The sequence below is a fragment of the Lissotriton helveticus genome, chromosome 5_1, assembly GCF_964261635.1.
Source record: "Lissotriton helveticus chromosome 5_1, aLisHel1.1, whole genome shotgun sequence".
Taxonomy (NCBI): Eukaryota; Metazoa; Chordata; class Amphibia; order Caudata; family Salamandridae; genus Lissotriton; species Lissotriton helveticus.
This window is the reverse complement of record NC_136065.1, coordinates 265,325,469-265,902,184: the sequence shown is the minus strand read 5'-3', so window position 1 is coordinate 265,902,184 and position 576,716 is coordinate 265,325,469.

Genomic DNA, 576,716 nt, shown 5'->3' with positions numbered 1-576,716 from the left:
CCTATTTATCGAATTAAAATATTGCATTATGTCAAGGAAACAAGGTATTACAGTTTCTCAAATTTTTTTATTTTGACAGCAAATATTTTACAAACTTTTTTCTAAAAAGTATATAGGTTACTGTTCAGAAACAGTTGCAGAAATGTTCATGATTTAATTTCTAATTTCTTTTTATAAATTGCTGCATTATTTGAAAAATTAATTGTTTATTATTAATTTATTTACCTTGGACAGAGATTTCGTTCTTTGTAATTGGTGTTGTTTATTCAACACATTTTATATTGATATGTTCAGAAATATTTTCTGTATTTCCCCTGGAAATCAGTAAAAGTGATAGGAATTAGCATTTTTTTAAAAAATATTAAGAGGTATTTAAAAACAAAATAATAATGCCATTCATAATATTTAATTTTATTGTATACTTTTCTTTGTGAAAATCATATATTAAAGCAGCATTATTCAACACTCTTACCTATTTTTTAAAAACAAAACAATTCAATAAAGTTACACGTTTCATAATTTGTAATCCTAGCTAGTTTTACATTTATTGTTTTTTTCGGGAAATTATTTAAATTTTTGCAGCATTAATTGCATTTTAATAAAACACTTTGGAAGACATAAAAAAACTACAATAATAATAGGTTCACCACATTTCATACATTGTCTTATTTGTTGAGTGAATTTTAAAGATGATTCATTTTTAGGTAAATTAATAGGGAAAACGATTTTAAATTATCTTCCAACTGTGATTCATTTTAAAAGTTAAAATGAAAACTTTCCTTCATTTTGGGAACAATAAGTCACTTTTTCAGTTAAACAACCCTATATTTTATTTAATTAATTCACTTACTTACAATTTTATTAATTGCTTTCCAATATTCGACAATTCGGATAAATGTCTATCAAGTTTGCAAAACACTGAAAAATTATGTATATTCATTATAATCATTTTTTTATGGTTTATTAATTAAAGTTAATATTTTACTAGAAATGTATTATAATTACTTGCTTTTTGAGAATGGTTGAAATGCTATTCCACTGTGTTAGTTTCTGTGGGAGCGTGAGAGGTAGCGTTAAAAGCGTCTGCTCTCGCTGGTAGTCTGTTGACCACTGATTTCAAAATGGTGTAGAAGCCTTATTTATACTTTTTTTGTGTCTCACCATTATTTTCGAAAAAATATTCAATTTGATTCATCATCGTTTGATGTGAGAACTTATACTTTAATTTATCTTTAATAAAGTGACTGTTTAATGGGTTCGTCAGTTTTTACTCCTCCATTTTGTTTGCTGTAGGTTCTATTTCTTGTCATGAAAACTGTTGTAGGACTTGTGGTTGAGCAAGCTCATAAAATGGTGGATCGTTTTTAGCTACTCCGATTCTTTTCTTTGTAGTCTAAGTTTTACATCAATTTCTAAATGTATTTATTATGTTAATAAATTAGTTTAGGTTTTCGTTTTTGAAAATGTTGTTTTTTCAATTTTTTTTTAATTTACTCGATTAATACTCAAGTACAAATTTTAATTCCCGAGTATTAATAAAAAAAATGCAATTTTTTTAAAATTATGCTTTCAGTAGTGTGCCACATTTCAATACACTTACCCACCCAAAACCCCTATTGCCTACTGCCAGGAGTTATTTTACAAAATTTATGTAAAATAGATATTTTTTTGCGTTGTAATGGTATGCGTAGTATTCTTTTGCGATTTGATGACACTATTAATGCATTCTATTTATATTGCGTCGTAATGGTATGCGTCGTAAAAACATTTGTTGTAATAGTTTTTGCGTTGTGAAAAATGCGTTGTAATGGCATGCGTTGTAAAAGCATGCGTTGTGTCATCATACATTCACCCCAAAGACTCCACCCAGCAAAAATTCTTAAAAAGAGGGATGGGAGGGTTGGGCCAAGAAAACGATTACTAGCTACCCTGATGCCAGCCACCAGGTCACCAAAACCTAAAATGGTGGCTGGCAAATCCCCTCATAGGATTATATAGGCATAAGGCTACTTGGGCTACAATTGGGATATAATTGGGCTACACTCCGAAAAAGCCGAAAACCACAAACTGGCCAATCCGGCCAGCACAGACCCCTCTCAAACTGCACGGGGCAGACCTCACTATGTTTGGCTGCCCCCCCACAGCCCCTTGGGAGGGAGGCGGGCAAGCCAAACCGAGACCCATTTTGTGTGTGAAAAATGTTGCTTTATTGAAACAGGTGCATATTACAAAAAAACTAACTGGCAACAGCCTTACAAAACTAAAGCCTTGCTATACATCAAATAGCTGATCCCTGATCCCCCTGCCCCTACGATCCCCTCAAAAGGTCCCCCATCCTGGCATTAACATAACAACAACATTACACAGTATTGCAGTTAAAACTTTTCCCCCCAATGACACCCTGTTCCCTACCTGCCTTCCTGCAACTGCAACTAACAAACGTCTATCCTGAAACTTAGACTACCTACCTACCCTTTTCCTGCCCTTACTCACAAACTTCCAATACTTAACGAAAAACCTGTGACAACCTCCATATGATCCCTTCTGCACCTGTCTCCACAAACCTGGCCTAGACCAAAGAATAAACCCCAAAGACTCCACCCAGCTAAAATTCTTAAAAAGAGGGATGGGAGGGTGGGGCCAAGAAAACTAATACTAGCTACCCTGCTGATAGCCACCAGGTCACCAAAACCTAAATTGGTGGCTGGCAAATCCCCTCATAGGATTAGATAAGCATAGGGCTACTTGGGCAACAAGTGGTGTATAACTGGGATACACCCGAAAAAGCCCAAAACCACAAACTGGCCAATCCTGCCAACCCAGACCCCTCCTAAACTGCCCGGGGGCAGACCTCACTGCGTTCAGCTGCCCCCCATACCCCCCTAGGGAGGGAGGTGGCAAGCCTAGCTGAGACCCATTTTGTGTGTGAAAAAGGCTGCTTTATTGAAACAGGGGCATATTAAAAAAAATAACCAACTGGATACTGTCTCACAAAACTAAAGCCTTGCTATACATCAAATAGCTGACCCCTGATCTCCTGTCCCTATGATCCCCTCAAATGTTCCCCCACCCTGGCATTAACATAACAACAACATTACACAGTATTGCAGTTAAACACAGCAAGCACCTGTTCCAAGCGACAACTCCGTAAGATCCCTTATGCACCTGTCGCAACAAACCTGGCCTAAACCAAAGAATAAACCCCAAAGACTCCACCCAGCTAAAACTCTTAAAAAGAGGGATGGGAGGGTGGGGCCAAGAAAACTATTACTAGCTACCCTGCTGCCAGCTACCAGGCCACCAAAACCTAAAATGGTGCTGGAAAATCCCCTGATAGATTTATATAAGCATAGGGCTATTTGGACTGCTTGGGCTACAATTGGGCTACAATTGGGCTACAATTGGGCTATATTTGGGCTACTCCCCCAAAACCAAAAAATGGCCAATCCGGCCAGCCAAGGCCCCTCCCAAACTGCCCGGGGGCAGACCTCACTACATTCGGCTTCCCCCCAAACCCACCTTGGGAGGGAGGCAGCAAGCCTAGCCGAGACCCACTTTATGTGTTAAAAGAGCCGCTTTATAGAAACAGGTGCATATTACAAAATGACCAACTGGATACTGCCTTACAAGACTAAAGCCTTGTTATACATCAAATAGCTGACCCCTGATCCCCCGTCCCTACGAACCCCTCAAACGTTCCCCCACCCTGGCATTAACATAAGAACAACCTTACACAGTATTGCAGGTAAAACCTTTTCCCCCAATGACACCCGGTTCCCTACATGCCTTCCTGCAACTGTAACCAAAATCATCTATCCTGAAATGTAGACTACCTGCCTACCCTTTTCCTACCCTTGCTCACAAACTTCCAATACTTAACGAAAAACCTGTGCCAACCCTGGCCAACTTTACCAAACCCCGCAAGCACCTGTTCAAAGCGATAACCTCCATAAGACCCCTTATACACCTGTCTCCACAAACCTGGCCTAAACCAAAGAATAAACCCGAAAGACTCCACCCAGCTAAAATTCCTAAAAAGAGGGATGGGAGGGTGGGGCTAAGAAAACTATTACTAGCTACCCTGCTGCCAGCCACCAGGTCACCAAAACCTAAAATGGTGGCTGGCAGATCCCCTCATTGGATTATATAAACATAGGGCTACAATTGGGCTACAATTCGGCTACACCCTGAAAAAGCCCAAAACTACAAAATGGCCAATCCAGCCAGCCCAGGCCCCTCCCAAACTGCTGGGGGGGGCAGACCTCACTACGTTTGGTTGCCCCTCAAGTCCCCGTTGGGAGGGAGGCGGGCAAGCCAAACCGAGACCCATTTTGTGTGTGAAAAAGACAGCTTAATTGAAAGAAGTGCATATTACAAAATGACCAACTGGATGCTGCCTTACAAAACTAAAGCCTTGTTATACATCAAATAGCTGACCCCTGATCCCCCCGTCCCTATGATCCCCTCAAACGTTCCCCCACCCTGGCATTAATGTAACAATAACATTACACAGTATTGCAGTTAAAACTTTTTCCCCCAATGACACCCTGTTCCCTACCTACCTTCCTGCAACTGAAACTAACAAACATCTATCCTGAAACTTAGACTACCTGCCTACCCTTTTCCTGCCCTTGCTCAAAAACTTCCAATACTTAACGAAAAACCTGTGCCAACCCTGGCCAACTTTTTTAAACCAGGAAAAAGGGGGTGACGGCCACTACTGCCTAGGCCCCTTTTTTCTGCCCCCACCTGTCCTATAGGCCTCGGAGTTTCTAGGGTGGCTCTGAACATTTAACATTCTGGCTAAACACCTTCCTAATTTCTAACAAATAAAGGTCCATTCCCAGCCTTGACAAGTGGACCCTGTCTCCTCCCAAAAATTCCACTGCATCAAAACGAATGTCCCTGTTCACAATTCTACCAAAACTCAATTCCCTGCAAAAACGAGACATCTCTGTATTAAGCTTCCTCCTGGCTCTGTCCACTGCTCCTGGATTAATTGCCCCCCGCCAGACCCGGCGGGGCACAACGCAGTCCATACCACAAAACATCCTGACCACTGTTGTTTAATAAGAGCTAAGTCCGTCTTCATGCTTCTCCTCAGGCCTATGCCCTTCTCTTTACACAAATAGTTTCCACCCAAATGTATGACCAAAATGTCCTGGCACCGACCCCAAACTAGCAGCTCCTTTCAAACCATGCTCCTTTTTATGTTCCATAACACTTTAAACAGTTTATTATTAAAACCAAGATTCTGTCCGAAATAACTTTCTCGTGCTTGTACGTGCGCCAACTTCACAAAGGAGTGTCCCATTACCCAGATTGACATTTCCAACGAAAGGGGGGCTAGTCACCAAACCTGAAACGAGAAACATTGCGTGAATTTATGCATTGTAACAACTGCGCTAAATTCCTTATCCCTGTTGCGCAAGTATCGCTTATAACAATCTGAGGATCACCTCCCCAAGTGCATGATATCACCCTGTCCCCACCCTCTATTGCTTGCCTCAGATGCTGCCCCAATCCGGAAAGAGTGTGTCCCAATTCCTGCACTGTGTATGCCCAATTCCTTCAGGGCCTTCCTCAGCACAGCTAGTAATTGGAAGGCTGTATTTATTTTCCCATTCGCATGCACAAAAACGGACTCCCCGATGCTTGGATGCTGCTTGCCAGTGAAGCCCCCATCAATAAGGGCAAGTACGTTTAGGCAATGGAGCCTATAACAATACCCATTTTCCCTTGCGCTTTAGATCCCTTTTTGACTTTTTTAACCATATATGTATACCCGCATTGCGCAAGACCATATCTTCCCACCTGATCCCCCCCCACCTCTTCTGCCCCTAACAACTCAGACACTCTAAATGCACCAAAAAACATCCACCATCAGTGTGGAAAACAGCCATTACTCAAAGGCATCCATGCAAATCATAGACATAATATGTATTACGCTGCTCCGCAACTACCATGACAAGGGTCTCCTGACCGTATTCAGCTGGCCACGCTCCCTGGCCCACCCATCTAGCATCCTTGAGCCAAATTCACCCGCTGAAGGCATGTAACCCCAGAGCAATTCCTGCTAATTTCCTTGCAATTGATACCCTGGGTAAGCCTTTTCCAATCATATCCAGGATAAACTGAATCACATTGTCCCTTCACTGTAACTCATTCGAGCGCTGCTGGGCGCCTGACAGCAAAACTCTTTCCATGGTAGATTATAGGCTATCCTAGTATACTTATCCAGTGATCCTACCACCGGTTGTAGCATCTTGTATTGCCTACGAACCACAACTGCTGCACATGGGTGTCAGGATCCTGTTGGCGTCCCTGGCCAACCCACAGAATCTCCCCCAAAGCGAACGCGACAAAGCATTTGCTATGTCATTGTCCACACCTGGGACGTGCAGTGCTCCAAATGCTATATAATGACACAAACAACCTAGGAAAAAACCGTGAGCAACTGTAACACTTGCTGACTGACGGTTCACAATCTCTACAACCGCCTTATTATCAACTCTAAAAGTCACCTTCCAATGCGCAAGCTGACTACCCTATAGTGTCACTGCCTCAATTAAGGAGAAGAACTCCAGAAATCCATTCTGTCGGCCACTGCTCGGAAACAACATACCCTGCCAGTAGAGGCCAAAACCTTTGCTGCCTGCTGCATTTGAAAATATCTGCACATCCCAAATGAGATCTCCTCTCCCATGCCAGTGTAATGCCATTGAAAGTTTGCAGAAAAACGTGTCACATTCTCTAATCTTCTTTTACGCCTGCAGAGAAAGGCCCATAATGATGAGGCAATCTGTTTCCCCTAATGCTCTCACTAGCCTCCTGCAAAAGGTTCTCCCTACTCCCACTACTCTACATGCAAAAATGAGATGCCCTAGCAAGGCCTGTATATCTTTGACCATTACTTTTTCCTGTGCCAACACGGCATTAGGCAATTCCAGCATTTTATGCCTTTTATCATCTGGCAACCGAGCTTGCATTTTTTTCGGAGTCAATCCAATTCCAAAGAAAGACATTGCCGTGCAGGGGCCATCGCCTTTTCGTGTGCCAATGGCACTCCCAACTTCTCCATCAGCTCTTTGAAGTTTTCCAGAGCCTTCTGGCACTCCGTGGAGCAAGAGGTTCCAACAAAGAAAAATCATCCAAGTAATTGGTCACTAACATGGGCCCCGTCCTTTGCATTAAGCAATTCCAGCATTTTATCACATTTATCATCCGGCAACCGGGCTTGCATTTTTCTGGAGTCAATCTCATTTCTATGAAAAGACAGTGCAGTGCTGGTGCCCATCGTCTTTTCGGGTGCCAATGGCACTCCCAAATCCTCCGTCAGCTCTTTGAAGATTTCCTGGGCCTCCTGGCACTCTGTGGAGCAAGAGGTTCCAACAAAGAAATAATACATCCAAGTAATGGGTTACTAACACGTGCCTCGTCCTTTTTTAAAACAACCACTGCAAACAAGGTAATGCATTGTCCACGTACCATTTACCATTGAAATTGATACACAGAAGATCCCAATCATCTGGATGGATTGAAGCAAACGGAAAGCCAATTTGATGTCACATTTTGCCATTTCTGCCGTTTCTACCAGTGATATGGTCACGTCAACTGACGAGTAACAAATAGTAGCTTCCTTTTCATCGATAAAATCATTCACGAGCACCCTTCTGGCCATGATAAATGCTGAATAAGCCTGTATTTTCTGGGTTCTTTCTTGGGCCATTCTCCCTCTCCTCAACTCCTTGTCCAATTTCTCTTGTCCAACCTGTGAATGTTCTTTGCTGACTTCAAATTTTCTGACCAAAGTCTGTGTCTAGGCGCTGCATACCCCAAACGAAAACCCCACTTTGAATCCTTCCCTTAGTACTTCTGCAGCCTTCTGGTTGTCATAACTCTGTAAGGCTGCCTCCAATTCGTCTGCCTTAACTGGTGAATGAGCCTTTTGTCCCAGAAAACCTGTAGCTCCCCTTGCCCCGAAAAATGTTGCTACTGCTGTCCCCCCCGTGTTGCCCCCCCGCTACTACTGCTGCCTCCCTTGCCGAAAAACCCTCCTACCCCCAAAACAGTTGATCAAGGGATGTTTCTCCCCGCATTTTGAGCACTCATGGCGAAATCTGTAAAATGTGCACGTGCACAGCCCTTTATTGAAATCCCAGCAGGCCCCCCCATGCTCCTGGAAGCCCAATCGTGTGCTGCCATAATCTGTGTCATGTTCCACCCATTTTTGCCTCAGTATCCCAGGCCATACAGGTCCTGAATTCCTCATCGCATTGTGCCCATGCATAACCCCCATCCTGTGATCTGCACTTTGCGAATGACCTCCACATACTTGAATAGAGCTACGCAGCATTCCGGGAATTTCTCCCAGTAAACACTAACTTAAATCAAGAAAGCTGCTGTCCAGTTCTCCATGGTCTGAGGAACCCTTGGCCGTTTAGACAGCTCGCATTCCTCTTCTTTAGACCCTTCTTTTGGAGGCACTTCTGTGTGCAATCATTTCAGCATTTCAACGTATTTACCTTTCCATATGCGCTCTTAAGTCTCCAGCCTCAAATGTGCCCCTATTGGCAGAGTCACTCCAATATAAGAGAGTCTCTTAATCTGCAACTCTTTACTTTCAAGCTTATCTTTATTATCTCTGCTGGTTTCTTCCCTTATCAGATTTCTCTATGTCTTTGCTAATCACTGGCTTGGCCGTTTCCTTCTTTCCTTCCTCCTCGGTACCCACCCCTATGTCTAAAACATACTTGCCCATATGCAACTTTTTCTCTTTCCCCCCCCTGAAACCCCCTCTCCTACCATCCCCACGGACACCATTACCAGCTCCTCCCTCTTTCCATATGTTTTACCTGGCTCTAAGGAGGGTGCCCGTGTTGCTGCAGTCCGTCTTGCCAGTGGCCCTGTGGTTGATCCCCACTTGGTTGGCCTTGCAATAGGCTCTGACTCTCCTCTGGACACCTGAAAAACACTCTGAAAGACATTACTCTTATCCCCCCCACCCCATCTAAATTATCTCTAAGCTTGCCTTCCTCAAGGCTCTCCTCATCGAAATCTAACTCTGCGCCTTCGTTCGACCCCTCATGGGCCCATAACTCTGTGCCTCCGGGGGCGCCGACCGCACCCTCAGGTACACCCCTGAGTCCTTTGACTGTGTTCTCCTTCTGGTTTTCCCCCCTGCAGACCGCTGTTGTATGTCAGGTGTTAGGGCCAGCAAGACCGCTCGGGGCCTACATGTGCTGGCCGCGCGGAATCCCCGGATGGTAAGAGGTACGTCGCACGAGGCTCCACCCTCCCTTCTCCTTTACGCCAGTAAGCCGCACCCAGCTCTGCGAGGTCCGCAACCGGACGTGAGTCCTCGCCCTGCTTTATAAATGATTGGTCTGGTGGTCCGGGCCTCTGATACTCATCCCCTGTCTTCCTTCTCCTTTCCCTATTTAAGCCCAAAGTCTTCTCTGCTCACTGACGCCCTACCTTAAACCAATCACCTACTTCCCTGTCACTCAACCCCCCTCCTCCCCTCACTCCATTCTAGTCCAGCCATGTCTAACCCTTACCGGTCCTGGTCAAGACCTGTCCCCTGAGTCCCCCTACCAAGCTTTCTGATGCACCCGCCTTAGCACCCCTTCCCCCTCTTCTCAAATTTAAACCTTTGCCATCCAAACCAGCTGACCCTCCCTGTGCAAGGTAAGCATCCACTTGACCCACTCTACTAATGGCCCTCACCTCCTTATTCCATGAGGTGAAAATATCTAGCCCTTCCCAGGCATTGCTACCCCCCTGGCCGGCTCCCAATCCCCCAGGACCCCCCCTCTTACTCCCAACATCCATTTGAACCCGGGCCTTGCCCAAACTCCCTCTATCTTCCGCCCCTCTCCACTCCCCAAACCCAAGTTCCCATTCTAAATCCCTCAGGCCCTCACCCTGCCTAACTCAACTGGATATAGCCCCTCCACCTCCCAAACCCCAAAACCGCCCTTGCACACTCTCGCCGGAGCCTCGAAATACGCACGAGTCTATGGTGCATGTGGGGAGAAAGGGGCCACTCTTAAGGCCTAAGAGCAGCCTCTAAAACTCTCAGTTTTTCTTCTCGCCCACTTAGAGGACGTGCAGGCCAAGACGGCGGCTGCCACTCACAAGAAAACTATTACTAGTTACCCAAGAAAACTATTACCAGTTATCCTGCTGTCAGCCACCAGGTCACCAAAACCTAAAATGGTGGCTGGCAAATCCCCTTATAGGATTATATAAGCATAGGGCTATTTGGGCTTTAATTGGGCTACAAATGGGCTATACCCTAAAAAAGCCCAAAAACCACAAAGGGCCCCTTGCATCAAACCAAATACCGGTCGCAAACTGGCAGATTTTCAGAATCCGCCCCTTTGCTACCGGTATTTTTGCATTTGGGATGCATCATCCCAAATGCAAAAATCGCAATTTAAGGAATCTCTAAATTGGGATTCCTTAAATTGCGATTGCACTTAAGGAATCCCAAATTGAGATTCCTTAAATGCAATGCATGAAAGTTAAAAAATTTGAGATTTCGCTAATAGGAGTAGCAAATTACCATGAAGTTGAACTACATGGTAATTTGCTCAAACTTTGAAAAATGCACTTTTGTGCATGTTTCAAAGTTTCATGTTGCGCACACACATGCCCTGTTGTGCGTGCAACATATGTGCAGAGATCAATTTCAGGGGTGCAAGAGGGTGTCATATTGACACCCTTGCACCCTTGAAATTGCATGAGCAATTTGCAAGTACCTACTGGTACTCGCAAATTGCTCATGCAATCTCCACTTCATTCCTATGGGCCTGTAGGCCCATAGGAATGAATGGGACACCATTCCTTAATTGCGACTAGAAATTTGCGAGTAGCTATTAAGGAATGTTTAGGAATCACTATTTTTATTGCGATTCCTACATCCATAGGCTTTCGCGATTCCTAAATAGCGATTCCTTAAAAATCGCTATTTAGGAATCGCAAAAGCCTACGTTGATGCATGTGACAGAAAATGCTCAATCCGGCCAGCCCAGAACCATCCCAAACTATCCGAGGGACAGATCTCACTATGTTCAGCTGCCCCCACAAACCCCCCATCTTGAACAGGAAATCTGCGTTACAGTGATCGGTGGTGGACCTCAAACCAAAACGGTTGCAAGGAAATAAACCACCTCAGTATACTAGGGTTATTCCACCTATTTCGGCTCATCCATGTCAAGGGGGCATGCTCTGTGTATAGAATGAGTGGGTTACCCTCCAGGTAATATCACAACTTTTTAAAAGCCAATTTAAGGGCTGAACATTCTATTTCAATGACCAGGTAACATTGTTCTCTAGTAAATAATGTTCTGCTGATGAATAGGACAGGGACTTCAAGACCTTTATTATTATACTGAGAAAGGACCGATCCTATCCCCATGTATGAGGCATCGGTCTGAAAAAGAAAGATTTTAATAAAATTTGGAGAAGCTGAGACTGGAGTCAAAGTGATGGCCTGCTTCAGTTCCTTAAAGGCTTCTATGACTGCAGTGGAGGGTGGTTGGAGGTCCTTATTGGTCACTCCTTTTTTTAGCAGATTGGTTAGGGGGTCCGCTATGTCAGAATAATGGGGTATCCAACATATAAACCTATAGTATTCAAGAGGGCCACAAAAGACCCTGACTTCCAATTTAATAGGTGGAAAAGGAGTTTTTGGTAATGACTTTCACATTTTCATCCCGGGGTTTAATGAGACCATCACCTAAGACATACTCCAAATACCTCACTTACATATATCCTGCACTTGTTTTTTTTGGCGTTGATGTGCAAGTTAGCTTTTTCCAGTTCTTGAAGGACTGCGTGAAGGTGGTTAAGATGGTTTTCCAAAGTGTTGCTGAAGATGACGATGTCATGCAGATAAGCGGAGGAGTAAGCTAGATGGTTCTTTAATTCTTGGTTTATGAACTAATAAAATGTAGGTGGTTCAGTTAAGGCCAAAGGGCAAGACAATACTTTCAAATAAGCTGAATAGTATAGAAAAGGCTGTCTTTTCTTGGTCCTCCTTTTTAAGGGGTACTTGCCGATATCCCTTGGTAAGGTCAATGATAGTAATATAACATGCTTTTCTGACCCATCAAATTTGGATACCTCTGTTGACTGCTCTGAAGTCAATGCAGAAATTTATAGTGCCATCTGGATTAGGGACCAATACTCTAGGGGACAACCAATTACTTTGTGACAGTTCTATTACCCCCATCTGCAACATTTGTTCAACTTCTTTCTGGATTGCCTGTCTTTTAGCAGCAGGTATCTGATACAGTTTTTATGTTTTATGAAAAAACCCACTTGTGTGGGGATGGCTTGTTCTGCTAATTGCGTTCTTCCTGGGAGATCAGAAAACAAAGAGGAAAAAGGTTGAAGTGTTTTTAAGAGCCCACTCTGCAGTTATTCCTTCAAGAACTCATTGAAGGGAAGCTGCCCCAGAGTCCTAGGGGGGCTCTGCACTGCAGTGGCTGCTTGTACTTTTCGGGTAAGAGGTCCCAACCATTTCTTTAATAGATTGACATGATAATTCTACTCTTTGTTAGGGGATATACATAAATGATAGGAAACTTAGTCCTCATTTTCTAAAACCAAGAAATAAAAGAGTCCCCCTCAGAAGACATAAAGACCAACAGCGGAATGAGACAGTAGTTAGACCCTGCTGCCTGAGAGGAACTGAAGAGAAAAAGGAGGGACAAAGAGGCAGCACTGACCACTAGCAAGCAAGGACACTGAAACAAACAAATCAAAAGCAGGGGGATGGCTTTAAGCCAACATGAGAAATTACAACAGGTCTTGAATGCTCGACCTAAAAAGAGTCTTCAGAGTATCTCCATGTAGGCCTCTTTAGTTTTCTAGATCTTAACCTGTAAGTCTCTTCATCAATCCCTAGATGGCCCCATATGAATTTCTTTATTTCCTCGTATAGGATATGTCCCTGGGCATTCAATATTTTGTATGCTGCCTGGTCTTCTCTAGTCAGAAGACGGAGGAGAAAAAAAGACCACTTTTCTCTAGTCCAAGCATGAGCCCTAGCAGCTCTTTTGAAGTATAACAATAAAGCATCAGGGTCTTTGCCCACAATTTGCTTTTGTAAGTTTAATGTGGAAGTAGAACCAAACCAGAAGTCAATTGAAACTGATCTCTATTCAAATGGTCCAACTGTGACTAGACCGCATTGCAGAATATCTCTCGGTCCACTTTGCTCTAATACCCATTCTAATTTCCTCTGTCCTTGTGCTAATTGCTGTACCACAGTATCAATTATGTAACAATGGACGGCTGCCTGCTTTCTCAACCATGGGTTGCTTGGCATGCGATTGACAACACAAGATAGATGGATTTTGGAAGTAGGTATTTATTTGGACAGTTATTTTTGCCTTGATGAAATTCTCAAGTCTTCTGTTTTCTCTTTTCCTTGTTTCTAGAATGGCCGGAAGTCTAGTCCACCGGCCCCCTCGAAACAAGGAAACAAGCCACAGGTAAGTCTCTTGTACTTTTTCCCAGAGTAAGGTTAATACAGGTGCCCTTGTCTTTCTCTGGGTATACCGTCTCTTGTGGGGTTAGTGAGGTGTGAGGAATTCGATTTCTCTATAGTCGTTGAAGCCAAATAAAAGATAGTGCCCAAATGTGAGTAAGAAAAGAGAAACAACATTGGAATAGAAGGAATACTCTTCTTTTAACATGCACCTGGTCTTTCTTACAAGCTGCGTGGTCCTTTTAGTCTTTGATAGCCCAGCTCAATTTGCAACCAGGTTGAGTGAGTAAGAGCGGTGGTTAAAGGTGGTGCTCCAGACCGGGATAAATCATCAGCTCCTTTTAGTCTCAAAAGAGATTTCCGATCTTAACCGTGGCTTAGCAGTTTTAGGACAAGTGAAAAAGTTTCATGTAGCATGCGAAACCTGATAAAAGATTAAACGAAAACCCACCCGCAATTTATGACACTCCACCTCCCTCCTCCGTTAATACTGAAGTTCCCATGTTGGCCTTATCTTAGGCTCCATTTAGACCCTTGTGTGGCCCCTCAATCCACCAGTGCTGGAATAGCAACCGGTCACGTTTCTGGACAAGCCACGCTCCTCCTGGTATGTGGCTGGGTGAAGAATCCTGCCAGTGTCCCTCTGCCATTGAGAGATCCTCCCATCATCGTCTTCATTCCCCTGGGCTCCGTACAGCTTGTCCAGTCTCTGATGTTCTCCCATTGTAGTGTAGTCCTCAGCATCCACATCCTTTTGGTCTCTAGGTAGTCGATTTATTTTAAAGGACCTTGGGTGAGCAGTATCTGGTTAAAATGTATCCACTTCCCGTCTTGTTGTAGCAATCAGGATAGGATTTCCTGTTGTCCCTTCAAATGATGCCTGACTTTGTCCTTCCCTTATTTCTGTGATATCCTCGAAGGCCTGTAAAAGTAAAAGGATTTTCTGATTTGGTTTTCAGGGGAAGCACCGGGCACGGGCCAAGACACGTCATCCGGTAAGTCCTCATTGTTCAGCCCTTTATCCCCTCCATTTTGACACTACTGTAGAAAATATTTGCATCCACTAAACTGGTGTGCAGTGGAGTGCTATAGACAGGAGTATTGTACAGTCTAGGAGTATGTATTGGAAAATCGTATATTGAAATATCATACAGTTGAGTGGCATACAGTAGATTCAGTTACAGTGAAGTGGCGTAAAGTGGAATAGCGCATACTGGAGTGGAGTACAGTGGAGTACCTGGAGTGACGTACAGTTTAGTACTGCACAGTGGGCTTATGTAAAGTACGTAAAATGGTGAATGTCCAAACGGGGGTATAACCGGGCTCCAGTTCCTCCGTCTCTCAGGCTCCAAGGCTGCAGTAGGCCCCGTCACTACTCCAGACCCCACGTGTAGGCGTACACTCCCCCAGTCTCCCTGTTGAGGCCTGCAGATGGGGGAGCTTCGCACAAACCAGCTGAGAAGTGCTTGCTCTGTCACGGCCTCCCACTGCCAGCACACAGAGTCTCTAAAGCCCTTCACTGATAAAGAGGGTGTTCCCTTCAGGGAGCTGTGATAGCCCCTGGGTCCCTTATGCGGCTTCTGGTGGTGTGCTAGCCCTAGGCCGGATCCAAGCTTCCTCCGCCCGCAGCTCGGGTCCGGCCGCCACCACACTCCAGCCCAGACTCCTCCTGTGCTCCTGCTCCGATCACGAGCGCCAGCTGACCCCACTGGCTGAAGCTCTGGCAGTCAGAGGCCCGCTGTGCACCCGCCTCAGGGCCGCCCTGAGCCCGCCGGAGACCCAGCTGCGTGTGGCTCACCAGGCCCCGCTGCCTCCCAGGGATCCTACCGCTAACCTCCATTGCTTCCGCGGAGCACTCTGCACCAAGTCACTAGCGGCACCTCTCACCTTCACCACCAGGCACCGGAGAAGTCACCGCCAGCCCCAAAAGCCACCACCACATCGCTGTTGGGGGAGTTTTGTATGGTTTGGTCAAGGGGATCCAATAAAAAGAAGGTCCCAAAACGTGTGTAATTACAATATATTTCACATACACTTTTGTATTTTCCATTCCACGGAAACCCCCAGTCACATTTTGTTACAATGTGGCAGGATTACATATTATAGTGCCCACTTGAATATTTTGTGTAGGTTAGGTAAGTAGGGTAACTAATTTGTAAGTTTTAGGGTATTTAATGTTAGTGATATCTGTTGTGTTGTTTAGCGAAATATGGAGGTATTTCGAGATAGTAACACAGTTCATAGTGATTACAAGTCATTAGCTGATTGTGTAATCTTTGGCTTTAGAAAAGTTAAACGCAGCTATGTTTTTGGGTACACTTTGCCCATTTTCTTTGTTACGCCTTCAGATGTAGGTAAGTATTCGTGAGGTGGTATTTTTGCCCTAACTATTACCACTTTAGTGTAAAATATTTAAAAATGTCTATATATTTTAAAAAAAAGAGAGCACTGTAATACCGTGGTAGCCTAACGTTTTTTTGTAAGGTTAACATTTTTCTTTTTTATTTCTATAAAGGTTTATAGCAGTGTATTCTAAGCTGTGTTGTTTTGTAAAGTAGCAGGGTCATTTTTACTAATTAGCACACTCCTCCGTTCAGAATTTTACAGTTTTTTTGTGTATATTTAAATATGGAAAAAAGTTAAAATACACTTTAGCACATTATATTTATAAAATATAGTGTCTTATTATTTGCAATTTGTTTTAAATATTTTTTTTACGGTACTTCGGTACTTCCGATTAAAGAAAATATATATATTTATATTTATAAATATTTTTCTCTATCTATTACCCTTTTCCTAAAGTGGTAATAGGTAGGGAAAAATTTCAAACCTAATACTTACCTGCAATGAATGGTGTAATGCAGAACACAGGGAAACTTGAACTGAAAATAACATGGCTGCCTTCGACTTTTGTAAAGGCAGTCATTAGCCAATCAGCTAATGACCTGTCATCACTATATACCTGGAGAGTACTGCGGTACTACTGTGGCCACAGATATAGCTAAATTTAAAATACTTAAAATGTAACAAATACCTACCCTACTTACCTCCAGTATCTCATCTGCATACCATAACATATAATCATTCCAAATGTTGTGAACATCAGACTGACAGTTTTCCTGCTACGCGAAATATAAAAGTCTATGTAAAATACATTGGATTTTACACCCATTTTGAAATCCCCCTTTTTTCGTTGCACCCCCTTGATGAACAACAATGAAACCTTCAGGGTTTCCAGAATAACACGGGGGAGTAGGTCTGCAAAGTTTCACGGATGTTCGTCAAACGGATGCAAAGAGATTAAGGGACAGAAATCTCTATCTCCAGTCCCCCTAACTATAACTACAGAATGGCTACTGCCACTGTGTAATACCTTAACTAGGGGTACCTCTGTCTGTAACAACAACCAATCAGTGTTGATTGGACATGTCTACTGTTGCTGATTGTTAGAGAAGAAATAGTTGACAAAAATAGCTTTTTTTGCATTAGGTGGTCTCTTTAATGTTTTCAACATGATATAGAATTATATAATGTTTCCCTTTTGACCTAAAAATGAGAATAAGAATTTTTTTTTTTTTTAAATGGTGGAATTAGCATTCACTTTTATTGGTAATTAAAGGATAAGTTTCCATATTATGCAATGCTGTATTAAAGTTCGACAAATGCAGTATAATGCACTTACAACATGCTCAGCACTGATTTAATATTGACCTCACTTTGCGGAAATGAGAGCGCCACCACACTATGGGCCTCCGGGCCGGCGGACGCCACCGCCGGCCCGGAGGATGCGGGAAAACCGCAGCGGACTGAAAAATACAGATTAGGATGGCTGGGAGATCGATTTTACAGTCCGCAGCTTTTCCGCCGCGGTGGCCTCCCGTCCGCGGTGGAAAAGCACTAACATGGCTGGCGGTGTCTATCAGACACCGCCAGCCATATTAGGATGACTGGAGGAACATGCATTTACACGGCGGCATTTCCGCCGTGTAAAGGCATACGAATTTTTGTTTGGGGGCCCGTTGCGGGCCCCCAGGGGTAAAGGGGGGTGGGGGGTGCACATGGGGGGTACCTATGGTACCCCCCTGCATTTGCCTGCACAAAGTGGCAGGCACCGCGAGGTGCCTGCCACTTTGTGCAGGCAAATGCACACCTTACATTTTTATCATAGCGGCGGGTGCTGCTTCAAGCAGCACACGCCGCAATGATAAAAATACAGGATGTGACCGCCAGGGTGGCGGTCACATCCTAATTTGCACGGAGGGACTGCCGCTGCCCCTGCGGACGGTCCCTCCTCCTCTAGGGTGGCGGACGGACGCAAGTCCGTCCGCCATCCTAATGAGCCCCTTGATTAGGTCATAAAGACTAAAATTGCACCTGAGATACTTTTATTAGTTAGCATGGTTTGAGAACTCTTTCTGACTTTTGTTTTACCATTAGAGTTTGCCTCCAACTGCAGTGGATAGTGAAAAGGCGATGAGACGCATAATAAGCGATTCCTCCTCTAATATACTGCTTTCACACAAAATAAATCGAACAATTCCCAGTTCAGTGAAGGTTAAGTGCAGTGACGGCCGGCACAGGTAAGTGGGATGTATCGGGGCAGGGTGCAGCTGGGGGAAAGTCGACCGATGACAGAATGGGTATTATTTATTTATTTAATTCTACATATTCCGTAGTCTGTCAACTCCCCCCCGCCCCCACTCAGCCCCACCTCATTTACCTGTGCCGGTTGCTGCTGGTTAAGTGGACTAGCGAGGATTTTCTAAAACCTGAGTTCAACAACATGATTGCTCATCTTGTTACGTTTTGCCACCAGAAAGTCCAATCAATGTCATCCGTGTTAATTTTTGCCCGCTACAATGTTCAAAGACTCTAATTCCTTTAGCCTCATATAACATACTTTATCGTCAGTTTGTATATGATAGTAATGTAAACGTTTCCCAGAATGTCATGGCTTGTTTCCGACATGTGCTATTTTTAAAGAGTATTTGTATGCCAAGACAAATTTGTAAGTGCTCATACATTTCTCAATTTCCCATCAGTGAGATTAATTCTTCGTGGTGGTATTGACATACCCAATCTCTTAAATGTATTGCATGGCCTTCACTCATTCCTCTATCACCAATGAAAAATAGTTTAAAAACATAAACAGAAAGTTGCACTGTTATAATGGATGTGTAATGCCGCTCACGAATAGACAGCTTGTACGTAAACATGATACAATATGTTAACATCGCTGGCTGTATACTGCCTGTAAGATCCTAAAAATGTACATGTATGTCTTTTGTCCTCAAAGTTTTAATAAAAACAAGTTAAAAAAAACAATGAGAAAGAGGTCAAGGGCCTCAAACACCCTGTAATTAACACAGATAAAACTGATCGATTTGTGAAAGCAATGTGTAATATGAGGAGTATGTATTATTGTGTCTTTTTGGATTTTTTTTATTTACTCCAGCGACCTATTTCTGATGTCCTTTTGAGGAAGCAAAATCGAATAGCTGAGAAAACATCAATTGAACAGGTTAGTATATTCCGACTGTTGATATATATCTGTGGAAAACGTAAATGTATCATATTCGGAAGTGAGTCACTCATGCTTATCACACAAAGAAAAAGCCAGAGACAAGTTGTAGAAAGACCTGGGCCCCATGTTAGATTCTTTATCGCCTGTACCTTCCATGTTTGCTAATGCACACATTTCAGAGCACACAGAGACTTACGTCTTGTGTAGTGACTCTGGTACATAGTAAGAAAAATTCCAGTCTATTTCCTTCGTCTGTTTATACTCGGTTTCAGGGTATTTCTCCACAGAGAAACTAGAGAAACTAGAACCTTGCTTAGTCCCGAGCGTGATCATACAGAACGATTTCATATCTGAGTTCATTACTCATATTAAAACCTTCAGACCCATTTAGAGAGTCATGGAAAATAAGTAACAGCACCATGAATTGGTGATAGGAACTCGACACATGGAATTCAAGGTATTAACCCAATTTTAGCAAAGAACAGAATGTACCAAACACAAACAGTGTTTCTACAAGTGTTTCTGATATTTAAAAGATTAGTGTTGCAGCTTAAAAATGGACAAGACATGAGATTATTGCATTGGAACTATTTAAGGGTGTCTACATAACTGATATAACTATTTAATAATTACTGTTTGACCACAAAAGTTTCCAAAAATAAAAAAATAAATCAATGTGGAATTAGCACTAAATTTTTGTTGGTGATAACATGATTAGATTTTCCATGTTGTAATGCTGTACAACTGTGTCACAAATGCAATATAATATCTTTAAATTACACTCAACACTGGTTATAGCTGGGTCTGGTATTATCTTAACTAGGGTACCTCTGCTGTTGTGAGTGTTATAGAGACATATAACCAGTACTTTCAATGGGCCGGTACTGTCCGGTAAGGAATACCAGCACTTTTATATGTTGAGAAGGAGGGTACCAGCAATAGCTTGAATTGGAGAGTACCAGCACTTCTCTGAAAAAGCATCACACCTCTAAAAACTCTACATTAATTCTCATAGTTTGTCATTAATCGAGAACACTTTCTGATGTTTTATTTTACCACTAGATTCAGTCTAGTGCAGTAGATAGTAAAAAGGTCACAAAGGACACAGATTTTGATTGTTATCTAGTATATATATATATACTGTTTTATGCTAAAAGCCCAAAACAGATTCTTATTAATTTAAGCGCAGGTGCATCAGCTTGGACGTCTTAAAAGCAGAATACATTTATACAATTGTTCATGTTGTTAAATATCCATACCTGACAAACCATTCAATGTGGTTCGACCTTATTTTCTTCCTCTAAGAATTCTCTAAGACTCTCACTGCTTTAGGTATTCACTCCAAATCTTTCCATCTCTTTTATCACCAATTCAGCACTCTTTATATAAAAGTGAAAAATGTTTCTATATTCTCGTGAACTTTTCTGGAAATCTGTTCTTTTCAACTACTATTTATATACTGTGACATTTTTTTTAGGATTTTCATAGACTTGCCCATTTTCCATCAGCCAAATTCATTTTTTGGAGAGGAAATCACATACCTTCATTTGTCACATTATTTTTTCATTAACACTTATTGCTCCATCACTTGTAAAGTTGTCAGGGTTAGAAAGACACCCAGTGATCACATCAGATGCAATTCTGTGATGTATGTAAACGAAATGCAAAATGATGAGCACACATCATTTTTTGTTGTTGTAAATGTTAGCTCTGGTTTTTGGTTTCTTCCAGTTACATGCATCCAGTGCTGCAATCCAGAAGCTGGATCAGACAATCGAGAAAAAATCCCATGAAGAGGTTAGTTTATTAAGTCTGTTAATATACATTTGTGAAACGCTGAAGAATATCCTGTTTGGCACTGAGTTGGTAATGCTTATCATACTAAGAGAGAACATTAGAAACACACTTTGACTTTTATACAGAAAAGATCAGGACCTGCCCCCGAGCTTTGGTTCTCCACCCTCTGGAACATCTTGGTTGTGATGATGCACATATTTCAGAACCTATTGAGGCTAAGTCTTGGGCATTGACATAGTAGAAACTGGTCTGGGCTATTCTCTTCACGCTATTCACACATCTGTTCTCTAATTATTAGTGCTTCGTTTCAGTTGGTGGGGGCCGCTGACACTCATTTCTTGGGGTGTAAGAAAGGGACAGGGAGTGCCCGGTAATGAATTAAAAGGCATAAAGTGGATTTAGGACTGTGCAGCCTTAAAACTCTTCATGCCAACCTTTAATTTACCAGCCACCAGCTTCTGAGCAGTTTTAGGCACTGGCCCTTATCCATTCTTTATTCCTCCTGTTCCTTTAGTCCAGCCCACTCCTCAGACACTTATCCTTTTTAGCACCACTTCAGCACTCTTCATATAAAAGTATTGAAAACATTTTCCGAGACGTCGACTGCCATCCACAAGAAAACTATTACTAGCTACCCAAGAAAACTATTACTAGTTACCCTGCTGCCAGCCACCAGGTCACCAAAACCTACAAGGGTGGCTGGCAAATCCCCGCATAGGATTACATAAGCAGAGGGCTACTTAAGCTATAATTGGGCTACGCCCTAAAAAAAAAAAAAAATACAAAATGGCCAATCCGGCCAGCCCAGACCCCTCCTAAAGTACCCGGGGGACAGACCTCACTACGTTCGGCTGCCCCCACAAACCCTCCATCTCCGACAAAAAATCTGCGTTACAGTGATCTGTGGTGGACCTCAAACCAAAATGGGTGCAAGGAAATAAACCACCTCAGTATTTTAGGGTTATTCCACTTATTTCGGCTCATCCATGTCAAGGAGGCATGATCTGTGTATAGAATGAGTGGGTTACCCATTATCCAGGTGATATTACAACTTTTTAAAAGCCAATTTAAGGGCTGAACATTCTATTTCAATGACCGGCTAAAATTGTTCTCTAGGAAAGAGTTTTCTGATGATGAATAGAACAGGGACTTCAAGACCTTCATTATTACAGTGAGAAAGGATTAAGCCTATCCCCATGTATGAGGCATCGGCCTAAAAAAGGAAGATTTTAATAACATTTTTAGACGCTGAGACTGGACTCAAAGTGATGGCCTGCTTCAGTTCCTTAAAGGCTTCTATGACTGCAGTGGAGGGTGGTTGGAGGTCCTTATTGGTCTCTTCTTTTTTTAGCACATTGGTTAGGGGGTCTACAATTTCAGAATAATGTGAATAATGTGAAAAAGGAGTTTTTGGTAATGACTTTCACATTTTAATTCTGGGGTTTAATGAGACCATTACCTAAGACATACTCCAAATACCTCACTTTCTTATATCTGCTCTTGATTTTTTTGCGTTGATTTGCAAGTTAGCTTTTCCCAGTTCTTGAAGGACTGCGTGAAGGTGGTTAAGAAGGTCTTCCAAAGTATTGCTGAAGATGACGATTTAAAGCAGATAAGCAGAGGAGTAAGCTTGATGGTTTTTCAATTCTTGGTTTAATAACTAATAAAATGTAGGGGGTTCAGTGAAGGGCAAGACAGTACATTGAAATAAGCTGTATAGTATAGAAAAGGCTGCCTTTTCTTGGTCCTCCTTTTGAAGGGGTACTTGCCAGTCTCCCTTGGTAAGGTCAATGATAGTAATATAACATGTTTTCCTTAGTTTATCTTATCAGCTCATCATTCCTGGGGAGGGAAGACCAATCAAATTTGGATACCTCTGTTGACTGCTCTGAAGTCAATGCAGAAATGTATAGTGCCATCTGGCTTAGGGACCAATACTCTAGGGGATGACCAATTAATTTGTGACGGTTCTATTACACCCATCTGCAATATTTGTTCAACTTCTTTCTGGATTGCCTGTCTTCTAGCAGCAGGTATCTGATACGGTGTTTATGTTTTATGAAAAATCCCACTTGTGTGGGGATGGCTTGCTCTGCTAATTGCATTCTTACTGGGAGATCAGAAAACAAAGAGGAAAAAGGCTGTAGTGTTTTTAACATCCCACTCTGCAGTTATTCTTTCAAGAACTCATTGTAGGGAAGCTGCCACAGAGTCCTAGGGGGGCTCTCCACTGCAGTTGCGGCTTGTACTTTTCGGGTAAGAGGTCTCAACCATTTCTTCAATAGATTGACATAATTCTGCTCTTTGTTAGGGGATATACATAAATGATAGGAAACTTAGACCTCATTTTCTAAAACCAAGAAATAAAAGAGTCCCCCTCAGAACACATAAAGAACATGAGACAGTAGTTAGTCCCAGCTGCCTGGAAGGAACTGAAGAGAAAAAGGAGGGACAAAGAGGCAGTACTAACCACTAGCAAGCAATTATTTTTAAAAGACACTGCAAACACTAATCAAAAGTAGGGGGATGGCTTTAAGCCAACATGAGAAAATACAACAGGTCTCAAACGCTCGACCTAAAAAGAGTCTTCAGAGTATCTCCATGTAGGCCTCTTTCGTTTTCTAGATCTTATCCTGTAAGTCTCTTCATTAATCCCTAGATGGTCCCATATGAATTTCTTTATTTCCTCATATAGGGTATCTCCCTGGGCATTCATTATTTTGTATGCTGCCTGGGCTTCTGCAGTCAGAAGACGGAGGAGAAAAAAAGAGCACTTTTCCCTAGGCCAACTATAAGCCCTAGCAGCTCTTTTGAAGTATAACAATAAAGCATCTGGGTCTTCGCCCACAATATGCTTTTGTAAGTATAATGTCGAAGTAGAACCAAACCAGAAGTCAATTGAAACTGATCTATATTCAAATGGTCCAACTGTGACTAAACCGCATTGCAAAATATCTCTTGGTCCGCTTTGGTCGAGGACATTTGCCTCTCTAATACCCATTCTAATTTCCTCTGTCTTTGTACTAATTGCTGTACCACTGTATCAATTATGTAACAATGGAAGGATGTCTGCTTTCTTAACCATGGATTGGTTGGCATGCGATTGACAAAACAAGATAGTTGGGTTTTGGTAGTAGGTATTTATTTGGACAGTTATTTTAACCTTGATGAAATTCTCAAGTCTTCTGTTTTCTCTTTTCCTTCCTTCTAGAATGGCCGGAAGTCTGGTCCACCGGCCCCCTTGAAACAAGAAAACAAGCCACAGGTAAGTCTCTTATACTTTTACCCAGAGTAAAGTTAATACAGTTGCCCTTATATTTCTCTGTATATACCGTCTCTTGTGGGGTTAGTGAGGTGTGAGGGGTTTGATTTCTCTATAGTCGTGGAAGCCAAATAAAGGATAGTGCCCAAATGAGAGTAAAAAAAGAGAAACAAAATTGGAATAGAAGGAATCCTCTTCTTTTAACATGCACCTGGTCTTTCTTACAAGCTGCGTGGTCCTTTTAGTCTTTGATAGCCCAGCTCAATTTGCAACCAGGTTGAGTGAGTAAGAGCGGTGGTTAAAGGTAGTGCTCCAGACCGGGATAAATCACCAGCTCCTTTTAGGCTCAGAAGAGATTTCCGATCTTAACCGTGGATTAGCAGTTTTAGGACAAGTGAAGGAGTTTCATGTAGCATGCAAAACCTGATAAAAGATTAAATAAAAACCCACCCGTAATTTATGACACATCACCTCCCTCCTCCGTTGATACTGAATTTCTAATGTTGGCCTTATCTTAGGCACCAATTAGACCCTTGTGTGGCCGCTCTATCCACTTGTGCTGGAATACAACCGGTCACGTTCCTGGGTGAGCCACGCTCCTCCTGGTGCGTGGCTGTGTTAAGCATCCTGCCAGTGTCCCTCCTGCCATTAAGAGATTCCCCCCATCAGCGTCTTCATTCCCCTGGGCTCCATACAGCTTGTCCACTCTCAGGTGTTCTCCGATTGTATTGTAGTCTTCAGCATCCACACCCTTTTGGTCTCTAGGTACTCGATTTAAAGTGCCTTGGGGGAGCAGTATCGGTGAAAGACTTATCCACTTCCAGTCTTGTTTAAGCAATCAAGATAGGATTTCTTGTTGTCCCTTCAAATGATGCCTGACTTTGTCCTTCCTCTATTTGTGTGATATCCTTGAAGGCCTGAAAAAGTAAAAGGGTTTTGTGATTTGGTTTTTCAGGGGGAGCGCCGGGCACGGGCCAGGACACGTCAACCGGTAAGTCCTCAGTGTTCAACCCTTCACCCCCTCCATTCTGACACTACTTTAGAGTATATTTGCATCCACTGTACTGGTGTACAGTGGAGTGCTATAGATTGGAGTGTTGTACAGTGTAGGAGCATGTATTGGAATATCGTATATTGAAATAGCATACAGTTGAGTGGCATACAGTAGACTCATGTACAGTGAAGTGGCTGAAAGTGGAATAGCGTACACTGGAGTGGGGTACAGTGGAGTACCATAAGGTGGAGTGGCGTACAGTTTAGTTCTGTACAGTGGGCTTACGTAAAGTACGTAAAATGGCAAATCTCCAATCGGGGGTATAACTGAGCTCCAGTCCCTCCGTCTCTCAGGCTCCAAGGCTGCAGTAGGCCCCGTCACTACTCCAGGCCCTACATGTAGGCGTACACTCCCCCATTCTCCCTGTTGAGGCCTGCAGATGGGGGAGCCTCGCACAAACCAGCCAAGCAGCGCTTGCTCTGTCACAGGCCTCTCACCGCCAGCACACGTAGTCCCTAAAGCTTTTAACTGATAAAGAGGTGTCCCCTTCAGGGAACTGTGATAGCCCCCGGGCCCCATATGCGGCTTCTGCGGGTGTGCTAGCTCAAGGCCAGATTCAGGCCTCCGTCCGCAGCTCCGGCCCGGCCGCCACCACACTCCGGCCAACAGACTCCTCCCGTGTTCCTGCTCTGATGACGAGCGCCAGCTGACCCGACTGGCCAAAGCCCTTCCAGTCAGAGGCCCCACTGTGCACCCGCCTCAGGGCCGCCCTGCTGCGTGTGGCTCGCCAGGTACCCTTGCCTCCCGATGATCTGGCCGCTCGCCTCCGTTGCTTCCGCGGCACACTCTGCACCAACTCACTAGCGGCACCTCTCACCTTCACCGCCAGCCCCAAAAGCCGCCATCATCTCGCTGTCGGGGGTCACAGGATTCTGCCGTCGTCACCAACACAGTCCAGGCCCAGCTGCCATTTTCACCTCTGTTGCTTCCGGCCACGTGGATTCCTCTCTCGCCCTCCCACTGGTCACTCAGGTCCATCGCAGCGGTATCGGCGGGACTCAGAGTCCAGGAGCGAACTCCTCCTCAATACCAAGCTGCTGGCTGGAGGCAGCGCTGCTGCTGGCCAAAGCAGGTGCCTGGGAGTGGGGAGACGATGTGGAACACGTCTTACCAGCTTGCCATCTTGGCCACGCCATGTAGTTTTAATCACAATTTTCCCTTATTGTGTGGTCAGCATTTTGTTAACTTATGGGTTAGGGTGTTACATAAAATTAGGAATTACGTTTTATTGTTATTACCTACCTATTACCACTTTGTCAGTGGTAATAGGTTGCCTTTTATGTTTACAAATGTGTAGATATTATCGACCTATGGATTTTTGTGTATTTTCTCCTTTAGTAATGTTGGGCCCCTTTGCGGATTATCAGTGAAATTTAACATACATGTTCCACCCGTTTTATTGTGGAAGTTGTAAAAGATTTGTATGGTTTGGTCAAGGGGATCCAATAAAAAGAGTATTTCACGTACACTTTTGTATTTTCCATTCCGCGGAAACCGCCAGTTACATTTTGTTACAATGTGGCAGGATTACATATTATAGTGCCCACGTGAAATTTTGTGTAGGTAAGGTAAGTAGTGTAACTAATTTATAAGTTTTAGGGTATTTATAGTTAGTGATATCCTTTGTTGTGTTTTTAGCGAAATATGGAGGTATTGCGAGAGAGTACCACAGTTCATTATGATTACAAGTCATTATCTGATTGTGTAATCTTTGCCTTTAGAAAAGTTAAACGCAGCTATGTTTTTGGGTACACTTTGCCCATTTTCTTTGTTACCCCTTCAGATGTAGGTAAGTATTCGTGCAGTGGTATTTTTGCACTAACTATTACCACTTAGTGTAAAATATTCAAATATTTCTATATATTTCAAAAGAAACAGAGAGCACAGTAGTACCGTGGTACCCTAAAAACATTATGTACGGTTAACATTTTTTTTTTATTTCTATAAATGTTTATAGCAATGTACTCTAAGCTGTGTTTCTCTGTAAAGTAGCAGGGTAATTTCTATTAATTAGCGCGCGACTCCATACACAATTTTACACTTATTTGTATATATTTAAATATGCAAAAAAATAAAATCACATTGTATTTATAAAATATAGTGTCTTATTATTTGCAGTTTAAAAAAATTTTTTTTTTATGGTACTTCAGTACTTCCGATTAAAGAAAATATATATATTTAAACTCATACATATTTTTCTCTACCTATTACCCCTTTCCCAAAGTGGTAATAGGTATGGAAAAATACCAAACCTAATACTTACCTACATTGAATGGTGTAATGCAGAACACAGGGAAACTTTTTTTTTTTATTGCGTAAGTCGTTTATTGCACATACAGCTATTAGAATTACAGGTGTCATGCCTACAACCACAGCGGGCCGGCCTTACACTGTCCCAGTAGGAGCTGCCTTGTGTTGTACACAGCCATTTAGCCGACATCCTCCGGACCGGCGGCACATTAGCAGCAGACATGGTTAAATGTTCACACCGTGCATCTTGTTTCCCATAGCATATATTTACCCTTACATTTTGCTTTTTCTTGTCTACATTCTGAACTTGAAGGACCTTAACCAAACCAAGTAACCCTACAAATGTAGTCCCTGTGTCACAGCATTCTCCACTCCGTATATCAACGCTTCCAATACACCCACATTCTCTTAAACTTTAAGATCACAAAGTGCACCTTTAACATCAATCAGTACCTGCCGATGCCTGCACCTGCAGATAATCCTTTAGATACATCCAGAAGTCCGTGGGGCGAGATCCAGTCGGCAATTCCTCCCCGTAAATTGCTAGTGTATCTTGACAGTAAGTCAAATCTGTTAGCCAGTCTTTCACTCTTGGCCCCTGTTTTACATTCCAATGCATTGCCACCCTCCTCTTAGCCATTAATAAAGCAATCACGCAAAACTTTCTCTTTTTCGCTCTGAGCTGCGGCACCAGACCCAAAAGACAGACCAGTATCGTGCAGTCCAGTGTTTCCCCAATCATCATACCAACCTCTCGCACCACCTTCTCCCAGTACTCTCCAACTAGGGGGCAGTGCCAGGCTAGGTGTAGGAAATCCGCGTGTTCCTGCCTGCAACGTACACAATTCGAATCTTCCCGCAACCCATATCTGTGGAGCCTCTCAGGTGTATAGTACACCTGGTGTATGTATTTATAGTGTATTATCCTGAGGTTCCCGTTGGGTGTCAGCATACTGGTAAGAGAGCATGTTATCTCCCAATCTTTCTCAGACACTGCATCATTCAGTTGCGCATTCCATTTATTTCTCATATGTTCAGTGTTGCCCCCCACGTCTCTCTGTAAAGTCGTGTAAAGTCTGGACACCAGGTGTGTGGCCGCCGGGGTCGTAAGAAGCAATTGTAGTGTGTCTAGTGTTTTAGGCTCTTCCGGGAACGCAGGAAAATGATCTTTGACCGCTCTCTGCAATCTGTAATACGTGAAGCTGAATAGTAACGTCGGGTGGCTTATGTAATGTAGGCTGTTTAGTGTTCGGAAAACCCCGTCTTCGTATAGGTCCCCCATTGTGTCGATGCCTGCACGCCGCAAGAGATCCATCCCCACCTGGTCCTGTGTGACCGATAGAGCTGGGTGATTAGCCAGTGGAAGTTTCGGCGCATATATCGGCAACTTTCCGGAAGCCCTCCCCATCTGTCTCCAGGCCTCAATCGTAGTGTTCACTGGATTGATGTCTCGATCATTTATTCTAGGTCGCCTGTGTGTCAGTATGTTAATCAATGGTATCGGATCAGCATCCCCCGACTCCACTGCTACATGAGACAGAAATGGTATTTCATGAAACCAGTGGTGTGCAAATTGAGCTTGGGCGCAGAGGTAATACAAATACATATTTGGGATCTTAAAACCTCCCTTTTCGTAAGGTAGTGTCATCGTTTGTAATTGTATTCTAGCATGCTTACCTGCCCAGAGTAGACCTAAAATCAATTTAGTAATATTTCGAAATACCTCTGTTGGAGGTCTAATGGGGATGTTTGTAAATAGGTACAGAAGTTTGGGCAGTATTACCTTATCCAGTATTATGGGTGTCTTTCATAGATTCACATGCCTGAATCATTCCCCGTCGTCGAGATGGGAGCCCCGGTAATAGAAAAGTAATGTCCTATAGACATACATAGAGAAAAATAGGCCTAAGGGCCTTGCCTTAGTAGCCTATCTATGTCCTTTTGTGAAAAGGACCAAATTCCAAAGGTAGCCAATCAGCTACCACCTCCCTCTAGAACCTTCCTGCCAGGAGCCTCAGTCTCTCAGATTTTCTACCGCACGTTGTGCTAGGGAGTCCCCACCTGAGCTCTCCTCAGGTTTCTTCAAATTCTTTACTTTCTTCACAAAAACTTGGATTCTACTTCAAATATGGCTGAACAACAGAAAAGAGGACTATTCAGAGCTTGTTCTTCTTGTGGCAAGAAGAGACTGCACGTCGACGACAAGCATGAGACTTGCCTCTACTGCCTCTACCCTGACCACACAGTAAAGGACTGCAGGGTATGTAGAACATTCTCTACCAAAACCCTTAAGGATAGAGAAGGCAGACTGCTCCTCTGGCTAAACAGACTAAAAACCAGAGATGTTGAGGTGCTCTCCTCGGAGGGCAGTGAAATGGCCTCAGTTTCCTCAAAACTGTCCTTAAAAAGGCCAAGGGAGGCTTCCCCTGGCCATCCAGACGTCCCTCACAAAAAGACTACTTCAAAGTCTTCTGAGGCAAGATCTGATACGTCTGTGAAGGATGCTGCAACCTTCAGAAAGCCATCGCAGTCCTCGTCGTCTACTTCGATGACATTATCTTCAAGAAAAACGAACTATGTTTCCACATCGACGACGACGATCTCGACGACGGTGGCATCGTCAGCCTTGACTTCAACGACGACGACCACCCACTCGTCGACGACGGGTAAGCCAATATCGTCGATTGTACTTATTAAAAAACAGCAATCGTTTGTCAAAACTCCGTCGTCATCTCCGTCGACGTTGACAAAACAGAAAACACCGACATCGTCGACGAGAATTCAGTCGACGTCCACCGCATCGTCGACGAAGACACCGACGACGGTAGGAGCACCGCCGACGACAACTACACCGTCGACGGCTACTACGACGCCGACGACAAAACTGCCGTCGACGTCCACGACGACGGCGAAGGCACCGTCGACGACCGCATCGACGACGGCGAAGGTACCGTCGACGCCAACTCCGTCGACGGCTAAGGCACCGTCGACGGCTACTCCGTCGACGACCGCCTCGTCGACGACAGCTTCATCGGCGAAGGGACACTCGACGCTTGAAAAGCGATCGACGGCGATACCGTCGACGACCTCGTCGACGACCTCGTCGACGACGACATCATCGACGCCATGGAAAAAAGCGGAGTTAATTCCATCAAAAAAGGTCACCAAACTCCCTATTACGCCCGAATTAACATCACCCAGTAGGGTTCAATCACTGCTTCCTTCTCACATACTTCAAGCTGACGAATCAGATGATGACCACTTCGAACAAGCTACTAGCCCGTCAGATCTCAACGTCAAATGCCAGAGTACTGACGATGACGGAGATGATGTTATATTTACGGAAGAAACTATTCAGGCTCAGGTACATACTCAAGTCACTCCAATGATAGTATTACCGGCCGAGATAGTTCAGGATCTTCAATTCCTGATCACAGACTATAAAAAGAGATTCCCAGAATCGTCAGCGACACCATCACATGGCAATTCTCAAGAATCTTCCACACAGCAAAGATCACCAAGGGCAAGACCAACGCCTTTGGTTATTCCTCAAGATACTGAACAGGTTCACAACATACAATCCTCTGATGATGACGACGAACCTCCTGAGGAAGGTGAGGTTAGAGATGACCTCTCTCAAAACAGAGATGATGAGGATTACGTTGCTCATTCTCCGGCCACACCGGAACCCAGCACATCAGACTCTCCACCAGTGGATATCGGTGGATTCCACAATTTAATAGAGAGAGCGGCCACCAGATTTCACATGGCAATGGAAACAAAAGTGACAGATTGTTTCTTGTATGACTTCAAAGACCCCATAAGAAAGGAGGCACGATCCATTCCCATAATAGAACATATCTGGGAACAGGGGCTACAACTCATGCAAACACCTGCATCTGTTTCTATAGTGGTCCCTAGACTGGACAAAAAATATAGGGCTCCGTCAACGGCAGCCACTTGTTTTAATTCACATCCAAAACCTGATTCGGTCGTCACTCAAGCCGCCCAGAAGAACTCCAGAAACCCATCCTCGCCACTCTCAGCACCACCAGACAAGGAGGGCAGGAAATTGGATGGCATAGGCAAACGCTTCTCCACAACGTCAGCCATGACGGTCAAAGTGGCCAACGCCATTGCTCTGCTGGGCAGATACAATAGGCAACTATGGGAAGATATTGCTCCATATCTCACGCACGTGCCTGATGACTTGAAAAATGAGGTCCAGGCACTCCTTCATGAAGGTCAAATATCGGCATCAGAAATCATAGACTCAGCTGTCGATGTCGCCATGACAGGCTTCAGACAGCTTGCAGGTGCCGCAGTTTTGCGCAGGCAAGGTTGGCTCAAAGCGACGTCCTTCAGACAGGAAGTACAAACCAAAGTTGTAGATATGCCCTATGACGGACAACTACTATTTGGAGCTAAAATAGATGAAGCCTTGCAGACGATAAAGAAAGACACCGATACTGCAAGGGCTCTCGGGACTTTACAATTCAGGAACCAGTCCTTTCGAGGGCACAGAGGACGAGGACAATCCACGTACAGAGGATCTTATCAAGGCAAATCCACATATAATCAAAATCGCTCCCAATATCCACAGCGACAGCAACAACAAAGTCGTCAGACCCCCTACGGGAGACCGAACTTCAGAGGCAAATCGCAAAAGAAAACGGCTGGCGGAAGACAATGACCATTTCCCGCAGCCAGTCCCCCCACCGTCCGGTCCGCTCAAAATTGGTGGCAAGCTAACACATTTCCTCCAAAATTGGAAAAGGATTACGACGGATCGGTGGGTACTACAATTGATTCAACACGGTCACACCTTGGAATTCAACTCCATCCCACCGTTCACCCCTCCTCACAAACATCATCACAGACACCTTCGTCTGTTACTGCAGGAAATCTCTTCCATGATAAAAAAGGGAGCAATAGAGCGAGTCCCATCAGCTCAAAAGGGAAAGGGATTTTATTCCCGCTTCTTTTTAATCCAACAGAAAAAGAAGAAATGGAGGCCCATTCTAGATCTCAGGGCACTCAATGCCTTCCTGAAAAGCCAATCGTTTCGTATGGTGACTATCCAGGAAATCTTAGGCTCCCTGGAGGAAGGAGACTTTATGACATCTTTGGACCTGCAAGATGCATATTACCATGTCCCAATACACAAACGACACAAAAAATTCCTACGATTCGAAGTAGCAGGTCTCCATTACCAATTTTGTGTCCTCCCATTTGGCCTCAAATCAGCACCTCGCATTTTTACAAAGTGCCTGGCTCCTGTGGCAGCTTACCTGAGACAACAGAATCACCAGGTCTTCCCCTACCTAGACGACTGGCTGGTGAAAGCACCGTCTCTCACGGACGCACAGCTGTCTTCCAACGCCTGTCTCAACATTTTCCGGAGCCTGGGTTTGACTCTCAACTTCGAAAAATCTACTTTACAACCCACCAGGATAATAACATTTCTGGGGGCCACTATAAACACCATTTCCTCCAAAGCTTTCCCATCTCTGGAAAGAAAAAACAAACTGATGACTCTAGCTACCGCGATATCTTCAAAACCAACCATCAAAGTAAGGATTTTCAAATCTCTTCTAGGGATGATGTCTTCCTGCATTCTACTCATCCCTCACTGTCGGCTCAGAATGCGCCCCCTTCAGGAGGCCCTGACCAAACAGTGGACCCAATGTACAGATTCCTTCGAGGATCACATAGTCGTCACTCGACAGATATCCGAGACGCTGGGCTGGTGGATGAAGCACAAGAACCTATCCAAAGGTCTTACGTTCTTGTTACCAGAGACTCCACACGTCATAACGACGGACGCTTCTCTCGAAGGCTGGGGTGCAGTCCTTCAAGACTTACAAATCAGCGGCAGATGGTCGGAGCAAGAGAAGGCTCTGCATATCAACCTCCTAGAACTACGTGCAGTCCTTCACTCCCTACAGGCATTCCTCCCTCGCATCAAAAATTCTGCAGTGCTAGTGAGGTCAGACAACACGACCACAATGCACTACTTAAACAAGCAGGGAGGGACACGCTCGCTGACGCTGTCTCGCGAATCACAAAAAATTTGGAGCTGGCTACTGCTCAACAACATCACATTAACATCGGAGTATGTCCCAGGAAAAGACAACGTCATAGCAGACGCTCTCAGCAGACAGAGGTCAATGTCCCACGAATGGGAACTGAACCAGCAAGTTCTACACAACATCTTCTCGGCATGGGGAACACCTCAAATAGACCTCTTTGCCACCAAGGAGAACAAAAAATGCCAAAGCTTCGCAAGTTGGCATCCCCAACAGGGGTCATTAGGAAATGCATTTTCCATCGCATGGCGCAACGTGTTTGCGTACGCGTTTCCGCCATTTCCCCTGATCAGCAGAGTCATCCGGAAGATGAAAATGGAGCATTGCACATTGATTCTCATGGCCCCATACTGGCCGAGACAACATTGGTTCGCGGACCTCCGACGCCTCTCAGTCCGTCCATCAATCCAACTGCCTCAACATCCTTCTCTACTCTCGATGTCCAAAGGCCAGATACTCCACCCGAATCTGACATCTCTCAGATTATCGGCTTGGCTCCTGAGTACCGAGAATTCTGTCACCTAAGCATCCCGCAGGATTGCAAAGAAGTCCTAGCTAAAGCAAGAGCAGTTAGCACGAACAAAACTTATTCCTTGAAATGGAAGCGCTTTTGTATTTGGTGTAAAGACAACAATATACACCCTTTTAGAATCACTCCAGAGCAGATACTGCCTTATCTCCTGCATCTGGCCCAAACAGGTCTTGCGCATGCTTCCATCAGGGTACACCTGGCAGCAATCTCTCGCTTCACCAGGTCTTCAAAAGGCCCTTCACTATGGTCCAACAGACTGATAAAACAGTTCCTTAAAGGGCTTTACAGATCTTTCCCTAGACCAAGACGAATACCACCAACGTGGCATCTGAATATTGTACTCAATCAGTTAATGAAACATCCATTTGAACCTATCCATAGGGCTGAACTCAAATACGTTTCCTGGAAAACTGCACTTCTTTTAGCTCTAACATCAGCCAGAAGAGTCAGTGAGTTGCAAGCTCTTTCGATACAGGATCCTTTCTTGCAATTTAGAGAAGACAGAGTCATCTTAAGAACCAACCCACGTTTCATTCCTAAAGTCCCCTCGGACTTCCATCTCAATGAACCGCTTGTGCTTCGCTCATTCTTCCCGAACCCAGGCACAGTGGCGGAAAGATCTCTTCACTCTTTGGACATTAAGAGATGTCTAAAATTTTACCTGGACAAAACAAAAGCTTTCAGAAAGACCAAACAACTTTTCGTTGCCTTCAGCAGGCCGAGAAAAGGCATGCCACTCTCCAAACAATCCATTTCCAGATGGATATCGGCAACAATTGCATTTTGTCATGACAAAGCCGGACGTCCATTACATTCCTCAGTCCGAGCACATTCCACGAGAGCTGTGTCCACATCGGCAGCACTATTCGCTGGTGTACCGATTCTGGATATCTGCAGAGCGGCCACCTGGAAATCGCCGCACACCTTTACCAGACACTACTGCCTGGACACGGAACTGATGCAGGATGCAGCTGTGGGCCAAGCTGTACTTCGCCATCTCTTCCAGTAAGATGAGCCTTCCTACTTCCCACCGTCCTGCAATGGTATGCACATTTATTTACTTTACTCTCTATATTACTGATGGTATCTAGTCACATGATATGTATTATCTCAGACTGTTATATTCCATCGCATATGTGCATAATGTATTGCTTGCTATTCTGATTCAGGCATGTGAATCTATGAAAGACACCCATAATACTGGATAAGAAATGCGTTACTTACCTGTAACAGCAGTTATCCAGTATTGGTGTCTTTCATAGATTCACATGCAACCCTCCCACCTCCCCAGGAAGGACTCATCTCTCACTACAGAGCATATCTTACGTCTACCTAGCTTGGTGCGTACGAAAATCTGAGAGACTGAGGCTCCTGGCAGGAAGGTTCTAGAGGGAGGTGGTAGCTGATTGGCTACCTTTGGAATTTGGTCCTTTTCACAAAAGGACATAGATAGGCTACTAAGGCAAGGCCCTTAGGCCTATTTTTCTCTATGTATGTCTATAGGACATTACTTTTCTATTACCGGGGCTCCCATCTCGACGACGGGGAATGATTCAGGCATGTGAATCTATGAAAGACACCAATACTGGATAACTGCTGTTACAGGTAAGTAACGCATTTCATCTTCACTATTGCAGCTCTATCAGCTAATGACAATGGCAGCCTGTTCCAACGTTTGATTTTGTCATCTAGAGATGATATCACTCTGCCGTAATTAGTTCTTATTACTAGTTCTGGGTCCCTGTGGAACCACACCCCTAGATATTTAGTGGGTTCTTCTTGCCATTCCAGTGGGTAATCTAGTGTAATCGGGGCAGTGCTGTCTGTCATAGCCAAGACTAGGGACTTCGACCAGTTTATTTGTAGTCCAGAGTGTTGCCCGAATTTAATGTATTCGCGTATTAATGGGTTGAGGTGTTGTGCAGGGTTTTTGACGTATACCACCATGTCGTCTGCGTATAGTGAAATGTGAATCGGACGGGACGGGAGTTGAATTGCAGATTCGTGATGGTGTTGTCTAATTTTGCAGGCTAGTGGCTCCAACACTAACGCGAGTAACATGGGAGATAACGGGCAACCTTGTCTTGTTCCCCGACATATGGCAATCGGCTCTGAAACGTATCTGTTTACCCGAATACGGGCCGACAGGTTCGTATACAGCATCACTATCCATTGCGTGAATATAGTTGGGAAACCCATCCTTACCAGTACCGAGTGTAGAAAAGGCCAGGCTATTGTGTCGAATGCTTTAGCCGCATCTAATAGCACCGCTACAGCTTTGATGTTAGGTGCCAGATATTGTGCCAGGGCAAATAGCGTCCTTGTGTTGTGCGCAGTGGATCTGTCCGGAATAAAACCTGACTGGTCCGGCCTGATCAGTAATGGCATCAGCGGCTTAAGCCTCGCGGCCAGTAGACTTGCTATGATTTTCGTGTCTACGTTAATTAGGGACAAGGGGCGGTATGAGTCACAGTGCTTCTTGTCCTTACCCGGTTTTAGCAGGGCTATGAGCATTGCTTCCCTCATGGATGTCGGTAATGTTTGTGCTTCGTGTGCTGCCCCATATAGCCTGACCAGATGTGGCGCCAGTGTGTCAGCGAAAGTTTTGTAGAATTCTGCCGTGTATCCATCTGGCCCCGGTGCCTTGTTGTTTGGTAATAGTTTTATCGTGTCTAGAACATCCTCCACTGTTACAGGGCGGGCTAAATAATCCCTATGAGCGTTCGATAGCCATGCAATTTCAATGTCAGCCATGTATGTCTGCATGTCTGCCTGCGTCGGTGTGGGTCTCGCTTCATAAAGAGTACCATACGTGGACATGAATTCCCCCAGAATCCCATTTACGTCTCTAATGAGTGCTCCCTCTTGTGTCTTAATCTCAGTTATATGGTGCTGTGGTCTACCCTGGCATATTTTCTCCGCAAGTGTCTTGCCCGGCCTCCCTCCTTCTCCATATGCTCTCGCAGTAGTACGTTTGGAAAGATAGTTTAGCTCGTCTGTCGCGAATTGTTGGTGCTCCTGCAATAGTGTTTTGATGCGTGCTAATAGTGTGACGTCCCTCGATTGCGCGTATTCCTGTTCAAGCAGTTGTATTGCTTTTTCTCGCGATGTCAGCTGTTGTCGTATGTCCCTCAAAATCCCCGCTGTGGTGCTGATACATACCCCCGTATTGTGGCCTTGAATGCTTCCCATATGAGACAAGGATCATCCGAAGCAGGGCAGTTTATTTCAAAGTATTCCACAATTGCCTTTTGCAGTGTGTCCGTGTATAACGGGTCTTTCAGAGCTCCTGCATTAAATCTCCACGTGTAGGGCGGAGGTGTGTAGTGTGGTATCTGCAGCTCTAAGAGCACCGGACTATGGTCCGATAATGTTCTAGGTAAGTGACTTATCCCGACTGTCCATGTTAGTAGTTCACTCGTGCCTAGCCAATAGTCCAATCTGGACCAGCTGTTGTGTGCTGCAGTGATATGTGTTGCCGCCATCACCCCCGGGTTCCATGTTCTCCATATATCCGACATCTGTAAGTCAGTAAGTGCGTCTGTAAGCTTCAGTCTCGCACGTTTGTGTGGTTCTATTGTGTTGTGTGATCTGTCCAATTCGTCTTGTAATGCTATGTTGAAGTCTCCACCCCACAGTACGTGCTCTACCTGGAGTCGTGTTATCTCCTGCCATAGTTTTGTGTAGAATCCAGGGTCATCTACGTTGGGGCCATATGTGTTTACCAACGCTAATCGTTGGCGTCTCACCAACCCAACCACTATGATGCTCCTCCCCTCTGCATCTCGCTGTATTGTCGAAATCTCAAAGTGCACACCTTTACGTATGAGAATGCTGACCCCACGAGAATATGTGGAATAGTTTGAGCTAGAGATCGACTCCGCCCACCTTGCCCCTATCTTACTGTCCGCGCCAGCCGCCTGGTGCGTCTCTTGCAAGAAAACTATGTCTACACGTAACCTATCCAAGTAGGCAAAAATCTGTCGTATCTTCTTTGGATTCCCCAGTCCCCGAATGTTCCATGTCATGCATGTAAGGGTGGCCGATGATGTCATGTTAGTGCTAGTGGAAGGCATCTAGGTGTAGTGAGATACAAAATCCCTTTGGTGCAAACATTTGGTTACGCTCTGTTTCGGAACGTGGCGTATCTCGCCAATCATTTGCTCCGATAATTACGGAGGTCGCAATGCTTCTCAGACACAGTGACAACTGACGAACACCTCTCATTTTCCCATCTCTCCCCCCACCCACTTCAGCGCCCAAACTTTGCCAAAGCCATCCCTTTAATACAACTAAATAACCTGTAGAACTGTAATAGGGGCGCACCCGCTTGGGGGTGTCGCCAGGTGCACACTTCTCCATCCACATGGTGGATGTGGACAGGTGCCTATGTCAGAATTAATACTTTCGTTTGTTCAACCCGTGGTAGCACTCTCCGCCCCCCCCCGTTACCTCTTAGTTTTGTACCACCAGCTCTGGAGTCTTTCAGTACATGTTACACCATATGTATCTCCGTGGTCACAGTCTTGGGCTACTTCCCGCTCACCTCCTCCCCCCATTTCTCCGGTACCTGTGACCATCGATTCAGTTACTCACTGCTCCAAGCTTTTGGTCGGCAACGGATCATTTCACAAGTCTGCTCGCTGCTGTCCATTGACCATAGTCCTTGCAATTCCCACATCGTGTCTCGCTCACTGCCGTCATCTCGTCGCTGTAGGAGTCCGTGGGACACGTATATTCCGTTGCATTTGAAGCCGGCCAGGTGGTAGCAGCGTGTCACATATTCCAGTGTCTCATGTTGCCGCCGTCTTGCAGTTATTCATCGTCGCTACCGTGGTTTTCCCGCTCCTGCGATTTTCGCCGTTTGCCCAGTTTTTTAACATATTCATGCGCTGCCTGGACTGTGAGCAAAACAGTGGGCTTACCCGCCGTGACTACCCTGAGTTTTGCTGGGTAAAGCATCGCATACTCAACACCCAGGTCCCGCAACTTCTTCTTTATTGGTGCGAATTCTTTCCTGGCCAGCTGAACTGCCATGGTGTGATCTGGATAAAATTGTAGTGCGTTGCCTTGATGGGTGACGACGCCCTTTTCTCTTGCCAGCCGCAGGACAGTGTCTCTATCTCTGTAGTTTAACATTCGGGCTATTATCACCCGAGGTGGCGCTCCCGGTTTAGGAACAGGCGCTAGAGAGCGATGTGCTCTTTCGACAAGAAAGACTGACGATAAACTATCCGCTCCGAACAATTCCTTCAGCAGTGTCTCTACGTAATCCTCCATTTTCCCCGTGTTGGTGGTCTCCGGCAGGCCCGCAATCCGTACGTTGTTGCGCCTGGACCTGGCTTCCTGGTCTTCCACCTTTGCGCGTAGTATCTCCACGGTCTTTTCCAGACCTCCACATACCTTTGAAGTGTGGGCTGAGGCATCTTCTACACTTGATATGCGTTGTTCCGCCTCCACCAACCTCTCACCGTGCTTATCAAGTTTGGCGGCCATGTTGTCCACCCGCAGCACTACATTGTCTAATTTGTTGTTCATGTCGTGTAGGCTTTGTTGGATAGCACGTAGAATCTTCTCCATGCCTGATCCCTCTCCGGACTCGCCGTCTCCCTCTGCGTCCGACAACCTCGTAGCGCCGCTTTGTTGTTTTTTCGCCTCGAATTGCAGTTTCGATTGTTGCTTCTCTGGTTTACCCATAGCGCAGGAACGAGGTGGAGCGTTGCGACGTGTTTTTTCAGTAGTGCCACTTGTTAACTCGTTAGTTGTCTGTTGCTGCCGGTTCCTGGGTGTAGTCGACCTGTTAGGTCCTATGTTGTTCATCTGTTGCACACCAGTTGAGTGAGTCGTCCCTCTGGCGTTTAATTCTCTTGAGTAGACCCTTGTTTGTGCGAGTCTCCCTGGATGGGCACCTGGCTTGTAGTATGTTGTGTAGCCGGAATCTGCCCTGAAAGCCTACTCCCTCTGTTTCCCCGAGTAGGTGGAGGGTCAGCGCGGTAGTAGTCACAGCTGTGTCATCTTTAGAGTTGGCCGCTGCCTGCCCGTTTGGTTGTGTGTGGCGTCCTTATTGTGGTTTTCCCTCCATTTAATGACAAAACTGGCGCCCCTCCCCCCTCACTTCTGGCGACACAGCCTTGCTTTGTGCTTTTCCTGCCGTCTCAGTCACAGTGCCCGCAAGTATTCCCAAAGTGCCGCCTGTCTCCACCTCCGCGTCGATTATTTCCGCCTACCTGCGATGTACGTCGTGTCTCGTTCAGAGGCAGGCTCTGGACCGGGCTCAGTGAACGCTTGCAATTATGCGTTCCACTGCAGCCGCCATCTTGCCTTCGTTTGGAACGCACGCCAACTCACCGACTCCTTGACGCTCCTGGGCTAACTTTGTGCTCGTGTGCCTCACTCGATTTGTCCCTCCGTCTCAGAGCAGTCAGCGGTGTGTTAACAATCGCACCCCGGTGTCTCTGTTGGGCTCGAGGTCCGGACGTTCAGATTTCTCGCGTCCGCGTATCTTGGCATCTCGCTCCGTCCGGAGCCGTTTTTGTGGCATAATTGTACTGTCGTCGATCATTCACCCGGTTTCTCCGCATCAGTCTGCAGATATGTCCCTCCTACCTCCTCGGTGTCATTTTCGGAGGTTTCACGGCGGTGCACACGGGTTTTTGTCACATGTAAGGCCCCTGTCCGGCGGAGCTGACTCACGAGTCAACCATCCCGCTGTGCGCCCTCTAGCGCCCCCAGAACACAGGGAAACTTGAACTGAAAACAACATGGCTGCCTTCAACTTTTGTAAAAGCAGTCATTAGCCAAACAGCTAATGACCTGTCATCACTATATACCTGGAGAGTACTGCGGTACTACCGTGGCCACAGGTATAGCTAAATTTAAAACACTTACAACTTAACAAATACTTACTCTACTTACCTCCAGTACAATATCATCTGAATACCATAACATATAATCCTTCCAAATGTTGTGAAAATCAGATTGACAGTTTTCCTGCTACGTGAAATACAAACGTATATGTAAAATGCATTGGATTTTACACCCATTTTAGAATCCCCATTTTTCTTTGCACCCCCCTTGATGAAACACAATGAAACCTTCAGGACTTCCAGAATAACACGGGGCAGTAGGTCTGCAAAGTTTCACGGATGTTTGTCAAACGGATGCAAAGAGATTAAGGGACAGAAATCTCTATCTCCAGTCACCCTAACTATAACTACAGAATGGCTACTGCCACTGTGTAATACCTTAACTAGGGGTACCTCTGTCTCTAACAACAACCAATCAGTGTTGATGGGACATGTCTACTGTGGCTGATTGTTAGAGAAGAAATATTTGACAAAAATAGTTTTTTTTGCATTTGGTGGTCTCTTTAATGTTTTCAACAAGCTTTAGAACCACCTAATGTTTCCCTTTTTACCTAAAAATGAGAATAACAAATTATTTTCCAAACAAATGTGGAATTAGCATTCACTTTTATTGTTAATAAAAGGATAAGTTTCCATAATATGCAATGCTGTATTATTGTTCCACAAATGCAGCATAATACCCTTACAACATGCTCAGCACTGATTATATATGGACCTGACTTTGCGGAAATGAGAGCATCACCACACTTGATTAGGTCATAACGACTAAAATTGCACCTGAGAAACTTTTATTAGTTAGCATAGTTTATCTTTTATTAAGAACACTTTCTGACTTTTTTTTTACCATTAGAGTTAGCCTCCAACTGCAGTTGATAGTGAAAAGGCAATGAGAGGCATAATAAGCAGTTCCTCCTCTAATATACTGCTTATATACAAAATAAATCGAACAATGTTTCTCAGTTCAGTGAAGATTAAGTGCAGTGGCGGCCGGCACAGGTAAGTGCAGTGGATCGGGGTAGGGTGCAGCTGGGGGGAAGTCGACCGACGACAGAATGGGTATTATTTATTTATTTAATTATACATATTCCGTAGTCTGTCAACTCCCCCCCCGCCCCCACTCAGCCCCACCTCATTTACCTGTGCCGGTTGCTGCTGGTTAAGTGGACTAGCGAGGATTTTCTAAAACCTGAGTTCAACAACATGATTGCTCATCTTGTTACGTTTTGCCACCAGAAAGTCCAATCAATGTCATCCGTGTAATTTTTGCCCGCTACAATGTTTAAAGACTCTAATTCCTTTAGCCTCATATAACATACTTTATCGCCAGTTTGTATATGATAGTAATGTAAACTTTTCCCAGAATGTCATGCCTTGTTTCTGACATGTTCTATTTTTAAAGATTATTTGTATGCCAAGACAAATCTTTAAGTGCTCATCTATTTCTCAATTTCTCATCAGTGAGATTAATTCCTCGTGGTGGTATTGACGTACCCAATCTCTTAAATGTATTGCATGGCCTTCACTCATGCCTCTATCACCAATGAAAAATAGTTTAAAAACATAAACAGAAAGTTGCACTGTTATAATGGATGTGTAATGCCGCTCACGAATAGACAGCTTGTACGTAAACATGATACAATATGTTAACATCGCTGGCTGTATACTGCCTGTAAGATCCTAAAAATGTACATGTATGTCTTTTGTCCTCAAAGTTTTAATAAAAACAAGTTAAAAAAAACAATGAGAAAGAGGTCAAGGGCCTCAAACACCCTGTAATTAACACAGATAAAACTGATCGATTTGTGAAAGCAATGTGTAATATGAGGAGTATGCATTATTGTGTCTTTTTGTAAATGTTACGGGATTTTTTTTTATTTACTCCAGCGACCTATTTCTGATGTCCTCGTGCAGAAGCAAAATCGAATAGCTGAGAAAACATCAGTTGAGCAGGTTAGTATATTCCCACTGTTGATATATATCTGTGGAAAACGTAAATGTATCATATTCGGAAGTGAGTCACTCATGCTTATCACACAAAGAGAAAGCCAGAGACAAGTGGGAGAAAGACCTGGGCCCCATGTTAGATTCTTTATTGTCTGTACCTTCCATGTTTGCTTATGCACACATTTCAGAGCACACAGAGACTTACGTCTTGTGTAGTGATTCTGGTACATAGTAAGAACAATTCCAGGCTATTTCCTTCGTCTGTTTATACTCGGTTTCAGGGTATTTCTCCACAGAGAAACTAGAGAAACTAGAACCTTGCATAGTCCCGAGCGTGATCATACAGAACGATTTCATATCTGAGTTCATTACTCATATTAAAACCTTCAGACCCATTTAGAGAGTCATGGAAAATAAGTAACAGCACCATGAATTGGTGATAGGAACTCCACACATGGAATTCAAGGTATTAACCCAATTTTAGCTAAGAACAGGGTGTACCAAACACAAACAGTGTTTTTACAAGTGTTTCTGATATTTAAAAGATTAGTGTTGCAGCTTAAAAATGGACAAGACATTAGAGTATTGCATTGGAACTATTTTAAGGGTGTCTACATAACTGATATAACTATTTAATAATTACTGTTTTACCACAAAAGTTTCCAAAAATAAAAAAATTAATCAATGTGGAATTAGCACTAGTTATTTTTTTTTAATTCTTTTTATTTTCAGATTAATGAAACAAACGCGGCCACCAAGATACATGTTAGAATCTGTCACAACACCAGAGCTACAATGACATTATAATATATTTTAAAAGATACAGCTGTTGGAGAGTCAGTTTTCATTCTATATCTTCTGCGCCAGTCTGTTGGGCTAGCCGGGGCTCACAGATGTTACCTCTGAAATCATTCCAGCACGACCACACCTCCCCCCCATTTCCGCGGGCACCCCCGCGCCGTATACACAGTCTTTTCCTGCAGCATACACCAGTCCATGTCATTTTGCCAGTCTGCTAATTTCGGCGGAGTAGGGGCACCCCATAAACGGGTGATATTTCTTTTTGCCACCATTTGTCCAAGTGTGACCCAAATTTTCCCTTTTGCAGGCAGGTCTGTGGGCTCCCAGACGTTCAGGAGGCATCTCTTAGCCTCTGGGCGTATGTCTACACCCCATACTTCTTGCATGTATTGCACCACACGTCTCCAGAATCTTCGCACCATTGGGCACTCCCACAGTATATGGAAGAAAGTCTCACCACAGCCCCTCCTGCATAGCCCCTCCCCCCCCTCCCCATCAACTGTAGTCTTGTGCATGAGATGTACACCCTGTGCAGTATTTTAAGTTGGATAAGCCTAAGTCTGGCCGAAATCGCCATCTCCCTAGGGGAGGCCAGTGCATACATCCACTCTTCTTCGTCGATCTCTAACCCATCAGCAACCCATCTCTCTTTAAGGGGAAGGAGCGGGTCAGGGGGGTTATTAATTAATTTTTTATATGTGAGGGAGATGGCGTGTTCTGGCATGTGTCCATCTAGCAGTCTGTCTTCGAGCGGGGAGGCTTGAGCTATTTTTGTCTCTGGCGGTATGTTTGACTGGAGGGAGTGTCTGATTTGCATGTACCTAAAGTATTCAGTTCGTGCTAATTCGTATGTTTGTTGCAAGTGGGTGAAGGAATGCACCCCCATGGGACCCCACAAGTCTTTAATCTGTGAGATACCAACGAGGTCCTACTTGCGGAACCCCTTCGTGCGTCCCAAGTTACCCAGTTTTTCGGACGCCCATAGTGGAGTAGCCATGGTAAGGATGTTTGACCAACCGAGCTTCCGCTGCGCTATGTGCCATATTTGTTTTGTAGGTCCTGTGAGGTGGTATTTACCAGGTTTGGAGTAGAGTGCAATTTCATAATTCCCCCCGGGAAGTAGCCATCTGTCCATCCCATAACCCGGGTCGCCACCGTCGCTATATGTCCCTTGGTTAATCTCAGAGAGGTGCGCAGCCCAGTAATATTTGCGGATGTCAGGGAGGGCTATCCCTCCATCATACCATCCAAGTGTAAGTTTATGTAATGCTATTCTAGGCGTGCCTGCCCAGAGGAGGTCTCGTTGCGCCGCTTCAATTGCTACAAAATAAGAGTTAGGTACCAGGTCCGGATAATTTTGAAGAGCATAAAGAAATCTTGACAGTGCCATCATTTTAAAAAGGGCCGCGCGGCCCAACAAGGACAATGGAAGTTGCTGCCAAGATTTAGCATCGCGTTGGAGACGTCGCAGGGTCGGTAGTATATTCCTTTCTTAAATCTTAGCCTTATCTGTGGAGACAAAGACTCCAAGATATTTGAAACCATCCTCCGCCACTGTGATTGGGCAGGTGCTGGGGAGCCTCGGGGGGTTGCCCTGGAGGACGTAAAGGTGAGATTTGCCCCAGTTGATACGGAATCCAGAATTCCTCCTGAAACTCGTGAGAATATCAAGTGCCGCCAAGATGGACCTTCGTGGTTGGGTGAGGTATAGGAGGATATCGTTGGCGTAGAGGGAGATCTTGTCCTCCCATCCATCTGCCCATTTTAACCCTTTGAGGTAGACGTCTTGCCTGATCCATGCAGCAAGTGGTTCGAGGGAAAGTGCAAATAGAAGGGGGGAGAGTGGGCAGCCCTGTCTGGTCCCTCTCTCAAGATTGAAAACCTCGGAGACCTTGTTATTAATCAACACCTGGGCTAGTGGCTCCGTGTATAGGAGATGGACCCATGCTGTAAAATTGGGGCCGAAGCCCAATTTACGAAGTACCGCGATCATGTAAGGCCATTCTATGGTGTCAAATGCCATGGTGGCATCAAGCGAGACCACCACCGCGTCTTCTTGCAACTTATGGCACTGCCCCAGCACCCCGTTAAGGCGGCGAATGTTAAGTGCTGTGTTGCGATGGGGCATAAACCCTGATTGGTCTTGGTGAACCAGGGTGGGCAGGACGGATTGAAGCCTATTTGCAAGCGTTTTTGCCAATATTTTCGGCTCAGCATTAAGCAGTGAGATAGGTCTGTATGAGGAACAGGACTCTCTCGGCTTCCCTTCTTTTGGTATGGCCACAATAGTTGCTAGGCGTCGGTCTCGCGGCAGTAGTCCTATCTCTTTACTTTCTTCAAACATGTTTTTAAGGTGTACACTGAGGGCGTCCGGCTTGAGCTTGTAAAGCTCGATCGGGAGGCCATTAGGTCCGAGAGCCTTGCCTGGGCGAAGGTCTTTTATCGCACGCTCCAGTTCAGCTATGTCGAGTGGAGCCTCAAGGGCGTCTCGATCGCTGTCAGATAGGTATGGCATACGAATGTCTGTCAGTAGGGCTACTGAGTCCTCCTCCGGGTCGTCCGACCCTCGACTATAGACCGTTGGAAGTGCCGTGCAAATTCCGCCACTATTTCTCGGGGTTCCGTAACTTTGGCCCCGGAGGCTGTTTGTATTTCCGGCACTACTTTATAGGCCTGTTGCTTTTTATCAAGCCATGCTATAAGTTTCCCAGCTTTGTCGCCTTGATCGTATATCCTGCCCGCCTTGTGTCGAGCCATAGTTTGGGCCGCCTGCGTAACCAGTTCCCTGTATTCCGTGGTTTTGAGTTGCAGCCGGTGTTGCACCTCCGATTCACTGGTGTCACGTGCAGCCTCCTCCAGCACCATCAGGTCTGCTTCCATGGAGGTAATTTGTGCTTCCCTGTCCTTACAGCAGCCTGAGATGGCTGACAGAGCCTCTCCCCTAAGCACGGTCTTAAAGGCCTCCCACAGGGTTACAGAGGAACCCACTGACCCGACGTTATGGTCAAAGTACTGCGTTATGGAACGGGACAGCAACTTTCTGAGCTCCTCGTTTTTGAAATGCCAGGCGTTTATTGGCGCGACGCAACCCTCCCTTCTAGTCCCGACCGTGATGTGTGTCGAGACTGGTGAGTGGTCGGAGATGCCACGGGGTAGGTGTGATGCCTCTTGTATGGTCGTGTCCTGCTGTAGGGGAGTAAGAATGTAGTCTAGGCGGAAGAATGAATGGTGTGGGCCGGAGAAGAATGTGAAGTGCCTATCAGTGGGGTGCATCAGTCGCCAAACGTCTGTGAGCCCAAAGGCCTCCAAAAAGTCAGCCATTTTTGCCCTTGTGATATGTCTCTGGGGGGGTGTCTGTCCAAGGTTCCTGACACTACTGCGTTGAAGTCTCCCCCGATGACTAACTGACCGTCTGGGAGGGAAAGTAGGAGCTTACCCAGGTCTATATAAGCTTGGGTTTGAAGGCCAGGTGGGATATAGACGGTTAGTAGATTCAGTCTGTGACCCTCCCACCTCCCCGACAATGCCGCAAAACGGCCCTGCGGGTCTGTTTCTGTGTGGTCAATATGGAGGGGAAGGGAACGGCGCAGCAGGATCCCCACGCCTCTGGAGCCAGAGGTAAAGCCGGAATGAACCGCCAGAGTTTAACCCCACCTATTAAGGGCCTGGCATGTGTTACCCATCAGGTGTGTCTCTTGCAGTAGGACTGCATCAGGGTGGTGACGCTTAATGAACTGTAAGACTATGGTACGCTTGAGCCTATCGCCCAGCCCGTTCACGTTCCAGCTAAGAACTTTAACACTCTTTTCCCATCTCCTAGCCATATCCATTACTGTGTCAGCTGGCCTGTCCTTGTATCCTGGCGTCACCCTCGACTCTGTTCATACTAGTAATACGTGGCCGTACATACCCCCCAACTCCCCTCCCCACCCAACCTCCTTCCCAACAGTACAATACAGTACAAAAAATGATCAATACACGTTGTAATGTACCCATTACCTTCTGTCTCCCCAACCTTGTGCAGAGTGTCCTCCCTTCCTGTGAACAAACCCCCCCACCCTGCTCCCTGCTCTGTAGGTTTCAAACTACCCACTGCCCCAATTAGCAGAGCGCCTGTCGCCCAACCCCACCCCGGAGAGAGTAATCTACCCCCTCCCGAGGAAACTTGCGTGAGAAAACGTGAGCCATCCCCGACACCGGCCGCCATACCCGTGCTGCCCCAAGCTATAAGTCCCGTAGGTCTATAGTGCACTTTAGGAATGTCAAAGAGTCTCAGAGTCCTAGGGCGGATATGTCCGCTTCCCAACCTTAGTAACACCGAAAATACCCCATGTATGCATTATACATTACTGTTCGACGAGTCCTGGTTCCACAGTCTGGTTCCTCATCGTGCTGTCTTGTCTCGGAGCGAGTCCCAGCGGGGACTGTTCGACCTGGAACGCCACGACCTTTGGCTCTGCTCGTCTCCTTCCGGCCTCCCCGCCGCCGAACTGGGGGAGGAGGCCCTGGCCTCCCTCCAGTTGTCACGATCTTGTCCTGCTTGTGCCTCCGGTGCTGCCGCGTCGAGCCACTCCTGGCCCTCTGCCGGCGATGTGAAGAACAGGGACTTGCCCCCCGTAATAATTTTCAGTTTGGCTGGGAAGAACATCATATATTTGACGCTTCGTTCTCGGAGCGCCGCCTTAACTCCCGTGAAGGAGCGCCGTTCCTGCTGGACTTGCAGCGTAAAGTCAGGGAAGAAGTGGATGGTGGCCCCATTCGTATTGCAGGTCTCCCTGTTGTCTGGCTGCCTGGAGGATGGCATCGCGGTCCCTATAATTCAATATTTTTGCAATTATTGTTCTTGGTGGAGCCCCTGGTTTGGGTTTAGGGACCGGGGCGCGGTGAGCCCGTTCGATGGTAAAGATCTTGGAAAGTCTGTTCGGCTTTAAGTGGCGAAGAATTAGGTCCTCCAGAAATAGCTCCACTCTTTGCTCCTCCGTTCCATCCGGCACACCTACGATGCGGATGTTGCTCCTTCGGGCCCTCCCTTCCTGGTCCTCGAGTCTCAGGGCCATCAGTCGGTGCTGGTGGACGAGCTCGTTTACACGACCCTCGAGCCGTTTTTCCGAGGCCTGCAGTGCCTTGATGTCGGTCTCGTTAGTTTTGGACCTCTCTGTGGTCTTGCCGAGGTCTGTGCGTAACAGGTTCACCTCGATAGAGATCTTGTCCATTTTCGTCTCAAGGCTAGTGCCGAGAGTCTGTATTGCAGTCATTATGGAGGTTAGGGAGGGCTCCGCCTGGTCTTTGTTGCCCTTTGCCGCCGCCGCGGACTGCACCTGCGTTAATGGCACCGCATATTGATCGAGTTTGTTAGTTTGGGTCGATGATCTCCCCTTGGGCCGCATGTCGGATGTAGGCGCCCTTACCAACAATTTTCCGCGTCGCCGGTTTGGGTATCGCCAGTCGCCGGTCCTGTGCTCTTATGTCTTCTTCAGCAGGGCCTTGTGTTCAGTCCGTGTGGCTGGCCAATTTCGTCACCTCGTGTCGTGCGAGGAATGCCGCTCAGGCCGCAGCCCGCCCACAGTTGCCCAATGGCATCTCTATCCAGGCGCACAGCCGTTAAACCAGCCAATTAAGCCAGCAAACCAAGGCTTTCTCTTCCCGGATGGCAGGCTCGAGGTACCAGAACATCCGTCCTCCAGAGGGTGCAGGGCGCTTCTACACGTATGACGTTAGTTGTGTAGGCCCTCTCTTTCCGTGCGTGACGCCTTCTGAAGGTCGCTGCTCACCAGGCCTACGGCCCCACGATTTGCCGCTCTGGCCGGCACGCCACCATCGCCGTCTGCGAAGCCCTATAATGTCCTGCTGGACCCCCCCCCCTTGTGTGTCTGGGGTGTCCGCTAGGCGAGGTGTTGCAATATATGCCCCGCAGTGCGCCAGATGGTCTCCGACTGTCTTTGCCTAGTCCGGCCTGTTCGGCACCCCCTCAGACCCCCGTGTCCCTTCTCTGGAGTGCCTCTTGGATCCTGAAAGGGGTGCAGGCAGCAGCCTGACGCGGCGCCGATGTGGGCCCCGTCCACCGGAGATGCGGCTCCACCTAGGCCCAGTGTTCGATATAGGCCGCAAGCCGGGGCCTCGAGTTTGGTGGCAGCCAGTGCTCAGGCTCCAGACCTCGTCCCCAGGCCAGCTGCGGCACCGCCGATACCGGCGCTCCGCTCTCGCTGGGTCCCCGGACTCCGCTCCAGGCGCAGATCAGTAGCGCATCACCTAGGGGGGCCGGAGCGTCGATGGCAGTGTGCTCCAGCCAGGATTAGGTGTCGGAAGAGATGGGGACAGCAGCGGCCCTGACGGAGGCGGCCATTTTCGTCGGCGCCTGGCCACGCCCCCAACACTAGTTTTTTGTTGGTGATAACATGATTAGATTTTCCATGTTGTAATGCTGTACAACTGTGTCACAGATGCAATATAATATCTTTAAATTACACTCAACACTGGTTTTAGCGGGTCTGGTATTATCTTAACTAGGGTACCTCTGCTGTTGGGAGAGTTATAGAGACATATAACTAGTAATTTCAATGGGCCGGTACTGTCCGGTAAGGAATACCAGCACTTTTATATGTTGAGAAGGAGAGTACCAGCAATAGCTTGAATTGGAGAGTACCAGCACTTCTCTGAAAAAGCAGGTCCTCTGGCACAGAGTACCTGCACATCTATTTTTCCATTTCAAGCACTGCATTTAATCCTCACCTCTAAAAACTCTACATTAATTCTCATAGTTTGTCATTAATCGAGAACACTTTCTGATGTTTTATTTTACCACTAGATTCAGTCTAGTGCAGTAGATAGTAAAAAGGTCACAAAGGACACAGAAAGTTGATTGTTATCTAATATATATATACTGTTTTATGCTAAAAGCCCAAAACAGATTCTTGTTAATTTAAGCGCAGGTGCATCAGCTTGGACGTCTTAAAAGCAGAATACATTTATACAATTGTTCATGTTGTTAAATATCCATACCTGACAAAACATTCAATGTGATTCAACCTTATTTTCTTCCTCTCAGAATTCTCTAAGGCTCTCACTGCTTTAGCTATTCACTCCAAATCTTTCCATCTCTTATTTTTTTTAATTTGTTTATTGCATTTCCATTGAAAAATCAACATTCCGTTACAACAGTGTCCCCAAACCCCTCCCTCCCCCCATCTGACTCCGTCGGCAAACATCATTAATACAGAATTCAAGCGAAGTTGCATTGATTGATGTACACGGCCAATTAGCCAACAACCCAAAACAGGGCAGGCGGCCATTCTTCGCAGTCATCATTTACACCACACACGATGGGATTCATGTCTAGGTCAGTGCCATTGCAGAAAAACAGCAATTACAAAGAGATCAACCCGGTGCCCTCGACCCACTCATCCCTCTGCTACCTGCGGCTGTGTGGACCCTGTGTTGTCGCTCTTGCTCGACAGGTATGTGTGGTATAAGCTCCAGAAATTTTTTGGTCTGCTGGTGGGGGGTTGTAACTCACTATAGGTTTCAGATTGTGTACAGCAGTAAAGTAGATCGTGCGCCCAGCATTTGGGAGTTGGCAACGGGCCTCTCATCCAGCAACAAGCAAGGACTCTGCGAGCCATCAGGAGACCCATGTCTACTAGGCGCCTAACCGCCCTAGGCAGCTTCTTAGTGTATCCCAGCAAGGCCAACAGTGGGTCAGAGGCAATCTCTACCTCCGCTAGTTGGCTCAGTTCTGCAAAAATCTTTTCCCAGAAGCCCCAAACACCCGGGCACACCCAGGCTAGATGTAGGAAGTCAGCGTCTGGAGCGTGGCATCTCTCGCAGTGTGTGGTGTCTCGTAAGCCGTATCTGCATAAACGCGCCGGGGTGTAGTACACGCGGTTTAGGAACTTAAAATGAATACGTCTATGCTTGCCATTAAGCGAAACCTTCTTAGTGACAGTGCAGCAGTATCGCCATGTATCATCGTCCAATACCAAATTTAAGTCGGTCTGCCACACCAGTCGTGCTTTGGTGTAGGGGTACCTAGCAATCGTTTGTGTAAGCTTGTATATACTGGACAGTAGTCCCTTCGGGGACGTAGTTTTAATTACGTGCGTAAGCTCAGGGACCTCCGGGGGTTCCGCCATGTCCCCCCCTAGCAGAGCTCCCAAGGCGCCACGGACCCTATGAAACTGAAAGCGCGTCAGCAGCGGCGGAGTGTCATGTGCACCCAGTGCCTGTTCCCACGTCTTGACGGCTCCGTCAGTGAACAAGTCCCCTGCCCTATGCATATTCAGTGTGTGTAAGGCGTCTACTACGCGTTTTTCCAGAAGCGGCGGCAGCCACCTGGCCCAGTCTATTGGCATGTCCGGGGAATATAACAGTGCTCCGCCTTGCATGTGCAAGAGGCAGTTCCATGCATGATTCGTGGCCGTGATGGAGTCCAGTACTCCCGTCCGACGGTCTAATGGTCGGAAAATGGTGTGTGGGAGTGTGTCTGGTCGTGCAAAAATTGTTTCCATGCGGACATGAGGTATATTTCTGGTGCCATGGAGCCAAGTGTGCAAATGCGACGCCTGCGCCGCTCTGTAGTATGCCTCCATGTCCGGGGCTCCAAGGCCGCCCATCGAATAGGGCATGATAAGCGTCGCCCAGCGGACGCGAGGCTGGCCCCCGGCCCACGCCAGTTTGATCAGCTGCTGCTGCAGTCGTGCGAAAAATGATTTAGGGAGTACAATTGGCAATGCATTCAACAGGAACAAGAGTCTGGGGAGCACTACCATTTTCATTATGGAGATGCGTCCCATTAGAGACAGAGGAAGCTTGCTCCAGATTAGCACATCGTCCTCTAGCTTACTGACCGCAGTGCCATAGTTAGCTCTGAGGAGGGTCTCCGCCTCTGTATGCAAATGTATCCCCAAGTATCGGACCGTGTCTGTGGTCCACTGAAGGGGGTATTCCATCTGAACCCGCCGAGTGCACGGTGTCAGCGGGTAGGCCAGTGACTTGGCCCAGTTGACCTTAAGGCCTGAGAGTGCTCCAAATCGGACCACCTCTCTGAGTACTGACGTTAGAATATTATCAGGTTCGCGGACATAAAGTAAGGTGTCATCTGCGTACATAGACACTATTATCCTTCGTTTCCGTGGTATTCCCGCAGCGCGCAAGCCAGTGGCTCTGCCACTAGAGCATAGAGGAGGGGCGAGAGGGGGCAACCTTGCCTAGTTCCTCTCGTTATCGGGAAGGGGCTCGTGACCAAGTCGCCAACGCGGAGTCGCGCACTCGGTGCATGATATAGTGCTCCCAACATTTGTAGGAACGGTTGTCCGAGTCCCATGCGCTGCAATACTATTCGCATAAACGGCCATTCAACAGAGTCAAAGGCCTTTTCCATGTCTAGGAAGACCGCCAAAGCTTTGTTCTCCGGATTGGTATGTTGGAATACTCCCAGGACTGTTCGTATATTGTAGACTAGGTTCCTACCCGGGATGAATCCCGCCTGTTCAGGGTCACCAGTCCGTCTACAAGGAGGGCTAATCGTGTAGCTAGCACCTTGGCGAATAACTTAGCGTCAACATTGAGTAACGATAATGGTCTGTACGAGCTGCACTCATCGCTCAGTTTTCCCGGTTTCAATATAGTTACCAAGAGGGCTTCTCTCATAGAGTGAGGCATGCTGCCTTCTACACAAATATCGTTGAATAGGGTCGAAAGGTGTGGGAGTAGGTGGTCCTTGAAGGCCTTGTAAAAGCCTGCCGTGAGGCCATCCACGCCCTGCGCACTACCAGATTTCATACTTGCGAGTGCATCAAGGATTTCCTCCCTGTCTAATGTTTGCATGAGAAATTCCCTATCAGAATCGGACAATGAGGGGAGATCTATGTGGCTCAAGTAGTCTGTAATCTCCTCGTCCATATCGCCCATCTTAGAGGTGTACAAATCCGAATAGTAGGTTTTGAAGGTCTCGGCTATGTCCCGATGGTCCGTAATTGGCGTTCCCGCTGCGGTGTTCAAATCAGTAATGTACTGACGCCGTCGGGCACCCTTCATTAGGTTAGCCAGGACAGCGCTCGGTCGCTCCCCCTTCCCATATACCCGGGCAGTAGCATACTTGCCCATATGCTTCACCTCCCTGTCTGCTTCTTCATGATACTCCGCTAGCAGGGTCTTAATTTCGGTGCTAACCGTGTCATCCGCCAGGTCACTCCGTCTGCGCTCTAGCTCCCCTATGCGTTCCTCAAGGGTAGCTAATCATCGTCTTATGTCTTTGAGGACTCCCGAGTGTTTAGACATCGCAACTCCTCTTATATAGACCTTAAAGGCCTCCCAGACTACTTGAAAGCTGTCCACTGTGCCTATATTCTGGTCAAAGAACGTGTCAATCACCTTAGCTAGCTCACCCATAAACACCGGGTCCAGTAAAGAATTAGGCGGGTACCGCCACGTAAATGGTGGGATAGTCCTGCCTGGGGTGCGAAGTTCAAGCAGTACAGGTGAGTGGTCAGAGAGGGTCCTGGGCAACACCTTGCAGTCTTTCACTCGGTCTAACAGGGGGGAGGAGGAAAACAAGTCATCTATTCTCGTGTGGATGTTGTAGTATGCAGAATAGTGTGTGTACCCCCCTTGTTGCGGGTTCCTAGACCTCCAGATATCCCTCAAGTCCAGGCATGTGAGGGCACACTGCAGCTCCAACGCCGCAGACGCGGGATTGCGATGTGGACCAGTCGATCTGTCCAAAGTTGGGTCCATGGTGAGATTAAAGTCGCCCCTCCACAATATCTCTCCTCTACCGTCCAACTTTTTAATCCGCACAGCAAGAGCTCTGTAAAACTCTGGCGAGTCAAAGTTAGGGCCGTAGGTATTTATGATCGTAATGTCTGTAGCGGGGCCGTGACATCTAGTTATTACAAATCGGCCGTCAGGGTCTATGTCAAGTGTTTAGATCGGTAGTTTGCTCTTTGGATTAACCCATGTCAAGACTCCTCTGGCACTAGCCATGAAGCCAGAGGTCGAAACGTTGCCCTCCAATCCCCTGCTTCTAAGCATGGGGCTGGTTGTGGGTAGGTTCGTTTCCTGCAATAGTGCTATGTCTACGCGGTGACGCTGCAGGTAACTGACCACCTTCCTGACCTTACGATGGTCATTCAGGACCCGGACATTCCAAGAAACCGTTGTTAGTGTAGGTGTGAGGGCTGTCCCTTTGTCGGAGACATTGTCAATCATTGGTGTGTTCTAGTGGGTGGTGTTGAGTCAGATATCTGTCTGTGTACATCATGGCCGTATAGCGCAGAGTCAGTGAAAAGGGATTCTCCCAAAGCAACAAAACAAACTTCAATCATCCACAGCAACACTGTGTGTGAGTCCCCCCAAAAACCCTCCAACCCCCTCCCACAGCAGACCAACCCCAACATGGCCCGGCTTGCAAATACCCTCCTCCCAGACCTCCCCTAGAAAGCATAAACAATCCCCTAAGTGGGCTAACAAGGCATACTGCACAGGGGCCGAGGTCGCCAGATGAGCTAGCCGTAAATACAGGCAGCTCCTACGGGTGCCCTGCTACCGCTGCCGGCGCCCTCTGAGGTTACGCCATCCTGTGTCGCCAAGGTGCATCCTGGTTATTACAGTGCAATTAAAGTCTGGATCGCTCCGCTCCCAACCAAACCCGGAAGGGGCATGGAGCACCTCGCATTCCAGGCCCCCCCATGCATAGGGCAGATTAGTCAGAGAGCGTGGTCTAAGCACATCAAGAGCTGGCATATATAGAACAATCTCACCATGTGGTCGAGTTCTCAGGGTCCCCGTGACATCTCTCTCGGAGGATAAAGTGTTATGCAGTAGGATACTGGAATGGTCCCAAATAGTGGCGTCATCTCCTCCTAGTGCATACTGAAGCACCCCAATCAGTCAAGCCACTCTCCTGTCACCACGCTCGTACTTGATGTGTCCATACTACTCCTGCTCGTCCAGCGGACTAATGGAGTCCACCTCCCCGGTCTGGTTCCTGGGGCTACCCCTGTGTTCCTTTGTCCAAACCTTCAGAGTCTTGTGTAGGTCCTTTGGATCCGCAAAGATGTGGGAGTGGCCTTGTCTATTAATCCTCAATTTTGCCAGGTATAGCATAGCATAGTCCAGCCCAAGCTCCCGTAGCTGTCTTTTATACGGAGCAAAGCGTCTGCGTTCCTCTTGCACTTTCGCCGTGAAGTCCGGGTATATGGAGATATCCGAGCCCTCGAATTGTAGAGACTTTTTCTCCCGGGCTAATCGCAATGCCGTGTCCCTGTCTCTGTAATTTAGGAGCTTCGCAACGATGGCCCTGGGGGGGGCTCCCGGTTTCGGGCGTGGGCCCAGGGTGCGATGTGCCCTCTCCACGATGAACAGTGGGGAGAAGGCGTCAGCTCCCAGCAGAGTCTTAAGCAGGTTCTCAACGAAGAGCTCCATTTTCCCGGTTTGTGTAGTCTCCGGCACTCCCGTGATTCGTACGTTCGATCTTCGAGAGCAGGCCTCCAAGTCCTCTGATTTCTCCTGGATGACTTGCAGGATTCTGTCCTGCTGCTTGCGGGTTTTCTCCTGCTCTGTTTGCGCCTCTTCCACTTCCGTTATGCGCCTCTCCACCATGTCGAGGCGTTCAGCATGTTTATCTACTCTCTCCGACATTATGTCCATTCGGTAGGAGAGTGCATCAATCTTGGAGCCTAGTGACGTTATGCTATCCTGTATGCCTTTCTCCATCGATTCCAGCAGTGATTTAATATCAGTGTAGAAAGTGCAGTCAGTGCCACTAGCCGTAGCGGTAGGTTCCATTGACTGTGGTTCCAGTGTTTTGTGACGGCGTTGCTCGAACTGGAGCTTGGTTTGGGACTTGTCTCCTTTGCCCATCATGGACGTAAGTCGCAGGGCAACCACCGCTCCGCAATTCCTCTGCGTCTCAGTTATTTGGCTCCGTCCACCCAAGCAGGCCGTCCACTGCCCAGGAAGGCACCAGGGTGTATATTAGTTTGCCGGGGCAGGGCGCGGAATCAGAGTCAATTGCACCCCGTGGGTAGTGTTCTCTCCCGGCTCTCTGCAGGGTATCCCCTCTCTGGTTCCGCACTACCAGGCCTCAGTCCGGGCTCCCCACCATCCAGCTGTCATCCGGTGCTGCACCACCGCTCACCCTCACGAGTGGGCCTCTCCGGGTAACCTGTGTGACCGTCGTGCAAAGGCCCCCCGGGTTAGTCTCAATCTCTTTGTCGTCGGGTGGGAGTCCCCTGTCTCAGCACCTCCCTACTCACGGGCGGCTAGCAGAAGATGAGCACAGCAGGGGCAGCTTATGTCCAGATGCCCCTCAGGAACCACAAATGCGGCGCTGCATGACAAGGGGAGCGCCGGGGCCCCAGACAGCTGTTTATCAGGGGTTCGAGCGGTAACTTCTCTGATGGGGTCTCCCCCCGTTGCGTGAGCGCCCCCACCAGCACTCGCGGGGTCGCTCCGGGCTTCAGGACACAACGCCCCTCACCTCAATGCAGCGCCGGCCTTCAGGAGTGTGTCGCGGCTCTTCGCGCCCCCACCGAGGCAGCCTCGCTCAGTCCTGCCGTACGTCGCTGCACGCACCACGGGAGCCGCTCCAACTCCAGTCTGGGGATGCACGGCCTAGGTCCCCCGTGTCCTGCGGCCCCTCGCCAGCGTCTCTGCCGCTTCGGAAGCCCTTGATTCACTCGTTTTCGGTAGCGGAGGTCTCCAGGCGGGTTCACAGATGTCTGCAACCCTTCAAGCGACGTGGAGGCAGGATAAATTACGAATTTTAGTGGTGTCAGCGCGGAGCTGGGCACTCAAGCGTCCACCATCGGCTTAGGTAAGCTCCGCCCCCCCCTTTCCATCTCTTTTATCACCAATTCAGCACTCTTTATATAAAAGTAAAAACATTTTCCATATTCTCGTGAACTTTTCTGGAAATCTGTTCTTTTCAACTACTATTTATATACTGTGACATTTTTTTAGGATTTTCATACACTTGCCCATTTCCCATCAGCCAAATTTATTTTTGGGAGAGGAAATCACATACCTCCATTTGTCACATTATTTTTTCATTAACACTTATTGCTCCATCACTTGTAAAGTTGTCAGGGTTAGAAAGAAACCCAGTGATCACATCAGATGCAATTATGTGATGTATGTAAACAAAATGCAAAATGATGAGCACACATCATTTTTTGTTGTTGTAAATGTTAGCTCTGGTTTTTGGTTTCTTCCAGTTACCTGCATGCAGTGCTGCAGTTCAGAAGCTGGATCAGACAATAGAGAAAAAATCCCATGAAGAGGTTAGTGCATTAAATCTGTTAATATACATTTGTGAAACGCTGAAGAATATCCTGTTTGGCACTGAGTTGGTAATGCTTATCATACTAAGAGAGAACATTAGAGACACACTTTGACTTTTACACAGAAAAGATCAGGACCTGCCCCTGAGCTTTGGTTCTCCACCCTATGGAACATCTTGGTTGTGCTGATGCACATATTTCAGAACCTATTGAGGCTAAGTATTGGGCATTGACATAGCAGAAACTGGCCCAGGCTATTCTCTTCACGCTATTCACACATCTGTTCTCTAATTATTAGTGCTTCGTTTGAGTTGGTGAGGGCCGCTGACACTCATTTCTTGGGGTGTAAGAAAGGGACAGGGAGTGCCCGGTAATGAATTAAAAGGCATAAAGTGGATTTAGGACTGTGCAGCCTAAATACTCTTCATGCCAACCTTTAATTTACCGGCCAACAGCTTCTGAGCAGTTTTAGGCACTGGCCCTTATCCATTCTTTATTCGTCCTGCTCCTTTAGTCCAGCCCACTCCTCAGACACCTATCCTTTTTATCACCACTTCAGCACTCTTCATATAAAAGTATTGAAAACATTTTCCGAGACGTTGGCTGCCATCCACAAGAAAACTATTACTAGCTACCCAAGAAAACTATTACTAGTTACCCTGCTGCCAGCCACCAGGTCACCAAAACCTACAAGGGTGGCTGGCAAATCCCCTCATAGGATTACATAAGCAGAGGGCTACTTGGGCTATAATTGGGCTATACCCTAAAAAAGCCCAAAACCACAAAATGGCCAATCCGGCCAGTCCAGACCCCTCCTAAAGTACCCGGGGGACAGACCTCACTACGTTCGGCTGCCCCCACAAACCCTCCATCTCGGACAAAAAATCTGCGTTACAGTGATCAGTGGTGGACCTCAAACCAAAATGGGTGCAAGGAAATAAACCACCTCAGTATTCTAGGGTTATTCCACTTATTTCGGCTCATCCATGTCAAGGAGGCATGATCTGTGTATAGAATGAGTGGGTTACCCATTATCCAGGTAATATTACAACTTTTTAAAAGCCAATTTAAGGGCTGAACATTCTATTTCAATGACCGGCTAAAATTGTTCTCTAGGAAAGAGTTTTCTGATGATGATTAGGACAGGGACTTCAAGACCTTCATTATTACACTGAGAAAGGACTGAGGCTATCCCCATGTATGAGGCATCGGTCTAAAAAAGGAAGATTTTAATAACATTTTTAGACGCTGAAACTGGACTCAAAGTGATGGCCTGCTTCAGTTCCTTAAAGGCTTCTATGACTGCAGTGGAGGGTGGTTGGAGGTCCTTATTGGTCACTCCTTTTTTTAGCACATTGGTTAGGGGGTCTGCTATTTCAGAATAATGGGGTATAAACCTATAGTATTCAAGAGGACCAAAAAAGACCCTGACTTCCCATTTAATATGTGAAAAAGGAGTTTTTGGTAATGACTTTCACATTTTAATTCTGGGGTTTAATGAGACCATTACCTAAGACATACTCCAAATACCTCACTTTCTTATATCTGCTCTTGATTTTTTTGCGTTGATTTGCAAGTTAGCTTTTCCCAGTTCTTGAAGGACTGCGTGAAGGTGGTTAAGATGGTCTTCCAAAGTATTGCTGAAGATGACGATTTAATGCAGACAAGCAGAGGAGTAAGCTTGATGGTTTTTCAATTCTTGGTTTATTAACTAATAAAAATGTAGGGGGTTCAGTGAAGGGCAAGACAGTACATTGAAATAAGCTGTATAGTATAGAAAAGGCTGCCTTTTCTTGGTCCTCCTTTTTAAGGGGTACTTGCCAGTATCCCTTGGTAAGGTCAATGATAGTAATATAACATGTTTTTCTTAGTTTATCTTATCAGCTCATCAATCCTGGGGAGGGAAGACCAATCAAATTTGGATACCTCTGTTGACTGCTCTGAAGTCAATGCAGAAATGTATAGTGCCATCTGGCTTAGGGACCAATACTCTAGGGGATGACCAAATATTTTGTGACGGTTCTATTACACCCATCTGCAATATTTGTTCAACTTCTTTCTGGATTGCCTGTCTTCTAGCAGCAGGTATCTGATACGGTGTTTATGTTTTATGAAAAATCCCACTTGTGTGGGGATGGCTTGCTCTGCTAATTGCGTTCTTACTGGGAGATCAGAAAACAAACAGGAAAAAGGCTGTAGTGTTTTTAACATCCCACTCTGCAGTTATTCTTTCAAGAACTCATTGTAGGGAAGCTGCCACAGAGTCCTAGGGGGGCTCTCCACTGCAGTTGCGGCTTGTACTTTTCGGGTAAGAGGTCTCAACCATTTCTTCAATCGATTGACATAATTCTGCTCTTTGGTAGGGGATATACAGAAATGATAGGAAACTTAGACCTCATTTTCTAAAACCAAGAAATAAAAGAGTCTCCCTCAGAACACATAAAGAACATGAGACAGTAGTTAGTCCCAGCTGCCTGGAAGGAACTGAAGAGAAAAAGGATGGACAAAGAGGCAGTACTAACCACTAGCAAGCAATTATTTTTAAAAGACACTGCAAAAACTAATCAAAAGCAGGGGGATGGCTTTAAGCCAACATGAGAAAATACAACAGGTCTCAAACGCTCGACCTAAAAAGAGTCTTCAGAGTATCTCCATGTAGGCCTCTTTCGTTTTCTAGATCTTATCCTGTAAGTCTCTTCATCAATCCCTAGATGGTCCCATGTGAATTTCTTTATTTCCTCGTATAGGGTATCTCCCTGGGCATTCATTATTTTGTATGCTGCCTGGGCGTCTGTAGTCAGAAGACAGAGGAGAAAAAAAGAGCACTTTTCCCTAGGCCAACTATAAGCCCTAGCAGCTCATTTGAAGTATAACAATAAAGCATCTGGGTCTTCGCCCACAATATGCTTTTTGTAAGTATAATGTCGAAGTAGAACCAAACCAGAAGTCAATTGAAACTGATCTTTATTCAAATGGTCCAACTGTGACTAAACCGCATTGCAAAATATCTCTTGGTCCACTTTGGTCGAGGACATTTGCCTCTCTAATACCCATTCTAATTTCCTCTGTCTTTGTACTAATTGCTGTACCACTGTATCAATTATGTAACAATGGAAGGATGTCTGCTTTCTTAACCATGGGTTGGTTGGCATGTGATTGACAACACAAGATAGTTGGGTTTTGGTAGTAGGTATTTATTTGGACAGTTATTTTAACCTTGATGAAATTCTCAAGTCTTCTGTTTTCTCTTTTCCTTCCTTCTAGAGTGGCTGGAAGTCTGGTCCACCGGCCCCCTCGAAACAAGGAAACAAGCCACAGGTAAGTCTCTTATACTTTTACCCAGAGTAAAGTTAATACAGTTGCCCTTATATTTCTCTGGTTATACCGTCTTTTGTGGGGTTAGTGAGGTGTGAGGGGTTTGATTTCTCTATAGTCTTGGAAGCCAAATAAAAGATAGTGCCCAAATGAGAGTAAAAAAAGAGAAACAAAATTGGAATAGAAGGAATCCTCTTCTTTTAACATGCACCTGGTCTTTCTTACAAGCTGTGTGGCCCTTTTAGTCTTTGATGGACCAGCTCAATTTCCAACCAGGTTGAGTGAGTAAGAGGGGTGGTTAAAGGTAGTGCTCCAGACCGGGATAAATCACCAGCTCCTTTTAGGCTCAGAAGAGATTTCCGATCTTAACCATGGATTAGCAGTTTTAGGACAAGTGAAGGAGTTTCATGTAGCATGCCAAACCTGATAAAAGATTAAATAAAAACCCACCCGTAATTTATGACACTCCACCTCCCTCCTCCGTTGATACTGAATTTCTAATGTTGGCCTTATCTTAGGCACCAATTAGACCCTTGTGTGGCCGCTCCATCCACTTGTGCTGGAATACAACTGGTCACGTTCCTGGGTGAGCCACGCTCCTCCTGGTGCGTGGCTGTGTTAAGCATCCTGCCAGTGTCCCTCTTGCCGTTAAGAGATTCCCCCCATCAGCGTCTTCATTCCCCTGGGCTCCGTACAGCTTGTCCACTCTCAGGTGGTCTCCGATTGTAGTGTAGTCCTCAGCATCCACACCCTTTTGGTCTCTAGGTACTCGATTTAAAGGGCCTTGGGTGAGCAGTATCGGTGAAAGACTAATCCACTTCCCGTCTTGTTGAAGCAATCAAGATAGGATTTCTTGTTGTCCCTTCAAATTATGCCTGACTTTGTCCTTCCTCTATTTGTGTGATATCCTTGAAGGCCTGAAAAAGTAAAAGGGTTTTGTGATTTGGTTTTTCAGGAGAAGCGCCGGGCACGGGCCAGGACACGTCAACCGGTAAGTCCTCAGTGTTCAGCCCTTCACCCCCTCCATTCTGACACCACTGTAGAGTATATTTGCATCCACTGTACTGGTGTATAGTGGAGTGCTATAGATTGGAGTGTTGTACAGTGTAGGAGCACGTATTGGAATATCGTATATTGAAATAGCATACAGTTGAGTGGCATACAGTAGACTCAGGTACAGTGAAGTGGCTAAAAGTGGAATAGCGTACACTGGAGTGGGGTACAGTGGAGTACCATAAGGTGGAGTGGCGTACAGTTTAGTTCTGTACAGTGGGTTTATGTAAAGTACGTAAAATGGTGAATCTCCAAACGGGGGTATAACTGAGCTCCAGTCCCTCCGTCTCTCAGGCTCCAAAGCTGCAGTAGGCCCCGTCACTACTCCAGGCCCTACATGTAGGCGTACACTCCCCCATTCTCCCTGTTGAGGCCTGCAGATGGGGGAGCCTCGCACAACCAGCCAAGCAACGCTTGCTCTGTCACAAGCCTCTCACCGCCAGCACACGTGGTCCCTAAAGCTCTTAACTGATAAAGAGGGTGTCCCTTTCAGGGAGCTGTGATAACCCCCGGCCTCCATATGGGGCTTCTGTGGGTATGCTAGCTCAAGGCCAGATCAGGCCTCCTCCGTCCGCAGCTCCGGCCCGGCCGCCACCACACTCCGGCCAACCGACTCCTCCTGTGCTCCTGCTCTGATGACGAGTGCCAGCTGAACCCACTGGCTGAAGCCCTGCCAGTCGGAGGCCCCACTGTGCACCCGCCTCAGGGCCGCCCTGCGCCCACCGGATACCCAGCTGCGTGTGGCTCACCAGGTCCCATTGCCTCCCAACGATCTGACCCCTCTCCTCCGTTGCTTCCACGGCACACTCTGCACCAACTCACTAGTGGCACCTCTCACCTTCACCGCCAGCCCCAAAAGCCGCAATCACCTCGCTGTCGGGGACACAGGATTCTGCCGTCCTCACCAAAACAGTCCAGGCCCAGCTGCCATTTTCACCTCTGTTGCCTCCGGCCACGTGGATTCCTCTCTCGCCCTCCCACTGGTCACTCAGGTCCATCACACCGGTATCGGCGGGACTCAGAGTCCAGGAGCGAACTCCCCCTCAATACCAAGCTGCTGGCTGGAGGCAGCACTGCTGCTGGCCAAAGCGGGTGCCTGGGAGCGGGGAGACGATGTGGAACACGTCTTACCAGCTTGCCATCTTGGCCACGCCTCCCAGCCATATAGTTTTAATCACAATTTTCCATTATTGTATGGTCAGCGTTTTGTTAACTTATGGGTTAGGGTGTTACCTATAATTAGGTATTACGTTTTATTGTTATTAACTACCCATTACCACTTTGTCAGAGGTAATAGGTTACCTTTTTTGTTTACAAATGTGTAGATATTATCGACCTATGGATTTTTGTGTATTTTCTCCTTTAGTAATGTTGGGCCCATTTGCGGATTATCAGTGAAATTCAGCATACTTGTTCCACCCGTTTTATTGTGGAAGTTGTAAAAGATTTGTATGGTTTGGTCAAGGGAAGCAATAAAACGAGTGTCCCAAAACGTGCGTAATTACAATATATTTCACGTACACTTTTGTATTTTCCGTTCCGCGGAAACCGCCAGTTACATTTTGTTACAATGTGGCAGGATTACATATTATAGTGCTCACATGAAATTTTGTGTAGGTAAAGTAAGTAGTGTAACTAATTTATAAGTTTTAGGGTATTTATAGTTAGTGATATCTGTTGTTGTGTTTTTTAGCGAAATATGGAGGTATTGCGAGAGAGTACCACAGTTCATTATGATTACAAGTCATTAACTGATTGTGTAATCTTTGCCTTTAGAAAAGTTAAACGCAGCTATGTTTTGGGTACACTTTGCCCATTTTCTTTGTTACCCCTTCAAATGTAGGTAAGTATTCGTGGGGTGGTATTTGTGCCCTAACTATTACCACTTTAGTGTAAAATATTCAAATATTTCTATATATTTTAAAAGAAACAGAGAGCACGGTAGTACCGTGGTACCCTAAAAACATTTTGTAAGGTTACATTTTTTATTTTTATTTCTATAAATATTTATAGCAATGTACTCTAAGCTGTGTTTTTCTGTAAAGTAGCAGGGTAATTTCTATTAATTAGCGCGCTACTCCATACACAATTTTACACTCTTTTTTATATATTTAAACATGCAAAAAAATAAAATACACTTTAGCACATTGTATTTATATAATATAGTGTCTTATTATTTGCAGTTTTAAAAAAATATTTTTTACGGTAAGAAAATATATATATTTAAACTCATACATATGTTTCTCTACCTATTACCCCTTTCCAAGTGTGGTAATAGGTATGGAAAAATACCAAACCTAATACTTACCTACATTGAATGGTGTAATGCAGAACACAGGGAAACTTGAACTTAAAACAACATGGCTGCCTTCAACTTTTGTAAAAGCAGTCATTAGCCAAACAGCTAATGACCTGTCATCACTATATACCTGGAGAGTACTGCGGTACTACCGTGGCCAAAGGTATAGCTAAATTTAAAACACTTACAACTTAACAAATACTCACCCTACTTACCTCCAGTACAATATCATCTGAATACCATAATATATAATCCTTCCAAATGTTGTGAAAATCAGATTGACAGTTTTCCTGCTATGTGAAATAAAAACGTATATGTAAAATGCATTGGATTTTACACCCATTTTGGAATCCCCATTTTTCTTTGCACCCCCCCTTGATGAATCACAATGAAACCTTCAGGACATCCAGAATAACACGGGGCAGTAGGCCTGCAAAGTTTCACGGACGTTCGTCAAACGGATGCAAAGAGATTAAGGGACAGAAATCTCTATCTCCAGTCACCCTAACTATAACTACAGAATGGCTACTGCCACTGTGTAATACCTTAACTAGGGGTACCTCCGTCTCTAACAACAACCAATCAGTGTTGATGGGACATGTCTACTGTTGCTGATTGTTAGAGAAGAAATAGTTGACAAAAATAGCTTTTTTGGCATTTGGTGGTCTCTTTAATGTTTTCAACAAGCTTTAGAACTATCTAATGTTTCCCTTTTACCTAAAAATGAGAATAACAAATTATTTTCCAAACAAGTGTGGAATTAGCATTCACTTTTATTGTTAATAAAAGGATAAGTTTCCATAATATACAATGCTGTATTATTGTTCCACAAATGCAGTATAATACCCTTACAACATGCTCATCACTTATTAAATATGGACATGACTGCGGAAATGAGAGCACCACCTCACTTGATTAGGTCATAACGACTAAAATTGCACCTGAGAAACTTTTATTATTTAGCATAGTTTGTCTTTCACTGAGAACACTTTCTGACTTTTGTTTACCATTAGAGTTTGCCTCCAACTGCAGTTGATAGTAAAAAGGTAATGAGACGCATAATAAGCAGTTCCTCCTCTAATATACTGCTTATATACAAAATAAATCGAACAATGTTTCTCAGTTCAGTGAAGATTAAGTGCAGTGGCGGCCGGCACAGGTAAGTGCAGTGGATCGGGGTAGGGCGCGGTGGGGGGGAAGTCGACAGATGACAGAATGGGTATTATTTATTTATTTAATACATATTCCGTAGTCTGTCAACTCCCCCCCGCCCACCTTGCCTGCCCCCACTCAGCCCCACCTCATTTACCTGTGCCGGTTGCTGCTGGTTAAGTGGACTAGCGAGGATTTTCTGAAACCTGAGCTCAACAACATGATTGCTCATCTTGTTACGTTTTGCCACCAGAAAGTCCAATCAATGTCATCCGTGTTAATTTGTGCCCGCTACAATGTTCAAAGACTCTAATTCCTTTAACCTCATATAACATACTTTATCGCCAGTTTGTATATGATAGTAATGTAAACTTTTCCCAGAATGTCATGGCTTGTTTCTGATGTGCTATTTTTAAAGACTATTTGTATGCCAAAACAAATCTTTAAGTGCTCATACATTTATCAATTTCCCATCAGTGAGATTAATTCCTCGTGATGGTATTGACATACCCAATCTCTTAAATGTATTGCATGGCCTTCACTCATGCCTCTATCACCAACGAAAAATAGTTTAAAAACATAAACAGAAAGTTGCACTGTTATAATGGATGTGTAATGCCGCTCACGAATAGACAGCTTGTACGTAAACATGATACAATATGTTAACATCGCTGGCTGTATACTGCCTGTAAGATCCTAAAAATGTACATGTATGTCTTTGGTCCTCAAAGTTTTAATAAAAACAAGTTAAAAAAAACAATGAGAAAGAAGTCAAGGGTCTCAAACACCCTGTAATTAACACAGATAAAACTGATCGATTTGTGAAAGCAATGTGTAATATGAGGAGTATGCATTATTGTGTCTTTTTGTAAATGTTACGGGATTTTTCTTTATTTACTCCAGCGACCTATTTCTGATGTCCTTGTGCAGAAGCAAAATCGAACAGCTGAGAAAACATCAATTGAACACGTTAGTATATTCCGACTGTTGATATATATCTGTGGAAAACGTAAATGTATCATATTCGGAAGTGAGTCACTCATGCTTATCACACAAAGAGAAAGCCAGAGACAAGTTGGAGAAAGACCTGGGCCCCATGTTAGATTCTTTATCGTCTGTACCTTCCATGTTTGCTAATGCACACATTTCAGAGCGCACAGAGACTTACGTCTTGTGTAGTGACTCTGGTATATAGTAAGAACAATTCCAGACTATTTCCCTTTGTCTGTATTTATACTTCGTTTCAGGTAAGTACTTTCAGGGTATTTCTCCACAGAGAAACCAGAACCTTGCATGTTCGCGAGAGTGAATATACAGAACGAGTTCATATCTGAGTTTATTAAACATATTAAAACCTTCAGACCCATTTAGAGAGTCATGAAAAATAAGTAACAGCACCATAAATTGGAGATAGGAACCCCACACATGGAAAAGCAAACACTACTTGGCAAGATGGCGGCTGCGTGAGTGCCACATCCACTCACCTCCACACCGCTCCACGACTGGTTACACCCATCCCAGCTATGGACCGTCGCTGTTCGAGAGAATCCCCACAGAGGAGCTAGAGACGACCAGCAGGACTGGCAGGAGTGCGTAAAGCCGGCAAGATCTTAGAGGCGAGGCGACAGTATCTCCTGGTACGGGATGCGAGAGACATTTATTTTTTCCTGGATCTGGCGTGCTTCCCGGGTGAGTGGAGATCGGCACCGACCCGGTATCCTTGCACACTGGCGATTAATCACTTGACTTCTGCTAGCAGAGAAAACAGGAAAGCCCGGCAGAACTGAGACGATGGCTGCACGAGGAGAACGCGGTAGAGTGCGGACAGACACACTCAGTGGGTCTCGCAAGGGGAGTGACCCAAAGATGGAACCAGAGGCCAAGACAGAGAGCAAACTAAATGACACCCGCACTGCCAGAGGCGCCAAAGTAGAAAAGGGAAAAGAGAAGCCAGACCCCTCCCTCCAGAGCAACAAAAAGAACAGCCTAAGAGGTATGTCGCAAGGTGGACTGGGGGGGGGGGCAGAAGGAGAAAAAACAGTTGGTAATTTCAAACATGTTCCCCTCTCAGGAAGGTATGAAGGAATTGGGACCCTCGGGGCTCTTACAAGCGGAAGATTCCGGGGCCATACAAGAGACTATACATGAGACTGTTCGGTCAGAGAGCCCCCTTTGCTCCCCTCTAGATCAATCCCTGGGGACATAGTGGAAGGGAGGCCTTCATGGGGGTCCTGCACTGACCAAACCATAATAGGGAGCCCCGAGATATCCCCTGCAAACCAGCAAAATGTGGCAGGCACTAACCTTGACGATTGCCCTGAAAAGAATAACCACATGGATTCCGAATCAGGGAACAATGAAACCGTAATGAGCATAAAGCAAGTAATCAGAGAAGCTGAGTGCGCGAACCCCCAAAAAATTACTAATGTGGCAGGGTATCTCTCCCCAGACTTTATGGAGAACTTCTACTCACTAAATGAGGACTCCACCGAGTCGACCTCCGGGCTCTCTAGTGACAGTGGAGAGAGCGAAGGTGGAGGTACATCCACAAGCAACGGTAGCTTACACGAGGACAAAAGAGCTCAGAAAAGACTGAAACGGGGGACAAACCCGAAGAAGGACAAAGCCAAGAGAAATATAGCCAAAGAGGAGGAACTGCATTGGGACTACTCAGCCACACAACTACTAGTTCCTGGCAGGTCTGGTACAGTAGCAATAAAACCCAAAGGGCTTCAACCCAGCCAGGGAGAGCAGAAAAGACCACCCGGCGAGACTCCTGAACCATCACTATCAATGATTTTTCAATCTTTAAATTCCTTCCAGGAAGAAATAAAAAACGAAAATCGGCAGGCACGACTGGCCTCAAAAAAACTTCAAGGTACCATGCGTAAAATAGGAAAAACCTGCACAAAAACAGCAGACATATTGGGCATGGTTGAAAAGCGCACAGAGGACCTGGAAAACACAGTGAAAACACTAAAAGACCAATCTTCGTCTCAAGACTCTACTCTCAAGGATGTTATGTGGAAGCTGGAGGAGGCCAAGAATCGGCAGCGGAGGAATAACCTAAGACTGCTTGGAATTCCTGAGAATGTCGAGGGTAGTGATGTAAGAGAATTCACCATCAAACTCTTGAAAAATTCCCTGCCAGAGTTGGCACGAGGGACTGGGATAAGGAGGTTCAACGAGCACACCGATTTTCCTTATCAATGCCCAAAAGGCAAACAAATGTACAAAGGTACCCTCGGGTGATCCTAATCTACTTTGGGAACTTTTTACTCCGGCAAGCCTTTTATGATCTGGCCAGACCTAACATGAAAAGGAAAGGGGAGAACTTTATGTATTTTGCCAAAACAGACTTTGCACACGCCACAGTCGAAAAAAGATGGAGACTCAGACAACTTATAACCCCCTTCCAAAAAAACGGAACCTCAGCTTTCTTGCAAAACCCAGTCAAACTAAAGATTATCTACCAAGGGTGAAACTTCTTCTCACCTCAGAAATATGAGCACAGAAACTGCTGGATGAGATTATGGCGGGGGAGAAGAGGCCCGTCTAGGCTCGATAAAGTTAATACATTCAGACTATAAAAACCTAAGGGGGGGGAGGTGTTTGTGGCTCACCGTAAAAATACTGTTATAACAACAACAACAAAAAAAAGAGAATGAAAAGAGTGCAATAGCAGAGAGGGGGGAAAGGGAAAAAAAAAAGGATCAATGGTCCGGTTGTTCGAGCACTATATAAGAGGTAGTCACAGGGTGTGAGAGTCGTGGAGGGGGCGATGCAGACACTATCATACAGGCTCAGGATTGAGCCTGACTGCCACATGAGGGGGTGGGGCCGGAGGGGGGACCACACAGGCACCAGGTGAAACTGGAAATCATAGTCAGATCAAGGAAGAACTTTAAGAAAATGGCACAGCAATGGTTTAGATTTTCAGATGGGAATCAAAGCTATAAGATAACATTTGGTTTAAGGATGAATCAGAACTACGCAGTTAATGGCTAAACTAAGGGTTTTGTCGGTTAATATTTGTGGCCTTAACAACCTGAAAAAGAGACAGAGGGTGGCAGTCGGTCTCAGGGCAATGGGTCCTAACATCATATGTATCCAAGAGACACACGTGGAAGGGTCGCAGCAACAACTTTTAAAAAACCTTGGATACCGGCTGATCATATCCACAACGCAGGCAACCAAGACACAGGGGGTAGCCATTCTGGCAACTGGAGGGGGGCTTCAATTCACTAGATCTGCAGCTGACAAATTAGGGCGGTGGGCAATCACAGAGTTCCAGTACGGTCAGGGAAAGAAAGCCACTATATGCTCCATATATGGGACGATAACCGATGATCCAGAGTTACTGGGATTTATATCAACCGAACTGGCACACTGGCCGCCCCCCTTTATTGTGTGTGGCGACTTTAACCTGAATTTACCCTCTGACTGCCGGTTGGGGTCTGATTTCACGTAAAAAGGAAGGAAACCGAGAGTATTCAGAATACATTACAGGGAAAGCTGGTAGAAGCAGAGGAAGATCTCATGAGGGCTGTACAAGAGGTGCGGAATATCGAAGAAGCACTGGGAATAGTGGCTATCGCAAGAAACAAAGTGGCAGATATATTCACAGAAAAAGCAGTCGATAAGGCAACAGTGAATAGGGAGAAAATATATGAACTAAGTGAGCAAGTAGGGCATCACCTTGCGGTTCGAGTGAGACAAAAAAATATGGCATACACGATTAAAGAAATAAACGATCCCAAAAAAGGACTCAAACAAGACCTCGTAGAGATAAGAACAGCATTTCAAAATTACTACCAAGACCTATACAAGGAATCTAATAAAAATCAAGATAAGATCGAAGAGTATTTAGACCAGACTATAGTATCTCGTCTCTCAGAGGAAGATCAAGAAAGCTTAGCAATATTACCGCAGTGGGTAGAAATATTGTTATCAATTACCAGCTTAGCCCCGGGAAAAGCAGCCGGGTTGGATGGGATACCAGTCAAATTTTACTTCAAATTTCATAAAGCTTTGAAGGGAATCCTAACAGCGGTAATAACACATATTTTCTTAGGTGGGCAGCCACCGGGTTCATGGGCCCGGGCAAAAATTATTGTATTTCCCAAAAAAAAACAAAGACCCAGCAGAGTTGGGATCCTACTGCCTGATCACATTGATAAACTGTGATTCCAAAATGTATTTAAAACTATTGGCTACCAGATTGCCGCAAGTTATGCACAAATTTATATCACCGCGCGAACATGGCTTCATCCCTGGAATGTCCACCACTGACCATGTTCAGAGGGTCAACAAACTCTTTGACATAGCGGAGATGGCAGGAGATCCTATGGCCCTTATATTATTAGACGCTAAGAAGGCGTTCGATAAGGTCTCCTGGCAGTACCTGTGGACGGCTATGTCAAAGAGTGGGATTGGAGAGCAATTTATCAAGGCCACCCGTATGTTATACACAAACCCCGAACCTGTGGTTATGATAAATGGAGAGATATCTGGGAAAATCAGCGTAACCAGGGGGACAACACAGGGGTGTCCTTGCTCTCCCTTATTATTTGCAATCTTTATTAACCCTTTCATTCTTAGACTAGAATCCAATTTGGCTATTTCACCAATTAAAACCGTAAATGGCGATACCAAGACCTTAGCCTACGCAGATGACATAGCCATAGTCACAGGGGATCCCGGGGAAGCAGTGAAAGCTAAAAAAGAAGAAGCTAGACAATTTGGGGAGATTTCAGGATACAAGCTAAACCAGGGCAAAACCCAGATAGTTGTCAATATCAAAGTCATCTACCAGGAAGACCGGCTAGTTGAAAGCGCCACGTATCTAGGAGTGGATATAACCTCCGATCTAGATAACCTGGTTAAAATTAACATGGAACCACTTATGAAATAAACGGGAAAAACCTCCATTGAATACATAATCTACACTTGACTCTGGTGGGTCGATGTAATGCCATTAAAATGTAATATTTTCCTAAATTTGTATTCTTTTTTAGGACCTATGCCCACATGCATCATTGATAATTGCATTCGCAAACGGTGCGAATCGCAATTTTCGGCCGTTTGCGAATGCAATTGTCAAAATTGGAATGCATCATGTTTTCGCAATTTTAGAAATCCCAATTATGTTGCGATTTCTAAAATTGCAATTGCATTTAAGAAATCACAGTTTGAGATTTCTTAAATGCAACGCATGATCATTTCAAAATTGCGAATTCGCAATTTGGAAGAGGTAAATTAGCATGAAGTTGGACTTCATGCTAATTTACCGAAAACTTTCAAACATGCACAAATTTGCATTTTTGAAAGTTGCATTTTACACACACACATGTCCTTGGGACATGGGTGTGTGTAAATTGCACTTCAGTTTAATTTCAGAGGTGCAGGGAGGGGTTCTTTGGACCCCCCCATCACCCTCGAAATTGCATTTTCAATTTGAGATTCGCAAATTGAAAATCGCAAATTGTGAATGCCTTCCCATTGATTCCTATGGGCTTCTTGGCCCATGGGAATCAATGGGAATGGGATTCCTTAATTGCGATTCGCAAATTGAGAATCGCAATTAAGGAAAAAGAAGAAATCGCAAAAATATTTGCGAAATTTTGATGCATTGCCGTTTGCGAATTCTTAATTGCGATTCCTTAATTTTCGCAATTAAGGATTCGCAAATGGCAACATTGATGCATGTGGCCGCATATGTTTAGATTTTGCCCCACAAATATTCAAAGACTTAGACAACTTATTTTCTTGATTTATATGGGGATACAAAAGGCCACGTAGAGCACTTAGATACATTGCACTCCCAAAAGGCAGAGGTGGCCTCGCACTACCCAACCTTAAAGTTTATTGGTGGGCTACGATATTAAAATATAGCAATATATTGCTAAGCCTGAATAGGAACACCTGGCTAGAGGGGGTGATCCCAACACCGCAGGAACTCATCCTAGGCAATGAAGCTAGTGAACATCTTTGGCGATTAACATATAATTGCTACTTCAAAAAAGTGTGGTTTAAAACTCTTAAGGGTGTATACTTGGCATAGAATAACGTACGCAAACTCCTGGGTATCGGGAGATTCTCCTATTATACAGTCCTATCTGGGAATAACAACCTCCCAGAGACCTTTAAAGATACATGTATGAAAAAGTGGCAGAGGGCAGGGATTGCCCGGTGTGGTAACTTTAACACTACTACAGGGTTTAAGTCATTTGAAGAGCTAAAAAGGGAATTGGGGCTAGACCAAAGAGACTTCTTTAGGTTTCTACTAATCAAAGACTTCTTATTGAAAAAAGGGAGTGGCCGATCTGAATTTCAAAGAAATCAGATAATTGAACCAATCAGCCAAAGCATGACAGTTAAGATTGGGGTAATCTATGATAACCTGACTTCCGCACTTCCGGATGATATGGAAAAATTTACGGTAAAATGACAAGATAAATTGGAGGTGGCGGAGGGGAAAAGTAAGAAGGTCCTTCGAAGTATCCCAGTCATGGTTAATGTCGGCTAACCTACAAGCCCAATATTATAAAAACTATTTACAGCTATATTATACCCCAAATAAGATTGCCAAGTGGGGCACGGGCAGAGGCACGGAATACCCACGTTGTCAGCTGCATGAAGCAGACATTGTACATATATTCACCACATGTGACACCTTGGGCACAATTTGTAGGGAAATATCTACCTTTCTATCTGAAATCTTTAAGTCAAGAATTGAAATTATAACGGGAGAAATAGTGCTAGGACTGGACGGAGATATTCCTTCAAAAGTAATGCTTATATTTATTTCTATGGCAGTCTTTAGAATATGCTTGTCCGCAGCCTGGCTAGATCCTAACCCTCCCGCCTTCCAACAATGGCGGGCGAGACTCCTGGCCACATAAAACCTAGAAATGGCTATCTATCGCAGGAAGGGTAGGACAAAAAAAAAGATGGGGCTGGAAATCTGGGACCCCCTCGCACGCTGGATACAGAGTCTTGTCCCATAAGGCAACTATGTCAATCTTTGAATAATATGTAGACAATGTATAATGTCTGTGTCAAAGTGCTCTAACAAAATGCCATATCACTGATTATGTACAAAATATTCATGATATCATGCCTGGGGAGGAGGGGGGCACGGGGTGAGAGTATAGTAGGAGGGACTGTATGTAAAATAGCGGAAAAAATACCTCAATAAAGACTTGTTAAAAAAAAAGGAACCCCACACATGGAATTCAAGGTATTAACCCAATTTTATGTAAGAACAGGGTGCAACAAACACAAACAGTGTTTCTACAAGTGTTTCTGATATTTAAAAGATTAGTGCTGCAACGTAAAAATGGACAAGACATGAGTCTGCATCCATTTCGCCTTCCAGAAACCCACCACACACCACCACACCCAACAGATACCCCGCCCCTGCTAGAGCAAAATCACAGAAGACCAACTACATGCAAACCTCGCTCTCAGCCTACCCACTGAACCCTCCAACACCGACGACGCTGCCCACAGCCTCAGACGCTGGATCGAGTACTGCGCCAACACCTTCGCCCCGCTGAAGAAACCCCCTACAGAGACACCAGCAAGAGGACCAGCTGGTTCACCCCAGAACTCCTAGCCTCCAAGCAAGCCTGCCGGAAACTAGAGAAGAAATGGCACAGTGAGCAATCTCCGGAAAGCCACGCAGCAACACAAGGACGCCATCCGCAACCACCACCACCTCAACAGGGCGGCCAAGAGGACCTCCTTCAAAAACCGCCTCGACAACAACGCACACAATAGCAAGGAGCTCTTCAACATCGTGAAGGAACTCTCCAACACCAACAACATACCGCCGTCGCAAGCCCTTTGTGGCTCCCTTGCCACCTTCTTCCACCGCAAGACAGCAGACATCCACGACAGCTTCAACACCCAGACAGCCCCAACAGTCAGCAACACAACAGACCCTTCGCACACCATCGACAACGACCCCCTGCTAGCCTGGGCCAGCGTGAGCATCGATGACACCATCAAGACCATGCACACAATCCACTCTGGCTCTCCTTTAGACCCATTCCCGCACCATGTCTTCAACAGAGCAAGCAGCTTCATCGCACCCCACCTGTGCAACGTCATCAATCTCTCTCGAGAGACCGCTACCTTCCCAGAGATCTGGAAACACGCCGAGATCTACGCCCTACTCGAAAAACCTAAGGCAGACTCAAGAGACCTCAAGAACTTCTGGCCCATCTCTCTGCTCCCCTTCCTGGCCAAGACATGAGTCTGCATCCATTTCGCCTTCCAGAAACCCACCATACACCACCGCACCCAACAGATCCCCCGCCCCTGCTAGAGCTAAATCACAGAAGACCAACTACACGCAAACCTCGCTCTCAGCCCACCCACCGAACCCTCCAACACCGACGACACTGCCCACAGCCTCAGACGCTGGATCGAGTACTGCGCCAACACCTTCGCCCCGCTGAAGAAACCCCCCACAGAGACACCAGCAAGAGGGCCAGCTGGTTCACCCCAGAACTCCTAGCCTTCAAGCAAGCCTGCCGGAAACTAGAGAAGAAATGGTACAGTGAGCAATCTCCAGAAAGCCACGCAACACACAAGGACGCCCTCCGCAACCACCACCACCTCAACAGGGCGGCCAAGAGGACCTCCTTCAAAGACCGCCTCGACAACAATGCACACAATAGCAAGGAGCTCTTCAACATCGTTAAGGAACTCTCCACCACCAACGACATACCGCAATTCCTGTGCGACTCCCTTGCCACCTTCTTTCACCGCAACACAGCAGACATCCACGACAGCTTCAACACCCAGACAGCCCCAACAGACAACAACACAACAGACCCTTCGCACACCATCGACCACTACCCCCTGCTAGCCTGGGCCAGCGTGAGCATCGATGACACCATCAAGACCATGCACACAATCTACTCCGGCTCACCGTTAGACCCATTCCCGCACCACGTCTTCAACAGAGCAAGCAGCTCCATCGCACCCCACCTGCGAAACGTCATCAATCTCTCTCTCGAGACCGCGACCTTCCCAGAGATCTGGAAACACGCCGAGATCAACGCCCTACTCGAAAAACCTAAGGCAGACTCAAGAGACCTCAAGAACTTCTGGCCCATCTCTCTGCTCCCCTTCCCGGCCAAGGTCATCGGGAAAACCGTCAACAGACAACTAACCCGATACCTCGAAGAACACAGAATCCTGGACCCTTCCCAGTCTTGGTTCTGCAGCAACCATAGCACCGAGACTGCCCTCATCGCTGCCACCGACGACATCAGGACCCTGTTGGACAATGGCGAGACCGCAGCACTCATCCTCCTAGACCTCTCTGCTGCCTGCGACACTGTCTGCCACTGCACACTACGTGCACGCCTCCACGCCGCAGGGATCCGAGACAAGGCTTTGGATTGGACCACCTTCTTCTTCTCCGGCAAGAACCCAGAACGTCCGCCTCCCCCCATTTCGTTCTAAAGCCTCTGAGATCATCCCCAGTGATCCTTCCTCAGCCCGACGCTGTTCAACATTTACATGGCCGCACACGTAGCCCGACAGCACAACCTCAACATAATCTCCTACGCCGATACACTCAGTTGATTCTCTCCCTCACCAAGGACTCCATCACAGCCAAAGCCAACCCCCACGAAGGAATGAAGGCCGTCGCCGACTGGATGAAGACCAGCCGTCTGAAGCTGAACTCCGACAAGACAGATGTCCTCATCCTCAGCTCCAACCCTTCAGCCTGGGACGACTCCTGGTGGCTGACGGCACTGGGGCAGCCTAGACACCCACCGACCACAACACATCCTGGGAATCATCCTCGACTTAACGCTCTCAATGACCAAGTAAGTCAACGCAGTCTCCTCCTCCTGCTTCAACGCCCTCTGCATGCTCCGCAAGATCTACAGATGGATCCCGACAGATACAAGAAAGACAGTCACCCAGGCCCTCGTCAGCAGCAGACTCAACTACGGAAACACCCTTTACACGGGAGCCCCGACAAAGCTCATCAAACGAGTACAATGTTTCTAAATGCCTCGGCACGACTGATCCTCGACGTACCACGCCATGGCCACATCACCCCCACCTCAGAAACCTGCACTGGATCCCCCTCACCCTCTGGAACATCTTGGTTTTGCTGATGCACACATTTCAGAACCTATTGAAGCTAAGTCTTGGGCATTGACATAGCAGAAACTGGTCCAGGCTATTCTCTTCACGCTAATCACACATCCATTCTCTGATTATTAGTGCTTCATTTGAGTTGGTGGGGGCCACTGACACCCATTTTTGGGGACCAGCACTTATTTTTGTTCATCAGACATTCACTGAGAAAAAGGAAGCCAAAAACAAAAGCAGAAACTCAGAGGGAGAGAAAAACAGAAAAACCATCACTAAGAGAGACAGCAGGAACCGGCAAGTGTAAAAAAGGGACATGGAGTGCCTTGTTGTGAATTAAAAGGCATGAAGTGGATTTAGGACTGTGAAGCCTTGATATTCTTCATGGCAACCTTTAATTTACCGACTGCCAGCTTCAGAGCAGTTTTAGGCACTGGCCATTATCCATTCTTTATTACTCCTGCTCCTTTAGTCCAGTCCACTACTCAGACATGAAGTACACCATCTCTCCAAGGTCGCATTAATTAATTATTATGAATTAATAGTTGTCTTCAGTATTCATACTATGCACCCTTAAACTTATTTAGAGATTTGTAAAGATTTGTGACAGTGCCACTCATTATTTAGAGAATTCACACACAAGGGGGTTTATTAGGATGGCGGGCGGGCCACCCTTTCGGTAATGTGGACCGCCCGCCTACAGGGCGGAGGTCCCGATTTTGGCATTAGGATGCGCCGCCACACAGGCAGGCGCATCCTGTATATTTACCATTGCGGCGGGCGGAGCTGAAATCTCCGCCTGCCGCAATGGTAAAAATGAACGTTGTGCATTTCAAAGCACAACATGACAGGCACCGCGCGGTGCCTGCCATGTTGCACTTTGAAATGCGGGGGGGTACCATAGGTACCCCCCATGTGCACCCCCCAAGCCCCGGACTCCCAGGGGGCCCGCAAGGTTCCCCTGCAGGGAGTCTCCGCATGCCTTTCCGTGGCAAGCATTTGAAAATGCCCATAGTAATATGGCGGGCGTTGTCTAACAGACACTGCCACCATGTAACTCATTGTCCGCCCCGGCCGCAAGGCGACCGGGGTGGAAAACAGGCGGGCGGTGTTTGACACCGCCGCGGTCCCCCCGCCATCCAAATATGGTAGGGGGGAATTGGCCAGTGGATGTCGGGCGGCCACCGCCAGCCTGGCGGAGGAAATCCTCCCGACATCGTAATGACCGCCAAGGTATCCAAGGTATTAACACAATGATAGCTTAAAATGGAGAGTTCCATGCAGAGATAGTGTTCCCACAAGTTTTTTTTACAGAATTTCGATGTAAAACGTTACAGACATCAGTGGATCCCAAAGGAACATCTTAAGAGTGACATCCGCTGAACGATGTTACAATACATCTAAAAAAAAACAGCTGATGTCATCAGCAAAGAGGTTAGAAAGCCTACTGTTGCTGATTGTTATAGATGCACAAGTGGGCAAAATATATTTCTTTCTTTACCCTGGACGGCTTCTTTAAGGCTGTCGATATGACCAGGGAAAATATTTAAGGATTTCTTTTTGACAATAAAAGTGCACCTTCAAATAGTGAGGAATTAGCACTAGATTTAAGCTGGTAATAAAAGTATTAGGTTCCTATTACGTAAAGCTGTATTATTGTGTCACAAATGCAGTTTAATAAGCGTGCACCATGTTCAACACTGATTATGGATCTGATCTTGCCGAAATGGATGTACCACTACACTTTATTGGGAAGAAAGCTGTCATCAATTGTGAAGTCTCTTTCTAACTTTCTCTTTTACCATTTAGTCTTCCTCCCACAGCAGTGGACAGCGAAGAGGCCACGAGGGAAACAGAAAGTAGTTTTGTTCTTTAATATATATGCTGCTTATATGAGAAAAGCCAAACAGATTTCACAGTTCATTGTAGCTTGGTCTTCCTAAAAGCAGAATATATTTATAAAATTGTTCTTGTTGTTACGTATCTCCACTCAAGAGCAGTTCAATGTCATTTGTACCTATTTCCCTCTTAGAACAATCGAGGACGCTCACTGCTTTAGCTCTTTATTCCAAATCTCTTCCTCTTCACTCTTCACTTTTATTATTGCTTCAGCACTTTATCATCAAACTGTAAATAGAAGTATTGTGAAGGTTTTCGAGAGTTTCATGAACTTTTCTAGAAATCTGTTGTTTTTAATTACCATCTATATACTGAAACAATTTTTGGAATGCTCATATACCTTTCAACATTATTTGCTAATACTTATGATTCCATCACAAACCTAGTGATCACATCGTGAAAATTCAAGGATTTGTAAAAAGGTTATGCGCAATCACAAGCACACATAATATTTTTTTCTTTTTCCTTTTTTTTGGGTTTCTTCCAGTCACCAATACCTAATGTTCCTGTCCAGAAGCTAGATCAGACAATTGATGAACAATTATGTGAAGCGGTTAGTATATTCAGTGCATTGATATATCTTTGTGCAACAGTGAGGGATACTCTGTGTTGCACTGCGTTGCTCATGGTTATCTTGCTAAAAGAGAACCAAAGACACACTTTGTTCATTATTCACGCAAGACAAGACCTGGTTCCATGGTTAGATTCTTAATCATCTGCACCATCTTGGTTTTATTGATGCACACATTTCAGAGCTTATTCAGACTAGCGTCTTGTGCATTGACTTGGGCACATAGTATGAACTGTTCTGGGCCATTCTCTTCACACTAGTCACCTCTCTGCTCTTTGGTTTAGGCAGCCCTTATCTATTCTTTATAACTCCTAGGGCCAGATGTAGGTAATTTTAATTTACCACCTCTTAAATACCGATTCATACCGAATCGGTATTTAAGAAGTGGTAAAATAGAGGGGGGGAGATGTAGGTATTTCTGATTCGGTAAATACCGAATCGTTAAGATTCGGTATTTACCGATTCTGTAAATACCGATTCGGTAATGCCCATTGATTCCTATGGGCATTGAAGCCCATAGGTATCAATGGGCATTACCGAATCGGTATTTACAGATTCGGTAAATACCGATTTCAGCAAGGGTGCAGAGGGTGTCACTTTGACACCCTCTAGCACCCCAAATACAGGCATGTGTGCCATGTGGCACACAGACATGCCCTAAGGGCATGTCTGTGTGTCACACGGCACAGGTGTGCATGCACAGATGTGCATGCACACCTGTATTCGGTATTTTACCACCCAATTGGATTGGGTGGTAAAATACCGAATTCTGAAGGCCTGTAGCACTGTCAACAGTGCTACCTACATCTGGGTTTTACCAAATCGGTAAAATTACCGATTCGGTATTTTACAGATTCGGTAAATTTACCGTTTTGGTAAATTTACTGAATCTGTAAAATATTTGCCCCTACATCTCGAAAACCAATTACCGGTCAGTAACGGACGAAATCGGCCGTTACCGACCGGTAATTGGCGACCTACATCTGGCCCCTAATCTTTCAGTCCAGCCCACCCCTCAGACACGAAGTACTACCTGTCCAAGTTCTTTTTCAATTTTCTGTATGTGACCTTTTAAACACATGTGCTTCTTTTTATTTATTTCGTATCTGTCTTTGATCAAAGATTGTTGATATGTATTTGCGGTTCCATAAACCCAATTTCAAGCTATTTTGCCACTGTGAAACCTGAGCCTAGCATATTTACGAGCACTCATTATAGGGAATGAGTTAATAGTGGTGTTTACTATTCATGCCAGGAATTTTCAAATTAGTTTGGGGATTCATATTAAATGAGTGACAGTACCACAAATTCCAGATATTAACACAGTCATAGCTCAGAATAGGGAGTTCCATGCACAAAGAGAATTCCCACTAGTTTTTCTGACATTTCAAAGTCTGAACTTTCCATGTAAAAATGTACAAGACATGAGTGATTTCATTTTGATTATCCTAAATGGGCTACCCGGTGAATTACGTCATAATATATCTAAAAACCTCCATCATCAAACATTCTACAATGCCAACTGATGATGACTGTTAGAGATGCAGGAGTGTGCAAATAGATCTTTTTTTTCTTTGCACCTGATGGCTTTGGTAAGGGTGTTGACATGAGCGGCAGAACAATGCTATGATTTCTGCTTGACCTAAACAAGATAATAAAAAGGCATTTTCAGAAACAATGTGGAATTAGGATTAACTGTTATTTGTGATAAAATGATTACCTTCCATATTATGTCACGCTCTATTATTGGTTCACAAATGCAGTATAGTACCCTTACAGCATTTTCAACACTGCTTTTATGTGAGTCTGACCTTGTGGACATAAGGACACCTCTGCACTTGATTTGGTCATAGAGACTAAAATTGCACCTGAGAAAACTTTCAATAATTACCATAGTTTGTCTTTCATGGAGAGCTCTTTCTGACTATCTCTTATACCATTAGAGTCGGCCTCCAACTGTAGTGGATAGGGAAAAGGCCATGAGGGGCATAGTAAGCAAATACTTCTCTAATATTTATACTGTTTTTATACTAAAATCTAACATTGTTCCCAGTTCAGTGTAGATTAAGTGGCTCAGAGAGTATTGTTGCTTGGCCGTTCACTTTGTTACATATTGCCACTCTAAAGGCCATTCACTGTCATTCATGCATATTTTCATCCCCCTAACTCCCCTTGACTCTTAACTCCTTTACCTCTATATACCATACTAGCAGCCCGTCCCGACGTTGTCCGGGTATGAATTGCTGTCGGCCAGTAGTATATTAGTTTGTAGGATTTCGTTTTGATAGCATTTCTTATCTGTGACAGGCCTGTGAAACGATCCGATTCACAGTGCACTGCGGATGCACTTAAGAGTGCGCGTTCAGTAGTGTGTGAACTCGAGTTTCCCCACTTTATTTTTCCTTGCAATATTATATAGTGCGAACTCGACAACATGGCATGAGCACCATTTCCATTACAGAAAAACACATTCATTTGTGACAGGCACGGGTAGACAAAACGATTTGCCTGGAATCACAGGATGTTGAGCTGATGCCGAGATTCGAACTTAGCTCCCCAGCTCTAAAGTTCGCAATTCTAGACCTTCTGGCGGGAGGTGTGTCTAAAAGTGTATGTCTGTGCTGGCCCTCAATTAAAGAGACCTGTGCATTTTTCAAATCGGTGGTGAAAAAATATGAGTATGTTGCTGGAGATGGGGGCCGTCGTGCTGATAGAGCGCGCAGGTCACCTGACTATTTATTTACCATACACGTATCGGGCCCATAGAAATTCGATTTTACCATAATCATAAATCAGGTAACCTTACGTTCTACTACCAGTATCCCTGTTCCTTCCTATTTTATTTCCAGTGTACCCGACTTACCACTCCACTGCTACGGGTACCTAATGACCACAATGGATCAGGGAGCTAGCTGTAAAGAAAGGCAGACACCATAATACCTTTTTTATGTTCTATTTGTACTTTTATAATAACCACAAACTCAGGAAGTTTAGAAAACCTTTATCTAAATTTCATAAATTTCAATGAACATTAGGTTTACAACTAATAAACTGTCAATAACTAAGATTACAAAGAGCACGTATCCATATAGGAAATAAATCAGGCCAACCATTTAGAATTCTAAAGGAAAAGGTAACATTTGGGAATATACTATTAAAAACAATTTCAGAGTTCAGACTTAATCGTGAGTGACTAAGGGATGGGGAAAGATAAGGAAAAATCTAGAGTAACAATCATGAAGTATAACTTTTCAATTAGAAAATGCGGAAAGCATGGAAAATCAAATATGCAAAAGTATGACTTTAATAAAGCAAAAGAAAGGAAAATATAGAAGATGCAGAGTACACTTTCAGCACTATATTTACCTAGTATGGAGTGAAGTCTAACCCCAGCCACAGGTCAGTCTAGGACAGGAGGAACCCCAAGGAAGGACAGTCGCCAGCAGGCCAGCAGATGCAGTTTGGACACCCCAGGACAGGAATCCCAGATTAGGATTAGGACAGGACCACCGAGGAAAGACCAGCACCCGCAGTTCGGTAGCAACGGCTGCGCTACACCCTCTCTGCAGCTATCAGTCAGAACCCCGAATGGGTTATCAAATTCTCCAGCAAAGTGCTCCACCAGCACTTAAGGTTCTCAAAACCCCCCTCCCGTGGTTTGTGGGAATTACGGACAGAGTGCTCCGCAGCTCTCTGTATCAGTCACCTATTGAGTGCGTTGGGTCAGTGACAGGTCAGCTATTCGGACAAGTCGGACAATTTCTCTAGCTAAACCTAGGCTAGTTATATTGTTTTCGGGTCAGTGTACCACCCCCCAAATGTTGCAAGTGTAAGAATGCCCAATTTCGATTGGTCCATAAGTAGGATAGATCAACACACCAACCACATTTCACTTCATTAGCATACTCTGAGACGCCTATTGAATTTGGGGTTCCCATGACTTAAGCCTCAATATTACAATAGCGCATCTATGAATTATGATACATTTAGAACAGTTCAGCTCCTTCTGCTAGGCGAAGGTGCATCTTCCCAGGCACATCTTGGCTGGGACTTCGGGTTGGCAGGGTTTCAATGCCACCGGCAGAAGACTGTCATGCGCAGAAGGGCTGTTCAATATGGAATCGCGAGTGTTCCTCAGGCCCCAAAGAATGCGGTACATGAAAAGTAAGCGAAAACAATTTAGAAATACAGGAAAAAATGAATACACTGTATACCATGAATAGCTACTCTATACCCCTTTACTTTATAATAACTATAGCGTTAGGGTGAGTGCATAACAAGTACCTTTGCAATAGCAGCTTTGCAAGCACAGAGCATATGAGGAGACAAAGCGGCCATATTAGCAGCATTGCGCATGAGCAAACTTTTCCCACCAGAACTGCAAGTGCGTCACATCACGTGATTATGACCGACGCATGCGCAGACTAAATTCCCGCCAAGCAGCGGCCATTTTAATAGCAAGCGTTATTACTGTTTAGTACACATAGGCAAGCGTCTCTGGGACACCCCGTATAGTGTAAAAAAAGTGCAATATTAGTACGACAAACATTTTGATTAGTCTATTAACCTTATTCGAGGTTCATGAGTACAAGCAAGTTCCGTAACATGCGAATCCTTGCTCCATCAATCCCCTCTTTGATGATATTTACTATCATCACTATTAATGGAACCAGATGCCAACTTCTCACAGCTTTCCCAGTTCTATTTCTTCAATCATTCGATTAAATTTTTCTTTCACTTCTTTGTTAGGGTGAGAATTCTTCACCCTTTTTTTAAATTTGATTATTCATTTCCTCCAATTCTAGTTCATCCACATTCCGTTTCACACCTCTTTTATTCATAGCATATTTCTTCTTGTGTTTTCGACATTTGCAGCAGATTACGACAATTAGCACAAATAAGCCTATACCTGCTATTGGCATCAGTATTTTACTCACGAAACTTTTACCTATGTTAGAAAAACCAATGACCTACAGAGGAGAGACCATCAGTTAGTCTCTTCCAGGCACTGTCAACCTCTAGTGGTTTGAGCTCTTTTTCCAAATTTGTAATGTTCCTCACATACCTTTTGATTTCGACACTTTTGTCAGGTATGTAAGTGCAACAATGTTGCGCTTTCAAAATTCTACAGACTCCGTCGTGGAGGGGGCGATGCAGACACTATCATACAGGCTCAGGATTGAGCCTGACTGCCACATGAGGGGGTGGGGCCGGAGGGGGGAGCACACAGGCACCAGGTGAAACTGGAAATCATAGTCAGATCAAGGAAGAACTTTAAGAAAATGGCACAGCAATGGTTTAGATTTTCAGATGGGAATCAAAGCTATAAGATAACATTTGGTTTAAGGATGAATCAGAACTACGCAGTTAATTGCTAAACTAATGGTTTTGTCGGTTAATATTTGTGGCCTTAACAACCTGAAAAAGAGACAGAGGGTGGCAGTCGGTCTCAGGGCAATGGGTCCTAACATCATATGTATCCAAGAGACACACGTGGAAGGGTCGCAGCAACAACTTTTAAAAAACCTTGGATACCGGCTGATCATATCCACAACGCAGGCAACCAAGACACAGGGGGTAGCCATTCTGGCAACTGGAGGGGGGCTTCAATTCACTAGATCTGCAGCTGACAAATTAGGGCGGTGGGCAATCACAGAGTTCCAGTACGGTCAGGGAAAGAAAGCCACTATATGCTCCATATATGGGACGATAACCGATGATCCAGAGTTACTGGGATTTATATCAACCGAACTGGCACACTGGCCGCCCCCCTTTATTGTGTGTGGCGACTTTAACCTGAATTTACCCTCTGACTGCCGGTTGGGGTCTGATTTCACGTAAAAAGGAAGGAAACCGAGAGTATTCAGAATACTCCAAGAACTATGTGCCCCACATGGGCTAGGGGACTGCTGGCAGGCAAAACACCCCAACAATCCTGGCTATACTTTCTTTTCCCACCCACATTCTAAATTGGCCAGGCTGGATTATATGTTAATTTTTTATACTATTTTATCAAAATGCCTAATAGACAGACTACCTCGGGTCTTATCAGACCACAATCCACTGATGTTAACCATCGACATTGAAGGGCCGCAATATAATCAGAAAAACTGGACATTTGAGATGGCCTTACTCTTAAACGAAAAATATTGTCAATGTATAAATAAGTGGATACCGGAGTTCCTTGAGGATAATATGGGTAGCGCACCTATCGAAGTAATTTGGGATACTCTAAAGGCAGGAATAAGGGGCGAGACCCTTAGTTTCTCACTTAATTTTAACCGCGAGGCAAAACTAAAAATGAAAACATTACAGGGAAAGCTGGTAGAAGCAGAGGAAGATCTCATGAGGGCTGTACAAGAGGTGCGGAATATCGAAGAAGCACTGGGAATAGTGGCTATCGCAAGAAACAAAGTGGCAGATATATTCACAGAAAAAGCAGTCGATAAGGCAACAGTGAATAGGGAGAAAATATATGAACTAAGTGAGCAAGTAGGGCATCACCTTGCGGTTCGAGTGAGACAAAAAAATATGGCATACACGATTAAAGAAATAAACGATCCCAAAAAAGGACTCACACAAGACCTCGTAGAGATAAGAACAGCATTTCAAAATTACTACAAAGACCTATACAAGGAATCTAATAAAAATCAAGATAAGATCGAAGAGTATTTAGACCAGACTATAGTATCTCGTCTCTCAGAGGAAGATCAAGAAAGCTTAGCAATATTACCGCAGTGGGTAGAAATATTGTTATCAATTACCAGCTTAGCCCCCGGAAAAGCAGCCGGGTTGGATGGGATACCAGTCAAATTTTACTTCAAATTTCATAAAGCTTTGAAGGGAATCCTAACAGCGGTAATAACACATATTTTCTTAGGTGGGCAGCCACCGGGTTCATGGGCCCGGGCAAAAATTATTGTATTTCCCAAACAAAAACAAAGACCCAGCAGAGTTGGGATCCTACTGCCTGATCACATTGATAAACTGTGATTCCAAAATGTATTTAAAACTATTGGCTACCAGATTGCCGCAAGTTATGCACAAATTTATATCACCGCGCGAACATGGCTTCATCCCTGGAATGTCCACCACTGACCATGTTCAGAGGGTCATCAAACTCTTTGACATAGCGGAGATGGCAGGAGATCCTATGGCCCTTATATTATTAGACGCTAAGAAGGCGTTCGATAAGGTCTCCTGGCAGTACCTGTGGACGGCTATGTCAAAGAGTGGGATTGGAGAGCAATTTATCAAGGCCACCCGTATGTTATACACAAACCCCGAACCTGTGGTTATGATAAATGGAGAGATATCTGGGAAAATCAGCGTAACCAGGGGGACAACACAGGGGTGTCCTTGCTCTCCCTTATTATTTGCAATCTTTATTAACCCTTTCATTCTTAGACTAGAATCCAATTTGGCTATTTCACCAATTAAAACTGTAAATGGCAATACCAAGACCTTAGCCTACGCAGATGACATAGCCATAGTCACAGGGGATCCCGGGGAAGCAGTGAAAGCTAAGAAAGAAGAAGCTAGACAATTTGGGGAGATTTCAGGATACAAGCTAAACCAGGGCAAAACCCAGATAGTTGTCAATATCAAAGTCATCTACCAGGAAGACCGGCTAGTTGAAAGCGCCACGTATCTAGGAGTGGATATAACCTCCGATCTAGATAACCTGGTTAAAATTAACATGGAACCACTTATGAAACAAACGGGAAAAACCTCCATTGAATACATAATCTACACTTGACTCTGGTGGGTCGATGTAATGCCATTAAAATGTAATATTTTCCTAAATTTGTATTCTTTTTTAGGACCTATGCCCACATGCATCATTGATAATTGCATTCGCAAACGGTGCGAATCGCAATTTTCGGCCGTTTGCGAATGCAATTGTCAAAATTGGAATGCATCATGTTTTCGCAATTTTAGAAATCGCAATTATGTTGCGATTTCTAAAATTGCAATTGCATTTAAGAAATCACAGTTTGAGATTTCTTAAATGCAACGCATGACCATTTCAAAATTGCGAATTCGCAATTTGGAAGAGGTCAATTAGCATGAAGTTGGACTTCATGCTAATTTACCGAAAACTTTCAAACATGCACAAATTTGCATTTTTGAAAGTTGCATTTTACACACACACATGTCCTTGGGACATGTGTGTGTGTAAATTGCACTTCAGTTTAATTTCAGAGGTGCAGGGAGGGGTTCTTTGGACCCCCCATCACCCTCGAAATTGCATTTTCAATTTGAGATTCGCAAATTGAAAATCGCAAATTGTGAATGCCTTCCCATTGATTCCTATGGGCTTCTTGGCCCATGGGAATCAATGGGAATGGGATTCCTTAATTGTGATTCGCAAATTGAGAATCGCAATTAAGGAAAAAGAAGAAATCGCAAAAATATTTGCGAAATTTTGATGCATTGCCGTTTGCGAATTCTTAATTGCGATTCCTTAATTTTCGCAATTAAGGATTCGCAAATGGCAACATTGATGCATGTGGCCGCATATGTTTAGATTTTGCCCCACAAATATTCAAAGACTTAGACAACTTATTTTCTTGATTTATATGGGGATACAAAAGGCCACGTAGAGCACTTAGATACATTGCACTCCCAAAAGGCAGAGGTGGCCTCGCACTACCCAACCTTAAAGTTTATTGGTGGGCTACGATATTAAAATATAGCAATATATTGCTAAGCCTGAATAGGAACACCTGGCTAGAGGGGGTGATCCCAACACCGCAGGAACTCATCCTAGGCAATGAAGCTAGTGAACATCTTTGTCGATTAACATATAATTGCTACTTCAAAAAAGTGTGGTTTAAAACTCTTAAGGGTGTATACTTGGCATAGAATAACGTACGCAAACTCCTGGGTATCGGGAGATTCTCCTATTATACAGTCCTATCTGGGAATAACAACCTCCCAGAGACCTTTAAAGATACATGTATGAAAAAGTGGCAGAGGGCAGGGATTGCCCGGTGTGGTAACTTTAACACTACTACAGGGTTTAAGTCATTTGAAGAGCTAAAAAGGGAATTGGGGCTAGACCAAAGAGACTTCTTTAGGTTTCTACTAATCAAAGACTTCTTATTGAAAAAAGGGAGTGGCCGATCTGAATTTCAAAGAAATCAGATAATTGAACCAATCAGCCAAAGCATGACAGTTAAGATTGGGGTAATCTATGATAACCTGACTTCCGCACTTCCGGATGATATGGAAAAATTTACGGTAAAATGACAAGATAAATTGGAGGTGGCGGAGGGGAAAAGTAAGAAGGTCCTTCGAAGTATCCCAGTCATGGTTAATGTCGGCTAACCTACAAGCCCAATATTATAAAAACTATTTACAGCTATATTATACCCCAAATAAGATTGCCAAGTGGGGCACGGGCAGAGGCACGGAATACCCACGTTGTCGGCTGCATGAAGCAGACATTGTACATATATTCACCACATGTGACACCTTGGGCACAATTTGTAGGGAAATATCTACCTTTCTATCTGAAATCTTTAAGTCAAGAATTGAAATTATAACGGGAGAAATAGTGCTAGGACTGGACGGAGATATTCCTTCAAAAGTAATGCTTATATTTATTTCTATCTGCAAACACAACAATGATGGACAGAATGTGGATCAATGTCACACATTCACCCCAGTCCAAAGATCTGGGCCCAAATCCATCGTTTTTCCACTCCACACCACCCTGGGTTAGACAATGGCGATATGCAAATCAGAGCTGACCCTGTGCCCCATGGGAACAGTCCAGTCCGAACTACAAAAGCCATGTCCTTCCCAGAATGGAAACAAGCATCCAAGGACCGGCCCGGTTTCGAGGTAACACCTCTCTTCAGCCTGGCTAGCTTGATTCCAGTGGTGTGGAGTGCCTGGGACTCACGTCTGAGCATCCCCAGTACACTTAGAGCGGTAACTGCAAACACAACAATGATGGACAGAATGTGGATCAATGTCACACATTCACCCCAGTCCAAAGATCTGGGCCCAAATCCATCGTTTTTCCACTCCACACCACCCTGGGTTTGACAATGGCGATATGCAAATCAGCGCTGACCCTGTGCCCCATGGGAACAGTCCAGTCCGAACTACAAAAGCCATGTCCTTCCCAGAACGGAAACAAGCATCCAAGGACCGGCCCGGTTTCGAGGTAACACCTCTCTTCAGCCTGGCTAGCTTGATTCCAGTGGTGTGGAGTGCCTGGGACTCACGTCTGAGCATCCCCAGTACACTTAGAGCGGTAACTGCAAACACAACAATGATGGACAGAATGTGGATCAATGTCACACATTCACCCCAGTCCAAAGATCTGGGCCCAAATCCATCGTTTTTCCACTCCACACCACCCTGGGTTTGACAATGGCGATATGCAAATCAGCGCTGACCCTGTGCCCCATGGGAACAGTCCAGTCCGAACTACAAAAGCCATGTCCTTCCCAGAACGGAAACAAGCATCCGAGGACCGGCCCGGTTTCGAGGTAACACCTCTCTTCAGCCCGGCTAGCTTGATTCCAGTGGTGTGGAGTGCCTGGGACTCACGTCTGAGCATCCCCAGTACACTTAGAGCGGTAACTGCAAACACAACAATGATGGACAGAATGTGGATCAATGTCACACATTCACCCCAGTCCAAAGATCTGGGCCCAAATCCATCGTTTTTCCACTCCACACCACCCTGGGTTAGACAATGGCGATATGCAAATCAGCGCTGACCCTGTGCCCCATGGGAACAGTCCAGTCCGAACTACAAAAGCCATGTCCTTCCCAGAACGGAAACAAGCATCCGAGGACCGGCCCGGTTTCGAGGTAACACCTCTCTTCAGCCCGGCTAGCTTGATTCCAGTGGTGTGGAGTGCCTGGGACTCACGTCTGAGCATCCCCAGTACACTTAGAGCGGTAACTGCAAACACAACAATGATGGACAGAATGTGGATCAATGTCACACATTCACCCCAGTCCAAAGATCTGGGCCCAAATCCATCGTTTTTCCACTCCACACCACCCTGGGTTAGACAATGGCGATATGCAAATCAGCGCTGACCCTGTGCCCCATGGGAACAATCCAGTCCGAACTACAAAAGCCATGTCCTTCCCAGAACGGAAACAAGCATCCGAGGACCGGCCCGGTTTCGAGGTAACACCTCTCTTCAGCCCGGCTAGCTTGATTCCAGTGGTGTGGAGTGCCTGGGACTCACGTCTGAGCATCCCCAGTACACTTAGAGCGGTAACTGCAAACACAACAATGATGGACAGAATGTGGATCAATGTCACACATTCACCCCAGTCCAAAGATCTGGGCCCAAATCCATCGTTTTTCCACTCCACACCACCCTGGGTTAGACAATGGCGATATGCAAATCAGCGCTGACCCTGTGCCCCATGGGAACAGTCCAGTCCGAACTACAAAAGCCATGTCCTTCCCAGAACGGAAACAAGCATCCGAGGACCGGCCCGGTTTCGAGGTAACACCTCTCTTCAGCCCGGCTAGCTTGATTCCAGTGGTGTGGAGTGCCTGGGACTCACGTCTGAGCATCCCCAGTACACTTAGAGCGGTAACTGCAAACACAACAATGATGGACAGAATGTGGATCAATGTCACACATTCACCCCAGTCCAAAGATCTGGGCCCAAATCCATCGTTTTTCCACTCCACACCACCCTGGGTTAGACAATGGCGATATGCAAATCAGCGCTGACCCTGTGCCCCATGGGAACAGTCCAGTCCGAACTACAAAAGCCATGTCCTTCCCAGAACGGAAACAAGCATCCGAGGACCGGCCCGGTTTCGAGGTAACACCTCTCTTCAGCCCGGCTAGCTTGATCCCAGTGGTGTGGAGTGCCTGGGACTCACGTCTGAGCATCCCCAGTACACTTAGAGCGGTAACTGCAAACACAACAATGATGGACAGAATGTGGATCAATGTCACACATTCACCCCAGTCCAAAGATCTGGGCCCAAATCCATCGTTTTTCCACTCCACACCACCCTGGGTTAGACAATGGCGATATGCAAATCAGCGCTGACCCTGTGCCCCATGGGAACAGTCCAGTCCGAACTACAAAAGCCATGTCCTTCCCAGAACGGAAACAAGCATCCGAGGACCGGCCCGGTTTCGAGGTAACACCTCTCTTCAGCCCGGCTAGCTTGATTCCAGTGGTGTGGAGTGCCTGGGACTCACGTCTGAGCATCCCCAGTACACTTAGAGCGGTAACTGCAAACACAACAATGATGGCCAGAATGTGGATCAATGTCACACATTCACCCCAGTCCAAAGATCTGGGCCCAAATCCATCGTTTTTCCACTCCACACCACCCTGGGTTAGACAATGGCGATATGCAAATCAGCGCTGACCCTGTGCCCCATGGGAACAGTCCAGTCCGAACTACAAAAGCCATGTCCTTCCCAGAACGGAAACAAGCATCCGAGGACCGGCCCGGTTTCGAGGTAACACCTCTCTTCAGCCCGGCTAGCTTGATTCCAGTGGTGTGGAGTGCCTGGGACTCACGTCTGAGCATCCCCAGTACACTTAGAGCGGTAACTGCAAACACAACAATGATGGACAGAATGTGGATCAATGTCACACATTCATCCCAGTCCAAAGATCTGGGCCCAAATCCATCGTTTTTCCACTCCACACCACCCTGGGTTAGACAATGGCAATATGCAAATCAGCGCTGACCCTGTGCCCCATGGGAACAGTCCAGTCCGAACTACAAAAGCCATGTCCTTCCCAGAACGGAAACAAGCATCCGAGGACCGGCCCGGTTTCGAGGTAACACCTCTCTTCAGCCCGGCTAGCATGATTCCAGTGGTGTGGAGTGCCTGGGACTCACGTCTGAGCATCCCCAGTACACTTAGAGCGGTAACTGCAAACACAACAATGATGGACAGAATGTGGATCAATGTCACACATTCACCCCAGTCCAAAGATCTGGGCCCAAATCCATCGTTTTTCCACTCCACACCACCCTGGGTTAGACAATGGCGATATGCAAATCAGCGCTGACCCTGTGCCCCATGGGAACAGTCCAGTCCGAACTACAAAGCCATGTCCTTCCCAGAACGGAAACAAGCATCCGAGGACCGGCCCGGTTTCGAGGTAACACCTCTCTTCAGCCCGGCTAGCTTGATTCCAGTGGTGTGGAGTGCCTGGGACTCACGTCTGAGCATCCCCAGTACACTTAGAGCGGTAACTGCAAACACAACAATGATGGACAGAATGTGGATCAATGTCACACATTCACCCCAGTCCAAAGATCTGGGCCCAAATCCATCGTTTTTCCACTCCACACCACCCTGGGTTAGACAATGGCGATATGCAAATCAGCGCTGACCCTGTGCCCCATGGGAACAGTCCAGTCCGAACTACAAAAGCCATGTCCTTCCGAGAACGGAAACAAGCATCCGAGGACCGGCCCGGTTTCGAGGTAACACCTCTCTTCAGCCCGGCTAGCTTGATTCCAGTGGTGTGGAGTGCCTGGGACTCACGTCTGAGCATCCCCAGTACACTTAGAGCGGTAACTGCAAACACAACAATGATGGACAGAATGTGGATCAATGTCACACATTCATCCCAGTCCAAAGATCTGGGCCCAAATCCATCGTTTTTCCACTCCACACCACCCTGGGTTAGACAATGGCAATATGCAAATCAGCGCTGACCCTGTGCCCCATGGGAACAGTCCAGTCCGAACTACAAAAGCCATGTCCTTCCCAGAACGGAAACAAGCATCCGAGGACCGGCCCGGTTTCGAGGTAACACCTCTCTTCAGCCCGGCTAGCATGATTCCAGTGGTGTGGAGTGCCTGGGACTCACGTCTGAGCATCCCCAGTACACTTAGAGCGGTAACTGCAAACACAACAATGATGGACAGAATGTGGATCAATGTCACACATTCACCCCAGTCCAAAGATCTGGGCCCAAATCCATCGTTTTTCCACTCCACACCACCCTGGGTTAGACAATGGCGATATGCAAATCAGCGCTGACCCTGTGCCCCATGGGAACAGTCCAGTCCGAACTACAAAGCCATGTCCTTCCCAGAACGGAAACAAGCATCCGAGGACCGGCCCGGTTTCGAGGTAACACCTCTCTTCAGCCCGGCTAGCTTGATTCCAGTGGTGTGGAGTGCCTGGGACTCACGTCTGAGCATCCCCAGTACACTTAGAGCGGTAACTGCAAACACAACAATGATGGACAGAATGTGGATCAATGTCACACATTCACCCCAGTCCAAAGATCTGGGCCCAAATCCATCGTTTTTCCACTCCACACCACCCTGGGTTAGACAATGGCGATATGCAAATCAGCGCTGACCCTGTGCCCCATGGGAACAGTCCAGTCCGAACTACAAAAGCCATGTCCTTCCGAGAACGGAAACAAGCATCCGAGGACCGGCCCGGTTTCGAGGTAACACCTCTCTTCAGCCCGGCTAGCTTGATTCCAGTGGTGTGGAGTGCCTGGGACTCACGTCTGAGCATCCCCAGTACACTTAAAGCGGTAACTGCAAACACAACAATGATGGACAGAATGTGGATCAATGTCACACATTCACCCCAGTCCAAAGATCTGGGCCCAAATCCATCGTTTTTCCACTCCACACCACCCTGGGTTAGACAATGGCGATATGCAAATCAGCGCTGACCCTGTGCCCCATGGGAACAGTCCAGTCCGAACTACAAAAGCCATGTCCTTCCCAGAACGGAAACAAGCATCCGAGGACCGGCCCGGTTTCGAGGTAACACCTCTCTTCAGCCCGGCTAGCTTGATTCCAGTGGTGTGGAGTGCCTGGGACTCACGTCTGAGCATCCCCAGTACACTTAGAGCGGTAACTGCAAACACAACAATGATGGACAGAATGTGGATCAATGTCACACATTCACCCCAGTCCAAAGATCTGGGCCCAAATCCATCGTTTTTCCACTCCACACCCCCCTGGGTTAGACAATGGCGATATGCAAATCAGCGCTGACCCTGTGCCCCATGGGAACAGTCCAGTCCGAACTACAAAAGCCATGTCCTTCCCAGAACGGAAACAAGCATCCGAGGACCGGCCCGGTTCCGAGGTAACACCTCTCTTCAGCCCGGCTAGCTTGATTTCAGTGGTGTGGAGTGCCTGGGACTCACGTCTGAGCATCCCCAGTACACTTAGAGCGGTAACTGCAAACACAACAATGATGGACAGAATGTGGATCAATGTCACACATTCACCCCAGTCCAAAGATCTGGGCCCAAATCCATCGTTTTTCCACTCCACACCACCCTGGGTTAGACAATGGCGATATGCAAATCAGCGCTGACCCTGTGCCCCATGGGAACAGTCCAGTCCGAACTACAAAAGCCATGTCCTTCCCAGAACGTTGTGCATTTCAAAGCACAACATGACAGGCACCGCGCGGTGCCTGCCATGTTGCACTTTGAAATGCGGGGGGGTACCATAGGTACCCCCCATGTGCACCCCCCAAGCCCCGGACTCCCAGGGGGCCCGCAAGGTTCCCCCGCAGGGAGTCTCCGCATGCCTTTCCGTGGCAAGCATTTGAAAATGCCCATAGTAATATGGCGGGCGTTGTCTAACAGACACTGCCACCATGTAACTCATTGTCCGCCCCGTCCGCAAGGCGACCGGGGTGGAAAACAGGCGGGCGGTGTTTGACACCGCCGCGGTCCCCCCGCCATCCAAATATGGTGGGGGGGAATTGGCCAGTGAATGTCGGGCGGCCACCGCCAGCCTGGCGGAGGAAATCCTCCCGACATCGTAATGACCCCCAAGGTATCCAAGGTATTAACACAATGATAGCTTAAAATGGAGAGTTCCATGCAGAGATAGTGTTCCCACAAGTTTTTTTTACAGAATTTCGATGTAAAACGTTACAGACATCAGTGGATCCCAAAGGAACATCTTAAGAGTGACATCCGCTGAACGATGTTACAATACATCTAAAAAAAACAGCTGATGTCATCAGCAAAGAGGTTAGAAAGCCTACTGTTGCTGATTGTTATAGATGCACAAGTGGGCAAAATATATTTCTTTCTTTACCCTGGACGGCTTCTTTAAGGCTGTCGATATGACCAGGGAAAATATTTAAGGATTTCTTTTTGACAATAAAAGTGCACCTTCAAATAGTGAGGAATTAGCACTAGATTTAAGCTGGTAATAAAAGTATTAGGTTCCTATTATTATGTATTATTGTGTCACAAATGCAGTTTAATAAGCGTGCACCATGTTCAACACTGATTATGGATCTGATCTTGCCGAAATGGATGTACCACTACACTTTATTGGGATGAAAGCTGTCATCAATTGTGAAGTCTCTTTCTAACTTTCTCTTTTACCATTTAGTCTTCCTCCCACAGCAGTGGACAGCGAAGAGGCCACGAGGGAAACAGAAAGTAGTTTTGTTCTTTAATATATATGCTGCTTATATGAGAAAAGCCAAACAGATTTCACAGTTCATTGTAGCTTGGTCTTCCTAAAAGCAGAATATATTTATAAAATTGTTCTTGTTGTTACGTATCTCCACTCAAGAGCAGTTCAATGTCATTTGTACCTATTTCCCTCTTAGAACAATCGAGGACGCTCACTGCTTTAACTCTTTATTCCAAATCTCTTCCTCTTCACTCTTCACTTTTATTATTGCTTCAGCACTTTATCATCAAACTGTAAATAGAAGTATTGTGAAGGTTTTCGAGAGTTTCATGAACTTTTCTAGAAATCTGTTGTTTTTAATTACCATCTATATACTGAAACAATTTTTGGAATGCTCATATACCTTTCAACATTATTTGCTAATACTTATGATTCCATCACAAACCTAGTGATCACATCGTGAAAATTCAAGGATTTGTAAAAAGGTTATGCACAATCACAAGCACACATAATATTTTTTTCTCTTTCCTTTTTTTTTGGGTTTCTTCCAGTCACCAATACCTAATGTTCCTGTCCAGAAGCTAGATCAGACAATTGATGAACAATTATGTGAAGCGGTTAGTATATTCAGTGCATTGATATATATTTGTGCAACAGTGAGGGATACTCTGTGTTGCACTGCGTTGCTCATGGTTATCTTGCTAAAAGAGAACCAAAGACACACTTTGTTCATTATTCACGCAAGACAAGACCTGGTTCCATGGTTAGATTCTTAATCATCTGCACCATCTTGGTTTTATTGATGCACACATTTCAGAGCTTATTCAGACTAGCGTCTTGTGCATTGACTTGGGCACATAGTATGAACTGTTCTGGGCCATTCTCTTCACACTAGTCACCTCTCTGCTCTTTGGTTTAGGCAGCCCTTAGGCCAGATGTAGGTAATTTTAATTTACCACCTCTTAAATACCGATTCATACCAAATCGGTATTTAAGAAGTGGTAAAATAGAGGGGGGGAGATGTAGGTATTTCTGATTCGGTAAATACCGAATCGTTAAGATTCGGTATTTACCGATTCTGTAAATACCGATTCGGTAATGCCCATTGATTCCTATGGGCATTGAAGCCCATAGGTATCAATGGGCATTACCGAATCGGTATTTACAGATTCGGTAAATACCGATTTCAGCAAGGGTGCAGGGGGTGTCACTTTGACACCCTCTAGCACCCCAAATACAGGCATGTGTGCCATGTGGCACACAGACATGCCCTAAGGGCATGTCTGTGTGCCACATGGCACAGGTGTGCATGCACAGATGTGCATGCACACCTGTATTCGCTATTTTACCACCCAATTGGATTCGGTGGTAAAATACCGAATTCTGAAGGCCTGTAGCACTGTCAACAGTGCTACCTACATCTGGGTTTTACCAAATCGGTAAAATTACCGATTCGGTATTTTACAGATTCGGTAAATTTACCGTTTTGGTAAATTTACTGAATCTGTAAAATATTTGCCCCTACATCTCGAAAACCAATTACCTGTCAGTAACGGACGAAATCGGCCGTTACCGACCGGTAATTGGCGACCTACATCTGGCCCCTAATCTTTCAGTCCAGCCCACCCCTCAGACACGAAGTACTACCTGTCCAAGTTCTTTTTCAATTTTCTGTATGTGACCTTTTAAACACATGTGCTTCTTTATATGTATTTCGTATCTGTCTTTGATCAAAGATTGTTGATATGTATTTGCGGTTCCATAAACCCAATTTCAAGCTATTTTGCCACTGTGAAACCTGAGCCTAGCATATTTACGAGCACTCATTATAGGGAATGAGTTAATAGTGGTGTTTACTATTCATGTCAGGAATTTTCAAATTGGTTTGGGGATTCATATTAAATGAGTGACAGTACCACAAATTCCAGATATTAACACTGTCATAGCTCAGAATAGGGAGTTCCATGCACAAAGAGAATTCCCACTAGTTTTTCTGACATTTCAAAGTCTGAACTTTCCATGTAAAAATGTACAAGACATGAGTGATTTCATTTTGATTATCCTAAATGGGCTACCCGGTGAATTACGTCATAATATATCTAAAAACCTCCATCATCAAACATTCTACAATGCCAACTGATGATGACTGTTAGAGATGCAGGAGTGTGCAAATAGATCTTTTTTTTCTTTGCACTTGATGGCTTTGGTAAGGGTTTTGACATGAGCGGCAGAACAATGCTATGATTTCTGCTTGACCTAAACAAGATAATAAAAAGGCATTTTCAGAAACAATGTGAAATTAGGATTAACTGTTATTTGTGATAAAATGATTACCTTCCATATTATGTCACGCTCTATTATTGGTTCACAAATGCAGTATAGTACCCTTACAGCATGTTCAACACTGCTTTTATGTGAGTCTGACCTTGTGGACATAAGGACACCTCTGCACTTGATTTGGTCATAGAGACTAAAATTGCACCTGAGAAAACTTTCAATAATTACCATAGTTTGTCTTTCATGGAGAGCTCTTTCTGACTATCTCTTATACCATTAGAGTCGGCCTCCAACTGTAGTGGATAGGGAAAAGGCCATGAGGGGCATAGTAAGCAGTTACTTCTCTAATATTTATACTGTTTTTATACTAAAATCTAACATTGTTCCCAGTTCAGTGTAGATTAAGTGGCTCAGAGAGGATTTTTTTTAAACGGAGTATTGTTGCTTGGCCGTTCACTTTGTTACATATTGCCACTCTAAAGGCCATTCACTGTCATTCATGCATATTTTCATCCCCCTAACTCCCCTTGACTCTTAACTCCTTTACCTCTATATACCATACTAGCAGCCCGTCCCGACGTTGTCCGGGTATGAATTGCTGTCGGCCAGTAGTATATTAGTTTGTAGGATTTCGTTTTGATAGCATTTCTTATCTGTGACAGGCCTGTGAAACGATCCGATTCACAGTGCACTGCGGATGCACTTAAGAGTGCGCGTTCAGTAGTGTGTGAACTCGAGTTTCCCCACTTTATTTTTCCTTGCAATATTATATAGTGCGAACTCGACAACATGGCATGAGCACCATTTCCATTACAGAAAAACACATTCATTTGTGATAGGCACGGGTAGACAAAACGATTTGCCTGGAATCACAGGATGTTGAGCTGATGCCGAGATTCGAACTTAGCTCCCCAGCTCTAAAGTTCGCAATTCTAGATCTTCTGGCGGGTGGTGTGTCTAAAAGTGTATGTCTGTGCTGGCCCTCAATTAAAGAGACCTGTGCATTTTTCAAATCGGTGGTGAAAAAATATGAGTATGTTGCTGGAGATGGGGGCCGTCGTGCTGATAGAGCGCGCAGGTCACCTGACTATTTATTTACCATACACGTATCGGGCCCATAGAAATTCGATTTTACCATAATCATAAATCAGGTAACCTTACGTTCTACTACCAGTATCCCTGTTCCTTCCTATTTTATTTCCAGTGTACCCGACTTACCACTCCACTGCTACGGGTACCTAATGACCACAATGGATCAGGGAGCTAGCTGTAAAGAAAGGCAGACACCATAATACCTTTTTTATGTTCTATTTGTACTTTTATAATAACCACAAACTCAGGAAGTTTAGAAAACCTTTATCTAAATTTCATAAATGTCAATGAACATTAGGTTTACAACTAATAAACTGTCAATAACTAAGATTACAAAGAGCACGTATCCATATAGGAAATAAATCAGGCCAACCATTTAGAATTCTAAAGGAAAAGGTAACATTTGGGAATATACTATTAAAAACAATTTCAGAGTTCAGACTTAATCGTGAGTGACTAAGGGATGGGGAAAGATAAGGAAAAATCTAGAGTAACAATCATGAAGTATAACTTTTCAATTAGAAAATGCGGAAAGCATGGAAAATCAAATATGCAAAAGTATGACTTTATTAAAGCAAAAGAAAGGAAAATATAGAAGATGCAGAGTACACTTTCAGCACTATATTTACCTAGTATGGAGTGAAGTCTAACCCCAGCCACAGGTCAGTCTAGGACAGGAGGAACCCCAAGGAAGGACAGTCGCCAGCAGGCCAGCAGATGCAGTTTGGACACCCCAGGACAGGAATCCCAGATTAGGATTAGGACAGGACCACCGAGGAAAGACCAGCACCTGCAGTTCGGTAGCAACGCCTGCGCTACACCCTCTCTGCAGCTATCAGTCAGAACACCGAATGGGTTATCAAATTCTCCAGCAAAGTGCTCCACCAGCACTTAAGGTTCTCAAAACCCCCCTCCCGTGGTTTGTGGGAATTACGGACAGAGTGCTCCGCAGCTCTCTGTATCAGTCACCTATTGAGTGCGTTGGGTCAGTGACAGGTCAGCTATTCGGACAAGTCGGACAATTTCTCTAGCTAAACCTAGGCTAGTTATATTGTTTTCGGGTCAGTGTACCACCCCCCAAATGTTGCAAGTGTAAGAATGCCCAATTTCGATTGGTCCATAAGTAGGATAGATCAACACACCAACCACATTTCACTTTTACAAGACTTCATTAGCATACTCTGAGACGCCTATTGAATTTGGGGTTCCCATGACTTAAGCCTCAATATTACAATAGCGCATCTATGAATTATGATACATTTAGAACAGTTCAGCTTCTTCTGCTAGGCGAAGGTGCATCTTCCCAGGCACATCTTGGCTGGGACTTCGGGTTGGCAGGGTTTCAATGCCACCGGCAGAAGACTGTCATGCGCAGAAGGGCTGTTCAATATGGAATCGCGAGTGTTCCTCAGGCCCCAAAGAATGCGGTACATGAAAAGTAAGCGAAAACAATTTAGAAATACAGGAAAAAATGAATACACTGTATACCATGAATAGCTACTCTATACCCCTTTACTTTATAATAACTATAGCGTTAGGGTGAGTGCATAACAAGTACCTTTGCAATAGCAGCTTTGCAAGCACAGAGCATATGAGGAGACAAAGCGGCCATATTAGCAGTATTGCGCATGAGCAAACTTTTCCCACCAGAACTGCAAGTGCGTCACATCACGTGATTATGACCGACGCATGCGCAGACTAAATTCCTGCCAAGCAGCAGCCATTTTAATAGCAAGCATTATTACTGTTTAGTACACATAGGCAAGCGTCTCTGGGACACCCCGTATAGTGTAAAACAAAGTGCAATATTAGTACGACAAACATTTTGATTAGTCTATTAACCTTATTCGAGGTTCATGAGTACAAGCAAGTTCCGTAACATGCGAATCCTTGCTCCATCAATCCCCTCTTTGATGATATTTACTATCATCACTATTAATGGAACCAGATGCCAACTTCTCACAGCTTTCCCAGTTCTATTTCTTCAATCATTCGATTAAATTTTTCTTTCACTTCTTTGTTAGGGTGAGAATTCTTCACCCTTTTTTTAAATTTGATTATTCATTTCCTCCAATTCTAGTTCATCCACATTCCGTTTCACACCTCTTTTATTCATAGCATATTTCTTCTTGTGTTTTCGACATTTGCAGCAGATTACGACAATTAGCACAAATAAGCCTATACTTGCTATTGGCATCAGTATTTTACTCACGAAACTTTTACCTATGTTAGAAAAACCAATGACCTACAGAGGAGAGACCATCAGTTAGTCTCTTCCAGGCACTGTCAACCTCTAGTGGTTTGAGCTCTTTTTCCAAATTTGTAATGTTCCTCACATACCTTTTGATTTCGACACTTTTGTCAGGTATGTAAGTGCAACAATGTTGCGCTTTCAACATTCTACAGACTCCGCCCTCTTTTGCTAATAAAGTGTCAAGAGCAAGTCTGTTCTGCAAAACCATAGAAATGATCGCAGCCATTTCGGTATTAACCATCAGGAAACCTTTCAGCAGTGTCAGTAGATAACCGATCCACTACTGTTGACAATTTGCAAATTATGTGTGTGTTCAGAGTCATTCCCACTGCTGGTATCAATGCACTAAAGATATCACCTATTATTTCTCCTACGCTTTCTCTTTTACTACGCACTAATTTATTAGTGTTTTCATTGCTTCCAGCAATTTCATTCACATGGTATATTTTTGGGAAGACAATTCCAAAATAGCAGCTTCCATACCAGTGATCTGGCAATTTGAAATAAGCCTTGTTTCCACATATGTAATAAATTCCGGGAAACACAGGTTCTGACCCATTTTTGAAACCCCAACCTCCAATTACCTTGTAATTGTGTTCACATTGACTGGAACCAATGAAAATGTTATTATAATAACTAGTCTTTTCTCTGTGAAGACAGAGTTTCCCGTTTCTTTCGAAATCCAGCAACAAAGCAGGTTTAGCTCCACCATTTGAGGTGCTTCCCATGTTTTCAGCCCACTTAGGAGTTTTCTGTCTTTTATCATTCGCTTTTCTTTGGAAACTCACTCTTCTTTTCTCTGCCATGTTTAGAAACATTTTCTCTTGTTCATGTAATGAACAGGTCAAGTTATCTCTATGTGGTTCACCTAAATCTATGGTACCTATGGTCAGAAAATATTCTCCCATATAACGTGTTACATCACTTTTCATATGTACAGGGTTCAGATTTCCACGAATCGGAAGTTCAGAAAATATCACGTCTGAGTTAGAGTAATAGTACTGTAACGGTCCTTTTTTATAGAATAAGCTAGCTAAAATACTACAGGAAATTCCATATGTTAGTGGCAAGTGATGGTAAGTCACTCCCTCAGCTACAGAAGTAGGTAGCTTCATGCAAACATAACAGTCTTCTATTTCCATAGCTTCTACATAATGTACTAAAAGGTTTGCGAATACGTTTAAATGAGTCCTGTTCTTGATTCCGTGATAATGTAGTCCTTCCTCATCTGGTGCTTCTAAGTCCATTTTAGTTTGTCTAATGCTAAGTTCTCTCTCATGTCCTTCTACACTTTGTGGTGTATTTTTCGTTTGTAGCTCTTCTGTGTCCTTTATCACAGTCTTTGTAGAGTCAAAACTAGTATCTTTACTCATCATATAAGGAATAGTAATTGTTAGTCCTATCCATAATATTAATACTAAAGCTATACTACATACACATACTTTGCAGCATGTTTTACAACAATTGCGTCTAGGTCTTCCATTCACATTGGAATCAGACATTTTCGCTAAATAGAAGCTTTCCAACCCCTCTTTGTAACTTTACACAGGTTGCTTACACAGGGCAACTTCAGGTTGGTTCTTCTTCCTCGGTAGAATGGTCAGCAGTCAATTCTTCATCACTCTCGCCACTTATATCAAGATCCTTGAATTCCTCCAACACCAGGTAAGTCCATTCAGGATCCTGATACTTTTCGTTCAGTCTTTTTATTCGGGCACTTCTTCGCTTAGAGTTTTCTCCAGGTGGCTCTGTTTTACTGGAAGCTTGTTTCCTTTGCTCAAGCTTCTCTTCTACGGTTTTCAGTCTTAGTCTTAGTCTTTTGATGTACCTTGGTTCTCTATTCTTTTTCTTGAATCTTTTAACTGGCACTGTTGTTTGGCTTTCTTCTAATGCTCTTTTATTTTCGTTCTGTTGTGGCACTTCTGCTTCAACGTCTTCTTCTTCCCTTTCTGTCTGACTAGTCCCAGGTCGTGTTTCAGTTTCTTCTGCCTGGTTGCTAAGCTGGCCTTGTTCAGGTGTGTGCTGGGTTTGACTTTTGGACGTTTCAATCTCTGTGTCCTGAACACATTCGTCTATTTCTATCTGATCTTGTTCAAGCACTTCGAACCCTTGATTTTCTTCCGCTTGAACTTTCGTCCTAATTTCTATCTGTCCCTTTTCAGCCTCAGGAGTTCTTGGAGGTGTGTCGATAACCTGTTCTGTCCCTATATGACCTTCCTCCTCATCAGATTTGACATGGATTCCGATGATCTGATTATCTCCTTCTATTCCTGTCTCCTCCTCACTATCCCACTCTCTATCCGAGTCTGGCTTCTGGTTCTTATTGGATCGAAGGTCAGATTGATTACTGGGATCCATTCATCTTGACTGGTGCTCGGTTGTTCGTCATCAGCTACTTCAGGACCAACATCTGGAGACCCCTCAGCTGGACAACCTTCAGCGTCAGTTTCTTCGTCTTCGGGTAACTTCTTCGTATGACTGGCATGGATCCACTTTGGTACACCTGCACACTTCACCGCTGTCGTGGTTACCAGAATTACTTGTCTTGGTTTTCCCCACTTCGGTGCAAGGCAACTCGATCGGGTGTGCTTCTTAAGTACCACCCAATTACCTGGATTCAGATTATGGACTGGAGTTGCTGGCCTGGCGACGGCGTCTTCCCCAATCTGGTGAGAGATAGAACGCACTTGGTCACCCAGTTGCTTGCAGTACTCTAGTACCAAATCATCAGAAATATTTATCAGTTTGTGTCCTGGTATCCTTGCTTGTCGCATTACACTTCCCATCAAGATCTCATGGGGACTCAGGCCTGTCTGTCGGTCTGGAATACTTCTGATTCCCATTAGGACAAGTGGTAAAGCATCTATCCAGTTCATGCCAGTAGATTCACACATCTTTCCTAGTCTCGACTTGATAGTGCCATTCAGTTGTTCCACCACTCCAGAAGCCTCTGGGCGATAGGCACAGTGCAGTTTTTGAGTAATCTTTAATGCTTCACAGATTTAACTCATTATTTCATTCTGAAAATGCCCACCTCTGTCTGATTCAAGTGTGACTGGAAAACCGTATCTAGGTATTAGTTCTCGCAATAACAATTTGGCTACAGTGATGGCATCATTTTTCTTTTCAGGATAAGCCTCTACCCATTTTGAAAACAGGAAAACAATGACAAGGACGTATCTCATTCCTTTACAAAGGGGTAACTGGATAAAGTCAATCTGTAACCTTATAAAAGGACCTTCTGCTTCCCCAATTTTCCCTAGTGAGACTACTGTTTTCTTCCCAGGATTGTATTGCTGACAGGTCAAGCACCTCTGGCAGAGTCTCTCTGCTACCTTCCTGAATTTCGAATTGAACCATGTCTGTTTGAAGACACGAACCATGGCATCCCTACCAATGTGCGTATTTCCATGTATTAGCCGGGCCATAGGAGCAAGCAAGCTATCAGGCAATACAGGCATACCATCAGGGCATACAATGACACCATCCTCGCTCCTCTGTTGACACCCAAACTTTCTCCATCATCTCCTTTCCTTGGGTCCTGCTGCATCCTGTAACTCTCTCAGTTCTTCCCATGTATGTACACTTTCAAACACCATAAGTTGGCAGCTGTTTCCGCTTCCCCCCAATTTGATATTGACTGACATTTGATGTCTTGCACAATGTTGGGCCAGTTGGTCAGCATATCGATTACCTGCTGTCACATTGTCATCGCCAGATTTGTGAGCAGCACACTTGACCACTGCCAATTCTTTTGGTAACTGGATTGCTTCCAGTAATTCCTTTTCCATTTCGGATAGGAGTACCTGAAGAAGTCAGGAACTCTCTTTGCAGCCACAATTGGCCGAAGTCATGCACAACTCCGTAACCATACTGGCTATCAGTATATATGGTTACTCTTTTGTTTTTCCCAAATTTACAGGCTTTTGTCAATGCAATCAATTCGGCTACTTGTGCAGACTTTACTCCAAATAGATAGGATGCTTCTACAGCACTTGATATTGTAACTACAGCATAGGCAGCACTTAGGCCTCCGTTTTCATGTCTCAGACATGAACCATCTACAAACAGTTCAAAATCCTCTACAGGCAGGGGCATTTCTTTGATATCTGGGCGTGGTTTGGTGCTAAATTCAGTCAGGTCAATGCAGTCATGCTCAACCTCTCCCTTTACTTCTGCAATTAGTGAATCTGGTAATAGGGTAGCTGGATTCAGTATGTTACACCGAGTAATAGTTACATTTGCTGCACCTACAAGGATTCTTTCATACTTAGTCAGCCAACTAGGTGTGAGATACTGGGTTTTAGTTCTGGTCAGTAGGATTACAACTGCATGTGGAACATACACAGTTACAGGATGTCCCATAATGATGGATTCACTCTGTTCAAGACTCATGCAAGTTGCAGCTACTGCTTTCAGACATCCAGGTAATCCAGCAGCCACTGGATCCAAAGTAGCAGAGAAATATGCTACTGGACGTCTAGTCAAACCATGCTCTTGAATTAGGACTGACAGTGCACAATTGTCTCGTGTATCACAAAACAGTGCAAATTCTTTCGAGTAATCGGGCATTCCTAATGCTGGAGCTGTACACAGACATTCTCGTAGTTTTGTAAAAGCTGTTGTGCTTTCTTCATTCCATTCCACTGGGTCTTTTGCTCCTTTCTTTGTCATTTTTATCAAAGGTTTTGCTAGAACTGCAAATCCCACAATCCACTGTCTACAGTATCCTACAACTCCAAGGAACATTCTGATCTCTCTCTGAGAATTGGGTAAATGCATTTTTTGCGAATTATCCTAATCCTTTCTGAAGTAACTTTCCTGATACCCTTCTCTATCTGGTGCCCCAAATATTTTACAGAAGAGGTACAGAATTGTAGTTTGTCAGGGGATACTTTATGTCCTCCTTCACCTAAGTGGTTCAGTAAGGCAATGGTGTCAACAACACAGTCTTTCTGACTTTTAGACGCCACCAAGAGGTCGTCTATATATTGCACCAAAACTGATTCTCCAGGTAAAACCAAGGATTCAAGGCACTTTTTCAGAATCTGATTAAAGATTGAGGGGCTTTCTGTATACCCCTGAGGGACGCGATTCCAGAGGTACACGTGACTGTCAAATTCAAATGAGAAAAGAAATTTGCTGTCTGGATGCAATGGGATTGAAAAGAATGCATGACATAAGTCAATAACGGTGAACCATTCAGCATCCCATGGAATTTGATATAAAATCACTGCTGGGTTCGGAACAATAGGACAGCAAGGAACAACAATTTTGTTTACCTTTCGCAGGTCCTGCACTACCCTGTACTTACCACTAGGTTTCTTGATGCCAATTATCGGGGAGTTACAAGGTCTACTCAATACTTCTTGTATGATGTTTGCTTCTAGCAATCTTTTTATTTCTATGGCAACTCCTGCTTTCACTTCTCCATTCATTTTGTATGGTTTAGTATTCGGATAAACTGCATAATCTTTTATGGCTATTTTAATTGGGTCAACATTTGCCATTAATCCTACATCTTTTCCAGTAAAATCCCATACTTCTGGTTTCACTGTCTGTTGGAGTTCTTCAGGTAAGTCTTGTATTGTCAGTCTTTTAATTTCTGAGTCAGGTCTTTCGAAGCGTTTTGGTGTGCAAAAGTTGGTACAGTTCATTTTACACAACAAATCACGTCCCAATAGGTTTACAGGACTGGAATCACAGACAACAAATCTGTGCATTTCTTTGAAATTCCCTATGGTAATCTCCATGGGCTCGGTAACTGGGGTACTAATCAATTGATTAGATACGCCCACTACTTGGATCGCTTCTCCCGAGAGGGGTAGGTTTGGAACGTCTGCTGTTATCACAGTAGAACGGGTGGCCCCAGTGTCCAACAGAAAGGTGACATCATTTCCTTCAACCTTTCCTTCAATGTATGGCCCTGACTGGTCCACCGGCAAGGAGGCGCCAAGCACGCACTCCTTGTCCTCCCCCCTCAGGCACCGTCAGTAGGGTTCATCACAGAGAAAAGTGTCATTCAACAAAAATTGCGAAGTTGCTGCATTTCTATCCTCCTTTCCTTCCCAAATCTCGATGTCTTCACCCTGCTGTGCTTTGCCCTTAAAATTCGGTCTAGGTGCACGGGGCAACTGACTCTGCTTTACCTGTTGCTGTGTCTTTCTTGGTTTCTCATTCTGCATCTGTGGATTTAAATCATTAATTTGAATATTACCATTCTGTGCATATAGACACTCGTCTCTCCAGTGCCCTATCTGTCCGCACCCGTGACAGGGGAATTTCTTTTTGGCCTCCTCTCGGCTCATTTTTACTTTGGGCTTCCCTCCACCCCCAGAACCTTGGTTTTGGGTATTACTATTCATTTTACTTAACTGCTTTTCTTGTTACTCTGCTAATTTTACTTGTGCCCACATGACTTTTTCCTTTAAGGCCTTTCGTTTGTCAGCCATCTCATCTTCACAGTACTTGGCATACCTTAAAACGTCATCAATTTTCTTAGACTGCCAGCAGATTTTATTGTCTTTGATCCATTGGCAAATTTCAGGTCTTAAACCGTTTACAAACCTGTAAATGAAATGGGTCATGTCCTTCATCTCAATGTTATCTATACCGCTGTACGTTTTGAACACCTGTAACAGTCGTTCATAATACGAACGCACAGTTTCATCCCTATCCTGGGTAGTTCTACCTATTCGTGTCCAATCAGTTTCTTTTGCAGGCACTTTCCCCTTTAGATGTAACATTACCTGATGGTATTTTTTCATTACCTCATCGGAAGGAGCTCCTGTAATAGGGTCCCTCGGGAATTCCTCACTAGGTCAACCAATGGCAATTTTACATTCTGTCCACAAATCTACGGAAACTACGATATCGAAAAACCCATCCAGATCTTTCCACAGGCCTTTTTGTACCTTCACAAACCTTTCTACCTGCCCGTACCAATCCACAGGTTTCTCTCGTAATTTTGGGAAGTCATTGGTAAAGGACACAATATCCTGTCGGGACCATGGAACATGCACATACTTTCCACCTGGCACTTCTCGCATAGGATATAATTTTTCTGCCTTGTCTGCTTCCTTTAAGACGTACTCGGAAGCCATCTGTTTTGATCTAATTTCCTCCTTTTTCTTTGCCCATCTGGCTTTCCATTTTTCTAATTCTCCCCATTTTTGCAACAGATTCACTAATTCTCTAATCTGCACCTTTTTCCCTGACACATTCATATTTTCCAGATCTTTGTCTGAGAAATCTGCTCTGTAGGGTTTTTGCAGCGATTTAGATTTCCCAATATCTATTCCCATACTAGCCGCGGTGTCCACTAATTTCTCATGGAACACTCTGGTATTATGGGTGATACTTTTACAGATAAACAGCAGTTCTTCTTCAGAAAAGGTATATAGTCTGTCTAACCCCACATTTCCAGCCATCAGTTCTTCCAATTCTATTCTCAATTTGTAAATACCTAATGGTTTAGACTGGGGATTTGGTTTCTCTAATTCTCGACTCCGTCTCTCGATTTTTTCAGGAGTCACTACGGTGGCACTTCTAGTACCAGAAGCTGATTCAATCTGCACTTCTCCTGCACTAAGAGGAGTGTTCTTCCTCCTCGAACCCCTTTCTGGTTCCCTTATCGGTAAGTCCATTAAGGAAATCACAGACTCACTTTCACTTGCCTGGTCATCTACAATTAGTGGTTCTTTTCTCGGCTGCACTACAGCTGGGATAATATTTGGAGTCTTTGGACACCCCTGTTTATCCCCATACAATGGAACCACTGGTCCAATAGTTACTGGAATTGTCAAGGCTTCAGGACTTGTATTTAGTTGGGAAATGTTCTGAATTAATTCTGTTCTCTGTTTAGCTATAGCCTCTCGCTCTCTTTCCTGCAGTACTCTTTCCAGGTTTGTCTCATGTACTATTTGCGGAGTCAGGGTTGGGGCAGTTGGATGCGTCATACTAGGTCCTTCACCATAATTAGGTTTCATGAATGGATTTCCTGTGCTTAAAGGTCTCAGCATCTCCTGGTAAGGAGGTATTTGACAGCTATCTCTTACACTTAGAGGTCTAGACCCCTTCTGGTAAGGAGGTCTCAGGCAAGCATCCCCTACACTTGAGGATCGGGGTCCTTCATTATAAGGAGGTGGATTCTTCATGAACAAGTCCTCCAAATAATCGTCATCTGAATCCCCACTGGTCACCCAATGTTTGGTCCTTTCTGTCTTTTTCCCTCCCTCAGGTTCTTCTAGGGCCATCATAGGATACAGTCCTTCTACTATCATATTCTGTCTCCATTGTTTCATTCTTTTCTCTCGGGTTTCGGGTTTCACTTTAGGATACCACTTGGTCAAACCTTTATCCATTCGGGGCTTGTCCCTCTCAAAAGCCTCTATCTCCCATTCCTCTAAGGCTTCGTACTGTATCAGTCTGGGTCTGGGATGCAAATCATTCATTCGGGTTCTCAAATTGAATAGAATCCTGCTGTAAAATGTGCTATCTAATGGAAATGCCAAAATTCCGTCATTCTTTGTGTATTCCACCCAATTTTCCAACCATACACAAGAGTGGTACCCGTTATCAAACATCATAAAAGATGCGGGAGTATTAGGTGGTGGGATGACAACTCCTTCTCTAGTTTTGATAGGCTTGTCTCTTTTGAAATACATTTTCACCTTGCTTATTAAAGTCATTTTCCTCTTGTTTCCGTACATAATGTCGTATCTATTACTTTTCAACTTATCTTGTCCAAACCCTAAATATCTTGGATCGGGTCTAGTCTCCGGAGTATACGTATGCCACCTTTACTTTTCCGCAAGCGACTCTGTTTACAAAATCACTTCCAATCCAAATGCGTCTTTTAATTTTCAACAACCAATCAACACGGTGGTGACAAAATTTTCTGAGCAATGGGTGCGCGGCCTTTTCGTGAGACCAGTTCTCACGCTTCTGCGCTCACCCCTCCTTTACAATACCAGCTCCGCTACACACCCGCTGTCTCTACCAATCCCAGCGCGGCACAGAGTGACATCAGAGCAGCTCCACAACTGACTCCCTCCTTCACAAGGTAACGGAAACTTGTTTTCTTTCTTAAAGTGTAAGTGCTTTATTTAATTTACAACGTAAAAACATTCGCCACTGTACTCGAGTGTCTAGAAAGGAAAGATGTGTTTCACTGCAAGTAAACCTCTTCTGTCTACTTTTCAAATACTACGAGTAGATCCCTTCTGCCTACTCTTCACACAAGCATTAGTGAACCTGCTACTCCTTCGACTCATCCACTGCGGGATATATACTAAGCCAAAAGTTTCACTAGTGAACTCCTTTGCTATCAATCAAGCTTAGACGAACCTGCTACTCCTTCCGTGTGACCCTTACTAGGTTATATCACAATAGAAGTGATAGAGCAAGCTTCGCATCGCGACTTGCTCGAGTCAAGAACCTCGCCCGTGTGTAATGAATTAATAAATTGTACGTCTTACTAATCTTTTATTCCCATATCCGAACAAGGTAGAGGAAGCTTGCGTACGTGTATTTCTAATACAACTAAACAATGTCTCTAAAACATGGCCGCCGCTTGAAAAGTGCTTCTGCGCATGCGTCAGTCACACTCACGTGACCTGACGTAGTTATAAGTTTAGGTGGGAAAGGGTGCGCATGCGTAATACACAGCTTTCGTGAATAACGTGGTAATGCTCTTGTGAGCGTGTATATGTTGCTAACATTTAAACTGCATAGTATATTTTTATAATGATAAGTTTGAAGTACAAGACCAATGATGTGTTTACATACATTTATTTCTATGTATTAATTTGTTTTCGCTTACTTTTCATGTATCCTCGACTCGGAGGGGTGCTGGGCTGGGGAGTCCATCTTGGAGGGTACTTCTGCGCAAAGAAGCTGCTATGGCATTGAACTCAGGCCAAAGAAGGTTGATGCCAGAGCCACCCTGGGAAAGGGACACCTCACCCAGCCGAAGCATCATGATTATGTTCAATTGTTACTAAAATGTATTCTCTTCATTGTATTCTGTGCGGCTTTCTCATGGGAACCCCAATCTTGCTAGGCGGTACCCAGAGATGCAAATTAGGCCTCCAAATAGTCTATTCTGATTGGTGTGTTACCCAAAGCCTACCTTAGGACCAATCCAAATTGAGGGATTCTGACACTTTGCAACATTGGGGGGTGGTACACCGTCCCAAAACAGTATAACTACCCTGGGTTTACCTAGGGAAGTCGTCCGACTTGTCTGGTTTAGCTGACCTGCCACTGACCCAACGCACTCAATAGGTGACTGAAGATACAGAGTACTGCGGAGCACTCTGTCCGAAATTGACCATAGACTAAGGTTTTACTAAACCTTAAAATGCTGGCGGAGCACTTTACTGGGAGTTCGCTGACCCAATCGGGGTCTTGATCGATAGCTGCAGAGAGGGTGGAGCGCAGGCGTTGCTTCCGAACTGCGGGTGCCGGTCCTGTCCTGAGGGTCCTGTCCGAGAGGTCCTGTCCTGATTCCTAATCTGAGGGTTTCCTGTCCTGTCCTGGGTGTCCATTCTGCACCTGCTGTCCTTTGAGGGGTATCCTTCCTTGAGGGTTTCCTGTCCTTAACTGACCCGTGGCCAGGGTTTGGTTTTCACACCAGTCTAGGTAAATATTGCTCAAAATCTCCTGAAACTGCAACTTCCTATATTTCTGTCTTTTGCTTTAATAAAGACATATCTTTGCATATGTTAATTTTCCATGCTTTTTTCTGCAACCATTGAATCATAAAGTCATTTTGCATTTGTTCCATAACGTGTTCCTATGTTATCCTATCTGTTAGAAATTATATTTTGCATTGCAGTTTGTCATTTCCTGATATGGTCTAGAACCTCCTTACTTAAACTGTCTAAAGAACTTTTGCCTTAAAGCATAGCGTGTCTCTCTTCATAGACTCCCTATAGTTATATAAAGGTTCCGAACTCCTGTCTTATTCCCTTGAAATAATTCTAGAATACTAGTCCTAATCAAAGCCTATCCCATCTTTAGTGATTCATCTTACAACATTCAAATTCCTGATCCTTCATTTAAGTGTGTCCTGATTCCATTAGTCGATAAATGGTTGCTCCGACTTATTTGCTATTCAGCTATGTACTTTCTGTTCTTCTGATTATCGATTGCTTATTTACTGTGAATTTGATGATTTCTGAATTTTACTAAATTTGATAAAGACTTTAAAACTTCCAGTTGTCCGTGGTCATTTTACAAAGGTATTGAATATTATTTTGTTGGGTTTGTATTTTGCTGCCTTCCCTTTTACAGCTAGCTCCCTGATCCATTGTGGTCATAGGTACCCGCGTCGGTGGATGGTAAGTCGGGTACGCTGAAGAATAACGAAAGGAACTCACAAATACCTGATAGCAGAGCGTGAGGTCATCTGATCAATGTATATGGTGATTTGAAATATATGGGCCCGAAGCCAGAAGTGGCGAAATTATTGGTCGGGTGACCCGCGCGCTCTATCAGTATTTTCTGGTAAGCAGAGGATGGTTAGGGACTAGTTAAAGGTTAGGTAGGACTAGTTAAAGCTAAGTCAAGTCGGTAGCTGCTAGTATATTAATGCTGCTATAAGAGCGGCCATTCCGAGGGACCTGATCACTCTCTTGAGTATGCGCTGTTTTTGAAATTTATGAATTGTTTTAAAATTTTCATTCTTGTTCTTATATTGTTATATGTATTAATCCAAGCGTACGTAAAACGTGTTGTTCAGTGTTGTCAGAACTCCCCGGGGAATTGAATAGGCAAGTGGTGAATAGAATCCATTGCCTTGAGGTCGCAGGCTCAAGGAAAGTTAGGTGCAGGTTAAGTAGAAAACCAGAAGCACTAACTAGGGTTTTTCTGAATGCATGTGTGAATAAATGTTAGTAACGAGGTTCATTGGCAAAATTCCAATAGTGGCGTAACCTAACAAGGGTCACATCGGAAGAGTAGCAGGTTCATCAGAGCTTGAGTGAAAGCAAAGGGGTCCGCTGGGAAACCTTAGACTCGGATATATCCCGGAAAAGAGTGGATGGGTCTAGGGAAGTAACAGGTTCACTGATGCTAGAGTGAAGGGTAGGCGGAAGAGATCTACCCGCAGCATGTGAAAAGTAAATGGAAGTAGTTTACTTGCAGTAAAAGACATCTTCCCTGTCTAGACACTTGAGCACTGTGGCGAATGTGTATTCGTTGTAAAATAACCAAGTACTAAGCACTTTAGAAAGAAAGAAAGTTTCCGTTACCTTGTAAAGGGAGGGAGTCAGTCGCGAAGCGTCTCTGACGTCACTCCGTGCCGCGCTGGGATTGGTAGAAACAGCGGGCGGGTAGCGGGGCTGGAATTGTAAAGGAGGGGTGAGCGCCGAAAGCGTGAGAACTGTCTCGCGAAAAGGCCGCGCACCCATTGGCCGAAAATATTTGAACGCGTGCACCCATTGGTCGCACGGAATTACAAGACGCATTCTGATTGGAGGTAATTTGTAAACAAAGTTAAGCGTATAAATCGTATGTGGCACTCGTATTCTTCAGAGACTAGACCCGATCCAAGAAACCAAGGGTTTGAAAGGGATCAGTGGAAAGCTAATAGATACGATATTATGTACGGAAATAAGCGAAAAATGTCCCTTGTAAACAAGGTAAAGAATTACTTCAAAAAGGACAAGCCGATTAAAACTAGAGAGGGCATTGTTATTCCACCACCAAATACTCCCGCCTCTTTCATGATGTTTGACAGAGGGTACAATACGTGTGTGTGGTTAGAAAATTGGGTGAAGTACACAGAAGACGACGGAATAATGGCCTTTCCGTTAGAAGGTACCTTTAATGGTAGGATCTTGTTCAACTTAAGAACCCGAATGAATGAATTACATCCCAGACCGAGACTAACGCAGTATGAGGCATTAGAGGAATGGGAGATTGAGGCTTTCCAAAGAGAGAAGCCCCGAATGGACAAAGGGCTGACAAAGTATTACCCAAAGCTGAGACAAGAATCCCGAGATAAAAAGATGAAACAATGGAGACAGAGCATGATTGTTGAGGGACTGTTTCCCATGATGCCAGCAGAAGATCCTCCTGGGGGGGGGAAAAGAACAGAAAAGACTAAACATTGGGGGCCCCTGGGAGAGTCAGATGACGAATTGTTAGATGACATGTGCATGAGAAGTCCGCCTCCTTATAATGAGGGACACCGACCTTCGAGTGCAGGAGATATTCCCCAGAGACCCCTACAAAGGGAAGAGGTCAGGTCCGCAAGTGTAGGAGGGGATTATATAGTTCCTCCTTATACTGAGAATCTGGGACCCATAGAAACCAGAAGTATATACCCCAGGAGACCCGTGGGTGAGGAGACAAGATATTCACGTGAAGGAGATTTTTGCTCTCACCCCCCCTACGGAGGTGAGGTGAGGTCCTTGAGTTCAGGAATGCCACGATTACAGTCCCGGGATGAGGAAGATCAGAGAATTCTAGGCACAGGAAGTCTGTTTCAGAAACCTAATTATGGCGGAGGGCCAAGTGAGACTCATCCCACTGCCCTGAGTTATGCTCCCGTTCTGACCCCGCAGGTGTTACATGGAAACTCCTTGGACAGGTTATTAGAAGAGAAAGAGCGAGAAGCGCTGGGGAATCAGCGAGCTGAAATAATACGGAAAATGTCACAGCTAAATGCAAGTCCTGAAGCCTTGACGATCCCAGTAACAATCGGACCGGTGGTTCCGCTGTACGGGGACCGTCAAGGGACTCCAAAAACTCCCGTAATTACCCCTGTCATTGCACCGACCAGACCAGAACCCTTAATTATAGATGATCAGACCAGTGAGTGCGAGTCGGAGGTCTCGCTGCTAGATCTGCCCATTAGAAGGACTGGGAAAAGGATCCCGAAGCCGCACACGTTTAGTACGAGGGCAATTCAGATGGAATCGACCTCGGGTACTAGGAGTGTCACATTGGTGACTCCTGAAGAAATCGAAAGATGGAGTCAGGAATTGGAAAAGCAAACGTCCCCAACGAAACCTTTAGATCTTTACAAGCTGAGAATAGAAATAGAGGAATTGATGGCAGGAAACGTAGGATTAGACAGATTAAATACCTACTCCGAAGACGAAATGCTGTTTATCTGCAAAAGTCTCACCCGAAATACCCGAGTACTTCATGAAAAACTGACAGACACTGCTGCTAGCATGGATATAGATATTTCAAGATCGAAACCGCTGCAAAAACCATATAGAGCAGATTTCTCAGACAAAGATTTGGAAAACTTGAATGCTTCAGGAAAGAAAGCACAGGTCAAGGAACTATTGTCAGTATTGCAAAAATGGGGAGATGTGGAAAGGTGGAAAGCTAGATGGGCCAAGAAAAAGGATGAGGCCAGGTCTAGGCAGGCAACTCCCGAATTTTTGCTAAAAGAAGCTGAAAAACCAGAGCAGTTATGCCCTATGCGCGAAGTACCAGGTGGAAGGTATGTGCACGTTCCATGGTCCAGACAGGATATTGTGTCCTTTACTAACGATTTCCCAAAATTGCGCGAAAAACCAGTAGACTGGTACCGGCAGGTGGAAAGGTTCGTAAAGGTGCAAAAATGCCTGTGGAAAGACCTGGATGGGTTTTTCGACATTGTGGTCCCGGTAGATCTGTGGACCGAGTGTAAAATAGCCATAGCTTGGCCTAGTGAAGAATACCCGAGAGATGGCAACACAGGGGAACCATCGAAAGAAGTGATGAAAAAATATGAACAAGTAATACAGCATTTGAAAGTAAAAGTGCCAGCAAAGGAAACTGATTGGACCAAGATAGATAGAACAACACAGGAAAGAGACGAGACAGTGCACTCCTTTTATGAAAGGCTGTTGCAGGTGTTCAAATCATACAGCGGTATAGACAACATCGAGATGAAGGATATGACACATTTTATTTACAGGTTTGTAAATGGTTTAAGACCCGAAATTTGTCAGTGGATAAAAGATAACAAAATCTGTTGGCATACTAAAAAGATGGATGAGGTCCTACGGTACGCCAAGTACTGTGAGGACGAGATGGCAGAAAAGAAAAAGGCTCTTAAGGAGAAGGTTATGTGGGCTCAAGTGAAGCTCGCAGAACAGCAGGAAAAACAATTGAGTAAAATGGTTAAATCTAATGAGAACAAAAGTCTTGGGGAAGGGGGTGGAGGAAAGCCCCGGCCCAAAATGAGCAGGGAGGAGGCAAAGAAGAAATTTCCCTGCCACCAGTGCGGGGAAATTGGACACTGGCGAAACGAGTGTCCTTATCTGCAGGATGATAACGCCCAAACACCTGATTTAACTCCACAGACGCAGAAAGAAAGACCAAGAAAGACCCAACCACAGGTAAAAACGATTCAGTTGCCTCGAGCACCAAAGCAAGTATTTAAGGGAAAGTCCACGCAGGGTGATGACGTAGAGGTCTGGGAAAGCAATGAGAACAGAAATACAGCAACTTCGCAGTATTTACTAAATGATACCTTCCTTTGTGATGACCAGTACTGACGGGGCCTGAGAGGGGAGGACGAGGAGTGCGTACTTGGCGCCTCCTTGCCGGTAGACCAGTCCGGACCATACATTGAAGGAAAGGTTGACGGAAATGATGTCACTTTTCTGTTGGACACTGGCGCTACCCGTTCTACTGTGAGAACAGTGGACGTTCCAAACCTACCCCTCTCGGGAGAAGCCATCCAAGTAGTGGGTTTATCTAATCAATTGATTACTACTCCTGTTACCGAGCCCATGGAGATCTCAATTGGAAACTTTAAAGAAATGCATAGATTTGTCGTTTGTGACACCAGTCCAGTGAACTTACTGGGACGTGATTTGCTGTGCAAAATGAATTGTACCATCTTTTGCACACCAAAGGGTGTTGAAATTCAGACCCCAGATGAAGATGGCATTTATAAATTAATGTTAATCAGACCAGACTCAGAAATTAAACGAATGACTATGCAGGATTTGCCCAAAGAACTCCAAGAAACAGTGAAGCCAGAGGTATGGGACTTTACCGGAAAAGATGTAGGATTAATGAAAAACGTAGACCCCATACAGATAGCCATCAAGGACAATGCAGTATATCCTAATACTAAACCCTACAGAATGAATGCAGAAGTGAGAGCAGGGGTTGCCCTGGAAATACAGAAATTGCTAGAGGGAAACATCATACAGGAAGTAATGAGTAGCCCATGCAACTCACCTATTATGGGCATCAAAAAGCCTAGTGGCAAGTACAGAGTAGTGCAGGACCTAAGAAAGGTAAACAAGATAGTGATTCCTTGCTGCCCTATTGTCCCGAACCCAGCAGTGATTCTGTACCAGATTCCCTGGGATGCTGAGTGGTTCACTGTGATAGACCTATGTCATGCATTCTTTTCCATTCCCTTGCATCCAGACAGCAAATTTATTTTCTCATTTGCTTTCAACAGTCACGTGTATGTCTGGAACAGGGTCCCCCAGGGGTACACAGAGAGCCCCTCTATCTTTAATCAGATCTTGAAAAAATGCTTGGAAACTTTGGTCTTACCTGGAAATTCTGTCTTGGTGCAATACATTGACGACCTCTTGGTGGCGTCCAAAAGTCATAGGGACTGTGTGATTGACACCATTGCCCTACTGAATCACCTGAGTGAAAAGGGACATAAAGTGGCCCCTGAAAAATTACAGTTCTGTGCAAAATCAGTGAAATATCTGGGGCACCAGATAGAGAAAGGCATCAGGAAAGTAACGTCAGAAAGAGTAAGAATAATTCAAAAGATGCAGTTACCCCGTACTCAGAAAGAAATCAGAATGTTCCTTGGAGTAATAGGATACTGCAGGCAATGGATTGTGGGATTTGCAGTCCTAGCTAGGCCTTTGATAAAAATGACCAAGAGAGGAACACCAGATATCGTAGAATGGGATGATGAAAGCTTAACAGCCTTCACAAAATTGCGAGATTGTCTGTGTACAGCCCCTGCGTTGGGAATGCCAGACTATTCCAAGGAATTTGCCCTGTTCTGTGACACTCGCGATAATTGCGCGTTGGCAGTTCTAACCCAAGAACATGGCACAACCAGAAGGCCTGTGGCATATTTCTCTGCCACCCTGGATCCAGTGGCTGCTGGATTACCAGGATGTCTGAAAGCAGTAGCTGCTACTTGCACAAGTTTAGAGCAGAGTGAATCCATTGTCATGGGACATCCTGTAACTGTGTATGTTCCACATGGAGTGGTAATTTTGTTAACAAGTACGAAAACTCAGTATCTCACCCCTAGTCGGCTGACTAAATACGAGAGGATTCTCGTGGGTGCGGCGAATATAAACATTGTCAGGTGCAACATTCTGAACCCCGCTACTCTGCTTCCTGACTCAATGAATATGGAAAATGGGGAGGAAGAGGAGCACAACTGCATTGATTTAACAGAATTTTGCACAAAGCCACGCCCAGACATTAAAGAAACACCTTTGCCTAAACATGACATGGAATTGTTTGTGGATGGTTCATGCCTAAGACATGAACAAGGAGGCCTGAGTGCTGCCTATGCGGTAGTCTCCTTAACCAAAATTGTAGAGGCAGGTTATTTATTTGAAGTAAAGTCTGCACAAGTAGCCGAATTGATCGCTATGATAAAAGCTTGCAAATTGGGGAAAAACGTACGCCTAACAGTGTATACTGACAGTCAGTACTGTTTTGGGGTTGTGCATGACTTTGGCCAATTATGGCTACAGAGGGAGTTCCTGACCTCATCAGGTACCCCTATTCGAAATGGAAAAGTTGTTCAAGACCTTTTAGAGGCAATCCAGTTTCCAAAGGAACTGGCAGTGGTCAAGTGTGTCGCCCATAAGAAGGACTTTGACCCTGTATCTTTGGGAAATGATTTTGCTGATCGAGTGGCAAAATTATGCGCCAGGGATCGATATATCATAAATCCAAAACGGGGGGGGCCTGGAACCAGCTGCCAACTTCGAGTGTTTGAAGAAGTGCCTACATGGGATGAAGTGAGAGAATGGCAGCAGGCGGCACCCTGGCAGGAGAGAGAGAAGTGGAAGGAAGACGGGTGTAGACCAAGGCGTGAGGATGGTGTCATCTTGGGCCCAAATGGTATGCCTGTGTTACCCAGACACTTGCTTGGCACAATGGCGAGATTGATACATGAGGGATCACACATTGGTAGGGACGCCATGATTCTGGTATTCCAACAGACTTGGTATAGTAAAAAGTTCAGGAAGGTAGCAGAGTCCCTCTGCCAGAGGTGCCTGTCGTGTCAAAAGATGAACCCAGGCAAGAGAACAATAGTGGAACTAGGGAAAATTGGGAGGTCGGCGGGTCCCTTTGTAAGAGTACAAGTTGATTTCATCACCATGCCACGTTGTGAAGGGAAGCGTTATGTCCTTGTCATTGTCTGCCTATTCTCAAAGTGGGTGGAAGCTTACCCTACTCCCCAAAGTGACGCACTGACAGTAGCCAAGTGTTTACTGAAAGAACTGATACCTAGATTCGGGGTTCCAGTCACTATTGAATCAGATAAAGGCTGACATTTTCAGAATGAGGTAATCGACCAACTCTGTAAGGCATTTGGGATCTCACAAAAACACCACTGTGCATATCGTCCAGAGGCATCTGGAGTAGTGGAACAAATAAACGGGACTATCAAAACAAGATTAGCGAAATTGTGTGATGCATCTAGCATGACCTGGGTGAAGGCCCTGCCTCTGGTTCTGATGGGACTCCGAAGTATTCCAGACCGAAAGACAGGCCTGAGCCCTCATGAAATCTTGATGGGAAGAGTAATGAGACAAGCATGGGCACCAGGAAGCAAACTGTTGAGTATTACTGATGATTTGGTGCTTAAATACTGCAAGAGATTAGGTGACCAAGTGCGTTATATCTCTCGCCAGATCGGAGAAGACGCCGTCGCCAATCCAACGACTCCTCTCCACAAACTGGTTCCCGGAGACTGGGTCAAAATAAAGAAGCACACTCGGTCGAGCTGCCTGGAACCGAGGTGGGGAGAGAAGCGACAAGTGATCCTGGTAACGACCACAGCAGTAAAGTGTGCAGGTGTTCCCCATTGGATCCACGCCAGCCACACCCAGAAGGTACAACCCGACAAAGAGCCTGGAGAAGAAGACGGTCCAGCAGAGGGGCCTGCAGAAGCAAGACCAGAAGTAACTGACAACGCACAGCCCAGTACCAGTCAAGCTGAGGGGTCCGCAGACGTTGGTCCAGGAGTAGTTGATGACGAGCTACCAAGAGTCCAGACTGCTGAAGGGTTCCCAAAAGTTGGTCCAGAAGTAGCTGATGACGAGCTGACATGCATATGGCCAGATGAGTGGATACCATTGATTGACCTTACCGAAGACCCCATCAGAACAAGCGAACGAATTTGGAAAGGTAGAGAGTGGAATAGAGAGGAAAAACAAGGCACAGGCGAAGAACCTCAGGATATTGAGATTCACATCAAAACTGAGGAAGGAGAAGGTCAGACAGGGACAGAACAAGTGATCCATACTCCTCCACTGACTCCTAATATCGAAAAGGGACAGATTAGACCTAGTAAAGAGATTCGAGCGGAAGAAGCTCAAGAGAACGAAGTGCTCGAACAGGATCAGATAGGACTAGGAGAAAGTGTTCAGGAAACAGAAACAGAGACATTTGAAAAGCAAAAACAAAATTCTCCTGAACAAGGCCAGATTAGTAACCAGGCAGAAGAAATAGATGCAAGTCCTGGAACTAGTGAGACAGGAAGGGAAATAGAAGAAGCAGAATTGCCACAAACTAATGAAAATAAAAGGGCAAGAGAAGAGAACGAGGTCTCAGTGCCAACTAAAAGACTTAAGAAAAGAAAGCACATTGAGCCTGGATACATAAAGAAATTGAGACTGAGAATAAAAACGGTAGAAGAAAAACGTGCAGAAGAAAGGAGAAGTGCTCGCATAGCAGAACAACCAGAAGACACTTCCAAAAGAAGGAGCGATCGAATAAAAAGACAAAACAAAAAGTACAAGTCTCCTGAATGGACGCTCGTTTTGGAGGAATTTGAAGACCTTGATATAACTGACGAAAGCGACGGAGAACAAGTCGCTGAGTACTCTGCCGAAGAAGAAGACGAGCCACCGTGAATTTGCACAAAGTAAGCTACTGGTGTAAAGACACAAAGAGGGGTCGAGAAACTACTTCTGAGCCAAAATGTCTGATTCAAACGTGAATGGTAGACCTAGTTGCAGTCGTTGCAAAACATGCTGCAAGGTATGTGTATGTAGTATAGTTATAGTGATATTACTTTGGATAGGACTAACAGTTTTCATTCCTTTTGCAGTGAGCAAAAATACTAATATTGACCCTACTGAGATTGTAAATACTGAGACTGAAGAACTAACAACACAAAGTGTAGCAAAACATGAGAGAGCACTCAGACAAACAAACCGAGACCTAGAAGCATCAGATGAGGGAGGACTACATTATCATGGAGTAAAGAATAAAACGCATTTAAATGTTTTCGCAAACTTGTTAATACACTATGTAGAGACTATGGAAATTGAAGATTGCTATGTCTGCATGAAGCTACCTACCTCTGTGGCTGAAGGCGTGACATATCATCACCTGCCCCTGACATATGGAATATCCTGTAGCATTTTAGCAAGCTTATTTTACAAAAGAGGACCGTTACAGTACTATTATTCAAACAATGACGTGATCTTTTCTGAACTTCCTATACGTGGGAACCTGAATCCTGTACATACTAAAAGTGACGTTACTCGCTACATGGGCGAATACTTTCTGACTATAGGTAATATAGACATAGGTGACGCACACAGAGATAACTTGACCTGTTCTTTGCGTGAGCAGGAAAAGATGTTCCTGAACATGGCAGAGAAGAGGAGAATAAAAATAAAAAGAAAGGCAGATGACGAAACACAGAAAAGGCCAAAATGGGCTGAGAACATGGAAGGCATCTCAAATGGTGGAGCGGGTCCTGCTCTGTTGCTGGATTTTGAAAAGAAAGGAAAGCTATGTCTTCACCGGCGAGAAGACTAGCTATTATAATAACATTTTCATTGGTTCCAGTGAATGTGAACATAATTACAAGGTAATTGGAGGTTGGGGTTTCAAAAATGGGTCAGAGCCTGTGTTTCCTGGAATCTATTATATATGTGAAGACAAGGCTTATTTCAAATTGCCGGATCACTGGTATGGAAGCTGCTATTTTGGCATTGTCTTACCGAAAATATACCATGTGAACAAAGTTGCTGGAAGCAGTGAGAATACTAATGGCTTAGTGCGTAGTAAAAGAGAAAGCGTAGGTGAAATAATGGGTAGTATTTTCAGTGCACTGATACCTGGAGTGGGAGTGGTTCTGAACACTCACAGAATTTGCAAATTGTCCACTATAGTGGATGTGTTGTCTACTGACACAGTTCATGGATTTCTGCTGGTCAATACCGAAATGGTTGCGATCAGATCAATGGTTTTGCAGAACAGACTTGCTCTTGATACCTTATTAGCAAAGGAGGGCGGAGTCTGCCGGATGTTGAAGGCGCAACATTGTTGCACTTATATTCCGGACAAAAGTGTGCAGCTCAAAAGATATGTGAAAAACATTACTAATTTGGAAAGGGAACTCAAACCACTCGAGGTTGACAGTGCCTGGAAGAGACTGGTAGATGGTCTCTCAAATGTAGGTCATTGGTTTGCTAGCTTAGCTAAAGGCTTATTGTTTAAGGTACTGATGCCAATTGGAATTATAGGTCTTATCCTATTTTTCATATTTGTCTGTTGCAAGTGTCGTAAACACACCGGAAAGCATCAAGTGAATGCCAGAGGAGTGAAACGAAGTGTGGATGAGCTTGAATTAGAGGAAATGAATAATCAGATATACAAAAAGGTGAAAAATTCTCACCCTACCAAAAATGAAAAAGAGAAGCTAAATCGGTTGCTGGAAGAGATAGAGATGTATAAGGTGTGAGAAGTTGGCATCTGGTTCCATTAATTTTGTGATGATAGTAAATATCATCAAAGAGGGGATTGATAGAGCAAGCTTCGCATCGCGACTTGCTCGAGTCAAGAACCCCGCCCGTGTGTAATGAATTAATAAATTGTACGTCTTACTAATCTTTTATTCCCATATCCGAACAAGGTAGAGGAAGCTTGCGTACGTGTATTTCTAATACAACTAAACAATGTCTCTAAAACATGGCCGCCGCTTGAAAAGTGCTTCTGCGCATGCGTCAGTCACACTCACGTGACCTGACGTAGTTATAAGTTTAGGTGGGAAAGGGTGCGCATGCGTAATACACAACTTTCGTGAATAACGTGGTAATGCTCTTGTGAGCGTGTATATGTTGCTAACATTTAAACTGCATAGTATATTTTTATAATGATACGTTTGAAGTACAAGACCAATGATGTGTTTACATACATTTATTTCTATGTATTAATTTGTTTTCGCTTACTTTTCATGTATCCTCGACTCGGAGGGGTGCTGGGCTGGGGAGTCCATCTTGGAGGGTACTTCTGCGCAAACTCGCCAGAAGCTGCTATGGCATTGAACTCAGGCCAAAGAAGGTTGATGCCAGAGCCACCCTGGGAAAGGGACACCTCACCCAGCCGAATCATCATGATTATGTTCAATTGTTACTAAAATGTATTCTCTTCATTGTATTCTGTGCGGCTTTCTCATGGGAACCCCAATCTTGCTAGGCGGTACCCAGAGATGTAAATTAGGCCTCCAAATAGTCTATTCTGATTGGTGTGTTACCCAAAGCCTACCTTAGGACCAATCCAAATTGAGGGATTCTGACACTTTGCAACATTGGGGGGTGGTACACCGTCCCAAAACAGTATAACTACCCTGGGTTTACCTAGGGAAGTCGTCCGACTTGTCTGGTTTAGCTGACCTGTCACTGACCCAACGCACTCAATAGGTGACTGAAGATACAGAGTACTGCGGAGCACTCTGTCCGAAATTGACCATAGACTAAGGTTTTACTAAACCTTAAAGTGCTGGCGGAGCACTTTACTGGGAGTTCGCTGACCCAATCGGGGTCTTGATCGATAGCTGCAGAGAGGGTGGAGCGCAGGCGTTGCTTCCGAACTGCGGGTGCCGGTCCTGTCCTGAGGGTCCTGTCCGAGAGGTCCTGTCCTGATTCCTAATCTGAGGGTTTCCTGTCCTGTCCTGGGTGTCCATTCTGCACCTGCTGTCCTTTGAGGGGTATCCTTCCTTGAGGGTTTCCTGTCCTTAACTGACCCGTGGCCAGGGTTTGGTTTTCACACCAGTCTAGGTAAATATTGCTCAAAATCTCCTGAAACTGCAACTTCCTATATTTCTGTCTTTTGCTTTAATAAAGACATATCTTTGCATATGTTAATTTTCCATGCTTTTTTCTGCAACCATTGAATCATAAAGTCATTTTGCATTTGTTCCATAACGTGTTCCTATGTTATCCTATCTGTTAGAAATTATATTTTGCATTGCAGTTTGTCATTTCCTGATATGGTCTAGAACCTCCTTACTTAAACTGTCTAAAGAACTTTTGCCTTAAAGCATAGCGTGTCTCTCTTCATAGACTCCCTATAGTTATATAAAGGTTCCGAACTCCTGTCTTATTCCCTTGAAATAATTCTAGAATACTAGTCCTAATCAAAGCCTATCCCATCTTTAGTGATTCATCTTACAACATTCAAATTCCTGATCCTTCATTTAAGTGTGTCCTGATTCCATTAGTCGATAAATGGTTGCTCCGACTTATTTGCTATTCAGCTATGTACTTTCTGTTCTTCTTATTATCGATTGCTTATTTACTGTGAATTTGATGATTTCTGAATTTTACTAAATTTGATAAAGACTTTAAAACTTCCAGTTGTCCGTGGTCATTTTACAAAGGTATTGAATATTATTTTGTTGGGTTTGTATTTTGCTGCCTTCCCTTTTACAGCTAGCTCCCTGATCCATTGTGGTCATAGGTACCCGCGTCGGTGGATGGTAAGTCGGGTACGCTGAAGAATAACGAAAGGAACTCACAAATACCTGATAGCAGAGCGTGAGGTCATCTGATCAATGTATATGGTGATTTGAAATATATGGGCCCGAAGCCAGAAGTGGCGAAATTATTGGTCGGGTGACCCGCGCGCTCTATCAGAAGTTTTGCCAGCGAACTCTTTGCTACCATTTATTCAATCATACATTCAGAAACCCTAATTAGTGCTTCCAGTTCTGCCCAACCTGCACCAATTTTCCTCTGGCTAGTGACCTCACTAGGGCGTGGATTCTCCTCACCACCCGTTATTCAATTTCCCCGGGGATTCCAGACAAACATATAACAGTCACTAACAAGTAATATTAGTACATTTATCAATATAACAGCAAGAAAAACAATTTAAAACATTTCATAATTTTCAAATCAATAAAACATTTGTAAATTCGTTCGAACGTTTTAATAGTAAAATGTTCACAGTTTAGTAGCAAATAACCTACCTACCTATCTTAACTAGTCCCTAACCATCCTCTGGCTACCAGATTAATACTGATAGAGCGCGCAGGTCACCCGACTATTTATTTACCATATACGTATCGGCCCATAGAAATTCGATTTTACCATAATCATAAATCAGGTAACCTTACGTTCTACTACCAGTATCCCTGTTCCTTCCTATATTATTTCCAGTGTACCCGACTTACTACTCCACTGCTACGGGTACCTAATGACCACAATGGATCAGGGAGCTAGCTGTAAAGAAAGGCAGACACCATAATACCTTTTTTATGTTCTATTTGTACTTTTACAATAACCACAAACTCAGGAAGTTTAGAAAACCTTTATCTAAATTTCATAAATTTCAATGAACATTAGGTTTACAACTAATAAACTGTCAATAACTAAGATTACAAAGAGCACGTATCCATATAGGAAATAAATCAGGCCAACCATTTAGAATCCTAAAGGAAAAGGTAAAATTTGGGAATATACTATTAAAAACAATTTCAGAGTTCAGACTTAATCGTGAGTGACTAAGGGATGGGGAAAGATAAGGAAAAAGCTAGAGTAACAATCATGAAGTATAACTTTTCAATTAGCAAATGCGGAAAGCATGGAAAATCAAATATGCAAAAGTATGAATTTATTAAAGCAAAAGAATGGAAAATATAGAAGATGCAGAGTAGACTTTCAGCACTATATTTATCTAGTATGGTGTGAAGACTAACCCCAGCCACAGGTCAGTCTAGGACAGGAGGAACCCCAAGGAAGGACAGTTGCCAGCAGGCCAGCAGATGCAGTTTGGACACCCCAGGACAGGACAGGTAACCCAGATTAGGATCAGGACAGGACCACCGAGGAAAGACCAGCACCCGCAGTTCAGTAGCAACGACTGCGCTACACCCTCTCTGCAGCTATCAGTCAGAACCCCGAATGGGTTATCGAATTCTCCAGCAAAGTGCTCTGCCAGCACTTAAGGTTCTCAAAAACCCCCTCCCGTGGTTTGTGGGAATTACGGACAGAGTGCTCCGCAGCTCTCTGTATCAGTCACCTATTGAGTGCGTTGGGTCAGTGACAGGTCAGCTATTCGGACAAGTCGGACAATTTTTCTAACTAAACCTAGGCTAGTTATACTGTTTTCGGGTCAGTGTACCACCCCCCAAATGTTGCAAGTGTAAGAATACCCAATTTCGATTGGTCCATAAGAAGGATAGGTCAACACACCAACCACATTTCACTTTTACAAGACTTCATTAGCATACTCTGGGACCGCCTATTGAATTTGGGGTTCCCATGACTTAAGCCTCAATATTACAATAGCGCATCTATGAATTATGATACATTTAGAACAGTTCAGCTTCTTCTGCTAGGCGAAGGTGCATCTTCCCAGGCACATCTTGGCTGGGACTTCGGGTTGGCAGGGTTTCAATGCCACCGACAGAAGACTGTCATGCGCAGAAGGGCTGTTCAATATGGAATTGCGAGTGTTCCTCAGGCCCCAAAGAATGCGGTACATGAAAAGTAAGCGAAAACAATTTAGAAATACAGGAAAAAATGAATACACTGTATACCATGAATAGCTACTCTATACCCCTTTACTTTATAATAACTATAGCGTTAGGGTGAGTGCATAACAAGTACCTTTGCAATAGCAGCTTTGCAAGCACAGAGCATATGAGGAGACAAAGCGGCCATATTAGCAGTATTGCGCATGAGCAAAATTTTCCCACCAGAACTGCAAGTGCGTCACATCACGTGATTATGACCGAGCATGCGCAGACTAAATTCCCGCCAAGCAGCGGCCATTTTAATAGCAAGCGTTATTACTGTTTAGTACACATAGGCAAGCGTCTCTGGGATACCCCGTATAGTGTAAAAAAAGTGCAATATTAGTACGACAAACATTTTGATTAGTCTATTAACCTTATTCGAGGTTCATGAGTACAAGCAAGTCGCGTAACGTGCGAATCCTTGCTCCATCAGTGCCACCAATGTACTTACCGGGGGAGGGTAAACACCCATTATTCCCCAACTTTCTTTCCGCATACCATCACTCCGCATACTTTCATTACGAAAGTACCATGACTCCGCAATGCCATTATAACGCATGGCATTACATTTGATATGCTTTTACCACGCATACATTTACAACGAAATTCGTTGTAAATGCATGAATGGTAAAAGCATGTTTTTTTAAATGTTTGGATAATGTAAGTATGGGTAGAGGGGTATATGTTTTGGGTACTGAGGTATATGTTTTGGGGTATTTGGGTATTTTAGGGGTTCAGATATAGTTTTGGGTTATGGGGTACAGGGGTAGTTTTAGGGTTTAGGGATAGGTATGGGTTTTGGGGTACAGGGGTATTTTTAGGGTTCAGGGCTAGGTTTGGGTTTTGGGGTATAGGGGTATTTTTAGGGTTCAGGGGTAGGTTTGGGTTTTGGGGTCCAGGGGTATTTTAAGGGTTCAGGGCTAGGTCTGGGTTTTGGGGTACAGGGGTATTCTAGGGTTCAGGGGTAGGTTTGGGCTTTGGGGTACAGGGTTATTTTTATGGTTCAGGACTAGGTTTGGGTTTTGGGGTACAGGGGTATGTGTAGGGTTCAGGGGCTTGTTTGGGGTTTTGGGGTACAGGGGTATTTTAGGGTTCAGGGCTAGGTTTGGGTTTTGGGGTACAGGGGTATTTATAGGGTTCAGGGCTAGGTTTGGGTTTTGGGGTACAGGGGTATTTTAGGGTTCAGGGGTAGGTTTGGGTTTTGGGGTACAGGGGTATTTTTAGGGTTCAGGGATAGGTTTGGGTTTTGAGGAACAGGGGTATTTATAGGGTTCAGGGCTAGGTTTGGGTTTTGGGGTACAGGGGTATTTTTAGGGTTTAGGGATAGGTTTGGGTTTTGGGTTACAGGGTATATTTATAGGGATAAGATGGGTTAGTGTTTAAGGGTGTTGGGGTATTTTAAGGAGTAAGGGTGGGTTATGATTATGGGGTGCAGAGGTATTTAAAGGGAGCAGGGTGGACACCCGGAGCTGGAATGTACAGAACCTGGGAAAAAAAAACAATTAAATATTGGGCACAACGCTCGCTTTTTTTTTCCGTAATCCCACGCCCCGCACACGCCCACGCCCACGCCCCCAGCACACGCCCTCAGCACACGATATGAGACATGGCATGAAGGGCGGAACATACCACACGCCCCCAGCGTTTGCCACGCCCCCAACACACGCCCACAGCACAACCCAGACACGCCCACAAGGGACTACTTTGCTGGCACGGTTCTTTTACCTTTTAAATGTATATGGTGGGCGTCTGCATAGCCTATGTCCTTCTGCTGCAACTGCCCTGTCCTGGGTGTTGTGATTGGTGCTGTGGTTCCTGAGACTACCCGCCTCAAAGGTTTGGGCTCTCTCTTTATTATATAAGTATAGACTTCTCCCACTTCATGAAACCCCTGATTCACCACTTTTGCGCTTTATCCTCAGTTGGTATATAATAGTGTTGTAAACTTTTTCCAGATTTTCATGAGTTTTCCATGACATCTGCTATTTTTAAGAACTGTTGTATACCAAGACAAGTCTTTGAGTTCTCAATTTTCCATCAGTGGAGTTAAATCTTTGAATTGGTATTGACATACCTCCATTTCTTAAAATTATTGTTTGGCTTTCGCTCATATATCTGTCACCAATGAAAAAGAGGTTAAGGGCCTCAGACAACCAATATTCATCACTGATCAAATTGGATGGATTTGTGAAAGTAAAGTGGATATAAGGAGCACACCTAATTGAGTCTTGTTGTAAATGTTAGGTGTGTTTCCTTTTTGTTTCCTCCAGTCACCACCTTCTGATATTGCCATCCAGAGGCCAGATCAAGAAACTGAGGAAACATCAATTAAACAGGTTAGCATACTCAGCCTGCATTTGTGCAAACCGTAAATATATCATAACCGGCACTGAGGCACTAATGCTTATCACACAAAGAGAGAGGTAGAGACACATTTTGACCATTATCTACCACAGACAAGGACCTGGTTCCCTTGGTTCCTTTGTTAAATTCTTCATTGTAGGGACCTTCTAGGCTGTGCTGATGCACACAATTCAGAGCACAAAGAGACTTTTGCCTCGTGTATTGGCTTTGGTACACCGTACACAATAAAAACTGTCCCAGACTATTCCCTTTGTCTTATCTATTTACACCTCAATGCTGTGGTGTGGTCAGTCTTTAACCACTGTTTCGCTGCTGCTCCCACAGTGCAGTCCAACACTGAGATATAAGGTTCCATTTGTCAAATCTAATTTTTCATCTTTTTCTACATGTGGCCTTTCAAATACAGTGTCATCCTCTGAGCTGCTGTTCTGTGATTTGTGGATATGTACTTGCTGTTCCATAAACTCAGTTTCAGGGTATTTTGTCGCCGAAAAACCGGAGACTTCCTTATTCACAGGCCCTCATTATGTGGAATGAGTTATTATTGGTGTTCAGTGCTCATACTTACACCTTCAGTCCCATTTGGAGAGTCACAAAAATAAGTACCATGAATTAGTCATAGGATTCCCACACATTGGGGCATATTATCAAGAAAGGGCTTTACATTATCGCAGCTGTTATCGGCAGGAAACTGCTGATAAAGCGGCGATAATGGGCTTGATAATATGCTCTATGAATTCCAATCGAAGCCCATGTTAGATGTCTTCACACCAAGCGACTGCCAGTGGTTAGACTAATTGTAATCATTCCTTCCATCATATTTTATGTTATGTATATACTGTTACATTTTCCCATCCACAAATGTAATTCTTCTGAAGGTATTCCCATAGCCCTATTTCTTAAAATAATTTTCTCACTTGAACTTATGACTCCATCCCCAATGTAAGGGGGTAAGGAGGTAAGGGGCATTAGAAACCCAGTGGCCACATCAGATAAAATTGAATGATTTGTGAAATCCAAATGCCAAATTACCCCACACATAATTTTATTTATATATAACATAATTTTATTTTATATATAACAAATGTTGCTGACCAGAAGCTGGATCAGACAATTGAGGAAAAATCACTTGAAGAGGTTAGTATAATCAGTCTGTTGATATATGTTTGTGAAAAGCTGAAGAATATCCTGTTTGGCACTGATTTGCTCATGCTTACCATGCCAAGAGGGAACTAGAGATACCCTTTGCCCATTATCAATGAGAGACGAGAGCCTGGTTCCAATGTTCGATTTTCCACACTCACGACCAGCTTTGTTTTGCTGAGGCACACATTTCAGAGTCATTTAAGACTAAATCTTGTGCACAGAATTGGGTACTTAGTATGATCTGTTCCCGGCTATTCCCTTCACACGTTCACCCCTCTGTTCTCTGATTTAGGCAGCCCTTATTAATTCTTTATGACTCTTGCTCCTTTAGTCAAGTCTACTCCCAAGACTTGAAGTACCACCTCTCCAAGGTCCCTTTTCGTCTATTCCACGATGCATCCTTTTAAACACATTCACTTCCTCATATATATATAAATCAACCCTGCCATTGATCTGTGATTCTTGAATATGTATTTGCTGTTGCATAAACCCAGTTTAAAATATTTTGCCATAGTATATTTACGATTGCGCATTATGCGTAATGAGTTAACCGTGGTGTTCAGTTTGTTTACTATGCCTCCTCAAATTCATTTAGAGATTCATGAAATTGACCTGCACGACCACAAATCAGTAACAGAATGCCCAGACAAGGTATTCAAGGTATTAACATATTCATAGCTTAGAATGGGGAGTTCCATGGAGAGGTTGTGCTTCTGCAAGTTTCTCTGACATTTAAAAGTGTTTAATTTTGGACTCACCCTGAAAGGCACATCCACTAAAGAGCACTCGCTCTACTTATTCCTGCGTCCAGTGTGGTATGATACTTCCTCCTAGCAGAACTCAGTCATGGTACTGCAAAACTGCAGCCTAGCCGGTTGTGTTCCACTGCGGAGGTCGTCCGCTGACCTGCCTCAATCACCTACCTGACGCTAGTCAACTGGGACTGACTACTACCCTCTGCAGGGTGCTGGAAGGTGGTGTTTAGGCATGCCTGGACAGCTGGAAACCAGAGATGTGTGCTGTGGAGTGTGGCTAGGGCAGGCCCGCAACAACCGCTCGGGTCACCGGAGCTGCCTCTTTGTGAATTCCTGCGGGCTACAAGCCTGCTTCCTGGGACCTGAGTAGGCCTAGGAGCAGTGAGATCTTGGCGTCTGTCATGGGGTGGAGTGTCACAGCAAGGTGAGAGGCTGACCGTCCGGGTTTGGGTGCTGCTGTGGCTACCGTAGTCTTGTGGCTGCTGCTGGGGTGCACAGGGGCTCCTGCGGCATGCTGACTCGCTGCAAGGTATGCGGACCACTGTGTGATCACCTGCCTCAACACAGGGGACTTGGATCGAGTCAACTGTCCCGTGGCACTGCAGGCTGTACCCGCGCTTATAGGTGAGCCAACCCTGCGCCACCATAGTAACACTAGCACTGTGGAATGTTCTGTGGCCTAGAGTTTATACCCTAATATCACTCTATAGATTGTTTGGTTATCCACAATCATGTTCAACTGTGATTTAACGCAGTAGGCCCCTTGAGATCTGGGTTTGTTCCTCTCATTATTCTCCTGGCAAATCTTGGACCACAGGACTTGCTCCGGCACTCTTACTTCTGGCACAGTCGCTGATGCATTTTCTTACCAGCCCACAGCATACCAAATGGATAAAACTGATCATCAGCAGCCCATGACCAGCTTTTGAAGAGAAAAAAAGAACAGCAGCAAAAAGTGATGATGAGTATGGCGCCTCTCTTCCTAAGGATGAGGGGGGCACCAACATAGGCTCCCCAGATATCTGTACATTGCTCCTAAATATGCAAAGTAGCCTGCAGGCAACAGATAAAAAAATATATAGACTTATATCGCAAGCTGTCTTCATGCAGCACCACATGGACAGAGCTTGTGAACATATAAATGGAGCAGAACTTGACATATCTGAATTGGGGGATGGCCCTGCTGCATACTTCAAAATGCATCAATACTTGAAAAACTTCTTGATGGAAGTACTAATCATTAAACATAACAAGCACCAAACAAAGATCTCGAGCCATGGTCGCTCAACAATGATTTGCCCATTCTGGGGGTCCCGGATTCCATGACTGTTGGACTGATGGAACTGTTTGTGGGAAAGATGCTCCTCATTCTTGTTTGGCACAGACAACCTATCATCTAGGTCTCTAGTTGAAAGGGTGCTTCGATCCCTGGGTGTTTGCCCTCCTCCAGCAGCACCATCTAGACCTATCATAGCTCGTGTGCTAAATTCTAGGGTCCGGCATGCTATTTTTCTGCTGTCAATTGCTGTTCAAAGTCACAGCAGGCCTTCCTTACATCCTTATATGCCAGCGACATAATACTGTAAAAGGTATATCCTGTGGTTAATCAAAACCCTGTTCTAAGAGAGATAATTAAACCTGGACAATTCTTTGGACTTCAAATTAACTGGGATAAGTCCATGATGGTCCACTGACGTGCACTGTATCCCAACAAATTATAAACTTCCCGATTTTTATGTGTCATAATCCAACACTTTATCTCGGAATACATATATACCGAGATTCTGCACTAGTTATACATGGCTCAACAGTACACAAAATCAAGCAGCAGACACAACACTAGGCTCCACCCATTCTTGTTCTAGCATAGCAGACGTTTTCTCCCCAGACTGCTTTACCTATGGATTACTTTTCCATGAGCCAACAAACAGGCTAGAATACGTTGAGCCATGCTGATACAGCCTTACTCCAGGGATGGAATGGCCACCCAAAATTTAGAGTATTATTACTTTGTCTCCCACTCCAAATATTTTTTTCACTGGATTCACTGAGCATTTTATCTTCCCTCACATACTCACGAGAAAGATATAGCAGGCGCCACTCCTTTGATATAATGTATGATGGCCCTACAGTACCACAACACTATTGTATAGTAGTTGGTAAGGGATTCCCATTTGGGAGATGAGTAAGCCACCTTCTCATGATAACATAAATACTTTTTGATTACAAATGCTAAACATTCTATATTACATGTCTTGAAATTTATCAATTCATTAGGTAAGCATGCTAAATTCTTCAATGAAGTAGACTAATCATCTATTCGTATATAAAATCATCTTGAAGATCTGCACAGCCAACACACGTTTCACCCCTTTTGATGCGCAGGCCTGAGGTCTGTTCAATGCTTTCTTGTTTAAATGATTCCTGCTGCCTTCTGTAAGAAAAGGTTCCACTTCCGATCAACTTCTCACTGTCAACAAGGGGGTCGGAGGGGTGGAATGGGGGTATAGAGATACCCCACTCATTATCAGCCAGATCAAGTCTCCTATTGGTCCCACATTATCTATGCTCCAATTAGTTCCTAAAGACGGTCTAGCCGCGGCCGCTGCAGGTAAGAGCGGTGAGGCGGTGTGGCCAGGTGAGGGGGGATTTCGAGAGATGACCACGAGGCAAAATTAAATAAATAAATAATTTCCCCTCGTGGTCGTCTCTCGAAATCCCCCCTCACCTAGTCTCACCTCTCCCACCTGCAGCGGCTGGAGACGCCCCTTTGAATGCACACACAGTTGACCATTTTAGTCAAATCATCCTTCTATTTCTCCACATTCTCTTTTGGCTACTTGACTCGAGACTGCACCATGAAGGGCGAGGAGGTCAAAGACATTGGGAACCAGTAATCACATGAGATAAAATTCAATGGTTTTGAGAAAACAATTTGTAAAATGAGGTACACGCATAGTTTTACATCCTTCTAAATGTTATTGTTTTGCTTCTTCCAGAAAATTACCTTTGATGAGGCCTACCAGAAGCTGGTTCAGACAGCTAAGGAAACATCACCCGATAAGGTCAGAATATTCACTCTGTTAAAACATACCTGTGACTAACCAGACTTTTTTGGATTTGCTGATGCACACTTTTCAAAGCACATGCAGGCTTAATTTTTGTGCAATGATTCAGCTTCTTAGTAAAAAGTGTTCCAGGCTTTCCACTTCAGTTATCTATTCATCCTTCAAACAGTTCAGATTTTTCAGCATTTGTCGTTTTGATAAGACTTTTGCCCCTCGAGTACCATTCACCCAGTGGATGTGAAGGTACATCTGCCTGGGGTAATTTTTAATGTTTTCCATCACGTGGGATTTCAAAGTTGCACACGTTTATTTTGTTGCATATATGACCTAGCAACCGTTGAACCATTATTTCTTTAAATATACTTTCTTTTCTATGAACTCAATTTCTTGCTTATACTAATATGGAGTTGGCACCAACCGTTTGCCGGTGCTGACAGAATTAGTTTCCCTGGTTATAGTGTTGTATTACAACTTCACAAATGCAATATATTCCTGTATGAGAAAATATTATAAATAATTATGAGTTCTTAGCCTCCACAACTGATATTTGATATATCCAAGAACGATAATAAACGTGTTGTAAGGTCTTCACCACATACACCAGGTTTTTAGGTCTCATGCACAGATATAGTTTCCTCATGTGCAATCTAAACATCTGTGTTGTGATTGGTGCTGTGGTTCCTGAGACTACCCGCCTCAAAGGTTTGGGCTCTCTCTTTATTATATTAGTATAGACTTCTCCCACTTCATGAAAACCCTGATTCACCACTTTTGCGCTTTATCCTCAGTTGGTATATAATAGTGTTGTAAACTTTTTCCAGATTTTCATGAGTTTTCCATGACATCTGCTATTTTTAAGAACTGTTGTATACCAAGACAAGTCTTTGAGTTCTCAATTTTCCATCAGTGGAGTTAAATCTTTGAATTGGTATTGACATACCTCCATTTCTTAAAATTATTGTTTGGCTTTCGCTCATATATCTGTCACCAATGAAAAAGAGGTTAAGGGCCTCAGACAACCAATATTCATCACTGATCAAATTGGATGGATTTGTGAAAGTAAAGTGGATATAAGGAACACACCTAATTGAGTCTTGTTGTAAATGTTAGGTGTGTTTCCTTTTTGTTTCCTCCAGTCACCACCTTCTGATATTGCCATCCAGAGGCCAGATCAAGAAACTGAGGAAACATCAATTAAACAGGTTAGCATACTCAGCCTGCATTTGTGCAAACCGTAAATATATCATAACCGGCACTGAGGCACTAATGCTTATCACACAAAGAGAGAGGTAGAGACACATTTTGACCATTATCTACCACAGACAAGGACCTGGTTCCCTTGGTTCCTTTGTTAAATTCTTCATTGTAGGGACCTTCTAGGCTGTGCTGATGCACACAATTCAGAGCACAAAGAGACTTTTGCCTCGTGTATTGGCTTTGGTACACCGTACACAATAAAAACTGTCCCAGACTATTCCCTTTGTCTTATCTATTTACACCTCAATGCTGTGGTGTGGTCAGTCTTTAACCACTGTTTCGCTGCTGCTCCCACAGTGCAGTCCAACACTGAGATATAAGGTTCCATTTGTCAAATCTAATTTTTCATCTTTTTCTACATGTGGCCTTTCAAATACAGTGTCATCCTCTGAGCTGCTGTTCTGTGATTTGTGGATATGTACTTGCTGTTCCATAAACTCAGTTTCAGGGTATTTTGTCGCCGAAAAACCGGAGACTTCCTTATTCACAGGCCCTCATTATGTGGAATGAGTTATTATTGGTGTTCAGTGCTCATACTTACACCTTCAGTCCCATTTGGAGAGTCACAAAAATAAGTACCATGAATTAGTCATAGGATTCCCACACATTGGGGCATATTATCAAGAAAGGGCGTTACATTATCGCAGCTGTTATCGGCAGGAAACTGCTGATAAAGCGGCGATAATGGGCTTGATAATATGCTCTATGAATTCCAATCGAAGCCCATGTTAGATGTCTTCACACCAAGCGACTGCCAGTGGTTAGACTAATTGTAATCATTCCTTCCATCATATTTTATGTTATGTATATACTGTTACATTTTCCCATCACACAAATGTAATTCTTCTGAAGGTATTCCCATAGCCCTATTTCTTAAAATAATTTTCTCACTTGAACTTATGACTCCATCCCCAATGTAAGGGGGTAAGGAGGTAAGGGGCATTAGAAACCCAGTGGCCACATCAGATAAAATTCAATGATTTGTGAAATCCAAATGCCAAATTACCCCACACATAATTTTATTTATATATAACATAATTTTATTTTATATATAACAAATGTTGCTGACCAGAAGCTGGATCAGACAATTGAGGAAAAATCACTTGAAGAGGTTAGTATAATCAGTCTGTTGATATATGTTTGTGAAAAGCTGAAGAATATCCTGTTTGGCACTGATTTGCTCATGCTTACCATGCCAAGAGGGAACTAGAGATACCCTTTGCCCATTATCAATGAGAGACGAGAGCCTGGTTCCAATGTTCGATTTTCCACACTCACGACCAGCTGTGTTTTGCTGAGGCACACATTTCAGAGTCATTTAAGACTAAAGTCTTGTGCACAGAATTGGGTACTTAGTATGATCTGTTCCCGGCTATTCCCTTCACACGTTCACCCCTCTGTTCTCTGATTTAGGCAGCCCTTATTAATTCTTTATGACTCTTGCTCCTTTAGTCAAGTCTACTCCCAAGACTTGAAGTACCACCTCTCCAAGGTCCCTTTTCGTCTATTCCACGATGCATCCTTTTAAACACATTCACTTCCTCATATATATATAAATCAACCCTGCCATTGATCTGTGATTCTTGAATATGTATTTGCTGTTGCATAAACCCAGTTTAAAATATTTTGCCATAGTATATTTACGATTGCGCATTATGGGTAATGAGTTAACCGTGGTGTTCAGTTTGTTTACTATGCCTCCTCAAATTCATTTAGAGATTCATGAAATTGACCTGCACGACCACAAATCAGTAACAGAATGCCCAGACAAGGTATTCAAGGTATTAACATATTCATAGCTTAGAATGGGGAGTTCCATGGAGAGGTTGTGCTTCTGCAAGTTTCTCTGACATTTAAAAGTGTTTAATTTTGGACTCACCCTGAAAGGCACATCCACTAAAGAGCACTTGCTCTACTTATTCCAGCGTCCAGTGTGGTATGATACTTCCTCCTAGCAGAACTCAGTCATGGTACTGCAAAACTGCAGCCTAGCCGGTTGTGTTCCACTGCGGAGGTCGTCCGCTGACCTGCCTCAATCACCTACCTGACGCTAGTCAACTGGGACTGACTACTACCCTCTGCAGGGTGCTGGAAGGTGGTGTTTAGGCATGCCTGGACAGCTGGAAACCAGAGATGTGTGCTGTGGAGTGTGGCTAGGGCAGGCCCGCAACAACCGCTCGGGTCACCGGAGCTGCCTCTTTGTGAATTCCTGCGGGCTACAAGCCTGCTTCCTGGGACCTGAGTAGGCCTAGGAGCAGTGAGATCTTGGCGTCTGTCATGGGGTGGAGTGTCACAGCAAGGTGAGAGGCTGACCGTCCGGGTTTGGGTGCTGCTGTGGCTACCGTAGTCTTGTGGCTGCTGCTGGGGTGCACAGGGGCTCCTGCGGCATGCTGACTCGCTGCAAGGTATGCGGACCACTGTGTGATCACCTGCCTCAACACAGGGGACTTGGATCGAGTCAACTGTCCCGTGGCACTGCAGGCTGTACCCGCGCTTATAGGTGAGCCAACCCTGCGCCACCATAGTAACACTAGCACTGTGGAACGTTCTGTGGCCTAGAGTTTATACCCTAATATCACTCTATAGATTGTTTGGTTATCCACAATCATGTTCAACTGTGATTTAACGCAGTAGGCCCCTTGAGATCTGGGTTTGTTCCTCTCATTATTCTCCTGGCAAATCTTGGACCACAGGACTTGCTCCGGCACTCTTACTTCTGGCACAGTCGCTGATGCATTTTCTTACCAGCCCACAGCATACCAAATGGATAAAACTGATCATCAGCAGCCCATGACCAGCTTTTGAAGAGAAAAAAAGAACAGCAGCAAAAAGTGATGATGAGTATGGCGCCTCTCTTCCTAAGGATGAGGGGGGCACCAACATAGGCTCCCCAGATATCTGTACATTGCTCCTAAATATGCAAAGTAGCCTGCAGGCAACAGATAAAAAAATATATAGACTTATATCGCAAGCTGTCTTCATGCAGCACCACATGGACAGAGCTTGTGAACATATAAATGGAGCAGAACTTGACATATCTGAATTGGGGGATGGCCCTGCTGCATACTTCAAAATGCATCAATACTTGGGGGCGTGGCTAGCGGCTGAACATGGCGGCTGCCTAGAGGACCAGCTCCGATCACGAAGCGGCCTCTCCCACCATCCGCACAATGATCCGTGACTGACTCTGACCTCAAGCGGAGGTATCAAAGGCCCGGGGCCGGGCGCTACAGGCGGCAGAAAACCGGAGAACAATCGAGTGCTGGGGAGCCGTGTTTCGTCCGAGAGGCGGTGAGCCCGGAGCACAGGCCTGGATCCCGGGACCCCTGTGGCCAGCGCAGCCGACCGGAAGTGGGCTCTGCCCGGCGGCGTTGGACCGGAAGTGCCGTGACTGGCGGAGACCTCCGCGGCGGACCCGGCGAACTACACTGTCGGCGCTGGCTGTGGGGGCGCGCCGCACCGAGGACTCTGTGCTGCCAGGAGGGCTGGGGTGGCGGACGGCCAACAGGGGGCTGAGGTGCCTGGCGAGACACACTGCCGACCCTCCGATTCGGCCGCCGGGGAGATCGAGACCCGCGGGGGCTGCTGAACACCTGAGGACCTTGCCCCCCCCTCCCCTCCCCGCCTCTCACACTCAGTGCGCTACGAAGCGCCGCTGGCCGCCCGGTTTGCGTCGCTTGGACGCAAACGTTGGAACTGTGCCAGGCCGCCCCACCGGTGTGTCGGGGGCCCGCTGCGGAACCGGGGGCCCGAGAATTGGAGGCGCTGACGGCGTCGTTTGCTTGTGACACACACACGGTGCGTGGCGGTCAGTAGGGGCGCCGCACCTGCCAGAAACAGTATACTGCGGCCGTGTCACCGCTGCTGACCGGGAGTTGGTCGCCACCCACATCAGGCTGAGTAACCCGACTGCAGTGGGGACGGACTAGTGCCCGAGGTTTGCCTCTCCATATCCGACTCCTCCATCCGGCTGGCTTGAGGTGCTGTGCGGCGGACGCTATGGCTGGCAAAGGCGCCAAGGGCGGCACGACCCAGACTCGCATAGAACGCTACACCAGTGACAAACATGCCTCCCCTCTGGCGGACGGGCGACATCCTTCCACGAGGTCGTCGGACACTGCGGGGCCAAAAAAGGCGACCCTGGACGACGTGATGCGAGCGCTCACGCAGGTACAGACTACGGTGGGTTCCATCTCCACGGAAATTACCCTCATTCGGGCGGACCTCCACAAAATGGCCGAAAAAGTGGGGTCTCTGGAACTGGTTACAAGGTCCCTGGTGGAGGATGTCTCGGAGCTCCAGACGGCGATGGAGGCGGTCACGGCTGAGAATAAAAGGCTGAAGGAGAAACTGGATGACCAGGAGGGGCGCTCCAGGCGGAACAACGTCCGAATTCTTGGGGTTCCAGAGTCGGAAGGAGTTAGAGCGACGGACCTCTTTGTAGAGGAACTCATCAAAACGCAGCTTAAACCAAAGGGACTCTCGACGTTCTTCTCGGTCGAAAGGGCGCACAGAGTGCCAGGTGGCCAGCCTAAACCGGGAGCCTCCCCTAGACCGATCTTGGCGAGGCTCTTCAACTTCCGCGATAGGGATGCCATCTTACAGGCGGCGCGGGTGTCTCCGCCCGTTAAGATTCAGAACTCCACCGTGGCATTCTTCCCGGACTATATAGCAGAGGTGGCGAGGCGGAGAAAGACGTTTGTGGATGTCAAAAAAGAGCTCAGGAGACGGGAGATCCAGTATTCCATGTTATTCCCGGCTAGGCTGCGTGTGGTAGCAGAAAACAGGACGTGGTTCTTTGACAATCCAGAAGTTGCCCGGGACTGGTTGGACGGCTGGCGACCAGCCTCCCAGCCCCGACGTCGGGGACGAGGTGCCAAGGACAAACAGCTGGCGGATCATGGCGATGTTCGTGAAGACGAACTGGAGGCCGGACGAGGCTCACCACTCATAGACATTGCTGATGCTGAACTGGAGGTCGATTCTTAGTGGCCCGGCAGATTCGAGACTCACCTTATACTAAGGCTGTTGCCTGTGCTGCCATGGCCCCTGGGCTGAGGGCCTCTGCGGAGGGTAAGAGGGGTCGCTGACTTTGGAGTATTCCTCACCCCCAACGAGCAAGTAACTTTATACCTTTTCATGGGTGGGTTTAAGCACTCTGCTAAATTGGGGCGGCGGGCAGTTCTAAGTCCGTGTGGCAGGGAGGCAGGGAGGGGGGGAGTTATGGGTAGGGGGGGTTTGTTCCGAATTGCTGGTTTGTATTGTTTGACTCTGCTGATTACACTGACATCCATATTAGTCGTACCGTGCCTGGCTGCACACGCCAACCGGTCTGGTAATGCCTCACTACCACTGGGCCAACCACTGCTTACACATGCGAGACACCACGGGGTTGGGTACACTCTGGATGCGACGCTGCCGAGCCTTACGGGTCCGGGCTTCCCATCTGCAACTTCTCGATGGCAGGACTGTCACACTCCACTCATGTGATCGATGATCCCGGGGCGGGACCTGTGCCACCGTTGCAGATCATGTCTTGGAATGTCAGGGGTCTGGGGGACAAGGTGAAGAGGGGGCTAGTTCTTCAACACATTCGGCAGCTCCGCTGTGACCTGATCCTCCTCCAGGAGACACATTTGGTGGGTGGTGCGAGCAAGGCTCTAGATAGACGGGGATATCGTATGATAGCACACTCGGACTTCACTACGGGGTCTCGTGGGACTGGCATTTTACTTAAAAACACATCTCGATTTATTCTGCAGACTACTAAGATTGATAGTTATGGTCGCTTTGCAGCAGCCTGTGGACAGTGGGAGGGAGTCTCCGTCAATGTAGTGTCAGTATATGTTCCGCCGGCGTTGCATGCGACGGCGCTTCCGGACCTGGGAAGGTTCCTCCTGGAACTCCCTGACGGAGACTTGGTAGTGGGGGGTGATTTCAACGCGCTGGCCCATGGTTCGCATGATAGATTTCCGACCCGGACACAGGCGCCTGGCCTATCCAGGTTTAGTGAGTTTATTGAGGCGCAGGGACTGGTGGACATTTGGCGACACTTACACCCCGAAGACCGGCATTACTCTTATTACTCTGCCACACACGACTGTCTATCCCGTATCGACTACTTCCTTACACTGGCAGGCGGCCGACTTACGGTACAGGATGTGCGGATACGACCCCGGGGTATATCAGACCACTCACCCTTGACTATGTCCATGTCCTGTGCAGTGATATCCCGTAGGAGAATGTACCCTGTCTACCCCGGCTATCTCAAGATTCCCCACGTCCGTAGAGACCTGAAGAAAGCCACCAAGCTCTACTTCGCGGAAAACTCGGGCTCAGTGCCCTCCCCCACGACCTTATGGGAAGCGTACAAAACGGTGTTTCGGGGTCAAGCAATCGCAGCGATAACGCGACACAAACGCGAGCAAAAATCCGAACTGCTAGCTCTGGAGCTCCAACTGGAGCGAGCTAACGAGGCCCATATGGCGCACCCGTCGGACGATACACGTCACTCACTCCATCTCAGCCAACAACTACATGACGATCTCCTCAGGGGACGGACAGTAGAAAACATTACGTCGACCGCGCAAAGGATCTATGATGTGGGAGACAAAGCCAACAAGCTGCTGGCTTGGCTTGATAAAAAAAGTGTGGGCAGCAGACATATTCTACAACTGCAGGATCCAGAGGGGTCGTATCACACACGCCCCTCCGAAATTGTTGAGATCCTGGCCGACCACTATCAGTCGGTCTACACCCCACTCGCAGCGGTTACCACTGAGGCGGCGACGGCAACGCTGCGGACTGTGCCGGTCGCCACTTTAACGCCAGAGGCGGTGGCTGAACTAGAGGCAGACCTGTCCGAGGATGAGCTCGGAGCGGCGATTAATGCATTATGCACGGGTAAGGCACTTGGCCATAATGGCATTCCAGCTGAGTGGTTCCAAGCGGCAGCGGGCACCTTGTGCTCACCGCTGCTGGCCATGTTTGAGGAGTGCCGGGAAGCGGGGATTCTGCCCCGGGATCAGCGGATAGCGACCATAGTAACTATCCCGAAACCGGGTAAATCGCCCACGGACTGCGCGTCCTATCGCCCAATCTCACTGCTCAATGTGGAAGCCAAAATACTGGCGAAGTTAATCGCAAACAGGCTGACCCCGCACTTGCACGATCTGATCCATCCGGATCAGTCGGGTTTCATGCCGCACAGAAGCACGGCGCTCAATCTCCGGCGTGTACATGGGGTGCTGGCGCGAGCCCACTTGCTATCGGAACCGGCGGCCATTCTCTCGTTGGATGCCAGAATGGCCTTTGACATGGTGGAATGGCAGTACTTATTCGCGGTTCTGGCTCGTATGGGCTTTGGCCCCAAATGTATCTCCTGGGTCAGACTGCTGTACACAGAGCCGGTGGCGCACGTGGCGGCCAATGGCCACATCTCGCGAGAGATCCCCTTGGCCAGAGGAACGCGTCAGGGGTGCCCGCTGTCCCCCTTACTGTTCGCCCTGGTGTTGGAGCCGTTGGCTACAGTCATTAGGACTACTCCACTACTGAAAGGGCTGACGTGGGGTGGAGCTTGGGAAGACAGGATCTCCCTGTATGCCGACGATATGCTGGTTTATCTGTCACAACCAGAGATGGGCATTCCTCATTTATTGGCAATTTGTGATGCGCACGGCATGCACTCCGGGTACCTGATCAACTGGACGAAGTCTGTGGTCTATATACTGAAAGTCCCGGCACCGCTCCTCCCTAGTAGCTGCCCGCTGGTTATAGCCCATACCTCCTTTAAGTACTTGGGCATTCAGGTCACTGGCGACGCCAATGCGTTCCACGACCTTAACTTAACGCCACCCCTTAACCGTCTACGGGTGGATGTACGACACTGGAAGACCTTGCCCCTCACACTGCTGGGGCGCGCGGCGCTGTTCAAGATGATGGCGCTGCCGCGTTTCCTGTATATTGTGGAAAACACCCCAGTCTTGATCCCGCCGTCCTATTTCCGGAGGCTGACGGCTTTGGTGACCGAATTGCTGTGGGGCGAACGTCCGCCCAGAATAGCGCACGTTAAACTCAATCGTGGGTGGTATGATGGGGGTATAGCCTTACCGAATATGGAGCTTTACTACTGGGCATCACAGCTCAAAGTTATTAATTCTTGGATACATGCCCCTCAGGATGACCCGGCATACTTCTCAGACAGAACGCAACTGGGAACTCACAGCTTACTGGCCCCGCTTTACACGCCTCACCTCGTGAAGACACTACTTGGCCCGACTAGGCACACAGTCGTCCTATGGCACAGGGCACTGACACGGCTTAAATGGAAGGGCGTCATAACCAAACTCACTCCACTGTGGGACACTAAACGACTTGGTTGCCTCAGGTCCAGTAAGGGCTTTACCCAGTGGGACACTATTGGCATCTCGACGGTGGGAGACCTTTGGACCTCTGCTGGCATGATCCCTTTTCAACACTTGCAACAACAGTATGCACTGAGCTCCACTGAAACTTACAGGTATATACAAATACGTCATGCACTTATGACGGTCATTGAGCCGGGATCCATAGTACCGGAGTCCTCGCCTCTGGAGGACAGACTTCTCACGGACTACATGCTGACACGAGCGACATCACTCACATACCGTAAGTTGTTGAACAATTTACCCGATCCCCTACAGCGACTGAAAGAGAGGTGGGAATCTGAGTTAGGCGCCCTGGATGAGACTGAATGGAATACCGCCCTAGCGTCGCCGCGAGAGGCGGGTGTATCAGCCCGGTTCAGGTTGATACAACTTAAAGTACTGCATAGGGTCTATTACACCAGGACCGCACTGCACAAAATGCACAGGGCGGAGACCCCGTTTTGCCTTAGAGGGTGTGGGGAGGAGGGTACTTTGCTACACACGCTCTGGGACTGTCCGAGTGTCTCGCCCTACTGGCAGCAGGTCATGCGAACCATTTCCCAGGCCCTTGACACATCACTAACCCCGAACCCTCGCTTGTGTCTTCTGCACATATGGGAGGGGACCGATCTGGCACGTCGGAAACAGCAATGGGTCACGATCGGAACTATGGTGGCCAAACGCGACATCGCACAAAGGTGGGGAGTAGCCGAAATACCTACGTTGGCTTTGTGGTGTAGAACTATGGATAGGCTAATGATGACTGAACGTGCTGTGTACAAAATGAGGGCTAACCCACGCAAATGGAATGCACTTTGGATGGCGTGGAATAAATATAGGGGGGATCTGTGCGAACCACTATCAGAGGATGAGGGCGACAGCTCGGACGATGACGAAGAGCTGGAGGGTTAGGCCTGTGGGTGGAGGGCGGTTGGCCAATGGGGATAAGGGGCTTTTGAGTTTTAGTTCCGTTAGTGCACTCCTGTGACGGGGGGGTGTTCGCATCATAGGTAGCTGGGCATAGCCTACGACATTGGGGATGTTTACATGGATGATCTATATCTATCCTTCTCAGCAGGAGTCTAATGTTTGAGTTGTGTGCTTTTTGAAGTTTCAGAACAAAAAATATATAAGACGATGTAGTACTTTCTGATGTATTCTTTTTGCCTGATGTCACACTCTACACGTTTGCTGCCGGACCGGAAGGTTGTCGGCTGAATAGCTGTGTTATGTTACACCACTGTGACTGCTAATAAGTTCATTATTTTTGTAATGTTTTCAGACTATTGTGGATCTGGCAACTGTCAATAAAGTCTTACCAAAAAAAAAAAAAAAAATGCATCAATACTTGAAAAACTTCTTGATGGAAGTACTAATCATTAAACATAACAAGCACCAAACAAAGATCTCGAGCCATGGTCGCTCAACAATGATTTGCCCATTCTGGGGGTCCCGGATTCCATGACTGTTGGACTGATGGAACTGTTTGTGGGAAAGATGCTCCTCATTCTTGTTTGGCACAGACAACCTATCATCTAGGTCTCTAGTTGAAAGGGTGCTTCGATCCCTGGGTGTTTGCCCTCCTCCAGCAGCACCATCTAGACCTATCATAGCTCGTGTGCTAAATTCTAGGGTCCGGCATGCTATTTTTCTGCTGTCAATTGCTGTTCAAAGTCACAGCAGGCCTTCCTTACATCCTTATATGCCAGCGACATAATACTGTAAAAGGTATATCCTGTGGTTAATCAAAACCCTGTTCTAAGAGAGATAATTAAACCTGGACAATTCTTTGGACTTCAAATTAACTGGGATAAGTCCATGATGGTCCACTGACGTGCACTGTATCCCAACAAATTATAAACTTCCCGATTTTTATGTGTCATAATCCAACACTTTATCTCGGAATACATATATACCGAGATTCTGCACTAGTTATACATGGCTCAACAGTACACAAAATCAAGCAGCAGACACAACACTAGGCTCCACCCATTCTTGTTCTAGCATAGCAGACGTTTTCTCCCCAGACTGCTTTACCTATGGATTACTTTTCCATGAGCCAACAAACAGGCTAGAATACGTTGAGCCATGCTGATACAGCCTTACTCCAGGGATGGAATGGCCACCCAAAATTTAGAGTATTATTACTTTGTCTCCCACTCCAAATATTTTTCTCACTGGATTCACTGAGCATTTTATCTTCCCTCACATACTCACGAGAAAGATATAGCAGGCGCCACTCCTTTGATATAATGTATGATGGCCCTACAGTACCACAACACTATTGTATAGTAGTTGGTAAGGGATTCCCATTTGGGAGATGAGTAAGCCACCTTCTCATGATAACATAAATACTTTTTGATTACAAATGCTAAACATTCTATATTACATGTCTTGAAATTTATCAATTCATTAGGTAAGCATGCTAAATTCTTCAATGAAGTAGACTAATCATCTATTCGTATATAAAATCATCTTGAAGATCTGCACAGCCAACACACGTTTCACCCCTTTTGATGCGCAGGCCTGAGGTCTGTTCAATGCTTTCTTGTTTAAATGATTCCTGCTGCCTTCTGTAAGAAAAGGTTCCACTTCCGATCAACTTCTCACTGTCAACAAGGGGGTCGGAGGGGTGGAATGGGGGTATAGAGATACCCCACTCATTATCAGCCAGATCAAGTCTCCTATTGGTCCAACATTATCTATGCTCCAATTAGTTCCTAAAGACGGTCTAGCCGCGGCCGCTGCAGGTAAGAGCGGTGAGGCGGTGTGGCCAGGTGAGGGGGGATTTCGAGAGATGACCACGAGGCAAAATTAAATAAATAAATAATTTCCCCTCGTGGTCGTCTCTCGAAATCCCCCCTCACCTAGTCTCACCTCTCCCACCTGCAGCGGCTGGAGACGCCCCTTTGAATGCACACACAGTTGACCATTTTAGTCAAATCATCCTTCTATTTCTCCACATTCTCTTTTGGCTACTTGACTCGAGACTGCACCATGAAGGGCGAGGAGGTCAAAGACATTGGGAACCAGTAATCACATGAGATAAAATTCAATGGTTTTGAGAAAACGATTTGTAAAATGAGGTACACGCATAGTTTTACATCCTTCTAAATGTTATTGTTTTGCTTCTTCCAGAAAATTACCTTTGATGAGGCCTACCAGAAGCTGGTTCAGACAGCTAAGGAAACATCACCCGATAAGGTCAGAATATTCACTCTGTTAAAACATACCTGTGACTAACCAGACTTTTTTGGATTTGCTGATGCACACTTTTCAAAGCACATGCAGGCTTAATTTTTGTGCAATGATTCAGCTTCTTAGTAAAAAGTGTTCCAGGCTTTCCACTTCAGTTATCTATTCATCCTTCATACAGTTCAGATTTTTCAGCATTTGTCGTTTTGATAAGACTTTTGCCCCTCGAGTACCATTCACCCAGTGGATGTGAAGGTACATCTGCCTGGGGTAATTTTTAATGTTTTCCATCACGTGGGATTTCAAAGTTGCACACGTTTATTTTGTTGCGTATATGACCTAGCAACCGTTGAACCATCATTTCTTTAAATATACTTTCTTTTCTATGAACTCAAATTTCTTGCTTATACTAATATGGAGTTGGCACCAACCGTTTGCCGGTGCTGACAGAATTAGTTTCCCTGGTTATAGTGTTGTATTACACCTTCACAAATGCAATATATTCCTGTATGACAAAATATTATAAATAATTGTGAGTTCTTAGCCTCCACAACTGATATTTGATATATCCAAGAACGATAATAAACGTGTTGTAAGGTCTTCACCACATACACCAGGTTTTTAGGTCTCATGCACAGATATAGTTTCCTCATGTGCAATCTAAACATCTGTGTTGTGATTGGTGCTGTGGTTCCTGAGACTACCCGCCTCAAAGGTTTGGGCTCTCTCTTTATTATATTAGTATAGACTTCTCCCACTTCATGAAAACCCTGATTCACCACTTTTGCGCTTCATCCTCAGTTGGTATATAATAGTGTTGTAAACTTTTTCCAGATTTTCATGAGTTTTCCATGACATCTGCTATTTTTAAGAACTGTTGTATACCAAGACAAGTCTTTGAGTTCTCAATTTTCCATCAGTGGAGTTAAATCTTTGAATTGGTATTGACATACCTCCATTTCTTGAAATTATTGTTTGGCTTTCGCTCATATATCTGTCACCAATGAAAAAGAGGTTAAGGGCCTCAGACAACCAATATTCATCACTGATCAAATTGGATGGATTTGTGAAAGTAAAGTGGATATAAGGAGCACACCTAATTGAGTCTTGTTGTAAAGGTTAGGTGTGTTTCCTTTTTGTTTCCTCCAGTCACCACCTTCTGATATTGCCATCCAGAGGCCAGATCAAGAAACTGAGGAAACATCAATTAAACAGGTTAGCATACTCAGCCTGCATTTGTGCAAACCGTAAATATATCATAACCGGCACTGAGGCACTAATGCTTATCACACAAAGAGAGAGGTAGAGACACATTTTGACCATTATCTACCACAGACAAGGACCTGGTTCCCTTGGTTCCTTTGTTAAATTCTTCATTGTAGGGACCTTCTAGGCTGTGCTGATGCACACAATTCAGAGCACAAAGAGACTTTTTCCTCGTGTATTGGCTTTGGTACACCGTACACAATAAAAACTGTCCCAGACTATTCCCTTTGTCTTATCTATTTACACCTCAATGCTGTGGTGTGGTCAGTCTTTAACCACTGTTTCGCTGCTGCTCCCACAGTGCAGTCCAACACTGAGATATAAGGTTCCATTTGTCAAATCTAATTTTTCATCTTTTTCTACATGTGGCCTTTCAAATACAGTGTCATTCTCTGAGCTGCTGTTCTGTGATTTGTGGATATGTACTTGCTGTTCCATAAACTCAGTTTCAGGGTATTTTGTCGCCGAAAAACCGGAGACTTCCTTATTCACAGGCCCTCATTATGTGGAATGAGTTATTATTGGTGTTCAGTGCTCATACTTACACCTTCAGTCCCATTTGGAGAGTCACAAAAATAAGTACCATGAATTAGTCATAGGATTCCCACACATTGGGGCATATTATCAAGAAAGGGCGTTACATTATCGCCGCTTTTATCGGCAGGAAACTGCCGATAAAGCGGCGATAATGGGCTTGATAATATGCTCTATGAATTCCAATCGAAGCCCATGTTAGATGTCTTCACACCAAGCGACTGCCAGTGGTTAGACTAATTGTAATCATTCCTTCCATCATATTTTATGTTATGTATATACTGTTACAATTTCCCATCACACAAATGTAATTCTTCTGAAGGTATTCCCATAGCCCTATTTCTTAAAATAATTTTCTCACTTGAACTTATGACTCCATCCCCAATGTAAGGGGGTAAGGAGGTAAGGGGCATTAGAAACCCAGTGGCCACATCAGATAAACTTCAATGATTTGTGAAATCCAAATGCCAAATTACCCCACACATAATTTTATTTATATATAACATAATTTTATTTTATATATAACAAATGTTGCTGACCAGAAGCTGGATCAGACAATTGAGGAAAAATCACTTGAAGAGGTTAGTATAATCAGTCTGTTGATATATGTTTGTGAAAAGCTGAAGAATATCCTGTTTGGCACTGATTTGCTCATGCTTACCATGCCAAGAGGGAACTAGAGATACCCTTTGCCCATTATCAATGAGAGACGAGAGCCTGGTTCCAATGTTCGATTTTCCACACTCACGACCAGCTTTGTTTTGCTGAGGCACACATTTCAGAGTCATTTAAGACTAAAGTCTTGTGCACAGAATTGGGTACTTAGTATGATCTGTTCCTGGCTATTCCCTTCACACGTTCACCCCTCTGTTCTCTGATTTAGGCAGCCCTTATTAATTCTTTATGACTCTTGCTCCTTTAGTTAAGTCTACTCCCAAGACTTGAAGTACCACCTCTCCAAGGTCCCTTTTCGTCTATTCCACGATGCATCCTTTTAAACACATTCACTTCCTCATATACATATAAATCAACCCTGACATTGATCTGTGATTCTTGAATATGTATTTGCTGTTGCATAAACCCAGTTTAAAATATTTTGCCATAGTATATTTACGATTGCGCATTATGGGTAATGAGTTAACCGTGGTGTTCAGTTTGTTTACTATGCCTCCTCAAATTCATTTAGAGATTCATGAAATTGACCTGCACGGCCACAAATCAGTAACAGAATGCCCAGACAAGGTATTCAAGGTATTAACATATTCATAGCTTAGAATGGGGAGTTCCATGGAGAGGTTGTGCTTCTGCAAGTTTCTCTGACATTTAAAAGTGTTTAATTTTGGACTCACCCTGAAAGGCACATCCACTAAAGAGCACTCGCTCTACTTATTCCTGCGTCCAGTGTGGTATGATACTTCCTCCTAGCAGAACTCAGTCATGGTACTGCAAAACTGCAGCCTAGCCGGTTGTGTTCCACTGCGGAGGTCGTCCGCTGACCTGCCTCAATCACCTACCTGACGCTAGGCAACGGGGACTGACTACTACCCTCTGCAGGGTGCTGGAAGGTGGTGTGTAGGCATGCCTGGACAGCTGGAAACCAGAGATGTGTGCTGTGGAGTGTGGCTAGGGCAGGCCCGCAACAACCGCTCGGGTCACCGGAGCTGCCTCTTTGTGAATTCCTGCGGGCTACAGGACTGCATCCTGGGACCTGAGTAGGCCTAGAGCAGTGAGATCTTGGCGTCTGTCATGGGGTGGAGTGTCACAGCAAGGTGAGAGGCTGACCGTCCGGGTTTGGGTGCTGCTGTGGCTACCGTAGTCTTGTGGCCGCTGCTGGGGTGCACAGGGGCTCCTGCGGCATGCTGACTCGCTGCAAGGTATGCGGACCACTGTGTGATCACCTGCCTCAACACAGGGGACTTGGATCGAGTCAACTGTCCCGTGGCACTGCAGGCTGTACCCGCGCTTATAGGTGAGCCAACCCTGCGCCACCATAGTAACACTAGCACTGTGGAACGTTCTGTGGCCTAGAGTTTATACCCTAATATCACTCTATAGATTGTTTGGTTATCCACAATCATGTTCAACTGTGATTTAACGCAGTAGGCCCCTTGAGATCTGGGTTTGTTCCTCTCATTATTCTCCTGGCAAATCTTGGACCACAGGACTTGCTCCGGCACTCTTACTTCTGGCACAGTCGCTGATGCATTTTCTTACCAGCCCACAGCATACCAAATGGATAAAACTGATCATCAGCAGCCCATGACCAGCTTTTGAAGAGAAAAAAAGAACAGCAGCAAAAAGTGATGATGAGTATGGCGCCTCTCTTCCTAAGGATGAGGGGGGCACCAACATAGGCTCCCCAGATATCTGTACATTGCTCCTAAATATGCAAAGTAGCCTGCAGGCAACAGATAAAAAAAATATAGACTTATATCGCAAGCTGTCTTCATGCAGCACCACATGGACAGAGCTCGTGAACATATAAATGGAGCAGAACTTGACATATCTGAATTGGGGGATGGCCCTGCTGCATACTTCAAAATGCATCAATACTTGAAAAACTTCTTGATGGAAGTACTAATCATTAAACATAACAAGCACCAAACAAAGATCTCGAGCCATGGTCGCTCAACAATGATTTGCCCATTCTGGGGGTCCCGGATTCCATGACTGTTGGACTGATGGAACTGTTTGTGGGAAAGATGCTCCTCATTCTTGTTTAACCATTAAGAGAAATGGGGTAACCCATAAGGCATGGACCTGGGTATATCGTAATACAGAAAAAACAATGGTCCTAGACCTATCAATTATACTGATTGAATTAATCAATAATAGTCCTAATATTCTACATAAAGAACAGCCACAACCTGTCCGTTCTTTTAGTACTACATAAATTTGGTACCACAAAATTAGCCTCCACCACAATTATCAAAAACACTTTTCATTTATTATTTCTCATTTTTTCATTTTCATTATTAACGATTTATATTTTCACAATATTTCATTTCAAATTGATAAAAACAACAGAGGTTGCCCAAGGCAGGGAAAGAATTGTGCAAAGAAGTGATCAGGAGTGTGAAACAAGTGAACAGAAAAGAAACCAAATTAGTGAAACAAAAGAATTATTTACATAATTTCTAAGAGACACTGGGATATACAATTTTCCGTATTTTTTGGGGACCCTAGTCAAAACCTTTTTTTTGGAGCTTATTAATCAAGACAAATATGTATCAAGGTTTTTGCACTATATACGCTTTGTTGGTTGGTCCAGGGTTAAATGAGGATACCGTCGACGTTTCGACTCGTCTTATTCCCAAACGGTTAGTTGAACCTGGGGATTGCGAGTCTTCATCAGGACTGGAAAACGAAATAAAGGCAACCAAGGGATAATAATAACCCTATGAAGGATAAAATTAAGGATTACTAATAGTGGTGGATAAGGCTAATTACAAGATTAAAACCCAAAAAATTGGGTCTTATTTCTTACCCATTAGGGATGAGAAAACGAAAGGGGGTGGTCCATAGTTCCAACTTCCCATATAGTCTTCTTGATATCGGATCTCAGGAGGGCACAATGCTTCAAGTGTGCATCCTGGTATATAATTACCTACAGATAATTTTATATAATGTCAGTATATAATTCACCCTAAGTCAGACAAATAAATGTACAAATCTTTAATTTTTACCTTGGTGTTATAGTTTCTAATCCAAGGGAATCCTGTTCATAAATTCAGGAAACTGGGGAGACAACAACGAGGTCTCACTTAGAATACACATTTTTTATATATATTGGTTTGATTAAATTAAAACAATTTCTGTTTCAAGCTGCTGAAAAAGTACCTTAAAACGGTGAATCCAGCACTTTATAGTGTCAAAGTGCCTTACTCGTTTTTACACCTACTCATGGAGTCAGGTAGCTGTTTAAAGAGAGGAGAGAGACAGAATTACGTCTCAATCAATTGCCATGTGAATCTTAGCATTCAGCTTTTAACGAACAAACGCGGGTGCAGCGTACACCGTGATTATCAGGCCAGTACCTTATTCTGAATCCGATGATCCGAATATGCAGCCGAGCCTCGCTCTGTTCGAGGACGCCACTGTTACTACTTTCACATTCACACGTGTAGTTGTAACCGTCCCCGTCTTCTAATTAGCCATAGACAGAGGACTGGTTTCTGGGTCATCACGCGGAGTTAGAGAGTAGAGGGTCCCAAGCAAGTCAAATATTGCAAAAGTGACCGTATATATAGTCTTGCACTCTCCATAAGTATGGATCCTTATTTAAATGCATACTTACGAGCGTTCCCACAATTTTTCAAAAATGCGCGGGGAACTGAAAAACATATTGGGTAATTTCCAGGAATCTATCTAGTGTACAATCAATCATAGAAAAGGGGAGGTATTGGCTATTAGAGGCTACATCTGGGCATGAGGCGCCTTATAATATACACCGAAATAGACATTAAAGATGGACAACTTCAACAGTCCTTATGTCCAAACGTGAAAGTTATGGTTAGCCTGAGTATAGCTCCACCTAGTGGGATGAAGGATAATGCCACATGGAGTTCAGATTGAGTAGAAACGATTATACGCTCATATCAGTATCTTTGGCAGCGCTTATACACAACTATCCCAATCGATAGATAGTAACCCTGTGATAATAATAACTCATATCGGTGTTATTAACATAACCTATATTAATATACGGTTCATTCTCTACCATCATACCATTGAAAAATTGAAAAATTGAATTAAGTACGTTTAAAAACCTACAACAGTGTGTACTGTAGGTTTAAGGCAGACATGAAGAATCATTATAGTTAATACAACATCACATGTATATTTACATTCTTGTTTGGCACAGACAACCTATCATCTAGGTCTCTAGTTGAAAGGGTGCTTCGATCCCTGGGTGTTTGCCCTCCTCCAGCAGCACCATCTAGACCTATCATAGCTCGTGTGCTAAATTCTAGGGTCCGGCATGCTATTTTTCTGCTGTCAATTGCTGTTCAAAGTCACAGCAGGCCTTCCTTACATCCTTATATGCCAGCGACATAATACTGTAAAAGGTATATCCTGTGGTTAATCAAAACCCTTTCTAAGAGAGATAATTAAACCTGGACAATTCTTTGGACTTCAAATTAACTGGGATAAGTCCATGATGGTCCACTGACGTACACTGTATCCCAACAACTTATAAACTTCCCGATTTTTTTGAATCATAATCCAACACTTTATCTCGGAATACATATATACCGAGATTCTGCACTAGTTATACATGGCTCAACAGTACACAAAATCAAGCAGCAGACACAACACTAGGCTCCACCCATTCTTGTTCTAGCATAGCAGACGTTTTCTCCCCAGACTGCTTTACCTATGGATTACTTTTCCATGAGCCAACAAACAGGCTAGAATACGTTGAGCCATGCTGATACAGCCTTACTACAGGGATGGAATGGCCACCCAAAATTTAGAGTATTATTACTTTGTCTCCCACTCCAAATATTTCTTTCACTGGATTCACTGAGCATTTTATCTTTCCTCACATACTCACGAGAAAGATATAGCAGGCGCCACTCCTTTGATATAATGTATGATGGCCCTACAGTACCACAACACTATTGTATAGTAGTTGGTAAGTGATTCCCATTTGGGAGATGAGTAAGCCACCTTCTCATGATAACATAAATACTTTTTGATTACAAATGCTAAACATTCTATATTACATGTCTTGAAATTCATCAATTCATTAGGTAAGCATGCTAAATTCTTCAATGAAGTAGACTAATCATCTATTCGTATATAAAATCATCTTGAAGATCTGCACAGCCAACACACGTTTCACCTCTTTTGATGCGCAGGCCTGAGGTCTGTTCAAGGCTTTCTTGTTTAAATGATTCCTGCTGCCTTCTGTAAGAAAAGGTTCCACTTCCGATCAACTTCTCACTGTCAACAAGGGGGTCGGAGGGGTGGAATGGGGGTATAGAGATACCCCACTCATTATCAGTCAGATCAAGTCTCCTATTGGTCCAACATTATCTATGCTCCAATTAGTTCCTAGAGACGGTCTAGCCGCGGCCGCTGCAGGTAAGAGCGGTGAGGCGGTGTGGCCAGGTGAGGGGGGATTTCGAGAGATGACCACGAGGCAAAATTAAATAAATAAATAATTTCCCCTCGTGGTCGTCTCTCGAAATCCCCCCTCACCTAGTCTCACCTCTCCCACCTGCAGCGGCCGCGGCTGGAGACGACCCTTTGAATGCACACACAGTTGACCATTTTAGTCAAATCATCCTTCTATTTCTCCACATTCTCTTTTGGCTACTTGACTCGAGACTGCACCATGAAGGGCGAGGAGGTCAAAGACATTGGGAACCAGTAATCACATCAGATAAAATTCAATGGTTTTGAGAAAACGATTTGTAAAATGAGGTACACGCATAGTTTTACATCCTTCTAAATGTTATTGTTTTGCTTCTTCCAGAAAATTACCTTTGATGAGGCCTACCAGAAGCTGGTTCAGACAGCTAAGGAAACATCACCCGATAAGGTCAGAATATTCACTCTGTTAAAACATACCTGTGACTAACCAGACTTTTTTGGATTTGCTGATGTACACTTTTCAAAGCACATACAGGCTTAATTTTTGTGCAATGATTCAGCTTCTTAGTAAAAAGTGTTCCAGGCGTTCCACTTCAGTTATCTATTCATCCTTCAAACAGTTCAGATTTTTCAGCATTTGTCGTTTTGATAAGACTTTTGCCCCTCGAGTACCATTCACCCAGTGGATGTGAAGGTACATCTGCCTGGGGTAATTTTTAATGTTTTCCATCACGTGGGATTTCAAAGTAGCACACGTTTATTTTGTTGCGTATATGACCTAGCAACCGTTGAACCATCATTTCTTTAAATATACTTTTCTATGAACTCAATTTCTTGCTTATACTAATATGGAGTTGGCACCAACCGTTTGCCGGTGCTGACAGAATTAGTTTCCCTGGTTATAGTGTTGTATTACAACTTCACAAATGCAATATATTCCTGTATGAGAAAATATTATAAATAATTGTGAGTTCTTAGCCTCCACAACTGATATTTGATATATCCAAGAACGATAATAAACGTGTTGTAAGGTCTTCACCACATACACCAGGTTTTTAGGTCTCATGCACAGATATAGTTTCCTCATGTGCAATCTAAACATCTGTGTTGTGATTGGTGCTGTGGTTCCTGAGACTACCCGCCTCAAAGGTTTGGGCTCTCTCTTTATTATATTAGTATAGACTTCTCCCACTTCATGAAAACCCTGATTCACCACTTTTGCGCTTCATCCTCAGTTGGTATATAATAGTGTTGTAAACTTTTTCCAGATTTTCATGAGTTTTCCATGACATCTGCTATTTTTAAGAACTGTTGTATACCAAGACAAGTCTTTGAGTTCTCAATTTTCCATCAGTGGAGTTAAATCTTTGAATTGGTATTGACATACCTCCATTTCTTAAAATTATTGTTTGGCTTTCGCTCATATATCTGTCACCAATGAAAAAGAGGTTAAGGGCCTCAGACAACCAATATTCATCACTGATCAAATTGGATGGATTTGTGAAAGTAAAGTGGATATAAGGAGCACACCTAATTGAGTCTTGTTGTAAATGTTAGGTGTGTTTCCTTTTTGTTTCCTCCAGTCACCACCTTCTGATATTGCCATCCAGAGGCCAGATCAAGAAACTGAGGAAACATCAATTAAACAGGTTAGCATACTCAGCCTGCATTTGTGCAAACCGTAAATATATCATAACCGGCACTGAGGCACTAATGCTTATCACACAAAGAGAGAGGTAGAGACACATTTTGACCATTATCTACCACAGACAAGGACCTGGTTCCCTTGGTTCCTTTGTTAAATTCTTCATTGTAGGGACCTTCTAGGCTGTGCTGATGCACACAATTCAGAGCACAAAGAGACTTTTTCCTCGTGTATTGGCTTTGGTACACCGTACACAATAAAAACTGTCCCAGACTATTCCCTTTGTCTTATCTATTTACACCTCAATGCTGTGGTGTGGTCAGTCTTTAACCACTGTTTTGCTGCTGCTCCCACAGTGCAGTCCAACACTGAGATATAAGGTTCCATTTGTCAAATCTAATTTTTCATCTTTTTCTACATGTGGCCTTTCAAATACAGTGTCATTCTCTGAGCTGCTGTTCTGTGATTTGTGGATATGTACTTGCTGTTCCATAAACTCAGTTTCAGGGTATTTTGTCGCCGAAAAACCGGAGACTTCCTTATTCACAGGCCCTCATTATGTGGAATGAGTTATTATTGGTGTTCAGTGCTCATACTTACACCTTCAGTCCCATTTGGAGAGTCACAAAAATAAGTACCATGAATTAGTCATAGGATTCCCACACATTGGGGCATATTATCAAGAAAGGGCGTTACATTATCGCCGCTTTTATCGGCAGGAAACTGCCGATAAAGCGGCGATAATGGGCTTGATAATATGCTCTATGAATTCCAATCGAAGCCCATGTTAGATGTCTTCACACCAAGCGACTGCCAGTGGTTAGACTAATTGTAATCATTCCTTCCATCATATTTTATGTTATGTATATACTGTTACAATTTCCCATCACACAAATGTAATTCTTCTGAAGGTATTCCCATAGCCCTATTTCTTAAAATAATTTTCTCACTTGAACTTATGACTCCATCCCCAATGTAAGGGGGTAAGGAGGTAAGGGGCATTAGAAACCCAGTGGCCACATCAGATAAACTTCAATGATTTGTGAAATCCAAATGCCAAATGACCCCACACATAATTTTATTTATACATAACATAATTTTATTTTATATATAACAAATGTTGCTGACCAGAAGCTGGATCAGACAATTGAGGAAAAATCACTTGAAGAGGTTAGTATAATCAGTCTGTTGATATATGTTTGTGAAAAGCTGAAGAATATCCTGTTTGGCACTGATTTGCTCATGCTTACCATGCCAAGAGGGAACTAGAGATACCCTTTGCCCATTATCAATGAGAGACGAGAGCCTGGTTCCAATGTTCGATTTTCCACACTCGCGACCAGCTTTGTTTTGCTGAGGCACACATTTCAGAGTCATTTAAGACTAAAGTCTTGTTCACAGAATTGGGTACTTAGTATGATCTGTTCCCGGCTATTCCCTTCACACGTTCACCCCTCTGTTCTCTGATTTAGGCAGCCCTTATTAATTCTTTATGACTCTTGCTCCTTTAGTTAAGTCTACTCCCAAGACTTGAAGTACCACCTCTCCAAGGTCCCTTTTCGTCTATTCCACGATGCATCCTTTTAAACACATTCACTTCCTCATATACATATAAATCAACCCTGCCATTGATCTGTGATTCTTGAATATGTATTTGCTGTTGCATAAACCCAGTTTAAAATATTTTGCCATAGTATATTTACGATTGCGCATTATGGGTAATGAGTTAACCGTGGTGTTCAGTTTGTTTACTATGCCTCCTCAAATTCATTTAGAGATTCATGAAATTGACCTGCACGACCACAAATCAGCAACAGAATGCCCAGACAAGGTATTCAAGGTATTAACATATTCATAGCTTAGAATGGGGAGTTCCATGGAGAGGTTGTGCTTCTGCAAGTTTCTCTGACATTTAAAAGTGTTTAATTTTGGACTCACCCTGAAAGGCACATCCACTAAAGAGCACTCGCTCTACTTATTCCTGCGTCCAGTGTGGTATGATACTTCCTCCTAGCAGAACTCAGTCATGGTACTGCAAAACTGCAGCCTAGCCGGTTGTGTTCCACTGCGGAGGTCGTCCGCTGACCTGCCTCAATCACCTACCTGACGCTAGGCAACGGGGACTGACTACTACCCTCTGCAGGGTGCTGGAAGGTGGTGTGTAGGCATGCCTGGACAGCTGGAAACCAGAGATGTGTGCTGTGGAGTGTGGCTAGGGCAGGCCCGCAACAACCGCTCGGGTCACCGGAGCTGCCTCTTTGTGAATTCCTGCGGGCTACAAGCCTGCTTCCTGGGACCTGAGTAGGCCTAGAGCAGTGAGATCTTGGCATCTGTCATGGGGTGGAGTGTCACAGCAAGGTGAGAGGCTGACCGTCCGGGTTTGGGTGCTGCTGTGGCTACCGTAGTCTTGTGGCCGCTGCTGGGGTGCACAGGGGCTCCTGCGGCATGCTGACTCGCTGCAAGGTATGCGGACCACTGTGTGATCACCTGCCTCAACACAGGGGACTTGGATCGAGTCAACTGTCCCGTGGCACTGCAGGCTGTACCCGCGCTTATAGGTGAGCCAACCCTGCGCCACCATAGTAACACTAGCACTGTGGAACGTTCTGTGGCCTAGAGTTTATACCCTAATATCACTCTATAGATTGTTTGGTTATCCACAATCATGTTCAACTGTGATTTAACGCAGTAGGCCCCTTGAGATCTGGGTTTGTTCCTCTCATTATTCTCCTGGCAAATCTTGGACCACAGGACTTGCTCCGGCACTCTTACTTCTGGCACAGTCGCTGATGCATTTTCTTACCAGCCCACAGCATACCAAATGGATAAAACTGATCATCAGCAGCCCATGACCAGCTTTTGAAGAGAAAAAAAGAACAGCAGCAAAAAGTGATGATGAGTATGGCGCCTCTCTTCCTAAGGATGAGGGGGGCACCAACATAGGCTCCCCAGATATCTGTACATTGCTCCTAAATATGCAAAGTAGCCTGCAGGCAACAGATAAAAAAATATATAGACTTATATCGCAAGCTGTCTTCATGCAGCACCACATGGACAGAGCTCGTGAACATATAAATGGAGCAGAACTTGACATATCTGAATTGGGGGATGGCCCTGCTGCATACTTCAAAATGCATCAATACTTGAAAAACTTCTTGATGGAAGTACTAATCATTAAACATAACAAGCACCAAACAAAGATCTCGAGCCATGGTCGCTCAACAATGATTTGCCCATTCTGGGGGTCCCGGATTCCATGACTGTTGGACTGATGGAACTGTTTGTGGGAAAGATGCTCCTCATTCTTGTTTAACCATTAAGAGAAATGGGGTAACCAATAAGGCATGGACCTGGGTATATCGTAATACAGAAAAAACAATGGTCCTAGACCTATCAATTATACTGATTGAATTAATCAATAATAGTCCTAATATTCTACATAAAGAACAGCCACAACCTGTCCGTTCTTTTAGTACTACATAAATTTGGTACCACAAAATTAGCCTCCACCACAATTATCAAAAACACTTTTCATTTATTATTTCTCATTTTTTCATTTTCATTATTAACGATTTATATTTTCACAATATTTCATTTCAAATTGATAAAAACAACAGAGGTTGCCCAAGGCAGGGAAAGAATTGTGCAAAGAAGTGATCAGGAGTGTGAAACAAGTGAACAGAAAAGAAACCAAATTAGTGAAACAAAAGAATTATTTACATAATTTCTAAGAGACACTGGGATATACAATTTTCCGTATTTTTTGGGGACCCTAGCCAAAACCTTTTTTTTTGGGGCTTATTAATCAAGACAAATATGTATCAAGGTTTTTGCACTATATACGCTTTGTTGGTTGGTCCAGGGTTAAATGAGGATACCGTCGACGTTTCGACTCGTCTTATTCCCAAACGGTTAGTTGAACCTGGGGATTGCGAGTCTTCATCAGGACTGGAAAACGAAATAAAGGCAACCAAGGGATAATAATAACCCTATGAAGGATAAAATTAAGGATTACTAATAGTGGTGGATAAGGCTAATTACAAGATTAAAACCCAAAAAATTGGGTCTTATTTCTTACCCATTAGGGATGAGAAAACGAAAGGGGGTGGTCCATAGTTCCAACTTCCCATATAGTCTTCTTGATATCGGATCTCAGGAGGGCACAATGCTTCAAGTGTGCATCCTGGTATATAATTACCTACAGATAATTTTATATAATGTCAGTATATAATTCACCCTAAGTCAGACAAATAAATGTACAAATCTTTAATTTTTACCTTGGTGTTATAGTTTCTAATCCAAGGGAATCCTGTTCATAAATTCAGGAAACTGGGGAGACAACAACGAGGTCTCACTTAGAATACACATTTTTTATATATATTGGTTTGATTAAATTAAAAAATTTCTGTTTCAAGCTGCTGAAAAAGTACCTTAAAACGGTGAATCCAGCACTTTATAGTGTCAAAGTGCCTTACTCGTTTTTACACCTACTCATGGAGTCAGGTAGCTGTTTAAAGAGAGGAGAGAGACAGAATTACGTCTCAATCAATTGCCATGTGAATCTTAGCATTCAGCTTTTAACGAACAAACGCGGGTGCAGCGTACACCGTGATTATCAGGCCAGTACCTTATTCTGAATCCGATGATCCGAATATGCAGCCGAGCCTCGCTCTGTTCGAGGACGCCACTGTTACTACTTTCACATTCACACGTGTAGTTGTAACCGTCCCCGTCTTCTAATTAGCCATAGACAGAGGACTGGTTTCTGGGTCATCACGCGGAGTTAGAGAGTAGAGGGTCCCAAGCAAGTCAAATATTGCAAAAGTGACCCTATATATAGTCTTGCACTCTCCATAAGTATGGATCCTTATTTAAATGCATACTTACGAGCGTTCCCACAATTTTTCAAAAATGCGCGGGGAACTGAAAAACATATTGGGTAATTTCCAGGAATCTATCTAGTGTACAATCAATCATAGAAAAGGGGAGGTATTGGCTATTAGAGGCTACATCTGGGCATGAGGCGCCTTATAATATACACCGAAATAGACATTAAAGATGGACAACTTCAACAGTCCTTATGTCCAAACGTGAAAGTTATGGTTAGCCCGAGTATAGCTCCACCTAGTGGGATGAAGGATAATGCCACATGGAGTTCAGATTGAGTAGAAACGATTATACGCTCCTATCAGTATCTTTGGCAGCGCTTATACACAACTATCCCAATCGATAGATAGTAACCCTGTGATAATAATAACTCATATCGGTGTTATTAACATAACCTATATTAATATACGGTTCATTCTCTACCATCATACCATTGAAAAATTGAAAAATTGAATTAAGTACGTTTAAAAACCTACAACAGTGTGTACTGTAGGTTTAAGGCAGACATGAAGAATCATTATAGTTAATACAACATCACATGTATATTTACATTCTTGTTTGGCACAGACAACCTATCATCTAGGTCTCTAGTTGAAAGGGTGCTTCGATCCCTGGGTGTTTGCCCTCCTCCAGCAGCACCATCTAGACCTATCATAGCTCGTGTGCTAAATTCTAGGGTCCGGCATGCTATTTTTCTGCTGTCAATTGCTGTTCAAAGTCACAGCAGGCCTTCCTTACATCCTTATATGCCAGCGACATAATACTGTAAAAGGTATATCCTGTGGTTAATCAAAACCCTGTTCTAAGAGAGATAATTAAACCTGGACAATTCTTTGGACTTCAAATTAACTGGGATAAGTCCATGATGGTCCACTGACGTGCACTGTATCCCAACAACTTATAAACTTCCCGATTTTTTTGAGTCATAATCCAACACTTTATCTCGGAATACATATATACCGAGATTCTGCACTAGTTATACATGGCTCAACAGTACACAAAATCAAGCAGCAGACACAACACTAGGCTCCACCCATTCTTGTTCTAGCATAGCAGACGTTTTCTCCCCAGACTGCTTTACCTATGGATTACTTTTCCATGAGCCAACAAACAGGCTAGAATACGTTGAGCCATGCTGATACAGCCTTACTCCAGGGATGGAATGGCCACCCAAAATTTAGAGTATTATTACTTTGTCTCCCACTCCAAATATTTCTTTCACTGGATTCACTGAGCATTTTATCTTTCCTCACATACTCACGAGAAAGATATAGCAGGCGCCACTCCTTTGATATAATGTATGATGGCCCTACAGTACCACAACACTATTGTATAGTAGTTGGTAAGTGATTCCCATTTCGGAGATGAGTAAGCCACCTTCTCATGATAACATAAATACTTTTTGATTACAAATGCTAAACATTCTATATTACATGTCTTGAAATTCATCAATTCATTAGGTAAGCATGCTAAATTCTTCAATGAAGTAGACTAATCATCTATTCGTATATAAAATCATCTTGAAGATCTGCACAGCCAACACACGTTTCACCTCTTTTGATGCGCAGGCCTGAGGTCTGTTCAAGGCTTTCTTGTTTAAATGATTCCTGCTGCCTTCTGTAAGAAAAGGTTCCACTTCCGATCAACTTCTCACTGTCAACAAGGGGGTCGGAGGGGTGGAATGGGGGTATAGAGATACCCCACTCATTATCAGTCAGATCAAGTCTCCTATTGGTCCAACATTATCTATGCTCCAATTAGTTCCTAGAGACGGTCTAGCCGCGGCCGCTGCAGGTAAGAGCGGTGAGGCGGTGTGGCCAGGTGAGGGGGGATTTCGAGAGATGACCACGAGGCAAAATTAAATAAATAAATAATTTCCCCTCGTGGTCGTCTCTCGAAATCCCCCCTCACCTAGTCTCACCTCTCCCACCTGCAGCGGCCGCGGCTGGAGACGACCCTTTGAATGCACACACAGTTGACATTTTAGTCAAATCATCCTTCTATTTCTCCACATTCTCTTTTGGCTACTTGACTCGAGACTGCACCATGAAGGGCGAGGAGGTCAAAGACATTGGGAACCAGTAATCACATCAGATAAAATTCAATGGTTTTGAGAAAACGATTTGTAAAATGAGGTACACGCATAGTTTTACATCCTTCTAAATGTTATTGTTTTGCTTCTTCCAGAAAATTACCTTTGATGAGGCCTACCAGAAGCTGGTTCAGACAGCTAAGGAAACATCACCCGATAAGGTCAGAATATTCACTCTGTTAAAACATGCCTGTGACTAACCAGACTTTTTTGGATTTGCTGATGCACACTTTTCAAAGCACCTACAGGCTTAATTTTTGTGCAATGATTCAGCTTCTTAGTAAAAAGTGTTCCAGGCTTTCCACTTCAGTTATCTATTCATCCTTCAAACAGTTCAGATTTTTCAGCATTTGTCGTTTTGATAAGACTTTTGCCCCTCGAGTACCATTCACCCAGTGGATGTGAAGGTACATCTGCCTGGGGTAATTTTTAATGTTTTCCATCACGTGGGATTTCAAAGTTGCACACGTTTATTTTGTTGCGTATATGACCTAGCAACCGTTGAACCATCATTTCTTTAAATATACTTTCTTTTCTATGAACTCAATTTCTTGCTTATACTAATATGGAGTTGGCACCAACCGTTTGCCGGTGCTGACAGAATTAGTTTCCCTGGTTATAGTGTTGTATTACAACTTCACAAATGCAATATATTCCTGTATGAGAAAATATTATAAATAATTGTGAGTTCTTAGCCTCCACAACTGATATTTGATATATCCAAGAACGATAATAAACGTGTTGTAAGGTCTTCACCACATACACCAGGTTTTTAGGTCTCATGCACAGATATAGTTTCCTCATGTGCAATCTAAACATCTGTGTTGTGATTGGTGCTGTGGTTCCTGAGACTACCCGCCTCAAAGGTTTGGGCTCTCTCTTTATTATATTAGTATAGACTTCTCCCACTTCATGAAAACCCTGATTCACCACTTTTGCGCTTCATCCTCAGTTGGTATATAATAGTGTTGTAAACTTTTTCCAGATTTTCATGAGTTTTCCATGACATCTGCTATTTTTAAGAACTGTTGTATACCAAGACAAGTCTTTGAGTTCTCAATTTTCCATCAGTGGAGTTAAATCTTTGAATTGGTATTGACATACCTCCATTTCTTGAAATTATTGTTTGGCTTTCGCTCATATATCTGTCACCAATGAAAAAGAGGTTAAGGGCCTCAGACAACCAATATTCATCACTGATCAAATTGGATGGATTTGTGAAAGTAAAGTGGATATAAGGAGCACACCTAATTGAGTCTTGTTGTAAAGGTTAGGTGTGTTTCCTTTTTGTTTCCTCCAGTCACCACCTTCTGATATTGCCATCCAGAGGCCAGATCAAGAAACTGAGGAAACATCAATTAAACAGGTTAGCATACTCAGCCTGCATTTGTGCAAACCGTAAATATATCATAACCGGCACTGAGGCACTAATGCTTATCACACAAAGAGAGAGGTAGAGACACATTTTGACCATTATCTACCACAGACAAGGACCTGGTTCCCTTGGTTCCTTTGTTAAATTCTTCATTGTAGGGACCTTCTAGGCTGTGCTGATGCACACAATTCAGAGCACAAAGAGACTTTTTCCTCGTGTATTGGCTTTGGTACACCGTACACAATAAAAACTGTCCCAGACTATTCCCTTTGTCTTATCTATTTACACCTCAATGCTGTGGTGTGGTCAGTCTTTAACCACTGTTTCGCTGCTGCTCCCACAGTGCAGTCCAACACTGAGATATAAGGTTCCATTTGTCAAATCTAATTTTTCATCTTTTTCTACATGTGGCCTTTCAAATACAGTGTCATTCTCTGAGCTGCTGTTCTGTGATTTGTGGATATGTACTTGCTGTTCCATAAACTCAGTTTCAGGGTATTTTGTCGCCGAAAAACCGGAGACTTCCTTATTCACAGGCCCTCATTATGTGGAATGAGTTATTATTGGTGTTCAGTGCTCATACTTACACCTTCAGTCCCATTTGGAGAGTCACAAAAATAAGTACCATGAATTAGTCATAGGATTCCCACACATTGGGGCATATTATCAAGAAAGGGCGTTACATTATCGCCGCTTTTATCGGCAGGAAACTGCCGATAAAGCGGCGATAATGGGCTTGATAATATGCTCTATGAATTCCAATCGAAGCCCATGTTAGATGTCTTCACACCAAGCGACTGCCAGTGGTTAGACTAATTGTAATCATTCCTTCCATCATATTTTATGTTATGTATATACTGTTACAATTTCCCATCACACAAATGTAATTCTTCTGAAGGTATTCCCATAGCCCTATTTCTTAAAATAATTTTCTCACTTGAACTTATGACTCCATCCCCAATGTAAGGGGGTAAGGAGGTAAGGGGCATTAGAAACCCAGTGGCCACATCAGATAAACTTCAATGATTTGTGAAATCCAAATGCCAAATTACCCCACACATAATTTTATTTATATATAACATAATTTTATTTTATATATAACAAATGTTGCTGACCAGAAGCTGGATCAGACAATTGAGGAAAAATCACTTGAAGAGGTTAGTATAATCAGTCTGTTGATATATGTTTGTGAAAAGCTGAAGAATATCCTGTTTGGCACTGATTTGCTCATGCTTACCATGCCAAGAGGGAACTAGAGATACCCTTTGCCCATTATCAATGAGAGACGAGAGCCTGGTTCCAATGTTCGATTTTCCACACTCACGACCAGCTTTGTTTTGCTGAGGCACACATTTCAGAGTCATTTAAGACTAAAGTCTTGTGCACAGAATTGGGTACTTAGTATGATCTGTTCCCGGCTATTCCCTTCACACGTTCACCCCTCTGTTCTCTGATTTAGGCAGCCCTTATTAATTCTTTATGACTCTTGCTCCTTTAGTTAAGTCTACTCCCAAGACTTGAAGTACCACCTCTCCAAGGTCCCTTTTCGTCTATTCCACGATGCATCCTTTTAAACACATTCACTTCCTCATATATATATAAATCAACCCTGCCATTGATCTGTGATTCTTGAATATGTATTTGCTGTTGCATAAACCCAGTTTAAAATATTTTGCCATAGTATATTTACGATTGCGCATTATGGGTAATGAGTTAACCGTGGTGTTCAGTTTGTTTACTATGCCTCCTCAAATTCATTTAGAGATTCATGAAATTGACCTGCACGACCACAAATCAGTAACAGAATGCCCAGACAAGGTATTCAAGGTATTAACATATTCATAGCTTAGAATGGGGAGTTCCATGGAGAGGTTGTGCTTCTGCAAGTTTCTCTGACATTTAAAAGTGTTTAATTTTGGACTCACCCTGAAAGGCACATCCACTAAAGAGCACTCGCTCTACTTATTCCTGCGTCCAGTGTGGTATGATACTTCCTCCTAGCAGAACTCAGTCATGGTACTGCAAAACTGCAGCCTAGCCGGTTGTATTCCACTGCGGAGGTCGTCCGCTGACCTGCCTCAATCACCTACCTGACGCTAGGCAACGGGGACTGACTACTACCCTCTGCAGGGTGCTGGAAGGTGGTGTGTAGGCATGCCTGGACAGCTGGAAACCAGAGATGTGTGCTGTGGAGTGTGGCTAGGGCAGGCCCGCAACAACCGCTCGGGTCACCGGAGCTGCCTCTTTGTGAATTCCTGCGGGCTGCAAGCCTGCTTCCTGGGACCTGAGTAGGCCTAGAGCAGTGAGATCTTGGCGTCTGTCATGGGGTGGAGTGTCACAGCAAGGTGAGAGGCTGACCGTCCGGGTTTGGGTGCTGCTGTGGCTACCGTAGTCTTGTGGCCGCTGCTGGGGTGCACAGGGGCTCCTGCGGCATGCTGACTCGCTGCAAGGTATGCGGACCACTGTGTGATCACCTGCCTCAACACAGGGGACTTGGATCGAGTCAACTGTCCCGTGGCACTGCAGGCTGTACCCGCGCTTATAGGTGAGCCAACCCTGCGCCACCATAGTAACACTAGCACTGTGGAACGTTCTGTGGCCTAGAGTTTATACCCTAATATCACTCTATAGATTGTTTGGTTATCCACAATCATGTTCAACTGTGATTTAACGCAGTAGGCCCCTTGAGATCTGGGTTTGTTCCTCTCATTATTCTCCTGGCAAATCTTGGACCACAGGACTTGCTCCGGCACTCTTACTTCTGGCACAGTCGCTGATGCATTTTCTTACCAGCCCACAGCATACCAAATGGATAAAACTGATCATCAGCAGCCCATGACCAGCTTTTGAAGAGAAAAAAAGAACAGCAGCAAAAAGTGATGATGAGTATGGAGCCTCTCATCCTAAGGATGAGGGGGGCACCAACATAGGCTCCCCAGATATCTGTACATTGCTCCTAAATATGCAAAGTAGCCTGCAGGCAACAGATAAAAAAATATATAGACTTATATCGCAAGCTGTCTTCATGCAGCACCACATGGACAGAGCTCGTGAACATATAAATGGAGCAGAACTTGACATATCTGAATTGGGGGATGGCCCTGCTGCATACTTCAAAATGCATCAATACTTGAAAAACTTCTTGATGGAAGTACTAATCATTAAACATAACAAGCACCAAACAAAGATCTCGAGCCATGGTCGCTCAACAATGATTTGCCCATTCTGGGGGTCCCGGATTCCATGACTGTTGGACTGATGGAACTGTTTGTGGGAAAGAAGCTCCTCATTCTTGTTTGGCACAGACAACCTATCATCAAGGTCTCTAGTTGAAAGGGTGCTTCGATCCCTGGGTGTTTGCCCTCCTCCAGCAGCACCATCTAGACCTATCATAGCTCGTGTGCTAAATTCTAGGGTCCGGCATGCTATTTTTCTGCTGTCAATTGCTGTTCAAAGTCACAGCAGGCCTTCCTTACATCCTTATATGCCAGCGACATAATACTGTAAAAGGTATACCCTGTGGTTAATCAAAACCCTGTTCTAAGAGAGATAATTAAACCTGGACAATTCTTTGGACTTCAAATTAACTGGGATAAGTCCATGATGGTCCACTGACGTGCACTGTATCCCAACAACTTATAAACTTCCCGATTTTTTTGAGTCATAATCCAACACTTTATCTCGGAATACATATATACCGAGATTCTGCACTAGTTATACATGGCTCAACAGTACACAAAATCAAGCAGCAGACACAACACTAGGCTCCACCCATTCTTGTTCTAGCATAGCAGACGTTTTCTCCCCAGACTGCTTTACCTATGGATTACTTTTCCATGAGCCAACAAACAGGCTAGAATACGTTGAGCCATGCTGATACAGCCTTACTCCAGGGATGGAATGGCCACCCAAAATTTAGAGTATTATTACTTTGTCTCCCACTCCAAATATTTCTTTCACTGGATTCACTGAGCATTTTATCTTTCCTCACATACTCACGAGAAAGATATAGCAGGCGCCACTCCTTTGATATAATGTATGATGGCCCTACAGTACCACAACACTATTGTATAGTAGTTGGTAAGTGATTCCCATTTCGGAGATGAGTAAGCCACCTTCTCATGATAACATAAATACTTTTTGATTACAAATGCTAAACATTCTATATTACATGTCTTGAAATTCATCAATTCATTAGGTAAGCATGCTAAATTCTTCAATGAAGTAGACTAATCATCTATTCGTATATAAAATCATCTTGAAGATCTGCACAGCCAACACACGTTTCACCTCTTTTGATGCGCAGGCCTGAGGTCTGTTCAAGGCTTTCTTGTTTAAATGATTCCTGCTGCCTTCTGTAAGAAAAGGTTCCACTTCCGATCAACTTCTCACTGTCAACAAGGGGGTCGGAGGGGTGGAATGGGGGTATAGAGATACCCCACTCATTATCAGTCAGATCAAGTCTCCTATTGGTCCAACATTATCTATGCTCCAATTAGTTCCTAGAGACGGTCTAGCCGCGGCCGCTGCAGGTAAGAGCGGTGAGGCGGTGTGGCCAGGTGAGGGGGGATTTCGAGAGATGACCACGAGGCAAAATTAAATAAATAAATAATTTCCCCTCGTGGTCGTCTCTCGAAATCCCCCTTCACCTAGTCTCACCTCTCCCACCTGCAGCGGCCGCGGCTGGAGACGACCCTTTGAATGCACACACAGTTGACATTTTAGTCAAATCATCCTTCTATTTCTCCACATTCTCTTTTGGCTACTTGACTCGAGACTGCACCATGAAGGGCGAGGAGGTCAAAGACATTGGGAACCAGTAATCACATCAGATAAAATTCAATGGTTTTGAGAAAACGATTTGTAAAATGAGGTACACGCATAGTTTTACATCCTTCTAAATGTTATTGTTTTGCTTCTTCCAGAAAATTACCTTTGATGAGGCCTACCAGAAGCTGGTTCAGACAGCTAAGGAAACATCACCCGATAAGGTCAGAATATTCACTCTGTTAAAACATGCCTGTGACTAACCAGACTTTTTTGGATTTGCTGATGCACACTTTTCAAAGCACCTACAGGCTTAATTTTTGTGCAATGATTCAGCTTCTTAGTAAAAAGTGTTCTGATAGATACATCTGCCGTGTGGATTCCTCACCTTGTGAATACCCCCTTGCGTCAGCAACATTCGGAAATTCTTTTTTCGTAGCCTCGCGCTGACGTGGACTCCTGACGTCATAGAGACACGACCTCGCTCGCGACTCCGCTGACGTCACCGACGCCTATAATAGGCCCACGCCGGCGTGATGACATCAGTTCCCTTTTTTCCGCGTCGTCGACGCTAACGGTTATCGGGAATCTCTGTAGCCAACGGATACTTTGTTGTCTTTATTATTAACATTTTCTGCGTCTCTGTATCCTGTCTCTTCGACAATGTCTTCAAAAAAGACCGGCTTCAAGCCCTGCAGAGAATGCGGCAAAATGATGTCCATTACCGACCCACACAGCGACTGCATCTGGTGCTTGAGCTCGGACCATGATGTGGAGGACTGCTCTTCGTGTAAGAAAATGAACCCGAAGGCCCTGAGAGAGAGAGAGGCGAAGCTCCTGGTGGCTAAAATGAAAGCTGGAAAAGGAAAATCGTCGAAGTCTCGTTCTCGAAGGGCGAGGTCGAAGTCGAGATCGAGGTCCAGGTCTAGATCTAGAGGAAGGTCGTCTTCGAAGTCGGCTTCGGACCATGTTTCAAAGAAAAGGAAACATAAGAAGAGGAGACATGAGTCCCGACGTCGTTCTGGTAAGGAGTCGGGGTCGAGGTCGAGGTCACCGAAGGTTCGTTCGAAGGTGGTGACCATTGAAGTTTCGGATCCAGAACCTGAAGGTGAGGCTTCCCCTTCTGAGTCACGGGCGCCGTCTCCGGCTCCGTCTCCGACTCCGAATCCGGTTCCGAATCCATCTCCGGCGCCGTCCCCGGTCCGAGATGAGGAGGAGCCTCGTGAGGATGAGGATTCCGAGCCCTTAGGTGAGCCGAATCCGAACGCTCCTCGGGACAGGCCTGAAGGTTTTCATCCACCATTTCCTGCCCCGGGCCAGGACCCTTCTGCGTTTCTCAACGCGATGTATGGAGTCTTTTCGAGGTCGTGGTACCCCTCTGGTGCACCTTCGGGTCCCATGGGTCCTTTGGCGTTTAACTTAGGAGTCCCTCACTCCTACCCTCCGGCTCCGTTTATGCCTTACATGCCGGCTCCGACGCCGCCGTGGCATTTTCCGGCTCCACCGAAGCCGTCGACGCCGGTTCCGGCTTCGCCAGCTCCGGGTCGACCTAGAACACATCCTTCTGAATCTGCGGATTCGATCCCGACGTCGATTCCGAATCCGTCGGAGCCGATGGTGGATCCGAGGGCAAAACGGGTCAAGATGAGATCCAGAAGAGAGGCTCAGCGCCTTCTGGAGGAAAGGAGGTTTTTGGACTCACAATCTGATCTCGAGGAGGGTGAGTTGGATGAAGATACTTTTGAAGATTTGGCAGAAGCAGGAAGCCTGGATTTCTCTCCAGAGTGGGAGTTACCATCAGGTTCTAGTACTCCTTCTAAGGACATTCAACCCTATCATTTGATTATGAGAAAGGCTGCCAGTCTGCTTAAGTTGACTTTGCCTACAGCAGAATTCAAATCTAATATTCTGACTGAAGTACTCCATTCTCCGAGTTCAGTGGTGGAACCTCTTCTTCCTTTCAATGAAGCTCTAACAGAGCCCATTCTGGAGGTGTGGAAAAAACCTTTGTCTGCTCCAGCTGTCTCTAAAAGTGTAGCCAGAAGATACAGGGTTGCCCCTGATGATCCTGCCTTTTTAACCTCTCACCCTTCACCGGAGAGTTTGATCATTCAGGCTGCATGCTCCAAAAAGAACATTAGTGCTTTCCCTCAGGTTCCTTTTGAGAAGGAAGCAAAGAAGCAGGATCAGGTGGCAAAGAAGTCCTTCTCCTCTGCCAGTATGGCATTGAAGTCATCAAATGCCACTTGCTTGATGGGGAGATATTTACACGCTCTGATGGACTCTTTACATGTTCTGGTTCCAAAAGTTCCTGATGACAGCAGGAAGGATTTTGAGGAAGTCATCTCTGACGCTCAGGCAGCGGCTCGCCAGGTCATTCAGAGCGGTTTGGATACTGTAGACTCTGTGGCGCGCATTATGGGCACTGCTGTCGCTTCTAGGAGGTCTGCCTGGTTGAAATCTTCTGACTTTTCGGCTGATGTTCAGGCGACATTATTAGATCTTCCTTTCGATGGTTCAGGCCTTTTTGGGAAGAAGGCTGATGCGGCCCTTGAGAGGTTTAAAGATTGCAAGGCAACTGCTAAATCCCTGGGTCTCCAAATGAGAGGTTCTTCAACTGGCAGAAGATTCAGAGGTTTTGGCCGTCCTGCCTTTCGGAATTTCCGGCAAGGCCAGCAGCAGCAGCAGCAACAACAGCAGCAGCAAAACTCCTTATACAGGTCCTACAGGGGAAAGCAAAGAGTGCGTCCTCGTGGACGTCAGGTCTCTTCCTCCTCCACTTCCTCCAACCCTCCTGCCCCTGAGAAGCAGCCCTAGATCCGACATTCAGGATCATGTGGGTCCGGTTGGGGGCCGGCTTACCCATTTTCTACAGGATTGGGAATCGGTTACGTCAGATCTTTGGGTTCTCAATCTTGTAGAAAATGGGTATGCCCTTCCCTTTCGGGAATTCCCTCCCAATTTCCCTCCTTGCCAAGGGTATTGCTCCGAGGAGCATCTGTCTCTTCTGCAAGAGGAAGTTTTAACTCTGATAAGAAAGGGTGCGATAGAGGTGGTCCCAGAGCAGGAAAGGGGTCAGGGATGCTACTCCCGGTATTTCCTGATTCCGAAGAAGGATGGCAGGCTTCGTCCAATCCTGGATCTCAGGATCTTGAATCTCTATCTGAAACAGGAGAAATTCAAGATGCTCACCCTTGCTCAGGTTCTTCAAGCGCTGCAAGAAGAAGACTGGATGGTGTCACTCGACTTGCAGGATGCTTACTTTCACATCCCAATCCTGAAGTCGCACAGGAGGTATCTCCGTTTTACGGTGGGATCGCAGCACTACCAGTTTGCGGTCCTTCCGTTTGGACTTACTACTGCGCCTCGAGTCTTCACCAAGGTGATGGCAGTGGTGGCGGCACATCTCAGAAGGTCAGGGATTCCGGTATTCCCTTATTTAGACGACTGGCTGATCAAAGCGGAGTCGTCAGAGAGAGTGCTCCATCATTTGCGGGAGACAACCCAGTTGTTGTACAGGTTGGGTTTTTCAATAAATGTACCCAAGTCTCACCTGGTGCCCTCCCAGCGCAACCTGTTCATAGGTGCGGTACTGGACACAACCGTATGTCGTGCATTCCCTCCCCCTCAAAGGATTCGCGACATACGGGAGATGATTCCTTTGTTTTACAATGGAGCGGTCGTTCCAGTCCTGAAGGTCCTTCGCCTGCTCGGTCTGATGGCTTCATGCATTCTGTTGGTCAACCATGCACGCTGGCACATGAGGGCGCTCCAGTGGTGTCTCCGCAGGCAGTGGTATCAGCACAGCGGAGACCTCAGGGAGTCAGTGAGGATCTCCAGAGAAGCTGCAGCGGATCTGTCTTGGTGGGGCGTGGAAGGCAATCTGTCCCAAGGAAAGCCTTTTCAACTTCCCCCATCGGTGGCCACGGTGATAACGGATGCATCCACTCTCGGGTGGGGTGCTCATCTGGGGGATCTGGAGGTCAAAGGCCTTTGGTCTCCAGAGGAAAGGTTGCTTCACATCAACCTTCTAGAATTGCGGGCGATACGTTTGGCGCTCAAGGCCTTCCTCCCTTCCCTTCGCAGTCAGTCTGTTCAAGTCCTGACGGACAACACGACTGCGATGTGGTACATCAACAAGCAGGGAGGAGTAGGGTCGCAGTGTCTCTGCAGAGAGGCTCTGCGTCTCTGGTCCTGGGTTCAGGACCATCAGATTTGTCTGATGGCAAATCATCTGGCCGGTGTTCTGAACGTTCGTGCAGACAGTCTCAGTCGGCAGTTCTCTGCCGACCACGAGTGGAGGCTGCACCCGGAGGTGGTTCACGACATCTTTCAGATGTGGGGGACTCCTCGGGTGGACCTGTTTGCCACTCACGAGAATGCGCACTGCCTGTCGTTCTGCAGTCTCCAGTATCCGATGCAAGGAGCCTTGGGGGACGCGTTTCAGTTGAGTTGGAAAGATCAACTCCTTTACGCGTTTCCCCCCATACCCTTGATTCCTCGGGTTCTGAGGAAGATTCGCCAAGACCGGGCCCAAGTCATATTGGTCGCTCCGGATTGGCCAAGAAGGGTGTGGTATACAGATCTACTCCACCTCTCCTCTCACCCGCCGCTCCGTCTCCCTCTCAGGGCAGACCTCCTCTCTCTGATGGAGGGGCAGGTTTTACACCCCCACCTCCAGACATTGCACCTTCATGCCTGGAGATTGAGCGGGGCAACCTGAATTCCTTTTCCCTCCCGCCTGACGTTGTGGATGTCATCTTGTCAGCCAGGCGTGACTCCACTAAGTCCATCTATTCTTATAGATGGGCGAAATTTGTCACGTGGTGTGGGGAAAGGTCTGTTGATCCTTTGAGGGCCCATTTGTCTAATGTTCTACAATTTGCTCTTTCTTTGGCGCGGCAGGGTCTGGCGGTTGCCACGGTAAAGGGTTACCTGTCGGCGCTGTCGGCTTTTCTCTGCTTGCCTGACCAGCCCTCTCTTTTTAAGTCTCCTGTGGTATTAAGGTTTTTGAAGGGTCTTACTAATATGTTCCCTCCTTCACCTTTCATTGTGCCTCAGTGGGATTTAAATCTTGTATTGACCTTTTTGATGGGGGCTCCCTTTGAGCCTCTCCACAAATGTCCCATGAGGCTTCTTACCCTTAAGACAGTCTTCTTGGTGGCAATAACCTCGGCAAGGAGGGTTAGTGAGCTTCAAGCTCTTAGCTCCAAGCCCCCATTCCTGACCATTCATGTTGATAGAATGGTTCTTAGGACCAGGGCTGCTTTTCTGCCTAAGGTGGTAACTCCCTTCCATCTAGGACAGTCCATTACCCTACCTACCTTCTATCCTCCCCCTCACCCTTCCAAGGAGGAGGAGAGACTGCACCGTCTGGACCCTAAGAGGGCGGTGTCCTTTTACTTGGACAGATCCAAGGACTTTCGCTTGGAAGGCCAGCTCTTCGTTGGATTTGCTGGCTGCAAGAAAGGAAGGGCGGTCCATAAAAGGACTTTATCGAGATGGATCGTCCTCTGCATAAAGATCTGCTACTCTTTGGCCGGTAAGGAACCACCAGAGGGTATAAGGGCTCATTCAACTAGAGCTAAGTCTTCAACCTCAGCATTGGCTAGAGGTGTGCCTGTGGAGGATATTTGTAGGGCGGCGACTTGGTCTTCCCTCCACACTTTCGCGAAGCATTACTGCTTGGATTCCGAAGTGAGGAGGGACGGCCATTTTGCGCGCTCTGTCCTTCAGGATTTCCTGGTTTAGAAGAGTGGACACCCTCCTCCGGGAGTGGGGACTGCTGTGGGACTCTATTCACAAGGTGAGGAATCCACACGGCAGATGTATCTATCAGAAGAACAAGTTACTTACCTTCGGTAACGCTTTTTCTGGTAGATACTATATCTGCCTGTGGATTCCTCACCGACCCACCCGCCTCCCCGTTGTCCACTTTTCTATGCCAGAGTTACTGTAGTGTAATATATATATATATTTTATTGTCAAGGAAATGTTTCAGTTGCTTTCCTGCTTTTGCTTAACACTGTGTGTTTTGCCTTGAGTACTGTGTACTGTGTATACTTGTATATTTCTACTGTCATTGGTCCGTCCGTGTGCCTCGATGGCACGGAAAAAAGGGCGGAACTGATGTCATCACGCCGGCGTGGGCCTATTATAGGCGTCGGTGACGTCAGCGGAGTCGCGAGCGAGGTCGTGTCTCTATGACGTCAGGAGTCCACGTCGGCGCGAGGCTACGAAAAAAGAATTTCCGAATGTTGCTGACGCAAGGGGGTATTCACAAGGTGAGGAATCCACAGGCAGATATAGTATCTACCAGAAAAAGCGTTACCGAAGGTAAGTAACTTGTTCTTCCAGGCTTTCCACTTCAGTTATCTATTCATCCTTCAAACAGTTCAGATTTTTCAGCATTTGTCGTTTTGATAAGACTTTTGCCCCTCGAGTACCATTCACCCAGTGGATGTGAAGGTACATCTGCCTGGGGTAATTTTTAATGTTTTCCATCACGTGGGATTTCAAAGTTGCACACGTTTATTTTGTTGCGTATATGACCTAGCAACCGTTGAACCATCATTTCTTTAAATATACTTTCTTTTCTATGAACTCAATTTCTTGCTTATACTAATATGGAGTTGGCACCAACCGTTTGCCGGTGCTGACAGAATTAGTTTCCCTGGTTATAGTGTTGTATTACAACTTCACAAATGCAATATATTCCTGTATGAGAAAATATTATAAATAATTGTGAGTTCTTAGCCTCCACAACTGATATTTGATATATCCAAGAACGATAATAAACGTGTTGTAAGGTCTTCACCACATACACCAGGTTTTTAGGTCTCATGCACAGATATAGTTTCCTCATGTGCAATCTAAACATCTGTGTTGTGATTGGTGCTGTGGTTCCTGAGACTACCCGCCTCAAAGGTTTGGGCTTTCTCTTTATTATATTAGTATAGACTTCTCCCACTTCATGAAAACCCTGATTCACCACTTTTGCGCTTCATCCTCAGTTGGTATATAATAGTGTTGTAAACTTTTTCCAGATTTTCATGAGTTTTCCATGACATCTGCTATTTTTAAGAACTGTTGTATACCAAGACAAGTCTTTGAGTTCTCAATTTTCCATCAGTGGAGTTAAATCTTTGAATTGGTATTGACATACCTCCATTTCTTAAAATTATTGTTTGGCTTTCGCTCATATATCTGTCACCAATGAAAAAGAGGTTAGGGCCTCAGACAACCAATATTCATCACTGATCAAATTGGATGAATTTGTGAAAGTAAAGTGGATATAAGGAGCACACCTAATTGAGTCTTGTTGTAAATGTTAGGTGTGTTTCCTTTTTGTTTCCTCCAGTCACCACCTTCTGATATTGCCATCCAGAGGCCAGATCAAGAAACTGAGGAAACATCAATTAAACAGGTTAGCATACTCAGCCTGCATTTGTGCAAACCGTAAATATATCATAACCGGCACTGAGGCACTAATGCTTATCACACAAAGAGAGAGGTAGAGACACATTTTGACCATTATCTACCACAGACAAGGACCTGGTTCCCTTGATTCCTTTGTTAAATTCTTCATTGTAGGGACCTTCTAGGCTGTGCTGATGCACACAATTCAGAGCACAAAGAGACTTTTTCCTCGTGTATTGGCTTTGGTACACCTTACACAATAAAAACTGTCCCAGACTATTCCCTTTGTCTTATCTATTTACACCTCAATGCTGTGGTGTGGTCAGTCTTTAACCACTGTTTCGCTGCTGCTCCCACAGTGCAGTCCAACACTGAGATATAAGGTTCCATTTGTCAAATCTAATTTTTCATCTTTTTCTACATGTGGCCTTTCAAATACAGTGTCATTCTCTGAGCTGCTGTTCTGTGATTTGTGGATATGTACTTGCTGTTCCATAAACTCAGTTTCAGGGTATTTTGTCGCCGAAAAACCGGAGACTTCCTTATTCACAGGCCCTCATTATGTGGAATGAGTTATTATTGGTGTTCAGTGCTCATACTTACACCTTCAGTCCCATTTGGAGAGTCACAAAAATAAGTACCATGAATTAGTCATAGGATTCCCACACATTGGGGCATATTATCAAGAAAGGGCGTTACATTATCGCCGCTTTTATAGGCTGGAAACTGCCGATAAAGCGGCGATAATGGGCTTGATAATATGCTCTATGAACTCCAATCGAAGCCCATGTTAGATGTCTTCACACCAAGCGACTGCCAGTGGTTAGACTAATTGTAATCATTCCTTCCATCATATTTTATGTTATGTATATACTGTTACAATTTCCCATCACACAAATGTAATTCTTCTGAAGGTATTCCCATAGCCCTATTTCTTAAAATAATTTTCTCACTTGAACTTATGACTCCATCCCCAATGTAAGGGGGTAAGGAGGTAAGGGGCATTAGAAACCCAGTGGCCACATCAGATAAACTTCAATGATTTGTGAAATCCAAATGCCAAATTACCCCACACATAATTTTATTTATATATAACATAATTTTATTTTATATATAACAAATGTTGCTGACCAGAAGCTGGATCAGACAATTGAGGAAAAATCACTTGAAGAGGTTAGTATAATCAGTCTGTTGATATATGTTTGTGAAAAGCTGAAGAATATCCTGTTTGGCACTGATTTGCTCATGCTTACCATGCCAAGAGGGAACTAGAGATACCCTTTGCCCATTATCAATGAGAGACGAGAGCCTGGTTCCAATGTTCGATTTTCCACACTCACGACCAGCTTTGTTTTGCTGAGGCACACATTTCAGAGTCATTTAAGACTAAAGTCTTGTGCACAGAATTGGGTACTTAGTATGATCTGTTCCCGGCTATTCCCTTCACACGTTCACCCCTCTGTTCTCTGATTTAGGCAGCCCTTATTAATTCTTTATGACTCTTGCTCCTTTAGTTAAGTCTACTCCCAAGACTTGAAGTACCACCTCTCCAAGGTCCCTTTTCGTCTATTCCACGATGCATCCTTTTAAACACATTCACTTCCTCATATATATATAAATCAACCCTGCCATTGATCTGTGATTCTTGAATATGTATTTGCTGTTGCATAAACCCAGTTTAAAATATTTTGCCATAGTATATTTACGATTGCGCATTATGGGTAATGAGTTAACCGTGGTGTTCAGTTTGTTTACTATGCCTCCTCAAATTCATTTAGAGATTCATGAAATTGACCTGCACGACCACAAATCAGTAACAGAATGCCCAGACAAGGTATTCAAGGTATTAACATATTCATAGCTTAGAATGGGGAGTTCCATGGAGAGGTTGTGCTTCTGCAAGTTTCTCTGACATTTAAAAGTGTTTAATTTTGGACTCACCCTGAAAGGCACATCCACTAAAGAGCACTCGCTCTACTTATTCCTGCGTCCAGTGTGGTATGATACTTCCTCCTAGCAGAACTCAGTCATGGTACTGCAAAACTGCAGCCTAGCCGGTTGTATTCCACTGTGGAGGTCGTCCGCTGACCTGCCTCAATCACCTACCTGACGCTAGGCAACGGGGACTGACTACTACCCTCTGCAGGGTGCTGGAAGGTGGTGTGTAGGCATGCCTGGACAGCTGGAAACCAGAGATGTGTGCTGTGGAGTGTGGCTAGGGCAGGCCCGCAACAACCGCTCGGGTCACCGGAGCTGCCTCTTTGTGAATTCCTGCGGGCTGCAAGCCTGCTTCCTGGGACCTGAGTAGGCCTAGAGCAGTGAGATCTTGGCGTCTGTCATGGGGTGGAGTGTCACAGCAAGGTGAGAGGCTGACCGTCCGGGTTTGGGTGCTGCTGTGGCTACCGTAGTCTTGTGGCCGCTGCTGGGGTGCACAGGGGCTCCTGCGGCATGCTGACTCGCTGCAAGGTATGCGGACCACTGTGTGATCACCTGCCTCAACACAGGGGACTTGGATCGAGTCAACTGTCCCGTGGCACTGCAGGCTGTACCCGCGCTTATAGGTGAGCCAACCCTGCGCCACCATAGTAACACTAGCACTGTGGAACGTTCTGTGGCCTAGAGTTTATACCCTAATATCACTCTATAGATTGTTTGGTTATCCACAATCATGTTCAACTGTGATTTAACGCAGTAGGCCCCTTGAGATCTGGGTTTGTTCCTCTCATTATTCTCCTGGCAAATCTTGGACCACAGGACTTGCTCCGGCACTCTTACTTCTGGCACAGTCGCTGATGCATTTTCTTACCAGCCCACAGCATACCAAATGGATAAAACTGATCATCAGCAGCCCATGACCAGCTTTTGAAGAGAAAAAAAGAACAGCAGCAAAAAGTGATGATGAGTATGGCGCCTCTCATCCTAAGGATGAGGGGGGCACCAACATAGGCTCCCCAGATATCTGTACATTGCTCCTAAATATGCAAAGTAGCCTGCAGGCAACAGATAAAAAAATATATAGACTTATATCGCAAGCTGTCTTCATGCAGCACCACATGGACAGAGCTCGTGAACATATAAATGGAGCAGAACTTGACATATCTGAATTGAGGGATGGCCCTGCTGCATACTTCAAAATGCATCAATACTTGAAAAACTTCTTGATGGAAGTACTAATCATTAAACATAACAAGCACCAAACAAAGATCTCGAGCCATGGTCGCTCAACAATGATTTGCCCATTCTGGGGGTCCCGGATTCCATGACTGTTGGACTGATGGAACTGTTTGTGGGAAAGAAGCTCCTCATTCTTGTTTGGCACAGACAACCTATCATCAAGGTCTCTAGTTGAAAGGGTGCTTCGATCCCTGGGTGTTTGCCCTCCTCCAGCAGCACCATCTAGACCTATCATAGCTCGTGTGCTAAATTCTAGGGTCCGGCATGCTATTTTTCTGCTGTCAATTGCTGTTCAAAGTCACAGCAGGCCTTCCTTACATCCTTATATGCCAGCGACATAATACTGTAAAAGGTATACCCTGTGGTTAATCAAAACCCTGTTCTAAGAGAGATAATTAAACCTGGACAATTCTTTGGACTTCAAATTAACTGGGATAAGTCCATGATGGTCCACTGACGTGCACTGTATCCCAACAACTTATAAACTTCCCGATTTTTTTGAGTCATAATCCAACACTTTATCTCGGAATACATATATACCGAGATTCTGCACTAGTTATACATGGCTCAACAGTACACAAAATCAAGCAGCAGACACAACACTAGGCTCCACCCATTCTTGTTCTAGCATAGCAGACGTTTTCTCCCCAGACTGCTTTACCTATGGATTACTTTTCCATGAGCCAACAAACAGGCTAGAATACGTTGAGCCATGCTGATACAGCCTTACTCCAGGGATGGAATGGCCACCCAAAATTTAGAGTATTATTACTTTGTCTCCCACTCCAAATATTTCTTTCACTGGATTCACTGAGCATTTTATCTTTCCTCACATACTCACGAGAAAGATATAGCAGGCGCCACTCCTTTGATATAATGTATGATGGCCCTACAGTACCACAATACTATTGTATAGTAGTTGGTAAGTGATTCCCATTTGGGAGATGAGTAAGCCACCTTCTCATGATAACATAAATACTTTTTGATTACAAATGCTAAACATTCTATATTACATGTCTTGAAATTCATCAATTCATTAGGTAAGCATGCTAAATTCTTCAATGAAGTAGACTAATCATCTATTCGTATATAAAATCATCTTGAAGATCTGCACAGCCAACACACGTTTCACCTCTTTTGATGCGCAGGCCTGAGGTCTGTTCAAGGCTTTCTTGTTTAAATGATTCCTGCTGCCTTCTGTAAGAAAAGGTTCCACTTCCGATCAACTTCTCACTGTCAACAAGGGGGTCGGAGGGGTGGAATGGGGGTATATAGATACCCCACTCATTATCAGTCAGATCAAGTCTCCTATTGGTCCAACATTATCTATGCTCCAATTAGTTCCTAGAGACGGTCTAGCCGCGGCCGCTGCAGGTAAGAGCGGTGAGGCGGTGTGGCCAGGTGAGGGGGGATTTCGAGAGATGACCACGAGGCAAAATTAAATAAATAAATAATTTCCCCTTGTGGTCGTCTCTCGAAATCCCCCCTCACCTAGTCTCACCTCTCCCACCTGCAGCGGCCGTGGCTGGAGACGACCCTTTGAATGCACACACAGTTGACCATTTTAGTCAAATCATCCTTCTATTTCTCCACATTCTCTTTTGGCTACTTGACTCGAGACTGCACCATGAAGGGCGAGGAGGTCAAAGACATTGGGAACCAGTAATCACATCAGATAAAATTCAATGGTTTTGAGAAAACGATTTGTAAAATGAGGTACACGCATAGTTTTACATCCTTCTAAATGTTATTGTTTTGCTTCTTCCAGAAAATTACCTTTGATGAGGCCTACCAGAAGCTGGTTCAGACAGCTAAGGAAACATCACCCGATAAGGTCAGAATATTCACTCTGTTAAAACATACCTGTGACTAACCAGACTTTTTTGGATTTGCTGATGCACACTTTTCAAAGCACATACAGGCTTAATTTTTGTGCAATGATTCAGCTTCTTAGTAAAAAGTGTTCCAGGCTTTCCACTTCAGTTATCTATTCATCCTTCAAACAGTTCAGATTTTTCAGCATTTGTCGTTTTGATAAGACTTTTGCCCCTCGAGTACCATTCACCCAGTGGATGTGAAGGTACATCTGCCTGGGGTAATTTTTAATGTTTTCCATCACGTGGGATTTCAAAGTTGCACACGTTTATTTTGTTGCATATATGACCTAGCAACCGTTGAACCATTATTTCTTTAAATATACTTTCTTTTCTATGAACTCAATTTCTTGCTTATACTAATATGGAGTTGGCACCAACCGTTTGCCGGTGCTGACAGAATTAGTTTCCCTGGTTATAGTGTTGTATTACAACTTCACAAATGCAATATATTCCTGTATGAGAAAATATTATAAATAATTGTTCTTAGCCTCCACAACTGATATTTGATATATCCAAGAACGATAATAAACGTGTTGTAAGGTCTTCACCACATACACCAGGTTTTTAGGTCTCATGCACAGATATAGTTTCCTCATGTGCAATCTAAACATCTCCGACTCGCCCAACTTTCTCCTCAACCTTATTTGGATAAGGTCCGACCTATCCTGGAATAGTGCTGAACTTGCTGTGAGGGGGTTTGTGCATACTTGCCATGTTTTTCCTCTGTAACTGATGTGGCATTTGTACAACAAAAATGTTATTCTTTCTGACGTTCTCTTTTACCATTAGAGCCCCCATCCTAGTGCTGTGGAAAGCGATGACACCATCCAGGACATAATAAGTAGTTATGGTTTTGGATAATAAAATCCAAAAAGCCCTTGCCTAGTCAGTGTGGGCTTGGCACACTGGAGAGAATTTACCCAAAGCAGAACACAATTCTATAACTGTTCATTTTGTACCCTATCTCCATTCAAGAAACTGATCAATGTCATTTGTGTTTATTGTCTTCCTCCTGCAACACTTGAAGACTTACTCCTTGAGCTTTATGTTCTCCACTCTCCCCCTTTCCATTCATGCATCTTCACTTAAACACTTCATCCACAGTATGTATAAACAAGTATTGTAAACTTTTTCCAGATTTTGAGGGTGTGGGGAAGACAATTTACCCAGGTGCACCCCATTATTGCACATTTTCAACCATATCAAGGACATCAACAGTAGAGGGGAAACTGAATGTTCCTATGGTTTATCTTCCACTCATGCTAATTTGAACAGTGGCGACCTGACGTGGGAGTGCTGCGGGGTGGTGGGGCGGGTGGGGGAAGGGCTGGGTGGGGGGGTAGTGCAGTTCATCATATGACGGACGCTGCATCACTAACTTGGCGATGCAGCATGCCTTAGGTAAATTGTTTTATTTATTTAATTACTTACCTTACTCCTGTCTGTCATATGTTGGACTGCACTACCCCCCACCAAGCCCCTCCCCTGCCCGCCCCACCGCCCTGCAGCACTCCCAAGGCGAGCCGCCGCGGCCTTTGAAGTGTTTCAGGATACACTATGCATATGTATGTTGGTGTTTAACCCCTTCGACGCTCATGACGAGCTCAGCTCGTCATGAGTTACGCCTCTCGTACGCTAATGACGAGCTCAGCTCGTCATGGACTGCAGGTTTTTTTAAAACTCAGCGCACAGCGGGAAAACCCGCAGCGCGCATGGTGTTAATTAGAGACTGTATCCTTCACTCCTTTTGAGAAAATGTTGTCTTGCTCCACACCCTCCCACCAAGACATAATTTTATAAAACTCGGGGATCTGGTGTTTTTTCTTCTATTTTTTAGCCACCAACTTCTGATGTTGCCAGCCAGAAACTGGATCAAAGAAGCGATGAAACATCACTCAAAAAGGTTAATATATCCATTTCGTTGGTATATAGTTGTGAAAAACCTGAGGGTGTCCTGTTCGGCACAGAATCAATGATGCTTACACACAATGAAAGAATTAGAGGGACACTTTTCCCATCATCTACAACAGAGTAGGACCTGGTTCTCTGGTTTGACTCTCCACCCTCTTCACCTTCATGGCTTTGCTGATAAACACATTTGAAAACACATATAGATTTATTTTGTGTGCAATGATTCTGCTTCTTAGCAACAAACAATGGCAGCTTGTGATTTTTATAATTATTGGGGCGGGAACACATGTGCATTATCACTTTCACCCATCAACTGAAAAGAGCACACACATGCTCACACTCACTCACACCCATCCATTGACAAGCACACATACTCACACCAACTATTCTCAAGCTCGTATCCGCACTAACTTTGGCACACCCTTTCCACACAGGCACAAATAATCATACATTCATACATACACCCAAATATTCCAAAAGCACTTACTGGGCTGTGGAGGTGACGGCTGGACCATCTTGTGGTGGGAGGGGGAAACACAGAGGCACTGTAAGAAGCCCCTTCCCAGTAATGTGGAAAGTGAAGAGCCCGTCTAGAATGTAGTAAGTAATTGTGTTATATTGCTTTTATATTAAAATCCCCAAAACTCTTTCCAATTCAGTATGGGTAAGGCGCATTAGACTGGAATTCCTAAAAGCAGAACACAAGTATGTCAATGTTCTTCTTGTTACGTATCTCAAGTCGAGAGGCTGCTCAATGTTCTTCATACTTATTTTCTTCCTCCTACTAAGAACTCTTAACTCGATGGGTTTTATATTCTCGAACTTCCCCATGTCCCACTACAGGACCCCCACTTTACCACAGTCGGTATATAAAAGAATTGTAGACTTTCTCCAGAGTTTCCAGAACTTTTGGGGACATCTGATATTTTCAATTAGTAAATATATGCCCTGATAATTCTTTGAATGCTAGTAAAGCTACCAATTTCCCATCAGCGAAATCAATTTCTTGAGGGAGTATTTAGTCCTTTTCTCAAAATTCTCTTTAAGCTGCCTGCCAGAGGGCCTCCCACAATTGCAATCAACTACTGGATAAACTCAGAAGTACAAGAGATAGAACTCTGTGGATTTGCAATAACAACTCTTGTCCGTCATATGTCGGACTGCTCTACTCCCCCCCCATCAAGCCCCTCCCCTGCCCACCCCACCGTCCCACAGCACTCCCACGGCAAGCCACAGTGGCTTTTGAAGTGTTTCAGGCTACACTATACATATGTATGTTGGTATTTAATTAGAGACTGTATCCTTCACTCCTTTTGAGAAAATGTCGTCTTGCTCCACACCCTCCCACCAAGACATAATTTTATAAAACTCGAGGTTCTGGTGCTTTTTCTTCTTTTTTTTAGCCATCTACTTCTGATGTTGCCGGTCAGAAACTTGATCAGAAAAGCGATGATACATCACGCAAAGAGGTTAGTATATCCATTTTGTTGGTATACAGTTGTGAAAAACCTGAGTGTGTCCTGTTCGGCACAGAATCAATGATGCTTACACACAATGAAAGAATTACAGGGACACTTTTCCTATCATCTACAACAGAGTAGGACCTGGTTCTCTGGTTTTACTCTCCACCCTCTTCACCTTCATGGCTTTGCTGATGAACACATTTGAAAACACATATAGATTTATTTTGAGTGCAATGATTCTGCTCCTTAGCAACAACCAATGGCAGCTTCTGATTTTTACAACTAATGGGGCGGTAACACATGTGCATTATCACTTTCACCCATCATCTCACAAGAGCACACACACTTACTAACACCCATCTATTGACAAGCACACATACTCACACCAACCATTCTCAAGCATGTATCCGCACTAACTTCGGCACACCTTTTCCACACACGCACAAAAAATCATACATTCATACATACACCCAAATATTCCAAAAGCACTTACTGGGCTGTGGAGGTGACGGCTGGACCATCGGGTGGTGGGAGGGGGAAACACAGAGGCACTGTAAGAAGCCCCTTCCCAGTAATGTGGAAAGTGAAGAGCCCATCTAGAATGTAGTAAGTAATTGTCTTATATTGCTTTTATATTAAAATCCCTAAAACTCCTTCCAATTCAGTATGGGTAAGGCGCATTAGACTGGAATTTCTAAAAGCAGAACACAAGTATGTCAATGTTCTTCTTGTTACGTATCTCAAGACGAGAGCCTGCTCAATGTTCTTCATACTTATTTTCTTCCTCCTACTAAGAACTCCAACTCGTTGGGTTTTATATTCTCGAACTTCCCCATGTCCCACTACAGGACCCCCACTTTAACACAGTCTGTACATAGAAGAATTGTAGACTTTCTCCAGAGTTTCCAGACCTTTTTGGGACATCTGATATTGTCAATGAGTAAATATATGCCCAGATAATTCTTTGAATGCTAGTAAAGTGACCAATTTCCCATCAGCCAAATCAATTTCTTGAGGGAGTATTTAGTCCTTTTCTCAAAATTCTCTTTAAGCTGCCAGCCAGAGGGCCTCCCACATTCACAATCAACTACTGGATAAACACAGAAGTACAAGAGATAGAACTCTGTGGATTTGCAATAACAACTCCTGTCAGTCATATGTCGGACTGCTCTACCCCCCCCCCAACCAAGCACCTCCCCTGCGCCCCCCACCGTCCCACTGCACTCCCACGGCAAGCCACGGTGACTTTTGAAGTGTTTCAGGCTTCACTATACATATGTATGTTGGTATTTAATTATAGACTGTATCCTTCACTCCTTTTGAGAAAATGTCGTCTTGCTCCACACCCTCCCACCAAGACATAATTTTATAAAACTCGGGATTCTGGTGCTTTTTCTTCTGTTTTTTTAACCATCTACTTCTGATGTTGCCGGTCAAAAACTTGATCAGAGAAGCGATGAAACATCACGCAAAGAGGTTAGTATATCCATTTTGTTGGTATACAGTTGTGAAAAACCTGAGTGTGTCCTGTTCGGCACAGAATCAATGATGCTTACACACATTGAAAGAATTAGAGGGACACTTTTCCCATCATCTACAACAGAGTAGGACCTGGTTCTCTGGTTTTACTCTCCAACCTCTTCACCTTCATGGCTTTGCTGATGATCACATTTGAAAACACATATAGATTTATTTTGTATGCATTGATTCTGCTCCTTAGCAACAACCAATGGCAGCTTGTGATTTTTACAACTAATGGGGTGGTAACACATGTGCATTATCACTTTCACCCATCAACTCACAAGAGCGCACACATGCTCATACTCACTCACACCCATCCATTGACAAGCACACATACTCACACCAACCATTCTCAAGCACGTATCCGCACTAACTTTGGCACACCCTTTCCACACAGGCACAAATAATCATACATTCATAAATACACCCAAATATTCCAAAAGCACTTACTGGGCTGTGGAGGTGACGGCTGGACCATCGGGTGGTGGGAGGGGGAAACACAGAGCACTGTAAGAAGCCCCTTCCCAGTAATGTGGAAAGTGAAGAGCCTGTCTAGAATGTAGTAAGTAATTGTGTTATATTGCTTTTATATTAAAATCCCCAAAACTCTTTCAAATTCAGTATGTGTGAGGCGCATTAGACTGGACTTCCTAAAAGCAGAACACAAGTATGTCAATGTTATTCTTGTTACGTATCTCAAGTCGAGAGGCTGCTCAATGTTCTTCATACTTATTTTCTTCCTTCTACTAAGAACTCTAACTCATTGGGTTTTATATTCTCGAACTTCCCCATGTCCTAACTGCAGGACCCCCACTTTACCACTGTCTGTATATACAAGAATTGTAGACTTTCTCCAGAGTTTCCAGGAACTGTGTGGGACATCTGATATTTTCAATGAGTAAATATATGCCCAGATAATTCTTTGAATGCTGGTACAGCGACCAATTTCCCATCAGCCAAATTAATTTCTTGAGGGAGTATTTAGTACTTTTCTCAAAATTCTCTTCAAGCTGCCATCCAGAGGGCTCCCACAATTGCAATCAAGTACTGGATAAACTCGGAAGTACAAAAGATCAAACTCTATGGATTTGCAATAACAACTCCTGTCCGTCATATGTCGGACTGCACTACTCCCCCACCAAGCCCCTCCCCTGCCCGCCCCACCATCCCACAGCACTCCCACGGCGAGCCACGGCGGCTTTTGAAGTGTTTCAGGCTACACTATACATATGTATATTGGTATTTAATTAGAGACTGTATCCTTCACTCCTTTTGAGAAAATGTTGTCTTGCTCCACACCCTCCCACCAAGACATAATTTTATAAAACTCGAGGTTCTGGTGCTTTTTCTTCTTTTTTTTAGCCATCTACTTCTGATGTTGCCGGTCAGAAACTTGATCCGAGTAGCGAAGAAACATCACACAAAGAGGTTAGTATATCCATTTTGTTGGTATACAGTTGTGAAAAACCTGAGTGTGTCCTGTTCGGCACAGAATCAATGATGCTTACACACATTGAAAGAATTAGAGGGACACTTTTCCCATCATCTACAACAGAGTAGGACCTGGTTCTCTGGTTTTACTCTCCACCCTCTTCACCTTCATGGCTTTGCTGATGAACACATTTGAAAACACATATAGATTTTTTTTTAGTGCAATGATTCTGCTCCTTAGCAACAACCAATGGCAGCTTGTGATTTTTACAACTAATGGGGCGGTAACACATGTGCATTTTCACTTTCACCATTCAACTCATAAGAGCACACACATGCTCACACTCACTAACACCCATCCATTGACAAGCACACATACTCACACCATCCATTCTCAAGCATGTATCCGTGATGGGGAGGTATTTTAAAGGGTTTTATTTTCTAGTCAAAAGTTAATTTTTCTCTGACCCTTTTTTCATTAGTAAAATATCAATCAGATTACATAATCTGGAAAACAGGAAAAATATCAATAATACAGAACACATTACAGTCTGCATATAAGCATTTCATGTAGTTATGAAAATGTGGCGCAAAATATCACTCAAAATTCTTAAAGAGTCTCTAAGAAAAATAGTCTTGCAAAGCTAATCAATAATTAAATAGTTGGCAAAAATCTCCCATTAAGAGAAATAAATGCATAAAACAAATAAATCTTTTTAGACCTATTTAATTAGTCAAAACATAAACTTAAAGTTTAGCATCTAAATCTAAAGAGCCTTTCTATCTGTTGCTGCTTTGAGCATCTCTGTGTCTAAAAAGCAAAAAGGAGGGAGACAGTCCGCCCTTCACCAGACCTCAAAGGAATGTGGCTCGCAGTGCCAAAATATGACGTGGAAGCAAGAAACCTCCCCCTGAATCTCCTCGGACGCACCACCCCTTCAGCAATCTCCCGGGACGTTTCGCGTACCTAACCCATAGAAGCCAGCTGAGCTGAGAAAGCCAGCCCCCATCCAGAGAGGACATTATTTTATACTCTAATTATTGGCAGACTACACAAAGATGTAGCATCTTTCAGGAAAACCTGTACGTGATTGGTCAGTCATGATGGCATGAGTTCTCAATACCCCCGACTCATTCTAAAATCCTGACGTTACCAGTTTTAACAAAAGAAGCATACATGAATAACTACATGTATAAACATTTGCAACATTTACTAGGAAAAATGTTTCATTCTAATTCTCTTCCTTCCCTTCTCAGCGCAGTCAGATGGACACTTTTAACTAACACTGGTACATTGGCAGAATCACAAGAATGTACAAAGTTCAAAGTGTCCTTCACTTCTTGTCATGAGGAAAGCTGCCACAGACTGCGCATGCTCCCTTCTCATTAAATTGCAAGCCATAGCCTTGATGGATTCACAGGCAGCCATGTTTTGTGTAGGCCCCAAAAATAAAACAAACACAAAGATAATATTAATTTCATGTAAATCAGCCCATTATGTTTCCCAACTCCATACTAATACCCCTTATAAATGTTTACCTAGCCAAGCTATTAGTTTCAAGCAGCTTTTCTATTATTTATGACAAGATGCAAAATGAATGTGTAACATAGCATTTTCATGCATTTAGTGTAATATTTAAAAGCACACACAGTTACTACAGCGCACACAACAACATGCTTTAATGTTTTAGATAGCTTTTCATGCAAAAAAGCATTTAGTCCCCTGTGTAGTGTTTGGTGCTTTTGTTAATTCACACACATTATAAAAAGAGGTGTTATTTAACTGAAAATATTTATCAAAAGATGCAACAAGTCAAAGTCCTTTAAGACAGAGATTACATGGGATGAGCTGGGAAGAGAGAAACACATTCTATTAATCTTCAAAGCTAAAAAGGCCACCTTATTCTAGACTGTAAAAAAAAACACAAGTTAATTCAGCAAAAGCATTTTCAGACTGAATAGGCCTCACTTTCATGTTTTTCATGTGCCATGTTTTTAACCTGCACCAAAATGTGCGTGGCAGTTTAAATGCAGCCTGTCTGAAGCACAAAAAATAAAACAATGCCTGACTGCAGATGAACTCTGCTCCATCAATCCACCCTTCTGATGATTCAAATAATAATAAAATGATTTATAATTCATCACAAAATTTTCATTTCACAAGTGAAAATATTTTTTATTTTATTTTTTTAAATTGCAAAAGCTGAGCATATAACAATGTTATTTCTATTTCTAAGGCAAACACAAGTTTGGTTTGTAATCAGATCATATATAGTCAAGCTCAAATGTTTTAGTGCAGAGATCTGTAAGTAGCTTCTTAGAACAGTTAGTCTTCTTTAAAATAAGTAACTAAAATAATAAAAGGAGAATTCAACAGGACAGTTTCAGCATTTCTTTGCTCTTTATCTTCAGCTTGCCATCAGAATGGCTCATACAGTGTGGCATTCTGTACTTTTTCCATGCAAATTAGACTACTTAGGTGCTGAGAAACTCTGACAGAGCACCATCAATCCTTTGCACTTTTTCAACCAAGGCCTTTCACTCTTATTTTCACTTTGATCAGATTCAGATGTTTCACCACAGCATCTCTCAGACCAAAGCTGTTGCACCATCCATTATGCAGATCTTGTGTAGCAGCGGCAATCTGGTGAGAAGCTGCACACTATACATCAACCAGACCTACACAGCAATGGCTAGTGTTCTCCTCAGGGTTTTCCATAAGTGCATTTGCATATGCATTTTCAAGCCACTTTAGTAATGCTGAAACACAGTCTTTTACAAAAGGTACCTCAGTGCTGCCATTTTGTTGCTTTATTATGCTTGACACTTCAGGCAGATAGCTACAATCCATTCCTTGTCCAATCTGTTGTTCTGCACTCATTATCCTTGAGAGCCCATTATGATCTGATTTCAGAGAAACTGGCAATCTATACCTGGGCATCAGTCTTTGCAATAACACTTTTGCCACTATACAGTTGTCACTTTTCTCATAAACAGTTCTGATACAACCCTGTTGTTCTGCTTCAAAAACATTTTCTTGAGCCTCTTTTAATTCAACTGTGAAGATTCCATTGAATGTATATGCTAACAGAACACAAATTTGTGCAACTGAATTAGCATTTCTCTCTCCCATGACAACAGTGACTCTCATTTGAGCAGATATACTGCAGGTTATGATAAGGGCAATCAATTTCGAATTTTGGGCTGGGGTAATTACTAAAAGCCATGAAGCTTTGACAACATAATGTATAAGGAGCACAGCATGGGCTGCTTTTAATGTGTCATCTTTCAAACATGGGCCATCTACAAAATGGACATTGTTGGGCTGACTCAGACGTTGATACTTAAAGTCTGAATTTGGTGTTATGCATATTTTCATGATATTTAGACACTCATATTCAATTTCATCATAATCCAATTCATTTGCTGACATTTCTGTGACGTTTGGGTCAAAGGTCATTGGGCAATACATCACAGACCTTTGAATACAGTCATCTTTTTCAATAGGCAATGAAAGAGCGCAGCCCTCCCTCTCACTGCAAATTGGTGTATTTTCTTTCAAATAAACTTTCATTCCTAGTGCTGGGGCGCGACATTTTTTCTCTTTCAACTCTAGGAATGCTTTTGTGCAGTTGTTGTCCAATGGAAGCGGATCAGACACACCTGAGTGTGTCAGCCTCAGTAAAGGCTTAGCCACTAGGGAAATGTTTAGTAACCATTCTCTACAGCAGCTAACCATTCCCAAAAATGTCCTGACTTCTTTCTGAATTTGAGGTGTATTCATCTTGGAAATTTTTTCCACCCTCTCTGGTGACACCTTTCTACCTCCCTTTCCAATTTTGTGTCCCAGACATTCATCTTCTTTTTGACAGTACTCCTGACTATTCTCATGCAATGGCACTGTGACATGACCTTTGCAAAAATAAATAAAAGTAAGCCATTCTTCACCACATGCAATGTGAAAAAATATATTGGCTGGATTCGGTACCACAGGAAAACATGGAAAAAATATGCTTTTAATCTCCTGCACTATTCTGTTCTTTTCATTTCTTTTCTGTAAACCTATGATCAGAAAGTTACACAAACTTCCAATCAATTCCATCAAAAATCCTTTTATTGGTAAAATTCCTGCAACTGATTGTGTTCCTGAATACATGTCATCTGGTTCAAATTTTAATAAGACATGTTCTGCACATTTTATTAATCTGGCATCCTTCTCTGTGAACTCTCTTATTTCTGTGTTTATTATTTTTTTCCAAATCAGAAGGTAATTTTTCAACTGTCTTTTCTGAAAATAATGCTACAGCTGTCTCTTGTTGGGCCATTTTAAAATGTACATCCTCATCAGGAATCTGAAAAATAACATTATCTGGTGTACAGTAATCTGAGCTGCTTAATTTGCAAAATAATTGTTTTCTTGCTAGGCCTGAGTCACAGACAACAGTTTTGCAATTTTCCTCAAATGGGCCTAATTTTGGTGCAAATTCGTCTAACACTGTGTTTGTAATTTCTCTGTTTAAAACTCCTGCAACTAAATCTGGACTTTCCACTGCCTTCACAATGGAATTGGTAAATTCAGAATTGTGAGTGTTAAAGCTCTCATTTGCAAACACAGCAACCTGTTGGAATGGGTTCTGATTTTGTTTCTGGAAATAATTCACATTTTCTATGACCACGATAGATTCAGGGAGCTAGCTGTGAAGAAAGGCAGGCAAAAAAATACAACAAATAATCTCTTACTTTGTATTCATTGAAATGACCACGGACAACTGAGAAGTTAAGAATTTTATCTAGAATTCGTTTTCGGAGAACATTAGGCTTACAGTTAAAAGGCAGTCAATAATCAGGATAACGAAAAGCATATAACCATAAAGAAACAATGTAAGGGCAATGATTTAGACTTTTAAAAATAATAGTTAGACAGAGAACATACTAAGTAGATTAATTTGAAAAAGCAAGATTGGACATCTATAAATGGGCAAAACTATGCACATATAAGATTACACTATTTTGGATGTACTTCATGAGTGAGTATCTAGGGAACCCTATACAACCTATGGAGGGGTAGAAAAGTGAATCACGCTATAGTTCTAGCATTATTACTTCAATTCAGGATTTAGAGAAAATATAAACCACATTAATAATTCATAAACAGTATGGAGGAAATTGTGCTTCTAAAAGGTGGGGAAACATAGGAACATGCTATGGAAATAATGCAATGAATTTTCATATAGTAAATATGCGGAAAGCATGGAAAAAATCTTTACGAATGCAAAGTATGTCTTTATTTAAGCAAAGACAGGAAAATTAGAAAGGTGCAGTTTAGAGTTTCGCTCTTATAATTACCTAGACTGGTGTGAAAACCAACCCTGGCCACGGGTCAGTCAAGGACAGGAAAACCCTCAAGGAAGGATAACCCTCAATGGGACAGCAGGTGCAGAATGGACACCCCAGGACAGGACAGGATACCCCGATTAGGATCAGGACAGGACCACCAGGACACGACCAGCACCCGCAGTTTGGAAGCAACGCCTGCGCTCCACCCTCTCTGCAGATATCAGTCAGAACCCCGATTGGGTTAGCGAACCTCCCAGCAAAGTGCTCCGCCAGCACTTAAGGTTTAGTAAAACCTTTAAAGGCTATGGTCAAATTCGGACAGAGTGCTCCGCAGCACCTCTGTATCAAGTCACCTATTGAGTGCGATGGGTCAGTGACAGGTCAGCTATTCGGACAAGTCGGACAATTTCTCTAGCTGAACTCAGGCTAGTTATACTGTTTTTGGGTCAGTGTACCACCCCTCAATGTTGCAAAGTGTCAGAATCCCCAATTTCGATTGGTCCTAAAGTAGGATAGGTTAACACACCAATCAGAACAGACTACGGTAAGCCTAAATTTACATTCTAGGGATCCGCCTAGCAAGTTTGGGGTTCCCACGGAAAAGTAGCACAGAATACAATAAAACAATACAAATGTTACAATTAGAGAACAACTTCTACTCCATCCTCCTGGGTCAGAGGTGGCTTTCGCAGGAGCATCTTGACTGTGGCTGCCAGCTGGCTGAGTTCCACTGCTCAAGGCTACATCTCTCCCTGGCTGCGCGATTCTGCGCAGAAGGGACCTTCAAAATGGTTCTTGTCTCATATAGACCCCCCAGTTATCGCGGTACATGAAAAGTAAGCGAAAACAAATTAAAACATAGAAATAAATGAATGTACTACATCTTATATGTGGGTACTTTATATTTCACCTTATAAAAATATACTATGCAAATATAGATTAGTGCAATACACAATAACACGAGAGCATCTGCACGAGCTTCACCACGTTAATATGATGAGTAGCCATCTTAGCTGCATTACGCATGCGCACCCTTTTCCCTCCAAGAATCTAACTGCGTCACGTCACGTGAGTATGACTAACGCATGCGCAGAAGCGAATTTAAAAGCAGCGGCCATGTTTACGGACAAGAGTTAATGGGTTTAGTAAAACACATAGGCAAGCGTCTCTAAGATACACGCATATCCCAAAATAGATGAAATTAGTAAAACGAACAATTTGGGTTACCTGGTTATAACGGATTCGAGGTTCATGACTCGAGCAAGTCGCGTAAAATGCAAATTCTTGCTCTATCAATCCCCTCTTTGATGATATTTACTATCATCACAAACAAAATGGAACCAGATGCCAACTTCTCTCATACTTTGTACATCTCAATCTCTTCCAACAGGCGATTCATTTTCTCTTTCACTTCCTTATCAGGGTGAGAATATTTCACCTTTTTGTAAATCTGATTATTCAAGTCCTCCAATTCAAGTTCATCCACACTCCGTTTCACACCTCTTCTATTCATAGTGTATTTCTTTGTGTGTTTGCGACATTTGCAGCAGACAAATATGAGGAAAAAGAGGAAACCTATCACTCCAATTGGCATCAGTACCTTAAACAATAAACTTTTACCTAAATTAGCAAACCAATGACCTACATTGGAGAGACCATCAACGAGTCTCTTCCAGGCACTATCAACCTCCAGTGGTTTGAGTTCTTTTTCCAAATTAGTAATGTTTTTCACATATCTTTTGATCTGTACACTTTTGTCCGGTATGTAAGTGCAACAATGTTGCGCCTTCAGCATCCGGCAGATTCCGCCCACTTTTGCTAATAAGGTATCAAGCGCAAGTCTGTTCTGCAAAACCATTGATCTGATCGCAACCATTTCGGTATTGACCAATAGAAATCCATGAGCTGTGTCAGTAGACAGTACATCCACTATTGTGGATAATTTGCAAATTCTGTGTGTATTCAGAACCACTCCCACTCCAGGTATCAGTGCACTAAAAATACTACCCATTATTTCACCTACGCTTTCTCTTTTACTACGCACTAAGCCATTAGTGTTTTCATTGCTTCCAGCAATTTTATTCACATGGTATATTTTCGGGAAGACAATGCCAAAGTAGCAGCTTCCATACCAGTGATCCGGCAATTTGAAATAAGCCTTGTTCCCACATATATAATAAATTCCAGGAAACACAGGTTCTGACCCATTTTTGAAACCCCAACCTCCAATTACCTTATAATTGTGTTCACATTGACTGGAACCAATGAAAATGTTATTATAATAACTAGTCCTTTCGCGGTGCAGATAGAGTTTCCCTTTTCTTTCGAAATCCAGCAACAAAGCAGGACCAGCCCCACCACTTGAGGTGCTCTCCATGTTCTCAGCCCATTTAGGAGTTTTCTGTCTCTTGTCATTAGCCTTTCTTTGGAAACTCTCCCTTCTTTTCTCTGCCATGTTTAAAAATATTTTCTCTTGTTCATGTAATGAACAGGTCAAGTTGTCTCTGTGTGCTTCATTTAAGTCTATGGTACCTATAGTCAAGAAGTATTCTCCCATATAACGTGTAACGTCACTTTTAGTATGTACAGGATTTAGATTTCCACGTATAGGAAGTTCAGAAAATATTACGTCTGCGTTAGAGTAGTAGTACTGTAACGGTCCTCTTTTGTAAAATAAGCTTGCTAAAATACTACAGGAAATTCCATAAGTCAAAGGTAGGTGATGATAAGTCACGCCTTAAGCTACAGAAGTAGGTAGCTTCATGCAGACATAGCAGTCTTCTATTTCCATAGTTTCTACGTAATGCACTAACAAGTCTGCGAAGACGTTTAAATTAGTCTGGTTCTTAACTCCGTGGTAATGTATTCCTTCCTCATCTGATGCTTCTAAGTCTCGTTTTGTCTGTCTAAGTGCCTTTTCACGTCTTTCTACACTTCGTGTGGTCAGTTCTTCAGTGTCAGTGGTCATAGTCAGTGTAGAAGTAATGTCAGTATTTTTGCTTACCATAAAAGGAATGAAAACTGTTAGTCCTATCCATATTATTATTACTATAGCTATACTACATATGCATACTTTGCAACATGTTTTGCAACAATTGCGTATAGGCCTTCCATTCACTCTTGAATCAGACATTTTGCTCAGAAGAAATTTCTCAACCCCTCTTTGTAACTTTACACAGGTATCTTACACTGAGTAACTTCAAGTGAGTTCGTCTTCTTCGGCAGACAGATCAGCAATCTGTTCTTCGTCACTTTTGTCAGTTATATCAAGATCCTCAAACTTTTCCAAGATTAGATATGTCCACTCAGGATCCTGGTATTTTTCGTTCAGCCTTTTTATTCGATCACTCCTTCTTTTGGAGCTTTCTCCAGCTTGCCCTGTAATTCGTGGGCTTTTCCTTCTTTCTGCAAGTTTTTCTTCTACTGTTTTTATTCTCAGTCTAAGTTTCTTAATAAAGCCTGGTTCAATATTTTTCTTTTTCTTGAGTCTTTTAGCTGGCACTGTTATTTGGCTTTCTTCTAATGTTCTTTTGTTTTCATTTACTTGTGGCACTTCTGCTTCTGTCTCTTCCCTTCCTGTCTGACTAGTCCCAGGTCTTGTATCTATTTCTTCTGCCTGGTTACTAAGCTGGCCTGGTTCAGGAGAATTTTGGGTTTTGTTATCAAATGTCTCTGTTTCTGTGTCCTGAACACGTTCTTCTAATTCTGTCTGATCCTGTTCAAGCACTTTTATCTCTTGATTTTCTTCTGCTCGAACCTTTGGACTAGTTCTAGTCTGTTCCTTTTCAGTTTCAGGAGTTTGTGGAGGTGTATTGATCACCTGTTCTGTCCCTATCTGACCTTCTCCTTCCTCAGACTTGACGTGAATCTCAATGATCTGAGGCTCTTCGCCTGTGCCTGTCTCCTCCTCGCTATTCCACTCTCTATCTTCGTAGGTTCGTTCTCTTGTTCTGATTGAGTCTCCAGTCAGGTCGATTATTGGTATCCAATCATCTTGGCTGGTGCTCGGTTGTTCGTCATCAGCTACTTCAGGACCAACGTCTGCAGACCCCTCAGCTGTAAAACCTTTAGCGCCCTTTTCCTCGTCTGGAGTCACCTTCTTTGTATGGCTGGCATGGATCCACTTGGGAACGCCTGCACACTTCACCGCTGTCTTGGTCACCAGTATGATTTGGCGTTTTTCTCCCCACCTCGGTGCAAGGCAACTCGAACGAGTATGTTTCTTGATTCTGACCCAGTCACCAGGGACCAATTTGTGAACTGGAGTCGTTGGATTGGCAACGGCGTCTTCCCCAATCTGGCGAGGGATAGAACGCACTTGGTTGCTAGTTGCTTGCTAGTTGCTTGCAGTACTCAAGTACCAAATCATCAGAAATGTTTAACAGTTTGTATCCTGGCACCCATGCTTGTCTCATCACTCTTCCCATCAGGATTTCATGGGGGCTCAGGCATGTTTTTTGGTCTGGAATGCTCCTGAGTCCCATCAGAACAAGAGGTAAGGCATTTATCCAGTTCATGCCAGTAGAATTACACATCTTTGCTAATCTCGATTTTATAGTGCCATTTATTTGCTCTACTACTCCAGAAGCCTCTGGACGGTATGTACAGTGCAGCTTTTGTGTGATCCCGAATGCTTTACAGAGCTGATCGATTACTTCATTCTGAAAATGTTTTCCTCTATCTGATTCAATAGGGACTGGAACCCCGAACCTAGGTATCAATTCCCTTAGTAACAATTTGGCTACAGTAATGGCGTCACTCTGTTTGGCAGGGTAGGCTTCCACCCATTTTGAAAACAGACAATGACAAGGACATATATTTTTCCCTCACAACGAGGCATGGTGATGAAATCAATCTGTATCCTCACAAAGGGACCCCCTGATTTTCCAATTTTCCCCAGTTCAACCACTGTTCTTTTCCCAGCGTTGACCTGCTGACATGTCAAGCACCTCTGGCAGAGTGATTCTGCCACCTTCCTGAATTTCGGATTGTACCATGTTTGTTGGAAAACCAGAACCATGGCGTCCCTACCAGCATGTGAATTCCCATGTATCAATCTCGCCATAGAGGAGAGCAGGTGTCTAGGTAACACAGGCATACCATCTGGGCCCACAATGACACCATCCCCTCTCCTTGGTCGACAACCAAGTTTCTTCCACTTTTCTTTCTCTTACCAGGGTACAGCATGCTGCCATTCTCTCACTTTATCCCAGGTAGGCACTTCTTCAAACACCATAAGTTGGCATCTGTTTCCAGTCCCTCCCAGCTTAATATTTATTGACATGCGGTCTTTAGCACATTGTTTTGCCACTTCATCAGCAAAATGATTTCCCAAAGATACAGCGTCAAGGACCTTTTTATGGGCAACACATTTGACCACTGCTAATTCTTTTGGTAATTGGATTGCCTCTAATAAATCTTGTACAACCCTTCCATTCCGAATAGGGGTACCTGATGAAGTCAGGAATTCTCTTTGTAGCCACAACTGGCCAAAGTCATGCACAACCCCATAACGGTACTGACTGTCAGCATACACTGTTATTCTCTTGTCCTTCCCCAATTTACAAGCTCTTATTAATGCTACCAATTCGGCTACTTGTGCAGACTTTACTCCAAATAAACAGGATGCTTCTTTAATGCTGTCCAAAGCGACTACAGCATAAGCAGCACTTAGGCCCACTAGTTCGTGTCTCATACATGAGCCATCTACAAACCATTCCTCATCATGTACAGGCAAAGGTGTTTCTTTAATGTCTGGGCGGGGTTTTGTACTGCACTCTGTCAGGTCAAAGCAGTCATGCTCGTTCTCTCCTTCATCTTCCATAATCATTGAGTCAGGGAGCAAAGTGGCTGGATTCAAGATATTACACCGAGTAATGTCTACATTTGCAGCACCCACGAGAATCCTCTCGTATTTAGTCAGTCGACTAGGGGTGAGATACTGGGTCTTAGTTCGGGTCAGTAAAATTACAACTGCATGTGGAACATATACAGTTACAGGATGTCCCATCACAATGGATTCACTCTGTTCTAAACTCGTGCATGTGGCAGCTACTGCTTTCAGACATCCAGGTAATCCAGCAGCCACTGGATCCAAAGTGGCGGAGAAATATGCCACGGGGCGTCTAGTCAGGCCATGCTCTTGAGTTAGAACTGACAATGCAAAATTATCTCGAGTGTCACAGAATAGGGCAAAATCCTTGGAATAGTCAGGCATCCCTAAAGCAGGGGCTGTACACAGGCAATCTCGCAATTTAGTGAATGCAGTTAAGCTTTCATCATCCCATTCCACTGTGTCCTTTGCTCCTTTCTTTGTCATATGTATCAAAGGCTTTGCCATGACTGCAAATCCCACAATCCATTGCCTGCAGTAACCTACCACCCCAAGGAACATTCTGATCTCTTTCTGAGTACGGGGCAACTGCATCTTTTGAATTATTCTGACTCTCTCTGAGGTGACCTTTCTGATGCCTTTTTCTATCTGGTGCCCCAGATATTTCACTGACTTTGAACAAAACTGCAATTTTTCAGGGGCCACTTTATGTCTCTTTTCACCTAGGTGATTCAGCAAGGCAATGGTGTCAATCACACAATCTCTATGACTTTTAGATGCCACTAAGAGGTCGTCTATATATTGCACCAACACAGACTTCCCAGGTAAGACTAAAGTTTCAAGGCACTTTTTTAAGATCTGATTAAAGATAGAGGGGCTTTCTGTGTACCCTTGAGGGACACGATTCCAAACATACATGTGACTGTTGAAAGCAAATGAGAAAATAAATTTGCTGTCTGGATGCAATGGGATCGAAAAGAAAGCGTGACATAAGTCTATCACAGTGAACCACTCAGCATCCCAGGGAATCTGATACAGGATCACTGCTGGGTTCGGGACAATGGGACAACAAGGAACCACAATTTTGTTTACCTTTCTCAGGTCCTGCACTACTCTGTACTTGCCACTAGGTTTCTTGATTCCAATTATGGGAGAGTTACATGGGCTACTCATTACTTCCTGTATGATGTTGGCTTCCAGCAACTTCTGTATTTCAATGGCAACTCCTGCTCTCACTTCTGCACTCATTCTGTATGGCTTAGTATTGGGGTAAACTGCATTTTCTTTCATGGTTATTTGTATGGGGTCTACATTTGCCATTAATCCTACATCCTTTCCAGTAAAGTCCCATACCTCTGGTTTCACTGTCTGTTGGAGTTCTTCAGGTAAATCTTGTATAGTCATTCGTTTAATTTCTGAGTCAGGTCTGATTAACATTAACTTGTAGATGCCATCTTCGTCTGGGGTCTGAATTTTAACGCCTTTTGGTGTGCAAAAGATGGTACAGTTCATTTTGCACCACAAATCACGTCCCAGTAAGTTTACAGGACTGGTATCACAAACGACAAATCTGTGCATTTCTTTAAAATTCCCTATTGTGATCTCCATGGGCTCGGTAACGGGGGTATTAATCAGTTGATTAGATACACCCACTACTTGGATTGCTTCTCCCGAGAGGGGTAGGTTTGGAACGTCCGCTGTTCTCACAGTAGAACGGGTAGCACCAGTGCCCAATAGGAAGGTGACATAATTTCCATCAACCTTCCCTTCAATGTATGGTCCTGACTGGTCTACCGGCAAGGAGGCGCCAAGTACACACTCCTTGTCCTCCCCTCTCAGGCCCCGTCAGTACTGGTCATCACAGAAAAAGGTGTCATTTGACAAATACTGCGAAGTTGCTGCATTTCTGTTCTCATTGCCACCCCAGATTTCTATGTCGTCACCCTGCGGTGATTTTCCCTTAATATTTGGTTTTGGTGCTCGGGGTACTTGAATTGTTTTTACCTGCTGCTGAGTCTTTCTTGGTTTTTCATTCTGCGTCTGTGGAATTAAATCAGGGGTTTGGGTATTATCATGCTGTAAATATGGACACTCGTCTCGCCAATGTCCAATCTCCCCGCACTGGTGACAGGGGAATTTCTTTTTAGCTTCTTCTCTGCTCATTTTTACTTTAGGCTTTCCCCCACCCCAGGGCCTTGATTTTGGGTATTCTTACTTATTTTACTTAATTGCCTTTCCTGCTGTTCTGCGAGCTTTACTTGTGCCCACATAACTTTCTCCTTTAGAGCCTTTCGCTTCTCTGCCATCTCATCCTCACAGTACTTTGCGTACCGGAGGACCTCATCCATTTTCTTCGACTGCCAACAAATTTTATTATCTTTTATCCACTGGCAAATCTCGGGTCTTAGACCATTTACAAACCTGTAAATGAAGTGGGTCATGTCTTTCATCTCGATGTTATCTATTCCACTGTAGGTCTTAAACACCTCTAATAGTCTTTCATAAAAAGAGTGTAAAGTCTCATCCCTTTCCTGCGTGGTTCTATCTATTTTGGTCCAATCAGTTTCCTTCGCGGGCACCTTTTGCTTCAAATGTTGAATTACTTGTTCATATTTTTTCATCACTTCAATAGAAGGTTCTCCTGTTTTAGAGCCCCTCGGATATTCCTCACTAGGCCAAGCTATAGCAATCTTACACTCGGTCCATAAATCTACAGGGACCACTATATCAAAGAACCCATCCAGGTCCTTCCACAGGCATTTCTGTACCTTTACAAACCTTTCCACTTGTCTATACCAATCTACAGGCTTCTCCCGTGATTTTGGAAAGTCATTTGTAAAGGACACAATATCCTGTCTGGACCACGGAACATGCACGTATTTTCCACCTGGCACTTCTCGCATAGGATATAACTGCTCTGGTTTGTCAGCTTCCTTTAAAACAAATTCAGGAGTTACTTGTTTGGATCTAGCCTCATCTTTCTTCCTGGCCCATCTGGCTTTCCATTTTTCCACATCTCCCCATTTCTGCAACACGGTCAATAATTCTTTGACCTCTGCCTTTTTCCCAGACACATTCAGGTTATCCAAATCTTTGTCCGAGAAATCTGCTCTATACGGCTTTTGCAAAGGTTTTGATTTTGAGATATCTATTCCCGTACTAGCTGCAGTGTCAGTTAGTTTTTCATGGAGTACTCTGGCATTTCGAGTAAGGCTCTTGCAGATAAACAACAGCTCTTCTTCTGAGTAGGTATTTAGTCTGTCTAATCCCACATTTCCGGCCAATAGTTCTTCTATTTCTACTCTTAGTTTGTAGAGATCTAAAGGTTTCGACTGAGGAACTTGTTTTTCTAATTCTCGACTCCATCTCTCAATTTCTTCAGGAGTCACCACTGTGACGCTCTTAGTACCTGAAGCTGATTCCATTTGAATTTCTCTCGTATTAAAAGGATTATGTCTTTTCGGCATCCTTTTTCCCGTTTCCCTAATGGGCAGATCCATTAGCGAGACTTCAGACTCACATTCACTTGTTAAATCATCTACAATTAAGGGCTCTGGTCTCGGCTGGGCCACAACTGGGGTAATAACTGGAGTTCTTGGACTCCCCTGTCGATCCCCACACAATGGAACCACGGGTCCAATAGTAACCGGGATGGTTAAGGACTCAGGACTTGTATTTAACTGGGATATTTTCTGAATTATTTCAGCTCTCTGCTTGGCTAGAGCCTCGCGTTCCCTGTCCTCCAATATCCTTTCGACTGAATTGTCATGTATTACCGCTGGGGTCAAAGTTGGAGCATAACTCGGGGCAGTGGGATGTGTCTCTCTCGGTCCCTCACCATAATTAGGTTTTGGAAATAAACTTCCTGTGCTTAGGGATCTTGGTTCTTCCTCATAAAGAGGATTTAAAATCGGCATTCCTGAACTTGATGGTCTTTCCTCACCTTCATAGGGAAGTCTAGAGCAAGAACCCCTTTCTCGCGAGTATCTTGCCTCCCCACTAGTGGGTCTTCTTGGATAAATATCTCTGGCATCTATGGGTCCTAGACTTTCAGTATAGGGAGGTATATGACATGCCCCTCCTACACTTGCAGATCTGGCCTCTTCCTGAGGCGGAGGTCTTCGAGAATTATCCCCTTCACTAGAAGGTCGGTGTCCTTCATTATAAGGAGGCGGACTTCTCATACACATGTCATCTAACAACTCATCATCCGACTCTCCAATGGGCACCCAATGTTTGCATTTTTCTGTTCTCTTCTCCCCCCCTGGAGGACCACCCGCTGGCATCATTGGAAACAGTCCCTCAACAATCATATTCTGTCTCCACTGTTTCATCTTTTTGTCTCGGGTTTCTTGTTTCAATTTCGGATATAATTTTGTTAACCCTTTATCCATTCGGGGCTTGTCCCTCTCAAAAGCCTCGATTTCCCATTCCTCTAGTGCTTCATACTGCGTTAGTCTAGGTCTGGGATGTAAATCATTCATTCGGGTTCTCTAATTAAATAGAATCCTGCCATTAAATGTACCTTCTAACGGGAAAGCCAATACTCCGTCATCTTTTGTGTATTCCGCCCAATTTTCCAACCATACACATGAGTGATACCCTTTATCAAACATCATAAAAGATGCGGGAGTATTAGGTGGTGGAATGACAACACCTTCTCGAGTCCTAATTGGTTTGTCCTTCTTAAAATAATTCTTTACTTTGTTCACAAGTGACAACTTCCTCTTATTTCCGTACATAATGTGGGTTTTATGTCCTTTCCACTGATCGTTCTCAAACCCTAAATGTCTTGGATCTGGTCTAGTATGCGGTCTGTACGTATGCCACATATAATTTCCTTTAAACAACTCTTTGTTTACAAAATCACTTCCAATCTAAACACGTCTCTTATTTTCGTGCTACCAATTAAATGCACGAATTCAAATAGTCTCGACCAATGGGTGCGCTGCCTTTTCGCGAGATAGTTCTCACGCTTCGGCACTCACCCCTCCTTTACAATTTCAGCTCCGCTACACACCCGCTGCGTCTACCAATCCCAGCGCGGCACGGAGTGACGTCAGAGCAGCTTCGCGACTGACTCCCTCCTTCACAAGGTAACGGCAACTTAATTTCTCTCTAAAAGTGCTTGTGCTTGGTTATTTAACAACGAATACACATTCGCCACTGTACTCAAGTGTCTAGACAGAATAGATTTTGTTTCACTGCAAGTAAACTACTTCCATTTACTTTTCATACGCTACGGATAGATCTCTTCCGCCTACCCTTCACTCAAGCATTTAGGAACCTGTTACTTCCTCAGACTCATCCACTTTCTGGGATATTTGCTAAGTCTAAAGTTTCACCCGCGAACCCCTTTGCTATCACACAAGCTCTGACGAACCTGCTACTCCTTCCGATGTGACCCTAAATAGGTTGTATCACGCTAGAAGTTTTGCCAATGATCTTGTTTGCTAACATTTATTCAAACATGCATTCGAAAAAAAAAACCCTAGTTAGTGCTTCCAGTTCTACCTAACCTGCACCAACTTTCCTTAGAGTCAGTGACCTCACAACGAGTGGAATCTCTTCACCACTCGCTTATTCAATTCCCCGGGGATTCTTAACAAACATTTAACGCTTAACTTACAAATGTGTTAATACATATATCAGTATAATAATAATAAAAAAACAATTTAAAACATTTCATAATTTTTCAAAGAAAAACATTTCACGCGAGTGATCAGTTCACGCAAATTGCTCTACTTCCGTAGCAGCAAAATAAAATGTTATCATAAAACTTTAGCAGCATCCAACCTATCTAGCTTAACTAGTCCTACCTAACTTTAACTAGTCCCTAACCATTACCTCTGCTACCAGAAAATTACTGATATAGATCGTGGGTCACCCGACCAACAATTTCACTATATATTTCTCCGGGCCCATAAATTTTAATTCAATATATACATTAATCAGATGACCTCACGATTTTACCATCAGTAACCCTGATTCCTTCCTATTATATTCTAGTGTACCCGACTTACCATCCACCGTTACGGGTACCTATGACCACGATAGATTCAGGGAGCTAGCTGTGAAGAAAGGCAGGCAAAAAAATACAACAAATAATCTCTTACTTTGTATTCATTGAAATGACCACGGACAACTGAGAAGTTAAGAATTTTATCTAGAATTCGTTTTCGGAGAACATTAGGCTTACAGTTAAAAGGCAGTCAATAATCAGGATAACGAAAAGCATATAACCATAAAGAATCAAGATAAGGGCAATCTTTAGACTTTTAAAAATAATAGTTAGACAGAGAACATGCTAAGTAGATTAATTTGAAAAAGTAAGATTGGACATCTATAAATGGGCAAAACTATGCACATATAAGAATACACTATTTTGGATGTACTTCATGAGTGAGTATCTAGGGAACCCTATACAACCTATGGAGGGGTAGAAACGTGAATCACGCTATAGTTCTAGCATTATTACTTCAATTCAGGATTTAGAGAAAATATAAACCACATTAATAATTCATAAACAGTATGGAGGAAATTGTGCTTCTAAAAGGTGGGGAAACATAGGAACATGCTATGGAAATAATGCAATGAATTTTCATATAGTAAATATGCGGAAAGCATGGAAAAAATCTTTACGAATGCAAAGTATGTCTTTATTGAAGCAAAGACAGGAAAATTAGAAAGGTGCAGTTTAGAGTTTCGCTCTTATAATTACCTAGAGTGGTGTGAAAACCAACCCTGGCCACGGGTCAGTCAAGGACAGGAAAACCCTCAAGGAAGGATAACCCTCAATGGGACAGCAGGTGCAGAATGGACACCCCAGGACAGGACAGGATACCCCGATTAGGATCAGGACAGGACCACCAGGACACGACCAGCACCCGCAGTTTGGAAGCAACGCCTGCGCTCCACACTCTCTGCAGATATCAGTCAGAACCCCGATTGGGTTAGCGAACCTCCCAGCAAAGTGCTCCGCCAGCACTTAAGGTTTAGTAAAACCTTTAAAGTCTATGGTCAAATTCGGACAGAGTGCTCCGCAGCACCTCTGTATCAAGTCACCTATTGAGTGCGATGGGTCAGTGACAGGTCAGCTATTCGGACAAGTCGGACAATTTCTCTAGCTGAACTCAGGCTAGTTATACTGTTTTTGGGTCAGTGTACCACCCCTCAATGTTGCAAAGTGTCAGAATCCCCAATTTCGATTGGTCCTAAAGTAGGATAGGTTAACACACCAATCAGAACAGACTACGGTAAGCCTAAATTTACATTCTAGGGATCCGCCTAGCAAGTTTGGGGTTCCCACGGAAAAGTAGCACAGAATACAATAAAACAATACAAATGTTACAATTAGAGAACAACTTCTACTCCATCCTCCTGGGTCAGAGGTGGCTTTCGCAGGAGCATCTTGACTGTGGCTGCCAGCTGGCTGAGTTCCACTGCTCAAGGCTACATCTCTCCCTGGCTGCGCGATTCTGCGCAGAAGGGACCTTTAAAATGGTTCTTGTCTCATTTAGACCCCCCAGTTATCGCGGTACATGAAAAGTAAGCGAAAACAAATTAAAACATAGAAATAAATGAATGTACTACATCTTATATGTGGGTACTTTATATTCATATGCCACAGAATAAAAGTGAACTTGCAGCATTTCTGAACACATTCCCACAATTGAGAGACAAATTTATGCTGTGGTACCCACAAGTTGATGGATTTGATGACTTTTTAAAAGATTTGTGCATTAATTTGGAAATGTTCTTTTACACTGCCATGCAGACTAAATTGTGGTTTGAATCTTAAGTTGTTGTGCAAATGCCAGGTGAAGAGACAGTGAAAAGGGTTTGCATGAATGCACCATCATTTTCTGTTGTTATGGAGGAAAATATAGCAGTGATTTATTTCCTAAAGGGCAGAGTGCCAGCAAAGGATGTTGATTGGGTACAGATTAAAAGAACACAGGATGGTAGTGATAGAGCAAGAATTTGCATATTACGCGACTTGCTCGAGTCATGAACCTCGAATCCGTTATAACCAGGTAACCCAAATTGTTCGTTTTACTAATTTCATCTATTTTGGGATATGCGTGTATCTTAGAGACGCTTGCCTATGTGTTTTACTAAACCCATTAACTCTTGTCCGTAAACATGGCCGCTGCTTTTAAATTCGCTTCTGCGCATGCGTTAGTCATACTCACGTGACGTGACGCAGTTAGATTCTTGGAGGGAAAAGGGTGCGCATGCGTAATGCAGCTAAGATGGCTACTCATCATATTAACATGGTGAAGCTCGTGCAGATGCTCTCGTGTTATTGTGTATTGCACTAATCTATATTTGCATAGTATATTTTTATAAGGTGAAACATGCACTTCTCCCACCATTTCTCTCAATGAGTAAGCAAAAGCTTGTCCCTCATTCTGCTTATTATTTTTCTCAACTAAATCTGGTGGCTTCTTTTCCTTATCCATTTTCCTTGCTAGGTATGGTGGTTTCTTTTTCTTCTCATGTTTTCTTGCCCACTTGTTTCCTAATTTCTCAAACACATTGCATTTAAAAATATATATATATTTTTTTTTTTTTTTTTTTTTTAGTTTCAAAAAGTGTTTTTATTGAAAATTTCAACAGGCATATAGTGAGACATCTCTACAAGAAAAGTAAGCTTAGAGCATATAGCGGGCGGGACAGACAAGCATCTCTTCCCTAATATGCCAAAGCAAGCAATGAAAATATGCCCAGTAGGCGGTTTGACATAATGCTTGGAAGGGCCTATAAGAGACATAAAAAAAAACAACAAGAACTAAAAACTACCCCACCCCACCCCCCCTCGCAATCCCCCCGCCCCCCACCCTGACCAGTGTGCCTGTGAATTAAAAATATATTTTATTTCTGCAATGTGCAAATGCATTCCTGAAGAACACATTTTCTCATTTGCCTCATTATCCATGTGCACCCTTAAACTTTTCTGAAAGGGAAAACTTCCTGAACCATCAGTTTTATATTTGTGAGCCAAATCTGTCAGTCCATTATGTGTAGTTAATGCACATACAGCTGTTTCCATACTCTGGGAAATTAATTCTTTTTCCTGACACTGGTTTACATTTTCAATATTTAAACAGCAGAGACTGTTAATTTCTCCATGTTCAAATGTTGAATTTAAAACTTTAAGCTGTTTTTCTTTTTCAGGGCCTGTGTTAATATGTTCTCCCATGTTCTCTATATTTTTAATCACTGCTGCTTCCTCAAAGCAGGTTTGAGAAATCCCATTTTCAATTTCATTTATTTTATTCTGGGCTGCAGATGTTGTAAATACCATTTTCCCCTCAACTTTCAGTGCTTGGGGTAATTTCTGTTCAATAATCTGTGTATTCTTAGTTTCTGAAATAAACCCTGGCAAAATCACTGATTCTGCAGCTCTTTGAACTTTTTCAGTAGGGACCATATTAATTGGGACAGTCATAATTTTTCTAGGCATTATCTGTGCATCTGCAGTTTGTAATTCTTGAACTGAATCAGGCACATTTGAAGCAGTAACACCTGGAGGTATCACTGTCAGTGCTGAATCAACAGGTAATGGGTCAATCTGAAATGTCTGCACAGTTCTCTCAATCTGTTTTTCTCTCTGTTCAACAGAAGCAGTAGCCACTGTAGTATTTACTGGTGCACTATTTTCAGTATTTTTCATGGGAACCACAGAAAGTGGTGGACACTCTGTTATCAATGCATCCATTATTTCATCCCCTGAGTCATTATTTATTTGAAGCTCTATTTCATCACTAGTTTTCTTCTCCTGCATCTGGTGCTTTACCTTTTTATCCTCACTTGCTTTCTCTCTTGCTGTCTTTTCCCACATGCTTAAGGTCTCAAATTGTGCAGCTTTAGGTTGTGTCTTTATTTCACATAACACTTCCCTTAATTTGTCAATAATTTGCAATTCAAAAGTACCATATTTTGGAAACCTCAAAGCACCTTCTTTTTCAGTAATCTTGCACCATTGGTGAACCCACATACATGTATTTTGTCCCAAATTGGTAGACATAAAATGCACAGGTGTTCCTTCAGGAGTATCACCAATAAAAAACGAATTTTTCACTTTACCTCCTAACAGCTTCTTTAAACCTTCAAACATTTTCATTTTTGCAATAGTTCAATGCAATTTCTTTTCTCCAAAGCTGTCAGTCTCAATTTTAGTCAGTTTTACTCCTACCACTGACCCTCCACAAAATCTTACTGCAATATTTCTCTTAATCAACAACTCTGTTAGGAACAACATAAATACATTCGCTACTCTGTCTGTTGTGCTAAATAAAGGATAGATTTATATTCACTGCGAGTAACACATTCCGCTTACCCTTCACAAAGTAAGACTTTCCGTTTACTCTTCAAACACTACAGGTAAATCCCTTCCGCTTACCTTTCACTCAAGCCCAGAAGAACCTGCTACTCCTTTGGACTTATCCTTCAGGATATATCTTAGTCCAAAGTTTCACCAGCGAACCCTTTTGCTGTCAATCAAGCTCAGAAGAACCTGCTACTCCTTTGGACTTATCCTTCAGGATATATCTTAGGCCAAAGTTTCACCAGCGAACCCTTTTGCTATCAATCAAGTTCAGAAGAACCTGCTACTCCTTTAGTGTGGCCCTTTCTAGGTGATATCAGACCAAAGTTTCACCAGCGAACTCTTTGCTATCAATCACTCACACAGAAAATAGTCCCTAATTTAACACAGCCAGCCCTACCTAGATTCTCAGTGTTATTCCAACAGACGAGTAACCTCAGTGCAGTGTGGCTTCCATTTACCACCCGCTATTCCTTCCCGGGATTCCACAGGTGTGCATACCTGCGTGTTCCAGACAACATAGAACAAGACACTAACTTAACATGAAGAGTTAAAACATGTAATCAATAACCAAAAAAAGTATGTCCTATGAAATTACCAATATAATCAATAACACCATCAATTCAAAATGAGCAAAATTTCACCAACAATAAAAACTTAATATTTTCAACACTTCAAAAATACATGCTAGCATATTAACAACATTTCACAACCTTATTGATACTCACAACACTTATTGCATCACCTGCCAGTACTGCTTTGCCAGTCTTCAGGTATCCAGCATTGGAGTCAGGAATCAGGACTTGGACATTTATCTAACTTGGGCAATTATTTTATTTCCCTTCTAAGGTCAATGATCCATTAGGTGAATAGTTGATGGTGAAATCAATAATCATTAGTCACCAAACTAATCAATAATGAACATCCTCTGCTTACCAAAAACTGATGGGAAGGTAATTTCTTCTGGTAGTTTCTCAATGCAAAACCCTCATGCTACCTCTAATTTACCGCTCAAAAGGTGTCGGGCCCTTCACACCATGTATTACCTTCAGGAGACTTAAATAAACCTGAACAGTAAAAAATGCAATTTATTATTCAAGCCAATAAAGAGAGTTGTTGAGTATTTTAAAGGGTTTTATTTTCTAGTCAAAAGTAAATTTTTCTCTGACCCTTTATTCATTAGTAAAATATCAATCAGGTTACATAATCTGGAAAACAGGAAAAATATCAATAATACAGAACACATTACAGTCTGCATATAAGCATTTCATGTAGTTATGAAAATGTGGTGCAAAATATCACTCAAAATTTTTAAAGAGTTTCTAAGAAAAATAGTCTTGCAAAGCTAATCAATAATTAAATAGTTGGCAAAAATCTCCCATTAAGAGAAATAAATGCATAAAACAAATAAATCTTTTTAGACCTATTTAATTAGTCAAAACATAAACTAAAGTTTAGCATCTAAATCTAAAGAGCCTTTCTATCTGTTGCTGCTTTGAGCATCTCTGTGTCTAAAAAGCAAAAAGGAGGGAGACAGCCCGCCCTTCACCAGACCTCAAAGGAATGTGGCTTGCAGTGCCAAAATATGACGTGGAAGCCATAAACCTCCCCCTGAATCTCCTCGGACGCACCTCCCCTTCAGCAATCTCCCGGGACGTTTCGCGTACCTAACCCATAGAAGCCAGCTGAGCTGAGAAAGCCAGCCCCCATCCAGAGAGGACATTATTTTATACTCTAATTATTGGCAGACAACACAAAGATGTAGCATCTTTCAGGAAAACCTGTACTTGATTGGTCAGTCATGATGGCATGAGTTCTCAATACCCTGACTCATTCTAAAATCCTGACGTTACCAGTTTTAACAAAAGAAGCATACATGAATAACTACATTTATAAACATTTGCAACATTTACTAGGAAAAATGTTTCATTCTAATTCTCTTCCTTCCCTTCTCAGCGCAGTCAGATGGACACTTTTAACTAACACTGGTACATTGGCAGAATCACAAGAATGTACAAAGTTCAAAGTGTCCTTCACTTCTTGTCATGAGGAAAGCTGCCACAGTCTGCGCATGCTCCCTTCTCATTAAATTGCAAGCCATAGCCTTGATGGATTCACAGGCAGCCATGTTTTGTGTAGGCCCCAAAAATAAAACAAACACAAAGATAATATTAATTTCATGTAAATCAGCCCATTATGTTTCCCAACTCCGTACTAATACCCCTTATAAATGTTTACCTAGCCAAGCTATTAGTTTCAAGCAGCTTTTCTATTATTTATGACAAGATGCAAAATAAATGTGTAACATAGCATTTTCATGCATTTAGTGTAAAATTTAAAAGCACACACAGTTACTACAGCGCACACAACAACATGCTTTAATGTTTTAGATAGCTCTTCATGCAAAAAAGCATTTAGTCCCCTGTGTAGTGTTTGGTGCATTTGTTAATTCACACACATTATAAAAAGAGGTGTTATTTAACTGAAAATATTTATCAAAATATGCAACAAGTCCTTTAATACAGAGATTACATGGGATGAGCTGGGAAGAGAGAAACACATTCTATTAATCTTCAAAGCTAAAAAGGCCACCTTTTTCTAGACTGTCAAAAAAAAACCACAAGTTAATTCAGCAAAAGCATTTTCAGACTGAATAGGCCTCACTTTCATGTTTTTCATGTGCCATGTTTTTAACCTGCACCAAAATGTGCGTGGCAATTTAAATGCAGCCTGTCTGAAGCACAAAAAATAAAACAATGCCTGACTGCAGATGAACTCTGCTCCATCATCCGCTCTAACTTTGGCACACCCTTTCCACACAGGCACAAATAATCATACATTCATACATACACCCAAATATTCCTAAAGCACTTTCTGGGCTGTGGAGGTGATGGATGGACCATCGGGTGATGGGAGGGGGAAACACAGAGGCACTGTAAGAAGCCCCTTCCCAGTAATGTGGAAAGTGAAGAGCCCATCTAGAATGTAGTAAGTAATTGTCTTATATTGCTTTTATATTAAAATCCCTAAAACTCCTTCCAATTCAGTATGGGTAAGGCGCATTAGAATGGAATTCCTAAAAGCAAAACACAAGTATGTCAATGTTCTTCTTGTTACGTATCTCAAGTCGAGAGGCTGCTCAATGTTCTTCATACTTATTTTCTTCCTCCTACTAAGAACTCTAACTCGTTGGGTTTTATATTCTCGAACTTCCCCATGTCCCACTACAGGACCCCCACTTTACCACAGTCTGTATATAAAAGAATTGTAGACTTTCTTCAGAGTTTCCAGACCTTTTGGGGACATCTGATATTTTAAATGAGTAAATATATGCCCAGATAATTCTTTGAATAGTAGTAAAGCGACCAATTTCCCATCAGCCAAATCTGTGATGTATTCCTATAGGTTCTGTATAGATCCCCCTATTCCTGACCCTATTCTGGTTAACAAACTAACTAGCAGCCATCCCATGATGCAGAAACCGTTATCTGATTAAGCCAGACCACGGCACAGGAGCGCGTTATCTGATTAGGTCATAACGCTTGCCATCTAATTAGGCAAGCAATATTCCTCCAGCCCCTGATAAGGCATACGGAGTTCTCAAAACAAATCAAACCTATCACAACCTGGGAAAATCCCTGCGGCCATTGTTTTGATTTCTCAAAGAACTTCAGTAAAAGAATGTGCTAACGACCAGCTCGTATGACATCCTTATTGACGTATCTATGTCCATCCTTACGTCAATCTCGGCACCTTACAGGTATAAATATTACCGACATTGCCTTAAGCAAACACACGCGGTGGTGACGAGATTGGAGCAGCGAGACTTGCCGAAGCCCAGCAGAGAGCGAAGCCCACTGGCGCTGCCCCGCCTTCCTGACGCGCTGAGAACGAGACGCTGCCTTTCTCCTGCCGAGAAATCCAGCTCCGGCGCTTCCGAGCAGCCCTTGCAGGCAGCTTGGAATATCGAGACCACAGACGAGAGATACCATCCCTCAACCATCCTAGATCTCAGGTACAGAACTGAATAACCCCTTACAGAGAATTCTTGAGTCAGTCACTTGGCAAAACAAACTTAACTCAAACTGCTACTTTCTACTCCAGCCCACGTATTAGGCTTAGGTCAGGTACGCCGGGGTAGGCGTGGTTAGAAGCACCAGTTGAGTACGATTAGTCAAATGTATATGTGTATGTATATATTCTATCCATTTTAAATAGCATATGGCTTAAAAACCATATCAATGCTTTTACAGTATTATTTCATAATTCTGCTTTTATTGTATGTACTTTACTTAACCATAAGTATTGCGATAATATCGATCCATTTCTCTTGTACGAGAAAAGAGACTGATCAATAAACAACATCTTTTATTGAACACGCCCGTCTCTTCCTTTTCTCTACAAACTGGTGAAACTAAGAATGCACGTACTGACTGAGTAAAATAAGTTGTCTTTTGTTTTCACACGACTCTAGAGATATACTCTTGATTAGGGGAGAGCAAAGTTGTCATGTTCTATGGTTGTCAGAAACTAAATCCCTTCTTGTCTATCCAGGGAGGTTCAACTCCTCCTTGCCTATTCGAGAAAGTTTCTAGTGAACTCTGAGCTAGCAGGAAAACCCAAAACTTTAAGTCTAATATCGACAGTAGAAGACCTAGTTAACGTCTGGTCTAGGTCTATACTATTGGAGGTATTATTCCAATGCACAGAGCCTATTGGGATAATAGGAACTACACTTCATGGCGCCCAACGTTTGGAAAGGCGATAAAACTAACGCAAGACTTTAGAGTAACTCAGTCGTGCTCTTTCACTCAGACCCTTTTTTCCCCATAATACTCCAAAGACGTCTGGAGTGGGTGAGAGGTAAATTCCGCCAAACCTCGCAGGAGGGAACTCCTATGTATGGTTCTTGGTTCAATCAACGTTGAAGGATACACTGTTCCAAAATATTGTGCATCTAATCTTTGTTTCCATAAGGAACCTGATCTGCAAACAAACAGAATAACCTTCCTGACAGTAAAATGTCAGAAAGTGATGATGAAAGAGAGAGAGTTAGATTAGCAGCTGAACTAATAGAAGCTGATAATACTCTGCAGGAAAATGACCCGGATATAAAACTCATCCCGGTCAACATGAGAAGATCTATAACGTTAAAACTTATAGAAAATGGACTGACACCAAGAGGTGGTACAGTCATATTCGTAATTGAGGCACACGAATATCGGCAGACAGAGGTATTCTATTCATGGATAAACTTTCCAGCAGCAAACGCTGTAACAAAGGACTTCCACGGTTACAAAACGGAGGAACCTCCTGATGAGTACACTCCTTTCGAGGAAGTGGAAGTACCACTCAAATTTCAAGAGCACCTGCTCTTGTTTGATGGCGCCCTAAAACATAACAAACACATCACCAGGCTCGGTCCATTAGGTAGACCAGGAGCAACGTGGCCAGTCCTAGCCGGATACACACCACATCCAGACATCGAAAGAATGTCTGCAGCAGATCTTTTAGTACAACTAATACAATTAATTAAAATATATAGACAATTAGTCCAATATGTAATGCGGACTTCAACTGTCCAACCAGTAATTAAAATTCCACAGCTGACCCCTCATCAGGGGAACACAAATAAAATTACACCACAGAACATACAGTCCTGCCTAGGTAAAGTACCAGCTAAACGAGAACAAATACCATTCTGGTTAGCACAAAAAATCACCCAAATAGAGGCGGTATTTCCAGATACCACCCCGGTAGAAAAACACAGGATACTGACTATCTGTCTTCCAATGGGAATCGCACCACACGTGGAGGACTGTGACACTTGGGGTACAGTCTTTGCTTCCATTTACACAAAAACACATGGAGTTCCATCCATGTCAGTAATACCAGATGTGCTAAAACAAATTCAAGACGAATACGGTCCAGAACCCGCTTTAACTCTCGGTATGAAATTACTAAAAGACTTCAAGCAGGTCTCGGCAATATTACTAGCCAACATAAAAGGAGAAGCAGCGAATGTGGCGATCCACCAGAGGTTAAAAGAGACAGATATAGCAGACCAACCAGCTGAAATTGCCAGAATTATAGAAAAATCCTATGAAGAACTAGGTAGAGATAGTTTGGGTGGAATACCAGTGAAGCCCCAACTAATTGAAAGTCCTGAAAAAGTATTTATTAAAAATAATCTAAACAGTCAAAAGAAGAACTGGGATGGAAACAAACAATCCAATCCAAAAGAAAAAATATTCCAGTCCAGAGGAAGGTCTCCTCGGCAGAGAGAAAGATCTCCGGACCAAGGACCCAAGTCTCCCCAAAGGGAGCCCTCTGTGAAAAGATACAACCTTAGAAATAGGGATAACATAAAGAAACTTGATAGATATCAAGATTTTGATACACGTCCCTCTCAATCTTTTCAGACTTCCTCGCAGAAATCGGAAAGAAGAGGACGATCGGAACCCAGGGAAGGGCACGTCAAGTCCAAAGACAAGGAACCTGCTCATCCAAATAAAAAATTACAGTTTCCAAAGAAGAAGGTAGCCAGTATTAAAGTATTCAACAATGCCGAGAATACTGAGGACACAGCTGAAAAACGGAGAGTGGGCTCAGACAATGCTAGACAGCGCAGCAGAAGTGAGCATAGCACGCAAAGTCCTTACGAATCATCTGGAGACAGTGGACACGAATGAATACATTCAAGTGGAAACTGCAGACACCAGAGTTAGCAAACCTCACAAAATATATGAAATAACTTTACGTATAGAAGGGGATAAGACTAGAAAAATAAGGGGCCTTTTTTGGGATAATCTCTCCAAGGGCTATGACATCCTTCTAGCTGAAAAAGACTGGCCACCAGAGTTTGTCAGGGAGTGCCCACATGGCGAAGAAATAATTATGCCTGCCTTCTCAAATCATATTCCAAATTCATAAAAAATATACACTTGCAAGAAAGTGGGCAGTAGCTCAAGCTCCTGCTTTATATAAAAATCATGTGGGATGGGATGAGGAATCTCCTCCACACAAAATCCAGTTAAAATCACAACCTACTGCACAAAGGCAGTATCCAATCAAGCAAGAAGCTAAAAAAACAGGTAAAATAAATTCTAGATCAACTAGAATACCAGGGGGTGATTGAAACTTGCACCTCACAAATGAACAACCCTTTGTTTCCTGTCTCCAAACCAGACAATTCATATCGTCTAGTTTTGGATTACAGACACCTTAACTCATGTTGCAAAACTTTTGCAGTACAAAACTCGCATAGTGCTGCACTAATGAATAACATAGTGCGCAAAAAATATAAAACAACATTAGACATCTCTAATGGATTCTTTTGTCAAAATATAGCACCAGAGAGCAGATACTTGTCAGCGTTCTCAATAAATGGCGCTCAAAAAGAATTCTGTCGGTTACCCCAGGGGTACAAGAACAGCCCAGGATTATTCTCAGCGAGAGTAACAGAGTTACTACAAACATATGATGACGAAGCATTATCTTATGTCGATGACATATACCTAACAGATGGTGACTTGGATACTCACTTGAAGAGAGTGAACACCATAATACTTGGGTTCGCAGCAGAGGGTTACAAATTCAACTTTAAAAAATCTAGAATTGCCCATCTAACAGTCCTGTTCTTAGGATATGAATTATCAAGTGAAGGCAAAAGCCTGGCTGACAATTTCCTAGAGAAATGTGCCGTACTCCAAGCACCTAGAACACTAAAAAACCTACAGTCAATTCTAGGCTTCCTAAATTTCGGAAGAACATACATTGCAAATTACGCAGAAAGGGTCAAACCCCTTTATGATCTAATAAAACCAGATTTAAAAAAAAACAATTGGACTCAAATACACACAGAAATTCTGAGATCCTTACAAACAGATATGTTAATTAAAACAAAATTAGAAACACGTGATAACACACGCAACCTTGTGATTCGAGTCATCCCAGGAAGATGCGGATTCACATACCTGACCTCTAACGAGGGAGAAAAGGTACCAATTGCATTCAAATCACACTTGTACACTAAAGCTGAAATGAAATTTAGCCCAACGGAAAAAATTCTTACTGCAACACAGACAGCTATAGCAAAAGAACGAGCCCTGTCACAAGGTAAACGAATAATAATCGTTACACCGATACCAGCCCTAGAGGCTGTAACAAAAGCAAGCATACCGAATGCTAAAGCGCTCCATCCGAGATGGATACAATGGGCTAATTCTCTTGCTGCAACAGATGTGGCATACGAATTTGATCCTAACTTAAAAACACAAGAGTTTCTCCAATACGAATTCGAATGTCCGCCGCCGACCGAAATTCTGCCTCTAGAACATTACGGCTGTATAATATATACAGACGGATCAGCACAACCCGCAGTAGGGGGTAAACAAGCTTACAGTGCAGCGTGTGCGATTGTAAAAGGTCGCTGGCACGATGGGAAATTCAAACCAGCGGTCACTAAAACACAATCTCTAGGAGATTGTACAGCTCAGCGAGCAGAACTACTGGCATTCAAGATGGCGCTTGAAAATACCGATCGGGAATTCCCCACACTCATAGTGTGTGATTTGTATTATTGCGTTCAGTCTTACAATGAATACTTACAGATCTGGCTTCAGAATGGTTTTAAGGATGCAAAAGGAGGCACAATCAAGCATAAAATGCTTTGGGAACAGGTAGTTCTTTTACAAAAGGAACTACCAAGGATTCACGTGATACATACACTGAGTCATCAACGTGATGGCGTTCACGTTGCAGGGAATTCATTGGCTGATGAGGCCGCAAAGGCAGCTGTGCAAACGGCTTCCGTAGCTGCCATCACCCGGTCAAAAACAAAAATAGACAGCGATATATTACAAGCTGTCAGCGCTACAGTAAAAGATGCGATAGAAACACTCCCGAAAGGCTTTCCAGTAAAGTACTCATACATAACTGATGCGAATAATGTTCCATTTGCTCGAATCCCTGGAGTGGGGGATAGAGTAATTCCAAACATGGAACATAGGTTAGGACTCATCATAGCGGCACACGAAGAACTTGCTTCTGTACATGCTGGCGTCTCAGCCACAGCATTGTTATTAAAACAGAGATACTGGTGGCCACAAATGAGAAGACAAACCAGGAACTATGTTCTAGAATGTGAAATATGTCAAAAAATGAAAGTATCAACAGTGAGACGACCAGCACAGACGCCCCTTCTAATCTCGGATAAACCATTAGCCTGTGTTTACCTGGACCACTGTGGTCCCTTACAAAGGGATGGTAACTATAAATATATCTTGGTCGCAGTGGATTCATGCACGAGATTCATATGGATGTGGCCCCAGCGATCGGCTGACGCCAGAACTGTTATAAAAGATTTGCGAGTCTTTATCGGCACATACGCAATTGGCATGCTGCATTCTGACCAGGGTCCTGCTTTTAGCTCTAGAGCTTATAAGGAGGCCATGACCAGCATGGGCATTGCATTGCGGTATTCTTGTCCATTTCATCCCGAGGGAAACGGAATTGTTGAAAGAAAAAACCGTGACATAAAGCAATCTATAACAGCAAAGGTATTAGGTTCGGGAGCTGGGTGGGTCAAACAACTAATAAGTGTCCAACGTAGTCTAAACAACCTGCCAAGAAATTCTCTGAAGGGATTCAGTCCGTACGAATTATTGTTTGGGACTAGGATGTTAGTCTTAGATCTTGACAGTCAGACTTCAGTGGTGAAAGAAAAAAGCTTTGATATCAAAGATCGTTTGGCTATTTTGCAGGACTTAAACGAAACAAGAAAAGACCTGAGCAACATAAAGTTGAAACAACAGCCAACAACCACTGAAGAAACACCGCCTGTCCCAGCAAGACCTGTCTGGATTCCAAAAATCGGGGATCTAGTCAGAGAAAAGATCGCGGTAAAGAAGGAATTTGGGCCTTCTTACAGAAAAGCAGTTCCTGTCTTGTCCATCAACGGGACAAGATCAGTTGTACTACCGCCGCTTGCTGGTAAAAAGGAGAATCGAGTTGTATCCATCGACCTGGTAAAACCGCAATCATGTGGCCGATAACAAACAGTAGGCCAAGTGGACTCCCGATAAGTAGTAGAACACCAAGGTTTGCTACAAGTACAGAGGTGCTAACTAAAAGGCTAATCACATTCGAAACGCCTACAGAACAACAACAAGGACTATGCAACAATGCAATGGAACTCACACCTCTGAAAACCCAAATAAAAACGTTTAATAGAGACACACCAACCTACAATGAAGTAACAAATGAATATGCAAGAAACAGTAATCCTGAAGCAATTGGAACAATTGATAGAACAGCATCTGGCTACTTCATAAACTTCAATGATTCCTCTGAAGACCTCAGTGAATCAAAGACACAGCCATCAACAAAAACCCTTAAAGACAAAGCTAAGGAACTTTTGAAACAACTGAAAGAAACCTATCTGATTTCTCCATGGATTGAATTTTGGGTGTCCTTTGGTGTATTTATCCTCATAGTTTGGCTCATCATGGTACTATGCTTGGGACTCTTCATTGAGGGAAAATATGCAAAAATGGACACAGCAAGCCAGAAAATCAACTTGATCCTCAAGCCACACACGTCTTCACACGTCGAGAAAAGAGAACTTTCTTCAGTCAACTTCACAGCCAATCCTATACCGGGTGGGGTAGCATGGGACAATACTGACTATGAAATTTATGGTCCGGTTGAAATCCTCAAATATCCACACCAAATCAAGATCTCGTTGAGTGACTTTGTAAAACCAAACTTATTTGCTGATGATTGGGACTTTGAAAGTATTAATGACATGATGTCTGACCTAGTGATGTCTGGTAAATTTACCAAACATGATTATTTGCAGGGTTCGTCTAATTATGATAGTATGTACTGCTACAACCACTACGGTAACCACTTTCTAAATAAATCTGCACAACCTAGAAATGTTTTAAATTATAATCAATGGGAACATTGTGCAACCCCTCCAAAAGGAAGCTCAAGAACCGTTTATGACAAATATTCATATTTTTCAGGGTTCAATACAAGTAAAGCTGAAACATTTTATTTTAAATTGTCAAATAAGACAGGAACAAAAACCATGCTTACAAACACAAAATTGATATATTCGGACTCATTTTTTGAACAAATGAATACATTTGGTTTTGATTATTGGGACAAAAATGTGGAAGTAAAAAGTGTTTGGGGTACAAGAGAATGGCAAGTTAAGGGTATAGAATCATTGTTTAGAGCCTGCATGATCCCAGAACAAATTATATTCTTGAATGACACTATTCAACAAACTACCTGTCTTGGATTAGCCAAAATCAAAGACTTAAATAAACCGTCTATTCCAAAACCAACAATGAACAGCAATAGCTCTGCAGATGAAGAGATAGACGTAAACTATGTATTAAACCAAAACAGAACAAACCCTGATTGGAAACAATGGTTAATCTGGCCCACAGATACTAATAACTGTCAAGACAGATTCCTGAACAAAACACAGGGGTTCACATTGACCAGGCCAGACCCTAGATATTCCCAAAGACAACACCCAGGGATAATCACCACCTACAGTGTGGGCAAACTCTGCCTTCAATGGCTACAAACTTCCACACTGACAGAAATTAAGCAACACCTAACTTTACTTACTGATGGTGCTGACTTGCGTGATTTCATTATGGGACCTCGCAAACAGCATCAAAAACGCTTCATAGCAGCCTCTATATATGCAGCTTACAACGAGGCCTGGAAGATAACTCAAATTGAGACAGCAGAAAGTATACGGGAAATTGACCGTATTAATTTGGAAAAATCGCTTTCTGTAGTGGACAATGGGTTAATGACTCTGTCCTCCAGAATTTTTTCATTGGACAGCATTGTGTCTTCAGCAATCGACATAATATCGCAAGACTTACTGTTGTTACAACACGGTCAGTCGCAATTGCGTTCTATTATACAGCTTGGATGGACGTTACAAAATCTGCGTTCAGGCTATGTGCCTTGGCGTTTAATCAACACAACGTCACTATTCAATATCTTTAACCTTACTGATAAACAAATCAGTATGGCACAAAAGGGTGCTGATTATACAATCCTGAGCATTGAGAAACTCGAGAGATTACCATTGACAATGTCAGAACGACCTGTCATTGAATGGATAATACATGGGATAATTAATATTCCGATATCTACTTTCAGGTTTCAATACTGCCAAAAATATATACAGGCTGGCATGTACGAAAAATTGGGAAAAGGGTACATTAAGTCAACATGGAACTTGCCCTATTCACATGCATGTGTCAGTAATAAAGGACAGAAAGTGTTTCTTAGTGGCAATAATTGTGCAATGTCACTAAGCGGTACACTTCTGTGTAATGGAATTAGTTTGCATGGAGCCTGTGAAGGGAACTCAAATAACCTTTCATGTCACCAGCTAGGCACACCTGCAACACAGATAGAACCATTCGTTAAAAGACTCTATAACGGGAGTTACATCCTAATTGTGGATCGCAGATGTTGTAGTCTACTGCCCGGGGTTCCTTATCTCATAAGTACGACTGCGAAGGTCATGTGCTGTGGACGCTTATTGTTCCCCAGCTCCTTTCCAGACAGGGAGGCAAGGACATGGCCTAACTTGAAAATTACTTCTATTCGAATTGATACTTTAAGCAGAATGAAAACAGTGCTTCTTCAGACGCCGACCAGGCTCACGTCATCAAAAGAAACGTATGATCTCCTAGTCGCAAGGACGACTGCAGAGATTCACTCATTGTTATCAACTAATTCCCCCATAAATTTCGCAGAAATCCTGAATGAAATCTTAAATATTTATGATACCAGTGGAGTCTCAAATGTATTTAAGACATTGTTTTCAGGGGCATTAACACCATTCAAAGCCATACTGGGTATTTTTCCAGACCTCGTCCATTCGATTTTTGGAGGAGTTCCCCTCATTTTGGGACTAATTGCAGGAATCCTATTCTTGGTCCTTATATTTCGTTATGGCAAACCATGTCACAGACAAAACACCTGCGACAAGGGAAGAAACAATCCGAGCCATTGGATACCGGGACCGGATATCAAAAATCCTGGGACTAACCCGGCTTAGAGACCTGAACATGACTTGGTTTCTTTCATTTCGGCCGATATGGCAAAGATGTGTTTTACCTGTATTAAGGTGCATGCTGTGCGGAGAAGAATGCGTGTTGGACACCTGTCTGACGCTACAATCGGATGCGCCAATGGATGCAGAAACATTGTTGGGTCCGGTAACGGCTCATGCATTGTGCTGCCCTCAACGGCTGCCAATCCTGATGACGGCATTCGTGGAAACTTCACCACTACGATTGAGGGGTAGTGAAGTTCAAGATGAAAGCAGCATCGATCAGGTACGACCTTCTGTCAGCAATACTACTCAAAACGTCAATGGAGACAATCATGCACATGAATGCATGGTTACATCTTATTCCGAGTTAGTGGAACTCTCACAGGAAGCTGTTGACAGCTTTTTCAGCAGTCTCAATGATATGATGTTCTCACTAGAGCAGAAATAACAACTCTTGAGCAAGCTAGCACACGGCGTTCCCGACACCTTGAATTTGGCCTTCAACTTTAATAATAAAGTAGCAAGCACAATTTTTCCTCCAGTTCACGGACAGCAATTTTTTTTTTAGCAGCCCCAAAATATTTTTATAATTTTTTCGGGACACTTATCTTCTGCTTAAAGTAAGAACTATTCTTAGAGAACTAATTTCTATTTTTAAAAAAACTTCATAGACATTAGCTGCCCGCTGGTATGTTCATAAATATTTTTGAACTGTGATGAAGTGGTCTCGAACTTTTCTTCTGTATTAAGAGCCATTTCATGTGTAATTCTCATATTCAATTACTAATAATGTATACATATGCGTGATTAATTTAGCATTATTCTACTGCTTGAGTGCATATAGTACATGTGACTATTTTTTTCCCGTATATTACATAATTTCAAAATGCATTATGTGTATTTTGGGGTGGTAAGGTATACACGATACTCTACAGTAGGTTTTACTATGCCTAGATTCGTAAATATGGCCATAGTTAGCGTGGAGTGGGTGTGATGTATTCCTATAGGTTCTGTATAGATCCCCCTATTCCTGACCCTATTCTGGTTAACAAATTAACTAGCAGCCATCCCATGATGCAGAAACCGTTATCTGATTAAGCCAGACCACGGCACAGGAGCGCGTTATCTGATTAGGTCATAACGCTTGCCATCTAATTAGGCAAGCAATATTCCTCCAGCCCCTGATAAGGCATACGGAGTTCTCAAAACAAATCAAACCTATGACAACCTGGGAAAATCCCTGCGGCCATTGTTTTGATTTCTCAAAGAACTTCAGTAAAAGAATGTGCTAACGACCAGCTCGTATGACATCCTTATTGACGTATCTATGTCCATCCTTACGTCAATCTCGGCACCTTACAGGTATAAATATTACCGACATTGCCTTAAGCAAACACACGCGGTGGTGACGAGATTGGAGCAGCGAGACTTGCCGAAGCCCAGCAGAGAGCGAAGCCCTCTGGCGCTGCCCCGCCTTCCTGATGCGCTGAGAACGAGACGCTGCCTTTCTCCTGCCGAGAAATCCAGCTCCGGCGCTTCCGAGCAGCCCTTGCAGGCAGCTTGGAATATCGAGACCACAGACGAGAGATACCATCCCTCAACCATCCTAGATCTCAGGTACAGAACTGAATAACCCCTTACAGAGAATTCTTGAGTCAGTCACTTGGCAAAACAAACTTAACTCAAACTGCTACTTTCTACTCCAGCCCACGTATTAGGCTTAGGTCAGGTACACCGGGGTAGGCGTGGTTAGAAGCACCAGTTGAGTACGATTAGTCAAATGTATATGTGTATGTATATATTCTATCCATTTTAAATAGCATATGGCTTAGAAACCATATCAATGCTTTTACAGTATTATTTCATAATTCTGCTTTTATTGTATGCACTTTACTTAACCATAAGTATTGCGATAATATCGATCCATTTCTCTTGTACGAGAAAAGAGACTGATCAATAAACAACATCTTTTATTGAACACGCCCGTCTCTTCCTTTTCTCTACAAACTGGTGAAACTAAGAATGCACGTACTGACTGAGTAAAATAAGTTGTCTTTTGTTTTCACGCGACTCTAGAGATACACTCTTGATTAGGGGAGAGCAAAGTTGTCATGTTCTATGGTTGTCAGAAACTAAATCCCTTCTTGTCTATCCAGGGAGGTTCAACTCCTCCTTGCCTATTCGAGAAAGTTTCTAGTGAACTCTGAGCTAGCTGGCAAACCCAAAACTTTAAGTCTAATATCGAAAGTAGAAGACCTAGTTAACGTCTGGTCTAGGTCTATACTATTGGAGGTATTATTCCAATGCGCAGAGCCTATTGGGATAATAGGAACTACACTACAATTTCTTGAGGGAGTATTTAGTCCTTTTCTCAAAATTCTCTTTAACCGCATCGTTGCGGCACATCTTCCCCTGCTGTGCTGGAATATGCAAAAACCCATTATTCATGACGAGCTGGGCTCGTCATGAGCGTGCTGGGAGGCTACCTCATGACGAGCCCAGCTCGTCATGAGCGTCGAAGGGGTTAAGCTGCCAGCCAGAGCGCCTCCCACAATTGCAATCAACTACTGGATAAACTCAAAAGCACAAGAGATAGAATTCTATGGATTTGCAAAAACAAAGTGTAAAATTAGAAGCAGATATAAGTTTTTCTTGTTGTAAATGTTAGTTGTTTTTTGGTTTCTTTCAGCCACCTTCTTCTGATGTTGTCATCCAGAAGCTGGATTTGACACCTGAAGAAACATCGCTTTGTGTACATAGCACGCACTGTGAGCGCTGAATTAATAGCGTCTTTTAAAACTTGGCGACTAAAGCTATTTTTAATTGTTCAGTGTACTGCTGTGTAAATTTTAAAACTGTGCCTCACCTGTTGGCTGACATTAGTTGTTTTGGGTACTGTGACTGTGTAACTCCCGCCCCGTTCCGCCGCGTCCATCTTGGGCGTTTGTTGCGGAGGGTGGAGGAGGAGCCCAACACTTCCGGGCTCAGGGCTGCAAGATCTGCGCTCTAGTCGCGCTGTACTTTACTTGTATAAAAAAAAAACTTTTAGTGCACTCGCGCTGTGGAGATGAGCTCAGCCGGTGGCAGTGGCTGACTCTATCCGCTGACGCTTTGTGTACATAGCACGCACTGTGAGCGCTGAATTAATAGCGTCTTTTAAAACTTGGCCACTAAAGCTATTTTTAATTGTTCAGTGTACTGCTGTGCAAATTTTAAAACTGTGCCTCACCTGTTGGCTGACATTAGTTGTTTTGGGTACTGTGACTGTGTAACTCCCGCCCCGTTCCGCCGCGTCCATCTTGGGTTTTTGTTGCGGAGGGTGGAGGAGGAGCCCAACACTTCCGGGCTCAGGGCTGCAAGATCTGCGCTCTAGTCGCGCTGTACTTTACTTGTATAAAAAAAAAACTTTTAGTGCGTCGCGCTGTGGAGATGAGCTCAGCCGGTGGCAGTGGCTGACTCTATCCGCTGACGCTTTGTGTACATAGCACGCACTGTGAGCGCTGAATTAATAGTGTCTTTTAAAACTTGGCGACTAAAGCTATTTTTAATTGTTCAGTGTACTGCTGTGTAAATTTTAAAACTGTGCCTCACCTGTTGGCTGACATTAGTTGTTTTGGGTACTGTGACTGTGTAACTCCCGCCCCGTTCCGCCGCCTCCATCTTGGGCGTTTGTTGCGGAGGGTGGAGGAGGAGCCCAACACTTCCGGGCTCAGGGCTGCAAGATCTGCGCTCTAGTCACCCCTACCCCTCCCATAAATGTGTGGAGGACCGCGACCGCGCAGCGGACGCGTGCAGCGGGCGCGCCGGAAGCGAGCCGAAGTCGAGCCAAAGTCCAGCCCGTCTGCGCCCGTCCGCGACAGGACGGGGCGCGGGGCTATGGACTCTGGTCTTACATCACCTCCCATGCTACGGTATGATAGTAGGGAGCTGCTAGCTCTCCGCCCTGAGGTCTCCCTACACTGCAAACACTCTATGGAGGCGCTATCCTTACATGATTGTCTTCTGTGCTCATTCAAGCCCTCTAATTCATCTAGGAAGGCTCCTGCTAATAGGCAGACTAAGGCCGGATTGGTAAACTGCCGCTCGCTCAGTAAACATAGTACTCAAATTTACCATCTACTTGAGGACGAGGATTTTGACATTATGTTCTTTACCGAGACGTGGCTAGGTGATTCTTCTGATCCCGATATTATAGAGACCATGCCCCCTGGCTACTCCCTTGCTAGATTGGACAGGAAGGATGGCAGGGGAGGGGGGATTGCTATCGCCACTAGAACGCCTATGCAGTGCTCCCTAGTGCCCCTGACTATTGATCACTGTGAAGCCGGTGCCTTCACTATCAGCATAGGACCTCAAACATCCCTTTCAGGCATTCTTGTGTACAGACCCCCTGGCAGGATGTACGATTTTATTTCCAGCCTGATGGAGGTCACTGCTCACCAAGCGATTAGGAAAAAGCAATTTTTTGTGCTTGGTGATATGAATGCTCATTTCGATGATCCTTTGGATATGGAAGCAAGGGACATTAGGTCCAATCTCCGCTCCCTACAATTAGATCTCATCAATCAGGACCCCACTCACAGACTAGGGCACCTCTTAGACCCCATCTTTGGAAACCACTCTGGAGTACAATCCTCCACTCCGATTCCGGTTCCCTGGTCCGATCATTCCATCATTCCGTTTCTAATTCAGACTTCAGAGGCTGAGTCTAAAAAAGACTCTGAGCAGCGGTATCAGCGGCGGAAATGGAAACTTTTTTCGCAGTCTACTTTTAACGAACTACTCACAATAGGAGGACCCTTAGGAGGCAATGACTGTGAAACTGCTTACAGTCATTTACAAAACCGTATTCTAGGAGCACTCGATAAAACGGCCCCTATTCGCGCTGAGAGAAGCGCCAAAAACGCGAGAAAAACCACTTTGTGGTATACTCCTGAACTTCAATTACTTAAATCTGTTTGTAAAAAGTTGGAACGTGAATGGCGTGTCAACTTCTGCCCTGTGATTAAAGCACAATATAAAAAAATGCAAAGGGAGTATTACAAAGCAATACGTATCTCCAAAGCCGTATATTACAAAAATCGTATTGCTGAGGCAGAGAACTCCTCTAAGGAACTTTTTAAAATCTTTAAGGAGATCTCTGTACTCTCAAATGGTAATGTGTCCTCTGATGACTCGGTGGAAACTTGCAACAACATTGCTAAGTATTTTTCCGGGAAAATCACGGACATCTATGCCAACTTCTCTGGCAATCTGACTGCTAACCCTGATCTTGGTAAAAGCAGAGAGGCCTGTTCGATGGAATCAGATCTGCCCAGCTTTCTGGTTCCTTCTTCTGAAATATTGGTCAATGTCTGTAAAAGTGTCAAATCAGGCTCCCCCCGTGATCCGGCCCCTCCAAAAGTACTTAATGCCAGCTTAGAAGTACTGGAGCCCTATTTTAGACACATTATCCAACTTTCTTTCTCTTCGGCCTCCCTTCCGGGAGATTGGAAGAAAGCAATAGTCTTGCCAATAAAAAAGAAACCTAATGTAAGCCAGGACATACTGGAGAACCTCCGACCAATTTCCCTCTTACCCTACCTTGCGAAAGTGATTGAAAAACTTGCAAACACACAACTTATGGATCATTTAGAGTCTAATAATGTATTTCATAGCTCTCAATCTGGTTTCCGTAAGAACTATTCGACTGATACTGCCCTTTTGAGAGCGACTGAAACTCTGCGGATTGGAGCAGATGAAGGTAACACAATGGCACTTATTATGCTGGACCTCAGCGCTGCGTTTGACACTGTGGCACATTCCATCTTGCTACAGTGTCTGAGCAGTGCTGGGGTCACCAAGGCGGCACTGGGATGGCTCAAAGCCTTCCTCTCTGACCGTAGTTTTCAGGTTCAGAGAGGCATGTTTCTCTCTAACAGCATAGCCTTAGAACAGGGGGTGCCTCAGGGCTCTGCCCTGAGTCCCACCCTGTTCAACCTGTATATGGCTCCGTTGGCAGATGTGGTCCAGTCTTACGGCATAGAATTAGTATCTTATGCCGATGACACGCAGCTGCTCATCTCCCTGTCACAGACACCCACGTTAGCAGCGGCCAACTTTAAAACCTGCATGCAGGAACTTGCAGGCTGGATGAACCAACATTGCCTGAAGCTCAATGGCTCTAAAACTGAGGTTCTAGTGATAGGGGGTAATGGTGCGAGCTGGACTCAGGAATGGTGGCCTCCTTGTCTAGGCCCTCTGCCTATCCCTTGCAAGGAGGCTAAGAACCTGGGGGTCTGGGCTGATCCCAAACTCTCTTTTGAGAGTCACGTTGACAAACTAGTAGGGAAATGCTTTGGGGTAATGAAGACTCTAAACCGCACTCTGGACCTTCTGCCTCTAGAGGCTAGACGCATTATGACCCAAGCGTTAGTTACATCCCGCATGGACTACGCTAACGTGTTGTTACTAGGGACAACTGAGAAGAACATAAGAAAGCTCCAGGTGCTTCAAAACACGGCAGCACGGTTAGTCCTTAGACTCCCCAAAAGAACGGCATCCAAGCCCACTTTGGCTGCCCTTCACTGGCTCCCTATAAAACAAAGGATCCTATTTAAGGCACTTTTAATTTGCTATAGGATAACATCTATGAAAGCCCCGGAATACTTGAAGGATCTAGCCATCCCTTATCAGCCCCACAGAGCACTTCGCTCTATGGGTATGGGGCTTCTTAAAGTTCCTCGTATAAAAAAGGCCAGAATGGGAGGTCGCTCCTTTCGTGTGTTGGCAGCCAATCAATGGAACACCCTCCCAATTGAAATTAGGTTAGCCAAGTCTGAAACAATCTTCAGGAAACTTTTAAAACACATTTGTTCACCCTCTAGGTCGGCTGTGCCTGTCTTCTGCTACTCTCTCCACAGCGCGGGGATACGCCGGGATGGCGTCACCAGGCGCTTTACAAACCCCATTATTATTATTATTATTATTAAAGAAGTTAATATATTTAGTCTGTTGATATACATGTGAGAAAAATTAAGGGTACCATGGTTAGCACTGAGTATGTCATGCTTATATTCAATAAGAGATCTAGAGGCATGCTTTGTCCATCATCTACCACATAGTAAGATCAGGTTCCCTTGTTAGACTCTCCAGCCTCTGCACCTCCTTGGCTTTCCTGATCCACAAATTACACAGCAGATAAAACGTTATTGCGTGTGCAACAATTCCACTTTTTAGTGAAAACAGTGCCTGGCTTTTCTCTTCATTTTATTTATTCAACCCTTAGTTCCATGATTTGCCAGCATTTATTATGCTTTATAAGTCTTGTCTTTCAGTCCAGTTCACTCATAAGACTTGCAGTTTTCTTCTTGTTTCTTAGTCTCCTTGATATGTTTTTCTATAAACCGAGGTTCTTTGGATTTCACCACAGTGCTACCTGAGCATAGCATTTTGAAAAGCGCCTGTTATGGAGGATAAGATGTTATTGGACTATAATACTTATGCTGAACCTATACCTATACGTATACTGAACACTGTCTCTGTCATTTAGATCTTCAGTAAAAACGATTCAGAGTACCTGAAATTGGTTAAAATAAAGAAAAACTTACCTTGCTGCTGCCCCTGGGTCCCACGTCTTCTCTCCTGCTCACCTGTGTCCGCCTCCAGGTTGGAACAGGGACATAGGCAGCCAGACTCCCACCCCTAAGCAAATCACAATGCTTCAATGCAGCGTTATGATTGGTTTGAGTGCCATGACATGGCGCTCAGCCAGGGGCTGGAGGGGTGGGCATGTTCTCCGTGCAGGCTGTAATGCAGCCTGCATAGAGAACAGGAAAGTGCGCATGACTGCTTTGGACGGCCCTAGAGGCCGACCAAACAGTGATTGCCCACTTAGGAGTGTTCTACTGCTCCTCCCCTGAAGCTCCGCCCACCCCTTCACGCACTGCCACAGCAGGAGGATAAAATAAAATGCTAATCACATTCTGTTACTATCATATTATTATTTCCTTTCTTTTCTGTTCCTGTCAGTGGGGTGACGCTCTGTCGCCTTAGCGGAGGAGCCGCCACTGATCTATTGATAAATTGCTTTTTAATATAATAGTTGTCATGATTTTATAATATGTGCCAAAACAATATTTTGAGTTCATTGTGGGCTAGGTGCACCAGTCAGAATGTCCTGAAATGAGAGTACAATTATAGACCTTTATATCGTTACATAATGTTGGCAGTACTTGCCTTCCTCCTCTTACAATCACAAATGACTCTCCATGTTTGCTCCCTATATACCCATCCCTCACCCAATTCTCCTTCTGCATCATCACTCCAATATCGAATCTCTAGTCTTTATATGCAGGTATTGTAAACTTTCTTCAGGTTTTCAAGAACCATCTTCCACATGCACCAATTTGTATGTTCTATACCGGGGCTAGACTTTACACTCAGAAAGTGGTCCATACCAGCTGTGACAGTTGTTTGTGAGTTTATTTATATAGCTCTATTTATTTCACAAAAATATTCTTTGCTACAAATAGCATCTGTGACATATTGGTCAAAGTCCGTGCAAACCCAATAATCTCTGTAGGGAGAATTCTTTTGAGTTTCCTCCATCTAAGGTCTGAAAGCCCAAGGACGTACCACTTGAGAACGTCAGTATATTCAGCAGTTTATATACATTTACTGAAAGCTTTAGGATTTCCGGGTCTGCACCGCATCACATCTCAATCCGGAGTAGGCTGGGGAGCAAGTTTGTCTCAAGTATTCTGATGACCTCTGGAATGCCTTTCGACCTCCATTATCCATATGGGTCCAAATCAGGTTTGAAGCCTACATAATTGCTGCCTAATAAATCTGTTTATTCATTCCTGAATCACTGTTTCCACATCGATTCCTACACGTTGTATTTATCTTACACATTTCGCCATATTTATGCTGGTGAAATGTACTTGTGGGAAAAATTGGAAGTGCTGTGTTCTTGCATTACTTTTCACGATTAATGTGGCACAACCAGCTGAATCAGCATTACTTCTGCACTTGGAATAGGATTGCTGGTGTCCTGCTCTAGCAGACTTCAATTTGAAACTCATTAGTTGTCCACTCCAAGCAGTGCCGGCTTTAGGGCGATGCGGGCGGTGCGGCCGCACTGGGTGCTGACCTGGAGAGGGGACACTGCCCTCAAGGGGGCGCTGTGTTTAGCAATATGTTTACCATTTAAAGACAACCTACTGCAGAGTATCTTGTGCTCCCAGGTTTCAGGCAGCAATAAAAATAGCAAGATAACTGTTGCAATTAATATTCTTGTGAGAGAGAGATGGGAGTTTTGTCTAGTGGCAGTTTAGACTCGCCAGTGGGGGCATTGGCATACCTGTTCTTGGCAACCCCCACCCTAATAAAAATTTGCACAAAAAATCCCTGGCGTCTAGTGGGCTTTATGCCACCCCTAGGGGCAGATTGGGGGCTCCTGCCCCATCTGCCCCCAGGAGGGGCAGGAAGGCTGTAATTTTTGCGGGGGAGGGGGTGGGCATGCCCATTTTGGGCATCCCCCACCCTAATTTAGATTTGTCCCAAAATAACCCTGGTGTCTAGTGGGCTTTTTACCCCACGGGGCAGATTGGGGGCTACTGCCCCTCAGAAAGGCTGTAATGGTGGTGGGGGTGGGGGCATTGCCGTGCCCGTTTCGGGCAGCCCCCACCCTAAAAAAAAAGTGTTGCAAAAATAAAAACCCTGGCGTTTAGTGGGCTTTCTGTCCCCTCCCCCCCAGGGGGCAGATTGGGGGCTACTGCCAGTGGGGGGCAGAAAGACTGTAATTTTGTAGCCGGGGGTGGGGGCATTGGCATGCCCGTTATGGGCAGCCCCCACCCCTAATAAATATCCCATTAAAATCCCTGGTGTCTAGTGGGCTTTCTACACCCCCAGGGAGCAGATTGGGAGCTCCTGTAATGGTGGTGGGGTGGGGGCATTGGCGTGCCCGTTTCGGGCAGCCCCCAACCTAAAAAAAAAAAATGGTACAAATACAAAATCTCTGGTGTTTAGTTGGCTTTCTGCCCGGGGGGGGGGTTGTGGGCTACTGCCCCATCTGCCCCCCCCATGGGGGCAGAAAGACTGTAATATTATGGCCAGGGGGGGGAGGGCATTGGCCTGCCCGCTTTGGGCAGCCCCCACCCCTAATAAATAGCCTATAAAAATCCCTGGTGTCTAGTGGGCTTTCTACCCCCCCCCTGGGGGCAGATTGGGGGCTCCTGCCCCATCTGCCCCCAGGGTGCAGGATGGCTGTAATTTTTGGGGGGCAGGCGGTGGGGCATGCCCATTTTGAGCAGCCCCCACGGTAATTTAGATTTTCCCCAAAATACCCTGGCGTCTAGTGGACTTTTTACCCCCTGGGGAGCAGATTGGGGCTACTGCCCCCCAGAAAGGCTGTAATGGTGGCGGGGGTGGGGGCATTGGCGTGCCCGTCTCGGGCAGCCCCCACCCTAAAAAGAAAAATGGTGCAAATACAAACTCCCTGGCATTTAGTGGGCTGGGGGGCAGATTGGGGGCTACTGCCCCATCTGTCCCCCAGGGGGGCAGAAAGACTGTAATATTGTGGCGAGGGGGGGAGGGCATCGGCATGCCCGTTTTGGGCAGCCCCCACCCCTAATAAATAGCCTATAAAAATCACTGGTGTCTAGTGGGCTTTCTACCCCCCCCGGGGGGGCAGAAAGACTAATTATGCCAAAAGAAATATGGGGGAGCAAAGGCCCTTGCTCAAGGGGCTGCTCCCCCCTCCCTGGTGCCTAGTGGGTGGAACCAAGCTTGGGGATCGCCCTCCTGGGCGATCCCCAAGCAGGGATCCACTAGGGAGGGGTACCATTGGTAAGAGGAGATTCTCCCCTTTCCATCGATACCTCTCCAGAGTTTCTACGTGCTGAGATAGCACCCTGAGCACATAGAAACTGAAACAGAAATGAGCCTCTTGGCTCATTTCAGTTTCGGTTTTTACTGAAATGACCTCAGCGCAACGTGCGTGCTGATTGTCATTTCAGGGAAACCAGGGGGGAGAAAAGGGTATCCCTCTGGTGCCTGCACCAGAGGGATTTCAGGGGCTGGGTGTCAGTACACGAGTACTGTGTGCCTCGTCATGAGCACCGAAAGGGTTAAAAATACTACCATTCCCATGAAACATAGGGAATGCCACAAAGTTTTAACAATAGAGAGTCCATGCACAGAGTGTCCAGGTGAGTCCACCAATCACAGGGTTCCCAGCACTTCATAGTCCTCTGTTAGTCTCCACTCCCCCTCTTTCATCACTCAAGGTCAGCCAGCTTGGACGCTTCAGGACTCCTGTTTGTTGGAATCTCCTGCCAGAAGCAAACAACACAATTAGGCAACAGCCATGGCTAAGGATTAGCCCTGTCGGGGGAAAGTCACAGAAAACTACAAATGAGAGCATGAACGGTCAAGGTAAACCTGAGTAAACTAAATAATTTAAGTTACAAGAAGTTTTACCCTGGGTGGAATAATCCTCGTCTCCGAGTCCTTAATAAAATTGAAACTTTCCGTTACGCTAGCTAGGAAATTTTTCATTCTATGTCAGGACCGGAGGCGAGGATTATTCTCGTTTAAAGCTTGCTCACCATCAAGTGAACCATGTCAATCACCGATTTGAAGTAAAACCGCTTGAAGATGGAGTCTGAAGACCAATCGGCTGCATTCAGAATGTCTTTCAGACGAGCTCCGAGGGTAAATGCTTTAGAGACCATCGCCCCTCTGATGGAATGGGCACCGAAGGCCCGGAGATCAATGCCAGTTTCCTGCTTCACCCAAAGCACCCAACGGGCTATAGTGGGGAAGGAGAAAGCTTTATACAGCTTTTTAATGGCGATGAGCAGTTGACGCTCACCAGGGGGACGAAAGTCCTCCAACATCTCCTCATATAGTTTGAGACAGGACACCACGCACAGATTCGGGGAGTCCGGGAAGGCAGGGTAGGAAATGTACTTAGTTACCGTCTTTGTCTGCCTACGGATTGTAGGGGAGAAAATTCTACCTGACACGTCCAGAGCCCGGACGTCCGAAACCCATCTACACGAGACTAGGTAAATGAGCATGGCTAGTTTTGCCGAAAGCTCCTTCCGCGAAAGGAATCTATTCGGTTGTCAGGAGAGGAACAGGTTCAGGACCTAATTGACATCCCAAAGGATGGAATATCTGTGGTCCGGAGGTAAAGATAGGCGGATACCAAGTAGTAGGCGACAGACCAAAGGATGTTCCCCCACCGGGGAGCCATCCACCAAGATGTGCCCTGCTGAAAGAGCAGAATGGAAGGTATTAATAATTCTGTAAGCCAGGCCTTCCTCCTCCAGGCTAGCCAAAAAATTCAGAACAAGGGTCACATCTGCTGACACAGGATTGAAACCGCATCGCACACACTAACTGCTCCACTTTCTCCAGGTAGAACGGTAACGTTTAACAATACTGTCAGCCCAGGACTTGGACATGAACTTCTCAGCTGCTCCTGAAAGGCCTGGGACCGCCCATCTTTCCCGGTAATCCATCACACTATCAGGGCTTGAGAGCCTTGCATGATGAGTGGATAGGGATCCTTGTCTGGGTTGAGAAGAAGTGCTGGAAAGCGGGGGAGAGGGATTGGAGAATCCCAAGAAAGTTCCAGTGGAACCGGAAACCAAACTTGTTAACTCCAAATTGGGATTTTATCACCACATTCGCCCTCCTGGCGTCAAACTTGGGCTGACACCGTCGTTATCATCGCGAACGGGGGAAAAGCTGAACCTGCTTCCTCTCGCCAGTCCTGTAGGAACACGTCCGTTTTCTCCACCAGGGGATCTGGTCTCCAGCTAAAGAACAAGGGGAAGCTGGTTGTCCAACCGGAAAGCGAAGAGTCCACTGAAATGGGACCCCATACTCACTGGAGATCCGCAAACACTTCTGGGTGCAGCTTCCAGAGACTCGCGTTGTGGAAATGGCGTGAGTGGAAATCCACCACCTGATTGTCCTGTCCAGGAAGGTATTCCGCTGTGACAGAAAACTTGTATTGCATAGGCAATACTGCCAACAATTTGCTACCAGGTCTGAGAGGGCCTTCGACCTTGGGCTGCCGAGGTGATTGATATAGCGGACCGCTGAAATATTGTTCATTTTTTCCATTTTGAGGAGGACGCTTTGGCATTAGCATTGGTTAGGGTTCAAATGACTAGAACGAAAGAATGGCTTACGGCCTTTGATTTGGGCCCAGCTGGAAGTGAAATTACGAAAGCCTCTTCCCCACCTAGCGATTGTTACTCCAAATAGAAAGCAGACAACATGCAGGCACTTCTAAATGGGTCCAGGTGTCGACAAGTTACACCGGGAGGAAATTTGCATATTCCACTGGGCCCAGCCCGGAATACTGATCTGTATCAATAATAGCTGCCAGACAGGGGTTGGGCTGGATATTTCCCTTATTCACTGCACTGCTTTAATCTGGCCTACTAATTATTTCTTTAATCTTCTATTCCTCCCAAGCAGTTCAACACATTTTCTACTTCGTCACACTCCCTCTTTTTTACCTCAACCTACTACCCCTCCTATACACCTTTCTTATGCTACTAAACCTTGATTACTAGTAGCCCAGAATAAGGTGAGATATTTACCGCACCCGGAAAATATCCGTCCTCTCGGGTGCTGTATGTAATTGATGCAGTACATACTTATTCACAGATTTCCTCTGGAAAATGTGGAATTACATTTGGAATTGATACTTTCTACTTCAAATTTCATAAATCTCTGGGTTCACCGTTTTTTGTTACCAAGGTGAGTTTTGAAGAGATTTGGTGACTTTACACAGTGATGGGAATTCAATGGCCCACTTTTTTCAGAGCCTGACCCAATAATTTTGCATTCAAGCTTAGATCTGGCCAGCCACTTCTTCTCTACACAGACTACCCCTCCGAAGGTAGGCACTTCCAGGGAAGGGATAGCATCTTTGAAATACTTTAGTTGATATGGGTCTGAAAATGCTTACCTGAGGGCATTCTGAAAAATTCAGACAGTGCAAAGCAAATGTTTTTTGAAATGTGGTACTGACCAAAATTGTAGAAATAGAACTGTACGATGACAATTGTGGGGTCGGCTAACTGATGTTGTTTACAATTAGAGAGCTTTCTGAATGGAACTTTCTAAATATTCTTTTTAAACAAGTTAAGTTGCCTTTGGTATATAAATACACTGAAGAAATGTACACACCGCTGCAATGACGTGGAAATAATTCAGCCATTAACTGATTTCGAATTGTCCTGAAGAAGGCTGCAATAATTTGTGGGATAGCTGATACATCATATAAACTTACAAACAACAATTTGATCTTGTTTTTAAGTTTTAGGACTCCTTTTATGTTTGTATTCAAATTAAGTTATGTCAAGGTACATGCATTATATGTGTTTAGGCAGATATACATGCAAAATATTTTTTTTAAGTTTATAATGTTGTGGTGTGGCTAAGGAACACGGCACAATCATCTTTCAAATTTTGAATGCATTTATCATTTTAGTTAATGTCCTTAGACAATAGCTGTTTAGTATTTCTGCCTATGTTGATAATAATGTAGTAAGACAATACTTGCTATTTTTCAAAATGTGCCAATTTATCAAATATTTACATTTGAATAAAGTATTAAGAAGAACATATTTGTGTGCATATAAATAAAAGAAATATATAGATTTAATCACATTTTCAATCAGTCCCATTTGGGATATTTTGTAAATAAGGAATTGTTATTATCTTGATCCTATGGGTGGGCTAAGTACCTGTTTTCCACCAAGCTTACATTTTTCAAAGTGAGGGTTCATAAGCCAAACAAGAGCGTTCACTGTGGTTTCTAGAATTTGTTAATACAAGGTCCCTTAACATAGGCTCTTCTGGTGGCTGTGCACCAGCCACACCAGAGCCAGGCTAAAACATATGGATGCCAGCTCCAGTACCATCACGGTTTCAGGTTGACCTAAGCTTCAGTAACCAAGATAGTTTTAGATGGGCCTAATGTTGCTTAATTAACAAATGCTATGATTAGAAAGGGAAGTGTGAAAAAGGAACATAGATTGGTAGGCATTTTCTAGGCTTTAGTGTGTACTTTGATCAAGCAGCATCGCCATCAGAAACCTTTACAAGACCTAGCACGATTTAAATATTATTACCACAAACAGCAGTTCTATATTTGTTTGTATTCTGTAGCCGTTACACGCCGTAAGGAAAGAGATCCAGAAATTGAAGTTGACTGAGACTAAAGAACAGCCACAGGCCAGACACACCTCTAGTGAAGTACAAACACCACACCATCTTGGTGGCATCCCCATTCTCAAAACTCACAGTCGATCCGAACTCCCCTACACGTTGTTGCATTCTGCTCGGAGCAGCGAGAGTGAGAGTGAGAGTGCTTTCTCCGTGGGGCATAAGAGCTTTGCAAGAACCGCGAAAAATATTTGCTGAACATGGTGACTCTGGCAGCGCGGCTGAGGCCCCAATCATCTGCACAACCGCAGTAAAACATTTCCAATGCGGCAGGAGCCGCACAAAATTGTCAGCGCAGTAGGAGCCGCAAGCACCGCGGGAGCCTCCCAATGCAGCAGGAGCCACACGAAATTGTCAGCGCGGTAGGAGCTGCGAGCACCGCGGGAGCCTCCCAACGCCGCTGGAGCTGCAGGGGGATTCATCGCTAACCGCGGGGGAAAGCTGCGGGATACTTTCAGCGCGGCAGGTGGGGTGCAGCTATCTGCTCAGTGCGGCAGAAGCCACAAAAAATTGTCAATGCAACAGGAGCCGCAAGAAACTCCAGATGCGACAAGATACTTTTTAGCGCAGCAGTGGCTGCAATTTACTTGCCTAAACACGGAATTCCTCCTTACACGGCGAGACACTTCCAATATGACAAGCGAAGTCTCCAGTTGCCTTGTTTTCCCAGTAGTGGAGCTCGAGCCCGAAAGCAGGACACAGGACGTCGAGCTGTGGCTCTCAGCTGGTTCTCAACTGCGGTTTGCGGGTCCTCGCTCCCTTCCCCTGCTGATTTCCATACTGCCTTCGAGGCTGGAGGGCAGCATGCAACCAAGACCAGCTGAATCTTACCTAGAGTCTCAACTCGCAGCCCCTGGGGCTCGCTGCAGATTTTGCTGTGGCCTCAGCTGAGGGCGAGGTGAAGCTTTGTACTTGGCTCCACACAAGGCGTGAGTGGCAGCCAGTGACAGTGATCAGTGAGTTGACTCTAACAGGCACTATTACAAAGGTATTTGCTTTCCTAGTAATAGAGGATTCAGGATTGACGCCGCAATTTCCAATTTGACTTCAGCACATCTAAGTACATTACTGTTCCCTCTGATTGCAGCTGTCGTCAGCTGCCGTCAGCGAACATAATTGGCAACATTTTTAAATAAATATCAAAGCTGAAGTCATAATCGCTCCAGCACCAGCTGGATTGTGGGAGCTGTAGGCAGGAAGTTCCCATTGACTGGGACCCCTACAAAACACTTTTTGTCAGCTATATAGTGTCACGGACATATTCAGGCACATGCATCAAAGCATTTTGCGATCGCAAATGGTGCATATCGCAAAATTCGGCCGTTTGCGATCGCAAAATTAGCTTCTGCGATGCATCAAGGATCAAGGCCCTCGCAATTTTAGAATTCGCAATTAATTGCAAGTTCTCAAATTGCGGTTGCATTTAAGGAATCGCATTTTGCGATTCCTTAAATGCAATGCATTAAAGTAAAAAATCTGCGATTTCGCAAATAGAGGGAGAAAATTACCATGAAGTTGAACTTCATGGTAATTTGCAAAAACTTTGAAAAATGCCCTTTTGCGCATTTTTCAAAGTTTCATGTTGCACACACATATGTGCACAGATCAATTTCAGGGGTGCAACAGGGTGTCCTTTTGACACCCTGGCACCCTTGAAATTGCATTCTCAATTTGTGATTCTCTAATTGAGAATCGCAAATTGAGAATGTCTTCCCATTTGTTCCTATGGGCCTCTAGGAATCGCAAAAGCCAACATTGATGCATGTGCCTGTATGTGTGCCATCGTCCTATCATCACTGCTGGGTATAACTAACCCAAAATTAAAATTTGAAATTAAATTTTAAATCCATAACCTGAACTCAAGCACCATAGCTGCTTTGAACTCTGGGTTTTTAGCCCTTGGATTTCAGAGATTAATCCCTGCTAACTGCTGCTTAGCACCAACCTCAAAAAGGCGCAAAGAAGAAGGAGCACACGAGAACAACATAAAAAAAAATGCGAACAAGAAATTCTGCGCAGTTGCAAAATTTCCCTCGCCCGCATAAGACTGCCAAACGGCAGAAAGCAAAAATGTTATATCCCAAAGAAGGAAGACGAGGGAATCAGACCCAGTCTCAACCTGAGGCAAAATCGGAGAGGCATGAAGAGCCCGAGACGACCACAGGTCTGGTAACATTTTGACACATCCATCAAAAAAAACTCTCATGAGAGAGCACAACAAGGACATGTCTTCACTTTAGTCAATCGGAATAATTGTGATATCAGAGACACTGGCCACATAAGAGATTATTTTAAGCAGCCTACTAAAGAAGCCACAATGTTCACCCAAGAAATCCCCCTCAAGAATTTTGAGAGTTCAAAATTCGGTATCCAACTTAAAGAATCACGGGCAATCACACCTCCTGCTGTTGAACTCTATCCAGAAATTATAATTCAAGGGAGACTTTCAGCCCCAGTAAAAACAACTCCTCCCCTTCCTCAAAGAGCATCTTGAGAAAATCATCAGGATAACCTGCAAAACAACAACCTAACTCTGAGCGAGCCTTGATCGCCTGATAGTACCCCTGACAAATTGAAGCTAGTCGGGGCAAACCAAGAACAAGCCAAACGGATCGTGGACCCGTAAAAGGACAAAACCCCCGTCCCCACTCACGGCCCACGCAGATTATTCTAGAGTACCCAATCTAGATTTCGTCTACCAGCTCAGCGAGCTTTACATCCCAGCACATAAGCCTATTGGGATCGTCACCCATTGAGGTAAATATAACAGAACCTAATGGCACACGTCAGCCGGGCATCCAAATGCTCAAGTTTGACTTTCCACTACCCACCTCTACACCAACTCCAGTACTCTGTGAGCAAATGCCAAATAACTATCCGAAAGACACTTACCAGACTTGTGCTAGTGACTATCAATTTAATAATTCTCTAGCGTCCATAAATAACATTTGAGCTGGCCAAGATGATTTCAATCCACAGCTGAATTCACAACAAAATGTAAATTAAATTAATAAAAGAAAGCAAACGTCAACAACCAGCAGCTTTATAAATTCAAACCTAACTCCCCAACACTGTCAAAATAAGACCAGTGACTCTCTAAATTGTGAACTCCGGCTCAGGGTGCCATATTATACTTCCGCCACAAACAATGTTGAGATGCTCCTCTCTGATAGCAACCGAGGGCCCGATTAGGATCGCTGAGAATCCGCATCCTCCGGGCCGGCGGAAGCCACCGCCGGCCCTGAGGATGCGGATTCACTACGGTGGACACAGAAAAGACCCCCGCCAGATTAGGATGGCTGGGGGGTCATGTTTCCGTCCGCCGCTTTTCCGCCGGGGTCGCCTTCCGACCGCGGCGGAAAAGCTCTAATATGGTGGCGGTGTCTATCAGACACCGCCAGCCATATTAGGAGGCCGGCGGAGACATGCTTTTCCACGGCAGGTTTTCCGCCATAGAAAAGCATGTGGAGTTTGAGTATGGAGGCCCTTTGCTGGCCCCCAGGGGTGTTGGGGGTGCACATGGGGGGTTTGCATGCACGAAGCGGCAGGCACCACGCGGTGCCTGCCGCTTCGTGCATGCAAAGGAAAACATGCATATTTAACCTTGCGGCGGGTGCTGCTTGAAGCAGCATCCGCCGCAATGTTAACGATAGGGGATGTGACCGCCAGGGTGGCGGTCACATTCTAATTCCGAGGGAGGGAACGCCACAGCCCCCGCGGACGGTCCCTCCACCTCGGGGGTGGCGGACGGACGCTGGTCCGTCCGCCATCCTAATCGGGCCCCAAGTCTTGAATTCAATGACGAGCGCTGCCCATATGCACACAGATAAACTGGATTCTGTAGTAGGGGATCTCTGTTATAGTCATAATCTAGTGAATAGTCCCGCCCATGTGCGTGGACCCCGGAGAAATACAAAATAATCTCTTAAGTTGTCAAAAAATGCAGAACTGCACAGACACTTAAGAGAGAATGAATTTAAAGACAGATAATGCAGCCTATATCCACAGGCTACACTGTCCAGTACTTCAACTAGAAATTTCACCAAAAATCCACAAACAGTACAGGCTGTCCAGGTTTTTCTAGCCAGAAAAACATGCTTTTACCAGAAAAGCCCTCAGGAATGATAGAGAGGAAAGAGTGGACAGACAAGCCCCATAGGCTGCCATTATGTGGCTCAGAACAGGATACTGTGCCTTTAAAAGAACCTTCCAGAACTCTCTCAGTATCCCAGAATGCACAGCAGGTCCCTTTTACTTTCAGTTCTTTTTTCCGACTCCTGCAAGCAGGACCCTGGAGCATTGAGCTCTCCCTTTTCAAGGGCTTATTGGTGATTTTTTCACTTTTTTCAAGTAATTATAGTGCTTTTCTGAAGTACTTTGGTTTTCTTCCTTGTGTGTGTGTTTTGGTGCACTCTTTGATTGTCAATATGCCTGCATTATTTGACAAATGCCCAGGGTGCTCCAGGAAGAAGGCCAAGTCGGACCCACACGAGGTGTGTATCATCTGCCTTCCCTCATCTCATGTCCCAGAGGAGTGTGACATTTGTCAGGGCTTCTCTAGCAGGACCCTGAGAGATAGGATGAAGATCAGGCTTCAGGGCCTGGAGGACAGAAGACTGAAGGATCAAGGTGGGTCTAGAAGGGCTTCCTCTGCCCATGCTGAGGCCTCTGGGGGGCTCCCCAGAGGCAGGAAGACCAGCAAGCGTCTCCATTCTCCTTCTGCATCAATTGCACCGATTACGGCGTCGAGAGGGATGACTACAGTGTGTTCCCCGTCTCCCCAGGGCTCTGGGTCGAAGCGACGTCGATGCTCGGCATCGAGGGAACTGAACAGACCGCCGTCGAAGTCTCTGGTGATGATTTCGTCGTCGTCTTCGTCGGCGTCGTCGTCGAGTTATCGACGTCGAGAGGTGGCCCGGCGTTGGCGCTCGCCGTCGAGGCGACACCGCCGTTCGCCGTCGGCGTAGAGGAGAAGGTCATCGTCGAGGGGATCCTTGACGTCGAGGAAACGATCGCCGTCGAGGCGAAGGTCGCCGTCGAGGCACAGGAGGTCGCCGTCGAGGCGAAGGAGGTCGCCGTCGAGGCGAAGGCATTCGCCGTCGAGGGAGAGGCGTTCGCCGTCGAGGAGACGACGCTCGTCGTCGAGGGGCCGACACTTGCCTTGGGTCGCTGTTCTTCGACGCCAAGAAGGCGCAGGAGGAGTTCTGGCGCCAGCAGTCAGTCTAGCAGGCGCCAGGTGCCTATGGGAGACTCGTCAACGTCCCAGCCTAGAAAGGAAGGCAGTTCACCGGGCTCGGTGTACTCTGAAGTGTATACTCCTTTTAGGCAGAAGTCGGTGACGCCCCCTCCTCCCTTGCCGAGGGGGCTTCCTCCGCGGGCTCCCACCCCGCCTCCACTTCCACTACTTCCACCGCGACCTCAACCTCAACCTCAACCTAAGCTGCCGGCTGATAAGCCTCCTCCGGTTCCTCTAAGGACGGCTTCACTGCCACGATATCCGACTCCTCCGAAGGGGACCCCTCGGCCAAGGCCCCAGCCAGGCCTAAGTCGCCCACCCCTGTGAAACCAGCGGAGCGCCCGAAGCCTAGGAGGTCGCGATCATGCTCCGGACGGAGGGGGAGATCGCGGAGTCGTCACAGGTCCTCAACGAGGTCAAGACGGCGCCACAGGAGGCACGGATCATGGTCCTGCACGGACTCTTCCAGGACCAGGACCTATTCCCCGACCTTGTCGGAATCCCCGGGGACGAGAGTGTCTCCGGTGGATGACATCAGCACGTTCCAGGATGTTCTCCTGAGGGGTGCAGCAAAGTTGGGTATCATGGTGACGGCGCCAACACCCACGACGTCCGTGATTATTGAGACACTTCATAAGAAACATTTGTCTCGCCCTCTACTACCTCTGGTACCAGGATTGGTAGAGCCCACGGAGGAGCTGTTCCTCACCCCCGCAGTGACGAAGGCCGCTCCCTCACGGCTCCTTAAGCAGTACAGGGCCCCGGATTCTGACGCGGCTTTTCTGCGGATAGATCCGATTTCGGACTCTGTCATAGTGACGGCGGCTAGGAAACAACATGCTACCTCCCCGTCTTCTACTGTACCTCCTGATAAGGAGAGCCGATGGATCGACTCAGCTGGCAGGAAGGCCTGTGGATGATCGTGCCCTGTGGGAGTCCCTCCAGCAGTTCACGGAGTTCCTGCCCCGAGAAAAAAAGGAGGACTTTCAGGAGATCCTGAAGGAGGGGATGCTAGTGTCGAACCAGGTCATCAGCGCTGCTGCTGATGTGTCTCTTTTGGCGGCCCATGGATACTGTCATGGGATCAACCAACGGCGCCATGCTTGGCTTAGGCTCACATCACTCAAGCCGGAAGCTCAGCAGCGGGTGGCCAATCTGCCCTTTTCGGGGGAAACCCTGTTTGGCAAGCATGCGGACGATGAGATGGCCCGCATGAAAGCAGAGGCCGAAAACCTGACGGCTGTTGGGTTGGAGAAGCCCAAAGAAAAGAAGTCCTACCGCCCGTTCCAGAGACGGTTCGGGGCACAGGGCAGAGGGCGAGGGCAGGCTTCGGGACAGCAGCAACAACAGCAGCAGCAGTTCCGGAGGCCCTTCCAGAAGCGCCAGAAGGGGAGAGGCGGCCAGCAGTCCGCCGCAGCGAATAAAGGCCCAGCTGGGTCTCGACCCTGTGCAATACTTCCCCTACATCCGTTACCCACTCTGGTGGGGGGAAGCGTTCAATTTTTTCTGGCAGAGTGGAGAAAAATTACTCAGGACAAGTGGGTGCTGAATATTGTTTGCAATGGATACAGTCTTCGGTTCACCAGCCCTCCTCCAGCGATTCCTCGGTCAGCTCGCAGTTTCAACTGGCGAGCTCCAGGTGGAGGCCGATACCTTGTTAAAGAAAAGTGCGATAGAAGACGTACCTCTGTCTCAAAGAGGAAGAGGTCTGTACTCCCAGTTCTTTCTGGTTCGCAAGAAGGACAAGAACGAGTTCAGGCCTATTCTGGATTTGCGACAAGCAAACAAGTGGATTCGCAGAGAGAAGTTTCGCATGCTGTTGTTGCATCAGATTTATCCTCAGCTGCAACAGGGAGACTGGCTATGTGCTATAGACCTACAGGATGCGTACTTCCATGTGCCCATTGCACACAAACACAGGAAGTTCCTGCGATTCCAAGTCGGCGCCAATCATTATCAGTACACAGTACTGCAATTCGGGCTGAAGTCTGCACCCAGAACATTTTCGAAGTGCATGGCAGTGGTAGCTGCTCACCTAAGGAAGAACAAGGTGTTTGTCTACCCGTACCTGGACGATAGGTTGATCAAAGCCTCCTCCTTCTCAGAAGCTCAAGCGCACTTCCAAAAGACGCGCGTTCTCCTGAACAAGCTAGGGTTACACATCAACATGCCCAAGTCTGTCCCGACGCCGGTCCAGAGCATACAGTACTTGGGAGCCTCCATCAATACGCTGTCAGCAAGCGTGTCTCCTTCGGAGGAGCGACGGTTATCACTCCTTTGGAAGGCTCAGGCTCTTATGACCGCTCCGTCTACAACAGTGAGGACGGTGTCTTCTCTACTGGGGTCGATGGCCTCTTGTATCTTCCTCACGCCACATGCACGGCTGCACATGAGACCATTGCAGGAGTGCTTGGAGGATCAGTGGGATCAGAGGAGAGGGTGTTGGGATGATAAGATAGAACTGTCTCTGCATGCTCTTCAGTCTCTGAAGTGGTGGTGTTCGGCGGAGAATCTCCTCAAGGGGGCTCCCTTTCACAAGGACATTCCCACACAGACTATCCTGACGGATGCTTCTCTCCACGGCTGGGAGGCGCACTCCAGAAACTTACAGATTCAAGGGACGTGGTCCCCGACGGAGTCCACGTACCACATCAATTTCCTGGAACTCAGAGCTGTTACTTGGTGCTGAAGGCCTTTCATCCGTCCTTCCGGACCAACCCTCTGCTTGTGCAGACGGACAATACGACCACGATGTATTACCTCAACAAGCAGGGGGGCTTGAGATCACGCACTCTGTCACAGGAGGCGCAGGTGATCTGGCACTGGCTTCTGGCCAGAGTAATGACGATAACGGCCACCCATCTACCAGGTGTGCAGAATGTTCAGGCAGACGCACTGAGCAGACTGATTCAGGAAAACCACGAATGGGTCATAAACGACGAAGTACTAGGAGAAGTCTTCGCAAGGTGGGCGACTCCAGACATAGATCTGTTCGCCACCGCCGAAAAGAGCAAATGCCGAGACTTCTCCTCCAGGTACTACCAGCAGGGGACGCTGGGGAATGCGTTATGGATCAACTGGTCGAACAGCTTTCTGTACGCTTTTCCACCCATTCCCCTGATTCTGGCAGTGCTCATCAAGCTGTCCCAGTCCAGGGCGCGGATGATCCTGATTGCCCCGGAATGGCCCAGACAGTGGTGGTTCACGGACCTGCTTCACCGGTCTCTCCTTCCTCACATCAGCTGCCGTGCAGGCCGGACCTTCTCACGAAGTTCGGGGGACAGATGGTGCACCCCAATCTCTCGTCTTTGAGTTTGGCGGCATGGCTCTTGAAATAGTGCAATATGGCCATTTGAATCTACCAGATGATTGTATAGACATACTGAAGGAGGCTAAACGTCCTTCCACTCGGACTTCCTATGCTTACAAGTGGAAGCGTTTTTGTATCTGGTGCAAGTCCAAGAGCTATGATCCGATGGCATGTAAGGAGGATGTCATCCTTCCTTACCTTCTTCATTTGGCGCAGTCTGGCCTTAATGTTCATTCCATTAAGGTTCATCTAGCTGCATTGACTGCCTACAGGAAATGTCCTTCACAGACTTCCTTTTTCCAAATCCCTGTGATTAAGGATTTTTTGGAAGGCTTGAAGAAAGTGTTCCCTCCTGTCAGGCTTCCTACGCCTTCATGAGAATTGAATGTGGTGCTGTCCAGATTGATGAAGGAGCCTATTGAACCTATTCATAAGGCTTCGTTGCAGCACCTGTTCTGGAAGGCGGCGTTCCTCGTGGCCATTACATCGGTCCGCAGGGTGAGTGAAATTCAGGCATTGTGTTGTCAAGAACCTTATACTGTATTTCATGCTGCTAAAGTTGTTATGCGAAATCACCCTAAATTTCTTCCAAAGGTTATCTCGGATTTCCATGTTAACCAGACCATAACGTTACCTACGTTCTTTCAGAATCCTTCATCTCCAGCGGAAAGGTCTTTGCATTCCCTGGATGTTAGGAGGGTGTTGAAATTTTATCTGGATAAAACCAAAGATATTCGTAGGTCAGTCCAATTGTTTATCAATTATGGATCAGTCAGGACCGGTCTTGCTACCTCTAAACAGTCCATCTCTAGGTGGATTGTGTCCTGTATACAATTATGTTACCAAAAGGCTAATAAGACCTTAGGAGGTAAACCTAAGGCTCATTCCACCAGGGGCAAAGCTGCCACGACTGCTTTGCTTCGTAATGTTCCAATTGCAGAGATCTGCAAAGCGGCCACTTGGAAGTCAGTGTATACCTTTGCTAAGCATTACTGTCTGGACACTGATGCCAGGGCAGATGCTCAGGTTGGACAGGCTTCGCTGCGAAATCTGTTCGCACAGTAGTGGTGTTATCTATTCTTCTCTCCACCGCCGCTTTGGTGTGAGTTCTGAAACTGGGATGGTGCAATGAGCTAAAAAACGGTGTTGGATCTAGCCCTGATCTCTTGACTGGGTGAGAGTATTCTGCTTAATTCAGAGACTCTGTCCATCACCACCCCTTGTTGTAAATATTTTTGTCCACCCTAAGCGTGGAAGGGTATACTCAGATGTGAGTCCCTTGCTCATTGCACCATCAGGATTCAAGCAAGCCGGGCCGAAGACGGCTGAAATGCCAGAAACCGGTCCCCGGAAGCTTGTTTCCTTCCCAGTGTAAGAATTGGCTTTTGTAGTCTGGTCTGCCCTGTTCCCATGATGCACTGGGCCAGGGACAGACTAATTTCCATACAGCCAGGTTCTGAAACTGGGATGGTGCAATGAGCTAAAAAACGGTGTTGGATCTAGCCCTGATCTCTTGACTGGGTGAGAGTATTCTGCTTAATTTAGAGACTCTGTCCATCACCACCCCTTGTTGTAAATATTTTTGTCCACCCTAAGCGTGGAAGGGTATACTCAGATGTGAGTCCCTTGCTCATTGCACCATCAGGATTCAAGCAAGCCGGGCCGAAGACGGCTGAAATGCCAGAAACCGGTCCCCGGAAGCTTGTTTCCTTCCCAGTGTAAGAATTGGCTTTTGTAGTCTGGTCTGCCCTGTTCCCATGATGCACTGGGCCAGGGACAGACTAATTTGCATACAGCCAGGTTCTGAAACTGGGATGGTGCAATGAGCTAAAAAACGGTGTTGGATCTAGCCCTGATCTCTTGACTGGGTGAGAGTATTCTGCTTAATTCAGAGACTCTGTCCATCACCACCCCTTGTTGTAAATATTTTTGTCCACCCTAAGCGTGGAAGGGTATACTCAGATGTGAGTCCCTTGCTCATTGCACCATCAGGATTCAAGCAAGCCGGGCCGAAGATGGCTGAAATGCCAGAAACCGGTCCCCGGAAGCTTGTTTCCTTCCCAGTGTAAGAATTGGCTTTTGTAGTCTGGTCTGCCCTGTTCCCATGATGCACTGGGCCAGGGACAGACTAATTTGCATACAGCCAGGTTCTGAAACTGGGATGGTGCAATGAGCTAAAAAACGGTGTTGGATCTAGCCCTGATCTCTTGACTGGGTGAGAGTATTCTGCTTAATTCAGAGACTCTGTCCATCACCACCCCTTGTTGTAAATATTTTTGTCCACCCTAAGCGTGGAAGGGTATACTCAGATGTGAGTCCCTTGCTCATTGCACCATCAGGATTCAAGCAAGCCGGGCCGAAGACGGCTGAAATGCCAGAAACCGGTCCCCGGAAGCTTGTTTCCTTCCCAGTGTAAGAATTGGCTTTTGTAGTCTGGTCTGCCCTGTTCCCATGATGCACTGGGCCAGGGACAGACTAATTTGCATACAGCCAGGTTCTGAAACTGGGATGGTGCAATGAGCTAAAAAACGGTGTTGGATCTAGCCCTGATCTCTTGACTGGGTGAGAGTATTCTGCTTAATTCAGAGACTCTGTCCATCACCACCCCTTGTTGTAAATATTTTTGTCCACCCTAAGCGTGGAAGGGTATACTCAGATGTGAGTCCCTTGCTCATTGCACCATCAGGATTCAAGCAAGCCGGGCCGAAGACGGCTGAAATGCCAGAAACCGGTCCCCGGAAGCTTGTTTCCTTCCCAGTGTAAGAATTGGCTTTTGTAGTCTGGTCTGCCCTGTTCCCATGATGCACTGGGCCAGGGACAGACTAATTTGCATACAGCCAGGTTCTGAAACTGGGATGGTGCAATGAGCTAAAAAACGGTGTTGGATCTAGCCCTGATCTCTTGACTGGGTGAGAGTATTCTGCTTAATTCAGAGACTCTGTCCATCACCACCCCTTGTTGTAAATATTTTTGTCCACCCTAAGCGTGGAAGGGTATACTCAGATGTGAGTCCCTTGCTCATTGCACCATCAGGATTCAAGCAAGCCGGGCCGAAGACGGCTGAAATGCCAGAAACCGGTCCCCGGAAGCTTGTTTCCTTCCCAGTGTAAGAATTGGCTTTTGTAGTCTGGTCTGCCCTGTTCCCATGATGCACTGGGCCTGGGATAGACTAATTTGCATACAGCCAGGTTCTGAAACTGGGATGGTGCAATGAGCTAAAAAACGGTGTTGGATCTAGCCCTGATCTCTTGACTGGGTGAGAGTATTCTGCTTAATTCAGAGACTCTGTCCATCACCACCCCTTGTTGTAAATATTTTTGTCCACCCTAAGCGTGGAAGGGTATACTCAGATGTGAGTCCCTTGCTCATTGCACCATCAGGATTCAAGCAAGCCGGGCCGAAGACGGCTGAAATGCCAGAAACCGGTCCCCGGAAGCTTGTTTCCTTCCCAGTGTAAGAATTGGCTTTTGTAGTCTGGTCTGCCCTGTTCCCATGATGCACTGGGCCAGGGACAGACTAATTTGCATACAGCCAGGTTCTGAAACTGGGATGGTGCAATGAGCTAAAAAACTGTGTTGGATCTAGCCCTGATCTCTTGACTGTGTGAGAGTATTCTGCTTAATTCAGAGACTCTGTCCATCACCACCCCTTGTTGTAAATATTTGGTGTGGGGATGGGTTTGCCATTCTATTCACTAGATTATGACTATACACAGAGATCCCCTACTACAGAAGGAGTAGTTTCTGTCCTGTAACTCCAGTTCTGTAGTAGGGGTATCTCTGTTATAGTCATAAGCGCCCGCCCTCCTCCCCGGTTGAGAAAGATATTCATGTAAGGAATGCTACAGGTCTGGCGTGTTACGCCTTCAAAAAGAACTGAAAGTAAAAGGGACCTGCTGTGCATTCTGGGATACTGAGAGAGTTCTGGAAGGTTCTCTTAAAGGCACAGTATCCTGTTCTGAGCCACATAATGGCAGCCTATGGGGCTTGTCTGTCCACTCCTTCCTCTATCATTCCTGAGGGCTTTTCTGGTAAAAGCATGTTTTTCTGGCTAGAAAAATCTGGACAGGCTGTGCTGTTTGTGGGTTTTTGGTGGAATTTCTAGTTGAAGTACTGGACAGTGTAGCCTGTGGATATAGGCTGCATTATCTGTCTTTAAATTCTCTCTTAAGTGTCTGTGCAGTTCTGCATTTTTTTACAACTTAAGAGATTATTTTTGATTGCTCCGGGGTCCACGCACATGGGCGGGACTATTCTCTAGATTATGACTATTCCAGAGATACCCCTACTACAGAACTGGAGTTACAGGACAGAAACTACTCCTTTACAACTAAGGGGGTCATTAGGATGGCGGGCGGACTTTGCCCGCCCGCCATCCTCCCGGGGGTTGGGACCGCTCGCCATAAGGGCGGGGTCCCATGGTGGGGATTAGGATGCGCACACGACAGGGGCGGGCGCATCCCTCACTTTTAACATTGTGGCGGGCGGTGCTCTCAGCACCGCCCGCCACAATGCTAAAAATGAATGTATGCAATTGCATACACAAAGCGGCAGGCACCGCACGGTGCCTGCCACTTTGTGTATGCAAATGCTGGGGGTACCACAGGTACCCCTCGTGTGCACCCCCCCCGCACCTTCACTCCGGGGGCCCCCGAAGTGAAGACCGCATGCCTTTCCGTGGCGGCATTGCTGTCACGGAAAGGCATCAGATTGGGCCCATTGTAATATGGCTGGCGGTGTCAAACTGACACGCCACCATATTAAATCTTTACCGCCCCGGCCGTAAGGTGACTGGGGCGTAAAAGCGGCGGACGGTCTTTCCGTCCGCTGCGGCCCCCCGCCATACTAATAAGGTGGGGGGAATTTAGGTGCGGATGGTGGGCGGATTGCCCCCGCCAGGCTGGCGGTAGCTACCGCCAGCCTGGCGGGGGCAATCAGCCCGCCATCCTAATGGGCCCCTAAATATCTTGCAGCTAATAGCTGGTTTAATAACTAAAATTGATACCAAACCAGACCTACTAAACTCACTGGTATGCGGAGCCAAAATAATGTAGCGTCAAGTCAAAGTAACAGCGGGTGTAGCTGTAACCCGATATTAAAAAAAATTGAAACCCTACCAGAATTATGTCTACATTAATAGAGGGCCTGAAGAAAGAGGCATGTAGACGTAAGCCAAACTCCTTTTCTCCTAATCCCCTGTTGAACCAACACCTCCACTGGTCAGCGCCAAGAAAACAACAATATCACAGTACAGATGCCTCAGGGGATAAAGAGATCAATCCAAAAGGAAGAACTCAGTCCCATGTCAATGGCTCCCCTGATCACATAGATCAGCGGACTACTTCCATACAAGACCAGCAGATTAAACGCCTGAAATTTGTTGGCAAACAAGACTCTGAATCCATCCTAAACAAAAAATGCACAACAAAGGGCACTGATAACTTTAATCAAGAAGATTCCATTCAAATAACTATCTCTCAACCTAATACTTTAAAAGGAGCTAATAACTTGCCTCACTTTATCCCACCATTGAAGATGACAACTGCACCCCCGAAGGAAGAACATCATTTATCCAGGAAAAACAAGAAGAGATTAAAAAAATTAAACAACGCTAGGAAAAAGAACGGAGTGTTTCTACGCTGGCTCAGACCTGATGTCAATGACTCGAAATCCAGCATAGTCTCAGCACCAAGCAAAAACTCCAATGGAGGAAGAACTCTAGATACTCTCCTTTCACCACAAATAAACGCTGTACAAAATACGACCCAATGCAAGCCGGAACCTGCCCAAGGTATTGTGCTCAGCCCAATGGAGAAAACTGGGAATTGTATGGAAAGACAAGAACCCAATCCATATTATGGAGAATCTAAAAATATCCCGGAAAACCCCGCAAACCCACCATGTGATTGATCTCCTACTCGACATGGAGTGAGAAAGCCCACAGGTCGGGATGCCCCCCATGAATCCACAAGCCAAAGTGATTTAAAATACTCATGTGAAATAGAGATAGAGGGCCAAAGCATAAGGAAATCCACAGAGGAGATAGCTACACAAGTTAACCTTATAGATGGCTCCGAAACGAAACAAAATGAAATGACTCCGAACCCCTTGGAAGCAGTGGACCAGAGGCAGGACTTCCATCAAGGGAACATAAATGAGAAATCTGTTCCCTATGAGGTCAACCCGCACTGCCTTAAAGTGAACAAACCAGAATGTCTGAACCACCCTCTTAAGACCAAGGTGCCCAAAATTACTCCGAAACAAAATTCTCACACCAAAATAAAACTGTGTCAGTTGATGCTTGAACAACTCAATCATCACAAGAAGGTAAACAGCTAACACTGTACCCAGAGTATCTATCCCAAGGGAAATGGGATATCCTCAATAGAGGAAACCTTCTAAATCTATTTTCACACCTCCCAGGACTAGAAAATATAAAAACCACAGACATTGAAAGTGTTGCTTTTATTCCCCCCGAACAGGGCCAAATAAATGAGACCACGGTAGTAACCTTTCACAGTAAAGACATAGCCGCAGCCCTACTGTTGAATAAAGATCGTTTGAACGACTGGGGCATTCACGCTAGTCTTGTGACTAAAGCTAAATATCCCATTGTCTTAAAGGACAGAGTCCTAAATGCCTTAAAGGACTATAACATCCCAACCCAGTGATACAACCATCCAGCTGCCTACTTCAGTCTTTCGTGGCCCACTAGTGGCCTCCCAAACAGCGTCATGGAAAAGGAACCTGCTTCAAATAACAACATCTAGAACAGGAGGCCCACGCCAATGTGCACTAAAATGACAGAACTCTCAAGACTGGTCCTGGCTCTCCCAGGTCTTAGGGTGAAGTACAAAACCTCTCAAGTGGACATAAAACTATTGAAGAAATCGCCCCCACCTCAGTATCTGTTCAAGGAATAACCGAGGGCTAACAAACGAAAAAGCGGAAAGAGTAATGACCTCCCTTTTAAGAAATTATGATATTATTGCCCTGCAAGAAACATTGGTCCTTGCAAAGTATCACCTGGGAGGATTACACTATCTAAGAATCTCGTGCAATTGCATCTCAAGTAGGTGGTCATGCATTGGGAGGCATAATAATTGCTTTTAAGAACAACCTAGCCCTTAGGTGACTACATTTTCATTAACATTTAGACACAACCGTTGTAAAAAGCTAACACTAAACAACATACTATTATCCTTGGCTGTATCTATCTACATCCCTCTAAAACCAAGCGAAAGATAACCTTGAACAAAATTCTTCCCATCATGAAAGATCTCTTTGATCACTTCCCGAATGATATGTGGCTAATAATGTGAGCCTTTAATGCCAACTTAATGGCGAAAAGCCTGGACCCCTCCCTTCTAATTTCACTGGATAACAAAATATGGGCAATCTCAGATATAAAATGGCAGTACCAATGGAAGGACAATCAAGGGACAAAGGTGGCCACAAGCTTAAACCAACTAGGGCTCTGTATCCTAAACGGCAGATTGAAGTTAGACTAGCCCGCTGCTTATACCCATGCATCTCCCTTTAGAATGGCTACTTTGGACTACATATGGATCTCGGTCGCCCACTTCCAATTTGTCCAGGAATTTGTGGTAACCCCCTCATTGGAAAGTGATCATGCCCTCTTAACATGCAAAGTTCTATCAAATCATAAGTTACGGCCAAAAATCTACCTGATTGGCAAAGACTCAACATTGGAGCCAATTAGAAAATTACACTGGACACTGGCCCAATAAGAGGCAATTGAAGAGAAGGTGGCCAACTTTTTGGGAAACTTGAATCAAGAGCCTAGCAGCCGGCTAACACCACCACTGTGGGAACAGGTAGTGGAGGACCTTAAAAAATCTAACTGTTAAGAGTGTTAAAAACTCAAACAACTATCCTTCATCTTTACCCCACCTCAGTGACCTCAAGTACACCCTGCTGAATATTAAACATAAATTAAATACCTTATTGAGGAAAAAAAAGCACACATACTAGCTTGGATTACAAATCCTTACAAAAGAAGATTTTGACCACCCGTAAAGAGTATAGGAAATTAAGGTTAAAAGAAAAAAGAATAAAAGAAGAACAGCGCTGGACACTTGTCCATGAAATCTTAAAATCAAAAGATCAAAAGAGATTTTGGAACTGGGTAAATAAGGCTTCTAGACCAGGCCAACCATCCACCGTAATGAATGTCTCCCCCAATGAATGGGAGGCCTACATTGAAACTCTTTACGTTGAACTCGACAAATATAATTAGTGCAATCATCTTAACTCCATCCCTCTCAATTCCCTCCCTGGAATGTCACTGATTATGAAGATTACTTCAAGTCAAGTTGCCCTCATTATAAAATAAATGTATCCAGGAGGGGCCCTAGGCCCAAATAGGTTACCAACAAAGATATACAAAGCCTCGACTCACAAGTGGGCAACGCTCCTGGCCCCCCTATTCGAGACATGTAGAATCGGTGGTCCTATCCCTGATTCTTGGCGAGGTTCTCTCCTTGTCCCTATCCACAAAAAAAGTCAGCAATCTAATCCTGATGACTACCGGATGATTGCACTCCTCGATGTTGATGGAAAGGCCTACGCAAGCGTCTTATTACAAGAACTAACAAGTTGGGCGGAAGACCATAAATGAATACCTTTCACGCAAACTGGCTTTCAAAAGGGCTGCCACATTGAGGACAATCTGATTTGCTTAGCCCATATGATTGAGGCTACACTTACAACAAAGGGAAAATCGTTGTTCCTGGGATTTATTGATTTCCAAAAGGCATTTGACAACGTTGTCCGCTCCAGGCTCTGGGAGAAACTGCTTAAATACGGCATTCCGCCGACTCTGTTGAACGCCCTCATCACCCTGTACTCTGATACTTGGGTCAAAATAAAAGTCTCTGCTGGTTGGTCTACAACAAATAAAATCATGACCAAAAAAGGCCTAAAGCCAGGATGTATTTTGGCCCCTTTACTTTTTGATTTGTACCTTGCAGATTTACCGGAGTGGCTGGCCCACTCTCATGCTTTCCCACCAAGAATCGCATCTGTTAAAATCCAGTCAATGCAATACTCAGATGATACGATTCTACTCGAACAAACACAGGTGGGCCTCCAACGCCTTTTTGATTCCTTGGCAACATATTCTGAAACCAATTTGCTGAAGATTAATATCTCTAAAACCAAGATGATGATAGTCTGTAGAAGCCAAGCGAGACAGCGCCCCTGGTACATTGCTGGCAAATCTTTTGAGGTAGTCACCACTTACAAATATCTTGGAGTCTGGATAGACCACAGAAGGAGCTCGGGTCTGCAAACCGCGGCAATGCAAAGTGTGGCCCGTAGCCTTGAGGGGGCCTTCCTACGAACTGAGAAAGCTCTCCATTCTCCTGACTTCACCCAGTTAATTAGAGTGATAGATGCCAAATTACTATCTACAATAGCTTTCGGCGCCACAACTTTTAAAGATAAAATGTTCACCTGGCTGGAAAGACTGCAATCAGCCTGTTTTTGTAGGGTGTTTCACCGACCCAATTCGACCTCTCATGCCCAAATCGCTTGGAGTTCAGCTTGTTCTCCCAACATTGGACCGTGAAAGCACGATTTGCTGCCTACTGTGCAAAAACAAAAGTGGCCCAAGCCTCCACATTTAAGAGTTGCGTCTGGTCATTGGTAAATAACCCCAGCACTTCTTGGAATGCATTTTTAACATTCTGCTTGGACGCTTTAGAAGCCCTCGATCTATGGGCCAGATCTCTACCCATTGGGGCTGCTGCCAAAGCCCTGACCAAACAGGCAAAATACTGTCTATGGAACAGGATGTAATATCTGTGAAAAATTTATCACATGGCAGCTGGGCGTCAAAACTCTACGATCTCAAGTCAAGTCAAGTATTTCTTTATTCGGTTTTTATCACAAGAAAAACCATAAAAGCATTGTCACAAATAGAATTCATTTTCAAAATTTTACATTAAAACGAAATACTGCCAATAAAAAACAAGTATTATTTATAAAACATACAAAGTTCAAAAAAAGATCTATTTACAATATGATCTATGCAATGCCTCTTGAAAAACGTTCAAGCTATCTGCATACAGCCTTAAAAAGGAACATCTTTTCAGTTATTACTAGCACATTTACATTGTTGAATTCATAATAAATGCACAATTTGTTACAAATTAAGTCGATGTCGAAATATAAATTTCAGGAATTTAACAATATACTTCGATATCCACTCCTCTCCCAAATACTGTAAAAAAAGCAAGGCCGGACGGCATCTTCTAATACCCATGAGTTTTAGTATTGGTATCAGCCAAATATTTCTATGTTCAATATAATATTTACAGAAAAATAGGGTATGAATGGTTGCCTGAGCCGAAGTGTTGTCACACGGACATGATGGTAATTCTAGGGCCCAATTATTTCTCTTAGGAAAGGCAATCAAACGATGGAAAACATTTAGCCTAATTCTGATTAGGAAGAAATCTCTCAAACATGGAAAAATCATGAGTTAGATAAGGCTGAATAGAAAAAGTGGTTTGAACAGCTATGGAATGTTGTACAGATGGTTTAATAACCTCTTTAGTCATTCTAATTTCTTATAGATGTGCTAGGCACAATACCTTTAGTGCCTTCCTTGATAGAGAACGAATTGAGGATGGTACAAAATAATATTTTTCCAGCCCTAAAACACTTAAAAAACGTTTTATATATAGTAGCCAGCCAATTTTATGAGAGTGGTCGAGAGACATACAATCTAAAATGATCCCCTGTGTAAAAACATTTTTATCTAGAGACCAGATTCGATGCCACAGAAGGAGTGGTTGTATTTTTGCTAAGTCTGATAAGTAAGAGATCCCCAATTCAGTATGGCATGAAAAAGTAGATGTGCTCCTTGGAACAGCTAGAAGGAAACTCAAAAAGGCATTTTCAACTGCTTGCAAACTGTTGGTATTTGCATACCCCCATACACCTGCCCCATACAATGCGACTGTTTGGCATTTAGCTTTATATATCTGTAGGAGCTCTAGCGGAGGCCTCTTACCCAATTTTGTTTTTAAAGTTTACGAGGGCCATAGTGGCTCTCGTAAGATGGAGTTTCCTAGACTCAATAGCTGGTTTCCAGTTGAGTCTATGATCAATAATAATTCCCAAGTATGGGTACTGATCTGTGGTGGCTAATTTCTCTTTTTCTAGGTAAATATTCTTTAGCCTTTTTTCCCTGGTCCTGCTGTCATAACAAAAGTTTTTTTGATGTTTATGCGTAGATCCAAATTACCCATAAATTGTGAATATCTATTTAACGCCTTCTGTAGTTCTAAGGGTGTTCGGGTGAGTATCACCGCATCGTCGACGTAGGGAAGAGCTGGAATCGGTCGGTTGTTTATTAAAGGAAGGTCCCGGCTCCCATTAATCATGTCCTTCTCCAGCCCGTTGGTGTAAAGCGGGAAGAGGAATAGGGCCTGGACACATCCTTGTGTGACTTCTCTCTCTACCCCGAACAGTGCGGTTAGCTCCCCCTGTACCCCGAACCTCACCCTAGTTAATGTGTTAGAGTATAATTCACGCAAAAAAAATCACCAGTGGTTCTTCAACCCCCATTTCCAATAAAACGGACCAAAGTTTGGTATGGCAAACGCAGTCGAAGGCCACCTCCGCGCCACACAGGACCACCTCTCCTTCAGAAGGCAGCTCAAGACCTGGCTCTTTGAGCATTGACCCCCCCACCCAGCGCCTTGAGACCCCTACGGGTGAGTAGTGCGCTTTACAAATGCAATGATTGATTGATTGATTGATAAATCTACGTATACCATATACATAGAACCTGCCTTCGCACTAATGTATTTGCCTAAAAGCATTGCCAGGTTTAGGGCTTGTTCAGTCGTCCCTAGGCCTTCCCGGAACTCAAATTGGAGGTCCGAGAGGATCGCGCCGTCGTCCGCCCACTGCTGGAGGCATTCAAGGATGACTCTGCCCGCCACTTTTCCCAGTGAGTCCAGCAGTGAGATCGGGCGATAACAGGATACCTCATGGCGGTCCCCCTTTTTAAAAATAGGGACCATGATTGATTTGGACCATGAATCCAATAGCCCCACCTCACAAGATGCCTTAAGTACTCTAGTCACCAATGGAGCCCATAGATCTAGGCTTGATTTAAATAGATCTATTGGAACCCCATCAGGGCCGGGGGCCTTACCGTTTTTACTAGATTTTAGGGCCTGAAGTTTCTCTTCGATAGTAATATCTAGAACAATTGTGTAAGGGGATACAGGTTGAACTAGGGTTATTTCTTCTTGTCCACCAGTGTTAACTAGCCCCTTCGCAAAGATCTTTGAAAAACGCTCCACCCAAACTGTTTCATCTATGGCAACGTCAATGATAGGTGTATCTTTATTGTCAATTAGGTATGGAGATTTAACCACTGCCCAAAAAGCAGAACTATTTTTTGTGTACAGCTGTTGTGTAGCTGATCCCATAAAGCCTGTTTTAGTTCGGATTTCCTATCCTTAATTGCTGCGTTATATTCCCTCCTAAGATTTGCTATTTCTTGGGGGACCCTATTCGTTTTTTGGAGGGCTATTTTCAATTTGGAATGTGCTGCTGTGCATCTATGGTTGAACCACCCCCTTTTTTTTTTATTGGATATTTTTCAATTTTACAAAAAGCTCCTTATTTATTGCGTTTAGGATCACCCTGAAATTACTTAGTACTTCCTCGTCTGGGGTAGACAAATCTAAGCAATTAAGGATTGAAAAGAATACTGCATTTAGAACTCTCCTGGTGATCTCTGGAGGATCGACTTTCACCCATTTTTAGGAGAATCCATTGGTTCTATCTAGGTGTAGGGTATTTTGCTTCAATGTGCTATGCTTATGAAGCTTTCGGAATGTTATACTAAGCGCACAATGGTCGCTCAGTGCGTTTATATATAGTGCAAAGTTTATGGCACGCTCTTCAAGTGTGTTAGATATAAGGATAAAATCTATGGTTGGTACTCTGCCTGCCCCTACCGAGGAAGGTTGGATCGTGCAGCAAAGAGGAAGCATTCTTTTTGTTTGCAATTACAAGATCCAAATCAAAAAGTATTTCGTTTAAACAATTTCCAATATTTGAGTGGGAAAAATAGGCTATTAAATCGTCCTTTTCGTCCATTATCCCACAGACAATGGGGCTAGTATGATGACATGGATGCTGGTTAAAGTCGCCCCCCCAAATAATTGTGGCGCCTTTTACAGACCCCCTTATCAAGGCAGACAGTTCAGAACGCAACTGTCGCAGTGCTATCAATAGCTCTCTCTCTGGAAGATTATTATAAAAATTTACCAGGAGGACTATGTCCGCTTTATTAAAACAAAGGGTGAATATCTGGAAATTCGGCTCCAATTTTACAGGGGTTACTTCCAGACCCCCTAGCATATTAGAAATGTAAATAATTAAACCTCATTTAGCTCTGCCGGAGACTACAGCTAGAGCAGGAGAAAAGTAAGTTTTAAAGCCTACGAGGTGAATTTCAGTGGTGATCCATGTCTCCTGGAGACATATTATTCCAAAATTCAAAATGAAATTCAACCAAATGCTATTGTCTACCTTAGGGCGCAATCCGGCTAAATTCCAGGAAAGTACCCTTATTGAGGAATTATCTGAACCTGGATTATTTCCCGATGCCATTTTAACCAATTTCAATCGTGAAACCGCATTCGGTCCCAGTTTCACAACATTTTCCTTGGGAAGAGGAGCTGGCATTATTTCTATTAACCCAATCTGCTTACTACCTGTTACAGAGTTTCCTCTCACACATTCGCTGGGTTTAATTCCCTCATTCACTTGCTTGGGTTCCAATAAGTTGGTCAGTTCGCCTTGAAGGCCAAACTTTGGAATCAATGAGAATTCCGGTTGTTTAAGTGTATAGTGGATCCTGGGTAACTGGTTGGAGAGTCAATCTATTCCAGACCAGAGAGCATGGTGAAGCGATTAAAGGTGGGGATATTATAATTCGAGTCACACCTATAAGGGATCCGGGATCTTGGAGGATTTGGTAATAAAGACTGGGTGTAGAAATAACTAAGGTCATGTGTTGAAATTTCCTCCCTGCCTCTCTCCGTGTACCAATCACCAATGTGAGTAGTTGCCCTATGGTCTCTAAAGTTATTAATGATGACTTCCCCCTTTATATCCTTCGGTCTATACCCCACCCAGTCAAGTCTTCTTACGTGAAGGATTTCGCCATTGATGTTAGGAGGTAATGGTCTGTTGTTCCTCAACCAGTATACAACTTTATTTTTTAGTTCATGATAACCTTCAGTTTTTCCAACCTCTAGTTTCGGGACCCCAGTTAATACCACAACGTAGGGTGCCGCCTCTGGAGGCAAGTCTATTTTTGGAAAGTTCGCTCTTAACTTCTTAGTAGAAGGGGTTTTCCTGGCGGGAATAACTTTAGAACTATCTGGTTTGTTAATTACGCCACCCGCTCTTACTCCCCTAACAGTTATAATAGACTTCTCTATGGACAGTGGTGCCAGAATATTCTCTACGGGGACGGAAGGAGGAACCACACTGTTCGATACATTTGTGGGTGTGGGCCCTGGTGGTATAGTGTGTGTGGGCTGGATCTGTCTGTGGGTTGTCAGTTCCCTAGTTAAATCAGTATTAGTTGCAATTGCTCTTTGTATGGACCCCAATTGTTCTGCCATTCTTTTTACCCTCTCAACGAGAGGTAATAAGAGAGATTTAACTAGTTGGTCAATGCCTCCCATAAGTTCCTGAGTATAATCGGAGGGTAGGGGAAGTTGGTCTGACATCGTCTCTCCTACAGTTAGTCCTATGTTCTTTATAGGTCTTGGAAAAACTTTCGCTGTTTTTGCGCATCTACCGTTATGACTATTCCCCCTGCGCTTTCTTTTCTTCGATAACTGCCCTGGTCCAGTTGTTTTATTGGATGTTTTCTTTCTCAGGACATGCTTGGGCGAAATTATAGATGAATCTTCCTCAGATGTAATTTCTACTAGTGTATCTATATTTACGTCATTTATTTAGAAATCCCTATTTAATTCAATTGGGTCAGTTATATCTTGTGAGGTCTCGCTGGTGTTAGCAGCGCGAAGCGCTGTCCAGCGAAAGACCTATTGTTGTGGGTTTGCCAGAAATGGGGCACAGGGGATGGTTTCGCGCTTCACCTCGGCGATTTCATCTCGAGGACGCGCTTCTGCAGTCGGGCTTGCATCACGTGTGCAGACTCTCCAGGACGCTGCAGATCTGTTTTTGCGATCGCGCCTAATGACTTCCGTGTCTCGTTTTGTTTTTAGCCAAGTTGCACGCGCTTTTTTTTTTGCAGGCAAGTGGCACGCGCTTGACTCTCCAGGGCGCTGCAGATCTGTTGTTGTGATCGCGCCTAATGACTTCCGCGTCTCTAATTATTTTAGGCAAGTGGCACGCGCTTCTGCTGGCCGTGTGCAGACTCTCCTGTGCGTTTCAGTTCAGATGTTGTTAACTAATGTGCTTGGAGATTTTTATTTAACCACGGTGTTAAAAGTCGCAAAGGTACGTTAAAAGCGGCCTCACTGGGACTATGGTTGCTTTTAAATTCCAAAGCATTACCACGTCTCAAACTTCGTAACCCTTCTTTTCGCTGACAGCATTACGGTTAAAAGAACGGCTTACAATATATCATTTCTACGATAGCTCTCATGTTATGGAATTAATTAAAATCAACAAATTATGTAAAAAGCCGCCTCACTGCCGCTTCTGCTGGCCCTGTGCACACTCTCCTGTGCGCTTCCGTTCAGCTGTTGTGAACTAATGTGATTGGTGATTTTTATTTAACCACGGTGGGCTCTCATGTTATCGAATTATTTAAAATCAACAAGTTATGTAAATAGTCGCCTCACTGCCGCTTCTGCTGGCCGTGTGCACACTCTCCTGTGCGCTTCCGTTCAGCTGTTGTGAACTAATGTGATTGGTGCTTTTTAGGTCTCGCTGGTGTTAGCAGCGCATAGCGCTGTCCAGCGAAAGACCTATTGTCGTGGGTTTCCTGGGAATGGCTGAGAGGGGGTGGTTACGCGCATTTCCTCGGAGATTTCATCTCCAGGACGCGCTTCTGCTGGCGGACTGACTCTCCTGGGTGCTCGCGCTCACACACGCGCTCACACACACACGCGCTTACACACACACATGCGCACACACACACACACGCGCTCACACACGCAGGCACACACACATGCGCACACACACACAGGCACACACACGCAGGCACACACACACGCAGGAACACACACACGCAGGAACACACACAAGCAGGAACACACACATGCAGGGACACACACGCAGGCACACATCCCCTCTCCCACCCCCGCCCCATTCACCGGGCTCTTTCCTTGTGTTCCTCTCTCCCTCGGCAGCGGGTCAGGCTCAGCAGCAGGCGGGGCTCTCCACGAGCATGGGAGCCCCGCTAGCTCACACGCCCACTTCCGGCTGGCTTCACAGGAGCACGGGGTAGGCTCCCGTCTGTTTCCTGCCTTTTTTGTGGCCCGCCCCTTCCCAACACAGGTAGCCTGGCTTCCTGTTCGAGCTTGGCTGCGGCGGTGAGTTTCGCAATTATGGCTATTTCATTTAATACAATGCCCGTAATGCTTGTTTAATTTTATAAGCATTTTTTCATATTAGTGGTGAATAAAACCTCTCAACCTGATTGGTTCCTGCATTGCTACATGACCAGTATTATGGTCTGCACAGCATTCATGGCGGTGCTGAGCCTCAGCTCTGGCTCCTTCACCAGCTTGTTTAGCGTTCCATGCTTGTATTTTTCTGGTTTGGTGTGAGGCCGCGGGGTTCCTCAGCTGCACTGAGCCTGCCCAAGCGCACCACAACTTCAGCTGTAGCTACTTTGCATGGCACCCGTCGCTGCATACAGACGCCATGTATCTCATTGCAGCTTAAGGCTGTGGGATCTCTGTGCTAAATCGAGCCGGTCAGACTTCTGTTTCGCAAGCACCATTATTTTTAGCTTTCACTGATTACGCATTTCCAGCACCTTGACTGGCTGCGCGCCAAGTCTATTAGAAATAAAACAATAAAGTTACAACCATGGCGCCGCGGAAAAACTGCAGCAGCGCAGTCAGAGACTCCTTGTGAGACACCATCAGTGTCAGGGCAGGCAGGGAGGGCTGGGGGCAGCACAGTGTCGGGCAGAGGCTAGAGCCTGCGCTGCAGTAGAGATCACTGTGGCAGACTGTCAGAGCCTGATACTTTGTTTATGGTATCGGAAATGTGAGGATGTCAGGTTGGACTCTCTGTGCCATGTGCATTCAGCGTGAAACTGACAACACCGAGAAGCGGGCCCGCTTCACTTGCATCTCGTGTTTGGCAGGCAGCAGTAGTATTACTTTTCTCCTCTGTGCCCGCACCCGATAAGACAAGGTGGCACCACGGCACAGCTGCCTTTGTGTGCTTCTCTGCAGGAGGCACTACGGGTGCCGGGCAGGATGTTTTTGTGGCACCAGTTAGCAGGAAGAGCAGAAACCTATGGCACTCCCTTTGATTCTGACACCCTAGCACTCACAGACATGTGTGTGTGCAATGGAGTTGGAGTATTGTCCAAGCGCAGTGCAGGGGCCATCCACTGGCTTAAAAGGGCCAGCCTGACCTGCCGCAGCGCCATTCAGTCTTATGAGTGGAAATGCTGTGGAGTGCATCGGAGGGATCAAGGCGATAAATGAGCTCATATGCCGTAGGAGACAGCCAGTGTGAAACTAGCTGGATAAAAAAATGTGTTGGATAATTGGCAAACCAATTAAAACATTATTTTTCGTGTTTCAGCACCCACATCAGGCAGAGAGCGTGTGTGGCTGGTATACTGTTGTCCACGCTGCGCCTCATTGGTTCGGCACTCTCTGTATGCTTCCAGCCACTAAAAGGGTTTTCAGGGCACATGACTGATACCAGGCAGCATGTTTTTTAATTTTTCAAAATACTGCCAGAAAACAACATGCAGAGGGTTTCCAAACCTTTGAAACTGCCGCCAACTAGAGCGAGACATCCTTAGGAGAGGAGACTTGCCTCAGACTCTCCATCCCGAAGAAAGGTGGCAGCTGAGGATGTGTAAACAAAGCTTGGCCGAAGCACTCAGCTGGAGACCCCAAGGCACTTGTGAAATGGGAGCAAGCAGGTTAGTCACGCTGTGCACTGTGCTTATTTGATATCAGCAGCATGGGCTTAAATTTATTAGGTTAACACAAATGTAATGGCATGGATGTGTAAGACGTGCTCAATTATAATTTCTTTACCTTTACATTTTTGGGCACATTTTAACACTGTCCATGGCATATTGTATTCTACTAAAAACAGATTGAAATAGAATGCCTGCTAATACTACATTTTCTTCTTCTGTTGCTATGGTTCTATCTCAAACATTTCATTAGGCCTTTGCAATGGAGCATTGGAAAAAAAAATTAAAATTTTATGTGCAGCCGTGTATTTGCTTGCAGAAACAGGAAAGGGTCACTTATAGTCGTTGAATGTTCCTCATAATTACACTGAAATTATAAAAATGTCACACGTAGCAATCTGAAGCTTTGGGCGCTATATTACATACACATGGTAGCAGGTGCAACGTTAACCCTCCAGAGCTTTCTTTAAATCTAAACAAGTATTACGTGCGCATGTGTATTTACATGGTGGGGTAGTGCTGTAACTGCTCCCCTGTGATGCTGAGCTATAACTCTGTAGTCATTTAAAAATCAATGTTTTGTTGGAAAACAGTGACCAGCACTTTCTTGGTTCCAAACAAGCATTTGCAATACAAAATGTCTTGCATTCGCGAGAATTCGAGCTATTGGCATTGTAATGACAATGCCTTTTATTTATGTGTTCGGAAAAGCTGCAAGCAGTGCATAAACACGCACTTATAGTCCCTGCTTACGAGAAGAAAGACTGGCAGTACAAGAGGCGTTGTTACGGTCAGCGTTGCTTTTCGTAAGCAATGACTGCAGAAATATGCACAAAGGGCGTGTTTACGCACCGCTTGCAGATTTTTAAAATATATAATTAAAAGGCATCGATATTTACAATGCCAATCGCACAATCTATTATGAATGCGAGACCTATTGCATTGCAAATGCTTGTAGCTGTAAGGGAATGCTAGGGTCCCCAATTAGATCTTTTTGCGTGCTTTCGACTGGTGGTGTAATCGCTTGCTGGATGGGACCCAGGGACGAGCGTCTATTATATAAGGGTTCCGAGGACAAGCGCCGTCCGTGATAGCTATTTCACGTTCGAGCACTGAGGCGGCCCTCGTTATGAATTGATCTAGCTTCCCTCTGACCGACCCACCCACCAGCGATTTCCTGCCTTTACTAAGGCGCAAACTCATGGTCCTGTGGAAAGTAAGTGCAAAAACTGGAAAGAAGAGAAACTGGGTCAGAACAAATAAGTTAATATTACTAATACGGTAACAGTGAATGGGTTGTAGCACTGTATATTACACAGGGGAGATGGAAATAGTTCAAGACGTATGTCACTAAAAAGATGCTACAAGCTTACTGTAAATATAATTACTCCTATGTAAGGGGGGTGGCCCAGCCCTGCCTCGTCTTGCCTCGGATGGCCGCAGACGGTCCCGCCCTTGTCCCGGGCTTCTCCCGGCGAACGCCTGCGCGCGTCCCGCGTTGCGTAAAGAGGGCGTGTATATGTGCAAAAGGTAGGCCGGAAAATTACGGGAAGAGGCACCAGCTGTGGCAACGCTGAGGCTGCTGGTCCTCGCAGTCCCGCAATCCCGCGTCGCCTTCCTGGCAGTCCCAGTGAGGAGAAGGTAGGCAAAAGCAGTCCAGGAGATTCTGAGCCCAAGATGCACAAAGTACAACTGCTGCGAGCGGCACTTATAAACTCCTATTTCCTTCTCCTGCGGTTGAATCTACGCGTGTTTAAGGGACATCAGTGACACGCACACTTTTATATCAAGACCTAAATATTTTACAATTAACTGTATTCTTATTTGGAGTATAAGAACACTGGAGGTATTTATAGTTTGTTGGTGTATCGGAATTTCCAGTCTCTGGTCGACACATCCTCCCTGTCCCGAACTCTACGATCTTAAAACCCTACCACACCACCTGTCATCCTCCATAAAGCCCTTAGTGAAACACCAGTTAATGAGACTGCTTTTTGGGCTAATCCCCCTGGTGGGGTACAATTATAGAAGAAGGTAAAAGGTAGACATGTCCTCCCAGTGCCGCTATTGCAACAACGGGGAAGAACATTTAATACACGTCCTGTGTATCTGCAGCGCTCTACTCCCACTTCCAACGTATTGGTTGCGCCCCATTTGGAGAATTCTTTATGTGCGGACCTGCCACGAAGCATTAGAGGAGTTTATGAAGGGGGAATCAGCTCAAGTGGCAGTCAGTTTAGTAAAATATATGACTAAGATTAATTCAATTCTACCAGCAGATACCCCTCATGAACCCTTGCTGTGTGATATATGAACTTGCGTTCTCTTTCTCCTTTTAAATTGACAGCTGAATTTTTGTAATCTTCCTTTTTGTACGAATTGCAATGATATTAATTAATTGTGCAAATAAATATATCTATCTATCTATCTCAAAACTATGGTACAGTTCTTTCATAGATATTAAGAGTTGTGTCCTTGAATAAACATTGCAAGAAATGTAAAAGTATATCAATGATTTATTGCACCAACATTTTATTACAGAATTATCATTGTTTAAAAAGAAATCTGGAAAGGAGTATTTGTTCCATCATACAATTAAAAAAAGTGATCTAAATGATAGGATATTAACGAGTTGTATCTATGTGTTATCTGAAGATGTAAGCCTCATCCTAAATCCATAGGTAGCCCTGCATTCAGACAGTACTGCACTAGTGCTTAGAATGTGAGAGGTATAAATGGGACAAGAGAGTTTGGAAGAAAGAATCTCAGGCGATAGGACAGCAAGAGGCAAATGAGCACATAGTCAAGGACCAAGAAATTAAACAGAAAGAGAAAGACAGAATTCAAAGAAAACAAACTTTCTAGGGCCAGGAAGCTGAAGGTTCTTGGACAAACAATTCATGCTAATATGATGCGTACATTCATCAGGAGCACAGCAGATAGCACTTCTTAAGCCATCACACCCCAAAGGATTACATTCCCAGCTATGCTGTAGCGACTAGTGTGATTGTAGGATGTGACTGGAGGATGAGGAAGTGACTACTTCACTGTGCAGTTATGCAACTGATGATAGTGACAAAAAGAAGTGTGAATGTATGACGGGTTCACTGTGGTTTCTAGAATTTGTTGATACAAGGTCCCTTAACATAGGCTCTTCTGATAGCTTTACGCCAGTCACACCAGAGCCAGGCTAAAATATTTGGATGCCAGCTCCAGTAGCCAACCCAGTTTCAGGTTGGCCTAAGCTTCAGTAACCAAGACAGTTTTAGGTGGGCCTAATGTTGCTTAATTAACAAATGCTACGATTAGAAAGGGAAGTGTGAAAAAGGAACATAGATTGGTAGGCATTTTCTAGGCTTTAGTGTGTACTTTGATCAAGCAGCATCACCTTCAGAAACCTTTAGAAGCTATAGCATGATTTAAATATTATTACAACAAACAACAGTTATATATTTGTTTGTATTTTGTAGCCGTTACAAGCCGTAAGGAAACAGATCCGAAAATTGAAGTCTACTGAGACTAAAGAACAGCCAAATGACAGACCCAGCTCTAGTGAAGTACAAACACCAGACCATCTTGGTGGCATCCGCATTCTCAAAACTATGGTACAGTTCTTTCATAGATATTAAGAGTTGTGTCCTTGAATAAACATTGCAAGAAATGTAAAAGTATATCAATGATTTATTGCACCAACATTTTATTACAGAATTATCATTGTTTAAAAAGAAATCTGGAAATTAGTATTTCTTCCATCATACAATAAAAAAGAGATCCAAATGATAGGATATTAATGAGTTGTATCTATGTGTTATCTGAAGATGTAAGCCTCATCCTAAATCCATAGGTATCCCTGCATTCAGACAGTACTGCACTAGTGCTTAGAATGTGAGAGATATAAATGGGACAAGAGAGTTTGGAAGACAGAATCTCAGGCGATCGGACAGCAAGAGGCAAATGAGCACGAAGTCAAGGACCAAGAAATTAAACAGAAAGATTAAGACAGAATTAAAAAAAAAACTTTCTAGGGCCTGGAAGCTGAAGGTTCTTGGACTAACAATTCATGCTAATATGATGCGAACATTCATCAGGAGCACAGCAGATAGCACTCCTTAAGCCATCACGTGCCAAAGGATTACATTCCCAGCTATGCTGTAGCGACTAGTGTGATTGCGGGATGTGACTAGAGGATGAGGAAGTGACTACTACACTGTGCAGTTATGCAACTGATGATAGTGACAAAAAGAAGTGTGAATGTAGGAAGGGTTCACTGTGGTTTCTAGAATTTGTTGATACAAGGTGCTTTAAAATAGGCTCTTCTGGTAGCTGTGCACCAGTCACACCAGAGCCAAGCTAAAACATTTGGATGCCAGCTCCAGTAGCCAACCCAGTTTCAGGTTGGCCTAAGCTTCAGTAACCAAGACACTTTTAGATGGGCCTAATGTTGCTTAAATAACACATGCTACGATTAGAAAGAGAAGTGTGAAAAAGGAACATAGATTGGTAGGCATTTTCTAGGCTTTAGTGTGCACTTTGATCAAGCAGTATCGCCATCAGAAACCTTCAGAAGCTTAAGCATGATTTAAATATAATTACAACAAACAACAGGTATATATTTGTTTGTATTTTGTAGCCGTTACAAGCCGTCAGGAAACAGATCCGAAAATTGAAGTCTACTGAGACTAAAGAACAGCCAAATGACAGACCCAGCTCTAGTGAAGTACAAACACCAGACCATCTTGGTGGCATCCACATTCTCAAAACTATGGTACAGTACTTTCATAGATATTAAGAGATGTGTCCTTGAATAAACATTGCAAGAAATGTAAAAGTATATCAATAATTTATTGCACCAACATTTTATTACAGAATTATCATTGTTTAAAAAGAAACTGGAAAAGGAGTATTTGTTCCATCATACAATTAAAAAAGTGATCCAAATGATAGGATATTAAATAGTGGCATCTATGTGTTATCTGAAGATGTAAGCCTCATCCTAAATCCATAGGTAGCCCTGCATTCAGACAGTACTGCACTCGTGCTTAGAATGTGAGAGGTATAGATGGGAAAAGAGAGTTTGGAAGAGAGAATCTCAGGCGATAGGACAGCAAGAGGCAAATGAGCACGTAGTTAAGGACCAAGAAATTAAACAGAAAGAGAAAGACAGAATTAAAAAAAGAAAAACTTTCTAGGGCCTGGAAGCTGAAGGTTCTTGGACTAACAATTCATGCTAATATGATGCGTACATTCATCAGGAGCACAGCAGATAGCACTCCTTAAGCCATCACGCGCCAAAGGATTACATTCCCAGCTATGCTGTAGCGACTAGTGTGATTGCGGGATGTGACTAGAGGATGAGGAAGTGACTACTTCACTGTGCAGTTATGCAACTGATGATAGTGACAAAAAGAAGTGTGAATGTATGAAGGGTTCACTGTGGTTTCTAGAATTTGTTGATACAAGGTCCTTTAAAATAGGCTCTTCTGGTAGCTGTGCACCAGTCACACCAGAGCCAAGCTAAAACATTTGGATGCCAGCTCCAGTAGCCAACCCAGTTTCAGGTTGGCCTAAGCTTCAGTAACCAAGACACTTTTAGATGGGCCTAATTTTGCTTAATTAACACATGCTACGATTAGAAAGGGAAGTGTGAAAAGGAACATAGATTGGTAGGCATTTTCTAGGCTTTAGTGTGTACTTTTATCAAGCAGCATCACCTTCAGAAACCTTTAGAAGCTCTAGCATGATTTAAATATTATTTCAACTAACAACAGTTATATATTTGTTTGTATTTTGTAGCCGTTACAAGCCGTAAGGAAACAGATCCGAAAATTGAAGTCTACTGAGACTAAAGAACAGCCAAATGACAGACCCAGCTCTAGTGAAGTACAAACACCAGACCATCTTGGTGGCATCCGCATTCTCAAAACTATGGTACAGTTCTTTCATAGATATTAAGAGATGTGTCCTTGATTAAACATTGCAAGAAATGTAAAAGTATATCAATGATTTATTGCACCAACATTTTATTACAGAATTATCATTGTTTAAAAAGAAACTGGAAAAGGAGTATTTGTTCCATCATACAATTAAAAAAGTGATCCAAATGATAGGATATTAAATAGTGGCATCTATGTGTTATCTGAAGATGTAAGCCTCATCCTAAATCCATAGGTAGCCCTGCATTCAGACAGTACTGCACTCGTGCTTAGAATGTGAGAGGTATAGATGGGAAAAGAGAGTTTGGAAGAGAGAATCTCAGGCGATAGGACAGCAAAAGGCAAATGAGCACGAAGTCAAGGACCAAAAAATTAAACAGAAAGAGAAAGACAGAATTCAAAGAAAACAAACTTTCTAGGGCCAGGAAGCTGAAGGTTCTTGGACTAACAATTCATGCTAATATGATGCGTACATTCATCAGGAGCACAGCAGATAGCATTTCTTAAGCCATCACACCCCAAAGGATTACATTCCCAGCTATGCTGTAGTGACTAGTGTGATTGCGGGATGTGATTGGAGGATGAGGAAGTGACTACTTCACTGTGCAGTTATGCAACTGATGATAGTGACAAAAAGAAGTGTGAATGTATGAAGGGTTCACTGTGGTTTCTAGAATTTGTTGATACAAGGTCTCTTTTCATAGGCTCTTCTGGTAGCTGTACGCCAGTCACACCGGAGCCAGGCTAAAATATTTGGAAGCCAGCTCCAGTAGCCAACCCAGTTTCAGTTTGGCCTAAGCTTCAGTAACCAAGACAGTTTTAGATGGGCCTAATGTTGCTTAACCACTTGGATGCTAAGGGGTGTGCCAGGAGGTCCATGTAAGTTCCATTGAAATCAATGGAAACTCCATGACGAGCTGAGCTCGTCATGAGCGTCGAAGGGGTTAATTAACACATGCTACGATTAGAAAGAGAAGTGTGAAAAAGGAACATAGATTGGTAGGCATTTTCTAGGCTTTAGTGTGCACTTTGATCAAGCAGCATCGCCATCAGAAACCTTCAGACGCTTAAGCATGATTTAAATATAATTACAACAAACAACAGGTATATATTTGTTTGTATTTTGTAGCCGTTACAAGCCGTCAGGAAACAGATCCGAAAATTGAAGTCTACTGAGACTAAAGAACATCCAAATGACAGACCCAGCTCTAGTGAAGTACAAACACCAGACCATCTTGGTGGCATCCGCATTCTCAAAACTATGGTACAGTACTTTCATAGATATTAAGAGATGTGTCCTTGAATAAACATTGCAAGAAATGTAAAAGTATATCAATGATTTATTGCACCAACATTTTATTACAAAATTATCATTGTTTAAAAAGAAACTGGAAAAGGAGTATTTGTTCCATCATACAATTAAAAAAGTGATCCAAATGATAGGATATTAAATAGTGGAATCTATGTGTTATCTGAAGATGTAAGCCTCATCCTAAATCCATAGGTAGCCCTGCATTCAGACAGTACTGCACTAGTGCTTAGAATGTGAGAGGTATAAATGCGACAAGAGAGTTTGGAAGAAAGAATCTCAGGGGATAGGACAGCAAGAGGCTAATGAGTACAAAGTCAAGGACCAAGAAATTAAACAGAAAGAGAAAGACAGAATTCAAAGAAAACAAACTTTCTAGGGCCAGGAAGCTGAAGGTTCTTAGGCTAACAATTCATGCTAATATGATGCGTACATTCATCAGGAGCACAGCAGATAGCACTTCTTAAGCCATCACGCGCCAAAGGATTACATTCCCAGCTATGCTGTAGCGACTAGTGTGATTGCGGGATGTGACTGGAGGATGAGGAAGTGACTACTTCACTGTGCAGTTATGCAACTGATGATAGTGACAAAAAGAAGTGTGAATGTATGAAGGGTTCACTGTGGTTTCCAGAATTTGTTGATACAAGGTCCTTTAAAATAGGCTCTTCTGGTAGCTGTGCACCAGTCACACCAGAGCCAAACTAAAACATTTGGATGCCAGCTCCAGTAGCCAACCCAGTTTCAGGTTGGCCTAAGCTTCAGTAACCAAGACACTTTTAGATGGGCCTAATTTTGCTTAATTAACACATGCTACGATTAGAAAGGGAAGTGTGAAAAGGAACATAGATTGGTAGGCATTTTCTAGGCTTTAGTGTGTACTTTGATCAAGCAGCATCACCTTCAGAAACCTTTAGAAGCTCTAGCATGATTTAAATATTATTACAACTAACAACAGTTATATATTTGTTTGTATTTTGTAGCCGTTACAAGCCGTAAGGAAACAGACCCGAAAATTGAAGTCTACTGAGACTAAAGAACAGCCAAATGACAGACCCAGCTCTAGTGAAGTACAAACACCAGACCATCTTGGTGGCATCCGCATTCTCAAAACTATGGTACAGTACTTTCATAGATATTAAGAGATGTGTCCTTGAAAAAACATTGCAAGAAATGTAAAAGTATATCAATGATTTATTGCAACAACATTTTATTACAGAATTATCATTGTTTCAAAAGAAACTGGAAAAGGAGTATTTGTTCCATCATACAATTAAAAAAGTGATCCAAATGATAGGATATTAAATAGTGGCATCTATGTGTTATCTGAAGATGTAAGCCTCATCCTAAATCCATAGGTAGCCCTGCATTCAGACAGTACTGCACTCGTGCTTAGAATGTGAGAGGTATAGATGGGAAAAGAGAGTTTGGAAGAGAGAATCTCAGGCGATAGGACAGCAAGAGGCAAATGAGCACGTAGTTAAGGACCAAGAAATTAAACAGAAAGAGAAAGACAGAATAAAAAAATAAAAAAACTTTCTAGGGCCTGGAAGCTGAAGGTTCTTGGACTAACAATTCATGCTAATATGATGCGTACATTCATCAGGAGCACAGCAGATAGCACTCCTTAAGCCATCACGCGCCAAAGGATTACATTCCCAGCTATGCTGTAGCGACTAGTGTGATTGCGGGATGTGACTAGAGGATGAGGAAGTGACTACTTCACTGTGCAGTTATGCAACTGATGATAGTGACAAAAAGAAGTGTGAATGTATGAAGGGTTCACTGTGGTTTCTAGAATTTGTTGATACAAGGTCCTTTAAAATAGGCTCTTCTGGTAGCTGTGCACCAGTCACACCAGAGCCAAGCTAAAACATTTGGATGCCAGCTCCAGTAGCCAACCCAGTTTCAGGTTGGCCTAAGCTTCAGTAACCAAGACACTTTTAGATGGGCCTAATTTTGCTTAATTAACACATGCTACGATTAGAAAGGGAAGTGTGAAAAGGAACATAGATTGGTAGGCATTTTCTAGGCTTTAGTGTGTACTTTTATCAAGCAGCATCACCTTCAGAAACCTTCAGAAGCTCTAGCATGATTTAAATATTATTTCAACTAACAACAGTTATATATTTGTTTGTATTTTGTAGCCGTTACAAGCCGTAAGGAAACAGACCCGAAAATTGAAGTCTACTGAGACTAAAGAACAGCCAAATGACAGACCCAGCTCTAGTGAAGTACAAACACCAGACCATCTTGGTGGCATCCGCATTCTCAAAACTATGGTACAGTTCTTTCATAGATATTAAGAGATGTGTCCTTGAATAAACATTGCAAGAAATGTAAAAGTATATCAATGATTTATTGCACCAACATTTTATTACAGAATTATCATTGTTTAAAAAAAAACTGGAAAAGGAGTATTTGTTCCATCATACAATTAAAAAAGTGATCCAAATGATAGGATATTAAATAGTGGCATCTATGTGTTATCTGAAGATGTAAGCCTCATCCTAAATCCATAGGTAGCCCTGCATTCAGACAGTACTGCACTCGTGCTTAGAATGTGAGAGGTATAGATGGGAAAAGAGAGTTTGGAAGAGAGAATCTCAGGCGATAGGACAGCAAAAGGCAAATGAGCACGAAGTCAAGGACCAAGAAATTAAACAGAAAGAGAAAGACAGAATTCAAAGAAAACAAACTTTCTAGGGCCAGGAAGCTGAAGGTTCTTGGACTAACAATTCATGCTAATATGATGCGTACATTCATCAGGAGCACAGCAGATAGCATTTCTTAAGCCATCACACCCCAAAGGATTACATTCCCAGCTATGCTGTAGCGACTAGTGTGATTGCGGGATGTGACTGGAGGATGAGGAAGTGACTACTTCACTGTGCAGTTATGCAACTGATGATAGTGACAAAAAGAAGTGTGAATGTATGAAGGGTTCACTGTGGTTTCTAGAATTTGTTGATACAAGGTCCCTTTTCATAGGCTCTTCTGGTAGCTGTACGCCAGTCACACCAGAGCCAGGCTAAAATATTTGGAAGCCAGCTCCAGTAGCCAACCCAGTTTCAGGTTGGCCTAAGCTTCAGTAACCAAGACAGTTTTAGATGGGCCTAATGTTGCTTAAATAACACATGCTACCATTAGAAAGAGAAGTGTGAAAAAGGAACATAGATTGGTAGGCATTTTCTAGGCTTTAGTGTGCACTTTGATCAAGCAGTATCGCCATCAGAAACCTTCAGAAGCTTAAGCATGATTTAAATATAATTACAACAAACAACAGGTATATATTTGTTTGTATTTTGTAGCCGTTACAAGCCGTCAGGAAACAGATCCAAAAATTGAAGTCTACTGAGACTAAAGAACAGCCAAATGACAGACCCAGCTCTAGTGAAGTACAAACACCAGACCATCTTGGTGGCATCCGCATTCTCAAAACTATGGTACAGTACTTTCATAGATATTAAGAGATGTGTCCTTGAAAAAACATTGCAAGAAATGTAAAAGTATATCAATGATTTATTGCACCAACATTTTATTACAGAATTATCATTGTTTAAAAAGAAACTGGAAAAGGAGTATTTGTTCCATCATACAATTAAAAAAGTGATCCAAATGATAGGATATTAAATAGTGGCATCTATGTGTTATCTGAAGATGTAAGCCTCATCCTAAATCCATAGGTAGCCCTGCATTCAGACAGTACTGCACTCGTGCTTAGAATGTGAGAGGTATAGATGGGAAAAGAGAGTTTGGAAGAGAGAATCTCAGGCGATAGGACAGCAAGAGGCAAATGAGCACGTAGTTAAGGACCAAGAAATTAAACAGAAAGAGAAAGACAGAATTAAAAAAAGAAAAACTTTCTAGGGCCTGGAAGCTGAAGGTTCTTGGACTAACAATTCATGCTAATATGATGCGTACATTCATCAGGAGCAGAGCAGATAGCACTCCTTAAGCCATCACGCGCCAAAGGATTACATTCCCAGCTATGCTGTAGCGACTAGTGTGATTGCGGGATGTGACTAGAGGATGAGGAAGTGACTACTTCACTGTGCAGTTATGCAACTGATGATAGTGACAAAAAGAAGTGTGAATGTATGAAGGGTTCACTGTGGTTTCTAGAATTTGTTGATACAAGGTCCTTTAAAATAGGCTCTTCTGGTAGCTGTGCACCAGTCACACCAGAGCCAAGCTAAAACATTTGGATGCCAGCTCCAGTAGCCAACCCAGTTTCAGGTTGGCCTAAGCTTCAGTAACCAAGACACTTTTAGATGGGCCTAATTTTGCTTAATTAACACATGCTACGATTAGAAAGGGAAGTGTGAAAAGGAACATAGATTGGTAGGCATTTTCTAGGCTTTAGTGTGTACTTTGATCAAGCAGCATCACCTTCAGAAACCTTTAGAAGCTCTAGCATGATTTAAATATTATTTCAACTAACAACAGTTATATATTTGTTTGTATTTTGTAGCCGTTACAAGCCGTAAGGAAACAGATCCGAAAATTGAAGTCTACTGAGACTAAAGAACAGCCAAATGACAGACCCAGCTCTAGTGAAGTACAAACACCAGACCATCTTGGTGGCATCCGCATTCTCAAAACTATGGTACAGTTCTTTCATAGATATTAAGAGATGTGTCCTTGAATAAACATTGCAAGAAATGTAAAAGTATATCAATGATTTATTGCACCAACATTTTATTACAGAATTATCATTGTTTAAAAAGAAACTGGAAAAGGAGTATTTGTTCCATCATACAATTAAAAAAGTGATCCAAATGATAGGATATTAAATAGTGGCATCTATGTGTTATCTGAAGATGTAAGCCTCATCCTAAATCCATAGGTAGCCCTGCATTCAGACAGTACTGCACTCGTGCTTAGAATGTGAGAGGTATAGATGGGAAAAGAGAGTTTGGAAGAGAGAATCTCAGGCGATAGGACAGCAAAAGGCAAATGAGCACGAAGTCAAGGACCAAGAAATTAAACAGAAAGAGAAAGACAGAATTCAAAGAAAACAAACTTTCTAGGGCCAGGAAGCTGAAGGTTCTTGGACTAACAATTCATGCTAATATGATGCGTACATTCATCAGGAGCACAGCAGATAGCATTTCTTAAGCCATCACACCCCAAAGGATTACATTCCCAGCTATGCTGTAGTGACTAGTGTGATTGCGGGATATGATTGGAGGATGAGGAAGTGACTACTTCACTGTGCAGTTATGCAACTGATGATAGTGACAAAAAGAAGTGTGAATGTATGAAGGGTTCACTGTGGTTTCTAGAATTTGTTGATACAAGGTCTCTTTTCATAGGCTCGTCTGGTAGCTGTACGCCAGTCACACCGGAGCCAGGCTAAAATATTTGGAAGCCAGCTCCAGTAGCCAACCCAGTTTCAGGTTGGCCTAAGCTTCAGTAACCAAGACAGTTTTAGATGGGCCTAATGTTGCTTAACCACTTGGATGCTAAGGGGTGTGCCAGGAGGTCCATGTAAGTTCCATTGAAATCAATGGAAACTCCATGACGAGCTGAGCTCGTCATGAGCGTCGAAGGGGTTATTTAACACATCCTACGATTAGAAAGAGAAGTGTGAAAAAGGAACATAGATTGGTAGGCATTTTCTAGGCTTTAGTGTGCACTTTGATCAAGCAGCATCGCCATCAGAAACCTTCAGACGCTTAAGCATGATTTAAATATAATTACAACAAACAACAGGTATATATTTGTTTGTATTTTGTAGCCGTTACAAGCCGTCAGGAAACAGATCCGAAAATTGAAGTCTACTGAGACTAAAGAACATCCAAATGACAGACCCAGCTCTAGTGAAGTACAAACACCAGACCATCTTGGTGGCATCCGCATTCTCAAAACTATGGTACAGTACTTTCATATATATTAAGAGATGTGTCCTTGAATAAACATTGCAAGAAATGTAAAAGTATATCAATGATTTATTGCACCAACATTTTATTACAGAATTATCATTGTTTAAAAAGAAACTGGAAAAGGAGTATTTGTTCCATCATACAATTAAAAAAGTGATCCAAATGATAGGATATTAAATAGTGGAATCTATGTGTTATCTGAAGATGTAAGCCTCATCCTAAATCCATAGGTAGCCCTGCATTCAGACAGTACTGCACTAGTGCTTAGAATGTGAGAGGTATAAATGCGACAAGAGAGTTTGGAAGAAAGAATCTCAGGGGATAGGACAGCAAGAGGCTAATGAGTACGAAATCAAGGACCAAGAAATTAAACAGAAAGAGAAAGACAGAATTCAAAAAAACAAACTTTCTAGGGCCAGGAAGCTGAAGGTTCTTAGGCTAACAATTCATGCTAATATGATGCGTACATTCATCAGGAGCACAGCAGATAGCACTTCTTAAGCCATCACGCGCCAAAGGATTACATTCCCAGCTATGCTGTAGCGACTAGTGTGATTGCGGGATGTGACTGGAGGATGAGGAAGTGACTACTTCACTGTGCAGTTATGCAACTGATGATAGTGACAAAAAGAAGTGTGAATGTATTCACTGTGGTTTCCAGAATTTGTTGATACAAGGTCCTTTAAAATAGGCTCTTCTGGTAGCTGTGCACCAGTCACACCAGAGCCAAGCTAAAACATTTGGATGCCAGCTCCAGTAGCCAACCCAGTTTCAGGTTGGCCTAAGCTTCAGTAACCAAGACACTTTTAGATGGGCCTAATTTTGCTTAATTAACACATGCTACGATTAGAAAGGGAAGTGTGAAAAGGAACATAGATTGGTAGGCATTTTCTAGGCTTTAGTGTGTACTTTGATCAAGTAGCATCACCTTCAGAAACCTTTAGAAGCTCTAGCATGATTTAAATATTATTACAACTAACAACAGTTATATATTTGTTTGTATTTTGTAGCCGTTACAAGCCGTAAGGAAACAGACCCGAAAATTGAAGTCTACTGAGACTAAAGAACAGCCAAATGACAGACCCAGCTCTAGTGAAGTACAAACACCAGACCATCTTGGTGGCATCCGCATTCTCAAAACTATGGTACAGTTCTTTCATAGATATTAAGAGATGTGTCCTTGAATAAACATTGCAAGAAATGTAAAAGTATATCAATGATTTATTGCACCAACATTTTATTACAGAATTATCATTGTTTAAAAAGAAACTGGAAAAGGTGTATTTGTTCCATCATACAATTAAAAAAGTGATCCAAATGATAGGATATTAAATAGTGGCATCTATGTGTTATCTGAAGATGTAAGCCTCATCCTAAATCCATAGGTAGCCCTGCATTCAGACAGTACTGCACTCGTGCTTAGAATGTGAGAGGTATAGATGGGAAAAGAGAGTTTGGAAGAGAGAATCTCAGGCGATAGGACAGCAAAAGGCAAATGAGCACGAAGTCAAGGACCAAGAAATTAAACAGAAAGAGAAAGATAGAATACAAAGAAAACAAACTTTCTAGGGCCAGGAAGCTGAAGGTTCTTGGACTAACAATTCATGCTAATATGATGCGTACATTCATCAGGAGCACAGCAGATAGCATTTCTTAAGCCATCACACCCCAAAGGATTACATTCCCAGCTATGCTGTAGCGACTAGTGTGATTGCGGGATGTGACTGGAGGATGAGGAAGTGACTAGTTCACTGTGCAGTTATGCAACTGATGATAGTGACAAAAAGAAGTGTGAATGTATGAAGGGTTCACTGTGGTTTCTAGAATTTGTTGATACAAGGTCCCTTTTCATAGGCTCTTCTGGTAGCTGTACGCCAGTCACACCAGAGCCAGGCTAAAATATTTGGAAGCCAGCTCCAGTAGCCAACCCAGTTTCAGGTTGGCCTAAGCTTCAGTAACCAAGACAGTTTTAGATGGGCCTAATGTTGCTTAAATAACACATGCTACGATTAGAAAGAGAAGTGTGAAAAAGGAACATAGATTGGTAGGCATTTTCTAGGCTTTAGTGTGCACTTTGATCAAGCAGTATCGCCATCAGAAACCTTCAGAAGCTTAAGAATGATTTAAATATAATTACAACAAACAACAGGTATATATTTGTTTGTATTTTGTAGCCATTACAAGCCGTCAGGAAACAGATCCGAAAATTGAAGTCTACTGAGACTAAAGAACAGCCAAATGACAGACCCAGCTCTAGTGAAGTACAAACACCAGACCATCTTGGTGGCATCAGCATTCTCAAAACTATGGTACAGTACTTTCATAGATATTAAGAGATGTGTCCTTGAAAAAACAATGCAAGAAATGTAAAAGTATATCAATGATTTATTGCACCAACATTTTATTACAGAATTATCATTGTTTAAAAAGAAACTGGAAAAGGAGTATTTGTTCCATCATACAATTAAAAAAGTGATCCAAATGATAGGATATTAAATAGTGGCATCTATGTGTTATCTGAAGATGTAAGCCTCATCCTAAATCCATAGGTAGCCCTGCATTCAGACAGTACTGCACTCGTGCTTAGAATGTGAGAGGTATAGATGGGAAAAGAGAGTTTGGAAGAGAGAATCTCAGGCGATAGGACAGCAAGAGGCAAATGAGCACGTAGTTAAGGACCAAGAAATTAAACAGAAAGAGAAAGACAGAATTTAAAAAAAAAAAACTTTCTAGGGCCTGGAAGCTGAAGGTTCTTGGACTAACAATTCATGCTAATATGATGTGTACATTCATCAGGAGCACAGCAGATAGCACTCCTTAAGCCATCACGCGCCAAAGGAATACATTCCCAGCTATGCTGTAGCGACTAGTGTGATTGCGGGATGTGACTAGAGGATGAGGAAGTGACTACTTCACTGTGCAGTTATGCAACTGATGATAGTGACAAAAAGAAGTGTGAATGTATGAAGGGTTCACTGTGGTTTCTAGAATTTGTTGATACAAGGTCCTTTAAAATAGGCTCTTCTGGTAGCTGTGCACCAGTCACACCAGAGCCAAGCTAAAACATTTGGATGCCAGCTCCAGTAGCCAACCCAGTTTCAGGTTGGCCTAAGCTTCAGTAACCAAGACACTTTTAGATGGGCCTAATTTTGCTTAATTAACACATGCTACGATTAGAAAGGGAAGTGTGAAAAGGAACATAGATTGGTAGGCATTTTCTAGGCTTTAGTGTGTACTTTGATCAAGCAGCATCACCTTCAGAAACCTTTAGAAGCTCTAGCATGATTTAAATATTATTTCAACTAACAACAGTTATATATTTGTTTGTATTTTGTAGCCGTTACAAGCCGTAAGGAAACAGATCCGAAAATTGAAGTCTACTGAGACTAAAGAACAGCCAAATGACAGACCCAGCTCTAGTGAAGTACAAACACCAGACCATCTTGGTGGCATCCGCATTCTCAAAACTATGGTACAGTTCTTTCATAGATATTAAGAGATGTGTCCTTGAATAAACATTGCAAGAAATGTAAAAGTATATCAATGATTTATTGCACCAACATTTTATTACAGAATTATCATTGTTTAAAAAGAAACTGGAAAAGGAGTATTTGTTCCATCATACAATTAAAAAAGTGATCCAAATGATAGGATATTAAATAGTGGCATCTATGTGTTATCTGAAGTTGTAAGCCTCATCCTAAATCCATAGGTAGCCCTGCATTCAGACAGTACTGCACTCGTGCTTAGAATGTGAGAGGTATAGATGGGAAAAGAGAGTTTGGAAGAGAGAATCTCAGGCGATAGGACAGCAAAAGGCAAATGAGCACGAAGTCAAGGACCAAGAAATTAAACAGAAAGAGAAAGACAGAATTCAAAGAAAACAAACTTTCTAGGGCCAGGAAGCTGAAGGTTCTTGGACTAACAATTCATGCTAATATGATGCGTACATTCATCAGGAGCACAGCAGATAGCATTTCTTAAGCCATCACACCCCAAAGGATTACATTCCCAGCTATGCTGTAGTGACTAGTGTGATTGCGGGATGTGATTGGAGGATGAGGAAGTGACTACTTCACTGTGCAGTTATGCAACTGATGATAGTGACAAAAAGAATTGTGAATGTATGAAGGGTTCACTGTGGTTTCTAGAATTTGTTGATACAAGGTCCCTTAACATAGGCTCTTCTGATAGCTGTACGCCAGTCACACCAGAGGCAGGCTAAAATATTTGGATGCCAGCTCCAGTAGCCAACCCAGTTTCAGGTTGGCCTAAGCTTCAGTAACCAAGACAGTTTTAGATGGGCCTAATGTTGCTTAATTAACCAAGGCTACGATTAGAAAGGGACGTGTGAAAAAGGAACATAGATTGGTAGGCATTTTCTAGGCTTTAGTGTGTACTTTGATCAAGCAGCATCACCTTCAGAAACCTTTAGAAGCTCTAGCATGATTTAAATATTATTACAACAAACAACAGTTATATATTTGTTTGTATTTTGTAGCCGTTACAAGCCGTAAGGAAACAGACCCGAAAATTGAAGTCTACTGAGACTAAAGAACAGCCAAATGACAGACCCAGCTCTAGTGAAGTACAAACACCAGACCATCTTGGTGGCATCCGCATTCTCAAAACTATGGTACAGTTCTTTCATAGATATTAAGAGATGTGTCCTTGAATAAACATTGCAAGAAATGTAAAAGTATATCAATGATTTATTGCACCAACATTTTATTACAGAATTATCATTGTTTAAAAAGAAACTGGAAAAGGAGTATTTGTTCCATCATACAATTAAAAAAGTGATCCAAATGATAGGATATTAAATAGTGGCATCTATGTGTTATCTGAAGATGTAAGCCTCATCCTAAATCCATAGGTAGCCCTGCATTCAGACAGTACTGCACTCGTGCTTAGAATGTGAGAGGTATAGATGGGAAAAGAGAGTTTGGAATAGAGAATCTCAGGCGATAGGACAGCAAAAGGCAAATGAGCACGAAGTCAAGGACCAAGAAATTAAACAGAAAGAGAAAGACAGAATACAAAGAAAACAAACTTTCTAGGGCCAGGAAGCTGAAGGTTCTTGGACTAACAATTCATGCTAATATGATGCGTACATTCATCAGGAGCACAGCAGATAGCATTTCTTAAGCCATCACACCCCAAAGGATTACATTCCCAGCTATGCTGTAGCGACTAGTGTGATTGCGGGATGTGACTGGAGGATGAGGAAGTGACTAGTTCACTGTGCAGTTATGCAACTGATGATAGTGACAAAAAGAAGTGTGAATGTATGAAGGGTTCACTGTGGTTTCTAGAATTTGTTGATACAAGGTCCCTTTTCATAGGCTCTTCTGGTAGCTGTACGCCAGTCACACCAGAGCCAGGCTAAAATATTTGGAAGCCAGCTCCAGTAGCCAACCCAGTTTCAGGTTGGCCTAAGCTTCAGTAACCAAGACAGTTTTAGATGGGCCTAATGTTGCTTAAATAACACATGCTACGATTAGAAAGAGAAGTGTGAAAAAGGAACATAGATTGGTAGGCATTTTCTAGGCTTTAGTGTGCACTTTGATCAAACAGTATCGCCATCAGAAACCTTCAGAAGCTTAAGCATGATTTAAATATAATTACAACAAACAACAGGTATATATTTGTTTGTATTTTGTAGCCGTTACAAGCCGTCAGGAAACAGATCCGAAAATTGAAGTCTACTGAGACTAAAGAACAGCCAAATGACAGACCCAGCTCTAGTGAAGTACAAACACCAGACCATCTTGGTGGCATCCGCATTCTCAAAACTATGGTACAGTACTTTCATAGATATTAAGAGATGTGTCCTTGAAAAAACATTGCAAGAAATGTAAAAGTATATCAATGATTTATTGCACCAACATTTTATTACAGAATTATCATTGTTTAAAAAGAAACTGGAAAAGGAGTATTTGTTCCATCATACAATTAAAAAAGTGATCCAAATGATAGGATATTAAATAGTGGCATCTATGTGTTATCTGAAGATGTAAGCCTCATCCTAAATCCATAGGTAGCCCTGCATTCAGACAGTACTGCACTCGTGCTTAGACTGTGAGAGGTATAGATGGGAAAAGAGAGTTTGGAAGAGAGAATCTCAGGCGATAGGACAGCAAGAGGCAAATGAGCACGTAGTTAAGGACCAAGAAATTAAACAGAAAGAGAAAGACAGAATAAAAAAAAAAAAACTTTCTAGGGCCTGGAAGCTGAAGGTTCTTGGACTAACAATTCATGCTAATATGATGCGTACATTCATCAGGAGCACAGCAGATAGCACTCCTTAAGCCATCACGCGCCAAAGGAATACATTCCCAGCTATGCTGTAGCGACTAGTGTGATTGCGGGATGTGACTAGAGGATGAGGAAGTGACTACTTCACTGTGCAGTTATGCAACTGATGATAGTGACAAAAAGAAGTGTGAATGTATGAAGGGTTCACTGTGGTTTCTAGAATTTGTTGATACAAGGTCCTTTAAAATAGGCTCTTCTGGTAGCTGTGCACCAGTCACACCAGAGCCAAGCTAAAACATTTGGATGCCAGCTCCAGTAGCCAACCCAGTTTCAGGTTGGCCTAAGCTTCAGTAACCAAGACACTTTTAGATGGGCCTAATTTTGCTTAATTAACACATGCTACGATTAGAAAGGGAAGTGTGAAAAGGAACATAGATTGGTAGGCATTTTCTAGGCTTTAGTGTGTACTTTGATCAAGCAGCATCACCTTCAGAAACCTTTAGAAGCTCTAGCATGATTTAAATATTATTTCAACTAACAACAGTTATATATTTGTTTGTATTTTGTAGCCGTTACAAGCCGTAAGGAAACAGATCCAAAAATTGAAGTCTACTGAGACTAAAGAACAGCCAAATGACAGACCCAGCTCTAGTGAAGTACAAACACCAGACCATCTTGGTGGCATCTGCATTCTCAAAACTATGGTACAGTTCTTTCATAGATATTAAGAGATGTGTCCTTGAATAAACATTGCAAGAAATGTAAAAGTATATCAATGATTTATTGCACCAACATTTTATTACAGAATTATCATTGTTTAAAAAGAAACTGGAAAAGGAGTATTTGTTCCATCATACAATTAAAAAAGTGATCCAAATGATAGGATATTAAATAGTGGCATCTATGTGTTATCTGAAGTTGTAAGCCTCATCCTAAATCCATAGGTAGCCCTGCATTCAGACAGTACTGCACTCGTGCTTAGAATGTGAGAGGTATAGATGGGAAAAGAGAGTTTGGAAGAGAGAATCTCAGGCGATAGGACAGCAAAAGGCAAATGAGCACGAAGTCAAGGACCAAGAAATTAAACAGAAAGAGAAAGACAGAATTCAAAGAAAAAAAACTTTCTAGGGCCAGGAAGCTGAAGGTTCTTGGACTAACAATTCATGCTAATATGATGCGTACATTCATCAGGAGCACAGCAGATAGCATTTCTTAAGCCATCACACCCCAAAGGATTACATTCCCAGCTATGCTGTAGTGACTAGTGTGATTGCGGGATGTGATTGGAGGATGAGGAAGTGACTACTTCACTGTGCAGTTATGCAACTGATGATAGTGACAAAAAGAATTGTGAATGTATGAAGGGTTCACTGTGGTTTCTAGAATTTGTTGATACAAGGTCCCTTAACATAGGCTCTTCTGATAGCTGTACGCCATTCACACCAGAGGCAGGCTAAAATATTTGGATGCCAGCTCCAGTAGCCAACCCAGTTTCAGGTTGGCCTAAGCTTCAGTAACCAAGACAGTTTTAGATGGGCCTAATGTTGCTTAATTAACCAAGGCTACGATTAGAAAGGGACGTGTGAAAAAGGAACATAGATTGGTAGGCATTTTCTAGGCTTTAGTGTGTACTTTGATCAAGCAGCATCACCTTCAGAAACCTTTAGAAGCTCTAGCATGATGTAAATATTATTACAACAAACAACAGTTATATATTTGTTTGTATTTTGTAGCCGTTACAAGCCGTAAGGAAACGGATCCGAAAATTGAAGTCTACTGAGACTGAAGAACAGCCAAATGACAGACCCAGCTCTAGTGAAGTACAAACACCAGACCATCTTGGTGGCATCCGCATTCTCAAAACTATGGTACAGTTCTTTCATAGATATTAAGAGTTGTGTCCTTGAATAAACATTGCAAGAAATGTAAAAGTATATCAATGATTTATTGCACCAACATTTTATTACAGAATTATCATTGTTTAAAAAGAAATCTGGAAAGGAGTATTTGTTCCATCATACAATTAAAAAAAGTGATCCAAATGATAGGATATTAATGAGTTGTATCTATGTGTTATCTGAAGCTGTAAGCCTCATCCTAAATCCATAGGCATCCCTGCATTCAGACAGTACTGCACTAGTGCTTAGAATGTGAGAGGTATAAATGGGACAAGAGAGTTTTGAAGAAAGAATCTCAGGCGATAAGACAGCAAGAGGCAAATAAGCACGAAGTCAAGGACCAAGAAATTAAACAGAAAGAAAAAGACAGAATTCAAAGAAAACAAACTTTCTAGGGCCAGGAAGCTGAAGGTTCTTAGACTAACAATTCATGCTAATATGATGCGTACATTCATCAGGAGCACAGCAGATAGCACTCCTTAAGCCATCACGCGCCAAAGGATTACATTCCCAGCTATGCTGTAGCGACTAGTGTGATTGCGGGATGTGACTAGAGGATGAGGAAGTGACTACTTCACTGTGCAGTTATGCAACTGATGATAGTGACAAAAAGAAGTGTGAATGTATGAAGGGTTCACTGTGGTTTCTAGAATTTGTTGATACAAGGTCCTTTAAAATAGGCTCTTCTGGTAGCTGTGCACCAGTCACACCAGAGCCAAGCTAAAACATTTGGATGCCAGCTCCAGTAGCCAACCCAGTTTCAGGTTGGCCTAAGCTTCAGTAACCAAGACACTTTTAGATGGGCCTAATTTTGCTTAATTAACACATGCTACGATTAGAAAGGGAAGTGTGAAAAGGAACATAGATTGGTAGGCATTTTCTAGGCTTTAGTGTGTACTTTGATCAAGCAGCATCACCTTCAGAAACCTTTAGAAGCTCTAGCATGATTTAAATATTATTACAACTAACAACAGTTATATATTTGTTTGTATTTTGTAGCCGTTACACGCCGTAAGGAAACAGATCCGAAAATTGAAGTCTACTGAGACTAAAGAACAGCCAAATGACAGACCCAGCTCTAGTGCAGTACAAACACCAGACCATCTTGGTGGCATCCGCATTCTCAAAACTATGGTACAGTTCTTTCATAGATATTAAGAGATGTGTCCTTGAATAAACATTGCAAGAAATGTAAAAGTATATCAATGATTTATTGCACCAACATTTTATTGCAGAATTATCATTGTTTAAAAAGAAACTGGAAAAGGAGTATTTGTTCCATCATACAATTAAAAAAGTGATCCAAATGATAGGATATTAAATAGTGGCATTTATGTGTTATCTGAAGATGTAAGCCTCATCCTAAATCCATAGGTAGCCCTGCATTCAGACAGTACTGCACTCGTGCTTAGAATGTGAGAGGTATAGATGGGAAAAGAGAGTTTGGAAGAGAGAATCTCAGGCGATAGGACAGCAAAAGGCAAATGAGCACGAAGTCAAGGACCAAGAAATTAAACAGAAAGAGAAAGACAGAATTCAAAGAAAACAAACTTTCTAGGGCCAGGAAGCTGAAGGTTCTTGGACTAACAATTCATGCTAATATGATGCGTACATTCATCAGGAGCACAGCAGATAGCATTTCTTAAGCCATCACACCCCAAAGGATTACATTCCCAGCTATGCTGTAGTGACTAGTGTGATTGCGGGATGTGATTGGAGGATGAGGAAGTGACTACTTCACTGTGCAGTTATGCAACTGATGATAGTGACAAAAAGAATTGTGAATGTATGAAGGGTTCACTGTGGTTTCTAGAATTTGTTGATACAAGGTCCCTTAACATAGGCTCTTCTGATAGCTGTACGCCAGTCACACCAGAGGCAGGCTAAAATATTTGGATGCCAGCTCCAGTAGCCAACCCAGTTTCAGGTTGGCCTAAGCTTCAGTAACCAAGACAGTTTTAGATGGGCCTAATGTTGCTTAATTAACCAAGGCTACGATTAGAAAGGGACGTGTGAAAAAGGAACATAGATTGGTAGGCATTTTCTAGGCTTTAGTGTGTACTTTGATCAAGCAGCATCACCTTCAGAAACCTTTAGAAGCTCTAGCATGATGTAAATATTATTACAACAAACAACAGTTATATATTTGTTTGTATTTTGTAGCCGTTACAAGCCGTAAGGAAACGGATCCGAAAATTGAAGTCTACTGAGACTGAAGAACAGCCAAATGACAGACCCAGCTCTAGTGAAGTACAAACACCAGACCATCTTGGTGGCATCCGCATTCTCAAAACTATGGTACAGTTCTTTCATAGATATTAAGAGTTGTGTCCTTGAATAAACATTGCAAGAAATGTAAAAGTATATCAATGATTTATTGCACCAACATTTTATTACAGAATTATCATTGTTTAAAAAGAAATCTGGAAAGGAGTATTTGTTCCATCATACAATTAAAAAAAGTGATCCAAATGATAGGATATTAATGAGTTGTATCTATGTGTTATCTGAAGCTGTAAGCCTCATCCTAAATCCATAGGCATCCCTGCATTCAGACAGTACTGCACTAGTGCTTAGAATGTGAGAGGTATAAATGGGACAAGAGAGTTTTGAAGAAAGAATCTCAGGCGATAAGACAGCAAGAGGCAAATAAGCACGAAGTCAAGGACCAAGAAATTAAACAGAAAGAAAAAGACAGAATTCAAAGAAAACAAACTTTCTAGGGCCAGGAAGCTGAAGGTTCTTAGACTAACAATTCATGCTAATATGATGCGTACATTCATCAGGAGCACAGCAGATAGCACTCCTTAAGCCATCACGCGCCAAAGGATTACATTCCCAGCTATGCTGTAGCGACTAGTGTGATTGCGGGATGTGACTAGAGGATGAGGAAGTGACTACTTCACTGTGCAGTTATGCAACTGATGATAGTGACAAAAAGAAGTGTGAATGTATGAAGGGTTCACTTTGGTTTCTAGAATTTGTTGATACAAGGTCCTTTAAAATAGGCTCTTCTGGTAGCTGTGCACCAGTCACACCAGAGCCAAGCTAAAACATTTGGATGCCAGCTCCAGTAGCCAACCCAGTTTCAGGTTGGCCTAAGCTTCAGTAACCAAGACACTTTTAGATGGGCCTAATTTTGCTTAATTAACACATGCTACGATTAGAAAGGGAAGTGTGAAAAGGAACATAGATTGGTAGGCATTTTCTAGGCTTTAGTGTGTACTTTGATCAAGCAGCATCACCTTCAGAAACCTTTAGAAGCTCTAGCATGATTTAAATATTATTACAACTAACAACAGTTATATATTTGTTTGTATTTTGTAGCCGTTACACGCCGTAAGGAAACAGATCCGAAAATTGAAGTCTACTGAGACTAAAGAACAGCCAAATGACAGACCCAGCTCTAGTGCAGTACAAACACCAGACCATCTTGGTGGCATCCGCATTCTCAAAACTATGGTACAGTTCTTTCATAGATATTAAGAGATGTGTCCTTGAATAAACATTGCAAGAAATGTAAAAGTATATCAATGATTTATTGCACCAACATTTTATTGCAGAATTATCATTGTTTAAAAAGAAACTAGAAAAGGAGTATTTGTTCCATCATACAATTAAAAAAGTGATCCAAATGATAGGATATTAAATAGTGGCATTTATGTGTTATCTGAAGATGTAAGCCTCATCCTAAATCCATAGGTAGCCCTGCATTCAGACAGTACTGCACTCGTGCTTAGAATGTGAGAGGTATAGATGGGAAAAGAGAGTTTGGAAGAGAGAATCTCAGGCGATAGGACAGCAAAAGGCAAATGAGCACGAAGTCAAGGACCAAGAAATTAAACAGAAAGAGAAAGACAGAATTCAAAGAAAACAAACTTTCTAGGGCCAGGAAGCTGAAGGTTCTTGGACTAACAATTCATGCTAATATGATGCGTACATTCATCAGGAGCACAGCAGATAGCATTTCTTAAGCCATCACACCCCAAAGGATTACATTCCCAGCTATGCTGTAGCGACTAGTGTGATTGCGGGATGTGACTGGAGGATGAGGAAGTGACTACTTCACTGTGCAGTTATGCAACTGATGATAGTGACAAAAAGAAGTGTGAATGTATGAAGGGTTCACTGTGGTTTCTAGAATTTGTTGATACAAGGTCCCTTTTCATAGGCTCTTCTGGTAGCTGTACGCCAGTCACACCAGAGCCAGGCTAAAATATTTGAAAGCCAGCTCCAGTAGCCAACCCAGTTTCAGGTTGGCCTAAGCTTCAGTAACCAAGACAGTTTTAGATGGGCCTAATGTTGCTTAAATAACACATGCTACGATTAGAAAGAGAAGTGTGAAAAAGGAACATAGATTGGTAGGCATTTTCTAGGCTTTAGTGTGCACTTTGATCAAGCAGTATCGCCATCAGAAACCTTCAGAAGCTTAAGCATGATTTAAATATAATTACAACAAACAACAGGTATATATTTGTTTGTATTTTGTAGCCGTTACAAGCCGTCAGGAAACAGATCCGAAAATTGAAGTCTACTGAGACTAAAGAACAGCCAAATGACAGACCCAGCTCTAGTGAAGTACAAACACCAGACCATCTTGGTGGCATCCCCATTCTCAAAACTATGGTACAGTTGTTTCATATATATTAAGAGATGTGTCCTTGAATAAACATTGCAAGAAATGTAAAAGTATATCAATGATTTATTGCACCAACATTTTATTACAGAATTATCATTGTTTAAAAAGAAACTGGAAAAGGAGTATTTGTTCCATCATACAATTAAAAAAGTGATCCAAATGATAGGATATTAAATAGTGGTATCTATGTGTTATCTGAAGATGTAAGCCTCATCCTAAATCCATAGGTAGCCCTGCATTCAGACAGTACTGCACTAGTGCTTAGAATGTGAGAGGTATAAATGGGACAAGAGAGTTTGGAAGAAAGAATCTCAGGGGATAGGACAGCAAGAAGCTAATGAGCACAAAGTCAAGGACCAAGAAATTAAACAGAAAGAGAAAGACAGAATTCAAAGAAAACAAACTTTCTAGGGCCAGGAAGCTGAAGGTTCTTAGACTACCAATTCATGCTAATATGATGCGTACATTAATCAGGAGCACAGCAGATAGCACTTCTTAAGCCATCACACCCCAAAGGATTACATTCCCAGCTATGCTGTAGCGACTAATGTGATTGCGGGATGTGACTGGAGGATGAGGAAGTGACTACTTCACTGTGCAGTTATGCAACTGATGATAGTGACAAAAAGAAGTATGAATGTATGAAGGGTTCACTGTGGTTTCTAGAATTTGTTGATACAAGGTCCCTTTTCATAGGCTCTTCTGGTAGCTGTACACCAGTCACACCAGAGCCAGGCTAAAACAGTTTTAGATGGGCCTAATGTTGCTTAATTAACAAATCCTACGATTAAAAAGGGAAGTGTGAAAAAGGAACATTTTCTAGTCTTCAGTGTGCACGTTCATCAATCAGCATCGCCAACAGCAACCTTTAGAAGCTCTAGCATGATTTAAATATTATTACAACAAACAACAGTTATGTATTTGTTTGTATTCTGTAGCCGTTACAAGCCGTGAGGAAACGGATCAGAAATTTGAAGTCGACTGAAACTAAAGAACAGCCCCAGGCCAGACACAGCTCTAGTGAAGTACAAACACCAACCCTTCTTGGTGGCATCCCCATTCTCAAAACTATGGTACCGCTCTTTCTTAGATATTAAGAGATGTGTCCTTGAATAAGCATTACAGGAAATGTAAAAGCATATCAATGATTTACTGCACCAAACTTTTATTCCAAAATTATCATTTTTTTTAAGAAATCTGGAAAAGGAGTATTTGTTCCCTCATACAATTGAAAAAAGTGATCCAAATGATAGCTAGGCGACGGAGACTGACTACCACCCTCTGCAGGGTGCTGGAAGGTGGTGTGTAGGCATGCCTGGACACCTGGAAACCAGAGCTGTGTGCTGTGGAGTGTGGCTGGGGCACGCCCGCAACAACCGCTCGGGCCACCGAAGCTGCCTCTTTGTGAATTCCTGCAGGGCTACAAGCCTACTTCCTGGGACCTGAGTAGGCCTAGCAGCAGTGAGATCTTGGCCTCTGACATGGGGGGTGGAGTGGAACAGCAAGGTGACAGGCTGACCGTCCGGGTTTGTGTTCTGCTGTGGCTACCGTAATCTTGTGGCCGCGGCTGGGGTGCACAGGGGCTGCTGCGGCATGCTGACTCGCTGCAAGGTGTGCGGGCCACTGTGTGATCACCTGCCTCAACACAGGGGACTTGGATCGAGTCAACTGTCCCGTGGCACTACGGCCTGTACCTGCGCTTATAGGTGAGCCATCCCTGTGCCACTACAATAACACTAGCACTGTGGAACATTCTGTGGCCTACAGTTTATACCCTAATATCACTCTATAGATTGTTTGGATTATCCACCATCATGTTCAACTGTGATTTAACGCAGTAGGCCATTTGAGATCTGGGTTTGTTCCCTCATTATTCTCCTGGCAAATCTTGGACCGCAGGACATGCTCCGGCACTCTGACTTCTGGCAGAGGCGCTGATCCATTTTCTTACCAGCCCGCAGCATACCAAATGCATAAAACTGATCATCAGCAGTCCATGACCAGTTTTTGAAGAGAAAAAAAAAACAGCAGCAAAAAGTGATGATGAGCATGGCTCCTCTCTTCCTAAGGGTGAGGGGGGCACCAACATGTGCTCCCCAGATATCTGAACATTGCTCCTAATGATACAAAGTAGCCTGCAGGCAACAGATAAAAAAATGTATGCACTTATATCGCGAGCTGTCTTCATGCAGCACCACATGGACAGAGCTGGTGAACATATAAATGGTGCAGAACTTGACATATCTGAATTGGGGGATGGCCCTGCTGCATACTTCAAAATGCATCAATGCCTTGAAAAACGTCTTGATGGAAGTACTAATCATTAAACATAATACGCACCAAACAAAGATCTCGAGCCATGGTCGCTCAACAATGATTTGTACATTGTGGGGGTCCCGGGTTCCATGACTGTTGGACTGATGGAACTGTTTGTAGGAAAGATGCTCCTCATTCTTGTTTGGCACAGGCAACCTATTATCTATGTCCCTAGTTGTAAGGGTGCTTCGATCCCTGGGTATTTGCCCTCCTCCAGCAGCACCATCTAGACCTATCATAGCACGTGTGCTAAATTATAGGGTCCGGCACACTATGTTTCAGCTGTCAATTGCTGTTCAAAAGTCACAGCAGGCCTTCCTCACATCCTTATATGCCAGCGACATAATACTGTAAAAGGTTTATCCTGTGGATAACCAAAACCCTGTTCTAAGAGAGATAATTAAACCTGGACAATTCTTTGGACTTCAAATTAACTGAGATAAGTCCATGATCGTCCACTGACGTGCACTGTATCCCAACAAATTATAAACTTCCCCATGTTTTGGTGTCATAATTCCACACTTTATCTCGGTATACAAATACACCGAGACTCTGCACTAGTTTTACATGCTAATTATGGCCCAACAGTCCACAAAATCAAGCAGCAGACACAACACTAGGCTCCTCTCATTCTTTCTCTAGCACTCTTCCTCCCCAGACTGCTTTACCTATTTGTAATTGCTCCACTGCCCCTTACAAACACCTTTTTCAGCACAATCTGCTCCATTTGTATTACTTTTGCATGGCCAACAAACAGGCTAGAATACGTTGAGCCATGCTGATACTATCTTACTCCAGGGGTGGAATGGCCACCCACAATTTAGAGTATTATTACGCTTTAAGGACTCCAGGGCTACGGCCAAGTCCTTGGGCCTCTCTGCCCCATGCCAGCAAACGGGTGCCTTTCGCTCCTTTCATGGCCAAGGAAGGGGCGCCCCCACACGTGCTGCCAGCCATGCGCCGCAGTCTAACATCCAGCGCGGTGGTGGCCGTGGAAACCGCTGTGGCGGCGGTCGGGGACAACGGCGGGGCCAGTCCACACCTGCCCCTGCAGCATCCGCCTCGAAACCTTCCTAGTCCGAGCTTTCAGGCACATGTGACGCCAGTGGGAGGCAGGGTTCACCATCACCACCTCCACTGGCGCACTGTTACATCGGACAGATGGGTGCTGCAAATCGTCCGAAGGGGCTACTCCCTCCCCTTCGAGGCGACCCCACCAGCCATGCCACCGCAGTACCACCCCGTGTCAGGGGATCACTTGACACTCCTCAGAGAGGAAGTTAAGGCCCTCTTGGCCAAGGGGGCCATCGAGCGCATTCCTGGGCCAGAAGTAGGGTGTGGTTGTGACTCCCACTACTTTCTGGTACCCAAGAAGGGCAAAGGGGGCCTACGCCCTATCTTGGACCTGCAGAACGTCAACGGCTTCCTTCGGCAGGAGAAGTTCAAGATGCTGACACTAGCTCAGGTCCTAGCTGCCCTGGACCCGGGAGACTGGATGGTAGCGTTGGACTTGCAGGATGCTTATTTTCATATCCCTGTCCTGCCGGCCCACCGGCGTTACCTGCAGTTCACGGTAGGCCACGAGCCCTTTCAGTTTACCGTGCTCCCCTGGCGGATGCGGTCTCTGCAGTGGGACCTGAAGTTTCAGTGGGCCCAGCATCAGGGCAACTTGTCCGACCATGTCTTGATCTCGGAAGGCACTGCAAGACAGTTGCAGTGGTGGCTCACGGACCGCGGTTGGGTCAGCGGCAGATCCCTCTCCCTACCCCAGCCGGAGCACGTAGTTGTGACGGACGCGTCTCTCCAGGGCTGGGGGAGCCACATGGGAGAGGCGGAGATCAGAGGCCTCTGGTCTCCGGCGGAGTCCCAGCTCCACATCAACCTTCTGGAGCTGCGGGCGATCCGGCTTGCACTGAAGGCATTCCTCCCCTCTGTCCGGGGAAGTGTAGTGCAGGTGTTCATGGACAACACCACTGCCATGTAGTACTGCAACAAACAGGGCGGGGTGTGGTCGTGGACCCTATGCCAGAAGGCTCTGCGCCTCTGGCAGTGGCTGGAACATCAGGGCGTGACCCTGGTGGTTCAACACCTGGCAGGTTCTCTGAACGCCAGGGCAGACGAACTCAGCCGTCGGTGCATGATGGATCACGAATGGCGTCTGAACTCGGACGTGGGGCAAGGCATCTTTCAGCAGTGGGGAGAGCCTTGGTTAGATCTATTCGCCAAGAAAGAGAATGCGCAATGTCATCAGTTCTGCGCGTTGGAATTTCCAAGGTGGCACTCGTTCGGCGACGCTTTTCGTCGCGAGTGGAGCTGCGGTCTGTTATACGCCTTTCCGCCTATACCACTTTTGCCCAGAGTGCTGAAGAAGATTAGGCGCGACCGGTCCCAAGTTATCCTTGTGGCTCCGGACTGGGCATGAAGATACTGGTATCCCGAGCTACTCAGTATGTCTGTTGATCCCCCGATTTGTCTGCCTCTTCAGGAGGACCTTCTGTCGCAGCAGCAGGGGACGGTCCTCCACCGGAACCTGTCCAGTCTCCACCTCCATGCTTGGAGATTGAGCGGCGACAGTTGAGGCCATTTGACTTGCCTCCTGAAGTGTGTACTGTGATTCTGGCAGCCAGGCGTCCCTCCACGAAGTCAGTATACGCCTGAAGGTGGAACAAATTTGTGTCATGGTGCACAGCAAAGGCTGTGGATCCTCTCTGCACCCCTTTCTGAGGTTCTCCTCTTCCTTCTTTCTCTTGCCCAGAAGGGCTCAGCTCTGGGCACTATCAAGGGCTACCTTTCTGCCCTTTCCGCCTTCTTAAGGCTACCTGAACAGCCTTCTTTGTTCAAGTCCCCGATTGTTAACAGATTCTCAAAGGGCATCACTCATATGTTCCCTCCTGTTCCTTTCGTGATGCCCCAGTGGGACTTGAACCTGATTCTAACTTACCTGATGTGCGCTCCCTTCGAGCCGCTTCATAACTGTCCTCTCCATCTTCTTACACTTAAGACTGCTTTCCTGGTTGCCATCACCTCTGCCAGGAGAGTGAGTGAGCTCCAGGCTCTTTCCTCTAAACCTCCTTTCCTTTTTGTCCATCCGGACAAGGTTGTGTTGCGGACAAGACCCTCTTTCCTGCCCAAGGTAGTCACAGCCTTCCTCATCAGGAAGTCCATCACCTTGCCTACCTTCTTTCCGCCTCCGCATCCCTCAAAAGAGGAAGAGCGGCTCCACCGTCTGGACCCAAAACGTGCGCTCTCATACTATCTGGATCGCACACGCCAGTTCCGGGTGGATGACCAACTTCTTGTTGGTTACGTGGGCGCTAAGAAGGGATGGGGGGTGCACAAACGGACCATCTCTCGGTGGATCGTGTTGTGCATCCAGGTGTGCTATTCTTTGGCTAAAAAGGAACCTCCTGTTGGGCTGAGGGCCCATTCCACTCGGGCCACGGCGACTACTACTGCCCCGGGCCGGGGAGTCCCCTTGCAGGACATTTGTCAGGCAACTACGTGGGCCTCGCTGCACACGTTCGCAAGACACTACTGTAGGAAGTTGGATATCTGACTACGGTTACCCCCAACTTTTTGCCTAGAGTTTAGCTGGTTTTCGACTTAGTTGGCCTGGGATCCTGCTATTCAGTGTACCTTAGGTACCCAGGGCATAGGTGCACACAAGGCCTACCAGGGGCTGCAGCATATATTATGCCACCCCTGGCTGGCCACCTAAATTGACACAACTGGCTGATCACTAGGCTGGGGCAAGGTCGTGTAATCACCCCTTGCTTAGGTATAGTATCCCTATACCTACCTTATATATAGACACATAGTAATCTATAAGTCACTCCTATGGCAGGCCTTAACAATCCTGGCGGCAAAGTGCTTGGTTATGTGTGAGATGGTGCTCTAGCATGAGCTTAGCCTGTCTGCAGCTTTCGGAACCATGTCCTTATAGCTGTTCTATGATATTGCGATACCATATACTCTTAAGTGCATTATAATCCTCGCGGTTAATGCTAACTTTGGTTTGGCTTCATCCAAACATGTCATACTACCCCCTCGCCAATTCTGGCGAAGGGGGTAGCATTCCACCCTTCTAGAGGGAGAAGACATGTTGAAACTACTGTACCCGGTTAAAGTTAACCAGAGCCCCAGCGTCACAAAATGGACGCTGCTGCCACTGACACAAGTCTGACCTCCTGCTGCTGGGAGTCCTTCCAGTCACGGAGGTTTGGACAATAGGTTTCCTGCCTGGGGAGGTGCAAGCACCACCCCAGACAGGACTTTGTGTATTGGGACAGGGAGGGCTGAATAGATTGAGGCACTGCCTGAGGCACACTTGGTGCTTCATGCATACCCCAGTTCAAACCGGTTGCTGGGGCACTCCAGCCCCAGCTCTGGCGCAAAACTGGACAAAGGAGAGGGGGTGTAACCACCCCCCTTCCTGGTCCCACCCATAGGAGGGACCTAGAAAGTAATCCAGCCCCTTTTAGTTGTATAAAGGTAGGAGCTGAGTCCTGAGACTTTAGATTAATCCTGAATCGAAACTTGACACGAAACTCTGGACCTTCGACATTCTGCTGAAGCTGAAGACTGAAGAATCTCCCTTGTGGCCAAGGAGTGACCACTCTGGGCAACCAGGCACCATCCAGCAAATCAACGGCTTGCTTTGTCGACGTTCCCGCCGGAACCCGAGCACAGAGCCTGACAAGACCCAGACTTCCAGACCTCTCTGACCCTCTCTTCACGACTGCAGCATAGCTGAGATCAGTGGAGGCGACGAGACACGTGGGACCGGACATCTTGGAAAGCCTACAACTTGCTAACTGTGCAGCTCCTGAGGCACCCTCGAAGCTGTGCACTGGGATTGAGAAACCCCGAACCCGAGCTCCACCTGCACCGAAGATCAGCCCTCCACACGCCACGAGTTCTGCGTGGGGCCCTTCTGCTTGTGTTCTGCTCGACGCGTTGTCTGGTTGCTGGCCCGTTGGCTAGTAGCCTCTGTGACGACAATCCTTTTGAATCACCTCGCTGGTCTGGTTGCTCCAAACTAACCCTTGCTTCCCTGAAAAGGTGAAGGACCTCAGACCTTGCTGGTCTGCACCAGAAGCCTTTGTCGTATCCTGCGTGGGTTGCCTTTGCCAAGGCCGGTTGACTCCAATCTGGAAGTCGACCCCTCCATCTGCGAGATCCTTCGTGGGACAGCTCCTCTCCAGCATCTGGTCATCGTGGACACCTCCTGGTCCGCGTGGCTGCAAAGATAAGCTTCAAGACAGCACCTGATTGCTCCTCGACATCGTCTGGTTCCTTCCTGGTTCCACCGGTCACTGGCTAGTGACCCAGACTCTGTCCCCTCTGCTTTCAGGTCCTCTTCATCTTCGATCCACCCTTGGATCCACTCGGACATCTTCCTCCTGGTCGCCTGCAGCATTTTTTTCCAAAGGCTCCATAGGACTCAACGGCAAAACCCGACACATCTTCATACCTATGCACCCGCCGTCCGTGGGTGAGGTAACACGAGCACTTCGGTGCTCCCAAGGGTATTGACTATCCAAGTGTCTAGGTTTTTAGTTGTTTCCTCCTAGCTAAACCGGAAGTGTCCTAAATCCTACTAAATCTAACTTCTAAGTTCCCATTGACTTTGCATTGACTCACACGTGTGTGTAAAGACACTGCACGCGCCGCCTGTGGGCCTCCTACTTAGAAACTAAGGTTCAGATAGTGTAGCCCCAGCAATTCCCTAGGCCCTAGGCCTTTACTTTTCTCGTGATGTGGTACTTATACCACTTTCTTAATATATGGTTTGCTTCGCCCCTAGGGCCTAACCGTAAATTGTGCAACTTAACGTATTCTGATTTAGGTCCAGATGTAGGTAGCCAAATACCGGTCGGTAACGGCCGATTTCGGCCGTTACCGACCGGTATTTGGCTTTTGAGATGTAGGTGAGTCGGAATTTACAGATTCTGTATATTTACCGATTCGGTAAATTTACCACTGCGGTATTTTTCCGAATCTGTAAATATACCGATTCTGTAAATCCATATGTAGGTGGCACAGTTTGCAGTGCCACAGGCCCTTAGGAGTTCTTATTTTACCACCCAATCCTATTGGGTGGTAAAATACCGAATTCCAGTGTACATGCACATCTGTGCATGTACACCTATGCCATGTGACACACAGACATGCCCTTAGGGCATGTCTGTGTGCCACATGGCACACAAGCCTACATTTGGGGTGCTACAGAGTGTCAAAGTGACACCCCGTTCCCCCTGCCAGGATTCGGTATTTACCGATTATGTAAATACCGAATCTGTATTTCCCATTGATTCCTATGGGCTTCAAGGCCCATAGGAATCAATGGGAAATACAGATTCGGTAAATACCGACTCTTACAGAATCGGTAATATTTTACCTACATCTGCTTCCTTCCAATTTACCGACTCTTAAATACCGATTCGGTATGGGTCGGTATTTAAGAGTCGGTAAATCGAAATTACCTACATCTAGCCCTAAATATCTTGTTATGTGCTTTGGCCTCTGATCTCATAAAGAGTTCAGAGGAGTGTGTTAGTAAATAAATACATATATATTTTATATATATCCTGTGTGGTGTCCTTTCATTTGATATTCAAGGGGTTACATATGGTAAAACAGCTGGCTTTACACGCCCTCAAGAGTCTTTTAGCCTAAGACTGTTCTGTCCACGCTATCACTAGGATAGCTGGTGTATAAGGTTGACTTACAACCGTCATCATAAGGGTTCTTTGGACTGGTGCAAGGTGATCACTAGAATAGTGAACATCATATACCAGGCCAACTTCTCACATTGGTGTGCAGCGGTTGGGATTAGAGCTTGCTGTTGTTTTACCACTTGTAATCTTGAGATATCATTTGAAAGATCACATAGGTACCTGTAGGTACATATAAAGACAAGTCTTAGTATACTTAAGTTCTACTGAACTTAGCTGTTGTAGAGCCTGGGCCTAGCACACCCTGACTACAACTCCTAGAAAGGTTCTGTAGGAAAACAAATAGTGTAGGTAGGTGCAACACCACAGCTTACTAGAAACCATGTCACAGACAGTGAACCCCAGTGGTTCCCCCGCCTGCAGAGGTAGATCCCTTGAGGACTGATTCGAGATATGAAGCCTTAGCCTTCAAAGAATTGAGACAATTGTGTACTTCTAGAAGGCTAAAACTATGTTCAAACCCTACTCTCAGATTCCTGGTTGAGCTCTTAGAACAGTGCAGATGAAGTCCTTCCCTCCTCAGATGATAATGCTGATACCATTGAACCAGAGGAAGAAGAGGGGGTAGAAGAGGAAGATTCTGATCTAGAGACAAATAGCCAGGTCCCAGTCAGAAGACTTAGCCAGGCTAACCTAAGCATACATGGGAGTCAGTATGGGCAGCCCTCACACAGACCCCCAAGTGGGCTTAACCAGAGGCAGAGGAGAGGAAGATGCCAGTCCAGGGAATTTCTCCAATCTCATACTTCAAATGGCTCTCATGGCCCTGCTCAGAGAGGGGTGACCTCCCCTCAGAGAAGGGAACATGAGGCAAAAATGAGAGAGGCTGCTCTGAGGATTGAGAGGCAGGAACTTGAAGTTGCCTTGGCCAAATAGAAGCTTGCTCATGCTAGAGAGCACAGAGAGAGTGGGTTAGAACCCACTGGTGGCAGCACTATCCCTAAGGATAAAGATAGGTCCTATGAGAATAGAAACCTAAGCAAGATTGTGCCCCCTACAAAGAAGGGGATGACATCCACAAATGGATAACTGCTTTGGAGAGGGCCTGCAAAGTACAGCAGGTACCCCAAAGTCAGTGGGCAGCAATCTTATGGCTCTCCTTTTCAGAAAAAGGTAGAGATAAGCTCCTCACAGTTAGTGATGGGGATGCTAACAACTACTCTGTCCCGAAGAGTGCTCTGATTGATGGGTTTGGCTTAACCACTGAACAGTACAGGTTGATTTTCAGGGATACCCAACAGACACAGACTCGGGACTGGACTGATTTTGTAGATTGCGCTACTAAGGCTCTGGAGGGATGGTTATTGGGCAGCAAAGTACAGGACTTTACAGGATTGTATAATTTGATTATGAGGGAGCAGATCCTTAGTAATTGTCAAAACCAGCTTCTACACCAGCACCCGGTGCACTCAGATCTGACCTCTCCACAAGAATTGGGTAAGAGGGCAGACAAATGGGTCAGAACCAGGATTAGGCCTAAAAATCAGGGTGGTGACCAGAAGAAAGATTCTACCAAGCCTCAAGTCAAGTCAAGTCAGATTTTATTGCATAAAATTATTAAAAATCGTTACAAAAACATTTCTAAAAAGTTAAAAGACATATGTAACTATTTCTTATCTGTTGGTCATATGAAGAATAAAATGAAATATTTTCAGTTTTTTGCTATAATACCCTGTTCGGCTTGCTGTAGGAGGGATTGGACTTTCATCATATATTTGACCCCCCTACATGCCAACACAGGAGATGATCCATCTAACCATCGAATTACTGCTTGCCTACATGTCCGAATGTTCAATTTGTTAAAAATGTCCTTTAAAAGCCGTCTTCTCAAATCATTAAGCGCCGGGCAAACACATAATAAGTGAGTTAATGATTCCTTTTGATATCCACATAGACGACAATGAGAGTCAATGTAACAATTTTGCCAGGATGGTAACAAGTCCTTTGAAAACTGTAGGCCTAATCGATGGTTTATATATCTTTGTTTTAGGAACTTATTGAAGTGACTTTCCAGATACGTCTGTGGCTTTATCCAGGAGTATGAATTTATCACGGTCCACCCGTGTCGTCGTTTTGCTATACTTGTTTTGTCTTCCAGATAGGATTCCCATTTGACAGCATTGTTTGTAATTTTGTCAAAGGTATTTCTGTCGGGCATTGAGGCCCAGGTTTCTTCAATTCCTATACAAATCAAGGATTGGGACAAAAAATCTCCCCAACTGTTTGACACATGATGTTTTTGCTGAGTGGCGATTTCTTCCCAACACAGGTTATCTAGTGAGCCTTTTTCTGACGTTCCTAATTTGTGGCACAGTTTCACAAAGGTTCCCATACTGCGAAACTTCTGGTTCAAAAGGCCAAATTCTAGACGAATCTGCGCCGGTGCTGCCGATTTTGGAAGGTTTAGAGCAGCTTTATATATCTTAGTTTGTAAACTGTTTAACAGTCCCGCTTCCTTACCACACCAGGTGACCAATGCATACGACAGGGTGGGTAAGGATTGTGATTTCATCACTTCCAGCAGATGTCTGTAGTTTGGGCAGCTTAGTTTTTTTAGCAACTGTCGGTATGCGTAGATCAAGGACTGTGTTTTTGCTTTTAGATCTGTTTTATGTTCTTTGTTCGTTTGGCCTCGCCCCAGTTTCAGACCTAGGTACTTATATGATGTTTCCTCCTTTATTGGGGTACTATTTGCGTACCATTTGAATGCTGTCTGTTTTGGACCCACGATGCAGACCACTTTGGTTTTGTCTTTATTTAGTTCCAAGCATTCGTGGTCCAAATAAGTTACCAAGTTGTTAATCATCCTTTGCAGGCCTATTGGCGTTTGACTCAGAACGACAATGTCATCTGCATACTGCAGGAAGGGGATTGGGATTTTTGACATATTGGGCGGATGACCTTTCCCGACTTCCATGTGACTGACGATGTCTGCCATATATAGGTTGAATAAACTTGATGCCAATACACAGCCTTGTTTCAGGCCCTGTTGTGTTGTAATTTCGGCTGTGACGCTGCAACCGTCTCCCAATTTAACTCGAGCCCAGGTGTTACTATACAAGCTTATAATTGCATCCAGTAATTTCTTCGGGAGGCCCCATGATCTCAGTTTATCCCACAGTCGGGTTCGGTTTACCCTGTCGAAGGCTGCTCGCAGGTCTATAAAACAAGCGTACAGTCTTGTCTTCCTTTTTTGTGCTTTTTCTTTCAACAGAGACAGGGTTGTCAGGTTTGTTAGTGTACCAGTTCTTGGCCGGAAACCCGTTTAGAACATTGGTATTATATTCGTGGTTTCCATCCAGTCTTGAAGTTGAGATAGTAAGCATGACCCATATAGTTTTGCCTCCACATCCATCAATGAAATCAGCCTATAGTTCCCAGGCTCATTGTGATCACCTTGTTTGAAAATGGGATGAATTATGCTCCCGTTCCAGGATCTGGTCAGTTTTTGCCGGTTGTAGATTGCGTTAAAAAGTGATGTTAAATATTCTGCCCAAAAATCAGGTGAGTGTTTAAAGATGGAATTTGGAAGCCCGTTGGGACCCGCTGCCCCCTCTTTTTTCAAGCAATTTATAATTGTTTTTAGCTGGTCTGTTGTTACTAGGGTGTCGGGCACTATGTCTACTAATTTTTCTGATTTAATAGTGATAGTGTTTTCAGATTTCCTTATGTTCCCATTGTCACCACCCGCTGTTATCTTTGTAGTTTCTTCTGGTGGTCTATTTCCTGATCTTAAGATAGAACCCGCATGTTCAGAGTTTCTGGTGCAAGTTTTACAATCTAGTATACAATGCCGGTTCAGACCTTCTGTCCTATCGATAAACATGTTTTTCACATGTTGGATCCACTTACATTCTCCAATGCCTGCCTCCTGTCTTAGGGTATTACCCTTTGTCAATTTGTTGATGATACCCCAAAATTTTCAGGCGTTTTTGTGTTTCCCGGCAATTAGTAATTTGGTCCAGATCTCTTCCTGGTATGCTGTTTTTATTTTACTCAGCATGGTCTTGTATTTTTTCCGCATGGATTTCAATTTCAACTTGTCTGTTTTTTTTCCACTTGTTATTATTAATACCTGTTTCCGAACTTCTCGTGCGATTTTCCTTTTTTCCTCTCTCAAGGTAATATTATACCAAGGCTTTTTCCCAAATCTGAACCTACTCGCATTTTGATTTGTGATTGGGGGGCATCTTGTTACGACTTCACATAGGTATTCCCATGTTTTTATTGGGGTTTTTTTCTTCCGGTGTTAGTCTAAGCAGTTCATTTTTTAATGTATCCATTGTTGGTTTTATTTCCTTTCCTCCCCATTTCAGTTTACGCAGATTGAATTTTTTAGTATATTGATTACTGATGTTTTGTTTTTCCGTCTTATTGACCAGCATTTTGATTTTGGTAATTAATGGAAGGTGGTCACTTTCCACGCGTTGCCCCACTGAAAATTAGCTCACCTTCGATATCAAATTTTTGCTCATTATTGTGAAGTCTATTGTTGACTTCCGGTTGCCGCTTACAAAAGTTACAGGCATGCCATTGTCCCAATTATCATTCTTGTTCAAGATAAAAAGGCCCAGTTTTCCGAGAGCTTGAATTATTTTGTCATCTCTTGTTAAATTACTATTGAAATTCCCTGAGATAATCATGCAACAAGACTCGTGGGTGTTTTGCATTGCCTTGATCAAAGTTAATAATGTTGTCAATTTTTCATTTTTCTCTTTCTTTTCCGTGTGAACATAAACATTAATCACTAACAAGTTACGAGTACATGGGCCCTGGTCCAGCTTCTCCGTAAGTTTTATTGCTAGTATCCAGTTCGCCCCAGTGTCGATTTCTTCTGCTTGCCATCTGTATTGTTGGGTGATGTATGTTGATATGCCTCCTCTCGGGTGACCAAATTTTGATAATTTTTCAGCGAGGACGTGAAATTTAATATAGCCCGGGATTGAAGTTTTACACAGGTTCCAGGTTTCTTGTAGCAATATTAGATCGTGCAGTTTCAAGAAGTTTGCGGTTTCATGGTCGTGCCCCAAACTATCAAAACCGTGAACATTCCAAGAGCAGAGGCTGATCATTTGTGGGTTAGTATCAATTAAATCCTTTTGGTTACAAACTGTGATTTCTAGATTTCATTTTCTATTCTCTTTTACATTTTTGGGCTCACTAGGTACACTTATTGCTCAAGATTGATGGCACCCAGGACCAGTCATCAACCTGTTCTCCTCTTTGCACCACTGCCATTTCTTCACCTCTTTTGTTTTGTGATATTTTTTGCGGGGTTACTGAGCATGCTCCCTTTAGACATGAGTTTTGGGTATTCCCCTCTTCCCTTTTCTTTTTGCTAATGGTTATGCTTTTTAAAAGTGGGAATGGGTATTTTTTCCGTTCTTCCCGCCTTAGACTTATACCCCAAGCTTCAAAAGATGTACTCATAGCAAGTATTCTATCCACTATGTTCTTAGACGACCAGGTGGTTAAAGACTCTTCTACTCCTATTTTGTTTTTTATGTCTTTAAATTCTACTGACAGAAGGTTTTGGGATGTAATGTCGTCAAGTTCTGGTATTTCTCTAAGTAGCCGCATTATATTACCTCTGTTTAAAAAGTCTTGACCCCCTGTTGTCTGGTAATTGGGAGTAAATACCAGTTTGTCGTTTATGTCTGTTAGTGTTTGTGAATTCCATTTTGCTTCTTCCAATTTTGTTTTGTGTTATTTCACCATTTACGATTATTTTTCTCCCGTGGCTCAGAGTATTTATTGTTATTTTTTCATTAAAATCGGCTGTTCTTCTAAAGTGAGTGATGGGGTCGTTGCTCCTGTCTGTGTTCGGTTTATAATCCTTATTATTTATTTTATCCATGATTTTGTCCATATTTCTATTTTGAAGTATCTGAGTGCACACTGTTTGTTTGTTTGTTTGATGAGTAGTGCAGGTCGTCCATCTTCATTTGAAATAATTTTTATTGGTGTTTTTAAGTTTCCTTTTTCCTCTATACTTTTTATAGCTTGCCTTTGGTTGGTTTTGTCTATTAAGATTTGTATGTTATCTGCGTTGATTGTGGCATTTTGAGGTCTCATTTCTTTATTTAATGATTTGACCTCAGGTATTTGCGTTTCATCTGTCTGGTAAATCGTTACTGTCGGTTTTACACAGGGCTCTTGGACTGAAATCCTTTAGTCAGCCTCATCTTGAGAATTGTCTTTAACCTGCGCTCCTGTTGTTTTTTTATGAGTATTCAAATGTTTACTACATTGTGTTTGTTGTAATTTTGTATGAGTAGGGCCTGTTGGTGATTCTATAATCAGGCTATTCCCAATTGCTGCACTTGACTGGGCTTGTTGATCTGGGGGCTTGTCTGTATGCTTAGAGTCGGTTACTTCAGAAGCTGGTTTCTCTTTCTTAGAGGACTTATGGTGAAAGATGGGGTACTTATGAGTGTCTACTGTAGGTTGTAATTTAAGTTGTATCCTTCCTTTCCTAGCGAGCCTTGTTTGTCTTTTTGTTAATTTGACTTTTGTTTGAATTATTGTGCTTTGCGCCTCCTCTACTTGACCTGCCCCATTATCGGACTTTTCACTTGTCTTACTTAGCTGTTCCTCTACTTAACTATTTTGGTAAGGCTCAATATCTAAGTGTTGGCCCCTAGTTTCTAATATTGCTTGTGGATTTGAAATTTTGTTTTGTATCCACTGATGATTGGACAGCCCAAGATGTCATTTAATATGACCGGTAAATTTGACATGTTGTCCACTAATTTGCCGCATACACAGTTTGGCTTGATTATCTCTGTGTGTAGACCCTTATCGGCCCTCCCTAGTAGCAGGTTTGCCATATGATCCAACCTGGTGTTTATACCAGAAATATGACCCGCAATAAGGTTTATTAGGTCGATTTGCACATCCATTTTATCTGACTGAAAATTCAGTGCTTTAGTTGCCTGGTCTAGGGTGTTTAGTAATGTTTTACTCCATGGGGCCTTGTCGTCTTCTCTGGACGGTATTTCCTGTACCTCTGACTCTTCATCTATTTTACTCGTAGATGATATCGTAATTGGAGATTCTAGATTTAGTTTGTTATTGAGCCATCCTCTAGTTTTATTTTGGCTTTTATCCCGTTCAAGGGGGTTAATGTTTGGATGCAATGGGGTGGATTCCAACCTTCCATTATTACTAGGACAAATTTCCTGGTCCACCTTGTCGTCTATGACTAGTTTGTAGACCTTGGCTGATCTTTGAGTATGCTTCTGACTGGGATTGGTTGTTATTATCTCTTTCTGCGTGTATGTCCAGGTTTATGTCGTCAGGTAGGGAGAGGGAGGTTAACCATGAGTTGTCCTGTGAGGCATTATACTCCGCCCCCAATGTATTCCCCGTTAATGTTTCTTTCGCCTTTCCCTTATCCTTGATCTTTATTTTCTCGACTCTTTTGTGAATTTGTGAGTCATTTCGGTTTATTTGAACTGTTACTACAAGGGGCTTACCAGGACCAATGTTTCTGTTTTGAGAGGTTTGTAGCTGATCTATTCGGTAGTTTATTGGACTAATCTCACTGTGAGAACCTTGTGATTCTATTTTTTCAATATTCTTAGCGGTAGATTGCTCCTGCGCGTTCTCTTTTACGCTTGGTGTCGGTGTAATTGGGCTAGGTTGGAGGTCTTGTTCCTGCGTTTGTCCATAGATGGTCGCCATGGGGTCTTTTAGATAAAAGAATTTTTTAATCCCAATGCTACTTTGTTTTGGGCTTGGAACTGCTAGCTCAGGAGCCGACACTAGTCTTTCTCTTTTTTGTGCTATCCTCTTCCTTTTTCTACTTGCCTTTTGTGTTCCCTGGTTCGTATCTTCCACGTTTATTTTTGACCTTACACTTATATTCAACCGCACTTTCCCAGATCTCATTCTTTCCGTTTTTAATAATGTCTGTCCGGCCACCTATGCCACTTCTGCTCCACTTCCTACTCCACCTCCACTCCCCCTCCCAAGCCTGTCTGCACCTTACGAGTAGGAACAGCTGCCGTCAGGGAGGATAGCGAGGTGTGGATACGGTGTGTACCAAGCCTCAAGAGAAAGGTGGGGATAAATCAAACGACAAGTCCTCCACAGGGCCCCAAAACTCCAATGGTGGGGGTGGGTCCCAAAACACTTCCTCTAACCCTAAGAAACCTTATTGGCATGTCTGTAAACAGCCTGGCCACTGGAAAACTGACAGCAGTTGCCCAAGGGCCAAAAATAAGGAAAACATTCCCCCAAGTACTACTCCCAGACCTCCTGTTACTTTTAGTAGTAATCCCCTAGGTGGTGGGAGTGCCCCCAAGAATTTGGATAGGTTTACTTTGGGAACTCAGGTGGACCTTGGCCTAACCAGGTCCCCTACAGCAGCTACTCTTGTCTGTGAAAATGGCATGGGGTGTGCCAACTTCACTGCTTGTCCCAGCCCTTTGGGCAAGTACAGACAGGATCCCCACATCAATGGCCAGAAAGTTGAAGCCTACAGAGACACAGGGGCTAGCATCACTATGGTGACTGACAGTCTAGTCCCATCAGGACAACTTTTACCTGGGTTTACCTATCAGGTGACCAATATTGATGGAGTGCAGAAAGATCATCCCTTGGCAGTAGTAAATCTCAGCTGGGGAGGTGTCAATGGCCCAAAGAGAGTGGCAGTGTCTACAAACTTGCCTGTAGATTGTCTACTGGGAAATGATCTAGATATCTCAGCCTGGGCTAAGGTAGAACAAGAAACCCATTCCAAAATGGTAGTCCTTCCAGAAAAGGTTAGTGGGGCTGTGATGGCTACAGCCCCAGCTCAAGCAGAACTCCTTCCTAAAGAGGTTGGAAGGGCTGTTATGGTCACAGCCCAAACTCAAACAGATTTCAGTGTTGTGAAGCCTGAAACTATGGATCACTCTACTCAAACAGAGAGCATTGGGGAGGAAGAAAAGTCTCCCTCCCACCAGACATTAGGTGAGAGTCAGCCTCCTCAGGGAACTGACCCTACCCCTTGTGAAGAAACTGCCCCAGAGGTAGCCAAGCCTGGCCTGACAGAGCGTCTGATGTCAGTGGACCCTTCCAAGGTGGAACCCAGTCTGGAGCAGGTAACCTGCCCCTCTCTACCCTGCCTCAGTCAGCCCAGGGCTGTAGAGGTCAGGGAGGCCAGTGGACCCCAAAGGGCCCCCTGTCCATAGGAACACCCCCATCAGCAGATTAGGGGCACCAAAGCTAGAAACCCTAGCCAGGTGAAAATTCCAAAGACTCCTGAGGGATCTCCCTTACACCTAGTTAGGAACCTCCCCCAGATGGACTCTGTTGGGCACAGCCAAACCTGGGACCAAAGGGCCCCAAACCTGACCTGTCCCTCCAGTTAGCCAACAGAAGGGACCCAGCCTCCAGCTGTAGGTAGCCAGAGGTTGACCCTGAGAGCACAGTGCAACTCAGTCATGGAAAGAAAGGCATATATGGTGGATGGTGATTGGAGGAAACTGACCCCAACATTAGTGGAGCCTCACTTCAATACTCCATTCCCACACCAGCCTTTTACTTTGCCAAACACACCACAGGTAGAGATTCCTTATGGTGGAGACCCTCTGATACCCTTAGGGTGAGGGACTGCTTAGTGACCATGAGACAGGGGGTAACCATACCAGTGCAGGTACTTCCTTATATGGCCACTTAGGCAATATAGGCTTACCTGGTCAAGGATAGCCTTATCTCCTTTCGTTTGGGGGGGTTGTGTAGGAAGGTGGATACCTGCCTATGGTTACCCCCAACTTTTTGCCTAGTGTTTACCTGGTTTTCGACTTAGTTGGCCTGGGATCCTGCTATTCAGGACCCCAGGCTATCTGCTCTCTCTGTAAAATGGACTCCATGTACTGTAGGTACATAGCAAATTGGATATTGGGTCACCTTTGTGAGTCCCTGTATAGTCTCCCAGAGGTACCCAGAGCATAGGTGCACCCAAGGCCTACAAGGGGCTGCAGCATATATTATGCCACCCCTGGCTGGCCACCTAAATTGACACAACTGGCTGATCACTCAGCTGGGGCAAGGTTGTTTAATCAACCCTTGCTTAGGTAGTCAGTCATGAATACTTTTATTTGATTTAAAAAAAAATCATAAAAGGGTGGGGAACCACCTTAAATAAAAATACATTTTAAATTTTTTAAAACAGAAGAATTTAAAACATTAAGACAATGCCGTTGATGGGTATGCTGGAACTGATTAAATTAGTGAATGATTTCCTTTTTATCCAGCTCTCTTGCTGCCATTTTGAGAAATGTTATTGCTCTACAGGACAGTTGGATTGATGACCCCCCAAGGCATTGGATGACAGCAGCTTTGCATGTCCGTATTTCTTCCTTCCTTAAGGCTTCCCGGAGGACCGTTCTTCGGGTAGCTGCCAGGGAGGGGCATATGCATAGCAAGTATAAAATGGACTCGTCCCGACCTCCGCATAAGCGACATTCCTTGGATTGCCAGGGGTATTTCCATTTTGGTGTCAGATCTTTTGATGGAAATGAACCCAGCCGCAATAACGTTAAGTACTGTTTTCTCTCCTGGTTGAGGTTTCAGCCGCTGATAGCCTTGAAGCACGGTCCAGGCGTGTTTTTTTTTTTTGAGACAGCTGTTTTGTCCATTAATAAGGAGGTCCTTTTAATTGCGTTGTTCACTACGATTTTGAAACTGGAGTAAGTGGGGAGGGTAAGCCAGGCCTCCTCGACTTGCAGTGCCGCTAGGGAGTCTTTCAGAACGCTGAACATTGAATTACTTAGCCTGGATTGGGTTTCAATTTCCTTCCAGCAGTGGTGTGCTAAGGTGTGATCCTCTGCGTCCCTCATTTTCCAGTAGTATTTCGCTAATGCCCCTTGTCTGTCGGGGGTCTGGTTTCTCAGGCCGTACTCAAGACGAATTTGGGATGGTGAAATGTGTCGGGGGATTGAGAACAGGGCCTTAAAGAGAGTTGATTGTGCTGAGTTTAAGGTGATGACGTCTTTCGTGTTTAAAATTTCCGAGCCGTATGAAATTGAGGGTAAAGATTTTGCTGAAATGGCTTTAAGCAAATGGCCTGTAGAGCACCCAGTGAGTTTTTTCTTTAAGACACTGAAGGCGAACTGCAGTTGTTTAGCTCTGGTACGGCCCTGCCCCATTTGTAAATTGAAGTTCAGGTTACGTTCTATAGTGAAACCTAGATATTTGTAGGAGTCTACTGGGGACAGGGGTTGCCCGTCTAAGTACCAGGTAAATTTGCGATGAGCCTTGGATTTAACTCTTCTGGCAAAACACATCACTTTTGTTTTTTGATGGTTGATGGTTAATTGGGCATTGGTGGTATAAGCTCCTAGTTTGGTGATGAGTCGCTGCAGGCCTACTGGTGTTAGAGCGAGGAGCACAATGTCGTCCGCGTATTGAAGACTGGGTGTAGGGACGTTACCCAGTTTTGGGGGGTCTGATGGAATTGACCGTAGTTGTTATCTCGGTCGGCAATGTAGATGTTGAAGAGGCAGGGTGCCAGCACACACCCTTGCTTTAGCCCGTCAAGGGTTTGAATCTTTTTGGTTATGCTGTGCCCGTCGCCTTTCCTGACCTGAACCCACGTCTGGGAATACAAGTTAATTATGGCGTCCAGGAGTTTGGTTGGAACACCCCAGTTGTGCATTTTTACCCATAGCTTGGCTCTTGGGACTTTGTCGAAGGCTGCTTTCAGGTCTATGAAGCAAGCATACAGAGGCCTGGACTTTGCGAGAGCTTGGTTGGCTAGCAGGGTAACCGCAGAGATGTTCGTGAGTGTGCCCATCCCTGCCCTGAATCCTGTTTGGGTATAGGGGATGAGGTTACTGCTTCCGACCCAGTCCTCCAGGTCAGCCAGCAAGTTTGATGCATAAATTTTGGCCTCCACATCAATTAAGGCTATCAAACGGTAGTTGGAGGGGTCAGAGCGGGGACCCAACTTGTATATTGCATTTAAAATACTGCCCCTCCAAGAGTCTGGGATGTTGGAAGAAGCTAAAATTGAAGAAAAAAGTGGCGTGAGGAGATCAGACCAGAATGGAGGATTGTACCGAAACAAGGCATTTGGCAACCCGTTGGGTCCTGGGGCTCCCTCGGGGCTTAGTTTTTTAATGATTTTTAATACTTGCTCCTTCCGGAGTTGCAGATAGTATTCGGATGCTTCGGGTTTGGGGGTGGTTCTGGTTTGATCTACAACAGTTAGCTTCTCACTTGATTCCAGGCCGTGAGTTACGGGACAAACCATTGACATGTCATTGTATAGATAATCAATGTGGGCACTCCAGGAGTCCTTTGTGATGTCAGAATTGTGGTGCCGGTTCCTGCCATTTTCTAACTGGTTAATTATTGACCAGAACTGCCTTGAGTCCCTTTGTTGAGTAAAATGGTGGAGTTTGGCCCATAGTTGTTCTTCGAACGCTTTTTTAGCTGCCTTGATGTCTTTTTTAGGTCTTTTCTGGCTTTGGCGATGAATTGCAGAAGGTCCTGGGAGGGGGCAGAACACCGAGTTCGTAATCTCCTGAGGAGTTTGTTCAATAGTTGTTTTTGCTTCCTGAGGTGTTTTGTGAACCATTCAGCCCCTTGATGACTTTTGGCTTTTTTTCCCTATGGCCTGCTTGCAAAATTGTTGATTTAATTCTAGGATAAAGCACTCCCATGCCTGAGTGTTAATGGGTACTGTTTGAAGTCTTTCTAAGAGGTTGGTACATGTCCCCATGATGTCGTTGATCGAATCTGGTTTCCAGACCAGACGTTTTAAGTTAAAGCATTGCGTTTGGTGTGATAGCACTCTGGATGGCTCTGCGTAGTCTGTATTAATTAGTAATGTGAATGTTTGCGGTTGGTGGTCGCTTTCAGTCCTATCCAATATTTGGAAATTCGTGATAAAGGGGGAAAGCTCTTGATCCGTGAAAGTGTAGTCTATTGTTGAGGCAGATTTGTGAGTAATCCTGGTGTGTGCAGCTGGACAGTCTTTCGGGCTGCTCCCGTTTAGCATTCGCATTGAAAGGTCCGACAGCCTGGCCGCACATCTCTTGCCGAGCGACTCTCGTAGTTTCGGTGCGTGTGTGCACTCGTCAATGGCTTTAAGTAAGTTCATATTAAAGTCCCCAGACAGGATGATATTTGCTTCCCGATAGGCAAGTTTTAAGGTTGTCATTGTTGCTAATAGATGGTCTACGCATATCTTTTTCCGACTGAACGATGGATGAATATAGATATTGAGTATCATCAAACAAGTTAGAGGCGGGGCTTCAAGTTTGACACATTGCAGCCAAGAAAACTCAAGTTCTATTGTTGATACTTGCCATGGAATATCGGTTGAGACAAACGTTGAAAGCCCTCCTTTGGCTCTCCCTAGTTTTCCTGCCTTTTCGGCGGGGCACTGAAATTCCTTGTATCCAGTTATGGGAGTAGGATTAATCATCCAAGTTTCCTGGAAGAGAAGAATTTTATGCTTTGAAATGAATTGCATAAAGCCTGGATCTTCAAGTTTTGTGTTAAGCCCGAACACATTCCAGGAGCAGATGTTGCAGCCTTGGAGATGATTGGAAGCTGCATGAGTCTTGATTCATGCCATATCTTGAGATGGTCCGGCTGTGGATTCTGAGTTAGCAAAGGTGGTAGTAATGTTCTTGGACATGCACTCGTTTCTTTTTTGGAAAGTTTGATGGTCCGAGCCTTTTGCCCCTTTTAGCAGGCCCACTGATGGGTAGACTGGTTGGAGCAGGTTGGGGTAGCAGGGGGGGTCGATCTTTTTTAACTCGATACCCCATGTTGCAAATTGATCCCTCTGCTGCCAAATTTGTTCACTAAAGGAGGTGGCTGAGAACGAGGCTGTGGTGATTTCCTGTCCCTTGAAGAACGTGTTCTGTTTAAATGCAATACTAACAATGTCACTGGTATTTATGTGACTCAGGGAGGGCAGTGCTTTAAAGAGTTTAAGTAGAATGCTTCTATTTAAAATGTCATGATTTCCCCTTGATACGTAGTGGGGGATGAAGTCTAATTTGTTGGAATTTGAGGAGAAATCCTGGTGCGATGCTGGGTGTACTGCCCTACCCAAGACGTTTTCGGGCAGTGATGGCGCTGTTGTACTCAGAGAAGTGGTCAAGGTTACCTCAGCGTTGTTTTCGGTTGGATTTTTATGAACAATTGTCCGGGTTGCTTGATTGCTTCCCGCATTAGAATTATTGGCTGTGTCGGTTTGACAGATATTGTCCCCTAGATTTTCGGTAACTAAAAGTGCATTGCGTGGACTTGGTGTGGTTGTATCTATCATAGGTTTCTTTGGTTTAATTGTTGAGTTCACTGAGTAGGTTTCCTTGGTGGATTTAAGGTGTTTTACTTTCGTTGGTGGCTTAAAAATACTATATACTTTCTCAGACTGCGGTAATTCCCTTTTGATGTCAGTTGGACGGTTTGCGTGGGTAAATTGCGTGGGTGGGTGATTCAATTGATTATTGTATGGAGTTGTGTCAGAGGGAGTGGGGGCTTCTTCGTTATTGCTCTGGTTCGGTTCCTGGTTGGTTTGCACAGGAAGTGAATTGATTACCTGTCTAGGTTGCCTTTTATTTCTTGTTTTTCTTAGGCGTTTTCTCTCACGCTTGCTTATTAACTTGATTGATGCGAGTGGCTCGGATAGTGGTAGCTCCACATTTTCAGCTGGTTTTAAGACTGAGATATTTGGGTTAGTGACATTAGTTGCTGGACTAGGTGCTGAAAGGTCTGACTGTAATTGATTTGAAAAGGGAACTGCGCACTTTGTATCTGTTCGCCCACATGGTTGGGTGATTCGGGGTCAGTCTCCCTTAGTGCTTTGTTATCTTTCACTGTTTGCGGGGCGTCCTTTTCTGTGACTTCCCTACTTGACACAAGTAGATCTAAGAGGATAGTGGGGACCTCCGCTAGTTTGTCTATTATTTGGGTGCAATGGCAGTTACACGTTTGATATGTAGTTTCCTGGTCTCGCTGCACCCTCGAGACCATCTCGTTGAAGCTTTGCAGTTTCTGTTCTACCCCCTGAACGTAAATTGCTAGGATGTTTAGAAGATCCACTTGGGTATCCAGCTTGTCGGCATGGTAAGACATTGCTTTGGCGATTGTGTCCATTGTTTGTAACAAGAGCTGCCAGGCTGATGGAGTTGAATCACTGCCTGGTTCGATTGGGGAAGTCTGGGCACCATTTGTCCTTTGTATTGAGCAAGTTGACCGAGGAGGGTATGGAAAAGACGGGGTCCTGCTAGGTGATTCCCTGGTTGGGGATAATGGCTGAAGAGGGTCTAAGTCCTGCATTGTTGGGAGGGGGGATTGCACCTCCTGGGGGGGTTGCCTGACGAGGGGACTGGGAGTCGTTCCGTACTGCATGTGCTTCAAACCAAAGTGGAGAAAAACGGGACTTGTTAATGGGGATGGGGTTGGCGAGTCCCTGGGCCTCGGGGTTCTTGACGCCCTGGGGGTTGGTCTGGATCCCCATTAGGTTCCCGGTTGGGTGCGGGATGTTTGTGGTCGTCTCCTCGGCGGGGGCCCCTGCGTTGTGACCTTGGGGTCCATCTATACGTGGGAAAAATGAGAATGAAATTGGTGTCCGAAGTTTGGGAAAATCAACTGGAGTGGGGGGGTTGTGTATTTGTGCCTCGAAGACTTGGTTGGGCTGCTTGTATCTAAGTTCAGAAGGGATAAGGGCATTGGCCGATAGGAACTGGAGGCTTGGGATGCCTGTGGGTGCTCCTTGGGGGGCTTCCAAACATTGTGGTGACTGGAAACCTTTCCTGCCGCACTCCAGGTTCGGAGTTTTCCTGCTAGGGGTGCATGTTGTGACCTCACTTGCTGGGGTAATACTAGTTTTAACTCTTGTGTTGAAGGCACCGGAAGTGCTACACAGTCGGTTGGATGAGGTGGGTTGTTACAACTTTTAAAAAGACCGTAATCAGTGCCCGTTTACTATTGTTTGGTACTGAGTGATGCCTTGGTGGGGTTATCGGGATGGTCTTGGTGCTGCTGCCCCATCTCGCTGCAGGAGTTGCCACAATGTTTTTTTATGTGCGGCAGTTAACCAGTTGCTTGTAGTTGCTGCAGTAGTTGCTTTTGTAAGCAGTGGTTGTTTATCTATTGAGACTCCGGGATCTGGCCCCTGGTGTGTGTCATTATTGGCAGGAGGGCGGGGGCCGAGGGAGGTCGAACTTTGGAGTTCTTCGGCTGCTACCACTTTAGCTTTCTCCTTATTCTTTGGTGGAGGTGTGCCTCTTACTCTCCCTGACCGCATCCTTTGTTGCTCCGCCCCTAGGTGCGATTAAATAGAGGGAAATTAGGAGGTGATGTGAGTTACACGGGATGTGCGAGGCAGCTGGATACTGTGTACTGTATGCTGGTGCGCAGTGGCAACGTGACCGGTTCGTGGTTGCTTACGGCGGCAGTGGGAGGCAGTGGGAAGGGGTTGAGGGAAGCAAGTAGCTGGTCTAGCTTAGGATCGCTGGCAGGGCTATTACCGCGACCCTACTGGCATTTCAGTCTGGGAGCCTCCTCCTGCTCCTGCTCGCCGTGCTGTACACTTTGGGAAATTGTCGTTGCTTGGCCACTTAGTGCTTGGCTGCCACACCACTTGCTGCTTGGCTGCCTCACCACTTGCAGTGTCAGCTCACTCCAAGACACACTCTATCCGCTCCTTGTCGCGGCTGCCTCCACTGGACTCTGAGTCACTCCTCCGCGCCGCTAGCCCCCAAACGGCGAACTGGCCACTTGCTGGGAGGACGTTCACAAACGGAACGGCAAACAGGATGGCCCTGCTGCAGGCTGACAGGCTCTGGCAAACCTGCCCGGGATCCTGGAATCCTGGGTGCCAGAACCGGGACCAAGCTGGGAATAGAAATGCAGCCACAACGATGCAGGGGTGAGCGGGGGCTAGAGCAAGGGTCGGGGTCACCACACAGCAGCCTCTGTCCCCCTACAATGGCGTTCTCGGCAGCCCGCTCCGCTGGCTCTGCTCTGCTCACTGACTTGCACTGGCGAGAGACTCTGAAAACACGGAGTGGCTTCTGCAGCAGCGTGACGGATGAACTCTGCTCCTTACAAACTCTGTCAGAGCCTGACCCGATGAGCAGCTCATGGGGTTAAGTATGCTTCTTTAAAATTTGCACTTTGCACTTCAAACTACTGCACTTTAAACTTCTGCTGACGGCGTTTGGTGATGAGGAAATCATAGGTGCAGTGTGTAGTGTGCAGTGTGCATTGGGTGCTGGGCGGTGGGTGCAGAAACACAGAAATTAAGAGCTGAAGTGACCTGCTGGGTTAAGCTAACCCCAAGTCCCACTAGGTCCTGTTGAGTGCTTCTGATGGCAATACGGGCAATGCTAGGTGGTGCGAGGCAAGGCGGGGCTGTGGGCCGGAGGGGCTGCGCTCTCTCTCCTCTTTCCGCTCTTTTCCACCCGCCCGCCTCTGCCTCTTGCTGCAGCTCACCTCTCCTCCGCCGCCGCTGGTTACCGCTGCCGCACTAGGTACAGGATGCTGGATGCCAGGATGCCAGGCACCTGGGGGACCGCTGCTCCTCACTGCTTTGCACTGCTTGGGCTCGCTTAGACTCGGGCTCCTCTGGCTCCTCACGGCTTCTCACTGCTCCTCACAGCTTCGCCTTCAACTGCTTGCTTAGGTATAATATCCCTATACCTACCTTATATATAGACACATAGTAACCTATAAGTCACTCCTATGGCAGGCCTTAACAATCCTGGAGGCAGAGTGCTTGGTTATGTGTGAGATGGTGCTCTAGCATGAGCTGAGCCTGTCTGCAACTTTCGGAACCATGTCCTTATAGCTGTTCTATGATATTGCTATACCATATACTCTTAAGTGCATTATAATCCTCGCGGTTAATGCTAACTTTGGTTTGGCTTTATCCAAACATGTCGTGTAAGTGTCATACGCTTTGGAATACTACCCCCTGGCCAATTCTGGCGATGGGGGTAGTATTCCACCCTTCTAGAGGGAGAAGACATGATGAAACTACTGTACCTGGTTAAAGTTAACCAGAGCCCCAGCGTCACAAAATGGACGCTGCTGCCACCGACACAAGTCTGACCTCCTGCTGCTGGGAGTCCTTCCAGTCACAGAGGTTTGGATAATAGGTTTCCTGCCTGGGGAGGTGCGAGCACCACCCCAGACAGGACTTTGTGTATTGGGACAGGGAGGGCTGAATAGATTGAGACACTGCCTGAGGCACACTAGGTGCTTCATGCTTACCCCAGTTCAAACCGGTTGCTGGGGCACTCCAGCCCCCTTCCTGGTCCCACCCATAGGAGGGACCTAGAAAGTAATCCAGCCCCTTTTAGTTGTATAAAGGTAAGAGCTGAGTCCTGAGACTTTAGATTAATCCTGAATCGAAACTTGACACGAAACTCTGGACCTTCGACATTCTGCTGAAGCTGAAGAATGAAGAATCTCCCTTGTGGCCAAGGAGTGACCACCCTGGGCAACCAGGCACCATCCAGCAAATCAACAGCTTGCTTTGTCGACGTTCCCGCCGGAACCCGAGCACAGAGCCTGACAAGACCCAGACTTCCAGACCTCTCTGACCCTCTCTTCACGACTGCAGCATAGCTGAGATCCGTGGAGGCGACGAGACACGTGGGACCGGACATCTTGGAAAGCCTACAACTTGCTAACTGTGCAGCTCCTGAGGCACCCTCGAAGCTGTGCACTGGGGATTGAGAAACCCCGAACCCGAGCTCCACCTGCACCGAAGATCAGCCCTCCACACTCCACGAGTTCTGCGTGGGGCCCTTCTGCTTGTGTTCTGCTCTACGCGTTGTCCGGTTGCTGGCCCGCTGGCTAGTAGCCTCTGTGACGACAATCCTTTTGAGTCACCTTGCTGGTCTGGTTGCTCCAGACTGGCTCTTGCTTCCCTGAAAAGATCAAGCACCTCAGACCTTGCTGGTCTGCACCAGAAGCCATTGTCGTATCCTGCGTGGGTTGCCTTTGCCAAGGCCGGTTGACTCCAATCCTGAAGTCAACCTCTCCATCTGCGATTTCCTTCGTGGGACAGCTCCTATCCAGCACCTGGTCGTCGTCGACGCCTCCTGGTCAGCGTGGCTGCAAAGACAAGCTTCAAACCAGCACCTGATTGCTCCTCGAGGTCGTCTGGTTCCTTCCTGGTTCCACTCGGTCACTGGCTAGTGACCCATACTATGTCCCCTCTGCTTTCAGGTCCTCTTCGTCTTCGATCCACCCTTGGATCAACCCGGACATCTTCCTCCTGGTCGCCTGCAGCATCTTTCTTCAAAGGCTCCATAGGACTCAACGGCGAAACCTGACACATCTTCACACCTATGCACCCGCCGTCCGTGGGTGAGGTAACACGAGTACTTCGGTGCTCCCAAGGGTATTGACTATCCAAGTGTCTAGGTTTTTAGTTGTTGCCTCCTAGCTAAACCGGAAGTGTCCTAAATCCTTCTAAATCTAACTTTTAAGTTCCCATAGACTTTGCATTGACTCACGTGTGTGTGTAAAGACACTGCACGCGCCGCCTGTGGGCCTCCTACTTCTAAACTAAGGTTCAGATAGTGTAGCCCCAGCGATTCCCTAGGCCCTAGGCCTTTCCTTTTCTCGTGACGTGGTACTTATACCACTTTCTTAAAATATGGTTTGCTTCGCCCCTAGGGCCTAACCGTAAATTGTGCAACTTAACGTATTCTGACTAAGTATCTTGTTATGTGCTTTGGCCTATGATCTCATAAAGAGTTCAGACGAGTGTGTTAGTAAATAAATACATATATATTTTATATATATCCTGTGTGGTGTCCTTTCATTTGATATTCAAGGGGTTACATATGGTAAAACAGCTGGCTTTACACGCCCTCAAGAGTCTTTTAGCCTAAGACTGTTTTGTCCACGCTACCACTAGGATAGCTGGTCTATAAGGTTGACTTACAACGATCACCATAAGGGTCGTTTGGACTGGTGCAAGGTGATCAATAGAATAGTGAACATCATATACCAGGCCAACTTCTCACAACTACTGCCTGGACAGCCAAGTCCGGAGGGATAGCTTCTTTGGCCTTTCCGTCCTCCAGGACTTTCTGGTGTGATTATTGGTTCGCAGACCCACCACCGGGGTTGGTATTGCTGGGGTATCTATTCTAATGTGAGGAATCTATCACTAACGTGTCTCTTTCAGATGCACAAGTTACTACTTGTGTAACGATATATCTGTAAGAGACATTAGTTAGTGATAGATTCCTTGCCGACCCACCCATCCTCCCCGTTCAGCGAACCGATATCTAGGGTTAAGGTCATCCCCTTTCAGGACCCTAGTTTCATGGCACCAGTGTTGGTTTTTATCATGACTCTGCGTTTCTGGCGCGGAAAAGCTATGTATAAGAACTGAAGTCAGCACGCGAGGGCGGCGTCTAAGTACTCCGGCGACCTCATTCCGGCGCCCACGACGCCGACGGCGGACGCGGAGCCGCAGACGACGCCTAACGACGCGCAAGGGTACTGCTACGCAAAAATTTCCGGATCCAGTCTGACGCCTGGGGATATTCTAAGGTAAGGAATCTATCACTAACTACTGTCTCTTACAGATATATCGTTACACAAGTAGTAACTTGTGCATCAGGTTTGAAGCATACGTAAATCTGTTTATTCATTCCTGAATCACTATTTCCACATCGATTCCTACACGTTTTATTTATCTCACACATTTCACCATATTTTTCCTAGTGAAATTTACATGTGGGAAAAATTGAAAGTGCTGTGTTACTTTTCACAATTAAGGCGGCACTACCAGCTTAATCAGCATTACTTCTGCACTTGGAATAGGGTTGCTGGTGTCCTGCTCTAGCAGACTTCCATTTGAAACTCATTAGTTGTCCACTCCAAGCAGTGCAGGCTTTAGGGCGATGCGTCCGGTGCGACCGCACTGGGCACTGACCTGGAGAGGGAGTGCTGACCTCAAGGGGGCGCTGTGTTTAGCAATATGTTTACCATTTAAAGGCACCTACTGAAGAGTATCTTGTGCTCCCAGGTTTCAGGCAGCAATACAAATGGCAAGATAACTGTTGCGATTAATATTCCGGCGAGAGAGAGAAGGGAGTTTTGTCTAGTGGCAGTTTACACTCGCCATAAATAGCACACAGGAGTAAAATGCCTGCTGCAAAGAACAGATTTGTATTTTATGTGGATTGCTGGGTGGATTAGAAAGGCCAGCTTTTACCAGCGCTTATAACAAATAAAATGTTTGTGAATCTTGAGGAGGAGGTAATTGGGAGAAGGGGCCCCAAAAAGGATTTTTGCACCAGAGGCCACCAGCGCTAAACCCGCCCTTTCTTCCGCGGTGTGCACAGCCCTTAGCACTACTTTTCACCCATTCATCCAGCCCATTCATTAGTCATATGTCGTCATTTCTCCAGCCTCATCCTTTCCCGTGCTCAATGCAGCCTTGTTTCATTTCTTACCACTGTGCCTCTGTATTCCTGTATCTTTGCCTTGAGTTCAAGGTTTTTCCATGGTTATGTGTAGGTCTAGTATATCCATGATGTAGACATGAGCAATTTGTGGTGCTCTGTGGTCAGGCTGGACATGTTAGGACTCATTCACAAAACCATTTCCGCTCATAAAAGCACTTTTGCAATCGAAATTGGCTGGATTAGTTCTCACAATAGACTCACAAAAGGTAACCATACGGACTCAGATCCATTTAGTCCTACATAATATCACCCTACATTCTCATAACATTCCGAAACTCATCTCTGACCCTTCCACCATCTGAATAGAGGTGGAGATTTACACCTGACAAATGCTGGACTAAATCCCTTTCCATGATGTGTATAGGAAGAGACCTCACCCAAACCTCGAGGGCTATAGGGATAGTTGATTCTCCAAATAGAAAAATGTTTCCTGTGTATAAAAAAACAAGAAGAAATAAACATGCAATTGCACAGCGGTGCTGCACAGTGTGTACAATTCCAATGTGTGGGGAGTTCCTAACCACAAAAAGTTTCAAGACTTTCTCAAGGGCCCATCTGGAAAAGTGTGAATGGCACAACTTTCCAAACATACCATTGGTAAGGATTCAGAAGAGCCAACAATTCTTAAATCTTTGCATATGCTTAGGAGTAAATGCAAAGCAGTTGCTTTGTGAATCTGGCCTCCTGTGTATTTCTGTGGATTTATAAATCTAAGAGTGTACATGTATAGGTTGTACAGTAACATATTTCCATTACTTAAAGACTTCTTTTCTGGTTTGCTTTTAGACTCCTTCCAGCAGTACTACAAAAAGTGAAGATGTCAGACCGAAAGTAGTAAGTCTTAGGCACAAAACAGATTTAAAGCTGGTAGAATGCTTTTCTGCCCTCCGAGGCCACGCACACTTTTCACAAAAACAAATTTACTACTTAAAAAAGATTGCATGTTAAATCAAATTAATGCCTCCAGCCAGGCACCAATAACGTACATGGCAACATTTAGAAACACAAGAGGGACACATAGAAAAAGAAAAATCTGGATAATGTATTTTCCCCACTGACTTGCATTAAATTGGAGGCAATTTTAGGGTGAGACCACTAAAATAAAGCCGGGATAAATAAAATTGGGAGTCTCCTGGCTGAATCCCGTGTGCTGGCATGCATGCACCAACCCCTTCAGTAACTCATGAGCTTCGCCTCTCTGCAGCTCAGCTTACTAAATTAGAGGCTTTTGTTTGGTTTAATTAATGTATGTATACCAAAATTTAAATGCATAAATTTAAGATGAAAATGCATGCACTATGAGAACATTTAAAGTGATGTTTGGTGAAAAACTCTAGTGTGTGTGTGTGTAGTTATGTTAGAGGGAGGCATGCTCAACGTTTGGTATTGAGCAGGACCAATTTCTGATAGCACTCTATGTCCATTATAATACATGTCCTCCTTACATCATATTCAACTTTTTTAAAGCTAATATTTGACAGCCAAATCATGCGGTGTTGGGGAAATGTATTATTAATACTATGCCATTGATGCCAAGAGCATTGCTACTATGGCTGGTATGTATTACCCATATACAAATATTCCATATAAGCAAAGCCTTTTTTACATTTCGCCTGCACAGTGCTTGCATTGTGCTTGCGAAATCTCTTCGCCTGCACAGTGCTTGCATTGTGCTTGCGAAATCTCTTGTAATGAAAAAAAAACTTAAAAGAGGCTTAGAGCCCGTCCTTTAATTACCTTTATTTACTATCGCCTGGCTTCTACATCTCTTACGGTTCCTGTCTTCTTAATGGTCAGCTGATCCTCCTGCCATCTAATTTCCTCCGAGGCTTCAGAGTTCTAGTCCAACTTGTGGAGCTTGTACGAAGCACTGCTTCCTGTGTCCTTTCACTGGTCGCAGGTACTCTTTTTTAAATTTACCACATGCACTCTTACAGAGTGCGTGTCTGGAATCCTCTCCATATGTCCGCTGTCACTTGACAGTTTAGCCCCCGATTCCATATCTAGCAGCACCCCTGCTTGTCCCCTCCTCTCTGACCTCTAATACAGCAGCAGCTGCTTGAACTTCAGCACCGCCTTCTCTCCGTCATCTCGCAAATTCTAAACCCCTTGGACAGCTCGGCTGCAGCTTTATTCTTGCTGCTCACCGTGCAGCCCATCCTGCGCCTCCGTCCCCACAGCTTCCCACCGGACAGAGACCCGAGCCTAGGACCGAAGCAAAGAGGCACGCTGACTCCCTCACAGGAAAACTCTGCTGAGCTGAGAGCCACTGTGCCCAGAGCAGCCCCGAGAACAGCCAGAGCCTCAGACGCTCTCAATGCCGCCTACTGACACCCCTGCCTGCACATACAGAGCTCGAGACTCGGCACTGCCCACTATCTCCTCGCTCCCCAGCGACTATCTGCCATCCTAGTGCTCCACTCAGAACCCAACTCTGCCCACCATCTCTCCACTCCCCAGGGGCCAGCTACCATCTCGGTGCTCTGCTCAGGACTTGACTCTACCAGCTATCACTCACGTTGACATCTTATTCCTCCTCGCAAACTTTTCTTTCTCCTTCCTTATACATTTCTTTGTTTCAATACTTTCACTCACTAGTCTCGCTATATCCTCTCTCTCCTTGATGACTTCCTATTCCATGATCACAGGATGTTAAGCCGACGCCGAGACTCCAAACTGGTTCCCTAAGTCTGCAACTCTTTCAGTTATGCTACATCCATGTAGTCACATGCAGGGAGATTAAAGGATTTGGCCACAATCACAAGATGTTGAGTTGACACCAAGGATCACACCAGGATCCCAGCTCCAAAGTCGGGAGCCCTTGCTGTTACTTCACATCCGCTCCCTACATTGACAAATCCAATAGCTTATGCAGGCGAAAAAAATCTGTTTGCTTTGCCAATGCTTGCTACGTTACTGTTGACAACTATGCCTGGTGAACTGAAGTGATCACTGCTCGTATATTGGATATGGTGGCCACTAATGTGCCTGATGTGGTCCTTATTACAACTCTGATAATATTAATAGTTCGGGGTGATTGTCATCCAACATAAGTAGCTCTAATCACAGAAAAGGTTGGAGACCCCTGAAGCAGTTGTTTCTGTCACATAAGACACATTTTTCTCATACTTAAATAGTGTCAGCCCCTGCCCTGGCTCCATGAAACCTACATCCAAACGGACTATTAGCAAAACAACAAAAACACAATACCTAAAAACATTTTATGCTTAGAATCTATATTGTTCACACATATGTGGGGGATCGTGCCGTAGGACCCACCTAAGAAACCAAATCTTGTTTATGTTCTGACTCCCTTTCATAAAGTTGCATACAAATTGTGTTGTATCATATTGCAACATTTACATAGCACGTACTAACCCTATCTGGGGCACTGAACGATTTGACGATTTAGCTTTATGTAGAGATTTATAAAGGGAGAATGAAAAATGTCCTAGCTAGCATAACGGAAAGTTTCAATTCTATTAAGGACTCGGAGGCGAGGATTATGCTATTCTTTCTCCACTTTATTGAATAGCAGCCATTCAAAGTGATTATTAAAAAACTACAACTCGAATGAAACATAGGGAATGCCACAAAGTTTTAACAATAGAGAGTCCATGCACAGAGTGTCCAGGTGAGTCCACCAATCACAGGGCTCCCAACACTTCATGGTCCTCTGTTACTCTCCACTACCCCTCTTTCGTCGCTCAAGGTCGGATAGCTTGGATGCTTCATGACTCCTGTTTGTTGGAATCTCCTGCCAGAAGCAAACAACACAATTAGGCAAAGTCACGGAAAACTACAAATGAGAGCACGAACGATCAAGGTAAACCTGATTAAACTAAATAATTTAGGTTACAAGAAGTTGTATCCTGGGTGGGATAATCCTCGTCTCCGAGGCCTTAATTGAATTGAAACTTTCCGTTATGCTAGCTAGTAAATATTTCATTCTATGTCAGGACCAGAGGCGAGGATTATACTCCTTTAAAGCTTGCTCACCACCAAGTAACCCATGTCAATCACCAATTTGAAGTAAAACGGCTTGAAGGTAGAGTCTGAACACCAATCTGCTGCATCCAGAATGTCTTCCAGACAAGCTCCAAGGGTAAATGATTTGGAGAATAGCACCCCTCTGGTGGAATGGGCACCGAAGGCCAGGAGATCAATGCCGGCTTCCTGCTTCACCCAACGCACCGAATGGGCTATAGTGGGGGAGGAGAAAGCTTTATACAGCTTTTTAATGGTGATGAGCAGTTGACTCTCACCCGGGGAACGAAAGTCCTCCAACATCTCCTCATATAGTTTGAGACAGGAGACCATGCACAGCTTCAGGGAGTCCGGGAAGGCAGGATAAGAAATGGACTTAGTTACCGTCTTTGTCCGCCAACGGATTGTAAACTTCCTCCTCCAGGCTAGCCAAAAAATTCAGAACATAGGTCACATCTGCTGACACGGGATGGATACCCCATCGCACACACCAACTGCACCACCTTCTCCAGGTAGAGCGGTAACGTTTAACGGTACTGTCAGCCCAGGCCTTCAACATGAACTTCTCAGCTGCTCCTGAAATGCCTGGGACCGACCATCTTCCCCGGTAATCCGCCACGCCATCAGGACTAGGGAGCCTTGCATGATGAGCGGATGGGGATCGTCTGGGTTGAAAAGAAGTGCTGGAAAGTGGGGGAAAGGGATTGGAGAATCCCAAGAAAGTTCCAGTAGAACCGGAAACCTAACTTGCGAACTCCAAACTGGGATTTTATCACCACACTCGCCCCCTGGTGTCGAACTTGGGCCGATACGGTCGTTATCATCGCGAACTGGGGAAAAGCGGAACTCGCTTCCTCTCGCCAGTCCTGTAGGAACATGTCCGTTTTCTCCACCAGAGGATCCGGTCTCCTGCTGAAGAACCGGGAAAGCTGGTGGTCCAGCCGGGAAGCGAAGAGGTCCACTGAAAAGGGACCCCGTACTCACTGGAGATTCGTGAACACTTCTGTGTATAGCTTCCAGAGTCTCGCGTTGTGGAAATGGCGTGAGTGGAAATCCACCACCTGATTGTCCTGTCCGGGAAGGTATTCCTCTGTGACAGAGATCTGGTGGCTTAGGCAATACTGCCAAACATTTGCTGCCAGGTCCGAGAGGGCCTTCGACCTTGTGCTGCTGAGGTGATTGATATAGCGGACCGCTGAAATATTGTCCATTTTGAGGAGGACGATTTGGCATTGGTTAGGGTTCAAATGACTAGAACGAAAGAATGGCTTACGGCCTTTGATTTGGGCCCAGCTGGAAGTGAAAATAAGAAAGTCTCTTCCTCACCTAGCGATTGTTACTCCAAATGGAAAGCTACCAACATGCAGGCACTTCTGAATGGGTCCGTGTGTCAGCAAGTTACACAGGGAGGAAGTCAGCATATTTCACTGGGCCCAGCCCGGAATACTGATCTGTATCAATAATAGCTGCCAGATCAGTGATTGCGCTGGATATTCCCCTTATTTCTTGCACTGCTTTAACGTGGCCTACTAATTATTTCTTTAATCTGATATTCCTCCCACGCAGTTCAACGCATTTTCTACTCCATCACACTTCCTCTTTTTTACCTCAACCTACTACCCCTCATCCAAACCTTTCTTATGCTACTAAATCTTGATTACTAGTAGCCCAGAATAAGGTGAGATATTTACCGCACCCAGAAAATATCCGTCCTCTCGGGTGCTGTATGTAATATATGCAGTACATACCTATTTCTCTGGAAAATGTGGAATTACATTTGGAATTGGTGCTTTCTACTTCAAATTTCATATATCTCTGGGTTCACCGTTTTTTATGTTACCAAAGTGAGTTTTGAAGTGATGTGGTGACTTTACACATTGATGGATATTCAATGGCCCACTTTTTTCAGAGCCTGACCCAGTGATTTTGCATTCAAGCGTAGATCGGGCTGGACACTTCTTCTTTACACAGCCTACCCCTCAAGAGGCAGGCACTTCCAGGGAAGGGATTGCGTCTTTGAAATACTTTAGTTCAATATGTGTCAATTTATCAAATATTTACATTTGAATAAAGTATTAAGAAGAACATATTTTTGTGCATATGAATAAAAGAAATATATAGATTTAATCACATTTTCAATTAGTCCCATTTGGTATATTGTGTAAGTAAGGAATGGTTATTATCTTTATCCTATGGGTGGGCTAAGTACCTGTGTTCCACCAAGCTTAAAGTTTTCAAAGTGAGGGTTCATAAACAAAACAAGAGGGTTCACTGTGCATTCTAAAATTTGTTGATACAAGGTCCCTTAACATAGGTTCTTCTGGTAGCTGTGCACCAGGCACACCAGAGCCAGGCTACAACATTTGAATGCCAGCTCCAGTAACCAACCTAGTTTCAGGTTGGCCTAAGCTTCAGTAATCAAGACAGTTTTAGATTGGCCTAATGTTGCTTAATTAACAAATGCTACGATTAGAAAGGGAAGTGTCAAAAAGGAACATATATTGGAAGGCAGTTTCTAGGCTTTAGTGTGTCCTTTGATCAAGCAGCATCACCATGGGAAACCTTTAGAAGCTCTAACATGATTGAAATGTTATGACAACAAACAACAGTTATATATTTGTTTGTATTCTGTAGCCGTTACAAGTCGCAAGAAACCGGATACGAAAATTGAAGTCTACTGAGACTAAAGAACAGCCACTGGCCAGACACAGCCAAAGTGAAGTACACATACCACACCATCTTGGTGGCATCCAAATTCTCAAAACTATGGTACAGTTCTTTCATAGATATAAATAGATGTGTCGTTGAATAAGCATTGCAAGAAATGTACAATGATATCAGTGATCAATGCACCAACATTTTATTACAGAATTATCATTGTTTAAAAAGAAATCTGGAAAAGGAGTATTTGTCCCATCATACAAATAAAAAAGTGATAGGTGTTGGACTTGGCCCTTTTGGCAGGTTCACCCCTAAACTTTTTGCTTTAAAATGTGACTTAGTGTTAGTTGTTGTAGGCTTCAGTGCACTTTAACACTGTGTCCCAGTGTAAAGTGCGTGTGCAGCCTGAGTGCGTGTGGTGAGATTGGCCTGCCCTCCCATAGGAATGCATGGGGGATATGTGTGTCCATGGTAGTTCCTGATGTGTGGGGAGTGCAGGGGTGAGTTTGGTATGTGCGAATTTGTGAAATTAAATGCTGCGCGACGGTGTGCGCAGATTTAATGTGTCTAGTGTGCAAGTGCCACTTCTAGAAGTTGGCATGTCTGTGCAGTGAATGTGAATTGACTGTCTGGCTTGTGATTGGCTGGAGCTGGCTGGTGTGCCTGGCTCCAGGAGTCAGGATGGGTCTGCCCGGTGGTGAATAGGGAGATCTGTATGTTGATGGCAGGGAGGAGCTGCACCTGGGACCTGAATAGAGCTGGGCCTTCGCTCTACAATGCTGGCTCCAGCCCCTGGGGTGCGTCTGATGTCCCTAGCCTGTCCTGTTAATGGGGAGAGGGGCTGAGCAAAACAAAGCGCTCAAGAACCAGTTGTAACTGGTTCTCCCCCTGCCCTACAGCCTGAGACAAAGGAAAATGTGTATAAAAAGGGGCTAGGATCCCCAGGTAAAATGTTCTCTCTTGCTCCTAACTTGGGGGGGGTGCCTGCTGCTGCTGCTGGGCGCCAGGAGGTACCGCCACTGGGGACTGCCTCCCTGCTGGAGGCCCCTGTGAGCTGGCCCCTGGGCCCAGGCTTTGCCCCCCCGCACCCTGAACGACTTTGTCTGGACTTTGCCTCTAAAGCGCCTGGGGAGCACTATGGGCCCGATTCACAGAACTAACTTAAGACAAATTCCTAAACTTACTACTTTTGGTATTCACAGAAGTTAGGATTTTGTCTTAAGACAGACTTAAGACAGACTTAAGACAGAATCCTAACTTAAGTCTGTCTTAAGTCTGTCTTAAGACAAAATCCTAACTTCTGTGAATACCAAAAGTAGTAAGTTTAGGATTTTGTCTTAGGTTAGTTCTGTGAATCGGGCCCTATATCTTTACTGCTGGGAGAAGCGCTGGACTTTGGTGCTGGGAGCGCTTTATTTTTCCTACTGGGGAGCGCTTCTCCTGGGAACTGCAGCACTAAGCAGCGACCGCGTTCCAGAAGGAGTCCCCGGTGTAGGGATTCTCCTGCCTGGGTGCCCTGATCGAGCGGGTGCCTACCCCGCATATTGGCCGATTTTAAAATCCCAAGCGGGTGCCCACCCAGCCACGGACTTTGTGCTGATTTGTTTTAATTCCTCGCGGGTGCCTACCCCGCACCTCTGCCACTTTTGATATCCCTAGCGGGTGTCCACCCCGCGAGGGACCTTGTCTTCCAATCGGGAGCCTGCCCCGTATTACGGCTGACACGAGTTGAAGTACTGAGGGCCGCCGCTCTGCCTTCGGCAACCCGGAATTACAGGAAAGTTAAAACAGGAAGCGGACTGGAACCCTCTCCCACGCTCCTGTACCCGGAAGAAGATTTGCTGCATCCTCACCGGGGCTCCAGAGTGCAAGGTAGAGCCCCGTGACAAGGAGAGAGTGGTGAGACCTGAGAGCGGGGCTCCAGAGTTGGAAGTAGGAGCCCCGCGTCCCGCACGATCCCTTGGGGCCTCTGAGGCTCCACGAAGAAGCTGCAGCCACCGGTGTCGAGGAGGGCCCGAGGCGCATTGTCGGCGCCTGCCCCATTGCCTAACAGCCCCGCCTGCAGCCCCCGCCGCACCGCCGCAGAGAGGAGACGGCACCGGGACAAGAGAGCAGCCCCACAGAGGAGAGAGCAGAGAGCAGCCCGGTAAGTCGAGACCTGCTGGGGTGGGGGCCCCATGTGTTCCAGAGTACTACTGAAGCAGGGCAGCGTGACCCTACCTAGGTCATGATTGGGCCTACTGTTGCGGGCTGCTCCAACGTGTGGGGGCCTATTGATTTAAGGAATCCCAGTGTGGGGCCCTGAACCCGAGCGGTCCCGTTTACCAGTGGGCCGCTTCTACGAGCCCACAGTGTTTTATGGCCCGTTTTTGCCCCATAACCTACCAAGCCTGAGTGGCAGTTACTGGCAAGTTTCCCAGGGTAGGGGACCTGAGACTGAGCTGCCCCGTCGGCCAGTGGGCCGCTCCTACGAGCCTTGATTGTTGAAAGGGCCAAGGGGGCCCATAGCCTCACCCTGTGTAATGCCCCACAGTACTTAGGGGCCATAGTTGTCTGCTGAGCCCCGGGTGGCTCCCACGGTTGGCTCATCGTTATTTCAGGAGCCCCTGCGCTCCACGTTGGACAGGTTTACTTTCAGAGCCCGATGGCTCCAACTTGTGGCGCAATTGTTCCCCAGGGCTACTTAGAGCCCATGCCCCATTTGAGTGTTTCACAGCTGCCCAGCAAGTAGTGGGCAGCTGCACCGTTTAGGTTCTTCATTTTCTAGGGAACAGGTTCTTTGGACTCAGGAGTGAGACGCACTCCTTCGCCCCATTCATTTCCACAGCTGCCCAGCAAGTAGTGGGCAGCTGCCAAGTTTAGGCTGCTCTTTTCCTGTGTTGCATTAGCTGGGTGCGCAGCCAGACAGGACATACTGGACATCGGGCATTTGAGCCCCTGGGGAAGGCCATTTGGCCTGGGGGACAGTCCTCATGTATTGTGCCCTCTCTAGGGGTACCCAGGATATGCCTAATGTGATGTATGTGTAATGTGCAATACTTTTATGCCTGTGATACCTCTGACTGTGTTTTCATGATAAGGAGGTTGTTTTGCCTAGTATGGTTTATGCTAGTGAGTTTATATTTTCCTGCATGATCTATGCCTATGGAGATTAGTATTGCATAGTGTGTACCTACCTTTTACCAGTGGTTACTGGTTGTGTCCTACAATTGTTATTTTGTGCTACAATTATTCTATGTTCTAAAAGTGCTATTTCTACTAAGTGCTGATTCTGACAGTGGCCCACCTGGCCCTGTCATGTGTATATAATCCCCTATAAATACTGCCCAGTGCCAGTTGGCACAGTGTATCTGTGTGATTATGATCTAATGTGTTTATGGTAATACAAAGGCTATGTTTATATATAACCTTGTGTGGTGTTCCTTTTTGTGGTGTGCCTAGTGTGTTGCAGCTGTGTGTGTGTGTTGCGCAAACGCTTCACACATTGCCTCCGGGATAAGCCTGACTGCTCGTGCCAAGCTGCCAAGGGGGTGAGCAGGGATAATCTTGGTGTGTAACTCCCTTGCCCTGACTAGAGGGGTGGTCTCTGCCTGAGTTTGGCGCAAGCCTTAGCCAACCAGAGACCCCATTTCTAACATTGGTTGTCAGCAGTGAGGATAGGACTTGCGTTTGCGCAATACCACAGCGACAACTGCTTGCACTACTAACTCTGCATTTAGATATTCACGTGTTTGGGGATTATTGTTTTTGAGTTTTATTTTATTGTTGCTCCTAAGAGTGTCATTTTTAGATTGTGTACTCTTGCTTCAGCTCAGACAGTTAGGTCCCCTGTGTTGGATGTATAACGTTTCAACGCATGCTTTTACAACGCATGCCATTACGACGCAGGTTTTACAACGCAAGTCGTTACAACGACTTGCGTTGGGGGGTGCTGATAAGTGAATAGTTTAATTTACTATTCCAACTCCAGTCCCCGTGGATAGTAGGGAAGGTGTTGGATAGTAATTAAACTATTCCCTATCCTAGAGCGCCCCCCAGCGCAATGCGTTGTAATAACTTGCGTTGTAAAAGTTGCATCGTAATGGTAGTGCGTTGTAAAAGTTGCATTGTAAAGGATCTTCCCCCCTGTGTTGCACGTGTCTCTGAGCGTCCCCCCAAGATGGAGTCTGCTTTTAACTTCTGTGGTCTGTTTAGATACAGTATGTATGAGTTGGTAGAGTTCTGTGAAGAGAGAGACATCGCAGTGAATGAGTCAGACACCCAGTCCAAACTTAGGGACAACCTAATCCAATGGCAGAAGGATGAATGGGAACGTGAGCGCAGTGAGGAGGAGAGGGCCTGGTCCGCACGCCATGAGGGTGGTGGGTCTGAGGGGAGCCCTGAAGAGTCTGAAGAGGAGGAAGAAAATGACAGGACATGGACACCAGTAGATAGTGAAGACCCCGTAGATAGGGAGTCCCTTGCTGGGTGCAGTGTCACGGACAGTGCTCCGTCCCTGTCTCCAGAGGAGTGGGGTAGATAGGAGGGAAGAAAGGGAACACCAGGTGGCTTTGGAGAAGCACAGGTTAGAGCATGCAAGGAAATAGCGCAGCTGGGTGTGCAGGAGAGGATGGCGGAGGCTGAGAGGGCCTTTGCCAGGGAGAAATTAGCTCTGGAGGGTAGATTATCCCCTGAGCGCAGTTATAGTTTTCTGGATTCCCCAGGGAGGGTGGAGTCCAGTGGTGGCAGCAATATAGAGTCCAGTGCAGGAAGTCCCATTCCCATTTCCCAAACTATGGTACCTTGTTCCTGAGAGGAGGAATGCATGTTGAAGTTCAGGGGCAGTAGGAAACTGTCTCACCAGGATTGGGGGGATTGTGCCGATGATTGTCATGAGGCACTGATTGATTGGATAGAGGTTCACAAGGAACCTGATTTTGAAGGACTGTACAACCTGGTTATCAGAGAGCACATGCTCAATTGTTTTTCGCCGGGGTTGCGCCAACACATGTTGGCGTGTGGGTTTCTGACCTATGGGAATTTATAGTTGAAGCAGACCGCTTGGAGAGTGCCAGAGGTTCTGAAGAGGCATTGGTGAGTGAGCCCAAAAGTAGTGGTTCAGGTATCTTCTAGCCCAGAGTGGTAGAAGAGGTTCAGAGTAGCCCAGCTAGGTCCCAGCGTAGTGAGAGGGGTGTAGGGGCTCACGTCTTGTCTCAGTGGAGTAGGAGTGAGTGTGGGACTGAGTGTTCCCAGGTGCCCGAAACCCAGTCTCATAACCTGGATGGTTTCTTCAGGGAACACCAGGTTGGGGCCTAGGCTGTCCTGTTAGTCCATTTGAGGAGGATATCCTAGAGTCTAGAGGACCGGGTATGTCTGTAAACAGAGCTCCCGTGGTTCTAGTGTCCGGCCGTGCCACTTTCTTTGGGAGGGCACAGAAGTCCGAAGTGAGGAGTGAATGGGGGATGTGTTCCCCAGTGGAAGAACCAGTGGGTCAGGGACTAGCCAGTTGGGCTACGTTTCCTTGGAGTGACCATGGCGACACCGCTTCTGTTCTGGGGGATCTTTGCGCACTGTCAGGTGGACAGGGGATGGGAGACCTGTGCCAGACAGACGGTCACACAACATATGAGTCATGTGTTACCCTCAGGGGGATAGTGTGTGAGTCCTCAGTCCTGGGATGCCAGGCAAGTATTTTGCCAAAGGTTTTAGACCCAAGGTTGGGAGGTCAGGTTCAGGATCTGCCTGACCTTGAGGGAAGGGCGTCTGTAACCAGTGTCCTGACCGGTTCATCTTCCAGGGGTACCACTCCAGTTGGGAGGGTGCAGCACTCTGGAAGGGGGTGCAGAGTGAGGGAGTCCTCGCCTCTGACCCCGGTGCAACCTGAGGGGTTAAACCCTAGGTTGGGAGACCAGTTATGGGAGAGAAGTCCTGTACTGGTGGGCAAGTGGTGTTCTATGGGTACCTCTCAAAGGAGGAGAGGGCGGAACCCTAGAAGGAGAGGTAGTGGGAGGAGCGCCTCACCCGTGATTTCTGGTCAGCCTGAGGGTGCAGACCCTAGGATGGAGGATCAGTGGCAGTCTAGAACTGTCCTGAGGAGAGGAAGAGTGGAGAATGGCTACTATGTGCCTGGGGTTACTACCCCCCACTCTGTGAATAGGCAAGGAACAGTGGCACCTGGGTGGCCCATGGCCTGGTCCTGGGCCGCAGACAGCTGGGGGGTACCAGTGGGGTAGCCCAGTTGCTCCAGACAGCTTTTTCAGAAGGAACCCCATGGGTTCACCGTGGCGTAGAACAGGAGGGTGTCCCTGCAGTTGCAGGCCCGCGTCCGTGTTCTATCGCCCAAAGCAGGGAAGCCCATCACAGTGGTGAATGGTCTGCCCTGCACTTTGGCTGGAAAGGGGTTGTGTTGGACTTGGCCCTTTTGGCAGGTTCACCCTTAAACTTTTAGCGTTTAAATATGACCTGGTGTTAGTTGTTTAGGCTTCTGCGCACTTTAACACTGTATCCCAATGTAAAGTGTGTGCGCAGCCTGAGTGCGTGTGGTGAGATTGGCCTGCCCTCCCATAGGAATGCATGGGGGATATGTGTGTCTATGGTAGCTCCTGATGTGCGTGGAGTGCAGGGGCGAGTTTGGTATGTACGAATTTGTGAGATTAAATGCTGCACGACGGTGTGCGCAGATTTAATGTCTCTAGTGAAGATGTGCCACAAGATGATGGACGGAATGTTGCACAATGGCTAAACATTCGCCCCCAGTCACAGATCTGGGTTTAATCCATCGTTATTTTGCTCACCAAGCCACCCTGGTTCATACATGGCCATATGCAAATCAGTCTTGACCCTGTGCCTCGTGGGAACAGTCCAGCCCGAACTGCCAAGTCATGTCTTTCCTGGACCGGAATCAAGCATCCTAGGACCGGTTTCTGGCTATCAGCCGTCTTCAGCCAGGATAGCTTGACTCCAGTGGCTTAGTGAGCAAGGGACCCACGTTTGGGCATACCCTTCCCACATCGGGTGAACAGCAAAACACACAAGATGATGGACGGAAAGTTGCAAAATGGCTAAACATTCACCCCCAGTCACAGATCTGGGTTTAATCCATCGTTATTTTGCTCAAAAAGCCACCCTAGTTCAGACATGGCCATATGCAAATCAGTCTTGACCCTGTGCCTCGTGGGAACAGTCCAGCCCGAACTGCCAAGCCATGTCTTTCCTCGACCGGAATCAGGCATTCCAGGACCGGTTTCTGGCTATCAGCCGTCTTCAGCCAGGATAGCTTGACTCCAGTGGCTTAGTGAGCAAGGGACCCACGTCTGGGCATACCCTTCCCACATTGCGTGAACAGCAAAACACACAAGATGATGGATGGAATGTTGCACAATGGATAAACATTCACCTCCAGTCACAGATCTGGTTTTTAATCCATCGTTATTTTGCTCACCAAGCCACTCTAGTTAAGACATGGCCATATGCAAATCAGTCTTGACCCTGTGCCTCGTGGGAACAGTCCAGCCCGAACTGCCAAGCCATGTCTTTCCTGGACCGGAATCAAGCATCCTAGGACCGGTTTCTGGCTATCAGCCACCTTCAGCCAGGATAGCTTTACTCCAGTGGCTTAGTGAGCAAGGGACCCACGTCTGGGCATACCCTTCCCACATCGGGTGAACAGCAAAACACACAAGATGATGGACGGAATGTTGCACAATGGCTAAACATTCACCCCCAGTCACAGATCTGGGTTTAATCCATCGTTATTTCGCTCACCAAGCCACCCTAGTTCAGACATGGCCATATGCAAATCAGTCTTGACCCTGTGCCTCGTGGGAACAGTCCAGCCCGAACTGCCAAGCCATGTCTTTCCTGGACCGGAATCAAGCATCCTAGGACCAGTTTCTGGCTATCAGCCGTCTTCAGCCAGGATAGCTTGACTCCAGTTGCTTAGTGAGCAAGGGACCCACGTCTGGGCATACCCTTCCCACATCGGGTGAACAGCAAAACACACAAGATGATGGACGGAATGTTTCACAATGGCTAAACATTCACCCCCAGTCACAGATCTGGGTTTAATACATCGTTATTTTGCTCACCAAGCCACCCTAGTTCAGACATGGCCATATGCAAATCAGTCTTGACCCTGTGCCTCGTGGGAACAGTCCAGCCCGAACTGCCAAGCCATTTCTTTCCTGGACCGGAATCAAGCATCCTAGGACCGTTTTTTGGCTATCAGCCGCCTTCAGCCAGGATAGCTTGACTCCAGTGGCTTAGTGAGCAAGGGACCCACGTCTGGGCATACCCTTCCCACATCGGGTGAACAGCAAAACACACAAGATGATGGACGGAATGTTGCACAATGGCTAAACATTCACCCCCAGTCAAAGATCTGGGTTTAATCCATCGTTATTTTGCTCACCAAGCCACCCTAGTTCAGGCATGGCCATATGCAAATACGTCTTGACCTGTGCCTCGTGGGAACAGTCCAGCCCGAACTGCCAAGCCATGTCTTTCCTGGACCGGAATCAAGCATCCTAGGACCAGTTTCTGGCTATCAGCCGTCTTCAGCCAGGATAGCTTGACTCCAGTGGCTTAGTGAGCAAGGGACCCACGTCTGGGCATACCCTTCCCACATTAGGTGAACAGCAAAACACACAAGATGGTGGGCGGAATGTTGCACAATGGCTAAACATTCACCCCCAGTCACAGATCTGGGTTTAATCCATCGTTATTTTGCTCACCAAGCCACCCTAGTTCAGACATGGCCATATGCAAATCAGTCTTGACCCTGTGCCTCGTGGGAACAGTCCAGCCCGAACTGCCAAGACATGTCTTTCCTGGACCGGAATCAAGCATCCTAGGACCGGTTTCTGGCTATCAGCCGTATACAATGAATGCAGTATGAGAGTGGTAGGATGCACACCTATGTTCATCAACGTACTCAAAATGTTTGTTTCTTTTTGTTGTCTTTTCTCCACGCTTGCGTGCTGACTGGACCCGTGCCTCACCTTAATGCACGTTTTACATATTCAAAAACATTTGCAGCGTTGTGACGCTCCATTCCAATCGCACAGCTTCAAGCAATAATTGCAAAATTCCTCTTGTCTTTTAATCCATGTTTATTCCCATTTTTTATCCTTGTTTGATCAGACTTTGTTACACAGTACACGGTTAGACTGATGAAAGTCCCAATTGTTTCAAATGGAACAGTTATGCCAATCCTGGCCTTTTACTAATCCACGTGGGTGCAAAACAATTCACATTAAGCAGCTCTGATTTTTAAAAACATCCATCGTCAGGGATAGCTGTCAAGTTAAAACAAAGAACCTCTGTTAATTTCTTCTATGCTTACAGCCTAAATAGATTCACAAAAAATCTCTGTTTTCAAACAATCATATTTAAATGTTTAAATCATATTGAAATAACCAAATGCCTTGTGAAATCACCACGTTAATGCCCTAAGAACCATTCTTACACCCCTAAACTGAATCTTAACACCCTGTAAAGTGTCCGCCGAACGCGGTAACCTCCCCCGCTTCCATCCTCGTTCTCATACCTGCCAAATAAGACCGCGTTACTAGGCGAGTTCTCCATTGCCCGATGTGCTCCAATTAACTCTGTCCACCCTGTATCTGCCAATCTGCCCACCTGCTTTTCATGCACAGCCCGACCTCCCGGCCTCACTGCTTTTACCACTTCTATCCCAGTTGTAAACCCTCTTGTAAACCCATTTTTCTAACATACCTGCTCTTCCCCCTTCTCTGCTTGTCTCGATACTGACACCTTCTTTCATAACTTTTTGTTGCCGAACAGAGTTTCAAACAACTGACTCCTCCCCCTCCTTTCTCCTTAAATACTTCCCCCAACTTCACTCCCACCAATCTCCTGACACATTCCTTGCGCCTTCCTTTCCCTCCAACTACCTGTTCCACAATCCCTTGCGCATGATTCCAACTCCCTCCATCTTGTTCTAAACTTCCATCTTAAATAATCCCTATTGTTCTCTTCCAGGGGATCCTCATCAATAGTCATAAGCATTAGAATATTCCCGCCCATGTGCGGGACCCCGGAAACACTATATTATATGTGCCCCACATATATATATACACTCATATATAATATATATACATATATATATATATATATAAAAACATGCAATAGCAGCCAAATAAATAACAGAGCTGAAATATGCTGAAAAGAATTTCCACCATACATGAGTAATAAGCATTAGAAAACATGAGAAAAACAACACAAAGTTTGTTTTAGAAACTGTTTTAATGCTCAGAAAGCAGTAGAAATTCTCATAACTCACTGGAAGCATAGAAAAGCTCCCAGGCTGCATTGCAAATACACAGTCTAAAAAGACTGAAAAGCTAACCTGTAGCTACATAGCAATAAACTGACACCGTGCCTTTAAGGCACCCATGACCCCCAGTATCCCATCATGCCACAGTTAGGTCAGTTGTTCTTTCCGGCTCCTTCAGAGAAGGACCCTGGTTACACAGCTCCACTATTGTTTCTGTTTTTGACAGAAAAATACTTCACTTTGACAATTTTTTGCTCTTACTTGACATTTTACACCTAGTTAAGTAAGATACTGCCTTTTTCAGTCATTTTTGTGAACATTTTCTCCTGAGAATGCCTTCACTCTTTGACAAATGTCCTTCTTGTGGCAACAAGAAGGCCAAATCAGACAACCACGACGTCTGTATCCTGTGTCTGCCTGAAGATCATGATCCAGGCACCTGTCCTCATTGTGAACACCTGTCTGGAAGAACTCTGAAGGACAGGGAGAGGATTCGCATTTATGGCCTAGCTCATAGGTCATCAAGAGGAAGATCTCCGGTGAAGAAGGGCTCCAGGAAGACTCATACATCTTCCAGAAAGAAGTCTTCACACCCTTCACCTTCAGCATCGGGCTCGGCGCTGAGAAAAGAACCACCGGTGGATCATTCATCGTCTAAACTACCGTCGACGGCGGGCTCGCCGTCGAAGAGAAGACCAGGTACGTCGACGACGTCGAAGGATCCAGCTCCGTCGTCGAAATCCCCTCCGCCGGCGTCAACCGGCGACGGTCGGCGTCGAGATCCAAGACCCCTCCGCCGTCGTCAACCAGGCGACGACCGGCATCGAGGGAGGTCACCCCTCCGCCGACATCATCCAGACGACGACCGGCGTCGAGAAGTGTGACTCCTCCGCCGTCGTCAAAGAAATGGCGTTCGGCGTCGAGGACCAAGACCCCTCAGCCGTCGACAAGGAAAAGTCGCTCGGCGTCGAGGATGCAGTCTCCGTCGGTGTCTCGTCAGCTCTCGGCGTCGAGGGTGCCCAGTACCCCTCCGCCATCGTCGCATAGACATTCGACGTCGAGGCAGAAAACTCCGTCGACGGCTGAACATCACCGTTCGACGTCGAGAGAAAGACCTCTGTCGACGACTGGACATCGTCACTCGACGTCGAGGCAGAGAGCTCCGTCGATGATGGGACATCGTCGTTCGACGTTGAGAGAAAGACTTCCGTCGACGACTGGGCATCGTCGTTCGACGTCGAGAGAGGGGGCTCCGTCGACGGCCGGTACTCGCCGTTCGACGTCGAGACAGGGAACTCCGTCGGCGGCAGCTCATCGCCGCTCGATGTCGAGAGACCATTCCTCCTCGCATAGACAATCAAAGACAAGATTGTTTGATCCGCCGACTCCCCGACAGCACTCGACGACGAGGGAAGATCGCTCGACGTCGAGGTGTTCAGATGTAGGTATGGTAACGGAGTCAGCTTCCCGTCATTCCACTTCAAGGTCCTATGGCTCCTCGACTGCATCTTCGAAGTCCAGGAGTCCTGTGCGCAAATCTCCTGAGCGTCGGACAGACCCGTGGGCGGATAAAGTCAGACTGTCACCTAGATGGTACAGATCTCTTGAACATTGGAGAGATTCTGGGGCTGCAAAACGTATGCAGGACTATGCCAGCTCGCAGCACAGGTCTCCCCTTCAGGATCTAGTAGAGGAGATGGACAAGCATAGTCCTCCCAGGCGCAAATCTCCTGTGAGGCCACCACCCAGATCTCCCAGAAGGCCCCGATCTCCCAGAAACGAACCAGAGGATCGAGTCAGGTCTCGCGCTCCTAGACGGGAAGAGCGTTCGAAAAGATCAAAAGAGAGGGGGCACAGTGTTCACCGTAGACGTCGACGCACGCCATCTACTTCATCTACCTCCTCTACTAAGTCTTCCAAGAGGGACTACTCCCCTACGTTGATGGACAGTCCTGCGTCCAGGTCCTCCCCAGTGGATGACATTGGCACGTATCTGGATGTCTTACAAAGAGGAGCTCAGAAGCTGAGCATTGAAATGTCTGTCCCTCAGGTTACAACGACAGTCATTTTTGAGACTTTACACAAAAAAAAGCGATCTCCCGTCCTCTACTTCCATTAGTCCCGGGGATTATGGTTCCTGTCAATGAGGTATTCCTAACTCCGGCGGCTATTAGAGCGGTGCCAGCCCGCATTCAGAAGAAATACAAACCGGCCTCTTCTGACCCGGTTTTTGTACGGTCTGACCCTCCAGCACACTCTGTAATTGTGGCAGCAGCGAGGAAGACACACGCAGTTGCCGGCTCCTCTTCAGTCCCACCAGACAAGGACAGCAAGACTCAAGACTCCTAGGGTCGGAAAGTTTGCACCTCAGCTGCTTCGACTCTTAAGGTTTCTAGTGCGGCTGCGCTTCTGGGTCGATACGATAGGGCCTTATGGGACACTATGGAAAGGTTCAAAACCAAGCTGCCAAAAGAAGATCAGCAGGATTTTGAAGAGACTGTGACTGAGGGATGTCTGGTGGCAAATCAGATGATAAGTACGGCTGCGGATGGTGCTGTCCTTGCGGCGCATTCCTATTCACATGGGGTTTGTGCCAGGAGGTCGGCATGGTTGCGCCTTACAGGCCCGAAGCCGGATGCTCAGCATCGCATCCTTAATCTCCCCTTTTCGGGTTCCGCTCTCTTCGGGGAACATGCTGACGAGGAAATGACCCGAATGAAGACGGAACTGGACACAGTGAAAGCGGTGGGCTTGGAGAAAAAGAAAGAATTCAAGCGCCGCTTCAAGACCAACAGGGGGAGAGGGGCTCAACAGAGGGTTCAAACCCCTCAGTGGTCCCAAAATAAGAACCAAGGGAAACCCCAGTTTCGAGGTAAACCTGGCAGAGGTAGAGGAGGTCATCAACAATCCTCTAAGACCACCAGAGGAGGAAAAGCCTGAGCAGTGGCTTCCTCTGGCGCCGTTGCCCACTCCAGTGGGAGGAAGTGCTTCACAACACCTGGCAGAGTGGGTCAGCATCACAAAGGATCAGTGGGTGCTGAATATACTGCGCAATGGATACAAACTACGTTTCCTTGCTCCTCCAAAGAACATACCTCTAAAGAGCGCTTACCCTCAACAACTAAGCTTGCTCCGAAGAGAGGTAAAAGTCCTACTACAAAAACGAGCGATAGAGTAGGTTCCTCTCGCTCAAAGAGGAAAGGGAGTTTACTCCAGGTACTTTCTTGTCCCCAAAAAAGATCAGGAGGACAAGTTCAGACCAATACTCGATCTACGACTTCTAAACAAGATCATCATCAGAAAAAAGTTCCGCATGTTGGCGCTTCACCAAATATGCCCACATCTTCAAGTCGGAGATTGGATGTGTTCGGTGGACCTGCAAGATGCGTACTTTCACATCCCAATTGGTCAACAACATCGCAAGTACTTGAGGTTTGTCGTAGGGAACAAACACTATCAGTACGCAGTGCTACCCTTCGGTCTCAAGTCCGCACCACGAGTCTTCACCAAATGCATGGCAGTGGTGGTGGCTTTTCTGCACAAGAAGGGACTCTTCCTATACCCATACTTGGACGACTGGCTCCTAAAAGGTCCATCTCCAGTGCGGGTAAAACACGATCTACATCTGTGTCTTCTCCAATTGCACAGGCTCGGTCTCCATGTGAATCTGGAGAAGTCAGTCCAGCGGCCTACACAGTCAATTCACTACCTAGGCTCCGTTCTGGACACAAAAGTGGGAAAAGCGTTTCCTTCGGAGGAGAGACTTTTTTCCTTGAACCAGAAATGTGGAATTCTGCTAGAATCTCGGCTTCCAACAGCCCGACAAGTAGCATCCCTGCTGGGTTCCATGGCATCCTGCATCTTTCTCATCCCAAATGCCAGGCTGAGAATGCGTCCTCTACAGCAGGCCCTGGAGGATCAATGGGACCAGTCGACAGGTCTTTGGGAGGATTGCATCAAGCTCTCCCAAGCGACGAAAGATTCCATAAAATGGTGGACACGGAGAAAGAATTTTCTGGTGGGGGTTCGTTTTCACCAGCCTCTTCCAACCCAATCGATAGTGACGGATGCCTCTCTACAAGGTTGGGGAGCGCACATGGGTCCGCTTCAAATTCAAGGCCAGTGGTCTGCGCAGGAGCAGACATACCACATCAATATGCTGGAACTCAGAGCGGTATTCCTGGCTCTCAAAGCTTTTTTCCCAGCGATAGAGTCCAACTCAGTCCTAGTTCAGACGGACAATACGACCACCATGTTCTATCTGAACAAGCAAGGAGGCACAAGGTCTCGCCCTCTGTCTCGAGAGGCTCAGGCAATCTGGCTTTGGCTCCTCTCTCGAGGCCTCACGGTAGTGGCAGTGCACCTTCCAGGTGAGTTGAACGTAAAAGCAGACGCACTCAGCAGACACTTCGAAGATCAGCCAGACTGGGTGCTACACGACGAAGTCGTAGAAGAGCTTTTTTGTTGCTGGGGTCGTCCAACCATAGATTTGTTTGCAGACGACGAAAACTCCAAATACCACGCCTTCGCGTCCAGGTTCCACCGGCCAGGGACTCAGGGGAATGCTCTACTGATGGATTGGTCAGGGACATTCGCTTATGCGTTTCCTCCCCTGGCTCTGATTCGAGAGTAGTTTCCAAGCTCTGCAGGTCGAACATGGACATGATCCTGATAGCTCCGGATTGGCCGCGGCAGTGGTGGTACCCGGATCTTCTACATCTGTCTGTGTGTCCACACAGAAGACTCCCTTGCAGGCCGGACCTGTTGAGCAAGATGAACGGGAGGATAATGCATCCCAACCTCCCTTCACTGAACCTAACAGCATGGCTCCTGAGGTCCTGCAATACGGGCATTTGAACTTGCCTCCTGAGTGCATGGACATTTTAAAGGAGGCTAAGAGACTTTCCACGAGAGCGTCCTATGCGTTCAAGTGGAAGAGGTTTTTCTTATGGTGTAGGGATCATCACCTTGATCCGACTAGAGGACAGGAGGATGTCATCTTGCCATACCTCCTTTCCCTAGCGACTGCTGGTTTAAAATACGCTTCTATTAGGGTGCATTTGTCAGCCATAGTAGCATACAGAAAATCACCTGATCAGGTTTCTTTCTTTCAGGTTCCAGTGGTTAAGGACTTCCTCCAGGGGTTGAAAAAAGTGTATCCCCCTGTGCGAAATCCTTCTCCTCCATGGGAATTGAACCTGGTTCTATCCAGGTTAATGTCACCGCCTTTTGAGCCCATCCACAAGGCCTCTTTACAACATCTCTCTTGGAAGGCGGCCTTTTTGGTGGCTATCACCTCTGCTCGCAGAGTCAGCGAGATTCAAGCTCTCTGTGCGAAAGAACCATACACTGTCTTTCATCATAATAGGGTAGTCCTAAGGGCTCATCCGACTTTCTTGCCTAAAGTCATTTCTGATTTTCATATAAATCAGTCCATTTCCCTCCCTTCGTTTTTTCCAAATCCTACGACCCCAGCCGAGCGGTCACTTCACTCCTTAGATCTTAAGAGAGTGCTAAAGTTTTATTTGGAAATGACCAAAGGGATTAGGAAAACGGATCAACTGTTTGTGAACTATGGTTCGATGCGAACAGGTTTTCCAGCGGCCAAGAGGTCCATCGCGAGATGGATTGTCTCTTGCATAAAATTGGCTTATCAGCTTGCAGGCAAGCCTTTGTTGCAGTCACCCAAAGCGCATTCCACTAGAGGGAAGGCCGCTACAGTAGCCTTCTTGCACGACATTCCAATGTCGGAGATTTGCAAGGCTGCGACTTGGAAATCAGTTCATACCTTCACGAGACACTACTGTCTCGAGTCTGATTCCAGGGCCGATACTCAAGTAGGACAAGCCTCTTTGAGGAATCTATTTGGGTAGCCTACGGCCTGTACAAGCTTAGTAGTTACTAGGCTTGATATGGTTATTACTGTATTGTTACCCCTTTGCCCGCAGGGAGATAAGGTGAGGCTCGCTATTCTGTTCTAATGCTTATGACTATTGATGAGGATCCCCTGGAAGAGAAGGATTAGTTACTTACCTGTAATCCTAGTTCTCTTCCAGGGGTATCCTCATCAAAGTCATAAGCAACCCTCCCGCCTCCCCGGGCAAAGGACGTTCTTTAATAAGGAGATATTGTTAACCTATCTGTTACTGGGTTTATTTTCTGTCTCCGAAAAGAACAACTGACCTAACTGTCACCCCTGAGGCATGATGGGATACTGGGGGTCATGGGTGCCTTAAAGGCACGGTGTCATTTTATTGCTATGTCGCTACAGGTTAGCTTTTCAATCTTTTTAGACTGTGTATTTGCAATGCAGCCTGGGAGCTTTTCTATGCTTCCAGTGAGTTATGAGAATTTCTACTGCTTTCTGAGCATTAAAACAGTTTCTAAAACAAACTTTGTGTTGTTTTTCTCATGTTTTCTAATGCTTATTACTCATGTATGATGGAAATTCTTTTCAGCATATTTCAGCTCTGTTATTTATTTGGCTGCTATTGCATGTTTTTATATATATATATATGTATATATATTATATATGAGTGTATATATATATGTGGGGCACATATAATATAGTGTTTCCGGGGTCCCGCACATGGGTGGGAATATTCTAATGCTTATGACTTTGATGAGGATACCCCTGGAATAGAACTAGGATTACAGGTAAGTAACTAATCCTTTTTCACCTTAAGTGTAAATAGAATGTATTTTAAATGGTGCAACACAAATGCAAAACAATATAATGTGAATATTCTCGTGTTTAGTGCACTTCTCTCCTTTCACGTGACTAAAAAAACGTAAAATACATCAAATTTATTTCAACGTGCTGCGCGACCATAAGTTTCAGAACAAACCGCAAAAGCTCATTGTCTCCTTATCGAGAATTGAATACAGTCTTCTTCGTGATGCTGTTCCTGTGCAGTCATGATCCAGTTCAAACAATCTTTGCTGGGTGCAAACTGCCATTTTTTGAGGTTAGAATAATTCTATGAATGCAGTATGAGAGTGGTAGGATGCCCACCTATGTTCATCAACGTACTCAAAATGTTTGTTTCTTTTTGTTGTCTATTGTCCACGCTTGCGTGCTGACTGGACCCGTGCCTCACTTTAATGCACGTTTTACATATTCAAAAACATTTGCAGCGTTGTGACGCTCCATTCCAATCGCACAGCTTCAAGCAATAATTGCAAAATTCCTCTTGTCTTTTAATCCATGTTTATTCCCATATTTTATCCTTGTTTGATCAGACTTTGTTACACAGTGCACGGTTAGACTGATGAAAGTCCCAATTGTTTCAAATGGAACAGTTATGCCAATCCTGGCCTTTTACTGATCCCCGTGGGTACAAAACAATTCACATTAAGCAGCTCTGATTTTTAAAAACATCCAATGCCTTTCGGGCTTTTTTTTGCCCTTCGTCAGGGATAGCTGTCAAGTTAAAACTAAGAACCTCTGTTAATGTCTTTTATGCTTACAGCCTAAATAGAATCACCAAAAATCTCTGTTTTCAAACAATCATATTTAAATGTTTAAATCATATTGAAATAACCAAATGCCTTGTGAAATCACCACGTTAATGCCCTAAGAAGATGATGGACGGAATGTTGCACAATGGCTAAACATCCACCCCCAGTCACAGACGTGAGTCCCATGCTCTCCACACCACTGGAGTCAAGCTATCCTGTCTGAAGACGGCTGATTGCCCGAAACCGGTCCTAGGATGCTTGATTCCGGTCCAGGAAAGACATGGCTTGGCAGTACGGGCTGGACTGTTCCCATGAGGCACAGGGTCAAGGCTGATTTGCATACGGCCATGTCTGAACTGGGGTAGTGTGGAGTGCAAAAAACTATGGATTTAGGCCCAGATCTCTGTACTGGGGTGAATGTATGACATTGTTCTGCATTCTGTCCATCAACTGTTGTTTTGCATTTGTCACCCCGAGTGGGATGGGTATGCTTAGACGTGAGTCCCATGCTCTCCACACCACTCGAGTCAAGCTATCCTGGCTGAAGACGGCTGATCGCCCGAAACCGGTCCTAGGATGCTTGATTCCGGTCCAGGAAAGACATGGCTTGGCAGTACGGGCTGGACTGTTCCCATGAGGCACAGGGTCAAGGCTGATTTGCATATGGCCATGTCTGAACTGGGGTAGTGTGGAGTGCAAAAAACTATGGATTTAGGCCCAGATCTCTGTACTGGGGTGAATGTATGACATTGTTCTGCATTCTGTCCATCAACTGTTGTTTTGCATTTGTCACCCCGAGTGGGATGGGTATGCTCAGACGTGAGTTCCATGCTCTCCACACCACTGGAGTCAAGCTATCCTGGCTGAAGACGGCTGATAGCCCGAACTCGGTCCTAGGATGCTTGATTCCGGTCCAGGAAAGACATGGCTTGGCAGTTCGGGCTGGACTGTTCCATTGAGGCACAGGGTCAAGGCTGATTTGCATATGGCCATGTCTGAACTGGGGTGGTGTGGGGTGCAAAAAAAAATAGATTTAGGCCCAGATCTCTGTACTGGGGTAAATGTATGGCATTGTTCTGCATTCTGTCCATCAACTGTTGTTTTGCATTTGTCACCCCGAGTGGGATGGGTATGCTCAGACGTGAGTCCCATGCTCTCCACACCACTCGAGTCAAGCTATCCTGGCTGAAGACGGCTGATAGCCCGAACCCGGTCCTAGGATGCTTGATTCCGGTTCAGGAAAGACATGTTTTGGCAGTTTGGGCTGGACTGTTCCCATGAGGCACAGGGTCAAGGCTGATTTGCATATGGCCATGTCTGCACTGGGGTGGTGTGGAGTGCAAAAAAACGATGGATTTAGGCCCAGATCTCTGTACTGGGGTGAATGTATGACATTGTTCTGCATTCTGTCCATCAACTGTTGTTTTGCATTTGTCACCCCGAGTGGGATGGGTATCCTCAGACGTGAGTCCCATGCTCTCCACACCACTCGAGTCAAGCTATCCTGTCTGAAGACGGCTGATAGCCCGAAACCGGTCCTAGGATGCTTGATTCCGGTCCAGGAAAGACATGGCTTGGCAGTTCGGGCTGGACTGTTCCCATGAGGCACAGGGTCAAGGCTGATTTGCATATGGCCATGTCTGAAATGGGGTGGTGTGGAGTGCAAAAAAACGATGGATTTAGGCCCAGATCTCTGTACTGGGGTGAATGTATGACATTGTTCTGCATTCTGCCCATCAACTGTTGTTTTGCATTTGTCACCCCGAGTGGGATGGGTATGCTCAGACGGGAGTCCCATGCTCTCCACACAACTGGAGTCAAGCTATCCTAGCTGAAAAGGGGTGATAGCCCGAAACCGGTCCTAGGAAGCTTGATTCCGGTCCAGGAAAGACATGGCTTGGCACTTCGGGCTGGACTGTTCCCATGAGGCACAGGGTCAAGGCTGATTTGCATATGGCCATGTCTGAACTGGGGTGGTGTGGAGTGCACAAAAACGACGGATTTAGGCCCAGTTCTCTGTACTGGGGTGAATGTATGACATTGTTCTGCATTCTGTCCATCAACTGTTGTTTTGCATTTGTCACCCCGAGTGGGATGGGTATGCTCAGACGTGAGTCCCATGCTCTCCACACCACTGGAGTCAAGCTATCCTGGCTGACGGCGGCTGATAGCCCGAAACCGGTCCTAGGATGCTTGATTCCGGTCCAGGAAAGACATGGCTTGGCAGTTCGGGCTGTACTGTTCCCATGAGGCACAGGGTCAAGGCTGATTTGCATATGGCCATGTCTGAACTGGGGTGGTGTGGAGTGCAAAAAAACGATGGATTTAGACCCAGATCTCTGAACTGGTGTGAATGTATGACATTGTTCTGCATTCTGTCCATCAACTGTTGTTTTGCATTTGTCACCCCGAATGGGATGGCTATGCTCAGACGTGAGTCCCAGCTCTCCACACCACTGGAGTCAAGCTATCCTGGCTGACGGCGGCTGATAGCCCGAAACCGGTCCTAGGAAGCATGATTCCGGTCCAGGAAATACATGGCTTGGCAGTTCGGGCTGGACTGTTCCCATGAGGCACAGGGTCAAGGCTGATTTGCATATGGCCATGTCTGAACTGGGGTGGTGTGGAGTGCAAAAAAACGATGGATTTAGGCCCAGATCTCTGTACTGGGGTGAATGTATGACATTGTTCTGCATTCTGTCCATCAACTGTTGTATTGCATTTGTCACCCCGAGTGGGATGGGTATGCTCAGACGGGAGTCCCATGCTCTCCACACAACTGGAGTCAAGCTATCCTAGCTGAAAAGGGGTGATAGCCCGAAACCGGTCCTAGGAAGCTTGATTCCGGTCCAGGAAAGACATGGCTTGGCACTTCGGGCTGGACTGTTCCCATGAGGCACAGGGTCAAGGCTGATTTGCATATGGCCATGTCTGAACTGGGGTGGTGTGGAGTGCAAAAAAACGATGGATTTAGACCCAGATCTCTGTACTGGGGTGAATGTATGACATTGTTCTGCATTCTGTCCATCAACTGTTGTTTTGCATTTGTCACCCCGAATGGGATGGCTATGCTCAGACGTGAGTCCCAGCTCTCCACACCTCTGGAGTCAAGCTATCCTGGCTGACGGCGGCTGATAGCCCGAAACCGGTCCTAGGATGCTTGATTCCGGTCCAGGAAAGACATGGCTTGGCTGTTAGGGCTGGACTGTTCCCAGGAGGCACAGGGTCAAGGCTGATTCGCATACGGCCATGTCTGAACTGGGGTGGTGTGGAGTGCAAAAAAACGATGGATTTAGGCCCAGATCTCTGAACTGGGGTGAATGTATGACATTGTTCTGCATTCTGTCCATCAACTGTTGTTTTGCATTTGTCACCCCGAGTGGGATGGGTATGCTCAGACGTGAGTCCCATGCTCTCCACACCACTGGAGTCAAGCTATCCTGGCTGAAGACGGCTGATAGCCCGAAACCGGTCCTAGGATGCTTGATTCCGGTCCAGGAAAGACATGGCTTGGCAGTTCGGGCTGGACTGTTCCCATGAGACACAGGGTCAAGGCTGATTTGCATATGGCCATGTCTGAACTGGGGTGGTGTGGAGTGCAAAAAAAACGATGGATTTAGGCCCAGATCTCTGTACTGGGGTGAATGTATGACATTGTTCTGCATTCTGTCCATCAACTGTTGTTTTGCACTTCTAGAAGTTGGCATGTCTGTGCAGTGAATGTGAATTGACTGTCTGGCTTGTGATTGGCTGGAGCTTGGTGGTGTGCCTGGCTCCAGGAGTCAGGATGGGTCTGCCCAGTGGTGAATGGGGAGATCTGCATGTTGATGGCAGGGAGGAGCTGCACCTGGGACCTGAATAGGGCTGAGCCTTCCCTCCACAATGCTGGCTCCACCTCCTGGGGTGCGTCTGATGTCCCTAGCATGTCCGGTGAATGGGGAGAGGGGCTGAGCAAACCAAAGTTCTCAAGACCCAGTTGTAACTGGTTCTCCCCCTGCCCTACAGCCTGAGACAAAGGAAAATGTGTATAAAAAGGGTCTGTGACCCCAGGTAAAATGTTCTCTCTTGCTCCTAACTTGAGGGGTGCCTGCTGCTGGGCACCAGGAGGTACCGCCACTGGGGACTGCCTCCCTGCGGGAGGGCCCGGTGAGCTGGCCCCTGGCCCATCCTTTGCCCCCCTGCACCCTGAAAGACTTCCCCTGGACTTTGCCTCTAAAGCGCCTGGGGGGGTGCTATATCTTTAGTGCTGGGAGAAGTGCTGGACTTTGGTGCTGGGAGCGCTTTATTTTTCCTCCTGGGGAGCGCTTCTGCTGGGAACTGCAGCACGGAGCTGTGACAGCGTTCCAGAGGGAGCCCCCGGTGTGGGGATCCCCCTGCCTGGGTGCCCTGATGGAGCAAGTGCCTACCCCGCATATTGGCCGATTTTAAAATCCCTAGCGGGTGCCCACCCCGCCAGGGACTTTGTGCTGATTTGTTTTAACTCCTCGCGGGTGCCTACCCTGCACCTCTGCCACTTTTGATATCCCTAACGGATGCCAACCCCACCAGGGACCTTGTCTTCCAATCGGGAGCCGACCCCGTATTACGACTGACACGAGTTGAAGTACTGCGGGCCGCCGCTCTGCCTGCGACGACCTGTAAGTACAGGAAAGTTAAAACAGGAAGCAGACTGGAGCCCCCCCGGCGCTCCTGTACCCGGAAGAAGATTTGCCTTATCCTCACCGGGGCTCCCGAGTGCGAGGGAGAGCCCCGTGACAAGGCGAGAGTGGTGAGACCTGAAGGCGGTGCTCCTGTGTTGGAAGTAGGAGCCCCGCGTCCCACACGATCCCCTGGGGCCTCTGAGGCTCCACGAAGAAGCTGCAGCCACCGGTGTCGAGGGGGTGCTTGAGGCGCATTGTCGGCGCCTGCTCCACTGCCTAACAGCCCCGCCTGCAGCCCCCGCCGCACCTCCACAGAGAGGAGACGGCACCGGGACAAGAGAGCAGCCCGGCAGAGGAGAGAGCCGAGAGCAGCCCGGTAAGTCGAGACCGGCTGGTGTGGGGGCCCCATGTGTTCCGGAGTACTGCTGAAGCAGGGCAGCGTGACCCTACGTAGGTCATAAGCGGGCCCGCCGTGGCGGGCCGCTCCAACGTGTGGGGGCATATTGATTTAAGGAACCCCAGTGTGGGGTCCTGAACCCGAGCTGCCCCTTTTACCAGTGGGCCGCTCCTACGAGCCCACAGTGTTTAAGGGTCCATGTTTGCCCCATAACTTACCAAGCCTGAGTGGCTCCACCGGGGCAGTTACTGGCAAGATTCCCAGGGTGGGGGACCTGAGACTGAGCGGCCCCGTCGGCCAGTGGGCCGCTCCTACGAGCCTTGATTGTTGAAAGGGCTAAGGGACCCATAGCCTCAACCCGTGTTATGCCCCACAGTACTTAGGGGCCATAGTTGTCTTCTGAGCCCCGTGTGGCTCCCACGGTTGGCTCATTGTTATTTCAGGAGCCCGTGTGCTCCAAGGGGGACAGGTTTACTTTCAGGGCCCGATGGCTCCAACATGTGGCGCAGTTGTTCCCCAGGGCTACTGAGAGCCCATGCCCAATTTCACAGCTGCCCAGCAAGTAGTGGGCAGCTGCACCGTTTAGGTTCTTCATTTTCTAGGGGACTCAGGAGTGAGACGCACTCCTTCTCCCCATTCATTTCCACAGCTGCCCAGCAAGTAGTGGGCAGCTGCCACGTTTAGGCTGCTCTTTTCCTGCGTTGCTTTAGCTGCGTGCGCAGCCAGCCCAGACACACTGGACATCGGGCATTTGAGCCCCTGTGGAAGGCCAGTTGGCCTGGGGGGAGAGTCCTCATGTGTTGTACCCTCGCTAGGGGTACCCTGGTTATGCCTAATGTGATGTATGCGTAATGTGCAATGCCTTTAAGCCTGTGATAACTCTAACTGTGTTTTCATGATTAGGAGGTTGTTTTGCCTAGTATGGTTTATGCTAGTGAGTTTATATTTTCCTGCGTGATCTATGCCTATGGTGATTAGTATTACGTACTGTGTACCTACCTTTTACCAGTAGTTACTGGTTGTGTCCTACAATTGTTATTTTGTGCTACAATTATTCTATGTTCTAGAAGTGCTCTTTCTACTAAGTGCTGATTCTGACAGTGGCCCACGTGGCCCTGTCATGTGTATATAATCCCCTGTAAATACTGCCCATTGGCAGTTGGCACAGTTTATCTGTGTGATTATGATCTAATGTGTTTATGGTAATACAAAGGCTATTTTTATATATAACCTTGTGTGGAGTTCCTTTTTGTGGTGTGCCTAGTGTGTTGCTGGTGTGTGTGTGTATTGCGCAAACGCTTTACACATTGCCTCTGGGATAATATGATGCGTACATCCGTAAGGAGCACACAGAATAGCACTCCTTAAGCCATCACACCCCAAAGGATTATGGGCCATATTATCAAGGAAGCTGCGGTAGTTTATCGCCGCTTTACCGACAGGAAACTTCCGATAGAGCGGCGATAATGGCCTTGATAATATGCGATTTGAATTTCAATCGATGCCCAGGTTAGATGTGTGAACATCTAACCTGGGCTTCGATTGAAATTCGAATCGCATATTATCAAGGTCATTATCGCCGCTCTATCGGCAGTTTCCTGCCGGTAAAGCGGCGATAAACTACCGCTGCTTCCTTGATAATATGGCCCTATGTTCCCAACTATGCTGTAGCAACTAGTGTGATTGCAGGATGTGACTAGAGGATGAGGAAGTGACTACCTTACTGTGCAGTTATGCAACTGATGATAGTGACAAAAAGAAGTGTGAATGTATGAAGGATCTCATAGAATAGGGCATACCGCAGCTCCGGACAAAAAAACAAGTACAAAGAAGATGCTGAGTGAGAAGTGGGAGACCTTTATGCATGGCATTCATTAATGTTTCAGTGGGCAAGTGAAATAGATAAAGAGGGTATTCTTTGAAAGGTTTTTTAATCTGCTACTATGAGTACCTTTGTATCCTTTCCCAGTAGAGCTGTGTCAGCGTTTAGCATTCTGTAGATCCCCTAATGGTTCTCTTAGCCACAAACCGCCTAGGCTTATTAGGGAGTCCGGTGGCCTCTCATGGTGCCCTAGTAATGTAAGTTGAATAGCTTAAGAATAGTTGCAGGGTACACTTAGATCTCAATCAGCACTTATTCAACTAAATCTCACCCCCACTCGATGCCTCACTCTGTATGGGCAACCAGTCAGAAGCTGATATACTGAAAGTCAAAAAGGAAATAATGGTTCACTAAATCTGCTTCCTTGATTTGTGTTATGTCACATCACCAGTCCAAAGGAACCTCTATTTCCGAACCTGACCTTGGGCCTTGAGTACAAAGTTGGGGTCAAAGTGCCCACCTCTCTAGCCAAGTTTTAGCATTTCATTCATATTCTTAGTCGCAGCACTTCCAGCTTGTGCCTCTGTGCTCTATTAAAAATGTGTGTCTCAGATCCCAAATCCCTGTTTTGGCCTTAGGGTCCCAAATAAAATCCCGACCTAATGTCTTTTTTCCCAATGTTAGCTTCAACATCTCCCTCTTAACCTCTGCACTAGTGTCCCTTTTCCAGCACTAATCACCGCAGTATACCTTCTATTCCAACCTTTACATTTCTACTCTAATTGTTTCATTTAGGTGAAGGCGATTCTGCTAGTCGAAGATGGCCTGATTTAACGGAGTATCTTCAGCTGGCCTCAAACTGGAAAAATTGTATCCAAAGCCTTGGGCACCCCTGATACACATGCATTATCAGGTCCAAAGGAAGTAAATGAAGTCCAGACAGTACGGGGCTCATTACGGTGGAGGGCAGACCTGAGTCCACCTGCCATCATTGCGGTGTTTGGGACCACCCGCCAGACATGCAGCGGTCCCACCACTGCAATTAGGATGTGCCCGCCACATTGGTGGGCGCATCCAGGGCCTTTAACATTGCGGACAGTGCTGATGGCTGCAGCACGGTACGCAATGTTAAAATGGCATGCACTGCATTTTCCTGCACTACGTGGCAGGCACCATGCGGTGCCTGCCACACATTGCAGGGAAATGCGGGGGGTACCCATGGTACCAAATAAAATCCCGACCTAATGTCTTTTTTCCCAATGTTAGGTTCAACATCTCCCTCCTAACCTCTGCACTAGTGTCCCTTTTCCAACACTAATCACCGCAGTATACCTTCTATTCCAACCTTTACATTTCTACTCTAATTGTTTCATTTAGGTGAAGGCGATTCTGCTAGTCGAAGATGGCCTGATTTAATGGAGTATCTTCAGCTGGCCTCAAACTGGAAAAATTGTATCCAAAGCCTTGGGCACCCCTGATACACATGCATTATCAGGTCCATAGGAACTAAATGAAGTCCAGACAGTACGGGGGTCATTACGGTGGAGGGCAGACCTGAATCCGCCCGCCATTGTTGCGGTGTTTGGGACCACCCGGCAGACATGCAGCGGTCACACCACTGCAATTAGGATGTGCCTGCCACATTGGTGGGCGCATCCAGGGCCTTTAACATTGCAGACAGTGCTGATAGCTGCAGCACGGTACGCAATGTTAAAATGGCATGCACTGCATTTCCCTGCACTACGTGGCAGGCACCATGCGGTGCCTGCCACACATTGCAGGGAAATGCGGGGGGTACCATGGGTAACCCCCCCCAGTGCAGCAATAACGCCTCCCACAACAAGGGGGGCCCGCAACCCCTTTCCACCTGTCTTTTCGCTGTGAGATATCCACTGCAAAAAGACAGGCGGAAAGGGATATTGTAATCCCTACAGCGGTGCCTGCAAGGCACCACCGCAATGCTACCCTATCTTTTGGTTATGCAAGGCGTGCGGAAATGGACCGCCTTGCAGAACCCCACACTTCCCGAGGTTTCCGCATGGCATCATAATCTGGCGGGGGAAAACTGCTGTCAGATGGCAGAAGGACCGCCACCGCCGGCCTTGCGGTGGTGGGCACAACTTTGAACTGCCATAAGACTGTTTTGTGATGTATATACTGCCTGCGGTCTCTCGCCCCTCCCTGTGTTGCCAAAGCCTTATGGTATCCCTTTAATATTAGTGCACACCGGCAGTAGATTTTCTCATGCCCTGTGGGTTCAATTGCTGAGGACTGCTGAAATGACTGCTTGGGGCACCAAGGTTGGGGCCCTCTATTATGCCTTGTTTCTTCTGAACTGTTAATGGCCTAGAACCACCTTTATTATTAAGCTGCCCTGATGTGAGAAGGAAAGATTGTTAGTCACGGGGAGATTAAGTGATTTGCCCAGAATCACAGGTAGTTGATCGTCCCTGCCGAGACTCGAATCCGGTTCCCCAGCTTCCAGGTCGACCCATCTAGCTGTTTGGCCACATCCTCTCCCTTGCACTGCATGTAGATTGGTTCCAGAGAATGCACCTAGTCAATTGTAGGGCAACCAGTGATACAGAGTATAACAGTTCTGTTGAGTCCCTTTAGGTCTTAAAACCTAAATACCGCTCATCAAAGTTTCTACATCTGTATCATAATCTCAAGAAAGGTGGAAAGTAGGCCCCACCATACACAGTCTTGTCATCGATGATGTCATTTCAGATGCAGCAGTAAAGTCATAAATGATGTCATAGATCACGTCATGATCCTTAAACTTTGGATAACTTGCCTATTCTGGTAGACTACACGGCAATTACTCATTTGCCCCTGAATGACGTAATCAATTGGAACACATCCAGAATGGTGGTAACCTCTCTCGCACATGGATTTTGAAAACCCAAACATTGACTAGAGTACCAGCCTCTCAGCTTCAGTGACCTCATACTACACCCAAACCCTTCTAGATAAAAGAAGATACAGAGCAGAATAGACATGCATTATAACATTGAACAACTTTAGCAGTGTGTTAGCATGCTTGCTTAAGGCACTCAAAACACACAAGCACTAATGTTAAATTCATGCTTAAAACCAAACATAAAATTAGACGTTTTATCCTTCTGTGACTTCAAGTGATGCATTGTGATAGTGTCTTTTATTGTTTCAAGAAAAGACCCCCAACTACCTTTCTTACCTCAAAACTGGGATGAATCCATAGTCATTACTTGACACAGATGGTGGTTTCAAATGAAGATTAAGATAGAATGCATGGTACGACAGAGATATTTATTTTCTTGAACCTTGTTGGCTGTACTGTGTCCCCATGTGCAGACATTTGAGTGACCATCCCTTCAGAGACGTTGGGCCTGATTAAGAGTACGGCAGATGTACAAGACTTCATTGTGATAAGCGAAAGATCAAAATATAACAACTGAGGTGCTTCTCTGGAAGACAAGCCTAACCATCCATTGAATTTATAGCTTTTCAACGTCTGCATTGAGGATGGTAACTGATTCCTTTGGCGTTTGAGGCCTAGGACGATGAGAGCCAGTGCCATGTTCAGCTGAGAATTCAGTGGCTTCCAATATTCCGGGTCTCCCTCATCTGTTTGAGATGTAGGATGCAAGACCAGTCTTCTTTGACCATAGGATGTGTGGCAGGATGATGGCTCTAGTGTCTTGGAAAAAGATAGCCTAAATTGAGGTCTGCACCACATATATGTAATTTCTGTATTCTTTACTGCACCCAGATTGTCTGGTTATTCACCGAGCACTGTCTGCAGATGGAGGTGCAGCCTGCTTTAAGGGTGTCATGTGAGTCCTTCGATATTTCTTTGGTCTTAGGTTCTGCAGCAGATCATGAGAGGATTTCTGGGTGACAGGAGCCCCTAGGAGTTCAGGCACGTGCTGAGACATTCCAAGCATGAGATTGCATGGGGTATTATTCTGGAGCACGCACTAGGCACGTCACCTTAGGATCGCTGCCCGTTTTGTCATGATTTTTTGTGGCACTGCCTCGTAATACCCGGGATACAATGGCCCTTTCAATGTCCCGGTTTATGGCTGAAATAAGTGCGAGAACTACATAAATGCACCCATCGCCAACTAGGAATCAGCCAGGGTTTTATGCTGGAAGGCTGGTCATTTGTCTGCCCTAAATATGCTAACTACATCCTTAGCTAATAAGGCCAACTTATCCTTTGCAACACTCCACGTATCAGCACATTGCATTGGCTAAACCCACTAGAGTCCAGCAGATGAGTCATTGGCCACTACAATATTATAGTGGCACATTAAAAGGTAAGGACATATGTGATCCAAGTATGCCACTAGAAAAGGGCGCGGCACCTTAGAGAAGCTTTGATGCAAATTTAATGACTGTAGGCAGTAATTACAATTTCGATATGAGTTGCAGAATTCTTTTTTGAATCGCAAAAGGTGTTTAGTACACTAGAAAAATAAACACACTTTGAAGGATGCAAACTATCTGATTTTTCGAATTGTTTGATGTCTGCCTACAAACGTGTTTCATAATTAAGGCCCTGTCCCACCCAGTCCTACATTTCTCCAGCATCTCATCCATTGATGAGAATCACACAAATCCTCCATCGAATGGTAGATCCGTACATTTCGGTATGGAGAAGATATATAAACCCAAGCATGGCCGTGCATACAAACTGATGTCCTGCAGGAGCTACAAGGGCTGTCTCTTTGTCTTCTGCAACTAAAAAAGGAACTCCTCAATTGCATCTTGATCCTGTTTGTCTAAAGGGGACTCAAATGATGAGCCTCGAGCCATTCCCTTCTGAAGAGCAACAGTGACAGATGCAGATTAAGGAGGAAGAGGAAGACTCGCGTAACCACAAATAGTCCTTTTTTTACTTTTGGTGTTCTGGACTTTGCATCCAAGGATTTTGAAGAGGAAGTATCAGAATATGACCTGGACAACACAGACGTCTCCATGCTCTGAAGAGGCTGGTTAGAGGCATGAGATGTTAATGTCGAAACTAGTATTTGTGAATGCAATGGGGTTCGCCTTGTACAACTCTCTCCTCAAAACCCAGGCAAAGCCATTTGTCTTGGTTTTTGGAGATGTTAGTTAAGTATGTAAACTAGTATACCTCTTAACATATGATCACTTGTACTCGTTCTTCTCTTTTCCAAGCATGGCTGGTGCTAATGTATTCTAAATGATCCTATTTCTGCTTTGGCTGCCCATAAAATGGCATTGTTTATCAGTATGATGGCCCAGCATGATGCCATGTATAACCACCGTTGTGTCAGAGCATGCATTTTGCCAGGCATCACCACCACTGTGCTAGTGCCTGCATGTTGCCAGGGAATACCTCAGTGTGCCAGGCCCTGCAGATTGCCAGGAATTAGCACTTTTGTGTCAAGTCCAGCATCTAACGAGTGGAAGCAAACACTTGCTCCTCAGACACATGCAAGATGCCCTCACAAACATGCACTAACGCAAATACATAGTTACAAACACAGGCATGCACACATGCACCTACACACACATAGACATACCTGCACACACAGACACTCTCAGACTCAAATGCATGTATATACTGCCTGCGGTCTCTCGCCCTTCCCTGTGTTGCCAAAGCCGTATGGCATCCCTTTAATGTTAGTGCACACGGGCAGTAGATTTTCTCATGGCCTGTGAGTTCAATTGCTGAGGACTGCTGAAATGACTGCTTGGGGCACCAAAGTTTGTGTAGGGCCCATGAGCGCTCTGCCCAACCCCTGACACCCTCTATTATGCCTTGTTTCGTCTGAACTGTTAATGGCCTAGAACCACCTTTATTAATGTAGCTGCCCTGATATGAGAAGGAGAAGATTGTTAGTCACGGGGAGATTAAGTGATTTGCCCGGAATCACAGGTAGTTGATCGTCCCTGCCGTGACTCGAATCCGGTTCCCCAGCTTCAGGGTCGACCCATCTAGCCGTTACGCCAAATCCTCTCCCTTGCACTGCATGTAGATTGGTTCCAGAGAATGCACCTAGTCAATTGTAGCACAACCAGTGATACATAGTATAACAGTTCTGTTGAGTCCCTTTAGGTCTTAAAACCTAAATACCGCTCATCAAAGTTTCTATATCTGTATCATAATCTCAAGCAAGGTGGAAAGTAGGCCCCACCATGCACAGTCTTGTCATTAATGATTTAATTTCAGATGCAGCAGTAATGTCATAAATGATGTCATAGATCACGTCATGATCCTTAAACTTTGGATAACTTGCCTATTCTGGTAGACTATACGGCAATTACTCATTTGCCCCTGAATGACGTAATCAATTGGAACACATCCAGAATGGTGAGAACCTCTCTCGCACATGGATTCTGAAAACCCAAACATTGACTAGAGTACCAGCCTCTCAGCTTCAGTGACCTCATACTACACCCAAACCCTTCTAGATAAAAGAACACACAGAGCAGAATCGACATGCATTATAACATTTAACAACTTTAGCAGTGTGTTAGCATGCTTGCTTAAGGCACTCAAAACACACAAGGACTAATGTTAAATTCATGCTTAAAATCAAACATAAAATTAGATGTTAACGCTATGATTGCTTTATCATACTAATTAAAATAATTAAATGACTGACTTAGCCTGGCTTCTCTGTTAATCCAGTGTTGTAATGAAGCTATTTCCAACCAGTAATTTAGCGACACGTAAGATATTTATATGCCTAGTTGTTTATTGCTAAATTGAGGGCATTAAGCATGTCTGTTAAAAAAGTACAGTCTTGCAAATAAGTGTATTTTACTTGCTTTCATTCTGCAGTCACTGAATAAGGAAGCAGACAGTGCATGTGCTTCAGGTGCAATGAGCAGCCGGCATGGATCTATATTGAAGCAATTCCGATCTGGCCTTTCCATTAAACGCTCCATCAAGGACGACTGGAAGGAAGGCTATCCCACCAGCTTGACCCACATGAAGGTAGAGTCCATCATAAATATAGACAGACCCATCAGCTTTTAACTACAGCATTTCGAAGGCAAAGCTATTCTGGGTACATTCGAAATTTAGGAGATTTCCAAAAGGATTTGATACCTCCAGAAATGATTGGGTTTGCGTCCTATATTTTGAAAAGCACGGGATATGAATTGGAGAACTGAGAGTCGTAGAAGTTCTTTAACTTCTAGAGATATACACCTCTAATAGATAGGAGGTTGTTGCATAGCAATGGCCTTACAAACTGTCAATTGGTTGAGTGGTGGGTTAAGCTTTTGGGGCCTTTCACCAAGATGTATTCTCTATCCCCCTGGTGCAAGTGAATGCGGTCTCTGCCTACCTCTGCCCTCTCAACACCTCCTCTGCTGACTTAAAGGCTAGTGCCAAGGCACATCAGTGGGGAATGGAGAGACAGGTGGAGTCAGCTGGGCCTGGTCAATATCAGCACGACCCTTGTGCAGGTGCACAGCAGCAAGAGCCAGTCACCACCAGCCTCTTGCTGACAGAACTGAACATGAACCCACGATTAACTTCTTAAAGGTACAGTGTGACACTGAATCCAGTACTGTATCCAGTACCAGATACAGAGGCAGCTTTGTTACAATCCAGAAGAGTGCATACCTTGCACATCCATTAAAGACAATTTATTGTGTAGTGCGCAATACTGATTGTCTGATCATGATGTTCTTCCCACACCACCTCCCTGAGTAAGCCTTGGACAGCTCTGCCTTGCTATCCTGATGGCTAAATGCAAACCCACTTCCCAGGGCACTTGTAATGAGGGCCGAAGAGGGGGTGCATTTCAAGTACCTTCATTTAAAATATTCTTAATGAGTTCAGAGTCTCTACATGCACATTCTGTGGTGGTTTCTCTCTGGGACTGCTATGGTTCACACAAGAGGCACTCAAGAAAGAGGCGGTGAATCTTCCACCCTAAACTGGGTGGCAGTCCACCATTATTTCCAGTGGTTTGGAGTTATTACATTGCTGTTCTCATTGGTAAGGCCGGTGGCAGTTCATCCTAGGGAGCGCTGCCTTCAGCCACTACCCAAGCAGAGCAGCAGAATGATGAGGGCAGCAGACAGACATCCACTATCCTCTAAATCAAACCGTTTGGGAGATGTTTGTTGGCTCAATGACACATTTAAATATTTGGCAAACAGCATGTTGACACCGTAACCTGCAAAGTTTGAATACTTTTAATAGGAGGTGCCATAGTCCAATGAAAGCACTTCAAATGATACCAACCCAAACATCACTGTCTCACCTCTATCCAATCTCTAGCCACTCAAAGAACAAGAGAACCAGAATGACACCTGGAAAAAAATGAGCAGTAACAGAGATTCCTCTAAAGACAAGAAACAATCAGGCGATGTGGATACACAATCTTCCTCTCCCAGCAGCCTGTTTCCTAAACACATCAAGGTAAGGGTGGAGCAAATGTACAAAAGAACTTTTTTTTTTAAAGCTTTATTAATTCAGCATGACTTGAAAGCAACAAATTACATTGTGATAAGAGCATGAAGCAAATATAGGACATCGTTCTTTCAACTACATCTAACCAGTGTTCATTTTCTATTTATGTGATGCCCTTCCATCTCCCTCTATGTCTCCGAGTCATGACCCTTTTACCAAAGCAACCCTAAACAAAAAGAAAGAAAACCACCCTAACGTTGTTGTAAACAAGACCCCCCCCCCCACTACCCCTACCCCTCCATCCCTGGTGGTGGTGAATAATTTTTTTGAGTGGCAAAGAGTAGTCAGTCTTGCATCAGAACCGAGGTACATGCCCTAAGGTAGTCTTGCAGGGCAAAGAGGGATTAGACGTATATCTGAAAGTGTTTGGGCAAGGGTGAGAAACCATCCTAAAGCTGGAAAATTTGAAGTGCTCTTATGGAAGGTGGGCATACCGCTGATGGGAGGCCACTCGAGAGAAAGGAAACCAGCGGGCCCCACCGGTACTCAAAACTTTTATAACCATCTCTAAAGATATCTGCTAATCTTTCCATCATGAGTAGTCTCCAGAGCCGTGAGTGCGATAATGACAAGCTGCCGCTATTGTTGTTTTGGCTACTCCTAGACATGCCCTTAAAATCAAGCTATCTGCTTTTGTCTGATGTTTTAACCCCGGATCTCTGATGCCTAGAAGAACTTCCTCGATAGAGTCAGTATGCGGCAACCTAGCATTCCTTTAATATGAGTTAGAATCTCCTGCTAAAAAGGGCGATAGTCGGGGAGTCCGACCATATATGGGGGAAAATCCCTAAGAAGGCTGCATCCATACCAGCAGAGTTCAGAAGAGCTAGGAAAGATCCTTTTAAGTTTGGTGGGGTAGAGGTACCAATACAAAATAACGTTTACAGTGTTAAATCTTTTCAAGTTCAAGCAGAAAATGATTGCACAAGATTTAAAAGCTAATGTTTCCATTGCCATTCATGGAGTACATGAAGCCTCCTGTAGGGCAAAGGCACTTTGTCAGAGTCAAGAGGCTGGTGGAATGGCTCTGACTTAGTTAAAGCAGCGGGCAGCTTTAGTCGAGGTCAGCGTAGAGCTGGCTCAGGATCAGACAGTCCTATAGGTTGGCTGTCATCTATGGAGCCGGCATCGGCGGATCGTGTTCTTACGTGGGTTGTGGCATCGGCGAGGGATCCGGTACTGAAACTGATGTGGGAACCCAAAATGCAACCAGAGTGCCCAGCTGGTGCCAATGCAAACCCACAAGCAGAAGCCCAGTTGGTAGGCCTCCCAGCTCCTTAGTGCCAGAAAGATGCATTGGAGGGAGCTGGTAACTGGCTAATAAGCAGCAGCATGGTCTCATGGAATTTCTCACTTTGCTACATCATCGCCAATGGCTCCAGAAATTCAGGTTGCCATGGGACAAAGGGCGAACCGGTTCTGAAGTGGAACGACTTCAGGAGCATGACCTGAAGACACAATGACACCGTAGAGCCTTCTCTGGGGATAGAGAGTGGTGACAAGTGGCCTTGCCCCTCCAGTGATTGTTGTGCTTTCAGAACATGATGAGGATCTGCAGAGGGTACACCCTCAGGAGCTAGACAGGGACCTGCCTTTGGACCTCAACTAATCACGACCTGGGGTCTTGCGATGTTTCCCCACAAAGAGCTTTGCTTCCTGGTCCTCGGTGGCCTTGGTTTGCATCAAGGTGCAATCCCAGGCATGTCAGACAAATCAAGTGAAGGTGTGTCACTGTCATCTGTTTTTGATGTTCCCACGGGGTGTGAGCCCTGTAGATTTGAGTGGCGACATTTCCCCTTTGAAGCTGTAGAACTTTAGTCTAAAGAGTGACCTCAAGAGAGACAAGGAGTATCTCTGGATCAATGTCTTTTGGCACGGAAAAAGTAACTGTGAACGTTTATGGGTGGCACCTTTATAGGCCAGTGCAGCTCATGTCTGACGAGGACAACATGGCCTCTGAGCTGCTGGCACCACCTGTTGGCACGCATGGGTACATCTAAAGATTTTCCAGATCCAGTCTGAGGTCTGGAAGAATAATCAAAAGGTGAGAATTTGGTATTCAGACGTCACTATCAGAATGAGAATTTGTTGGTGCCTGCTTTGCCTAAGTAATAATGAGCATTCACTAATGACTGTTGGAATCCTCTGAATAGAGTACAGTAAATAGCAGACGTCATGGACATATGGACCTACTGGGATGCATATAATAAAGAGCATAACGCAAAGCCATAAAGTTTGCCACACAAACAAAGCGTAGCTCTTGGCCCCATCTCCTTTCACTAATCTTCTCCCCTCTACCACATACTTAATTGTGCTTCTCTGTATACTTTGTGGGTAGTGAGCCTTGCATAAGGGATTTTAAGGGATAAATAATTTACGGATTCACTTTTTGTGACCTCAAGTGATGCATTGTGATAGTGTATTTTATTGTTTCAAGAAAAGACCCCCAACTACCTTTCTTACCTCAAAACTGGGCTGAATCCATAGTCATTACTTGACACAGATGGTGGTTTCAAATGAAGATTATGATAGAATGATTGGTACGACATAGATATTTTTTTATTGTACTGTGTCCCCATGTGCAGACATTTGAGTGACCATCCCTGCAGAGACTTTGAGCCTGATTAAGAGTACGGCAGATGTACAAGGACTTCATTGTGATAAGCGAAAGATCAAAATATAACTACTGAGGTGCTTCTCTGGAAGACAAGCCTAACCATCCATTGCAATTGTAGCTTTTCAACGTCTGCATTGAGGATGGTAACTGACTCCTTTGACGTTTGAGGCCCAGGGCGATGAGTCTCCATTGCCATTTTCAGCTGAGAATTCAGTGGCTTCCAATATTCCTGGTCATCCCTCATCTGTTTGAGATGTAGGATGCAAGACCAGTCTTCTTTGACCATAGGATGTGTGGCAGGATGATGGCTCTAATGTCTTGGAAAACGATAGCCTAAATTGAGGTCTGCACCACATAGATGTCATTTCTGTATTCTGTACTGCACCCAGAATGTCTGGTTATTCACCGAGTACTGTCTGCAGATGGAGGTGCAGACTGCTTTAAGGGTGTCATGTGAGTCCTTCGATATTTCTTTGGTCTTAGGTTCTGCAGCAGATCATGAGAGGATTTCTGGGCGACAGGAGCCCCTAGGAGTTCAGGCACATGCTGAGACATTCCAAGCATGAGATTGCATGGGGTATTATTCTGGAGCACGCACTAGGCACGTCACCTTAGGATCGCTGCCCATTTTGTCATGATTTTTTGTGGCACTGCCTCGTAATACCCGGGATACAATGGCCCTTTCAATGTCCCGGTTTATGGTTGAAATAAGTGCGAGAACTACATAAATGCACCCATCGCCAACTAGGAATCAGCCAGGGTTTTATGCTGGAAGGCTGGTCATTTATCTGCCCTAAATATGCTAACTACATCCTTAGCTAATAAGGCCAACTTATCCTTTTCAACACTCCACGTATCAGCACATTGCATTGGCTAAACCCACTAGAGTCCAGCAGATGAGTCATTGGCCACTGCAATATTATAGTGGCACATTAAAAGGTAAGGACATATGTGATCCAAGTATGCCACCAGAAAAGGGCGCGACACCTTAGAGAAGCATTGATGCAAATTTAATGACTGTAGGCAGTAATTACAATTTCGATATGAGTTGCAGAATTCTTTTTTGAATCGCAAGAGGTGTTTAGTACACTAGAAAAATAAACACACTTTGAAGGATGCAAACTATCTGAGTTTTCGAATTGTTTGATGTGTGCCTACAAAAGTGTTTCATACTTAAGGCCCTGTCCCACCCAGTCCTACATTTCTCCAGCATCTCATCCATTGATGAGAATCACACAAATCCTCCATCGAATGGTAGATCCGTACATTTCGGTATGGGGAAGATATATAAACCCAAGCATGGCCGTGCATACAAACTGATGTCCTGCAGGAGCTACAAGGGCTGTCTCTATGTCTTCTCCAACTAAAAAAGGAACTCCTCAATTGCATCTTGATCCTGTTTGTCTAAAGGGGTCTCAAATTATGAGCCTCGAGCCATTCCCTTCTGAAGAGCAACAGTGCCAGTTGCAGATTAAGGAGCAAGACTCGCTTAACCACAAATAGTCCTTTTTTTACTTTTGGTGTTCTGGACTTTGCATCCAAGGATTTTGAAGAGGAGGCATCAGAATTTGACCTGGACAAAACAGACGTCTCCATGCTCTGAAGAGGCTGGTTAGATGCATGAGATGTTAATGTCGAAACTAGTATTTATGAATGCAATAGGTTTCGCCTTGTACAACTCTCTCCTCAAAACTCAGGCAAAGCCATTTGTCTTGGATTTTGGAGATGTTAGTTAAGTATTTAAACTAGTATACCTCTTAACATATGATCACTTGTACTTGTTTTTCTCTTCTACAAGCATGCCTGATGCTAATGTATTCTAAATGATCCTATTTCTGCCTTGGCAGCCCATAAAATGGCATTGATTACCAGTATGATGGCCCAGCATGATGCCATGTATAACCAGCGTTGTGTCAGAGCATGCATTTTGCCAGGCATCACCACCACTGTGCTAGCGCCTGCATGTTGCCAGGGAATACCTCAGTGTACCAGGCCCTGCAGATTGCCAGGAATTAGCACTTTTGTGTCAAGTCCAGCATCTAACGAGTGGAAGCAAACACTTGCTCCTCAGACACATGCAAGATGCCCTCACAAACATGCACTAACGCACATACACAGTTACAAACACAGGCATGCAAACACGCACCTACACACACATAGACATACGTGCACACACAGACACTCTTAGACACACAGACATAAGCCCATACACACACACTCAACTCGCAACCATAGTGCAAAACCATTTCTGATAGATACATCTGCCGTGTGGATTCCTCACCTTGTGAATATCCCCTTGCGTCAGCAACATTCGGAAATTCTTTTTGTAGCCTCGCGCCGACGTGTACTAGGACGTCATAGAGACATGACCTCGCTCGCGACTCCGCTGACATCACCGACGCCTACAATAGGCCCATGCCGGCGTGATGACATCAGTTCCCTTTTTTCCGCGTCGTCGACGCTAACGGTTTAGGGATACTCTGTAGCTTATAGTATATTGTTACTTTATTTCCTCGATTCTCCATTCTCTGACCTTTTTGCTCGGTTGTCATGTCGACAAAGAAAACAGGGTTTAAACCTTGTAGAGAATGTGGGAAGATGATGTCCGTTACGGACCCTCACCAAGACTGCATCTGGTGCTTGAGTTCGGATCACGACGTTGATGGGTGTTCATCATGTCAGAAGATGAATCCGAAGGCTCTTCGAGAAAGAGAATCAAAACTTCTTGTGGCTAAGCTAAAGGCGAGTAAAGTTAAAAGATCCTCGAAGCACTCGAAGAGATCGAAGTCGAGATCCAGGTCGAGATCTCGAAAGGCGTCGGCCTCGAAGTCTTCGTCTGATCACGCTTCCGGTTCTCGTAAGAAACATAAGAAAAGGAGACATGAATCCCGTCATCATTCAGGTGATAAGTCTGGTTCTAGATCGAAGTCTCCCCAGAGGATGAAGTCGAAGGTAATTCCTCCGTAAGTGTCGGATCAAGAAGGTGAGGCTTCGCCTTCGGAGTCGATGGTCCATTCTCCGACTCCAGTTCCGGATCCGACTCCGGCTCCTTCTCCGACTCCATCTCCGGCTCCAGGTGACACCGTTGGAGTTCCTATTGAGGAGGAGACTTCGAATCCTGTTGTGGAAACAGATTCTAACCTGCCTCGAGATCAGCCTGAGCATCCACCATTCCCGACCACAGGTCAGGACCCCCCTGCGTTTTTGAACGCAATGTATGGTGTTTTCTCAAGATCGTGGTACCCCTCTGGAGCACCTTCAGGTCCCATGGGTCCTATGGCTTTTAATTTGGGTGTTCCTCACTCATATGCCCCGGCACCTTTCATGCCGTATATGCCAGCCCCGACTCCGCTGTGGCAATACCAAGCTCCACCGAGGTCGACGCCGGTATCGACGCCGGCTCGGCCGAAGTCGACGACTCCGGCTCCGACGTCGCCGGCTCCTAGCAAATCTATGGAACAACCTTCCAAGCCCTCAGATTCGATTCCGAAGTCGGCTCCGGCGCCGTCGGATTCGGCGCTGGATTCGACAGCACTTCGAGTTAAAATAAGGTCTCGAAGAGAAGCTCAACGTCTTCTTGATGAACAGAGAATTGGTGAATCTTCTTCTGAAGTGGAGGAAGGTGAGCTGGATGGGAGTTGTTTTGAGGACCTAGCAGAGGCGAGTGGTCTCGAATTTTCCCCAGAGTGGTCTTTACCTTCAGGACCTGATGCACCCTCTAGGGATGTTCAACCATATCATGTTGTCATGAAGAAGGCAGCAGGACTTTTGGGTTTGACTTTGCCTACTGTCGAATTTAAGTCAAATTTACTGACTGAGGTCCTTCATTCTCCAAATTCGGCAGTGGAACCTTTACTACCATTTAATGATGCTTTAACGGATCCCATTATGGAGGTATGGAAGAAACCTTTTTCTGCTCCTGCAGCTTCAAAAAGTGTGGCTAGGAGGTATAGAGTGGCTCCTGAGGATCCTGTTTTCTTGTCTTCTCATCCTTCTCCTGAGAGTTTGGTAATTCAGGCCGCTTGTTCTAAAAAGTCAGTTGGTGCTTTTCCGCAGGTGCCTGGCGACAAAGAGGCCAAGAAACAGGATCAAGTTGCAAAAAAGACTTTTTCTTCAGCTAGTATGGCATTAAAGTCTTCTAATGCCACTTGCCTTATGGGTAGATATATTCATGCTCTTATGGACTCTATGCGTTCATTAATCCCTAAGGTTCCTGAGGATAACAGAAAAGACTTTGAGGAAGCTTTGTCTGATTCTCAAGCGGCAGCCCGTCAGGTCATTCAAAGTGGGCTTGATACTACGGATTCTGTGGCAAGGATCATGGGCACGGCGGTTGCCACGAGGCGTTCAGCCTGGTTGAAGTCGTCTGATTTTTCAGCTGATGTGCAGTCTGCTTTATTGGATTTACCTTTCGATGGTGAGGGGCTCTTTGGAAGGAAAGCAGACACTGCCTTGGAGAGATTCAAGGACAGCAGAGCAACTGCTAGATCTCTTGGCCTTCAGGTCAGAGGTTCTACGACCAGGAAATTTAGAGGGTTTGGCTGCTCTTCCTTTCGTTCATATAGACAAGGTCAGCAGCAGCAACAACAACAGCAGCAGCAGAATACCTTGTATAGGTCATACAGGGGAAAACAGAGGGCACGTCCTCGAGGGCGTCAAGCCTCCTCCTCCTCCGCCTCTTCCAACCCCCCAGCCACAAAAAAGCAGCCCTAGATCTGCCATTCAGGATCATGTAGGCCCAGTGGGGGGTCGGCTTACCCACTTTCTACGAGATTGGGAATCGGTTACATCAGATCTTTGGGTTCTCAATCTCGTAGAAAATGGGTATGCCCTTCCCTTTCGGGAATTCCCTCCCAATTACCCTCCTTGCCAGGGGTATTGCTCAGAGGAACACCTGTTACTCCTTCAGGAGGAAGTCCAAACTCTATTGAGAAAAGGTGCGATAGAGGTGGTCCCAGAGCAGGAAAGGGGTCAGGGATGCTACTCCGGTATTTCCTGATTCCCAAGAAGGATGGCAGACTTCGTCCAATCCTGGATCTCAGGATCTTGAATTTTTATCTGAAGCAGGACAAATTCAAGATGCTCACCCTTGCTCAGGTTCTTCAGGCGCTGCTGGAAGAAGACTGGATGGTGTCACTCGACTTGCAGGATGCGTATTTTCATATTCCAATCCTGAAGTCGCACAGGAGGTATCTCCCTTTTACGGTGGGATCGCAGCACTACCAGTTTGCGGTCCTTCCGTTTGGACTTACTACTGCGCCTCGGGTCTTCACCAAGGTGATGGCAGTGGTGGCGGCGCATCTCAGAAGATCAGGGATTCCTGTATTCCCGTATCTGGACGACTGGCTGATCAAAGCGCAGTCGTCAGAGACTGTGCTTCATCATCTGCGAGAGACAACCCAGTTGTTGTACAGGTTGGGTTTTTCGATAAACTCACCCAAATCTCACCTGGTGCCCTCCCAGCGCAACCTGTTCATAGGTGCTGTACTGGACACAACTGTATGTCGTGCATTCCCTCCCCCTCAAAGGATTCGCGACATACAGGAAATGATTCCTTTATTTTACAATGGAGCGGTCGTTCCAGTCCTGAAGGTCCTTCGCCTGCTCGGTCTGATGGTTTCTTGCATTCTGTTGGTCAACCATGCACGCTGGCACATGAGGGCACTCCAGTGGTGCCTCCGCAGGCAGTGGTATCAGCACAACGGGGATCTCAGGGAGTCTGTGAGGATCTCCAGAGAAGCTGCGGCGGATCTGTCTTGGTGGAGCGTGGAAGGCAATCTGTCTCAAGGAAAGCCTTTTCAGCTGCCTCCATCGGTGGCCACAGTGATTACGGATGCATCCACTCTAGGGTGGGGTGCTCATCTGGGGGATCTGGAGGTCAAGGGCCTTTGGTCTCCAGAGGAAAGGTTGCTTCACATCAACCTTCTATAATTGCGGGCGATTCGTTTAGCGCTCAAGGCCTTCCTCCCTTCCCTTCGCGGTCGTTCGGTCCAAGTCCTGACGGACAACACGACCGCGATGTGGTACATCAACATGCAGGGAGGAGTGGGGTCGCAGTGTCTCTGCAGAGAGGCTCTGCGTCTCTGGCCCTGGGTTCAGGACCATCAGATTTGTCTGATGGCAAATCATCTGGCCGGGGTTCTGAACGTTCGTGCAGACAGTCTCAGTCGGCAGTTCTCTGCCGACCACAAGTGGAGGCTCCATCCGGAGGTGGTTCACGACATCTTTCAGATGTGGGGGACTCCTCGGCTGGACCTGTTCGCCACTCGCGAGAATGCTCATTGCCTGTCGTTCTGCAGTCTCCAGTTTCCGATGCAAGGAGCCTTGGGGGATGCGTTTCAGTTGATTTGGGGAAATCAACTCCTTTACGCGTTTCCTCCCATACCTTTGATTCCTCGAGTTCTGAGGAAGATTCGCCAAGACCGGGCCCAAGTCATATTGGTCGCCCCGGATTGGCCAAGAAGGGTGTGGTATACAGATCTTCTCCACCTCTCCTCTCACCCGCTGCTCCGTCTCCCTCTCAGGGCAGATCTCCTCTCTCAGATGGAGGGGCAGGTTCTACACCCCCACCTCCAGACCTTACACCTTCATGCCTGGAGATTGAACGGGGCAACCTGATTTCCTTTTCCCTCCCGCCTGACGTTGTGGATGTCATCTTGTCAGCCAGGCGTGACTCCACTAAGTCCATTTATTCTTATAGATGGTCGAAATTTGTCACGTGGTGTGGGGAAAAGTCTATTGACCCTTTGAGAGCCCATTTGTCTGATGTTCTCCAGTTTGCCCTTTCTCTGGCTCAGCAGGGGCTTGCTGTTGCCTCTGTGAAGGGTTATCTTTCTGCGCTGTCGGCTTTTATCTGTTTGCCTGACCAGCCTTCTCTTTTTAAATCTCCTATAGTTTTAAGGTTTTTGAAGGGCCTTACTAATAAGTTCCCTCCTACCCCTTTTATTGTGCCTCAGTGGGATTTGAATCTAGTTTTGACAATTTTAATGGGTGCTCCTTTTGAGCCTCTTCACAAGTGTCCCATGAGGCTTCTTACCCTTAAAACGGTCTTCCTCGTTGCAATAACCTCGGCAAGGAGGGTAAGTGAGCTTCAAGCTCTTAGTTACAAGCCCCCTTTCTTGACCATTCATGCTGATCGAATGGTTCTCAGGACCAGGGCTGCTTTTCTGCCTAAGGTGGTAACTCCCTTCCATCTAGGACAGTCCATTACCCTACCTGCCTTCTATCCTCCCCCTCACCCTTCTAAGGAGGAAGAGAGACTGCACCGTCTGGACCCTAAGAGGGCGGTGTCCTTTTACTTGGACAGATCCAAGGACTTTAGTTTGGAAGACCAGCTCTTCATTGGGTTTGCTGGCTGCAAGAAAGGAAGAGCGGTCCATAAAAGAACCTTGTCAAGATGGATCGTCCTCTGCATAAAGATCTGCTACTCTTTGGCCGGTAAGGAACCACCAGAGGGTATAAGGGCTCATTCTACAAGGGCTAAGTCATCAACCTCTGCGTTGGCTAGAGGTGTGCCTGTTGAGGATATTTGTAGAGCGGCAACTTGGTCTTCCCTCCACACTTTCGCGAAGCATTACTGCTTGGATTCCGAGGTGAGGAGGGATGGTCATTTTGCGCGTTCTGTCCTTCAGGATTTCCTGAAGGACAGAACGCGCGAAGAAGAGAAGAGTGGACACCCTCCTCCGGGAGTGGGGACTGCTGTGGGACTCTATTCACAAGGTGAGGAATCCACACGGCAGATGTATCTATCAGAAGAACAAGTTACTTACCTTCGGTAACGCTTTTTCTGGTAGATACTATATCTGCCTGTGGATTCCTCACTGACCCACCCGCCTCCCCGTTGTCCACTCTTCTATACCAGTATTACTGTAATGTAATGTATTTTTAGTTTTTTATCAGGGAATGTTTCAATAGCTTTCCTGCTTTTGCTTCACACTGTGTGTTTTACCTTTACTATTGTGTACTGTGTATACTGTATGCATTTCTACTGTCATTGGTCCGTCCGTGTGCCTCGATGGCACGGAAAAAAGGGCGCAACTGATGTCATCACGCCGGCGTGGGCCTATTGTAGGCGTCGGTGACGTCAGCGGAGTCGCGAGCGAGGTCGTGTCTCTATGACGTCCTAGTCCACGTCGGCGCGAGGCTACAAAAAGAATTTCCGAATGTTGCTGACGCAAGGGGATTTTCACAAGGTGAGGAATCCACAGGCAGATATAGTATCTACCAGAAAAAGCGTTACCGAAGGTAAGTAACTTGTTCTTTTGACTTACCTGCTCCAACTGCTTGTCTTTTTTTTCCCCTCTCGCTCACTTACGCTTCCCAGGTTAGAGGGAGGAGGGGAAGTAACTTGGGCAGCTTGGGAGGGCGAGGAATTTAGGGCGAAGTGGGTATGAATGCCTAGCAGGGCCAGAGGCTGGTAGCACTGCAGACCTACAACAAATGAAGCATGGGGAAGAGCCGAGGGGAGTAACACAGAAGCGCAGGAGTGGGAGGTGAGAGCAGGCCTGAGTGCTCAGCGGGAGTGCAGAGGAGAGTTGCGCAATCAAGGGAAAGAGGGGAGTGACCAAAATGAGTGACTGTAGTGGGGGGCTTGTGGGGACATGAATTAAACAAGGAGGTTGGCGAGGTGTATCAGCAGACATCAGATGTTTGGGGTGGTAGGGAGCAGTGAAGGCACTGGCAGAGGGATTTGTTCACTCCACCCATGCATCTCCATGGGCAGGGAAAGACATGCAGGCCTCCTTGCTATGTGAGTGGAAGGATACACTCTTTAACTCACATAGCAGCAGATTCAATACAGCAGTGTTTTAATGCATGAGCAAAGTGGGCAATTGCACTTGGCCCCACCTTCCAAGGGCCCCCCCATGGAAAGTAAATGTTCACGTTCGTTCTCTCTCTCTCTCTCTCTCTCTCTCCCCCTCTCTTCCCGCCCTCCCCCTCTGTCCATTTCTATATCTAAACCTTTCTCCTTCTATCTGTCAAACCTAAGATTTTTTGGAGCCCCTGTTCTTGAGTGAATCCCATTTCTGAAAGCTTGTTTGGAATTATGAAGGCTTCAATTACCTCAATTTAGGCAATAACATTAGAAGTTGTCACTAATAGGAGATGCCAAATTGTGCCTTGCCCAGGGCCTCAAAATCATTAAGGCAACACTGCTCGAACTGCTCCTAGCAAAGAGAGAGAAAAACCCAATTTTACTTTTATCAACAACAGTTTTTAGTTCAATTTGCTGGGTGCAGCGCCATTAAGGCAACACCCTAAAAGACCTGCAGAAATCATTTAGAAAAGAAGTAAACAATCTGAAGATATAAATACATGAACATATTTTGTTGTTTGTAATGGCTTCTGCTCTGTATCAGTATTTGTAATTTTAGATTCTGTATAATTTGTTTTATCTTAGAAAAGAGTGCGGGGATGTTCATTATCATTAAGCAAAATGTTTGGGTCTAGAAAATGCTTGCATACCTGCATCCGTAAAGTATTTGGCTAATTTAGCCGATTTGGCAGCTCCATAAAATATCTCAGACATTTACAAAGGGGAAGCTACTAACTCCCTTGCAGTAGAAGCAGTGGCAACCAAGAGGAAAGAAAAAGGGGTATCAATAGTGTTTTGATGTACAGTAGCATCTACTCTACTGTATGTTGGTTAAAAACCTTCAGATGGATCCTGATTTTAATTTGGCAAAAGTGGAAGACAGGATTTGCTTGGGAAAAGTGGGATATAAATGAAGGGAGCCCCTGTAATCAGGAGAGAGCTACAGTAGAGGTGACCTGACAGTGAGAAATCTGAGCTACCCATACTGCTCATCGTAGGAGATATTTGTTGCCTCACCACTTTTTGGCACTGAAGTCTTTTCAAAATATTACCTGCATTGAGTTTTTAGAAGTCCAAACTGCTTCATTTGCAATTGGCCTCAATCCCTTTATTGAATGTTTTCTCACTTTCGCTACCCTCTTCCCTCTCCTTCTACTTAGCTTACTTCTTTAAATATACAATGTATCAGAACTCCCCAGCAGGCTCTAGAAACAAAGGAGGTGTCAAATTTGATCTCAAAACCTTCCTTTCTACCCATTTAGGGAGTGTGCTTTAACCCCTTGGCCGCGGCGGTAATTCCGCCGCGACGCTGGGGTGGAGGGGGGCCGCGCGGCGCCGCCACGCTGGTGACGGAACCACTCCGTCACCAGCCATGGGCACGCTGTGCTGATGACGGAGTGGTTCCATCACGGCCCCACCCGCATAATAGAACGCACCGCGCAGGCGCAAAATCAACGCCACGCAGGCGCGGCGGCCGGGCCGTGACGGAACCATTCCGTCACCAGCACAGCACCACTGTGGCTGGTGACGAGTGGTTCCGTCACCAGCGCTGAAGGGGTTAACAGCTGAAGGGTAGGATGGGGGGCTTTCAGGATCTTTGGTACCAGGCTATGGGTCCAGATACCCTAGTACTGATGAACTTGGACCTTGGAAAGGCAGACAGGCTCAACCTACAAAGAGAGGGACTTAACTAAAGCTCTATTTATCTCCTTGAGTATTTTCCTCTAGTTGTCTATTCAGCAGACACATACTCATTGGGGCTCCACAGCAGGTGTATCCTTATGTGATAGAGTACAAATCTATTCAGGAATGAACAGGTCATTCAGAAGTACCAACACTTTGCAGCTTGGTAACGACATATACTCAGATATGTGGCTATCAGGAGCTTTCCCCTCCTGAGTGGGCGGCAGAAGCCTCTGGTGGAACAGAGGTAGTTACCCTATTACTGGTAACGATAAGTGCTGCCAATTCTGATACAATCCCTATGCCCAAATAATACCCTTTAATTAAATAAGTCTGACATTTTCATCCACCTTAAAAGCCCATGATCACCTTTGATACCCAGCTCTTCAGGGTCATCAAGAATAAATGCTTTCACATGGATACATTTAATTCAGAAAAAAGCTCACAAGATTAAGGTTTGCCCGTCACAAGACGTTGGTCTTGTAAGGGTCAGCTGCTGAGAACTGTTTGTTGCATGCCATGCAACCGCCTGAAGCATGCTGTAAACAGAGAGAGTGGCATTGGGAATCAATATCTTCTATATCCAAATAAGCCCCAAAAAAGTTAGCATAATGCGCCCCTTCTAGTAAGGGGATGCAGCGGGGGGAGAAGCCCAGCAATTTCCAGAATAGGCAAGCAAGGGAGTAGCCAATTCCACCTATTTGGTACAAATAAAAGGAATTAGGTGAAGCAGTGGATGATGCATTTATGGAGCTCATGCAAGTGGAAGGAGGCGTAAGGAAATGTGTCCCAAAGTTCTTAAAGCGGCAGTGCACTTTTTGAGACACTTAAGGAAGACAGAGTAAAATTTTCCTTTAAGACTCCATATTTCTGCAGAGATATGATCCCATGATGGAGGTTATCTTCTTTGTGACATCTCTCAGATCAGGCTCAAAGCAAAAACGTAATTGTGTGAGGGTTCAACAATGGCACTTCAACACAACTTACATATCGATTTTACAACAGCTCAGGTTGTGCTAGACTAGACATCCACATTTCAGTTTTTAAACAGAATTTCTGTGGATTCAGTGACCAAATGCATGATAGAGTTAGAAGAGGATTGTACAGTCCTTTAAAAAATGTGGTCTAACATAGGAACTGGTGAGTTAAATTCAGAAGGAATATTGTATCAAGTTGCCTAAATAGTGTTAACATTAGTCTTTATTTAATTTTGTTTGTTAAGCGAACATGTGTATTCTCACCCAAATATGCAACTGCCCGACCCACGAGAAAGGATCTATCCTCGACCTGATCATCTCCAAAGAGGAGTCTATCCAACTCGAGTCCATCCAACCCTGTGACTGGTCAGATCATCATATTGTCACATTCTTTATCAATGAAAAAGTTCAAGTTAACCCGACTCAATTCTCCAAGCCCAAAGTTTGGAAAAGAGACATGAAAAAACTCAACCCAGGCTCTTTGCCCCCTAACAGGTGCAATCTCCTACTGCCACCGACAGGCGATACGGACGTTCAAACACTGACTGACCACTATCTCAACACTATGACCTCTATAATTAATGAGGCTGCACCTATGCAGCTAAAAAGAGTCTCTACTAAAATCTCCAATCCATGGTACGACGGGAGACTCAATGAAGATAGACGAAACATGAGAATGGCAGAGCGTGCATGGAGATCAGCTCCCTCGGCAATGCACCTAAAAGAACTGAAGAATAAGAGAAACGCCTACTTCAGGAAAATAAAATGCTCAAAATCAGACTTCTTCAGCCTCCAGCTTGACCAAGCAAAAAACCGCCCGAGAAAACTGTTTGAGCTAATCAGATCACAATCCAAGGATCAACCCCAACCACTCAACACTGGGCGTGAGGCACCCTCCTGTGAAGACTTTGTTGCTTTCTTTATCCAAAAAACTGACAACATAAAGAGCGATCTCCTCATTGACGCAAGCCTCTTCTCCAAACCTCAGTGCCTAGCACTCACTGAACCAAAAAACAATGCTACATGGTCAACCTTTGGCACATACTCGGAAGAAGAAATTGGCAAACTGCTCAGCACCCTGAAACCATCCAATCACCTCACGGACCCCCTTCCTGCTACCGCAGTAAAAGACTTTACCCCTTGGCTTATCCCTCTCTGGACTAAAATTATCAACAGCTCTCTCCAACAAGGAAGCATTCCTGACTCCCTCAAAGTTGGTCAGGTCATACCTCTACTAAAGAAACCTACAGCCGACCCCGCTGATCTCAACAATTACCGTCCCATTACCAATATTCCCACTCTCGCCAAACTGCTGGAAAAATGCGCACAACTACAATTGACTAAACACATTGAGCAATTTGATCTCCTCAACCCTCACCAGTCGGGCTTCCGAGCAGGACACAGTACAGAAACTGCTATGACTCACATAATTGACGACGCACTTCAAATGCTAGACCAAAATGACACCTGCCTCCTCATCCTCCTTGATCTCTCTTCAGCATTTGACACCGTTAAACATGAGAATTTACTAGAGCTACTAAACACAAGAATGGGCCTATCTGGGACTGTTCTCAAGTGGTTCACCTCCTTTCTTCACAACAGGTCGCAGAAATTCAAGAGCAACAACCTGATGTCCTCGCCAATACCCGTAACGCTAGGTGTCCCCAAGGATCCTCTCTATCCCCAACTCTGTTCAACCTAGTCATGGAACCTCTCACCACCTTGCTACAAGCATCCAATGTACACTTTCACATGTACGCAGATGACACCCAACTTTATCTCAAATTACAGTCCCCCAAAGACATCTTGCTCCTGAACTCAACGATCAGATGCACCCAATCCTGGCTTGCCGATAATCATCTCAAACTCAATGCCCTGAAAACAGAGTTCCTTCTGATCTCACCTCCAGCGAAGATCTCCACCGCTCAAATGTGGCTTAAAAACCTAACCGCACTCAATGTCCAACCCACCATCGTGGACTCAGCAAAATCTCTAGGCATAACACTCGACACCAATCTGAACATGCAGCAACATATCAGCAAGGCAACAAAGGGAGCGAACTTCCAGATCAACACCCTGAGGAAACTTAAACCCTTCCTCCCAGCCAAAGACTACCAAACCGCAGTACAGGCACTAGTCCTCCCTCGAATTGAATACGGCAGCACCGCCCTCTGCGGACTCCCCCTAACTACAACTGCACCCCTAAGAGCTTCTCTAAACGCTGCAGTGAGACTCATCACTGGGTCAAAAAGCACTCCCATATTACCCCTGACTTGAAATCCCTGAACTGGCTGCCTTTTGAAGCCAGAATACATCTGAAAATCGCCTGCATGACACACAAGGCGGTACATCTAAACTCACCCGGATACCTCGCTCAGAAACTGACAATCTCTGGAGGAGCTAGAAACACTAGAGGCACAAACAATCTTCTGTTGAAACCTCGAAGATTCCGGAAGGAAAAAACTTATAAGCGCTCCTTCTCAGGAATGGCGCCTGGAACTCACTCCCGCCCTAAACCAGGCTTATCTCTTCCACTACACTCTTTAAAAAGGAAGTAAAAGCTATCCTCATGGCTAAATACACCTGAACTACTATCTCGAACACTGTTAGTACTCTGCACCAATATGTGCTACATGTTTGACACTTTTGATTATTTGTATTCATTGTTTTATTACTCACGTGTTTGGCTTTTTAGCCACCTATTTGTACTGTTTGACCTATTGATTTATCTGTCTGACTATGCTTCCTCATGTACTTCTCTCTGTAAAGCGCTCTGATATCTGCAAGGATCTTGTCCGCGCTATATAAAACTTTCAAAATAAAATAAATAAATAAATGTGTGTCTTTAAGGAGGAGGAGTGGGCTATAGGTCAATTTAAGTGAGTACTATTTGATGTATATAACAATGTTCGTTTTATTTCTTGTTTTGGCTTGTAATTTAGGACACTCCGACCCTAGACATGGCAAAAGAAACAGTAGAAGAAGAGCAGGAAACTGGATCTTGCCTCAGCATCTCTGCCTTTTTCCGTAGATTTGGAAGAAGAAGAAGGAACAGCAATGTAGAACATCTCTTAGAGGAGGGACAAGAACTGGACTGAAAGCCTGTTAGGGAAAAGGAAATAAGTCCATAGTGCTTTCAATGCATGAAAACTGATCACCTTCAATTTTTATATCTCATTTTTAAATGTCAACAAACGCAATGAAAAATTGATTATATTCCTCCAGCATATTCGGGGATTTATACTACAAATACTCCAATGAAAATAGAGGAAGAAATCTTTAATGCAGACTTGGATGAGCCAATGGGTTTCTTGTGTAAGCAACTCCAAAAACACAAAATGTGAACCTTTCCTGTCTGTAATCATGCCCTGCTCAGCAGTGGCTGTATTTAAATAAAATAAGAATATATTCCACTTCGGAAACTGAAATTCACTCAACTGAGTAAGCGTTTTTGTGTCTCAGAAGGTTTTCTGCAAGGTATCTGAGTGAAAATCTCCAACCCTTCTATTGTGTCTGTGAGGAGATCTCTTCCAAAGTGGAGGCGTTCTCCATACTCCTACGGAAATGTTTTTGTAGAACATGTGAATGGGACCGTGGAGAGTAGTTATAAAATGGGGAATATTTGCACATCAATAGGAGGAGTTTAAGACAATTTAAGTGGGGTTTAGAGAGGGGCAGGAAGGATGTTAGGGAGCGGCATGCTAATGTACCTCTCACAAAAGAGTGAGACCATTGTTATTCACAAACTGAATTTTATGTTACTGCAACCCTAAAGGGCTCAAAACAGTATTAAATGTACTCCAGTCAAACTTTGAGGTGAGTATAGCACCAAACATGATCACTCTCAGGAGGCAGTGACTTAATCTAACCTAACGCAGCTCTAATTTAGGAAAGAGTTGAAGACACACTTTGACATCACAATGCAGTAACAGTCTAATAAGCACATTCTTCTATCATTTGCTACACACAAATTGAAATTGCAACAATTATTTTCTAATTGCACTGACCTATTACTGTGAGAGTGGCAGTATGAGTGAATACTCCACTATATGTCTTCATAGGCATCACGCTACAAAATGGGTGCCATTTTGGCTATGGAAGAATATACCATGTAGTTGTCCTATGTCAGTTTCCAGGTTTGCCTATGTATTGCTTTCTCCCCCACTGTTTCAATGGGTGACCAAGCTCGTTCTGCGAGCGAAACGCGTAACCTGAAATAAATACCAACACTGGTGTTTGCTGTAAACTCTGAGTGATCGCATTATTGCAGTTTCTTTTTGTGTATATATATATATATATACCCGCTGTGGCGAATGCATTTCGGCATCTTTGCCTTATTCAGCGCCGTGGGTGTGTCAAACAAGATGCAGGTGTGTGTCCCGGATTAAGTATCCTGCCCCATCCTGATTCGTTGAAGAACTGCTTCGCCCCCTAAGGTGAGTACCAATCGCCTATACCTCCTTTCAGTCACCTCATGTACCTCGCCTACAGGTCCCAGCATGCATTATTCAGTACTGGCAGGTATTGCGCGGGGTCGATCAATGCTGCAGAGAACCCCAATGTCCAAGTGTCCCAAAACTAAGTGCTCCCTCGAGTCCCCAACCGCATCAACCACCATGCCACAGGCATCCTTTCGGCGGGGGCAAGGCTAGAATGCCACCTCGCCCAACGTGATGGCAAATGACATCAACACCGCCCCATCTCCTCCTGGGCCTGGAGGTGGGCCTTGGTCATTCCTGTACCCAGGATTTCAGAAAAAATCCACCGAAGAGGAGACCAGCGAGTCCAAAGCCTCTTGATGATGCGGGGCCTTTTAAGCGCATCACTGGAACTTGCGCTGCAATTGTATCCTAGACACTCCTCCAAGAAGAAGAAAAAAAAGGGGCCTTTCGTGTGTGTGTATATATATATATATATGTATATATATATATATATCACCTCCCGTTTGATCCGAGCTGCAGGCTTCCGGGTGTTCTCAGGCGGTGCAAGCGAAGCGCTGCGGGACCAGCCGCGTTTTAAATTAATTCCGTTTTCCCCATTCGGGGAGTTATTTCTCCATGCACTCTCGGGTCTCCCAAATTACACCACACGTTTTTTTGCAGATTAGTTCGATTTATTTCATCATTGTGACAGCAAGCCAGCAACACCTTACGCGTTTCGGTCTCTACGGAGACCTTGCTCACAGGAAAACTAGATCAGCATTTTTTTACAATTTTAAATGAATTGCTTCCACATTACTCTTACATCACATCCTGTTAGTTACACAGGGCTTCTGGGACATGTAGTTTTTGTATGAAAACTATTTCCATCATGTTATAACTTACTGCAAAAACATACGTATATTTACAGATTTGTCTCTCAATTCATGATATTGTCCTGCGACGGATACATTTCAACCGTTTTAATTCTCATATTCCTGGTCAAACTTTCTGACCTGAGACCTGCCCGAAAGATATCTCATCTATCAAACGAATATAATACATTCGCCCCTCCAGTGGGCTTTTGAGCAATTATTATATCACCAATACCCGAAAGGTCTCATATTCCTGGTCATACTGTCTGACCTGAGACCTGCCCGAAAGATATCTCATCTTTCAAACTAATATAGTACAGTCACCCCTCCAGTGGGCTTTTGACCAATTATTATATCACCAATACCTGAAAGGTACCCCAATTTTTAAAAGATTTACTGCATTCAGGCCCTCCAGTGGGCTTTTAACCGTATATTGTACCACCAATATCACCAGACCAACTCCCTCCATGTACAGTTTCATGCATAAAAATTCCTGTCATTTCATATCATATTCAAATTACATGCCCTACGAAGCATTGAGAAAAAACAATTATGAAACATAATATTGCAACGAATATTTCAAGTGGTTGTGCAAATTAAAATTCACTTAAGGAGAGGTAACTTTACTGCTCATAAATTTTCACTTAATCAGTTCTTTGTTTGAATGTTTATAGGTGGCAATGCAATTCTTCGTTCTGGTTATGCCCATGAGGGCTCAAAGTTCGAAAGCTCATGATGTGCTTCGATTCCTTCTGTCTCATTATTTTTTCACGGTCACCCCCTCTTTGGTTTGGCCCAACACTCTCAATTCCTTAGAATTTAAGTTCTTTCCAGTTTCCATTGTGTTCCTTTTCCATGTGTTTGGTCATTGCGTTGCTTCGATCTGTGTTGATCGTAGCCCGGACATGCTCCAGAATCCGCACTTTTAGTTCTTTTTTGGCGCTGCCAATATACTTCAAGGAGCACGGACACTCCAAAACATAAATAACAAATTGAGTTTTACAGTTAATCAGTTGTTCAATTTTCCATATCTTTTTATTTGCCATGTCAAGTTCTTTGATTTTTTTGGCAATACAGCAAACTTTGCATCCAGAACATTTGTAAAATCCCTTTGGTTTATACCAGGCTTCTGTTTTTTTCTGTTCTTGAAAATGACTGTAAATTAATTTGTCCTTTAGGTTTTTAGCCCTCCGATAGGTAACATTAGGGTGATCTTCCACAATTTCTGCTATTTTCGAGTCCATGTGCAGAATGTGCCAATTTTTTCTGAGAATTTTGATTATAGATTGATTGGCCGTTGAGTGGGTTGTGATGAATCGAATCTTTTGATCATCAGTGTTAGATGTTTGTTTTTCTTTCAGTAGATCAATTCTTTTGACACCGGCAGAGCGGTTTAGAGCCGTTTTAACAGTTGTAGAGTTGTATTTACGTGTTTCAAATCTTTTGCATGCTAGTTTTTTATTGATGTTCCAATCTTCTTCTTTCGAGCAGATTCTCTTTATTCTCAAAAATTCTCCGTATGGAATATTTTGAATAAGACTGGATTGGTGAAAGCTTTGGGCATGTAAAACCGCATTAGTCGCGGTACTTTTGCGGTGCAATGTTGTCTGCATTGCATTGTTTTTAATAAAGATTTCAGTGTCCAGAAAAATCACTCTTGACTCGCTAATTGTGTATGTAAAGTTCAGACCAAAATTCGAGTTGTTAAGTATTTTGAAATAAGCCTCAAATTCTTCATTAGTTCCGTCCCATATCAACAGTAAATCATCTATATATCTTAACCATGCTATGGTTTTTGATACTGCCTCATCGTTTTCAAATTTCCATGCCCATGTTTTCTCCCATTGTTCCATCGTAAGGCAAGCATATGATGGACTAAAAGAAAAGCCCATTGCTGTGCCTTTGGATTGGCGATAGATCTCTTTCCCGAACATGAATATATTTTGCTCCAAGCACATTGAGATCATTTCTAGAAGCATATCGTTGTGATCTGCAAATTGAATATTTCTGACCATTAGGAAGGATTTGCATGCTTCCAAACCAATTTTGTTTTGAATATTCGAATACAGAGATATGACATCCATAGTAATTAACTTGTAAGAAGATTGCCATCGAGTGTCTTGCAATCTTCTCAACAGGTCTCCAGTGTCTTTAATGTACGATGTTAATCCCTTTACGTACGGTAGCAAAAAGATGTCAAGGTAGTTTGCCATAGGTTCCAATAGGGCTCCTTTGGCCGAAATTATCGGTCTCCCTGGTGGTTTTGTGGGGTGCTTATGAATTTTGGGCAGGAAGTATATGGTGGCCATTTTTGGGTGAGGTGTCTGAAGATTTTGTATTCATCACTGTCGATTAGATTTTGTTTGAACCAATTGTATAGTTTCTGGTCCAGTTCTTCTTTTAGCTTTGGCAAGGGATTCCTTTTCAATTTTTCATAGTATTCCTTGTTCGAAGTTGAGAATATGCTTCTCGCATGTATGATTCCTTATCCGAAACGATCACATTTCCACCTTTATCTGCCATTTTGATTTCGATGGTATCATCTTTTTTTAAATTGTTCAGCGCTTGGCGTTCTTCCCTTTTTAGATTATCTTTTTTGTATGGGACTTTAAGTTGGTAAAGATCCTTTACTACGCATTCGTGAAAGAAGTCTATTTTATTTCCAGGAGGGAGTTGCGGATAGAATTTCGAATGTGGTTTCAAATTGGAGATTCCTGCTCCCAATTGTACACAGTAAGCTTGTACTTCCCTGCCACTGTGTTGAGGATCCTGGCTCAATTCCATTAAATTAACAAAATGTTCAGCATCCTGTATTGGTATTTCCATTGTTGGCTGAGGTATGTTTCTTCTGTAATTAGCCATGTCGGGTTTATCCACAAATAATATTGCCAATTTTATCTTTCTGATAAACTTGTATAGGTCTACGCGTGTTTCTGCCAAGTTCTTTCCACTCGTAGGACAGAAGTTCATGCCTCGTTTTAGCAGATTAAGTTCCAAGTCGTTTAGGTTTTTAGAGGATAAATTAATTACTTGCAATTGCTGATTTTCAATTGTTGCATTATAATCTTCATTTAGTGGTTCCATTTCTTTCCCATGTTTCGTGTCATGGTTCCTACTCGGTTTGCGCCAGTATTTTGTGCCGTACTTTCACTTGCCTCTTCTGGTTTTTTTGGGGGCTCATTTCCCCGTCCTCTTCCCCTCCCTCATTGATTCTGACTTTTTGGAGGTCCCATTGTTTTTTCCCAAGTCTTTTGGTTGAATGCTAGTTTCATTTCGTCTAAAATGAAACTCGTGCTCTAGCTTCTCTTTGTTCTTCTTCTCCTCCACTAACACTTGGCTCTGTTGATGCAAGAGAGGATAAAGAGGACATGCTTCCCATGGTCATCATATTTCCAGGCTCATTTTGTCTAAATTTTTCATATTTTCTGGCGTATGTGAAGATACGGCCATCCTCATAATCCTCTTTGTCCCGTTGGAACTTCGATTGTTTCCTCAAGCGTACACTTTCTTCATGTTTATCAATATATTGTTCAAGATCTTCCTTGAATTTTTTCATTTCCGGATTCAAATCCAATGCTGCCAATTCTTTTTCCATTTCCTTTAGTTGTTTTGTTGTCTTTTCCAATGCAATCTCTATATGTTTGACTAAAATCTCCATCAGGCCTAAAGATGAATTAAGGATATATTCTCCCCATTCGCTCAATAGTTCGTTGCTTGTATCTTGGTGGCTCGGCATCAAACTGATGCGTAAGCCTCGAGGTACCCGCTTGACTTCCAAATATTTCTTTAGGGCTGCCACTTCCCACCATTTGTTAATTTCTTTCTTAGATAGTTTTTCCCACGTGCAAAGCCTATTTTTTAGGTCTGTCTTTCGAACGCCACCGCTTGCTCCAGTGGCTGTTATTTCTTCCTCAAAGCATGTCTGAATAAGAGCACTTCTTGATACCTCCCTTTTATCCATGATGTGCTGGCACTTATATCTTTAAGCTGTACCCAAATTGAACAAGTTTTGCTTATATTTCTTTTTTGGTGGCTTAAGTAACTTATATTGGTACCCGACTCCACTTGTGTCAATGTGAGCCCAAAAGAGGGTTCCTTTTTATAGTTCAATATTCAGGAAAAGATTCCTCGAGTTTTTTCTTTTACTCGCGATTTCCAGTTAAATGACACACGTTTAGAGACCAACCGACAATTTGGGCAATTGCACCTTCAAATTATTGCACTGTTATTGTAAGATGCAAAGGAAAACGAGGTCGCTTACCAGCTCCAGGGTACTCCGGTTAACCTGCTCCCTCCGGAACCACTGCCTCCCATTTCCAGCCTGTGCCGGTAAAGTTTCCCTCGATTCCTTCCACAGCACTCGTTTATTCAGTGTTTATGTCGGCGTTCACCCGAGCCTTTTCCAAATCACCTCCCGTTTCATCCGAGCTGCAGGCTTCCGGGTGCTCTCAGGCAGTGCAACCGAAGCGCGGCGGGACCAGCCGTGTTTTAAATTAATTCCGTTTTCCCCATTCGGGGAGTTATTTCTTCATGCACTCTCGGGTCTCCCAAATTACACCACACGTTTTTTTGAAGATTAGTCCGATTTATTTCATCATTGTGACAGCAAGCCAGCAACACCTTACGCGTTTCGGTCTCTACGGAGACCTTGCTCACAGGAAAACTAGATCAGCATTTTTTTACAATTTTAAATGAATTGCTTCCACATTACTCTTACATCACTTCCTGTTAGTTACACAGAGCTTCTGGGACATGTAGTTTTTGTATGAAAACTATTTCCATCATGTTATAACTTACTGCAAAAACATACGTATATTTACAGGTTTGTCTCTGAATTCGTGATATTGTCCTGCGACGGATACATTTCAACCGTTTTAATTCTCATATTCCTGGTCATACTTTCTGACCTGAGACCTGCCCGAAAGATATCTAATCTATCAAACTAATATAATACATTCGCCCCTCCAGTGGGCTTTTGACCAATTATTATATCACCAATACCCGAAAGGTACCCCAATTTTTAACTGATTTACTGCATTCACGCCCGAGAGTGCATGAAGAAATAACTCCCTGAATGGGGAAAACGGAATTAATATATATATATATATATATATATATATATATATATATATATATATATATATATATTATATATATAAAAACCTTTAAAATTCACTGAAAAAACCATAGGCTTCAGGCCTTATTTAGTTAGGAATTAGCATTTAAAAAACCTTTAAAATTCAATCAAAAAACTATACGTTTTAGGTGTGTTATAGTTAGCTGGACATTTCACTCATACAAAACTATTGAAATTGCTCCTATATAGTTGGTTGTACTAACTATATTTCGCACACCCGCAATGCACTGCTGATGATGTCACATATTACATCATTCATGACATGGTCAGTGACATCACTGATGACATCTCAAATGACAGCACTGATGACATCACTGATGACATCCTCCACGTGACAATCACATACACCTTTTCATACACTAGTAAAATCTTTCATCACTCTTTGTAAAATACAGAGTATCATATTTGAATCCATTGTTACAGCAATACAAGTATCTAAAACCCCCCTCAGTGATTCATAGATGTATACACACATCTAATCACTTACCTGTAGATTCACTCATACATGCTGTCAATGAACAATAGAACACTATCAAAAATACTTATACACCTAAATCGACATTACACACCAGCACACATCCTATTCACATATGAAGTCATCCTACTCACTTATGCAAACAATGGATCAAACTTACATATTTACTTAGCTACACACTTATACAAACACAACTTCATCTATTCATTTAGATAGTAAGTCATACTTAGAGAATTATAAAATCATTATTACAAGTATAAAGTTATCCATACAGTCACTCAGACAATCATTGAGTCTTATGTATACTTATTTATATACAACAACTGAGACATACACTGCCTTTTATTTTTCTAGTTTGTTGGACATGTACCATTGAGAAATATATTTGCTCATCACCACACCCATAAAGATATTCACTCACCCAAACAACTGTTAGAACATGTAGTTTTAACTTCATATATCTAGTGAATGAACTAATCACACATTTTTTGGCAGTCACACACCCCCACTGAAACACACACACATTCACTCTCCCATATAAATACTCAGTTAACTAATCAATAACTAATATAGACTTTCACATAGCTAGTAACTAACTGGAGAACCAGTTTACACAACAACTGACAAAGTGATACGGGTATTCAAAAAGTTTAGTCACTATCCACTATATTTAGTGAGACACTATAAATTGGTCAAGTAAACAGTCAATTACACTGCTACTAAATCCTCCATCCAAATATTTATTTTTATATATCCACTCATTCTTCAATGAAAATTGCTATATATATAATGCATATTTAAATAACGAAGCAAACCACATTCACTGGATGATGCTAATAAATGCTAATTCCTAACTATATAAGGCCTGAAACCTATGGTTTTTTTCAGTGAATGTGCAAGGTTTTTTAAATGCTAATTCCTAACTATATAAGGCCAGAAAGCTATGTTTTTTTTCAGTGAATTTCAAAGTTTTTTTTAATGCTAATTCCTAACTATATAAGACCTGAAAGCCCACCAGGAATCTCCAGTATGCGCCAGGGGACTGCATTGCAGAGAGGTGTAATAAAGCCACGCCCCTTTTTACACCTCTCTGCAACCCAGCCCCCGTGCATGTTTGAAGAGGGGGAACTAATTCCCCTTGCATACTGGGGGCCCCTGGGGGCCAATTATCCCCACCTGGAACCTCCAGTATGCGCCAGGGGGCTGCATTGCAGAGGTGTAATGAGGCTATGCCCCTTGTTACACCTCTCTGCAACGCACCCCCTGCCGCGTTTGCAGAGGGGGAACTAATTCCCCTTGCATACTGGGGGTCCCTGGGGGTCAACTAGCCCACCAGGAGCCTCCAGTATGCGCCAGGGGGCTGCATTGCAGAGAGGTGTAATGAGGCCACACCCTTTTTTACACCTCTCTGCAACGCAGCCCCCGTGCATGTTTGAAGAGGGGGAATTAATTCCCCTTGCATACTAGGGGTCCCTGGGGGCCAACTAGCCCACCTAGAACCTCCAGTATGCGCCAGGGGGCTGCATTGCACAGAGGCTATGCCCCTTTTTACACCTCTCTGCAACGCAGGCCACTGGCGCGTTTGCAGAGGGGGGACTAATTCCCTTTGCATACTGGGGGTCCCTGGGTCATATCTGGCCAAACGACGAAATTCCGAACGATTGAAAATGACTTTTCTTGAGAAACATGTGGATTTGGATTATCATGTCCTATACTTTGGAATTTTTGAAAGACTGACTTTGAGGATGTTATAAATTACTAAAGTCTGTGTGGGTAAAATTGATACCTAGTCACTTTGAATAAGAATGTACTTACGTCTCGTCTAACATTTGGAAGAAATATCTAGTTATATGACAACAGGATACCGACATAACTTGAAGGAAATAAGAAGGCCCTGAAGAAGTTCTGTTGTACAGAACGAAACGTGTCGGCTGGCTGTGGTACATAAACTTAAGGAAAATAAAAGCATTTGAATATACACCAAGATTCAGCGCTTCAATAAGGACTCTAAGTGATATGATTTGATTGGACTTATTGTGCAAGTGGTGCTGTGCCAAACTTTGGAATATTCTCCACTACTCTCTACTACTTACTCTCTCCTACTCCACTACTCTCTAATACTCACTCTCTACTACTCATTCTCTACTACTCTACTACTCTCTACTTCTCTCTCTCTACTACTCACTCCCTACTACTCACTATCTACTACTCTCTACTACTCACTCTCTACTACTCTCTACTCTCTACTACTCACTCTCTACTACTCTCTCTCTACTACTCACTCTTTACTACTCTCTCTACTACTCTCTACTACTCACTCTCGACTACTCACTCTACTACTCACTCTCTACTACTCACTCTCTACTATTCTCTACTACTCACTCTCTACTACTCTCTACTATTCTCTCTCTCTGCTACTCACTCTCTACTACTCTCTACTACTCACTCTCTACTACTCACTCTCTACTACTCACTCTACTACTTACTCTCTACTACTCACTCTCTACTACTCACTCTCTACTACTCTACTACTCACTCCACTATTCACTCTACTACTCTCTACTACTCACTCTCTGCTACTCTCTCTACTTCTCTCTACTACTCTCTACTACTCACTCTCTACTCTCTATTACTCACTCTCTACTCTCTACCTCTCTACCTCTCTCTACTTCTCTCTCTATTAGTCTCTACCTCTCTACCTCGACCTCTCTACCTCTACCTCTCTACCTCTACACCTCTACCTCTCTACCTCTCTCTACACGCACACATATACACATATATAAATGCATATATATGCATGTGCATTTATATATATGTATGTGTATATATATATATATATATTTATACATACATATATAAACATATATAATCTGCATATCTATATAAATACAAATATAAATGCATGCACACATATACATATATGCATACATATGCATGTTATTTACATGAAAGTTTAAAAAACACTAATAAAAGCAAAGCTAAAAAGCCACCTCTTATAAACAGAATGGCTTTAACTTAAACGAGGGCGAGATCTATTGCATTTTCAATGCTTGTTTACTTTGGTTCCATCAAGAAGGCATTCAGATGTGTCACACATTTGCCATAAATTCTGAATGTTAGCACTCTAGTTGCTCATTAGATCACTGTAGTAAAGCTACTGCTCACCAGGGAAGTCTGCTGCTGGTATTCAAAGTGCATGTGTCAGTCTGCATGTCAGAATGTTTTTAATGAAATAGAAGAGGATTTGAGAAGTCACTCAAAATGTGCCCTAATTTTTCTTTCTGAAGCACTAATCATACTTTCTATGGCAAAATAAACCCCTTCATTTTGTTCCTTTTTAAATTAAATGTTTTAAGAGTTACCACTTTATTCCAATCAAGATGGCTTCAGGTGTGCCATACCTTTGTAATAAGTAGGACTGTTAGCGCTCTAGTTGTTCTTTAGAACACTCTAGGAGGCTGCAGTAGAACACAAAGGAATCAACTGACAGTCTCTGTCCTTGTTGGATGTACATGTTTTACTGAGAATGTCAGACTTCATTCTCACATGACTGAGAAAGATAATGTGAATTTACAGAAAATATGCTTTCAGTTTAGCTTATAGATCCCCTTCCAAACCACTGTGGGAAAAGCATGTGATAATAGTCCTAAAACCTTCTATTAACTACAATGCTTTTTAATGAGGTGCTATCATCTATCTTGGTCCCAAGATGGCTGCCAGCACTTCTTGGATGAAGTGCTGACAGCCAATCAGATCGCATGATGAGATGTGTGGTTAGGCTCCGCCCAGATATATATGTGTTTTTGAAGTTAATTTTCATAAAAACCACTGGAGCAATTTTCACCAAATATAGCAAAGGCACTTCTGCGTACCAGTCCCTACAATTTTGCCAAGTTTGGTGTAATTCCGTTCAGCGGTTCGGGCTGTAGACTTGTCAGAACGTCCTATGGACATTAACATGGGGAAAACATGTTTTGAGACACCACTTTTTTCTCAGCCCCCACTTCACGAATCCCCCCGGAACTTTCAGGGAAGGAGCGCAGCGGAGCTGGCCAACATGTTGGAAAATTACACGCAAATTCCTCAACCGGCGCCAAAGTTATTCCCAATAGAATGTTGCGGATTTCCTATGGTAGCTAGGTAACTATATATACCTACTGGCTATCTCCAGTAGGTAATATATATATATATATATATATATATATATATATATATATATATATATATATATATATATATATATATATATATATATATACATATATATATATATATCTCCAAATTCACACAACAGGGTCCTTCCGCCGGGATTCTTTCTCCCAAGTCAGGTGGCGCCTAACATTCGGCGGACCTCACATAGCCGAAGTATTGTAGACATCCAAAGTTTTGCTTCAAAGCAACAGGCGCACTCGGGAAATCTTTGCAGCAAAGGAAGTTTATTTCCAGTTACACGCTACGCGTTTCGACAATCCTTATGCCTTGATCAAGACATAAGGATTGTCGAAACGCGTAGCGTGGCGTAGCGTGTAACGAATTTCGTAGCGCGCACAGCATCGCATTTTGCGATGCAGTGCGCGCTAGAAATTCGTTTTAATAATTAAATTGTGTACTTACCTGCAATTATCCATATGCCGGTTTTTAGGTCCCTCCACCCTGCCCCTCCCCCTCCCCGCCTCCCTGCCCCACCGTAACTCCCTCCACGGCTCACGGCTGTTAGGTATTATAGTGAAAATAAGTTGAAATTGAAACTTAGCATTGTATAAGCATTAGCTCGTAGTTGCATCATAGGACAATATGATAATCTCCTAGAAATGGCAGACATCATGGAAAGATAATTTAGGCCATAGTGGTGTGCAGATGTTAGTACGAGCTTATACATTATTGACTGCTAAAAACAGGCATCTAATGAATTTGGGGTCATGACAGGCTCAATAACAGCCAACCGTTCTCAGAATAGCCTGTCCATCTTCTAATCAATCAAACATGTTATGCAAGTGCACTTAGTACTGAGACCATATAATTTAAGCTAGATTAGCTCGACTTTTCCAAGTGTCCTAGTACAATTGTTCGAATCTTAGGCTGACAAGTGCCATAACCATACCTGTGAATGGTGGATTGTATGTGATCGTGAACTAAAAGCGACTCCACATAACAACAAATATAAAGACTTACAGGATGTGACTAAAAGTGCATTCATATTGGATGAAAAAGGTAGGTTGCCCTTGCTGGTGCGTACATGTGAGTGGGCCCCTTCCTTTTCTCCTAAAAAGCAAACAAAGAAAGAAAAATAATTAAAATTACTATCCAGCAAGAAAAATAGTCAACAAAATGTATACATTACAAATGCAATACATCCACTAAGAAGGGGAAGAAGAGAGGATAAAAACGAATTAATTAATTCTTCATGGAAGTGTATAAAAAGTTTGCATAAACCCACTCCTGGAAACTAAATGCAAAGCTGCAGAGTGAAAACATATCAGAAAATTAGGACCCTTCCCTTAAATGTATTGAAAGTTCCTCATCCATATTGAGCCCCCCCCCGGGCTTATGGTTTGAAAATGTATTATGTGTCGGGATTCCTGCTGGCTGAGGGTAAATTCTCTATCCCCCCCTCTGGGGCTCCTTTGGATTTGTTCAATGATCAGAAAACTTAAATCTGTGGCATTGGAGAAGTGTTTCTCGCCGAAATGGCGCGCCACGGGGTGCTTAGGGTCTTGATTGGTAATAGCCCTACGATGTTCAAGTACCCTTTTCTTAGCACTACAGGTCGTGCTACCAATGTACCAAAGCTTACATGGACATTCAATGGCATAAATGACGAAGTTGGTACTACATGTTAAGGACTGTGTGATTTTCTTGGTTACCCCATTGTAAGTCAGGTCACTTCTGTATGTGCTATTTCTGCATGCCTTACAGTGGCTACAGGGATAGAAACCTTTGAGACCATGTCCGGTGTTGGAAGGATAATGTGAGATGTAATTTCTGACTACCAGATCTCGGATATTTCTATTACGTCTGTACGTAATACTAGGCCTGTCTGGTATGATGTTACCCACGACACTGTCACTTTTAAGAATATCCCAGTGTCTGATGAGCAACTGTTTGACTTTCTGTGATTCTGTGTAATGAGTGAGAATCACCTGTGTTGAGTTAATATCCTCATCTTGTGTGTGTTGCACTTTGTCTTTTAGAGTATCTGATCTTTCAATGATCTCAGCTCTTTCTTTGGCTTTCTTCAAAACCCAATTCGGATAGCCTCTAGATCGAAACTTGTCGATGATGTTGTCTCTCTCCTCCTCGTATGCCTCAATGTCGTTGCAGTTCCTTTTTGCCCTCAGCAGTTCTCCAAATGGTATGCTCCATTTGAGTGCCTCCGGATGGCTGCTGAGGGCATATAGAACGCTATTCCCTGCTGTGGCTTTATGAAAAAGGGAGGTGCACACCTTGCCCTGTTTGACCTCCAGACATACATCCAGGTAGTCTTTTCTGTCCCCGCTGATGTTTCCTGACAGTGTGATGTTGTACTTGTTGCAGTTGAGTTTGTCAATGAATTTCTCTGCCTCCCCCTTGGTACCTCTCCATATGATAAACAGATCGTCTATGTAGCATAGCCACATGACGATCTTTTGGAGATCCTTCTTCAGGGTTGGTACTGCCAAAGATCTCTTGCTCCCAGTAGCCCATGAATAGATTAGAAAAACTGGGAGCAAAGCAAAAACCCATGGCAATACCATTGACCTGCCTGTAGAGGGCGCAATTGAATGCAAAATTATTATTTTTTAGACAAAAATCAGTCATTTCAATGAAGTTGAAATTGAAACTTAGCATTGTATAAGCATTAGCTCTTAGTTGCATCATAGGACAATATGATAATCTCCTAGAAATGGCAGACATCATGGAAAGATAATTTAGGCCATAGTGGTGTGCAGATGTTAGTACGAGCTTATACATTATTGACTGCTAAAAACAGGCATCTAATGAATTTGGGGTCATGACAGGCACGTTACAGGCTCAATAATAGCCAACCGTTCTCAGAATAGCCTGTCCATCTTCTAATAAATCAAACATGTTGTGCAAGTGCACTTAGTACTGAGACCATATAATTTAAGCTAGATTAGCTCAACTTTTCCAAGTGTCTTAGTACAATTGTTCGAATCTTAGGCTGACAAGTGCCATAAACCATACCTGTGAATGGTGGATTGTATGTGATCGTGAACTAAAAGCGACTCCACATAACAACTAATATAAAGAATTACAGGATGTGACTAAAAGTGCATTCATATTGGATGAAAAAGGTAGGTTGCCCGTGCTGGTGTGTACATGTGAGTGGGCCCCTTCCTTTTCTCCTAAAAAGCAAGCAAAGAAAGAAAAATAATTAAAATTGCTATCCAGCAAGAAAATAGTCAACAAAATGTATACATTACAAATGCAATACATCCACTAAGAAGGGGAAGAAGAGAGGATAAAAACTAATTAATTAATTCTTCATGGAAGTGTATAAAAAGTTTGCATAAACCCACTCCTGGAAACTAAATGCAGAGCTGCAGAGTGAAAACATATCAGAAAATTAGGACCCTTCCCTTAAATGTATTGAAAGTTCCTCATCCATATTGAGCCCCCCCGGGCTTTTGGTTTGAAAATGTATTATGTGCCGGGATTCCCGCTGGCTGAGGGTAAGTTCTCGATCACCCCCTCTAGGGCTCCTTTGGATTTGTTCAATGATCAGAAAACTTAAATCTGTGGCATTGGAGAAGTGTTTCTCGCCGAAATGGCGTGCCACGGGGTACCTAGGGTCTTGATTGGTAATAGCCCTACGATTTTCAAGTACCCTTTTCTTAGCACTACAGGTCGTGCTACCAATGTACCAAAGATTACATGGACATTCAATGGCATAAATGACGAAGTTGGTACTACATGTTAAGAACTGTGTGATTTTCTTGGTTACACCATTGTAAGTCAGGTCGCTTCTGTATGTGCTATTTCTGCATGCCTTACAGTGGCTACAGGGATAGAAACCTTTGAGACCATGTCCGGTGTTGGAAGGATAATGTGAGACGTAATTTCTGACTACCAGATCTCATATATTTCTATTACGTCTGTACGTAATACTAGGCCTGTCTGGTATGATGTTACCCACGACACTGTCATTTTTAAGAATATCCCAGTGTCTGATGAGCAACTGTTTGACTTTCTGTGATTCTGTTTTATGAGTGAGAATCACCTGTGTTGAGTCAGTATCCTCATCTTGTGTGTGTTGCACTTTGTCGAGTATCCGATCTTTCAATGATCTCAGCTCTTTCTTTGGCTTTCTTCAAAACCCAATTCGGATAGCCTCTAGATCGAAACCTGTCGATTATGTTGTCTCTCTCCTCCTCGTATGCCTCAAGGTTGTTGCAGTTCCTTTTTGCCCTCAGTGTTCTCCAAAGGGTATGCTCCATTTGAGTGCCTCCGGATGGCTGCTGAGGGCATGTAGATTGCTATTCCCTGCTGTGGCTTTATGAAAAAGGGAGGTGCACACCTTGCCATGTTTGATCTCCAGACATACATCCAGGTAGTCTGTTCTGTCCCCGCTGATGTTTCCTGACAGTGTGATGTTGTACTTGTTGCAGTTGAGTTTGTCAATGAATTTCTCTGCCTCCCCCTTGGTACCTCTCCATTGGATAAACAGATCGTCTATGTAGCGTAGCCACATGACAATCTTTTGGAGATCCTCCTTCAGGGTAGTACAGCCAAAGATCTCTTGCTCCCAGTAGTCCATGAATAGAATAGCAAAACTGGGAGCAAAGCAAGAACCCATGGCAGTACCATTGACCTGCCTGTAGAGGGCGCCATTGAATGCGAAAATATTGTTTTTTAGACAAAAATCAGTCATTTCAATAATCATTTTGCTAGGCTCCATATATTTGAGGGGCCTACCTTGTAAGTAGAACTCACATGCTTCCAAACCCTGCCTGTGGTCAATGATGGTATAAATTGAGTGTACATCGAGTACAATGAACAAGAATTCTTGGTCCCAACTAAGGTTTTCAATTTTACACAAACCAAGCAGCTTCCACCCGCCAGCCTTTTGAATCCTGGAGACCTTCTCCCCAGGGCCAACATCTAAGGGGAGGGAGGACATGCAGTCCCCTTCCATAAGCCTTATTAGGCCCCGGGAAGCCCATCCTGAGGCCTTTTGATTTGTTTTAAGGGGATGGGGGCTGCATGGCCTCCCTTCCAGACCCCAACCCCGGGGCCTATCAAATTAAAAAGGAGATGGGGCATACAGCCCCCTCCCTGAGCCTTAATAATCCCAGAGGATCACATCTACTGGGGCCAAAACAATAAAAACAAGCATTGTCATAGCCAATAGGTCTCGCTTTTGGGGCCTTATAAGTGTTCAGCCATGCAACACTTGATGTTGTTTAATCAAGGATATTGTGCTGGATAACTAAACACTTATAATATCCTAAAGGCGAGACCTATCGGCTATGCATTTGTTTTCCTTATAAGTGTTTAGGTAGAGGTATTGACTTTGCCAATGTTTCTAAGCTGTGCAGTAGAGAAGTGTGGCTGCTGTGCAGCATGGTGAGAGGCTGTAATTAAAAAGTGTAAGAAGCACTGAGTGATGCTGTGGTGTCGTTGAGTGCTGCTGTGCTGGCCCTGAGTTATGCTGTGGTAGCATTGGGTGATGATGTGCTGACCTTGAGTGATGCTGTGGTGGTCCTGTGTGATGCTGTGGTGGTACTGAGTGATGCTGTGGTGCTCCTGAGTGATGTTGTGGTGGTCCTGAGCGTTGCTGTTGTTGTGCTTTCTGATGCTGTGGTGATGCTGATTGATGCTGTGGCCCTGCAGAGTGATGCTGTGGTGAAGGTGAGTGATGATGCGGTGGCCCTGAGTGATGCTGGGGTGGTGCTGAGTGATGATGTGGTGGTGCTGACTGATGCTGTGGTGGTGCTGAGTGATACTGTGGTGGCCCTGAGTGATGCTGTGGTGGTGCTGAGGGAAGCTGTGGTGGGGCTGAGTGTTGCTGTGGTGATGTAGAGCGATGATGTGGTGGCGCTGAGTGATGCCGCTGTGGCCTTGAACGATATTGTTGTGGGCTTGAGTGACATTGTGGTGGTGTTGACTGATGCTGTGGTGGTGCTGAGTGATGCTGTGGTGGCCCTGAGTGATGCTGTGGTGGTGCTGAGCGATGCCGTGGTGGGGCTGAGTGTTGCTGTGGTGACGTAGAGCGATGATGTGGTGGCGCTGAGTGATGCTGTTGTGGCCTTGACCGATATTGTTGTGGGCTTCAGTGACACTGTGGTGGTGCTGAGTGTTGCTGTAGTTGCACTGATTGATGTTGTGGTGGTGCTGATTTATGTTGTGCTGCCCCTGAGTGATGCTATGGTGGTGCTGAGTGTTGCTGTGGTGATGCTGAGTGATGCTGTTGGAGTGCTGAGTGATGCTGTGGTGGTGCTGAGTAATGTGGTGGTGATAAGTGATACTGTGGTGGTGATGAGTGATGCTGTGGTGGGGCTGAGAGATGCTGTATTAGCGCATAGTCATGCTGTGGTGGTACGCTGTGATGCTGTGGTATTCCTAAGTGATCTCTGGTGGTGCTGAGTGATGCTGTGGTGGCGTTGAATGATGCTGTGGTAACGCATAGTGGAGTTGTGGTGGTGCTGAGTGATGTTGTGGTGGCGCTGAGTGATGTTGTGGTGGCGCTGAGTGATGCTGTTGTGGCGCTGAGTGATGATGTGGTTGTGCTGAGTAATGCTCTGGTTGTGCTGAGTGATGCTGTTGTGGTGTTGAGTGATGCTGTGAGTGCGCTGAGTGATGCTGTGCTGGCTCAGAATCATGCTGTGATGCTGAGAGAAGGAAGAAGTGATGTGAAAAAGCAACATCTAATGTTGCCTTGTCCTGTATGTGAAAAAGCCATAAATCTTATCATAAAAGTGAACCTGTGGTGTTGTTGAATGATCCAGTGTTGGCCCTGAGTGATGATGTGGTGTCGCAGAGTGATGCTGTGCTGTCGCAGAGTGATGCTGTGCTGGTGCTGAATGATGCTGTGGTGGTCCTGAGTGATGCTGTGGTGGTCCTGACTAATGCTGTGGTGACGTTGAGTGATCCTGTGCTGGCCCTGAGTGATGCTGTAGTGGCCCTCAGTGATGCTGTTGTGATGCTGACTGATGCTGTGGTGATGCAGATTGATGCTGTGGCACTGCAGAGTGATGCTGTGGTGATGCTAAGTGATGCTGTGGTGTAGCTGAGTGATGCTGTGGTGGTACTTAGTGATGCAGTTGTGGTGCTGAGTGTTGCTGTGGTTGCATAGGTCGATGCGGTGGTGGCACTGAGTGATGCTGTTTTGGCCCTGAGCGATATTGTTATGTGCTTGAGTGATGCTGTGGTGGTGCTGAGTGTTGATGTAGTAGCACTGACTGATGTTGTGGTAGCGCTGAGTGATGTTGTGGTGCCCCTGAGTGGTGTTGTGGTGGTGCTGAGTGATGTTGTGGTGGTGTTGAGTGATGCTGTGAAGGCGCTCAGTGATGCTGTGGTAGCGCATAGTGATGCTGTGGTGGTGTTGAGTGATGCTGTGGTGAACCTAAGAGATGCTGTGGTGGGGCTGAGTGACGCTGTGTTGGTGGTGATTGATGCTGTGATGGTGGTATGCTGATTGATGCTGTGATGGTGCTGAGTGATATTGTTGTGTCCCAGAGTGATGCTGTGGTGGTGCTGAGTGAAGCTGTGGTGTACCTGTGTGATGCAGTGGTGGACCTGAGTGATGTTGTGGTGGTGCTGATTGATGCTGTGGTGGCATTGAGTGATATTGTTGTGTCCCTGAGTGATGCTGTGGTGGTGCTGAGTAATGCTGTGGTTGGGCTGAGTTATGCTGTCGTGGCATTGAGTGATGCTGTACAGACCAGATGACATTCAGATACATTAGTATGGCAGGACATTATGCTATTATTTTCCAGCATGCCAGCACCTCTATGATCTCTAGTATCCTCCAGCCTCACATAAGGACACAACTGGTTCAAGTTCACATGCAGAATGTTCTACTCTGTAAAGAAGCTGTGCCGAAAACACCTTTATGATGCTTTAAAGCTGTATTAAAAGTACTATCATAATCAAATAAAAATAGAAGCAGGCTACTGAAATAATGAGGGCAACTTATTTTATTTCTGCATTTTATGGTGTTACTGTGTGGCTCAGCATAAATTGTACACATGCTACAAGACACTGTATTACTGACAGAGCGCGGACAGTGAGCTGGTTGTTCCCTAATTGTATGTTTTAGTACCAGTTAAAAGTTATTTAGGATACTGGAGGCAACGGTCCTTTGTGGCAATAGGAGCTCCTCATGCGTGTCAGAGATTTCTGCTACAGAAAGGGTGCCCGGCCTGCAGTCTGTTAGAAGCTGATAAGGGCTTTGCTGCAGACGGCTAATTAGGGGAGACAGAAACATCAGAGGAGTGAGAGATGCCAGGCAGAGCTGCATAAGCCATAATGAGAGAGTAAATGAGCCATGATGAAGAAAGCCAGATGGCACATCAGATGGCGGCTGTGCACATGCACGCGTGTATAACTGCAAGGTTTAAGCCACAAGCAAAAAAGGATTTCTAAAGCCCCACTCACTAAATGTCTCACCAGATCAGCGCATGCGCTGGCTCAGGCGAGACCTAAAAAGGAAGGTAGTATGTGTGGCTTTCCTCCCCAAGCTCTTTTGAGCCCTGTGGACCTTCTCCCCCCCTGTGGACCTTCTCCCCAGGCTGAAAATGTAAGGGGAGGGGGTCCAGTGTCCTCCCTCCCCAAGCTTTATTAGGCCCGGGATCCGATTCCCTAGCTTTTTTATGTAGAAGGGGAGGAGGACTGCATGGCTCACTCCCCAGCCTTATCAGGTCTCAGGGGCCCCAGACCCCAGGTCCAAAGTCAACTTAAAAGGTGAGTGGGACGTGCAACCCCCGCCCCTCCCCAAGCCGTATTAGGCAATGGGGACCACATCCCCCAGGACCGAATAAAATGAAAACTGGGAGGGGGGCATGCGGCTCCCCTCCCTAATCCTTTTTATTTGGTTAAAAGGGGAAGGGGCTGCATGGCCACCGCCCCTCCCCCCTAGCCGTATCATGCCCGGGGGACCACATCGCTTAGCCAAATTTAAATAAAAAAAGAGGAGGGTGGTGTGCGGCCCCCTCCCTGATATGTATTAGGCCCCCATGGACATTACTGTAGGAGAGTAGGATCTGCTTACAATGGTTACCCCCACTTTTTGCTGGTGTTTCACAGTTTTTTTACTTTAGTCTGGCTGGGGCCCTGCTATCCAGGACCCCAGCCTAGCTGCTTCCTCTCTAAAATGATTGCATGTACTTTAGGTACACTCAGGTTTGGTTACTGGGGTACCCTTGTGAGTCCCCAGTATATGGTACACTATGTGCTAAGGGCATAGGTATCCCACAGGCCTACCAGGGTCTGCAGCATATATTATGCCACCCCTGGAAAGCCTTCCAAAATGACACCACAGGACTGCTATTGGTGGATCATGCACCCCTTACTAAGATATAGGTTACCTATATCTACCTTTAATCACTGACAAATATAAACCTATCAGTCACTCATAAGACAGGCATTTTCAATCCTGAAGGCAGAGTGGTGGGTTTTGTGTGAGAGGGTGCCCATGCATGAGCAGGACCCCTCTGCAGCTTTTGGAATTTATTCCCTGAGACTGTTCTGTGATGCAGCCAGACCATATATTCTTAAGTGCATTATAACATCACGGTAAATCCTAACTTTGGAATGGCTGCATGGAAACATGTCGTGTTTGGTGTCAAACACTTTGGAATCCTACCCACCCCACATCAGTCCGGGCGGCAGGGGTAGAATTACACCCTTCTAGAGGGGAAAACATGTACACACTGGTCTGCCCGTTATAGTTTAAACGAGCCCCAGCATCACAAAATGGATGCTGCAGCCACAGACACGCGTCTGACCTCCTGCTGCGAAACTCCAGCAAGGGAGGCCTGGACAATAGGTTTCCTGTTATAGGGAGGTGTAACCACCTTCCAGACAGGCTTTAGTGTATTGGGGCTGGAGGGGGGCACTCTGAGAGTGCCAGAAAGTCTGCACTACATAGTCCAGTTTAAACTGGTAGCAGGGACACTCAGCCCCTGCTCTGGCGTGAAACTGGACAAAGGAAATCTGTGTAACCAGCCCTCTTCCCAAACCCTCCCATAGTTGGGTCTCCAGTGTATATCCAATCCCTTTTCTTAGTATAAGTAAGGGACCCCTGGCAACAGGGCTTTAGATTACACCTGGACGAAACTCTGAAACTGAATCCTGGAACTTCGACGCTCTACTAACGATTAGAAGACAGAAGAATCTCCCTTGGGGTCAAGGAGTGACTCTCCTGTTCAAACAGGCACCAATGAAGCACTTGCCGGTTTACATATCCGAAGCTCTCACCGGACTCCGAAGTAATTGCAGCCCAGGAAGAGGATTCCCAGACTTCTCAATGGTTGACCCGAGTTCCCAGCAAAGCCTAGACCCGCAGCCCTCACGAGTGAGGTGTAACTGGAACTCCTGGACACCGTGCACATTTGCTAGTGCATTGCCTTTCTGAGCTTTCCTGAAGTTGTGCTTAGGATTACTTGTAGCCCAAGCCCCGAGCATCATCTGCACCGAAGATTGTGGGCTTACACTCCACAAGTGTTCCGTGAGCCACCTTCTTGCATTTCTGCTTCTTTGCGATCCCTGGTCCGTTGACTGGTGGTTCCCCACGAAGGCCATTCTGATTTTCCTTGGGCTTCTCTGGTTGCGCCAGATGTGCCTTGACTCCCTACCAAGTGGTGAGTCCCTCAGACCTTGCTGGTCTGCACTGAAGCCAATCTCTGCTTTCTGGGGTGCTATTGGCAAGGCTTGTTGGGTCCAATCCGGAAACCGACACTGCAGCACTTGACATCCTTCGTGGGACAGCTTGAACCCAGAACTTGGTTGTTGTCGACACAACCTGGCCCTCGTGGCTGAAGAGTCAAGCTTCACCTTCTTCACCTGAAATCACCCGACATTGGTGGGAATTCGACTATCGTGCCCCTTGTTGGACTTGGCCCTTCTGGCAGGTTCACCCCTAAACTTTTTGCTTTTAATGGTGACCTGGTGATGGTGATTTTTGGTTTCTGCGCACTTTCACTGTGTCCCAGCGGAAAGTGCGTGCGCACTCTGAGTGCATGTGGTGAGATAGGCCTGCCCTCCCATAGGAATGCATGGAGAATGAATGTGTCCCTGGTAGTTCCTGATGCGTGGGGTGTGCAGGCTCGAGTGTGGTATGTGCGGACTCGTGTGATTGAATGCTGCACAATGATGCATGCGGTGTTTATGTGTCTAGTGTGGAAGTGCCACTTCTAGAAGTGTGCCTTTCTGTGCAGTGAATGTGCTGGCGTTTGATTGGCTGGAGCTGGCTGGGGTGCCAGGCTCCATGAGTCATGATGGATCTGCCCAGTGGTGAGTGTTGAGATTAGCATGTGTGATGTGAGGGAGGGGTGCACCTGGGTCCTGAATAGGGCGGGGCTTTCCCCACACAATGCTGGCTCCGCCCCCTGTAGAGCGACTGATGACCCTAGCCTGCCTGGTGAATGGAAAGGGTGGCTGGGGAAAACAAAGTACTCCAAAACCAGCTGCGACTGGTTTCTCCCCCACCCTGCACCCTGAGACAAAGCGATTTAATGTATAAAAAGGGGCTGTGTCCCCTTGCAAGTTGTTCTCTTCCAGGATCCTATCTGAGGGGGGCTCCGGCTGCTGCCGGGCACCAGGAGGACCGCCACTTGGACTGCCTCCCTGCCTGGAGGCCCAGTGAGCTGGCTCTGGGCCCAGCCTTGCCCTCCCCCTCTCTTGCTGCACCTCTACAAGGACTTTTTGCTGGACCTTTGTCTGCCCTAGCGCTGGGAGCGCTTCTTGGGGGTTTCCTGATGCCACGCACTTAGAAGCGCTTTCTTTATACTTCTAGCACTTGGGAGCACTTTCTTTATCCCTTATAGTGCTTGGGAGCGCTTCATGTGCTGCTAGCTCCCAAGCGCTCTATTTCCACTTATAGCGCTTTGGGAGCGCTTTACTTATCTTTAAAGCCGGTGCCCACCCGGCACTGCCCCACAAAATCGTCCCCGGCGCCGCCCGGCCCACAGCAGGAAGTAAGGCAGGCCGGGGGCGGGACCGAGGGACACCCGGAAGTGCTCTATTCAAAACCGGAAGCGGACGGGAACCCACCCCGCGCTCCGGTGAGAAGAGGAGCCGAGAGACTAGCATGGCTGGGGCTCGAATGAATAGCCCTGTGCGCGGGCAGAGCCTCGGCCCGCTTGCAGAGAAGCCTGGAGCAGAGGGGAAGCGTGCTGGCTCCCCCACCCGCCGCCACTAACAGCCCCCGGCCCCCAGAAGCGGGACCGGGTGAGGAAGAGCCCGCCGCAGAGCCCGCCGCAGAGCGAAGACGTCCCTGTGAGGGCAGACCGGTAAGTGGGGGCCGGGTTTGCTAAAGTGAGGGGTGCGTCCGGACACATTGCCGTTGCTCGCACCCCTCCCCCCCCCCCCCCCCCTTCCGCAGAGTTAGTTGTTTTGGATTCCGAGAAGGCTCCAGGCGCCCCACTTGTTTCCCGGGCCCTGAGAGCCTCAGCCGGCACCTTTGTTGAAGAGCCCCGAGAGGCTCGAGGCGCCATATTTGTTGTGCGAGGCCCACGGGGGCCCCGGGGGCCTATCTTCATTCCGAGTCCACCGAGGGGACTCCTACGATGTCCGGGGGCATTTGGTCATTTCTAGCCCACGAAGGGCTCCGGGGGCACATTTGTTGTTGAGCCCTAAGAGGCTCCAGGGCACATTTCTCCTGAGTCCCCAGAGGGGGGACTCCAACGCCTGGGCAGCCCACATTGTGTAGAGCCCCGGAGGCTCAGGGGCATTGCTTTGTTTAGAGCCCAAGAGGCTCCTGAGGGCAGTCAGTTGTTCAGAGCCTGCGAGGCTCCCACGTGGCCCCATCATTGTATCTCCAGCTGCCCAGCACTTAGTGGGCAGCTGCTATGTTTAGGCCCCCCTGACTTTGGGACACAGGGCGTCCTAGCCCCAACAAGGCCAGTTGGCCTAGGGACTGCCACAGGTGGTGGCTTATGTGAGTTTTGCGCAATTGCGTTTTCCTGCACCTCTGAATGTGTTTTTATGTGTCATGTGCCTGGTTCTTACACTGCTGAATGTATGTTTATGCATCATGTGTTTTCCTTCCCTACACCTCTGAATGTTGTGTTGCATCATGTGTAATATGTTCATGCTTATACCCCTACAGGTATTGTGATACTTAGGTGGTTGTTCTTGTTAGTACAGATGGTGCTAGTGAGGTCCTGGTTCCCTGCGTAATATTTTCCTAAGGTGGTTAGGGTTGCGTAGGTGGTACTTCACCTTTACCAGTGATTACTGGTTGTGTGCTACATTTTTCTAATTTGTGCTACAGTGATTATTATTATATGTGCTAATTATTATTCTTACAAGTGCTAATTCTTCCAAGTACTAAGTCTAAAAGTGACTATTCCTGACAGTGGTCCATGTGGCCCTGACTTGTACATATCCCCTGTAAATTCTGCCCGTGCCTGTTGGCACATTGTAAGTGTGTGTTTTTATCTAATGTGTTTTGGTATAATACAAAGGCTATTTTTATAGATAACCTTGTGTGGAGTTTCCTTTGGGTTGGGCCTTGGGTGTTGTTGCTGGGTGCGCGCGCAAACACTTAACTCACATTGCCTCCGAGTTTATCCTTACTGCTCGTGCTACGTGAGCAGGGGTTATCTTGACGTGTAACTCCCTTGCCCTGACGGTGAAGTGGTAGTCTCTGACTGACTTTTGCGTAAGCCCTGACCAGCCAGGGATCCCATTTCTAACACCCCTGGTCAAAGGCAAGTGACCCATACTCTGTCCCCTCTGCTTTCAGGTTCTTCGCATCTCTGATCCAGGCTTGGATCACTCCGGACACTTTCCACTTGGATGCCAGCAGCACTTTGCAGCAGATCGCCATTGAAAACGATAACGAAACCCAACACCAAAAGACACCTATGCACCCGGCTTCCCTGGGTGAGGTAACTCGAGTACTCCCGTGGGTGTTGACTCTAGAACCCCGTAGTTCTAAAGGGGTTTGGTCCAAGTCCTCTTCTAAGTCTCCCTTTTCCCTAATATTCCTACCACAACTTTCCCCATAGAAGTTAACGGTGATTGGCGGCTGTGTCACTACCTTGGGTGGTTCCTGGTGGCCCCGGTGGTTCTGAAGGATCTAGGCTTTGTATCTATGCAAGTTGTGAGTCTTATACCACTTTATTGATATATGGTTTGGTATGCCCCTAGGGCTCAACGTATATTGTGCTAATTTACTGTGTGCTATCAAGTTTTCCCTATGTACTTTTGCCTCTAGCCTCATAAAGAGACAAAGGGAATGTCTTTAGAATAAATACATATATTTTATGTATATACCTGGTGTGGTTCTCCTTTAATTTGGTCATTCACAAGATTATAGACTGGTAAAACAATCTGCTTTACATTCCTCTAAGACTTAGCCCGAAGGCTGCTCTCCACATCTACCCCTAGGATAGCTTTCTATAAAGGTTGTCTTTAACCTACCATCAATAAGGGGTTATTTGGACTGGGGCAAGTTGCTTATAGAATAGTGGACAGCATATGCCAGGCCAACTTCTCACACCCATCCCCTCGGGCAAATAATTAATAAAGAGAAGAGGCATGTGGTCCCTCTTCCCAAGCCTTTATAGACCCAGAAGACCCCATCCCCGGGGGCTGTAACTGTTTTAAAAAGAGAAGGGGTCCCAAAGCTCCCCTCCCTGAGTCTATTTGTGCCCCTGAGACGCCATCCTTTGGGGCCCGCATCAGTTATAGATGGTTGTCCACCCTGAGCACCGAGTAAACAACACATTGGGGGCCGTAGGGGAGCCCAAGTGCACCAGCCGGCTCCAAGCATGCTGCAGGAGCTATCATTGCTTCCGTCTGGAGGGAGCAGCTGTCTTTACTTGCTCCCTCCAGAAGGGAGCAATATGTTTTTCTATTTTCCTGCCTGCATCAGTGCGAGGGTGGTAACAGATCACAAGTCTGCTCGCAGCTGGTGAGAGCATGTTTAAATCGCCCGCTGTCTGGTAGCAGACTGGGGTATGATTATGACTAAGGGGGTCCTTGGACTGCCATAGTCTCAGTGGTGTTCCGTGCCCCACTATATTGACTGTCCACCTGCCGTATTACAAGTTTGGCGGTTGAACCACACTGGACCGCTGTTACAGCCGGGGATCTTTAATCCTGCAGCAGTTGCACAGTGATCCGAGGAAGTAATATGCTAGCGATGCCACTTTTGCACCGCCAACCATATTACGAGCTTCCTCACTGAAAAGGGTAGTGGTGAGGAAACAAAGGGGGCACTAGCAGGGTCGCCTGTTGCCTCTGTGTAAGAGGGTGCATACAGGGGGCACCTGGTGTGCCCCCCTGTATTTCAGCACCCCTTGTTCTTTCACGGGAAGATATGCACGACATGGTGCATTTCATCCTGTGCAGGAATGTGCTGCGACGCTCCCATGGCGGTGCCTTTCTAAGGCTCCCCTTTCAGCCTTAGAAAGGCACTGCCGTGGGACCCCTGCAGCACGTACCACCTGCCAGGATTCAATTCATAATCTGGCGGGCAGTCTGACTACAAGTTTGGCGGTCTTCCTGTGGGACGCTGGTGTGATCCCTAGTGTTTGCTCCTGTTTGGCTAGAAATTTCAAAATGCGCCCAACAGACAGGAGCAAACACAGGTTTTATTGGCTGTGCCAGTGAAGGCAGGGAAATTACTGTGTCCTGGGGCTGAGCCATTAAAGGCTCAGAGACGGGCTGCACCACCACCCTCCCTTTTGTTTAAAATTACATCCCTGTGGGAGGAGCTTCCCAGGGCCTTTGAAAGGCTTGGGTGGGGACCCGAGTGGCCCCTTACACTTTACTACACATTTTAGCCCTGGGGGATGGTCTCCCTGAGGCCTATAATCAGGGCCACTGGAATTATGTGATTGTGTTGCAGTGGTAATTTTCACATAATTATAGATGTGCCGCATTTGCCACATAATCTATTATCTGCCACATAATCTGCATGGTTTAGCAAAAGAATTATTTGTATTTAATGTTAACTATTGAGGTCTGCGCTCTTTATCAATCAATCTCTCATGAGTATGGGATTGAGGCTTGCCGCTAGTTTTTAACATCAAGATCTCTGAACCTTGCCTAACACACTAAGATGCTCCTCAAGATTCTCTTGCTCTGCCTCACGAATAATGTCTTTCTTTTTGATTAGAAGATGTATCTCCAGAAACAAGGAACAGCGATGGGGCCAGCGTTTGCCCCCACATATGCAAACATCTATATGGATTGGTAGGAGAAAGAGATGGCTTAACAAGATCATGATGTAGGTACGCTTTATAGATGATGTTTTTATCATATGGGATGGGAACAAGGCATCTTTGAATGAGTACATAACATCCTTGAACAGGAATCGATACAAAATACAATTGACTGTGACGTGGAGCACACATGAAATTGAGTTCTTGGATTTAAAGTTGCAAGTCAACGATGAATTGTTCCAAATTACTCTATTTCGTAAGAAAACATCCGGCAATTCAATATTGCTTGGCAATAGTGGGCACTCTCGCTCATTGAAATGAAGCATACGATACAGTTAACTTTTGAGAGCATGTAGGATCTGCTCCACAGATGAACTGTTTGAAATGGAAGATAGGTCTATGATTTTGCGATTTTTAGAAAGAGGCTATCCGGAACAGGTCCTAAGGGAATCTAAACAGAGACTTTTGACCAAGAAAAGAGAGCAATTAATACTTACTACCACACAGATGAGTGCCACACCAGGAAACATCTATAGACCTGACCAGGAGATTTGGTACTTCGTGGGCTATAATATGGAACACAACTCGATCTGTGCCCTGATCATATGAAACTGGCATATATTGCAACACAATGAACATCTTAGAGAGGTAGTAGTCCAGCATCAGAGCATTACATATCGCAATGCTCTTTCCTTGGCCGACATGTTAACTAGATCTATGTTCCACCAGGAACTGGACTGGATTACTAGTAGAAATCAGGGTTTCAAGAAATATGTCAGCATGTAAAGCCTGTAAATTTGGATCTAATTGTACCACCTATGAGACCCTTGAGGGAAGAACCTGCAAGATCAGGGAGAAGATTACATGCAAAACTGATCTTGTGGTCTATGTGCTGGAATACGGTTGTGGCAAGCAATATGTAAGAAGTACTGTTAATAACGTCAAACTCAGGATCCTGCAGCACATCAGGGATATTAAACATCAGGATAGACTTTACCCCATGGCTAAGCATTAGTGGGAGGTACATCAAGGCAATCTGACATCCTTACCCTATTATGACATAAAGCACGTCAAGGTTCACATATGCAGAAGAAACATGGAACTTGAACTGCGTCAATGTGAATTGAGGATGATTGTACTTTTAGGCATGGAAAAGACTTGGGGCCATAATCTTGATGCTGAGCTACATGTTCACCTTTGAGGGATAACATTTGTTTCTCAATCATTGATGAACTGATGAACATATGATAATTGAAGTTCATCCCAAAGCTGTGGACTATGGCTGATCTTGTTTTGTATTTTAGTGCGTTTTTTGTGGATTTTTATTCAATTCTTGTTGTATTTAAAATGTACACGTCTTTTTTGCACTAGTAATTTGCACAGGCACTTTATAGTGTGGGAGTTAGGAACACAGAAGACTCATTGGAGTATTCAGGTTGAACAGGTTATATATGTGTAGGACTATGGCCCAGGTATTGTATATACAAGACCGTTCTATATATTTATGTAGATGCAGGAACATGTGTGATGCCTTAGTATCGTTGTATTGTTTAAGGGAGCAGAACTCATGATTTTTTTAGTCGGTAAGTGTAACCTGGGTATATAATCTAAATGTATGGTTTACAGACAGACAAGTGTACCCTCAGACATAGCGGCAGCACCTTAAGTTGGAAACACTTTATATTGTCTGGGTAGTATCCACATATATACATTTGCACTTTTTGAAAAAGGGATGATTTGTGTATTTATGTATTGGCAGTAGTTCTTTATAGAATTCGAGGAAGATTGTTTATCAATAGGCACTTGCACTTTTGCATTATTGAATAATGTCTATAAAGAGGCATATACACCAGAGGCGCATAGATAAAAAACAGCTGCACTAAAAAATATGGCAGCGTGTTTAGATTGTCTATATAATTGCATTTTGCACTTTATGGTCAAATTGTGAATTGAGATATAAGGAATGGTCTACCATGAGGATTAATTACACTAATGACTGCTGCATGGTGGATACACCAAAGGGGAAGATTGTTTACAAAAAAGTACTCACACTTTAAAACAATTTTGTAATATTGTTTATAAATAGGTGCTAATTGCAGCATAGTGGATACAACATAGATGAAGATTGTTTACAAAGAGGCACTTTCACTTTAAAACAAGTGTGAAATATTGTTACCAATAGGTGCTAATACCAAGCTGCTTATGTAAGGAACAGTTTAACCAGCATGTTTTAATCGCATTGCACATCTCCTGTTGATTAGGAATCTGAAAAAACAAAGGGGTTACATATGTAAAGGGCTATATGATGAAAGGAGACTCCAATAAGGCGGCCAAGATATGCTCTGAAACATGCACTGGTGAGTCTAGTTGTTCCTGAAGAGAAGTGGATTAGGGTCATGTGACGAAGATCATTTCTTTTAAAAAATCACCATGGTTGTGGGAATAGAGTTGCCCAGTTCAGTGAAGGCGTAAGCCGAAATGCATTGGCATCCTATGTTGGGTGCCGCGGTATAAAAAAATGTAACAATAACATCATTTGAGAGATTGGACTTACCAGCAGAGAGGCGTTACCACAGAGCTGCGTTGCAGAGAAGTGTAAAAAAAAGTGTGGCCTCTGAACACCTCACTGCAACGCAGCTCCCTGTTGCATACTGGAGGTGCCTGGTGGGCTAGTTGGTCCCCAGGGACCCTCAAGATTGAAGAGTAATTAATTCCTCAACTTAAAATGCACCACAGGGCGCGTTTGCACAATAGTGAAGGAAGGGGGCGGGCCTGAGGTGACATGTTTGCAAACGCGCCCTGTGGCGCGTTTTAAGTTGGGGAATTAATTCCTCTTCAATCCTGATGTCTCCTGGTGGCCAACTAGCCCACCAGGTACCTCCAGTATGTGCTACCCGGTGATCCTAAATTTAGGCATTCCTGGTAAATTTAAACTGCGGCCCTCCTGGCGATTCCCGAGGGAGGCCCTGCAAGACCAAATCATACTTTCTGAATTACATGATATCGTTGTTGAGTACTTTGCCATAAATGGCGACACAGTGTCCTCCCATGCCACTCTTTGAGAGGCCTTTAATGCTACATATGAAGCGTCTGTATTTCCAAACACACAGGAGTTCTCTGAGATGTCCTTGCCAGCAAGACCCAAAACGAATCGGCCCTTCACAATATTGATCAGATTGATTCCCACTATGGTGACCCCTGCTCCAAATTACAAGCTCAACTGAATATACTGACTGAATTCCATGATCTTGCCAAAAGAGAGGTGAAATATATGGGGAAATATGCCACAGCCCGACGCTATGGTGAGGGTGAAAGGCAAGTCTGTATGCTTGCTTGCTTACTTTGTCTAAGTCGCCTCAATGAGTTTATTACTGAACTCCAAACACCCACTGGACTTATAATCATGGACAACGAGGGCATACTCTGTGAACTACAGTGATATTATGAGCAGCTTTACAATTCGCACTTCCGAAGTAGAATCCAATATTTCAAAATACCCTGCAGAGATCGTTATGGTTCTTATAACAGATGGCCAACGTAACTTTCTGGCTTAACCCATCATCCATGCAATAGATGTTCTAGAATGCTCCAAGGCCCATGGCCTCTATGGCCGCACCAGATCCTTTTAAAATCCATTTAAACACCTTCTCGCCCCGCATCTACTCGCCATGTACACAGAGCCTCAGAAACAGGCTCTTTCCTCCGACTCAATGTGATATCATATTGACACTATTATTGAAACCCAGCAAGGACCCACACCTCTGCTCCTCCTATAGACCATTATCTCTCCTTAACGTGGACAATAAAATATTTGTTATGGTTATGGGCACTCAACTCTCACTGTTAATGGAACACATCATCTCCCAGCGCAGTTGGGATTTGTTCTCCATAGATCCACTTCCTTTAACTTAAGAACAATCTTTGCAGTTTTAAACAGAATCTCCCCGACAACCCCTGCAGTACCGGCATTACTTGACGCTTACAAGCATCGAGTGGACGTTTCTGAGAGCAACTTAGGCAAAACTAGGTCTCCCCCATGCCTTAATTTCCTATGCTATACTTCTATATACTTAAGCGATGGCATGTTTGAGGCTGAATTGCTACTTACTGATCATTTCCCTATCACCAGAGGAACTAGACAGGGCTGCCCTCTTTCTACCCTCCTTTTCATAATCATGATGGATCCCCTAGTCCACCATCTACGGGAGCAGCATATACACCACAGACTTAAACTTTTACGTGACACACTTCTAGCATCACTATACATCGATTATATATATTATTTTTTGTCCGGCACCCTGCCGAAAATCTCCATCCACTGATTTGGGAGATTGTACACTTTGGTAGCGTCTCCGGTCTGCACATAAATTGCGCCAAATCCGAACTTTTCCATTTGACCAAAGACACATACCCCACCAATGTTGAATATCCCCTGACCTGGACTACTGACTCGACCAAATACCTAGGAATCCACTTACATTTAGGCAAAAGAACAAATATTACAACTCAACTACAGCCCAGCCATTAATGGGCTCACGTCCCAAGTGGAACATTGGTTAGGCCTTCTGCTCTCTGTAGCCGGACAAGTTGCAATAATCAAAATCTTGATACTTTACTGTTGTCTACATTTGTTTTTAAACATCCCTATCCCGCTTACACAATACTTCTTCACCACACTATGCAGTCTCCTGATATGGCATGACTGGCCTGACATCCACCATGCATAAAAAGGGACTCCTCAACCCTCCCTTACAAATGCAGTAGACTCTGTGTCTATGACTTCTATCTTTACTACCTGATCGAACCAACTGTTGTCCAGGTCCTATCTACCATCTGCTAGGTATGGAAGAGACTACATCACCCCTTAGGGAGTGGTATCCTATACTCACCTGCCATTCCTTCCACTGTTTGATAATCCATGGCTCCCCCTCACACAGGAACAAATTGACCATCCCACCCTTCAACGGCACAACCTGCATACCCTGGGTGATTCCTTCCCCAACAGACAAGTCCTTGTATATACTGATGACAACTGCTTCCAGCAAGCCAAATTCAAGGACCTTTTCATACTGCAAAGACGATACAACACCATGTGTTCTTGTATACCCTCATATCCCTTCGCTCAAGATTAGTTTCCGCCCCTCATACTCATCATCTCATAAGACGATGACGGCCACTTGATTTCCAAGTTATATCGCTTATGCTTGGCCCTGAAGCCTGACTCCACTAGCCGTGTAACAGAGATCTTGAGCATGGGTCTTGGTTATCCTGTATCCAAAAAGGTCTGGGAATTTTGCTGTTCCAAAACGAAATTGATTCCATCAATCCTAGACACAAACTTCTACACTTTAAGTTCTTACACAGAGCATATATCTCGCCCACAGATATGGCCAAATTTGTCCCTGCACACTCTTCCCATTGCCCCAAATTCCAGGCACATGGCGCTGATTTTGCACCTAACCTGGTTGTGCCCCATCATCAGCAACTATGGGATGACGGATGTCACACTCCAGCCTGACCCTTCAATGGCACTATTGGGGGTAGACTCACAATTTTCCTTAATCTACCAGTAGATTCACTTCCATAGCGCTATTACTTGCTAAACGTGAAATTGCCCTTCACTGGGGCAGCAAACGCTCCTCCATAGACTCCGCCAGCCCAAAATCCACTTTCTATTGTGACAAAATTAGCAATCACCATGCACAACTCTAAACGCCCACATCTAGGCCTAGAGATATTTGTCAATACCGCTGCTCTAATTTACTTTCATCAGAATCGAATGATACAGACTAAGGGGCTGATTAGGATTGTGGGCGGACTTTAGTCCCGCACAGAATGCCAAAGTGCTATGTCATTCATTCCCATGCACATCGCTGCGCGGTGCCTGCTACCTTGTGCATGTGAATGGAGTGGGGTACCATGGGTACTCCCTAAGTGCACCCCCCACCGCCCAGGGCGATGCCAACATGGAAAGGTCAGTTTCCGCACATATCCAAATATGGATGGCGGTGCCTGGTGGCCAAGTCCACCCGACCGGCAATCGTGATACCCCCCGCCATAATAATATGGTGGGGGTAAATCAGGTTGGGATAGTGGGAGGATTGCCACTGCCAGGCCAGCGGTGGCAATACGCCCGCCATTCTAATGACCCTCTAAGTCTCTCATTCCTTATATCTTGTATTTATTCATTATATACCAGCACGTATATCTTGTATGCCATACCTAATGTGATGTAATTCAATTATCATCTGCGTTTTCGCCAACTCTCTACCTTCCCCCTCATTCTCACCTCTTCTTTATGGTTAAGCCGTTATGTTATCGCCTATCTCTTCTTACCAACCAGCAGTGGCATAGCCAGGCCTTTGCCGCCCGTCACGGTCCCAGCCTTTTGCCCCGTGGCAGCCTTAAGAGCAGAGTGGGTGGGGGGTACTGGCAATTGATTCCTGCATTTGTTGCCCTTCCCTTGCTATGCCACTGGCAACCAGGCGTTGACTACGATATGTGTAATGCGAACACCCTGGAATAGTATATCTCTTCCAATGTGTTTTTTTGGTGTGTAGGTATTTAATGGAAACACTCAAAATATTTTTTTATTTTAAAGACACACACATTCTACCAGAATTTGAAGATGGAATGTTCTTTCTCTCTTATTTCTACATTCCTCAACCAAATTCTTCCCAGTGGAATCCAGTCAGCTGCTCTTACTAGAAATCACCTATCCTGTAAAATACCTACACCTAAATGTTCACATAGGATGGCATTCTCCTGTAAATTGACAGCTGAAGCCCTTGAAGCTTCCCTCTCTTTGGGTATCAAGCCTAAAGATCACTAAAAGCATAATTTATAGGCCAGGGGATAACCAGCCCTTTGGGTCAGCTTGTACTGCCTCATAGGAGAGATTCACCCACCTAATTAGAGATCTCACCTATCTGGCAAGGATGTTGTTGCCGAAAGTGCATCTGCCACACCAGCAGAAACCCTGTAGGCAAAGGGGAAAGCCGCATTGTTGAGACTCACTCTGGATTATTTTTTGCTTTTGAGAAATAAAATCTCAAAATGGTGGTTGATTTTTTGCAAAGCGAAAAAGAAATGTTCTTTACACGCAGACATTTCCCTGAGCATTAGAGACAGAATTCCAGTTACCCGCCTGGGGTCACCATGTCTCGTGTAGTGATTCTGAAAGAAAAAAAACTAGTGGCAGAGCTCCTCTGAAAAGGGTGCGACCTCTGCAGCTGTGACCTCATATCTTTATGATGGATGGGTAGCCTGGTGATGGGTTTCCGGAGGCAGAGTTAGCTGATGTTGTGACGTCAATAAAATGGCTGATTCCTCATTTTTAAATGAGGTGGAAGCCATGCCAGTTTCTGGTGGAGCTTCCTCTCTACCAAACCCTAAATGGCTTCATCAAAACAAGTCAAATGGTGAAAAACAATCAAACATTCCATATTGTGCTGTTAATCCTCAACCGCATGATAATATGTGGATGGTCAGAATTTGGAGTGCTTTTATGGATTAGGAAGGGGTGTAGTCCAAGATTACTAGACATAACTACCACCCTCGATGGCAGATATGTGATTGCCTTATATGAGATAGCAAACAGAAGAATCATAATAATATCCACTTTTGGCCCAAACTATGACCATCCACTGTTCTCCTGTGACTTACATGAGGATATTCTTAAAAACACACAATGTGACACAATGGTATGGGGTTGGAGCGACTTTAATTGTATCCTAAATACACTATTAGATTGGGCATCAAATTAAAACAGAAAACAGTCTGATTCAGCCCAGGAACACTCATGCATAATGGAACTTGAGAACCTGGTGGACCTATGGCGGACTGAAACCCATACTATAGGAATACACGTATTATGCAGCGATACCTAACATGCATTTCAGTATTGATTATATAATGGCTACCAGAGATATCACTTCCTGGACAAGGATGTGCAAACACCAGTCTTGATGCTCTCAGGACCACTCCCCAGTCTGAGTAGAACTAGAGGTCCCAGAGAAGTGGCCTGCCAGCTTTTTGCGGTATTTCCTTTGAAATCTCTATTAGACATGGTCTTCTGGGCCGAATTAGCCACTGCCATTTCTGAGTATTTTGAAAAGAATGTGGGGACAGTTAATCACTTTGAGACAGTATAGGAGACGTGTAAGGCCTACATACGTGGGACCAGTATGGCCAAGCATACTGAAGTCTTACGATCAATATGCCAAAGCCTAAAGTGATTGGGACAAGAACGAGAGGTAGGTCAATAAGAACGGGCTCATGTACAGACAAAAGATGAAAGTATATGGAATACTATCCAAACTACAGGTTTGGAGTTACACGATTTTGCAGACAGGAAAGGTAAATACAAGGGTGAATGCGCAGTAGCTAGGGTGTATGGAGATGGAGGTGGGCCCGGCAGGACAATTGCACATTTGCAATGTCCCATATCGACGGAAAACATACTGACCCGTGGTAGATTCCGCGCAGGGTGTGCCACTGTGCCCCTATGCAATTCTCCCTCCATTGCAACGCGCTCCCATCAATATCATGAGGAAGTATATTCCTCCCAGATGAAATGTGAATGGTCACTACCCTTGATAAAAAAAAAATCCCCAACCTCTGTACCTTGATTGTCCACAGAGTCCCAAAACTCAATGTGGGAAATATTTGAACAGGGTCACAGTTTGTATTTGTGCAACTTGAAAAGTCGTCTCTGTGAGAACGTAAGCAGGCCTCCCAGCTTAAGGTGTGTGGTGTAGCAGGTGTTCCAATTGTCTGTCTGAAATTTGATATCTGTCATAAGTGTGAAACTAGAGTTTTTCCTCAAATATAGCACACTTTACCCTATTTACATTTTGTCAGGTTTTTCCTGGCGAAATGTGAATGTGGAAAGAGCACAGCGGCGTATATTTCTGGAACACTCATGATTTCCATTCAGTGGTTACTTGTTTGACTTCAGTTTCCCATTTTGTGCCTTATCCGCACGTGACAGCTCCTTGGAGGGTAAGTGTATGCTGTCTGCAGATGGATTCCTTTACCATACCACTTAATCCCCACCCCTTCAAGATTACAAAGTCATACATTATGGAGAAAAATGTAATCACAGCAAATGACTGTCATTCCATGAACAATTGGCTGTTATGGGGCTTTATCCAACATGTGATAGCCGGGTCTGGTGGCTCAGTGGACTAATGAGTCTACTGCAGGGCCTGTGTTTGACCTCATTTTCCAAATCTCGGCAGGTCCACTCAGCCTTTCATCCATCTCAGGTCGATAAAATGAGTACCATTGAGTTGGGTAACAACAAACATCTGTTATTCAGTGCCAAGATACCCATAGTGGTGAACGTGCGCGCGTTACAAATACACGTTATCTTATGACGCTCTCAATTAGAAAATTTAAAAAAATGGCTTTAGAGGGTTATCCATTGCAACACCCAAAGCATGATTTCCTATTTGTGACCTAAAATGTGAATGCCACTCAAGCAGAGCAATGGTTGATGGAGCATGACCAAAATACTTCTAAGTACTACTGTGGTCTTTATTTATTGCAGAAGTCTACCAGGCAGCTAAATATGTCTCTAGCGTAAATGTAAACAATGATACCATTTTATGTTTTGACACGTACTCGTTTGGAATAGAAGCTGTAAAGTGCATTCGGTGCCTCTGTAGGAAGGTGCATGGAAATTACTGTCCAGTGAATAGTATACATTTACAAAGATAACAGACCATACTTTGTGCCTAAAAATTGCTCCACACTTAAAGACAAGTGTTCCCAGAGGCAGACAGAGTGGCAGCTCGCTCATCAAGGAAATTTTTTCGGCAGACACCTATTCACGTGAGGCAGAAGGCATCTTTGTTCCCACTGCCCCTCTCCTGCAGATCTGCAGACCGACGAGTGTCATTGAAAATGTCAGGATGGAGAACAATTAATGAGCAGCCTGGAGGGTCCCCTCTGAGATTCGCAATCCGATATTTCATTAAAAGCTTTACAAATTGGTCTTGGACAAGTGGCAACTGGAGCCTTTCTTCAATCTCATATTCACTGGGGATAGAACGAACATAAATACCTTCCTATACTTGTGTCGACGCTGTTCCATTTTTAAACCTTCATCACAGCAACCCCTGGGAGGGACTATAAGAGACACTCGAGCAGCTAAAAATATCGCCGGACTAAAGACGTAGGTGCTCCGGAAGCATCTGCCGGCTTCCAGCAGCGTCTGAGGAGGGAATAAAGCCGGTCCGAGCGGGCCTGACTGCATCACGGCGCGCAGAAACGCGCTCACTGCTAATGACGCGGCATCTGCCGCTGACATTTCTTAGCAGCACTTCGCGTGCTTGAAGGTCACTGCGTGACAGCAAACAGCGGCGCACCGAGGCTTCAATTGAAGGGCAGAAAACAAGCTCGACTGCCGAGGCTGTCGGAGTGGAGCCAGCGTTAAACTCTGAAAATATACGAGAAGCTTCTATGCAATCTTTAAGGAGGCCTGGGCTGCAGAACTTTGAGAAGCCAAAAGCAAGTCCCTATGAGTCGAATACTGGTAGGCGTGCAATTTATAAGGCCCTCAGGTGGACAGAAAAGAGACAAAGGGCATAAAATGTGTCTTTTATGTTTGCAGAGTTTTATATAGCGCGAATTTGACCCGAATCGGGTATCAGAGCGCTTTACATAGCAACAGTTACATTACATGAGGACACGCATTCATTTTTGTTAGGCAAGGGGAGAATAAGGGCCAGATGTAGGTAATTTTAATTTACCACCTCTTAAATACCGATTCATACCGAATCGGTATTTAAGAGGTGGTAAAATAGAGGGGGGGAGATGTAGGTATTTCTGATTCGGTAAATACCGAATCGTTAAGATTCGGTATTTACCGAATCTGTAAATACCGAGTCGGTATTGCCCATTGAATCCTATGGGCCTTGCAGCCCATAGGAATCAATGGGCAATACCGAGTCTGTAATTACAGAATCGGTAAATACCGATTTTAGCAAGGGTGCAGGGGGTGTCACTTTGACACCCTCTGGCACCCCAGAAATAGGCATGTGCGCCATGTGGCACACAGACATGCCCTAAGGGCATGTCTGTGTGTCACATGACACAGGTGTGCATGCACACATGTGCATGCACACCTGGATTCGGTATTTTACCACCCAATTGGATTGGGTGGTAAAATACAGACTCTTAAGAGTGCCGCCTACATATGGATTTACAGAATCGATATATTTACCGATTCGGTAAAATACCTAAGTGGTAAATTTACCGAATCGGTAAATATACCAATTCTGTAAATTCAGACCCACCTACATCTCAATCGCCTAATACCGGTCGGTAACAGCCGAATTCGGCCGTTACAGACCGTTATTCGGCGACCTACATCTGGCCCTAAGTGATTTGCCCAGAATCACAGGATGTTCAGCGTCATTGCCGAGACTCGAACCCAGCTCCCCAGATTAGAGGGCCACCGCCCTAGCTGTTAGGCCAACTCCTCTTCCCTTTCAACCACCTTGCTGTTGCTCTGGGCCCACATGCTAGGGAAATGATCACATAGACACAGTGGGTAGGCTACTGGAACGGGCCATGAGCATGTGCACTCCGGTTCCTTTATTGGCAGGGTCACCTGACCGATGACGCATGTGTTGGATGGGTGTGGGGTGAGTGTATTGGCCAGCCTTCGGGGGAGTGACTGGCAAAATGCTAGACTGTGTCCAGCAGGACACAACATTCCTCCCAAATATTATTAAAACAAAAAAAAATCAAGAGTCCAACCTGTGGGAAGGAATGAGAAGACAACTAAAAATAACTGAAGTCTCACAGTTCTGAGATGCAGCCCGCAAGGCAGCGGCGGACAGGTGCAGCTGGGAGCACCCGGGCATTTTGGCACATATCCATACTTTAACCAGGTACATCTGGACACAAACACTGTGCTGATGAAGTCCGGACCTTTCAGCTTTGTGTCAGTTCAGTGACAGTCCACCTACGTGATGTTAGTCGGTCTTATAGTTCAAACGTAGTAGCATCAGGAGCGAAGGTGGAGTCCACTGTGAACACCTGACGATGATGTCGCTTGATCCCTTGAAGACAGACTTGGCATTCTGGGACCTGTTAAAGTCTCTGTTGAATGGCCATGCTACTTCTTGGAATCCATCGGTGGGGAAAAGTAAATTCCTTCGCTCACTCATGGGGGATCCCCTTGGATGAGTTGCCACGGGATTGCCTGTGGGCTGCACTGGGGCTGCATACGTGTCTGCATCTGGACAGCCTTAAGACCACCTCAGCGCATCCGCCTAATCACTCGTGCAACATCAGGGTTGCATGTGTCCTGGTGAGAACATGCTCTCGCTACTGGGATTAGGATGCAAGCCAGTTAAACAAATGGTTACTGGTTCTTCAGATCGTTACTCCGTATGGCAATGGTGCAGGACCAGGCCCGGACTGGCCATAGCGGGCACCGGGCAATCCCCCGGTGCGCCGCAAGGGTGGGGGCCGGTTTTGAGCCCCTGGAGGCCGATTTTGTTACAGGACCGTTTTTGGAGCATAGCTGCAAAATCGGCCCTGCAACAAAATCGGCCGAAAACCGTCCCTAGCAAAGCGCTCGGCTGCACCTCCAACCCCCCCAGTGGGGAGGGGGGGCCGGCCGAGCACTTTGCCAGGGCCGGTTTTGGTTCCCAGTCCGGCCCTGAGCAGGACTCCAGTCGTGTTACTTGATGCTCCAGGGATGGTGGTGATGCATGTGGCAAATGATGGAGTGGCTGTGATGAGATGACTTGTACAACAGGTGGTGATGACTTGCATGGAGTAAGGGTGGCTGGAGGATCTTTGCAGTCATGTAGCTCATCTGACACTTGGTACAGCGCTTCTTATTCTGCATGTGAGTTAGCAAAGAGGGATGACATTTACTTTAAGCAGCCAGTGACAGGTGGCTGGACGGTTACACTGTGAAGCTTTAGGCAGATACACAGTTCGTGCATGGCGGCAGCTTACGTTTGGTATTCCCGCTGGGCTATCTTCTGTGACGTCACCGCACCCCGGTGGCTAGCTTGTATTAGTAGGTACACTCAGGAAATGGTATGAGTACTCGTTCTTGTCCCCTGTTTACTTCTCCTGCACACCTGTGGTCATCTCTCCCCTCCTTTTCTTCTTTGCAAAATGTTGCAACATGCCACACTCTCTTCTTGTTTGGGTCTTGCTTCCTGTATAATGTGGTATCTGACCACATGTCTTGTTTGTAAACTTTGCAAAGTGGTGACAGGCCACGTATTGTATGTCTTTTCTGTACATGCTCTGAAGTAGCGACAGGCCACGTGTTCTCACAGGGACATCCTGCTTACTCCATTGCATCCTTTGGACTATGCATCTCCTTCCCCCATGGACCGTTCACAGGTCCGGTCCTGTCTGTAGGATGGGGCGTCTTCTCAGATGCGTCAGCCATTTCATGGCCAGCAGTGAAGGTTGTGTGCTTTGATGGATCCATTCTGCAGTGCCTTCTATACCCTTCGTCTCCTCAACAAGTTATTTCGGCTGAAACTCAGGATTGCTGTGGGAGGTAAGGGCCTCCTTTCTCTTGCATCAGTGGCAGCTTGCCACTTGGAGCAAGCGACTCTCCTCTTGCCTGTCTTGGGCCACTGGCAACTCAGTCTTGAGGCAGTGTGAGAGAGGACACTCTGTGCTGTCTTTGTCCCACAACGGGACAACACTAATGCAGTGAATGAGAACACAATCTCCTTCCTGCGTTGAGGCTACACAGGGCCCCTCCTCTAATCATCTCCTTGTGTGGGATCTCCTTGGTGCTTCGTTTATGGCAGGTAACCTCCCTTCCTCCTCCTCTTCGCTCGATAGCATTGTTTTTGCGCCACGATTCTGTGCCATCATAGTGCTGGGTCTTGCCTAGGTTCGGTGGTGCTTGGCAGGGTTGGTCCCTCCATGTGACGGTCTCCTTGATGGACCAATGGAGGCCATGTAGTGTTGGTCGGCCACCTGGTGCATCTCCTTTCATGCAACGGTACATTGTCTCTATGCCCTCTTGGCATCGTGTCTGCTCAGGCAGTGATGGGGCGAGTAGTCAGTCCACATGGGTGCCGTCTGCTGGCGCCTTGTGTATGTGCTCTTGCCTGCAGTGATGGCGTCCTGCCACCATGGTGCACAAGTGCTCTTCTTCCTCTTTCAGGAGAGTCAATGATATTTCTTTTAGTTCACTGCCAAGGCAGCTTTCTCGGCTGGGGCAGCTTTTTGGCTTCTTGTGGGGATCAGCATTCTTGTGCAGAATTGAGAAATTACAGTCCTCGTTCCTTGCTGATTTTCTTTATCTGCTGGGGCCATTTGTGTTTATAGCTTGCCATCTACGCTGTCATATCGGCAGTCAGGCTTGTCAGGGGGGCTCTCTGTAGAGATTCACAGTCTATTCCCCTCTACAACCATTAGGAAGGCCCAGGGAAGGTGTGTTGCTCTTTTGAATAGTACTTTGCTGTTGCTGCTTCAGCCTCACGTGGCGGCTGCTCTGCAAAATAGTGTTGCTATTGATGTACAGCACTTTTCCCGTATAGCAGTGGCAATAGACGGTCACCAGGGGGCGTGATGTGCTCTCAGCACCCATGCTTGTTGTTTCTCATAGCCTCTGCCTCAAATGGGGTGGTATCAGGAATGGAAAAGTATTGGCGGGGCTGGCATCCTCCCATTCCAATGTGCCTTCCCCAGTGCAGTACCTCCTCTGCAGCACTTCACTTCACATTGGTGCAGCACTCTGTTCACTCACTGCTTCACTGGCTCTCGTGCCCCAGCGCACTACAACATGCGACCCCTGGTTGGCACCACTGCCACCACCCCTCTTATTCTGGGGATCTTGCAGCAGCTCGTTGGTGCAAATGGAAGCCACTCTCTGTACTGTGGGCAACAAAACACTGTGAGAGGAGCTTTGCAGGGCTGTCATACACGCCCTGCGGCTTCTTCATTGTATATATTTCATTGTTGAAAACTGCAGGTGTTCCATCGTTGGTCCACTGAATAGCCTGGGCTGGTTGCGGTGCTAACACACGACCACTAGGTGGCGCTGTGAAAGCAAATTGCTTCCGCAGTCAAGATTGTTAAGGCAGAGCGGCCGCCAGCATAAGGGAATGCAGGCTTCTCCAGTGCCAGGTAGGGGCACACAAAGTTAAGCTTTCCACAAAATGGGTACTGTTGCTGTTATGTTGATTTGTTTGGTCCACCACTGAGCAGTCTCTCTATGTATCATGTGCAGGCAGTCCTCACCACTACGGGAGCTGGTTGCACACTGCAGATGCGCGGGCCGTACACTACGGACTTAGGCCTCGCTTTCCTCCCCTGCTGGTGGAGAGCTTCAGCGTTGTTGGTAGTCTATACCTTGCTGTGCATGCCCGCGCCTCGAGTGTTGAGGGCACACTGTATTGACTGGGGAACTCCTCCCTTTTCACCGAGCTCTCCCTCCCGGGGTCAGTGTGTGTAGGGAAAGACAGCTGCTCGTGTTCATGGGCCTCGCTGGAGGTTTGCCTGTGCGGCTGTCTCTTAGTTGATGAGCGCTCCTCACCCCTGGAGTGGATGGGAGCCAGTGGTAGAAGTGGGCGGGGACGGAAGGGCACGGTGTGCCCCAACTTCTAAAAATTAATTCAGTCCGTTCCCCTACTTCTTACTTTAAAAAAAGCATCCCGGAACGGCAAGAATAGTCCTACTTAAAACAATAACTTTTTTCTTTCATCTTCCAGGGGCTGCTAGCACTTCTCTGTTGAACTCCAGAGAGGCTGCAGCAGCCCCTCCCTGAGCTCGCACAGACCGAGGGCAGGCCCAGTGTCATTACAATTGAGGCTGATTACCCCCTTTGGAATGACAATGCGCCCCCCCTCTGCCTTTTAGCATATCAAGTGTCAGTGAAATCAGATTTGGTGATAACAGAGGAGCTTTCCTCAAACAGAGTACTGTGGGGAACTTGACACCTTGTGTAATTTGTCAATGTTGTACACAGAGTGAACTGAGCAGGAGCAGTGACTGGACAGAAGAGACGACAGGAAAGGAGAGGTACTAGGGCAGGAGAGGTGACCGGGCAGGAGAAGTAACGGGCAGGAGAAGTGACGTGCAGGAGAAGTAACGGATACGAGAAGAGATGGGGCATGAGAGTTGACATGTCAGGATCAGTGACGGGACAGGAGAGATGACAGAGGAGGAGAGTTGACGGGGCAGGAGAAGTGACGGGGCAGGAGAAGTGATGGGGCAGGAGAAGAGAAGGGGCAGGAGCGGTGATTAGGCATGGGCAGGAGCGGTAACCGGCAGGAGCAGAGAACGGATAGGGGCAGTGAACGGATAAGAGCAGTGAACGGGGCAGGAGAAGTTATGGGACAGGAGAAGTGATGGGGCTGGAGTTGTGATCGGGCAGGAGTGCTGACCGGATAGGAGCAGTGAACGGGCAGGGGCGGTGATGGGGCAGGAAAAGTGGCAGGGTAGGATATGTGTCGAGGCAGGAAAAGTGACGGGCCAGGAGCAGTGACTGGGCAGGAGAGGCAACAGGAAAGGAGAGGTGACTGGGCAGGAGAAGTGACTGGGCAGGAGAGGTAACTGGGCAGGAGAGGTAACTGGGCAGGAGAGGTGACGGGGCAGGAGAAGTGACAGGGAAGGAGAAGTGACGGGTCAGGAGAAGTGACGGGGCAGGAGAGGTGACGGGACAGGAGAGATTACGGGGCAGGAGAGGTGACAGGCAGGAGAGGTAACGGGAAGGAGAGGTGACGGGGCAGGAGAGGTGACGGGCAGGAGAATTGACGGGGCAGGAGAAGTGACGGGGCAGGAGAAGTGATGGGGCAGGAGAGATGACGGGGGCAGGAGAGGTGACAGACAGGAGAGGGAACAGGAAAGGAGAGGTGACTGGGCAGGAGAAGTGACTGGGCAGGAGATGTAACTGAGCAGGAGAGGTAACTGGGCAGGAGAGGTGACGGGGCAGGAGAAGTGACGGGGCAGGAGAAGTGACGGGGCAGGAGAAGTAACGGGGCAGGAGAGGTGACGGGGCAGGAGAGATGACGGGGCAGGAGAGTGATGGAGCAAGAATTCGCACATAAAGCGGCTTGCTTGTATTCAAGAACCTCGAGTAACCATTAATGAACTAAATCAATTTGTTCGTTTGACTAATTTCCCATTTATTCTGACATTTGGGGTGTCCCAGAGAAGCTTGCATATGTGTTTATTAACCGTAATAAGCTTGCCACTAAAAATGGCCCCCGCTTTGCGGGGTTTTCTTCTGCGCATGCGTAGGTCACACTCACGTGACGTGACGTACTCGCAGTTCTGGTGGGAACTTTTCGCGCTTGCGCACTCGACTTAAGATGGCTGCTTTGTGTTTTCACATGCCGACGCTTGCCATGCAGCTTTTGTACTGCTGTTCGTTTTGCACTAATCATAATGCTATAGTTAGTATAAAGTAAAGGGAGTCATATAGGGATTCCTGGTATACAGTGTATTCATTTATTTCTGTGTTCTAAATTGTTTTCGCTTTCATGTATCGAATCCTTTGGGCCTGGGAGGCGCTTAGCACCACATCTTAGAAGTCCCTACTGCGCATGTCATCCCAGCAGAGGGGAGAAAACCTTGTACCAGTGGAACTCAGCCAGCTGGCAGCCACAGTCAAGATGCTCATGAGAACTAACCTGTGACCCAGCGGGGCGAAGCTGAACTGTACTGCATTTGTAACAATTGTATATTAAAATTGTATGAGCCATTGTTAGGAGAAGAGCACATATCATGGGAACCCCAAATTCAATAGGCGGTACCAGAAGATGTAAATTAGGACTTGTGAAAGTAAATTCTGGTTGGTGTGTTGACATGTCCTACTTGTGGACCAATCGAAATTGGGCATTCTTACACTTGCAACATTTGGGGGGTAGTACACTGACCCGAAAACAGTATAACTAGCCTAGGTTTAGCTAGAGAAATTGTCCGACTTGTCCGAATAGCTGACCTGTCACTGACCCAACGCACTCAATAGGTGACTGATACAGAGAGCTGCGGAGCACTCTGTCCGTAATTTCCCTAGATCCAGGGGGGTTTTGGGAAACCTTAAGTGCTGGCGGAGCACTTTGCTGGGGAATTCGATAACCCAATCGGGGTTTGGACTGTTAGCTGCAGAGAGGGTGGAGCGCAGGCGTGGCTTCCGAACGGCGGGTGCTGGTCTTACCTTGGTGGTCCTGTCCTGATCCTAATCTGGTCTTCCTGTCCTGTCCTGAGGTGTCCATTCTGCACCTGCTGGCCTACTGGCGACTGTCCTTCCTTGGGGTTTCTCCTAACTGACCCGTGGCCAGGGTTGGTCCTCACACCGTACTAGGTAAATATAGTGCTGGGAAACTTATTCTGCATACTTCATTCTTTTCCTTACTTTAATAAAGACGTACTCTTGCATATTGATTTTCCATGTTTTTCTCTCTGCCCTTATAAATGAAACGATCATACCATATCGTTGTAATTCTAGCATGTTCCAATTTTTCCCTATCCTTTAAGCACGTTCCTACATACAGTTCATGAAATATAGATGTTCCCTTTTCTTTACCTTCCTTTAGCTAAATGAAATGATTGTTCTGGACTTATAGCGTGTTCCACTGTTACCTTCCCATAGTTACATGATATCCCAGAGTTCTCGTAATACAATCTAAAGTTCTTTTTCGCACCCATATTTCAGGGGTAATTCAACTGTGACATTCTAGTATGCTCCTTATCTTTCCCCGTCCTGTAGTCACTTTATGTCTAGTCTAAAATTCTTGAAAAGTCTTACTAGCATGTTCCCTGTTCTTACCTTCCTTTAGATTCATAAATAGTTGGTTTCATTTATTTCCTTTATGGGTATGTGCTCTTTATAATATTAGTTATTGACAGTTTACTGGTTGTAAATCTTATGCTTTCTGAATCTGAAATTTAGATAAAGGTTTTTAAAACTTCCTGAGCTTGTGGTTATTACATGAGTGCAAAGTAAATAAATGTCATTGGTATTTTGTGTCTGCCTTCTTTTACAGCTAGCTCCCTGATCCATTGTGATCATAGGTACCCGTAACAGTGGATTGGTAAGTCGGGTACAGAGGAAATAAATAGGAAGGAACAGGGTTACTGGTAGTAGAGTGTAAGGTTACCCGATTAATGAATATGGTGTATTAAAATTTATGGGCCCGATGTGTGTATGGTAACATTGTTGGTCGGGTGACCTGCTCGCTCTATCAGTAATTTTCTGGTAGCAGAGGAAATGGTTAGGGACTAGTTAAAGGTAGGTAGGACTAGTTAAGATAGGTAGGTAGGTTATTTGCTGCTAATTGTGAACATTTTTGCTGCTAAACGATCGATCGAATTTACAAATGTTTTTTTGAAAATTATGAAATGTTTTAAATTGTTTTTCTTGTTGATATATGTACTAATCTATTCGTTAGTAAATTGTTACATGTTTGTCTGGAATCCCCGGGGAATAGAAAAGCGGGTGGTGAGGAGAATCCACGCCGTAGTGAGGTCAGTCGCTCGAGGAAAATTGGTGCAGGTTAGGCAGAACTGGAAGCACTGATTAGGGTTTTCTGAATGAATGTTTGAATAAATGATAGCAAGGAGTTCGCTGGCAAAACTTATACTGTGATATAACCTAGTAAGGGTCACACGGAAGGAGTAGCAGGTTCATCTAAGCTTGATTGGTAGCAAAGGAGTTCACTAGTGAAACTTTTGGCTTAGTATATATCCCGCAGTGGATGAGTCGAAGGAGTTGCAGGTTCACTAATGCTTGTGTGAAGAGTAGGCAGAAGGGATCTACTCGCAGTATTTGAAAAGTAAATAGAAGTGGTTTACTTGCAGTGAAACAAATCTTTTCTTTCTAGACACTTGAGTACAGTGGCGAATGTGTTTACGTTGTTAATTAAACTGGGCACTTGCACTTTAAAGGGTAGAAATCGTAGCGTTTCTTACCTTGTGAAGGAGGGAGTCAGTTGCGGAGCTGCGCTGACGTCACTCAGTGCCGCGCTGTTATTGGTCGAGACAGCGGGCGTATAGCTGAGGCGGAATTGTGAAGGAGGGGTGAGCACAGGAGCGTGAGAACTCGTTTGCGAGAAACGCCGCGCACCCATTGGCTGAATTAATTTGAATTCGCGCATTTGATTGGTTGCACGAAAATAAAAGACGCTTTTGTATTGGAAGTGATTTTGTAAACAAAAAGTAGATAGCGGAAGGTATATGTGGCATACATATACTCCAGAGACTAGACCTGATCCAAGATATTTAGGGTTTGGAAAAGATCAGTGGAAAGGTCGTAACTGCAGCATTATGTACGGAAATAAGAGGAAAATGACTCTTGTAAACAAAGTAAAGAATTATTTTAAGAAAGACAAACCTATTAAAACTAGAGAAGGAGTTGTCATTCCACCACCTAATACTCCTGCATCATTCATGATGTTTGACAAAGGCTACCATTCTTGTGTGTGGTTAGAAAATTGGGTGGAATATACTAAAAATGACGGAGTTTTGGCCTTTCCGTTAGACGGTACATTTAATAGCAGGATTCTGTTTAATGTGAGAACCCAAATGAATGATTTACATCCCAGACCCAGATTAACGCAATATGAGGCCTTAGAAGAATGGGAGATAGAGGCTTTTGAGCGAGACAAACCCAGAATGGACAAAGGGTTAACCAAATGGTACCCAAAATTGAAACAAGAAACCCGAGAGAGAAAAATGAAACAATGGAGACAGAACATGATAGTGGAGGGACTGTACCCTGTAATAGCCCTAGAAGCGCCCCTGGGAGAGAAAAGAACAGAGAAAACAAAACATTTGATGACCAGTGGAGATTCAGATGATGATTATTTGGAGGAAATATTAATGAAGAATCCACCTCCTTATAATGAAGGTTCAAGACCCCTCAGTGCCAGAGACACCTGTCTAAGACCTCCTTATAGTGAAGAGTCAAGATACCTAGGTGAGAGAGACTCCTGTCTAAGACCTCCTTATGAGGAAGAGCCACGGCCCTTAAGAACAGGAAACCCATTCCTAAAACCTAATTATGGTGAAGGCCCGAGTATGATACATCCGACTGCCCCGAATTATACTCCAACCCTGACTCCGCAAATATTGCATGAAAACTCCATGGAAAGGGTACTGCAGGAGAGAGAGCGGGAGGCTCTCACTAAACAGAGAACAGAATGAATTCAGAAAATCTCCCAATTAAACACAAGTCCTGAAGCCCTGACTATCCCAGTAACTATTGGACCAGTTGTTCCTTTGTACGGGGATAAACAGGGGAGTCCAAAGACTCTGATTATTACCCCAGCTGTAGTGCAGCAGAGAAAAGAGCCCTTAATTGTAGATGATCAGGCAAGCGAATGTGAATCTGTGATTTCCTTGATGGATTTACCGGTAAGGGAACTGGCAGGGGGGTCACAGAAAAGGAACAATCCTTTCACCTCGAGAGAAATTCAGATGGAATCAACTTCAGGTACTAAAAATGTCACGGTAGTGACTCCTGAAGAAATTGAAAGATGGAGTCGAGAATTAGAGAAACAAAATCCTCAGCCGAAACCCTTGGATATTTACAAATTGAGAATAGAGTTAGAAGAACTGATGGCTGGAAATGTAGGTCTGGATAGACTGAATACCCTAACGGAAGAGGAGTTGTTATTCATTTGTAAAAGCCTAACTCGAAATACCAGAGTGTTCCATGAGAAACTAATGGACACAGCAGCTAGTATGGGAATCGACATTAGCAAATCAAAGGTTTTGCAAAAGCCCTACCGCGCAGAATTTTCGGACAAAGATTTGGAAAATATGAATGTGTCAGGAAAAAAAGTACAGACCAGAGAGTTGTTAAACCTGTTACAAAAATGGGGAGACTTAGAAAAATGGAAATCCAGGTGGGCCAAGAAAAAGGAGGAGATTAGATCAAAGCAGATGGCTTCAGAGTATGTCTTAAAAGACGCTGAAAAGGCAGAAAAATTGTATCTTATGCGAGAAGTGCCAGGTGGAAAGTATGTGCACGTTCCATGGTCCCAACAGGATATTGTGTCCTTTACCAATGACTTCCCAAAATTGCGAGAAAAACCTGTAGATTGGTACAGACAGGTCGAGAGATTTGTGAAGGTCCAGAAGTGTCTCTGGAAAGTTTTGGATGGGTTCTTTGACATTGTGGTGCCTGTAGATCTGTGGACAGAATGTAAAATTGCTATTGATTGGCCTAGTGATTAATATCCAAGAGACCCAAACACAGGGGCTCCTTCTGCAGAAGTAATGAAAAAATACAACCAGGTAATGTTACATCTCAAGGGGAAAGTGCCTGCGAAGGAAACTGATTGGAATCAAATAGACAGAACTACCCAGAATAGAGATGAAACTGTGCATTCCTATTATGAACGACTGTTACAGGTATTCAAAACGTACAGTGGTCTGGATAACATAGAAATGAAGGATATGACTCCCTTCATTTATAGATTCGTGCTAGGGTTAAGGCCTGAGATTTCACAATGGATCAAAGACAATAAAATCTGTTGGCAGTCTAAACCTATTGATGAGGTCCTGAAGTATGCCAAATATTGCGAGGATGAGATGGCAGACAAACGAAAAGCGTTGAAAGAAAAGGTCATGTGGGCACAGGTAAAGTTGGCAGAACAACAGGAGCAACAGCTGAATAAATTAACCAGTAATCAGAAACAATGCCCCGGGGGTGGGGGAAAGCCCAGAGTAAAAATTAGCCGAGAGGAGGCCAAAAAGAAGTTCCCCTGTCACGGATGCGGCCAGATAGGTCATTGGAGAGAAGAGTGTCCACATGTACAGAATGGTAATATCCAAATAACTGATTTAAATCCATAGACGCAGAATGAGAAACCACGGAAGACCCAGCAACAGGTAATAATAATAATAATATCCACATTTGTAAAGCGCACAATCACCCGTTAGGGTCTCTAGGCGCTGGGGGCCTTTGGGAAGATTAAGCAAGCTATTGCCCAGAGTCACATGGTGCTGGGCTGACCTGCCGCCGGTGCCGGGGATCGAACCGTGATGCCCAGATTCCGGAGTCAGTCGCCCTGGCCGCGGCGCCACACCTCTTCTGCCAGGTAAAACAGAATCAGCTGCCTCGTGCACCTAGACAAAATTATAGGAGCAAAGCACAGCAGGGTGAAGACACTGAAGTGTGGGAAGGAAGGGGGGATAGAAATGCAGCCGTCTCACAATTCCTGTTAAATGACACGTTTCTCTGTGATGACACTTACTGACGGTGCCTGAGAGGAGAGGACGAGGAGTGCGTGCTTGGCGCCTCCTTGCCGGTGGACCAGTCAGGGCCATACATTGAAGGAAAGGTTGAAGGAAATTATGTCACCTTTCTATTGGACACTGGTGCCACCCGTTCTACTGTGAGAACAGCAGACGTTCCAAACCTACCCCTCTCGGGAGAAGCAATCCAGGTAGTTGGCGTTTCCAATCAGCTAATTAGTACCCCAGTTACCAAGCCTATGGAGATTAAAATTGGAAATTTCAAAGAGATGCATAGATTTGTCGTTTGCGACTCCAGTCCTGTAAACCTGCTAGGGAGGGATTTGCTGTGTAAAATGAACTGCACTATCTTTTGCACACCAAATGACTTTGAAATTCAAAACCCAGACGAAGATGGAATTTACAAATTAATGTTAGCAGACCCGATTCAGAAATTAAAAGACTGACATTAAATGACTTACCAGAAGAGCGCTCCAAGAGACAGTGAAACCAGCAGTATGGGATTTTACTGGAAAAGATGTAGGATTAATGGAAAATGTTGACCCAATTAAAATAGCCATAAAAGAAAATGCAGTATACCCAAATATTAAACAGTACAAAATGAGTGCAGAGGTGAAAGCAGGGGTTGCCATTGAAATAAAAAGATTGTTGGAAGCCAAAATCATACAAGAAGTGATGAGCAGTCCATGCAATTCACCCATAATTGGAATTAAGAAACCTAGCGGTAAGTACAGGGTAGTACAGGACCTGCGAAGGGTTAACAAAATTGTGGTTCCCTGTTGTCCTGTCGTGCCAAACCCTGCAGTGATTCTATACCAAATTCCATGGAATGCTGGATGGTTTACCGTCATTGACCTATGTCATGCATTCTTTTCGATTCCTTTGCATCCAGACAGCAAATTTCTTTTCTCATTTGAATTCGACAGTCACGTGATCGTCTGGAATCGCGTCCCTCAGGGGTATACAGAAAGCCCCTCAATCTTTAATCAGATTCTGAAAAAGTGCCTTGAGACATTAATTTTGCCCGGAAAATCAGTTTTGGTGCAGTATATAGACGACCTCTTGGTGGCGTCTAAGAGTCGAAGAGACTGTGTAACTGACACCATTGCCTTGCTGAACCATTTAGGTGAAGGAGGGCATAAAGTATCACCCGAAAAGCTGCAATTCTGTACCACACCAGTGAAATATCTGGGACACCAGATAGAGAGAGGTATCAGGAAAGTCACCTCAGAAAGAATCAGGATAATTCGAAACATGGAATTGCCAAATACCCAGAAGGAAATCAGAATGTTCCTTGGGGTAGTAGGATACTGCAGGCAGTGGATAGTGGGATTTGCAGTCCTTGCAAGACCATTGATAAAAATGACCAGGAAAGGAGCAAGTGACCCAGTGGAGTGGGATGACGAAAGCATGTCAGCGTTTATCAAATTGCGAGACTGTCTCTGTACTGCTCCTGCCTTAGGTATGCCTGATTATTCAAAGGATTTTGCACTGTTTTGTGACACACGAGACAATTGTGCACTTTCAGTCCTGACCCAAATTCATGGTATGACTCGACGTCCAGTGGCATACTTTTCTTCCACATTGGACCCAGTAGCAGCTGGATTACCTGGGTGTTTGAAAGCTGTAGCTGCAACTTGCATGAGTCTTGAACAGAGTGAGTCCATCCTGATGGGACATCCAGTAACTGTATATGTTCCTCATTCTGTTGTAATTTTGCTGACAAGAACAAAAACCCAGTATCTCACTCCTAGTCGGCTGATAAAGTATGAGAGAATCCTTGTAGGTGCAGGAAATGTAACCATCGAAAGATGTAACATTTTGAATCCTGCTACCTTACTGCCTAGCTCATTTGCAGAAGAAGTGAGGGAAGAATTTGCTCATGATTGCATTGACTTGATCGAATTCAGTACAAAACCACGCCCAGACATTAAAGAGAACCCTCTGTACCGTGAAGATTATGAGCTGTTTGTAGACGGCTCATGCATGAGACACGAGGACGGTGGCCTTAGTGCTGCCTACTCAGTGTGCACTCTAGATCGTCCAGTGGAAGCATCCTACTTGTATGGAATCAAGTCTGCACAAATAGCCGAATTAATTGCATTGACAAAAGCTTGTAAATTTGGGAGAAATTTGAGAATAACCATATATACTGATAGCCAGCATGGTTATGGGGTTGTGCATGACATTGGCCAATTGTGGCTGCAGAGGGAGTTTCTGACTTCTTCAGGCACCCCTATCCGAAATGGAAAATATGTTCAGGATTTACTGGAATCAATCCAGTTACCAAAAGAATTGGCTGTGGTCAAGTGTGCTGCTCACAAATCTGGTGATGACAATGTGACAGCAGGTAATCGACATGCTGACCAGTTAGCCCATCATTGCGCAAAGTACAAGATCTCAATCAATATAAGGGTTGGGGGAACTGGAAACAGCTGCCAACTTTTGATGCTAGAGGGAGTGAATACATGGGAGGAAGTGAGAGACTTACAGGAAGCAGCAGAGCCACAGGAGAAACAGAGATGGAGAAGCTTTGGGTGCCGCAGGAGAGATGCAGATGGTGTCATTGTTTACCTTGATGGGATGCTTGTGTTGCCAGACTGTATGCTTGCTCCTATGGCCAGATTAATTCATGGAAATACACATGTGGGCAGAGATGCGATGATTCGCATGTTCCGCCAGATATGGTTCAATTCGAAATTCAGAAGCGTAGCAGAGGCACTCTGCCAGAGGTGTTTGACCTGCCAGCAATTTAACCCTGGAAAGAAAACAATCGTTTTGCCAGGGAAAATTGGAAAGGCAGAAGGCCCTTTTATTAGACTACAACTTGACTTCATTCAGTTACCCCCTTGACAAGGAATGAAATACCTACTTGTCATTGTCTGCCTGTTTTCAAAACGGGTGGAAGCTTTTCCTGCACGTAGAAATGACAGCATTACAGTAGCAAACTTATTGCTTAGGGAACTTATACCTCGTTAAGGTTTCCCAGTCTTAATTGAGTCTGACAGAGGAAGTCATTTCCAGAATGAAATAATAAAACAAATCTGTGAAGCATTCAAGATCACGCAACATCGGCACTGTGCATATCGTCCAGAGGCTTCTGGAGTGGTAGAACAGATAAATGGCACAATCAAGTCAAGATTGGGAAAGATGTGTGAATAAACTCAACTGGAATGGCCAGATGCTCTGCCTCTTGTGCTGATGGGACTCAGAAGTATTCCAGATCGGAACACAGGCTTGAGTCCACATGAAATCCTGATGGGAAGAGCAATGCGGCAAGCATGGGTGCCAGGGTACAAAATAATAAGCATATCTGATGATTTGGTACTGGAATATTGTAAAGAGCTGGCTGACCAAGTATGTGCTATCTCTCGCCAGGTTGGGGGAGAAGACGTCGCCAGGCCAACGACTCCAGCCCATGGCCTAAATCCAGGTGATTGGGTCGCAATAAAGAAGCACACTCGGAAAAGCTGCCTTGATCCCAGGTGGGGAAAACCACGATAGGTGATCCTGGTTACCACCACAGCTGTAAAGTGTGCAGGAGTGCCTCGCTGGATCCATGCCAGCCACACGAAGAGAGTGACTGAATCAGACCAAACTGAAGCCGAAGGTTGCCCAGCTGAAGGATCCCAAGATATCGGTCCTGAAGTAGCTGAAGCAGAACAACCGTACTCCAGTCCAGAAGAGTGGATCCCATTAATCGACCTGACAATCGACCCAATACGAACCAGAAGTCAAGCCCAGTTAGACAGACAGTGGGATAGTGAGGACGAGACAGGTGAAGAAGAAGCTACTCAGATCATTGAAATCCACGTTAGATCTGATTCTGAGGAGGACCAGATAGGGAAAGAGCAGGTAATTGACACTCCACCAAGAACACCTGCACCAGAAAAGGGACAGATAGAAATTAGGGCGGAAGTTCATGCGGAAGAAAATCAAGAGTTCGAAGAGCGTGAACAGGAACAGATAGGGTTAGACAATTGTGTTCAGAAAGACGAGATCGAAACAGATCAAAGCCAAACTCAGCATATACCTGAACAAGGTCAGTATAGGGACCGGGCAGAAGAAACAGATGAAAGACCTGGACCTAATCAGAACACTACTGAAGACGAACTTGATCCAAATGTGCCACAACTAAACGAAAACAAAAGAATATTGGACGAAGGCCAAGACACAGTGCCAGTTAAAACACTCAGAAAGGGTGATTCAGTACCTCGATTTGTGAAAAGGCTGAGATTGCGTCTGAAGACAATAAATGAGGAGCCTGAACAAATAAACGAGGTTTCAAGTCAAACTGACCCAGTTCACACAAAAATAAAGAGAAGAAGTGCTCGCATCAAGAAACTGAATAACAAGTACGCGAGTCCTGATGGGACCTACTTTGTATTGGAGGAGTTTGAGAATCTGGAAATAAGTGACGAAAGTAATGAAAGTGATGAAGAAGTGATTGCTGAACAGACCAGTGAAGAAGCAAACCCAACCTGAAAGTTACTCGAGTAAGCAAGCTGTGCAGAGTTACAAAGAGGGGTTGAAGGCTTCTTTTAAGCAAAAATGTCTGATTCTTCTGAGAATGGGAGACCGAGATGAAGTTGTTGTAAAACATGCTGCCAAGTATGTTTATGTAGTGTAGCCATAGTACTGATACTGTGGATAGGACTAACAATAGCTATCCCTTCTATGATGAGCAAAAACCCGAGTTTGTACCCAAATAATAACTTACCTGATGACACTGTAGAATCACACACTAGAAGTACACCACAAAGAGTAGATGCACTAGACAAACCACTTAGCTTGAAACAAACTAACATAGGTTTAGAAGCACCAGATGAGGAAGGATTACACTTTAACAGGATTAAGAATAAAACTAATTTAAATGTTTTCGCAAACCTGTTAGTACATTATGTAGAAACTATGGAAATAGAAGATTGTTATGTCTGCATGAAGCTACCCACTTCAGTAGCTGAAGGTGTAACTTATCACCACTTGCCCTTAACATATGGAATTTCCTGTAGTATTTTAGCTACTTTATTCTATAAAAGAGGACCGTTACAGTATTATTACTCTAACTCAGATGTGATATTTTCTGAACTTCCTATACGTGGAAATCTGAACCCTGTACATACTAAGAGTGATGTAACACGTTATATGGGAGAATATTTTCTAACTATAGGCACAATAGATTTAGGAGAAGCTCATAGAAATAACTTGACCTGTTCATTACACGAACAAGAGAAAATGTTTCTAAATATGGCAGAGAGGAGAAGAGAAAGTTTCCAAAGAAAAGCGAATGACAAAAGGCAGAAAACTCCTAAGTGGGCTGAAAGCATAGGGAGCACCCAAAATGGTGGAGCTAATGCTGCGATGCTTCTGGATTTTGAAAAGAAAGGGAAACTTTGTCTTCACCGAGAAAAGACTAGTTATTATAATAACATTTTCATTGGTTCCAGTCAATGTGAACACAATTATAAGGTAATTGGAGGTTGGGGTTTCAAAAATGAGTCAGAACCTGTGTTTCCCGGAATATATTATATATGTGGGAACAAGGCTTATTTGAAATTGCCAGATCACTGGTATGGGAGCTGCTATTTTGGAATTGTCTTCCCGAAAATATACCATGTGAATGAAGTTACTGGAAGCAATGAAAACACTAATGATTTAGTACGTAGTAAAAGAGAAAGCGTAGGAGAAATAATGGGTGATATATTTAGTGCATTGATACCTGCAGTGGGAGTGGTTCTGAACACACACAAAATTTGCAAATTGTCAACAGTAGTGGATCAGTTATCTACTGACACTGCTGGAGGTTTTCTGATGTTCAATACCGAAATGGTTGCGGTCAGATCGATGTTTTACAAAACAGGCTTGCTCTTGATACCCTATTAGCAAAAGAGGGCGGAGTCTGTAGAATGTTGAAAGCGCAACATTGTTGCACCTACATACCAGATAAAAGTGTGGAAATCAAAAGGTATGTGAGGAACATTACAAATTTGGAAAAAGAACTCAAATTACTGGAGGTTGACAGTGCCTGGAAGAGACTTACTGATGGTCTCTCCGCTGTAGGTCATTGGTTTTCTAATTTAGGTAAAAGTTTTTTGATTAAAGTACTGATGCCAATAGCGGGAATAGGTTTGGTAATATTCCTCATATTTGTCTGTTGCAAATGTCGCAAACACCAGAAGAAGTACACTGTGAACAAGAGAGGAGTGAAGAGGAACGTGGATGAGCTTGAATTAGAGGAACTGAATAATCAGATTTATAAAAGGGTGAAAAATTCTCACCCGAATAAAGAGACAAAAGAAAAACTGAATCGAATGTTGGAAGAGATTGAGTTGGGAAAAATTTGAAAAAGTTGGCATCTGGTTCTATTGATTTGTGATGGTATAAAATATCATCAAAGAGGGGATTGATGGAGCAAGAATTCGCACGTAAAGTGGCTTGCTTGTATTCAAGAACCTCGAGTACCATTAATGAACTAAATCAATTTGTTCGTCTTACTAATTTCCCATTTATTCTGACATTTGGGGTGTCCCAGAGAAGCTTGCATATGTGTTTATTAACCGTGATACGCTTGCCACTAAAAATGGCCGCTGCTTAGCGGGGTTTTCTTCTGCACATGCATAGGTCACACTCACATGATGTGACGTACTCGCAGTTCTGGTGGGATTTTTTCGCGCTTGCGCACTCGACTTAAGATGGCTGCTTTGTGTTTTCACATGCCGAAGCTTGCCATGCAGCTTTTGTACTGCTGTTCGTTTTGCACTAATCATAATGCTACAGTTAGTATAAAGTAAGGGGAGTCATATAGGGATTCCTGGTATAGAGTGTATTCATTTATTTCTGTGTTCTAAATAGTTTTCGCTTACTTTTCATGTATCGAATCCTTTGGACCTGGGAGGCGCTTAGCACCACATCTTAGAAGTCCCTACTGCGCATGTCATCCCAGCAGAGGGGAGAAAACCTTGTACCAGTGGAACTCAGCCAGCTGGCAGCCACAGTCAAGATGCTCATGAGAACTAATCTGTGACCCAGCGGGACGAAGCTGAACTGTACTGCATTTATAACAATTGTATATTAAAATTGTATGAGCCATTGTTAGGAGAAGAGCACATATCATGGGAACCCCAAATTCAATAGGCGGTCCCAGAAGATGTAAATTAGGACTCGTGAAAGTAAATTCTGGTTGGTGTGTTGACCTGTCCTACTTGTGAACCAATCGAAATTGGGGATTCTTACACTTGCAACATTTGGGGGGTGGTACACTGACCCGAAAACAGTATAACTAGCCTAGGTTTAGCTAGAGAAATTGTCCGACTTGTCCGAATAGCTGACCTATCACTGACCCAACGCACTCAATAGGTGACTGATATAGAGAGTTGCGGAGCACTCTCTCTGTAATTTCCATAGACCCAGGGGGGGTTTTGGGAAACCTTAAGTGCTGGCGGAGCACTTTGCTGGGGAATTCGATAACCCAATCGGTGTTTGGACTGTTAGCTGCAGAGAGGGTGGAGCGCAGGCATTGCTTCCGAACTGCGGGTGCTGGTCTTACCTTGGTGGTCCTGTTCTGATCCTAATCTGGTCTTCCTGTCCTGTCCTGGGGTGTCCATTCTGCACCGGCTGGCCTACTGGCGACTGTCCTTCCATGGGGTTTCTCCTGTCCTTAACTGACCCGTGGCCAGGGTTGGTCCTCACACCGTACTAGGTAAATATAGTGCTGGGAAACTTATTCTGCATACGTCGTTCTTTTCCTTGCTTTAATAAAGACATACTCTTGCATATTGATTTTCCATGTTTTTCTCTCTGCCCTGATAAATGAAACGATCATACCTTATCGTTGTAATTCTAGCATGTTCCAATTTTTCCCTATCCTTTAAGCACGTTCCTACATATAGTTCATGAAATATAGATGTTCCCTTTTCTTTACCTTCCTTTAGCTAAATGAAATGATTGTTCTGGACTTATAGCGTGTTCCACTGTTACCTTTCCATAGTTACATGATATCCCAGAGTTCTCGTAATACAATCTAAAGTTCTTTTTCGTACCCATATTTCAGGGGTAATTCAACTGTGACATTCTAGTATGCTCCTTATCTTTCGCCGTCCTTTAGTCACTCTATGTCTAGTCTAAAATTCTTGAAAAGTCTTACTAGCATGTTCCCTGTTCTTACCTTCCTTTAGATTCATAAATGGTTGGTTTCATTTATTTCCTTTATGGATATGTGCTCTTTATAATCTTAGTTATTGACAGTTTACTGGTTGTAAATCTTATGCTTTCTGAATCTGAAATTTAGATAAAGGTTTTTAAAACTTCCTGAGTTTGTGGTTATTACATGAGTGCAAAGTAAATAAATGTGATTGGCATTTTGTGTCTGCCTTCTTTTACAGCTAGCTCCCTGATCCATTGTGATCATAGGTACCCGTAACAGTGGATTGGTAAGTCGGGTACAGAGGAAATAAATAGGAAGGAACAGGGTTACTGGTAGTAGAGTGTAAGGTTACCCGATTAATGAATATGGTGTATTGAAATGTATGGGCCCGATGTGTGTATGGTAAAATTGTTGGTTGGGTGACCTGCGCGCTCTATCAAGAGGTGACGGGCAGGAGAGGTGACGGGCAGGAGAGGTGACGGGCAGGAGAGGTGACGGGGCAGGAGAGGTGACGGGCAGGAGAATTGACGGGGCAGGAGAAGTGACGGGGCAGGAGAAGTGACGTTGCAGGAGAGATGACGGGGCAGGAGAGATGACAGGGCAGGAGAGGTGACAGGCAGGAGAGGTGACAGGACAGGAGCGGTGAACTGGGCAGGAGCAGTGAACGGGGCAGGAGCAGTGAACAGGGCAGGAGCAGTGAATGGGGCAGGAGCAGTGAACGGGGCAGGAGCAGTGAGGGGGCAGGAGAAGTGATGGGGCAGGAGAGGCGACAGGGCAGGAGAAGTGATGTGGAAGGAGAGGCAACAGGGCAGGAGAGGTAACTGGGCACAAGAGGTGATGGGCAGGTGACATGACAGTCAGGTGAAATGACAGGCAGGTGACGTGACGGGCAGGAGAGCTGATGGGCAGGAGAGCTGATTCTCCCTCCACTGTCCTCCAGAACCACAGGTAAGCTGGCTCGGGGCAGCAGATAGGCATGCTTTGGGCAGTTACAACATAAAGCTCTGGCGTGCAGGCGCGGTGACAGGTTGCTTTAAGCTGTGTGGGCGCCTTATGCTAGTGACGGCACTTCTTCACCCTCTTTTTTTTCACCGGCGCTCAGTTCTTTCCGTGCCAGGCGGCTTGTCACGGCAGGCAGGGGTTGCAGATGCATGAGCATGAGGGCACCTGTAGGGGCCCTACTGGTAAATGCTTTTGAACACTTTGGGTGACTGCTCCTTGCCTTGTCTGGCTACAGTCACTGTCACAATGGCAGCAGGTGTCGGGTGCCTCTCTTTGTGGCTATTCTTCCCTTCTCATGAGGAACTCCTGCAGCAATACACGCGGGTCAGGTCTGCTCATCACCAGTGTTGTGATGTGGACCCTGGGCCCACATGCTAGGGAAATGATCACACAGACACAGTGGGTAGGCTGCTGAAACGGGCCATGAGCAAGTGCACTCCGGGTCCTTTATTGGCAGGGTCACCTTACCGGTGACGCCTGTGTTCGATGGGTGTGGGGTGGGTGTATGGGCCAGCCCTCGGAGGAGTGGCTGGCAAAACACTAGACTTTGTCCAGCAGGACACAACATTCCTCCCAAATATTATTAAAAAACAAAAACAAACAGTTCAATCTTTGGGAAGGAATGAGAAGATAACTAAAAATAACCGAAGTCTCACAGTTCTGAGATACAGCCCGCAGGACAATGCGGACAGGTGCAGCTGGGAGCACCCAGGCATCTTGACACATATCCATACATATTGACACATATCCATACTTTAACCAGGTACATCTGGACACAAACATGGTGCTGATGATGGATGGGTGTAGGGTGGGAGTATGGGCCAGCCCTCGGGGGAGTGACTGGCAAAACACTAGACTGTGTCCAGCAGGACACAACACCTGCCTCATTTAGTGTTGAGGAAACCACTGGGTGTCCAATGGTAAAGCTTAGGCCGTCCATCCACTTCAGAGCCCCTAGGATGGAGGTGTTAGAAGACCTGCCCTGTTTGGGTCCTGAAATAATCACACACCACACCAACTAAAGCATAGAAGGCCACTCAATGTATTAGTACAGATTTTTCTACATGTCTATTTAACATAAAACACAACTTTAGCATATTATCTACTGCGTCACTACATCAACTCTTGACAATCCCTTTCCCATAAACAACTCTCCAGATGTATCAAACACTCCCCACACCAAATCCCAATACACAACCTCATTCTTTCATCTTTTAGCCATTATCCAGCTTGCATTCCCCCAGACTCTCTCCCTTTCTTATCCTACCCAGGATCCCTCAAATTAAGCCTTCTTCTCCTGCTCCAAAGTCCCAAACTCCCCTTCCCCTCACTTGTGGCCCCACCCCCAAGGGGCGGATAGGCCTGCACCTACCTCACCATCCCCCAAGTACTGCTGTACTCTGTCCTACTGTGGCGTACTGATACGGTAACGGAATAAGGACATACATTAGATGCGGTAAATAACGTTTACCACGAATATTTCTCCCTGCAGGGAATAACAACGTGGTCGTGACAACGACTGCGTTGTGATTGCGCATACCATTACTCCGCAAGTCGGAACAACGACTTGCGGAGGGGGGGAAGGTGTTGGATTTCAAATCCAACACCTTCCCTAGTGTTCGCACAGACTGGAGTTGGAATAGTAAATAATACTATTCCAACATCCAGCGCCCCCCCCTCCGCCAGTCGTTGTTCCGACTTGCGGAGTAATGGTATGCGGAATCACAACGCGGTCGTTTTCACGACCGCATTGTGATTCCCTGCAGGGAGAAAAACAGCGGAATAAGGACATACTTTCTACTGATATCCACCTCCAAACATAATGAAGAGCGGGTAGGTGGTTCAGTTTAACTGCCCCTGCCTGCCCTAGTAAAGGAGTCAACAAAAGGCTGAACTCCTGAACCCAAGCCCCTTAAATAATCTTAATTCCAAACCCCGCCCCTAACCTAACCTAATGCTACCTCTTCTGTGGCCTGCTCCATGTTCGCAAAGTTACCAAGCGGTGGCGAGAGGGGAGGGGGGAGAAAGGGAGACTGGCTTCACCTGCCGCTGAGCTTGGGCCCCCTCATTGCGGGGTTTTCATGTTTCCAGCCCCCATGAAAGGCTTTGGCGTCCACAAACAGAAAACACTTCAGAAATTACTAAACTTTGGGGTTTTATTTCTGAAAAAAATGCCATTCGGGCGGCCTTAGCGTGGTGACCCCTCATCATTACAATTCCTCCAAACATGCTCCTACCATGTTGCCGGAAGCACATTAAATGAAAATTCCGCTAAACTGCAGGGACTTGAAGTATGGCAGATCCCCACCAGGCCAGCGGCAGGGATGTTGGCTCATCAGGTGCTAAAGGACTCCTTATATCGGATCTGGGATTAAGACACTCTTATATTTCTCGCAACTATTAGCAAGCATTACAAAGAATAACATTTAAATCCACCAACCAATTTATGTCACAAACAGGATGCAATACAAAATACAAATACGATTAAAATGTTTATCTCCATTTTGCTGGTGATCTTCTTGGGGAGCTTTATGGCAGTCTCTTTGGGGGTTTATATTTATGTTTAGGATCTTTAGGTGGATTTAGCCACATGTATATTTAAGGAATTATTAGGGATTCATTTGGTAAATTCACAACTTTTACTATATCTGGCTGGAATTTCTTATTGTTCCTCCTTAGAAATCCTGCATGAAGCACATAGCAGGGATATGTGTTGATTGTGGTATTTCCACCACTCCAGTAATGACAACAACAAAAAAGAAGGCACTGATTATTTGGTTCAACATCTGATATCTTTGGGATATATCACAGAACTCTATATCAGCCTGGGCTCATGAGTTGTACTAACTGAGCAAAGAACCTGGGGTGTTTAATTTGACTATGAACTATTTACTATGTGTGTATGTATATATATGCATGTATGTATCTAGGTATCTATGTATGTATGTATCTAAGTATGCATATATGTATGTATGTGGTTTTTGTATAGTTCAAGCCTAGCCAAAAAACAATGAAGTGCCTTATATTTTCAAAGGCAAATATGAACTAAAAATGATTATAGAGGTAGCTGTGCTGTGGAGCAGAAGTGGACTTTTACTGCATCTTGATGTAGTGATCTTCAGAGAGGTGCATCTTCAGCTTTTTTCTAAATTGAAGCTGAGTTTCGGCAGTCCTCTTGGATACAGGGATGTTGTTCCAGATACAGAGCACATAGATGGAGCAGGCTTATGTCTTGTTCTTATTTTTTTACACTTCTTTTCCCTCATTTTAGTCATGTCCTGGCTGCAAGTATGCCAAGAGCCACAGGAGATGGTGAGTTTGTCATTCACGTAGGCGGAGGCACAGGTTGAAACTTTCTTTCAACTTCAGTTTCTAAGAACACCCACATCCAATTTGTGAGGCTGAGAAGTGTACTCCTGTTACAGCAACCAAACCGCAAGGTATAACTGGAAAGAACCCCAAGAAGTAGTACTACCAAAACTACTGCAAAATTCCAAATAGCAAATCACTATTTAGATGTATTGGATCCAAATTACGACAAGTTGCAGAATGGCCATTTTTGCACGTGCACATTATCACCAAGTGGAAGCAGGTGTTTTTCAGGTGAAACTGAAGAACCGGGTTATTTAAGACCCAGCGGCGCCAGGGGAAAACGCCCGAAGTCTCTGAGTTCACCTGTCTTGGCATACAGAGACCCGGGATACTTCTTGGTGACGCCAGAGATCAAATTTATTGGCTGCAACCAGTAACAGAAGTCCACGAAGTACAATGGCTGTATATTCGTAGGAGACTGCTCAATTTTAGTTCAAGTTCAAGTTCAGGCATTTATAAAGCGCACTACTCACCCAGAGGGTCTCAAGGCGCTAGAGGGAGGGGTTCATTGTTTATCGAATAGCCAAGTTTTCAGTTCTTTTCTGAAGGAGATGTGATTCTGAGTAAGGCGGAGGTGGGTGGGGAGTGAGTTCCAGGTCTTGGCAGCCAGGATGGAGAAGGATCTGCCACCCATGGTGGTTTTTCGGATGCGCGGGACTGCGACGAGGGCTTGAATGGATGATCTTAGTTGGCGGGTGGGATAGTAGAAGGATAGTCGGGAGTTGAGGCATTCTGGTCCTAGATTATAAAGGGCCTTGTGTGCGTGGGTAAGAAGGCGGAAAGTAATTCTTTTGTAGACGGGAAGCCAGTGGAGGTTTTTTAAGTGACCGGTGATGTGCTCTCGGCGCGGGATGTCTAATATGAGTCTCGCTGATGCGTTTTGGATGCGCTGGAGCTTTTTCTGCAATTTTGTTGTAATTCCGGCGTAGAGAGTGTTGCCATAGTCCAGTCGACTCGTGACCAGTGCATGGGTGACAGTCTTTCTTGTTTCGAGGGGGATCCAGCGGAAGATCTTTTTGAGAATGCGAAGGACGTTGAAGCAGGAGGACGATATGGCGTTGACTTGTCTGGACATTGAGAGAGAGGAGTCTAGAATGAAGCCAAGGTTACGTGCATGGTCAGTGGGTGTGGGCACTGATCCCAGAGCGGAAGGCCACCAAGAGTCGTCCCAAGCTGAGGGGGAGGATCCAAGGATGAGCACCTCAGTTTTGTCTGAGTTGAGTTTTAAGCGGCTCTGTTTCATCCATTCGGCTACTTCTTTCATACCTTCGTGAAGGTTGTCCTTGGCGGTGTTGGGGTCTTTGGTGAGGGAAAGTATCAGCTGGGTGTCGTCGGCGTAGGAGATGATGTTGAGGTTGTGTCGACGTGCGATGGGGCGAGGGGACTCATGTAGACGTTGAAGAGGGTGGGACTGAGTGAGGAGCCTTGAGGTACGCCGCAGATGACTTCGGTGGGCTCTGAGTAGAAAGGGGGGAGTCGGACTCTCTGTGTTCTCCCGGTTAGGAACGAGATGATCCAGTCCAAGGCTTTTCCTTGTATGCCGATGTTGTTGAGGCGTTGTATGAGGGTGTTGTGACAGACAGTGTCGAAGGCGGCGGAGAGGTCGAGAAGAATGAGGGCCACTGTTTCACCGTTGTCCAGGAGTGCTTGGATGTCGTCGGTCGCCGCAATGAGGGCGGTCTCGGTGCTGTGTTTGGCTCGAAAGCCGTTCTGTGAGGGATCCAGGGAGTTGTTGGATTCAAGGAAGGCTGCGAGTTGGCTGTTGACGGCTTTCTCGATGACTTTGGCCGGGAAAGGGAGGAGGGAGATGGGTCGGTAGTTTTTCAGTTCTGATGGGTCTGCTGTTGGTTTTTTCAGAAGGGCGCTGAGTTCGGCGTGTTTCCATATTTCTGGAAAGGTGGCTGAGCTGAAGGAGCAGTTGATGACATCGCGGAGTTGGGGAGCGATGATGGAGTCAGCTTTGTTGAAGATGTAGTGGGGGCAGGGGTCAGAAGGTGAGCCAGAGTGGATTGAGTTCATGAGGCGAATGGTATCTTCAATGGTGATTGGGTTCCAGGAATTGAGGTAGTTAGTTGGAGGGGTGGGATCAGAAGGGGGTGGGGTGAGTTGGTCATTGGGAGTGTTCTTGAAGCTGTTGTGGATGTCGGCAATTTTGTTGTAGAAGAAGGAGGATAGCGCATTGCAGAGGTCTTGGGAGTTAGTGATGTCGTTGGATGCTGCGGGAGGGTTGGTGAATTCTTTGACGATATTGAAGTGTTCCTTGCTGTTATGAGAATTGTTGTCGAGATGGTCCTTAAATGCTGATTTCTTGGCGGATCGAATCAGTTGATGGTGTTTGCGGGTGGCTGTCTTGAGGGAGGTCATGTTGTCTGAGGTTGGTTCTTTTCTCCAATTCTTCTCCAGGGTGCGGCATGTCTTCTTGGATTTTTTAAGGTCATCATTGAACCAGGGAGCCTTTTTGCTGAATGATTTCAACTGGTGTTTTTTCAGGGGTGCTAGTTCGTCCGCACTGTGTGTAATCCATTGCCTGAGGTTTGTGGCCGCTTGGCCTGGGTCCGTTGTTAGGGTGGGAGTGTTTTGGCTGAGGGATGCGAGGAGTTGGTTGGTGGTGTTTTTGTTCCAATTTCTTCGGGGAATAGGTTGTGGACGGTTGTGGGTCAGGGTTGTTTTGTAGCTGAAGTGAACACAGCTGTGATCCGTCCAGTGGAGAGCTGTAGTGTGATCGAAGGAGATGTGCTTGCTGGAGGTGAAGATAGGGTCGAGCGTGTGTCCGGCTGTGTGAGTGGGGGTGTCAACAAGTTGTTTGAGTCCGAGATTGGACAGGTTGTCCAGGAGGGTGGTGGTGTTGTTGTCGAGAATGTTGTCAAGGTGGTAGTTGAAGTCTCCTAGAAGAATGTAGTTCTCGGAGGCGAGGGCGTGCGGGCTGACGAAGTCAGTGATGTCGTCGCTGAATTGAGATCGGGTGCCTGGGGGCCTGTAGATGAGGGTTCCTCTAAGGGTGGTCCTGGGGTCGGTGTGGATCTGAAAGTGGAGGTGTTCGGCGGTTGCAAGATTGTCGTCAGAGCTGGTTGTAATTTTGATGGTGTTTCTATGGACGATGGCGATGCCTCCTCCAGTTTTTTTAATGGTGCGGTCTTTTCGAATGATCTTGTAAGTGTCCGGTATGGCTATGGCGATGTCGGGGGCAGAAGATGCGTTCATCCAAGTTTCAGTGAGGAAGGCGATGTCAGGTGACACAGTGTCGATTAGGTCCCAGAGTTCGGTTGCGTGTCTGTGGACCGAGCGGGTGTTCAGTAGGATGCATTTCAAGTCGTTGGGTTCGGAGCTGAGTGTGGAGGAAGTGTGTTTGGTGAGGGTCCTGAGGCAGTTGAACTTACAGGAGTGGCAGGAGAATGGGCCGTGGGTACGTCCTGGGGTAGCTACGCAGCATAGTGGGGTGCGTCCTGCGTTGAAGGCGAGGAGAGTAGCGGCATCATAAGTTACTCTGGGGGGTTGGGAGCGGCATAGGGCAGGGGGTCTGGCGCTGGTCGCGGTCCAGGCGCGGACGGGCGCAGACGGGCTTACCTTTGGCGCACCTTCGGCGAGGCCGTAGCGCGTGGACGCTGCGCGTTGGGACATCTGCTTTAAATGGATAGTGGAGGGGGCGGAGCGTGGGCGGGTCAGCTGGGAGGCGGTAGCGGGGAGGCGGGCCAGGGGAAAGCACAACAACAAAATGGTGGGAGGGATAGGAATCGAAACCAACACAGTACAATGCCAGCTATGAAGGAATGCACTGTAAGCAGTGAAAGCGCAAAGGACTGAATACTGCTGCGAATATGTAAAAAGCGCTATCAAATGCAGTTATGTTCAAGCGCTACCCAAATGAGCCAAGCACAAAGCGCTATGAAATTCCACACGAGGGCTGATTGAAGGGGCCTCAGCTGTGGGCAAATGCAGCTACGTTAAAGCGCCACTACAATGGGCAAAGGACAAAGCGCTATGAAATTCCACACGAGGGCTGATTGAAGGTGCCTCAGCTGTGGGCAAATGCAGTTACGTTAAAGCGCCACTACAATGAGCAAAGCACAGAGCGCTATGAGTCAGTGAAGCCAAAGAGTCACAAGAGCTACGATACCACACACGAGGGCTGATTGAAATCGCTTCAGCTGTGGGCGCTGGAAAGAGGATTGCAAGCAGGAGCCAGGGAGCGTGGGGAGCAACCGTTCGGGACGAGGTCCAGGCGGTCACAGTCTTCTGTTGGAGGTGGAGGACTCTCTGTTCGTGGGTGGGCGGGTCAGCTGGGAGGCGGTAGCGGGGAGGCGGGCCAGGGGAAAGCACAACAACAAAATGGTGGGAGGGATAGGAATCGAAACCAACACAGTACAATGCCAGCTATGAAGGAATGCACTGTAAGCAGTGAAAGCGCAAAGGACTGAATACTGCTGCGAATATGTAAAAAGCGCTACCAAATGCAGTTATGTTCAAGCGCTACCCAAATGAGCCAAGCACAAAGCGCTATGAAATTCCACACGAGGGCTGATTGAAGGTGCCTCAGCTGTGGGCAAATGCAGCTACGTTAAAGCGCCACTACAATGGGCAAAGCACAAAGCGCTATGATATTCCACACGAGGGCGGATTGAAGGTGCCTCAGCTGTGGGCAAATGCAGTTACGTTAAAGCGCCACTACAATGAGCAAAGCACAGAGCGCTATGAGTCAGTGAAGCCAAAGAGTCACAAGAGCTACGATACCACACACGAGGGCTGATTGAAATCGCTTCAGCTGTGGGCGCTGGAAAGAGGATTGCAAGCAGGAGCCAGGGAGCGTGGGGGAGCAACCGTTCGGGACGAGGTCCAGGCGGTCACCTGCAAAGCAAGCCATCCCTTTTTATGCCAAAAATCACATTCCAGACAAATACCTTACATTTACAAACTGTCCAATCACATACATCCAAATCAGAGGTATCGCATGACAGTAAAGCCCACTTTTCAGTTGCCCAGCCCATCACCAATTATTGGTCAAACCCAACATTCTTCATCAGACAGGTCGATCGAACCCATAATAAAAACGGGCACATCCCCATCGTAAACGGACCATAAGGAATGGAGCTGAGACAGGTGTGAATAAGATAAGACATAGTTGTGTGCAATAAAAGGTTTATGGTGTCCTGTGCCTTGATCCGTGATCTTGATCAGCTACTGGGAAAGGGACTGGCCTGATAAGTTTGGCTTCAGTCAAATGGGTCGCTCGCTCAGGTCATTCAGAAGTCAGCTAAAGTGTACGTGTGCTGAAGACTCGTTCGGCCGCAGTCATCGGCCTATGTGAGGGCAACCACAAAATGGCTGCTGTACACAAAATGGAACCCGAGGGTTCAGAACAGAATCCCATATTTCATAGTGAATCCATCACTCGAACATGACGAAAACACTCGTACATAATATACTCGCTATTTTCGGTCCGCTGATACCAAAATCGTCACGATACGACAACCTTTATTGAACGGGTTCAGAATCTCAGAACCACATGCCCTCCTTTTGCCCTTACATAGGCAATCACCTAAACTCAAGTCAGTCTGAATCCAGGTCTATACTCATCAGATCATCAAGATGTTGCTGTAGCATCATCCTATTACTTAGCACGTCTTTTGATACAGGTCTCCTTGCACACGAGGTACACAGAGGCCACATATAGCAGGAGCACACTGTACGCACAGACAGAACAGGAAAAGAATGGCTAAGATCATCCCAATGACTATCAGAATGTTCCATACCCAAGTGGATAACAATCCCCAAAACCATCCCATCAACAACCAATCTCCTTTGTCCGCATGTACAGACTCGGAGATCTTGTGTAGCTTGGAAATGGCTTGGTACACTGTCGGAGCATTGTCTGGAATGAAAACGCAGCAACTTGATTGAATCACTTTACATACCCCTTCTCTATCTGCAAGTATGACATCTAACGCAACTCTGTTCTGCAGAGTCATAAGTCGATCCGACTGGAGCTCAGCAGTCAAGTTACTAAGGGCACCGGTAGTTTCAACTACGGTGGACTCAACCACTCTCGTCAATTGCCGTATGTTCCTGCTGTTAACCATAGGCCCCCAAAACGGCAGAAAACCCTTCAAGAAGTCTCCTAATTCTTGTCCTGCGGTGTCTTCCTTACTGAAGACACCTCTGACAACTCTCGTCTTGTGGTAATCTGCCGCAGCTGTATAGGTGGGAGGCAACAGGAACGAGACAAAACATGTGCCCGAGAAATCAGGGGGCAACCATGTGTACGCTCTGTCGTGACAGACAAAATAGGTACCCTTAGCTGCTAGGAACGATGGGGAAGTCTTAGACGCAAAAACGTACGTCTCCGTACAAGTACTCTTCCCTAACTGAGCTCTCGGATTCTTGCCATTACCTTGCAGACATAGATGACCCTGATGGGGTACAATCCAAATCGGAGAAGGACTTTTCGCTCGCTGTTTCTCACTCAGACTCGCTCCATATCCGGTCACGTTCCATCCAATATACGCTAGCGTCTCATCTTTCGGGATAGTCTCATCGGAATCTATTCCTCTAATCATATCGACTATTCCCTTAACTAGAGCACTATTCTTTGGATTGTCTTTCACAGAATGTAGGGGGTAGACTTCATGAGCATAGATGAACATCGTTCTGTATGCCCACACATAACCATTATAGCTGAATGGCAGGACCAGATAAGGAATACCTTTATCGGTAGTATGGGGCATAAGGCCACACACCCAACAGTTCGTCGTGTTTACTACTAGCTGGTGTTGGTGCAGAAGCTGAACAAAAGAGTTATTAACGAATTCCAATCTCCTAATGGACTCATGTTCGGGCAGAGGATGAAAAGAATGTGAAGAAACAGTAGAAGAAGGTATGGGTTGTGTAGTGGGTGCAAACGTCACTTGAAAAGAGAATATATTATATCCCATTAAAAACATCATTAAGCTAAGCAACATGAGAACACATAATATTAAGAAACATTTTCTGCTCATTATTTTCCAAATTTTGCCTCTAAAATTCATTTCTTTATCAGGTCTCTCCATCTCGAAAAACTCCATCCTCCAACCGTGCTGCTCGCGGCGGTAGGGTGTTCCGTGCTTAGGAATGCGTCTGTCAGTCCAGGGAACTCCCTAGGACCAACCAGAACCGTCTACCTTGTGTCTTCGGCTTGCACTCCAAAGACTTGACACCACGACCCTACAGCTGAACCCGGATGGCGGTTCGAAAAACAAAAATCAATCAAATAGTTTCTCAGATGGGAGAACTGAACTTTAAAAAAAAATAGCAAAGAAAACGAATTTCATTTTATTTGTTCCATGATTCTTGGTCGTAAATTATAACGGCCTTTACCAGGCAATGTCTCATCACAGAACAAGAGTTCAGGCTCGGTAGTGTCCAGTCGAATTGACGATGGCACAGCTTTTTGCAGAAGGTCGTCACTTTCACGCTCAGAGCTTGTCCCCATCAAACGTGCGTCGCTAAAAGGCAGAAAACGAGGCACAGTCTCAGTTTCTGAATCAGGAATACCCTCCTGGACCCACCGGTCTTACGGCAGAGGCAAAGGAACCCTCTTACAATGTACGCCGTGGATCCAGTTCTTCTTCCCTTGCAATTTAGCCGTCAAATCATACAAGTAATCAAGCAGTACAGGGTGTTCAATCTCACTGAATTTTGTCGGCCTCGGCACTCCCCATATGTTTGCCGAGCGACCAAAAACTATCTCATAGGGACTAAGTCCCACTCGAGAATGTACAGTCATCCTAGTCGACAAAAGTGCTAATGGCAAAGCGTCAGGCCATTTAAGGCCAGAACTGGCCTGTATCTTGGCCAACTTCAATTTGAGGGTGCCATTATAGCACTCCACTAGACCAGCTGATTGGGGGTGATTTGCAGCGTGGAACTTTTGTCGGATTCCTAGGCCTTCACACACTCTCTTCATCACTTGACCCACAAATTCACTCCCATTGTCACTCCAGACCATTCTTGGCAAACCATACCTAGGGAAAAACTCTTTGACAAGGGCTTTAGCTGTGGACAAGGCAGTATTATCTTTTAGGGGATATGCTTCTACCCATCTCGAAAAGGCACAAACAACCACGAGTACGTATTTCAGGTTGTTGCATCTCTCCATGTGAATGAAATCCAATTGCAAAACCTCAAACGGATACGTCGGAGGCGCAAAATGACCAGCTGGAGTTGGAGTTCCCTTACCAGGATTGTATATCAGACAAACCATACAATTCTTGACCACATTCTCTGCACACTTAGGAATTCCAGCATGTTGCCATACTGGAGCCAACAACTTACAAATCCCTTTCACACTGATATGAGCCATTCCATGCGACATCGTAACCACTGCAAGCACGTACGCATCCGGTAACAACCATCGCTGATGCTCTGACAACTCAACCCAACAACCATTCGAATCCAATTTACCCATACTCTCTCTCCATACGCTCAACTCTTTCTCTGTGGCTTCAGCTTGGATAGACTTCACACTTTCTATCGTATCCTCACACATTCCAACATCACCAATCCATCTTGCAGGGCCAGCAACATACATTCGACTCATCACATCCCTCGCCACATCTTTCGCAACTTCGTCTGCAAGTGCATTACCGCGACCAACGTCATCGGTAACCTTCTTGTGTGCACTGCATTTCACAATCGCAACTTGCAATGGCAAAGTAAGTGACTCAAGAAGCTCGTTCACCAACTGACCATTCTGAATCTTTGTTCCATGAGACGTAAGGAACCCACGTTCCTTCCACAAACGTCCAAAACTATGAGCCACACCAAACGCATACTGGCTGTCGTTGCATATGCCAAAAACAAAATATGAAAAAGGTCCAAGGGGAATCAGTATTTATAGACCTGCTTGTATCTTGTCCCCCAACTGAACAATATATTAACACACGGAAGATATCAAGGGTCTTTTATAGTTTCCACTATGATCGGTACGTATTTGTGGTATCCGAACTCACACATACCAAGAGGTTATCTAGGAGGTTACAGAGGAGAGAGAAATGAAAGATCAAAGATAAAGAAAAAGATACCCATCAGCCCACCCATTGGCGGAGCTTCATCATCTGGGTTTTTGTGGAAAGATGGTGTCCGCTAGACACTTCCTCAGAAGATTTCTTGAGGATTGCTAGTATCGGATCATCAAGTCAGACCATCAACCAAAAGATGAGAGTTTTTAGGCTGAAGGGGCAAGTTGCAGTGCTCAAAAAGTGTGAAAAGTGTAAACAAATATAGTGGTGATATAAAAATACCTGTTTTGATATCTAAGAAAACTTTATTGGATGCGACCATCAAAACGGCATATTTAAAAACAGAGTGAAAATAGTATGTAAAGAATTACTATTCACCATGGATTGTAGTTGGTCAACATGTTTCAGCCCCCACGGGCTTTCATCAGGACCTATGATGTACACTACTGCAACACTTACCACTTAACGTGATAAACAGTGTAGATTATGTAGACCTACCAGTTGTGAAGTAGTCTCATATCTTAATTTTCAAACCTCTCCTATGGAACAGGAAAAAAAAGTAAATATAGACAAAACAGAGCAGCTGTCAAACATGAAGAAACGCATCTGATGTGTTATGCTAGGTGCCTCCATCATATATTCCACTCACCCATAAATGTAGGGGGGAACAGCCTCACCTCGCCTGGCGCTCGCTCAGGACAAAGAGGCCACGCACTGGAACAATAAAAACATAAACCGTTATATGTGACATGGATATATTTATGTCATGATGTAACATACAATGGTTATGTGACTCAAGATTAAAAATTGGAAGTAGAGACCAAGGCAGAGATGCAGGTCCTAGGCCCCAGTGACGATCGGACTCTATAAGAGTAACAAATTCTAGCATGCTCAAGTGTTTTAGTTACATTTCATAAGGAGAAATGAATATGTGATACATTGCACATCTCTCGAAAATAATTGCCTGTGAGCAAGTGTTGCAAAGCGAGATGTGTCCAACATCGAAATCTGAAAATATATAGACTTACAAAGTAGCACACCTCTTGGATGTGAAATATCTGGAGAGTGACCCACCAATACCGCATCAGCACAGCTAAGCACAGTGGCCCACCGATAACCCAGCAGTCCAGCTAGACACAGCCCGCACTCACCTTTCCGTCGTTACCTCGGTCTGGCATCTGAGCCGAGGGGAAGGTGGCGAGGCTGTTTGGAGCTGGAGGTTATAAAACTCGAAGGCGGACCAGAGAGAGAGCCATCTCCATGGTTGTTAATACGATGATTGGCTCTGTACTCGCGCTGTGATGCTGAAACAGGAATGCCGTCGTGTCAAACGGAACGGCTGTTGTGAATGGACGGGCCAAAGCAGGAGCCGGTGTATGAGTTAACACCGCTCGTGCTTAAAAGCGTGCTCTGATTGGTAGCTTAAACCGGAAACTAAACAGTCTAGCTGCTCTGCTTAGCAGTGTGCACTTTACAAAGGACCTATTGCGGACCACGATGGGAGACAACGCCGTTTCGTATTCAAGGGTGCTGATTGGTCGTACTCAGGACCGGAAAGGCAACTAAACCGGAAAATGGGTACGCCGGAAAGTAAACAAGGAGCACGGCGCTGTTTGTTGTGTTGCCCGGCTCTTATGCATGGACATGCTTTGATTGCCAGGCAGTATCATAAGTTTGGACATAGAATCGCGGGCTGGACGAAGAGAAAGTCTGGCGGCCCTCGGTACCATGTCCACCTGCAAACAGGGGCCCGGTGCGGGCCATAGCGAAAAACCCGCTGGTTATAACCAAAAGATGCACTGACTCCTCTGTAACCTCCTAGATAACCTCTTGGTATGTGTGAGTTCGGATACCACAAATAGGTACCGACCATAGTGGAAACTATAAAAGACCCTTGATATCTTCCGTGTGTTAATATGTCGGTGTATATGGTCACTTTCTTCCCTTTCGATAACACACACGCTCTCGTAAGTGCAATCAACTCTGCTGCTTGAGCTGAATTATGTGAGATACGTGCAGCTTCAACAATCGTATGCAAAGTCATAACAGCATATGCCGCAGTCGTATCACCATTTGGAAGCTTGAAGCATGAACCATCCACCCATAAGGTACCATCACACTTTACAAGAGGAGTGTCCCTAAGATATACTCTCCCTTTCGTTTCCTCTTCTGTCCTGAGAAAACAATCATGCTGTTCAGAAACATCTGTCTCTACTGAAATCGGCAACAACGTGGCTGGATTCAACGTATTGCATCTCTTTATATGCACATGACTCGCTAAAAGTGTCAACTCATAGCCTGACAGTCGAGCACTAGTTAAGTGCTGTGTCTTAGTCCTGTTTAACAAAGTATCCACCGCATGTGGAACCATCACAACTAGCGTATAATTTATCACTAAACCAGCAGACTGTCGAATGGAAACAGCTGCTGCCGCTGTGGCTCTCAAACAACTCGGCAACGCTCTAGCTACCGGATCCAAAGTCGACGAGAAATACGCACATGGACGTTGCTTGTCCCCAAAAGATTGTGTCAACACTGATAATGTACATCCCTCTCTCTCGTAGACGTAAAGTGTAAAGGGCTTACCGTAGTCGGGAGTACCCAACACAGGAGCCGAACACAATGCATCGCGCAATTACGAAAAACTCTTCTGACAATCATCAGATCATGGGAGGGGATTTGGTGTATCCTTGCAAGTCAAAGCCAACAGAGGTTTGTCCAGCAGAGAAAAATTCGGTATCCATTGTCTGCAATATGACGTGATACCCAAGAAAGCACGCACTTCTCTCTGTGTAATTGGCACACTCATTTTTGCAATCGCTTGAATTCGTTCTGGGGTCAATCTTCTTCCCTCCATCGACAAGAGATGACCTAAGTAGGTCACCTCTTGTCGACAATACTGTAAATTTGAAAGAGACACCTTGTGATGAAAGTCAGATAAATGACGCAACAACGACAGAGTAGCTTCTTTACAGATCTCCTCAGTATTGGCAGCGACTAACAAATCGTCGACATACTGAATAAGAGCAGCACCATCAGGTAAAACAATCGTATCAAGCTGTGTTTTTAAAGCCTGACTATATATCGACGGACTCTCACAATAGCCTTGAGGAGCGCGTTTGAACCGGAAGCTTCGGCCTCCTAAAGAGAAGCCAAAAATATCCCTACTCTCCTCGGCAATCGGGATGCTAAAGAAAGCATTCTTCAAATCAATCACCGAGCACCAAGTGGCCGAAGCTGGAATCATCGTCAATAAGGCAGTGATATCTGGAACAACAGGAAATTGTGGAACTACTATCTTATTCACCTCGCGGAGATCGATCACAAACCTGTAAACGGGCGGCTGAGAAGAGTCAGTGCGTTTCAAGACAGGCTAAACAGGACTATTGCACACATTACCTCTTGTTTCCTCAATCACGCCTTTCTCAATTAGATAATGGATAATCACTAACAATGCCCTTTCACCATCACTAGAGATCCTATATTGGGGAAGCCATGGGGCTTCCCCTTTACTATACTCTCGGGAGACTCTGCTTAACCTGAGTGAGTATGCGTATGAAGGACACTTTTCCTTTGCTGACACTGCTTTCCCACTGAATGACTTTGCGATCAGGGGTCAGCTATCGGGCGGACTTCTTAATGTTAGATCACTGCCGAAGCATGCTGCTGAAATTCAACTACTAGTAGAAACCCATCACTTAGATGCCCTTTTTCTAACCGAGACGTGGACCCACTTTGACTGCGAAATTGAACTTGACTGGGCTTGTCCGCAGGATTATAAAATCTTGCATCTACCCAGACCTAAACGCCGTGGTGGTGGGGTGGGAATTATCTATAGAGCCTCCTGACACATTAACATCCTAGATATGGACCCGGTTGTTGGGACTGAGCTCCTCGGCCTCTCAATTAATAGTCACATAGGAGCTACCTTCACGGTAATTATCTGTTACCGCCCTCCGGGGACCTTCAGCTCCCAGCAACAACAATCGCTACTTACTTCCCTCTCCAACATGGCGACTTCCCACAATAAGCTAATCATCTCAGGGGATTTTAACTTATGGCCGAATGGTACTTTAGATACTGGACTGCACAATCTTCTGCTCTCTTGTGAGAGCGTGGGGCTCCAACAACTAGTCAGGGAACCCACTCATAGAGCAGGGCATCGACTTGATCTTATCTTCTCCACCCCTCAGCTAGTACACCTGAATGATATCCTGCCCATGGGCTGGACTGATCATTCTCTCCTTAAATTCTACATCAACTGTAAGGGGGCCAGAATGCCGGCACGCAGCACCACCTCTGAATTCATGTACAGAGACTGAAAAGCTCTGGAAAGGCTGAGAACTACTGGTGCCGTGTTCCAAGTGGATGACAGTTTCTCTCCTAACTGTCCAGTTGAGGACAACTACGAGGCCTTTTGTCTTAGGATATCTACAAATGTTGACTCCCTTGTTCCACTAAAAAAATGCAAGCACAAGGGTAGAGTATCAGCTCCTTGGTTTGATGATTATTTAAAGACCCTTAAACTGGCCTTTAAACAGGCTGAAAGGAAATGGAGGCAAGGTTACTTCGATGCTAACAAGCAACTCTGGAAAACCAAACTTTTGGAATATAAAACTGCGATCATGAAATCTAAATCTGCTTACTTTTGCTCCACAATATGTACAGCCGCCAACAGTTCCAAAAGTGTTTTCCAGATTTTGAACAGCCTCACCCACCCTGACTGTGCTAAAAAGTTGATCCCTCCCACACAAGCCCTTTGCGACAATCTTGCGCAGTTTTTCAAAGAAAAAATTGAGACTATTATTCGTAACCTGAGCATCTCCCCTACACTGGTCTGCCCCACCGGCCCTGGGGTCGACATCACTGATTATGGATTGGCGGGCCCAGGGTGCCAGCCTATGGACTGCTTGTGGGAGTTCCCCCTATTACTGAGGCGGAATTTGACAGACTGGCTCGCGGGATTTCCTCGGGCTCTCCTCTTGACCCCATTCCCCCTAAAATCTGGAAGGCCTCCGGAGAGGAACTCTTTCCCACTCTCTGCAGGATCTGCAATCAATCCCCGCGCAGTGGCTTAGTTCCTGCTCCCTGGAAGCAGGCTCTTATTAGGCCACTGTTGAAGAAACCCTCCTTGAATCCTGAGTGTCTACAGAATTATCGGCCCATTTCCCTGCTACCATTCCCGGCAAAAATCGAAGAGCGCTGGGTGAGCTCTTGTCTCTCCAAACATCTGGAGCAGAATCATTTCCTGGATGAAATACAATTCGGCTTTCGTCCAGCCCATGGCACCGAAACAGCTCTACTCACTGCCATGGAGGACCTCTGTATGCGTGCAGACAGGGGCCAGGCAGTAGCCTTGATCCTGCTGGACCTGTCTGCCGCATTCGATACGGTCAATCACGTGATTCTATTGGAGAGACTAAGGGAGGCCGGGGTGCGCGGCACTGCCCTGCACTGGTTTTACTCCTTCCTGCGGGATAGGAAGCAGGCTGTGTCCCTCCCCCCGTTTCAATTGGCCTTCTCCCCGGTGCTCCACGGGGTGCCTCAAGGCTCGTCCATCAGCCTGATTTTATTTAACGTTTACCTTAAACCACTGATTATGTTAATAAAATCCCACAGGCTAAAAGCAATTAACTACGCCGACGACACTCAGCTCATCCTTTCTTGGGAGGGTGAGGAATCAATCCCCTTGGATCGTTTCATGACTGTCTGCGAGACACGGCTGGTTGGCTACACAATAATTCCCCACAGTTCAACGCCTCCAAAACAGAGGTTCTGTTCTGTGCCGGAAGTCGGACTCCCCGCTCGTTCCCGGCGGAGTTTTGGCCCCCTGAAACCCCGGAAAAGCCACAGCCGGTCACAACTGTTCGCAATCTGGGTGTTATGATGGACAACAAACTCAGTATGGAAGCCCAGGCTGCAAAACAGTGTCCACCTGCTCGGCCCTCATTCGCTCTCTTCGTAAGATCTTGCCACTTCTTCCCTCACAGGCCCGGGCCTTAATAGTCAGGTGTACCATTCTCAGTCGCCTTGACTATTGTAATGCGCTGCTGCTCAAGGCCCCGTCCGTGTTGTTAGACAGACTCCAAAGAGTTCAAACTGCCGCTGCTAAACTGGCCCTTGGCTGGCCTAGGAGATCTTCGGCCACTGCGCAATGGCCAAGCTTCACTGGCTCCCTATGAAACAGCGAGTTGCCTTCAAATCTCTCTGTCTTGTTTTTAAAGCCCTGCATGGAGTCGGGCCCGGCTCCCTGCAATCTATGTTTGACTGGTACATTCCAACCAGAACCCTCCGATCTACAACGGCCTGTCTTGTCAAAGTACTGAGATTTAAAAAGGTCAGGACCGGAGGGAGATCTTTCAAAGTTGCAGCGGCTAAACTTTGGAATAGCTAGCCTCTGGACATCCGCCAAATAAGGGAACTTCTCCCTTTCAGGAAATGGGTCAAAACTTGGCTGTTTCCTAAATGTTAACTTCTGGCTATTCTATTGCTGTCTCCCAGTGCATCTTTCTTAGGAGTTATCTCAGCGCCAGGATACCTGTAAGGTGATAGCCGCGCCATATAAATGTTTTAAATAAATAAATAAATAAATAATAAAATTTTAACATTCGCTTTCAACGTCACAACATATGGCAGTATCTCCAAAAGACCCACATCATTAGGGCCAGTAGCCCAAATAGTATCAGGAAGAGAAGACAATTCTGTCGGAAGTTTATCCTTCGACAAATACATCGGAAAGACCACTTTCCTACCCAATGTAAGTTGTTATCCCGAAGGAGAACAATACAATGTCGCATACAATCTTTTCAACAGATCCAATCCCAACAAGTTCTCACCACAACCTGTCATCAGAATAAGGGGTGCTTCGAATTCACGAGGTCCAACAGAAAGAGACATAGGACTAGAAATCGGGTTTCTAACTGGGGCGCCAGAAAAACCTACTGAAACGTTCGTTAAGCCAGACAAAGGTGCGCCAGGGAGTCTAGAGTGCATAATAGAACTCTTCGTAGCACCAGTATCCAACAGAAAAGGCTCTGACACACCTGATGTAATCACTTCAACATAAGGTCCACTCTGATCTACTGGAACTGAAACAACTCCCTCTCTTTGTCCATGGCTGTCCTAGCAATCATTACCCTCCATATTCTCACCTTCAACATAGTAGTCGTCAGCATAGTACTGAGTCGTCTTACCTGACGCATTATTCTGCTGATCAAAACAATTCATTGAATTTTGTGGAGGAAAGGAACCCGCATTCTGGGGGAACCCTCCACGCCCCCTACCTCCAGAAGCTTGTAGAACACCCCGACCTCTTGCACCAGAAACACCATTGATACGCTGTGACAAAACTGGGCAACTATGTTTAAAATGACCCTCTTCTTTGTAATATGTGCATTGATTAGGGCCTACAGGAAAGCGAGGTTGAGAGTTCTCGAACCTTTGCGAGTTCTGCTGAAACTGCTGAGGCTGCTGATAATCACGCTGGTTACTACGGGGCGGATACGCTTGCTGTAAAAGAACCTTCGTCTTTAACTCTTTAGTTTTCTTCTCTGCTTTATCCTTCTCATCCTTATCCCTATTTTCGTAGTATTGTGCAGTAGCCAATATCTGTGCTGATGAGGAAACAGCCCAAGAACTCTCTGAATCCTTCAACTTGGTACACAACTCGGCAAGCAAATTATGTACAAACTTATCAACAAACAGCCGTTGACCACCCTCGGTACTCATGTCTTGACCACTGTGGTCAATAAATGTTTCTTCAAACCTAGTGAAGAAATCAGACACAGTTTCATCTTTCTTCTGCTTACACGCAGACAATTTATCCAAATTTACTCGCATAGCGGGCATTAAAGTCTTCATGTAAGTAATGATCTTACCAGGGAGTCCCTGCAACTACAGGCTCAGGTTTAGCGCCACCAACTTGTCGGCCATCTGCAGCACTAATGTTAGCCCACGTATCACCTAACTCCGGCGCATGATCAGTATGGCGAATCAAACCCCATAAAGGTTGCGGGACCACATTTCCAAACAACATGTCTATATCAGCTAGATTCATAACACATGAGTCTGCGGTCTGTGATAATTCCTTATAATACCCTGCAGGATTTTTACGGGGGATCAGGCAAAGTCTGCTTAAGAGCCAAGACTTCAGCACGTTTCCACGGAACATGTACCCAAACACGTTGAAAATGAGCCGGTACAGCTAAAATACCAAGACCTACATCAGCCTGGACTGCTTCCTTCCATACCGGAGGAACTTCTCTCATGGGATACTGTCTCATCTTCCTCCTAACAGAAGGGCCAAGCTCAAACAATGACCGAGAAGGAGACTCGTTCATAAACGAAAGCAGCGTCGCTACCGCTCTTTCAAAGGCGAGACCCACAATCGTGCCTTTCGCAAACTCGGATTGTACACTGGACAGCTCAGGCGGAGTTTGTTCCAGATCACCATCTTCCCATTCCTCACGAAGGAAAATGCACATCTTATCAAAGACATACCTCTGATTCGATGCTTCCCATTGACGGAAGACATCCATAACAGACTCTACATCATATCCTAAAGGACGAGTGACCCATTTATGCGCTAAATGATCCAATACTTCCCTCTCTCTGGAATCAGGCAGTTGGCTACGCAACTGTGTACGCGCTGAATCAGGGGTCATACTCAGTGACCCAAAGAAAGGAGACAAAAGACTAGTAACAGTATCAGTCATTCTCTGTCGAACAGAAGGAGTAGTCGACAGGACAGGAGATAAAGCGGATTGTGAAAGAGCTAATGTAGGAGCAGTAGCAGAGGAGGCAGCAAGAACAGGTGGAAAAGTAGTAGGACTTAAAGACGGAGCAGGTAGCAAAGTCGGCGGCCCTTGAGAAGGCTGGACCAGAGGAGTAGGAGCCAACTGGAGAGGAGCTGGCGGCTGTGCAATAGCAAGAGGAAAAGCAACCGGAGGTTCCGCAACTAAAGGTTGCGGAGGTGCTGTAGCACTTTGTGCATAAGGGGGTGGCGAACTCAACAAATGTGACATCAAAGGATCTTTCTCAAGCTCCTTCGCTGCATCTTGCTGAAGAGGCGGCAAAACTGGATAGCATTTATCAATCGCCATTTTACGTTGCCTGTGCAACTGCTCACTCGCCTGTTCTTCTTTGTTATCTTTAAACTGCATAGCAGCTTGCATTATCGAGATACCCTTTTCTCTTCTATTTCTCTTCGCTAATTTAATTTCCTTCTGTTTGGCTTCCTTTCGCAATAGGCGAAAAGAGTCAAACATCGCCGGCCGGGCTTTCTTCTTGAAGAGTCTAACCTCTAGATTATCTAAAACTTCCGCGTCAAAACTACCATATTGGCGCCATTTGAGGACACCATCCTTTCTAGTGTACCTAATCCATATTTCATTATACGTGATGGGGCCCACGCCATGTTTCACATAGAGCTCATAGGTTGGAGTTCCAATCGGAGGAACCGGACATGAGTCCTCCAATCGGGAATCCCTATTACGACCACAACAAAATATTCTTCCAAGTCTGCTAAGACCAGGCATCTTCGCTCCCTAGTCTAGCTTCAAACTTCAAGGGAGTATCGAATACGATAATCTCGTGAATACACAAGTCCCTCGGCTTTGGTGCTTGCAAGTCCCAAATCAAAGATCCCAACAAATCAAAGAACCCAAGGGATACCCAAAAACTAAGGACTGGGAGACGCTCCACTCATACTTAACTGAAGTATCGATGACGTCACCAGAAGACCCGTCTACCGTCTCGCTTTACAAATCATCAAGGGTCCAAGACAGGGCGACAGTCAGGGCAGCAGTCCTTCGTAGCCGTCGGAAAGTGGGGAACCTCGCAGCAAAGACTTTTGGACCACGACGACATACAGGGGTCGATGAAGTGGCAGGCCTTCCTCCAGAATTTTCACACGAAGCTCCTCACGATCGTCAGGCTTGGACCGGTACCGCTGAAGTCGCCCAACGTTGGGCGCCAAATGAAGACTCAGGTTATTTAAGACCCAGCGGCGCCAGGGGAAAACGCCCGAAGTCTCCGAGTTCACTTGTCTTGGCATACAGAGACACGGGATACTTCTTGGTGACGTCAGAGATCAAATTTATTGGCTGCAACCAGTGACAGAAGTCCTCGAAGTACAATGGCTGTATATTCGTAGGAGACTGCTCAATTTTACAAAGCAAGCCATCCCTTTTTATGCCAAAAATCACATTCCAGACAAATACCTTACATTTACAAACTGTCCAATCACATACATCCAAATCAGAAGTATCGCATGACGGTAAAACCCACTTTTCAGTTGCCCAGCCCATCACCAATTATTGGTCAAACCCAACATTCTTCATCAGACAGGTCGATCGAACCCATAATAAAAACGGGCACATCCCCATCGTAAACGGACCATAAAGAATGGAGCAGAGACAGGTTTGAGTAAGATAAGACATAGTTGTGTGCAATAAAAGGTTTATGGTGTCCTGTGCCTTGATCCGTAATCTTGATCAGCTACTGGGAAAGGGACTGGCCTAACAAGTTTGGCTTCAGGCAAGAGGGTCGCTCGCTCAGGTCATTCAGAAGTCAGCTAAAGTGTACGTGTGCTGAAGACTCGTTCGGCCGCAGTCATCGGCCTATGTGTGGGCAACCACAAAATGGCTGCCGTACACAAAATGGAACCCGAGGGTTCAGAACAGAATCCCATATTTCATAGTGAATCCATCACTCGAACATGATGAAAACACTCGTACATAATATACTCGCTATTTTCGGTCCGCTGATACCAAAATCGTCACGATACGACAACCTTTATTAAACGGGTTCAGAATCTCGGAACCTCAAAACCTATATACATTTGGATGGATTAGTATCTTCCACAATGTCTGCTTGTAAAATTGTAGCTACCTGTGCTATGTTGTATATTAGGGCAATATGAAAGTCTACCCACGTTTATTACAGAGCTGGAATCTAAAGATGAATAACGGAATCCAGCACCACATCAAGCTTGATATGCCTCAAACTTAGAAGAAAGACAAGCATAATGTGCACACACATTATTTTTAAGCTAAGTTTTGAAAAAAGTTTATATCAGATGCATAGACAAAACAACTGCTTAATGCAAGAAAACTATGTAACCGTTAATTTCAGGCATCTATATATGAATTACCTGCGGCATATAACAATCTTTGTATCATTGTTGATTCATAGAAGTCATTGCCTAAATAACAAATATTTTTCTACGCCACACTAAACAAGTTAAAAAACAAGTTAAAAAACACAAAACAAATACTCCTAATGCTTTCTTTTTCCTCTAGCAACGCGGGCCCTTTCAGATGTTGCAGAACCAGCAGCTCCAAGCACATTCCCAACTGCAGTCCACCCACGGGTGCACCACACGCTCACAGCTTCACTAACTGAAACACTACTTAGATTGGAAGCTCTTCATTTTCTCCCTCTGCTACTTGAACTCAGCTTGCTATTTGCCTGTCTTGCAAGCTTTCTAATGCAGTAGTCACCTGCACAAGCCCATGGGCAACGTCCCCACTATAGTGAAGGGAAACTGTGCACCTCGATAATGTGGCAGTAGCATGGGCAAGGCGGTTGACTGATCAACTGAAGCCATTGATCCTTGCAAAAAAGGTTTTTTTAAGCCATTGTGACAAACTTTCCAGCTTTATCTGACCATATTAATTTGTATAAGCCACAGTAATGTTATCCAGTTTGCCACCCAGTGATCTTTGGCCCTCTTCTACCATAGTTGCCAATTGTTCAAAACCATCTTTAATTTTTTTCTGTAGCCCATGATTTATGTTGTAGGTACTGGGTAGTCACCAACGTTTATGCCACCAAATATTTAGGGAGTTCCAACACCATCTCCAGAAGCAATAGTTGCTCAAGCTCATGCCCTCAATACAGCTACATAGAATGGAGCCAAGGGCTGTATCAGTTGTTAAAGGCCCTGAACCGGAGTTATAACAAGGTAAAGGGCCTTTAACAACCGGTATGCCAGAGGCAGAAGGACTATAAGGCTATTAGAACATTCCACCTACTAAGGGTAGTGTGTTGTAAATTAAAAATTGAGAAACATGAAGACAAACATTGGAATGTTTGAGCTCCGGGCCTATACCAGCCATTTTAAGCCTGCCGCTACTCTATTGTCTTCAGTGGAGATCTCATCATCCGAATGTTCTAATAGATATTAAAACATTGGAATGTGGAGAGCTCCACTGAAGAAAATGGGGTAGCTCCAGATTAGATGTCTTCATGTTTCACCGTTATTAATTTAGAACATTCTACCTTCAGTGGGTGAAATGTTCTAATAGCCTTAAAGCCCTTCTACCTCAGGCTATACCTGTTGTTAAAGGCCCTCACTCTCATTATAGGCCCTCGCCTGCGACTTAGGTTATAACAACCGGTACAGCCCTCAGCAGTGGGTTATAAAGCAATATTAAAACATTGGAATGTTGAGAGCTCCATTAAACACAAAGGAGTAGTTCTGGGCTTATAATGAGTGGTATAAGCCCCAAGCGCCAACATTCCGATGTTTGTCTTCATGTTTCTCCCTTTTTACATTCTACCCTTAGTGGGTTGAACATTCTAATAGACTTATAACCTTTCTGCCTCGGGCTATATCATTTTTTAAAGGACTTCTCCCTCTTTAAAGGGCCCTCGTCTGAGGCTGGGGTTATAACTCGGGTTCAGTGACTTTAACAATTGGTATAGCCCTCTGTAGTGGGCTATAAGGGTATATTAGAACATTGGAATATTGAGGGTTGCATTGAAGACAATGGAGAGGCTCCAGGCTTTTAATAGATGGTATTAGCCTTCTGCTCCAACATTCAAATGTTTGTCTTTCTGTTATAGGCCCTCGCTGTACTCGGGTTCAGGACTTTTAACAACTGGTATAGCCCTTGTCAGCAGACTATAATGCTATATTAGAACATTTGAATGCTCAGCGCTCCATTGAAGACAATGGAGAAGCCCCGGGCTTCTAATGACTGGTGAAAGCCTGGAGCTCCAACATTCCAATGTTTGTCTTAACAGCAAAGGCTTCACATAGCCAAGGGAATTTTAACCCCTTCTTCTCTCGGAGGCCTTCATTTCACATAATTAGAACATTCTGCCCTGACCGGGCAGAATGTTCTAATAGCCTTACAGCCCACCGTAACCGTGGGTTATACCGGCCATTAAAGTCTACTTCCTCGCTGGAGCGGGTGTTTAATGGCGGGTATGGCTAGCTACAGCAGGCTGTATGGCTATAGTAATAACCCCATTGTGAAAGACAGCTCCCTCTGGTATTGACTGCTTTGTGAGTGCCCTACATACATCCAGGTTTACTGTAATGGAGAATAACATGTATAGATACTAATTGTGCCAGTTTCCCATACTTACACACAGGTTAGAGATGGCAATTGGCACAAGGAACCCTGGGGCTTTGCGGTGCATGTTTGTATTAAGTTTTTTACTCACCTGGGCAATTTTGAATAACAGAAATGGCTTCAGATACTTGTGAAGCTCCTTCTGCCATGCCCTTCTTGTGGGTGCACATTTAGGGGTCGATTAGGATGGCGGACGGAAATGGCTACTGTCCGCCATGGTGGGGGAAATTTTACTCCCGGCCGCGCCGCGGAGATTCCGCGTTTGGGATTAGGATAATCATGTCACGAAACTCCGGCCGCGGCAGACGGATCATAACCAACACCGTCCGCGGTGGACGGAACACATCCAACTCCGTCCGCGGCGGACGGAGTCCAATGAACAACCACTGCCGCGGACGGAAATGACCGCGGAAAATAACACATGTACCGCCATACCTGTGAATACTCCGTGGCCGCAATTAGGAGTAATCCGCCCGGACCACGGAACTCACAGCCATCCACGTCCGCGGCGGAAAGAATGCTACGATAACCACAGCATCACTGCGGAAGGCCAACACGCACAACATCCCTAGCGGCAAACAAATGTCAGGAAGTCTACCGCTAGTCCAAAGCAAACATACCAACATTGACAACGCCCCCCCCAACATCAAGCACAAGCCGCCATGACACGTCCCAATTATCCAATAATGCACACTAGTCAACACGCCCACCTACCACCTGACTGCCAACAACCATTGAGACACGACTATAAAATGACACACACACGCTACCACAATCCTTTGCATCACAGCATTGCTGCTAGCAAGAGGCCAAAATCGAGATACTGCAAACTCACATAGAATACACACAACCACCACCCTACCACACCCACCACACAAACACACTAACCACACAAATCCTACACATCACACACCACACACCTGCACCCCCCAACTCACTCAACTCACACACTGAGCACCACACACCATGGCACCCAAAAAAAAAACAAATTCACGGAGACAGAGTTGAGGGTAATGGTAGATGAAATACTCCGTGTTGAGCCCCACATCTTCGGGGCCCAAGTCCAGCAGACGTCCGTGGCGCAAAAGAACCACATGTGGGACAGGATCGTCACTCGGGTGAATGCCTCGGGGACTGTGCCGAGGACGAAGCATGACATTCAGAGGCGGTGGCATGACCTGAAGACCAGGGTCAAGGGCATCCGAGCTAAAAACTTTGCCAGAGCCAATCATACTGGCGGAGGCACACCCCCGGAGCCCATACCCTACACCGATTGGGAGGAGAAGGTGCTGGTGATACTACACCCAGAGAGCCTAGACGGACTTGACGAAGGAGAAGAGACTGGTGAGTACAAACCAAGCACCACGAACAGCACGACATGGTCAGGCTCACACAACTGAGAAGAAACATCTCCTACGCCCCAACCCATGCACGTTGGACACCAACTCACTAACATGTCCATGGCTCCCAACAGGCCCCCATGCTCACGGGGAGGGTGGTGGTGGTGGAGGGTGGGGTGTGTGAGAGGCCCAAACTACAACTCCCAACAGGCCCCCATGCTCACGGGGAGGGTGCTGGTGGTGGTGGTGGTGGAGGGCGGGGTGTGTGAGAGGCCCAAACTACAACTCCCAACAGGCCACCATGCTCACGGGGAGGGTGGTGGTGGTGGAGGGCAGGGTGTGTGAGAGGCCCAAACTACAACTCCCAACAGGCCCCCATGCACACGGGGAGGGTGCTGGTGGTGGTGGTGGTGGAGGGTGGGGTGTGTGAGAGGCCCAAACTACAACTCCCAACAGGCCCCCATGCACACGGGGAGGGTGCTGGTGGTGGTGGTGGTAGAGGGTGGGGTGTGTGAGAGGCCCAAACTACAACTCCCAACAGGCCCCCATGCACACGGGGAGGGTGGTGGTGGTGGTGGTGGTGGAGGGTGGGGTGTGTGAGAGGCCCAAACTACAACTCCCAACAGGCCCCCATGCTCACGGGGAGGGTGGTGGTGGTGGTGGTGGTGGTGGAGGGTGGGGTGTGTGAGAGGCCCAAACTACAACTCCCAACAGGCCCCCATGCTCACGGGGAGGGTGGTGGTGGTGGTGGTGGTGGAGGGCGGGGTGTGTGAGAGGCCCAAACTACAACTCCCAACAGGCCCCCATGCACACGGGGAGGGTGCTGGTGGTGGTGGTGGTGGAGGGTGGGGTGTGTGAGAGGCCCAAACTACAACTCCCAACAGGCCCCCATGCTCACGGGGAGGGTGGTGGTGGTGGTGGTGGAGGGTGGGGTGTGTGAGAGGCCCAAACTACAACTCCCAACAGGCCCCCATGCTCACGGGGAGGGTGCTGGTGGTGGTGGTGGTGGAGGGTGGGGTGTGTGAGAGGCCCAAACTACAACTCCCAACAGGCCCCCATGCTCACGGGGAGGGTGGTGGTGGTGGTGGTGGAGGGTGGGGTGTGTGAGAGGCCCAAACTACAACTCCCAACAGGCCCCCATGCTCACGGGGAGGGTGCTGGTGGTGGTGGTGGTGGAGGGCGGGGTGTGTGAGAGGCCCAAACTACAACTCCCAACAGGCCCCCATGCACACGGGGAGGGTGCTGGTGGTGGTGGTGGTGGAGGGTGGGGTGTGTGAGAGGCCCAAACTACAACTCCCAACAGGCCCCCATGCTCACGGGGAGGGTGCTGGTGGTGGTGGTGTCGGTGGAGGGTGGGGTGTGTGCGACAGGAAACAGAAATGTCTAAAAATCAACATAACCATGTAATGTCCACATCACTGACCAGCTCTATCTTGTCCCTCAGGTGATCGTCAACTGACTGGGGAAACCAGTACCCGGCCGCCAGCCTCGCCTCCCACACCTACAGGACTCTCTGGTGACGAGGACACAGGCAGCTCCGGTGCGGAGGATGGAGCGGGACCAAGCACGCAGCCAGGGCCATCTGGCTCACAGGGACTCCCGGGACCGACCAACGTCGCAACTGTGACTCCAGCGACACCTGTCTCTGTGATCTGCACAGTCCCCACCACCACCAGTACCACCAGTACCACCAGTACCACCAGTACCACCAGCACCACCAGCACCACGACTCCTGCCGGTGCCACCCAGCATAACCCAGCGCACAACGCTGGTCCATCGGCCCCACACACAAGCAGGGTGAGTGGGCCACAAACACAGGCAACGGGACAGCAGCCAATCAGGCGAGCCACACACCGCGGTGGAGAAGTGTGGCTCACTGGTTAGAGGAGGCAGACCTGGAAGCAGAGGTCAGCCCGGGACCAGGGTTCAATTCCCGGCTCAGCGGGGTCTTGAGTCCTAAAAAATGTCCATGGACTCGACAATTCTCGCTCCGGTGCCTACTCGATTCATGGGTTCACACTCTGCGACTCTGGGCAATAGCTTGCTTAATCTCCACAACGGCCCCTCGCGGCGGGATGCCTGGCTTTCACCTTGCGGATACCCTGCCGGGGTTATCTCACAGGGGAATACCAGGACGGGTTCCCTAAGCAAGTGCTTAGAAACCGCTTGGTAATTTGCGCTATATAAATTCCTGTACATTTACGTTTACATTTACCGCCGTGCAGAGGAAGGACAGCTACCCCAGCCAGTGGCACAGTCCCTACAAGCCCTTGCCAGGTGCCAGGCGTCATACGACCGGTCCCAGGCAAACGCAGATCGTGCACACCAGGACTCAGTGGACAACACCAACATCCAGCGCGAAATCTGTGGCATCCTTGGCCAGATGTTGCAGATCATGGGCCAGCAGGCAACGATGTGGAGGGAATGGGTTGCCCGGAACAACCCCCCCCCCTCCACCAAGTGTCGTAGCGCCACCGCCACCGTCACCTCCGCCTCCACCGCCACCTCCGCCTCCACCGCCACCGTCACCTCCGCCTCCACCGCCGCCACCACCACCTGTGCCCCTGGCGACGGATGTGGCCCTTCAACAACCTGCCCTCCCAGCTGACTCTGTTCCACCTCAGAGACGGAGGGGCCGGCCGAGGCAGGAAGTGGCTGAGAGCAGTGTTGAAGCGCCATCCACACGCTCCAAGAGGGGACGACCATGACAATGTCACAGCCTGTGCCAGACATTCACCCAGCTAAGTATCCTGTCCCACAGACAATCATTCCCACTGGTCTGCTGGACTACCCTGACACCCCCCAATGTGGTGTCAGCACGGACATTTCATCTGCCATTACCTTCAACTCCAACTCCCTCCACCCCACTTACTTGTAAATATTCACCAGCACAGAAGCACAACCTGTAAATAAATAGCACCTACTCACACAATGATGTTTTGCCTCCATGTTTATTCACATGATTGCCTTCAGAAACAGACGTAAACAGGTTCAGGGATGACAGTCGTACATGATCATGGCGCTGCGGGAGTGACCTAGAGAAAATCAGAGACAGCAAACACACGTCAGGAAACAGATTCACACACATCACAACACAATGCACAGCAACATTACACAAACGACAACCATCACAAAAGCATGGGATGAGAGCACACACATCATGGAGACTTGTATGTCCAAAGAAATGAAGACACACATAAGCAACCATCACAAACAAGAACACCCAGCTGATTAACCCCACATCCACACAACACCAGCAAACATACATGAGGCATTGTCAACCGCCACTAGAGGTAGTTACTCACATTCAAGGGAAGTAGCGATCTATGAGCTGGCGCCTCTGGTCCACACCTTCCTCCTCACCACTATCCTCATCAGTCGACATGGGTGGGATGGGAGGCCGAGGAACTCCTTCGTCTTCAGGGTCCAACAGCAGTTCAATGTCATTGCGTACTGCCAGGTTGTGGAGCATGCAGCAGGCAATCACGATCCTGCATACTTTTCCTGGTGAGTAAGGCAGGGCCCCTCCGGTCTTATCGAGGCACCGAAACCGAGACTTTAGCAGTCCAAAGGTACGTTCGATGACTCTCCGTGTCCTTCCATGTGCATCATTGTACCGCATTTCACCCGCTGTTCTCGGATTACGTAGGGGACTGAGGAGCCAGGGCCGGTTTGGGTAAGCCGAGTCGCCTATGTAGGGGGATGACAGAGACAAACATCACAACAAGATATGGTGGGTACCCCATGCAACACAGAGATCACAAGAGTCCCCACTGCACACTCACCAACAAGCCACGCTTGACCGGGTCGCAGATTAGCCATGAGTCGTGGGACATTGCTGCTCCGCATGATGTGGGCGTCATGTGCAGATCCTGGAAATCTTGCACACACATGTGAGATGATGTTGTTTGCCAGGCACACCACCTGCACGTTCAGCGAATGGAAGTGTTTGCGATTCCTGAACACTTGTTCCCGTGCCCGTGGTGGAATGATTGCGATGTGTGTGCCATCAATTGAGCCCACAACGTGAGGTATGTGGCCCAGTGCATAGAAATCAGCTTTGACAGCTGGCAACTCTTCCGGACGTGGGAAAGGTATGTAGTCATCCTTGTACAGCATCATAGCTGTTAAGACATCCCGAAGAACCGTGCTGAACATGGCCTGTGACATCCCCCCGGCATGTCCAACTGTGTACTGAAATGTGCCAGTAGCAAAGAAATGGAGTACCGCCATGACCTTTGCAGTGGGTGTAATCGACCCAGGATACGTCCTACGTGGCTGCAGATGAGGAGACAATTGAGCCACAAGCTCCAGCAACCGACGTCGATCCAGCCGGAATTTCCGAATCACCTCCTCGTCAACCATATCCTCCAGCACAGTGTATGGCCGATGCACATTTGTAGCCCTCCTGTGTGGGAGAGAGATGTAACTTAGGTCAACTTGCAAACGACGCATACGTGTACAACTCCATCACATGTGAACCTTACTGACAATACTTCAGTCTGCACCCTAATGTTTAGTAGCCACATCACAGACACACATGCAACTGCATGCACACTAACGATAATTATACACACGCCATGTCATCAAGCACAAATGCCAACACCAATAATGATGTACATACGGTAATTACATGCATGGTGACACAACGTACAAAACACATACACGGAATGCATGTGTACCACCACCACTGTAGTCACCTCGCCAGAACAAGACACAGACAACAGATGCATAATTTGGGCACACAGCCGTGATGTACTGTGTAGTTGTGAAGATGTAAGAACGTATGTAGGGTCACACCCGACGTCAACACGTACAAATGCACATCTGTTGCCCATTGTGTGCCGACCGATGGTCATTGCATGGACACACATGCTACATTGTATGACATATGACCTTTCCCTATCACGCTCACATCCCTCATGACGCAACTGCACACAACACATCACGGTGCAGCGTCTGACAAGATAACATAATTGGCGCCGCCATGGCGGTGCTCAACTTCCGCTACTTCCCAAAGGCCATACGCGGCCAGCGTCCCTCTTCCCATTGGCTGCATGTGCGGGGACCGTCACGGGCACACATCGGCAACCGCACGTGCAAGCCTCAGGCACGGATGCTTCAGTTGCAACAATGTACTATCACTGGCGCCTCCATGGCGGTGCACGTACTCAGCGGGGGAGGTGCAGGCCTATACACCCTGTAGATGTACGCAATGGACATGCCAGTTCATGACCCCCCTTACAGTCACCTTGCATCATCCACCGTACACCGGCCGGAGCGGCCGGGCCTAGGACGGCCGTGCCCGGCCATGAACACAACCGCCGTGCCCGGCCATGAACACAACCGCCGTGCCCGGCCATGAACACAACCGCCGTGCCCGGCCATGAACACAACCGCCGTTCCCGGCCTTGAACACAACCGCCGTGCCCAGCCATGAACACAACCGCCGTGCCCGGCCATGAACACAACCGCCGTGCCCGGCCATGCGGTTGTGTTCATGGCCGGGCACGGCGGTTGTGTTCATGGCCGGGCACGGCCGTCCTAGGCCCAGCCGCTCCGGCCGGTGTACGGTGGATGATGCAAGGTGACTGTAAGGGGGGTCATGAACTGGCATGTCCATTGCGTACATCTACAGGGTGTATAGGCCTGCACCTCCCCCGCTGAGTACGTGCACCGCCATGGAGGCGCCAGTGATAGTACATTGTTGCAACTGAAGCATCCGTGCCTGAGGCTTGCACGTGCGGTTGCCGATGTGTGCCCGTGACGGTCCCCGCACATGCAGCCAATGGGAAGAGGGCCGCTGGCCGCATATGGCCAATCGCAAGTAGCGGAAGCTGGGCACCGCAACAACAGGGCCAGTAATTGGCCCATTTCATGATCACGCTTCCAGGGCTGACCAATTGCTGGCGACGTATGCCACTGACACGTGCTGAGGGCCCTATATATGTGTGTTGGCCAAAATGACACTTCCTACCCTGGGGACCAGTGCTGCCTGTTCACCTCGACCTGCTGCTGCTGCTGAGCTGACCACCGACTGCTGCCTGTGACCATCACCTCGACCTGCTGCTGCTGCTGAGCTGACCACCGACTGCTGCCTGTGACCATCACCTCGACCTGCTGCTGCTGCTGAGCTGACCACCGACTGCTGCCTGTGACCATCACCTCGACCTGCTGCTGCTGCTGAGCTGACCACCGACTGCTGCCTGTGACCATCACCTCGACCTGCTGCTGCTGCTGCTGAGCTGACCACCGACTGCTGCACTAGTGCCATACTCCGTGATCTTGCCATGTCGAGAGGCAAAGAGATCCGGTCTCGACCCTTCACCGCCGCGGAGCTTGATGTCCTCGTGGACGGTGTACTCCGCAACTATGGACGCCTCTACGGCGCACCAGGACGGGTGGTAAGTGCAGTGTGGGACATGTTGGTGTGCGTGAGGGGGCCAAATAATGTGGCCTATTCCTATCTTAGCTGTGTAGTGTGGGCTAGACATATGTTCCTGATTGTGCATGGCTGCTGACAGTTACGTCTTGCCCCTATGTGTGTGACAGGCCACCTGTCCACTGACTTAAACCCTTTTGTCTCCCATCATGGTAGGTCAAGCTGCACCTTCGCAAGGACCTGTGGAGGAGCATAGCACGGGAAGTACGGGCATTGGGGGTGTGCAACAGACGACATACACACTGCCACAAACGCTGGGACGACATTTCCAGGCTAAGCAAGAATGTAGCGGAAGTAACACTGGGCCTGATTCCAAGGACGCCCCGTCTGGCCCGACGCTCCATGACCCCTCTCATGCACCGTATCATTGCAGTGACGCATCCTGAACTGGCCGAACGTCTGAGTGCCGATCAACAGCAAACTAGCGGTGAGCAAACTGTCTGTGTAGGAAACCTGTGAGTGCTCTGCATGTATTGGTGCACAGACACACTATTGAGTTCCGTGTTGCGTATGTATGTCTGTGATGCCATTTTGGTCCCATTGGGTGGTTCTTATTTGACATCCAGGTCCGCCATGTTGACACGCCACTTGCTTAGTAGTTGAGTGTTGAAGCACATCCCCTAGTGGTCCATGGCCCCATGGCAGGTAATGTGAGGATGACTGGTAGAGGTGGGCCATGTGCAGGATGAGGGCTACAAAATCTTTGTCAGCTATGTAATTTGGCAATCCTGTTCCTTCTGTACGTCAGTCTGCCCATGACTCACACATCTTTTATGTGCATTTCAGGTATGACAGAGGACACTCAGCCACAGACGGTGGAGAGTAGTCGAGGAAATGAGTCCGGCTCAGACTTCGCACACACGCAGACTGACACAGAGGAGGCCAGCGCCGGAGAGGGGGACAGGACCGTCCCTGAGGACTCGCATGTGGAGACACCATCGTCCTCCTCGTCGGACACTCTTGGTGAGCCTGCACTGTTGTCACAGACTGGGAGTGGGCACTCATCACCTTCTGTCGGAAGACAGCACACAGGGCCCACACTTCCACAAACTGCACCATGTACTGTTCGTGGCCGGAGGAGTAGGGGGAGCAGAGTGGCGTTCGGTGCAGGCACCGCTGCCCCTGCCACGGTGAGCCAAAATGCACTGTGTGCTGAGGCCGTTGATCTGCTGCGACAGCTGTGTGTGGGGCAGACCAATATGACAAATGCTTTCCAGGACCATGATAGGAAGTTGGGGCAGGTGGTGGCTTTCATGGAAGGGATGCATGGCGATCTTGCAGGTCTACACAGGACAGTGCAGTCATTGGCAAGCAGTGTGTCGTCTGCAATAGTACAGTCGCATGAACAGGGTGCTACTTCGGTTTCCCCATCTACACCACTGGATGTCTCAGGGGGTAGTGAATATTCTGAGCAGGACTCAAATACAGGTTATTGCACTAGAAGCAGCGTCAGACAGCACGTCAGGGCACGCAGGGCACAGACCCCATCCCCTAGATCAGCTAAATCTGTTCAATTAGACGACGTCAGATACACTGGAGTACACACACAGGATCCGCAAGTGTTGTTGGGGGACATGCCTTCAGGAGCTACACAGGCATTCAACACAAAAGGTACTCCCAAGGCAAGGGATACTCACATGTCCATGGACTGTACCTTGGACAAGGCCAGTCAGAAGACAAAGGCACCTAGTAGGAGCAGGGAGACTCCCAAGGGCAGGCCCACAGCAGAGGAAAGGGACACTCCCAGGGACAGTGACAAGACAAAGGCACCTACTAAGAGCAGGGAGACTCCCAAGGGCAGGCCCACAGCAGAGGAAAGGGACACTCCCAGGGACAGTGACAAGACAAAGGCACCTACTAAGAGCAGGGAGACTCCCAAGGGCAGGCCCACAGCAGAGGAAAGGGACACTCCCAGGGACAGTGACAAGACAAAGACACCTACTAAGAGCAGGGAGACTCCCAAGGGCAGGCCCACAGCAGAGGAAAGGGACACTCCCAGGGACAGTGACAAGACAAAGGCACCTACTAAGAGCAGGGAGACTCCCAAGGGCAGGCCCACAGCAAAGCAAGGTCCATCTCCCAAGGGCAGGGACACACACAGAGAGCAGGTGTCTACTGGAGACAGGTGCACCACAGACGACAAGTCTGCTGGCAGGAACAGGGCGGCGACCAGGGCACAGGCTACATCCAGAGACAACACTCCACCTAAGGATAAGGCACATCCTACGGACAAGGCATCTAGCATGGACAATGGCGCAATCAAGGAAAGGCATACTTCACCCCTGGCTGCACTGAGGCTGATGTTTTCTACTAAACGCCAAACTGATGTCTCCGCCGCGGAGTCCCCCCATACCTCCACTCCCATCCAGGCCAGTCAGAAGCAGAGGAGGGTGTCCCCTGTTGTTGCATCCCCCATTACACATGATTCCGAGTCCAGGCGGCAGGCACAGAGCAAACGACAAGCAGGCTCCAGCACGTCCCCAGATACCAGATCCCCGGCAGCAGATGCTCCACCTATGGTGGGTGGTGATTGTTTGGCGTCCCCACCACTTGGCAGTCCTGTCCTGTCCAGGGTGCACTCACACATCCCTAAGAAACGCAGACACACACCATTGACACCTGCCAACCCCGATTTGGCTCTAGGTCAGCTATCCCCAGCTCCCAGGCCCACCCTGCCTCCAGGCCCATACAGTCCTGTGGCTCATCATTTCAGTTGTCACAGTGGCGCTGGTGCAGTTGACTCTCATGTATCAGATGGTGGCACAGTGTCAGTTGTGCCCTCTCCTGTTGCAGGTCCTGGCAGTGTATCTGGGTCTATGGCTCACGTGTCAGTTAGGAGATCTGTGGCTGTGTTGCACACTCCTGTTTCTGGTGCTGGCAGTCTGTCTGGGTCAGTGGCTCACGTGTCAGTGACTACATCTGTGGCTGTGTCTCACACTCCTGTTGCTGGTGCTGCCAGTGTGTCTGGGTCCGTGGCCCATGTGTGTGTCACTCGGGCTGTGGCTGTGTCTCACACTCCTGTTGCTGGTGCTGCCAGTGTGTCTGGGTCCGTGGCCCATGTGTGTGTCACTCGGGCTGTGGCTGTGTCTCACACTCCTGTTGCTGGTGCTGCCAGTGTGTCTGGGTCCGTGGCCCATGTGTGTGTCACTCGGGCTGTGGCTGTGTCTCACACTCCTGTTGCTGGTGCTGCCAGTGTGTCTGGGTCCGTGGCCCATGTGTGTGTCACTCGGGCTGTGGCTGTGTCTCACACTCCTGTTGCTGGTGCTGCCAGTGTGTCCGAGGCAGGTAGTTCACGCAGTCCCCCTGATTCTGTGATGTGAGGTGCTGAACACTTCACTCAAATGTTATTTCACATGGTGTGTCCATTGAGAACTGCGTGGCACTCTTGTGGTTCCTGTGACGGGTTGGTAGGGACACGTACTTGTGCAGCCTATGATGTACCTGCTCTGTACTCTACATTGCCCTGTTGATGCTCTGATACTGCATACTGCCCTCTCGTTACCTGCCTATGATGTACCTGCTCTGTACTGCGCATTGCCCTGTTGATGCTCTGATACTGCATTCTGCCCTCTCGTTACCTGCCTATGATGTACCTGCTCTGTACTGCGCATTGCCCTGTTGATGCTCTGATACTGCATACTGCCCTCTCGTTACCTGCCTATGATGTACCTGCTCTGTACTCTACATTGCCCTGTTGATGCTCTGATACTGCATTCTGCCCTCTCGTTACCTGCCTATGATGTACCTGCTCTGTACTGCGCATTGCCCTGTTGATGCTCTGATACTGCATACTGCCCTCTCGTTACCTGCCTATGATGTACCTGCTCTGTACTCTACATTGCCCTGTTGATGCTCTGATACTGCATACTGCCCTCTCGTTACCTGCCTATGATGTACCTGCTCTGTACTCTACATTGCCCTGTTGATGCTCTGATACTGCATACTGCCCTCTCGTTACCTGCCTATGATGTACCTGCTCTGTACTCTACATTGCCCTGTTGATGCTCTGATACTGCATTCTGCCCTCTCGTTACCTGCCTATGATGTACCTGCTCTGTACTGCGCATTGCCCTGTTGATGCTCTGATACTGCATACTGCCCTCTCGTTACCTGCCTATGATGTACCTGCTCTGTACTCTACATTGCCCTGTTGATGCTCTGATACTGCATTCTGCACTCTCACGTGCTGCCTCTGATGGAGCTGTTCTGTGCAATGGACTGTTGATGCACTTGGCCCCTCTCACGTGCTGCCTCTGATGGAGCTGTTCTGTGCAATGGACTGTTGATGCACTTGGCCCCTCTCACGTGCTGCCTCTGATGGACCTGCTCTGTGCAATGGACTGTTGATGCACTTGGCCCCTCTCACGTGCTGCCTCTGATGGAGCTGTTCTGTGCAATGGACTGTTGATGCACTTAGCCCCTCTCACGTGCTGCCTCTGATGGACCTGCTCTGTGCAATGGACTGTTGATGCACTTGGCCCCTCTCACGTGCTGCCTCTGATGGAGCTGTTCTGTGCAATGGACTGTTGATGCACTTAGCCCCTCTCACGTGCTGCCTCTGATGGACCTGCTCTGTGCAATGGACTGTTGATGCACTTGGCCCCTCTCACGTGCTGCCTCTGATGGAGCTGTCCTGTGCAATGGACTGTTGATGCACTTGGCCCCTCTCACGTGCTGCCTCTGATGGAGCTGTTCTGTGCAATGGACTGTTGATGCACTTGGCCCCTCTCACGTGCTGCCTCTGATGGAGCTGTTCTGTGCAATGGACTGTTGATGCACTTAGCCCCTCTCACGTGCTGCCTCTGATGGACCTGCTCTGTACTCTACAATGCCCTGTTGATGGTCTGATACTGCATACTGCCCTCTCGTTACCTGCCTATGATGTACCTGCTCTGTACTGCGCATTGCCCTGTTGATGCTCTGATACTGCATACTGCCCTCTCGTTACCTGCCTATGATGTACCTGCTCTGTACTCTACAATGCCCTGTTGATGCTCTGATACTGCATTCTGCCCTCTCGTTACCTGCCTATGATGTACCTGCTCTGTACTCTACAATGCCCTGTTGATGCTCTGATACTGCATTCTGCCCTCTCGTTACCTGCCTATGATGTCGCTGCTCTGGTGCCCACTTTGCCCATGCTCACGCATACACTGTGATTATACCCCTATTTTGTACAATAAAGGTAGTCTATCAAGTCTTGTGGTCTGTCGTTGTCATTCCTGCTTGCGTACTACAAATGTGTATTCGTATATGCTTCTCATCAGTGGTTTCGGTAACATGACACTCCCCCTCCCTACGTCACGTCCCTTGCTGGTATTCCCCTCCAGACAGCCAATGGTTTGTGCCTTACCTGCGTCGTCGTCCATAGTGGGCCATGACTAGGACGTGGTGGATCGCGAAGAGCATCGGGAAAGCGTGTAGCGCTGGGTCCATGGTGGTGGTCAGCTTGCGGTGGGTATCTCTGCTATGTCACCTATGTTCGCTGTGTGGATTCCGCCGTGTTCAGACAGGTTGTTTTTCCGCTGCGGTTTTATGTGGAGTTTTCGCCATCTTGATTTGGAGGACGGTCTAAGACGTCAGTACGTACGGCGGGGCCTCCGGAAGTGTTCCGTCCGCCACGTGGTCGTGTGTAGTTCGGCGGCGGTGCGTCCTTTTCCGTCGCGGACGGAAACTTGACACGTTTTCCTATCCTGATATGGCGGACGGAGTATCCGCGGCTGGCGGACACGGAAAAGGCTTTTTCCGCCTACTCCAGGGCCGCGGTGGCTCTTCCGTCCGCCATCCTAATGAGCCCCTTAGTACCTGCACTTGCATCAGTGTATGGCACCATACAAATGAGGGAAAGCCTTTGCCTATTTGCATGTATCATACTATAGATTAAAATACGCGGGCAAAAGGGCCATTGGGGGCACTCCAAGTGTGTGTGTGGCCTTGTAGGTATTGCATAGTGAATATGCTCCTCAAGAGTGCCTTTGGGAGTGTGTGTGGCCAGGCTGATGTTTGTGTACAGTTATACACGAAGAATCAGTAATAATTTGGAGAAATTAACACCTGGCCTGGAGGGGAATGATTTTTCTTTAATCTGTGGGGATGGTCAGGATTTTCACTGGGTGCATTATTGCAAATTAGGATTGGGCCCCCAGGTCTGTAATATGCCTGTGCCTGCAAATGTCTGGACTAATATGCGAGGGGTGAAATATGCTCTCCGCTCCAAAACGAAATAAGGGCCAGGTGTACCAAAAGATTTTGTGTCACAAACTCTGCGATTAAGAAACACAATGAGACTGTAATGGCAAAATCCTTTATATCAGTCAGAAACCTTTTTCATACTTATACAATTGGTTCTGTGACCCATACCAAACCACAATTTAGAAGTGGCGTGAAAGGGGCGTTCCTTCAAAATTGTGATTTGGCAGCCTATTTAAGAAAGGTTTGGGACAGAAATTCCAGTTGCAAACCATTGACTAGTTACTGACTCCTCAGAGGAGGTAGTAAATGATTTGAAAAGGGGAGTGAGTGCCTTAGGGATGTACCCTTTCCTTCCCCATTCTGAATTGGGGTGGAAGACTCAGGGTGAGTAGTGAGTAGCACCTGGGACCACTTCCTCATCTCCCTAAAGTTTTCCAAAACAAAAAAACCTACTAGAAACTAGGACTTCCTCAAATAAAAAGGTTTTCCCTTTTGAAATGCAGTCACAAGGATGATGGGTTGCTATCCCTTGCCGGCCAGCATCCTGTGAATGTAGCCAACCACAGTGAGACACAAATTGCGACCTGCCTTATGAATATTAATTTGGAAGGTCCTCCTGCTACGCTCTGCGATTCTTTATGTTGTGAACTGACCTAATAGTACATAGGGTAGGTTATAAAATCAGGTTCCAGACAAAAGTCGATGCGCAACTTGAAACTACGTTTTGTGAATGGAATCTTCACACCAGGCCCTAAGTGCTGAAGTTGATATAAATTCAATTTGCGTTAATTTTACGACAAATTCATTGGATGGGTTTTGAATACCTTCAAAACAATACACAGATTTAACCCCTTCGGCGCTAATGACAAAGCCAGCTCATCATGGGCGTTACCTGCGCTACGCGGATGACGAGCTGGCTTTGTCATAAACAAGCCATTTTTTAAATTCCCGCGCACAGCGGGAAAACGCGGTAGCGCGGTAGGGGTTAAAGTCAGAATCAGACACGTTCACTGTAGCGTTATCCAGATCTCTGCTCTGTGTCAGATGACAAGTAAATGGGAAAAGAATAGCACATACACACTTTGTCAAACACCCTCAGAATTGAAGTAATCATAAGGTGAAAGGTCATACTTGAGGGATGCCTGGCAAGGCCCTAGTCTGCGGTCTGCATGCCCTCTTTTCCATTGGAGCCTCTGTGGTTCTGTTGAAGAGTAATGTATCATTTAAAATAAGCCTTCTCTGCAGTATCCCAGTAGAAACATCTCCAGGGTATATTTAAGGCTGGCCCATGAGGTATGATCATAACATATGTGGGTTTGAAAACCTTGGAGTAAGGAAAAATATCAGAAATAGAAAGAATTTGGCAAGCCGTGCATTTCAGAGAATAATATCCTGAGCTTTTCATAAGTCTTGGATGTGGATAGATTCTCTATTTATAGTGTTTGTGCTCGTGAGAGCCAGCAGCGTGATTGATGGTCTCCCTTGTGTTGTTTCATCTCATGTTTTCAAATTCCACAACTTGTGTGCTGGGTGCTGCCCAATCTATCTGGACTGCGCCAGAATAAACACACACTGAACCACCCCCTCTCTGCCCACACTCGTATCCTAAGTGAGAAAGGATTGCTGTGGTGACGAATGCAAAACAGACCTAGGTTTTATATTTAACTCCTACAATGTTTCAGTAAATTTAGCAAAAAGCTAGAGCTGTTAAATTTACCGTGGCTTTACCTGCTGTGTCTTTAAAATTCAAAGACCATTCTAAATATGTGAAATGAGAGAAAAACAAGTAAACGAAAGCGGAGAAGGGGGGACTGTTTGGTGCAGGAAGAGAGAATGAAACAGGAGAAGCTAATGAGAGATGCCCTGGCACGTTAAAATGTGGGTACCCAAACAAGGCGGACATTGGAAAGTGTTCTGTACAGCATACATAGTTAGGCTGTGGAAATGGTTCACTGGAACTACTATTCCTAATCAGTGTTTCCAAAGGGGATAGATGGCTTCCTATTGAGGCATTGATTTATTTTCAGGTCATGCTCTGAACGTCACTATGGGCCTTTATTTTAATGATAGTTGTATTTTAAGGGGCAAATTTACAAGCCTCATGCGCCGCCGATGCATCATGTTGCGTAACGCACCAGTGGCGCAGCCTGCTAAGGGATATTTACAGACACAGAAAAATTCACCCTGCGTGAATTAACCTGTGCTTGTAAATATCTCCCCTGTTCACACAACACTTTGCGTGTTAGGGGCGGGGCATGGGTGTTGCTGTGGGTGTTCCCGCGCAACACCCATGTCCACTGAGGCATTTCCAGATTTTCGAGAAATCGTGAACCTGGAAATGCGTCAGTTTGCTCCGTCACCATAGGGGTGGCGTAGCCAAGCGAAACGAGGAGAAATGTTTTCATTTCTCCGTTTTTCCTCTTTCAATGCGTGCTGCATTCTACAGCACGCATTGAAAGAGGAAAATGCCTGCAGTGATTGCTTTTGTGCAGGAAAGGGCCCTTTCCTTCACAAAAGCAATCTCCCCATGGCGCAGGCATCCTTGCACCATGGTGCAAGGGTGCCTGCGCCGGCGCATGGCAGCTGTTTCTGCGCCAGCGCAGGGGAGAGCACAGGAATGCGCCATATAATTGTAGGTATGTCGCATTCCTGTGCTCTAAAAGTGCCGCAGCGTGGCGCAGCCAAAGGGCTTGCGGTGCCGCGCTGCGGCATTTTCTTGTAGATCTGCCCCTAAGTGTTGAAGAACTTTTCTTATCTCCATCCTCTACTACCAGTTTGACTGACTTTTTAATAAGATTCTGTTTTTTTCATTTTTGCCTTTTTTGAAGGATGACTCACAAATTAGTGAATGGAAATACTCGACTGAATAGACTTCCTTTCTTATTTTAGGAATACGTCTATTCAACTCTAAGGCAATAACATTATAACTTTTGTTTTACAAACACAAGCAAATTCTAACATGGACACACTCACAGGATGCATAGACGAAGGCAAAGTACTCCAGTCACAAAACAGAACGTGCTCACATCCAATGCTTTTCAGCGCTCTCCTTTATCACGAGGAAGTCCACTTTAGCACGTTCATGTCTTTCTCAAGAAGATGGAGTTTATCTATTAACATCTGAAGGTGGTTAGTGCTGCCAATATCCCCAGACGCAATAGAGTGGCTACTCCATTCTTGTCCACTGTGAGCTTTAAGTCATCCTATTTGGTTTCAAGGGCTGGTTCTCTGCTTGTGCCTGAATCCATATGTTTGATAAGAAATCAAGTCGTATTCATATTTGAAATAGGAGAGTTGATAAAAAAAAAAAGGCATTTTTACATATTTTGCTTTGAAACGCGCCATTAGATTTTAGCTGTGGTTTGCTGGGTTGTGTAGGTCAACTTTATTTTTTGGGGGGAGGGTCTAATGTAACAGCTGTTTAGTTTGGGTGGGAAAGGCCCAAGATCCAATGACTTGTCTAGCATGCTCTGGCTACTTCCCTGCACAGGTTGTGCGAAGGATTTCTTTGAAATTGTTTTAGAGGGCTGGGTGTTATGGAACTACGGATGGCCTGCTGACACAAAAAGTCTTACAACCACTGACAGGGTATTTAACTGACGCTCATCTTCAAACTGCAACACGCAATGTCATTTACATTAGAAGTTCTCCCTGTATGAAATTGTGTGTGGGTCAAGCCACACATATGGTTAAACAGAAGATTTCACAACACAAAAGCCAGATACGATGTCAAACGGAAGGTACTCCCCTGGTACGACACTTCACTGATCATGGCCACACCGCGGATGAAATCTTCTGGCAGGTGGTTGAAGTGGTGTCCTTGACCATCAGAGGAGGTGACAGCACTAATCAACTTGACCTAAGAGAATGCAAATGGATCGACCTTTTGGACAGTACTACGAAGGGTTTGAATGACATTAATGACACGAGGAGATTGTCATTTGCACATTTCTGGTTTACATTTGTCAGGGGACCTGTGTTATGGATTGCATTGGCTAGGTTGGCTTTCAATCTTTGAGCTATCGACATGTATGAAATATATGATTATTACAATTGATTTATATCAGATTCATTTATGCCTGCCAACCCCATGTGAGACTTTATCCCTCTTTTAAAATCTGATGCTATTGAACGTTTGAGATTGTGATCTTTCAATGGAGGTTGCTCTGTCACTTTTTTGGTGGAGATGATATTTAGGGGAGATAATAAGTATGTATTGGACTTCCTGGCAATGTCTTTGTTTCCTTTACGAACACCAGATAATGCCAAATTAATTTATTCTTGTGCCTCCCATGTGATATTTTACACCTGATGTTACTCTCAATTTGATGTCCACTAACTTAGCTTAAATGATTTAACTATGATTTCTCCACGTTGCCAGATAAGGGAAATGACAAGCACCTTTTGTATAGTCTCATTCTCTCTTACAACCATGGGTTCATAGATTTTCTACACCTCCGAGACGGCAGTCGTAAGGTCAGCATTTTAGTGTTTAGCTTGACATGATTACAAATAACTGGGCAGTATCTGCAGTGTCTTTATTCTGTATTGGCCAATGTAGCAGCAGGATGTGGTGAGGAGCACAGGGTTCTCCCTCACGTGAGTATTCACACAGTTTGAGCATGGATTCAAATGGCAAAGATTAGTTTGCCAGGTTACAATGATACTAAATAGGCTTCCTTTTATACACAATAGCATTGGATTACTCACCAGTTTACAAGACGGTTTAGAGTGTGGTTATCCGTCACATTTGGACTTTTTTTCCAATTCAGGTTTTCTTTAAATCGCCCTCATCCACCAGGTTTTCCCCTTTGTGGTGTGCTTCATCATTGGGTTCTTCCCAATCCACTGCGAAGTCTGGATTTTCCGTTCCACTGCAAAATCCAGATTGATGTATTCTGCATATCTTCCACATATAACAGCAAATCAGTGCTGTATGTATAATTGTTTTACTATACTTAAAGCATGCAGTTGTTTTTCAACGAGAGTGTTGACAGGAGTGGAATCAGGGAGTAGTAATCCTTGGTCCTGATGAATAGCCTTAGGGTAGGGCTTGATAAATGTAGACCTCTGAAATAAGGAACATAATTCCATTGAGTTTCACTCTTTCCTCATTTTTTAAACAAACTGGCTAAAGGTATGAATACAACTATTTTTCCTACTAGCCAGGTATTTTTAATCTTCCACACAAACCTCCCCACTCCCATTTTCTTTACATTCTCTTCATCTATTAGAAACAACACCAAAAGTGCTCCCAGGTAACTCGTAGGTCGCAGCACGCCCCGTTCTGCAGTGGAACCCGGAAGAACCCCATGATGAAGCATGCCACCAAGGGGAAACCCTTGTGGGTCAGGGTCATCTAAAGAAAACATTCTGTTCTCCAAAACCTGAAGTGGAAAAAACATCCAAAAGTGATGGATGGGCTCTCTTTGTTTAAGATGAAGTTCAATAAAAGGACAAGTCCTTTTGCCTATCTCCTCTACCTCCCCGCCTTTGATTTTCATATAGATTGTGCTTATGACAGTGTGGTAACTTTATGCACCATGTCCCTCTTTGAGCTGTGTCTTCGGGTATTCAATTTTTTAATCTTTATATCACGTGAGACACTTGGGAGAGGTACCAGGTTATTGTTAATCTGTTTTACATGGTCATGGATATATCCCATTTTTGTGAAGAATGTAGTCCATATTCAGTATTGCTTGATTAAGGATGTCAGCCACTACAGTGGCAATTGCTCAGGGATCTCACATTCTAAGTAGACTACTAGATGATACTTTTGGCATGGGGTGCATGGTCACTATTTTCGGACTCTGAGCCATGGAATAGGGAAATGGAGAAGCCTGTTGTTTCTCAACACGGATCCCTGTAGTAAAGTTCTTGATCACAGTGGTAAAATGAATGGAATTTGGACATGGGGTACCTGTTCACTATTTTCGGACTCTGAGCCATGGAATAGGGAAATGGAGAAGCCTGTTGTTTCTCAACAAGGATCCCTGTAGTAAAGTTCTTGATCACAGTGGTAGAATGAATGGAATTTGGACATTAGCTCCAGAATCAATGGAAACAGACAGTTGAGATTATCCAACCTACATGAAGGTGGTGAGTAACTGCAGAGGTGGTGCTCACCATTTGGTTTTAAAATTGTTATTTTATTGCTGGTACTTAGGTTCTTCCGTTCTTTGTTTTTTACTTGTACAGGTAAAATTACAACACAGACACCATGTGAACAAAGAAAGCAACAATAATAAATCAGGACGGGTATCGACACAGGACGAGAGTAAGAGTCATTGGCAAGGCCAATGGTTCTGCCTTTTTTCGTGATGAGAAACATTTATGTGTGACTATGAAAATATATTGTGTGTTTTATTTTAAGAGATCGTGTGTCTAAAACGATTGCTGCTATGCGGTTAGGTTGACTGCCAGAGTTTTAACCCTACATAATTCACAACGTTTTATAGAGGTTGTACTTTGTCTAAAGTTATGTTAATTGAAATGATTTAAAGAAAATAAGCTAGTAATACTGTTGGATAAACTAAATTATTAGTTCCTGAATTATAATATTAGACTAGGCTATATTATAAATTCATAGGGAAATATAATACAAACCAACATTTCATCTATATGTGTGTCATAAAAATGCCCCCTCCTGGGTCTAAACGCCATTGACCGTTCTGACTAGCTAGGATACGAATTTAAACTGACCATAATTTTGACTGTTATTTTTTATTTGTATTATAGCCCCACGATCTTACATTAAAGGCCCGGTTTCATAGAGGGCCACAGCACACCACCTATTATCTTTATTTCCTTAGGGATTTACTCATGGCTTTCCCATTTGTTCAAACAGTTTGTCCTCCGAAAATTACTGATCCCTAGAAGTGCCTTGGGGGGGGCGTGGCTTGCGCCCAGCGATGGTGGACGCGCGTCCGTGACTCTCCGAGGAGTACGGGAGAGGAGTCGGACCGACGAGGCAGTTCTTCTGCCTATCTACGCGCAACCTTGAACGAGAGGGACTATGAAACGCTCGTGAGCTACTACGAGTCGTTTCTGCAATCTCGCCAGGTCTGCTTTGCCTCTTATTTCATTTCTGCACTTCTGAGGCGGCGCTCACAGCAATGCGCCCGTCATTTTGAGCTCTTCGTTTCATGACTGAATCGCGCATTTTACCGCGAGGAACTTCTCTGATGCCTGCAGTATGTGAACGCTCCTTTGCCATAATTTTTACGTTGTGGGACTCATTTTCTTGTATTTAAATACACATTTGCTCCTTCTTGAGGAATTTGCAACACCTGCATGACGCTGCAAGCATTTCCTTCGGTCTTTGTGTGTTGCTGCTAGTGAGTTATCCTTCAATGAGCAGTCTTCCTCACCTCAGGTTGTTGCCTCTTTCAAATATCACCATTTTGACAATTTTCACATGCTTCTCAGTCCCTTTCAAGACTTTTAGTGCATTCTGTTTGCAGTTTACTCATTTTTGGCGCTGATTTGAAAGACTAACTTTATTCTGTCCATCTTGCCACGATGGTTGCTGATCTGTGACATGGCTTCTCTACATTTTTGTATTTTTTGATGCTTTTCTCCTCCCTCCTGCGCTTCCTTAGATACCAACAGCACTGAAGGAAGTTGTAGTCACTGGATGCTTCTTACACCTGGATGTTATTTGCTTCGCAGTTACTCTCTCTATTTCTTTCATATGGGAAGAATACTCAAACAGGTGTCACAGACCCTGTCTAATTCACCTAAATTTTCACTGCACACTAGCTCACGTTATCAGTGCCTGGACATGGATGACTCCGGCACCTCTGCCTCTAAGGCCACTCCATCATCAGGGAGCACCTCAAACGCTATCGGTAATAAGGCTTCTACCAAAAGACTTAAGAAAGACCCACCTTCTCCTCCGACACCGGTCTCCTCAGTCACCATGGACCTTTTGCTTGAGGAAATCAGAGTCTTGCGCCCTTTTGTAGAGGAAACTACTACCACGCTTCAGGAGACTACTTCTACTCTACAAGAACTTTCTAATAAATGGTTGATTGTAGAGCCTCGTGTTTCTTCGTTGGAGCAAAATGTTGAGTCCTTAAGTGCCAATGCGTCCAAAGTTGATTCCCTATGTTCCCAAGTGTCTACCCTGCACAAACAGATTGAGAATTTGGAAAATAGGAATCGACGTAACAACCTCCGCATTTATGGTTTGGCAGAGGGATCAGAGGGGTCAGACCGTATCTCCTTCTTCAAGTCTTTTCTACCTAAGCTCCTCAAACTTCCTTCTTAAATATCCAAAGAGCTCATAGACTGCGACTGGGCACCTTGTCCCACCATGCTTCTTCTACTTCAATGACTAAACCTAGAGGGGTGATATTATATTTTCTGGAATACACTGACCTTTTAAAGGTCTTGGCTGCAGTAAGTGCTTTGAAAAAGATAACCTGGTCAGGGAATTCTCTGTTTTTTACTCAAGACTACGCTAAACCAACTGCTGATCGGCGAAGGGAATTCTTGTCCATGAGACCTCAATTACGTGACATTGGTGCCAGGTACGGTCTCTTTCACCCATGCCTCTTTAAGGTTACCATCAACAATAAGACTACTACGTACGAAGATCCAGTGAAGCTTAACAGTTTTCTTTACTTCTTCAGCGCTGACTCCATGGATACTGCAACTCCGTCTCCTTCTAGATAGTGTATTTAGGCTTTCGTCATATTTTTCATATCTGCATACGTTTTTTCTCTTGTTTAGGAAATGCTCTTGTGTTTCTCACCTCCTTCATTCGTTCATGTGATGCACGCAGTTGATATTCTTATGGTTGTACTTTTGTTCTCTTTTTTTTCTGATCCTTGACTCCTTCGCTTTTTGGTCTCTCTAGTTTAGATGCATTCAGATTATTTTTCCTAATCACATGTTTTTGCATTGTTCAATTAACTATATTTTTACTTCAACAGGTTCTTTGTCCATTCCGTCTCCCTCTCCTACTGTTTCTCCATGGCCCATCGGTGATGTTTCCCTCCCCGTTCCACCTCTGTGGGTCTGGACAGCGTCTTTCCCTCGTATGGCCTCTCATCCTCCCTCCCTCCGTTTGCTTTGCAAGTCCTGTAAGTTTCTCTTCCCTTTTTTGTTCTTCCTTTTAATGATCTTTTTAATGCTCTATTGTGCTCTCTTTTGTGGACTTTCTTCTTATCTTTTCCTTTTCCTCTTCCTTTTCTTTCCCTGCTCTCTTTCTCCGTTACTCTATTTCTTCCTTACTTCTCCCTTTTATGGCTCTATATTTTTCTACACTGTTCATAGTTTGGTTTTACAGGAATTATGTTGCATTGTATGCTTTTTTTGTATTATTATAATACCTTTATCTTGTTACATTCAGAATTACCTCGTGGAATGTTAAGGGTTTAAACAATCCTATTAAAAGACAGTGAGTGCTATCTCATTTAGCTAGGTTAAATACAGACATTGCTATGCTACAGGAGACCCATCTTTCTGATACTGAAGCTGCTAAATTAAACAGATTGTGGGTTGGTAACGTTTTCTTTTCCTCTGCATTAGGGAAAAAAAATGGGGTGGTTATTTTAGTTCATAAAAAGTTCACAGTTTCTATTCTTCATCAGGAATCTGATTCTGATGGCCGTTGGGTGCTTATTAAATTACTGATTGACAATGTACCGCTAGTTATTTTTATTGTATATGCTCCGGTATTAGTTGATAACACGTTTTGGCCCCTTATTGTTGATAAGTTGGTTTCCCTTGATGACGATTATATCATTTTTGGTGGAGATTGTAATCAGGTTCATGATTCTGTTCTTAACTGACGATCCCCTGTTAAATTGATCCATTCTAAAATGCCTACTCAATTATTATTATTATTATTATTATAGGCTTTTATAGCGCGCTCTGTTACTAAAAAAATAGTATCCTGGCGCGAAAAGGGTAAGAGACAGGACAGAGGAGGATCTTATACAGTGATGTTAAAAAGGTGGGTCTTCAATCCCTTTTTGAACAGGGCGCTGGATGGAGCTGTTCTTAGCTGCTGGGGGAGGGTGTTCCATGCTCTCGCCGCTCTAACTGAGATGGATTGGCCGCCGAGCCTGCTGTATTTGAATTTTGGGACAGTCATCTGGTGCAGATTAGCTGATCTAAGGGGGCGGTTGGGAACATATAGGGAGAATCTTTTCCTCAGGTAGGTAGGACCAGCTTGGTGGACAGCTCGATAGGCGAGGACAAGGATTTTAAATAAAATCCTGTGGGCAACCGGGAGCCAATGTAGGGTGCGGAGAGGTTGGCGGACACTTGAACTTTTTGGAATATTAAACAAAAGCCGTACAGCGGCATTTTGTATAACTTGGAGGCGATGGATCATATAGGCAGGAAGGCCGCAGAAGAGGCCATTTGCGTAATCTAATCTGGATAATATAAGGGCACGGATGACAGTCTCTTTTGCCGCTCTCGGGAGGAGTGGAAAGAACCTGCGTAAAGTTTTAAGTGTGGAAAAGCAGATCCCGGTGAGTCTTTTTATATGATCCTCGAATCTGAGGTCATTATTAAACCAGACTCCAAGATTTTTGGCAGGGCCTCCGATGGATTTGGGGCAAGGTAGATCGGCTGGCCAAAGAGAGTTGCCAAAGTTATCTGGGAAGGAGCCATAAAGCAGAATTTCAGATTTGCTTTCGTTGCACTTTAATTGGGCGAGGGCAAGCCAGTGAAAGACAGATGACAAGCAGGTTTGGGCTCCAGATGTATCCAGGTTGTTTTTGGGCCACGTGAACAAAAGTTGAGTGTCGTCAGCGTAAGCCATTATTTTTGCTCCCAGTTGTTCAGCGAGGTAAATGAGCGGGGTTAGATATATATTAAAAAGCAGGGGGCTAAGGGTAGAGCCCTGGGGCACACCCGTTGCAAGTTTCTCGGGGGAGGAGGCGAAAGGGGGCATCCAGACTTGTTGGAATCTGTTGTCCAAAAAGGATGTTAGCCAGTCAAGGGCAGAGCCTGTGATGCCAATGGCCGCTAGTCTGGTAAGCAGAAGGGAGTGAGGGACAGTATCGAAGGCGGCAGAGAGGTCTAATAAAATCAGAGCCGCTCTACCACCTTCGTCCAAACACTCTCGGATGGCCTCGGAGATTTCCACCAACGCCGTCTCCGTACTGTAGGCTGCTCTAAAGCCAGACTGTGCTGGGTGAAGGGCCTGGGAATTTTCAACGAATTTGTCTAGCTGAGTGAAGGCGACCTTTTCACATACTTTTGCTAGGGCCGGCAGCAGTGATATAGGCCGGAAATTAGCGGGGATAGCAGGATCTGATCCATTTTTCTTTAAAAGTGGGAGCAATTTAGCTTGCTTCCAGCAGGTCGGGACCGTGGCAGTGAGGAAAGAGCGATTGATAATATGCGTTACCTCGTTGCCAACCGTGTCTGCGAGACGCGCAAGCACTCTGGCAGAACAAGGGTCGGAAGGGGATCCTGAATGTAGGGAGGCGAGGATACTGACAATGTCCGTATTATCTGCTAGGGTGAACTGGTGAAACCGTTCCGTGAGGGTAGGTAACACAGGAGACGGGATGGCCAGTGTGGGTGGGAAACTGTTACAGGCAGAAAGTAGATCATCCTGGATTTTAGTGATTTTGTCAACGAAGAAAACGGAGAGTTCTTCGCACCATTTCTCCGTGGAGGCAAGTATGGGTTGGGCAGCGCAAGGTGAGGTGAAACTTTTCACTATAGCGAAGATTTCTTTACTATTGTTATTGGCATTAGTTATGCGCCCTTCGAAATATTGGCCTTTGGCGGATCTAATCGCTGCATAATATTTCTTTTGCGCCGTCCTTAGGTTCTTTTTAGCCTCGGGGAGATAGGCTTGTCTCCATGTCCGTTCAAGTTTTTTACAACCTGACTTAAGGTCACGGAGAGTGGGGGTGAACCAGGGTTTGGAAAGAGTGGTACGCATTCGGCGAACCCGGCCTGTTTTTGTTGATGCGGCCGACCCGCCTTCTATCCAGGAATTAAATATGCTGACGGCCGACTCAATTTCCATAGGTAGAGTGGGGCGGGCGGTGTCAAGATGTTCAGACATGATCTCTACATTGATTTTATGTTTATGGGCAATTGAGTCGTTAGTCTTGGCCGGGCGTGTCAGGGTCCAAGAAAATCTAATCAGCATGTGGTCGGACAAGGTCACAATTTCGGGATTGGTTAGATTAATGTCGAAATTAGTGCAGACCAAATCGAGGACATGTCCACCTGAGTGAGTGGGAGTTTTTACCCATTGTTTAAGCTGGGCCATGGCAAGAGCTTCACTTAGGCGAGACGTGTCAGGGAGGTCCAGATTATCCACATGTATATTGAAATCCCCCAGAAGAAGATATCTGGAGTATCTCAATGCCCGTGGGACTACTATGTCCTCCAATGTACCTAGAAATCTACCAACATGGCCTGGTGGTCGGTAGACCAGGGTACCCCCTAGAGTGAAGTGCTCCCCAAGTGAAAGTGAAAAGTGCAGTATCTCAGCATCCGTTGGGGGGCCTTGTGGTTCTAGCGAGAGAGTCCAATGTTCTCTGAATATGGCTGCGAGGCCACCACCTCTGCCTGATGGGCGGTCGTTCCTGACAATTTTGAAACCCCGTGGGATGGCAAGTTCGACCACCGGTCCACATGTCTCATTTAGCCAAGTTTCGGTGACAAAGAGGAGATCAAACTGGTTGTCACTCAAGATTTCAAAGATGTCCTCTGAGTGCTTAACCAGTGATCTGGCATTGATCAGGCCTGCCCGAATAAATGACGGATCCCCAGGGAGCTGAGTTGGAAATGAGAGAGTGGGCTGATAGCAAAAATTGCAGGCTTGACAGACCCGCAAGGGATCGCCAGCTGCTTCCCATGTGTTACTGCAGGGGCAGGAGGCAGATTTAAGTGCCAAGAGGTACTCACGGGAGTAACGAATCCTGGTCCTATGGGGTATTAGTGGTGCACCGACAGGGGGGCTGGCGCTGGCCGCGTCCGGGACACGGACGGGCACAGACGGGCAGGACTTTGGCTTGACTTCGGCGCGACATCGGCGTGCCCGCTGCGCGCGTCCGCTGCGCGGCCGGGGACACATGGGAATATATGGATAGGGGAGGAGTCAGCTGCTAATCGCTGATTGGTGGGGGATCAGGAAGTTGTAGTCACTTCCTCACTGGTGGGCTGTTCGTCGTCCCTCCACGCAAACCAAACCTTTGGCGGTGGAACGGGGACACGAGCGCTGTACAACAACAAAAGTGAGTGCTTTCAATATTTAAAATCACATGAATTTTTGACACAAGTTTAAAACGTGAGCGTTTCGTTTTTACCAGCGCTCTGAAATCTGTGGTCTCCTAGCTGTTCTCTGCGTTCAAAATGAATCACCAGAGCGATTGTGGGAGCGGCATATAAGCCTGTGGGGAGTCAGCTGCTAATCGCTGATTGGTGGGGGATCAGGAAGTTGTAGTCACTTCCTCACTGGTGGGCTGTTCGTCGTCCCTCCACGCAAACCAAACTTTTGGCGGTGGAACGGGGACACGAGCGCTGTACAACAACAAAAGTGAGTGCTTTCAATATTTAAAATCACATGAATTTTTGACACAAGTTTAAAACGTGAGCGTTTCGTTTTTACCAGCGCTCTGAAATCTGTGGTCTCCTAGCTGTTCTCTGCGTTCAAAATGAATCACCAGAGCGATTGTGGGAGCGGCATATAAGCCTGTGTGGAGTCAGCTGCTAATCGCTGATTGGTGGGGGATCAGGAAGTTGTAGTCACTTCCTCACTGGTGGGCTGTTCGTCGTCCCTCCACGCAAACCAAACTTTTGGCGGTGGAACGGGGACACGAGCGCTGTACAACAACAAAAGTGAGTGCTTTCAATATTTAAAATCACATGAATTTTTGACACAAGTTTAAAACGTGAGCATTTCGTTTTTACCAGCGCTCTGAAATCTGTGGACTCCTAGCTGTTCTCTGCGTTCAAAATGAATTTACTTCCACCTTTCGCCGTAAACCCATGGGTGACATATGGAGACTTTGTCACTCCGACCTCCAGGAATTTAGCTATTTCCCTCCTCCTCATAAAACACAGTCCCGTATTGATTATCTTTTCCTTAGTAAGTCCTTGGCCCAATGTGCCCTTGCCTCAGAGATAGGTTCTATCCTCATTTCTGACCATGCCCTGTCACTGTTGACTTCGACCTAATCCCTTTCTCTCCCTCCTCTGGCAGATGGCGTTTTAATAATTCCCTCCTTGCAGACCCTAAATTCTCTGGCCAATTCAGTTCTTTTATTGAGGACTTTTTTGTTACGAATTCCACTATTGACTCTTCTCCAACCATGATATGGGATTTCTTTTAAGGCAACCGCTAGGGGTTTTATAATTAATTTCGTTTGAAAAGAAGCATTTCAAGAACCAATCTTCCCTACTCTTAACCCAAATTAAGCAGTTAGAACATGCCTACTTTCATTCTTTTTCGGACGCTTCCTTGAAGGATCTTATCTCCACTAAGGTTGCTTTTAATAAATTATCCACGGACGCGGCTGCCTCTTATCTTTTGAAAAGTAGCGCTCGTTATTATGGTGGTCAGAACAAAATGGGCAAACTCCTAGCTAATTATTTAAAAACTCGTCGTGATAAAACTCGGATTGCTACCATAATTGATTCTTCTGGAACTTCTCATTTTAAGGATGAGGAGATTTTGCATGAATTTGTTACTTTTTATAAGAACCTTTACACACCTGAAGCTTCTCCTCTCCCCTCTGAATTAGACTCCTACTTTCAGTCGATTACTTCTCCTTCCTCCTCTCACGTTGATTTTGCTTCGCTCGATGCGGATTTAACTCTCAAAGAAATCTTCCATGCAGTCTCTGTTTTAAGACGCGGTAAGGCCCCCGGTCCCGATGGTTTCTCTATTGAATTTTATGATCACTTTCGAAACTTCTTCTTCCACACATGCTCGCCTTATTTAATTCATTCATTGCTAGTGGTTTCTCTCAAGGTACTTTTCAAGACGCTATGATATGCCTCATACCTAAGGATAATAAGGACCCTTCTTTTTGTAAGAATTACCGCCCCATTTCCCTTGTTAATACAGACTATAAGATATTTGCCAAATTACTTGCCTTACGTATTGATCCCATTGTACCCGAACTCATAGGTCCTGAACAATCGGGTTTTGTTAAAGGGCGTTTGTCCTCTGACAATTCCAGAGTCTTCTTTAATGTACTTAGTTCAGCTTCTTCTCTAAAACACCCGCTTGCGGCCATTACCTTAGATGCTGAAAAGGTTTTTGATAGGATCAGCTGGGACTTTATGTTCCATGCTCTCACTTGGATTGGCTTTTTCCCTAAAATAATCTCCCTCATTTCCCTTTTGTATTCCGGCCCCAGGGCTTCTATCTTTGCCAATGGGAAAATTTATGACTATTCCTCCCTTTCCAGAGGTGTCCGTCAAGGGTGTCCCTTATATCCCCTTTTGTTTATTGTGGCACTGGAACCATGTCTTACCAAAATACGGCAAGATGCCCTTGTCACTGGTTTCAACCCCTGTCCTAACCAAGTTAAATTGTCTGTCTATGCAGATGATAGTCTTTTCTATTGTTCTAATCCGGAATCCACTTTACCTGCCTTTTTCCTTCAAGTTCATGCATTTTCCCATGTCTCAGGTTACCGTCTTAATCGTGATAAATGTGAGGTCTTACCCTTGAATGTCTTATGTCAACGTCATTACTTTGGCTTCTCTTGGCAGCCAACTAAGGTAAAATATTTAGGGTTATGGTTTTCTCCTTCTATCCCTGACACTTTAAAAGCTAATTTTGAATATATTACAAAGAAACTGGCGGATTCTATCACCAGCTGGCAACCCCTTTTTCTTTCATGGTGGGGCCGTTTGGATTCCATCAAAATGATGTTAGCCCCTATTGTCCTTTACTCACTTTCCATGATTCCTGTTCGAATACCTTGTTATTATTTTAAACGGCTGGATTCACTCTTACTGAAATTTCTCTGGAGGAATAAACCTCCGCGGATCGCCCTGTCTTCTCTTAAAAAAGATAAGATGTTTGGGGGTCTTAAATTTCCAGATTTCAAATCATATCATTATTCTTTTATCCTCAAACAATCTTCTCGATGGCTTTCCACAGTACTTCCCACTTATCCTCCTGTTTGGTTATCTATGGAGAAGTCTCTTATTGCGCCGTTTAATTTTTCGGAGACTCTTGCCATTTCTGCTAAGCCTTCTTTCTTAAAATCTCCTGTCATTGCTCATACTCGTCAGCTTTTACTCCCTCTTTTACCCTATTCCTCTCCCTCTCTTGCATCTTTGTCTCACCAACCCATCTGGCACAATAAATTACTCCGCAATAAAAACCGTTCTTTTTATTGGAAATCTTGGAAATCCAGAGGTCTATCTTGGATTTCCCAGCTCCTACGTGATGATGTCCCTCTATCTTTTGTTGCCCTTCAAGCTCAATTTCTTCTACCTACCTCTTTTAGGAAACAATATGACCTTTTATTACCGGCTCTTCATCAGTATCTTCAGTCTCTTCCTTCTACCTCTGAGCCGCCCTCCTCTCACTCCTCCATTACCCTGCTTTTAGAGACCTCTTCTTCCACTTCTAGCATTTACAAATGTCTTATAACACCCTCTGAGCGACTCAAGACAAAGACTGAATTGGCCTGGGAACAGGATTTATCGATATCTTGGCCTGTCTCTTTATGGGATAAGCTGTGGTTAAAAATACACAAAACGTCCAGAGCTGCTAATACCACCCAAACTCTTTATTTCGTATATCAGCGTTTATTACTAACCCTGCAAAAGCTGGCATCATTTTCCCATAACCTTTCACCTACGTGTTGGTCCTGTCCTTGCCAGTCCGCAGATTTACTTCATATGTTATTTCATTGTCCCAACGTTGTTTCCTTTTGGCAATCAGTTTGGTCCCGAATACACCACATATTTAGCTTCCCTCTTCCTTTCTCTCTTCCCAACGTCCTTTTGGGTTCCATTTCACCTGATTTACCTTATTCTCCTTCACACTTTAAGTTGTTTGATTTATTTTTGGCTGTAGCCTTTCATCTGATTACCTCCAACTGGAAAGACTCTACAAAACTTAGCCATTCGGCTTGGTGGAATGCTATTTGCTTCCATCACAGACTGGATACCAATTATGTTACCCCCGTTTCCCTAGCTGTCAAAAGGGATTTATTATGGATTCCTCTTACCACTTACCTCTCTAAGCTTGCTTCCCCACCTCCTGCTATTACTATTGTTACACACCGAAATTTGTCTGATGATGTTCATAAACCGCCATGATTTTTTCTTGTATTTTCTGTTTTTTGATTAACTAGTGGTATAATTATTTGATGTTCGCTGTCTTCTTGGCAATGTTTTATTCTCACTTAATATTTGCATACAATGTTTTCTCCCTACAAACATGCCCTTTTTCATGATTTAGATATAGGTGTTTATTGATTCCGTTTTTTATTATCTCTTCTCAAATCATACTTCTGTCCTTTTCATATAACTTGTATTCATTGAAGTGTATTCATTACATGTTTGTTCTTTTGGTCTCAATAAACTTGAACTTAAAAAAAAAAGTGCCTTAGGTCCAATTTCTGAAAAGATTTGGGGCGCTTAGAAATGGGCCAGTATAGAGTAAAATATACACAATGGTACTTTTATATTATTGGTTGACATTTTCAGAGATGGCAAGGGTTATACAGCAAAACCAAAGGGGATGATGGACGGAGTGTTGAACATTGCAAGCACCCACCCCAGTCAACTGATCTGGGTTTAATCCATCATCATTCTTTAGCTCACTCCGCCACCCGATTTCATCGCCACTAACCCTGGAGCTGCTCCGAAACATACTGACGGTGAGTGGTGAAACTAACAGAATTTATCAAGAGGTTAGCTATACATTTTTAAATGTACATCGCAAGTACTTCTCTGTTTGGTTGTTATCATTGTAAGTGGACACTTGCAAAGCTTCTCTGTGGGACACTAATCTTGTTACTCAGGTGGGCTCTTTCATTTAATTGTAAAACACAATTGCAGTAGATGTCACATGTGTTACACTGCATCCAATGGCACAGTACCTGCATGCATTTCTCAGCAAGGATGTCACATTTAGTGTTTGGTCATTGGAAAGTACCACCACTTGTAAGCAGGGCAGTTAAAGGCCTAATAGGAGACTTGCTACAGTTTTATTGGGAAAGTTCAACCCTTCTCAGCTGGAGATAAATACATTTTACGACATAATAATAGCGCTAATATTAGCACTTATCAAAAGGGATGCAAACAGTCTAATAACACAGTCACATTCAGAGCAGAGAGTCAGGTATAACATGGAAATCTCGAAATCATTTGCACTACTTTGCAGAACATTTTATCATAGTATGCGCAAACCAACACCTTTTATCACGTTGCTTTTGACTGATAGGTGAAGGTTTGGTAATGTTCAATGACTCATCAGTAAATGTCGCCAAACTGTGAGAATAGTGGTTCAAACATAAAAAAATCTATATATGCACATAATAAAACATTAAATCAACTAGAACTTTGCAATAAAGTTCCATTAATAAATCTTCAAATTGTAATTTTTAGTAACATCAACATTTTTAAATGAAATATATTCAAATTAATACACAGTGTATAGTTAAATAGATGTACTTTCACAGAGAGGACAGTAGAGGACAGAAGGTGAGGGATTATAGGAGAGTGAACGGAACATGGAGGAAGGCAATGAACTCCCACTCAGCACCTCGATAGCAGTGTGTCAAATGTACAGATTTGTAACCCACACATTCTCTACTGATGAGTCTGAGGAACCACCCAAACCTGGACCCACCCACACCAAGGGATATGGAGCAAGCAACAGTGAGAGCAAAACAAGCACACAAGAGGCTTCTTCTGAATCGTAAAACTATATTAGAACATTGTGATGTTGAGTGCTCCATTGAAAACAATGGAGTGCCTTGGGCTTCTAATGACCGGCAGAAGCCCGGAGCATCAACATTCCAATGTTTAACAAAAGCCTCAAGGAGCACGAGGGGATTTCAACCCCCATGGGCTCTCTGAGGCCTTTGTTTTACACATTAGAATATTCTGCCCTTTCGGGGCAGAATGTTCTAATAGCCTAAGAGCCCTCCGTAGCAGGCTCTACCGACCATTAAAGGCCAGCTCTCTTGTTAAAGACCCACGTCTACGGTTCGGTCCTTTAACGCTGGAGCAGGTCTATAATGGTCGGGAGAGCCTGCTACAGTGGGCTCTAAGGCTATGTTTGAACATTGGAATGTTGAGCGCTCCATTGAAGACAATTGAGTGGCTCAGGGATTATAATAGGTGGTATATGCCTGCTGCTTCAACAGTCTAAAGTTTGTCTATATGTCTCTCCTTTTTTAATTTAGAACATTCAACCTAAGTGGGTGGAAGGTTCTAATGGCCTTATACCCTTCTGCCTATAGCTGTTACGGTTGGTAACCCCTCCCATGCTGATGACGAGCTCAGCTCGTCATCAGCCACGGTGCTCGTGTGCTGATGACGAGCTGAGCTCGTCATGGCCATTAGAACGCTCGCACGCTGGGATAATTCCCCTGCTGTGCTGAGCGTTCTGAGGAAACGGGTGTGGCCATGATGACCTCAGCTCGTCATGAGCACAGGAGCACTGTAGCTCACTCGTCATGAGCACCGGGGCACTGTGCGCGCCCCCCGCTCGCTAGCACAGCAGGAAAATTACCCCAGCAGCCAAGGGGTTAAAGGTCCTCTCCCTCACTATAGGCCCTCACCTGCGGCTCGAGCCTATAACTCACGTTCAGGGACTTTAACAACTGGCATAGCCCTCGGCAACCAGCTATGAGGCTACATTATTTGTGAGCAAAGCTGAAAGAGGCCTTTGTTTGGAGTTATGCTTTCCTCCATTTCAATTGACAGTGGTTGTATTACAGACTCAGGAGCCTTTTCGCAAACACATTTTTGAGTACATAAACTAGTACTGTTATTACTCTTTTATCTACTCATTACAAAACTTTAAAATGGGAATATTCAAGGAATATTCATATACAGTTAGTACAAATAGAAAGGACTGTGCCCTCTCTGCGCTTTTACTAATGGGGAGCTGGACATTTCAGGGCTGAATCACAACAATTTTGAGAGTACATAAAAGAGTACTCCTGCAGTATTACTTCCTGTGCCCGTAAATGCTTTTCACAATCATCCCCTTGAAGTGCTTACAATGTCGGGATTTGTTTTGGTAAAGTGAGCAATGTATACAGTAGTTTTTAATCCAGCTAGGTATCCTTATCCACTGATTTAGTGGTATTGCAAAGCAGCACCAGCTTGCACACTTATCCCGATCCAAGTCTAAGATACATGTTGTGTCCATGTTGAAATAAATTTACTCCATATGAAGTAGAATGATAATAACTGCGTTCAGGACTCAGTAATGTAACTACAGAATGGCAAAGGATTGTGCTCCAATAATATTTTGTCCAGGATATCGACTAGCATGATATCGTGAAAATAAAATTATATAAGTATAGATTTACATTTACTCTATATATTCAAGGGGCATAGATGTGTACTTAAAAATATTAAATCTACACATACCTATATAGTATATTCGCTTACCATCACAATATTGTGTTACTTGATATTCTGGACACAATATTATGGCAAACAAATCTTTAAAACTTGATATTTCAGCGGAATACCTTTTGTATGTCAGATGAGCTTAACAAAGGGTAATATTGTTTCAATAGTTTAGATAGTGACACTGTGCTAGTTTAGATGAGGAGTGACATAGGATATCTGACAAAAAAGCAAATAGTCACTAAACCCTCTGGTGTGTTACCCCTTCCCAACTTAGTGGCAGAAGGCAATTTTCCTGAAAGTTGAGCTGCATCCGTATCTGCCATAGAGAACACCGATCTGGCAGTATTGGCACTGCTGGAACTTGCATGGGACCTCTAAATTCTCAAGAACTGCCATCCTGTGCCTTGCTGCAATTTCACGAAATTTACATTCACAAGGCAGCAAAGTGTTCTTGTCAGTCGGTGTCTTTAATAGCTCGGTATGCAAACGCGTTCCAGATGTTGAAAATCTACACCAAGAAAAGGAACATGAGCAGTGCCTAAATGCTTCATTAAATTTGGATGGAATTTCTGTGAACTTACCTAATCACCAAAGTCAAATTTCTCTTAAAGACTGACCTACCATCTTGAGATTTTATCATGTATAAACTGCTAGAACCAAGCTCCAACTGTGGTGGCTGGGGTTGTTTGCCACTGATATTTTGGGGCCAGTCCTACAATGGCATTGGGCCATGTAGACCCCTACTGCGTTTGACTCTCAGGGTATTCATGGCAAGCAGTCCAAGGTGTCTCAGGGAGGTGGTATGGAGCTAACTTGTGCAGAACTCAACAAACACACTTTAGACACAATATGTGACTATCTGGCCCAGCGCTTTTCTTTTAGGAAAAAAAGGTACTTTGCTCATACCAGTCTGTAATATGATACATAAACAGAAAGTAACACAACTGGGATGAACAGTGTGAGGTCTACAGAGTTTACTACACTTTAAAAATGAAATTTCTAGATGAATTGCAGCTACAGGCTCACTTTGGCTGAAGTGGAGCTGCTATTCTGTAGTCTGGGTATGGTAGCTCAGTTCATACACTTGACTCAGCAGTTCTGTTATGCACAGGGACATAGCTTAGCAAGTGAGATTCAGGGAGGGGGTATTAGGAGGGGACGAGAGGGATCGTAAACTTCCTGACTCAAAAACAGTGGGGCATATTACCAAGGGTGGCGATAGGCAATTATCGCCGGTTTAGCCACCGTTTTTGGCCGCTAAGCGGCGATAATTCTATCGCTCTATTAGCAAGCTGTCGCTAACTGATGTTAGCGACAGCTTTTAGGCGATAGCGAGCGGTTTGGGGCCCGCTTTGCATGTTAGCGATATTTATCGCTAATGACATGCAAAGTGGGCGTACCCAACCTGTTAGCAACTGAAAGCAGTCGCTAACGTTGCTATCGCCTATTAGCAAGGCAGGCGTAGCGATAGAAATATTCCCGCTATCGCCAAAAACCAACGCTTGCTCAGACCAGTTCTTAGCCATGTTATCCAATGGGAGGTGGATAACATGGCTAAGAGCATTTCGTCACTAATGCGTGAATATCGCTGTATTCTCAGCGATATTCACGTATTTCAACGCTATTGCTGGATATTTTAGCACAATGGAGAAAAACGTTGCTAATAGCATATTTTCTCCGCTAACATATCCAGCGATAGGCAGCGATAAAAAAATTGTCGCTAAGCCTATTTAGCGATAATTATCGCTACTTGTTGGTAATATGCCCCAGTGTATCGAAGGGTGGAGTGCCGAGCAAGGTTTGAGAAACACTGTTCCCATGAGGAGGAAGAAGTTAAAAACTGATTTGCATCAGGTGGGCCCATGTCTGGGTTCCTGAAAAAAACATAACAGCAACAAAAAACCTTTTAGTCAAACATGAATTTATTTGGGGGTTATTACACCCCTAACACTGCCCCCCAAGCTATGCCATGCCCCGGGGTATGCCAGTTTTAGGTAATACTCAGACTACTATCAAGTAGTTACATTTAGCCAGTTCACAATCAGTGTTGTCACAGGAGGTAACTGATCACTGGTGCACACTCGGATTGTTCAAGTGAGAATGTGTTGTCATTGTGTGCATGGGGCAATCAGTTGCCCTTGCGGTCTCTTGTCACAGTGGCTTAGCCTCCTCCACATCAGATAATGACGGGTGCAGTGATTCAGAGGAGACACAGCTCCAGCCCTTGCGGAGGGCATTGCAGATTCTCCTAGCCAGCTGAAGGAAGGCCATGGTTTTATTCAATACAAATGAAGAAAATATTATGCAATTTCTTTTGCTGCAATTTATTTAAACAGCACATTCAAAGTACACTACATTTCCCATAATCCTGCTCTCCCAGGCAGGAAGTAACCACAAGGAAGAAATAAACCCAGTACTATAAACAGAGGCAGTCCATTGCCAACATCCTCTTCTCTTAATGATTGAAATCTATAGACCATGAGAAAACTGAAACAGCATAAATAGAAGCAAACACCAAGAAGAACCCATTTAACATATTTGTCTTGATATACATCCTTAAGGAACACATCCTTCCTCTGACACGAATGCCTGCCTTCAAGCAAATTGTTTCCTGGGATATCAGACTGTCACCTAATTAGCTGAGACTGGCACTTACTCTTGTATGCAGCACTTCTTAAATCTCTCCATTGGCTACCTGTGCGCAAACGTATTTCCTTTAAAACTTTAACCATGTCATTCAGAGTCCTCCACGGTACTGGTGCTCGCTACCTTAGGAAAAGAATAGGCTTCCACCTCCCTTCTAGATCACTACGTTCTGCATCGTTAGCGCTGGCCACGGTACCGACAATTAGGCGATCCCGCATCGGGGGTCGCTCTTTCAGACGTCTGGCGCCCCAACTCTGGAATGCACTGCCTTTGTCTTTGCGGAAGACAGACAGCCTTCTTGCTTTCAGGAAAAATCTCAAAACTTGGCTGTTTGGCCAATAATTTCATCGAGTCTGCTTGTTGTGTGCCTGCGTGGTCTGATAGCGCCGGGACACTCTGCCTGAGTAGCTGAACGCTTTATAAAACCTCTCGTAACATCACATAACATAACATATGCCTTAATGAATAAAGTACAAACAAAATGAACTGCATTCTCTTTGCACTTTTACTATTAGAGAGTTGAACATTTCGGGCTGATTTCGAAAGGCATGTAGGAATACTCTTGTAATACTCGTTCTGGTACTCATAAATCCTTTTGTGAATCCTCTCCATTGTTTGTTATTTTGTGTTACAATGTATTTTATTGGATAGGGCTGTTCAGCTGAATCAAACATAAATGTCTTCACAGTCAAAATCTGATATTTTATGTCCATTGCTCGAGATCTCATTGGTAAAAGAGGGGAAAATTGTTGTTGCATTTTTCATGGATACAGACTTCAAAGCATACATCACAAACTGTTACGCTCTTCCCCTAACCCAGTACTCATTTTACCCACCAGGAACCATAAAAAAATTAGGTAGCACCTACCAGAATTCAAACCTGTAACATATATAGGCACACAGAGACATATACAGCAGATGCACAACCAGATGATCTATCTCACCCGAGTATAAAAAGCACACCTGGTTGGACCGCCCTCTGGCCTGGCATCCGTCACTGATTTATTTACCCTTTTCTGTTAAATTAGAAGTTAATTTCATCCTACTCATTTGGAAAACTCGTCTAAAAGTCAGGCCTTGGCTTATAATATTTCATTTAATTATCTCTTATTAGCAGTAAGTGTGTTTATAAAGCAAATCTCCAGATTGATTGGAGGCTCCAGAGCCAAATGCATCTCCCTAATGAAGCCTTGTTTGCGAACACGGTGAAGAATGTTCGAGCAGATTTTAATTTTAGAACCTCTCTATTTCATGTTCCGTGACTCACCGCTCTGAGGGCTGCATGGTCGCTCCTCTCTCCTGCACCCGGATGTTTGTGATTCATTAGGCAAGGAGTATCTCAGTATTAATGTATTTTTCATTATTTTTTTAGATAAGTACAATGACCTTTTTATCATTTACTGTTGTTTTGCAAACCGTAGAACCGAATCTGATTAATCAGTGCTATTCCTGTTAAATAGTCTTTTCTCATGCAGGGCTCCAACGAGAATGTTTGGCCTTAGAGGAAAAGTCTCGCCTTTGGACCTCCCCTATGCACCACCTGTAGGAAGCTGGCTCTCTATATAGTGCACTAACACGAAGCACACTGTGCAGAGACTCCAGTGGGTCCCAGATTGGTACACAGAGGCAAAAGTAGATAATACTAATGCTCTATTTGCAGTAGTATGGCCAAGCATCTGTTGCACTCATAGAGTTAATAAATGATACACACACTCAAGAATAAATCTGAGACAAATTTGTAAAAATAACATTGATTTTTATATAATTTTTCAGACGAAGAACTTCGTTCTAAGGTAAGTACTTTTTCAGATATGAATTTTCAAATTTCGTAAAATAATAATATTTACACACTCTGGTGCACAATTACGCACCATTATAGTCTATGGGAGAAAATAGGAAAAAGCAAATAAAATCATACAGTTAGATCTTGAGGTTCACCCCTATTTATCTAATTAGCAAGGTCATGTCCAATGTTCCTCCAGCGGATTGTTGGGGTGGTCCCAGTTTCGTCCGGGCAAGATTCTGAGGTCGTTGGTAGCAGGTGCACTACAGAGAAGGGGGCCACCAGAAAATGCACTGCACTAGGGGACTTAAAGTATGTCCTAGGGGTCCCACTCAAGGGAGCAGGTCACAAGGGCCTCAGGACCATGAGAGCACAGCTGGTTTGTTGGTACCCAGGCCGGGCAGGCTGGTGCAAAGCGAGGCGGTGTGCCTCAAGATGTTTTTGCTGTTAGGGTCAGGCAGGTTGTAGGGCCGATTCAGAGACAGCTGAGCCACTCATGAAGTGGGTCTCAGGGGGTCTCAACATAATTCGATCGGTGCTTGCTTCCGGGGTAGTTGAAGTCCAGATTGGACTCTTCACCTCGGTGTAGGTTGCAGGGGGTCCGGTACCCCAGGTATTGGTGGGCCACGGCTCCGGTAGGTCCTGGAGTTTTCATGCTCAGTGGGGAGACAGATCTGATCCTCTGGAGCTGATGTACCTCTTCTTGCTTGGATGCTGCATCAAAGTCGCCGGGGAGCAGCAAGTCGGTAAACTGGACTCTGTGAGTTCGGGGCCTGCAGACTGCAAGGGAGGGGTTCCTCTATCCCAAGGGAGGTTTCTGGCAATTGGCAAAGAGCTGGTGGTGTTCTGGGGTTCTTGGAGGCCTCACAGCTGTAGAACAAGACAGCACACCATGATGGTTGAGTCCAGGGAGCAGCAGTCAGGGTTTTGCACCAATATTCTGCAGCAGGTCTTCGGTTCTCGGGTCAGCAGCTCTTCTTTGTCCGTGTCGTCTTTGTATCCATTGAATCTGATTTCAGGGTCTAGGAATGCCAACTAAATACTAAATTTAGGGGTGTTAAAGTAGTCTTTACGGTGTCTACACCCTTTAAGTGACCACTTCCATTTGAAAGGGGCACCTCCCTAGCCTTGATACGTTAATTCCTGCCATCTCCAGATGGAGGAATTGGAAAAGTATTGTCCACATCACCTGCCCCACCTTAGAGGTGGTGCTGGCTGAATGTGGGCTCACCAAATCTAACTAATTTTCTCTCCTGTCCTCCCGTCAAATATGGAGAAGGACAGGGGAGGTTGGCATCTTCCACTATCTGGGGAAACCTGGGTTGCATTTCAAAGGTGGGATCACCGTTGAAGCTTCCCGCCCTGGAAGGCCATTCCAGCTTGGAGGAGGTGTGAAGCACCTCCGCCCAGAGCAGGCTTTGCTCTTTGCCTCTGAGAGTGCTGGCTCTCACCCCATGAGGCCAGAAAAAGTCTGGTGGTTGCAGGCTGGCTAAGACTAATCAGAGGCCACACCAGTGTTTGGTAAGTTTTATGGGGACCTTCTAAGGTGACTCCTGTGTGCATCTATGAATAAATTCATCACTGGCAGCAGTGACAATTTATTAAGACAAGATGTTTGGTACCAAACATCTGAGAGCACAGTGAAGCCATCATGGAGCTAAGAAACTCGTGATGACAACTAACCAGCCTATGTACTCTCTATAGCTTTCCTGGGCACTAACGATAGCCAAGAATGGACTTAGATATTGTAGAGCCATATCTGCTCATGCAGTTATGTCCACACCCTGCCTTAGGGCTGTAAGGTGACTTACCTATATCTCAAGCAGTGTCTTTGGGCATGGCACACAGGGCTGTGCAATGTCGGCTCTTCAGTTTTTTCTGCACCAAGAAACGCAGCCTGCAATGGCAGTTTCCATGGCCTTGGTGATGGGACTCTAGGGTGGCACAATTTGTGCTGCAGCCATAGTGGACCCTCTTCAGTACCAATGCCCAAGGTACCAAGGGTACCATTTACTAGGGACTCATAGAGGTTTCTGAAAGTGTGTTAAGTTTGGTACAGTTTTAGGAAAGAAATCTGGCATTGGGAACCTGGTTAGCAGGGATCCAGTGCCCTTTCTTTCGAAATCTCATTATGCAACAATCAAAAAGTGGGAGCTAACCACGTAAAAATAGGCACTTTCCTACACCACTCCTCCCTCCTCTCATGCCACCGATCAATTTGGCAACATTGAATGCTTAAAAAGCATTATATCCTGCCACTTCGTTATTTCCACAGTTGGGGGACTTACAATATTGCCATGCCATAGTACTTGACAGAAATTCCAGTTGCCCAGTTACTAAAGTCAGTTGTTGGCTTGACATTTGTGTTTTCCGACAGTTATTGAACTTCTGGTTAAAATTTCAATGCACTGCAGTTCAATTTTTCTGACCAAGAATTGTCCCTTAATGCTCTCTATTTGTTCCAGCTTGTATTTTTATTGAGACAGTTGAATTTACATGTTTTTCCTTCGGGAAGATATAACTAAGCTTCCACCCAGATGCCACAATCGTATCCAGTAAAAACATTCATAAAAAATCAATATAGATCCAGCCCTGATTTCTAGAGCAACTCTGATATAATTTCCTTGTCAGTGTTGTGTTGTATTGTGTCGAAATTGGCCACCCTCCCCATTTAATGCCCTAATGTGTACGGTTAAGTTCCTTGACATCGTCTTCATAGCAGCATCAACCTTACTTAAATAGTGCTTCATATCTATGACCTCTTTCTTTTAGGAATGGAGTAACAAGCTTATCTGTGAGTAGTTGTCTCTAATTTCAGAGTGCCCCTTTTCAGAGGAAAAACAAAGTATATATAATTGGAACCAAACAAAATAACGAAAACAATCAACTACTGTTGACCATTTAATGGAATTTAAAATGAAGCTAAGTATTTTCATGTTGTTTCAATCAAGATGCAAACTTGCAAAGTGACAAAACATAAACAAGCAAATGTATAATGTTTTATACACCTGACAAAAGGGTCCTCAAGGGGTTACTAAAACTGCAAACTCGACATATAAAGATAGTACTCTGTAAAGTGGTCTCGTTAGTTGCTGGTCACTTGGGGGCCCATTAGGATGGCGGGCGGATCGCCCCTGCCAGGTTAGTGGTAGCCACGGCCGGCCTGGCGGGGGCGATCCGCCCGCCATCCTTGCTCTGAAAACCCCCTGCCTTATTAGGATGGCGGGGGGGACCGCGGTGGACGGTCAGACCGTCCGCCGCTTTTCCGCCCCGGTCGCAAGGCGACCGTGGCGGAAAAGGTATAATAAGGTGGCGGTGTCTAGGAAACACCGCCAGCCATATTATGATGGGCCAATGTGAATGCCTTTCCGTGGAGGAAATGCCGCCACGGAAAGGCATGTGGAGAATCCCTGCGGGGCCCTTTGCAAGCCCCCAGGGACTCCGGGAGGTGGGGGTGCACATGGGGGGTACCTATGGTACCCTCCCGCATTTCAACGTGCAACATGGCAGGCAGCGCGCGGTGCCTGTCATGTTGTGCTTTAAAATGCACAACGTGCATTTTTAACATTGCGGCGGGCGGCGCTTTCAGCACCGTCCGCCGCAATGGTAAAAATACAGGATGCCACCATCGGGACCCATGCCCTTATGGCGGGCGGTTCCTTTTTCCGATGGGATGGCGGGCGGACAAAGTCCGCCCGTCATCCTAATGAGGGCCCTAGTGTGCTTACTGCTCAAGAGTAGCAGTTGAAGCCAAAATTGTAGGGTGCGGTGTTTTATCATCAAGTTGCATACTTCCTGTGTTATTGGTGTACAGTGATTGGAACATTCTCATTGCTGACACTGTGGAGTTGCTGTTCCTAACAGATAAACAATACATACATAAATATATGACATTAAAGCACATACGTTTATCACACATTCCTTTATGCTACCTGATGCTTTTTGTCTACCTTTACCATGCATTTAAATAGGATAACGTGAAACCACCTTTACCATGCATACCTATACCACAAATGTCTATCTAACAAATTAATTAAATGAAATACTTATTTTTGAAAAACTTAACATGAATAAATGATGGAACAGTGTTATTTAATCACAACGTTACATTCTAAAATATATAGGTAATATCGTAAAATTTGTACACAAAGTGCCCAGAAGAAATGGAAAGAGAGGGGGTTGTAGGAAGAATGGTGGTTTACTCGAGGATGATATGGAAAGGTAAAGTAATTGTGCAGACAACTTATTCACAATTTGCATCAAAATTAGGCGTGTTATTTCACTACCACAAATTTCTGCATAAATTATAATAGCCATGCTAAACAGAAAAACACAGTAGAACAATCTCCGTTACAAGGTGCCCCTTGCATATCACACCGTATTCTGCTGCAGTGTTGCAGTACACATGCTTTGATTTTTTGCTGAGTCTAGCCCACATAGATGAGCCCACAGGGACACATAATTCCATAGATTTCGTTACTGGTGTTACAGTTAGTAAACGACTTCAGATCAATCGTATGATGTTTGTGTATGAACCTTTTTGTTTGAATGGTTACCTGGCAGGCCTTACATTGGCCACACTTGAAGTGTCGCAGGTAAGTTCCAAAGGGCTTTTCAACGCCTAAATGTATGGCCCTCTTTTCTGACTCTAGATTCTGCACCGCTGGGTCCGAACTTTCCTTCTGAGACATTTCCGAACCACCGAGGAGCAGTGAGTTTTTCATGACAGAGGCTTTTTTGGTTAGCTGAGCTCCTGTTCAACGAGGTATAGGGCTTTAATCAATCGTCCCTTGCTCCTTCCTTTCTCTCCAGATTCTGTGCTCTCTGGTGGCACGAATTTTGAAGAAAAGAGCAGGTAACCTTCTTTTAAATTTACGTGATAAGTGGTGGCTAGATTTAAATAGAAATTTTGCGAGGTCCTTAATAGTAAAGGTTTTGTTTTCCCTTCCTGTTACAGATTTTTTAACTGTGGGGTCCTAGCTGAATAATACGGGCTGAAGCACCCTAACACTGTGGATGGGATATGTCGGATATCATCTGATGAGCGTAAGTGTCACATTTTCACTGTCGTCTCTTGCAGGTGCAGTTATCCTGCTCTCGTTCTATTGGAGCCTACGAGCCCAAGCTGTTCGGAACTCACCGCTCCCTGTAGGGCTGCATATGGTAATTCTGGGGACCAATGGCCCCTTTACTGTTATATTGTCCCCTTCCCCCCAGGTATATGCTAATCTCTTCACTTAACCCCTAGGTGCCCACCCCGTATCACAGTCCTGAGGAAGACCCCCTACGTAGGTGTTAACGAACCTACATTTATTCTGGGTCGAAATGTCAACACTTCTCTTTGAGCAGCCTAAAAGCAACAGAGATTTTTCTACTGTGTTTTCCTGTTTAGCATGGCTATTATAATTTATGCAGAAATTTGTGTACTTGTGGTGAAATAACAAGCCTAATTTTAATGGAAATTGTGAATAAGTTGTCTGCACAATTACTTTACCTTTCCATATCACTTCATCCTCACGTAAATCACCAACTCTTCCTCAAACCCCCTCTTTCCATTACTTCTGTGCACTTTGTGTACGAATTTTATGATATTAACTATACATTTTAGAATGTAACCGTGTGATTAAATAACACTGTGCCATCATTTATTCAATGTGGTCCTTCTTTCTTCTTACGTTTTATCAATGTACGTTTACTGTGTTTATTGGTAAAATATTGTCTACTGGGACCACTCTATACTGTACTGTTTATTACCCAGGTCCCAGTACTTCTGGGTTTACCCTTACATGTAACAAAGTTATTATGATAAGTGGGCTATTCACTTAATAAGGTAGTTCACTAGTTCAAATAAACAGGCATTATTTGTTGATGTGTAGTGTGCCTGAGGACTTGTGGAAAGAATACGTCCTTGGGTCTTCCAGAGTGGGCAGGTCAAACCCCAATATACGTGAACTCCTGGTCTGGAAAGTTTATGTCAGGTATTGTTGCTGAAGCCCTTCTCTATTCCCTCTTGAGTGAACTGTGACTCCTCTCTGACAGGTTTGTTGATGCCAAGAACTAGTAGGTTCATGGCCTAAGCATTGGGGTAGATTTACTAAACTTTGATGCATCACAGAAAGGGAAGTTGCAGCATTATGTCAAAGGGAGAGAATAGAAATGTGCCATGTCTACAAAGATGTGGTGCCGTTCTGCTCTCCTGTACCACTGGTGCACTTCTGGCTGCCTAGCTCTAAGGCAGACACCTGTATGCCACGATTCAAGGGTGGCTGCATTATATTGAGTATAGTTTTCGCTCAGGAAGGCATACCTTCTTGCACAAAAACTATTAGTGGAGGCTTACTCCACTCTATATGTGTACTGCAGAATGAAGCAGACATGCAAAGAGGAAGTAACAAAGGGAAATAAAGATGTTTCTCCTCGTTATACTAGCTTCTGGTAAATGGACCATTTTGGCACAAACCCACTTTTATTGACTTTAGTATATATTGGTTTGCATCAAAATACATAAGGTCGATGCATAGGAATGCCAGTGATTCACCCATTTAATGCCCCCTATTGCAAGATAAGACAAAAAGAGGTGCTGTGCACTGCCTTGTGGTACTTTATGGGAATACATCCGACTGAAACGACATAAATCTTGATTTGGATGGCTTTGTAAATTTAATTATTGGCCTTTTGTATGCTGTTAACTTTCTGTCTCTTCTTTTCAGTGCTTTTAGCCTTAGTAGTGGACCAGTTATGCAATAGAGAGAAGTGTACTTTATGCCCTAGTGTGCAGTTGTAGCTTTTTCATAGCAGAGTAAAGGGCGAGTCAGGCACGAGCCAGCCTAAGCTGTCTATTTCAGCCTAGCTAAAATGCCTTGTAATTTTTGAGAAGGTGAGGGGAGCTCTTATATTACTCTGTGGTAAATGGCAGTCATAGGTCATATGTTGCCTGCCTGGGCCTCAAGACTTCAGTTTACTAATGCAAGTGGCAGGCTATTTTGCTGAGCCACTATTTCACCCATGTGGGGGATGGGAAAAGGGATTTGATGGAGTGGACGCACTGTACAAATGTGAACATATTTTATTAAGAAAGGGTGGTCTCATGTTCAGGTGAGGGTGGCTGTATATGAGAAATGTGTTACCAAGATGTATTGTTTGTGAATCAATAATATCTAGTTATAATCTTAAATGCATGACTACATCTAAATATGTGCAAATAGGGCACTGTCAAATATGCAGTGAGAACTGAACACTCAATGTGGATATTTAATTAACACCAAATGTTATTTTCAAACATCCTCCCCAAACAGCAGTACACAAGTGTCCCCTCATTGATTGTGTGCGGAGCACTGTAACTGAGGTGGGGTCGTGCTATCGGTCATGAGACGGGGTCCTGCCATCGGTCATGATATGCATCGGTCATGATATGGGGTCGTGCCATGGGTCTTGAAAGGGGTCATGCCATTGGTTGTGAACACAAATCCTGTTTTCCTGCCAGTGATCATAAATAACCCAACAGAAATGGCATACAGCCCGGTAACAAAGACTTGCAAAAGACCCAGATCCATACAGAGTGAGCAAAGGGTGTGCAAGACTTCATGGGAAGAAGAATATCTTTTTGTGGAATGTCCAAAATAGAAACCTACTTGTCTCCTTTACAAAGAAAAGGTTAATGCCCTCAAAAGATAGAACTTGGAGTGACACTATAAAACCCAGCATTCTGACTTCACAGAAAACTTCACAGTGTCCTCAAAACAGGATTCCGGGAACATGGCATCTCTGAAGCAAGTCCATCAATCCCAACAATAGCTCTTTCTGTGTCAGATGAAAGAATCTGAGGCTGTAATAGAGGTGGCTTCCATAATATGCTACTTGCTTCCAAAACATTAAAAAACATTTACAGAGGCAGAGCTGGTTAAGAAATATTTTCTTACAGTAGCAGCCATTTTTATTTTCCAACTATTCTAATAAATCTAACATTATCAAGGAAATAGAGGCGTTACTGTCTGATTCCACTTGCGCATGTAGAATTGAGCCAATGGGTGATAATGTTCTAGAACAGGTCATCAATGCAGCTGAATTGTCACCTTTCTTTAGCATTGCTGTTGATGCGTCATTAGATGCAAGTGATGTGGCTCAAATTATTGTTTGGGTGAGGTATTTGGAACAAGCAATCATTCAAAAGTAAAAGCTCCTCTGCCTTTTGCCATTGCATGGTCACACAAGAGCAGAGGATGTATTGAACAGCATGTGTAATTTCTTGAATTAAATGAATGGGCATTTATAAAGCGCTCTGATACTCCTAGGAGGGTCCTGGCGCTCAGCACGTCTGCCAACGCTCACATAGAAGGGCTGATCTGTTTAGTCTTGGTTAAACAGCCAAGTCTTCAGTCTCTTCCTAAACTGAGAAATGTATGTAATGCTCTGAATCTCAGAGGGAAGTCTATTCCAAGCTGAGGGCCATAATAAGAAGGATCTTCTGCCAGCCCTAGCGCGCCTGATTCTAGAAGTGCTGGCTAAGAGAGCTTTGGCTTAACGAAGGCATCTAGAGGGAACTTAAAAATTAAGGTATGCCCTGAGGTATCCAGCGACTGTCTAATTAAGGGCTCTATAGACCACAACAAGAGTCTTGAAAAAGATTCTCTTTTTGGGGGGGAGCCAATGCAATGTCCTCAAGTACGGGGACACCTATGCTCTTAGAAGCACGCAGAGGAGAGTTTGTGCTGTAGCATTTTGGACCACCTACAGTTTGTTGATGAGGTAATCAGATAGGCCGCAATACAAGCCATTGCCACAGTCCAGTCTAGATGAAACAAACACCTGTATCACCTGTTTCCTGGCTGAGAAAGACAGAAAGAGTAGACACTTTCTTAAGGCACGCAGCAATCCAAAGTAGGACTCCACCACTGAATTCACCCACAGTAAAAAAGGAGAAACCATCATCGAATTTGATGCCTAATTTCTTCACAGAATTTACTTGACACCGTGGAAAGGGGCTTCGGCTGACCAGAAAGATTGCCATGTTTCCTGGGCCTTCACTCCAAAAATTAACAGCATGCAAAGCATTTGAGCTGATGTTGTGTTAGCAACTGGAAAACCGCTGCCAGCCAGGTTCACATTTTTCCACCAGAGAACCCTGCATCGCAATCTCATGAAAACAGTAGCTGGGTGTCATCAGCATAAGAGATTATTTTTGCTCCCAAGGACTCAGTAAATAGAGAAAGAGGAGTTTTCTAATCTCATTCCCTGATATTTAACAATTTTGTAAGTATTACCACAGATGGGGCTCCCTGCATAATTGACATGAAAGTAGCATTGTATCTCTGTTGAGAAAAAAAAACTTTCATCATCCACTTTAACTGATTATCATTGCATAATCGATCAGGAAGCATTGTACACAAAAATAAAGCAAGGACAGGGCACAAGTCAGGAGTACAATCGGGTAGATGGTGTCCACCCACTATTTTCACAGGGTCCACCCTGCCTAGAAGTTGGGCCCTATTGAATAATGTGCTGAACTTGTCCCAATGCAACACTGGGACACATTCTGCAGTGCCTGCACATTGTCTACTTTCGATCCGTAACAACGTACAGGTGGGGACGGGCATTCTTATTTCAGACTCCTACTAGGCCCATAACAAAGGCCGAATTTGACGGGTCATCGGGCCTCCTTTTGTTCGGGTCTCCTAACTGAGAGCAGTCAGGAACCTCACACCTAGATTAAATGCAGCAGAAGGGAAACAAAGGCTCACACCTTGTTAGCACATCACACATACTTAAGAGAAGCAGCTTTTCTATTTGTTCAGTCCCTGTTTACAAGATATGTATGCACTGTAAGAATGTCAGATGTGTTGGTCTGCAGCACATCGCCCTGCCTTGCATTACCTTATGCCAGGTAGGAATTACATGGGTGGTGCTAGGACGTTCCTCAGCATCCAACCATGTATTTTGACGCAAACCCATATTTACAAAGACTTGTGAATATATAGGTTCACACCAAACTAGCAAGTCTACCTGAGGCTAGCATAACAAGGAGAACGCTTTCAATTTCTCCTTTTTATTTCTTCTTTGCATGAATGATGCATTCTGCAGCACACATACAAAGAGGAAATAGCCTCATAGGATAGTTTTTGCGTGGATTTGGGGGAAACAAATGTGCAAGGCAGCCCATTGCGCTGCCTTGCATTACACTGCCTCAGTTAGGTTTTGAATGGGTGGTGCATTGGCGTTTCCGTACATCCACCCTTGCATTTTGTTTGCAAATAATATATGCAGTCTTCTAAAGGCATGCACATTAGCTTTCCTTGGATCAGCTCTCCAGTTCCACTTACTGTAAAATAATTGAGGTTATTCCCCATTTATGTGAGGTGACATTTCAGCTAGGGCCCACTAGTGAGTTCAAGTTCCATGACAGCTATGAGAAAGTCAAACTGCCTCTGCCCTGTAGTGTGTCAGTAAGAGCAAGCCTAATATTGGCGGTACAGTATTCAGTCTTGCCTGCTTTTGCTGGAGTGGAGTGTCAGAGTGGTCGTGGTACTACAGTAGAGGCGCCAGGGGTCCACACGCTCATCTGCCTATGTTGTAAATCTCCCTGAATCTGACAGGCTTGTGGCCTCCTGGATTATGGGGTAGTTGAATCGTTGCTCTTCCTCCGCGAGTAATGGCTTGCTTATCCTTCAAAGCTGCATTCTGCTCCAGGGCAACAGCTCTCTCACTTCACCATGGCCCCCCTCCTGCCATACAGGGTTTGTAGCAGTGCACACAGGAAAATTGCCCCTTCAGGTCAAAGCATTGCACAGTGCAACGGATCTCTTCTTGATGGAGGATTGCTCCAGGATGACAGACCTCAATCATCACCGCTGCCCCACCTGGCATACAGGGGTAATGGGCAGGACACAGGTTTTCTGCATTCACTTTGTGCAATTCAGCCGCTAAATGGAAATTTCTGCTTGTTCGCATCAATGGGCAATGTTTTGTTTTTAATTCTTGGTGCATGAGGTTAGTGTGTGGCTAGCAGGTAGAATCTACATGAAAGTCAAGTGCCAAATGTATTATATATGTGGCTTAGGGCCAGATGTTGGTCACCAAATACCGATCGGTAACGGCCGATTTCGGCCGTTACCGACCGGTATTTGGGTTTTGACATGTAGGTGGCCTTAATTTTACCGATTCGGTAAATTTACCGATTCTGTAAAATACCGAATCGGTAAATTTACCGAATCGGTAAATCCAGATGTAGGTGGCACTTTAAACAGTGCCACAGGCCATTACCGATTCGTTATTTACCACCAAATACTATTTGGTGGTAAATAACGAATACCTGTGTACATGCACATCTGTGCATCTACACTTGTGCCATGTGGCACACATACATGCCCTAAGGGTATGTATGTGTGTCACATGGCACACAAGCCAAAATCAGGGGTGCAACAGGGTGTCAAAGTGACACCCTGTTCCCCTTGACAATTCGGTATTATTACCGAATCGGTATTTACCGATTCGGTAATTGACATTGATTCCTATGGGCCTCAAGGCCCATAGGAATCAATGGCAATTACCGAATCGTTAAATACCGATTCGGTAATTACCGAATCCTACCGGTTCGGTGAAAAATACCGAATTTTTAGATACATCTCATTTACCGAATCTAGAATACCGAATCGGTAAAATTCGGTATTTTAGAGTCGGTAAATGAGGATTACCTACATCCGGCCCTTAGATTCTTATTACTATATTCCAAGAAGGAGTGACTGAAAAGTGATACAGGATCTGTTCACCTTCCCAAATGCCTAACCATAGAAAAACAACTGGAACAAACCTCTACCATGCTTTGCCTTTCTCTCTACACCACCCCAAGAGGATCACCCTATTTTATTAAAAGGGCTCTCACCCACTTGAATATCAAGTGGCATGCTTCATCATAGAGTCCTCATTCAGATAGCTAGTCTATCTGGGTGGGCTCAACCTTGGTAGCCAAGGAAGCTCTTTGGTTATTGGGGCGGATCAAATACTTAAAATAGTCTAGGTTGTCCTGAGGGTTAACTTTTGTTGGACCTGGCACCATTGGCGTGGATCTCCCTTCCATTTTTGTTGTTGCCTCATGTGTTCTTGCTGGTGTTAGATGTTTTGGGCGCTGTGCCACTGCTGTCCAGTGCCATAGTGCAAGTGCTTCCTATTGTAAATTGATGTATGGATTAGTGACTCCATGATTGGCTTGTTTGGTTTACTTGTCAGACCCTAGTACAGTGCACTGAGGGGCATATTATCAAGGACCTGTTTTAAAATTATCGCCGTTTTATCGGCAGGAAACTGCCGATAAAACGGCGATAATGGGCTTGATAATACGCCCTTGTTAATTCACATAGAAGTCCATGTTAACACAAGAACATGGACTTCTATGGGAATTATCAAGGGCGTATTATCAAGCCCATTATCGCCGTTTTATCGGCAGTTTCCGCCGATAAAACAGCGATAATTTTAACACCAGTCCTTGATAATATGCCCCTGAGTGTGCCCAGGGCTTGTAAATCAAAATGCTGGTGGGCTTGCAGCACTGGCTGTGCCACCCGCAGAAGCAGCCTGTAAAAGTGTGTCTACTGCTTGCCATTGCAGAGCCTGTGTGCAGTCTGGTACTGTCATGCTGACTGGGCAAGTAAACCCACTTGCCAGTCCCTAAACCTTCCCTTTTCTTCATATCAGACACCCCTATGGTAGGCCCAAGGGCAGGGTGCATTGTAAGTATAAGGTAGGACAGGCCCTGGTGTGTGTGGCATGTCCTAATAGTGAATTACAGCCATTTTAGTTTTTCACTATTGCAAGGCTACCTGTTCTCTACAGGCCAGAATGGGCAGTTAGAATATTACATCTTATAATCCTAACTGACTCAGGGAACACTGTAGAAATTCGAGTTTAGTATGCCTGAACTCGGAATGATAAAATGCATCTTTCAGTGAAGTTGGTTTTAACATTCTGTGTTTGAAAATACCACTTTTAGAAAGTAGGTATTTTCTTGTCCAACTATCCAAAGCCTGCCTCTGCTAGGTTGTGTATTCCATGTCTGGAGTTTGAGTGACGGGCTGGGGGATTCCAGGAGACAGGGTGAGTCCGCCCAGTGGTGAATAGAGAGATCTGCATCTAGATGGGAGGGAATAGTTGCACCTGGGACCTGAATAGGACATTGCCTGCCCCCCACAGTGCTGGCTCTACTCCCTGTGGTGCGTCTGATGTCTCTGCCCTGCACTGTGTAAGGAGAGAAGGAATCACGTCAACAAAGTGCTTCAGGGCTGTGCTTTACCTCCACAATGCTGGCTCCACCTCCTGTGGGGCGTCTGATGTTTCTGCTCTGCACTGTGAAAGGAAAGAAGGAGTTATGTGCTCCAGACTGGTTTGGACTAGGCAAAGGCCCCTCTGCCCTCAGAGGACAAAGGATTTGGGGGTATAAATATTAGGACCCTGATCCCAAGAAATTTGATCACTTTTGGACTACAAGAAGAAACCTTTGCTGAAGAGAGGAACCTGAAGAAACTGAGTAGAGATTATCACTAAGCTGAAGTGCTGCTTGGGGGATTGGCCTGCAGTGGTTGCCTGACTGCCAAAGGATGGAGAAAGGGACTTTGTGTGCTTTATTTTCAACTTGTGAAGGATCTCCAAGGGCTTGGAGAAGCGCTAGCCCCCTGACCGAAGTCTCAGGACCAGTAGGCTTCACCAGCCTTTGTGGATTGCTGCTGGAAACGCTGTTTCAGTGGCTACAGTGGCAGGGAGCTGTGACTGACTCTCACGACCGACCCAGTGTCCTGTAGGCACCGCATCGAACAATGTCCGCAACGAACAACACAAGCTCTGAGCTCACGACTCCGTTTTGACTCTGTCACAGAGCCGGTGCCTGCACCGCGACTTGTGGATACCGCAAAGTGCAACGCCTCGTTGCACCAACTCGTACTGGTCTGACCAATGTGGTCACTGCTGCTGACTTGGAGTCCTGTGACCACATCGGAGTTGGGCACCGCCCGCACGCTTTGCGACACACCACCCGACTCATACCGCTGTCAGGACTGATTAACACCAGCTCCCGAACTCCGTCTCTGTTGCCGCACCAAAAGCTGCAAGCACCGCAACGAAGCACCGTCTCACCCTGCATTGTACGCCTCGGATCCACCGACTCCATCAACGGGCCGTTGCCTGCACCGCATCGAGGGACAACGCGTCCTGCAACGCTTTCTTTTCTGCAACGCGATGAACGCCGGAACCGGCTTGCATGCCCATGCCTGCCGCATCAAGTAAAGGTACTATGACCGAGTCTGTCAACACTTGAGTGGGCCCGGACCGACGCAGCTTGCTGGATTTGTTAGACTCTGTGTTATTTCAGCAACGCTGTAGGCTACAGACTCGCACAGAACTTTGATTTAAGCCTTTTTTACAAGAACTCTTGAGTTCTAATAGTATTGTGGATTATTTTTGTTGTTTATGGTATTCCCACCGCTGCTCCCTGCGGCCCCGCCCCCCGCCGCCCCCATTCGCCACCCCGCTCCCGCCTCCCAGCTGCTCCTCCCTCCCTCAGCCCCTCATATGGAGGCCGTACGGTGTACGCGCAGCGGGCGCGCCGATTGTGTGCCAAAGGCAAGCAGTCTGCGCCTGGACCGCGCCAGGAACCCTGGCCCCCGCCGACGCCAGACCACACGACGGACCTACAACGCCGCCTCCCTCAACGCACTCAACGCCGGCCGGAACCCCGCCTGCTACCGAGCCACCCTGAAACGCACCCACGGACCCTTCACCTGCCAATCCTGCTGATACACCTGCCTCCGGACCTGCACCGCACCCGCCAAGCCGATCACCAGCAGCAACCACCTCAAGTGCATCCTGCTCAACACCCGCTCCGTCCACAGACACGCCGTCGAACTCTGGAACCTGCTCGACACAACATCATCAGACGTCGCCTTCCTCCCGGAAACCTGGATGAACGCCTCCTCAGCGCCCGACATCGCCATAGCCATCCCGGCGGATACAAGATCACACGGAGGGACTGCGTCAACCAGACTGGAGGAGGCATCGCCATCGTACACAAGAACACCATCCGCATCACGACCAATTCCGACGACACCTTCACCGCCGCCGAACACCTCCACTTCCAGATACACACTGACCCCAAGACCACCCTCAGAGGCACCCTCATCTACAGACCCCCGGGACCACGCACCCAATTCAGCGAAGACATCGCCGACTTCATCAGCCCGCACGCCCTCCTCTCCGCTGACTACATCCTCCTAGGGGACCTCAACTTCCACCTGGAGAACAACAAGGACAGCAACACCACTACCCTGCTGGACAACCTCGCCAACCTCGGACTCAAGCAACTGGTGAACACCCCCACCCACTACGCCGGCCACACGCTTGACCCAGTCTTCTCCTCCAGCAAACACATCTCCTTCAGCCACTCCACCGGACTTCATTGGACTGACCACAGCTGCGTCCACTTCAGCTTCAGAAGAACCACGACCCACCACCAGCCGCAACAGGTCCCTCGCAGGAGCTGGAACAAGATCACCGCCGACCAGCTCACTACCTCCTTCAGCCAGAACCCTCCCGCCAGCACAATGGACCCCAACGAAGCAGCCAGGAACCTCACACAGTGGATCACCAACTGCGCAGACGACCTCGCACCACTGAAGACCCCTCCCAGCAGACCCGACAGCAAGATAGCCTCTTGGTTCACCGACGAACTTAAGAACTCCAAGAAGAACTGCTGCACCCTCGAGAAAGCCTGGCGCAATGACCAGACCACGGACAACATGACTGCCCTCAAGCACGCCACCCGCAAGCACCACCAGCTGATCCGCACCACCAAGAAGACAGCATTCAAAGAACGACTGAACAACAACGCCCACAACAGCAAGGAACTCTTCAACATCATCAAAGAGCTCTCCAACCCCAGCGCCGGAAACAACGACTTCACTCCCACGCAAGACCTCTGCGACTCACTCACCTCGTTCTTTCACAGCAGGATCGCCGACATACACAACAGCTTTGGCGCTCATACCACGCACCCAACCTCAGAACCAACGCCCCCCACCACCACCTTCTGCGCCTGGACCCCGGTCAACACCGAAGACACCATCCGCACGATGAACACCATCCACTCCGGATCACCAACCGACCCCTGCCCCCACCACATCTTCAACAAGGCCGACTCCATCATCGCACCCCAACTCCGGGACATCATCAACACCTCCTTCAACACCGCCACCTTCCCGGAGAGCTGGAAGCACGCCGAGCTCAGCGCCCTCCTGAAGAAACCAACAGCGGACCCCACCGACCTAAAGAACTTCCGCCCCATCTCGCTCCTCCCTTTTCCCGCCAAAGTCATCGAGAAGACCATCAACAGACAGCTGGCCGCCTTCCTCGAGATGAACGGATCCCTCGACCACTCGCAGTCCGGTTTCCGAGCCAACCACAGCACCGAGACCGCCATCATCGCAGCCACTGATGACATCAGATCCATGCTCGACAACGGGGAAACAGCGGCCCTCATCCTCCTGGACCTCTCCGCAGCGTTCGACACTGTCTGCCACCGTACCCTAGTGCAGCGCCTCAGCAACATCGGAATCCAAGACAAGGCATTGGAGTGGATCATCTCGTTCCTCACCAGAAGAACCCAGAGAGTCCGCCTCCCACGTTCAGATCCGAGGCCACCGAAGTCATCTGCGGCGTACCACAAGGATCATCACTCAGCCCCACCCTCTTCAACGTCTACATGAGCACCCTCGCAGCCATCGCACGCCAACGCAACCTGAACATCATCTCCTACGCCGACGACACCCAGCTGATCCTCTCCCTCACTAACGACCCCGCCACCGTCAGAACCAGCCTACACGAAGGGATGAAAGACGTCGCCGAGTGGATGAAGAACAGCCGCCTGAAACTGAACTCAGACAAGACGGAAGTCCTCATCCTGGGATCATCGCCCTCCACCTGGGACGACTCCTGGTGGCCCCCTGCCCTGGGCACCGCTCCCAAGCCAACGGACCACGCACGTAACCTGGGCTTCATCCTGGACTCCTCCCTCTCAATGACCAGACAAGTCAACGCCATCTCATCATCATTCTTCAACACCCTGAAAGATCTTCCGGTGGATCCCCACCGAAACCAGGAAGACGGTCACCCAGGCACTCGTCACCAGCCGACTGGACTACGGAAACGCCCTCTACGCCGGAACCACAGCCAAACTTCAGAAAAGACTCCAACGCATCCAGAACGCCTCCGCACGACTCATCCTGGACATCCCCCGACACGGCCACATCTCCGGCCACCTGAGAGACCTGCACTGGCTCCCCGTCAGCAAGAGGATCACGTTCAGACTCCTCACCCACGCACACAAGGCCCTCCACGACCAGGGCCCCAAGTACCTCAACAACCGCCTGACCTTCTACTCTCCCACCCGCCAGCTACGATCAACCAGCCTTGCCCTCGCCGCCGTTCCACGCATCCGCAGAGCCACCACCGGAGGAAGATCCTTCTCCTACCTGGCAGCCAAGACATGGAACTCCCTCCCCATCCACCTCCGGCTAACCCAGGACCATCCCTCCTTCAGGAAGCAACTCAAGACCTGTCTTTTCGAGCAGTAACGGACCCCTCTCCCGCAGCACCTTGAGACCCCTCCGGGTGAGTAGCGCGCTATACAAATGTTATGATTAGGCTGTCCTGTTTACAGTTTCTATTTTTGGTAAATTCTGGTGGGGTTTATTCAGTGTTTTCAATATCTTAAAAAACTGTTGTTTTCAGTGGTTACACATTTTCACGCCACTGAAAACAACAGAAAAAGTGTTTTTCCGGTGTTTATGGAACGTTTTGTTTTTTATCATTGCTTGCTTTCTGCACTGAAAGAACATGGTATATAGACAGTGTACGTATAGTGTATATGAGGTCCAAAGAGATTTTGCAAATTAATCTTATTGTAGTACACCATACAATACTTCTTCGGTGAGTCTTTGGTCATGTGCGCTCGCGCATTCCTTCCCATGTAAACTTCTGTGAAAAGGCCCTCTCAGCATTCATAGCCCCTTGAGTTGAGAACCGTCAGCTAAGGGACACCGTTGGGATGACTCTTTCTTTGATGCCACATAAAGCACAAAATGATCAATATTTGTGTTTAGTTCCTGGGCATAAGAAAACAGTGCACCAGAATGGACTAAAAAGTCAATAGAATCCCTCATTAACTCTGAAGATTGTAAAGATGCATTCAGCATACCATCTAACAAGTGGCAAGGATCTCCTACAGGGAATCACTTCAGCTCGGGTATCAATTTTGACAGGTCATCACACAAATTTTTTATATACATAGCTGAATCACTGCAAATACCAACAATATCACTCCAATCTTTGTTGAACTTGTAAATAACCTTTTTTGCAGAGCATAACAAATGGCACTGCGTTCCATGTTTTCCAAAAGTCTGGTGTCACTTTTTCACCACTATCCCAGATGCTTGGTGATATATATACTTGTCACTCTACCTTGCATTTAATGTTTAAAGCCTGAGGTGTTGGTAATTCACCTACTATCAATACTGACCCACTAGAAACTATGGTCTGATGTATTAAGGGTTTTTACCCATTCTCTGTGGGTAAATGTGATGACACATATTAGGAAAGATTTTTATAAAACTAGCCATTTTACCTATCAGTGAAAGAATCAAATGCAGCCAAAATATCAAATAAGAGTTTGATATGTCCTGATTCTCTACAGTTTATAAAATAATTAAACTAGACCTAAAACATGAAACTAAACCCTGCATCTTTAGACCAAAGGCCATAAAACTGAAAAAAGTAAAAGGAAGAAGAAACAATATTTTAGTGACATCCCTAAAGAACAAAACTCAAGCAGAATAATGTTAGCCAGTCTTTCTTACTGCTAGCTTGTATAACAAAGTTACATTTTATTGACCCCTTCAGTAAGAACAAAATGACTATTTCACTTTCTTTTTCCTTTCTTTGAATGGCATTTAGTTTGTGGTTGTGCAGGTGTTTTTTCAGTGTTTATATGTTTTCACCGGTGAGGGCTATTTTTCTTTCAGTGGGGTTTTATCAGTTCTTATAGGTTTAAACCTAAAACCCCACAGCCTAGTTATGATTGATTGATTGATTGATTGATTGATTGATTGTGGTAACTCTATATAAAATATACTTATTTTTATAAATATACAACCTGTGTGGTGTCCATTTGTAGAGTTGTCACTTGATTACTGTATGTGTTCACAAATGCTTTACACACTGCCTCTGAGATAAGCCTGTCTGCTCGTGCCAAGCTACCAAGGGGGGTGAGCAGGGGTAATTTTAGGAGTGTACCTTACCCTGACTAGAGGAGAGGGTCCCTATTTGTCACAAATACCTACCTGTGCCAACTAGAGACCCCCCATTCCAACACTTTTGTTTTAAAAAAAGCACCCTGACGGAGTTAAAAATAGGTGGGATGCACTAAGGAAATTAGTATCCTCTGTAACCTTGAGTCAACATGTTTCTGCCATCACATCAATGCCTCACTGGGCTAGTTGGATGTCATCAGGACCTCACAAGGATCCTGTTAACATCCTATTTGTTTGCATTCAATTGTGAAAGTTCGCTTCACCATACTCTTACATGTCAGACATACTGACCCATTTGGCCGCTATGTTCGCATTTCTTTAGTAGCGTTCTAATTAGAGATCTGTGAGGGTAAGAAAGCAGGTGGACCTTGCAGTCAAACTTTCATCACAGGTCTCTTCCCGGCTGTGAACCTATTTGGTTCCTCCATTCCCCACATCCTAGGGGTAGATGTATCATCAATGCAGTTTGCAAATCCTTATTACCAAATTTTACAGATTCGCTATTAAGGACTCGCAAAATGCAATATATGTAGGTTTTGCAATAATAATTGAGATTCCTACATATATCTTGCAAATTGCGATTCGCAATTAAATAATACCTTCCCATTCCTTCCTATGGGCCTATAGGGCCATAGGAATGAATAGGGAGAAATTCGCAAATTGCAAATGCAATTTCAAGGGTGAAAGGATGCCAAAAGAACACACTGTTGCACTCCTGAAATATGCATGTGTGCACATGTGGCGCACATACATGCCCAGGTCTGAGCATACCCTTCCCACTTGGCGTGACAAATGCAAAAAGAACAATTGATGGACAGAATTCAGAACAATCTTATACATTCACCATAGTACAGGGATCTAGGCCTAAATACATTGTTTTTTTGCTCACCATGCCATTCCAGTTTGGACCCAGCCATATGCAAATCAGTCTTGACCCTGCGCCCAATGGGAACAGTCCAGCCTGAACTGCCAGGTCAGGTCCTCCCTGGACTGGAAATAAGCATCCTAGGACCAATTTCAGGCTTTCAGCCCTCATCAGCCTGGGTAGCTTAACTCCATTGGCATGGAGAGCACGGGACCCAAGTCTGGGCATACCTGTCCCACTCGGGGTAACTAATTCGAAAAGAACAATTGATGGACAGTATGCAGAACAATGTCATACATTCCCCCCAGTACAGAGAACTGGGCCTTAATCTATAGTTTTTTTGCTCACCATGCCATTCTAGTTTGGACCCAGCCATGTGCAAATCAGTCTTGACCCTGCGTCCAATGAGAACAGTCCAGCCTGAACTTCCAGGCAAGGTCCTCCCTGGACTGGAAATACCCCGAAACCAGTCCCAGGATGCTTGTTTCCGGTCCAGGGAGGACCTGGCTTGGCAGTTTGGTCTGGACTGTTCCCATGAGGCACAGGGTGAAGACTGATTTACAGATGGCTGGGTCTAAACTGGGGTGGTATGGTTAGCAAAAGAACAATGGATTTAACCCAGATCTCTTGACTGGGGTTGAATGTGTGATTTATTCAGCATTCCGTCCATCATTTGCTTGCATAGCACTTTTCACCCAAAGTGGGATGGGTATGCCCAGACATGGGTCCTTTGCTCACTGTGCCACTGGATTCAAGCAAGCCTGGCTGATGAAGGGTAATACCCAGAAACCGGTCCCAGGATGTTTGTTTCCGGTCCAGGGAGGACCTGGCTTGGCAGTTCGGTCTGGACTGTCCCCATGAGGCACAGGGTCAAGACTGATTTGCATATGGCTGGGTCTAAACTGGGGTGGCATGGTGAGCAAAAGAACAATGGATTTAACCCAGATCTCTGGACTGGAGGTGAATGCATGATGTATTCAGCATTCCGTCAAATCATTTGTTTGAATAGCACTAAGGGCATGTATGTGCGCCACATGGCCCTTTGAAAAATACAAAAAAAGAGAATTTTTCTAGGAAATCGCAAATTATCCCCAACTTGAAGTTGCTGGTAATTTGTGATTCCTTATGGCCAAATAGCAGATTTCTGGTGCTTCCAGAATTGCATTTAAGCAATCACAATTTGTAATTCCTTGAATGCATTTCCAAAATAGGGAATCGCAAATTTTGCGATTCCTTAGTTTGCGATGCCCTTTTGGGGTAATACATCCCAAAAGGCTTTTTCCCGTTCTCAAACGGGTCGATTCTGAGAATCAGCCCGTTTGCAAACGGGAAAAAGGCTTCATACATCTGGCCCCTAGTTTCCTACTTTACATGGTGCAACATTACAGCCTAATAAATCAAACACAAGAGAGATATTTGCCTAGGATCACAGATTTTGATCACGCTAGGAAGCCGAGATTGATGCCAGGTTTTCTGCTTTCACATTGTTCATTTCAGCCATTAGATGGACATTGCTTTATTTCTCCTATTTTACATCAAAGGTTAATGCTTTGTCTTAAACTCTTAGCAAACTAGGTTGAAGCGTGGGTGGCAAGCAGATGCCTCAGCTGTGCACTTTTTGCTTCAAATAGAAAGTGCCTTGCCTATTCCTGCTTGCTCCTCCAAGACCCAGATATTTCAGTTTTTTGCACAAGTATCTAAATCTGTCGCACCTCAACAAAAACTGATTTCCAAACATTTGAAATTGTGTGTGTTATTTACCAGTTTCAATCGCTAAATGTTGACAAGCTATTTTCCTCAAGAGGAAGCGCTGAGCGCTGGATATGGCTCTGTCAACTTTTGCCAAGTTGTTGCCCAGCCAAGGTATGGGTGGTTTTGTTTTTGCCCCTCTCGCACCAACCTACTGCAGCGATGTTGCAAAGTTTGCAATGCACTCTATTGAAACACAATAACATAGGTTAGCCTTGTTGTTATAATACTGTTAGGTTTGGGAGACTGATGTAGAGTTATGCTATGAATGAAATGAAAGTTCATGTGTTCTTACCTTGGACAGGTCAGTGTTACTGTAAACTAGGAAGTCATCAAAGGTGAACCATATTGGCAGTGTAACATGTCTAGAATATGCAGAGGTCTTATTAGCGAGCATAGTCCAGTCTAGATTCTAATTACTGGTGATAGTTTGTGGTATCTCTCGCTGTTCCTACATCTCCCCACTTGGCTAGTAATATTTCCTTCAGAAAGGGTAATACCCAGAAACCGGTCCCAGGATGTTTGTTTCCGGTCCAGGGAGGACCTGGCTTGGCAGTTCGGTCTGGACTGTCCCCATGAGGCACAGGGTCAAGACTGATTTGCATATGGCTGGGTCTAAACTGGGGTGGCATGGTGAGCAAAAGAACAATGGATTTAACCCAGATCTCTGGACTGGAGGTGAATGCATGATGTATTCAGCATTCCGTCAAATCATTTGTTTGAATAGCACTAAGGGCATGTATGTGCGCCACATGGCCCTTTGAAAAATACAAAAAAAGAGAATTTTTCTAGGAAATCGCAAATTATCCCCAACTTGAAGTTGCTGGTAATTTGTGATTCCTTATGGCCAAATAGCAGATTTCTGGTGCTTCCAGAATTGCATTTAAGCAATCACAATTTGTAATTCCTTGAATGCATTTCCAAAATAGGGAATCGCAAATTTTGCGATTCCTTAGTTTGCGATGCCCTTTTGGGGTAATACATCCCAAAAGGCTTTTTCCCGTTCTCAAACGGGTCGATTCTGAGAATCAGCCCGTTTGCAAACGGGAAAAAGGCTTCATACATCTGGCCCCTAGTTTCCTACTTTACATGGTGCAACATTACAGCCTAATAAATCAAACACAAGAGAGATATTTGCCTAGGATCACAGATTTTGATCACGCTAGGAAGCCGAGATTGATGCCAGGTTTTCTGCTTTCACATTGTTCATTTCAGCCATTAGATGGACATTGCTTTATTTCTCCTATTTTACATCAAAGGTTAATGCTTTGTCTTAAACTCTTAGCAAACTAGGTTGAAGCGTGGGTGGCAAGCAGATGCCTCAGCTGTGCACTTTTTGCTTCAAATAGAAAGTGCCTTGCCTATTCCTGCTTGCTCCTCCAAGACCCAGATATTTCAGTTTTTTGCACAAGTATCTAAATCTGTCGCACCTCAACAAAAACTGATTTCCAAACATTTGAAATTGTGTGTGTTATTTACCAGTTTCAATCGCTAAATGTTGACAAGCTATTTTCCTCAAGAGGAAGCGCTGAGCGCTGGATATGGCTCTGTCAACTTTTGCCAAGTTGGTGCCCAGCCAAGGTATGGGTGGTTTTGTTTTTTCCCCTCTCGCACCAACCTACTGCAGCGATGTTGCAAAGTTTGCAATGCACTCTATTGAAACACAATAACATAGGTTAGCCTTGTTGTTATAATACTGTTAGGTTTGACTGATGTAGAGTTATGCTATGAATGAAATGAAAGTTCATGTGTTCTTACCTTGGACAGGTCAGTGTTACTGTAAACTAGGAAGTCATCAAAGGTGAACCATATTGGCAGTGTAACATGTCTAGAATATGCAGAGGTCTTATTAGCGAGCATAGTCCAGTCTAGATTCTAATTACTGGTGATAGTTTGTGGTATCTCTCGCTGTTCCTACATCTCCCCACTTGGCTAGTAATATTTCCTTCAGAAGGCTAATATTTTCTTGTAACTGCTAGTTAGGACTTGCATGTCCCTTTTTCTTGTGAGTTATCTTTGTCAACATTTCTTTTTCATCCCTGGATACTGTGCAGCTCACACCTTTTTTAATGTGGAGCTGATACCTTTTTCTTTGAAATCTATGGTCCATTCTTTGGGTGTGCATTCTGTTGGTATTGATTCCAGTGTGATCTGTCAGGTTGCAAAGCAAAATATGAGTGTGGTTTAGATATAGTTATATGCCAACAATAAGAACATGAGAGGTCTGCGGCTAAATGTGGAAGTGACATTTTGGGGGGCATATGTAATTTGTAAAAACATAATTGCAGAGCCCCAAACATTTTTCTTAGGGTCCTATTGCCAAGGTTGCCATACTTTTTTTCTTTACCACCCTACAATTGCTTATTCTTTCAGCTGCCTTTTTCATCACCATTTCTGTATTCATCATTGTTTTCGTCTCTCTCTCCTTTCTTCCCTTTCCGTCTTTCTCTCTTGCTTTGGGTCATGATCTGTTGGCAAAAAATGACCCCCAATTCCCTAAAATGAGTGCAGGTGGGTAAGGCTGAGTAAAAATAATTTGCATAGGAGAGCGATCTCACCTCTACATGGAATTGTGCTGCACATGGAATATTGTGCCTGGTTGAGTAGGCTGGAGGTAGAGTTAGTTTGTTAAATCCTTGGGTAAAGGAAGCTTTACGCTGACAAAAGGCAACATTGTTTTTTGTGTAGCTTACAAAAGTGTGAATCTTCTGCCTAAATCAGAAGGGTTTACATGTATACTCGAAATGCGCTCAAATCTACTCATGATAGACCTGCTAAACATATATGTGAGGGCTAACGATCTGATGTCACTTCTTGTGATGCCACTTCCTGTAAAGTTTGGACTTATGATGCCACTTCCTGTGATGCCAAGTCCTGTGATGCTACATGTGATGTTATGCACTGTGATTTCATGCACCGTGACGTCATGCACTGTGATGTAACACGCTGTGATGTCAATTGCATACTGCCTAACTAGGTTTGTCCCCCCCTTCGTTTTTTAGTACTTGTGCCCTGAGCAAGGACAACTAAATTATGTAATAAAGCAAGTAGAAGGGGGGCGTGGCTAAGCACGCAATGGAAGAAGACGCACCCGGGTAGAGCTCCGACCTGAGCTCCCCTTCGCCAGGCTCATACTCTGCCAAATTTATCCGGAGGTGAATGAAAATCGAGGCGCAGTGCCGCTGGGCGTGCAGCTGATGCCCGGTGAATTTTGAAGCTGATAGAAGATTTCCTGCCGCACCGAGAGAAACTGAGGCGGCGCGACCGAGGCCGATGCTACCTGCCCAGCGTGGCACAACATGTGAGACCGGGGATTGGGGCCCGGCGCTAGGCCTTGAAGTGCGGCCTGCCACTTGAGGGGACCGCGCCCGGCTGGAGACGCCGCGTTTGGAGAGGGTGCCTGTCTCGGCGTCCGAAAGTTCACCATACCGCTCTGACCCTCCCCGGAGGCCCCCACGGAGCCCTGACCTGGGGTGCCCCAAGGCGCGGACCAGACCGTGACGACCGGAGCCTGTGGCCACCTGCGAGGCCCTGAGACGCGGCCTGGCGGGAAAGGAGACTACGCAAGCCACAAACGCCGAGATTGGAGGTGAGGGACGTCGCAGCGCTCTAGAGATACACTGGCGCTGGGCCGTAGGACTAATTGGCCAGTCGCTGGACGCCCGCAAAGCTGGAGAGAAGGAGATCTGGGGTGGGCGGCCCGACCAGATCGACCAACCCAAATGGACTGCAAGGCCCGATATAGCGAGACCGTGGCATACAACCGAGTACTAAACTTTGAGACGTGGCCTGGCGGGAGAGGTGCCTGCGTTCGGCGAGGGACACTGAGACCGCTGTGGAAGTTGGCCGCGATTGCCCGCTGGTGTGCGGGGGTTGGGACGGTCGCCCCACTGGATTTACCACAAGGAGACGTCACAGCTTGAGGGGGTAGTTCCACATGCCAGGTCCCCGGCCCTCGCCTCTAGGGGTCACCCCGGACACTGCTGTGGGATTTTACGATTGAGGACACGTGGGGTGTAACCCGGTCTTGAATGCTGCTGAGGACTCCCTATATCCCTGCTACGCCATTGTAAGACGGGGGCCATGGTGTCCCCCTTCGAACCGCCATTATCCTTACACCCACATATCTCCGTTACCAGACTCTCGCCCGTTCCACTTTGCATAAACGGGACATTGCGCCTCACCCACGACCCTGCTCATGTCTGGGGGTATCAGGTCTCGCACTGGCACTGGAAGTGCGCCGCCGACAGGGAAAATGGCCAAGTCAATAAAACATGCCGATGCTGATCAAACCGCGGCAAAACTTGACACAATGCTAGCAGCAATGGAGAGACTGGAGGAGTCCGTCCAACTGACTCGCACCTCATTGGAAAATAAAATAGACAGTGTTGCTATAGATCTAACACATCTTCGTGCTGACCACAAGAAATTAGCGGAGCGCACAACCGCTCTGGAGGGCGACGTGGCGGACCTTGCACCCCGGGTCACCCAGGCAGATAAGCACGTCCAAGACCTGCTCAATAGGGTGGAATTTTTAGAGGACCGCGCAGAGGATGCGGAAGGAAGGGGCATGAAGAAACAACGTGCGGATAATAGGCGTACCGGAACGCTGGAAAGGGTGAGAACCTGAGCCGAAAGCGGAGAACTGGCTGAAAGATCTGCTACCGGAAGGTGCGTTCTCGCCCCTCTTTGTCGTGGAACGGGCACACAGAGTGCCGACCAGGCCGCTCCCTGAGGGGTCCAATCCCAGACCACTGCTTATCCGGATCCTGAACTATCGCGACCGAGATTCGGTCTTGCGGGAATCTAGGAAACTTGCTGATGTTCAAATAGACAACGCCATGGTCATGTTCTTTCCGGACTACACAATCCATGTCCAGCGCCAGAGACATTCCTTCCTTGCAGTGAAGAAACGATTGCGCCAACTGGACCTCAAGTACTCCCTCCTGTTCCCTGCCAGGCTGAGGGTGATAGCGCAGGACAAAACGCATTTTTTCACGTCCCCAGAAGATGCGGATGCGTGGCTAGACAGCGGGACACACACGACGTCCCGACAATCATCAGGGACATCGACGTTAAGAAGACCACGTGGTTCAAGACGTCGCCGCAGAATTAGACAGTCTCCGGGCACGCCAGGCACGGCCGGCGGCAACCTCCAGCCCATCTGCAGATCTGGTCCATGATGAACGACAGGACGCTCTCAGGATGGTGGCGGAGCTCAGTGGCTCCCCGACCACGGAGGATGCTATGGTTGGCAGCCCTAGAGATCTGCCAAGCGATGATGAGGCTATCTACGGCATACCTGACTCCCAGGCCTCTGTGGAACAACCAGATGTCATGCCGCAGACGGCAGACCTGATTCACTAACTAAGTGACCTTCCTGAATGGAGGGGAACAATGACAAAAGGTACCTAGGGGAGGTTTCTTTTCTCCCTCATTGGATTTATTTCATGGCGTGTGATAATGCTCTGACCCTGAGGTCACCTGGGAGCCGTCTGCCCTCAGGGCGCTAGCCTGCGGACGCGTGTCGCAGTAAGTACTGAGTTCAGGCTACTTGATCCCTAGTAGAAAGTACTGCTAGAAGGAGGTACACGGGGAGCGTGTAGCCTGGGCGACCGGGCCCAGTGTGAGTGGAATTGGGGAAAGGCCAGCTGCCTTTCATAGATACCGGCCCCTATTGAGAGGGGTGCCCCCGAGGAGCAGCAAACTCTACAGCAATAACGACTAACAATTTTGTGACTGATTCACCTAACCTAGCCTGGAGAAGGCGAAGCTTCACCTGCTAATTTCACCGCTTAATTGACTCAGTTGTGCCTAAGTGCACGGCTCACCCCCTAGATTTAAAGATTACTCATCTCATTGGAGATTTTTGGACGGCGGCATGTTTAGCAGCCGACCTTTTGGTATTCTACACTGGTTATTGTTGTTATGTTGCTTTCCAGTGATTGATTTGCCTCTTTCCCCTATGTCCTTTTGTGCAATGTATATTTTGACAGTACCTAGGAAGATGTTTTTGGCGACCTTTGGTGGGAGGGCGGTCGGGTGGTGGAGTGAAGACACTGTTGTGAGGGCATGGCGAGGCCCAAGATGGGGGCCGACTTAAGGTAATGCTATGTCTGTGACAAACATATACACATGGAATGTGCGTTGTATTCATACACCTTCACCCAGATATCAAATCTATTCCTACCTTAAACGGCAACGCATTCACATCGCACTACTACAGGAAACGCATCTCAACAGGGCGGAAGTACACGCATTGCGCCCCAGATGGAGGGGACAGCTTTATGGTACAGAGTTCTCGTCATATGCTCGTAGGGCGCTGGTGTGGGTGAGGCCCGCGACCCCCTTCACAGTCTCGCACACTCGCATAGATCAGGAGGGGAGGTTTGTCATAGTACGAGGCACATTGGATGGGCGACCTGTGGTCCTGACATCGATATATGCGCCCAACACCGATCAAAGCGGATTCCTTGCTAGCCTATCGACGGACTTGGCACCTTGGCACGGGGTCCCCTGGGTTCTGGGAGGCGACTATAATTGTATCCTGGATGCTGGGTTAGACCACTCCTTCCCGCCCCTACCGGGTACCCCTGCGCACGGTGCGATGAAGGCCCTGGTTAACTGGGCCCTACAGTGGGACTTGCATGATGCCTGGCGAACCCGTAACCCCCACATGAAAACGTACTCCTATTACTCAGCGGCGCACGCATTGCATGTGCAATTAGACAGGTTTATGCTCTCTGGCGAGCTGCTTCCACTCATCACTGACACCTACTACATGGGTCGTACACACTCAGACCATAACCCACACATGCTAGGTTTGGCCTGGGATTGCCCACACCCACCCATCCCCACCTGGAGACTGCAACCGTCTCTACTACTGGATGCTCCATTTCGCGCTTCGTTAGGCTCACAAATTGAACACTATTTCAAGGAGAACACTGGCACGGCGTCTACCCCTCAAATCGTATGGGATGCGTTTAAAGTACTCACTAGGGGCCATTGCCTGGGTACACAGGCTAACATGCGGAAGCTACTGGATAGGGAACTGAGGCACATAGAAGTCGACTTGCTCCGATTGGAACAGGATGCGGTGGAGGGCAATGGGGAACCGCTATCGGAAGCGCGAGCTGAACATGGACGCTTACTAGAGCGGCTATGTCATATTAATTACACGGCCCATTCAGCGCGAACACATCACTTGGGGGATAAACCCGGGAAACTATTGGCATGGCTGGTCCGCCAGGACGACAGAGTGACGCCAGTGTCAGCGCTGCACACTAGTCAGGGAGACACCGTATACACTCAAAGCGCGATACACAAGACGTTTGTGGACTGTTACAGGCTGCTGTACTGTTCGCGGCTGCGAGTCTCCCGCACTGAGGTTGAAACATACCTTTCTGACATACCACTGCCAGTGGTTGAGGACGCACAGAGGGACGGACTAGAAGCCCTGCTCACGCCAGATGAGTTACGCACGGTTATATTTGCTTTATCCAATGGCAAGTCCCCGGGCCCGGACGGGCTGCATGCCGAATTTTACAAAGCCTACCCCGATGTTCTCATCCCTGAGCTCCTGAAAGTGTACGAGACGGCTATTTTGGATTCCTCACTTCCCCCCACGCTGAACGAAGCTAACCTTATATCTCTCCCTAAACCGGGTAGAGACGGCATGCTGCTGGGCTCGTACCGGCCGCTGGCCCTCCTAAACACCGACTATAAGATATTTGCCTCCACACTAGCTCAGCGCTTAGCCCCCCTGGTTCCCACCCTTGTGCATTGCGACCAGAACGGCTTTGTGCCCACTCGCAGTACCTCCCACAACATTAGACGATTGTTCAGAGTACAGCGGTATGCCACGGCGCAATGGCCTCGTTCGGGGTGTCTCGTATTGGACCTGGAAAAGGCCTTTGATTCCGTGGAGTGGCCCTACCTCCAGTCAGTTTTGCGGAAATTTGGCCTTGGCGATGAGTATGTTGACATGGTGGGTTTACTGTACCAAAAACCTACGGTGCGCATCCGCACTGGGTGCTTGCTATCGGACACCATCGATGTAAAGAGAGGTACTAGACAGGGTTGTCCATTGTCCCCGCTGCTTTTCTTGCTAGCGATTGAGCCGCTGGCGACGCTTCTCAGAGCACAGGGCGCGGAGTGGGGGATCCCCCTAGCGGATGGTCTCCACACTGTCTCCTTATATGCGGAAGACCTCCTCTTGTATGTCAGAGACTTGACTTGTTTGCCACCGACACTGTCCGACACCTTTCAAACCTTTGAACTTATGTCGGGTCTCAAGGTCAATTGGGCCAAACCCGGAGTGTATTCCTTTCACCCAGACACTCCGTAGTGCGAGATCCGCATTAATAACGAGAGACTTGCCTGGTACCCTACCACGTTCCGCTACCTCGGAATCCATATCTATAGAACTCTGCCAGATGTGCTAGAGGGTAACCTGGTGCGGCCGATCTCCTCCTTGAAGGCACAAATGGCCTTTTGGAAGACTCTCCCCCTTAACGTGCCCAGTCGAGTCACTCTGACAAAAATGATAGTTCTGCCCAGATTGCTGTATTTTTATGCTAACATTCCAGTATATGTCCCGACGCGGATTTTTAGGGAGCTGGAGACTTTGGTTAGGAGCCTGATATGGAACACAGGGAGACCCCGAGTTGCCTTGACGAAATTATACTCGCCAGTGGCGGCGGGAGGACTGGCAGTGCCCAATCAGGAGCTCTACTATCTGGCGGCACAGCTGCAGTGGGTGACGGGATGGTTGGGTGGCCGACACCTAAAAGATGCGGCCACGGACACTACCGTCTGGACCAACGCACAGATTCATGCACTGTTCAACCCCCTAGCCAAACCCACACGCCCCACACAGTTACACCTAGCAGTGGCCCACAGATGCTATGTTCGCGGCTTGAGGCTTACCAGAGCGGTGACGCTCTACGCCCCGGCACTTCCGCTGCTGGGAACACCTAGAGAAGACGGCGCGATAACGGAGGCCGCACTAACGCCCTGAACTCGGGCTGGGGTGGACACACTGGGTGATTTGTATGCGGAAGGAGCCCTTATCCCTTTTGCAACACTAGCCGCAGATACGAGACTCCCAGCTGGGCAGTTCCTACTACACGCAGCCATCAGACAAGGGCCTGGAATGATAATTACGAGGCGCTGCCCACACACCTGTTAATCCAATATTTGCATGTCATGGCGAATGGCTCGCACGGGGTTCACTGGCTGGCGCAGGCGCTATTGGAGCACACACAATGCTCCTTGCAGCCTCTCAGGGATAAATGGGAGGCAGACAGAGGTAGGGCATGGACGGACAAAGAATGGGCGATGGCACTGGCCAGTCCCCGCAATGTACCACGCAATTCCCGCTTTAAGCGTATACAATTTTACATATTGCACCGAGCGTACTTGACACCTGGAAAATTAACAGATACTTTGCACTTACAACCACAGCGTGCCCGAGATATTCGTTGCTTGATGCGGACCTACTCCACATGGTGTGGTCCTGCCCCAATATACGATCATATTGGAGCGCAGTGACTGTTCTAATGGTGGAAAGCACCGGCGAGAGCCATCAGGACACATGGGAGGTGTGTTTACTGGGTCTTTACAAACGTACAAAACACAACAAGGTACCTTCCAGATTCTGGGACCTGGGACTCATAACATCCAAGAGACTGCTCACTAAAATGTGGAAGGGTAGTGAACCCCCGATCGTGCGACACTGGCGTACATCATTTGACAATTGGGCCAGGGCAGAGAGTATTACTTTACATAGAGAAGAGACGGCAGGGCTGAGAAAATTCCCTATTGCGCAACTATTGGATGATACTTTAAAGACTTTCCATAGCAAGTGCCTTGCTCGGGGCGTTACTTAGCCATTTCCCACCCGAAGTCGCACCTGAGAAGGAGTGGAGGCACGGCACTGCGCGTCCATATGATTGCCACCGCGCCGGGCGTGCGCAGGCGATGAGTCGCACGCATTTCACACACTACCGACACATAGCCGGGCGGTGGTGACATTACCTCCCCTGAGCGGAAGACTTGCTCTCCACATGTCCTACGGGGTGGGATGTGCCCCTCCCAATGGGGAGTATCTCGCCGCAACGACCATTGGCACACCGCGTCTTTCCCCCCTCCCCCACGCTACAACTTCCCTAACACTGAAGGCACTCACGCAAGACATCGCATGGTACTATCCTTCCCTTTTAATTTTATACCCGTTTTCTTTATTTCTCCGCTTGAATTATTTTTTTTTTCCTTTAATTGTCCTTTGCCTAGTTATGCCATTTAGCTTTGGAATAGTTATTAGACACGGATCAACATTTCCTTACGCTGTGCTCATTATTGCATTATGTGTGTGTAAATCACCTGTTACCAATTTCAAAACGCTGGTACATAAATGCGAGGGGGGCATGATGTTGCATGCTTATTATAATGCGGACATCCATGACATCCTCTGCAGATCGTGCCTTGTAGATGAGATGATATAACACATTTCTTTGTTTGTAAAATTTGCAAAGTATGGTGAGAGTGGGAAAAATCCAAATAAAGATATTCAAACAAAAACAATAGAGCAAGTAGAAAGTATTGTTAATTTCATTTGAGCAAAGGCACTCAACCACAGACTTTTAAAATTATTGATGAAGAATGCAGAAACAAACTATGCAAACCTGTATTTGCATACTGAAGTAAGGTGGTTGAGCAAAGGTAGAGTTCTTGAAAGGTTTATTACTTTGCTTCCTAAATTGAAATTTTGTAATCAGTCAAGGACAGTCCTTCCCAGAATTGTATGAGTTGCAAATGTTCATCATGCTCCATTTTCTATGTAACATTTTCTCACATTTCATCCATCTCATTCTGGCACTTCAAAACAGACAGAAACTTGTGTCCCCAATGATGAATGCCACATATTCTTTCGAAAGTAAACTTGACCTGGTGAGAGAGCAGCTGGAAGATAGTGATCTCACACACTTCTGAAGTTGCAGGCTTTATCCCAGAGGGTTGAAAAAGCTCAAGAAATGTTGTTGAGTCTCAGTCTGAGTGCTTATCAGGAAGACAATTCAGGGGACATTAAGAGGCAATTATCTCAATTTAGAGTTATCACCCCCAAAAATATGTGGATGGTTAGTGCAAGGAATATTGAAGCTGATGAACTTCTTGGCTTGGAAAGGGCACAAGCTGAGATGGAACTAATTGACATGCAATACGGCTCTGTGTTTGAGTCCTTTTTCTTGGGAGAAAGAATCAGAGGATTTCTGACACAGTGTGCCATCTGAAAAGTTCCCTCTTCTTTTTACCTTGGCATAGAACATACTCTGTTTGGCTCCACATATGCATGCATGCGAGTCTTCCTTTTCCACAATGGGTGTTCTAAAACATAAACTAAGAAATAATCTGACTGCTGCACATCTGGATCACCTATTGAGACTTGCACTTTCTGAAAAGGTTACTGAGTACAAGAAATTAATTGCGGAAATGAAGTGTAAAATTAGCTCGGAACTTCAGTGCCATGGAAAAGATTTTTCATGCATCCTGTGTGCCTTTGTACTTACTGTTCTACATTGAAATCAGAGTAACACTCCTTGTGCAGCACAAGATTGGGAGGCTTGCACTACAACTCTTGCACATTTGAGGACACTGCGTGTTTTCTTCACTGAATCTATAAATGTGTGATATGAAGGAACTAGTGCTATCTCAGCTACTTTCCATCTTTGTATATTAATTTAATTGAAATTTTTCTAACATTGACAGTGATACCTATTAATCAGAATGCACTAAGTACCTAATCTGAATGCTTCTGTTTTATAGGAATAAAAGATATTTTAAAAAGTGTTGGTTTGAATGTAATTTAAATGTATTTATTTATTTGAGAGTTTTATCTATCACTGCTAGACCCTAGAGTATCAGAGTGGTTTACAAGTCAAGTGACCAGAGTCCATTGAATTATTACAAGGATTCGTTAGGGTTGACATAGTATATCCAGAGGCGGGAAAAATCCAATGGTTTTTTTTAATACAAATTTTATTGCTCAAAAACACAAAAAGCATACAGTCATGTACAGTAATACATCTTGACACTGTGTGCCATACGCCTCCTTCCCAGAGAATACACGGCCTTGATGCTAACAACCCAGCAAGGGGCAGGCGACTTAATGTACTCAAATCACATGCACTATTACCATTAGATAGAATCGTACCAGACAGTCATCGCACACTCTCAGCAGTGTTCCCGCCGCTCTTTATCCATTGTTTGACCAGGCACTCCCAATCCAGTCCCTCTCGCTCCCAGTTCCGTCTTCTGGGCTCCCACTTCCGTCCGCTCTCCCTATCTATGCCCGCTCCGCATGCCCACCCTCTCTAGTTGCATACCATACATGTATGGTGTTCCCCAGCCCCCCCACTCAATTTGTGTTTTATCCATCAAAACACAATCATACTCTGGTTGTTCAGCTGTGTTGCGTTTCAGCCTCCCCTTGGTGGGCCAGCCCCACAGGTTCTGCATCCTCATTCCCACTAGGTAACTGTGCCATGAAAAGACCCCAGAAGTTTTTTGGTCGGCTACGTGGCGGCAGCAGTTTATTGTAGTTTTCCGACTGCGTGCAGCAGTACAGCACATCATGCGACCATCGCTTCACCGTGGGTGTCGGCCCTCTCATCCAGCGCAGCGCCACCACCCGTTTAGCTATAAGCATGCCCATATCCACCAACTTGCGCTTCGCCTTAAGTAGCTTTTTGGAGTATCCCAGGAGTACCACCTCGGGATCCGGGTCCAGCATCACCTCTAATATTCTACTCAATTCCCTGAATATCTCTTCCCAGTACGCGTATATTCCCGGGCATAGCCATGCCAAGTGTAGGAAGACTGCTGTTGGAGCATGGCACCTCTCACATGTCGCATCGTCCCATAGCCCATACCTGCATAGCCGTTCTGGGGTGTAGTATACCCTGCTGATATATTTGAAGTGTAGGAGACGGTGTTAAATTTTGGAGGGATTTGTTAGCATAAGCTGAAAGCCATTTCGTATTTCTGGCAGCCATTTTGTTTGCCATGTGCTGCCACGTGCTCGCCATGTGCTCTGTCCTCCCTCAGTGTTGACTGCTCTTGTAATCTGCCTAGAAACAAACTATATTTAGCATCTTCCACCTTCGCACATGCTCAGTTGAGCTTTATAGCTATCCTTGCAACTGTTTTTAGTCTGTAAATGTCAGGATGTGTTCACCAGAATTAGAAACTGTTAGCTCCTCCCACTTTGTTGAGCAAGCAGATCTTGCATGTCCATATTAGTCATTTTGCATGCTTACATGAGCCAGAACTGCCCCTTCGTCTTATGCTGACTATGTAACCCTAAGCATATATAAGGCCCCAATTTTCTGTACTCCTCAGACTGCCTCATTCAGTTGCTAAGGTTTCTGTGTGACGTAGTCTCCCTCATTTGATGTTAATAAAGATGTTCTTTTTATATTTCAGCTTCTGTGCCAATTTCTTATTTGTTGGTTTAAAAGGACCAAGTATTAATGGGGCCCCTGAGAATGTTTCTATTTTCTACAAATGGCGCTCCAACGTGAACCTCATCAGAGAAGTGGCTATCTAAGGAGTGATCTTGTTAGGAGACAGAAATCTACTGAGGAGGACAGGACAGGACTCTACTAAGGAAGTACTCTGTGCACGGAGATTCTGGGGATTCTCTGTCTCTGAAGCCCAGTATATTTCTGGTCTTCCTGATTTTGATCCTCCACATGATGTCACTACTGACTGAGAACCTTTTTGGCGTGAGTATTCTAAAAAGACCGTTAGGTCATTCAGAACTTGGCAGTTAGAATTTGGACAACCATTTGTTTGGTAAGAGTCGTTCTGCGGCACTTGCTGTTGGTTTTGTTATGTTATGTTATGTTATGTTAATATGTATTTATTAAGCGCTCGTACGCCAAGGGGCTTCATGGCGCTATAGAAGGGAACACAACACAGCAATTTAAAATGAAAGCAAAAAGATCTCAGCAATAAGCCTGCGAAAACAACCAAGTCTTAAGGGAGTATCTAAAATTAAGAAGGTTGCCACTCAATTTCAACTCCAGAGGAAGGGAATTCCAAAAGGTGGCCGCCAGATGGTCAAAGCAGCTACCACCTAAGCGTTTCCTTTTATAGGAGGGGACAGTCAATAAAGATTTTTGAGCGGAACGTAGGTTTCGCGGAGGGGTATATCTGAAAAACAGATCTTTTATAAATTTAGGGCCAGTGTCTTGTAAAGATTTAAAAAGGATACAGCCAGTCTTAAATGCCACACGCTGCGCAACAGGAAGCCAATCTAAATACTTCAACCCAGGTCTAATAGATTGTCTGTTAGAGAGTCCCAGAATCAGTCTAGCAGCCTGATTCTGGACCCGCTGAAGACGTTTTAACTCTCCAATTTGGAGCCCCAAATAGAGACTGTTGGAGAAATCCAAACGAGACAGAACCAGAACAATCATGACCTGAATAAGGGCAGCCTGTGAAAGAAAGCAGGCAATTTTTCTTATCTTTTTTAACTGAAAAAAGCTAGAAGACACCACCGCGCCTACTTGTCTTTTCAAAGAAAGGTCTTCGCTAATTAGTACCCCCAAACTTTTAACTGTGGACGATCTAACCGGTGGGGCCCCCATGCTAGATGGCCAAAAGCATGGTCTCCAGCTTAACACACTCTGTCCAGGCAACACCAGCTCGGTTTTGCCTGGATTAAGTTTCAGATGGTTACAACTCATCCAAGCCTGAATGTGTGCCATGGTGTTTTGGAATTCTTCCACCGAATCCCTGGTGTTCAAAGGAAAGATAAGTTGTAGATCGTCCGCATAGTTAAAGATGGTCACTTTCGCCTTTCTTAGGGAGTACAATAGCGGACTGAGGTACGGAATAAAAAGTAGAGGTGACAAGGACGAACCCTGGGGTACTCCACAAGTGGTGGAACAAGTGGGAGCAGTGAAAGGACCCAGCCTTACGGATGGGGTACGGCCCGTGATAAATGAGCGGATCCAGCTCAATGCAGGTCCCCTAAGGCCAGCCTGTTCGACACGGTTGATCAAGATGGTATAGTCAACCGTGTCGAACGCTGCCGAAAGGTCCAGTAAAACCAGGGCCTGGTGAATCCCATTATCCGCGTTCCGCCTCAGGGTATTTTGTACCGCCAGAATGACTGCTTCAGTCGAATGACAAAAACGGAAGCCGGCTTGGTTGAATTCGAGATAATCTGTTTCCTCAATGAATTTGGACATGTTAGCACAGACATGGGCCTCCAATAGCTTTGCACAATACGGCAGCAATGAAATAGGCCTATAATTTAACGGGTCAAGGGGGTCGGCTCCTGCCTTCTTAATAAGGGGAATAAGTAAAGCCTTTTTAAGGTTATCAGGGACCTTACCCTGTAAGAGAGAACTATTTAACAGAGATAAAATGCCCTCAGGAATGACAGTGCCAATCTCTCTCAGGATGTACGGGGGACAAATATCATCAGGTGAACCCGATTTGACACGACTAAACAGTTTAGAAAGGGTATCACCATCAATAGCGGGAAAAGATTCCAACGTCTCACAGTTATAATACGTGTCATCCAACAGAGAGGTAGGCAGAACCGTGGAAATACTAAGTTTTATTGTATGGATTTTATTGAGGAAGAAGGAGTTCAACGAGTTGCAGAGGTCCTGAGTGGGAGCGACCAAAGGTGTCGTTCTGTCACTGCCACTGAGACCATCAACAATATTGAACAGCTCCTTAGATTTATTCTGAGAGTTCATTATTTTCTCTGAGAAGTAGTCAGATTTATGTTTCAGGACAAGTTTCTGATACTCTTTCCGAGCCTTGCAATAATTGGCTTTATCTTGTGCCAAATAGCCAGCTCGCCATTTCCGTTCCATTTGACGAACTTCTAGTTTTTGGGATTTCAAGTGTGATGTATACCACTTATGTGCGTCATTGAGGCGGGAGCGGGGAAAGTTAGAGCAGGGGGCATGGGTGTCTGCTGCCTGATGTAGCCAGTTGGAATAGGCTTCTTCAATGCCATCGATGTCCTGAGGCATAAGGGGGAGAGACAACTTCAGAGAGTCTAAAAAAGCTGAAGTGTCAACGTTCTTCCACAGTCTGACTTTCCCACCTGTAAGAAATGGCTGCTTTTTGCTCCTCGCAATGGCGAGAGTGAAATGTATCAAAAAATGGTCCGACCAAATACAGGGGGTAATAGAACAAACCGACAAGGGAATATTCTGAGACCATATCTGGTCCAGATGGTGGCCTTTATCATGGGTTGGCAGATAAATCTGTTGAGTTAAATTTAGATCTAGTAAAACCTCTTTCAGTGCGGCTGCCTGGGTGTCCAAATCAGTGGCATCAAGCCAGAGATTAAAATCGCCCAGCAGCACAATATTTTTATAATTAATAATAAGAGGCGCAAGATGTTCTGCTAATCAAACAGTAAATGCGGGCATTTTTTGAGGAGGGCGATAAATGAGAATCATAAGTAATGCACCACTATCAGTATCCATTTTAAAAACAATATTTTCTGACCCAACAAGGTCAAGAGAAGGTAATAGCGAGAACTTATAGCTATTACGAATAATAGCTGCTACTCCTCCACCCCTTTTGTCAGCAGGTCTGTTGACATTTAAGATGTAATAATCAGAAGGGACAGCAGCCAGGATATGTGGTAATGAATCAGCATTAAGCCAGGTCTCCGTGAGGAGCAAAATATCAGGTTGCTCCGTTTTTAACATGAAGAATACGTCCATATGATGCTTAGCCATTGACCTGGTGTTCAAATAGTAGCATTTAAGCATCGTATCAGGTTTCGATGACAACTGAGGGGGACGACAGGGTTTAAAATGCAAATCATTACCAGCAATGTACTTAGGTTTCAAAATACCATGGATGGCCGCACGATTAAGTATGTGCGGTGGTAGTGGAGGGCATAAACTATCTGACGGTTTTAACAGCAGCAGGTCCTGGGAAGAATAGGTATATAAACGACCAGGGGAACTAGCCCCAGGCCCCAGTCGGCCGCGGACGGGCGCAGACGGGCTTGACTTAAGCGCGACTTCGGCGCGCATTCGTCGCGCCCGCTGCGCTCATCCGCTGCGCTCCCGGAAACACATTAAGTTTTATGCCCTGCCTCCCGGAATGACTAGACCGCTGGCTCCGGTCTAGCCCCACCCAAGATGGCGCCTCGCCTCGCCCTCCAAACAAACGGCACCAGCCGCGGTGGAACGGGGCGGGGTACAGGTGAAAATTCAGCACAGTCGGTAAATGGCAGTGAGTGCAATCAATTTTACTTTTAAAATCACAGGCATAAAATATTATGCAGCGCTGACACCTAAATCGTGCCAGTACTGCAGCATTCACCAAGCATTGACTGTGCGCTACTAGCAAGGCTAAAGGTTCCCAGAGAGCTGAGATGCTGCCACCAACCTCACGTTCTCGAGGAGCCCTGGGCTTCTGATCGTTTTATGCCCTGCCTCCCGGAATGACTAGACCGCTAGCTCCGGTCTAGCCCCACCCAAGATGGCGCCTCGCCTCGCCCTCCACACAAACGGCACCAGCCGCGGTGGAACGGGGCGGGGTACAGGTGAAAATTCAGTACAGTCGGTAAATGGCAGTGAGTGCAATCAATTTTACTTTTAAAATCACAGGCATAAAATAATATGCAGCGCTGACACCTAAATCGTGCCAGTACTGCAGCATTCACCAAGCACTGACTGCGCGCTACTAGCAAGGCTAAAGGTTCCCAGAGAGCTGAGATGCTGCCACCAACCTCACGTTCTCGAGGAGCCCTGGGCTTCTGATCGTTTTATGCCCTGCCTCCCGGAATGACTAGACCGCTAGCTCCGGTCTAGCCCCACCCAAGATGGCGCCTCGCCTCGCCCTCCACACAAACGGCACCAGCCGCGGTGGAACGGGGCGGGGTACAGGTGAAAAATCAGCACAGTCGGTAAATGGCAGTGAGTGCAATCAATTTTACATTTAAAATCACAGGCATAAAATATTATGCAGCGCTGACACCTAAATCGTGCCAGTACTACAGCATTCACCAAGCATTGACTGCGCGCTACTAGCAAAGCTAAAGGTTCCCAGAGAGCTGAGATGCTGCCACCAACCTCACGTTTTGATGCCTTGGATTGGTAAGGTAGTTTAGTAACGCTTACTGTGGCTTTGGAATTTTGGAATTTGTGTTGGCCAACTTTTTATTAGTATGTATGTAATATGTAAATTGCAATTTATGTAGGCAGGTAATGAGGAGATCTTTCTCTGTTTGAATTTGTTTGTACGGCGCAACGTACGAAGAGTACCTTAAGCGCTACTTTGATTATAATATTTGCATATTCTGCAATATTTTTGGCATGCCTGTTTCAAGCACACATCGAAGAATGTGTTGCTTTTTGGAGGCACCATAGTGAGATGTGAATTAAATTAGCCGGCTCCCCTGAGGGAATAGATAGATAGGTTTAGGTATAAAAACATATTTCTTCCTTGGTGATTCTGTATCCCCATGGAATTCAAATATGGACAGAATACAAAAAAGGACCCTTTTCTCGCACGTTTATAAATGGAGATATGCAGAGCGATTTTTTGGTGTTCTACCAGACAAAGCTAGTGAATTGAGTGTATTTTGCTTTCTTGGAAATAAAACAGTTTGTTGAGCTGTCTTTTTTGGCAGTCTTTTGGAATACTATTGAGAAGCGCTTCTTGTAAATATGACTTACAACTAGTATTTACAAATGGTTTGGTTTAAGCACAGTCTTTGGGCTGTCCTTTGTTTCTGTCCTAAGTGTTGATCTGTGGGGTAATCATGTGTTTAAATGTATATGTGGTTTGTGGTTTTACATTAGTGATACTTCTGTAAGTAAATAGCGGTTGCGCTATTTGTGAAATAATGGCTCTTAAGCACGCTGTATTATGTGATTCTGAGTGTATGACCCCTTCTGTATATGTCTGGAATGAGCTCAATGTATGTGTTTGTGTTTTCTTGCGGTCATCAGTCTGTTATGCAAAATGTCATTTAATTAATTTTAAATAAAAATTAATTAAAAATCCAGAAATGAACCATATGATATGCTAAATAATTATATGTTACTTTTTAATTTACAGAGTAAGCAACTATGCACATGTACAAACTGCTGATGCTTAAAAGATAAAATTAGAATTCACATTCAATAGTAATAAAATAGGCCTCAAAAACGAAATTGTGTGTTTTTGTAATAAATAAATAATTATAAAACATTTTCCTTAGAGACATTGTATTAGATATTAACAGGCAAACACATCATCGGAGTAAATTGGATGTTGTTGAACTAAAACACATATTATAGAACATGCACTGAAATGCCTCAGTTTTAAATAGACAGTCACCGTGCTTCCATTCCAACACTAAAAAAAAGCTTTACAACAGCTGTGTTTTAACTGCCGCTTAGCAGCACCTGTTGTTCTGATTGTAGGCCACAGAGAGACAGGAATGTTGACTCACCCAGGATTTTGACAGTTAAACACGGGGTAAAATCCTGCATTTCAGACTGCTGTTTTGAAAAGTTACAAAAATCAGGTTCATTATTTTGGAAAACAGGAAAACATTTAACGTAAGGATTTCCTTTCTTAAAGCTTTTTTTTATAAGCATATTCGTGGTTCTGATGTTAAATAATTGTCCTTTTAAAAGAGTGGCGCAAAAATGTGTCATGTTTCAAGTTAGGCTTCTGTGCTTAGGCTTGTGAATGAATGTGTCTAAATATGACAGGCAAGGGATGCAGCTTGCTTTTCATGTGGAATTATCAAAAATTATTGGTTTTATTAAAAAAAATTGTTTTTATTAATTATGAAAAAATATTTACAAAATAAGTGCTTTTAAATTCGTTTTTTAATATTTATAAAGCTTAATACTCATACTGTGACCTCCTAGCATTAAAATTAAATTTAAGTTGTGTTGTACCGCATAATGAGGATATTTGCATATGGAATTTTCACTCTGCGCAGGCGTAAAAACTCATTTTTATAATGGTGTATATGATTATTTCTGTTTGCTCACTCCTGGGCTATCTAGAGAACATTTTGAGGATGACTATTATGCAAAAAAAATGATAGGATATTCATTTTTAAGTGCCCCAAATATCAAAGTCGAAATTGGGCAAAATTCACTATTTAAACAGCATTTTTTCCATTCAGAGCAGTTTTTAAAGTGCCTTAGGCTTCAGTAAATGCATACATTTAGGTATAAAAGAAATGGCTGACTTCTATATTGTTAGAAAAGTCTACTGCACACTGCTTATAATTGAAAATATGTATAAAAAATGAGCAGAAGTTATTTTCTTAACTCTAAACTGACAAACAGGGGAAAGGGGCTGCATTCGCACACAGAATAGGACAGCTGGGAAGAGTTAAAAGTCAGTTCTATATTTAGAAGCCTGGCAGGGCTACCAGAGCAAGTTCTGCTTTGACATTTTGACACCTGAAACTTTTTGAAAGACAAGATGGCAGCGCAGGGAAAGAATGAGGAGTTGTGCTTATTTTTTTTGTTGGCAAAAGCAAGTTTTATGCACTCATATGAATATACCACAATACAATTGTATATGTGAGCGTAGCTACGCGTATCGCTACTTCGCGAACTACGCCCAGGGTTAATGCTGATGCAGTTGAGACAGCCTAGCGCCAATGCAGGCACCCTTGCACCACAGTCTGTGTTATGGGCAGGATTGTTTTTGTGCAGTAAGGGATACAGTCTTAAAATGGCAATGATGAGAAAAAAGGTATTTTAGCCTCTTCATGCCATTCTGCGGTAGGAGTACCAATTTCAATACAATTCCTGCTTTACAACCCTTAGAAAATCTGGATTTGTGTGAAATCCATGAGTGGCTGCACGGGAATGCCCACCCATTGACTGCTCACCACTACGAAATGTAACGCAATGCAGCATCGCCTTGCGAGATGTAAGGGAATGTTTCTATAAAAAACAGTAACAGTATGGTGTCCTGATCATAAACAATGTAACATGAGTGATGTATTTCAGATGTAAAAATAATAAATGGTTAGAGATTAAAGTATGCTGTACTATTAATAAGCCAATACTAGAGCATCAATGTTTAGGGTCTGTATAGAAGGCAAGACAGTATGCATGCAGCTTCTGCAGGATGTGATCTAACCATGAAACAGGTAAAAGTACAGCGTCCAAATCCCCAGCAATACATTATGAATGTAGTTAGTTGAAAAGATTTTATTGAATCAATTAGCATTTTAAGTTCCTCTTAAAGACCCTGAAAGAGGGGTTTGTAAAACATTTCAGGAAGGATCATTCCATATTCTTGGACTACATCCAGAGAAGGATTGTCCGCTGTTTTTTGTATCTTGAAACTGGGTGGTTCAAGCAGTAAGGATAATGCAATGTGGATATAACACCAGCCCCTAGATAGGTTGACTGTCTTGGCAATGTATTTAGGGGTATCATCATCTGCCACCAACATTGTTGTAAGTAGTCTCATGTTATTAGTGCTTCTTCACCATGTAACCATCTGTGTCAGGGTTATCATGCTGACCTGTGGGTCTATTATACTTTTTGTTACCATTTTATTTTCTGATTACTTCAGCATTATCTGATAATATATGTTTTGTATAGTAAATATTATCTTGACCTTAATAGTTCATCTATGTTCCCTGTTCCGTGGCTTTTGGACGTGAATCATGTCTATAAAGTGTTCAAGGGGTTTCCTTGAGTAAGAGTTCGGGTTGCACCATTATACCGGTGCGGAAGGAATATTGTTTTGGTACTGTTAGCTTCAGTGCATAATGCTCATGTGTGCCATTGCATTGTGTTTTTTTCTTTGTAGTTAGTTTGTTATAGTTACTTACTCATGAGATGTGTGTTTTTGGCACAACAATGTCCACACATGGTGTATGTATAGGCATGCTGTGTGCTAGTGTACTCCCAAAAGTGCTTTTGAGTGTGTATGATGGTGCTATAATCACTGAGACTTTGGGCCTGAGCCCAAGTGACATATAAAATTGCTATCCCTGCACAAACCCCTGTTCGCGCAGGATCGCAATTATTCTGTTTATTACAAACAGTAATTACCAGCTGTGATAAATATTGCACCATTTGTTAAAAGTCGGAGGAGCCGCCCCTGGGAAAAGGCTCAGGGAGTAAGCAGCAAAATCTGTATGTAATTTTCCTAAAAGTCAGAAAAATACGATAATTTTTGCTCCCTATAAATTCGTGCAAAATTTCAAAAATGTAGGTGTCAGATTGGATTTCTTATTAATTATTAGATCCGAGCGAGGCCTTTTGTAATCCGGCCCTCTACTGTGTTTTTATGATCTTTGCATGTACGCTAAATTAACTTTGTTATTTAGATAGTTCTCAACTTTGCACCCCAACATTTAGACTTGGATTTGTATTTGTCAAAGATCATCTTTGCAATTCCTGTAGGGTCATGGATGCAATTTATTTGGACAGCTTGATCAGTTCATTCATAATTTCCAATTTTTTGTCAAATTACGTTTCACTCGAGCATGTTTTTCTGCTTTTACATTATCTGTAGGTTATTTAAATGATCCAACTACATATGCTCTGCTGCAGTGTTTTTGCTTGGCAAATACCATAACTGTCTCTGAAGTGAAAGAGTTGTCTGTGTGCTTGTCCTCTATCCAGCTGATAAGAGCACAGATATGCTAAGCAGTCACAAAAGCTATACGTACTCACAGTCACGTCTACAACAGAACATATGGTATTGGACTGCATATGCTTCAGACAGCTTTGCTGCTGAAAACATCCTCTGCTAGAAAAATATGTTGCTTTTTTATCTGTAACTTTGAAGAGTAAAGGTGATTAAGTAAAATTCATAGCAGACTGGTCACCAGGTCTGAAATTCTCACTGGCAAAGTTTAGCTCAGGTTACCCTATTTGCTTCTAGCAGTTGGTTTATAAGCTACAACATCATAGGTGTGTGAAATCATGTACTTTTTTCTCACACAATTTCATGAAAATCAAGAAAATGTGCGATTTTAGCACAGGATGTGGTTTGCCGGTATCTTGTAACTTTTTCCATTCGGGGATATACTTTGCATAAAAAAGTAATATGAGATACCGACAGGCGATGGGTCGAAAATGTGCATGTTGATGACACATTGTCTAGGTGAACCAGTCTCCTGCAGGCAACAATTATGCGAAATCACATCATGCTAAACTGTGAGAAACTAACGTATTTCATTAAAATGTAGTCAAGGCATATCTAATATCTGCCTATGCTTGCCCACAGTACATTTAAGTGGCATGCAGATTTCTGGATGGAGGTACCAGCACATCATACATTTTATTCCGTATTTTCTTTCACTCAGAGTAGAAAAAAATCAAACACAAAGCACTGGAGGAGAGGGAGATTAACCTCACAACCATTCTGATTTTAATAGGAAAAGTGGCACCCTTTTCCTTTCAGACAGAAAGCTGAGTTAGACTTCTTGATATCTATTCTCTGACCTCAATGAACACTTTAGCAAGTTCTAGCAGGTAGAGGGGTATTATTTTGCAGCTCAAGGGCTGAACTGGCAAGGTCAAGAGTAGAAGCAGGATGCTGATAGGAGGTCTCCACATGACTAACGCAGAGTTTTGCCATCTAGAATGGACAATGCAAAGAGCTCTAGCAAATATGTTCAGGAACAAACCACCTTCTCTGTGCAAGAAGTGCATCATAGTAGTAGAGAAGAGGGAGTTGGTAACCAGTCAGTTGTCTTAGGTCTGCTTATATCATCACCACCAGCTCTAACCAACATTTGTCTTTTGGAAATTCCTGCTTGAGTTACTGAAATGAGAGAGTCTGCTCTGAACTAAAGAGAAAGAAGACAGTCATGCATTCTGCCAGCTAGAGGTCTGTGCAGATTGTTGCAGTTTGCTCTGAGTTAATCCAATTCAGACTGCGCTTGTCTCCAGAAAGGGGCTGTACCATCTTACTTTAAATAAATATACTACATGAAACTACGTGGCTCCTGATCCTCCTTCACCACAGGGGCATACCATTTTTCTGAAGCAGAGGTGTCAGACCCCGTTCAGAAGACCACTGGGCAGGTAGGGGCTAAGGGCCACATCCATGGGGGTTGAAGCCTTTTAGCACGTCTGTTCCAGGGACTACCCTACTATGGCTGTGCAAACTTGGCCACGTACAACCCTTTCCGCACTTAATTCTCAGTAGGAGTGAGCAGTCAGAGGCTTCCCAAGGAGGTTAGTTTGGGGGTTACTCAGGCTCAAATATCAATATCGTCCATCAAGGTCCAGCTCAGTTCTTCTCCTTGTAGAAAAAACAAGTACTTTATTACACAGAAAACATGCAATTTCGCTACTCATTTAATAATGCATGAATAACAACCCGGGCGTAGTTCGCGTAGTAGTGCTACGCGTAGCTACGGGAAGTGCACTTCGCACTACGCAAGCTAGGCGAAATACTGTTTGCACTGATTGCACAGTGCCGGATTCTTGTCCGCACTGTGCAATCATTGCAAACCGCATGCTGCACAGTGCAAGCGGTCGTTTTCTGCCGCTCGAGTAGATTTGTACTCGAGCTGCAGCTTTCTCAACGCGGACTGGTAGTTTCTCATCGCTAGTGGTCGCAAGCATGCGCGATCACTCGCAATGAGAAACCTGACCTCCACGAGTTGAGAATCTCTACGGGAGTTTTTTTCCCAAGCTCGCGATCGGCAACTTGATGTTGTTGATCTCGAACGAGGAAAAAGTCTCGCCTGGATGTTATTTTGCTCGCTCGCGGTCGCCAACTTTACGTTGAGGACCGTGAGCAAGCAAAAAATGCCCGCTATGCTACGCTACGCGTTTTTGCACTGTGCTACGTGTAATTCACATAGCGCTTTTTTGCGCAAACTATGCAAACTACGCGAGCGTAGCGTAGTCCTACGCCCAGGGTTAGTTCATAGGTGCGAGTCTTTGTGCTCTAGAGGCTTCTGCGGTCCAGGCTCCACCTGTCTCTATTGCCCCCCTTCACCTGGGCTGCCCTTTCGAAATTCAGATTTTGAGGTGGGTCTCTTGGTGGAGCTCTCGCTCCAGCCCTCTATCCCTTGGGTTTGTATTAGTTTTAGTCTCTGTGGCGGAGGCCCGTTAAGTCTCTCATCATGTTTGTTGCAGCAGTGCTGGGCTACCTTCATCCCTCCTGCAGCAGTAGGATCTCAGTGGCAAAAGGAAACCTTCAAGCGGCATGTGGCAGTCTTCTGCCGGGCAGCATGGCAGCCAGCAGCTCATGGTGTCCCTTGATGGATCGCCGCAGGAGTAGAAACTTCTGTCTGTGGCCCTCTTCTGGGTAGCAGGCCACAGATTGTGGATTGCTCCTGCACTCTGGGGGTTATTTGACTCGCAATGCAGCTCACATCCATACTCTGGTGAGTACCTGGTGCTTCTTTTTCAGAGCGACGTACACATGCCTGCAGATGACAGGTCTTCAGTGTGGCAAAAGTCAGGTGCTATCTTTGGCACACAGGGCCTTGAGCCAACAACCTTGAATCTTCATGAGGCACCCCCATGGAACCTCTCAATTCACTTAATCTTCAGGATTGATCTGGACTCAACAACACACTTGGCAGTGCCGCGGGCATGCTGCTCACTTGTGGGGAGCACAGGCCCTCAACAGACAGTTGTCACTGCTTTATTTGGGCCTACCACAGGGGCACACTGCTTGAAGCGCCTTGCGGTTCTAATGGATATAACTATATAGAAACTGATAAAGGAAGTTGTTATCAAGGTAGCAGGAGAACATCTTGAGAGGGACAACAAGAGATCATGCGGGGGTCTATGTGCTGATGAGCACAGAAGTAATCCTCAAAATAGAAAATGTGCTATATGAGAAGGCGAAGGCCCTTTTGGTGCCTTTTTTCCTTAATCCTTGATTCATTAGGAAATGCACTGTTGAGTCATAAAGCATTTTGATACTTTGGTTCTCATTACAAGTGGCCTCCAAATACCTACCTGTGCAGAAATTGGATTTCTGCCCCAAATCATTATTGTAAAGCAAGCATCCAACAAGAGGGGGTGAGTAGCAGTGGGGTACCATCATGGGGCCCATCGGGCGCCACGATTAAATATTAAAATCAGTAGGATTAGGGAAGAGCAGCAGGATAACACGTTCAGCATGACGAGACTCATAGAGTGCCATAGATGGCCCAACAGGACTCAGCAGGATGGACAGGTCGCAAAATAGATCTTAGATGACAATGCATTTGTAAGGCACACTTGAAGCCTGAAGGGTATCTTGGCACTGAAATAACAGATGCTTGTTGTTACCCATCTCAGTGATACTCATTTTATTGACCTCGGCACGAAAAGCTGTGGGGCCAAAGCAAAATGAAAAGCTGAGGGGCCATATTATAGAAACTTTGTCCTACGGCTTCCCACCGGCTTGTACGCCGGTAGACATGCTCTATTACTTTTCAGTCATTTTAAACAAGTAATAGGGTTTAAACAAAAACAGCCCTGGCCTACGAATATCTCTTTTAGAAATAAAAAAAGAGCAAAATAACTTTTTACTACTTATCTGTATATGTAATAAAACATAGAACACAGCATTTTGCCTGAAACCGTTCTGTATTTCACATGGTCTGTAAATATGGCTCCAGGTCTCTCCTTTTTTTTTTTTAACAAGAAAGGCGCAATTTCTAAATTAGGAATTACCATAGGAGGCCACCCTGAGGCTGCCAAAGTCAGACAGCGTCCTCTGGACGTTTTCTTGGAAGCAGATCTCTTCCAGTGCAGCTGTACAGATGTTGCTTTTCATTAAAGATGACCTTAAACACAAGCAATGAAACCCAACCCCCCGTTGTGAATTGTCACTTCTCTACACAAGGAATTAATCACTGCCTCATTTCACTCTCTAAGCTGCAGCTGCTAGAGATGAATGTTATTACTTATTATAAGTTGTCTGTCCTGATTGTGAAGAACATATTTGTATTTTATTATTGATACATACACAAATGACAGAATTTTCTTCTTTACTAAAACCTTTTTGTAATAGTTGTGTAAAATTTATATTACATTTGTAAACGAAAATATGCAAATAAGCCGCAAAAGATAATGTTCGATCAACAATTCAAAAAGGGGCTTCTCCTTACTAAAGCTTAAGTAGCAAAGTATGCACTTCAAAACATAACTACTTAATCATAATGTCAAACAGAATTTATACAGAGCACTGAAACAAGAGTCTCTGCCAGAATGCTTGCTTAATCACGCATTCTTCCTTTCTTATAACAATGAATCTTCAGTTATGAACAACGCACTCAAAAGACATTTATGAAAGCATTCTGAACTGATATACAACATAACTTCTGCATCTTTTTGTCAGTTCTTCTTCATCGCATGGCTAGAGAGAGCCTGAGAGACATGGGAAATTTCTCAATGGAATCCTCTGTTATGAAGAATCCAGGGCAAACATGGTCTGAGTGTGGAACAAAAGGCAAGCAGGGCAAAAACACTCAAAACAGCCCCACACCTCAACTCACGAAACATCTCTCTTTCTATCAATCCACTATCTCTTTTTCCTTCTCTCCACTCTCTGATAGCCTTGTGTCTAGCTTTCCCCTCCGTCCCTCTCTTCTTCTCTCTCTCTCTCTCTCTTGAAACCTCCCAATGCCTGCTGTAATTAATCTTGGGGAGATGGGGAAAGTGACAGAGGCTTCACTTAAATGTCCCTCAAAGCCCCAGAGATGAAAATTAAGATGGCAAATGATTACATTTTATTTTTCATCATCCCGTCCTGAATTGAGTGTGAGGACGGGGTGGGGCTTGCTGAGTAGCAGCAGGGAGGAGTGATGGGCAGAGGGCTGCCTGTGCACTGTTTCAAGTGAGCAGGAGGTAACAGAAGGCAGAGTCCTCAGTCCGCTTTGCTGAGCTAGCGCTCTGCAGTTGCATTTGGAAATCTTGCTTGGAACTTAGAAATAGTGTTTCAAAAACTGCACCAATTGATTTTAAAATGTGCACTTATACTTACTTAGTAGTTTGATATCCCCGTGCACTCAATTAAGTTACCAATGATTCAAACGTAATCCAGTTCAAACAAAATTCTGGTTGTGGCGCGATGCCTGTCGCACTGTGCCTAACAGTGCCTTTTGTAGAGAATGAGTTTGTGTGTGAAAGAGATATCCTATCACGAAGGCATGCGCTCGCTTTTCTTGAAACTGTGTTGTTTCTTCACAACAGTAATATCAATTTAATAAACACTGTATAAAGTTCATGTTGTAGATGAATCAATTATCCTTTATTTCGTATTGATCCTTTAGTTTTTATATTCATTCATTTTATGATTTCAATCATCATATATCAGAAAACAGCGTTCGCGTGTGTCCAAGCGGTTAGAGTCTACTTCTGTATTCCATCGAAAGGCATGCCAGGATCAAAAGCGTCAACCAATGCACTGCAATTTAATTCTGGTGACGCGTGTCACGTGATATGGGTATCATGGCTTCACACATCACTGTACTTCTACAGAAGTAAGTGCAGAGTGAACATATTTAACTTTCATAACGCTTCGGTCTAATAGAGGACAGTCGTATGGGTCTGTACGCGAGAGCAATGTGATCACACACCAATAGCTACCAGCCCCAAATTTATGGTCACTAAACATGTTCCGCATTTTGTTTGCCATGCGCAACTTTGTCCGCATATTGTTACTTGATGCCTTTAATTCTATGTCAGGACAGGAGGCTCCGATTATGCTAGTCTCATTTCTTTATTTAGAAATGCCCAGCAGCCATGTAAAAAACCACATTACCCAGAAACACTTGGGTGATAACCATAGAGTCTGCACTATAAATGGGTATGTAGACAATCCCACTTCCTCTTTCTTTGCTGCTCCGCAGCCAGTTAAGTGCTCTTACCTTCTTATTGTTGTAATTGCTGTTGTTTATTGTTATAGATTTACTTGCTGCATTGTGCATGCCTTATATTGCGCTCTGCTTGCGCTTTTCGCCGCGTTGTTCATTCTCGAGTGTCCGTTTTTTTCTGTGGGCGTGATGCGGCTGGGAGCGAGTGTTCTCCTCCCGAGGGCTGGGCGCTTTGTGCCTGTGTCCGTTATCGGTTGTGGAGTGGAGTACAAGGGTCCTGACTGCCTCGCGCTGCTCGCGCGGGCTGTCCTGTTTTGGGAGGCAGCCGGTTCTCGCGCATGCGCGTTGCTGCATTTCCGGCGCTCCGTGTGTTTCTTTCACCGGAGCTTCACTGAAGAGCGTCTTTCACGACGTTAACGCCCACAAACCTTCCGAAATTTGACCCTTTTGACGCCAAAGCCTACAAAAAGACTCCGGCTGTAATAATATGCATAGGCTTTGCCTAGAGTGATGCTTTTTGTGTACCAGCGAGCCCTCCCTCCACTCTTTATTGCTATTGTTTTGCCAGTGGTTTATTCTGCTGTGTGGCTTGCTGTGAGGGTTTTTTCACTCCCCTGTGACCTTTGCCTTTGGCATTACATATTTTCCTTCCTCACTTCGTGGGCATATATATTCACGTTACACGTGTATCATGAGTGATTATTATAATTATGAGGAGGAAGCTGAGTTTGACGAAGAGGCTCCTGCACTCCTGGAGCAGGATCTTGTGGAGGCACTTGATAGAGGAGTCCAGCACTCCATGAACCAAGCCCTAGTGCGTGCCATTACGCCTCTGAAGCGGCACTTGACCAAATATGCCCAACTGCAGGGTTGGGTCCCTAAAGCCAAAAAGTCCTCTTCTCCATCTCCGACTAATCCGCATGCTTCGGACTTTCAAAAGTTGGCACAGTCTTTATCTTCTTCTAAACATCCTACTATTGTAGAGGATGACGAGAGTGACGATCACCAGTCCTCTTCGTCTTCTGATCCCGCTCCTCCCCCTCCAAAGAAGAAGAAATGTAAGGAGCATTTCGTTGACGCACCTTCTCACCCTCAAGTTCTCACTTTCGAGCCTGCCGACATTGTTCATCCCCAGTCCACGGCATGGCTTCCGTCCCCAGCGGTGACGGAATACGTTCAGCAACACATCCGTCAGCCATTCGAGAAGGAGGTACGTGCCCGCCTCCGTTCTGAATGCCCCCGGCCCGACCTAGCAGATCATCTGGCTGAGACTCCTGAGGTGGACCCCACCATGATTACCTATTTACGCAAATTTGCGAAAGATCCAAAGAAGGGTCTCGACAGGTCGTGGCGTGCCTGTCAAGACAAGGTATTAGATCTCTTGGGACCACTCACCAAAATGTTAGATCTTGGTTTTTTGGCAAAAAGTACCTCCAGGATGGTTGACCCTGACGAACTCATCGAATGGGCTCAGCGCGCCATTTGCCAGTTGGGCAATGCCAACTGTGCACTTTCTAGCGAGCGGCGCCGTTCCATCCTGCTCAAGCTAGACCCTAAGCTGGCAGAACTGGCGACATCGGAGTCGGGCCCTGCTGCCCAGGGTCTGCTTTTTGGGCAACCTTTCTTAAAGGAATTGACCAATTTCGTCAATACTTTCAGTGGCCTAGATAAAGCCCAAGCATCTCTTCGCCGGACCCTTCGTCCGGTTTTCAACAGGGCCGGAAGAAGTAGGGGACGTTCCTCCGGCTGTGGTCAGCAGCAACCCCCGCAAAGGGGGTATCAGTCCCAGCGAGGTGGCCAACAAGATTCGGGCTACACACAACGTTCCAATTTCTATCCATCAAGGAAAGGCCGTGGCCAATATAAAAAAGGACGTTCCGGTGGCTCCTCCGGCGGATATCACGATTCCGCCACTTCAGGTGAGAATTCTTCCTGCATGCAGTGTTGTTCTGGGGGGCAGGATTCGCCTTTTTCTAGACAATTGGCGATCAATCTCCAGCGATGCATGGGTGCTGGAGACGGTTCAGGGCTTCAAACTAGAGTTCTATCAGCCAGTCCGTAAGTCCCATCCTCCTTTTCCCCTCTATTTCTCAAGACTAAGTCAAGAGTTCATCACAGAGGAACTCAGGTCTCTGGAATTGAAGGGGGCAATTGTGCCGACAACGCGTCACCTTCAGGGTTTTGCCAGCTCAGTCTTCCTGGTGGAAAAGAAGGGAGGGGGATCGAGGTTAGTTCTCAATCTGAAGGAGTTCAATGCGGGAGTGGTTTACCGTCACTTCAAGATGGAGGGCATCCATCTGTTGAGGGATCTCTTGCGGGAACGGGATTGGATGGTCCGACTGGACCTCAAAGATGCTTACCTCTTGGTTCCAATTTTCCCGCCCCATTGCCGCTTTCTACAATTTCAGTGGCTGGGGACTTGGTATCAGTATCAGGTTCTTCCCTTCGGCCTTTCGTCAGCACCTTGGTGCTTCACGAAACTGTTACGTCCGGTTGTGGAATCCCTCCGCAGTCGCGGGGTCCGTTTGGTCATCTATTTGGACGACATCCTCCTTCTGGCGGATTGCCCTGTCAAACTGATGATGCATCTGGAGTGGACTGTCGACCTTCTTCAGTCCCTCGGGTTTTTAGTGAACATTCCCAAATCTGTACTACTTCCTACTCAAGTGATAGATTTCTTGGGGTTCCAGATCAATTCCCTCACTTGTCAGCTTCTGTTGCCTCGTCAGAAGATTCGGTACATCAAACGGGAATTGAGTTCCGTTATCTCGAGTCCGACAGTGTCATTGAGATCGTTAGCTCGAGTTGTCGGTCTTTTGGCGTCTTCACTGCAGGCGATATTTCCTGCTCCACTGCACTACCGTGCTTTGCAGCGTCTGAAGATTCAGCATCTTCAGCGGGGTCTTCGTTATTCGGACCACATTCCTCTTTCGGAGGAGGCGAAGTCGGAAATGAAGTGGTGGTTGACTCACATGGAGGCCTGGAACGGCAGGGCTCTTTTCGGATCGTCTCCGGAGATTGTGATCGAGTCGGATGCCAGCCGTTGGGGCTGGGGGGCCCACTGCGGCCCAGTCTCGACAGGGGGTCGGTGGTCCCCGCAGGAACTCTCACTCCACATCAATTGTTTGGAGTTACTGGCGGGATCGTTCGCGATCAAGTGTCTGTCTCCTCTTCAGTCCCGCTGCTGCATACTTCTCCGGATGGACAATGTATCAGCAGTCCGCTACATCAACAAGCTGGGAGGGACTCGGTCGAGGTTGTTGGCGGAGATTGCCAAAGAATTTTGGCACTATTGTCTCCACAACAAGATCACAGTTATTGCGGAATACCTTCCGGGTTGTCGCAATCTTGTGGCGGATTGGAACTCCAGGTATCTGAAGGACTTCAGCGATTGGAGACTCCATCCACGTGTCTTCCGCCAGCTCCTCCGGGCTTGGGGCCCCTGTCAGATCGATCTCTTTGCGTCCCGTCTCAACACCCACCTTCCCCGGTTCTTCAGTTGGAGACCGGATCCAGAGGCTCTGGCGACGGATGCTTTCCTTCAACCGTGGCCGTCATCCCTCTGTTATGCGTTTCCCCCATTCATGATGATCCCCAGGGTTCTGGCCTATGCGACACGCTTTCAGGAGGAGTTAATTCTGATTGCTCCTCTGTGGCGGGCTCAACCGTGGTTCCCTGTTCTCCTGGAAATGGCATGCGCATTGCCATTTCTTCTTCCTCGGAAGCGGAATCTCCTGTTAGATCCGCTTCAGAATTCGCGTCCCCTGGTTCAGTCAGGCTCTCTCCTTCTCCTGGCGTGGCGGATTTCGGGGAACGTTGGGCGGTGTCAGGCCTTTCTGCGGACGCTACCAGATTCCTCAGCAACGCCTGGGCACCAGGTACTCACAAACGTTACAGAGGTTCATGGAAACGTTGGAGTGATTGGTGTGCTCAACGGCAAGTTGATCCGACATCAGCTGATGTCTCTTTGATTGTCAATTTTTTGGCTTCTCTGTCTTCTGCTTCTGGTTTGGCGTACCGTACAGTCAACAACTACCGTTCCGCGATTTCGGCGGGCCATCTTCCTGTAGATGGGAAACCTGTGGGGGAACATACTCTTGTGACTAAAGTCCTTAAAGGTATTCGAATGGCTACTCCTCCACGTCCCAAGTATGTTTCTTTATGGGACGTCTCGGTTGTCTTACGTTTTTTGGAAGCTTGGCCGATCAATTCTTTGTTATCTCGTAAGCAACTCTCGGCCAAGCTTACTATGTTGCTGTGTTTGCTTTCCTGTAAACGGATTTCAGACGTTCGCGCGTTAGATCTTGCTGGACGCAGTTTCACACCTGAAGGGGTTACATTTCGCCTTTCCAGGCGCACTAAAACTAATACTGAGGTTATTTCTTACCCTTCTTTTCCTGCTCGTCCCAACCTTTGTGTTGTCCAATGCCTTAAAGATTATGAGGTGAGTACTTCGCTTCTGCGCTCTGATATGCATGGTCAATTGTTGATTGCATTGCAAAAGCCCTTTCGCCCCGTTACTCCTGCTACATTGGCTCGCTGGGTACGGTGGCTTATGGGGGAAGCGGGCATTGATGTTTCTGTCTTTGGTGCTCATTCTGCTCGTGGGGCCATGGCCTCTAAAGCTTTTTCATTGGGAGTCACTTTGTCGGACATTATGAAAGCTGCTGATTGGTCAACAGATTCTGTGTTTAAGACTTTTTACTTTAAGCCTATTGTTACTGTTGCTTCTGTGGTGTTGGATGAGCTTTGAACAAGCATAATCGGAGCCTCCTGTCCTGACATAGAATTAAAAATTTGCAAACATTCGTGACAAGAATTTTCAATTCTATTAAGGACTAGGAGGCGAGGATTACCCCACCCGTTGTTTCTACATTGTATTTACTAACGAATGTTGATGCATTATTCTGTTGCAACAGTTTCTATTGCCTTCTCTTTTTTCCCACCCCCTTTTTTTCAACATGTTCCTGTATATGCTGGACGTGTATTACGGCTTTGTGTCTCTTTTCAGGATCTGATCCCAAGTGACGTGCCTACAGTGCGGCGTGGAGGCTCCTGTTTTCTTCTTTGAAGATTCTTCCTGGTTTCTGCCTTCGGCTGTTGCTGTTTTGGAACTTTCCGTCATTTTCCCTGGACTGGGGTTTGCTTTTGCATTGACTTTCTTGAACTGTTTGCTGTTTCCTGGATTACTCCTCACCAAAGAAAGAGGAAGTGGGATTGTCTACATACCCATTTATAGTGCAGACTCTATGGTTATCACCCAAGTGTTTCTGGGTAATGTGGTTTTTTACATGGCTGCTGGGCATTACTAAATAAAGAAATGAGACTAGCATAATCCTCGCCTCCTAGTCCTTAATAGAATTGAAAATTCTTGTCACGAATGTTTGCAAATTTTTAATCCTCCGGCATGCGCCCTGATTTTCACTGACTTTCATGTAATACATCCATATCTGTCCCCGCATTCCTACAAGCGTCTAAACAATCATAGTATTCCTCCAAAAAAGAGTTTGAACCTAATTTCATTGTACATTGAAGTGTTCTTGTTAATGTTGTATTTACAAAAATAGTTTTATGAAGAGACTGAACTGGTCCTGTGTTATTTCTTTTACAGGCCCCTGAGGAAGGGTCGTTATTCGCTGACCCGAAATGCATTGGGTGCTGCAGTAAATACACAGATATATGATGATTGAAATCATGAAATGAATGAATATAAAAACTGAAGGATCAATACGAAATAAAGGATAATTGATTCATCTACAACATGAACTTTATAGAGTGTTTACTAAATTGATATTACTGTTGTGAAGAAACAACACAGTTTCAAGAAAAGCGAGCGCATACTTGCCACACGCTCGCTGACTCCCCGGTCCACCACAGCAACTCCCATACTGGTTGTGTGGAGGGAGATACAGAGCACATCACTTCCTGGCTGAGCCAGAAGAGGGTGGCCATCTTGGCAGGGTGACGCTCCAGCTCTCCAATCGATCCTATCTATATCAGGGCAAATGTCGCTAACGCGCAGCGGGCGCGCCAAAGGCGTGCCAAAGGCAAGCCCGTCTGCGCCCGTCCACGCCCGACCGTGCCCAGGGGCCACGAACCCTGGTCCGATCACAGGTGACCCATTAACCTACACCTCGTCACATCTACATGAGCTGAGACGAAATGGTAACCCAGACTGTCTCCACTCATTTAATCTCACCAATCCCCCGTACACTGTCCTCATTGTAATTTTAAGCTGCTACCTAGAGGACACCCGACACCCCCCGCCACTACTCCTAGGAAGATGTTTCTTCTAAACTGCAGTTCGCTGCCTAAACACTGCATTGAAATAGGACTATTAGTGGAAGAGCTTGAGCCAGATGTTCTTTTCTTAACGGAAACCTGGCTCCAGATTGAGACAGATCCCACCATTGTTCACGCACTCCCCCAAGGCTACTTAATAAACAAACAGGCAGAGGTGGTGGCCTGGCCATTATTTACCAAGACTTATATAACAGTCGAACCCTACCTACTATGACAACAGACTACGAAAGCATGGCTTTCTCGGTAGAGTTCGCACCAACAATCCCCTTCTCTGGCTTGCTAATTTATCGCCCCCCGGGAGCATTAGGTCAGTTCATCTCAAACCTCTCAAATATAGTCGCCAGCTCAGCACTGGTCTCGGCCAATTTTACGGTGCTGGGCGATTTCAACATCCATCTAGACGATCCCTCTAACCATGTAGCCAGCAGGTTACTTTCAACTTTCCAGGCGATCGATTTTAAGCAAAGGGGTTTTCTCCCCACGCACTATAAGGGTCATCTCCTTGATCATATCTTCAGCAACTTAGGCAGCCTGGAAACTGGGATCCCCACTCCTCTTCCCTGGACAGATCATTCCCTAATCCCTCTAACCTGGGATACTGTCACACCCCTGCCCACCCTGGAACGAACAACTGCCTGGGGTAGGAAATGGTTTAGATTACCCTCCAATAGGTGGAAGGAAGAATTGGAAGCCTCAAAACCTTCTAGGGCTGATAACCCTAATCTGCCAGCAGTAACTTTAACAGCTGGATTCAAGACTCCCTCGATGCAGTACTCCCCAAAGAATCTATCCAATATAAAAACAGGCAGAAATCTGCCCCATGGATTTCCCCCAAATTGAAGGACTCAAAACAATCATGTTGAAGACTAGAAAGGAGCTGGAGACAAAATCTCTCACCTAGTAGGAAAGAGAAATACAGGAAAGCAATCAGACAATATAAAACCGAGATCAAAACTGGCCAAGCACTATTTTATGAGATGAAAATTAACACAGCTGCAAATTCCCCCAAGGAAATCTTTCACATAGCAAAATCACTTATCACTCCCCCTCAAAAAACCCCAACAAAACCTGAGGGAGCGCTCACGCGTTGTAATAACTTAGGGATCTTCTTCCATCAAAAGATTCAAACGACCTATTAATCTTTTCCGATTGTAATGCCAATGACAGGGATAGTGACGACAAACAGCCCTACTTCACTGCCCAATTGCACGTTAGAACAGTTCTGTCTTTTAAACCCTGAATAACTCGACCGGATAGTTGCTAAAGTGACTTCAGGCTCCCCACTGGATCCTGCCCTTCCCCAATACCTTTTCCCGGTCATCGATTCTATCCGCCCAGCTGTCCTGGAGGTGCCAAACTCCTTGATCACCTCTGGTATAGTCCCTACATCTTGGAAATGTGCAATGGTCAGGGCTCTCCTGAAGAAACCCAGTTTAGACCAGTCTAATCTGTCCAATTACTGCCCAATTTCCCTTCTTCCATGGCTGAGCAAACTGATCGAAAAACATATTAATAACATCCTGGTTGAATATTTAGAATCAAATAATCTGTTGGACACCTCCCAAACAGGTTTACGTCCTCAGCATGGAACGGAAACAGCCCAGCTGGCGGTGACGGAAGAAGCGAGAAGGCTGCAGGGCCAAGGAGAAACGGCCGCCATCATCCTCCTGGACCTCAGCGCCGCGTTCGATATGGTCAACCATTCCATCTTGGCCGACCGACTTAGAAATCTGGGAGTGTCAGGCGCCGCGCTAACCTGGTTCCTATCCTTCCTCAGCGACCAATTTTTTCAGGTCTTTGAGGGGGACGTGGTATTATCCAAGCTACCGCTTAGCTGTGGAGTGCCTCATGGTTCTGCCTTGAGCCCCACGCTTTTTAATATCTACATGAGTCCTCTGGTAGAGATTGCCCATCCATTCGGCATCAAGATCATTACATATGCAGATGACGCTCAGCTAGTGGTATCCTTAAATCACGCTGAGGGGTCGTCTTGCCCTCTTGTCCCTTGCCTAGTGGCGGTTGCTGAGTGGATGGAACTCTCATGCCTCAGACTCAATGGGGACAAGACAGAAATCATGCTGCTGGGTAACCCCTCGGCTTCTGTCCCCACCCCCTTATGGCCGGCCTGTCTGGGCCCTGCCCCTCCCCCTAAGACACAGATAAAAAGCCTCGGCATGTGGCTCGACAGTTCTCTTAATTTCACCCACCAGGCAACCAAGCTCGCAGCCTCCTGTTATGGACTAATGAGAATGCTGCAAAAAATCATTTCTCTCTTTCCCATTCCAGGCGAGAAGGATTATGGTCCAGGCCCTTATACTATCTCGCCTGGACTATGGAAATGCCTTATATCTCAGAGCCACTAAGGCTACGATCAACAAACTACAAGTAATACAGAACTGTGCAGCCCGTCTGCTCTTCCAGACTCCACGCTGGCAATCTGCAAGACCAGCACTGGGTGAACTTCATTGGCTCCCGATTGCATCCAGGATACAATTTAAAGCTATGTGTCTGGCTCATAAAGTCATCTGGAAGACTGGCCCAGCCATTATGCACCCTCTGGTCACCTCCTATCTCCCCCACAGAACCTTGCGCGCAAGCTCTCTGTGCCTGGCCACCACCAAGAAGATCCGTAAAGCGAGATGGGGTGGACGCTCCTTCTCGTACAATGCCCCAATCATGTGGAACGCCCTCCCACTAGTTCTCCGAGAGAACTATAACCTCCTGGCCTTCAGAAAGCTCTTAAAGACCCATCTATTTAGATCGCTTCCATAGCATCGCTGGTCCGACCTCCTTGCCATTCTGTTAATCAGTGCTGCGAGGCCTCAGGGTAGTCATGCCCTATAGAAATAGAATTTCATTCATTCATTCACGTCTCTTTGACCGGCTGTCTTGCAATGGCCAATAGACATGCACACTTTAAACTGCTCCACCCAGCTGTCTTAGTTTAGAACAAGAGCAGGCCTCTAGTGCGCTGGGGGCGTGGAGACAGACCTCTCTGACAAATCAGGGCGCTGCTGTCATGCTGGTTAACAGCTGGATTCAGGTAAGTTTTCATTTAATTCAACTTTGCGCCCACCCCTCATAGATGCAAGCCGCCACTGGGAGTTGCCTTGGGCTTTCAAAAACGGTGGAAATGTCCAATGGAATAAAAAGGCCAGAAAAGGCGGGATATGCCCCGTAGCTAGTATGAAATATAAAATGATAATAACGTTGTTACTATCACAGAACAGTGGGGCAACACTCCTCCACCTTAGAGGAGGAGACGCCGCTGGTGTCTTAGCTGATCCGGCACCCAATGACATTCCCACAATAAAACAAAGGGTCTATTTTGCTGCAGCAAAGCCTCGTATTTACAAAATCACATGGTGAGAAAACCGAAAATTCATTTTTATAACTTACAAAAGCCCTTGTCAAGTCAGAAATCTCATTCTGACTGCATAAGAGGTTCTGTGGTAATTTCTGAACTACAAATATGAAAAAGTGTGGCAGATGCGTTCCCATCCTATATGTCAATCAGAAACCAACACTCAAGTTGGAGTGGTAACAGCTATGCAAAGGGGAAGCTGTCATTTTGGGAGAGTTTCCCCCTTCGAAATCATGTTGGGCGATCTAAGTGTGAGAAGACAGTGGTCCAGGGACGAATACATGCTCCCTGTGCTGACTCTCCAGTATGTGATTTTTAATTTTTTTTTAAAACAGCATGACTTTTTATGCTGATATTAATGGTGAATACAGGCGTACAGTTGGGAAGATAGACAATGCCAGAAAATCTAATCGCCAAGATAGAAAACTGCATTCAGACATGAATACAAATGAGTGGCCACTTTGGACGAGGTTCACTGTAAAAGAAGCACCCAGAAGTAAAGTAACATGTCTGTGAAAAACCCTACTAGAAGGCCAGTTATTGCAAGACCCAATACTCTATCTGACCATTTTACTCAAAGAGGAGAGAAGATGGCAGAGGGGCGGACACCCCAATCACTAGAATTGAGCTGTGTGCAGTAGACAGTGACTCAAGTGTCTCTGATGCCCTACATTGTGCACTATTGCCTTTTTTTATCCCAAAGGAAGGCGAACACAGTACATGCCACTTGCTTGGCACATGTTTGCAATTGTGGTTCCATTGATTTATAGCTTCACCATGCTAGACAAGATCTACTTGAATTGTAATCAGTCATAAAGAACCATAATGACTGTGCATTGATTGCAGGATCTCCCCTGCCACACAACTAGATGAAACTGTCGTCTTGCAGCTCACCATCAACAACATGAGCTATTAAATAAATTCCACTGAAACAGCACTGACCCATATCTCCAACTTCATAACCTCTGACGATCACAGCCATTGAAGTCCATTCTCATGCTCATCCTCCTACCACATGTAGTATACCGTTGCCAACAATATATGCCTCAGGAGATCACTGAAGCCACACTCTCCTCGTTATTGTTTACTTGAAGACCTTTTCTTTCCCATGTCTTGGTGCTAGTATAATTTACATCCCCAGATGTTCCATTACTGTCAAATTGCGGGTGATTACGAATGTATTAATAGGTCCATAATGTAAGGGGGCACCTAATGAATTCGAACAGATATGAATTTAAGAGAATGAAGGACTTTTTTGGATTACTCCTGTAAGTATGATTTCGATAAATAATGTATTGATAGATCTATTGATTTTGATTGCATGCATATAGGTGTTATATAAGGTTAGAATCTCCAAAAATTTAGAGTAAAACTATTAATGTTTTGAATTGATGGGGTCTAAAGAAGATATAATGTTGGATATGATGTACAATAAGTTGGAGGTAGTGTGCTGATCCCATAAGGTCCTACAATGCCTTTGAGAACTCCTAGTAACATCATGCATTAACCTTTAGGCTCCAGGCCGAGTGCTTTGTAAATGTCACAAGAACCCTTACATGGCAATGTAGGACCATATTACACCTTACCTGTTATGTATTTTTTAAATCAATTCTCATTACATGGTGGAGGCCCTGTAGTCATGGCGAGGGTCCTACACTCGTGGTGAGACCTTCGCACTGTAGTTTCTCATTACTGAGGTTTCGCCACGTAAGCAGCCCCGCCAATACGACTGCACGGCATTGTCCACGACTGCGGAGGCCCCTTGTGAATTGCGGCCAGAGTAAATGTATATATATATATATATATATATATTACCTACTGGCGGTCGCCAGTAGGTATATATAGTTAGGATTTTTTCTCTATGGGTTTTTTGAAAATTCTATGTCTAATAACTTTGGCGTTTGTGGACGGAATTGGCTGAAATTTTCAGGAAAATGGCACATTTTGTTTCTGAGCAGACCCTGAAAATTGGGGGGGGGTTTCGTCCAGGGGGGGTCGAGAAAAAAGGGGGGTCCCAAAACGTGTTTTTAACATTGAGTTTTCCATAGGGCGGTTGGCCTCACTTTTAGCCCGAACGGCTGAATGGATTTGCACAAAACTTGGCAAAATTGTAGAGACTGGTAGCCCGATGTGCCTTTTGTAGGTCTCAATATATGTGCTCCAGTGGATTTTGAGAAATTAACGTTTAAAAAAAGATATATATCTGTAACAGCGGACCGGGCAGCGCTCCAGTTCGCGTACTTTTCGCGCAACGGAGCTTTGTGAAGCGAAGCTGATTGGTTCTCCGGCGTCTGTAAACATTCCAAACAGTCCGTAGCGGCCGCCATCTTGTCTATCGGTAGGATCGAGAGACAAGCGGAGGCCAAACCGAAGGGGCAAATGACCATAAGGGGGCATAGTAGATCCTCCCTGACCGTTTAGGTTTGATGTGGAGGTTTTAAAAGGGCCCCGCGGGGCAAAAAAAAAATAAATAATAATAATCCAACAGCTGAATGGATTTGCACGAAACTTGGCAAAATTGTAGGGACTGGTAGCCCGATGTGCCTTTGCTAGATCTCAATATATGTGCTCCAGTGGATTTTGAGAAATTAACGTTCAAAAAAAGATATATATCTGTAACAGCGCACCGCTTCGCGTACTTTTCGCGTTACGGAGCTTTGCGAAGCGAAGCTGATTGGCTCTCCGGTGTCTGTAAACATTCCAAACAGTCCGTAGCGGCCGCCATCTTGTCTCTCGGTAGGATCGAGAGACAAGAGGAGGCCAAAGCGAAGGGGCAAATGACCATAAGGGGGCATAGTAGATCCTCGCTGACCCCCTAGGTTTGATGTGGAGGTTTTAAAAGGGCCCCGCGGGGCAAAAAAAAAAAATAATAATAATAATCGAACGGCTGAATGGATTTGCACGAAACTTGGTAAAATATTAGGGACTGGTAGCCCGATGTGCCTTTGCTAGGTCTCAATATATGTGCTTCAGTGCATTTTGAGAAATTAACGTTCAAAAACAAGATATATATCTGTAACAGCGCTCCGCTTCGCGGAGATAAAATTATATCTGTATTACCTAGCTGTTGCTAACACCAGTTAGCGACGGCTAGTAGGAGATAGCGACCATCTTGGGCCCCACTTTGCATGTGAGTGATATTTATCACTAATGACATGCAAAGTGGGCATGCCAAGATGTTAGCGACTGGAAACAGTCGCTAACATCGCTATCTCCTATTATCAACTTTTGGAAATATTCGAGATAAGCGCGAATATCTCCAAAAAGTAACAGCTGCCCTGAGCAGTTCTTAGCCATGTTATCCAATGGGAGGTGGATAACATGGCTAAGAGCATTAGCTCGGTAATGCATGAATATCGCTGAGTTTTCAGCGATATTAATGCATTGCGGTCGTTTTTTATCGTATTTGCGATAAACCTTGATAATAGCAAGGTTTATCTGCGATAATTTCTGACGGTAAAAAAATCGTTGCTAAGCATCGTTAGGGATAAATATCGCTTAACTTTGGTAATATGCCCCAACGTCTGTTAACGTTCGATTCGAAGGAAATCAGGAAGTGTTGAAAAACATTGTCTGCGCCATCTTGTCTTTTTTCAAATGCCACACTTTTGTCGTGCACGGCAGCCATTTTAGATGCCTTGACCAGACCCACTCTGTGCACGCTGTCGATCCTTAGCATGGCTCCCCACCCTCGCAAGCATCTCCCCCAGGCAGTGGTCACCCCCGCTCTCTGTCTTATGCATGGGTAATAAACCTCCCCCCATCTGCGCTGCTCTTCCCTGAGAATCACACCCTGTGCCTGCCCGACACCTCCCTTTCGCCCTATTCACTACCGCACCCTCTGACACTCCTTTTCCTCTGTGTCCGATTGTCCAGGCTGGTCCTAGGGTATCAGCTAGCCCTGCAGATGTAGTTTATGGCCACAGCTGTAAAGAATCACCCCTCTTCAAAGGAGTTATAGTAGATCAAGGCCCACACCCGATGAGATCCGTCACAGCAGACGCGTTCCTATTATCTGAAAACCATCCTGTATTGTGATTGGGGAGGGGACCGAGCCTGAAGCGGAAGATTCCAGGGATGACTCTTTGTACATCAAAGTTTTTACAATTATGTGTCACATTAAAAATATATAGCACTCCGACAAAGTAGTAAGATTATAAAACTTTAATAATTTATAAATATATACAAGAAAACAAAAATAGTAATAACATATAAACATTTTTAGGGAAAAACAACGAAGTAGCGGTCGGCTGTGCGAATAGTCCCAACGCAGCACAACGTCCAGATTTCCGGCGTGGGGCGTCGCGGGGGGTGGGTCATCAGTAGCAAACTGTTGTGCGAATAGTTCCAAGGCAGCAGAACGTGCTGAAATCTAGATGACACGAAAGTGATGTCTAGTAAGTTGCCACCCAGCAAATAACGGCGTGGGGCGTCGCGGGGGGTGGGTCATCAGTAGCAAACTGTTGTGCGAATAGTTCCAAGGCAGCAGAACGATGGCACCAAGGTGATGTCCAGTAAGTTGCCGCACTGGTTTTGGTATCCTCCGAATAACGGCGTGGGGCGCCCCGGGGGAGGCGGCGTGAACGGGCCTCTCCAGGTGGAGTGTCATCTGTTGTAGTGGGGCGCCCCTTTACCGTTTCAGTTGCCATTCCGTCCGTTTTTGGTCCACTGTGTCAAAAGCCGCAATTCAGCTGAGTTGCGCCCACTCTTGCGGTGCAGCGATAGGCGGCTGTCACAGGACTCTCAAAATGGCGGCAGGCTCTTTCCTTTTTGGGCCTGGTCCACTGAAATGGCCCTGGGACACCTTGGAAATCGGACGCTTGTCTGCTAGGTCTTGGACCCCATTCTCGAAAGCGTCCCCTCCGCCTTGAGAATTCATCAAAAGTTTTGGGGGCCCCGACTCCTGCAGGCTTCTGGTGGGGAGCGGCTGCCATGATTACTCGCGGAATGACCACGACGGAGCTACGAGATGGTGGTGCTCTCATGCTGACGCCAGCTTCAGTCTGAAACATCCAGAAACAAGGTGGGGCTTTCATCGTTTGGGAAAAAAAAAAAGTTTTCATCCAATCCAATGAAAAGTGTTGTTTTTAGGTCATATGATCAAGCCTTCCATCATTAGGAAACCAAAAGTAAAATGAACCAATGAAAAGTTTTATAAACAAGTCACATGACCTGTTATGCGGCATAGGGTATAAAATGCGGAGAAAATACGTTGGCACGTGAGGCGGCGTCAGTAGTGGACCGATGTGCGAATAGGCCGAAGGCAACACAACGCGCCAAGATCCGGATGGCACCGAGGTGGTGTCCAGCAAGTTGCAGCACTGGTGTGGCCATCCTACAATGCTGAAAGTCGGCGTGGGGCGCCCCGTTGGCCTGTGAGTTTGCGTCAGTAGCGGACCGATGTGCGAATAGGCCGAAGGCAGCACAACGCGCCAAGATCCGGATGGCACCGAGGTGGTGTCTAGTAAGTTGCCGCACTGGTGTGGCCATCCTACAATGCTGAAAGTCGGCGCGGGGCGCCCCGTTGGCCTGTGAGATGGCGTCAGTAGCGGACCGATGTGTGAATGGGGCCGAAGGCAGCGCAACAATATTTTCGGAATAGAAGACACCACTAGGCGCTGAGATGCCAAGATCCGGATGGCACCGAGGTGGTGTGTAGCAAGTTGCCGCACTGGTGTGGCCATCCTACAATGCTGAAAGTCGGCGTGGGGCGCCCCGTTGGCCTGTGAGTTTGCGTCAGTAGCGGACCGATGTGCGAATAGGCCGAAGGCAGCACAACGCGCCAAGATCCGGATGGCACCGAGGTGGTGTCTAGTAAGTTGTCGCACTTCTGTGGCCATCCTACAATGTTGAAAGTCGGCGTGGGGCGCCCCGTTGGCCTGTGAGATGGCGTCAGTAGCGGACCGATGTGCGAATGGGGCCAAAGGCAGCGCAGCAATATTTTCTGATTTGAAGACACCACAAGGCGCTGAGATGCCAAGATCCGGATGGCACCGAGGTGGTGTCTAGGAAGTTGTGGCACTGGTGTGGCCATCGTACAATGGTAAAAGTCGGCGTGGGGCGCCCTGTTGGCCTGTGAGATGGTGTCAGTAGCGGACTGATGTGCGAATGGGGCCAAAGGCAGCGCAACAATATTTTCTGACTGACACCACAAGGCGCTGAGATGCCAAGATCCGGATGGCACCGAGGTGATGTCTAAGTTGCGGACTGATGTGCGAATGGGGCCAAAGGCAGCGTAACAATATTTTCTGTATGGAAGATACCACTAGGCGTTGAGATGCCAAGATTCGGATGGCACCGAGGTGATGTCTAGCAAGTTGCTGTACTGGTGTGGTCATCCTACAATGCTGAAACTCGGCGTGGGTCGCCCCATTAGCCTGTGAGATGGCGTCAGTAGCGGACCGATGTGCGAATGGGGCCAAAGGCAGCGCAACAATATTTTCTGACTGACACCACAAGGCGCTGAGATGCCAAGATCCGGATGGCACCGAGGTGATGTCTAAGTTGCGGACTGATGTGCGAATGGGGCCAAAGGCAGCGTAACAATATTTTCTGTATGGAAGATACCACTAGGCGTTGAGATGCCAAGATTCGGATGGCACCGAGGTGATGTCTAGCAAGTTGCTGTACTGGTGTGGTCATCCTACAATGCTGAAACTCGGCGTGGGTCGCCCCATTAGCCTGTGAGATGGCGTCAGTAGCGGACCGATGTGCGAATAGGCCGAAGGCAGCACAACGCGCCAAGATCCGGATGTCACCGTGGTGATTTCATAGTTGAGAGGCACTTCATCTGCAGTGGGGCGCCGAGATCCGGATGGCACCGAGGTGATGTCTAGCAAGTTGCTGTACTGGTGTGGTCATCCTACAATGCTGAAAGTCGGCGTGGGGCGCCCCATTAGCCTGTGAGATGGCGTCAGTAGCGGACTGATGTGCGAATGGGGCCAAAGGCAGCGCAACAATATTTTCTGAAGAGAAGACACCAAAAGGCGCTGACATTCCAAGATCCGGATGGCACCGAGGTGGTGTCTAGCAAGCTATGCAGTTGAGTTGTGTGCGCACTTGCGGCGAATAGGTCGAAGGCAGCATAACAATGTTTTCTGAATAGAAGACACCACAAGGCGTTGAGATTCGGTTACCACCGAGGTGATGTCTAGCAAGTTGCCGCACTGGTGTGGCCATCCTACAATACTGCTCCGAATAACGGCGTGGGGTGCCCGAAGGGGGGGGGGGGGAGGCGGCGTGAATGGGCCTTCCTAGGTGGAGGCTCGTCTGCTGTAGTGGGGCGCCCCTTTACCGTTTCAGTTGCCATTCAGCTGAGTTTCGGCTGCTCTTGATGCTACAGCGACAGGCGGCTGCAAGAGGACTCTCAAAATGGCGGCCTGTTCTTTGGATTTGGGCCTGGTCCACTAAAATGGCCCTGGGACACCTTAGAACTCGGACGCTCGATTTTTTTTTCCTTTCCTGTACATGCAAAAAAAGGTAAATGCCCGGTACGTTACACGCTTCATCTGCCACGATGAACTCTCCAGAGGAACCGAAAAAAAATATAGTTGTGGTAACTATACCATGCATCGTCATATGGAGAGGTGGCACCAATTAATTATCGTGCTGCATAAAAGAGAGATTTGGAGGAGAACCCCTGACCTGCTAGTACATTCATCAAAGAAGTGGCACTGAGAGCTTCAGAGGCAAGGGAAACGGTCCCAAATATTTAGAAGAACTTTGGAAAGATTAAAATGACATGTTTAGATTGTGGCAAATTAATTTCATGTGGACAGATGAGTGTTACTCTAATAAATACAGCATATGAACATCATCATAGTCGATGGTTGGTAGAGACATTTTGACTATATCCTGGACCTGCCCGTCCTCGCCCAAAATGGCGCCGGAATAAATGGGACTCGTAACTCCTTGTTGTGTACTGGTTGCAGAACCTTGAAATCACGAGATACGTATGCAGTTTTGAAGCACATGGCGGGCGGGGACGAGAATTGATTGAATATTTCGACATCCCTATTGATATTAAGTTCTGATGTGTTATTGATTACTGTACTGTTGAAAGTTCGAATTAACGTCACCCATGGTACTTGCCCGCAAATGTATATCTAGATAATTTTATTGTAACTGGCCCTGTCGTATTTTAATTATAAAATGTACGTCCACCGATTCCGTAACTGTTAGACACCTTAGTTCTTGCAACCTAATGGCCCGCCCGTTACGTTCCTCTACAGTGTAAATGTCTATTCATCATATACGATTACAGTTTGCTCCGTGGCAGGCCCACGTGGTTATAGGCTCGTATTTGTATAATGAAATTTTCACAATAAAGGTTTTTAAAAGAAAACATGGTAGTAGTATATACATTGGTAAAGTTTTTAATAATAGTCACTGTTTTAGAATCATTAAAAGGCAAGTGAAATAAAGCAGACCAATTACATGAAGGGTAAAAGGTATAATACGAAGGAACGCAGTAAAGATAAATGGTCAAGGGCTGTTCTGTTTTCTATTCCTGCAACATAAAGTGATCGATAAGAATCTCATATTCAGGCGTATCGGCGACTAAGACAGCAGGTCGACCCTCTTTTGCTCAACGGCTCCGTCATGGGACGAAGAAACGCTCTTTTTCTCGAAAAAAGAATATATTTTACTTGCAGGACAGTTGTAAAATTTCCGGGAAAGTACATTAGCCTGGAACATTATAACATATATTTAAGAAAAAATAATGTTCGGAAGTAATGAAAAGCGTAATTTTTAGGTCATATGACCAAGCCTTTCATCATTACAATAAGAAAAGTAAAATGAACCAATGAAAAGTTTTATTAACAAGTCACATGACTTGTTATGCTTACGTTACGCGCTGCGCGCCCCGGATGACTTCCGGATGCGCTAACGCGGCGCGTCATATGACGCATTACGCGACAACGCAGGTCCAGAATATAGTCAAAATGTCTCCACCAACCAGCGGTCGGAACACAACCCCTTTCAGCAGGCTAAATAGTTCTGTTAAATGACAACAGAAGGGACAGGCAACAAGAACCATCAGTCAAAGAGGGGAGGGCTAGTTCTTCTCTACCGGGTTACATTGGGGCGCTACCGGAACTGATCGAATTGGTAGTCTACAGTGTTTCTGGATGTTTCAGACTGAAGCTGGGGTTAGCATGAGAGCAGCACCATTTCGTAGCTCCGTCGTGGCCATTCCGCAACCAATCATGGCAGCCGCTCTTTATCGTTATTTTGGGCGGGGTGGGTGGCGGAGCCGAGCTGTTTTGCAGCCATCATTGTGTGGAGTTCAGTTCATCTCACTAGTTTTGTATTTGTCATGAGGGGTTGTTCCTAATGTTTCTATTTTAGCGAGGTCAAAAAGAGATCCCATTAGTGGCCTACTGATTTTGCTCGATTTCTTTTCTTTTTTTTTACACGATTTTTCGTTATCTGCAAAGACTAAACAGAGTATTGCGACTCTGTGTTTGTTTGTAAATAGAGAATGAACCAAAGAGAACTAATTCTAAAACAGTAAATACTTGGATAACAATCAATCAAATGGAGAGAGAAGCAGGCACGACGGATTACAACGGGGGCAAAGGCCTGCGTTAACTACCTTTCACTATCTGCAAAGAGAGAGTACTCCTAATAGAAATGAGGGGGGGGGGCACCATTCAAAGCAGATCAGTGTGCATAAACACGAAAATGTTTTCACTTACCACGTACTTGACATTCGACAGCTTATGATATTTGCTATTAAAAAACCATTGAAATTCACTGAAAAAACCATAGGTTATAGACCATATATAGTTAGGAATTAGCATTTACAAAACCTTGAAAATTCACTGAAAAAACCATAGGTTATAGACCATATATAGTTAGGAATTAGCATTTAAAAAACCTTATTTTACTCACACAAAACCATTGAAATTCCATATATAGTTAGTTGCACTAACTATATATCGCGCACCCGCAATCCACTGCTGATCATGTCACATATTACATCATTCATGACATGGTCAGTGACATCACTGATGACATCACTGATGAGATCTCAAATGACATCACTGATGACATCACTGATGACATCTCAAATGACATCACTGATGACATCACTGATGACATCTCAAATGACATCACTGATGACATCTCATTTGACATTACTGATCACATCACTGATTACATCATTCATGTGATAATACGATGAACCTCTTCAGACTCTAATATAACCTTAGATACACTAGGTGTAAACAGACACTCATAGACTGTCACTCATCCATGGAGTTACTCAGACACTTAGTCAGTCATGCAAAGAATCAATCACACCTCCATTTCCTCAACTATACAGTTATACACACCTTACTCATTCAAACATATACTAACACATATTTACTCTCTTATACAATCCCGGATACAAGTTCACAATGATCCATACAGCCACTCACACATTCACTGGCTCTTATGCACAGTTATTTATATATGTCAACTCTCACATGTACTGTGTTTTACATATGTACTTACTTTGACATGTAGCACTGAGATATCCATTCACTCACCAATACACTCATGCACACAGTCAACCGCCCATGCAGCTGTTTCCACGTGCACTTTTGAACCCATACATCTAGTGAATGAACTGCTCACACATCTATGCACAGAGTCATACACCTCCCAGCCACCCACACACACACTCAGTCTCCCATACAAATACTTGGGCAACCAATCAATAACCCATATAGTTACTCATATAGCTACTGATCAACACATGCAGCAGTTTACAGAACAACAGACATAATGATGCACAAATTAAGACAGTTTAGTCACTAACCCATGCACTCAGTGAGACACATTTAATCACTCACTCATACAGTCAGTCATGCACCTACTAAATCCTTCATCCAGACACTTATACATCCACTCATTCTTCAATATGTAAGACATATTTTAACTTTACAGAAACATACCGTCTCTGGATGTTGTCATCAGTGATGTCATCAGTGATGTCATTTGAGATGTCATCAGTGATGTCATCAGTGATGTCACTGACCATGTCATGAATGATGTAATATGTGACATGATCAGCAGTGGATTGCGGGTGCGCGATATATAGTTAGTGCAAATAACTATATATGGAATTTCAATGGTTTTGTGTGAGTAAAATAAGGTTTTTTAAATGCTAATTCCTAACTATATATGGTCTATAACCTATGGTTTTTTCAGTGAATATATATATATATATATGCAAGCCAACAAACTCCGGTTCCGAAAGAAGCCGACAATCAGGGCGGTCCGTGAGCAGGGCACCGGCAGCCCTGTATACTATCAAATCCAGCACTCCCCAGCTCCGGAAGAAACAACACGGACACCTTGCAAGGATTGCAGGTAATTTATTCAAAATGTAGAACTGCACCGCAACGCGTTTCACCTTTCGGCTTGATCACGCTAAAGAAGCCTAGCAGTATACACATTTAAATATTAGTGATAGACATAAACATAAACAAAGGACTCATAAACACCGTGAAGTGAATGTCAGTGAACCACTTACTAACTAGTTCCGCCATTTTGACCTAGTCACAGTTAATGGCCAATGTATGCAAGAAAACCCTATTTCCAGTTCAGAACAACATTCACAGCAACAAAGTCTAAACTTCCAGAGGGGAGGTGGAAGAGGAGGCAGAGGCAAAAGCAGAGGAACAAACAAGCCAAAACAAGACGTAAGAAAAGATGCAACCTCAGTGGGAATGGTAACAAGGGGCAAGAAGGCTCAAGTATGACGGTGATGAACTTGTCGAAACGGATACTTACGGTGGAAGAGACTGAGCTACTTGGACTAGGTTTGTCTTTTTGCCCTACCTCCAATTTTAACTTTCCTCAAATTTGATTGATTTGATTGATTGAATCAAAATTGATTTGTTTTATTTCTCTCGCAAACTAAAACTAAAAAAATGGTTTGATACCAAACACCACTCTGGTAATGACAACGTGCAAGACTTTGAAACATATAGCAATCTCAATAGAAATGATGTTGATCTGTTAAATGTAATGACATCACAGGGAGATGTAAATAGTGATGATGTTGACCTGCTGCAATACAATCTGAGCGGTGATAAGAATCCCTGTAGTGGTTTCAAACCAAAATCGATTTTTCTCCCATTGGTGGAGTGTGATGCTATTGATGTCTTCGAGAGGGGTGTACTTAAGGATCTTAAGAGAATGCGATATTGTAGAACACCTGGGTT